This window comes from Phocoena phocoena, chromosome 6, assembly GCF_963924675.1.
Source record: "Phocoena phocoena chromosome 6, mPhoPho1.1, whole genome shotgun sequence".
In the NCBI taxonomy this organism is placed as follows: domain Eukaryota; kingdom Metazoa; phylum Chordata; class Mammalia; order Artiodactyla; family Phocoenidae; genus Phocoena; species Phocoena phocoena.
The window spans coordinates 9,169,464-9,657,050 of record NC_089224.1 but is presented as its reverse complement, the minus strand read 5'-3'; the positions used below and the strand labels follow the sequence as shown (position 1 = coordinate 9,657,050).

General features: G+C 44.5%; 2 protein-coding genes across 2 annotated transcripts; both read left to right on the top strand.

Moving 5' to 3' along the window:
• The first annotated feature begins 2,041 nt into the window (after positions 1 to 2,041).
• On the top strand, positions 2,042 to 376,987 carry MSRA (methionine sulfoxide reductase A). Its single transcript, XM_065878832.1, has 6 exons — positions 2,042 to 2,247; positions 148,343 to 148,411; positions 185,729 to 185,848; positions 249,528 to 249,632; positions 279,528 to 279,634; positions 376,226 to 376,987. Exons 1-6 carry the CDS (start codon positions 2,172 to 2,174, stop codon positions 376,388 to 376,390), a joined length of 642 nt encoding a protein of 213 aa, XP_065734904.1. The 5' UTR covers positions 2,042 to 2,171; the 3' UTR covers positions 376,391 to 376,987.
• Positions 376,988 to 419,869: 42,882 nt separating this feature from the next.
• Positions 419,870 to 465,060, top strand: PRSS55 (serine protease 55). Its single transcript, XM_065879261.1, has 7 exons — positions 419,870 to 419,936; positions 422,528 to 422,717; positions 424,414 to 424,664; positions 426,088 to 426,230; positions 433,967 to 434,216; positions 464,596 to 464,684; positions 464,932 to 465,060. The coding sequence occupies exons 1-7, from the start codon at positions 419,870 to 419,872 to the stop codon at positions 465,058 to 465,060; spliced, it is 1,119 nt and encodes a 372-aa protein (XP_065735333.1).
• Positions 465,061 to 487,587: the final 22,527 nt, after the last annotated feature.

The following is a 487,587-nucleotide window of genomic DNA, read 5'->3' as shown; positions in this document are numbered from 1 at the left end:
GATGTATTTTGGGTATTAGTTATACCAAAGAGGATGCTTAGACTGCATCCTAAAGAACATACATTGTTAGGATTTGTTGGAAAAGCAGAGCATAATCACAAAAATAACACTTCAAAGCAGTGCGTGCCCAGTGGGGAATATGGACAAAAAAAGACTCTCTCAGTGTGGAGAAGCTCAGAAGGGTTTAGGAGATTCTGAAGAAATCGAAACCTTAGTGATGAAAATGGCATCACTGAAGGCAGGAATATTAATTCTCTCCTAAACCAACCAACCAGCCAACCAAGCAACCAACCTCAGTGTCACTTTTCTCTCAACTATTCTGGTAAAAGAGACAAGAAACCCCTGTTTTATGAAAAAAGGTATTTTTTTCTTTTAAAAATTAAAAAAAATTATAATAATAAAAGTAACACAGCCACGGGAATACTTGAGAACACTGTAACAATATGTACCATTTCAAACCAGAAGTTTAAAGAAAGTGAAAACCAGTCAACCATTACCATGAACAACAAAACTGCAAACATTGTTTCAATTTTTTTTCTAGTCTTTCTTCAGTGGGTGTGCAAGGGGAGGTGTACACATTACTATACTGTACTACATACTACACATATACATACTGTAGCCTTGTTGAGGTTTCTTAACATTACGTAAGTACTTCTCCTTGACATGAAAAATTCTTCAGTTTTGTGTGTGTGTGTGTGTGTGTGTGTGTGTATGTTTGTGTCACGTGGGATCTCAGTTCCTGGACCAGGGATGGAACCGGCGCCTACTGCAGTGGAAGCGTGGGGTCTTAACCACTGGACTGCTGGGGAAGTCCCCAAATTCTTCAGTTCTTAATTTCATACAATCAACCACAAAACATAGAAAAAGAAAACACAGACTATTTCCTTTGACAGAAGAACGATCTTACGACCTAGAAGGGACACCTTGTAAAGCTTTCAGGAAAGGCCTGTAGAACCTACTTCGTATAATCTCCTGGCAAAACCAAATAAATCGGAAGTAAAAACCGAGGCACACTACACAGACAGAGCCCGTATTACAAAACAAACACTTCGACCGAGTTTTAATGTTACCTGTCTGGCCATATTCTACAATACAGTAGGTCTAATCCTCCTGTCCTCAGGTTACAGTCCAGACCACATGAACACAAAGAGGTAACTAAACAAGACAGAGAGGTAACTAAATCCACTGGGGAGGTTGGCTCAAAGCCTTCTCATTTCTCTGGGTGCTAATCTGAAGTTCCTTCCTTCATGAGACTATCCGCCCACTTTGGCAGAACATTCGTGTAAAACCAAAATTTCACATATGCAACTCCCAAGTCACCCATCTGCCTCCACCCACCTTATTTTGGGGGTTGAAAATCTGTCACAGGAGCAAATGTTACGTCCCATGATTTGAGAGCCAAGAATGATCCAATAGAACGCTTAAGTTCACCCGAACTGCGTTAATGGGGTATCAGTGCCTTGTTCCTATTTTTCCCCCTTGTGTTTATCAGTATATTATTTCTATGTGTGGGCATATATGTGTATATAAAACATTATATTGAATTATCTTTCCTATTCTTTTTGAAAATTGTGCTTAGTTTTCACTTTGGATAATCATCTTTTTGATAATTTATCATCATAATGGCTCCAGTGGAAACAGATATAGTTACTAGTTTGTAAGGCAGGTAGTCTTACTGGGCACACCGAGCAATTGTTAAGGAGGTTGTGAAACGCGAACGAACTTCAAAGTCAAAAGCCGGGCATTATTTTTTTGGCCCCTGCCGCTTCACGTACTTTGTACCGCCATTACTACACTTGTCTTCCGCCCGGGAACTTTGCACCTAAGGGGAGCAAGGAAAAGTCGCAGGTGCCTTCCCGGACCCGGCCCCACGCCAGGGCGAGAACACGCCCTCGGTCCCGGCCCGCCCGGCACGAGGCTGAGGTAATCACTCGATTCCGGGGCGGGGGCAGCACAGCCCGCCGCGTACGTGCCCCCGCTGACCCGCCCGCCTGCCGGCCGGCCAGTGCACCCAGCTCCCGCCGCCCCGCGCCGGCCGCCCACTCCGCAGCGGCGCCTCGGCTCCCGACCGCGCCGGTCCGCCCGGCGGCCCCTAGTCAAGCCACCCGCCCTTGCTCGCCGCCACCACGACAGCCCGCCAGCTCTTCCAGAGCCTCTTCTCCGTCCGGAGAATGGGTAACTCCGCCTCCAACATCGTCAGCCCACAGGCGGCCCTACCGGGCCGGAAGGAGGCGATCGCCGTAGCGGGTAAGGACGCGGGCACGCACAGAGGGCGCGGTCGTCGCCGCTACGCACGCGCATTCTCTGGCCGCCAGAAGGGAGCCGGGGGCCAGCCTCGGGAGGGTCGGCAGCCGGCGTTCTGCGCAGGCGCGGAGGGCGCTGGCAGGGGCGGGGGCCAGGGGTAGCTACTCTTTCTTTGTTTGGGTTCTCACCAGCTAAAACAACGCGAAACACGTTGACTGGACCTACTACGGTGGTATAATTCACCTACAGTGCAAATACCCCGGCGGCTTCAAACTTCGGGCGGGAAAAGCACTGACCCAATTTTCGCCCTTTCCCACGGTGTGCATCCCCTTTCCTTTTGGCACCGGCCGCTGGGATGCAGGCCACTTGCAGCGGTGCTGCGGCGTTGTGTTGTCACTGGAAGCAATGGAATGGTACAGAACGATGAATACTGCAGTTTTGAAATTGTTTCTCACTTCACTGTTCTGGTTGTAGGAATTATCCTCAGGCTACCATTAGCCTCCAGGACTGCCCGGTTTCCCCCAGTTGGCAGGAGCTGCCCCTGGCCCTGTGCTCCCGGGTTTGCCTGTGTGTGTCAGCCATGCAGAAGAGCTGTGCTTTCCAAACTTAAAAATAATTTTCCAATCTCATACCAATACTTCTGGAGAGTATAATAAAAAATATATAAAATATAATAAAAGTGAAATGCAAGAAAAATGAATAAAAATGAAATGCTAGAAACTGCTCTAAAAGTTTCGAAAGCTTAACTCTAATTTCTGTCTCAGCCCCATAGAAGGTCGCAGATAGCACGTGTCCACCAACCTGAGGACCATACTTTTTGAGAAGTATTACCTTGGTGCATTGCTTCTCAAAGTGTAGTCCCAATGATATCTTTTAAATACGCCCTTCCGGTGATACTAATGCACTCGGTAGTTTGTAAACGGCTGCCTTAGAGGTGTTGGAGGATAAAGTGGTGATTAATCTTTTACATATGGCTCGATGCCAAGATAAATCCTGCGTTTTCTAGGGATTCTTCCATCTTTCTTTTCCTTAAAGAATTGTTGAGTATATATAGGAGGAGGTCGTTCTGAGGGTCTGTGTATCATACACAATACTCAGTATGAGAATGGAGAAGGTAGAGGTCTTTGGATTTGAGGCAGTTTGGGAACTGATGCTGTGTGACCTGTTTCTCATTCACCTACATTAGCAGTTCTGTTTCCTATGTCTCACATCACTTCACTCCCAGCTCATTGATAGCCTTAGAAAGCTTATTTTATTTTTGACTCAAATTCAGAGAATGAGTTTCGGAAAAAAAAAAAAATCCAGATGATCTTTAACTCTGTCTCTGAATTACATAACCCCATTATCTAAACTTTATCTTGAAAGAGAATTCTCATTTAACAAACTAGGATTCATAAATGGATATTTAAAGGCAATACTTCTCAATGCTGAACTTTCCCAGCTTGTATGAAACTTCCTCTTTACACACTACAGTGTCTGTGGTATGTCCTCCTAGACATCTAAAAACAAACAAACCAAAAACTCCTGATCAGATTTCCAAACTGGTTCAAGGTTAACACTGACCACAATTTAGTTCTCCTTTATCTTAACCAAAGTCTTCCCACTCAGTTCTTTAGTATATAAATGACACTTATGGTAAAAGATTAACATGACAGAAACAAGCCAATGATTTCTTTTTCTATCCATCTAATAACTCTGACTGCAAAACCTCAGGACTTGGTTCTTGTCCAGGCTCTTCTGCCTTTTTATATAGCCATGCATACATTGCTATATCTGGACCAGTGAACTGTTTTCTTTGGTGTAGGGCCAAGCCTATAAGGCACATGTCCTTTTTGTTCAGCTGTTGTAACTTCCACCCCCACAAATACTTAAATTTTAGATTGTGGCCTTTCCTATCTCTACCCCTGCTACTGCTGCCTTGACAGGTTGCCGAAGGTTCTGATTGGCCCAAGAAATGGGCAGTGTTACCTCTTTGGTGGGTTTTCAGTGGCTGTAAGATAGAAGCTTAGGGACTTAATATTATTGTTTTGAAAGTTAAATTCATCTCTACTCCAACCTCCAATCTGTTTAACAGCTTTTCACCTTTCTGTATTACCTCTATGTCTGTTGTTATTTGCAACCTACCCTTAGTTAATTTATAAAGGTAACATGGTTTCAGGAAAAATACTAATGATATTTTTATTTTGTTCTAGAACAGGATGCACTAATTTAAAAAATTCATATGGAAAAATAAGCAGGAATAGTTAATGGTAACTGTAAAAGAAGAACAAAGAGGGACAACTAGCCCTTGCACATAGTAAAAGTGAAGCTTAATAATTTAAACAGTGTGGGACTGGTCCATGAATAGATAGGTCGATAGAAAGATCAGAAATTCTTAAATACGTACGAGAATGTAGCATATGGTACAGGTGACATCTCAAATCAGTGGGGAAAAGATGGAATATTCAATAAATGGTTATGGGACAACTGAGTAGCCATATGGAAAACAAACAAACAAACAAAAAACCAAAAAAAAACCCCACCAAAGTTGGATCTGTACTTCACATCTTAAACCAGGATAAGCTCCAAAAGATATATGTTGATAATAACTCACTCTTATTGAGTGTTTACTATATGCTGGACACTGTAGTAATTGATTTACATTTACTAATACGTTTAATCTTCACAACAACCTGAGGAGGTGGTAACCTGTTACTATCCCCACTTGTAGGTGTGGAAACTGAGGCCTATAGAGTTTAGGTGACTTATACAAGGTCATATAGCTAATAAGTAGTGGATCTGGGATATGAATATAGGCAGTTTGCCTCTAGGGTTTGTGATCTTAACTACTATATGTACTGTTTTTTCATTTAGTTAAATGTAAAAAATGAAATAATTTAAGGATGAGCAAGGGAGAATTCCTTTAGAAAGGAAAGCCTTTTTAACCATGACTTGAAAATCAGAAGACTTAAAAAACTGATAAATTGGATCACAACAAAATAAAAATCTTCTGCAGGCAAAAATTACCGCAAGCAAATTCAAAAGACAAACTGGGGTAAATATTTGCAGCTCATATCGTAGGTGAAGGACTAATCTCCCTAATATATAAGAAGCTTCTAGAAGATAATAAGAAAGCACCAACATCCATTAGAAAAATAGACAAAGGTTATGAGCAGTTTACAGAAAAGGAAGTATAATTGGCTCTTAAACATATAAAAAGATGCTCAGCTTCATTCATAATGAGAATGCAAGTACCATTTTTCATTCTTCAAACTGGCAAAAATCCAGAAATTTGATGATACACTTTGTTGGTAAATCCTTAAGGGAGAAGACACTCTTGTACATAGCTGGCAAGAATGTAAATTGGCTCAACTCTTATGGAAGGCAATTTGGCCATATCTGTCAAAAATTTAAATGTGTATACCTTTTGACCCAGGAATTCAATTTCTGGGAATTTATCCTACAGATATACTTGCATTCGTGCCAAATGATGACTGTACCAGGTTATTCACTGCAGCTTTTCTTGCAGTAGTCAAAGATTGGAAACAACCCAAACGCCCATCAATAGGGGCTAGTTAAATTAATTATGGTTCATCCTCACAATGAGATATGCAGCTGTAAAAAAGAACATGGAATATCTATATGAATGGGTATGGAGAGATTGCCAAGCTATAGTGTTAGGTGAAAAATGCAAGGTCAGAACAGTGTTATATGTTAACTTTTGTGTGAACAGGGAGGATAATAATAATATTTGTGCACAAAGAAACTTTGGAAGGATAGATAAGAAAGTAATGGCCACGGAGAGGGCGATGCAGTGAGCTGATGGTGGAGGGGAGACACAGGTGGGAGACTTGACTCCGTGCTTTTTTTAAACTTTTGGTTCTTATAATGCGACTGCATTATTGAATTAAGTAACTCCACTTTGAAGATGATCTCTTTCTGCTGTTTTTAGTCTAACTGACCACCTTACTATATCATCTTTTTTTCATCCCTATTTCAAGTTCTTTTTTTACCTTTTTAAATTTTGCTCTTTTTCATGTCAAGTTCTGTTTTTCTTCCCCAACTTGCTTTTGTAATCAAAATCCACATTTTGGCGTGATTTAAAAATCTAAATTTAGAGGGTGAAATTGGAATAAGTTAATCCAAATCATTTTACATTTCATAAATATTCATTTTTATTGAAGTGTCAATTGTGGTGGCATCATTTATACAAAGAAAAGATCCTTGGGGACAAATTCCTTCCACTATTATGTAGAAGGTATTATGTGTATTTCTTTTATTTTGAGTGATGTACATAGACTTTTAAAAGAAAATCATGGAAAACAATTTTCCTTTTAGAAAAATTTTCACCAGTGTGTGATTAACTTCTAAATTGTAGGACACAGAGCTATTATCTCTCCTCTTTGCATCCTGTCTAAAGCTCTTTATTTTACCCTCTGTTTCAGAATCCTCAGTACTTTCCTGAAGTCCCTGGGATAAGGGTATTCCATATCTCCCACCATCTGACCCTTACCTTCCCAGCCTTTTTTCCTACTGTGCCCCTATAGGACCCCATCTTCTGGCTAGCATGTGTTTCAGTGTTTTGCCTCTGGAAACATTCATGTGATTTTACCCAAGTGGGTTCCACACGCTAATCTTTTCATTTAGTCATTCATTAAATGTTTATTAAATGCCTGCTTGGGTAAAATATTGTGATTTCCATATATCCTTATCCTGCTCTTCCTCAAAACTTGCCCTGCTTGAATTCCATTTCTCCTATAAACCCATGCCTTTCCTCTCCAACCTAAGCAATCCCTTTCTTCTGTACTAGACAAATAATTTTGAACTAATTTATGAATCCTATCAGATCTTGCATTGCTACTTGTGGTGCTTTTTTGCTACCCAAGTTATTAAATCTCTGTCTTATTGTATTAGGGGCGGGGTGGGTGTGCAGCTGTTATCACGAAACCTTTAGCGCATCAGTTAGAGGTCCCACTCCGCCAACAGTCAGCCTGACACTGGTCCTCAAGGCAGACAGTGCAGTGAGAGGCCGATCGTGGCCGTTTCCCCGGAGCCCTCCAGGCCCTCCGGCCTTGGGGCTGGCGGGTGAGCTGGGGGCTCAGGGACAGGCTGAGGGCTATGTCCCGCAGAGCCCCACAGCCCATGCCACGGCTGCCTGCTGGCCGGGCCCAGGCCTTGAGGCAGCAGCGAACATCTCCCTCATCCCCACCTCTGCTACCTAAAGGGGGTGGCTGTCTGCATGGGTGGCAGTCCACGGAGGCCTCAGCGACTGGAGTATATGGACACTGCCATCAAGGTAACAGCTTCAGCCAGCTTCAGCCTCTCTGTTCAAGTTTCAAAAATTGGTCCAGCTGAGATCAGTTGTCTACCCCTAGGAGGTGGCCATAGGTCAGGGTTAAGTTGCAAGGACATAGCACAGCATTACTTCAGGTCCACCTCTGTGGTTGGGCTACTCTCAAAGAAGGGCAGTTGTCGTGAGCTGGGAATTCACCTGATGGGTATTTGCTACAAGAGGTATTACATTGATCCTACACAAATGATTCTCTCCAGTTTAAATGCAAAGCCTGAGGGCTGGCTGGATCCTGGGCGCCTTGCCCCGTCAGTGATGACAGCTGGGCAAGGTCTGGGGACCTGGCCCCGAGGGCAACGCCAGCTGAGATCTGACTCTTTAGCCCGGCCTGGGCACTGGCGGAAGGACCCAGACTGGGTGCTGGACAGACGCTCCCAGGCAGGGTAACTGGCCGGCGCAGGGACCCCCACTCCTCTCAGCCAGGGCCTGGACCTCGGAGGGCGAAAGTTGAGCCTTGGGACCTTGCCCTCTCTTGTCAGGACAGAGAATAACATTTGTTTTGGTGAAGGTTTACAGGAACATCGTGACCTGACGTGACCCAACCTCAGGAACAAAGGATCTGACACCAAGAAGTTTCGACAGCTAACCACGCGCCTCCCTCACCTTTCCTATAAAAAGGCTTTGCTGAAAGCATTCTGGGAGTTCGGGGTTTCTAAAGCCTGGGCCGCCTGTCTCCTTGCATGGCCCTGCAGTAAGCCTTTCTCTGCTCCAAACTCTGACGTTTTGGTATTGTTTGGCCTCACTGTGCGTCGGGCACGCAGACTTGTGTTTGATAACGTTATCTCCCCATGAGTGTGAGCTCCCCAGAAGAATGTCTGTCCAGAGTGGGGAGCCATGTTTCACTCCTTAAAGGGAGGGGCTGGACCATGTTTGATACTTATTTTATCCTGTAGTGTGTAGCACTTCACAAAGGGTACTGCCTGCCTGCCTCAGACACTCAGTAATGTTTTGTGGATATTGGGGGAGAATGTGGTTAATGCCTGAGAACAAAGACCAAAAAGGTGGTTTTTTTATGTGACCATCGCGTGACCAATGGTGACCCAGAGAAGCTAGCAAAAGCATAATATGTTTTATCCATGGGGTACATATTCTGAATTTTTTTTCCACTAGTGGTGGTGGATTTGTGCTGATTTCAGGATTCCCTCTCAGTCACTCTTGTGACCAGTGGTAAACTTTTCAACTGGCCAGGATGAATGATGGGAAGCCCCTTGTCTTCAAATCTCTGAGCAGGGACGTGCTAGGGCCCTGCAGCAGCGGTGGGGAAAAGGGTGTCATGCTCAGCACAGCCCTTGGGGGGCCCCATCCTGCTCCCCTCTGGTTCAGGGGACACAGCAAGCCCCTGTACCAGCTGGAGAGGGTGGAGAGTGACGACAGCTGGGTAAGGAGACTCAGCCTGTGACATGGGTCCCAAGAGAGCCAGCAGCCTCCAGGCCCTCAGCAAGGACCAGAGTGAAGGCCTCTTTGCTGAGCTTGGTCTGGCCCCTTCACAGACCCCAGTGGCCTGGGAGCCATCCCCCCTGCTGCCTTGGCAGATGACCAGGCCCCTTCTCATACTACAGCAGCTGGCTGTAGCCCCTGCCATCCTGTGTCAGCCCAGATCTCGAACTCTGGCACTGTCCGAAAGACTGAATTCTGCAGAAGATGGTTTCAGGCTGTCAATGTGAGGAAGAAAAGTTGTGGATCTTCTACATCCTGTTCTTTCATCTTTCTTCCCTCATAAATCTGCAGTTTGTCTGAGACCATCAGAATATCTAATGTTTTATGAAATAGTAGCATTAGAGTACAAACTACTTCAGGGCAGGATTTTGTCTTATTCTTTGTGTCTGGAACACAGTAGGTTGACAATAAATATTTGCTGAATGACTGTAGCATATTATGTTGTGATCCCTTTGATGGGCAGGCCCCTCAAAGGCATACCTGTGTTGTGATACAGAATAGATAGTCAATAGCTGTTTGAATGGGTTCTAGGTACTTTCTCCATAAGCATCTTAGCTGTAGACATCTTTGCTGCAAGCATTTTTTGCTGCAGAACTAACTGGCAGTTTTGCTGTGAAAGATTAAATAACTGGTTGACAATTTTTGGTTTGACAGTTTGGCTTTAACTGGTTGAAATGCGTTAGCATTTCTTCCACTTAGTGACATTATTGATGGCTTTACTGAGCTGACAGATGACAGTGATTTGCCCCAAGAGTAGGTTTTTTAGTTTGAAACACACTGCATTGGAGGAGGAAGAGGCTAAGGACCTCAGAGGTGCAGAGTTGAACCCACGTTTCCCATAGAACTTTGGAACATCTATCAGTGGACATGTGCCAGCATGCTAAGAACACACAACAGAGTAGAGGCTTTCACAAGGCAGCACAGAGCTCAGTTACAAATGCTCATGCTAGTGTTTGGAAACTGATACCTCTCTTAATGAAGGAAGAAATTTTAGTGAAAATTTGTCTGATGCTGAACAAGGAAATGAATCAACAAGCAAGAATAAAGTATAGAACGCAATGAATGAAAGACTTGGAAGACGAGTTTTCAGGTACAACCCACAAAGTAAAATCAGTTATTTGGGCAGTATCGCCATGAATCTACACTTCTCATGTTTTATTACGTCCTTTTTAATGTCCCTCTTTTATTTTTCATTATTTTATTTTTCAGGGCAAAATTGCCTTACGTCCAATTAGTTAACCCAGTGGAAATGTTTGTGGCAAAAATGCATCGGGGGTTTCCTTGGTGGCGCAGTGGTTGAGAGTCCGCCTGCCAGTGCAGGGGACACAGGTTCGTGCCCCGGTCCGGGAAGATCCCACATGCCGCGGAGCGGCTGGGCCCGTGAGCAATGGCTGCTGAGCCTGCGTGTCCCTCCGGAGCCTCTGCTCCGCAGCGGGAGAGGCCACAACAGTGAGAGGCCCGTGTACCGCAAAAAAAAAAAAAAAAAAAGCATCAGGCAACATTGTCTCTGGCAAGAATGCTTATGAAAGCACTGGACACGGGTTGAGTAATGGAGAGGAGAATAGCACATTGAAGAAGACAGGAAGGGTGGGCACCTGGGGACTTGGGATTGCCACTGTTTGCTGGTTTCTGTGTTAATAGTCTTTCCTATTATACCAGAAAAATGTGTTACCTAGTTAGCATTTCGACAGCCAAATGGAAATGTATGTGATAAGGAGTGGGCCATATTTGAAGAATGGAGCATCAGTCCACCCTTGGTACGTGATGGCAGCCTCCTTAGCTGTCACTTCCTTCCTGGAGTTCAGAGCATCAGCCCAGGCTTGGCTGCGCAGAGCTGAGTTTTCTCCATGCTGCCCAGACCTTTGGTTACGTCAGATTTCTAGTAGGCCGTGGGTTTGTCATCAAAGTTCAGTCATTTTAACTTGCGTCTATCTCCTCACCAACTTTTAAGCTAAGAGATGGTGAGAGGTTGGGAGAGTCTGACATCTGCCTTGTCTTTGAATAAGTGGAATTGGCATTTGCTGGCATCACCCCTGTCGTGGCCTGCATTTTACTGCTTTACTCTTTGTACTGTCTTCTCCTGGCTGGCTGGCTAGCTTCTTCCCAACCACTCTCATCTGTGCATGGCTTCTGAAAGCTAGATCTCATCTTGCAAAAGTTCCGCTTCCCATTTCCAAATTCTTAGAGGATACGTATGTCCGGCCATAACCCCAAACTCAGTTCTAAGACCAAACTTAACCATTTTCCCTTCAGAACACTGGATACATATTTTAATTTCCCCATTTCTGTCGTGGCACTACTCTCCCCCAAACCTTAGCCCCATTCATCTTTGATCCTTGCCTCTGTATTTTAATTGGTCCTCTTCCAGTGAGTCTTGATTGTTCCTTGCCTTCTGTATTAGTCAGGGTTTTCCAGAGAAACAGAACAATATATATATAGTATGAGGGACTGGAGCACATGATTATGGAGGCTGAAAAGTCCAAGATCTGCTGTCTGTAAGCTGGAGGCCCAGGAGAACTGGTGATGTAATGCAGTCCAACCCTGAAAGCTGAGAACCAGGGGAGCCAATGGTGTAAGTTCCAGTCTGAGTCTTAAAGCCTGAGAACAAGGAACATCTGATGGCAGGAGAAGATGGATATTCCAGCTCAGACAGAGTGACTTCCCCCTTCTTCCATCTTTTACTTCTAATCCGATTGGATTGAATGAGCACCCCCCCCCCCCCATATTGGTGGGATCATCTTCTTTACTCAGTGTACCAACTCAAATGCTAATCTCTTCTGGAAGCACCTTCACAATACACATGGAAATAATGTTTTACCAGCTATCTGGGCATCCTTTAGCCCAGTCAGCTTGGCACAGAAAACTAACCATCACACTTGCCTTGTTCACTGCTTTCAGCCTTCCCAGTCTGTCATGAGCACCACTACCAGGCATCTGTTTAAACCTCAGATTTCTGTCACTGCTAAGAAAACAGCGGTAACTGTGAGATCTGGGTGATGACTTTCTTCATCCTGGGGTTAGAAACATTCTTTGACTTACCGCTAATCTCAGTGTTCCTGATCTCTGCTTCCACTGCTGAGGCTGACTTCTACTCTTAGTACCTTCCTCTGGGAAGTTTGCTTTGTTCCTCACAGCCCATCTCAATCTTCCTGGGCCTTTCAAGGCTAATCTCAGTTCTTCCCCTTCCATGCTGCCTTTTGGGGACTGTTTCAGCATAGATTGCTCTCAGAACTGGAGGTGGAGCTAGGGCTTTGAGGCCCTGTTTTACACTTTCATTCCAATGTGTCTTCTTAAGGGATGTAAAGGTTGAGTTCCTTTAATGCATTTGGAGCTCAGGGATTGCCATTGTTCTCCCTTGCTGGTTACAGTGCCCTGTGGGCATGACCAGAGCTCTTGGATTACAATGGTCAGGCTGCTTGGTCTTCTGGTAACTTCCTCTCTGGATGTCCTATCAAAACGTTCTTCCCATTTGGTGAGACACTTGACTACTTTGATCCTGATGCTGTTAAAATAAGCTGAGGCATATTAAAACTTTTAAGAGTCTATCTGAGCAAAAACTGATTGGAATTGGGCAGTATCCCATCTAGCTGATAGAAAGGGGCTCTGAGGAGCTGTACAGAATGAAAGATTTTTATAGCCAGAAGGAAGTGGGAGCAAGGAAGTTGTACTAGGCAGGGTGGTCATGGCAAGGTTACTTTCCTCTACGGGATGGCAGGAGATTCCTGATTGGTTCTTAAACCGTTTCTCTCTCATTTCTGGGAGACCCAAAACTGTAGCCAAGGTAAATCTTGGTTTGGTGACGTGGGGCTTAGCATAAGTGACTTTATTTGGGACCTATTTTTTGTTGGTTTTTCAACAATGCCAGATGCTTGATTTTACCTTGACCAGAGACGGCCATAGCCTCTGAACCAGCTGGGACCTCTTCTGTAAGCTGGATCGCTTCTAAGATGTTGAATAAGGTTATTGCCCTTCACAGAGAAAGACATGGTTCCTTACTTTCTGTAGGACTTCTGTACCATTTCATGTGAGCATATCTACAGAGTTTCTCAGCAGGGTATATTTCTGATCCACTAGCTTGTTGAATAAGTGTGTTAAGTTTACGTTATAATACAGCAAAGACTGGTAATAGTGAAACTGGAAGAAATGTAGAGTTACAATATGTTTTGATGACTATATTATCATTACATTTTAAAAAAATGAGGAATGAAATTCAGAAACATTGAATGTCTTCCCAGAGCATGTATATAAAATGAATTCTTTTGAAAATATTACCATGGTAAGGTAATAACATTAGTGTTGAATTTTCCTCTGGAACTTTTTCATATTTTAGCTTTAATTTTTTTTTTTAATTTGTAGTTTACTCTTAGGTAATTTATAGTTTGCTTAGGTCAAACACAATGTGAAAAATTAAAAAGCATTGTTCACACGAGGCCAAAAATTATTCTTTGGCCAACTGAAGAAAATTTGATATTTTAACAGACGTACTGTAGTTAGCAGATGAAAAGAAAACCACATTAGGGTTTGCCGAATGAATCAGCCAGCTTTCAGAGTTCCGGAGAAAGCACTGCATGGCTGCAAACCTCCATTTCCTCATCTCTTCTTAAGAACCAATTCATGAAGAGCTACGTCATCTAGCAGGAAGCCCAATGTAACAACTCCTGCTTGGTCCCTGGGGTTCCTGGCCCACCACTTAGCATTCCTCGCACACCGAGCTGTGTGCACTGGCACGAAGCAGCCACACGGAGCTGCCCGCTCCCCCCACTGAGGCTGCAGCCGGCCTGATAACAGCCCTGTTCACTAGCTCACCAGGGTCTCTCCCTGACAACCGGAGGCAGGTTGCCGGGAAACCACATCCCTCCAAGAGGAGACCCTGCATCCAACTGCCTCTGCATGTAAAAGAGGTTGGAGGAGCCCCTTGCAGATAACTTTATTTTCAGAAATTAAAAAAAAAATTTTTTTCTTTTTCAGGATGATGCTCATCCTAAGAAGTGCTGTGGATTTATTTTGATAAATGGAAAAAAAGGGAATAATTATTTTCTGGTGAAAATTAGGTGTTGGATGAGTAAGATTATATAGCTGTTTGCTGCAGTAGTTTGGGGGAAACATATAGGAATAAGCTATATAAATTTAAATACGAATTTCCAGGGACAAGATATGAACCAGGGGATTTATATGAATATGATGGAACTTAAGCTTTAACTATTTTGGTTCATTGAAAGCCCGATGATTATTTTTTTCAGAATAAGGAGATTGATTAAAGAGCTGAAACCTAGGTTTCTTTTTCTGTGTATGTTTGCTTTGGAACTTGTAGGATGGTTGATAAACTAAATTGATATAGTTAATAAAATGAAGATTCTCTACTGTTTACTCTCTTAGAAAGGAACCAAGGGGTCTTTGCTCTCAGCCTCTGGTTTCTCTTCCCAGGAAGTCTGTAATAGGCTATTCTCGCTGGTCCTACCCCCAGTCTTGAGATGGCTTCTCTTTGCTTCAGGGCCTTTATTACTTAAACCTTAATTTTTTTTTTTTTTTTTTTTTTTTTGCGATAAGCGGGCCTGTCACTGCCGTGGCCTTTCCCGCCGCGGAGCACAGGCTCCGGACGTGCAGGCCCAGCGGCCACGGCTCATGGGCCCAGCCGCTCCACGGCACGTGGGATCCTCCCGGACTGGGGCACGAACCCGCGCCCCCTGCATCGGCAGGTGGACTCCCAACCACTGTGCCACCAGGGAAGCCCAAACCTTAAATTTTTATTCATATTATTGCTCAAAGTTTGATCTGTAAGTTTTTAATCATTTTTATCCTCTTCTCCAAACTTCCCAAGTAACCACTGTCCAAAACCAAGAGAGCATTCTTCAGTGCCTTTCTCCGTATCCATAAAATGATATGTAAACACTCACATTATTTATTGTTGGTATTTTATAAAAATGAATCAACTTATATTCTCTGTATCTCACTTTTCTCACTTGATAGTACATTATGGAAATATCTCCAAGTCAGCTGGTATATCTTAACATGTTCTTTTTAACAATATTAATAGGCTTAATTTTTTGGAGCAGTTTAAGGTTTACAGAGAAATTGAGTGAAAAGTACAGAGAGTTCCCATATGCACATGCCCCTCCTCCCCAAGTTTCCCCTGTTGTTAACATTTTGCTTTAGGTGGTACATGTTACAGTTGATGAGCCAATATCAATACATAATTATTAACTAGTCCATACTTTACATTAGGGTTCATTCTATGTGTTTTGACAAAATGACAGGTATCCGCTGTTACAGTATCATACAGAGTAGTTTCACTCACCTAAAAATTCGCGTGTTCCACCTAGTCTTCCCTCCTCCCTGATGAACCCCTGGCAACCACTGATCTTTTTACTGTTTCCATAATTTTGCCTTTTCAAAAATATCATATAGTTGGAATCATATATTATGCAGCCATTTCAGGTTGGCTTCTTTCACTTAGCAGTAAGCATTTAGGGTTTCTCCATATCTTGATAGCCCATTTCTTTTCAGTGCTGAATAATACTCCATTGTATGGATTTATCACATTTTGTTTATCCATTCACCAGTTGAAGAGCATCTTGGTTGCTTCCAAGTTTCGGCAGTTATGAATAAAGTTACTGTAAACATTCTTATGTAGGTTTTCGTGTGAACATAAGTTTTTAACTCCTTTGGGTGAATACCACGGACCACAATTGCTGGATCATATGGTAAGAGTATGTTTAGTTTTGTAAGAAACTGCCAGACTGTGTTCCAGAGTGGACCGTTTCCCATTCTCGTCAGCAGTGAATAAGATTCCTGTTGATTCACATCCTTGTCAGTATTTGGTTTAGTCAGTGTTTTAAATTTTAGCCATTCTAACAGTATGAAGTAGTATTTCATGGTTGTTTTAATTTGCAGTTCCTTAATGACATATGATGGACATCTTTGCACATGCTTATTTATCATCTGTATATCTTTTTTGGTGAAGTATCTGTTTATGTCTTTTGCCTACTTTTTAATTGGATTTTTAATTTTCTTATTGTTGAGTTTTAAGAGTTCTTTTTATATTTTGGATAGCAGTCCTTTATCAGATATGTATGTTGCAAATATTTTCTTCCAGACTGTGGCCTGTCTTCTTATACTCTTGACAGTGTCTTTTGCAGAGCAGACATTTTAAATTTTAATGAAGCCCAGCTTATCAATTTTTTCTTTCATGGATCACATTTTTGGTGTAGTATCTAAAAATTCATTTCCAAATCTAAGGTCACTGGTATTTTCTCATGTTACTTTCTAGAAGCTTTATAGATTTGCATTTTAAATTTTGAGTTAATTTTTGTGAAAGATGGAAGGTCTGGGTCTAGATTATTATTATTATTATTTTTTTGCATGTGAATGTCCAGTTGTTCAAGCACCATTTTCAAAAGGCTGTCTTTGTTCCATTGCGTTGGCTTTCCTCCCTTGTCAAAGGTCAGTTGACTGTATTTGTGAATGTTTCTGGGCTCTTTATTCTGTTCTGTTGATCCGTTTGTCTGTTCTTTCACCATTACCACACTGTCTTGATTATGGTAGTTTTATGGTAAGTCTTGAACTTGGGTAGGATCAGTCCTCTGTCATTGTTCTTCTTCAATATTGTGTTGGCAGCTCTGGCTCTTTTGCCTCCATATGAACTTTAGAATCATTTTGTCCATATCCACGAAATAACTTGCTGGGACTTCGATTGGGATAGTGTTGAATATATAGATCAAGCTGGGAAGACCTGACATCTTGGCAGTATTGAGTCTTCCTATCCAGGTGCATGGAATATCTCTAGATTTATTTAGATATTCTTTGATTTCTTTCATCAGAATTTTGTGGTTTTCCCCATATAGATCTTATACATATTTTGTTAGATTTAAACCTCAGTATTTAATTTCCTTTAGTGCTAATGTTAATGGTATTATGTTTTTAAATTTCAAATTCCAGTTGTTCACTGTTGGCATATAAGACAACATTTCACTATAGTATATTAACCTTACATCCTGTAACCTTACTATAATTGCCTATTAATTCTAGGAGTTTTTTTTTTTTTTTCAATTCATTGAGATTTTCTACATAGACAACCATGTCATCTGCAAACAAAGACATCTTTATTTCTTTTTTCCCAATCTGTATACCTTTTATTTCCTTTTCTTATTGGCATTAGCTAGTACTTCCAGTATGATGTTGAATAGGAGTGGTGAGAGGGGACATCCTTGCCTTATTCCTGATCTTAGTGGTAAAGCATCTAATTTCTCACCATTAATTATCATGTTAATGTAGGTTTTTTGTACATGTTCTTTATCAGGTTGGGGAAGTTCCCCACTATGCTTAGTTTGCTGAAATTTAATGTTTTTTTTTTTTTTTGCGGTGCGCAGGCCTCTCTCTGTTGTGGCCTCTCCTGTTGCGGAGCATAGGCTCCGGATGCGCAGGCCCAGCGGCCATGGCTCACGGGCCCAGCCGCTCCGTGGCATGTGGGATCTTCCCGGACCGGGGCACGAGCCCATGTCCCCTGCATCGGCAGGGGGACTCCCAACCACTGCGCCACCAGGGAAGCCCTAATATGTTGTTTTTAATGGTTGCATAACAGCTCATGGTATGTATGTACCACAGCTTACTAAAATAAACAAAGCTAATCTTTTTATCAGTTATTAAGGGTTTGGCTCCAGTAACGCTGTAGATATGTTTATTAATCATGATATGTGATATACGTACTGTAAGCACTTATGAATACCTTCCCTGTAAATCTAGCCAAAGGAGATAAAGTTGCTGCCAGGTTATGCAGTGCCTCAAAGCCAATGTAAGTAAGGAGTTTGGATCAGAATGGAAAATGGGAAAAATGTAGATTCTGTGGTGATACATACTCTGGGGGGACATCAGAGGTTCAGACACACAGATGCTTACTGTCTGTCTATGAAGTATAAGCATCCTATGGGTCTTGGATGCTTGCTAGTACAATTTGGATTGGTTTCTAGATACAGCTGGGCAGCCAGGTTGTGGAATTGTTTATTCTGAGAACTTAAAGGTCAGTTTGCATCTAGAGTTATGACCTGGTTACATTTAATGAACTGGACTAGAAAGTTTTATACCTTTACTATAAACCAGAGCTTGGCAGAATATGGTCTGTGGGTCAAATTTGGCCTATGGTCTGTTTTTTTAAAAATTAAACTTTTTATTTTGAGATAATTATAGATTCACGTACAGTTGTAAAAAATAATACAGAGAGATTCTGTGTACCTTTTACCCAGTTTCCCCAATGGTAACATCTTGGAAATCTGTTGTGCACAATTAAGATATTGACAGTGATAGAGTCAATATACAGAACAGTTTTGTCACCACAAGGATCCCCTGTGTTGCCCCTTTATAGCCACTCGCACCTCCTTCCTTCCCTCCCCACCCCCCATCCCTAATACCTGGCAACCACTAATCTATTCTCCATGTCTGTAATTTTATCATATCAAGAATGTTATATAAATGGAATCATACAGCATGTAACTTTTTGGGGTTGCTTTTTTCAGTCACCATAATTCCCTGGAGGTTTGTTGAAGTTGTTGCACGTGTCAGTGTCAATACTTTGTTCCCTTTTATTGCAGAGTAGTATCCCAGGGTATAAATGTACCACAGTTTGTGTAACCATTCACCTACTGAAAGACATCTGGATTGTTTCCAATTTTTGGCTGTTATGAATAAATCTGTTACGAACATTTGTGTACAGTTTATTTATGTGAACATAGTTTTCATTTCTCTGAGATCAAGGCCCAAGAGTGCAATTGCTGGATCATACGGTAGTCACATGTTTAGTTTTATAAGGAAATGCCAGAATATTTTTCCAGAGTGGTTGTACCATTATACATTCCCATCAGCAGTGTCTGAGTGATTCTGTCTGTTCATCCTTGCCAGCATTTGTTGTTGTCACCAGTTTTTATTTTAGCCATTCTGATAGGTGTATAGTGATATCTCATCATGGTTAAAATTTTTATTTCCCTCAAGGCTAATGATGTTGAACACCTTTTCATGTGCTTTCATGTCATTTGTGTATCCTCTTCAACGAAATGTCTTGGTAAAATGTTAGACATTTCTATTCGGATTATTTGCCCTTTTACTGATCATTTTTTAAAGTTCTTTATATATTCTAAGTATTAGTTCTTTGTCAGATACGTGGCTTGCAAATATTTTTTCCTAGCCTGTAGCTTGTTTTTTAATCTTCTTAGTAGAGCCTTTGCAGAGTAAAAGTTTTCAATTTTGATGAGTTCCAATTTATCAGTTCTTCCTTTTATGGATTGTGCTTTTGGTTTTAAGCCTAAGAACTCTTTGCCTAGCCTGATCCCAAAGATTTTCTCCTATTTTTTTCTGAAAGTTTTATGGTTTTACATTTTACATGTGAGTCTGTGATCCATTTTGAGTTAATTTTTGTTTAAAGTTTGAGATTTAGTTCGAGGTTCCTTTTTGTGTTTTTTGGCCTATGGATATCTAATTGCTGAAGCACCATTTGTTGAAATCCTGTGTTCCAAACCTTAGGGGAAAAGCCTTCAGTCCTTCATTGTTAAGTGTGATGTTAGCTGTAGATTTTTTGCAGATGCTCATTATTGTAATTCCCCTCTATTCCTAACTTGCTGAGAGTTTTATTATAAATGAGTCTTCCACAACCCGTTTTTGTAAATAAATTTTTATTGGGACACAGGCATGCTTATTGGTTCGTCTGGTGTCTATGTCTGCTTTCACAGTACAATACCGGAACTGAGTATTTGTGACAGGGATCATGTGACCCTCAAAGCCTAAAATATCTATTATCTGGCCTTTTATAGAAAAGGTTTTCTGACTGCTGCTATAGTTTCACGACATCTTTCTTTTGGTTCCTCCTGTCTCTTGATATTGTAAGATGGTTACAAACTCTTAATTACTCTACACATGCATCTTCAATTGCCCAAAACTTAGACCCTGAGTTGTTGGCAGTGCCCACCTCAAAAGAAAGCAGAGTATAGATGTGTGTAGATCTGGCTGACTTCTAGAGGGCTTCCCTACTGTAACGTGTCTGTATTTCTATCAGCAGTAGTATTTTGGGTAGTTCTTACCTGCTAACTACAGTTAACTCCTTGCCTTGACCATCCACCTGAACAGATTACTTGCGTCGCACTGGCCCTTCTTTCCTGCCCAGATTCCCTGACTCTTACTGTATGTTGTCTGCATTGCTGTGTTTGAGAATGTTTACACGATGGGATGCTCCATGACCTTAGTGATCTCTAAAGGGTCCAGTGGAGTGTGGCATTCTAAACTCAGTGACTCTTTACATTGTAGATACATATTTATTACGTTTCATTTTTCTAAGGGAGTTTTAAAGTTTTGACAAGTTATTGCTTTGGTTGAAAATGAGGACCTGGATAAACGATGACCTGAGTCCTTAAGTTAGGAAATAAGCGAATATGTTCCTTTGATCACTGAAAGGTAAACCACTGTGGTTTTGCACTTATTGATTATTAATCCTGCATCTCTGCATACACGTTTTGGTCTAGCTTCCTTCATCTACTCTCTCTAGAACATGCCTTGACCAATAATATCAATACCTCTGTTTCTTCTCTTCACCAAGCTTCCTTTTGCCTGTTACCACCTCTGCTCTCAGCAGTGTCTTCTCTTACGCCCCAACACATTTGACCCTCATCTCTTAGAACCTTGAGCATTTTTTTCTTTACTATTCATTGCGTTTGCAGTCTTATTCTTTGAAGACATCTTATATTGTTGTCTTATTGTTTAACTTTATAAAACTGATTTAACTTTATATACTTCTCTATAATGGCATTTTAAGTTTAGTGAGGGCTTATATACTTATTCATATAAGTAGTATACAAATTTGTATAAGTAGTTTATTTGTAAAGCTCTAAGCCTGTGCATGTTTATGTTACACATTAGTTATTAGTTAAATGAATGAAAGAATGATGGAGCTAATATTCTGTGTAGTATTAAGTTTGGAAGTTGTCTGTTCAATAAAATCCTTTTAGTATAGTACAGGTCAATAGATAGTAATATTAATGAATCTCAATAAATGGATGTTCTGTTTTTAACTTACCTTCCAGCACAAACTATCCATCTTTAGAAATTTGATTATGACCGCTTGTGAGAACCCAGTGGCTGACTTTCATAATAGTTGTTAGAGGAGATCCGAGCTCTTAGCTGCTACACTGTGATTTGTGTTTAATGTTTATGGCAGAGAAGTCTCTCTGCAAATGTGTAAAAATATTGGTGGGTGAAGGAAATGGTTCCCAGTGTGACAGAGGAAATATCTTAAAAAGACCTGATGTCATCTGCACTTTTCCCAAGGTTGTGTTTACATAAAAAGGCATTGTTTTATGTTCTAGAATCAAGAGATGATTTTATGATTTAACAAGTTCCACTAAGAGCTTTTGTAAGGTTATCAGTACCAGCGTAACTACTATAGAGTTCACATAGCAATATTAGTCTCTGGATTTATTGAGTTTGCAGCATTCCTTTAGAATCATTCATATTTTTCTGCCAAGGGTACCACTTTCCTCTCTTGACTTAATACCAAGATACGGAAACTCATTTACGCTTCAGCGTATGGTGCTGGGAAATGAGCGTCTGTTTACTGTCTCTCTCTGCAGGACCGTTCATGACCATAGGAAGATGCTTGCCACCTCACTCTCAATAGGCAGTATTCAGAAATGTATTCGTTAGTGAGGGACGAGTTGGTTGGGTGGAAAGCACAGGCATGTAACTTTTGGACAGTGACTCTGAACCGCACTTCATGTGCTTACCGGCTGTGTGACCTTGAACAGATTTGCCTCAGTTTTCTCATCTGTAAAACGGAAACAGCGGCCCCTGCCTCAAATGGATGTTTCTGGGAATAGATGAAATCATGGGGAAAGAGCCAGCGTGATGCCCGGCTCTCGACAGAGGCACAGAATGCTTCATTCGCAGGATGATGTTCAGGGGGGATGTTTAGGGAGCAGCTTCCTGCTGTGTTGTTGCCCCTGTTCTGTAACAGTGGCTTATCAGCATGCTCACCAAAAGAGCTGTGGTGTGGGTCAGGGAGGCTACCCGGCCACGGGCTCGTCGTGACCGCAAACTCAACTTCGTTTCCTTTCCTGGGCCAGCCTTCCTTTCAGAAGGATTGGCCCTGGGTCCACCTGTGAGGCAGGGAGGTTGATCATTACTTAAGGCCATACACCTCTCAGAGGACTTTGGGTGGCCAGCACGGGTGTGCGTGTACTCAGCCTCCACCCCCCCACTCCCTGGAGATGCATCCTTCCTGACTGCCCGCTCCAGTCTCTCACAGGTGAACTGCTTTCTGGTTGGTGAGCTCCCTGTCAGTAGAAGAGTTCGAGCAGAGCCTGGGTGACCCATTTATTTATTGGGCTGCACCGCACAGCATGTGGGAATCTTAATTCCCCGACCAGGGGTCAAACCCATGCCCCCTGCCTTGGAAGTGCAGAGTCTTAACCACTGGACCGCCAGGGAAGTTTGTTTTGTTTCGTTCTTTTAATTGAAGTATAGTTGATTTACAATGTTGTATTAGTTTCTGGTGTACGGCATGGGTGATTCTTTATTGGGGTGTTTGTGGAACCCTTGGCAACAGTGGTGGCTGCAGTTGTTGCTGTGAGAGTGCCGCCCAGCTCTGTGTTCCCTTTTCCAGAGTCCAGCGCCTTTCCCCAGGGTGTCTCCACACAGCTGCCACGAAGTACGCAGCATCAGCAGGAGACACAAGAGGGTCTTGGGATCGAGTGTGGTGGAATCCGAACACTTAAGAGCAGAGGAAGAAGAGCCACTAAGGATTCATTGCAAAGGTTGTTAGAAAAGAGAAAGGAGTACTCAAGAAACCAAGAGGGCAGAGACTATGGAGAAGACAAGGATAGTCAGCCGTAACCACTGGCTTTGGTGGGAGTGGGGACAGGAGGGCAGAAGCTGGGGACTGGGGTTCGGTGGTTAGGAAGTGGAGACTAGAACGGATTCCATCTTCTCTTTCAGCAGGGTTGGCTGGAGTGGAAAGAAAATAGGGCAACGGTTAAGTTCAAAAGGGAGGTAATTTTAAAAGATAGGGGTGACTCAAGAATGCATATATTCTAAAGGGGGAAGATATGGGAGGATGTTAGAGAAACGATGTCCACTTAAATTTGTGCTGCTTTTCGTCATTTTACATGTGGCTTCTTCTTCACTACCAGTCCTCTTTTGTTTTTTTATTTCATGGTTATTTTCCTGCTTCCTTTTCCTTCCTTACTCCCTCCATTCCTCCCTCTTTCCCCCTCTTTTCCTCTCCTCCTCTCTCCCCTTTGGAGATTTGTCTATTAATGGATTTCTTACAACCCTGTCCTCCTAGATATCATGAGTACCACAAGAGGTCTGGGTATGGTGCCTTCTTATTGTCCATTTAGGAAGAAACTCGTGTTGTCCATTGGGCCCAGTCCTCCCTCTTCAGCTTTGTGTTAATCCTTCCTAATGCTCTTTACGTTGTTACTGCATGATTTGCATATCAAGCCACGTCTCAGGGCATTGTATTTGCCCTGTGTTGTTACTAAGTTTTTCACTTTCATGCTTAGTTCTTTGAAGGTTTTGGGATGCAAGCCCAGCCAGTTTTTATCAAGAACAGTGGCACAGGAAATGAAACACACAGAATAGTTTTTTGATTTAGAACTGATACAAGGCCAATGTGGGAAAAGTTAGTTACTGCTTTCCAGTAAGTATTTTGTAACTGTCCTCTTTGGAGGGGGAGAGGTGAGAGCAATGAAGATGCCCCTCCCTCCTCCTTCCTTCTCCTCCTCCTCTTGTCAGCCAGCATGATATTGAGTGTAATAAGCCATGTTGGAGACAGCAGTGGAAGCCGTAACATGAGAGATGCTGTGTATGGGCAGTCTTTATAGGCATTTGCTACATACACCTGGTGCCCTGGGTGAGAGTGATAGGGTGGGTGATGTATGCTCACCAGGGGTCATCTCCCCCACACCCTTGTCGAGGAGCTGCTTCAGCCCCCTTCACAGGGCTCCTGCCAGACCTAGACTGTCTACTGTGACTGCCCTGGCACTGCTGGTTCCCTGAGGTAGGATCTGACCTTCCCAGGGCTTGGGTGCCTCTCCTCTAGGGACAGGAGCTGGAAACTGCAATTATGGAGCTGACTGGGAAGCCCACCCTGCCACAGGGCCCTGGGAGGCTGTAGATTTGCTTCTCCACGGCCTCGCCCACAGACTTTGAGCATTTCCCTCCAGGTATGTGGCATGTATACATTTAGGTTTTGAGAACCAGATGAGTGGTAGAACCTGATTCAGCAATCTGGTCTGGCTCTTCTTCTTCTTTTTTTTCTAGAAAAATAAAGCTCTCTATTAAAGTAGCATCACCAGTTAGAGCATTCCTGACTAGAAGAGATGATATTTGCAGAGATCCAAGCTCCTGGTATAAACTGACAGCTTTGTTGTTAAGCCCAACTATTATCGAGTATAGCATCATAAAAGCTTGACCCTTTCTCTTTTCCTACTTCAAGGAAAACTTTTACTAGTCTTCTATGTTTTGCATTTCTGAAGTTAATAATCACAGGGTTTATGGCTTATAGAGCGACTCCCACGAGCCAGTTAAAGCTTTTCTCGTATGGCCACTTTTGTTCTGCTCACCAAATCCAAGGTGAGAAGCCACTGCAGCCCCACGGAGTGACCACTGAAGGTAGGCTCATGCTTTTGGGGTTTTGGCTATGCCACCAATTCGCTGTGTAACTTTGGGCAATTTACTTACCTTCTCTGGTCGCACATTGGCTTATCTATAAACAGGGCTTGGAAGCAAAGTTCCTGGAGGTTCTTTTCCATTCATGCAAAGACTTAAAGTGCTTTCTTTGCATTATGCTTACGATTTCCTCTCTTACCTTCAGAATTAATCTCCTTCCTCAGAAGCTTATTAACTCCAGCTCTGGGCCCTGCATCTTTCTTGCATAGTTGTACTTGCGTTTTACCCCTCTTCTCTTCTGTTCTTTTTTCCCCTTGAGGAAAAGGCAGAGAAAGGGAGAGAAAATGGAGGCATGCAACGTGGTTGAAAATACAGTTACAATGTTTCCTGATAGCCTCATTCTCAATCTAGAGGAAGTTACTTTGGCAACTGTGAATCCGTCTCTCTGCCTCCAAACTAACTTTATCCTTCCTTATTTTATTTTGGTGGGACAGCTTCTTACAGAGTAAAAAATCTATATATCTGGTTTTATTCTTGAAAATTCTTAGAGACCAACCTTTTTTCCTCTATCTGAATATTTGAAAGTATAGTTGAAGCAAACCCACAGGAGTTTAGAAGTAGAAGTACACCGTGGTTTTCTTAATGAGCAAAGTTCTTCCCACACAGACTACACGTGGACCTTGTTCTTTGCAGACTGCTGGTCCTGTAGTCGTCTGTAACTCTGTCTCCTAAATGTGAAATTTGTCTACAGTTTTTCCTTCCAAAGTCTAGTCTCCTCCTAAGTACTGTGGCCAGGTCTTTTGTAGTGCCCATGTGGCCAGCCCTTGTCCTATAAACTGTCAGTTTGGAAAGAGAAGTAGTTAATGGGCTGCAGAGGCAGGTTGATGTTGGGTGCTGGGGAAATACTTGGGCAAGATGTCACAGCACAGATCGAAGCAGGAGTAGTGCCGGGGCAGGATAGGGCCAGGTCACCACTGCAGGAGGTGGCAGACCTAGTTAGGGCTGTGTACAGATCCAGTCTGAGGGCAGTCCCAGATCGCCATCAGGAAGGGGTTGATCAGGAGGCATCACCAGGGCTAGTGCGAATGAGACCATGTGTAGGGGTCCTCCTCTGAAGCTGCTGGCACCCCTTTGGTGGTCTGAACCTCGCCTAGCTGACTGTATAGCTACTTGCATTTGGGGGCCTCCTCCTCTTGACTCAAACCCCAGTTCCAAACCACAGAAGTCCAAAGCCATCCTTAAGAGTCCTCTAAATTCTGGAGTGTGTGTGGGATGCTTGTGTTGTCTTGGTTACCTCTGCCTCCTGGTTCCTGCATCCCCAGGTACTCTCTCTTTTTCACACTGAATTGACCCCTTTAGCATTATATCTACCGAACCCCACATAGCACAGGTGAGGATGTTGCAGACTTTACTGAAGGTTGGGGCAGAAGCGCTGGAGGAGGGGCTGACTGCATAGGGCAGAGCCAAGGGGTGAAAACCTCGTGCACGGTCCGGCTCCCCAGCGCCTTTGGCCAGCCCTCCAGGCTGCTTCCCAATGCAGGGCCGAGCCTACACCTTTCTGGTTCCTCTCGCTTCCCCCACTGCTCATTCCTCACTTCCTTTTTTCTCTTTTTTTAAAGATTTTTTTTGATGTGGACCATTTTTGAAGTCTTTATTGAATTTGTTACAATACTGCTTCTGTTTTGTGTTTTGGTTTTTTGGCTGCGAGGCATGTGGGATCTTAGCTCTTTGACTAGGGCGCAAACCCACACCCCCTGCATTGGAAGTCTTAACGACTGGACCGCCAGGGAAGTCCCTCATTCCTCACTTCTTTCAGCCTCTTTCTAAGAGAATGTAAATCTTCTCACACGGAACAGATCTAGCACTTCTCTATGACATGGGTTCTAGCTAATATCCAGATCTAAGGGTCTCACTTTCTCTTTCAAAAACCATATCACATTGTTTTCTCAGAGACCAAGGACTTTTCCCACGTTGATCTGGGATTAAATTTTGTAGTATCGGAGCTTCAACTGGATGCCAAATGAAGCAGATTTGAGACTGTGGAGAGGGAATGGTAAAGAGCGATTGGGTCTAGAGGGCCCTTCTTCCCACTGAGGGGTATTTGTGAACCTCTTAGTCTTGTGTACATTTTATCAGTCTCCCCACCTCCTCTGGACAGTAACATCTTTGAAGGCAAGAACTGTTTCCGCTTCTCTACCTTATTGCTGTGTCACCAACAAGGTGCCTTGAACATGGTAGGTATTCAGTAAATACTTACCGAGCAAATAGATGGCTCAGTGTGGTGCTAATGGATGATTTAAAAAGTTAATAATTTCTTCTCTTAAGGAGTTTATAGTTCAGTCAGGAGGACAAAGATAACATAGATGAGAATAGTTAAGCCATGAACCTTGTGGCACTGATGCGAGGGTGAATTTTTTAAGAATTTGGAAGTGCTTACTGTTATTTACATTCTTCGTTGTATATGTTGTATTTAAATAAAATTCAGACTCCTATCCAACTTATCACTAATTCAGACACATTTTTTTTCCAGATTAAAAACAGAAATGTAAATGCATATTTCCAGGGATTTTTAAAGTGCACCAAAGATTATGAATTTCATCTTTTAGCATCAGCAAATGACGATCGAGTTTTAATAAGGTATTTTGAGCTTAGTACATCTAAAACTCAGGTTAGTTTTGTTTCCTGGCTAATTATTCTAATGGGGAGATATTTCCATGGAGGTATTCGGATGAAATATTGTTTGGGGGTGTATGACACGTTTCCTTGTATTTTTAAAATCTCTTGGGTATTTTAAGGGAAATTTAATCCATTTAATTTTGATCTAAAGATAATTTACTCCAATAATGGAGAAATATTTGATATCCAGAGAAATCTATTGATACTATTAAAGCTTTTCTCCTGGGAAATAAGAAATCATATTTTTTCAAGGGTAAATCACAAACCTACAATGTCGAATTTTTCTACTTTTTAAGTGAAGCCTGAGTTTCGCATCAAATCAGTCAGTACAGATCAGTTATTTTTGTTTTTAATTTTTTTAGTCTTTCTTCTTCCATGCATAGAACATTTTCTTCAAGGAGGTTTTCTTTTTTTCTTATGCTGACAATTTTATCTGCTGTCTTATTTTTATTTTCAAGCAATGCTTTTGGAAGATTTAAGGTAGTAAAACAATTTTGATGTCTGTGGATGACTGGTGTCTGTGTTCAGGATATTTCAGACCTGTCAGAAGCTTGGAAATGCCATTTGAATGTGTTTCTTAATTTTAATTTTAAAACACTTTGTCTGAGAACTGGATACCAGTCCTAAATGCATATTTTGAATTTAAAGGAGGAGGTTTAGGGCAAGGTACAGCCAAATTTCCTACTCTTCAAAGACCTGAAATCCATTTACAAGTAAAAAAAAGAGGTCATGATGTCACTGTTATGTTTGGAAGTGAAATGTGGAAGAACTTGGACCGTGTCAGAGTGTGAGAGGGTCTTCGGTGGCAGCCCAAGAGACTGGGGCAGGGTCTGGTGTTTCAGCCGCCTGGCCGCTCAGAGACGCTGCTTCTCCAACACCTCTGCCTTCTCTCTGGGCTTGTCCTCACATCCAGGGGTGACCTCTTCTGGTCCCCTATGGACAGTGGTGTCCCCAGCTCTTCTCTTTCTGGGGTAGGCTTTACATCTCTGACTTGAGCCTTAGCCCTGTTTCCCTTCTCCACTGGAAGCCCCTGGCCGGAAGTCTGGAGGGGGGCGCCCAGCTCTTGCTCTACAGCCCTCTGCTGCCCACAGCAAATGGCAGTTAAGCCCCCAGGCCCAGCTGGCCCATGGGCTCTAATGCCTGGGCCATTGCAGTAGTCTCCTGGCCTCTCTTTCCTTTAGTTCAGCAAACAAATCATAGCCAGATAAGTCTTCCTGAAATATCATTTCACATGAGATCAGCTCAATTGTAGTGCTTAAGTTCATAGACTGGAGACAGACTGCCTGGGTTCAGTTCCAGCTCTGCCATTTATTTATTAAAATAATTTATTTATTTATTTTTGGCTGTGTTGGGTCTTCGTTGCTGTGTGTGGGCTTTCTCTAGTTGTGGCAAGTGGGGGCTACTCTTTTTGCGGTGTGTGGCCTTATTGCGGTGGCTTCTCGTTGCAGAGCACAGGCTCTAGGAGCGTGGGCTTCAGTAGTTGTGGCACACGGGCTCCGTAGTTGTGGCTTGCGGGCTCTAGAGTGCAGGCGCAGTAGTTGTAGTGCATGGGCTTAGTTGTTCCGCAGCATGTGGGGTCTTCCTGGACCAGGGCTCGAACCCATGTCCCCTGCATTGGCAGGCAGATTCTTAGCCACTGTGCCACTAGAGAAGTCCCTCTGCCATTTATTAACTGTGTGACTTTGGGCAACTTGTATGACCTTGGGCAAGTTAGTTAAGCTCTGTATGGCTCAGTTTCTTAGCCTGAAAAATGGGTTGATAATACCCTTATGAGGTAGGATTATTATTATGAGGATTAAATGAAATAAAATGAGAAGTGTTTAGAACAGTGTCTGGCACATAGTAAATGCTAAATAAATACTAATTATTGTTATCATCCCCTCTACCCCCCCTTCTAAGATTTACTGTAGACCAGCATTTTCCACAATGTGGGACTCCTAACACAGGGTGATATTAAATGGTTCAAGGGTATGGCAGTAAATGACACTGAACCACGGTGAGAAAACTATTCCTTTTTTCAACTCTCTTTCAGCTGTTCTGATTGTATCAAGGTGAAAGTGTCAGTTTGGTGTTTGAATGTTGACTGTTTCTGACCCTTCTCCAGCACTTGTTAATCTCTCTTCTTAATAGAGGTAGGCCTCCAGCTTAGAGACAGCTTCAGGCTTCCGCAACTTAATAACACCCATTTTTACAGTATTTACTGTGTCTGGCAAATACTACTGGTTTTCATTGTCTAGTTGTATTATAAAGTCTCCTTTAGAAATGAATCTAGGTAAAATAAGCGAGTTTAAAGAATGTTAAGCCAATAATGCACAAGTCATGCTATAATTTGAAATATGGCAAAAATCATAAACGTGGTGCCCAGATGCCTGAGGTTTGAGGAAACACCGTGAGAAGGCACAGGCTTCGGGCTTCCTGGTTGTCGGGACCCTTCCTGTTCTCACGGGCCTCTGTTTCAGCCATACTGCCTCACCAGTTGCTGACGCGTCTTGCTCATTCCTGCCTTCGGGTTTTTCCTCAACACTGCGCTCCAGGTTCCACTTTTCTGATTATCATTCATCCTTCAAAGGTTAGTTAAAACTAACCTCCTCTGTAAGGCCTCCCCAACACCTCACTCCCTGTCTCTCTCCTTCCTCCAGACTTTATCACATTCATTGCCTGTTCCATGTATTGGGCAGTCATTTTTTGGTGTGTGATATCTGTTATGTCCGTGTGCATCTTCTGTTTCTGCAGCTGGAAGAAAGGGGCTGGGAGCTCCTTCAGGATGGGGACAGTGTCTTGGTCAGTCTCCCCTTTGGGGCCTAATACAGTGTCTTGGAGGCAGAAAATGTTGCTAGACATGGGAATTGTTCGGTGTCTGTATTGAGGTATCATTTACGTACCATAAAATTCACCTGTGCTGAGTGTACAGTTCGATGACTTTTAATAAATTGATACAGTGGTGAAATAGTCAATGCAGTTCAGGTGAAAACACTTCCGTTAGCCCCCAAAGTTCTCTCCCGCCCGTTTGCCATCAATCCCCTCTCCTACCCCAGACCCACACCACAGACGATCTGCTTTCTGTTTCTGTAGTTTGAAAAGTTCTGTCTTTCAAATGTGTTTCATAGATGTAGAGTCATGCAATACGTAGTCTTGTCTGGCTTCTTTCCCTTAGTACAGTGTTTCTGAGGTTCATCCGTGTTGTTGCGTGTATTAGTAGTTTGTGCCTTTTTATTGTGTGGTAGTGAAAGGTAGACCACATTTTGTTTATCCGTTCCCCACATGGTGGACTTTTGGATTGTTTCCAGTTTTTGTCTGTTAAGAATAATTCTGCAGTGAATATTCATGTGCAGGTCTTTGTGTGGATGCATGTTTTCTCACCCATAGACTTAGGGGTGGAAATTGCTGTTTCCTGTGGTGAGTATAAGTTGAACTTCTAAAGAAATGGTGAGGCTGTTTACCATTTTACATTCCCATCACAATGCATGAGGTTCCAGTTTCCAGCATCCTTACCAGCACCTCATGTAATCTTTTCCCCCTTAGCCTTTCTAGTAGGTGAGGGAGGATGAATCACGGATGACTCCTGGATTTTTAGGTTGAGCAACGCAGTGTTTGGTATTGTCATTTAATGGAGACTGAGAGAGGAACGAACTTTTTTGAGAAAAATCAAGATTTCTGTTTTGGCCAAGTGGACTTTGAGGTGCCTGTTAACCATTCAGAGGGATTGTTAAGTAGGTAGTGGGATGTACGAGGCCACCTGTGTTCATTGGGTCTTCCTGAGTTCCTTAAGTAATGGAACCTGGAATAGTTGCTTCAGTTTTCTGTATTCTAGATATGTGTCTGATGGTCTGGACAAGTCACATAACTTCTTTAGATGTCAGTTTCCTCATCTGTAAAGTAAAATAACACCTGTCTTCCTCCAAAGGTTGGATGAGTGAATGAATTAAGGAATGTGAAAGTGCTTATTATCATGATTATTATTATTAATGCATGATTACCTTTTGTTTATTTCATTTTTGTGTTCATTGTGACTTCTAACTCCATATTTCGTACATAAGCTCAGTAAATACTGAATTAATCAATGAATGCAGCTAACAACTAAGTGTGTAATGTTAGAGAAGGGAGAGAGAGGAGAAATAAGAAAGGAGGAGAAAGAGAGAGGGGAGGAGCGAGGAGAGAGTGGTTATAATTTGGATTGGCTTTAGGAAGGATGGCCATCACAATTTCACATTCGAACTTTGTAGAAAGGCAATTTATCTTTTATATTATGACACCAGGAAGGAACATGGAAGAGTTAGGATTTGGGGAGATGTTTAAATAATGTTTATCACGTCAAGTGTACTATTTTGTGAGTGTCTTATCTTCATACTAGACTTTAAGCTTCTCGAGGGCTGCGGTGACTTGTGATGAGCCTCTGGATTCCCCAGAGCATTAGCTTACTTCTTCACGCATAACGTGTACACAACAAATGTGTATAAAATGATTGAGTATACTTTTTAAACTTCTCTCTTCATTCTAACTAGAGTGAAATGTATTTGACTTTTGGTTGGTGGGTAGATGACTCTTCAGCATGTTCTTTCTTTCCCGTGTCTGTAGGATGTTGTGGACATGCTTCTCTCATAGCCGATGGATGACCTGAAATTTTACATACCAGCTGTTTACATACCAGCCCCGTGATGGCAGGGGCTCCATGTCCTTAGCACACGCCTGGCACATAGTCTTTGTTCAGATAATGCTTGAGTTAGTCCTGAGTGGATGACTGTATTCAAGACTTAATGAATAGCTGGGAAAGAAGACCAGATTCATGCTCTTTGGGGTTTCAGATTATAGATGTAAAGATATAAATATAGGGAGCAAAGGGAAGTAGGTAAATGGTCCAATAACTCAATTTTCTATCTTGTGGACAAGGTAGATATAATCTTGATATGGTTAGGCAGTAGCTCCCCATGACTGTCTTACGTTTCAGATGACAACATTAGCTCATATTGTAAATATTCTGAGAGGGCTACAACCTTAGAAGTTATTGTTTGGTTAGCTCATTAGGGAGTGTTTCCCCAGATTGGCTTAAAGTAAAGGATTTTTAATTTTTTTTTAAGAAAAACGTTTTTGTCAAACGCAATCTTGTGTGAACCCCATATACACACATCACAAAAGCAGAAGAACTACTCTGGTCGATGCAGGGGTGATGCCCTGGAACCTTGCCTGTTTATCTTTTCTTTGTCCTCTGTGAAAGCCCTGCAGCATCTCCAAGGATCCCTGCAAGGAAGTTTGAAAAACCACAGGTTTAGAGGAAGTCTGTGCATTTTGACCCCCTGTTTCTTCTGCTACCCTCAGTACACCTCTGCTGAGTCTGTAGAAAGACTTAACCATGCTGCTATCTGTAACCACTAACTTACAGGTTAGATAAAACTTCGGAGAATCAGTCCCTTCTGACTGTACATTCTATCTGAGAGCTTGAGTCAGTAGAAGATTTTGAGGCCACCAGTGAATCAGGTAAACAGTACACACACGATCAGTATCCTGTGTGGGTGCAGAGGGTAGTGTCCTATTTAAGTGGATAGCTGGGAGAGGGAGCCGCAGGGAGGTGGAGGAGAGGCAGGGATTAAAGGGTTGAGTCAGATCATGGGTTAGCACTGAGAAGACCCTGGTAAGCCCTCTGGGATCAGACCACATGGAAAGAGCTAATGCATAGTGTTTCCTTTATGTAAGAGGCTGAAAGGGTTTTTGAGGGTTTATCATGGGGTATAATCATTTATAACACTCAGAAATACTGGAAAGATGGACTGCACCTTTTTTGCTTATCAAGGTATAATTCACATACCATAAAATTCACCATTCTATAGTATATAATTCAGTGCTTTTTAGTATATTTACTAGGTTGTGTAACCATCACCTATACTAATTCCACAACATGTTCATCGCTCCAAGAGGAAACCGTGTACCATGAGCGCTACTCCCTGTTCTTCTCGCTGCCCAGCCCCTGGCAACCACTGGTCTTGTGTCTATGGATTTGTCTATTCTGGACCTTTCATATTAAGAAGCATACAATATGTGGACTTTTGTGTCTGGCTTCTTTCACTTAGCATAAATTTTTCAAAGATCATCCATGTTATAGCATGTAATAGTGCTTCATCCCTTTTTATTGCTGAATAATATTCCATTGTATGGATAGAACACATTTTGTTTATCTGTTCAACAGTTGATGGACACTTGGATTGTTTTCACTTTTTGGCTGTTACGAATAACGCTGCTATGAACATTTGTGTACAAGTTTTTGTGTAGAAATATGTTTTCATCCACTGTGACAATCTCTGTCTTTTATTGGTGCATGTAGATTATTATTATTATTTTTATTTATATTTTTTTGCGGTACGCGGGCCTCTCACTGCTGTGGCCTCTCCCGCTGCGGAGCACAGGCTCCGGACGCGCAGGCCCAGTGGCCATGGCTCACGGGTGCGGCCGCTCCGCGGCATGTGGGATCCTCCCGGACCAGGGCATGAACCCGTGTCCCCTGCATCGGCAGGTGGACCCCCAACCACTGAGCCACCAGGGAAGCCCGGTGCATGTAGATTATTGATGTGCAAAGTGATTATTGATATAGTTGGATAAATATCTGCCATATTTGTTACTATTTTCTATTTGTTGCCTTGTTTTGTGTTCCTGTTTTTGCCTTCTGTTTTTTTCCTGCCTTTTGTGGTTTTAATTGAGCATTTTGTATGATTCAGTTTTCTTGCCTTTATCAGTATATCCATTATACAACTAGTTCAAATCCACTTTCGGATAACATCATACTTCTTCATGGGAAGTGCGTGTACCTATAATAACAAAATAATCCTAAATCCTCCTTCCTGTCTCTTGAATCATTGCTGTCATTCATTTCACTTATATTGTACATTGGCATACATCAGCATATATACATATATGTACATACATAAGCATATATAATTGAGTACATTATTGCTATTATTTTGGACTGTTATCTGTTAGATCAGTTAAAAACAAGAACAATAAAAGTTTTTATTTTACCTTTACTTATCCCTTCTTCAGTGCTCTTCCTTTCTTTATGTAGATCCAGATTTCTAATCATGAAAGGTGTTGGGTTTTGTGAGATGCGATACAAGTGGTTTCTGTCCTTTATTAATATAGTATATTACCTTGATTGATTTTTCTCTGTTGAACCAACCTTGTATTCCTGGTATAATCCTTTTTTATGGGTTGCTACATTCAGTTTGTTCAGAATTTTTCATCTGTATTCATAAGGGATATTGGTCTGTAGTTCTCTTGCAGTATCTTTGTCTGATTTTCTGTATTGTTTTTCTATTCTCTATTTCATTTATTTCCACTCTAATCTTTATTGTTTCTTCATTGGTTATTTAGGAGCGTTATTTAATTTCCGTATATTTGTGATTTTCCCAATCTTCTTTTCCGGTTATTGGTTTCTACTTTTATTACATTGTGGTTGGAGAATTACTTTGTATACTTTCAGTTCCTTTAAATCTACTGAGGCTTATTTTATGGCCTAACATATTATTCTGTCCTGAAGAGTGTTCTGTGTGCACTTGAGAAGAATGTACATTCTGTTGCTGTTGAGGACAGTATTGTATAGATGTCTGTTAGTTCTAGTTACTTTACAGTGTTGTTCAAGTCTTTTATTTCCTTGCTGAATATCTGTCTAGTTATTTTATCCATTATTCAGTTGTGTACTTAAGTCTCTGACTCTTTTTGGAGAATTGTCTATTTGTTGAATTGTCTGTTTCTTTAATTATTTCATTTTTTGCTTTATGCATTTTGGGGCTCTTAAGTGTATATATGTTTATAATGGTTGTATCTTCTTGATTAACCGACCTTTTTTATCATTATAATTGTTCTTATCTTTCTCTAGTAATAATTTTTGTCTTAACATTTATTCTCTCCGATCTTAGTATAACCACTCCAGCTTTCTTTTGATTGCTATTTGTTTGGTGTATATTTTTCCATCCTTTTACTTTCAGCCTATTTGTTTCTTTAAATCTAAAGTGTGTCTCTTATAGAGAGCATATAGTTGGATCATTTACTTTCATTCATTCTGCCAGTCTCTGTCTTTTAATTGGAGACTTTAGTTTATTTAAATTTAATTAAATACTGATAAGGTTGGGTTTACTTCTGCCATTTTGCAATTTTCTGTATGTCTGCTTTTTTGTTTCTTTGTTGTTCCATTACTGCTTTCTTTTGTGTTAAATAAATATTTTTCCACGGTAACAATTTAATTCCCTTGTTGTTTTCTTAGTGATTGCTCTGGGCATTACAGTTAACATCTTAATTTATAACAGTCTAATTCAGATTAATACCAACTTAATTTCAATAGTATCTAAAAACTTTGCTCCTTTGTAGCTCTGTTCCATCCCTCCTTTATTCTGTTGTTACAAATTACATCTTCATACATTATGTATGACTTAGACTTATAATTATTGCTTTATGCTGTTGTCTTTCAAATCAGATAAAAGAAAGAAAAAGTTACAAACAAAAAATGTATTTCTACTGTCTCTAACATTTGCTTCTGTGGTTACCTTTACTTGCACTCTTTATTTCTTCATGTGGATTTGAGTTGCTGTCAAATCTCGTTTCTTTGCAGCCTGAAGGAAAAGTTCCTTTAGTATTTCTTGTAGGGCAGATCTGCTGGTGATAAACTCTGTTTTTGTTTATCCGGGAATGTCTTAACGTCTCCTTGATTTTTGAAGGAGAGTTTTGCTGACAGAATTCTTGGTGGATGGTGTTTTCCTTTCAGCACTTTCAATGTGTCATCCCACTGCCTTCTGGCCTCCATGGTTTTCAGTGAGCAGTCAGCTGTTAATCTTATGGAGGCTTCCTTGTACTTGAGGAGTCACTTCTAGCTGCTTTCAAGATTCTCTCTTTGTCTTTAGCTTTCAACAGTTTGATTAGAAATGGCAAATCCACCGTTACCCTGCCCATCAGTCCCTATCTGAAAGGATAGTATGGGACACTTTATTGTTAGTACTTTAATCTGACCCTTATGATATCTCGGTAGCATTTCTCTCATCTATCAACTTTATGATTTAGTAGCATGTGGTTTTGTTTTTCATTATTGTATTTCATAGTTTTATAGAACTTCAGAGTGATATTTATGTGATTGATCCCCATAATTCATTCACCTAACAGATTTGTTGAGCCCCTGAATATGAAAGGCTCCATGCAAGACTTTCAGTTTTCTTAGGTAAGTGACAAATGGTCCTGCCTGTGAGGGTGACACATTTGGTTGGTAGAGGACACATACTCAACAAATTGTTACACAGTTAGCATGAAGGTGTACTGAGTATAAACAGAGTGTTTTGGGAGCGCAGAGGAGGAAATTACTGATTTTCATATTTGATAGAAGAGCAAACTAAGGATTATATAGATCAAGCAATTTAAGACCTTGAGGTTACGTAAGTTAGAAGGACTGAGCCAAGGACTAGAACCTACTATTCTGGGTTCTTTCTATGAAACCATGTATAGAGTTTGGCTAGTCTGTGTTTTCAAGCATCAGAGGTAAAAATGATTTCTTAAATGAAATATCAGAAAATGATTTGGTCGATGTCAATGCTGTTGGTGCCCGGATTTGGATACCATACCCAACTTTCCTGTTTTCAAATATATTATCTGATCCACAAAGGACAGGTACATGTGTGAAGCACAGACCGGCTGTTTTGCTTCAAAAGGTGTGCATGCTACAGATAAAACTAAACAGTATTTATTTATACTTACTAATTGTACAAGTATGGATTTAGTAAACAAGTGGCTGTGTTGAAACTTGAAGTTCAAAATATGAAAAGATGCTTAATTTTACTCAGTCCACTCTTTTTTCCCTTTTAATTGTGTTTTGAAAAGAATTCTTTCCCCCCTTCATCTCCAGTAAAATTTTGGCTAAGTACAGTTTATATTAGAGTTTCCTTGAGCATAGGAATTGCTTATCAGTCAGAACTCTGCTCTTTTCCCTTAGGATAAAGCATGACTTATTTGGGCATACAGTTTTAATTTCAGTCTGCATGCCTCCTTTTCTGTTCTCCCATGATTCTTTGCCGCAGGGCAAGGGAAAGCAAGCCTTATAAAAAGAAATACAGTATGTGGTGCTTATTAAAGTTACATACATCTCTTCTCACAGGAGAATTTTGATTTACTGCAGGTTGTGCATATGTCGCATATGGACATTTCTAGGGAACAGATTCCTTATCGCTGAACAGCGAATGGCTTCTAGTACTCCATTATTGCTCCGGAAACATGTTAGTAATGATGATGAAAGGTAGGCTACCATGAAATCCGTAAGGTGATTTGGCAGAAGTCGATGCTGTTGGTGCCAGGATTTGGGTACCGTACCACAGTTTCCTGTTTTCAGATGTATTAATCGATCCGCAAAGGACATCTTTTGGAGACAAGAATTCCGACAGGCTGGCACAGGCTGGACCTCCGCCAAGACTGCTCGGAAGGTTGCCATACTGGGAGCAAAAGAGTGAGAGGGAGAAAGAGAGAGAGGGAAGGGGGAGAGAGGCAGAGGGAGAGCTGAGGAAAGAAAAAAGGCAAGACTTGGCACAGCACAGTCAAATCAGCTTCTTTTGTCTGCTTTCTCGGCTTGAGCTTCAGGAAAGAAAACCGTCCTGGGGTACAGAAAACTCAGAACTTTTGGGTGTTCAAACTTAGAAGGCTTTTTAAGTCCCTTGGGCTATTTGAAAGTGTTGGCACATACAATGACGTTTAGTCACCAGTATTAAGGGAAATAAAAGCCTTTTTCAAAATGAAGCTTCCACAGTGTCCATGCATTTGGGAAATACTGTATTTGATTTTTTGGCATGTATGATTATACTATGAGAGACAGGATTGACAATATAGAAGATGGCAAAGGCAAATTTCTAATTAGAGAGACTTAATTTTCTACAAAATAAACTTTGTTCATCAGTACAAACCTGCTTTCAAATCAAATCAGACCTCCTTCGGAATGTGTTCAGAACGTAAGTTTTTAGATTTTATTTTATTTCATTTTTTCCCATTTGTAGACATTCACTTTTTAAGGACCCTCTCTAAGATTTTATCAACATAGCCAGGAAGTCAGAGTCAAAGTTCTTTTATCCATGTGTTTAAGAAAACGTTTTCTTAAAGCAACAGCTTTTATTTCTGCTGCTTCATGCTGTCCTAACTACATCCCCCAGCAATGAGTGACAACACCGAAGACCAGAAAGGCAAGCTGAAGACACCAGACTTCGCTTGAAGGGCAAACAAGAAATGTGAGCTTGGTCATTATTTTTGTGTGTGTCTTTGCTCTGAACCAGTTTTTGGAGGTGGGTGGGGAGGTGTATGTGTCTAAAAGATGTGTGCGATTAGGGAGTTCTCATTGTGAGAAGGAAATGATAAAAGGTAATTTTTATGATGCTGGCAGAAATGGCTGGGAATGGCAGAGAATAGCAATTTAAATCTTTTGGATAAGAAGTAGTGAGCTGTGTTTGAAATACTTGGAGAAAAATTCTGTTGTTTTTAGCTGATTAGATTGTATAATTAAACGATGACTATAGCCTGCCTCTCTCAAAATGTTTTAGGTAGAAGGAAAATCTAGAAAGTTCATCAATTTTCTTTCCAATACTACCTGGTGTTTTACTTAGGTATATGCCTTATATCTAATTTCTCAACAATAAATACTTCCTATTAGGCCTGGTTATGGTTGGATTGTGATAGTTCTGCTCTTAAAAATCAGCATTATTATAGGAGAGGTTCACTGTAAGGCACGTATTTTTGTCGACCACCCTCATTGTCAGTGAGTATTCTGTTTCTAAAGAAGAGTTTGAGTGGTAGGATTAGGTTCTGACTTCCTGTAATAATATATTTTCTTTTACATTTTCTATACTAAAAGAATACAGGAAATTCATATATATTCACATAAGCACTAATCATTTTGGGCAGTATAAAAGACTGCTTCAGGATCCATGCTTTTGTTTTGAGTATGTAATCATGGATCTGTGAATCCTTTGAGAAAAGAATTTATTTTGTTGTTTATAGCTTGATATTACTGTGCGCCTTAGACAATGAATTGTTTTAAATGGTTTTTATGCTATTTTCATGGCAACATCAGCAGTTCTGAGGGTGGCATTTAGTATATAAATATGATGTAAAAATACGTGAGATTCATTACAGGTGTTTGCACAGTCCAGCTTAAGTAGTTCCTTCAACTTTTTTACTAATCAACATTTTGATCTTCATTTTATTGAAATCACTCGATGTTCATGTGGGTTGCCAAAATGACAACCTTTGTTTTCTAAGCTTCTTTATACACCACCTCGCTGATGCTCTAAAATGGACGCCAAGACATAAAAGACATGCTGATAGGCACTGGAAGGGATGTTTGCATGGCTACGGTCTTCCCTTTTGAACTGATCACAGGATCATTCACGCCTACACTAAAAACCAACGATATAGGAAACAAAAGGAAAGTTCAGTAAATAAGTTTAAATTAGAGCTACATTTTAATACAGACCGTCTTATTACCGATTTATATTTACTTTCATTTACTTCTTAAACGTTTGACATAACCTCTTGTCATTTAGGTTTGCTAAATGTATAACTTCTTTTGTTTATTTAAGACTATTTTCCCTTTAAGGTAAAAGAATTATTTGTTAGAAGTTATTTCATAACTTCTTTGCAGCGAACTCAGTAAGAACAAACTTATATCCAGACTATTTTACTTCCAGCTATTTTCTAACAGTATAATTAAAAATCAGTGAATTGAAAAACAAAGATATCAGAATATACTTTTAAAATAATAAATTTTTCGATACTGGTAGAGTTACATGTTATAGTGTTTATTAGGCTTAAGATTTGATAATAAATATTAGCTGTTATACCCAGTAAAGTTTCTTACTAATCTCTCTGGCCTACTTGTTACATATCTTAAAGTGAAAAAAGTCCTGTATTAAGATTCTCCTTGTTAATTGGATATAATAGAGACTCTTTGTATAACCTTTTTTCAAAGGTGTGTTTAAGAAGTGGTGTTGATTACATTGTCAACAAGTGCATTTAAAGTTTAATGTAATGTATTCTTCTTTACTTTTAGACCTTTCATTTTACAAACACGTTGACATTTAGGTTATAAATTATTTCCAGATTAGTATTAATATTTCAAATCTTATTTTAAAGTGTGTAAATACTAGTGATATGATTGTAAATGAACTCTATCTCGGCGTTTATTCGTTGTAGTTTGTATTATATCATATTTTGAAGTAGAATTATTAAGACAGAAATAGATTAATATTTAACTGCTTCTTGATGCCTATTATTAAGTCCCACTTAGATATACCTGAACATACAAGTGCATAATGCTGTAAACTAATGCAGACCTCTCAGGGGGCTTCAGTCCAACGTTTTATAATTATTCACTCATTTATTCATTTATTGAACAAATGTTTATTGAGTACCCACTCAAGTATGCTAATATTTTATTGATTTTGGGTAACAGGGAAGGAAGCCACATACATGGTTGGAAGAGGGAATAGATTTCAAATAGAACCACAAAAGCCTAGAGAGAAAAGAGCACTACTGTAATGAGATTTATTTCAATAGGTTAAAGTATGTTAACTTTTGTCGTACAATATACGTATTGTAGTGTTTGTTTTAAAACAATCAGGAGATTAGTGGTAGGTAGTCTGTACAGCTGTGAGAATTTTGTTTTACCATTATTTAGGTTTTTGCACCTTATTGACCAGAAACCTTCAGTTGTTCAAGTCTTTGATGGCAATTCAAATGTTGAGAGGAAGAAATTAAATAGGGAAGATTGAACCACCTGTCACATGCTAGAATTTTATATATGTCCAAGCAGGTGTCATTGAACCTTTGAAGATGTAGCTACAACGTAAATAAGTCGCTCCTTTATGCGGGATTTTTTCCCTTTCCTTTGTTTCTTTTGTGAGAAAGAGATAGAAGAGGAGGCCAACCCCACAACCGTAAGCCAGCATGGTCCTTAGAAAGTAAGTTTGCTAGAGGGCGGTGTACTTTAAATGGACCAATCAGTTCACGTTCTGTGTTCTCTAGTGTTTCGTTTTGTTTCAGTCTTTAACTAAGCTTTGTTCACTAACATAAAGACTCATAGGCATAAAACATCTCTTGACTCTAGACGTAGGGGAATATTTAACTTAGTGGCCTAACTTTATGCCACGCAGTTGGTCTCCAGTATAAAGAGAAGGTATAGGTTCATATTCTGAAGAGGAGATAAAAGTCCCACGAGCCAGGGAGCTGAGCTTGGAGACGTTTATGGTGACCACGACCTGTGTCAGGGCTGGTGGCCGATGGGATGGAGATGAGAAATGTTTCAGCTGCAGGTGTGCGCTGCTGAAGTCATTCCGCGAGTGTTGGCAAAGGTGCTCTGAGCCGGGCACCATGTGGGATGTAGGGGATACAAAGATAGAATCTCTGCCCGTAAGGGATTCCTGGTCTAGTTGTGGGGAGGGGGAAGATCAGAATAACTGACAACTGTATAGCTCTTCACAGTTTACCAAAGGCTCTCACCCGTTATCTCGTTTAATCCTGGCAACAGTGCCCGGCACAGGAGCCGGTACGTAATGGCCGCCCCAGAAGGATTCATGGAAGGAATAAGCCAGGTTGTGAACCAGTTAATTATCTTCTTGAGTCTTATTTGATTAAGAGAATTTTTCCCCTTCATGCTTTTATCTTGAGTCTGTGTTGCTGGTTACAGGTTTAGGGGGGGTGAAGTGTAGGGCTGCATTCTTTGTGACCAAGTTAGAATCCCCGAGTTTGCCACTGCGGACAATACAGAACAAGGACTTGACTGGTCACAAAGGCCCCGACCAGTCCTTCCGACCAGCCCTTCCCTCCAGCTGGCCCTCCATCGTCTCTCATTCTCCCGCTCCTAGTTTCCCCGAAGCTCCCAGAACCGTAACTTAGGCCTTGGTGGAGTGGCCTCAGCATGGAACAGACCAACGTGAGTGTGGGAAGAAGGCTGAGGGGACTGCTTAGTGGCTGGCTTCAGTCCTGTCACTAACTTTACTAGGCGAGTGAGGGTGGATGTGAGGTGTTGGGGTTAGACTGGGATATCAGAGACAGCCAGCTTCGAGGGTGTGTGAGACATGATCAAGGGTTGCTGAGGCCAGCATGTTGAACAGCATCTTTCCAGGTCTTTCTCCAGGGGTGTTTTGAGGCCCAGGAGAGGGAGGGGCAGGTCAGGGCCATTGTGAACAATTGTGTACTGCAGGAGTGTGCCCTGTGCCTTGGTCGGCTAGAGGAAGGTACTGAGTCACTGCAGGTGTGAGCAGTAGCCCTGGAGAGAATGGGCATGGGTTGAGTCCAAGTTTGGAGTTGGAATAGCAGGAATGGTAGAAGGTCTGAGGGTCTGGGGTGGGGAGGGCAGCATTCCAGCATTTGATGTTGGGGTCCAGCTGGGGTAGGAGATGCGACTGGAAGAGCTCCAGAGAACATGATGAAATAGGGAGAGATGAGTATACAGAAGTTCTGGTAAAGTGAAAGAAAAGGTTCAGAGAATACTGAAGTTAGTAGTTTATTCTGAAACCCAGCAGGTTGTGATTAATAATAATAATACCAACTGCAGATCCTCTCTTAGTTTGGTCATTGGTTGTGTTAAGGTTATTTTATTTCTTTAAAAGCAAGGGTAGAAAAGGAAAAAGTTTACCTGTTTGCGTTCTGTATTCCACAACGTTATAAGAATTTAAATTCTCTCTTCTATTTTACAGTTACGAATCTCTTGGTCCTGTATAATCAGAATACCCCTAATGTATGGATCTTGAGGTTTTATGGAAAATAATTTGTTATTATATTTTGGGTTTTGAGGAATTAACCCCTCTGTAGTGATGCCATCCTTTTCATCCCATATGTCAAAACCATTTATATCTCTTTTTTCATAAGACACTGTAAGTGATTTTCCCCTACTTGAGAAGATCACATTGTTCTCAGACTCAGGACTGCTTTATCCTGGTGCCTTTGAAACAGTCCTTAACCATCATGCGTTAGAGGGAATGGGGTTCAGAGTCTCACCAGCCTCAGGTTGAATGTTGACTCCATTTTATACTTGCTGAACTTTGGTCAAGGTATATAAATTCAGTTTCTTCATGTATAAAACAGGGATCGTGCTACCTTCCTTAAAGGTTGTTGGGAGGAGAGATAAGGAAGTATATGCAAAGCTCTTAGTGTAATGTCTGGTACATAGTAAGTACTCAATAAATGCTAGATATTTTTATTTTTTAAAATTGTGGTAAAAATACATAACTTAAAATTTACCATCAGCTATCTTTAAGTGTTCAGTTTGGTGGCATTAAGTATATTCATTTGTGTTTTTTTGTGCTGTCACCACCATAATCCATCCACAGAAATATTTTCCTCTTACAAAACTGATACTCTGTACCTATTAAACAACAACTTCCTGTTCTCCCTCCTCCTAGGTCCCTGGCAACCTCCATTTTACTTTCTGTCTCTATGAATTTGACTTCTTTAGGTATTGCATGTAAGTGGTATCATACTGTATTTGTGGCTGGATATTTCAGTTAGCATAATGTCCTCAAGGTTCATTCATGCTGTGGCACGTGTCAGAATGTCCTTCCTTTTTAAGGCTGAATAATATTCCATTGTATATATATGCCACATTCTGTTTACCTGTTCGTTTGTTGATGGACACTTGGGTTGTTTCCACCTTTGGCTATTATGAATAGTGCTGCTTTGAGTTTGGGTGTACAAATATCTGTATGAGTCTCTGCTTTCAATTCTTTTGGGTATATACCCAGAAGTGGAATTGCTGGGTCAATAGGCAGTATTAGTACTCACAGCAGGTTATGCTTTTGAAAAGCTTATTGTAAACTGAAATGCTGTAAGTTGAATTAGACTTTCCAGCATAGATAATGGTAAAATATTAGACTTGACTTAAGAGCTCATGACGTCTAGCTTTTTGTGGAAATAACCCAAACGCCACATTCATCATCTGTAAATTATTTTATAGTGTGGAGTTTTGCATGGTGCGTTAATCAGGGTGATACTCTAATCACTCACATAAAATAGTATTTGTACATTATCATGGAATAAAAAGTCATATTTCATTTTTAACACAAAGTATTAACATTACCATTAATGCATTCTTACCATTTCTTTTTTTTTAATCGAAGTATAGTTGATTTACAATGTTGTGTTAGTTTTTGGTGTACAGCAAAGTGATTCAGTTATACCTATATATATCTATTCTTTTTCAGGTTATTTTCCATTATAGGTTATTACAAGGTATTGAATATCATTCCCTGTGCTATACAGTAGGACCTTGTTGTTGCATTCTTACCATTTCTGTTTAGAGATCTTTCTTTAGCCCTTCTTTTAGGGCAGGTCTGCTGGAAACAAGTGTCTTGATTTTCCTTCATCTGAGCATGTCTTATGTCCATTTTCTCCTGAAGGATATTTTTGCTGGATATAGAATTCTGGGCTAATAGCCTTTAAAATTTTTTTTCCCAGCACTTGAAAAATGTTGTGCCACTTCCTTCTGCTTCTGTGGTTTCTGATGAGAAACCGCTGTCATTCCAATTGTTTTCCCTTCTAGGTAAAATGTTTCCCTCTCCCTACTTTCACAATCTTTCACTTTGTCTCTGATTTTCAAAGAGTTTGATTATGATGTGTCTTGGCATGGATTTCTTTGAATTTATCCCACAGTTCACTCGGGTTCTTGAATATGTGGGTTTATGTCTTTTGCCAAATTTTTAAGGTTTTCAGCCATAATTTCTTTGAGTCCATTTTTAGGTCTGCCTTCTTTCTCCTTTCCTTCCTGGACTTGGATGATATGAATGATAGATTTTTTTGGCTATGGTCCTGCAGGTGCTTGACACTGATCATTTTTTTTTTTAAGTCTGTTCTTTCTTTATTGTTCATATTGGGTAATTTCTATTGTTCCTATCTTCAGGTTCACTGATTCTTTCCTCTGTCGGTCTCATTCTGTGTAGTGAGTTTTCATGTGTATTTTATCTGCCATTTCTTCACTGAGACTTTCTATTTTTTCATTTGTTTAATGTGCTTGTTGAAACAGTTTTCTGATAGCTGCTTTAAAATCCTTGTCGGGTAATTCCAGCATCTGTGTCATTTTGGTGCTGGCATCGGTAATTGCCTTTTTCCCGTTTGGGTTGAGATTTTCCCTGTTCTTGGTATGACGAGTGATTGTGATTATATCCTGGATGTTTGGGGTGTTACATTATAAGACTGTGGATCTTACTTAAGTCTTCTGTTTTGATAGAACTCCTCTGACCCTCTGGCAGCAGGGAAGAGGAGGCACTCCCTCATTACTGCGAGGTTGGGGTGGAAGTCCAGGTTCCTCATTGGCCTTTATTTACAGCCTGGGTGGGAGGGGTACCTTGTTACTGCTAGTGGGGCTGAAGTTCAGGTTCCCCTAGGTGATGCTGTTGTTTATATTGTTTTGTACTTGGTAAAATAACCTGAACAGTCCCTGAGCTGTGTATTCCTTAAATTTAGCTTATATTGTTGGTGCTACTTATGTTTGATAATTTATTTAATGATATTTAAATTCTCAAATTAGGGACTAGGTCCTCTCTAATCACTAGCTTCCCTAAGTTTGGTATGTGTTTCCATGAGCACACTGAATAAAAGATTTTATGTGAAGAAACAAGATTATAGTTTCCAGTTTATTAACTTTGAAAATTTATCTTTAAAAGGAGAGAAAAGCCTGCCTGTGCAAGGTTTCCATTTTTCCTATTAATAACATGCTAGCTTTTATGAGACTTCCGTAACTTATTTTTAGAAGAGGTCAGTATATTAGAAATAGAATAAATGGATCTGACCGGTGGCTTTAAAAATTTCAGTGGTAAAGTATTTCATTTCATTTACTAACTTAACACCTGTGGTTTCGGGTAGATAACGCAGATCTTGAGGATGATGCATATGTCTTTAGAAAAATAGATTTTCAGGGTTCTTAATGGTCACCTGAGGTAGAGTAATGACAGTACTGAAGCCCAGGACTAGATCACTTACTAAGTAGGTGATCTTGGGAAAATCTCCAGAACTATAAAAGTTGACTTTTCTTCTCAGAAAGATGGATGTCATAATACCTAAATCAAAAGGTTGTTAAGAATATTAAGTGAGGCAATATGCCTGAAAGCAATTTAACTGATAGATATTACACAAATATGAAAGATAGTTATCTAGTCAAGCTACTTCAAGCATGTGACTGATGGGTAAAAATAATGTACCTGATTCTGTATGATTTCTAGCTGTGTGTGCCAGTAGACCATGGGTTACACATATATTTTTTAAATGCTTTAAAAAGTTTTAATTATGAAAACCTTTCAAACACATAGTTAAGTATTTAACAAAAAGAATACCCATGCACTCATTATCCAGAACTAGCAAATGTCATATTTATTTGCTTCAGGTTTTTTTTTTTTTAAAGAGAATGAAACATTAGGGATATAAGTAAAACCTTATTCTCTCATCCCTGAAATGGGTGTAGAACATTTCTATGCACATTTTTATAGTATTATTGAATACATATATACTAAATAATATATGAGAAATATATTTATATATATATAGCCATAAACAATGTAACTTACATAATTTAAAATGTATATAAATGATTTTATACTGTTGCTATCCTTTTGCAAATGAAATTGGATATTTTTGAGATTTATCCATGTTGCTACTGTAGGTCTGATGCTGCAGAGTATTTCGTTTTAGTTTATCCATTCTTCTGTTGATGGACATTTAATTTTTTGCCTTGTGCTGACTGTGCTATAACCGCCAACTGGCACATGCCTTTTACACATATTTGTGATCTCTAGGGGAATTACCTAGAAATGGAGCTGAGTTGCCAAATATGTCAACTTTACTCAGTATTGCCAAGTTACTCTTCAAAGCATTCATACCAGGTAACATCCCTGCACTAGGGCATCAAAGTTCTCACATCTCTATATCTTCTACAGCTTCACCAATACTTGGCGGTATCAGACTTTGAAAATTTTATCAGTCTAATGTACAAGAAATATTTTGCTGTTACTTTTGTTTGTGTTGCTGATTACTTATGAGATCGAGCATCTTTTTATGCTGACAGTCTAGATTTCCTTTTCTGTACATTCTCTCTTCATACCCTTTGTACATTTTTCTTTTGAGCTGTTTTATTCTTATTAATTTGTAGTCTATTTCATATACCTTTTGGGGGGTACATTTTATATACCAAAGTATATACCAATCCTTTATTATATGGATTAAAAATATCTTCTCAATGTTTGGCTTGATTTTTAATTTTCCTTATGGTGACTTAAAAAAAAAAGTAAATAAAGAATTAATTAATTTTTGGCTGCATTGGGTCTTTGTTGCTGCGTGTGGGCTTTCTCTAGTTGCTGCGAGCAGGGCTACTGTTTCTTGCGGTGCGCAAACTTCTCATCGCGGTGGCTTCTCTTGTTGCGGAGCATGGGCTCTAGGTGCACGGGCTTCAGTAGTTGTGGTGCACGGGCTTCAGTAGTTGTGGTGCACGGGCTTCAGTAGTTGTGGCACACGGGCTTAGTTGCTCCACAGCACGTGGGATCTTCCCGGACCAGGGCTCGAACCCATGTCCCCTGCATTGGCAGGTGGATTCTTAACCACTGCGCCACCAAGGAAGTCCCTATGGTGACTTTAGAAGTAAGCTATTGGTATATGTTTGAAAAATTGGAATGCTTTCAGTTTTCATTTTCAAAGACGATTTTAATGATAATATTTACACCCCTTGCTTTTGGACGTGGCAGAGAGGGCTAGTGGGACTAATGTCTCGTTGAATGTTCCAGAATTTTATCTCTTTAATTAACATTTAGAGGATAAAGTTTTTATTTGTGGTGTAGTTTTTTGGTCAATGGAAATCTTTGGGCAGATTCCCAGTTCCTCAGCTCCTGGTTCTTGAATTAGTGACTGTTGGGAAGTTTTATTTTGCTGTGTGCAGAGCCTCCTAAGCCCGCAAATAAGATGGGCACATTCCTGTTGCGTCAGCAGCATCACCAAAGAGGAGCTCTCAGACCCTTAGAAAGAATGTTCTGTTGATCTGCTTACACTGATTTCTATACAGTGAATAATCTCGGTGCAATAAGCACTTTCTCCTTTCCCTCACCAGTCCTCTTGCTAACAAAATAACTTAATTGAGAAATTCAAACTGTTGGGGCAAGGGGGATTGAGTTGTGGCTGAGGCTCCTTGTGTATCTTTTGTGGTGCAATCAAGTAGCACTTATTCCCCAACTTTCCATAGCCACCCCGCCTAAACAAAACCCACCTAATCTCCCAAATCGCTTTGCAAAACAAAAGAACACACAGAAGGTCCAGAAACTGGGAGGACTGGGGCGATGGTGAGTGTTGTGTGTGTGACACGCCCTCTCCTTTCCCTGCTCCTTGTGATTTACATGGAGCTGTTTGGAGATTATGTGTCTGTTTTAAAATCTGCGTGTGAAAGTGTGCTCCCAGGGCAAGCTTGGTTGTTCACGCCATGTGGCACCGCTGTCTGTCGGATGGTGGTTCGTCCATAACTGAGGGTAAAGTTCTAGGTAGAAGTTAACAGCAATACTGGACTTGCAAATCCAGACCTTAAGGCAAGCATCCCGGCCTGGACCTTTCAGCCTTGCTTTTTTTTTTTTTTTTCCCTTCCAGTTTTATTGAGATATAATTGACTCTGTATCAGTTTAAGGTGTACAGCATAATGATGTGACTTACATACACCATGAGATGATTACCGCAGTAGGTTTAGTGAACGTCCGCAATCTCATACAGATACAACATCAACGCGATAGAAAAGATATTTTTCCCTTGCGATAAGAAGTCTTAGGATTTACTCTCTCAACACCTTTAATGTGTGACATACAGTGGTGTTAATTATATTTAGCATGTTGTACATCACATCCCCAGTACTTACTTATAACTGGAAGTTTGTGCCTTTTGACCGCCTTCGTCCTGTCCCCCTCTCCCCATCATCCCCCCACACCCACAAATCTGATCTCTTTTTCTATGATTGATTGTTTTGGAAGTATAATCGACCTACAACACTATGTTAGTTTCTGGTGTACAACACAGTGCTTCAATGTTTCTATACGTTTTAAAGTGATCACCACCAGACTCACCTTTCTTAAGGGCAGTGGCCACGTGCTTGGTCGATGCATGTTTGCCTTATTACACTTGTGAGCTATTTAGTGCAGTGAATGAGCCTCCCAACAGCACAGAGGGAAGCCAGCTACATGTCCTCTTGTTGGCTAAGCTTTGACATTTCTTCCTTCTCCCACTTACTGAATTCTTCCCTGGAATCAGCATTTGACACCAGTCGCCATCTCTGTGTCACTTCTCCACTGTTTAGAAGTTTGGGGAAAACTTTAATAAAGAATATGTGAAAATAATGACTATCTTTTGTTCAGTTAGAAACCTTGTTTTCTCTACATCTACAGCCTAAGTTACTGCAACGGTGTGAGACACACACACACAGTACACACAGCACACCCGTTTCAGGCGAGCAAATTGAGGCTCAGAGAGGTGAGGTGCAGTGCCTGGCCTAGTTAATGACAACACTAGGGCTCTGTCAGGTCTTCTGCCTCCAAATCCCTTGTTCATTCCATTATTTGGCATTTGTTCACTCTGTGATGGGGTCACTAGGCAGAGAGTAAGCTGCTACTATTGTAGTAGCTCTTCCATATACCACTTGGGGCTGTGTGCTGAGGTTAGTCCTCTGCCCTTCATTCATTCTTTCATTCATTCATTCAAGCACTCAGTTCATCATTCATTTAATATCTGAGTGTCTATGAGAGCTAAGCGATGAGGATACAGTAATGGATGAAACAGAAACACCCTCTGCCCTCATGGAGCCTGTAGTAAAGTGATGAAGAAAGACCACAGACAAGTCAATTCAATCAAGTGTAATGATGGGTATGACAGGAGAAGAGGGTCCTGTTTAAAAAGTCTTCTTTCCCTCTTCAAATAAAGGGGGAATAATTAATATCCATGTACTTTAAAGAACATGGACCTCTTCAGATGTGAGACTCTTTTGCCTTTTTAAAATATGACATCGAGTGTAGAGCCATAAGATAAACAAAGATGTCAGAATTTTAGAATCCTAGAGGTCATTTAGTTTGCCTCCTTGTAGCCAAACCAATGGGAATCTCCTTTCTTAGCCTCCTGAGAAGCAGATCCTAGACTCTCTAGGCTGTAGTTTCCCATGCTAGACAGCACCTAGCACAGAGGTGAACGATGAATTATTCTGTGTGTCTCTGGCTCAGAACCTTCCCCACACTTAATTTCCATCTAGATTCCTTTTAACGCTTTGGAATCACAGATCAGTGTAGATGATCTTTGTTTGGCTATTCCTGGGATATGTGTTAGGAAAAGAAAAAAACCAGACAAACCACAAAAACCCAGCTTGCAGTTTAAATAAAGAAAAATGAGTTTTACTTCCAAGAGAGCTTTTGCCATTTTCTTAATGCTTATTCTTCTTTGGAGAGCTCATTATTGAACAGAGCGTGACAGTAGTTTACTGAGGTGGATGTGTCGTGTCCGGGCCAGTGGATGAGTTAGAGCACTGATAAAGGCCAGAGCAGTGGGCAGAACTGTACCTAAATTACCCCCAGATAGTTGCCAAGCTATTCTGCTTTTTAAAAGACCTCCAGAGAGCATCCCTAATCGCCTCTAGTTTCCCCTTTCTGTGTTTAATAATCTTCGCTGTCAGGAAATGTCTTCCTCATATTTAACCCAGTTTTCCCTTGCCACAGTTCAATCCCATTTCTCTTGCTGTCCTTGATGGCGAAAGAATAGCAGGTCGTTATGTTCTCCATAGTATCCTTAATGTTCTTGAAGGGCCTGGGGAAGTTTTCCCTAAGCCTGCACTTCTCCCAATGAAATCAACATACTCCCATTTCCCCTCCCCGACCCCCCTTCTCCCGGGTCCTATTTGGAAGTATCATCTCTAACATGTTGCTCTTAAGTATCTGGTCCAAAGAGTCACATCAGGCCTGTCTTGAGACATCCGTCGATTCCATCTTTACTCAAAGAGCAAGATCCTTGTCACCTCCTGGGCTCCCTGTTCATTCGACGTGGCTGCGGTTTGTTGTTCCCCCTCCAGATGTGAGGTGTGAGGCGGGCAGAGGCTGAAGGGGACATGACAAGGAGTTCCTCTCTCTGACTTACACCTAGAGGGAGGGACCAGAATGCTTCTTGCCCCTTCTGGTCCTTCTGACAGTCTATCGATTGTGCCTGCTTGTTTCTCTTTTCCACAAATATGTTTTATTCTGATTGACATTTTGGTACATTTTGGATTTCCGTTGGCCTCATCCCGAGGACAATATGGCCCATCAGTAAAGTTGGCATTATCCTGTTACCCATGCTCTCCTCACTCTTGATTCAGTTTTATAGTTGCCGCAAGGGAAGTTGGAACATAAACTTTGCTATGTAAGTGATGAGTGAAGGTGTCTTTCCCGTCAGATTCTGTACAGTCCTCGTGAGGGGGTGAGATTGATTTTGTATTTCCCCAGCACTCAGCAGAAACGCCCAATGCGTTTTAAACAGACTTCGTGACTCTTGGTTGGTTGTCAAATGAGTTATTGGGAAATTGCCTTCATTTTGTGTTTTTAAGTTTCTGTCTCCTCATCCCTTCTACTTAAACATAAAAGCAGCTCCAAGCCTTTGCCCGGCTGCCAGTGCAGGCAGCCTCCCACCTCGGCTGCCAGGCTTTTAGCAGATGAAATAAAAATCTATTTATAGCTGGTCTCTGATGGATTTCCTCGCTACCTGTGCTAGTGTTCCATCAGCAGGTGTACTGAACAGATGGAGAGGGGTTTTAATTTTTTTCAGTTCAATTAGATCAACTCTCTGGGTTCAGACCAGTACACTCCATTCCTCACTTTGTTTCTTCCTCTTGGCATTAAAATTGTTGAGCATGGCAAAACTCGAATTAAGACCAGGAAGTAAAACGCATATAGCGCCTACCTTTCAGATAAATACTTCGGCAGAGAGACCACATTTGACATCAGATGAAAAATCAGTTTTAACCCCTTTCTTCCTAGTGCTCAATTTTATCGTTATTTAAATTAATATTTGGAGTGCTAAAATGCTGGAGTATAAACGCTTTCTTTTTTCTTGCGATGTACTTTTAGCATTTGAACTTAACACATTTGAAGTATACTGTTTTTGAGGCAACACTTTGTCTCTGATAGTTCAGTGGATATTACAGAGAATTTTAATGAGAAGCTAAAGTCGCTGAATTCATGAAGCTCATTTGATATTTTATGTCATTGACAGTTGACTTGTCCAGGATAATTAGTGATCCCATGGTAACATGCAGTCCCAAACCAGCCTGAACATGACCTTACCTAGCTCTGGGTTTTACCGTCACTAGTCCGTGAAAGATAGGTCACCACAGTTTCTGGCTTCAGCATATCCGTAAGTCCCTTCTACTTAACCACGCTGGCCCCTGGTACGTTGCATCATCTCTCGTTCCCAGGATCCTAGATTTCAATTCATTCCTGGCTCTCAGATGTAAGGCCGGCCTGAGAGCCTCGTTCACAGACTTTACTGAGCTCCTGCCCAGGGCTGTGACGTTGCCTGCGATGAGGACCACATGTCTGCCCTGCTTTGCTCCCTCAGCGCCATCAAAATGATGTAGTTAATATCCATTGGAAGCTGGGTTTGAAGCAAGCAAAATTTGGCCTATTTCAGTGTATTTTTTGTTCAGATTCTAATAGAAGCAGGTTCTTCCTCTCCCCCTCTCCCCCCCCCCCCCGCCATTTTATTTTACTCAATTCTTAATTATTTCTGGATGAGTTTTTCAAGGATATGCATTATTCAGTTGTGTGGCTTGTTCTCTAGGCTCTCTCCCATTTTACTGCTCACTAAGATTCATATCGGAGGGTGTCTGGAGCCAAAAAGAAATTCAAATAAGTCATTCTCATTGTTGGCTAGAAGTGAGGTGAGCAGTTTAGATAGAACTGATATGAACAAGAGCCACCACTTCTCACCTGCATCATTGTCTGATGTGTCCATCTGAAGATTCCCTTTAGTTGTGTTAATATGCGCTCATATTTAGATGGTAACTGAAATGTTATCTAGCAAAATCACTTCTCTGATCCTTCCGCATCCTTTGCAGAATCTGTGTCAAATGACTGTCTTGGTTTTCACAATAAAGATCTCACTTTCTTCCTGGCTGACTGACCCATGCAATCTTTGGTTATTCTGTTGAGCTGTGCTGCTGTGATCTTTCTTCCTAGACTTTTCACCTGCTGATACTCCTTTTACCTCTTGGGGTCATACAGAACAGAATCTAATTCCGACGCATGGCAGCCTTTCACATCTTTGAAAAATGTCCCTCTGTATGCAACCATTTATAGATGACATGATTTAGTTACATGGCTTTCCTCTAACCTGCTCCGGCTCAGCTGCCTCTTTATTATGGAGTGTCCTCAGGAGAGCGACATCTTACCCAGGTGCAGTCTGACAAGTGCCGAGAAATCCGGACCATCGCTGTGCTCGTTAGAGGTTAAGCGAGTCTGATGGCTTCCTATTTGCTTGATTTGACTCAGTAGAGCCTCTTATCCCCCCAGCAGGACAACGGGCTTTCTGCCATACCCAGGGCCAGACGGGATGTTTCTGCTCTGTGATAGATTCACTTTGATCATTTGGGCCTGGCTTCAGTCACTCCTTGGTACCCACTCCGTGGCCGTGTGATTATGGTGCATGAACGTATGGCGAATGGTGTCAGGTGGGTGCTGAATGACAAACTTGGGGCCGTGGTGAATGCTGATGTGGCCTGTGATTGTGACCCACCCACCTCCCTGCTGGCTCCTCCCTCATCACAGGGCCGCCCCGCTGCCTGTTTCCTCTCCCACAGGACCTCTAGTCTTGTCTCCTTTTAAAGACGTTGCAAAAGCCCAAACATTAGGATGCTAAGCTCTCAAAGTATATAAAATAGATCCCCAGATTGACTCCATTTATGATTTTTCCATCTCTTCTCCTGTAGCGAGTAGTGTCGTCATAGGGAGGGACCATCAGACAGGTTTTGGGGGGATTTTTATTCATAGCATTAATGTACCATGGCTTATTTCCAAGGGGAAGGGTATGTGGTTGGGTTGGAAGTGTCTGAATGTGGGAATGCTCGGTCTCCCCACAAGTACCTGGCACGTGGTAGTCACTCAGTATATATTTGTTGAATGAATGAATGCAGGAGCTTTGGTTCCACGCTGTTGCCGCCATTGTTTCAAAAGCTGTTGTGCCACAAGAGTGGCAGAGTTTCCTCATTCGGGGCCTCCTGATGGGTCCCCACCTAATGACTGCACTTGGGTGGCTGTAGCATAAGGGTCTCTCAAATCTCTATTAATATGTCAAACCCCTAAGCTGTCTTAGGTGAAGCCATCTCACTCTTAGACAAATAGTTGCCTCATGTAGATTCAGTCATACTTGATGTACATCAAATAATATTCCGTCAACAGATATTTTTTGAGTATTTACTGTGTGCCAGAGCTGGGGGGTACAGTGGAGAGCAAAACATTCAGATCTCTGTCCTCAATATAGTGGGAAAACAGACCAAATGTATATTATGTATGTGTCTCTCTGTGTGTGTGTGTAATGTATCACTACAAGCTGTAAAGGCCAAGTGCAGGGTGCTGTGAGGACATTTTGTTTATTAAGCTACTACTATGTGCCAGGCATTTTGCTAAGTACTAAGATTAGATAGAGCAGGGATGTAAAAAAGAAAGAGAAATTTAATTAGGTGTAGTTTGTCATCAGGAACTCAAAACCTAGCTGCAGAGAAATATAAACAATTATGATAACATGTGAGATGTCCTGTGAGAAGTATTATGAGCAAAGAGTTACCCAAACACAGAGGTAGGAGTGACCACTTCTGTTCTGCAGTCAAATTGACATTTGAATTGGATCTTAGATGATGAGTAGAATTGCATCAAGTGTAGAAACCGGAAGGAAACATTCCAGTCAGGAAGCAGAAGCAAAGGCACAGAGACAAAACTACTTGGGGTATCAGGCCTAACACACACTCCTGTGTGGCTAGAGTATACATTGATGGGTGGAGTTCTAGAAAGAGATGGTGTAGTCTGTTGAACGCCTTGCTGTACAAAGTTGGGATCCTTGCCGTGGAGGCAACGTCAGATGCAGAGGACGTAAAAGAACACTATGTGAAATGTTATAATTTGAAAATCTTAGGTTAAATGGATGATTTACTAAGAAAATAGAAATTACCAAAATTACCTTTAGAATAGGTAGAAGAACATAAGTATATCAAGAACAAGGAAAGAAATTGAGAAAGCCATTAAGAAATTAGAATCTAATGTGCCATTGGGATCTCACGTGGTTTTTAAAGCAAAGTGTATGAACAGAGAAGGCCTGGGTTATTTAAAATCTTTGAGAACACAGAGAAAGAAGGGAAATGTCCTTGTTCATGTTATTAGACTGGTATAGTCTGTTAAGGGCAGTCAAAATAAAAGCCCAAATGAGATATTAGCAGGTTTTTTTTTTTTTTTAAAAAGGGACATCTTTTTTAAAAAATTAATTAATTTATTTATGGCTGTGTTGGGTCTTCGTTTCTGCGGGAGGGCTTTCTCCAGTTGTGGCAAGCGAGGGGCCACTCCTCATTGCGGTGCACGGGCCTCTCACTATCGCGGCCTCTCCTGCTGTGGAGCACAGGCTCCAGATGCGCAGGCTCAGTAGTTGTGGCTCACGGACCTACTTGCTCCGCGGCATGTGGGATCCTCCCAGACCAGGGCTCGAACCCATGTCCCCTGCATTAGCAGGCAGATTCTCAACCACTGCGCCACCGGGGAAGCCCAGATATTAGCAGTTTTTAAAGAACTTCTTTTAGTTCCTCTGTGGAGCCAGTGCTGCGCTCATGCACTGTGTGTTTCACAAACATTATCGCATTTAAGCCTCACATTAGTGAGGTGCATAGTCTGTGATTAAAGAGGGGAAACTGAGATTTAGTGAGTGCTCCCTGCCTCTGAGTGTACAGCTTCTTATACCTAACGTTGTGTTGGTTGTCGTTTTTTTCTTGGTCAGATTTGCGAGAAATTTGTCTGCTTTATTTTTCTTCTCAAAGACTCAGTTCTCAGTTTCATTTATTCATCCTAATAGATTTTTTCTTTCTCATTTGCGTTTTGACTGTTCTAGAGAACAGTCAAAATTCATTAGTCAGTTCTGACACCTAAGTCCCAGCTTTTATCCACAATCCTAGACTGCCCCTTAATTTAAAAGAATAATTCACCACAATTAGGTAAAGTTTACTCCAGAAACACAAAGAGAGTTCCATATTAGGATAGCTAGTATTTTAATGGATCACATTAATTTGATAGAGAAGAAACTCTGTATGATCCTCCTGGTAGTTTCTCAAAGCCATTCGATTTAATTCAGCATCTACTTTTTCCTTAAAAATAAAGAAACAACAGCTCTTTGTAAATGAGATACAGAAAGTGACTTCTCTCACATAATACAGCGTATCTACAAAGAGCCATTAGCAGTGCCATTTACTTTTTGGTGAAAAAAAGAAGCATTCTTATTAAAGTCACGACAAGATAAATTGCCTGCTATCACCATAGTTATTCAACCATGTTTTAGAAATTGTAGCCAATGCCATTAAACAGTATAAAGAAATAAATACCAATATTGGAAAGGAAACAAAAACATTATTTTCAGATATAACCATCTGGAAAGCTCATGCAAAGATATTTATTGAGCATCTATTTTTTTTAACTTTTTTATTTTTAAGACTATTTTTGGCCGCACCACACGGCATGTGGGTCCACCATGTGCTAAGCTCCCTGTCTTAGGGAGCTTATGATGTATTGGAGAGGACATTTAATTAAACATACAATTCCAATATAGTGTTTTAAATTCCACGATGGAAAAGACACAAAGTACTATGGGAACTATCCTGTAGCTGGGGTTATCCGTGCCTTGGGGGATTGGGGAATTTTTTTGTTCTTCAGACTTGCCAAGTTTATTCCTGCCTTTCACTCCTGCCATTCCCTCTGTCTAAAAGCTCTTTGCCTTGAACTTTTATGGTGGTCCCTTTGAATCACCCAGGTCTCAGCTCAGGTGTCTTCTTTTCAGAGAGGTCACTCCCAACCACCCTGTCTAAAAGCAGCCCCTCACCCCCACCAGTCACTCTTTCACATCAGTCTGTTTTATTTTATTCACAACAGGGTCATCCCCTGCAGTGGTCTCATCTCTTTGGTACTTGTTTATTTCATTTTCCACTCCCAGCACCTAGGATGTAGGAACATCACAAGAGTGTAGGAACCTTGTTGGTCTTGTTCACTGTTGTATCTTCAGAATGGAGAAGTGTGTCTTCACCTAGTATTTAGCTTACTAAATATTTTGCTGAGTGAATGTGCAGGAAGAGAGAAGGTGTAGACAGCAGGTGGCAATTGGCCAAGAGGACAGGGCCTGGGCCAAGTGGGGCTCTAGATATGCTATGGACTGAATATTTGTGTCATTCCAAAATACATATGTTGAAGCTGAATTCCCAATGTGATGAGATTAGGAGGTGGTTCCTTCGGGAGGTGATTGGGTCGTGAGGTTGAGGCCTCTGCCCATGCTGTGAGGTTGGGAGGGATGCCATGGGCTGGGTTCCATGGTTGGGTGGCCTGTTGGCTGGCCTTAACAGGGCCCTAGGTGGACTCCCTGACTGGGTGGGGCTGCTGACTGTGTTCTGCAGTCAGGTGGGGTCACTAGTTAGACTCTATAGTCACCTCTGCTTGCGTGAGGTTGCAGGCTGTGTATCACAGGGTGGTATCACTGGTTGGACTTCGTGATTGAGCAGGGCTACGGGTTGAGTTCTGCAGCATTCCTGTTTGGGTAGGGTGTCGGGTTGTGCTCCTGGCTGGATGGTGCCGCTGGCTGGACTCTGTCTTTAGGTGGGGCTGCAGCAGGGCTCTGCGGTCGGAAAGGGCCTCAGGCTGTGCTCTGCAATCAGGTGGGGATACAGGCCGTGCCCCAGTGTCGGGTGGGTAGCAGGCTGGACTTGGAGATCAGGTAGATTGCTGGCCATGTTCTGCTGTTGGGCAAGGTCACTGGCTGGGCTTTGTGGTGGGGAGGGGCCTTAGCTGTATCCTTCAGCTGGGTGGGTCTAGGGACTGTGCTCCATGGTCAAGTGGGGCCACTGTCCAGGCTTCTTAGTCCAGTAGGGCCACAGGCTATGCTTCCCGATGGTGCATTGGCTGGGCTCCCTGCCTGGTAAGGCTGTAAGCTGTGTTAGGCAGTTGAGTAGGTCCATAGGCTGAGTGAGCTCTGCTGCAGGGCAGGGCAGAGTCTCTGTTCAGGCTCCCTGGTTATGTGAGGCCAGAGGCTATACTTAACAACTGGGTGGGGCTGCTGGATTCTTTCCCTGCCTCATTGGGGCTGTAGGATGGGCTCTGTGGCTGCCTAGGTTCTCTGCCCCAGCTTCCTGGTTGGGTGAGAATGGAGGCTGTGTCATCAGTTGGGCAGGGATGCAAATTGGCTTCCCTGCCTGGTTAGGGCCATAGAACAGGCTCCATAGCCAGTCCAGCTTATTGTCTGGTGACCCAAATTAGGTACAACTGCCAAGCAAGCTCCCTGGCCAAATGGGACCATGGCTTGGCCCTGCAGATGGGCAGAGCCACTGCTTGAGATGTCTGGTTGGGTGCCTCTGTGAGTAGGAATGTGGTCTCCCATGATATGAGGGCTGATGGCACCATCTCTCTCTGGTCTCCAGTGGTCAAGCCCTGCAGATTACCCCAATGATCCCCCAAGAGGTGAGACCCAAGTGGGCCTCCCAGGAAGTGTCCTCCAATGCTGGGGGAGCTGGATGTTCACCTTGGGCTCTCTTTTTACCCCTGGAGAAACTCTAGGCCCAGGGAGCCCTCTGGGTGTGGTGGTGTGCCAGCCTGGGGGAAGGACAATGTGGTTAGAGTGTAGCTGCACCTCCTACTCTTCTTTTTTTTTTTTTAAATATTAATTAATTAACTTATTTTTGGCTGCATTGGGTCTTCGTTGCTGCACATGGGCTTTCTCTAGTTGTGGCGAGTGGGGGCTACTCTTTGTTGTGGATCATGGGCTTCTCATAGCAGTGGCTTCTCTTGTTGTGGAGCACAGGCTCTAGGCATGTGGGCTTCAGTAGTTGTGGCACATGGGCTCGGTAGTTGTGGCTCTCAAGCTCTAGAGCGCAGGCTCAGTAGTTGTGGCACATGGACTTAGTTGCTCCGTGGCATGTGGGATCTTCCCAGACCAGGGCTCGAACCCGTGTCCCCTACATTGGCAGGCAGATTCTTAACCACTGCGTCACCAGGGAAGCCTCCTCCTACTCTTCTAACGTAGTCCTTCTTGGACTCTGTGGTCCAGGGGGTGCTTCAGCCTCACCCCTGGGTGCTGGGATTTTCACAATGGTGTCTTGTCTATGGTTAGTTGCTAGCTGGTCTTCTTGTGAAGGAGACTGAAGTCAGGAACAACCTGTATCTCCTTCTTGATGACATTACTCTGATTTTGTTTATTTGTTTTATGTGGGATGGACTTGAGCTGGTTTTAGTGCTGAGGGAGAGGTTGAGGTTGAAGATACAGAAGAGGGGATGGAGGGATAGTCTTTGGAGAACTGGGGTACAGAGCACAGGGATTAGCCTAAAAGAAATGCAGAAACAGCTCTCCCCTGTAATGGGAGGGTAGGAAGAGGGAATTGGTGCAGAAAGTGAGGTTTATAGGCTTGGTGAAGGGAAGTGGGAAAGTCTTCTTTGTGATGACGTTATCTTCTAAGAGTGAATGGGAGGTGGGAGGGTTGGGTTTGAGTAAAGTAGTGCACGGGCCATTAGAAAGGGAGATCTGACTAGGAAAACATGGGAGTTAGCTGGGTACTCAGTTAAAGGTGGAAGGCCACGAATTTATAGTGGCAACAATCTGTGGGTTCAGATGATTCTCCCTAGAAGCACTTAGCTGCCCATGTATATGCATGTTTTTTAAAAATTATTTTTTGTTATTTTACTGAGATATAATTCACATATTATAAAATCCTCCATTTTATACAATTCTGTGATTTTTTAGTATATTCACAAAGTTGTGCAGCTATCACCAGTATCTAATTACAGAACATTTTTTATATCCTGGAAAGCAACTGTGTACCCCTTAGCTGTCATTCCTCATTCTCTGCCCCCCTCAACCCTTGGCAACAACTAGTCTTCCTGTGTCTTTGGATTCGTTTTTTCTCGACTTTTCATTGAAATGGAATCATAAAAGTAAGTGGCCTTTGGTATCTGGTTGCTTTTGCTTAGCATAATGTTTTCAGGGGTCATTCATGTTGCAGCATTTATCAGTACTTCATTCCTTTTTATGGCTGGATCATATTCCATTGAATGGATATGCCACAGTTTATTTATCCATTCATCAATGGATGGACATTTGGATTGTGTCCAGTTTTTGGCTATCATGAATAGTGCTGCTGCAAAGATCCATGGACAAGTTGTTACATGGACATATATATTTGCAATTATCTTGGGACTATAACTTGGAGTACAATTGCTAAGCCACATGGCAACTTATGTTTAACTTTTTGCAGCTGCAGCATTTTACATTCCCGCCAGTAACGTACAACGGTTCCAATTTCTCTACAGTCTTGCCAACACTTGTTACGGTCTATCTTTTTTATTATAGCCATCCTAGTGGGTGTGAAGTGATATTTCATTTCAAGTGCATGTTGAAGGTGAGCACTTGGATCATCCCATGGTTGGGATTTTTCTAGAAGACTCCATGGAAAAAGAAAGGCAGGGCTTTCCTGGTGGTGCAGTGGTTGAGAATCTGCCTGCTAATGCAGGGGACACGGGTTCGAGCCCTGGTCTAGGAGGATCCCACATGCCACGGAGCAACTAGGCCCGTGAGCCACAACTACTGAGCCTGCGCATCTGGAGCTTGTGCTCCACAACGAGAGAGACCTGCACACCGCGATGAAGAGTGGCCTCTGCTTGCCACAACTAGAGATAGCCCTTGCACAGAAACGAAGACCCAACACAGCAAAAGTAAATAAATTAATTAATAAACTCCTACCCCCAACATCTTCTTCTTAAAAAAAAAAAAAAAAGGCTTCATGCTTGAGAGTAATGGCAAGTGGATGGTTGAAGTGATGGGCCAGGGAGCGAATTTTAGAAATGTGTAGGACTTATGGGAAGGAAACTATAAAACTTCACTAAAGAGTGTAAAGGATGCCTTAAATTAATAAAAGGCTCAATATTGTAAAGATGTCAATTCTCTCAAAATGAAATATAATTCCAGCAAAACTGCCAATGAAAAATTTTTTGAAGGTTTTACTAAAATAGTTATAAAGTTTAACTGGAACAATAAATGCATGAGAATACCCAAGATATATTTGTAGAAAAAATATGTATTTGGAGGAAAAAAAGGAACAATAATTATGACTTATATACCAGGTATTAAAACATATTATAAAGTTAGTGAGCAATGTGGTTTTAGCAATGGAATAAGCCAATGGTTAGATGGAAGAGAAGAGGAGATCCAAGTGCATATGGGGATTTATTATAAGACAAAGATGACATTGCATCATCAGAAGTGAAAGGATGGTTTATTTCATAAATGGTGTTGGGGCACTATATTAAAAAGGTAAAGTTATGCCCCTATCTCACACATTATAGCCAAATAAATTAGAGATAGATTAAAATTTATGAGGAAAAATGTATCCATTACGTAAGAAGATGTATCCAGAACATTAGAAGAGAAACTTCGGCAGTTGTGTGGGGGTTACAGTTTGTGGAATGGTCGGAAGACCAGAGACACAGAGAAGGTCATGTGAGGACACACAGGGAAGAGGGCCACATGAAGACACACAGGGAAGATGGACCGTGCAGAGAAACATTGGAAGGCCATGCGGAGACACACTGGAAGGAGACCATGTGAAGACACATAGGGAAGATGGACCATTCAGAGACACACAGGAAGGAGGCCATGTGAAGACACATAGGGAAGATGGACCATTCAGAGACACACTGGAAGGAGGCCCTGTGAAGACACACAGGGAAGATGGACCATTCAGAGACACACAGGAAGAGGCCATGTGAAGACACATAGGGAAGATGGACCATGCAAAGACACACTGGAAGGCCATTCAGGGACACACTGGAAGGAGGCCATGTGAAGACACATAGGGAAGATGGACCATGCAGAGACACACTGGAAGGAGGCCATGTGAAGACACATAGGGAAGATGGACCATGCAGAGACACACTGGAAGGAGGCCATGTGAAGACACATAGGGAAGATGGACCATGCAGAGACACACTGGAAGGAGGCCATGTGAAGACACATAGGGAAGATGATGGACCATGCAGAGACACACTGGAAGGAGGCCATGTGAAGACACATAGGGAAGATGGACCATGCAGAGACACACTGGAAGGAGGCCATGTGAAGACACATAGGGAAGATGGTGGACCATGCAGAGACACACTGGAAGGAGGCATGCAGAGATGGAGGCACAGATTGGCGTGATGCAGCTACAAACTGGGGAGCGCCAAGGATTGCCAGGAGCCACCAGAAGCTAGGAAATAGCAAAGGAAGGATCCTTGCCTACAGCCTTCAGGTGAAGCACGGCCCTGCTGATGCCTTGATTGTGAACTTCGGGCCTCTGGAACTGCGAGAGAATAAATGTGTTTGTTTAAGCCACCAAATTTGTGGTAATTTGTTACTGCAGCCCTAGGAAATGAATGCAGACTATCAGATTTGGTTTGATGGAGGAAGTAGTCAGAAACATTACTGAATTTTCTAAAAGATTAATACCAGAAGCTGTGTTTGATTATTCAGTCCTCCTAAGGAGGCCTCACACATCCACATGATGAATTTGAAGAGTCTGGACTGGTCCCAGAGGGGCAGGAACCTTGTCTTAGTCACTGCTGTTTCCTCAGCATTTAGAACAGTTAGACCAGAACATAGGTGACACTCAATGACTCTTTAATGAATGAATTAATAAATGGAATATATGCAAAAATACAATGTGTCAATTTTTTTTTTTTTTTTTGTGATACGCGGGCCTCTCACTGTTGTGGCCTCTCCCGTTGCGGAGCACAGGCTCTGGACACGCAGGCTCGGCGTCCGTGGCTCACGGGCACAGCCGCTCCGCGGCATGTGGGATCCTCCCGGACCGGGGCATGAACCCGTGTCCCCTGCATTGGCAGGCGGACTCTCAACCACTGCACCACCAGGGAAGCCCCAATGTGTCAATTTTTAAAACAATGAAGACAGTGATTTAAAAAAAAAAAACGAGGCTGTGGTGGGACAGTAGGGCCAGAATAGCTGTAGTCCCATAGATCCTTCACCTTTCTTTAATCTGTGACCCACGGTGACAATAGAAGGAGGAGGTGTTAGTTCAGACGTGGAGCCGCTGCTGTGACCCAGTGCAGCTGAAGTAGTAACCTGGAACTCTGCTGCCGTGGCACATGGCTTAAAGCCGTGTGTCCAAGAAGGAAAGAACCATCCTTGCAACCAATGACATTAAAACCCAAGTTAGATTGTAGTATTAATGCACCAAATAATAGTTCATTAATTTCACATATTGAGTAAAAATGTATTCAGTTGACAAGCAGTTACTGAGCACTTACTGTCTGAGTACTGTGCTAGGCTCTAGGGTACAGAGATCAAAACTATAGTCCCTGCCCTTAGGTATCTACTGTTTGTTGGGGGCTAGAGGCCAGACAACCAGACACATAATTTTGATAGAGTGTGATAACATGTCATTGTTATAAGCCTGAGATGCCACAGGGGCCTAGAGCGAGGTGTGCCAAGGTGGAACTAGGCATCTTAGACTTCAAAAAAGATTAAGTTCTATTTGGGCTGTATATGAGGGAAAGGCTTGGACATTGGCAAAACAGTTGGTTCATTTGTCTCATGGAATAAATACGAGAGGTGCTGAAAACACACACCTGCCCCAAAGAGCTCTGGCTGAATAATGCTTGAAATTGTACCTTGGGCAATTATTTTTTTGTCTTGTGGTTTCCAGGAGTCCTCTTTCAGAACACGGATTCCTCTGTAGGACTTTGTGAGGTATTCTAACCAGGCATTCTTGCTTTGTTGGGAACTGATTTCCCAAATTGGTTTTCAGGGGAAGAGCCAGTGACAAAGGATGGAACACAGTGAGTCTGAGAAAAGGATGAGTCTAGAAAAGGGATGGAGAAGAGGGCTCCTTGGACCCAGAGAGAGCACTGGGCATTTAAGGATTTAAGAACTGCCAGGGAAGAGAGGAGAGAGCTCCTGGAAGGGGCACCAAAGAGAGTCTGGAAAATCCATAGCCTTCCCTTGGGCTAGGTCTGCCTGGCAGTCTTTCCCAGCACTCTGGACAGCTGCAACGTGCATGGAATGGAGAGCGTGGGCTGTTCTGTCCTGTGTGTAAGTGTGAACTCATGGCTCGTCTCTTTGGGAATGGAGAAAGAGACTGGCTTTCTGTAAATGTGAGTTTCTATATTCTGGGTATTAGAATGAATCTTAGTTACTGGGATCATGTCTTTCATTTTTTTAATTTATTTTTAAATTAAATTAAATTTTTTTTTTGCGGTACACAGGCCTCTCACTGTTGTGGCCTTTCCTGCTGCAGAGCACAGGCTCCGGACACACAGGCTCAGTGGCCATGGCTCACGGGCCCAGCCGCTCTGCGGCATGTGGGATCTTCCCGACCGGGAAACGAACCCGTGTCCCGTGCTTCGGCAGTCGGACTCTCAACCACTGCGCCACCAGGGAAGCCCCATGTCTTTTATTAATCCAAGAAAGTGTCTTGTATATATGGATAGCCAAGTAATTTGACAGTGCTGATGTGAATAGAATCAATACCTGTACTCACCCAGTTATCTTAAGATCGAGCAAATACATTTCAGGGTTTTTGGTGGTAGCTGTGACTGTTACTTGCTAGTATTAAAATAATTTAATTTTTGATACCTTGGACTCTCTTTGCTCTGATGAACCAGCTAGAAATGGTGTCAGAAGAAACCTAAATTTTTTCTCATTTTCAGTTGTGAATGAATCTCTGATTGCTGTGATAAAAGAAAAATCTTGGCTCCCAACTTCCTTGCTTGAATGAACATGAATGTAACATTCCATCTTGATCAGGAGAACCAAAGGCTGAATATAAACAAACACATGCGAGCACTTCACTCGGAGGAGATGTTTAATTTTCATCAGTCAGGAAAGATGCAGACACCAAAGCATAGATGTTTACAGAATTTTAGTGAAAGTTGCTGGTGATTTTATTTTTACTGGGTTTTAACTGTCTCCTGGGGCTGAGTTGGTTGGCAGATTTGAGCTTTAACTTTAGCTTTTCTTATTCCTCACTCCTGCGTTGGAGTATTGTTTTTATTTCTTTGCCTGTATAGCCTTGGCAGGTGTAATCTGCCACTGCTGCACATCCTGGATTCTAGGAAAGACTTTAGAAATAGTGACTCTTTTGTTCATTTATTCAGCAAGCACAGACTGAGTATAAGTTATGTGTAGTGAACTATGGGAAATGCTAAGGGGAAACAGAAGTATGTAAATCCTGGGTCCAACAATGTATAAAGGACCCTGGATGACATAATAATCATAGAAGACATATCTTCACCTCAAGTGATTTATAATCTCACGGAGGAAATACTATAGGCCTTACTGTCTCTTCTTTTTTCAGAGACCTTCAGCAGCTCTCCGTTTTCCCCACAATCGAGTCCAGACTCTTCCACCCAGTACTCAAAGAACAACCTCACCCCAAACCGTATTGATATCCTCACCTCCTACCACACCTCCCCATACCCTGTGCTTGATCTTTCTGCCCTTTCCCAAGATTCTACGCTCTTCCCTGCTCTTGTGCCTTTGAACCTTCTATTTTCTTTGCTTAGACTCCCCTTTTTTATTTTCACTAGCTGGTAAACTTCTACACATTCTTTCAAACTAGCTCCTCTTGTGAAACTCGTATCTAATTCCCCTCTCTCCCTCCAATGGCAGGATTGGTCTCTGGGCTTGTGCTAGGACATCTGGACTGTAGAATCACTTTGGGTAGAAGTCTTTGGCGCCTAAAATATCAGAAGGCGACGATCCTCAGCTTTCCTGGCTCATCCCAGCCTAATTTGGCCCCCTCCAGGAGAATATCAGTCTTTATGAAGGCAGGTTCTAGAGACCCTTGAGGAGAATCCCCCTATTCCTAAGACCCCTTGAATCCCCTGTGGATGTGGAGGACCCGGAGTGTGCCTTGTAGCTCTTGTACATTTGTGTAGGCCCTCGTTCTGCTTCGTTGTAGTTCATGGTTTGTGTCTACACAGGCATTCTATAAGAGCAGATAGTGAATTACAGCTCTTAACTCCATGGAGATCCATTATCTTGGATGTTATTTCAGGTGTGTTTTAGTATCGCTGTATAATTTGTCCATAAAATGCATGTTCTCATAATAAAATATGAATGGGTGTCTGTTGAAGGAAAAGGATTTCTGATGAACAAGATGATGACAGGACACTATTGGAGCCTGTTATTTAAGTCCTTGTTGGTCACCTTCATTCACATCTAGAGGAGGGAGTGAAGGCCAATTGTGCTTTCTGTTGCAACCTCAGAGAATGGTGATTCATCCCGTACTTGGGAGTGGTCTGCAGGGTGCTGAATGTTTGAAGTGTAGAGTGACTCTAGCATAGAAAAACAGGCATGGCAAGGTATTTTCATATGTATTTGGTTCTCTGATAAGCCCTCAGTTTACTGAGATGATTAATACAAAGCCTTGCCCTTTTGGAGAGAAAAACATTCAAATAAATGTGTGAAAAAGTTGTTGAGTGCTCTCATAGAGGCTTGTGCTTGATTGTTGGAGAGTATGGAGCTGTCAGTGAAGAACAGCCTTAGGGTAGAACAGGAGGTGGTGTTGAGGGAAGGACTTCCCAGAATTTGGGCCTTGAGTACAATACCGAGAACAGTAGAGTCTTGCATTAATCTCTCTGTGTAGTGGACGAAGGGACTGTCTCGGTCAGAGTCCTGGCAGAAATACACTCAAGGTGGATAATTGGAGAAAGCTGAATGAAGGTACTATTTACAAATGTGTGGGCAGGATGATTAAAAGCGATCAACAAGGGATGGTAGAGCCCCCAGGAGCTGGCAACAACTTTACCGCTTCTAGACCCAAAGGGGCAAGAGGAGGGAGCAATTAAGAGGATGGAACTGGGGTTGTTGGAGAGGATCACCCTACAGGAATGTGCCCTTCAGTGCCCTTCAGGAGAGGAACATGGCCACTGCCAAATTCTGGCCTGGCAGGGAGAGACAGCCAGGGGAATACACTCCCAGCGAATCCCTATGCTGCCCAGTCACCCAGCAATGTCTCCCATTGGCCAAACCCAACTAGAAGCCACCAATCAAGGGAGCCCATTGATGTATAGTTGGTACAGCACATGAACAGGGTAGAGAAGAGTGGAGAGTGGTTCTGTAAGAGCAAACAATATCCAGCAGAGGAACTTATTTGGCACAAATGGAAATAACATTCAGCAACATTGACGGCTCTGCTCACAGTTGACACCATGAATTTGTTGTTGTACCAAATAGGAAGGAGATGGACTTTTCAGTGAGCAAGGTGAGCTTTCTCATCAATTGGAAGAGATTTACACTAAGACCTGTAATCTGCCTGTTGGTTTCTGACCCTAGCACTATGGAATGTGTACAGAGGGATAGTGACACAAAGGGTTAAGGACCCACCTCTCTATTTATAGCTCAGTCACACCAGAAATGCATCTACAACTTTTTGGATGCTTATATGTTTTAGTCAGTACTACCTCAGGTCAGGTCAGTTCAATTCAATTCAGTTCATTCCAAAACATTTGCTCGACATCTATAATTTCCTTGAAACCGTGCTAGATCTGCTCAGGACACCAAAATGAGAAGGCATAGAACCTTTCTTCAGGGAGTTAGATTACAGTAGGAGAGATGATAATGTAAACAAATTATATAAATAAAACTTGAGGAATATAAAACAGGACAGTAGAACTCTCTCGACTGAGACTCACTATATTAATTTATAAGGCTTCCTCTCTCTTAAACTATTGTGGCTGATGTACTGCTAGACTGAATGCTTTCAGTTGGGTGTCTGTGTCTTCATGGATCTGTACACTTCCGTACTTTGTGTGCTTTACCAAGAGTCTGCTGTGTTTGTTCCCAAACTTTTTTATGACACTTGTGCTTGTTCCTATGTTTATGCAATTTAATTATGTATTAGGCAAACCAACAAAATATAAGTGCCAAAAAAAGAAGGTTTAGTTTGCATTAAAATTAAGTCAGACATTTTGGGAAAAGTTAATAAAAACTAGTCACTTTAAAAAACGCCATTGAAATAGGTATGGGTAGGATAGCCCCTCGTCTCCTGAACCTGGCAGCGAGGATGATCTTGACACAGATAAGTTTGTTGATGATGAGCATGATTAAGATAGTATCTTCTTGGGTTTCTAGATTTTTCTGGGAGGTAGGAGTGGGCAGTGACATGAGGGGGTGGGGGGTTGGGGAGGGTGAAGAAGGTTCGAAATAGATAATGTAGACTGTGGGAGAGGAAGCTCATTGGAGACGTATGGAAAGGTGGCACTGGTGGTCCACCTGAGGCTGGAGACCATCACATTGTCCTGGCACCAACCTAAATGACCATGTGAGCTCCTCCAGCAGTGGCCGGGAGCTGGTGTAGAAGTGGAAAAATAGATGCTTTTAGCCATCCAGGTGTGGGGTCTTGTGGGGCAGTTGTGGCAGAAGTTTAAAGGGAAAAGATGGTTGGACGTCAGGGCAAAGAGTGATGTAAGCCTTTCGTCGGGAGGCGCCACCTTCTGGTAACTCTCGAAAATGATGAACACAAAGGCGTAGAGGAGGGGCACCTGCTCTGTGTTCTCTAGGCTTTTTAGGAGACATGGGCTTATCCCCTGGGCAGCACACAGGTGTGTCTACAGGAAAGGGAATGAGCATTGTTCAAAAACAGCTGGCCCACAGCTGTTACCATGGCCAAACTGGGAGTGCCTGCGGTGTACCCAGTACACTGTTGGTGGTGGTGTAAACAAACATGTTAAGGGCAGGGTTATTGCCAAGATGTTAATGTACATGTTGAGCATATTAAGCACCTTCAGAGCCAAGACAGCGTCATGAAATGCTTGAAGGAAAATGACCAGAAAAAGAAGGAAACCCAAGAGAAAGATACCTGGGTTCAACTAAAGCACCAACCTCCTCCATCCAGAGAAGCACGGCTTGTGAGAACCGATGGAGAAGAGCCTGAACTGCTGGAACCTGTTCCTCATGAATGCCTAGCATGATAGGTGTGCATTAGAAAAGACTCCTGATTGTTTTAAAAAAGTGATTTAAAGGATGAATTGTGATGTGTATAGTCTTCTTAGGAATGAAGTGGATCCAGAGGACACAGTGAGGCCAAGGGGATGGAAGTCTTGATGAGGTCAGAGAGCACGTGTGATGAGAGGGGACGTTCTGTGAGGCCGTGGTCCGAGGACGGTTCACTGGTGCTTGGGATTGCAGGGATGGAGGACATTCCTGCTTGGGTGTCGCTGGGGTGCCATGGGTGATGTAACTGAAGCAGTGGTGAAGGTCAGTGGAACTGAAGTCATCTAGGAACGTAGAGGCAAGGGACTTACAATTTGTTCTTTGGAGACAATTGAGAGCACCTCAAATGATGCCAGGATTTGGGGGTGGATGGGGAAACAGTTGGCAAAGCCATTGACAGTAGTGGGAGCAGTTCCGAGGAGGCCAGTAGGGAAGAGGTATGAACCCCAAAGGGTTTTTCACTAAGGAGGGGAATGATGGTTTCACACTTCTGATCTCTACGTGAAAAATCAGGTCTCTTCTATAAGTGAAAAACTTATGCCTGTAACTGGGCAAGGTATCTGCTCCCCTTTGAGCAGGCATCGGCCTGATATATGCATGCATCTTTACAGAAAATCTGCAAGTGACTTTCGTGCCATATTTGGAACTAAGACTCACTTCTTGCTCCTGTGATTCTACTTTGATATTAAATAAGTTTTCCTTTATAAGACATCAGTCAGTAAATAGAACAGAATGTATGGTTAAATAATTAAAATTACTTTCATCATTACAATTGTAATATGCCTTGCCATTTCAAACCAAATATCCACTTATCACTCCTGAAATTTTGCAAGAAATCTATTATTCAAGGGTGCAGAGATGATTTTTTTGGTTGAGTTAAACATTTTTATGGATTAGATATGAATTCAGTAAAAATAATTGAATTAAATTGGATAGCATGAATAATTCATGACGTGTAATTTCACATCAGTTCTAGCGTAAAAATAAGGCTCTTGGTTTATGTGCTGGGAAAATGTATTTTATTATTTAGAAAGGTAGTGAACATTTATTATTTTGGAAGATAATTCACTTTATGATTAAATAGAGATATTAAATTGTAAGATTGAAAGAAAGCATACAATTCGAGCTAAGGCTTTGATGCAAGTCACCACTTCCATCTGCTTGATGAACCACTAGTTGCTATGTGTTGGTTGTTAGTGATTTCAGAAGATCTGCCTCCATAGCCTTCTAGATCTTAAGGATAAGTCCAGTAATCATGCCAGAACATTCTAGGGAGTGTAGAGGCTGCCAGGTGTTTCCTTTGAAGAGCAGAGCACAGCTTTCTGGCTAGGTCTGTCTTCTGGGGCTGGGCCCTCAGACCCTTGACTACATGGGAGATGTCCCTCTCCTTCGTCCTGCTTCCCTAGGTGCTGGCTGAGCACCTCTCCTTTTCTGGTTACACTTTAAATCCTTGCCAGGGGAGAGCATGCAGTTGGGCTGGCTCCACTGGGCTGGCTCCTGCTGTGGGTAGAGAGCTGGCCTTTTGCGATTTGAATCTGGTACTGCTTGGGGACAGCTTGTTAGAAAACCTGACTGTGAGAGCCGTCATTCCCCTTAACGCGGAAAGTCATTAGTTAACGGCATCACTCATTCATTCAAACACATTTGCTGTGTGTGTACTCTGTGTGTAGCCCAGGATACTGGGACATCTGGGTGAACAAAGCTTGGGGAGTTCCTCATAGGGTTGGACGGGGTCGTATTGTGGGGCTGGGGGCCAGGAGTAGGGAGGCATGGATCGAAGTTTCAATAGAAAAGTGAACCTGGATAGTCCAGCACTTGGCCTGAGCCTTGAAGGGGAGTAAGGAGTTAGCTAAGAAGAAGGAGAAGCGAGCGAAGTGGGGGCATCCCAGGAGTGGGAATAGCCTGCACAGTGGTACCGGGAAGAGAGGGGATCGGTCTGGACCTGCTGGTGGTTGCTGGAGGGAAGTAGCCCGGGGTGAGGTGGGGTGTGGTGGGAGACGAGGCTGGAGAACGTCAGGGCCGGGTCATGAAGGACCTCAGCTACCAGGCTAACGAGCTTGAACTCGGTTCTGAAGTCCAAGGGGGAGCCATTGAGTGACATGGACCGATAGATATATTCTGTGGGCTTCACAGTCATCTGCAAGACTCTAATGATAAAGTTCTTCCTCCTAAACATTTTTGTCTGTTCAAAATATCAGTTGGTCCACAAGGTATTATATTTTATAATAGACGATGCAGTATCTGCCATGATTTAATGATGACCAGATGTTCATTCCCGGAAACTGATACCAATAAGTGTCATTATTTATAGCAAAGTCCCATCCTCTATTAGGTTACTAGAGCTTTTTGGCCATTTTTATAGTAAGACAGCCATTATCTCCTTCAAAAGGCCTTTGCCACAACTTGTATGATTTGAGATTAATCAAAGGGTCTGGTTTCCTACAGAACTTGGCCAAATTTGGAGGAAGCCTCTGTATTTATATATCTTTAAAAGGAAAATCCTAGAAATCATGCTACTTCCATAATAAGAGGACTATCCCCTATGTAGGAATCCCAGGTTCCTGTAATTAATAAATTAACAAATACTGCTGTGTGTGGAGCTGTGTCTTAGGTCGAAGTTGCTGAAGCCAGACAAAACAGAGGAAGATGACAGACAGAATGGGCTCCATTGCCCAGTGTTTTAGTCACTTTTTCTTTTAAATAACTACATTGTTTTTGTTAAATGATGCATGCTTACTCTGAATGAAGTCAAATAGCACCCCAAAATGCAAAGAAAGTAAAAATCACTGAAAAATCCAGTCGCTAGAGATAAGCACAGATGACATGTTGGTGAATGTGACTCCCAGACATTGACCTAGGATTCATAGTGTTCTTAGTCGCTCACAGTTTGTAAATCCCAGAGTGCTTTGTACCCTCTGTAGAATATCCATTGTGATTTTCTAGATTTTTTTTTTTAACTCCTCAACTTCAAAATGGAAAACTATTTTCCATTTTGTTTCTTCTCTTTACAGTGCTTGGCTTGTTTTATAAACAAAGAAATAATACACACACACACAGTATGATGACAGGGAAGGATAAACGGAATTGTTTGTAATTATCCTTGATTTGGATAACCCACTTTTAAAAATTTATTTATTTATTTAATTTCTTTATTTTTGGCTGTGTTGGGTCTTCGTTGCTGCGTACAGGCTTTCTTTAGTTGCGGCGAACGGAGGCTACTCTTCGTTGCGGTGCACGGGCTTCTCATTGTGGTGGCTTCTCTTGTTGCGGAGCACGGGCTCTAGGCGTGCGGGCTTCAGTAGTTGTGGCTCGTGGGCTCTAGAGCGCAGGCTCAGTAGCTGTGGCACACGGGCTTAGTTGCTCCGCGGCATGTGGGATCTTCCCGGACCAGGGCTTGAACCCGTGTCCCCTGAATTGTCAGGAGGATTCTTAACCACTATGCCACCAGGGAAGCCCCAACCCACTTTTTAAATTGTGGTTAAATATACATAATATAAAATTTACTGTTTAAAACATTTTAAGTGTACAGTTCAGTGGCACTAAGTATGTTCACATTGTTGTACAGCCATCACCACTATCCATTTCTAGAACCTTTTCATCATCCCAAGTAGAAACTATGGCCATTAAACAATAACTCCCCATTTCCCCCTCCCCTGAGCCCCTGGAAACCTCTGTGTTACTTTCTCTCTCTATGAATTTGCCTATTCTAAGTCAAATAGGCAAATAAGAATCAGTGTTTGTAAGTGGAATCATGCAGTGTTTGTCCTTTTGTTTTATTTTAGTTAGCATAATGTCTTCAAGGTTTACCCATGTTGTAGGATGTAGCAGAATTTTATTCTGAGTAATATTCCTTTGTATGTATATACCACATTTCATTGGATAACCAACCCACTTTTTGAATTTGGTTTAGAGTTCATGCTTGTGCTTAGTGAACCTTTACCAGGGTAAATTTGTTTCACAAGAGTAGATGTAACTAGATGTCACCTGGAAGGCATGGCCAGAGGGTGATATATTAAATGCTATTCTTAGGGAGCCTTCCTGAAGCTTACTATTTAGCATTAAAACAATCAATGCAAATTTGATACTGGGTTTGAGGACACTTGTTATATTTATTGGTAAAAGAGAATTGAGTAAAGTAGCAAGTATTCTAGCTAACTTGATTAAAATTCAAAAGGTTGTTGTTAAGTAGAAGAAATACATAATTTAAAAATGTCAGAGTTAGAAATTCAGATATGAAAACTGAATGTTATTATCTTTATGGTGCTGTAGAAATTCAAATCTTACTTAATGTCAGATTTCTTTAAATCCATTTAATCCATTCAGGAGGAATGGATTTTTATTGCCCACATGTGGAATGATTTCTCTTTGCATGTGGGCATGCTGCTAGCCTAATCTTTTCATCTAGGGCAGTGTCCCTCAAGCTGGAGTGAGTCATGGACCCTTCAGTGGACCGAGGTGTGGTGGGGAAGAGGAGGAAAGCAGATATATTCTTCCTCTTGATGCATTCTTCAGGAGATCTTTGAGGAATTTCTATTTTAATTCCAACGATAGTAAAACCTTGACATAAACGTATTCAGGATCATGTGGCATTACTGGATTTGCCATTTCTGATTTTTACTGTCTTTTAGTATATCCATCTGTGACTCGTATTAATTTATAATTCTTCTGAGGCATAGCTCTTGAGGCTGGTGTGGTTCCCTTAGCTAGTAGCTGAGCCTTGAAAACTCAGCATTCACCTCTCGGCTTGGCTTTGTTGTCTGTACAGGTACATTTTATGAGGGAAATTCCGCCTCTGGTGATATTCCAAATTTAGGTCAGTCTCCAGAATGGGAAGGGGTTACTGTATCTTTTTCGTTTAGACGGTGCTAAAGACCCACTGAAAAGTTCTTTGCTCTCCAACTCTTCCTGTTTATCAGAGGTACTGTTCACCCCCTCATTTATTCATCCAGCAGATATTTATTAACTGTTTCCTATGCAATGGACATGTTGTAACAAATCAAATCAAAAGCTTGTTATGTTAATTATATTTATTTTTTTCCAGGACAGGAGTTGAGCAAGACATTCAGGGCTCCTTGGTAAACTTCCATATGCCTTTACTGTCAGCCCTTCTTAGGCAGCAACAATGTATTATGTGCGCTTTTTCTAAGTCTTAATTTTCTCATTAGTTTGCAGGTGCCTTCCACACCCCCAGGGGGAGAAGACTACATTGTAACATCCCAGTTCTGTTCTGTGCAACCAGAGGGGCTTTGTGGCTAATTGGCGGGTTCCATCAACCAGAACGTCCTGTGCTTCATTCTAGATTCTGGCTGCCTGAGGCTGTACCTGTAAACAGACAGGCACGAATTTGCTGCAGGTTCTTTCCTGCCGTAGACATGCCTTGGCGTTACCGTTACTCTGTCGTTGTTTTAGCGTGATGCTGGCTTGGCATGGCATGGTGGAGGCAGAGATGTAGAGGGCAGCCAGCACAGCTTTGGCGTGAACAGGCTGCCTCTCCGGGGAACACTTACTTGGCCTTAAAAGAATTAAAATATACGTCTTTCATGGTTGTTGAGAAAATTAAAGGAAATAATGTATGTGTAAAATGATGAGGCGAAGAAATGGCTGTGGCAATAACTCAGAACAATCATTTCCCTTTGTTTGCCTGCAAGCCATTGCCTGTTCCCCGCCTTGAGCACCAGGGAGCAGGACTTGGAGGAGGAGAGGGAGAAAGACCAGCTGAGATTTTCTTACAAAATTAATTAATTTATTTATGGCTGCGTTGGATCTTTGTTAAGGCGCGTGGCTTCTCGTTGCGGTGGCTTCTGTTGTTGCGGAGCACGGGCTCTAGGCGCGCAGGCTTCAGTAGCTGTGGCTCGTAGGCTCTACAGCACAGGCTCAGTAGTTGTGGCGCATGGCTTAGTTGCTCCGTGGCACGTGGGATCTTCCTGGATCAGGGATCGAACCTGTGTCTCCTGCATTGGCAGGCGGATTCTTAACCACTGCGCCATTAGGGAAGCCCAGTTGAGATTTTTATAATAGAATTAGAACACAGAATTCACTGGGTAGGGCTGTGCACATCGGAAGGGGTAGAAGTGCTGTTATTTGGAGATTTTAGGTTTTTCTCCCACCGTGCCCCCATTTTTCAGTCCCAGGAAGCTCAAGAAAAGCAAAGACACTGGCTATTAGGAAAAAATAAAGATCCTCTGTATTTGTAAACGGCAGAGTTGAATCTGTGTCCATACCTGCCCTTACCTGTGAAGGCAGCGCACACCTGGCTAGCTCACAGTCACCGGTGACAAATGTCCATTCCACTCCCCACATCTCCCTTTTCTTTATTTCATTATCTCGCTAGTGATCCATACATATGTGTAACCCATGACATAGAATATGTAGTTGCAATGTGGATTGTAAAGCATGTGTATCCCCATTGGTCCATGCCCCAGCAGCACTCACCTCCCTCAGGAGAAGCCAGGTGATGGGAATGTTGGGGGGTGCCTTTCTGGTCATCACAACGCCCGGGGATGGCTACTGACATTATCGGGGATGCAGGACATTCAGCAGAGGGCAGGACAGCCCCCTGCACGAGAGAACCATCCTGCCCCAAATGCCACAGCACACCCTCTGAAAAACACTGTGGGTTTACAGTGTGGGAAGACTCCTCAGCCACTCTGTGAACTAGAGACTGTTTATAATTCTATCACAAAGGATAACACATTTTCAGGGGAAGTGAGAGAGCCTATGCCTTGACTGATGTATTACTTGGGTGACAATAGTGACTACATCTTAATCTCTGCTGTGAAATTCTAGAGATGTTAATTCTGACCTGTATGGGAATATTATTTCAGATTTTAGGGTATTGCTCTCACTGTTCTGTTAATATAGATATGGGTGAAATAAGGGTTGTTGCTGTTTGGATTCCCCCCCCCCCCAGACGTTCTTTCATTGGGAAGCCATTAGATAACAATTGGGTAGGCTTTGTGGACAAGGCATTTGACCAGAAAAATAATCTTAGCGTCACCGTGAACACATACAGAGATGGCACACACAAAGAAACTTTGGAAGGCTCTTTTGATATGACATAGGGAAACCGACAGTGCCAATAATAGCACAGGGCTATATCTCTCACAGTGCTTTTGAAGGCATAGAAAGCAAATGACAATTCCAGCAGTAGCTAAGATATATTTTCGCTGGAAAGAAAGTGGCATTCTTATAGGAGTCCAGGAAATTGTCTTTGAGCTTTTGAAGGCACACAGAAAGCTAATGACACCTCAGAGGAATAGCGTTCTCAGGTTTTAGATGCCACAGATGCCAGCGATGCTAAAGCCAGAATATAAAACCTTTCTTATAGGGCCTTTAAGAATCCTCAGTGTGCTTTTATTAGCAGGCTGAGTGTGTATATAGAAATGTTAATGGTCTGTGGAGCAAACTCAGCTTGTTTTTGCAAACTACAGAACTATATGAGTTATCCGAAAGGACACCCATTCTCCTTCCTTCCTTTGTTCCTTTGTTTCTTACTTGTTTCTTTCTCTGTATAATAATAGAGCACCTATCATGTGCTGGGTGCCGTGGATACAAAGGTGAATCCAACGTGGATTTGTCTCTGCAGAAGCTTGCCATCTAATATGGGAGAAATATGTGTGTTAATATCTACCATGCAAGGTAGAAGGCGATAATGATGCAAATAAAGCACGAATTAAATGGAAGTTTAACCACAGAAGAAATTACTTCTGGCTGATAGGATCAAAGAAAGTGACAGAGAGGCAAGAGTGGAAATGCTATTCAACTGTTTTCAGGCATACATAGGATTTGGGCAGGTAGCAGTTAGCTCTCAGGGAGAAAGAAGAGGGTGTTGTAAGGGAGGGCACCTCAACCGGTGGAAGACCACTGCAGAGGTTTGGGCAGGCGTGGTGTGAAATGGGCGGCAGCTAAAGGTTAGGAGGGTCCTGGCATATACTTTTGACCATTCAGAGGAGGAGCCTGTATTTGCTTTTATTAATGAATGATTTGGAGTTCTGGTTCTCACATTTTGATGTGCCATAGAAATTCCTATGGAACTTGTTAAAAATACCAGTGCCTGGGGGTCCCTCTGCCCCTCACCTCTTAGAAGAGCTCAGGGATCCTGCCATCCCTCCTGCCGTGGCCAGCGTGGGCCCCGCAGCCAGCCACTGGAGCTTCTTGCTGTGTGTGTCACCGAGCTGGGACACAGCGCTGGGATGCCAGAGCAGGACGGAAGTGGAAATTACTTTTTTAAGAAGTGTAATCCCCCAGTCTCCTCTTAAGCAATTACAATAACGTCTCATATTTTATTTAATTTTCTTTTAATGGAAAAACCAGTTATACTAAATGAAAGCAAATGACTGGTAAAGAAGATCTGAATGATGCTTATAAGCCTTTTATATGATTTTTTTTATTGAGGTTTTTGGTCTCCTAATTGATGAATAAAGGGAAGACGGGGAACACTGGCATGTGTTATGTTCTATCAGGGTTCAGAGAGAGTGAAATTATTCCCACCTTGCCAGTAAAATTCTCAAGGTTGATTGCTGTTTTTAATTTATCTGAGCGGTGCTTTTCAGTGAAGTGACATTGGTCCTGATCATTCTGTAAGTAGGGAATTTTACCTGAGGAAGCGAAGTCTCCTTCTTCACAAATAAATCTGGGCTTTCAGATTGCTTATTTGATGTCAGTGATGGCAGATCATGCTCCACTGCAGTCCTCCCAGGCCACTGTCTGATGTTTTTGTCAGTGGGTACCCTGTAGCATCTTTGGCCCTAATTGGGCCTCTTGCCCCCAAGCCCAGGGTGTGGCGGTCACGGTGTATGTTGTGTGACCCACCCGAGTATGGAGAGCATTCTGCCAACCAATGAGCCCTGCACTCATGTCTGAAACACCTGAGGGCTGCTGTTCCAATAGCTTGAGTTAGAAATTCTCCGCTGCTCAGCCCGTTTCAGCCCACCTCGCCCTGCTGACACGTCCAGACAAGGCACTTCCCTGTACATTTAAAAGCCCAACCACAATCCTGTGAGTATGTAATAGTAATAAGCATACTACTTACTGTTTACCGAGTGCCTCTTGTTTGTCACAGACTGTGCTAGGGTCAGAAAGGTTAAATGGTTTACCCAGAGTCAGAAAGTAAATAGGTGGCAGAGTCAGTCCACTAAGACATGGCTTTTGACGCTCAGTCTGGATGAATCCCACACTTAGGGGAATGAGGCCTTGGCCATTTACTGTCTGCCACGTGGGCTAGGATGCCGGAAGTCTCCACAGCAGGCCTGGCCTCACATAAATTGTACTTTACTCATAACAGGAGAAATGTGGGATCCTGCCTTGGAGCTGAATCCTACAGGAGTGCTATTTAAAAGCGTAGAACTGTCCAGCTCTCAGGGAAGCAAAGCCATACTGGCTGTTTATATTCTGAGAAGATACCCGTGATCCCTGGGTCTGTGTCAGCAAGACCTACGTCTTGAATCCTGTTTTTCACGGACTGTGTGGGGAGGGGGCGAGGGTGGTCGGAGGGGAGGGAATCACTGTTGATTGAGCGCCAGCTCCCTGGGGCCAAGTGCTATACATTCCGACCCGGCTCAGGCGTGGCCTCACGACCACTGTATAAGATTTGCAGTATTCACACGTTTTAGAAATGAGCCCTGGCTTCAGGGCTCCCCGGTCAGGGAGGCGCTTCACTTGGTCCACAGCCAGGCCCAGCTTTGCTTGCTCTGGTACTTCAGTGCCAAGGTCCTGGCCACGGGCATGACTGGGTCCTAGAGTTCTCCCCTCTGACCCTCCAGGAAAGATGTGTTAGAGACACACTGTACCAGGGTCAACCGGCCTAGGTTCAGACCTGGGCTTCACTGTTTACTAACCATTTGGCCCTGAACCTATGCAAACCTTAGTTTTATTATATCTAAAGGAGGAAAAAATACCTAAGTTATAGGATTATCATTAGGCTTCAGTGAGAAAATTGATATGAAGTAGGATGCCCATGGTCTGGCGCATGGTGAGTGCTCAAGAAATGGTGATGGCTGTTATTACTGTGAGTTTTTGAGGCTGAGAATATATATCCTGACCCATAAATCCACCTCTTTGGATCCTGTCTGAAAAGAACGTATGTGATGATAAATTATAAAATGTCTTTTCCACGCCATCTGGTTTCCTGCGTTCTCTCTGGTACTCTCTCCACCTTCCCGTTGTTTGGTTACAGGTGAGTTTCACAGACGGCCAGGTGCAAATCTGTAGCTGTTACCATATGAGAAAACTGGCAAAGGAATAGCTTGCCGCTTCCTGGTGTTCACCAGTTGGAAAACCCAATACAACACTTTAAATTTTTCAGTATCTCCTGTATAGTCAGCATTCAAACTGGAGATAAATTCTTTTCATGCCCAGCTAGTTGGTACAGAAAGGGAGTTAATAAATTATTTTTTAAATTTTTATATAATTTTTAAAGGTTACTTTCCATTTACAGTTATTACAAACTATTGGCTGTAGTCCCCATGTTATATAAAACATCCTTGAGCCTGTCTTATACCCAATGATTTGTACCTCCCACTCCTCCACCCCTAGATTGCACTCCCCTCCCCACTGGTAACCACTAGTTTGTTCTATCTATGAGTCTGCTTCTCAACAAGGGAATTTTAATCGATACCTGTGCTGGCCTTGCTCTCAAATACCGGTGACATTGCCTGTGTCACACACTCCAAGTCACTGTCAGGGGTCCTCTGGCTCGAGGACCCTTTTCTAAGAGGCTCATTTTTTTGCACAATCTCTGGTCTAAATTTACACACGGCCCACGGTCATTTCCTGGACAGCAGGTTAGAACTCTGAAGCCGGTGGTCCAGAAAGGGCCTGCTGCTTTAGAGAGGTCTGAGTGAAGTGTGGAGGAGGGAAGGCTTTTCCTGTGGCAGAACAGAGCAGCAAAACCAAGTGTTTGGTTGAAATATGTATGTGATGAACCCACTTTAATTTTTGTTTAAAAATGTCATTACATTTTCTGTTCAAATGTTTTACAAGCTGTATTCTGACTACAATGGAGGCTTTCTAAGAAATCAGTCCCAAAGAACTCTTGCTGGAATATTCTGTATCCAAGGCAGGCTATAAAAGTTAGAGCTGTTGCTAAGGGAACCAAAGGAGGAATTTAAATGTGTAAATCTCGCTATTATATTTAAATTTCATGTAACATCTGGCCCGAGCTTTACTTTGAGGCGAAGAGGAAAACGAAATAGGAATTATAACAAAGACTAACGAGATGGGCACCATCATTTTTTTAGAACTGTCTACCTCTAGTGTTTATATTTTACTCTTTTAATAAACAATTCTGTTTTTCTTTTTATAAAGGTCCTAGATATGCTCCACTTGGAGAGGTACCCTGCTTTTCAGGCCAAGCCCTCAGCGAAGGCAGTTTCCATTGCTGGGGGTTGCTTACCTTCAGAGAGAGGCAAAGTGATGAGGAAGAAGTAGTTCTCCTGTGTTTTTACCATTGAAGCTGAAATCTCTAGAGTGACAGAAGAAATTCCACAGTTTACTTGCTGTGCTTTTTTTCTTTTTTTTTCCTCCAGTTCCATTCTACCTAAAATGCTTTTTTGGGCTCTTAAAATACTAGATAGAAAGAAGTAATTTTCTTGTGCTGAAAAATGGTCAGAGCAATTCCAATAGGTAATATTAATGATTAGTAACGTTGAGTTATGACTAATATTCCAAGTATTATCCAGTTGACCCTTGGACAACGCAGGGCTTAGGGGTGCTGACCCTCCGTGCAGTTGAATATCCATGTATGACTTTACAGGTGGCCTTCCGTATCTACAGTTCCACATCTGTGGATTCAACCAAGCAAACGTGGACTGTGTAGTACTGTATTTCTATTTATTTTTTAATTTATTATTTTTTAAAATTTATTAATTTAATTTTATTTATTTATTTTTGGCTTCATTGGTCTTTGTTGCTGTGCGCGGGCTTTCTCTAGTTGTGGCCAGCGGGGGCTACTCTTCGTTGTGGTGCGTGGGCTTCTCATTGCAGTGGCTTCTCTTGTTGCAGAGCACGGGCTCTAGGCGTGTGGGCTCAGTAGTTGTGGCTCACAGGCTCTAGAGCGCAGGCTCAGTAGTTGTGGCACGTGGGCTTAGTAGTTGTGGCTAGCAGGCTCTAGAGCGCAGGCTCAGTAGTTGTGGCACATGGGCTTAGTTGCTCCGCGGCATGTGGGATCTTCCCGGACCAGGGCTCGAATCTGTGTCCCCTGCATTGGTAGGCGGAGTCTTAACCACTGCGCCACCAGGGAAGTCCCCTGTAGTTCTGTTTAGTGGAAAAAGTTCATGTATAAGGGGACCAGCACAGGTCAAATCCGTATTAGGAATTTAATACATATTATTGCACTTAAATTTATACTATGTTAAGACAGAGGTATGATTCGTGATCCCAAGCATATAAAATGCACACCAGCTGAACAGAAGATGACAGCAATGTTCTCCACATCTGTGTGCCCCTATGCTAAAAAATATTTAGATTGAACCATATGAAATTGCTGTTTTGTGAGTTGAAAGTGTCAGATATCGGCAATTTCATGTGGTTCAACACAGCACGAATTTCCTTGGGTTATATCTGACGTTTCACAGGCATAAAAAACGTGGGGTTTTCCACAAATGTATAACCACGCAGGAAAGAAAAACCTCTTAAAGATTCTGATAATCACAGATCTGAAGAGCTAGACGGTTCCCAGGGTTTGTGTGGTGGCCCTGCCTGGTTTTACAGAAGTGGGGTCCCGGGAGGTAAGGAGATGTACCTGCTGTCAGGGGTGAGTTGGTGCCGAGTGTGAGTGAGGCTGGGATGCGGGCCCATGCAGAGTCTGTAACACCTGCTCAGCCTTCCCCTATTGATTCTTAATTACAGGCCACCAAAGCTAACATCGCCAGTCTCTAACTTAGAAGTAAACTCCCTGTGGTTGGTTGTACCAGGCACAGGGTTCTAGGCAGTAGGCTGTCCTGTGGCGCAGAAACAAGTGACGGAGAGGGAGTTCGACATCCTCTGTGGAGGTGACGGAGGATGTCACCTGACGGTCAGGTGAGGACAGGGCAGCTAGCCCGGAGCAGGGCCTGTGGGTGCCCTTCTGGGAGCGCCAGCAGGACGGACAGCGTGCAGATGAGTGACCTGTGATGTGTGTTAGCCTGAGAGGAAATCTGCTTCCATCTCAGATCCTTGTTGTACACTGAGGAGGGTATACACTTAACAACCAAACGCGTCCTCTTCGCTGGGATTCCGGGTATCTCAGTAAATCATCAGTGGTGTCTTCTTCATTTTGACGCCAGCTTTAGGAGATAGCATTTCTGCCTTTATTTCCCACTTTTACTCAAAAGTATATTTTTTAAAAATTCGTTTTCTGTACTTGTGTGTAAAGAAATTGTTTTATGATTTTGTTTAATTTAGGATGTTCGAGGTACCTGCCATTTTTCATGGCAGTCATCTGAAAGATCCTTTTGACCTTCAGAAGTCAAGTGCCTTCTCTGAGAGCCAAAAAAATACATACTTGGAATCAGCATTTAAAAAAAAATCTGTGCCTGTTTCATCATAAGAGGATGGTGGTATACTGGGAAATGAAAGAATTCAGTGAAAACTCATCTCAGCGTAAATGAGTTAAGCCATTAGAAAGAATTGACCATCAGCTTAATAGGAATTTGTCATGTGACATTGGAGCTAACAGTTAATGCAGCGGTCTTCTGCTGCATTTCCCAGAAGTGGGAAAACTCTTCTCAGTGGAAATCCTGGAACCTTATGCTTAACACAGACAGAAGCAGAGTGGCGATTGCGGAGGAGGAGGGAGCCCAGAGTCTGGGCAGTGCAGCCCGCCCCTCTCTTCCTTAGGTGATCTCCTCAGAAACCTGCACACCATTGTGCTAATGCATTCATTACCTAGATACAGTAATCCCTTAAGTAAGCATAAGTGTTATAATTTTCCAGGCATGTTTTTATACGTCATTTTATTTGACTCTGGAGAACAGACAGCGAAGGCTGTCTTATCCCCATTGTCCCCATTTTTCATAAAAGGAAATTGATGATCAGAGAGGTTAGTAACAGGTCCAGGGTCAGACAGCTAATATGTAAGGCAGCAGCGTTTGGAATGTAGTTCTTCTGACTCTTAGTTTAGGGCTCATTTCACTGAACCATATAGGGCTGTCTGTGGGCAAAATAAAAATGTGGGCTTTTTTGAATTAAACTCTTTCTAGAATGTTTTGTTCAGTGGTGGATGGTAAACTGAGGATTTTCAGACTGGGGCGACTGGGCTATAACCCTTCTCATCGTAGATAGAAGAAAAAGATTTAAAAAACGGACTTCTCTTTGAGAGTTCATTCATTGATGTGAACTGGTTTCAGTAAATGCACAAGATGCTCAGTAAGGAGGGGTTTGAGGCCTGAAGGCTTAGGAGCCGCCCGACAGGGTATGAAAGTGCCAGCGAAGGGAGAGAGAGAAGACAGCCAGGCTTACACTTCTTGTAGCTCCAGAGATGAGCATTCCTGGCTGAGGGAACACATGCAGCCCACCAATTTTCAAAATACAGCCTTTGTTCCTTTTTCAGGATAAAAATTAAAGGCTGCTTTCATGTTTCTACCTCTCAAATATGTCAGTTTTTTCAATGACAGTCTTTCATTCAATATAGTAGATAATCTGAATTGTAAGAATATTGTATATTTCCCCATGGGACCAAATTAAGCTATTTGCATTTTGAATGGAATAAAAGGCGCTAAAAACATTTTTTTCCCCCTCCTGAATCATTTTTGGAAGAAGAGGTTGCTCGCCACTGATCTATTTCATGATATTATCTGGGTAAAAGCCACTTTGCCGAAAATACACCTACCTGAATGGAACGATACTAGCATAGAATTCAGCCCAAAGGGTGGGAAATTTAGTGAGAGAGATTTGGGTTCAACCTGACAGCAGCAGCAGCAGCAGCAGCAGCAAAGTCCCCACAACAACAGAGCTAGTCACCAGGAGCAGGTGGCCTCGTGGTCCCAGGCTTCCCATCCCCGGAAACGTGCAGAGGATGCACGCTGCCAGTCCTGGATCAGTGGTGCGTTAGACCGCTCCGTTCTGTTGCGATCCGAGATTCTGTTATTTTAGAGGTTTTCATTTTGCTGTCACTTCAGAATGAGTGCTTTGACTTTCTTGCATTTGAGTAGATGAGGCCGAAGGTTGCTTAGGTTTGAGTTTCTTATGTTTCATGAATTTCTTACTTTTGGAATTTTCTCAGAAAGAATCTGAGAACATTATGATGTTAATTGGACCAGGTTTGCTAATATATTTTAAGAGCGTGTAATCTGGGAATTAAAAAAAAAATTGATCTGAATATTGGATCATAAAACAATAGTCTATATACTTTTTATTTTAAAAATATCATTTTTAAGTCTTGGAATGACACTGCTGTTGATAAATTTGTCCTCCTTTTAAAAAGTAGAGAGGGGCTGCTGAAAGTTGTGTAAAGTGCCCGTATTTTCTACTTATTTGCATAGGTTTTCAAAGACTTTCTATTTTTATTTTCGATTCATTTTCAGATTTCAAGTAGTTTTCCTAAATGTTTAGTTTTGTCTTTATCAGCTTTAGTCCTTAATGGTCTGTAATAAATTCATGTTTCAATGTACTAAGGGCACAGTATTACAAACAACAACAACAAAAGAACAAACAAAAAACCCCTAAGTGAACTCTTTTGTAATATACGTAATTTTTCAATTTATCTATTTTTTAGTTTGGATTTTCTTGCAGCAGAGGTAGAGAGCACTTTTTCTGCCATAAGTCACTGATCCACAGGAAGAATGGATCAAGGTCTACTAAGTACAGAGCAATTTAATTTCTTTAAGAGAGAAAAGCATTCTACTTCTCTGCCTTAAAAGATAAGAACAGGGAACATAAAACTCTATTTAATAAATGCTAGAGATAAAAATTAAGAGAGATTGAGGGTGAAAATAAAGAGGAAAGATAGAGATCACAGAGAGAAACACGTATAAACACGTATACACACACACACACACACACACACACACACACACACAGAAACAAAGGTAAAAATGAAGACCTAGAGTGAGAGTCAGAGACAAAATGGAACAGACACTGAAAGATGAATGTACAGGGACATATACAAGGCTGGTAACCTGGAATCCTTCTTGGAGGCCAGACAGGCAATGGTGTAACATAACGAGAGGTGTGGCAAATGCGGGGAATTGTGGAGAGCCTGTCCTGCCTAAAGACACTCAAATCCAACAAAACAAAACGTTAGGAAATCCTTCTGTGCCCTGCTGGCCACCAGGTTAGACCCCTGGGTTATGAACATCCACAGAAATGAGAGCTAACATTTACTGAGGGCCTACTCTGTGCCAGGCCTTATTTCACGTGCCTTCCTTTTAATGACTATCATCCTCCTAACATCCCTTGGAGGCACGTACTACTGCCATTATTCCCATTTCAAAGGTGAGGAAAGTGAGGCACGAAGAGGTTGGGGACCTACACAGCTAGTACGCGGAGGAGCTAAAGTTTGAACTCAAGGAGTCCGGCTACAGAAAGGGTTATGTACACAAAGGAAAATCCACACAGACAGAGACGTGCAATGACACCCATATAGGCCCAGCTGTCAGCCCTGTGCCTTCACCCAGCCTCATAGAAGTGCAGACTTGGAAATGGCAGAGACAAAGAAAGCATCTCGGAGAACACGCAGGAACCTTCGAGCTAGGCTCTCGTGGAATAACATCCCAACATTCTGACTTTTGCCATGCACATAATTTGTATCATGGTTTTAAAATGGTAGGCACTGCTGTATGCCTCTTAAAGGTATACAGATAAGTGGGGCCAGGGTAAAGGAGTCACCCCCAGCAAATGCCTGCTTTTTAAACAATTTTATTTTTTGGCTGTGCAGTGTGGCATGTGGAATTGTAGTTCCCTGACCAGGGATCGAACCTATGCCCCCTGTGGTGGAAGTGAGGCGTCTTAACCACTGGACCATCAGGGATGTCCCCCTGCTTTTTAAATTTAAAAAAAATATATATTTTTGATTTGTTTGCCTGTTTTGGCTGAATTTGTTAGAGACGATTAAAAACTTGGCAGCGTGGTTTTTTATGCCAGATGAAAATGGCGTTCTAGAGGATCGTCATGGTTGTGTTGTACCCAGCGTGTGGTACACACTCAATAAGTGTTGAATGATCAAATCACAACGATTAGCAGTTCTTTGACCACAGACGCCCTCACAATTTTCAGGATGTATTTACATGCGGTATGTACTAATTATTGCAGAAACTTCTTGAGGTAAGCAAGGTAGATGCTGTTATTCCCATTTTACAGATGAGGAAACCAAGACCCTAAGGGCCAAGGGACTTGACCAAGGCTCACAGCTGGGGAGTGATGGAGCTGGTACCCAAGGGCTCTGCCTCTAAATCCAGGTTCTTTCCATGAGGCTTCACTGCTCTTCAGTGATTTAAACTGAAAGACATGGATAAATCTCGAGGAAAAAGCGTTTTCTTCTAGAGTTGTAGCATTTCTGAAAAACATGAAGCTCTGATTTTTTCCCCCTGTCTTGGAAGACGGAATAATAAATATCTGAAGTGTTTAAATTTCCTTAACCCCCTTCAGCCTTTAACTCCCTTTTATTTATTTTTATGTTTTTAAACAATCTGATTTTATTTTTACTATTTAAAAAAAAATCATTTATTTATTTATTTACTTTTGGTTGTGGTGGGTCTCCGTTGCTGCGTGCCAGCAGCGAGCGGGGGCTACACTTCATCGCGGTGCACGGGCTGCTCATTGCGGTGGCTTCTCTTGTTGCAGAGCACGGGCTCTAGGCACGTGGGCTTCAGTAGTTGTGGCACGCAGGCTCAGTAGTTGTGGCTCACGAGTTTAGTTGCTCCGCGGCATGTGGAATCTTCCCGGACCAGGGCTCGAACCCGTGTACCCTGCATTGGCAGGCGGATTCTTAACCACTGCGCCACCAGGGAGGTCCCCTTTAACCCCTTTTAAGAGGATGTTTAGGATGATGATTTCTCTGTTTATTTTTAATGTCTCACTTTTTATTCCTCTGCAGTTGAAAGAGAGCATTGAATATGATGTTTTCATGCTGTAGAATTTTCCTAGGCTGTTTGATAAGATCTGTTTTATAAAGGTTCACCACCAAAGTCAATTGTAGTAATAGCCACAAGCATTTTAAAGTGATACGGACCAATGCAAATTTTTCTGTTGCACAGTTTTGAAATTATTTTGAGTAGGTGTTGGAAAGCAGCATTATTTTAAAACTATGTTCTTATTTTTCAAAATCTTAATTGAAAATTAAATGTTATTGGGAAGAAAGGAGATATTTACCTTCTTTTTCCTGACCCCCACTCTGCTCTTTTATTTGTTCATCTCTCCTGCAAATTCAGAGAATATTGTTATTTGGAGAGGTGAATATCACACTGGGACATGCTTCAACGCCCCCCCAACTCCCTAAATCAAGGAATTAAGCATTATTTTATCAAAAGAATGATATGAAAGGAAGATTCCCTTTGCCGTAATTTTATTTTGTCCTCTCCTTTCAGGGGAGAGAGGGGCTGCAGCATACTTACTTTTTTTGCTACATCTCCTGTGCATACATGTTTATCCCCATATTATCTGAGACCAACTGAAGAAGGAATGTTTAGAAAAAAGAGAGGAAAGCTAATACAAGTTGAAAGTAAGGTGCTTGCATCTTAATTTTAAGAGAACACAGAAAGCCAAATGCTTTCAGAAAAGGGCCCCTTCGTGGAGTAATTTGCCTGGTATGGCATCAGTTTGTTGTATAATTTCAGCCCTGTTACTATGGAAACCTGCTTTAGTGTAGCAGTGATTGTTAATCAGGATTTGTCGTTATTCCCCTTTCATCAAGAGGCTCTGTATCCTTATGGATTAAATCACAGTTCTCATTGACAATGGCATAGATCAAACATTATTGCCACACATAAAACCCTGGGCCGCTCCCTGTCATTTCCCCCCATTACCGGGAGCCTGCATGCCAGCTGAAGTCTAACTTTTGCAAGGGAATCAAGGCTCCTCTTGGCTCCTGTGCTATCAGCCCTCGTGACAGAATGCCAAGTAGCCGAGGAAGAGGGCTACTTTCATTTAAACTCACCCTGTGTCGATGGGAAAGGCAAGCACCACGTCATGTCTTTGCAAACCCGAGCCTGCAGATATGCAGACCCAGGCAGGAAGTTGTTTCAGGGTGACCGCCGACTTCTTCAATCCTTTTCCTGTGTTTGCCCGCCGTCAGGCACTTAACTGAACTCTTCTTGGAGCAGCCCACTTTCCTTTTCGTTGCCATTGATTTTCCGGCATCCTAGCTGCGGCCTTGCTTAGGAAGACTGTGTCAGGATGGGGAGGCCAAGCTGCTACCCCAGTTACTATGGCTGTTCTGTGGTAAACACCGGAGAACCCCGTGAGGCTGTGGAGTGACCTCTGCCCTTCCCACTGTGGAGAGTTGGGCGATGACATTATCTGGATGGGGAAGTTCACAGCCCTAAGGTAGAGTGCCCAACTTTAGGAGTGCCAGGTGGCTACCATCCCTGGGCAAGTCAGCTTGCAGGAATATGGGAATGACAGAGCTCTAGCTACCCGTTGTTCTGGTTTCAGAGCCCTCACCAGCCACTGTGTGCCTTCTGATTGATAATTGATTTGTTTGGGAGCAAGAACCTTTCAACTGTGCTGGTTCACATGTAGCCCCCAGAGCCAGTCTGCCTGGGTTCCATTTCTGGCCCTCCCATTTACTAGCTGTGTGGCCTCGGTAAGCTTTTTAACCTCTCTGAGCTTCCGTGTGTAAAATGAGGATAATAACAGCACCTCCCCCGTGATCATGAGGATTAAATAAGCTAATGTTTGCACGGCGCTCAGACTAGCAACTGGCACGTCATGAGTGCTGAATAGATGTTTGTACATAAACGGAAAAGAAACAACATTGTGCTTATGTGTATTCAAAATATATTCCAGATCAGATTATCCAAATATTAGTAAGGTGTTGAAAACAGGGCTCCCCTCCCCCTCTCCACTCATCCCCCACTTCCCGCGCCCTGCTTTCTCTCTTTCATCTCTGCAATGTGCCCATCCCCCAAGTATAATTCTGATTGGCTAAATTAATTCTGCAGCATCCTGCTGTGAATAATTATGTTGATCCAGTATGTATTCTGATGCCTTTTTTTCCCCCTTAGCCTAAATTATAATGTGACAATTGCAGCTCACAGCTGGCTCATCAGAGGTGGGCAGTTTGGGAATTGGCGCATCTGAATATGCTTCTCTGTTAACCCTCTGCCTTGATTGCTTAAGACAAGACATATGTAAACCCCATGATTATTGCCATTTGTTTGGACTTTGCAAAGGCTCTGCCTTCAAACATAAAGCTGCTAGGTTTGTTTTGGGGGAGGTGGGCATATAGACGTCCCCTCCCTCTTTCCCCTTCCCCCCTTTCCCTTTCAGACAATAAATAGCTGTCAGGCTGATGTCAAGGATGAAATTATAGGTGCACATGAGGCCTTGATTACATTGTTTTGGAGAGATTGCCATTAGCATACTGAAATGAAGTCTAATTTTTCACTGACGGAGCTGAGTCAAAACTCAAGTGACAGAGGCAGGGCAGACAGTGTGAGAGAAGAAAGATCCAGTCTGAGCTCCTGTTCCACATTGGCGGTGGGGGGGGCTTCTCCTTATGGGAGCAAACAATAAACACAAAACAGTTAGTATGAAAAACATCTCTTTGGAAAAGTAAGGCTGGCTGATCAAGGACGAAATGAGACATTTGGGTTAGATAAGGTTCTCTGTGAAATTACCGTGTGTGATTTTCAAGTGTATTTAACCCATTTTAAGGCAGCGTTGAGATTATCCAGTCAGCCTGTGTGTTAGCTGAAGAATGTACCGTCTTGATGTTTTATTTTGCTTGCTGCCCGCGTAATCCATTTCATCCTGCTACAGTCCCCATGCACGCATCCTCTGAACACGAACGCTTATGAGCACCCGATCTGCAGGGTGAGTGCCCTTGCTGTACTTTTGCCGTTTTTATCCATTCTGATGATGTGAACACGAGGCTTGTTCGTTTTCAGAATCCTTTATTTAAAGAAAAGTTCTTTGCTTGTGGTTTCCCTGAGATGTTTGAAGGACTGGTGCCTCATCTGAGGGTAGATTAATCATTATATGTGTTTTATTATCAGTGTCCCTGCTCACTGTGGTGCAATTTTTTTTGTTTTATTTATTTGTTTTTGAATTTTATTTATTTAATTTTATACAGCAGGTTCTTATTAGTTATCTATTTTATACACATCAGTGTATACATGTCAATCCCAATCTCCCAATTCGTCCCACCACGACCACCCCGCCCACTACTTTCCCCGGTTGGTGTCCGTATGTTTGTTCTCTACGTCTGTGTCTCTATTTCTGCCCTGCAAACCGGTTCCTCTGTACCATTTTTCTGGGTTCCCAGTGTGGTGCAAATTTAAAAATCATACACACACATATAAACCATGTGCATGTAAGTCTGTGCGTATAAAGATTGTGGCATTGTAACTGGAAAGGTTATTCCATACCATTGTTTCATTATTACTGTTATTAAAGGAAAAGAAATGGAGATTTAGTGTGGATGGGAGAAAGAAGACGGTGTTCTTCAATTTGAAATCCTGTAACAGTGGAGAAAGTGTGTAGACAGACCGTATTTTTATTTATTTGGAATATGTATTTTAAGTGCCCATCAACTGCAAGACACTGTGCTGTAATTCTTACTGTGGGGTTCAGAGGTGGATTAGAAATGGTTCCTGCGGTTCTGGAACATGTGGTCTAGACGGGAGGAGAATGCTTTTGCCCACATAGCTCTAGTGGAGCCAAGAATAGTGGGGCTGGAGAGGAAGAACTGAGGTTTGCTTTGCGACCTGCTGTTCAGGCGATGCCAAAGTAAATTGAAGAAGAGGAGGAATCAATGAAGGTTTAATGGAGGAGATTGAATTAGAAGTATGGGGGGAATTTTAAATAGAGAAATGGAAGAAAAACCCCCCAAGCAGAGTGAAACATGTAAACTGGTGAGAGGTCTTGGTCTGGTGAGAGGTCTGGCTATGCTTTTGCGTCACTGGAGAACTAGTAATACTGCCAGAACATGGATGGACCTAGAGATGATCATACTAAGTGAAGTAAGTCAGAGAAAGACAAATATCATATGATATCGCTTATATGTGGAATCTAAAATATGACACAAGTGAACTTATTTACAAAACAGAAATAGACTCACAGACGTAGAAAACAAACTTATGGTTACCAAAGGGGAAAGAGGGGGCAGGGATAAATTGGGAATTTCAGATTAACAGATATGCGCTATTATATATAAAATAAATAGACAAGGGGACTTCCCTGGTGATCCAGTGGTTAAGACTTCGCCTTCCAACGCTGTGGGTGCAGGTTCCATCCCTGGTTGGGGAGCTAAGATCCTACGTGCCTCGCGGCCAAAAAAACCAAAACACGAAACAGAATCAGTATTGTAACAAATTCAATAAAGACTTCAGAAATGGTCCACACCAAAAAAACCCCAAAAAACAATAGACAACTAGAACCTACTGTATAGCACAGGGAACTATATTCAGTATATTGTAATAACCTATAATGGAAAAGAATCTTAAAAAGAATATATGTATGTAAAATGAAAAGACTGCTGCCTGAAATCTGTAGAGACAGAAGTCTAGAAAGTAGATTAGAGGCTGCCTAGGGCAGGGGGAGCTGGGGAAAAGGGGGAGAATTACAAACGGATATGAGGGTTCTTTTCGAGGTGATGAAAATGTCCAAAAATGGTTGGATGTTTGCACAAATCACTAAAAAAAATCGAATTGTGTACTTTAAATGGATCAATTGTATAGTATGTGAATTATAGCTCACTAAAGTTGTCATAAAAAGTAACTGCAGCCTGGTTCCCATGCTGGACCAATGAGCTCAGAAAGTCGGACGTGGCGGGTCCTCAGATGACTGTGTCAGGTCCCCCTGGGTAGGGTAGACAGAGGAGCTAGCCACTGGGGGTGCAGGCTGGAAGGCTGGGTGGGCTTATCCTAGAGAGCCTTGCAGGTCCTGCTGAAAGGTTTGTATTTCTACCAGCCAGAAGGAACCATTTGACAGTTTTGAAGTAGGGCCTTGGTGCCTTTAGACTGTTCTTTCAAAAGCTGCTCACAGATGTGTGGAGGATGATTTCTGGAAGTTGGGAAGCCAGCTGAGGCTATTTTAGCTTGCCAGCAGAGAAGCTCAGCAACCCTCACCTGAGCGAGGTGGGAGAGAGGCTCTGAGGGATGCGCAGTTTTCCAGGCTGTGTTTCTGGAGGGACTGGGGAACCAGGCCAGACAAAGAGGTGGAGGTACAGGGAGGGGCAGGTTTGCAAGAGAGGACACGCAGAGCTTTGCATATGCTGGACTCTAGGGAACAGCAGTCCATCCACAGCAAATGCTCCACGAAAAGTTGGAAATATGGCTGTGACCCCAGAGAAGAGGCTGGTCACAGAGAGTTGGGAGTCTGCAGACAGGGGCCTTGGACCATCTGCTTCCACAGTGACTCACTCACCTGGCTGTGGGCAGGAGGACCTAGCCCCTCACTACGGAGGCCTCGCCCTTGGCTGCCTCGCCCTTGGCGTGTCCTCACAGCATGGCAGCTGGCTCCCCCCAGAGCGAGCGACCCACGATCCAACAAGCAACCGAGCGAGGTAGAAGTAAGTCACATTGTCTTTAGTGACCTGGTCTTGGAAGTGACACTCCATCGTTTCTGCAGGTTGCTGTTGTTCACACAGACCAACTGTGATGTGCGGTCGGAGGGGACTGCAGGAGGTGTGAGAACCAGGGGCCGCTGGGAGCCCCCCTGGTCTGGCTACCGCACTCCGATTCCCTGACAGTTGTAAAAGGAACAGCGTGGTCACCGACACTGAAAGCTGTGTGATGAGAAGGTCCCTCAGGTGTCAGGCAGGTACCAGCTCAGTGCAAGGAAGCCTGTGCTTCCAGGGGGCAACTCTATGTGCAGAGGCGGGAAAATAAAATGAACAGGGCCCCGTCTCTCTGGACTGTCGCTCCTGGGAGTTTATTGTCCCCCAACTCTGAAGGGCTAGCAGGGCAGAGCAGAGATTCCGGACCTCAACAGTTGTCCCCAGTGACCGGCCACGATGCACAGCTCCAAACAGAAGAAAAATAACTTCGGAGAGACTGGAAAAGGAAGTAAGTTCTTCCATTGTCTGAAGTATTGCCACCAGTACCTGTCCGTTTTGCCACATTGCAAAGTGACTGCCACTAAAAACGCTGCCATAGCGGCTGCCAGGAAAGGCTGCGTGAGTGACCCCAGGCCGACGTCAGATCTAAGCCTGGTGGACTAGGGTGGGAGTGGACAGAATGAATCTTTTCAGCTCTGTGTGGCATGTCCAGTTTTATCCCATGAAGCTGGAAAGGAGAAGTTCTTTTAGAATAAGGGTTACAGATTCATTTCTGGGGACATAGGGATGAGATGAGCCTTCTTAAATGGTGTGGCCTCTGATCCTTTAAAATGTATGTGAAAACTTACCCTTAGTGAAATTCACCCTATTTTTTTTTTTTTTTTTTTTTACTTTCTATAGATGTTTATTCTACTTCAAGTAACAAAGCTATGAAGTTCCATGTTGAAATTCACCCTCTTTTAATTTTGGGGTTAGGGCCAAAGAGTTTGTTTTTATTCAGAAATGAAAAATGTTGCTTTTAAAATTGACAGTAGGGATTTATTTGTATTTAAAAAGTAGTGGGGACTTCCCTGGTGGCGCAGTGGTTAAGAATCCGCCTGCCAATGCAGGGGACATGGATTCGAGCCCTGGTCCGGGAAGATCGCACATGCTATGGAGCAACTAAGCCCGTGCGCCACAACTACTGAGCCCACGTGCTGCAACTACTGAAGCCCGCACACCTAGAGCCCACGTTCCACAACAAGAGAAGCCACTGCAATGAGAAGCCCGCGCACCGCAACGAAGAGCAGCCCCCACTTGCCGCAACTAGAGAAAGCCCGCACGCAGCAACAAAGACCCAACACAGCAATAAATAAATAAAAATTAAAAAAAATAGTTGTAAATGGAAAAGGGAGAAAGATAAGAGTGGGTCTCAGAGAGACGGGACACGGCGCAGTGAGGAGCTGGGGGCGGGGGTGTCCAGGAGTGCATTCGTCTTTGGTAAATTGTTGTTTACATTACCTCTGTCCTGTCTGCCTTCCTAGACCCCCAGGTCCCCTTTGGTCCCTCTCCTCAACGAAAGGAGATCTCACCTTCACTGCCACATGAACACCTCTCTAGTACTCGCTAATTTCCATTTTTTATAAAGAGAGAGGAAGGCTCAGAAACTTTGAGTAGGCTAACATTTTAATACCATTGTTTGGTTTTCATTGTGATGTAGCTACGTTCTGTTGTGGTCAGTGAGACCGGCTTTCTGTTTCTGGTCATGGTGAGGAATTCTCTTTGGAAGATAAATGTGTATACATCTCAAAAGTGGTTTACGTGACAGGTATCACATAAATAATATTACAGCTGGCAGAAATCATGAAGGTGGCAGTGAAATGACTGAAATTTGGGAAGCACCCCCTTAGAGCCTGTTAGTTTGGCTTCATTCGTTGAGTCACAAACGGGTTGTCCCAGTTGTGTTGTGTTGTCTGCCACAACAAAATATCACAGAATGGGAGGCTTAAACACCAAACATTGATTCCTCACAGCTCTGGAGGCTGGGAATTCCAAGGTCAGGGTGCTGGCATGGTCTGGATCTTGGTGATGGCCCTCTTCTGGTTTGCAGACGGCCGCCTTCTCACTGTGTCCTTACATGGTGCAGAATGAGCACTGGTCTCTTCCTCTTTAAAAGACACTCATCCCATCCTGGGGGGCCCCACCCTCAGGGCCTCATCTAAACCAAATCACGTCCCAAAGGCCGTACCAACTAATACCATCACACTGGGGGCTGGGGCTTCAACATATGAATTTGGGGGGAATGCAGACATTCAGTTTATAGGACGGGGGTCGTGGTATCTTTGTGTCATGGGAAATGGCACTCTGTAAGGAGCACTGGGGTTGGTGTCATCACATCTTAAGTGTGTGGCTACTGACAGATCATTCAGCCTCACTTTCCATGTCTCTAAAATGGTATCACGACACCTGTTCAGGACTGTTTGAGGCACAAATGAAATAACACTTGTGCAGCTTGCATCACTTAAGGCTGGTAAAATGCCCCTCTATTAAACTTGTTTTTTTTCATATATGCAAGATGACTGTTAGAATAAGCTATTTTGTATTTTTAGAGAAGTTTGGAAAATATTTAAAAATACATTTTAGACCTAAAATCTAAATCTAAGATACATTATGGAGTGATATCAAATTGCCATATTATAGTTTCGTCTTCTTGATTTTCAGATGATACTACTGATACCCGGATCTGACTCCTTTTCATGTAACTTAAGAGTTTTGGACTCCCTTCCTCCCCCTCCCCCTGGCTTTTTCTGTGGTTCACTTTTCATTCTGGCCAATCATGTTCCCTTCCCCCCCAGTCCTTAACTTTATTAAACTAGGAATTTACTCACGCTTGCTCACTTGTTTTATTTTTATGTTGGAGAAGCAGTGAGTCCGGGATTGGGGCGTTCCTAAAATGTGTTTGTGTGCAACCTGGGCTGCTGTGGCCTGGGAGCGGGCAGGCCACCCTTTCTCTGCTCTGCGGAGGGTGACGGTTGGGCACTGGTCTGCACCAGTAAAGGGTGTCACTCCTTTCTTCCAGCTCGGCTGCCTTTGAGTTCCCACCCTGTGCTGAGAGAGGGGAGGAATGAAGGTAGAGAGACGGACCCAGGCGCAGGCTCAGGGCAGTTTCTCTGCTAGTGTCTGGCTGCCCCTCGGGAGATGCAGCAACAACCTTTTCAGTGCTCATGAGTTGGGGGAGCCCACCACATACCTGGGACTACCAGGTATTTCTGGAACCTAGTGGGCGAAGGTGACAGGGCAGTGTCTCCCAGGAGACCTCAGTCTGTAACAGCAATTTTGTTGATGGACAGACAGGCGGGATGTTAACACTGAGCCCATAGTATTCATGATTGTTTCTCATGAGTTGGGGATTTCTTTTTTTTTTTTTTTTTTTTTGGTAAGGAGAGCAGTTTAAAAGAAAACACTGAGGTTTTTGCCACCTTCTTCTGTTATTTTACTCAGCCCATTGGTAAGTGCTGTTTTTCTACTGAATGTAGTTAAACCACTATGGGAGGCTTTCCCACTCTTGGATTATGATTACTCTGCTTGGCTGGGGAAGGAGCACCCTAACGATAGAGGAATGCTTTAATACAAACGTTCAGTTTGATACTGTGGGAATGTCGAGAGCCAACGGAAATGCAGAAAAGCTCTCCGAGTGAGTAATCGGCAAAGAGGGAAAAATGGAGCTCGATGGGGCTTTTAGGATGTCCAAGGCTTCTCAAAGCTCCATTCAAATCCAAGCGAGCGGATGACACAGAGATGTTGTTAATTACATCTGTGAAGGAAGTGAAACAGTGCGACCAGCTCAGAGCAAAGACCAAAGCAACCTTAGAGAGAAAAATCAGTCTTTCATATTTGTACAAATATGTGTACTTCAGTGATAATTACCATAGTCATTGTTTACTATTGCTACACTATATTAATTATCTATTCAATGATAATTAAATACAGACTTCTAAACATCATCCCTAAACAAATTACCTTTTATCAATTGAAACAAACCAATTAAAAATTTCAAAATGCAACCATGTAATCAACAGCTTAATACATGTTAATTATGACCAAAATTTCAATTAATACGTTAATATATGACCTCAAATCTCTGGAAACAAACAACAAAAAAAGCAGCCTCACATAGCAATTATGGCCCAGTTTGACTGACAGATATCTGTGAGTTTGTTTTTGTGTCTGGCTTGGTAATTTGACTTATATCAAAAAAAGCCCGCCTGTTCTCTGCTCTATTCTGAAGCCACTGCATAAAAAGCTCGCAGGGTTAGAAAACACAACTCTCTTCTCTTCAGGCCCTGCATCCTGTCTTCCCGGCACTTGCACTGACAGTTGTGTCTTCAGAGCATAGTTTCAGCTGCCCCAGGAACCCACGGAGGGGGTAGCGCAGGCTGTGATCTCTTCATTTTTCAGATGAGTAAGGTGTGGAATGGACAGGTTCATGGCAGTACCTGAACACGCTGGTGTAGGTGATGTCAGCGAGCCTTCGCTAGCGTGTTCATGTGTGACATTGCAGGGCAGAGAGGGGGAAAAGACATGGTTGGGAATGCATTGCATGCTGTTTGTTCCTGTTGGGAGCCGCCATGAGGAAGGTTAGAAGAGGTAGGAATCACGCATGGCAGCTTCTGAGGGTCTCAGGAAGGGCCTCGTGAAAGAGGCTGATGGATGGAAAGGGTTTGGACAGGAACAGATGAGGAATGGAGAACATCCTAGCAGAAGGAAAGATTGGATCAGGATACAAGTTTGACTGGAGCTTACAATCGTTGGAAGAAAAGCAGTGATGAGATAAGTTTGCCTGGGAAGATGAACATATCAATCTTATTTCTTTTTCTGCATGTGCCACTTGATGAGAAAGCCTGAAGTCAAGGATGAGGTCACTTAAAGGGTTACCTGGCCTTGGGACTTCCCTGGGGGCGCAGTGGTTGAGAATCCGCCTGCCAATGCAGGGCACACGGGTTTGAGCCCTGGTCTGGGAAGATCCCACATGCCGTGGAGCAGTTAAGCCTGTGTGCCACAACTACTGAGCCTGCGCTCTAGAGCCCGCGAGCCACAACTACTGAGCCCGTGTGCCACAACTATTGAAGCCCACGTGCCTAGAGCCTGTGCTCTGCAACAAGAGAAGCAACTGCAATGAGAAGCCCGTGCACCGCAACAAAGAGTAACCCCCGCTCGCCGCAACTAGAGAAAGCTTGTGCGCAGCCATGAAGACCCAACAGCGAAGACCCCATGCAGCCAAAAATAAATAAATAAATAAGTTTATTAAAAAAAAAAGTTTACCTGGCCTTTTTATCTGACTTAAAATGTGTTAACACAACTACACAGCATCAGTGTCCCATCATTTGCCCCCTATTTCCTTGGTTTCTTATGACCAATTTATTGTGAGACTATGTTTTATTCAAAAGAAATCTGGGGGTGCTCCTAAAATAGTTCTTTTAGTATGTACATACTTCCACTCTGAAACATGGCTCACTTAACCGCACTGGCAATCTTATTATGTGAAGTTAAATTGTGAGCCTATTTTTTTGTGTATTGAAGTGGAAAATCCCCCTGGAAATTCAGCAAATTGGACTTTAGCTTGAATAGGATAGATGAAGAATAGAACTCACTATGTGTAAATAAATGTATATATGTGTGTGTATAAAATGTTATATACATACACACACACACAAACATATGCATACATAGGTGTATGTAAATAAAAGAAATAAAATTGGATTGAGTCACAAAAGTATAAATATGTCAAATATAAACTCTATTAGAGAAGGAGTTTGTTTTTATGACTCAGAAGGGAGGTGTAATAAAGAAGTATTTTTAAGACCAAGAACTAGTGTGTGTCAATTTCTTTTTGCTCAGTTCCTCGTCTTCTTGACAGGAAGATGAGTCACTGGATTTAAATCATAAGGCTGTGAAGAATGCTGGGGCGAGCTTATTTCAGGCTGGATGTTTGAGTGGATTTGGGAATCATCAAAACAAATATTTCTCCTCAGTTTTTCAGATTCTGTGCATCTCCTGCTGAGTACAGAAGTATCTTTAAAAAAATTAATAAAGAGATCATGCCATCTGTACATTCTAAAGGACGTTGTTAATGATGAGTGGAGGAATGTGAACACCCACTTTCGTAGCAGCATATTATTCATTGTGGCCAAAAGGTGGCAATGCCCAGGTGTCCATTGAGCAGATCTGTACATACGATGGTATATTATTCAGTCTGAAAGAGGAGGGACATATTGATGTATGCTACAACATGGATGAACCGTGAGGACATTATGCTCAGTGAAATAAGCCAGTCACAAAAGGATAGATATTAGATGATTCTACTTTTTTTTTTTTTTTTTTGCGGTACGCAGGCCTCTCACTGTGTGGCCTCTCCCGTGTGGAGCACAGGCTCCGGACGCGCAGGCTCAGTGGCCATGGCTCATGGGCCCAGCCGCTCCGCGGCATGTGGGATCTTCCCGGGCCGGGGCACGAACCCATGTCCCCTGCATTGGCAGGCAGATTCTCAACCACTGCGCCACCAGGGAAGCCCTCTTTTCCCCTTTTTAAGGCATAAGACCAACAGTTGGGTAGACATCTAGTAATGATTTTTTTTGGCTGAAAGTTACGGTTTTGATGTTGGTCACTTCCCAAAGCGACAGCAGCCGGTAGCACCAGTGAGGATATTTCGCACTGTCAGAGAAGCACATGAAATGCGTTGCCCGCTCTTCCATACTGTAGAGTGTGCTATTGTTGCTAAACATCCTTCTGGAGGAAGCAAGCGGAACAGACTTAGAAAAAATTCGAGAAAGGGCATGAAATTGGTTTTTGAATCTTGTATTCTCAATTGCAATCTAAAATTCATTTTTTTTAGGATCAAGGTTTTAGGATGTTTCTTGTTGATGTCACTAGTTAAAAATTAGGTTTAACACCATACAGAAGGAACACAGCAATGGTGTTTTGACCATTTTCATGTGGGTAGTCAATGCCTTGTAGTCAGAGTTTAAATCAAAACTACTATGGTTTTGACCTAAGAAATCTGTACTTTCAGAGGTAGTCATGGAAGAGACGAAATAATAGTCTGGGATCCTCAACTCATATTATAGGTTTTATTTGTTGGAAGTAGAATGCAAGGAAGGTTAGGACCTGATCTTGAGGAATGAGAAATGGTCAGAGCCCACTCATTAATTAAATCTGTATGGGTGGGGACACATGCTTTCCAGCCTTGCAGAGGAGTAGCTGTGTTACCAAGGTCACAGTAGATGTGACCACCCAATTAAAAGCACTAGTTATCAAGATGTTACCAAAATGTGCTTCAATAAGATGTAAACCTCAAGGCTGTGTTTGTGTTTTATAGGAACAATAAATTCCCATTTTAAATAGAACAGTTTCACTTATTTCTTGTGAAAGAATGTTAAAGCATGGGTCAGACTTATTAACTGTTTGAAGGTCATCTTAAGAAAATTACTTGTGTATCGAAAAGAGTTTTAATATTTTTCTTGGGAATAGTGATCTATTGTTTCGATGGAAATTGGAACCATGGTCTTTAAAAGCTCTGTAATGTTGACAAACAAAAGCTTAACATTACCTATTTAAATATCGCAGGTACTGTAAAACAATGTGAAAGCTAATTTTCATAGAGTTTGATTCTTATATGTATATATGTATTGGTACTATCTTAAATTCATATTTTGAGAGAACAAGGTAATTTTATGATTAGTAGAATCATTGAAAAGATCTTTTTATCCCAAGCTTGCCAAAGAGCCCTATATTTAAAGAATTATACCCACACTGGATGCAGTTTAATGACAAAAGGACTTCTGTTGGTAGGGATATTGGTGATGAAATTCTGAAACTATCATGGGTTTGTTTAGGAGAGAGCAAATGAGTAAATGTACTGATATGCTGGAAACCAGAATTTCTGCTGCAGATGAGGGAGGGACACAAATATGGAGAAGGGGGAATGTAAGGAAGGGTCTCATGGTATTGGATTTGAGTTGAAAGTATCAGTATGAACTCATGTTAGACAGACCGACAGACAGACAGACAGACAGACACACACACACACACACAGAGCTGTAGCTACTGAAAGAGCCTAGAAACCATGTCATGCCAGTAGTAATGAGCATCTCTAATGCCTGGGTCTTGGTTTCTAAATCCATATTCCACTGAAAGAAACCACGGGAGAGAATGCAAGCCTGAGATATTTGGTTGTTCCAGAGGCAAGAAAGTGCTGAAAGACTAGTGAGGTCATGTCAAGGGACCAGCCGAAAGGGACCCTCAGGAGCCAAACTTGGGACCATTTCAGTATCCAAAAATGTTTTGATGGTCCTGGATTCTAACACATTACATTTGTAAAAAACAAACCCATGAGTTAGCAGTGATGAGAGAGGAGCAGGAAGGTGGGAGTAAGGAGAAGCTCTACTTAGAGAGGAAGGTTAGCTAACAAATATAGAAGGGATTATAGAATTGAAAAAAATCATCATTTTGTAACACCAGTGTCATCACTGACTCAGGATGGATGCTAACACTGCTGGAAGAAAGGTCGTTGATGTTGAAGAACAGCGTGTTCCCGTGTCCTCCACGGAGTACTTAAGAGAACAATGTGCCTTTGAAGTGGAGAGACTGGCTGTCAGCACCTTAACCAGCTGGTCAGGCTTGACATCGCGAATAGTGAGAGCCCTGATGTGATAGAGTGGGGGGTACACGACTGCCGCAGGACTGGCCTGGGCCCCTTTAACGATTTAATGTCCTGAAGGACAGAGGGAAGTGCAGGAGCTGTTTTAGATCAGGGAGACTGAAGAGAGATAACAGCCAACAGCAGTGAATGAAACTTGGTTGGATTCTGGATCAAACAAACAAAATAGCTATAAAGGACATCTTTGAGACAGTTGGGGAAATTTGAGTATGAACTTTATATTGGATGATGATAGTGAGTGAATGTTCACTCTTTAAAAGTTGTGGTTAGATGGGAGAAGGTCCTTGTTCTTGAAGGATGACTGTTGAAGTAAATAGGGTGAAATTTCATAATGTCTTAAGCCCAATTTTGGATCATTTAGCCCAAGGAAAACGTGTATATATTCATATGAGAGAGAGAGACAGAGACAGAGAGAGACAGAGAGGGGCAGGGGGAGAGAGGAGGTTTGCCAGGATGTGAATAGCTGATGAATCTGGGTGAGGAGTGTGTGTTTAATGTACTATTGTTTCAGCATTTCTAGTTCTGTTACTAATGGTGTGACCCGGGGGCCTTAGTCTTCTTGAATATAATCATTGGTTGGTCTAGTTGATATCTCAGTTGGTTCAAGGAATTAAGATAGCATCATGACACTTTCAAAGAAGTTTTAAAAAGATCACTGTGGCAGAAATAAGGATTGGGGGCAGGGATGATAAGGAGGGCTTGGGAGGAGAGTCATGGGAGACGGCTGCAGAGAGAGGCGGGGCTAGGTTATTAGGGGTCTGTCAGCCATCTCAGAAGTTCCAACTTAATTATAAGGGCAAGTAAAAGTTCTTGTAAGGTGTGTTGTCTTTTTTCACTTCAAAAATTTGAGAGCAATTCTCTAATATCACCAAATATTAGAGTCAGTGTCAAATTTCCCTCACACTTTCTTCAAATCAGGATCTAAAGAAGGTTCATACATTACAGTTGGTGAGCAAGTCTCTCTCTCTCCCGTTCCCTCCCTCCCTCTTTTTAATAACAGCTTTATTGAGATATAATTCATATACCATACAGTTCACCTATTTAAAGTGTACAGTAGTGGTTTTTAGTATAGTCACACAGGTGTGCAACCATCACTATAGTCAGTTTTAGAACATTTTTCATCACCCCCAAAAGAAACCCTGCACCTGTCAACAGTCATTCCTTATTCCGTCTCAGATCTCCCCCAGCCCTAGGCAAATGCCAGTCTACTTTCTGTCACTATGGATTTGTTTTCTGTGGACATTTCATATAAATGAAATCATATAATATGTGGTCTTTCGGCTTCTCTCACTTAGCATAAATTTTCACAGCTTGTCCTTGCAGTAGCATATATCAGTGCTTCACTCCTTCTTATTGCTGAGTGATATTCCTTTGTACGGATATACTGCATTTTATTTATCCACTCATCAGTTGATGGACATTTGAGTTGTTTCTACTTTTTGTGTATTATGAATAATACTGCTGCAATCACTCATGTACAGGTTTTTGTGTCTTAAAGTTGTTTTAATTTCTCTTGGGTAAATATCTCAGAATGGAATTGCTGGGTTATGTGGTAACTATGTTTATTAAACTTTTTGAGGCATTGCCGGACTATTTTTTTTTTTTAAGTCTGCTTACCCCTGCACCATTTTACAGTCCCACCAGCAGTGTGTTCCATCAGCAGAGGGGTCCAATTTCTCCACACCCTCCCCCAACATTTATTATTATCTGTCTTTTTTTTTAAAGCCATCTGGTGGGTGTGAAGTGGTACCTCTCTGCAGTTTTGATTTGCATTTCCCCCGATGGTCCCTCGGAGGGTTTTAAGTGGTGGAGTGGCATTATCTGATATGGAAATTAGAATGTTCACTCTCACTGTGTTGTAGAAGATGGGTTAGAGGGGTAGAGGAGATAAGCAGGTGAAGCAAGCCAGGAGACAGACCAAGCTAGTGAAAGTGAGGACGGTGGGAAGTGCATGGATTACAGGGCTAAGAAGTACAGGAATTTGGGATTGGTTGGACGTGGGACTGGGGAATGCTTGCAATTGGATTCTCCTGCCTGGGCAACTGGGTGGAGTGTGATGGCATCCGTTTATGGTAGGGACAGAGCATGGTGGTGAGGGGAAAGCGGTGGATGGCTTGAGTTTGAGGGACAGTGGTTACTGTTGGCAGAGCAGACCAGGAGCGCTCTCTGGGCTGGACATATGCACTTGGGAATTGTTGTTTTTCAGAAGTAACTCAGGACTTGGGAGTGGATGAGATTGTGAGAATGAGAAGAGGCCAGGGTTTGGACCGAGTGTGTTGTTCTAGAAACACAGAAGGGAAGGGAAGGAACATTTCAAGATGGAGCGAGTGGTCAGTACCCTTCAATGGTCGAATGAAAGCAATGACGATTAGGGCCTTCCCCGGTGGTCCAGTGGTTAAGACTCCGCCTTCCAATGCAGGGGGCGTGGGTTCTATCCCTGGTCATGGAACTAAGATCCCACAAGCTGCAGGGTGCAGCCAAAAAAAGAAATGACAATTAAGAATCCACTGGATTTAGCACCAAGAAAGTTGGTGGGTGTTATCTGAGTGATTAAGGAGAGGGAAGGCGAGGAGTAGCCTGGGGTGTTAGTGTCAGCACAACTGGGAGTGTAGTGAGACAAGCCCTTTGGAGAACTTGGCTTTGAATGAAGGAGAAACAGAAGCTGCAGCTGGAAGGAGGTGGGTTAGTTTCTTTTTAAGTTGGGGTTTGTTGGCAAATCAGTTGATAAGCTGATGGGAAGAATCTAGCAATGAGGGAGCCGCTGAAGATACAGGAGAAGGCACCATCCATTGAGATGGGCCCAAGGGAAGGGAAGGGGGTGGGTGGCATCCAGCACCCCGGTGTTCTGAGGCAGCAGGAAGGTGCCTTTCATTGTCACAGTTTAACCAGCAACCACAAATGTTTTGCTTTGGCATACATGTAGGCTATACTGGTCGTATAAACTACTAAGTGTTTCAAATGGTGGGCGTCTGAGTATGCTGAAAGCTACTGTCTTGACAACTCAGATTAGCTGATTTCCTGCGGTGAAGCAGGTGAATCTCCTATACAAACTAGCTCCATAATCTCAGTGCAACACTATTTAACTAAATCCTTTTTATAAAAATGGAAGCTGAAGAGATGCTCTTCATTAGAAATTGAAATGAAATCTAAAGTATGCACTCAAATAGGAGGAGTCTTTCTTTTTTCTACCCCAAAATATTTGTTCTGCCTGGAGCATTTCAAATGAATTTGACAAGATTTGTGATGTATCTACTATATGGTTAAGGAAGTGCAAGGGAAACTGGAGGTGTGAGACCCTTTCCTTACCCTCAAGGACGGGAGATGTGGAAAGGAGAGTAAGGCATTGTCTGTGCCAGGCCCCAGTCCTTGATGCTGGAGTACAGCAGTGACAAGGACAGGATGCCTACCTTCAGAGGTCCACAGCATTCTAATGGGAGGGAGGGAGGGAGGGAGGGAAAGAGAGAAGGGGGGGAGGGAGAGATACAATTATGGCTTGGCAACACAGCATCTATCAAAATTCATTATTCATTTAATTAATATTAATTGAGTGTCCACTCTGTTCCAGGTGCTGTTGTATAAGTACTGGGAATCCAGCAGGGAATAAAAGATTAAAAATTCTGCCACCATGGATTTTATATTCATCTGGGTTGGGGGCACCAGACTACAAACATTAGGTAAATTACCTATTATGTTAGAAGGTTATAAAACAAGGAAAACCTAAAATCATAAGAGTGGGATTGTGCTGCGGTATAGTTGGGGGGTGGTACAGTTTTAAATAGGATGGCCAGATGAGAAGATGAGGCATTTGAGCAAAGACTTGAAGGTAGTAGGAGAGAGTGTCATGGGGGTATGTAAGGGAAGGGCATTCTAGTCATAGAGAATGTCAGTGCAAAGGTCCTGAGGCAGGATTATGCCCAGTATGTTCAGGGAACAGTCAGAAGGCCAGTGTGGCTGGAGAGAGTGAGGGAAAGGTAGAGTAGTGGGAGATGAGTTCAAAGAGGGAGATGCCAGGAGTTGGGTGGGGGAGGGATGGGGCCTGGTTATGTTGGCTACTGAAGGCCATTGTAAGGATTTTGGTGTCCACTCTGAGATAGGAACTTACTGGAGGGTTTGACCCAAGGAGTGACAGGATATGACTCAATGGCTTGAAAGTATCCCCCTGGCTATTGTATTGAGAATTTACTGAACTAGAGATGGCAGAGGTGGTATCAGGGTGACCAGCTGGGAGACTAGAGCAGTCATTCCGGTAAGAGGTGATGGTGGCTTGGGCTGCTGTGGTGAGTACTGGTTGGATCCTGGATTTATTGTGAAGGTACAGCCAATGGGATTTTTTGACAGATTGGTTGTGGGGTTGAGACCCAAGGGAGGAGTCAAGAATGACCCTTGGTTGGTCGCCTGATCCAGGGGAAGGAGAGTGGCAGTGTTAATGAGTGAGGATGGCTACCGACCTGGAGGCTTGGGTGGAGGCTCGGGTCTGTAAGATTCCGATGACTGTTACGAGACCTAAGTGAGGATTCTGAGCCAGGGGTGTGGACTGAGTAGTCAGCCCATGGGGACAAGGAGTTCAAGGCAAGGTTTGAGCCATAGATACAGACGTGGGGCACACTCCCACCCCTGCAGGCAGGGGGATGCGTCAGTCGCACATGGAACACACTCCCTACAGGAAAGGAGGATTAGAAGGATGACAGAGTCAGCTCTTTAGTCCTTTTCCTCCTACTACGTCACCAGGTCAGAGACAGTTTCAGGCTGGCACAGGGTCGGATGACCTCTCCATCCTTTCCAGGTCTCAGATGGAAGAATCAGGGAAGGGGCGCCAAACCTTCTGTCCTGGGGTATGTGTGGAGGGACCTTAACTCATTTCTAGAGCCTGGTGATGCTTTTCCCCTTCTAAAACCTGCACAGAAGTGCTATTCTCACTCAATACAGAATACAGTGACAGAACTGCCTCTCCTTCAATTTGTTGAAATTTGTTCCAGGATAACATCTCTGTCAAAGCTTTCTAGTAAGTAGATTTGTGTGTGTGTCTGCTGGTGGGGAGGCGGGAGAGAAGTTGCCTCATGTAAGGCAGAGTTTAATTGGCATTATCTCTTAAAATCTTATTTCCAGAAAAAATCTTGTAAACGTGCTGTTTGGATTTAAATGACGGGTGGACCATATTTCAAGAAGAGGTACACTGAGAGAAAACTGCCTCCAAATACTTAACTATTTTTTTTTTTAGGAGATACAGTCCTAATTTGGAGGATATTAATTCTTAACGGACATTTTGTTGTTAAATTTGGTAGAAAACACATATAAAGTTTCCCTTGGTTTTCCCCAGGACGACACCTTTATGACTTGAAATCTTTTAAAACCCTTAGAAACACTAGTCACTATATGCTGAGCAGGGTGTTGAAATCAACTGCTTTTCTTTTCATTCTTTGCACTTTGTTTGTTGAAAATGTGCGAAGAAGTCCATTTGAAATTCTCTTTGGGCCACTTAATTCAGCTTCATTACAGTGGAAGTGGGATAAAAATAATATCAAACAAACTCAATAGGTGACTAGAAATACAGCTGGAGTGAATCAATGGCTTTATTTTTCCATGTCATGAATTCTGCCGGAGAAGGTCCTTTTTAGCTAAAACTCTAGACCATCTTTTACCTGTGCAGGGTTAGTTAGAGTGGAGAGGCAAATAGATTTTAGTTGTTAAAAGTGTGAATCCAAGAAGTCACTTGAATTTCAAATAAATTTATAAATTCACTTACGTTCTAGAATAAATGGAAGTAATTATGACTGCATTAGTGCAGCATTAATTAACATTGCTAATTCTTTGTATGCAATTATGTCAAATAATAACACTCATAAAATGTAAATATCAAATGAATAAGAGAGGCGCCTCCCTTCTCTTTTTAACGCCACCATATTACAGCGTCAGATTATGAACGCGAAATATCATCAAGCTTCCAGACACCTACTTTCTAAACACAGGCTGTGTGAATTCTAATGAAAACATGAATTCTGTGGTATAAATTTTCTCTGCCGCCTGGTTCAATGAGGGGCTGCCCAGCAAGCCAATAATTCCATTCCTCAGAGCATTGCTGAGAATATTTATATAATTAAATATCATCTGTTTCCCCATTTAATTCCTGGTGGCTTCCCCCCGCCCCGCCCCCGGCTGTTTTTTCGCTGTTTCCTTGGGCAGGAATGGCCGCAGCTCTGATGGATGATCTTCATTAGCTACTTGGGGTGATGAGTCCCCGAGTAATGCTGAACTTGATTTACCGTGTGTGAAAGCCGAACCTCTTGTGGAAGCTCTAAGTAGGGCAGGTTTTATGCAGCCTTAAACTGGTGTATTTGAAGAAGAGAAAAAAATAAAGTTCTTTTAGGAAACAATTTTGGGATGTACTTTGCTCTCCTGGGAGAGCCTCCTTTTATGTGATATCAATAGACTGCTGATGTTGAAAATGCTTTTTGATAAAGAAAGGGTGAGGGGCTTCCCTGGTGGCGCAGTGGTTGAGAGTCCACCTGCCGATGCAGGGGACACGGGTTCGTGCCCCGGTCCGGGAAGATCCCACATGCCGCGGAGCGGCTGGGCCCGTGAGCTGTGGCCGCTGAGCCTGCGCGTCTGGAGCCTGTGCTCCGCAACGGGAGAGGCCACAACAGTGAGAGGCCCGCGTACTGCAAAAAACAAAAAAAAAAGAAAAGAAAAGGTGAATGAAGAGCATTATGTTCTACCGAGAAGAACACAGCTGGCCTGGGCTCTGAATCTGGGGGCACTGCGGACACCAGACACAGATTCTTGGGTCTTGGGAAGCAGGGGAACTGGACTGGTGGCTGTCTAAGGCCCCTTCCAGCAAGAACCCGGCTCCTGGGCAGGTCACCCAATCTCTCTAAGCCTCAGGCTCTGCATCTTGAAAATGGGGACACACCACTCATTACAAGTTACTTGTTAGAGGATTGTCGTGAGGATTAAATAGGAGAACATGCTGAGAGCAACTGTACAGCGCCCGACCTCCAGACAGGAGTGGTCTGCTGTGGAACAGGGCCTCAGTTACTCCTGTAGCTCTGAGCCAAAGCTCTCATTCATTTTACATTTTTGGAAAGGATGCTGGCAGAATTAGTCTTTGGGGGTGTGGTGTGTGATCTTGAGTGCGTCCTGCTATCATTATGGGTATTTAAACACCCATGGGTGCCAACATTGCTTCTCCTTTAATTCATAGGTATTTGCTTTCTGTGAGGGCCCGGGTTCTGCTGGGAGGCCCCTGCTGCTGGGCTGGGCATGTGCTGGGTGGAGGGACGGGCAGCTGCCAGCGGCCAGCTCCCTGGAAGGGGACGGAGGGGCTTCTGTTGTGGGCCTTGTCCACCTGTGGTGAAGGGGCATCTGGAAGGGAAGTCTGTAGTGAGGATGATTGGCCTAAAGTACCAAGTACAGGATAAGACAGACCAAGAGAACAGTTTCGTTTTATGCCCCCAGGCCTGGACCCAGCAGCCTTAATCGCCCCTGTGGGTTGAGAATACAAGGTATATTCTAGCACGTGAATAATCTGTTCCTAACCCTGAGGCTTCCATTGCTCTAGGAAGAGTTGCTCTCTTGGCACTGCTGCCATCTCATTGGCTGCAGGATGTTCTCGTTCTTTCCATGCTTGTGCCCTGCCCTTCTTTCCCCAGAGACCTTGGAGAAGGGGAGGGAGATGGAAGGCAATGGCCTGGAGGTGGGATTTTGGGTGGGGGGCAGCGGGGGCGGACACAGGGGCTTCTGAAGAACAGAAAAGACAGAATGCAGAATTCAGTAGCCTCCTTGGTCAAGGCCACTTGTAAATGGCAGTAGGGCAATTGGCAAGAAAGATCTCCAGAGAGCCTGGCTGGATCCTGTGTGCGAGCGCATGTGTACACAGATGCACCCATAAAGTGAAGGTAATAATAGCAGCAAGGGTGGCTTATATTTATTGACCGAGTTCTATGTTTTAGACATTGTTCTAAGTACTTTATATACACCATCTCATTTACTTCTCACAACTCTCTGTGGGTAGGTACTAACATCATTCCCATTTGTAGATGGGGAAAGTGAGGCTCAGAGAGGTGTAGTGACTTGCCCAAGGTCACATAGGTTGGGAACCAGGATTCAAAGGCAGGCACTCTGACTGGAGCGCTCACTCTCTTAACCACGACTGAGGTGTGAGTCATGAGAGTTCACAGTGTCACGGTGCCTTAGAACCAGGAGACTGGTGCGCTAAGAACCTAGGGTGAATCTTTAGGTGTTACTTAACTTCTCCAATGTAATCTCAGTTTTTTCTTGGATACAATAGTACCCACTTTAGAGGGCTGCTGGGAGAAAGAAGCGAGGTCAGGTGTAGGAAACGGCTTAGCGTCCTTTTAAGCAACTGCAAATGCTTGTGCCTTTTAAATTGTCATGAGGCTGATGATCCTTGAACCACAGACAGATGGTTATCCTGCCCTTCACCTCGCGGGGTGGGGCGTTAATGCCTTACGTAGCTGGAGAGACAAATCAAATAAAGCCAGTACGTACCTGGAAGTTGGAAGAAGTGTGAAATCAGTATGGCGTTGGGTAGAAACAAAATTCTGTCGCATCCTAATGTACTCTGAGATCAAAGGACCATCTATTTATTGATAGGAGTGAGACACAGGATGCATAATGTGGGAGCCAGAGGTGTCGTCAAGGGGGAAGGTGGGCCTGGGCGAGAACCTTCAGCACATTTCCTGGGGTCTGTGTGCAGCCCTCCTGCCTGCTCTGTGGCCTGCCTGGATCTTGGACGTCTGCAGAGCCCAGAGACTTACTTCCAAGTGGAACTCTGGATGCATGTTAAGGTCACCTGGGGCTGGTATCCGTGTTGCTCCCAGTCTCCTTGCCCCCTAATTGAATCACGCCCTCTGCCGGAGACACTGGGTCAACCTCGTGTGCTCCTAGGGCTGAGAAGCCCCGGCTGTATGCACCTAACCTATGTGAAGAGGACAGGGTTACGCAGAGAAGTCAGTCTCATAATAGCTGCAGAAGAGCGGCAGGGCCAAATTCCTTAACTCCTGGTTATCAAGCCTTTTCCATTCTCCCCTTTCTCCTCTCCTCTCCATCCTCTTCCAGCATCGCCCTTGCCCCTAAGCCCCCCTCTCTCATGCTAGGAATTAAAATGTTTTGTCTGGAAATAAGCAGACTTAACAAACACGGCCGGGGCTCCTGCTGCAGCTGCGTTCAGTGTATTTGGATGCCAGCAATGCCAGCTTTCACATGGAGATTGGTGTCCAAAGGCACCTGATATCTCTGTGTCCATTTCCATTGTGCTGAACATCGCGTGGAAACCAATCAAATGAAGATCTTGGGAATGAAATATTCAACATACGATGTTATTAACATATAAAAGACTTATGGGCAAATCACTTTTAAGTATGACAAGGCTTCAAAATGTGTTTCATTTGAGTACGGGGAGAAAGATTTTTGGGGGGTTGTTTATCAGCAGTGCCATGAGGAAGGCTTATTTCTTCCCTTTAAATCTGGGTGAATATGCATGTGTGCACTGCATGATAATAACAGTCACACAGCCAGGAGATTAGCTGAGCTTGTGCTCTAGTGATCCTCGCATGCAAATGCAGAGGACGAAGAGCGGGCAGGGGAGGTGCGTGCAGCACCCTCTGCTTGTCTACTCCCAGCCTTCGTGTTGTGCCCTAGTTGTGTGTCAGCGACATCTGAACGTGGAGCCTTGGCAAAGTTAAAAGCCTACATGGTTGGGACCTTGCATGAATGCTGATCCACTTTCTTTTATTGTGAGACGTACAAACAGAGTACATGAAATTTAATGAATAATTATGGATACCCGTGGAACTACCCCATCCCCCAAGGAAGAGAATATTGCCAGTGCCCTAGAAGAGCCCCCTATGTCCCTTGCTGTTGTTTAAGAAATTGGGCATGTAGAAGAGGCACATAGGTGGCCAGGAATGGAAAAACTCTGTTAGGACTTGGCAATGCCACTTCTTGACCAAAAGATAGTTCCTTTCTTTTCTTTAGAGGATCTTTAGGAGGCAGTAGGAAGTCTGGAACCCAACTGTGAGTTTGAATCTCATCTTTGTGACCTTGGGCAAGACACTTATCCTCCATGTGCCTTAGTTTTCCTGTCTGTAAAATGGGGATAATAAAAGTGCCTATTTCATAGAATTGGTGTGAGGATCAAGTGTGTTTATACATGTAAAATTCTCAAAACAGTGTCAGGTACATATATATTTATAGCTGCTGCTATTACTCTTTTGTTAATAGTCTTGGTTCTGTATATTTGTGTAATTTCATGGGAATTCTCAGTCTGGCAAATAATATCAACGTATGTAGATTGCTGTGTTATTCTGGTCTATCCACATCACTGGGGTGATATCATCCCAAGCCAGCTCAGATGTCACTGGGTAGGTCTCAGGCATGTGCATTGTTTCTCCCTCCACTCCCATGCAGAACATTGCAGCTTGGCACAAGAGAATTCTAGAGCATGAATGTGATCGTTGGGAAATAGGGAGGAAAAAACTAGATATTGATTGAATAGCTAAACAGTGCCATTTAACCCTAGAGGAAAAAATCCCTGTAAGATAAGGTACTTTTAGTTCATTTTACAGTGAGGAAAATGAAATTCAGAGAAGTGAAGCAACTTGCTGAACCACATAGCTAGGAAGTGGTTCAGCTGGGATTTGGACACGTGTCTATTTTCAAAGACTTAGGGGGCCTCAGGCTCACTCAGTCCAACCTCCCACCCATGCAGGAGTACTTTCTTCCACATACCTGCAAAGTGATAACCCAGGCTTTACTTGAACAAATCATAAATTTAGAAGAGCATGACATCTTGATTATGCTAAGTATGTATCAGTACACCTGATTTATTGTTTCCAGCCACAGGAAAGGCTGATTGACTTCAAGGGATGTATAGATATTCACGATCAAAAGATGTACAGATTATTTGCTATTAATTACTATGTGGTATGGGCAGGATGTGAGGTGGAACCGAATAAAGGGAATATTGTAAGTATACTTTTGCATTTGTATGATTTTTCTCATAACCTCCTCTCATAGTGGCAGGAGATAGCTCTCTTATCCGGATGCTCAAATTGAGACATCAGCCGTAACAACCTACTAGGGCTTCAAAGTGCTGTAGAGAAGACAGTGGTGGAATCCTGAGTCTTTGTGGCTATCGCTGGGGACTGATGTATCCCCTCACTTCTTTATTAGTCTAACTGTCCAACAGAAGAATTTATACAATAGGAAAACTGGCAAGAACGTTATCATATTCATCAACTTGCATTACTATGTAAATCACAGCTCTTTGCCTCAACCGTGGGATGTTCGCAGAAAGATTGATTTAGCTGTGTGTGTACCCTCTGATTTTCACCCATTTCTCAGTTTCCTGTGTTGGTGCCACTTTAGTTTATGAGAGTTTGCTTAATTCAGAAATACCCTATATGAAAGTAACTCAAAATGGATCATGAACCTCAATGTAAAACATAAAACCATCAAATTTCTTGAAGGAAACATTGGAGAAGATCTGTGTGACCTTGAGTTAGGCAAATATTGGTAATTCTTAGATAGGACACAAAATCCACAAACTATAAAAAAAAAACAAACCCAAATGCTAAATTGGACTTCATAAAAAGAAATGTGTTCTTCAAAAGAAATTAAGAAAACGAAAAGATAAATCTTGCACATATTTATTCCTAATCATTTCATTTTGTTTGAGGCTGTTATAAGTGATACCTTAAAATTTTTTCACTTTCTAACTTCTCATTGTTAGTACATAAAAATTAACTTGATTTTTATGTATTGATCTTGTATCCTGAGGTCTGTTAAACTCACTTACTAGGTCTAGTAACTTTTTTGCTTATTCCTTGGTATTTTCTACGTAGTCCATCCAGTCTTCTGTGAATAATGATTTCTTCCTTTCCAATCTAAATGCATTTTATTTCCTTTTCTTACCTTATTGCACTGGCTAGGACCTCCAGGAGATGTTGACTAGGAATGGTAGAGTGGATAGCCTCACTTGGTTCTAGATCTTAGGGGAAAATTATTCACCATTAAGAATGATGCTGGCTGTTTGCTTGCTAGCATCTATCTAGGTTTTCTGCCATATACTTTTACTTTAGGCATCTCAATGGTGACATTGTAGCCTCCTAACTGACTTTTCCCTGATATCTTTAACATTCTGCTGAAGGGTAGTGAAAGGGAAAGGCTGGACCACATGTAGTCTAGTTAGAAAAAGCTGCTACTTGGGAGTCAGTTTTAATTTGTTTTAGAAATATTTGATCTTTCTTTCCTGTGGACCAGTGCAGGCATGCTCCCCTCAGTTTGTCCTTGTTCTTTTCTCCCTCTTCTCCCTAGCCCTGAAAAAACCTTGAGAGCTAACGTGAGCGTTATTCCAGTTTAAACCTTAGTTTTTGAAAATAGAACTTTAAGAAAATGAACAGTTCTCTACATTTTCTTATATTTGTAATAAGAATTCCTATCAACTTTTAACCCTCTAGTTTCTGTGAGAGAAAACAAGGCCCTTATATATCTTTGTTGATAATACCATCAAGTAACTGGTATTAATGAGCAAAACTGTAAGAAGAAATATACTTTTGTTTTTTAATTAATTCATTCATTTTTGGCTGCGCTGGGCCTTCACTGCTGCACACCGGCTTTCTCTAGTTGCGGCGAGTGGGGGCTACTCTTCGTTGTGGTGCACGGGCTTCTCATTGCAGTGACTCCTCTTGTTGTGGAGCACGGGCTCTAGGCACGCAGGCTCAGTAGTTGCGGCACATGGGCTTCGTTGCTCCGTGGCATGTGGGATCTTCCCGGACCAGGGCTTGGACCCGTGTGCTCTGCGTTGGCAGGTGAATTCTTAACCACTGCGCCACCAGGGAAGCCCCAAGAAATATGCTTTTTAATTTGTCAGCATGGTTCTTCCCCCAGTGACTAGGTTGCTGCACATTTGACAGCACTGGCAGCAGTAGCAAACTACTGATATGGAATCACCCAGTTAATTAAATAAAAATTATATTACTGGAGGAAGCTAAATCGTCAGCTCAACCACGTGAAAACACTTTTAAAAGAATCTTAAAAATGTCTTTGCAATTTGTTTAGCTTGTAGTGGAATTTGTGCAAAGTACCAATCATTAGAATAGCATTATAGTTCTGTTAGCAACTACTTGAAATCAGAAAGTATTTTATCTATTGTTTAGATTTTGCCAAAGCATTTCTTTTATAATGTTATTAGGTGTTGATGTGATTCTTATTGCAAGAGACAGCACAGTATCTGAAGTGTGAAGTAGGCAGTGGAATCCGAGGAATTTAGGTTATAGGACGGGGGGTATATAGGTAATGTCCCAAATATAATGATAGTAGTAGTAGTGGTAGTAGTAGTAGTGGTGGTGCCGTAGTAGTAATAATAAAAATAATAATAAAGTTGAGAAACTCCCTCCCAGATTTCCGCCTGGACTAGGGAGTACCCTCCAAGGTGGGTGGGGTCAGAGGGATGGAAGTACAGCAGAGCTAGGGACATACATTCTTCCCATGCTAGTGTCTGAGAAGGTGGCAGGGACAGAGGCAGTGGGACCTGGGAGGAAGGGTGGCTGGAGTGGTAGTCACCCTGCATGGGAGATGATGCTGGGCTACTGAAGGAGCTCATGGGTTTCAGAATAGCAAAGGAATGACATTTTAGGAGCACTCAGAAGGTGTTGGTTGAGGTTGGAGGGACAGAATAGGCAAGAAGTGGGGCTAGTTGGAAGGCCACAGCTGCTGGACTCATTTCTGGGGTGGACTTTGAAGCTCGAGCAAAAGAGTTCGATTTTGGTCATTTGGTGGGGGTCGGGGGGATGGGGAAAGAGGCAAGAGACAAGGATAACACGAAGCTTGTAGCTTGGACCACTGGTTGGATGGCAAAGTATTAACTGAGAGGCAGGGGTTAGGGAATGTGCCAGTTAAAGAACCACTTGATGGAGGGAATAGAGGGTGGGCTAAAACTCGGGCTAAGGAGGCAAAAGAAATAGGCCAATTAGGTACTGGGAATGGACGTTAGAATGAACTTCTAGAAGAGAAGCTAGGGCTATGGTGTTACTTGACAGGAAGAACTGGTTCACCAGAGAGGGGAAACCAAGGAGCCTTGGAGGAATAGAGTTGTATTCTACTCAGAGGCAGAGGTGTCAAGCAGCAAGAGACTCCGGATGTCTGCGCTCACCTTCTCCTTAAGTGGAATCTTTTGCTCATTAATCGGGCCATACACATCAAGCACCTATTTCCTGTGCCAGGCATAGTTGCTTTGTTACAAAGATGAATAAAAGAGTCTCCATGTTATGTGTGAGAAGGGGACAGACTGAACAGCTAATTACAAATAGAATATACCAAGTGGAAATTACCCCAACAAAGGTAGGAGTAAAGGGAGCTGACATTTGAGTTGGGTCTCTAAAGAGCTTGGAAAGTGAAGGGGAGAGAGGAAGGGGAAAGAACATTCTAGGCAGAAATAAAGAGTATAGAAAGGCCTTTTAAAAGAGCATACTACTTATGCAAATAGTTGAGCGTGGAGGGAGAGTTACTTTTTTCTCTCAGCAGACTGTCCCTCATGAGCCCTTTTTCTATGCACAGTCTTCCTTGATACAAACTGTTTTATTTAAAATATTAGTACCTTTGGTTTATGCATATGGTTTTCAGCTTTTCAGAGAGAAGGCAGTAAAATGCCAGGGCACCTCTTGAGCTGAAGGGTCTCTGTGCTTGACTATATATAGTCTTTGTTCTCTGCCCTGTGAGAGATTAAACATGGTACCAGCAACGTCACACCTGGTACTTTGATCAAGAAGTCACTCTGGTGAAGAATCTGAGGGTATAGTTTAGACAAGTTGAAATGGCCACTGTCATAGCTTAACTCGGTCCAGCAAAGAGAGGGGTCATTGTCAGTAGCTCATGTCGCCTTGTTTCTACACTGGGCCAAGTAGTCTCTCTCTGTCCCTGAACTTGAAAGAGTCAACCCTCGGCTGGTTCCAGGCATTGCCCACAAATGGAGGCTACAACTGCTCTCCAGCGTCTCCCTGACACCTCAAACTGAGCCCTCCGTGGGCCCCATGCCCAGGAATCTTTCCGCTTGTCTCTTTTCTGGGCTTGCAGCCAGGCTCAACTTTTCAAGATGCTGTCTTCCAAATCCTGCCTTGATTAACTCAGTCTGCAGCCCCTTCGTTGTCACTGTTTTCTTGTCACTCTTTTAGTTTTTCCTGCAGTCATCTGTGTTCATAGTCTGTCCCATTTTAGGCATTTGCATTTGCAAATGACTACATTTCCATCTAACTCACAGGAGGCAGCTTCTGTCTACTGCAGAAAGAGGCACACCTGGACTGCACAGAAAACTGAGGAACTGGGCTAGTCGTCCCAGGTGCTGTGGGTTTGATTGCCCGGGCTCAACATCCGAACCGAAGAGGATTAGTCTGAGCAGATTTCCAAGACAGGCGCTAAGATGGAGGACTCCCAGCCCCATGGTCGTTGACAAAAGGTTTTGGGGAAAGGAGTTAGGAGCAGCTGGAGCCCTCTGCACGTTACTAAAAGGGATTTGGGTACTTGTTAACGGACATATTGGTGAGGGTGTGGAGAGGTGGAAGTAGAGAGCTTGTGCCCAACCCTGTAAGAGAGGAGAGGGTGTGAGGGAATGCAGATGGCGGAACTTATGGTGGCAGCTAGAAAAGGGAAGGCAGGCCAAGTAGTCCCAAGTAGTGCAGGGGGGGTATGCGTGAGAAAGGAGATGACTAGCAGTGGGCTCAGGATGGAGGAAACCCGGATTGACCAGTAGCAACCGATGTGTTCGGCGTTCGTGCAGCCTTTCTTTCCCGCAGCTCTTCCTTCTTGGGTCTTACGACCTTGTCCTGGTTCTGCTCTTGCCCCCCTGCTGATTGCTTCTTCTCGGGTCACCTTACCAGCTCACCTCCCCCTCTTGCTCCCTTTCTTGAACTCAGACCCCAGCCCGAAGTCCTGCATTCTTCTCAGTCTTTCAGGACCCCCATCACCTATGCTCCTATCTTCAATTATTACCGTTGTGGCCACAGACACCCAAATCTCTGTCTGCATTCTTGACCTCTCGTTTAATCCTGCCCCCAGTCTGCGTTGCTCATTGGACATTTCCACTGGCTGCCCCACTGTCATCTCCGACTCAGTGTGCTGTACTCAGACATCTAACGGGAGGAGTCCAATTAAGTGACCTCTGAGATCTCTTCCAGTTCTCAATTTCCGTGGCTTATGTCAAAAAACAAATTCATCACCTTCACCTCTTTAAATAGCATTTTCTTCTGTTTTCTGGTTTCTGTCAGTAGAGTTAGCATCCCCAGACTGGTAGACTTCAGCTATTTCTGATGTTTCCTCTCTTCACTGCCTTGTTGATCTTGCATCTAGCTCTTCCCCTTGGGTCCACGTGGTCGCCACCAATTCTGAGCTTTTTCCTAAACATCTGATCTCTGACTCGCCTGGTCTTCTGTGATCCACCCTGTTAGCCCCCGCGCCTGTCAACACTGCTTCCACCATCCATGTGACTGAGTCTTGTCTCCTATTTAGCCCTTGGTCCTGCAGCTTTTCCGTACTTACCTGACTATACTCCAGCCACGCCAAAGTGCCTTCCACACTGCAGAAACAGGCCCTTCTCCTCCGTACGCGTGAGATGATGCCACGATGGTCACACCTCACTTCCTCCTGGAAAGCTTCCCGGCCCATATTGATCATCCCATTTTTTCCTTTGTTCTTCTAGAACTGATGATTTCTACTACACAATTTAACATGAACAATGTATGTTCATTGTTTTCTCTTTCAAGTACATTGGTCCTATTTCTCTAACTTGAACATACACTATTATCAAATCACAGTGATCATTTTTCTTGTCGTCGCCCAAATGCCAAGAATGTGAAATAGGCTCAACAAATGTTGGTTAGTTGACAAGTGATCACTGAGATTCTGGGTTGAAGAAAAATTTAGTCGAATGAGCTTAAAACTCTGGGTGGGAAGTCTGGTGGAATATACACACCTTTTGGGGATGGTTAAAATGACTATCTTGAATCGCTCTTCCCCTTTCTCGCCTACATTTCTCCCATATTCCTGCCAGTGGCAGTCGATCTCTTTGTCATCAATCTCATGTCCTTCCCACTCAGATTAGTAGATATAATTAGTAGATACTAATTAGTAGATTAGTATCCTGTAAACCAAATGTTTATAGGATACAGTCTAACTCTTTGTTATGGTATTTAAAACCTTCCACGATCTGGCTTCTGCCTTCCCACTTTCTCCAGCCCAACCTCATACTTCTTGCCCAGCCGTACTTAACGGTGACCCAGCCTCCATGTGGTCTCATCACTGTGCACACGTGGCATCCTCTGCCTGGGACGTTGGTAGCCCCTTTCTTCACCTGGCTTAATGCCTCTCCCTTTCAGGACTCATCTCTGGCAGGCATTCCTTCCAGAATTTTTCCATGACTCCATCTCCTCTGGGTTAGGTGCTGCAGTGGTACCCTGATGTGGTCCAGTTTCACTCTGCGTATATTTCTATCAAATGTGTACCACACTGTGTTATGCTAGTTGGTATACCGACTTATTTCCCTAATAGTCCTAAAGCTTCTGGCTGGTAGGGATAGTGTCTCATTAATATTTGTATCCCCAGCACCTAGCGTAGAACCTGATTTCTTGAAAAAGCTGTTGAATGAATATCTATTTTAGCTTTTTATGTTGAAGATGTTTGGTACCGTTTAGAGCCAGTCCTTGTACTTAGATAAGCATCGTTAACTGACGATTGAAGGTCCTTCAAACCGGTGATGTATTCCAGGAGGCATTTTGCTTTCCCCTTTAATCTAGGTAGACACAACTCTGTTTTGTATTTTTAATAGTTACTTCTGGACTTATCACTCTATCAAGTTTATTTATATTTGATTCATTCCTTACAGTTGATGTAGCAGAATGGGATAAGGCAGCAGCATTTCTTCCATTCCATTTTATCTCTTATCAGCATTTTGTTCTTCACGTATGGCTTTGCCTGAGTCATCAGTATTGGGCTAATGGACTGGAACAGCACAAGTTGGATGGTAATTACTTACTCTGTTGCTGATAGCCCAGATGAGAATAGGACTTATTAGATCTGTAATAATGGAAATCTGTGTTTAATGCAGATCTTTTAAGCAGTTTGAAACGATCTCAAATCCATCTCTCTTTGCCATATGTTAAAATGTCACATTATGGTTTTAAAATTCAGAAAGAGAACTGAAGTTTCAGAAGAAGCCTGCCTGTGGAAAAGTTCTCAAATCTGTCCTTTCTAAAATCAGAAGGATTTGTTCATCTCAAAGCAAGCCTCCACAGAGAAGTGGCCCTGTCTGAGCAGTCTCCCAGGGCAGGGTGGTTCCAGGAAGCAGAAGGCCTCAGTTCCTGAGGGCCCAGGAACAGACAGGGTGGAGGGGAAGCAGATTTAGAGGCCCCTGGGTGGTGCCTGGGGGCCTTCCTAGAGGCATAAGGCTTGACTTCAGAGAATATACCCAAGTCGAGAGTTCCTTAGCCTCAGTGCTCAAGGTGGGCCCCAGATCTGAATGCTCATACTTGTGTCATTAGCCCATCTCTTGTTTCAGCTGTGGAAAACTTTAGCATTTCTACCAATACTGATTTCCTCTTTCTCCCTGTCATGTGAAGAAGAAAGACAAGAAGACATCTGACTCAAGCAACTGCTGTGACAGGTGCTTAGTAATCATACTCCATCCTCTTCCCTTTGCAGACCCGAAGACCAGATCAGTGAAGGTACATGGCTCACCTGAGGTCCTGGGCCGTTAACGCCGCAACAGGGGTGGAGGCAGAGTCTAGCCCCTGCCCAGAGGTCCTGCCGTCACTTTTACTTTATTGGTTTTTTATAAATTTATTTATTTTATTTATTATTTTTGGCTACGTTGGGTCTTTGTTGCTGCACGCAGTCTTTCTCTAGTTGTGGCGGGCGGGGGCTATTCTTCATTGTGGTGCGCGGGCTTCTCCGTGCGGTGGCTTCTCTTGTTGCGGACCACAGCCTCTAGGTGTGTGGGTTTCAGTAGTTGTGGCACGTGGGCTCAGTAGTTGTGGCTCACAGGCTCTAGAGCGCAGGCTCAGTAGTTGTGGTACACGGGCTTAGTTGCTCTGTAGCATGTGGGATCTTCCCGGACCAGGGCTCGATCCTGTGTCCCCTGCATTGGCAGGCGGATTCTTAACCCTTGCGCCACCAGGGAAGCCACTGCCATCACTTTTAGAAATATGTTCCCACAGGGCCTTTGGACCAGCCCAGCAGCTGTGTTTTCAAGTTATTTCCACTAAACTGTATCCTTCTTCTTGACTAGGAAATGGCCCTGTGTAATTTAGCTTCCTCTCTTAGAATAGAGTCTTGTCTGGAAACGTATGAATGTGGGCTGTAACCTCACCATATTTCATAAATGAAGCAGGGTCTTGAAGGCGCTCTTGTTTCTCAACAGAGACCTTACGAGTGAGAAATGGTTCTGCAGACTGGTCCGGTTTATCATGTGCTGCTTTTCTTTTTGATTCAGTGAGTCTCATGCCTCTGCAAATGGTAGATGTCCTGAGTGGTATCATTATCCTGTTGGAGAACTTGGTGCTGGTAAATTGCGACAAGCATCTATCTCTTCTGATTTTGAAAACTTCACAGCATTCTCAGACAAAGACAGGTTGATACTGATTCGTTGGTGAGGGATTGCTTTGGATCCTGTGACTCTAAATTATTATATACTTCAAAAGCTTGATAAACCTGATATAACTGGCAAGGTACTCTGATGGATATAGTGGGGGATAAAAAAATAGGATTTTCTGAACTCAAGGTGCTCGTACATACTATAATTACTTGTGTACTTTTCTTTTTATTCTTGAATTTTGATACTTTTCGTTGAAAAGTTTTTGTTGTTGTTTTTTTTTTGGCTATGTAACTCTTTGTTTCTGTGCGAGGGCTTTCTCTAGTTGTGGCAAGCGAGGGCCATTCTTCATCGCGGTGCGCGGGCCTCTCACTATCGCGGCCTCTCTTGTTGCGGAGCACAGGCTCCAGACTCGCAGGCTCAGTAGTTGGGGCTTACGGGCCTGGTTGCTCTGCGGCATGTGGGATCTTCCCAGACCAGGGCTCGAACCTGTGTGCCCTGCGTTAGCAGGCAGATTCTCAACCACTGTGCCACCAGGGAAGCCCCCGAAAAGTTTTTTTGAGTTCAGTGAGCTTGCTAGGTGCACATTTTTTTTTACAATTTTTAGCAATTCCTGCTTTGGGAGAAAATGGTCACATTTTAGTACTTACTCTAATGGCTGTAGAAATAACGGTGTGATGTGATATATCAGCACTGACTTAAAAGTTGCTCGAGTGTATTTGCCCCGTGTTTTGGTGACACGTGCACAATTAGGGAAATTTGAGGTCTTTTTTGGTATCAAAGTTCTCAGCTTATATCTGGTATTTGTTGATGAACTTTTTCCAGCAGTAATCTATGAACAGCCCTGAAATTTCTTAAAACCAGTCTTGGGAAGAAGAAAAGCTATGGACACCTTGGATGCATAGTTGACAGTTCATGTTACCTGAGTAGTATCTTCCTCATTTGAAGATGTCTGTCTATGGCTGAGGTCAACGAGGGTTTTTAAGGACTAGAGGGAGTCTTCTGGGTCCCCAGCTGAGAAAACAGAAATAAAGAGGCAAAGAGACTTCTCCAGAATCACTTAGAACTAGGTCCAGAACCTGGGTCTCCTCACCTCTGGGCCTGTGTCCTTTCTACCACTTCACCCACTTCTTTTATTCCAGAAACATAAACAAATATTTTACATCTGATCACCTCTTAATGAGTACATCTATTCCCAAGACTGGCAAACTTTGTGATTCTATCAGAGCAAGCAATCTTATTTGTAAAAAGGCTGGCTAATTATCCATGACATTTTAACTGTCTGCATTGTCCTTGAGCTAAGAGTGTGAAAATCAGAAGACTCAGGAGTGTACCTACTTCCTGATAGGTTTCACTTAGTTTAACACACTCTGACAGTAAAAACGAAATGAATCTTAGCTGTTCAACAACAATAACATTCCAAGCAGGAAAGTAATTTTAAAAACCTGTTAACTGCATTATTGCTAATTTGGTATCACAGGAACTACCAGAGTTGTAAATATAGCAATGAAGATGTGATAGACATATTTTATCTAAGAAAAATGAAAAAAACATATATGCACTTTGCATAGACATTGATGACAATAATGGTCATTTTAGTAACTCAGGTTTTGTTTCTTCAGTTGAAATTCAAAGTAACCCAGGTGGATAAGAAGGCTATTATGTTGAAGGATTGGGAGCTCTTGATTTTTTTTTTTTTTTTTTTTTTTTTTTGGCTGTGTTGGGTCTTCGTTTCTGTGCGAGGACTTTCTCTAGTTGTGGCAAGCGGGGCCCACTCTTCATCGCGGCGCGCGGGCCTCTCACTGTCATGGCCTCTCCTGTTGCGGAGCACAGGTTCCAGACACGCAAGCTCAGTAGTTGTGGCTCATGGGCCTAGTTGGAGCTCTTGATTTTATCAAGGATTGGAACTAAGTTGAGATACTGTGGGATGTTTGACTAGGTAAAGAGGTAGGGGAGATGACTACTGTCTGTGATTTGAGGAGAGCAGGATGGCACCAGGATCTGTACCCAGTGCTCAGACGTGCTGCCCAATGAAAAGATTCCTCCATGTAGGCTTCTGTTTCCTGGTAATTCTGCTTTCTGTTTTTAGTAGAAGGACATATCTCTTAGTACTTACCCCTGGTTGCAAGTTTCTGGATGTCCTGTTGATTCAGGGGCATTAGAAAGCATTAAAATCCCTTCTCCATCCCAAGCTCTGCCTTGGCCATATCCAGTTCACTTTTATGTCTGTGGTGAGTCTGTGCCCCACCCTTTGTCCATTTGTCATGGCCGCCCCCCAGGTCGGCGGTATCTTTGGTTAATTGAAAAATATATATATTATTTTTAACTCTATAGTATTTTTATTTTATAAAATGATTATTATTTTTGCCTGTATAGTAATGTGATGATAAGACAGGATCACCATTTATTTTAAAAAATATAGCAACATTTTCAAGTTTGAATCAATCAAATCTTGTAGGAGCTGCAACTATTTAGATCTGCACACTGAATAGATAGCAAGGACAGAAGCCCAGGTGTTCCATTTCTCTAACTGGGGGACTCTTGGCTCTGGGAGATGGCCTCTTCACCCTTCAGGTAAAAGGATAGCACTGAGTGGTGTCTGTGGTTACCTTCAGCTCACACAATCCCTCATTTATAATCATAACGCTCGCTGCATCTGTGCATTTCAGTCATCCTGAAAAGAAAGAAGGTTTTGTCTTGTATTTTTGTTGAATGGCTGCTTTCTGCCTGGTTCTGGTATGTTCTTGTCTCGCTTTCTTCTGTGCGGACATTCCCGGTTTCTAGTCCAGGCCCGAATATGCCACCCAGCTGATGGGACACATTAGTTAGTAACATGGACTTGTTAAATCCTGGTTCTGAATCCCAGTTGGGCTAGTTTTCTCATACATGAAATGGAGCTGATGCCGACTTTGTGGGTGGACGTGAGATATTGGCAGTAAAGCCCTTGGCACAAGGCCTGGTTCCTAGCCAATGCTTGCCTCATTCCCTGTCCCCTCCCCCAAGGAAAGGTTTCTCTATGCAGAAATATGAACCCCTGAGTTGTGTACATTTAACATGTTTGTTTGATTAGTATCAGATACTGTTTGAAATTATTTTGTGGCTTCCTTCCGTTGAATGCATTGAATAAATGGACAGGAAACCAGATGTTTTCAGAAGACATGGGATCAAGAGTTGTGCTAACTTGCATGCTTCTTTAACACTTCCAAAAATTGCTGGGTTTTCGAGCCTGTCACATCCCTTCTCTTTAGCTGACTTCCTGAACTCAGTCTCTTGTTTGTGACCTCTACCTTTCCATGCTAGTCTTCCTCTATGGGCTTCGCTATCCGACTCACAGTTAATCCAGTAAATATTTATTGAACAGTAGGTGCTGTCCTAGGTACTGGGGATAAGTGAGAATAAGATGGATAATAGCTACACCCCCAATAAAATCCATGCAGATGGGAGGAAGGCAGAACATAAACAGTAAAGCAGATACACAGTTTCTTACAGTGCCACTTGTTACAAAGTAAAATAATGCAGGAGAAGGTATGAGCAGAGAGCAGAGGCGATGCTCTTGTAGAAAGGCTGGTCAGGGAAGGCCTGTCTGTAGAGGTTGGATTTGAGTAGAAACCTGAGTGAAATGAGTGAATCAAGCAAATATCTGCAGGAAGAATGTTCCTGGAAAGACCTTGTGAGGGTAACAATCTTGACATGTTCAAATGACAGCCTGCAGTGTGGCTGGGTAGGAGTGAACCCTGGGGAGAGGAAATGATGCTGGAAACCAGTCCCGGACAGATTCCAGGGGGGGCTTCAGGCCCAGGTAAAGACTGAAATGTATCCTAGACATGATGACTAGCCTCCAGAGACTTTGAAGCTGGGGATGATATGACTGTATTTACATTTTTTTAAGCTGAGATATAACATTGTGTGAGTTTAAAGTGTACAGTGTGTTGATTTGATATTAAAGTGTACAGTGTGTTGATTTGATATGTTATTGTAATTAGCTAACAACTCTATCATGTCACGTACTTATTATTTTGTGGTGAGAACAATTAAAATCTACTCTCTTGGCAACTTTGAAGTTTATAGCACAGTATTGTTGACTGTAATCTCTATACTGAGGGTTAGATCTCCAGAACTTACTTATCTCTAGTTGCAAGTCTGTACCCTTAAACATTTCTCCAATTCCTCCACCCGGAGCCCCAGGTAACCACCAGTTCTACTCTCTGTTTTTATGGCTCAGCTTTTTTAGATTCCACATATAAATGATATCAAAATTGTATTTACATTTAAGACAATTACTGTCTTAGTCAGTTTGGGCTGCTGTAATAAACTACCATAGACTGGGTGGCTTAAATAACAGACATTTATTCTCATAGTTCTGGAGGCTGGGAAGTCCAGGATCAGATGCTGGCAGATTCAGTTACTGGTGAAGATCTCTTCTTGGCTTACAGATAGCCACCTTCTCATTGTGTCCTCACATGGAAAAGAGAGAGTAAGCTCTGGCCTCTTTTCCTCTTCTTATAAGGACACTAATCCCATCACAGGGCCCCCACCCTCATGATCTCATCTAAACCTACTTCCCTCCCAAAGGGCCCACCTCCAAGTGCCATGTACTGGGGATTAAGGCTTCAACATATGAATTTGGCGAGGGTGGGGAACAAACATTCAGTCTATAACAACTACACAGTTTGCTCAGTAGAGTATAGACCGGGTGGGAGAGCCCACAGAGAGGGCAAGAGTGGAATTGGCAGGTGTTTTTCTAGCAGAGGAAATTAGATGAACTAGTTGGGTAGTGACAGAGCTGATGAGATGTGGTCATTAAGCCAGTGGGACTTCCTGATGTCAGATAAGAGATGGTCTTTCTAGAGCATCAGTGCCCTGGAGGCCTTGCTTCTCTCCTGTGCGTCATGCTTCTGCATGGGAATGGCCTTTTTTCCGTGCCCATCTGTCTTGGCCTGACAGTGTGATTGGTGTGCATTTTGTGTGGGTGTGTGTAGGGGAGATTAACGTAAGAAAATACTTTCTCTGCTCCTCAAAATGTGGATATGTAGGTGAAACACAGTGTTGCGGTGGGGCGAGGAGATACAGTTCTCTTGGCCCATGACCCCATCTACAACTTCACAGCTCTTTTCTCAGCCCCTACTCCAATTCCAGGTGATCTTTCATATGATGTAGAGAATTCCATAAGAACATCCAACGTGAGAGGCAGAGATGCAGTCTGTCAAGGCCACGGATACAAACAAAGCCATGTGGATTAGTTACCTATTGTTGTATAATAAATTATCGCCAAACTTAGTAGCTTAGAACAACACACATCTATTATCACACGGTTTCTGTGGGTTGGGAATGTAGATGCAGCTTGCTGCATCTTCTGCTTCAGGGTCTCTCACAAGGCTGCACTCAAGATACTGGCCAACATTGAGATCTTGTCTGAAGGCTCAACCAGGGCTGGATCTGCCTTCAAGCTCACTTACGTGACGTTTGGCAGGATCCGATTCCTCAAGGGTTGTTGGGCTGAGGGCCTCAGTCCCTTGCTGGATGGAGGCTGCCCTCAGCACTTTGCTGTGTTGGTCTCTCCAGCCTGGCAGCTTGCTTCAACAAAGCATGCAATAGAGACAGAGTCTTCTAGCAAGATGGGAATCGCAGTCTTTTGTAACTTAATCACGGAAATGATATCTCCTCAGTGTTGCCATATTCTCTTAGTTAGAAGCAAGTTACTCAGGGAGAAGGGATTACATAAAGCCATGAAGACCAAGAGGTGAGGATATTGGGGGGCCATCCTAGAGGCTGCCTGCAACAGCTGTATATTGTGGCTTCACTCTGTATATTAGAGCAGAAAGGACCTGAGAGATCATCCAGGACCCTCCTCATTTTTTATAGGTGAGGAACCTGAAACTCAAAGAGGTGAAGTGACTTACCCAAGGCCACAGCGACTCCGAGGTAGAGCTGGGACTTCTGACTTTCAACCCAATGAACTATAAGTGGGCTGCATTTAACCTGCCATAAGCTGGCAGATTGTGGCTTTTAAGTTTGCAGTTTCAACCTCAAGAAGCTTTATTCTTCTGTGCACTGCCACTACATGGTGACCCCAGGCCTGGATCTGAATGGGATGTAAATGGCCTACCTTGGGCTTTGTTGGAAACTCAAGGCATAGAGGCTCTGCCTAAGCTTATCCAGCTTAATTCCTGTGTTTTCTATGCTTTTTCTCCCCTTTACATCAACATGTCTAAACTATATAACATAGTTTAGAGGGAGTCTTTAAAACAACATGCTGCCTGATCCAGTTAGCCATCTCACCTGTTTTTAACATTTCTCTTATAGTCTCACTTAATGCTGTAGACCATCACGTTAAGAACCCTCAATTCTATAGTTTATCTTGAATCTTAACTCTGTGTTTGCACTTAGCTCTTGAGGCTGCTTGGCTCTCTGAGCTTGGCACTGTGTTGGCCCCTTGAGTCTTGGCCGTGAGTGTGTCATTTTAGGCTGTTGTCACACTAGGATGGAGGAGGCGATGGAGACAGGTTAGTTATGCTCAGGACTAGGGTTGCATGAGAACTAACAGAAGACACCTGAGGCGTGTCACCTGGAACTTACAGGGTGAAACGTGAGTGATCGGTCAGGAATTGGGAGGTTCAGAAAATGGCTGTGGTGCTCCCTGGGATCTACTGTTGAGAGTCAGGATCCTACGATGAAGAAGTCGGAGCAGTGCTTGGGAGTCTATTGAAGCATTAGTCACAGCAGACCAAAAGTCTGGGAGCTCGACACGGCAGCAATCAAGGCAGAAATGGTTTAAAGTACAGAAGTTCAGATTGAGCAAATAACCATGCTGACGAGCAGAGGGCAAGAGCCAGGCCAATTCGTGGCAGGGGTATTTGTCCCTAGGCTATTTTTCCTTTTCTTTACTTTTTATTCTTCAGTGGAAGCTCAGACATAGATGTAGAGGCCTTGTGTCTTTTCTGCTAAGTGGAGAGGAGGAAGGTGTGGCATCAGAGGAGGCAAAACTGAGCCTGGTGCTGTTGGAATTGGTAGTGTTATTGGTGTTGGTGGTGATGGTGGTGGAGGTGGTGGTGCTGGTGGTGCTGGTGTTGGTGTTGGTGGTGATGGTGGTGGAGGTGGTATTGGTGCTGGTGGTGGTGGTGGTGGTGGTGGTGGTGGTGATGGTGGTGGAGTTGGTATTGGTGGTGGTGCCGGTGGAGTTTCAGTTTCCTCACTACTCTCTGAAATGATTCCCAACCTCTAGGTCCCACCACTCCCTCCTTAGAAATTTATAGACTCCAAACCTCTTTCCGTGAAGTAGAAGGAATCAGTTTCCTGTCCCTGGGAACAGTACACCTTGATAACTACGTTCTCTCTAGATGTGGAAGGTTTGCTTACTATGTTATATTTAGTGAAAATAGCAGAAAAGCCCTTATCTCTTGCCATGCTGGGATTAAATGGCTTGGTTTACATTGGATTCTAGGATTTTTGTTTTTTAAATACTTCCCTCCCCTTGCCAGTTCTTTTAGAAACTGGCGAGAGAATCTTTAAAGATGAAGACATATTTAAAGAAGCATTGGGATCCTTAGATTTGTCTGCTGCTTTAAGCTTGCCATGTCCATCTTCCCGTACGTTTTCACCTGACCCACTTAACAACCTTGGCCGGCAGGTAGAGCAGGCATGACCCAAATTTGATAGATGAAGAGATCTAGGTTCAGAAAAGTTAGGTGATATGTCGAAGGACATACACAGCTGTAGGCCATACAACTCATAATTGTGTGCAGCCAAGATTCCTACCTAGGTCTTCCCGCTCCAAATCCCACGCTCAGATCACAAAGAAAATAGCCAGCGTTTATCACCCAGCCTATGAACGAAGAGAAAGCAAGGATGAACCAAGGGAAAGACAGTAAATGATGTTGAATAAAACATGAGAATAAGAGTTTGTATGCATAGCCTTATGATTTTTATTGCAGGGCTACGACCTGATTTTTAACTGTTCTTTCCTTGTGTCTTCTGCTTTTTGTAAATATTCCCAACATTTACCATGAAATCCTCTACCTGAAGGCTGCTGTTCTCTTCTGCATGGCCCCTGTTCCCCTCTCATCTCTGGAGATTGGCTGTGCCCTTAGTGATTGAGAGTCCCCCTGTGGACAGTTGGTGATTGAGGGGGTACAGCTGGCTGCAAGGGCCGGTTCATCAGAATGCATCATGACCGGGGCCTGCCAGTTATTAGAATTCATTATAAACTATTCAGAGTCCCAGGAATCTCATTTAGTTCTCACTCAGCAGCTGGAACATGCTACCAGCTGTGGATCTAGGGTATCCCCCAAGGACTTTACCTAAGCGTGGGGGGCAAATAGGTCAAATGATCTGACGATGACTGGGTGAGGGTAAAGCAGGAAAGCCTGTTTCTACCTTAGAGTAGATGTTTTGCAGATGCCATTGAAGGAATTAATTAGAGCTGTGAGCACAGTTTAGCCCTTGGCCTCTGATGGACCAAGGAACACTCCAGAGTGTCCTTGGAGGTTATTGGAGAGAGGGAACAGAGAAGGGAGAGAAGTAAACAAAGGGAGAGTGAAGAGAGTTGTACATGCTACCTTTTCCATCAAGATCTGGCCCCTGATTGCCTTCCACAACCTCACATCTGGTCCTCGGGTGCTCTGCCTCTTAGAGCTTTGCTGTAGGGCAAGGGTTGGAAAACTTCCCTATGAAGGTGCGAGTGGCAAATATTATAGGGTTTGCAGGCCTTACAGTCTCTGTCACAACTACTCCTCTCTGCTATTGCAGAGTGAAAGCAGCCATAGACAATAAAGAGATGAATGAGTGTGGTTGTGTGCCAATAAAACTTTATTTAATGACATTCAGTTTTGAATTTCATATAATTTGCATGTGTCACAAAATTTTTTCTTCTTGATTGTTTTTCAGTCATTAAAAAAATATAAAAACTACTCTTGGTTCATGGGTCACCCCAAAACACGTGGCAGGCTTTGGCTGGCGGGCCTCAGTTTGCCACCTCTTGTTCTAGAACTAATTAAGTAGCAGTCGTTTACATTTTGGTAACATTGTCACTGTGTCGGTTCTCCCGGAAGCACTGACAGTGTAAGCCTTTAACTTCAGGTGAAAGGTTTTGTAACCTCCTAAAGGGATTTTGGGCAGCTGTGGCTATGATGGTGGTGGGGTGGGAGAGGTGATGCCAGGGGGATACCTGCCTCCACGTAAAAGAAGGTCAGTCCTGCTGTGCTCCTGTGTCTCCTCAGTGAACTGGGTAGATTTAAATCCTATATGTCATTTATCTCTGAGCTCGGTATAGAGAAAAAGGTCTTGCTTTGGTTTTTGTAAAAATACCAGGCTTAGATCTTTTTGTGTGAGCTGTCATCAGTCATTGTGATTGTTGATCTTGTAAATTCATGCTTTTTAGTGCTGGCAGAAGGATTGCTTTTGTTTCTGAACAAGTTCATGCAGTGTTTCTTTCAATAGGGACTTGCACTGAATTTCAACTTTAGCTATAGTTTTCATCTCAGCTGGATTTTCAAGACATGGGCAACTGCCCTTAAGCCACAGAGGAGTGCTTTGGAATCCTTTTGGTGTCAAAATAAGAAAAATCACCACCAAGACCAGCGTCAAGTGGCTTCCTCTAGGAGTTCTATGGTTTCAGGTCTTACGTTCAAATCTTTAATGCATTTTGAGTTGATTTTTGTGTATGGTGTAAAATAAGGGTCCTGTATCATTCTTTTGCATGTGGCTGTCCAGTTTTTCCAATACCATTTACTGAAGATACTATCCTTTACCTAGTTTATATGCTTGACTCCTTTGTTATAAATTATTTGACCACATATGTGGGGGTTTATTTCTGGGCTCTTTATTCTGTTTCATTGACCTATGTGTCTGTTTTTATGCCAAGATCATACTGTGTTGATTATTAGAGCTTTTTAATGTAGTTCAAAATCAGGACATGTGATGCCTCCAGCTTTGTTCTTCTTATTCAAGACTGCTTTGGTTGTTTAGGGTCTTTTGTGGTTTCCATACAAATTTTAGGATTGTTTATTCTATTTCTGTGAAAAATGCCTTTAGAATTTTGAGAGAATTGCATTGAATCTATAGATTGCTTTGGGTAGTGTGGACACTTTAGCAATATTAATTCTTCCATTTCATGATCATGAAATATCATGATCATGTGTCTTCAGTTTCTTTCATCAATATATTAAAGTTTTCAGTGTATGGATTTTGTTTTGGCTATTTTAAGTCTTTTGATTTTCCATATAAATTTTAGAATTAACTTGTCAATTTCTACAAAAGCTTCCTGAGGTTTTCATCAGCATCATGTTGAACTATAGATTAATTTGGGGAGAATCGACATCTTAAGGATACCAAGTCTTTCAATCCACAACCATGGTCTAGTTCTCCATTTATTTAGATATTATTTAATTCTCTCACTGTTTCATGGTACAGGTGTTATACATATTTTGTTAAAAATCTACCTAAGTATTTCATGTTATTAGATGCGTTGTAAAAATATTACTTTTTTCATTCTATTTATTTGTTGCAACTATATAGAAATAGTTTATTTTTGATATTGTCCTAGTATTCTATGATCTTGATAAACTTAATTATTAATACAAAGAAGTTTCTTGATAGATACCTTGGGATTTTTTATTTACACAATCACGTTGGCATATACAGATAATTTTTTCTTTTTTTTCCCTTTTGGTATGCTAGGTGTAGGTTGCTTGTAGATATTCTTTATGAAATTCTGTTCTTAGTTTACTGAGAATTAAAAAAAATCATGAATAGGTGCTGAATTGTGTCAAGTGCTTTTTTAGCTTCTATTGAGATGATCATTTTTTTTCCTCTTTGTTAATATAAATTACATTGATTGCATTTTTTGAATGTTAAAACAACTTTCAATTCCTTGGATGAACCCCATTTGCCATGATTATTATACTTTTAAAATATAGTCCTGAACTAAATGTTTATTAAAAATATTTATTGGGCTTCCCTGGTGGCGCAGTGGTTGAGAGTCCACCTGCCGATGCAGGGGACACGGGTTCATGCCTCAGTCCGGGAAGGTCCCACATGCCGCGGAGCGGCTGAGCCTGGGAGCCATGGCCGCTGAGCCTGCGCGTCCGGAGCCTGTGCTCCACAACGGGAGAGGCCACAACAGTGAGAGGCCCGCATACCGGGGGAAAAAAAAAAAAAAAAAAAAAATATATATATATATATATATATATGTATTTATTATTTTTGAGCCTATGTTCATAAAGGGAAATTTGTCTATAGTTTTCTATTTTTATTAAGTTTTTTCATTAATCAATTTATTTATTTATTTATTTTGGCTGCGCCAGGTCTGCCTTGTGGCACGCGGGCTTCTCTAGTTTTGGTGCGCGGGCTCTAGAGTGCATGGGCTCAGTGGTTGTGGCGCGTGGGCTTAGTTGTGGTACGTGGGATCTTAGTTCCCTGATCAGGGATCGAGCCTGGGCCCCCTGCATTGGGAGCACGGAGTCTTAACCACTGGACCACCTGGGAAGTCCCTGTCTATAGTTTTCTGTGTCTTTTTCTGGTTTTGTTATCGGGGTAATGCTGGACTCATAAAATCAGCTGTGAAAGTTCCCTTCTCTATTTCTTTTTAAATTTTTTAACCATTAAAGAAAAAAATTGAAGTATAGTCAATTTACAATGTTCTGTTAGTTTCAGGTGTACCTTCTCTATTTTTGAAGGAATTTACGTAGGATTGGTATTGTCTCTTCCTTAAATGTTATCTAGAATTTCCCAGTGAAACTATATGAGCCTGGAGTTTTCTATTTCAGATTTTTCCATTTCTTTTGTCAGTTTTGATAATTTGTAGCTTTCGAGGTATGTTACTAATTTATTGCCTCTCAGCTCTGAATACATCATTCTGAGTATGCTCTGTGATAAACAAAGGAATTTCTGTAGTATTTTTCCTTTACTGTGAGCATGGTGTTACGCTGTTTCAGTAGAGGGCACTGGGGAGACTTTGTGAAAGGAGGAGCCTCTCCTGCTGTTTCTGGTGTGGCCTGGGTTGGCGGGGTGTGTGTGTGGGCCTCTAGTGGAGCCTGCCTCAGCCACTGGCCTAGAACTCAGTCCCTCTGTGACTTTATAGTCTCTTCCTGGTGATAACTTTTCTGCAGCCCTCTTGTCAAGGAGCCTCTGTGCTGTCCACGTACTCTTAAGAGTCCCTGCAGTTGCTCTCAGGCTCCTGGGTGCCTGGATCCCATTGTACACTCATGTCACTGGGTTCTGATCGCCTACATTCTGAAAGGTAGCCTGTTGTTTGCCCTGCATCTCCAGATAAGCTCTGGCCTACAAACCAGTGAACTTCTCTGCAATCCAGTGGCTTAACTGTACCTTCTCCAAGGACGTTTGTATCCTTCCAAGTCTGTCCTTCCTTAGGTATGTTCAGTCCTCAGGTAGCATAGAGTTTCCTTAGATTATATAGTTACTTTTTAATTATGGTTAATATTCTCTATGTTAGACTTCCACTGTTTGACCTACTGTGTGGTTTCCATCTCCTGATTGGACCCAGACCACTACACAGGAATTTCTTATAAGCACTACTTGGGTTGAGACTTTTTGTGATCTGTGGATTTTGTCCTCATTTCAAGAAGGGTAGGAGATATTGCTACGTATTCAACTGGTATTTTTCCTCCTCCCCTCACTCACCCCACCCCCCATGTGCTTTAATCTGAGATTTAACTAAAGTGACGGGGTGGGGGAGACCAAGAGTGTGGTGAGTAATATTTCTGTAAGAACTGAAATTCAACAAACAATGAGCCAGGAACATGGTTTCCTATGTCACTGAAATGACTAGCTCAAGCTTGACCCTTCCCGTGTCTCATGGTGGTTAGCAGAGATGTTTGAAATTTCTTTTTTTTTAATTAAAAATGTTTTTTTTTTTTTTAATTTTTTGGCTGCACCACACAGCACATGGGATCCTAGTTCCCCAGCCAGGTATTGAACCCGCTCCCACTGCATTGGAAGCATGGAGTCTTAACCACTGGACCGCCAGGGAAATCTCTGGAATTTCTTAATGCACAGTAAGGATCCTTCTATTTTGCTGCTTGGGATACAGGTACTATGACCTTAAACTGCTATGGATGCAGTGTCCAAGGCTAATTAAAAACCAGGTGTAATATCAGCAACAATTTTCATTTTTAGCTTTTATTTTGATTCCCACGGAAAAGGGGAAAAACTGTGTTTCTTATAGGTACCACTATGGGTAAAAATAATCCAGTTGTCTTCTTACTTCCATCTAGTCAAAGAAAAAAGCCCCCCAATGCAAGCAAACAACCAATCAAACAACCAGGCAAACAACCAAGCAAAACCCCATCAAAATACAGAAGATTTTCTCCATTGCAGTTAAGGGCTTTGGCATGAATTTAAATTTAGCTTCCCTGGGAATTTTGGAAAAACATTTTTCTTCATTGTTTTTTTAAGTGCTATGAGGCAGAGGTATAACTTCTCCAAACAAAACAGCACGAAAAGCAACTAACAATCCTCTGGATGATGCAAATGAATAAAAATCACCTGAATTATTGCAGAAGTGCTGAAAGCCTTACTCTGGTATTTTATACACTCTTCCTAGACTTTAGTGGTTTAGGAACGCCTGTTTTAGCAATCCCAGCACACTAGAGAACAAGTAGGTAGAAAAATAAAATTACATAGAGGGAGTCTCCAAGTTAGAAATGGATCATCTTCCAGGGGTTGATTTGTAAATCAGTTAGACTGGAAATGCCTTTTTCCTTTATAAAGGTGAAAGTTTTATATAGCTTTATAAAAGATGGTTTGAGTTCCTGCCGTATAATCAGTAGTTGTCCTTATTTCCCCTTTGTTAGAACATGTTATTAGTTATCTACTGCTATATAATCAATTATCCCCAAAGGTAGCAGCTTAAAAGAACAATCATTTATTATCTCACAGTGTTTTGGGGGGGGCTGGTGGGTAGGGAATCTGGATGTGGCTTAGCTGGGTGGCCCTGAAGCCGGGCCCCATGAAGCTGGAATCAAGATGTCAGCTGTGTTGCATCTTCTGAAGGCTCAACTTCAGGAGGATCTGTGCTCTAGCTCTCTGAGGCCTGCCAACAAGTGAGCTTGAGAGCAATCCTTTCCCAGTTGAGCCTTCAGATGAGACTACAGCCCCAGCCAGCACCTTGATTCCAACTTGTAGGAGACCCTGAGCCAGAACTACCCAGCTTTACATCCTCAACTGTGATGAGACCACTGAATTTAACTTGTACTTAGCATTTGAGCAGTGAGATTTCCTCCTCTTTTGGGGGAAAAAAAATCTCCTTTCTACAGTGATGAATAAAGTGGAGATTTCTTTCTATGGTCAAGTTAGTAGCTGGACAGAAATGTTTTCTTTTGTCCAGATGTAGCTTACAGCCAACTTGGCTGGTTTGAAAGCGTGTGTTCTTAGTGTTGTAGGGTAGAACTTAGAATGTATTTTTGCGCTGAGACAGTATCTCATAAACGGTGGTTAGAATCCTAGAAAGAGTTATATTTGAGACTCATTATAGGTTGAGTAGGCCCTTGTGGGCTAGCTCACCACCATTTATAACAGCATGTTCATGAGAAAATGGATTCTATATCCCAGATGTCCATCTCTTAAACATGCTTTTGAAATGTGACTCATTTTAAAGTTGGGGACTTGCCTGTATTTCATTAGCTCCTCTCCAGCTACCTTCCACACAATAGTTTACATTTTGAGCTATCAGCCTTTTGGGAAGATAAAGTGGCAGAAAATAGACATGACTATAATTTACTCCTAGCACTAAGAGCCTGGCAGACCTATCAAGGAATAATTTTACTCAAAATCAGATTTTCTGCAGGGCCTGCACTGAAGTCCCTTTATAGTTGAGTTATACGAGGTCACAGTCATCTCCTTTTGTAGAATTCTAGGGTCTTAATCAGGTCCTTCCACAATCACTCGATAAGATTTAGTACATGAGAATGTACTAAAATGAGAAATATTCTTGGCTTGCTTTATATCCCCACCACCCACAACCCATATCTCTACGAAGCTGATGGCCTTCCAGCTGGGAGGCACCATCATTCAGGCCCTGGGTGGGCTCAGTGGAAGGCTGCTTGCCTTGGCCTCCCACGTGCTTGATATTTTCAGACACGACTCTCATTTTATTCAGCAGTGCTCCAGTCAGTCATTAGAGAATTCATCCTGGAATCAGCCCATCACTTGAATATCCAAGGATATGCTTGAGCCCATATTCAAGGAAGATAACCCAATAGGCTTTGCTCTGCCCCCTCTAGTCCCTGTCCCTTCATTAAGTCAGGTGACCAAAAGCATGTTTGAAGAGCCACCCTGTCTCCACTGAGCTTCCCTGAGTTAAGATGTTCAGTTTTATGTCACTCTTTCATGGTAGACAAGTATAAAAAGCATCATAAAATGACTTTCTGTGTCGTTTGTAGAACTGTAGTTGAAGATTTTGTCCATCATATTTCCTAATATGAACGTGCACTGGGTTGACAGATGCCCCTTAATCAGCCATGTGACCAAACCTGCTCTCTCAGGACACCAGTCCTTGGGGGACATCTTCAAAGTGGACGAGCTACGTGTGCTGTTGCTCTAGTAAGAGCCGAATTCAAGAAAATTTCACCGGCTTTTTGGAAATCAGTGGAAGGTTTCACAGTAAAAACTTGATTTATCTTTTTTTTTTTGAGGGCAATATAGAATGTTTCAACCGCTTTTAAAATTATGAATGGTGAGCGTAATTCCTGTTCGGTAAATCTAAAATAGATTTTCAAATATCCTTTTCTTCTGTTGTGGAGAAAAATTACAAGGGAGAGGGAAACAGAAAGGATGAGAGACAGGAGGGACAGAGAAATAATTAAAATACATACCAAATTCCAGAAAGGCAAAGTACTGCTCATGTACCAGTCTGCTTGCCTCCCTCCCTCCCTCCCTGCTTTCTTCCCTTCCTCCCTCACTTTATATTTCTCTCTCTGCCTCCTTTCTTCCCTCCTCCCCTCCCTCTCTCTTCTTTCCTATAAAATAAAGTCAAACCTAGAAATACCTTTTATTTTTAGGTAAATAATATTTTAATACCATCTAAAATTTGTAATGGTTGATCCTCTTAAAATCCTTTTCCTTTTGAAAGGAGGACAATTAACATACTGCTTGGAGAAGGCAGATCAATTTCAGAGAGGAAATGGAGTGATAACTATCTTGAGGCCTTTTAAGATACTATGAACTATCCAGAATTTTAAAGCCTGGTAGCAGTTCTGCTGCTTTGAGACACAAGTGGAATCATCTTGGCTGTTGGTCCTGAGCCTGGATAAAATGTAAGCATCAGGCTGATCTGAGCCCAGGGGCTGATTGCCCGCCACTGGCCACTCATGCGTCTCAGCAATGCCCTCAGCCCTGGGAAGAGGCTCTCAGGCTGCAGGTGTAATCACGGGGTAGCAAAGACTGGGGACATTTAAAATGTTTTTTATTTCTATTTTCAAGAAAGTAATGTATCACATGGAACAAAATTCAAAAGGTAGAAATAGAATATTAAAAAAAGAAATTGTAGCATATTATACACATTATCTTGCCTGTTGATTTTTTCCCCCAATTAACACTGCATCTTGTAGATAGTTCCATGTCTTTACCTATAGAGTTACCTCATTCTTTATAATGGTGCATATTGTTCCACATTATAGACTATTTTATGTAAAAGGTTGGTGCCAGTCTCTTTACAAACAATCCTGAAATGACTGTCTTTGCACATGAACAAAATGTATTGTAGGAGCTAATTGGTGATGAATCTTGTTAATGGTCAGTGTTAATGTTCCATCTCCTTATCAATATTTTATTCCCCTCAGACTCTTCTGTCTCTTTCTCCTTACCACCACCAACAGTAATAACTTAATAAATTGAAAATGTATTGATTTAAATGGAAGTCAAATTGACATCCATGTTTATATCCATGACTGTTCCTCTTTCTTTCTAATTAAAGTCCCGTATTTAGCTGTATCTCCTTCATTTCTAATGTCAAAAGATAATTGAGACAAGTTCCCTGTAAGGCTTGTAACAACATATTCCATTTTTGATTAGGAGCTTCCACTTAGAAATAAAGTCATAATTCGTTTTCAGGAAAGAACAGGCACAGAAAGCAGATAGGCCTGGCCTTACCCTGGTGCCGGCCTGTGTGGTGTGCTGAGGAAGCTCTTGTGGGGGAAAGACTGGTGTTGGTCTGGGACAGATTGCAAGGGGAGGTCTGGCCCGTCAGGCACAGCTGAGCAGAGGGCCCGGTCATTTATCACTGTCACGGGGGTGGAGACGGGGGAAGGGGAGTCACTGGACCATTCCTGCCCATCGGCGGCCTGACAGCAGACGCGCTTCACTCAACTTCCAGGCAGATGCTGCGCCGTCAAGGGGCTCTTTCCTGCTGGAGGCCGCTGACCTGGTCACAAGGAATGAGGAAGGAGACCACAGCTTGCTACGGCGCTTTGCTCAAGCCCTGCGCCGCTTCCTCTCAGGGTGTGTATACAGTGTGTGTAAGAGCATAATCAGTGGTCTTAGAGGCATACACCGAGGCTCCAAAGTGTTACTAGACTCTGATGATGGGATGAGAGCATACCTCTGTGGGGCTCATGCTTTAATTACATTTCCAGGACTTGGAGGCTCTGCACAGCGCTGATTATTTTCATACGGGCAAACGCTGTAGTAGACGTGGAGGGGACTAAAGCAGCGCAAGCCGGGGACACCAAGTCTTTGAAGGGCAACGATTTTTACAACAATACTAAAAAGTATGATCTCTGTGTGATCCTTTATAGATACATTTAACATTCATCTTCAAAATCTAAAATATGTTTTAGGATCAATAGGAAACGTACCTTAGAAATCATTTTGGTGTACAGCCACCTTTATTTATTTACTTATTTATTTATTTTTGGCTGTGCTGGGTCTTCGTTGCTGCGCGTGGGCTTTCTCCAGTTGTGGCGAGCGGGGGCTACTCTTCGTTGTGGTGCGCGGGCGTCTCTTTGCGGTGGCTTCTCTTGTTGTGGAGCACGGGCTCTAGGCGCGTGGGCTTCAGTAGTTCTGGCATGCGGGCTCAGTAGTTGTGGCTCACGGGCTTAGCTGCTCCGCGGCATGTGGGATCTTCCCGGACCAGGGCTCGAACCCGTGTCCCCTGCACTGGCAGGCGGATTCTTAACCACTGTGCCACCAGGGAAGTCCCTACAGACACAGTTTTTAACACAACTGTTTTCAACACTGTTATTCACGGAGATGTCACATTCATCAAGCTGACATGTAGATTTTAATCCTTCAAGTAACCTTATTTTAAATGGAATTTCTAGTTTCAAGATTGTCTAATTTTGGTAGTCATTAGGAATTACATGTGTTAAGAGGAGGCAGGGAGATTTCATAAAAGTCAGGTGGAAATTTTTCCATCAATTAATATTATATGCTTATCACAGATGCCTAAATTAGACATGATTCTTAAATGTGGTAATTAATAACAGTATTACACGAGTGAAAATGGAATTCTTCTGAAAATGAAATGAATGATGATGGAATGCTTTTCTTGGGATAATGCAGTGTGAGTCGGGAACTCATGCTCGTCTGATAATCATGGGGTAACAGGATGTGTTAAAGAGCTGTAGGCAGTGCCGCTGACACAGGAGCCTCCGTAGGTGTACCTGGTCGGCAGCTCTAACAAGTGGGGCAGGCGGAGTGCTGGTCAGTGAAGGATGAAGAGAAGGCAGGCGTTGTCTTACTATCTTACTGCATGACCGACAGTAAGCCCAGTGCCTGGCACATAAGCCATGTTCAGTCATTGTTTCCTGAACTGTGATGTTATTTGGATGGAATATGGATCCCTGTGCCTGGACTTGCTGGAGCAGATATGTCCCCCCAAGTCCCTCTGTCAGCCTTCTTTCCTCCTTCCCCCACACGCCTGCCCATGAGTTCATAAGCTCCGGAGCCCTGCGCATCTCGGCAGCAGTGGCCTCATCAGGGAATTTAATAAGGCAGTCACGCAGCTGGGTCGAGTTGGTCCTGAAGTCCCTGAGCGTCTCCGGAGCTGTTCACCCAGGGGGCCTTGTGTTAAGGAGCAAGCGAGCGTTCGAGGTACTTAAAACCCTGGAAGGAAGAGGGTCCTCATGCCATCAAGCAGGAAGTGATCTGCTCATCGGTTTTTCACTTAAGAGAGTTTCAGTGGTTTCTCTTGCTCTGTCTCCTTCTCAAAGAAAACAGAGGAATGGGAATCAAAGGAAAACATTTAGATTTGTACAACTTGAAAATATACCTAATAGGATCTAGATTTCCTCTTTTGTCTTGCTATTCTCCACTTAACTCTATGTTATTACTATTTCCTGACACCGTGGAAGAAACCTTTTTATGATCATACTTTTAAAATTATGAGGTAATATTGCATCTGAGGACTGTGCTACAATTTACTTCATTATCCCCCTTTTGTTGGGCCATATAGTTTTTTTATGGATTTTCACTGTTACAAACAATTCTGCTGTAAACATCTTTGGAAACCTTTGCCTCACTTCTGATTATTTCCTAAGGTAGAAATAATTTAAAAGCTTTTGACATTCTTGATGCATATTGCCAGACTACTTTCCAAATAGATTGTAGCATTCCCACTTCCATAAACAGTATATGAGAAAGCCTGTGTCTCTACACCCTCATTGGTACTTGGCATTGGTTTTGTAATTTTGCCATTTTCACGAATTAAAAATAGTATCTCATTGTGTGGTTGAGCATCTACTCATGTATGTGTTTGTTATTGATATATTTAATTTTTTATGTGTAGTCTGCCTTCCTATCATTCTCCACTTTCTCTCTGGCAGTGGAATCACTGTCTTTTACAGAATCATGGAAGCCTGCTTAGGAACGTACGGAAGTAATTCTGACACTGTTTTCTAGGGCATCTGGTCCACCTCCTGCCCTCTCATTGTGGGCATCCCTGTGGTCACTCTCCTTTACTCTCCTGTACCGTCTTGTGGGGACACAGCAGGATCATTCTGGGCCAGTTTTCCTTAGGAACAGGAAAGGGTTGGTGTCTGAGGCCTTGTGCACTTGGCGTTGCTGTTCTGGGTTTAGAGTCACACTCGTGGTCTTGTGCCCTGAGCAGACCTCAGAAAACACAGCAGGCACATCACGAAAAGTAAAAATGTCCTCTGCTTGCATAATGCTTTATTTTTAAAACATACTCTCATCCTCAGCTCACTCTTCTGGCCAGAAATCTCCTCTTAGGATTTCTCTCAATAAATTTGTTGATTAAATGGATCTCCTTGAGTGTAGGGTCTATGAAGTTTATCTTTCTTCCCACAGCAGCTGGTACCTGGCACGTACTAAACACGTAACTGCTAGTGGGTCTGAGCCGTAAGCTCCACCATTTGGAGCTGATGCCTCACCAAACGTGTCCTCACTGAGGCTGAGCCCAGCCTTGCTCTGCCCTGTCCTGCCCCGTCACTGTGCCATTCGGGCTGTGCTGCAGGGGGACCCCGGAGGCGCAAGGCTGCCTGAGCCCGAGGAATCACCACCTTCACTGGCCAAGAGCTGGTCTTCAGTTTGTTGTCCCTGGAGCAAAGGGAAAAGGCATTAACTGGAGGAAGGACAGCGGCTGGGGCATAAGGATAAAATCCTCAATGACAGGTGAATTTTTGTTTTAGTGCTACTATCTAAAATGTTCTCATCTGATTTTCCTGCCCTTTCCATCACGTATTTTTTGCTTTTAGGGCGGCTCCCACTTAGATACACAGTCACTGGTCACCATGGGAGGAAGGCAGTGCGGGCTGGCCCTCCTCACCCCCTGGAGCTCTGAGGGGAGCGCTCGTCTCTGGGTGTTCACAGCAGTGGGGGACCTTCGTCTCATTCGCGCCGTTGCCTTTGCTGGGGACTCCTCTCCAGCCTCTCCTAGCCACAGACTCCACCTCCCTCTAGTCGTGTACCTCACCAATCAGTAGGAAGGACTCCAGCTTCCTTGGACACAGGATGGGTGGAGAGCAGAGGTCGGCCCTCCCCGTAACTTGCCCACCGCCATGTAACTTCCCCCCTCCCCCTCCTCACATACAGAGTAGACCCTGGATTAACATTCACCTTAAAACACCATAGCCAAAGTAACAGGCACTGTAAGGAACAAAAATATGGTAGAAGCACAGTGCCTCTGGGCAGAGGGGGCCAGAAGCATCATCGCCTGCCCTCTCCCAGTGCACCTGTCCTATATTTGGGTGACTGGGCTGCAGGTGCATCCCCAGAACTCCTGCTGCCCTTTCTTTCCAAATCAACAGTCATCAGTTCATCCTTACAGCGCTGTGAAGGGCACCTTGGCAGGACCAGGGCCCAGGATGCTTAGTCAGTGTGATCAAAGGACCCTCTGCTGGAGACAGAGCCTCGTCCAAGGCTTAGGCTTGTGGGCCAGATATGAACCCGCCTTAGTTCCAGTCTGACTTGTCCTTGAGACACCAGGGATTTGGGATCTAGAGAAAGAGCCACAAGGAAACAGACAAGGGAAGGGACAGTGAGACCATGTTTGGTTTGGGGGCCTGACAGATTTGTGTTACCTTATTCGTGAAATAAATGCACTCTTACTCCAGCCCCAAACTGAACCTAATCACCACCGATGAGCTTCATAGCGGTGTGAATGACTGATAGTAACACAGGACGAGTATGTGTTGGGTTTTGTGGGGTGAATAACATGACAGGGAGGGGCAGGCACCACTAGATGGTCTGCAGCTCTGAGGCTTCAGTCCAATATACAGCTGTTCCAGTCCTGGGATGATTTTGTGCCCAGCAGTGGACCTGGACTCCCAGGACAGCAGCAGCAGTTCCTGGGATCTCCAATTAGGTGGTGTCGCCATGGTCACCTAGACTGGAGGGGCTTGGCCCTACAGGAGAATCCTGAGGACCTGGGGGCCCACCCTCCAGTCCCCCACTTCCCTGCCATTTACCTATAAGTCCCTCCGACAACCTTACCCAGAAGATAGGAATTTTAGCTCTCAGTTTGAGCACAGGACGTGGTGCTAATCACCGGTTGGTTTATGTCTGCATTTGCATTACTGCAGGTGCATTATTGAACTGTTTTATTGTATTTTTCTGAAGGAAGAAAGCAGTCATAAAGTCTGAAGTGCATTAGACATTCATAAAGCAAAACAAAACAAGAAACAGCGTCAGTATCATCTTCTAAAGCTTTTTAAATGCCCCCCAAATCCCCTTCAAAATCTCTCCGATAGTTGACTTTGACCCAATCGTGCTCTAATTAACCTCGCTGCTCCTCGAGCACTGGGCTTTCAAGATAAATGGAAATCTGTTCCTCGTCCTCACATGCCCTTGACCGAGGACACGTCATGGCCATCAGTAGAGGTTGTCTTCCTGGAGCGTGGGGCTTTAGAACATGCTCCCACGGAGCCCAACCAGCCAGATGGGAGGCGTCCACCCTGCTGTGGCCAGGCAACAGATGTCCCTGTCACAGACCCCCTCCTGTTTCCGTGTCATGCTCTGCTGGTAATCAATAGTTAGTGCCCAGTCAATGAGTGACTTTTCTGTTTAGTCAGTTTGATTGTTTCTGTGGTGAAATGTGCCACCAATTTTGAAAAAAAAAATGACAAATGCTGATTAGGTTCCCAGGTGAGTCTCCCCACCCCCAGTCTTATTTGACCTTTAGAATATGTTTAAAGGGTCTCTGGTTCTTTGGCCCCCAAGTCCTGTACTTGCCTCAGCAGAGTTTCAATGGGAAAATGCCCTCGGTTTGCAGGACTGGCACTGCCATTGCTTGGTTTTTAAAAACTCTGCGTTCTCTCCTCATGGAATGGAAAGTAGCGCTCAGATTTTCCTCCATTCTTTTATCAGTAAAGCTGTGTAGAGTTTTGGAGATTTTCAAAGAGTCTTTTGAAAAATTGCCATGTATTATGTAGAAATGAGAAAGAAAATGGCTTTTCTTTGTACCATCTTTCTGTTCTATTCACTTAGACCAGGAATAACAAAGTGATTTCATCACACATGCCCCCCCCCCCGAAGGAATAAGAGACTCTGTGGGGTGCTAAGTTGAGAAAAGATTTTGTGGTCATATTTGGGGATCATGAAAGTCTGCTGTGATTGGTTAATGATGTCTGCCACGGGCATGAAAGCGGAGGAGAAGTAAATATGTGCCATGTATTTGTCATTCCTGACTCAGATCTTGTGAAAAACAAAGTTCACATGTAAATGGTAATACTAGCCTAACAGTTAAGTAATGTGTACTGCATGCCAGGCACTGTTCTAAGTGCTTTACATGTATGAATTCATTTGATTCTCAAAGCAACCCACAAAGTGGGTACAAATGAGTAAACCCTTACAAATGAGGAAACAGAGGCACGAGGAAACGGAGGCACAACGAGGCTAAGTTGCTAAGCCGAGGTCATACAGCTAGGAAGGGGAAGAGCTGAGATTCAGGGTCAGGCAGTTTTGTTCCTTAGCCCTGGATACTGTGCTGTCTCTCCTTGGCTAATGCTGTGTCTTTGCTGTCCAGGGACTGATGTAAGGCTCAGCTGTGGTTCAGAAGAAAATGCAAAATCAAGTTAATAGGGCTTGTTATCTTTGGGCCTCAGGCTCTAGAATGAAAGATAAGACAGAGTCCCGGGGAACTTTGGCACTGAGGAGAGGGTTGCGTGTGAATCCTCCTTCCTCTCCGGGTAGGATTTCCAATCTTTCCACATCCATTTTCTCAGATGAGAGTAGGTGGATGGGAAGGGAAGAGGAGTGGCATTTAAGGACTAGAACAGAGGAGTTCCTTGATCTCCAGGCCACCTGGTTGGGGAGACTCTGAGTGGCCATTTTCAATGATCATTTTTATGTAAGGGACACATGTACATATAAAGAGAGAGAGATATGTTTAGCGTATCAAATAATATATCTTTCATAATGGCTGAAGAGAGACTTTTTAGTAGTTTGTTTTCCTTCGTTAATTTAGCAACTATTTATTGAACACCTGTGCTGGGTCCCACAGTGTGCTGTAATTGTGGAAACAGTGAACCAATATGAGCCCTGCCTTCTCTGAGCTTGTAGTCTACTTGCTGGAATAATGACTTAAGTGTAAGGTGCAGCTCTGACTGTAGTAGAGGGAATGAGGGAGTGAAGTGGCCGGACCATGTGGGTTTTTGAAGCTGCATTAAAGAGTTCTGACTTTAGCCTAAGAGCAGTGGGAAGCCATGGAAAGTGGGGTAGAGGGTCGGGGACTTTGTGTTATATAATCTGAGTTAAAAGATAATTGTGGCGACACCGAGAAGAATGAATTAGAAAGGGGATGTGGAAGACCTAGAGGTGCTTGTAGGAGTGCAGGCAAGGAGGCCATAGGAGGTGGGACTAGGGTGGCCTGGATGGTGAAGGGAAGAAGGGGAAGGACTCTAAAGATATCTGGAAGGCAAAATTAGACAGATTTGGTGATAGATTAGATATGGGTAGCAAGGGAGAGAGAATGGGCAAGGATGCCTAGAAAGTAGGAGGATGGTGGTCCTATTCCCAGAGGTAGGGATGCTGGAAGAGGGCCAGGTTTGGAGTGGAAGGATATCCTGCTGCATTGGAGGTGCTTTTGAGCTGTCCCAGAGGAGAAGTCAAATAGGCCACACTCTTTATGGTAAGTGTGTAGTGTTTCGACTGGACTATACATAAGTCCCAATGGACTGTCCTGGGAAACTAAGTACTGCAGAAAAACTTTTGGAAATCTATAATTTTGGTGACTTTAAAAATCCAAACAAACATATTTTCATCTAGGAAATAAGAATCTGACAAAGACAATTGATAGAGATAAATATCTTGCATAATCTTCCTAGTTATTTTTGTTTTTGCATATTTCTCTGCCAGTCTTTTCCCGTAAGCATTCACATTTTTGTTAGTTGTTATTATAGTCTACATTCAGCGTGTAATAGAATTGTTTTCCCTTACTGTTATCCCAAATATTTTTTCACGTTTCAATGTATCTCTCAAATTCTATATTTAAAATGTTGCCTGATAGTCCATGCTTGTGATAAATCGTGAATTATAATTTTCTAAGCTGTTTCTCTGTTTCTGGATATTTAGTTGCTTTAAAGATTTCTTTATTACCAGTAATACCTTAATAAATATTTTTATGTCTACCACCTTTTTTTTTCTCACGCATTTCTCCTTAGATTAAATTTTTATGAGTGGGATTAGTGGGTTAGAGTTTGAATGGGTTTACAACTCTTGATATGTGTAAAGGCAAACGTTTTAAAACCTCTGACAGGGGCTTTGGGGTCCTAACTGTAGAACAGACCTGTGGCCTCCATGTGGAGACCCATCACATTCCTTTGGATTCAGTAACGAATGGTCCTAACCATATCTGAGCACTGTCCAAGGTCCCAGGGCCACCTGTGACCTTCCGTCTTGCATCTGCTGATGGTGCCAGGCTTGTTCTCTGGTTCAGCCCGGCTCCTCGCCTTCTCCCAGCTATTCTGTCTGTTCTTCAGGTAGTGCCACCATTCCTCAAGAATCCGTGGAAGCCGCTGAACTGACGGTATCCTGAAGGGATCGTCTAGCTAGCCTCGTAAGCCTTCAGGTTCTAAAATATTTGCAGTGGTGCTGCGGAGGCTGGCTAGGGTTCCCATGGATTTGGATGCGGTTCTCAAGACCTTCCGTGACCTGGTGCCTGCCTACCAATCCCTCCTGAAGTGCCATTGCTTCTCAACATGTCTCCTCTGCTGCACCCAGACTAGACTCTAGTCTGGCCCAGGATGATGCCTTGGTTGCATCTACTCCTGGCTCTCACTCGAGTTGCTCCCTCACCCTCTGCCTTTCCAAACCCTGCTCCTCCTCTTAGACTCGACACTAGTTGCAGTTCCTCCAGGCCCTGGCTCTGCCTTGCAGCTTGCTGTCCCTCTGCTGCAAACTCTTACAGTACCTTTAGTCCCCACTCCAGGACTTAGCACACAATTGTAAGCTTTCTGGTTAAGTTCACTCTTGAAATTTTTACCTCTTGAAGATAACTGTACACTCCTTGAGGGCAAGAGCCTCTAGATGCCTCAGAGCCTAGCTTTGGTGCTGAGCCCTGTGCAGCGCTCAATAAATCTAATGTGACCCACGAAATCAAAACATAAGCACACCATGATGCAGTGTCAGAGTGTTTTAGGCATTCTTTTCTTATGTATTTTCAACATAAATGCCCATATTCAGACATTCCTGAGGATCTTCTTAGACTACTCGTAGATGGACCATGCTCAGATCTTCTCTATCTGGTTGCAGTTTGGGGGTTATAAAAATAAGTTCGTGTTGGAAAACCATAAGCTGGTCCCTTTTTGTTTCTAAGTCCTTGATATGCACTCGGGTGGGAAGGGTGATTGGTGGAGGTGACGAGGGTGGATGACAAGTAGTAAGAAACACTGGAATGCAAGCCTGTCTGGTCGTTAAAAGGCAAGCGTCTCTGGCCCCTGGAACAGTGCTTGACTTGTGAAATGATGTCTTCTGGTATTCTGGTTCTTGAAAAACTGGTCCCAGGCTTACCCTGCTGTCTTTACAGCTCACTTTACTTCTGGTCATCAGGAGTCCTCAGGGGAAGCCACCTCAATGCACCCTGGAATCCCGAGCTGTCCTTGTTGTCCAGGGCATGGCCTGGCACACAGGGGACCCTCTGGCCGGGAGTCAGGAGCTTCCAGGCTGGGCTGGCTCTGCTGCCCCCCGCTGCATGGCTCTGCACGTGCTTGGGTCTGGGCATGCTCACTTGTAAAATGCCATGCCTGAATCAGGCCATCTCTAGGCTCTTTTGTAACTGAGATTAAAAACAAAATAGTTGAAACTCTCTTAAGAGGGTGAGCTTTGGTACCGTTGCTAGCTAAAAATGAGAACTGGGCTCTCTGACACATTTAATGACATGTGTTAGTATGTGTGTAGAACTTTACACTTAACTTGCATTTCTTTCTTTCTTTCTCTTTTTTTTTTTTCTAGCCAAACATCATGTCAATGGCAACAGAACAGTTGAACCTTTCCCAGAGGGAACACAGATGGCTCTATTTGGTAAGATAACAACTCTGAAAGAAAACCCAAATTGTGTGCAAAGACTAGTGCCAAGTTTCTGAGTTTTAGCAAGTGTCCTCAGGGCTTCAAAATCTGGGCTCTTCTAGATATTTACAAGTCGTTGCAGCCAAAAAACTATCAAGTTCTTAGTATATCTGGGATCAGAAAAGCTCATTCTATAGAATTTAGTATGCTTTCCTTTCTCACTTTGCAAATCAAATATCAAACTGTGTATTTACTATTTCTTATGTCCACACTGTGAATTAACCTGATAATTTAGGAGTTGAGTTTTTCTTTCCCAGGAAGGATTTTTTTCATATATATATATATATATATATATATATATATATATATATATATCTTTATTAAAGCTGGGATTCAAGGAGTTTTGAGATGTTATTCCACAAAAAGCAATAATCAATCTAATTGAATGGTCTCTTTCTCTTCCATTATGAATTGAGCATATTCCTTTGTTTGTTTGTTTCTTCTGCTTCCTTCCCCTTAGCCTTTAGACAGATTCTATCATCTCTTTCATCCTAAAAACCCGAATTCCCCTTTCTTCATGCCCCCCTCCAGCTTCCGTCTTCCCCTGGTCCTGATGGAAGTCTCCTACAAGGGCTTTTGATGTAAAACTGCTTTAGGCATTGAAGTGTCTTTGAGCCAGAAATTAGCCTCCTGACAACACTGTCTCTAAATTAGCATATTCAGGATAAAATGCTTCCCTAATCCCAGAGTTAGTCATCACTGATGATTAACAGTTGGAGAGTTATGAAACAGGGACCCACTTCTGCCTAGGTGTTTGTAAATCTTGCTCTGTATGGGCTGTCACCTTTTAAAATGTACTGGTTAGTGATTAGGAGTTATTATGTTCAGAAATTTAAATGGAGGGCTTCCCTGATGGCGCAGTGGTTGAGAGTCCGCCTGCCGATGCAGGAGGCACGAAGGGGACACGGGTTCGTGCCCCGGTCCGGGAAGATCCCACATGCCGTGGAGCGGCTGGGCCCGTGAGCCATGGCCGCTGAGCCTGCGCGTCCGGAGCCTGTGCTCCTCAACGGGAGAGGCCGCAACAGTGAGAGGCCCGCGTACCGCAAAAAAAAAAGGAAATTTAAATGGAGAATTTGGTTTTTGAAGAAAAAATCATCAATGGTCACTATAAGATGTCGGCTAACTATTTGATTTGTTAACTTTCCTCTGAGAAATTATGTTCAGATGATGCCATCTTACTTAAGTTGTAGGCCTAGCACAGTGTCTGTTACCAGGAGACAACAAATGTCACATCAGTGTTCAAAGGGTTCTTTTGATGATTTCTTTTTTGTCTTTCAGATTTGTGAACCCCTAGAAACTAGGTTAGAAATTAGGTTTCATGTCATACTGAGAAATGTAAAATGAGACTGACCTGTCATAGATTTCCCCCTGTTGTGGTATTGGAGGAAAGCCTCCTTCCCAAAGGACTGATGACATTGTTTGCCACAGAACTGGAAATATCAGTGAATAAAGCTCCGTGGCGAGATTTTTTATTACTATTATTTTGTCAAAGGTTTGGTTTAGAGTGGCTTTTCTAAAAATCCTAACCCAAGGCCTTCATTGTTTGACTCTGGGCAAGCAAATCCCCCCTCCAAGCCTCAGTTTTCTCACCTGTAGAATGGGAAGGCTGATGGGGTGCTCTGAGACCCTTCCCTTGGCTTCTGCATCTTCCATACTTGGGGCTGAAGCCTCATCTGGCCTCAGGCAGCCCTGGGAAGCCCACTGTGAATGGCCAAGGGGTGTGGTTTGAAAAGAAATGAATCCTGTGCATAATTTCTACCAGTGCAGAACTATACAGGTGATAAAATAGAACATCTCTTGACATCTAGGGATTTTTGCCTTATTAGCACTGCTGTTTGGCTCTTCCAGATACTTAAATGAAGGCCTCTGTTTTAAGTGCGTGCAAGCATTTTATATTTGTGTTTTCAAAACTGTCCTCACTTGATATGGCTTGTCCACCTGGCCTGCAGTGGAGTGAGGGAGTGGATGGGTTTTGGGGTGGGCTTCTGTCATTTGGGTTGTTTATAGCTGTACTGAAAAAGTCAAACTAAGTGCACCTCTTTGACATATCTTGGGCATTTAATCCTCTCAGCACCTTGTAAAGCTGGTAGGATTACATAATTCCCTTCTCAGAGAGCTCACATGATTTATCACAGGTCTCTCAGCCGGAGATGGTGGAGCTTGAATTTGAGCCCAGGTCTAACAGGCCGGAAGTCCACGCTCTTTTTACCATGTCCCCTGACTCTTGGCCTGGTTACAGGAGTCCTGGGAGAGTCTGGTAGAGTCAGAAATGCCTTTCAGCTGGATCCATGCACAGAAGCATGATTTCCAGCCAAGCCAATTTAGCAAATTGATTTGTGAATTTCTGTGCATTCCCAGAGTGCTCTGAAGGACTCTGGAGACACAGCTTTTGCCAGGAAAATACTGCTTTTTAGAGTGACGTCTCCTACTATTTATCGTTTTCCCCCATTTGATTTCAGTAGCAGGTATCAATGTGCAGGAGAATGTCTTACATTGACTTGACTGTGAGATCACCAAAGCAACAGTGGTACTTTCTACATGTCCAAACTCGTTCTTCAGCCTGGGAAGTCAGTATTTTATGCCAAAAGAGTATCACCAGTTTCAATTTCATTGTCTATTGGTTAATCATTTGAATGTACCTTACAGAATGCTGTCTAAATAGAAACTTTTAAATTTAATCCATTCTGAAAGTGGCCACTGAACGAACGGCCATTAGCATTTAGCTTAGGGTGGATGATGTAAGGAAGGGTAGAGTGAGGGTCAAGGGCAGGCTCCGTTGTGAAAAATGTATGAATGTGTTATTATATCAAGTGACCAGAGAATATATAGATGGCTCCTTAAAAGCTATTTCTGGCATGTAATCTTCACAGATTATTTTTAAAACAAAAAGACGTTCATTTTTTTCAGGTTTTCTTTCATGGCCCAGTCAGTTTTATCCTTGTCTTGTTTTTCTGTGATCACGGTTTTTTAGCCTTTCTGTTGCCCTTTTCTCTCCTCTGCACTTTAGGACAATGATAATGAGGGTAATAGGCCTGCTGTCCTAGTGGGCTTCTACTTGTCTGTGTGTGATGCTGTCTTTCAAGTCAGTGGGAGCCCCTTTTTTACAGGCCGGAGAAGCGGAACCGAACATTTTGCAATTACTGAATGTCTTTGTTCCAGGTGGCTGAGTGCCCTATGTCTGCCATCCCTTTAATCCCACCACAGCCCTGTGAAGTGGGCATCACTGTGCTCTTTTAGAGACAGAGAAACTGAGGCACCCGAAGATGAAAGAAATATGGTCAAGTAGAGGGAATGCTTTCTCTGGCATGAGGACATCCACGTGACACTTACCAGCATGCTGTGCCTGACTTAGAAAGGTCCTCTCCGGCTTGCCATAACTTCAGGAAAGTGACTCCTCCGTCCTCGCAGAGAGCAAGCCTCCGGCCTCTCTGTGGTGGTCGTTCTTAAGCACGGAGCAGCTATTCACTTTATTAAAAGTACTCCATAGTCAGGAAGATTTATCATTTCCAAATAAAATAGACATTTATTAATTGAGGAGAGTACAGAGAAGTCAGGGGTTGGGGGCTCCAGTCTTAATTGGTGACGAGTTTTAGTACAGTTTGAAAAAATGAAATACAGCTTTTAAAAACTTTCGAGTTCAGCACTTGACCATAACACTTATCATCCAAACTAGGATACTTTTGAGAGTGAAAAGGGTGCTGGTAAAAATTATGTTAAAATAATGAGGTACGCACCCGGAGGACTTCAGGCACATGGGATATAATGTCGCCCTCTAATGAGAGTGTATATTATAAGACATGGTGTCAAGAATAATAAATACACATTGAGTAAAGTTGAAATTGAAAAATAATGGACTTAGAGATATAAAATGAAATAAACAGATGAAAAAATTCCAACGCAGTAGACTTACATTATGTACCGTATAGCATCAACACCAGTAGTTACACTAATTTCCAGGATTTTACTCAGTAAATATTGTTATATTCTTTCTGAATGACTTGAAATGAACAGTTAATTCATATTTATAAAACCTGGCTGGTAGCATTTCAATAAGAGATGGGGAATTATCTGATTATACCCTTGCAATTCTAATATTGTACTAATACTGTCCAATGATGTAGGACAATGAGCTCTCCATCAGTAGAGGTATTCAAATGAGAGATCGTTCCTACCCAGTTGGGAAGTGGAAGTAAATAGCCTTTAAGATCCTTTCTTCTCAGTTAATGAGAATTTTCTCTGTTTCAGAGTGTTAAACCTCTTTGGAAAAATTACTCCTAACTCTAAATTCTTTGATTGTATCATTTAGAAACCCATATCCCGGCTGTTTGGTGAGAGGTAAAATTCTGCAGTGAGAAACTGTAGTGGTCAGGAATTGATGGATACCAAGCAACCACAGCAGAAGTACCTCTGCGAATTCTTAGGGTCGCTGTAGGTTCTTAGGGGCTCCTACTAGCCTGATGGCGATGGCTCTGGGAACTCAAACCACTGTAAAACCTGTTCTCTATGTCAGGTTCTCTTGGGCTCTTCAAACAAGAGGGAGCAAAAGACAATCCAAGACATCATGAAAGTGTGCTATGATCTTGTTACACTTCTCTGTTTTTAACCAGGGGGCCAAGATTTGCTAGACTCTTTCCTGACTAGCTGTGTGGAAGGACTGATCGCAGAGCAGAGGCCAGTGGCTGTCAGAGGCCCATAGACAGGCCTCACTCTGGGAGACTCACCTTCTGTACCCCAAGGGAGAAGAGATCAGTGTCTGTAAGATGAACCAATCATAAGATATTTCCCCCCCACCCCAACTTGAATTAGAGGTGAATTAGAAACAGCCACAGTTACTTTGTCTGCCAGCCAAGAAAACAGCATTGAAAGCAGCAGGCAATACATCCGACTTCAATGGAAAATATATTGGTGTCTCATTGGCTAGGATCCAACATTATGTTGGTAAATAATCAAATCCCGGTGTGGCATATTTCTCCCTGAACCTTGACTGAAAACTATTGAAGACCGTTCTGTGAGCTGTGGCGCTGCAGTCACTCATTCTAGGAAAAAGGCCAGAAAGAATGACTTTGAAATGTGTTTGTAATTAACTAAAGAGTCTAAATTCACAAGATCGTTAGAACAGCAGGTTGCTAACTGGCGCAAACTTCTTAAGTGAGGAGGCATTTGGGGAAACGAAAATAGGCCTTCCTTCCATGGTGATCTGAAGCACCTTTAAGGGACAGTAAATGGTCATCTGGAGACATGTAGGACACATTTTATTTTATGTACCTTTTTTGCGTGTGTGATGATCACATTTCGTTTTTGAGTATGAAAAGGTCTGATGATAATATAGGCAAAGGGGAAGAGGCTTTTCAGAGCCTGTGTTGAAAAGTCCTTTTGGTTTGTGTGGCACTGCACGGGATGGCCCTGGTCCTGCTCGAGAAGGCACAGGCATGGTGTTGGAGAGGGTGTCCTGGAGTGGGGAGGGTGACAGCGTGGCAGCAGGAGTGCGGGTGGGGATTTCTGTGCCAGGAGAAAGGAACTGCACCCCGAGTAGAAAGGAGTGGGTCAAATAGTGTCTGACAAAGTAACACTTGTCTGGAGAGTACGTATCCATCAACCTCAACCACATGGAATGCTTGTAAGAACCAGAAAGTAAGCACGCCCTGCCCACCACAAGTTGCGGAGAAGTCCCCAGAGAATTCAGAATTCACTGAGAGGTCTTTGGAGTCAGATCCTGGTGTGTGACTTTAGACAAGTTTCTTGGGCCTTGCTGTAAAATGAAATAAGGGAAAATTAAAATATATATAAGAAATGGCAAAATAACATACATTAGAATTAGGTGAATATTAGACCAAAGAAAATTATGAGAAGTAAAATATGCAAAGAGGGCATGCTATAATACTATATAATTTATAAAACTGGGTCACAGATGTGACTCTGTATTTCCTAGCGGCAACACGAAGATCAGTTGGTTGTGTGATTGGTTTCAGTTTTTTAGAACTGTGGTAAAATATACATAACATAAAGTTTACCATTTTAACCATTTTTAAGTGCACTTAAAAAGTGCATTCACATTGTTATGCAGCCGTCACCACCACCCATCTCCTGAACTTTTTGTCTTTCCAGACTGAAATTCTATACCTATTAAATAATAACACTCAATTTCCCCTCCCCACAGGCCGTGCAGCCACCGTTTGGCTTTCCTTCTCTATGAGTCTGACTACACTAGGTACCTCATATAAGCAGAATCCTACACTATGTGTCCTTTTGTGACTGGCTTATTTCACTTAGCATAGTGGCCTCAAGGTTCATCCAAGCTGTGGCATGTGTCAGAATTTCCTTCCTTCTTAAGGCTGAGTCATATTCCATTGAGTGCACATACCATATTTAGTTTATCTGTTCACCTGTCAGCGGACACTTGAGTTGCTTCCACATTTTGACTATTGTGAATAATACTGTTATGAACATGAGTGTACAGATATCTCTTTGAGACCCTGCTTTCAGTTCTTTTGGCAAATACATCCCGAAGTGGAATGGCTGGATCATGTGATAATTCCGTTTCTTTTTTTTGAGGAACCCCTGCATACCATTTCCCACAAAGATTGAATCATTTTACATTCCCATCAGCAAAGCACAGGGTTCCAATTTCTCCACATTCTTGACAACACTTGTTATTTTTATTTGTTAATAGCCAGCCTAATGGGTGTGAAGTGGTGATTTTCAGTTTTACCAAATGATCCTGAAAATCTACATGATTGGGGGGACCATAAAATTTCTTGATTCTAGAACCAGAAAGAAATTTCTTTCAAGATACTTACAGGGAGGACACTGTGATGTAAGACAGTCAGCAGTACTGCTGACAGCGCCCTCACAGTGAGCACTGAGAGGAGATTCATGAGCCCTTGGTCACACCACTCTTCTCTTTGGGCTCCTGACATCCACCAGGAACAATTCGGTCCACCTTCCCCCCTATGGGTGCCACCGTGTGCTTCCCTGGCTTAACCCAGAAAGAAGTTACTTGTATTGTATCTAAAACAATCGATGGACTAGATAACTTTTAGGGAATTTTGTATCAATACTACTTCTTTCAGTGGAGTTTTAAAAAATATTTATTTTTTCATTCTTTATTGTGAAAAATTTCAACCATACATAAATGTAGACTAATATAGTGAAACCTCACTAACTCAGCTTCAGCAGTTATCACTCAGGGCTAACGTGTTTCATCTGTAGTCCCATTCACTCTCTCTTCTTCATCCCAGGTTATTTCAAAGTAAATCTCAGATATCAGATCATTTCATCCAGGAATATTTTGGCACATACCTCTTTTTAAGAGCAGTTTTTAAGGAAACATACCACAACGCCATTATCACACCTAAAAAAATAGTTCCTTAGTACCATCAAATATCCCATGAGTCCATATTTCCACTATTGTCTCATAAATGTTTTTTCAAACCACCTGTTTGAATCAAGGTTCAAATAGAGTTCATACACTGCAATTGGTTGATATAACTAGTCTCTTTTAATCTCTAGGTTCATCTCTCTCTTTTTTTAAAAAATAAATTTATTTATTTTTGGCTGTGTTGGGTCTTCGTTGCTTTCTCTAGTCTTGGCAAGTGGGGACTACTCTTTGTTGTGGTGCGTGGGTTTCTCATTGCGGTGGCTTCTCTTGTTGAGGAGTACGGGCTCTAGACGCACGGGCTTCAGTAGTTGTGGCACGTGGGCTCAGTAACTGTAGCTTGCGGGCTCTAGAGCACAGGCTTAGTAGTTGTGGCGCACGGGCTTAGTTGCTCTGCGGCATGTGGGATCTTCCCGGACCAGGACTCAAACCCGTGTCCCCTGCATTGGCTGGAGGATTCTTAACAACTGCGCCAGCAGGGAAGTCCCTCTCTCTCTTTATTTTTCCTTATAATTTATTTGTTTAAGAAACTAGATCATTTATTCTGTACTGTCTCCTTCAGTCTGGATTGAATGAACATGCTTGAAAAGCCTCTGTATTTTCTACAAATTGGGAGTTAGAGGCCTGATCAGAATCCATAGGTGAGGTGTGTAAACCATCCAGGAGGCATTTAATAACTGGTTCTCTTTCTTTTGGTGAAGTTAGCAGCCCCTAATGATCATTGCCTTGACCTATTATTTTATTAGAAGCTGCAAGATGGTGACATTTAATTTCTTGCATTTCCCTTTATTTATGAACTGGAATATTTCTAAAAAGAGAAGTTTCTCTTTATCAACTATTTGGTTACCTTGACCTCCAGTTGATTAGGAAAGCAGCTTTGTTTTTTCCTGGGTTTACCATTTTGCTCCGTGTATCTGAGCATGGGTTAAATGTATATTCATGAGTCAGAAGCGTATATAAGTATAGTTGCTTAAGTGATGGAAACCTCTTTAATTTGACTGAATGACCATTTTCACTTGGGCATTTAATCAAATTATTGAAATTTGTAACCATTTGGTCAAACATTTGAAAATAGAATCACAGTAGACAGATTGCGTCTACAGATTTGGGTAAAACAAAGAAATAGGCACGTAGTCAGGTGACAGAAGGTTACGTCTCCAGCAAAGCTGGGTCTAAGGGGCAGCCATCTTCTCTCCTGTTCTCGCCCCAGATCTTGTGACGAGGGGACATGCCCCTGTGTGCATCCCAGTCTTGAACCTCAGCAGCCCAGGGTGAAAAAGCAACTCCAGAGAGGGCCTGAGGGCTGGGGGCCGGCTTGCTTCTGGAAGTGGCATGCTTTCAGAGTATCAAAATGATGAAAATGGCTGAGCAGCCAAGAAATGACAAAGCCTCAGGAATGCTGCCCACTACGAAGACTAACAGCTGGGCTCTGTCACCTGGAGCTCTTTCTCGTGCTTTTGGCTTAATATTGTGAATGCGTTGGAGGGTAGCAGGAGACATGTTTATCAGAGTGCGTTTTCTCTGCTTTCCAGTTTTCACAGACAGAATAGGTAAAACTATCTGTGGTTCTCACTGCCAAACATTGTGGGATTCAAGAAGGGAAACTATTTACTGGCTCACTTATTTTTTTCTCTCATTTTATTTTCATTATTTATTACTTCATGCATTTTTTGTTTGTGTTTTTGGTAAGTTGTCTCAAATTTTTCTTTTGGAATGATGCAGTGTATAAATAAAGTAAATAAAAGTAAAATAATTCCTATGAATGAAGTTTCTTAGTCCAATACAATGTATAGTTTTTTTTAAGGAAATCAAAATCAAACAGTGCCAGTTCTGTTTTTGCCAGGGATAACTGGAAATGTTAGCACTGAAACCCTAGGAAATGAGATTCAGTTGAAGTGACATGTCTGATCCATGCTGAGAAATGATCGTTTAGGTTGGCATGCCTTTGGCCAAAATAGTGTGAACAATGATGAAAGACCCTGTGAACTTTTCCTAAATTCTTGTGTCTGGAGGGACAGCAAACCCCCCCGTGTCCATATACACCAGGAGCTATTCCACAAAACACCTTTCATTTTCCCCTTGTGTCATCAGTGCCCCAAGACTTAGATAAAGATCGTAGTTGACCAAGACGAAGTTTCCTTGTTGAGCCCAGTGACACTGGGACCAACGGTGGTGCTTGCCAGATGGATATCCTTCTGGTGTACATCCCACCATATATCCTTCCAAGTCTCAGCTGTGATCCTAAGACTCATGATAATATGGAAAGAATTAAATGATAGCTCATGGTAGACCTTATCATGAACAAATGTGGCTTTCCAGATGTGGCTTTCCACAGTCATGCCTACTCAGGAGTCAGTGCTGTTTTGTATGTGGGAAAAAGACATTTTATTTTTTTAGCCACATCTCTGGTCTCCCCTAAAACCCCCTGTGCAGTCCATTGAGTCTCGAATGCCTTTCTATGTGATGACCCTTTTCCATTTTCTTAATTTCCATAAGATGGTCACTTGTCAGGTCAAGATGAAAATGTCTCCATGTGGAAGGCTGCATTCATCTTGCTTATAACCACCCATGTGTCCATTTAGTACTTGGGAGAATTTCTTGTCACCCTCTTTTCCACCAGGCTTCCTTTCGTTTGTGTATGACCTTTGTCTAGGTGGCAGTGACATTTGCATTGGGAAGAGCGGAAGAGTTTGTATTCACCTCATAGGGAACATTAAGGGAGGGTGGATTTGGGGTGGGCCATCTGGGGAAATTTCAGGAATATGATGACACTAAGGAGCTTGGAGTGAGAACCACAAGTGGGCTGTCAGGAATGCATGGGAACTGCTTCCTAGCATTCCTTTCTTTTGGCTGAATAACTCGTGATTGGCAGGTATGTCCTTTGGCTAGGCCTTACTTTAATAGCTTTGTAGTAGAAATGTGCAAAGGTGACCTCAGGAAGGAGAAGGCCCTGTAGGCACAGGTTCAGCATCAGGCCTTGCTTTCCCACATGGATAAAATGAGCTGGATTCCCAAGCAAATAGTATGTGCTTTATTCCTGGTGCCCATACAGAGGCCTTCAGTGACCCACACAAACATCTGGAAACAGGTGCACCAGCTGAATGGCAAATAGCTCTCCAATTGCTGTTAATGCATTGGTAACTGGACTGAAATTTCATCCCTGTTTTTTTTCTTCCATGTAGGACATTTAAAATTTACCTAGTAATGAAGTGGCTGTAAAAACGATGCCACCACGAACAACCAACTTTTACATTTGGGTAGTAAATTTCATATTATAAAATGTTTTCATATATATAATTTAATTTTTTTCTTCGTATTTAATTCTGAGAAGACTGAGGCTCAGAGAGATTAAGCGCCTGTCCCAGGGTCAGGCTACTTAGTTAATGGTAGAACTAGGTCTAGCACTCAACTAATTTATTCACTTACTCATCATATTATTTATTATAGCAGGAGACAAACAGAAAAAATACTTCCCTTCAAGGAACTTACACTCTAGTAGGGCAGGACAGAAAATAAGATAAGTAGGTAAAATATTTGTTGTGGGATGTCAGGTTGTGATAAGTGCTGTTGATTAAAATAAAGCAGGGGAGGAGAAGAGGAAATGCCTGGTTGGGGGTGGGGTGAGGGTTTGCAATTTAAAATAAGACAGTCAGGGAGGCATCAATGAAATGGTAATCTTGAAGCAAAGACCTAAAAGAGGCACGGGAGGTTGCTATACAGAGATCTGTGGGAAAAAACATTCTAGGCAGAAGGACTACAAGTGCAAAGGCCCCGAGGCAGGGGTGTGCCTGGCATGAGGCCTGTATGCTGGAGTGTAACAAGCAAGGAGGGAGCAGTAGTAGCTGAGGCCAGAGATGAAGAGGGAGTTAAATCATGAAGGGCCTTTGGTAAGTGTGAGGACTTTGACTTTGCATGCCAAGGGGAGCCTTTACAGGATTTGGGGCAGAGGAGTAACATTATATGACCTATTTTTTAAAAGAATCACTTTTGCTGCTATGTTGAAGATAGAACGTTTAGGATGGTGAGAAAAAAAGCAGCGACGCCATTTAGGAGAATATTGCCTCCTAGCCTAGTACTTCTGGCTTGAACACACACTGTCTTTAATTAATAATAATAATAATAATAATGATAAAGCTTAACTTGCACTTGTGTATCTTTCTTAAATGCTATGTCTTTATACTTGTAGAATATTTTCTATCCCCATACATTAAGCATTTAAATGGTCCTTTAACATGATACATTAGCTAAAACAGATACAAATCCTTTGTAGAGAGTATTTAGATATTATTATTGCTCTACTTAATAGATCAATATTACTTGCATTTTTAGATGGAATGGATTGAATTAAACCATTCAGAATCATGTTGAATGTGTGCATTGGATTCCATTCAAAATGGGTTGTTCCACAATACACTGAACAGTTAAGAAGCACTTCAAATTGTACTTCTGGTATATGCAAAGTGTGCAAGGGCACAGGTCAACGGACTGTGGTGATGTGATTTAAAATGTGAAATCAATGCTTAAGATAAGACTAAAAACTTATCAATGAAATAAGTCAGCGTTTACATAAATCTCTTAACTCTTCCAGCTCCCAGAACTCTTGGGGTGGAATGTCAGATATTTGTTATCAGCTGAATTTGGGTTTAAATTGTAAGTCAGCAGATTTCTGAAATTGAATAAGTTTCTGAACCTCCAGCTGATTTTTATCTCTAGACAAAACATTTTTTAAAAATTCAGTTGTCTGAAGGGACTGGAGAGCACCCAAATGTTGGGTCTCTGGGCATCACCTGGAGGGAACACAGTTCTTGAAATAAGGGAAACAAACTTGGTAAGCACCACATGTAACCAGCCTTTTCCCTGAGGGCACTTCCTAGTTCACAGTTGCTTATTTAAAAGAGAGAGAGAGAGAGAGAGCACGCAAATAGAAAGTGGCTAGCTTACTAGGCTGAAGAAGCAGAGGTTGAGTCTAAGGGCTGCTGGAGTAGCTGTAAATCAATGGGAAACATTCTGTAAGGAAGGAGCAATAGGGGGGGAGCCCCAAACTCTCTGTACCAAGTCCCCTCAAATCTGTGGCTGCCTCTGTGCATGTACAGGGTGAGATTCCGAGGAAACTTTGGAGAAAAGCAACTGCTAAAAGGCTGAGATTTCAGCAGTTGCTTGGTTCTATGAGAAAGCTGGAGTTCAGGTCCTACTAAGTTAGAGAGAATTGTAAAAACTTTAGGCTTTTCCTTGGAACTCTAGGAAGGTCACGTCTTAGGAGTAAACCCAGGATAAAGGGTTACATCTTAGGGCTAAGGGGAAAAAGCAAAATAAACCCATTCTTGTAAAATCTAACACTAAGCTTCCACAGGATCAAGATGACCCAGATTTAATTGCTGCCAGGAAAAAAGTCAACATTTTTTGGAGAAAAGTTACAAAATTTAGCACATATCATCCACAGTGTTTAATATGCAATAAAATTATCAGACATGAAGAAACAACAAAAAAAAGATTAATAGTTAAAGAAAAAAAGTCAATAGACGCAGGCCCAGAGAAGAGTCAGATGTTGAAATTAGCAGACAAGGACTTAAAACAGATATTATAAATACGTTAAACAATTTACAGGAAAAGATGGACAGAATGGGGTAGTAGAGTAATATGAGCAGAGAAATGTAAACTATAAAAAAAGAAATAGAATTTCTAGGACTGAAAACTATAGCATCTGAAATTTTTTTTTTAAAAGCTATTATTGGATGTTCTTAACAGAAAGGACCTTACATTAGAAAAGGGATCAGTGAACTTGAAGACAGGTCAATAGAAATTCTTCAAACAGAAGGACAGGGAGAAAAAATATTTTTTTAAAAAATGAAGAGAGCCTTGGTGATTATGAGACAATGTCAGTTGGTCTGATATATGTGTAGTTGGAGTATCAGAAGGAGCCCAGAGAGAGATACTGGGCAGAAATATATATTTGAGGAAATAATAATTTTAAATTTGATGAAATGTTATTGGGAGGTAATCAAGATGAATACCCAATATGGAGGGTCAAAGGCAGGGCTCAAATCAGGACCAAGGAATAAAGAGTTTTGAGTGGGCATAAAGATTAAATAAACATAGATGACTGTACAACAGGGAAGGTCCATTTTGCCCAAAGACCACCCCTGTTTCCACTTCCCACTCCAACTCCTTTTAGAAGGCATTGTTCCTTCTCCTCTGGTTCCATGGTGACAATGTGTTGAGATGGACTTAGACCTAAGTTCAAACCCTAGCTCTGCGTCTCACTAGCAAATCATTACAGTCTGCATCCTGGGATCATCATTTATTAAACGAGAATAGTGATAACTTTCTCACAAGGCAGGTCTCAGTGGGATAGACCATGTACATTTTATAGGGTCATGCTGGCCATATAGTCGGCACTCAACAGATAGTAATTTCTTTCTTCTGCTAAACCTGTTCTCATTGTGGTTAGCTGGCATCACTACCCACCCGGTTAGCCGGGTTGAGGAAATTATAGTTTATCTTAAGAGCAACAAGAACCATAGAGATGACAGGACCATGGTTGGATTTTAGAGAGATCACTCAGGCTTCCGTGAGAAGAATGGATTAGAATGATGTGCGATAAGGTTTGAAAAGACCAAATTGGAGGCTATTGCGCACACCCCCTCTTTTTATCCTTCCCAAACAGCTGTATTATCTCCTTTTCTGTCACAAGAGACCCTGCTTTGCCCACTAAAACCATAGCCTCAGTCATTACCAGCAAAAATAAAATCTGGTTCCCCTTTCCTCAAGGGCAGGGATGCTTTTCAAAGGGTGAGGGATGATGGTGGCCTGGACCAGAGTGAAAGCAATGAGCGTGAAGCCCAGTGGACAGATCCAAGAGTCCCCCTGCTAATCTGTCATCGTCTTTCTATCATCTTTCTAGGGGATTGGATTACATCCCTGACAGAGATGCTTCTCAGAGTATAGATATGACCACATCATTCCTTTGCTGGGAAATCTTTGTTTTAGAAGGGTAATCTCCACTCCTTAGTTTAGCATTTAAGGCCTTGTAGAACCTATTTCCGATCTATTCAACCAGCCTTTTTTTTTTTTTTTTTAAAATACAACTTCTCACCCAGCCTGTGGGGGGCCTCATCCTAGTTTCCTTCCCACACTTTCATACCTTCAGCTGAAACCCTTCTCATCTTGGAAGCCTCAGCAACTTTTCCTCAATCTTTCCCCACAACTCTTTTGTGCCCATGTTCATCAGATAAGATTATCACCTTGCATTATGAGTAGATGTTGAATTCGTTATCTCTCACTGTCTGCCTGCTTTTTGATGATGGGGACTGTGTCTTATTGCCTTTGGGTCATCAGGGCCAAGTCTCAAATATAGGCCCTTAGTATAAATATTTGTTAGATGAATGAATGGCTACTACTCTGCACGTCTGCAGTGAAGTGGGAGAAACTTTTTTATATTCTGTTACTTAATTTACACAGAGTTGAGTAAGAGATGTAGAGAGAGACTTTCAGAGGAAGTCTCAGGGGACTTGTGGAAGCTTTTGAGGGGTTTAGCAGTCAATGGCCCAGTGCATTTTATAGAGGATGGTTTTTCTCCTCAGTGGTGTACATGTGTCACCAGCCCAGTTTTCTGGATACCTGCTGGATGAATGACATTCAGGGGGCTCCGAGAGGAGGTGGACAGGACGGAGGTGCTAGGCAAAAGCAACTAATGTTTACTGACTGTCTGTTGGATGCCAGGCAGTGCTGAAAGGAAGATATTTTCAAGGCAGAAAAAATGGTTGAGAGATAGGAAAGTGAAAGAGGAAGCAGTATATCCATGCCAGAAAGAAAAAAATGTAAATGACAGTGGGGCATGCCAGAGGAAAGATGGAAGGTTCCAAATTCCTCAGATTCACTGGACCAGTAGCCTAGGGTATAGTCTATGATGCCATTAGAATTGCCTTGTTGTGTCTGGACCCTGTGGATCTTGCCATGAGATTTGGTGTAAGCTAGTGGCCGAGATTCACAGCTTCTGCTACAACAAGTCTTCTGGTAACACAAAAGCCTTGGTTTTCACTAACTGCCCTCCCAGCTGTACCATACCATTCCTTCTTGATGAAATGGAATGATGCAGGCTGACCTTAGCTTCCCTATGTTTTTCTGCTTCTCCGGAAAGGTAAGAAGAAGGTCATATTGTACATTGTGGTTGCAGATTATTTGCGGGACCTTTCAGGAAGACTTCTTCATCTGGGATTTCTTTTCTGCCTCCACATGTCCTACATTTTCTCTTAGGAGTCAGCTGGAACTGAAGGCATTCTGCTGTGTTAATCAACACCCACTGGCAAATGTCATGGTCATTTGTTCACTGAAACTCCATCAGTCTCTTACCCAATGTAGAAGGGAAAACAAAATTGCAAGTACCTAGAGAAGGCAGGGCCCATGAACAGATATATGTAGGAGATAGAGAAATACTAAAGGATGCTTCCTAGGAAAACCGAATGCTACTTTTTTCCCTTAAGGCTTTCTTTTCTTTGCCCCAGGTGAGCCGTTGGACATATTTGTCAGGCCCTGATAAAATGCACAGCTCCCTCTAAGCTGGCTTTGTCTTCAGCCTCAGTTCCCGTCCTCAGGAGGAGTTTGCTCCTCCCGAATTGAGGTGCTGCTGCCTATCAGTCATCGATCACCCTCTAGTCCAGCTAGCAGCCACTTGCTTTCCAGCAGCTATGAGAACCGTGCTGCTTCCAGTGAGCTGGCTTGGTGAAGGCTGGGCTTTCATAGTGCTGGCATGGCCATGGTCATCCTGTCCAGGGAACCCACAGCTTCATCAGCCCATACTTGGGGAGCGGTGTGGCTCCACCGTCCTTGAAGGGGTCCAGACGACACACTGGAGTCCAGACGCACATAGTGAGTGGATTCAGAAATATGTGTAGTGAGGAGCAAATGAAGAGGCTTGTAATCAGCTTACAAGAGCTGTCTTCAGATGATCAAAGGGTTGACAGGTTGTCATGAGGAAGAGGGGCTATGTATGTCCTGTATGACCTAGAGGGAGAGGATCAGAGCGAAGGAGGGAAAATGGCTCAATGTAGGAAAGAGCTTCCTAACCGTCACTAGATCTGCAGAGGTGGACTGGACTGCTTCAAGGTTGAGGGCAGTTCAGCCATTTGCCATGATGCTTTTAATACTAGCAGGGCATTTAAGCTAGATGAGAGGTCAGGTCCCTTACAACCTTGGAATTCTGGTTCTTGAATCCTCCTGGTGAATAAAGACCTACTACTCTTTAGAGGCTGTTCCCAGGGTAGAGGGTGAAACACAACAACATGTAAAAAGAACTTGGAGCTGCGTTAATCACGGTACAGAGGCACAGTGGAGCATATGTGTCCATATGGGCATGTTTTAAATTTGGGAAGAGACTGCGAAGAATACTTAATAAAATTAAGGCAACATTAGGAATTGATGTGGACAGAAGGTAATTGTCACGAAACACTGAAAATATCAATCGGATCCTGATCGCTGCATGGTTTCTTTTCTAGCAGAAGGTATTTAAAAATTTTGTAGTTTTCAAGTAAGTTGTGATAAGGAAAGCATCTTGTTGAATTATTTAATAGGATGTAGGTTTGCTAAAAAGCAAAGCTAACATAGGAAGTGTATTGCGACTTCATTTACATTTCTACCTCCTGTATTCATCTTCTTTGGGAGAGTAATGGCGTTTTAGAGCTGAAAATTATCTTCAAATCCCCCTTCTCCTGCCCCCTTCTTTGCTGGACAGCTGACCAGCAGTGATTTACCCCAGGCCACACACAGCCAGGGTCTGTGAATGTGTGTCTGTGACCCGAGACAGGCCGCCTCTTGTCTGTCTCAGGTCTTCTGAGTTGCCTTTCTAGAATTCAGCCGAGCATGGTCCCCATCTCTGCCCAGGTTCCACCTTCTGATAAAGGGCTCACACCTGTCCGATTGTGGCTGGAATTTGGGTTTCAGTTTCTTGCCCTGGTGGGGGCTCTCATCTGGACCAGATGTGACATAATTAGAGTCATAACATCTGGATGTCATCCCTGTGCCTTTAAAGAGGTCAAAGAGCCACAGAATGGAGCGCCTCGGGAATGTGTTGGGAGTAGTGCGCTGTGTGCCTTTGCTATTGACTCTCCGTATGCTTTATTTATATACAGTAAAATCCCATTACAGGAAAGGTAATGCCGGCAGAGTGCTCCATAAAATCATGCTGTTTTCACGAGATCCACATGAACTGCCTCTTATTTACCAGGTGCCACTGAATTCTCTGTAATGGATAAAGTGATGCAACAGAATCACCCTTCAGTCCTGCATCTGTAATCAGGGGGCTCTTAACTCAGGCTGCTCCACAGCGTCCCACGCAGACCAGCTTCTGAAATTGTTGCTAGGGGTGCAGCATGGCACAGTGGAAAGAACTTTGGCTTTGAATCCCAGGCATGAGTCGGAATCCTAGGTCTGCCTTGGTTCCGTGTCTTTGGGCAAGTGACCTAACCTCTCTGAATCTCCATTTTCTGATCCTTCAAGTGGGGCTAATGCCATCTCCCTGGTAGGGTTATTGAGAGATTCCATGTGCACACAGATACTCGTACAATGTGTGGTTCCCAGCCACACTTGAAAAATGTAAACTCCTTTCCCTTCCCTTTCTTCCTTTTTCTTATAATGTAAAGGATACCAGGTTATGTACTGTTTGTAGGAAAAATTTTATTTGCTCACCGATCACAGTAACAAAGTCACATTTAAAGTTGAGGAGAAGAAGAAAAGAGGAAAACAGATTTCAATTCTTCTTATTATTCTCTCCAGAGAGCCCTCAGACCATGACCAAGCTGGATGTTAGAAGTAACTTAGTTCTACTCATTTTTTCAGATGACACATTGAGGCTTAAGACATCCCTGTGAGCGGTTAAAAGGCACATAACTCTCAGTATGTTCTTTGTGGGTCTGGGGTGACAAAGACTTGGCTGGTGACATTAGTCAGGAAGGAGGCAGTGAGAAGGCAGGAATGTGAAGGGCCGTTAAGCTCTGAAAAAAGTGATGGGCTGAGAATTAGCTGTTAGAGAAGGGATGTCTGAGTTTAGTGGTGGGAACCAGAGAGTTATATGCTCAGGAAATGGGGAGACTGGCTCAGAGAAATTCTGAGAGTTCTGGCAGAATCCAGAGAGGCTGTATATGAGACCACGAGGCTCTCTGTTTCATTTGAGGATGGAGGGGATGGCTCTCGGGTTCTCTCACAGGACAGTGTGACATCTCAGAGACCAAGGGTGACAGGAGAAGCAGCTCTGACCTTGGGTGGACTGAGAGAGGGAGTGTTGTGTGTGCACGTGTATGTTGGGAGGGGGAAGGTGGGGCAAGCAGGGAAAGTGAGAGAAGAGAATGGAAATGAACACTTATTGAGTACCTACTGTATGCTTGACACTTTTTCTGTGTTATTCGTGAAATCCTTTCAGTGACTCTGTGATTGGTAGTATTTCTATTCCTAGTTTATAGATGAGGAAACTAAGACTTAAAGAGTATAGGGCTACAGCACAAGAATCTAGCCAATATTTTATAATAACTGTAAATGGATTATAACCTTTAAAATTGTGAATCACTGTATTGTACACCTGTGACCTATATAATATTGTACCTCAACTATGCTTCAATTAAACAGAAAAAGAAAAAGAAGACAGAAGAGTATCAGGTGCTTCCCTGAGGCTGAATAGGTAGTAAGTGCTTGAGTGTATAGGCCTGGCTCAAACTGACCGCCTTCGGTGCTTCTGAACCCGTGTCTCCAACAGCCCAGGAATTTGGCAGAGCAAAGAGACAAGTGAAATGAGAACTTCTTTTTTCTTTGTTCAGCACTACATTTTCCCTCCATATAATCATTGGGTTTCCACTTCAGAAGCCTCAAGGAGGATCTGAGCTCTCCATAAACTGGCACTGTGGTTTCTAGGAGTATCTCCATTATAAAGTCCACCATAATTATAAAAGATGGTCCATTAAATTTTCAAAGAATTCCAGTCCAATCCATTAGACACCACCCCCGCCCCCTGCCCCATGCAGCCTAATACGGCAAGGTGCCATGATAGGTGATAGAAGGAAAACCGGGTCCAGAGAGGCGGGCCCTGTGTTCTTAGTTCGTGGTGCAGGGAGCCAGCAGTCATCCCATCAGGGAGACCACGTAAGTGGCTGAGTGCAGAGGCTTGGACATGCCTTGGGGTTCCAAGAAGAGACACCTTATGTCTGAATGGCATTCTGGAAAGACTTAGGGAGAAGGTGATATCTGAAATTACTCAGGGCGGGTCGGCAGGGTTTCCAAAGGTGGAGGTGGGTGGAAGATGCAGACCGTGAGTCGGTAACGTGATGGCCAGCGAGGGTGGAACGGCACAGAGTGTTCTGGTTTGGCTGAGGAAAGGGTATAGATGTTAGAACTTTAATAACCACCTTAATCGTGTTGGTTATAACACACACGCATTAGAGAAAATTTGGAAAATATATAAAAACACAAAAGGAAGCAACCAGAGGCAACTATTATTCTAATATTTTATTGCATTTCCTTCCAGACTGTGTATCTATCAATCTGTGTAAACATTTTTAAAAAACTTCTTTTTGATTATGACAATTGGAATACATACTTCTTGCAGAAATTTGGAAAATACTGAAGACTATAAAGAAGAAAATAAAAGTCACCTGTAATCTTACTCAGAGTTAATAACCACTATTAACATTTTGACGTATTCCCCTTGAGTCTGTTTGTCAAAGTGTAAACAGACTAAACAAAACATGAACATATTCTTCATACAGTTTAATATTTTGCTTTTTTCCCCTTAACATTATTTTGGATATTTTTACATGTAATCAAATAATCTTAGAAAAGTGGATACAAAGTACTCTACTCCAAATTATGGGTGGACCATTATTTATTAAATACTTTCTCTACTTCTGAATATTAGGTTGTTTAAAATTTTTTATTATTATCAATAATGCTGTTAAAATATTTCTGGAAAATCAATATTTGCCAATTGAAAAGTTTTTCCTACAACTGCTTCATAGGAATGGAATCATAGGATTAAAAGGTGTTATTAATGCTCAAGACTCTTGCATGTTACCTACTCATGGTTTTAAAGAAGACAAAGGACACGTTGGAAAGTGTCTGTGAAGGAAATTGACCTGAAAGCAATGGGTGGGAGTGAGGGAGCAAAGCTGAGGTGGGAGGACAGTTGAAGAGGCAGCAACTGGCCGGAACTAGGGTGGTGATAGGAAAGGGATGAGAATATGAGGGACAAATAACAGGACACCTGGAGACTGTTGAGGCTGAGACAGATAAAAGGGAAGAAAAATGGTGATTCTCACCCTTCCTATTAAGGGTCTGGGAAAATTCCAGTGTAATGAAAACAGAGACATCAGAAGAAGATGCTGGCTTTGTTGGTTAACTAGGTATTAGATGTTTTGAATTCAAGGTGTCAGGGAGCCTTCCAGGTGGAGATACCCAGCAGGGAGTTGGAAATGCATCTTTCTAAAGCTTCCTTAGGTGGATGGTCAGGGGTTAGACCTGTGGGTTAAGAGCCATTTCCAAATAGAGGATATGTGGTTTGAACTATATAGAAAAAGGCTGCTTTAAATGCAGAAAAATGAAAGTGTACCTTACAGCAAGTTAAAACGGGCAAAGTGACTTTGTGAGCTCGAGCTGTCAAACCGCAAAGGAGTTGGGGGGGAGGGGGGGGAGTATGCGATCTCAGAAGTGGGGTGGCTGTGTCACGCTCGCTATCCTGTCTACCTTTCCGGGATCCTAGTCGTGGAGGTAACCCTGGAAATGATTGCGAACATGGCTGTGTTCTGAGTAAAGTCTAAAAGTAGGGAAAAGAGCTGGAAGAGAGGGAATATTTGGAGAAAATGTGAAAGGAACATGGGTGCCTGCACACGTACTGTTGAAAGCCCAGCCTCCTTTTTGTTTGCAGTCTGACAGGATGGAGCATTCTTCCTAATCTACCTGATGTCTGAAGGCTGTTATTCAGTGACACCCGTCGCAGGCAGAGCAGGAGAAGGGGGCGTGCTAGTGAGCAGAGCATGGAATATTCTAGGGAGCAGAACTTGTTCTAGCCAGTTTATGCAGAGTCCTGAGACAGGTAAGTAAGACTGCCTTCAGATGTGCCAGAGTTGTAGCGGTCAGCTTCTCATGTAATTTTAGAAAAACAGCATTTCAAAAATCACAGATCTTTACTCATCAGGTCAAAAATTGCAGTGTGAATGCAAAGGGCTTTTTGAAAATTTGAAGTTTCTTTAAAGTCCTTTCTGAAGATTTCAGCTGAGTATCATAAATGCTGAGGGAAAATAAAGTAATTCCCAAAAGTATTAAAAAATCCCATAGCCACAGATAATATTCATGAGAAATGACAGGTAAAAAGTTTGAGTATAAATGCAGGAATCTAAAGGTAACTCTAAATTTTTAAAAATCCAGCAGGAGTTTTGGAATATTTTTATCAAGTAACAAGTTTTAACGATTGTAGTCTGCAGACCGTTGGCATCAGTTATCACCTTGGGATAAAATATTCTTTAAAGAACCATTTGGTTATATTCTGTAAAAGACACCTCTTATGCTCCAGGACTCCAAGGTTCACCTGTGTCTTGCAGTAGGCCATAAAATGAGTCTCAACAGATGTCAAAAGAACACAATAAAGACCATGTTCTCTAAGTACAATGCATCAAAATGAAAAACTAGTATAAGAAACAAGCCATATATTTGGAAACTAAATTGTACACCCTTAACTAATCCTTGAGTTAAAAGGAAGTAACTTGGAAATTATAAAATATTTAGAAAAGAATGATGAGGAAAGTTCTGCATATTTAAATATGTGGGATATATTTAAAGCAAAACTTAGAGGAAAATATATAGCCTTAAATACATTTATCAAAAAACAAGAACACTTGAAAATTAAATAAGCTAAGTATTCATATCAAGAAAGTAGGAAAGGAACAGAATAAAAGTAAGGTGTACAACAGGATAACCATAAAGAAAGAGCAGACATAGAAAACGAACCAAAAAAAAAAAAAAGAGGATCAGTGAAAGCCAAGATTTGTTCTGTGATGAAAACGTCTAAAAACAAAAATAGAAATAGGAAAACTTGAATAAACACATAACAATGAGACAGCTAGTTTTTCCTAAACCCTCCCTTCTCCTCTCCAAAGACACAAGGTCTAGGTGGTTCAGAAAGTTTTATTGTAACTCCAAGGAACAAATAGATTTTTCTAATGCAACATTACATAGGAGAAAAAAAAAAAAAGAAAAAAAGAAATGTTAACCAGTCCATTTTATGAGGCCAATATAACCTTGATTCTAATTCTGGACAAGTTAGTATAAGGAAATAAAATTACAATGTATTTTCCTTATGAACATAAATGAAAAAAATTGAAATAACATATTAGGAAAAGTAATTCTTCAGTATTAAAAGGCATTATGAGTAGATAAAGTTTACTGAAGGATGGTTCAGAAAAATTTATAAATGTAATATATTACTTTAAGAGATTACAGGATTTGGAAACCCTATGATCATCTCAAAAGAATGCAAGCATTGTTAAAACTCAAATCTCATTCATGGCAAAAAGCTCTTTCTTTACAACTAGGAATGGAAGGAAACTTTCCTAACCTGAAAAAGAGTACCTGCTGAAAACCTACAGCAAACCTCATCCTTATTGGAGCATTCTCTCTAACATTAGGATGAGACAAGGCTTCCCACCATCACCCCTGTTATTCAGCATTGTGTGGAAGGTCCTAGCCAATGCAATAAAATGAGATAAAAGAAGGAGAATAATAATGGGACAGGGAGATATAAAACTGTCAAAATCAGTTAGAATCATCCTTGTCTCTCTGTTTCTCTCAAACCCTGCTTCCAATCTGTCAGGAAATCCTTTTGGTTCTACAAAAAGTATCCCAAATCTGATCATGACTTGTGACTTCCCCTGCTATTCCCAGGTCTGACCCACCCGTATCTCTCACTTGGACTATAACAGTAGTTTCCTAAGCATTCCCTGCTTCTGCGGTTAGTCCACTCCAGTCTGTTCTCAGCAGAGAACAGCCAGAGCGAACCGTGTAAAACATGAGTTATGTCATTCCCCTCTCCTGCCCAGAACTCAGCCATGGCTATTCATTTCACTCGGAGTAAAATCCAAAGTCCTTACAGTAGCTCCCAAGGCCCTACACGATCCGGCTTACCTGATCCATGTCCCACTGCTTCCCCCTGGTCACTCCACCCAAGCCATCCTGGCTTCTTTCCTGCCACTTAAACATAGCAGGCATGTTCTTGGTGCCTTTGTAGTGATGCTTTTCTCTGCCTGGAACACAGCATACCCCAGATAGCTGAATGGGTGACCTCCATACTGCCTTCAAGTCTTGATTGAAGTCACCGTCTCTTTGAGGTCCACCCCAAGACCTTATTTAATATTGCACCTTCCCCAGCACTCCTGATCCCTCTGACTCTGTTCTACTTTTCTTTTCTTTTTTAATAGCTCTTTACCTCTTACTTGCTATATTGTGTGCTTCTTTCTTTCTTTCTTTCTTTTTTTTTTTGCGGTACACGGGCCTCTCACTGCTGTGGCCTCTCCCGTTGCGGAGCGCAGGCTCAGCGGCCATGGCTCATGGGCCCAGCCGCTCTGCGGCATGTGGGATCTTCCCGGACCGGGGCACGAACCCTTGTCCCCTGCATCGGCAGGCGGACTCTCAACCACTGCACCACCAGGGAAGCCCTGTGTGCTTATTTCTTATTTTTAGTGTGTATTATTTGTCTTTTGCCACTAGAGTGTAAGCTCTGTAAGAGGTTAGGATCTTTGTTTTGTTCACTCATGTATTCCATGTGCTGAGAGCACTTCTTGGCACATGGTAAGCAACGAATAAATATTTGTTGAATATGTGAATGAAGAGCAGTGTGTTATTAGTGCAGGAACAGACAAATGAATGGAATATAACAGATAGCCCAGAAAAAGTATCACTCATAATGATATAGGATAGAGATGACATTAGAGATAAATGAGGAAGTAATAGATTACTTAATAAATAATAATTTATTTTGGATACTTGGTTATCCATATGGAAAAAAGTAAATTGAATTCCTACTTCATACCCTACACAAAAAATTATTTCCAGATGGATTAGCAACCTAAAATGAAGATCAAAACTAAAAGTTCTGAAAATACAGGATACTATCTTTATGACTTTAATGTATAGAAAGAGTCCTTATGCATTATATACAAAAGACACAAATTATAAAGGAAAATATAGAGATATTTAACCACAATTAAAATTTAAAATACTTGCATGACAGTAGGCATCAAATGAAGGTAAAAGGCACATCAGATACAAGATGATATCTGCAAACATAAAATTGACAAAAGAATTAGTGTTCTGAATATATAAAAACTCCAACAAATCAACAAGAAAAATATAATCTAATAGAAAAATGGACAAAAGCAATTTACAAAAGAGAAAACATGAATGGCCAGTATACAATATGAAAAGATACTTAACCTTACTGGTAATTAGCCAAGTATATGTTAAAATCACAATGAGGTAAAATTCTGAAACATCTCATTGGCTAAAATTTATATAACTTGTGACACCAAATGTTTTCAAGGCCCAAGAGAGATCTCCTACACTGCTTGTGGGTCAGTTCCACCTGGCAAGCTCTCTTTGCTTGCTTGTCCCTGGACACAAGGAGCCAGAGTGCCTAGGCAACAGCAGCAGCATATAATTCAGTGGGCTCTTGCTGTGTCCCCTGATGAACCTGTACCCTTTGGGGGACCAGGACCTCTAACTCTATCTACAGAGCCAAGAGTTCTGGGACAGGAAGTACAAAGTCTCCCAGTGGGTCATTAGGAATGATGGTAAGTGGAGCCAATCCTGTTTTCACCCCTTTTTCCTAATACATGTATTTTTCTTTTTTGGGACACAGTACCCCAGTATCTTTGGGGTCATTGATTCACTGCATATGTAGTGTTCCGAAAGATAGCACTGTACCCTCACAGAGATTTGTCCCTGTACTGGTGCTGCAGCTGTGCCTCGGGGATGTTCAGTGCTTAATCAGAACGGCAGCTTCTGGGTGGTGTGGTATGTAATAAGATAGGTGGAAACTGTAGTCATGGGTTCATTGCTGCATCTTTTGTGCTGTAAACCCGGTCTCCTGGTCTGAAACAGTGTTATGTGTAACAGTAGTTGGCTGAGATTCTGAAAGCAGGAAAGTGAAACCCACGCTTGGAATATGTCTGTTACTGTGAGAACAAACCACTGGCCCTTTCAGCATGGAAGGAACCCAGCGTTTCCCCTTTGCCACCCAGTGGTCGGTTGTTCCCCTTGAGAAATGGTGCTGTACCAGGTGCTTGGAGTTGATATTTGGTGATGGCAATAGTGGATGAAACTTGGTAAGTGGGAGTCCACTGTTGTGCCAATGTTGACTCCGTCTCTGCCACCATGGCCACTTTGTTCCTGTGCCCATCATGCCAGTACTAGGGTGGCCAATGGAACAGGCTGACCAGGCTGACCAACAAAGCCAGGTCACTTTGTCAGCTTTGTTGTTTAGTGCCTCTTTCTTGGTGGATGCCCGCTGACTGGCTTTAACATGTGATGCAGATATCTTCATAGCACATACTCACTCCTACGTCCATCCACATGTTTCTACCTCAGATTTCCTTGTTCCCGATCTTTCAGTATTTTTGTTTCTGGATTCTCACTAGCCAGCCAAGCCATTTTCTAAAGGCTTGATTTCTAAAGTTGGGCTATTTCCCTTCCACGTGAAGTGGGTAGCTGGTGTACTGTTTGAAGGTCACCAGTTGGGAGGATTTTCCTTTATCACTATTTATTATGGCCACTCCTGAGTGAGACTACAGTGTGGCTGCTGTGAATTTTTGGCTTGCATTTGTATATAGTAAGCCAACCATTTATAAACCAAAATCCAGCCTTTTTCTTGTCCTTCAGCTGGTTGTATAACATCCCCTTACATCCATAGGTGTGAACTGAGGGAGTGGTTTTGGTGCAACCCTGGTGGACGCTGTGGGAGTCTGGCTACTATTCCTACAAGACCACCTGGTCCCGGTTATGTGTGATTCCAGACGCACAGCTTCTGTCTTGTTATGGATTGCTGTTGCACTCTTTTGCCATTATGATTTGGTGGGTCTGACAAGACTTAGATTTTGATGGGCAGTTTTAGCCACATGGTCTCATAACTGGACAGTCTGCAGTAAGTAGCACTAGTACCCAAGTGATGGTCTTGAGGTACCTGTTCTCATTTAAAGAAACAAGCCTTCTTGGGAAATGGCTGATTCCAGACATGGGGTAGGAAATATACAAGCCTGGAACATCCTGTCATACCAGATAGCAAGGAAGCAATAAGAGACTATTGAGAGTATTTCAAAAGGGACTCAGGAGACAATTTGAAGAGGCTGTCCCTAGCCAAAGATATGACAGGTAGAGCATACAAGAGAGGGGTAATTGAAAGGGTGAAACATATCAAATATGTTTAAATAAATGTGTTTATAATGATGTTTTAAAAACTAATTGGTCAGACTTCCCTGGTAGCACAGTGGTTAAGAATCTGCCTGCCAGTGTAAGGCACATGGGTTCAAGCCCTGGTCTGGGAAGATCCCACATGCCGTGGAGCAACTAAGCCCGTGTGCTACAACTACTGAACCTGCACTCTAGAGCCCGTGAGCCACAACTACTGAGCCCGCGTGCCACAACTACTGAAGCCTGTGCACCTAGAGCCCATGCTTCACAACAAGAGAAGCCACTGCAGTGAGAAGCCTGTGCACTGCAACAAAAAGTAGCCCCTGCTCGCTGCAACTAGAGATAGCCTGCGCACAGCAACAAAGACCCCATGCAGCCATAAATTAAAAAAAAAAAAATCTAAAAAGAAAAATTAGTAAACCTTGGAGTGGGCAAGTTCATCATCTTGAAGACTGCTAAGTCAATGGACATAATCCAACATTTATCTTCCCTTTATTTTATGAACTGTACCGCTGAGTAACAAAATAATAGTTGAGGGGAAGCTTTTCACTATAAAGGTATTTCAACTAATGAATGGAAAAGAAGTGAGAGAATTGAAAATCACCATTTTGCTGCTCTCAAAGAATTAACACATCTAAGCATTGAGCATCAGTAGATGCTAACATCACAAAAAGAGAGATGGCCAGACATTATGTGCTTCCTGATCAAAGAACATAGAAACCAGTCTGTAAAGACTGGAAGAAGTGTTTGCTCCTTCAAACGCACAGACCCTAGAATGTATATATATGTATAACTGAATCACTTTGCTGTACAGCAGAAATTAACACATTGTAAATCAACTATACTTCAGTAAAATAAAATTTTGAAAAATGCACAGACACTAATGCAAGGCTACATGGATCATGAAGAATCAGGCAAATATGACACCGCCAAAAGAAACGAATACAGCTCTAAAGGCAAAGAAACGGAGATCTGTGCTTTGCCTGACAACGAATTCAAAATAATCGTCTTAAAGAAATTGAATGAAATGCAAGAGAACACAGGTAGACAACTAAACAAAATCAAGAAAATGATGCATGAATAAAGTGAAAAGTTTAGTAAAGAAATAAAACCATAAAAAGATCTAAACAGAATTATTGGAGCTGAAGAATACAATGAAATGTTGAAGTTCAGTAGAGAACTTCAACAACAGATTTGTTCATGTAGAAGAATTAATCAGCAAACGCAGAGACAAATCATTTGAAATTAGCTAGTTAGAGGAACAAAAAGGACAAAGAATGAAAAAGAGTGAAGAAAACTTATGCGAATTATGTGATACCCTCAAGTGTTTGATAATTTCCATCATGGGAGTCCTAGAAGGAGAAGAGAGAGAGAAAGGAGCGAAAAGATTATTTAAAGAAATAATAGCTGAAAACTTTGCAAGTCTTGGGAATGATAATGACACGCAAGTATAGGAAGCTCAAAGGACCCCAAGCAGGATCAACCCAAAGAACATTACTCTGAGATACATTGTAATTAAAATGTTAAAAGCCAAAGACAAGGGTAGAATTTTGAAAGCAGCAAGAGAAAAATGACTTGTCCTATGCAAGGGGATCTCCATGAGGCTATCAGTGGATTTCTGTGCAGAAACCTTGCAGACCAGTAGGTGGTGGGATGGTATATTCAAAGTGCTGAAAGAAAAAACTGCCAGGTAAGAATACTATACCAAACAAAACTGTCCTTCAGAAATGAAGAAGAGTTAAAGACATTCCCAGATAAACAAAAGCTATGGGAGTTCATCACCACTAGACCTGCCTTAGAAGAAATGTTAAGAGAGTTCTTCAAGTCGAAATGAAAGGATGCTAAGTAAACAACCTGAAAATATATAAAAGTATAAAACTGACTGGTAAAGGTAAAAATGCAGTCAAATGCAGAACACCCTAATTCTGTAATGGAGGTGTGTAAATCACTTTAACTCTAGTAGAAAAGTTAAAAGCCAATAATATTAAAAATAACTATAGCTGTAGTAACTTATTAACAGATGAACAATATAAAAAAATGTAAAGTGTGACATCAATAGCATAAAATGTGAGGGAAAGAGAAGTAAAAGTATAGAGTTTTTGTACGTAATCGAAGCTAAGTTATCAGCTTAAAATAGACTATTATATCTATAAGATGTTTAATGTAAGCCTTATGGTAACCACAAAGGAAAAAACCTATAATAGTTACACAAAAGACAAAGGTATTAAAGAATACCATTACAAAAGACAAATTATAAAGGAAGACAGTAAGAGAGGAAAAAGAAAGAAGGAAGTAAAAAAAAAAGGCAGTCAGAAAATGAGTAAAATGGCAATAGAAAGTTCTTACCTATCAGTAATTACTTTAAACATAAATGAACTAAATTCTTCATTCAAAAGACACATAGTGGCTGAATGGATTTAAAAAAAAATAGTATTCAACAATATGCTGCCTATAAGAGACTCACACTAGCTTTAAGTACACACATAGGTAGAAAGCAAAGGGATGGAAAAAGATACTCCATGCAAATGGTAACCAACAGATAACGGGAGTGACTATACTTATATCAGATAAAATAGACTTTCGTTCAGAATTGGTCACAAGAGACAAAGAAGGTGACTACACAGTGACAAAGGGATTAATTCATCAAGAGGATATAACAATTGTAAATATATGTATCCAGCATTGGAACATCTAAATATTGAAGGCAAATATTAACAGAACTGAAGGGAGAAATAGGCAGCAATAAAATAATAGTAGTAGACGTCAATACCCCTCTTTTAACATCCGGTAGATCACCCAGACAGAAAATTAATAAGGAAACAGTAGATATGAATAACACTAGAAACTAAATATACCTGACAGACATATACAGAATATTCCATCCAACGGCACCAGAATACACATTCTTTGCAAGCACACATGGAATATTCTCCAGGATCGAATATATATTAGGCCACAAAGCAAGCCTTAACAAATTTAAGAAAACTGAAATTACATCTAGTATGTTTTCCAAACACAGTGGTATGAAAGTGGAAATAAATAACAGGAGGAAAACTGAAATATTCAAAAGTAGTGGAAATCAAACTATACACTCCTGAGTTAAAGAAGAAATCAAAAGGGAATTCAAGAAAGTATTTTGAGACAAATGAAAATGAAAACACAAATACCAAAACTTATAGGATGCAGTAAAAACATTCCCAAGAGGGAAGCTTATAGTGATAAATGCATACATTGAAGAAAAAGAAATATCTCAAATAAACAACCTTACTTTACACCTTAAGGATTTAGAAAAAGTTAAAGATCACAGCAGAAGTAAATGAAATCAAGACTAGAAAGAAAACAGAAAAAAATCATTGAAACTAAGAGTTGTTTTTTTGAAAAAGATAAACAGAATTGATAAGCCTTTAGCTAGACTAACCAAGAATAAAGGAGAGTGGGCTCAAATAAACAAAACTATAAATGAGACATTACAACTGATACCACAGAAATACAAAGGATCATAAAAGACTGCTGTGAAAAAGTATACACCAACAAATTGGATAACCTAGAAGAAATGCGTAAGTGCCTAGAAACGTACAACCCACCAAGACTGAATCATGAAGACAGAAAATCTGAGCAAACCAATTAAGGAGACTGAGATAGTAATAAAAAAAATCCTACCCCCTCAAAAAGACCCAGGACCAGATATCTTCACTGGCAAATTCTGCCAAACATTTAAAGAAGAATTAACGCTAGTCCTCAAACTCTTCCAAAAAAACTGAAGAGTAGGGGACAGTCTCAAACTAATTTTATGAGGCCAGCATTACCCTGATATAAAAGCCAGATAAAGATGCTACAAGGGAAGAAAACTACAAGCCAGGATCACTGAATAATGTAGATGCAAAAATTCTCAACAAAATATTAGCAAATCAAATTCAACAGCACATTGGAAGGATCACATACCATGATCAAGCAGGATTTATCCCTGGGATGCAAGGATGGGTCAACAGCTGCAAATCAGTAAATGAGATATACCAGATTAGTAGAATGAAGGATAAAAATCATGACTCTCAATAGATGCAGAAAAATCACTTGCCAAAATTCAATACCCTTTCATGACAAAAGCTCTCAAACAAATTTGAGAGGTATAGGAGAAACATACTTCAATGTAATAAAGGCCAAATATGACAGACCCACAGATAATGTCATAGTCAGTGGTGAAAAGCTGAAAGCTTTTCTGTCGGGATCAGAAACAAGACACTCTCTATACGCCTATTCAACATAATACTGGAAATCTTATCCAGAGCAATTAGGCAAGAAATGGAAATTAAAGGTATCCTATCAGAAAGGAAGAAGTAAAATTGTCTGTCAATGACATGGTCTTATATATAGAATACCCTAAAGACTTCACCAAAAAACTGTTAAAAGTAATCAATGAATTCAGTAAAGTTACAGTAATGTAACATATGAAAATCAGTTGCATTTCCATACAGTAAAAATGAAATATCTGAAAGAGAAATAGAGAAAACAATCTCACTCACAATAGCATCAAAAGCAATAAAATAATCAGGAATAAATTTACCCAAGGAAGTGACAAATATTTATACTGTAAACTATAAGACATTGATGAAAGAAATTGAAGAAGGCACAAATAAGAGGAGAGATATCTCATGTTCATGGGTTGGAAAGATTAATATTTTAAAATGTCCATACTATCCAAGGCCATTCTATAGATTAAATGTAATTCCACATCAAACCCAATATCAAAATTCCAATGGCATTTTTTACAGAAATAGAAAAAATAATCCTAAAATGTGTATGGAACCAAAAAAGATCCCAAAGAGCCAAATCAATTTTGAGAAAGAAGAACAAAGCTGAAGGCATCACACTTCCTGATTTCAAATTATACTACAAAACTATAGTAATCAAAACAATATGTTACTGCAATAAAAACAGACACATAGACCAATGAAATAGAACAGAATAGAATAGAATAGAAGAGAAGAGAGCCCGAAAATAAGCTCATGCGTATATGGTCAACTAACACTTGACAATGGAGCCAAGAATACTCAGTGGGGAAAAGTCTATTAAATAAATGATGTCGAGAGAAATGGATATTCACATACAAAAAAATGGACCCCTATCTCACACCACTCACAAAAATTAACTTGAAATGAATTGAAGACTTGAATGTAAAGATCTGAAACCATAGAACTCCTAGAAGGAAACATAGAGAATAAAACCTCCTTGACATTGGCCTTGGCAATGATATTTTGGATATGACACCAAAAGCACAGGCAACAAAGCAAAAATAAGTGACATTACATCAAACTAAAAAGCTTATGCACAGCCACGGAAACAGCAGAATGAAGAAGCAATGGAATGGAGAAAATACTTGCAAACCATGTATCAGATAAGGGGTTAATATCCAAAATACATAGGGAACACATACAATTCAATAACCCTCCCTCAAAAAAACCCCCTCCAAATTATCTGATTGAAAATGGCAGAGGACCTGAATAGATATTTTTCTAAGAAGACATACAAATGGTCAAGTACATGAAAAGATGCTCAACATCACTGATCATCAGGGAAATGCAAATCAAACCCACAATGAGATATCACTTCGCATCTGTTAGAATGACTACTGCTGAAAAGGCAAAAGATAACAAGGATGGCAAGGATGTGGAGAAAAGAGAACCCTAGTGCACTGTTGGTGGGAATGTAAGTAGGTAAAGCCATTATGGAAGACAGAATGAAGGTTCCTCAGAAATTAGAAATAGAACTACTGAATAATCAAGCAATCCCACTTCTGGGTATATATCCAAAGGAAATGAAATCAGTATCTCGAAGAGATATCTGCACTCCCATGTTCATTCCAGCATTATCAGCCATAGCCAAGAGATGGAAACAACCTAAATGGCTATTAACAGACTAATGGATAAGGATGGTGTGTTATTGATGTGTATATAAATATGTATATGTATGTGTGTGTGTGTATATATATACATACATAATGTAATATTAGCCATAAAAAACAAAGGAATTCTGTCATTTGTGACAATGTGGGTAGACCTTTAGGGCATTATCCTAAATGAAATAAGTCATACAGAGAAAGACAAATACTGTATAATTTCACTTACATTAGAAGCTAAAAACACAGACAAATTCATAGAACAGAGAGTAGAATGGTGGTTTCCAGAGGTTGTTGGGGGAATTGTTTACAAACTTCCAGTTATAAAATGAGTAAGTTCTGGGGATCTAATATTCATCATGGTGACTATAGTTAATGATACTGTACTTTATAGTTGACAGTTACCAAGAGAGTAGATTTAAAATATTCTCACTACAGAAAGATTGTAATTGTGTGAGGTGATAAATGTGTTAACTAACCTTATTGTTTTAATTATTTCACAGTATATATGTGTGTCAAATATGTGATGACGTTATAAATGTCATATGTCAATTATATACCAATAAAGCTGGAAAAAAACTTTTAAAAAGTTTAAAAAATTACATAGTACCACCTATAGTTTTGCCTAAAGGATGAAATCTGAGGTTGATCACACCGCTGGATCCAGCAGCAAATTTGCAGGAAATATTGAGGATAGAGGAACAAGTTGAATTGCACCACAAGAATGCAATTGGCAAAATCCACACTGTGGGAAATTCTGCAGGTCAAGTGGCTCATGTTTTCTTCAATAGATAAATTAAAAGGAAAAGAATGGAGAGGGAACCTGTCAATTGAAAGAACTTTAAAGACATAATCAGATCTTTTTAAATGAGCAAGACCAAAGTATAGTATCAGGATGGATAACTTGAGTGATAAAAATATAAAGAAACATAAGGAAGTGAATACTATAAAATTCAGACAGTGGTTAGTTTTGGGGGGAGGAAGGGAGTTGTGACTGGGGTGTAATACAAGGAGGGATTTCTGGGGTGGGTGGCAAAGTTCTAAATCTTGACCTGGGTGGTGTTTAGTAGGCCATTTGAGTAATGATAGACATTGAATTTGCATCTGTTTTATGTGGTTTTTCTGTATCTGTTTTAACTTATAATAAAAGGTTAAAATATAAAATATTTTAAATAAAATAGTGCACACTACATCTTCTTTGATGATATTCATGTTGTTTACTAGACTACTGTAAATTCTGAGAAATTCTGCCATTAATAAACCTTGCTTTGTTTAAACCACACACATACTTGAAGCCAAATAAAAGAATGCTTAGGTTATACTGGAAGCCACTAGATAAAACATCTGATTGCTTCAAGGAGGAGTTTTATTCTTAGAGCTACTGCTTATCCTAAGTTAAGTACCTTTCTAAAAATTTTGACATTGGTTATATAACAGTTCCCTGGAGGATTATTTCAGCCACCCATGGCCCCCCTTGGAGACCTTTGTCCAGCTGGAGCTAGTTCATTCTCCCTGCTATCAGAGGTCTTATCTTGATCCTTATTAAACATAAAAGGGGGTTAAATATCTCTCTACCTGCAATAAATGTTTGGTCATTTTAAGTTTTACATCACGAGGATGTAGTGAAGATGTAAAAGATACAGACTCTGGGGCCGTCTGTGTGGTACTATAGACAATGGTCAGGAAAGGCTGGTTGCTAAAATAGCCTGTTATATACCATGTGTGGAGAATACTGAAGGCGTGCAGTACTCTTCGGTACCATCACTGTTAGTCGCTGTGAGATACAGAAATATTTTATTCGGTGAACTCCTCAGTTTCTGAACTTTAGGGGCTACGGTCCCTCAGCTTGGCACACCGCACGGCTCCTGGATACCTTTGTGGCCTTTTATGTTTGGTAATGCTGCGCAGCTCCTTTTCTACCTGTCCTTCTCCAGAGATTCCCTGTCATCATTCCTGTGATGGTTAATTTTATGTGTCGACTTGACTTGGCCAAGGGATGCCCAGAAAGCTGGTAAAACATCATTTCTGGGTGTGTCTGTGAGCGTTTCTGGAAGAGATTAGCATTTGAATCAGTACACTGAGTAGATCAACCTCACCAGTGCGGGTGGGCATCATCCAAACCGCTGAGGGTCTGCACAGAACCAAATGGCAGAGGGAGGGTGAATTCACTCTCTTTGCTTGAGCTGGGACACCCGTCTCCTCCTGACCTTGAGTGTCAGTGCTCCTGGTTATCAGGCCTTCAGACTTAGACTGGGATTCACATCATTGGTTCTCAGGCTTTCAGGTTTGGACTAGAATTATAGTACCACCTTTCCTGGGCCTCCAGCTTGCAGACTGTAGCTCATGGGACTCCTCAGCCTCCATAACTGTGGGAGCCAATTCATCATAATGAATCTCTCTGTATATATATATTTGTATAAATCCTGTTGGTTCTGTTTCTTTGGAGAACCTTGACTAATATAATTCCCTCATCCCAGGAATGCAGGGAAGTAAAATTAGCAGTGAATCCTTGTTTCAGAGACTTGAGGATAGTCAATTTTAGTAAATACTCAGTAAATATTTAGTTATATTCACTAGCAGCAAACAATTCACTTGTAAACAGGAAAAATGATATCTAGTGATGTGTAACTTGAACAATGCATATGCTTATGTTTTTCCTTGAATTTCTTTTCTTTCCCTTAAAAAATGTATGTATTTGGGCTTCCTTGGTGGTGCAGTGGTTGAGAGTCCGCCTGCCGATGCAGCGGACACAGGTTCCAGCCCTGTTCCAGGAAGATCCCACATGCCGCAGTGCAACTCATCCTGTGCACCACAACTACTGAGCCTGTGCTCTAGAGCCCGTGAGCCACAACTACTGAGCTCACGTGCCACAACTACTGAAGCCTGCGTGCCTAGAGCCCATGCTCTGCAACAAAAGAAGCCACCGCAATGAGAAGCCTGTGCACCACAATGAAGAGTAGCCCCCGCTCGCCTCAACTAGAGAAAGCCCGCGCCCAGCAATGAAGACCCAACACAGCCAAAAAAAAAAAAAATCTATTCCTGGCTTCTGAAAAAAATAATAAAATAAAGTAATGTAAATCTATTACATACAAACTTGAAAAAAAGATTTGTATATTCTCACTGCTGCAATATAATCATGATTATGATTTTATATATTTCTTTCTAGTCTGTTTTGGTATGAATTTTTATAAAAACATGCATATAACTGTGATTTTCCCTTTTAAATTTAGCCTTAGGTAATTATGATATAATTATATACATATTTCCATATTGCATTGTTATCACAAGAGTAATTTTTTTACTGCATTAAACTTCATCATTTGGCTCTATCATATTTTTTAACTGTTAACCTACTTTTGGTTAGTATGTTTCCCATCACAGTTGAGCAAATATATTTTTTATAATGTATAACATCATGCACATTTCTTTTTGGTTGTTGCTCTGAATTCTTAAAGTAGTATATTAACAGGTGTCAGGAATTTCAGTAAACTTCTATCTAATTTTTCTTTTAGCTCTAATTTTTCTTTTAGTCATCGAATCTAGCAAATCTAGTGATCGTTAAAGTAGGAGGAATATATTAATTTGCCAGCTGTTGTTCTACCCACGATCTTAATGATATATGACTTAATAAAGCCATGTAAAACTTGAGTGAGGCAGTAATCTTGTTTACATCTAGGAATTGACCACAGAATAGCAGTTGTGGACAGTTTAGAAACTCATGGTAGAAAAATGAAGATTCTTTATTTGGAGCCCAGGAAAAGTAATGGCAGCATTTTAGATGTGTCTAAGTATGTGCATCCTTGGGAGATGGTTCTTAGTTTTCATTGTATGTTCTAAGGAATCCAATAACTAACCACTGGTGTGAGCCCAATGTTTGTTAGTTGAATGGAATGCCATTTTTGTGAGTTTCTTTATTTGTTGTTCCCTCTTTCCCTGCCTTCCCCTGTCTCTCTTTCCTTATTCATTATGTTCAGTACTCGAACTCAGAAAAAGGTTCTTTTTGGTGAGCAGTGATTTATCACATGAAAGTTTCTAATAACTTAAAAAATTTTTAAAAACAACACATGTGAAATCATTAATCAAATACTGTGTCAATCTGTTTTGATTTGGGGAAGTTTTCCCATTTAAATCAGTAATTTAGTGTTACCTTCCTTTGTTAGAATTTTTAAAGAAAGCACGACCAGGATGCTGATCATTAAATAAATTTCTGCTATTCCTACAACGTACTATGTTTTGACAAGTCCATAATGAACTGAGTGTTGAAATCATTCATCAAATGCAGTTATCCTTTTGCTGCGTTATTTCAAAAGGTAGAGCTTTACTAACTCCATTAAAATTTGAGGCTTTCTAAGTTTTTGCACAACTAAAGCAAAGAGGCATTCTGTTAAAATAACCTTAAATAAAATTCTTTTTAGATGTTAAAAACTCTACTTCTTTAAAACATAAAATCTTAGTCACTTTTGATTACCAGATGACAGGAACAACTTCTCTTTTCTAGTGTAACAGGGCTTCTGATATGCAATGACCACCTTGTTTTTGATAAAGAACTAACCAGTATCATATTTTTTCTTAGGAATGGGCTGTTTCTGGGGAGCTGAAAGGAAATTCTGGACCCTGAAAGGAGTATATTCAACTCAAGTTGGTTATGCAGGAGGCTACACTCCCAATCCTACTTATGAGGAAGTCTGCTCAGGTAGGAAGAATTTGCTCTATCATATAAGGAACAAGGACGGACTTGTCCCTGCTGGCGGATGACAGGATCTTTAAAATGGAAATAATTTTTTTGTGTGTTTTCTCAGTCTTCTCTTGCCTGTTTCTATAAATATACTTGCTGGCCTTTCACTTCATATTTTTAGAAGATAATAGACTTCCTACGGAATGTGTCATTTAGCGTTTGTTGCAGAAAAATCACCCTGAAACTTAATCGCTAAAACAATCATTTGTTACCTTATGATTCTGTGGGTCAGCAATTTAGACTAAGCTCAGCCTGGTGGTTCTTCTGCTGGTTTCATCTGGGTTCATTCATGTGATTCCAGTCAACTGGTGGGTTGCCTGGGGGCTAGTTGGTCTTTGATGGCTTCGCTCATACATCTGGCAGTTGCTGCTGGCTGTCACTTCCTCTTGCCTGGGGTAATGGGGATGATGGAACGTATGTCTTCACACACTGGCCTGGGTGAATTCATGTGATGGCGGATGCAGAGATTAGGAGCAGTAAGAGAGGGCAAGCACCATTCTGCTAGTACTTTTCAAGTCTCTGAGTCACATTCACTTTTGGTCCCATTGACCAAAGCAGGTCACATGGTCTAGCCCAGAATCTGTGTGGGAGGGACTTCCCAAAGGCAGGTGTACAGGGAGATGTGAAGAAATTGGGACCATCACCACATCACTCTATCACCTGGGACAAATATGTCATATACCAGACTTGTTTTCTTGAGGGAAAGACACTAAAAATCAGGCTGTAATGAAGGGATTGTCAAACTGTGGCTTGCAGGCTAAATCCTGCCTGCTGCCTGTTTATATAAAGTTTTTTTTTTTTTTTAAACACAGACATGACTATTTATTTATGTGATCTGTGAATGTTTTCATGCCACAGTTGCAGGTGAGTGGATGCATCTGAGACAGTATGGCCTGTGAAACCTAAAATGTTTATGATCTGGCCCTTTACAGAAAAATATTTGCTGACCGGGATAGGCAGTTGCCTCCATGACAAATTCTAGCTCAATTACCAGATAACCTTTCTGGAATTTGTTTTGTTTTGTTATTTCTGGCCTTCAAGAATTCCCTTTTATCTTTCTGCCAGCTCTGGTTGCATTTAAAACACATTATTTTTCTCTTAAAAATTTTTTTTCATTTTAAATATAAAAATGGTATATATTTAAGGTGTACAGCATGATACTTCGATATACATAGTGAAACAATTACTAATAGTTAAGCTAATTAACATACCAATCTCCTCATGTACTTTTTTTGTGTGGTGAGAGCACCTTTGATCTACTTTCTTAGCAAATTCCAAGTATACAATACAGTATTACTAAGTACAGTCACCATGCTGTACCTTGTATCTCTACAGCTAATTCATCTTACATAAATAAACGTTTGTACCCTTTGACCAACATCTCCCCATTTCCCTGGTAACCACCATTCTACTCTCTGCTTCTGTGAGTTCGATTTTTTTAGACTCCACTTACAAGTGAAACGGTGCAGTATTCTTTTTCTGTGTTTAGTTTATTTCACTTAGCATAGTGTCCTACAGGCTCACTCATGTTGTTGCAAATGGCAGAATTTCCTTCATTTTTTTAGGCTGAATAGTATTCCGTGTGTATGTGCCACATCTTCTTTATCCCTTCATTGATGGACATTTAGGTTGTCTCATACCTTGGCTATTGTGAATTATGCTGCAGTGCACTTGGGAGCACAGATGTCTCTTTAAGATACGGATTTCACTTCCTTTGTGTGTATACCCAGAAGAGAGGTTGCTGGATCGTATGATAGTTCTGTTTTGAATTTCTTGAGGCACATCCGTACTGTAAAATACATTTTTTAAAAGAATATTTTATTTACTATCTTAAGAGTTCTTAATAGGGAGAGTTTATCTAATATACAGCCCACACCACATTGACAGAAATGGGATTTAAAAAAATATGTAAATAGTCTTATCGTTTAAAAATAAAGGTTTGCATTGGTGTTATTTGTGGAGGGCCCTCTCAGCTCTTTGAGGGCGAATGTAGTTGGCGGCGGGGGGAATTGGAGTTTGGGAGTTTGTTCGATAATGAGCGTGTCGATTTGTTTACTACAGTATGAATTCTGATTTTGAAATGAAATTTGAACTGTGCAACAATGAAAATATCATGAAAATATACATATTCTTCTTTTTCTTGCTTCTGGAGAAGAATTGAAATAATTCTGATCAATGTTGAGAATGTGGAATATCGAACAAATACGTTAATGGTTAATCCATTTTTTTCCTCTCCTTCTGTTTCAAAATTAAACAAATGCTTATGCAGAACTATAAATAGAGAGATTCAGATGAACCCTGGAGATTGCCCAGGTGTATCCTCTTAAATCTTAGCAATGGAAATGAATAAATTCCTTCCTGTAATTGCAGACATGACTTAATAGCCTAAGACAAAAAGTTGCTAAGAAAACCTCCAGATATCTACTGCTTATACTGTTACTGTCTACCAGCAAAATGTTAATCATCAATTAGAATATCGTGGTTGCTGGTTTGCTCAGACTCTCTTCAATTCAGTTCTTCACCGTAACAAGAACAACATGATAATTGCCCTTTGTTGAACTCCTACTATGTGCCAGACACTGTAACAAGCACTTTTTGCATCTTTGCTTTTTTCCATCTAATCTTTCAGACAGCCCCATGAAGGGCCTCAGTTTCTGCTTTTTTACAGAGGGAGTGTTGAGGCTCAGAGAGAATAAGTAACTTACCTGAGGTCATGTCTCCCGATCTCATTAGCTCTCAGCTCAAAACTTATGCCATTGACTGTGGTGTAAGTCACCCAGCTGTCATCATGGCCCAGCCATTCTCTATCCACCTATTTATGCTTCCCTCCTTCACATATTCTCTTTCATGTATAGTTTTGAATCTTTTGGTATGCTTTTTAATGATTACTGTAAGGGAAATACCAAGCAGTTTTTTTGGGTCTTTCTGATGTTTAAAAGGAAAAAGGAAAAAACCCTTTTAAGATACAGTTCATGCAGACATCTGGTGCGTTAGAGGCCTGTAGCAACAGTGAAGTACAGAAACCACGGAGGTTGGTAAAGAACTCTCTATTTGATGTGAACACTACCTGCTAAGTTAGCGGTGGCATCCGGAAGCATGGTTGTCATGGAAACTTGTTCCTGATTGGAAAAAGATAGTTATAGGGTCTTATCCAGACTCAGAAGGAGAGATGATTTCTTTCCCCAGGCTTTTTTTTTTGTTCTGATCATGAAAGGGAAAAACAAAAAGGCAGACAGAAGCTGTGATAGAAAGGGCTCTCTAGCACAGAAGTGGTGGAGCCTTCAGATCCCTGGGAATAGCAGGAAAGGAGAACAAACAAGATCCCCAGCTAATTAAAGATTTTTGACCAAGGGGAGGGATGGGGGAGACAGAAAGCAGGTTATACTGGCTAGGCCTCCCTACTGGGGCCTCAGGTGCTCAAAGCCTTGTTGAACAAGTCAGCCCTGGAGGGGTCTGCCTTGCAAGAAAGAAAAACCCAGCCTCTGCTAAGATGTATAATCGTTGCTGAGGTTTCATGTGAGAGAAATACTAGTCTATGCTCCAGTATTTGCATTAATTTCCATATTGATTACTCTTGTGTTTGCAATTAAGCTTGTAAAACTTTGGTCACAACCAGGAGTCTTTTGTAAAGGTTTTCCTTTCTTCCTTCCTTCTTGCCTTCCTTCAAGAAAAGAAGCCCAAGGACCTGGATTGTGTGGCAACTGCCTTCTCTCACAGAGCAGGACGCCTGAGCCTGAGGTGCCATTGGGTTTTTTGGGGGCAGGTGCCAGAATTATAGGGCTAGCACTCAGGAAGGGGTTCTCAAAACCCACTGGGCTAGCTTTACCACTCCCTTCTACCCTGACCGATCATCTGGGAGATGCTTCCAGAGTCAGAGCTTGTGTCAGAGCTTCCACAAGTATTGTCTTGGCGAACAGATTGGTGATCACAAGCCATGGAACCAGAACCGTTGGCTGAAGTTGGTCATGCCTGCTTGCTAGTGGGTATGCGTGTGAATGTGGAAGCAGGTGTGTGTCCAGACAGGCTGCATATCAATGTCTGAATGGTGTTTCTGTGCGGCTACAGATGGGCCAGCGATTGGAGCTGTGCTTAGGCACGTGGAAAAGACATATGACTTCTAGTAACAGCCAGGAGAGGAGGTGGACCCCACGGTGGCATTCATTAACGGCTCACCAAGGGGTCTGTTACATGCTGGCTGATCTGTGTGAGTCTAGAGCCTAACACATGTAGAAGGCCCGTGGGGAAAGCAGTTCCTGAAGCATTTGCAAAGTTGCCTTTTGGGAATGAAGTATAAAATAAGCCTGTAATGCATCAGAGCCAAGATAGGCAATCACTTAGAAGAGAGCTTGGCTTTTGGGTCTTTGGGACCTCAGAGTAACCTGACAGAATGCCCTGACGCATGTAAAAGGAAAAGAAGAGAACCTTAGCAGGGAGGCTGGTCAGCCAGGTCTGCCAGGCCGGCCTGGGAAAGGGGAGGTCCTGCTGCCCCCACCCCCCCGGTTGCTCCGTAAGGTTTGGCTGCTGGACAGACTCCCAGAGCCTGACACCATGACACTTTTAAGTTCTATCACTAACTCGTCTTGTTCTGATACACACTCCGTAGAAACTTCTCGTCTTTTGTCCTCCTGTGGAGATTATTTACAGGAAGAGAATGCAAGGAGACCAGGTCAGCCAGACAGTTCTACTTCTCATTTCAAATTCAATGAAATGCTATTCTGAGAAGTATATCTCAGTCTATTGTGAGTTTAGTCTACACAGGTCATTCTCTTCATATTCAATTAACCTTGGGTTACATTCAGTGTAGAAATGGAATTTGGCCTTCAGAGCTGAGAGTCAGAGGCCTGACTGCCATGATTTTCCAAAGTCTGTGATTGCCTCCTTGCATTTCCCTAGAGACTCCGTGTCCCTCACATGTCCATCATTTCATTTAAACCTGTTTTAAAAGTGACCACCCTCCTATAATAGGCGCTTAAACTTCCTTTCCTCAGATTCATCAATTAGTGCTGGAGCTCACAGACTGAGAAACTTGCATCTCTCAGGTATTTTAGGCCTGAATTCTGAGTCCTCTGAGAGCTGCCCACCACCAGCTCCTGCACCAAGAACCCAGTCTCAGCTTGGATGCAGGGTAGCATTGCTCACAGCCACTGTTTGGCTGCTGTTTCTTGTTGTGTCTCAGATCTGTCTCTAATTCATGTGCTGAGAAGTAATTTAAGTCTTAGTGGCCATCATTCTGTTCCTGAAATGATTTCTAAGGATTCATTCATTCACAAGGTGTTCCCTAACAGCTCAGTGTATGCCTGGCACTGGAGAACCCATAAAAACCTGGAAGGGAACAGCCAGGAAGAGCCTAAATTTCATGTAGGCTTTCTTGATGAATTAAATTCACCACTGATTGGGAATGTACTGCATACAAGACATTGTACTAAGTACTTCATATCATTGTATGTGATACCAAGTTGAAAAATGCTAGTACCTGTCTTCCAGAATTCTTTCTCTGTAGTTAAATGAAAGCTTGATCTTTCACATTTAAAGAGTTGTGCTGACCCTGGCTTTAGACACACACACACACACACACACACACACTCACACAAACTACACATTTGTTATGCAAACCAACTGATTAAATGGCATGCTGTTGCTTTCCTACGTTGATTTTAGAAGTAATTGAGCTATTCAGTTTCTTGAATACCCTGATAGAGAATTATTCTTACATTTTATAATAACGACTACACAGATGAAAATATGAAAAGACATTCTGCAATGGATAAGCATTCTGGGTTAATTTCAGTGCATTAGCCTAATACACAAATAACCCCATTTCTGGCAAAAAAACCCAGGATGTTCATTCACTGGGTAATATCTTTTCGTATTTTGCTTACAGATGTTCAGAACAATTCCATGTTTATCAGTCTATTCAAAAGCTTTTAGAAATCTGCACAGCCAAGTGGCACCAAAACCAGAAGCATGAAAGGGACTGTACAACTTTCTCTCATAAGAGAGATTTATACAGTCACCATAGAAAATCTGAGGCCCAGACGCTTTTCTTTATCAACAGAATACTCTGGTGGATTTTCATGCAACGTGTTTGGTAGAAGTCCCGAGCTGGAGCCAGGGCTTGGGAGGAGCAGAGAGTGGGAGGCTCCTGTCACCTTCCGGTGGTGTCCATGCCGAGGCTGTACCACTCTTTGGACTCAGCTGCCTCTCTTGTAAAATGGGGGCAGTGCTGCTTTATGAAGCCCATAGGGTTGTGGTGAGGTTCTTATTTGAAAATAAAATTATTTCATATTGGGAGTAGGAAATCCAGGACACAAGCTTTCTATCACTCTAGCTCTTGGGTATATTAAAGATAAAAGTGATGGGTCAGGAAGCATCGCTTGGCAGGGGCCTGGGCTCAGCCCACAGAATATGCACGCGACGCAACAAGCAGAAGCCGTTTTCTTCTTTTTCTCTTCTGTGTTCTCAATAGGTCATATCCACCACCCTCTCCAAATGCAAATCCTTATTTCCTCGATGCTTCAGAGCTCTAACAAAGCATTGAATAATTTCCCCACTAATATAAAAAAAACTCAATATACTTTTTTAGTTTGACAATTTCTGAAGTGTTTGGGTGGATGTGCATGTCTATGTATCTTGCATGAGATTAATGACCCCATTCTTTTTCAAAGTAGTGATGAGTTCTGTTATTAGCAGATTTTACCAAGCAATGTAAAACTCTTTCTAAATTCCTTGCAGACTACATTAAATCTCTCTTTAGTGCATAGTAAGTCTTATTGTACTCTTTTCAATGTCAGTCAAGGTAAATTACTAAGTTATTGACATATCACTGAAAATGCCAGAATTCTGGTGTTCATTTATTGCTATAAGCAATTTGATCACTTTTTGCTCCTCTTATATTAGACATAAAATTAACCTTGAACTTGTAGCAGGCAGGGTGAAAATGCTTACCTCCCTCAAACCACCAGGCAGAAAGCAAGCTCCAAGGTCAGGGGTCCTGTGACTCATAGTTATAACCTGGGTTCTAGGACCAAATACAAATTCTCCACGCATCATGCCCTTTTAAGTGAGGGTGGCGATCAAGAATTCAGAGTGGGGCTTCCTTGGTGGCGCAGTGGTTGAGAGTCCACCTGCCGATGCAGAGGACGTGGGTTCGTGCCCTGGGCCGGGAAGATCCCACATGCCGCGGAGCGGCTGGGCCCGTGAGCCGTGACCGCTGAGCCTGCGCGTCTGGAGCCTGTGCTCCGCAGCGGGAGAGGCCACAACAGTGAGAGGCCCGCGTACTGCAAAAAATTAAAAAAAAAAGAATTCAGAGTGGAGGTGGCTGTTGAGTTTGAATTAAGATTTTGAGAGATCAATTATCATTTCAGTTAGGCTGGATTTTTTTTTTTAATTGAGTACTGGGGTTTTTAATTTTTTAAAATATTTTTAAAATTTATTTTATTTATTCTTTTTGCGGTACGCGGGCCTCTCACTCTTGTGGCCTCTCCGGTTGTGGAGCACATGCTCCAGACGCACAGGCTCAGCGGCCATGGCTCACGGGCCCAGCCGCTCCACGGCATGTGGGATCCTCCCGGACTGGGGCACGAACCCGTGTGCCCTGCATCGGCAGGTGGACTCTCAACCACTGCGCCACCGGGGAAGCCCTGGGGTTTTTAAATAGTTCTTGTGTCTGCTGGATGCTCTCAGTGCTGTGTGCTATAGCCGGGAGCCGAGCTGAGGGTGTGAGAGCAGAGCGTGCTGGAGCCTCTCATGTTAACCAGTGTGCTGGCATCTCTCGTTTCTCCTGACCTCGGAGCCAGAAAGGAAATCATTCGACCAGCAGGTGTTGTTGCTTTGCCCTCTTTCAGAGCTTCTGCAGGTCTGGTTTCCAGCCTGGGCTGTGGGCCATGGGGCCTCGGAGTTGGGAACAGTCTGCAAATCGATTTGTCCACCAGGCAGGTGCTGAAGGTCTGAGTAACCATCTCGCTCACAGCTACTTAGGATTTTCAGTCTGCAAGGGAGATGACATTGTGAAAATGAAAGACACATTCATGCAGTCTTACTGAGCTCAGAGCAGCTTTTGGTCTTCACCAGTATGCCCTTCATGCCTGGATTCTAGAACCCCAGAGCACCTGTACTTGTTAGAGGCTTGACAAAATCACGTGATCTCTCGTGCTCACACAGCCGTGGAACCACCGTGCTAATGGGCTGTCCAAAGTTCCCAAAGCTGAAACAAAATAGACATGCGCGCCCTTTGCTAGAGATATTTTGAGTTTGCTGCAATAATTCAGTACAGCATTAGACATCACAGAGGAGGAAGAAGATATTTCTATAGCTTCAAAGGCCTGACAGCTGGCAAACACCAAAACATGAGGCAGCACAAGACCTCCCTCCTCAGGTGGTGAAGGAAGCATTCATGCCTTTCCTTCCCTGTCGGGTTTAGCGGCCAAAGACTCCAGTATGTCAGTGTCTGTTGTTTGTCGTTTAAGAGGAGAGGTGGCAAATGAATTTTGATTCTTTGTGGAGTCTCTGAAGATATTGCATGTTCAGTATATTCTTCATATGTCCTTGATGTTTTCGTTTTCTCTGGGTTGTTTAGCTGTTCTGTCACCTCTCTCCTTGAGCAGCTTAATTCACTGCTGGGAACAGGTGTAGTGGTCAAAGATCAACAGACTGACAGACTCTGAGTAGTTAAATGTGTCAATATTTCAGGATATCTGATGGTAAAATTTGAATAGTCCAATTAAATGAAAAGGAACAATAATAAAAACATTTCTTATACTCATCCAGTGCTAGAAATAAGTTGTTCTTTCATTGTTTCGGGATTATATTCTCAAGGATTTAGGAGTGATGTGAAGAGGAATTTGCTATAGCAAGCAGTTCTTAAAACATAATTGCAAAAGCAATTGATGAATGTGCCTACACTGATATTTTCAAATCACATGTAATGGAGCCATAATGTAATATGAGAAAAAAGCCTTATAGGGGGTTGAGCTTCTCTAGGAATTTTATGTGATACTTTGGGTCTTAATTACTTCATAATGACTGGCAATTTTTAAAGCCTGAGAATTAGTTTTATTTATTTATTTTTCCTTTCCTCCTTTCTTTCTTTCCCTTCCTTCCTTCCTTCCTTCCTTCCTTCCTTCCTTTCTTTTTCTTTCTTTCTTGTCTAAGTTACATTAAAAATAAATATCTGGGTCAATTGCTGTCCCATCTGCCAAGTTGAAACTGCAAGGGACTCGTATGAAAACACAGTCGCCCATCATGTGAGCGAATCACCCAGTAGGAACGGAGCAGCTTCCGAAGAGGTCACTGCTGTGTGCCAGGCCTGCCTCAGATTTGCTGGGGCCTCATCAGCATGCGAATCAGTCACAGGCCACTGAGTCCTCTCAGCTGTGGACCAGGCTTTGCTTAATAAATCCTGGGCTCTGATGCATGGAATTGCAGGGTCTGTTGGGGACGCCGAGGGACAGAGCTGACCTCAGCCTCTTCAGGCTTTGCACATGAGAGCCAGTGCCCTGTCTCTGGGGCAGAAGCTTCCTGAGGAGGACGCTTACCCACAAGAGAGTCGGGCCCTCTTACTTGAAGCTGTCTCCTTCCTCTTCTTCTTGTCATATTCTCTCCGCACTTCTCCTTCCCTTCCCTGTGTTTCTTCTTCTTTCCTGTGGTTAAGGATACATTACTTTTCTACTCCAGTACCATTATAATTACAATAGTCCTAGAAAGTCACAAGAACTGGTGACTTACACGTTGCCCATCTTAGGTTTAGAACAGTTTATAACACAAAACTCTCAACAAATATTATTATAATAGTAGCTTACATTAATTGCTGGTTTATAAAATCTGCAAAACATTTCCAGAGGCTGAGCTTTGTCACAGGCCTGTGAAATAGGGCAGCGTTGTCGCCTCCACTTATAAGGGTGCAAAGCCCTCTGGAGCAGAAAGTTACTCGGAGTGTCACCCCCTAGTTAGAGGTCCCAGCCATCTCGTCTGATGGCATTTCTTTTGAAGAAAACAGAGTTTGTATTTCAGACTGTGTCCTTCTAAGCTTTTTCTTTATGTATTTCCAATAAATGCATTTTCACATGCCTTTCTTGAGCATTTTAGGATACTTCAAAAGATATTAAATTAAACAATGAAGTTCTTCTAGGAATAAACTAGATTTTAGAAAATGGTTTATTAAAAAACGTCTGGTGGTCCAAAACTATTTAGATGAACTTGATCTATAGAAACATGGATTTCTTTTTCTTTTCATTGGATGTATCTTAGAGGTCATCTGTTTCAGTAAGTCTTGAAACTTTTGGTAAGCATTAGAATGTCTTCATCAGATAAAGATTTTGCACAGAAGTCTATTATTAAAACACAGTGTCCAAGGTACTCTGATTAGTGGAGGGGGCTCCCCCTACACTGTCCTCGTTCTTCAGGCCAAGGAGGTGCTTCCTTGGGGCTAAGTCTAGAAAGCAGTTGAGGACCAGGGACGACTTCACCCTGGGCTGAAACATACATTGAAAAGGAGAAGACCACCCAACCACATTACACACTAAAGGAGAAGACCTCCCGACCACTCACACACTAGGGAGAAGACCTCCCGACCACATCACACACTTAAGGAGAAGACCTCCCGACCACATCACACACTTAAGGAGAAGACCTCCCCGACTACTTCATACACTAAAGGAGAAGACCTCCTGACCACGTCATACTCTAAAGGAGAGCTCCCCTCTCTGACCACATTCCACACTTGTGCCTGCTTTAAGGCTGCATACTGGAAGTTACAAAGTCCCCAGGATTGTCAGGCAGACCACCCAGAGATAAAGTGCTGGAAGGCATGAGAATGGCGCCTTTTATCCTCTGCCTTCTCAGAGATATGCCCAGGTACCAAGATGTACCCAGGAGCCCTAAGCATAAGCAGTTTTGTGTGAGTTCTGGGTCTCCCATCAGAGGCCCAGAGCCTCCAGTTTCTCCCAATCACTTGTCTCTGTCCATTTTGTTTCAGTTCTGGTGCCTTGAGCGTATTTATTTTAAAGCCCTCCCTCCCCTCCTCCTTTCTGGAGGTAAGGAACTGTTGGCTACTGTCATACCCAGGCCCTGTCCCTGAACCTGCCTTGCTGCTGAAGGGGGGGTTGACAAAAAGTCATAGGTGCCTGAACTTGCGTATCTTTGTGCAGAAGAAAAAAAATCTGTCACCTTGTTTAAGGCTTGTTGAGTTGTATTTGGTAGTTTGAAAATGCTCCAGGGAAAACCATCTGTCCACCTTGGAGAGTCGGGTTATATAATGGCTAAGGCACATACTGGGGGTGCAGGTGGGGTCGGCATGGGAAGAAGCTATCTGTTTTGGGCTCTTCAATAACATTTTTTAATTAATAAACTTTATTTTTTAGAGGAGTTTTAGGTTCGCAGCAAAATTAAGAGGAAGGTACAGAGATTGCCCATATACCCTCTGCCCCTGTCCCGTGGTCTCCCCTACTATTACCATCCCCACCAGATGGTACATTTGTTACAGTTGATGACCCTACCTTGACACATCACTATCACCCAGACTCCATAGTTTGCATTACGGTTCACTCTTGGTGTTGTTCATTCTATGAGTTTGTACAAATGTACGGTGACACATATCACACAGAGTATATCTTATTTTCCATTCTCTGACTTGGCCTTTGCAAATTGTGACTGCTGCTGTCCTGGGCTTTTCTCTTTGGGTTTGCAGCTTTGCTCTGCTCACTGGTGTTCCTGACATTGGTGCTTTAGGCTCTGCCGGCCTCACTCTTACCTCGCGGATGGGCGGCTCTGTTGCTCATGGTTCCGCTTTGTTATACTCAGGTAACCTCAACACAGAAATTCCAGAAAGGGGGCCTGGACCTGTTTCCCTGAGATGCTGTAAGATACGAAAATTCCAGAAAAGAAAAATATAACCTTATTATTTCGGTTTGTTTCCAGATTTGGACTGGAGACAAACACTGCCCAGAAAAAGTGGACACAAGAACTGTAAGATCTGTCAGAATAAATGGGAAAGAAATGGGAAAAATCAGCAACTGTGTGTAGGCGAGTCATTGATGAATGAGGCTCACTCTGTAATTTGGACCAGTTGCAGCAGAATAAAAGCTCCGCTTCTAAGTGAAGAATCACACATGACAAACAAGCAAAAACTACTGAGTGCCACCATGCCTGGGCCAGTTGTACAGGGCACAGAATTCTGGTTAGTGATGAAAGTGGAGTGAAAAAGCTGCATGTAGCCCAAGATCCATGGAATAGAGAACCAGCAATGTTTCCTTTGCTCCTTAGGGCAGAGGAGGGGAGAGGGAGAACACCTCACAGCGCTAGCTGCACAAGCACGTAAGCGAGACAGCTCCTATGTCGACAGGCACAGATGTGCTGGTCACGTAGCCTGAATTTAGGGCAACAGATGGACGATTCATTGCATGAATTGGATAGCCAGGGACCTCAGTGCCTGCTGGGTAATCCAAGGATGCATCAGGTTGACCTGATGACACCACACTTGGGCAGAGGTAGAACCAGGGTGCCCACCATCTAAAAGGGAAGGGAATAGCAATTTGCACTGGTGGGGAGAAAAACAAATGAAATTCAGTAAGAATAAAGGAAATCCCAGAATCGGTGTGTATGTTTATAAAGCGTTTTTTGTCCGAGGACTTATCGTCTTTCATTTGTCTTTGCAAGACCTGACCTTTTCATGTCACTTCCGAATGTTGTAATCATATGACATTCAGAGCACTGGAAAGGGAAATAATATTTGGGTATTTGATATATATGCAAACTATATTTGAAATAAATTTTCTTAACACTGAATTTTTACTCTAAGCACAAAATGAAAGATAACTTTCTTGAAAAGAACTACAGAATGTGGTTCGGTTTTCAAAATACAGTATAAGATGTAGAAAAGATGAAGCCTTCATTTAAAAACCAAATAGTATTGAACTAAAACAAAAAATAATTCTATGTGCCTCCTTTTATGACACTTTAATCGTGTACACAATAGCTATAGTCAGCTCTGATGGTACTAACCTTTTCATTTGATGATGAAATGAATGAATTGGCACATTTTTAAGCTGCTACACACTCAGCACTTTTATATACATTTAGTAGGTGTGTACACTCATGTTAGGGTCTCCGCTGAAGGCATTTAAAAACTCATCACCTGCTCTGCAAAAGTCCCGGTGCCAGATACAGTGGGAGGCAGGAGGGATTAGTTGTTGTTTTCATGAAGGTGCACATACATTGTAATAGGGAAGACCCTTTGTATTCTGTTACAAGGTAATCACTAAAGAGAGGTTGCCTATAAGCTTAAATTATACAATATGGCCCATCTCTGGGAACCCTGCCTCCCAGGTAATGAGCATTCAGCTAAAATACCTTGGTTTAGCTCCCAGGAAACATCCTGACCAGGCCCACCTGTGAATGACTACAGGGAGGAAGAAATGAACACATCCCCTCTGGAGGCTGACTGAACCAGGAAATGTTTGACTTTATTCCTTCTGATTTTAGTATAAAAGAAACCTGAATTCAGGCAAGATGTTTCTTTGGGACCTGAGTCCACCATCTTCATGGTCTGCTGGCTTTCCGAATAAAGTCCTATTCCTCTCTATTGACCTGTCGTGCAGCGGGCGGTATGAGCTTGGACTCGGTAACACCTTTACTTTTTTAGAAAATAGACTTCAAACTTAGGGATAACTTCAAAGTTTTGACTAAAGAGCTACTCTTCTAGAAGCCAATCCTCTATTAAAATTCACCCTCAAACTATATCTATACCTAGAGTATACTGTTTGCCCTCAGACTATACCTGTGTCATTAAGTCTCTGCTAAACTGGGCTTCCCTCATGTCCAGTAGCTTATGAGAACTCCAGCTGTTAGCCTGTGGCAGTTCACCTTGTGTAATAGTATGCCACTTCCTTAATTGTCCAAAAAAATCTTACTGTAGAATGAAACTATTATCAATTATGTGCACCTAGTTTAAACTAATTGTAAGATATATTTGATTCTAAGGGTTTTTTTCCCCCAGAAACTCAGCATTGAATCTTTTTCAAAGTTTTCTATTCTGCGGCGTTTCCAGATACATTTTAACTTGTTTGTTGGAACTCTGGCTGTCTGGGCTAAAGCCGGAGTTGCCAGGCGAAGCTGCTGCAGGTTGGGCCCAGGTGGGTGCAGCAGGGAGCTGGCTGTCGGGCGGGGCCTGAGCTGCTTGGACAAGCAGGAGTGAACAGGTGGGTAGGCCTAAGGGCATGGCTAGAGTGCTCAGCGTGAAGAGGGAGAAGGGCAGGTGGGGTGAAGGATACCTTCTCGAGTACATGGTTACTGAGTTCAGATGGCTAATCAGTGAGAAACCTTTAGCCTCGATGGATGGGCCAGGGGTACAATCTTGTATATCAAGTCCAAGGAAATAAAATAACCTAGAGTGAAGTGAGAGGCCAAAGGAGAGGGTCCTAGGAAGTCAGTTAAATGGATAGATAGGCCGGTGTGTTGAAGAGATTGAAGCGAGAGTCAAATGGGGGAAGTAGGGGTCAAGTCGGCCCTCAGAGGGAGAGGAAGCTTTAAACCCATCTCTGAGTGTGTGCTGCCACCAAGCCGGTGTGAGGGGGGTGTGGGTGAGTCAGGGCGGCTTCTACGATTAGGTCATGACAAACTGAGGGTTTTGCCTTTGCTTCAGGAAAACAAGAGATGGAGTGCCATTGCTCACTTTTCACCTGTGGCTGATTTGATGCCGAGTCTAAATATCCTGCTGGTGTTTACCCAATTAAGTCCTGCACGTAGGAGGGGCCATTCTATATTCCAGAATCAGACCTGAGCTCAGGTTCCAAGCGGCTGGCTGGCGGAGACTTGGCCAAACACAAGGTGGTGGGGAGAGAAGAGAGAGGCAAAGGGTACAGGCTGGTCTGGAGCAGCCACATGGAGTCAAGGTCGATTCTTGACTCCGGGAAGATCACAATGCACACTGGATGGTGATTTGGGCAGGACAGGGACATCACTGGGGTCTTCTAGGCAGGCATCAGCTCAGGGCCCTTCCTCTCAGCTAGGTCTGTAGGATGACTGAAAGGTCCTGAGGTCGTCACGAACTGTGATGATGGCTGGAATGGGTGACCCATGGCTCAACCAAATTGGCAGAGCTGGAAGGGCCTTTGGAATCATCTCTTTTTACACAGTGGGAAGTAGAAACTCCAGAAGGTTAATGACTTACCACTGTCAGACAGCTGGCCTATAGCAGGGACTTGGTCAGGACGCTGGTCATTTTTTTTTTTTAAATATACTACATTTTTGGAAACAGTTCTATTGTGATATAATTGACATATGGTAGACTATACATATTTAAAGTATACACTTTGATAAGTTTTAACATTTGTAGACACTGTAAAACCAACTCCACAATCAATATTGAACATATCCATCACCCTCAAAGTTGTCTCATGCACCTTTGTAATTCCTCTTCCCTGCCTTCCTTATCCCCCCTTGCCCCCTGCCACCAGCACCCTAACCCCCATGCCCAGCCAACCTCTGATCTGCTTCCTCAAATTTCTAGATAAATTTGCATTTTGTAGAATTTTATACGGAATCAGACACATATGGTTATCATACTTGTCTGGCTTCCTTTATTCAACACAATCGTTTTGAGATTCGGTGGTTTTTGTATTTGTCAAGGGTTTGTTCCTTTGCATCGCTAAACAGTATTCCATTGTGTAGATATACCATCCATTCACCTGTTGGTTAATGTTTGGATTGTTTTCAGTTTGGCTATTACAGATAACACTGCCATAAACATTCATGTCTAAGTCTTTGTGTGGACATATACCTTTATTTCTTTTGGATAAATACCTAGAAATGGAATGACTCAGTCACATGGTAGGTAAATGTTTAACTTTTTAAAACATTGCCAAGCTGTTTTCCAAAGTGGCTGTACCATTTTACATTCCTTCTGGTTATGTGTGAGAGTTCCAGTTGCTCCACATTTTCACCAACACTTCGTATGGTCAGTCTTTTCAATTTGAGTCATTCTAATAGATGTGCATTGATACAGCTTTGTGCTTTTCACGTGCATTTCTCTAATGACTAAGTGATATTGAGTATTTTTTAAGGCTCTTACTTGCCATCTATATAGCTTTCATAAAATTGTCTATTCAAATCTTTCATACATTTTCATTGGATTATTTTCTAATTTTAGAGTTTTGAGAGTTCTTTATATATTATGTTTACAGGCCCTTTATCAGATGTATGATTTGCAGATGTTTTCTCTGAGTCTGTGGCTTGTCTTTGCATTCTTTTAACAGTATCTTTTGAAGAGTAGAAGTTTTAAATTTTGATGAGGGCCAATTTATCAATTTATTATTTTGTGGATCGTCCTCTTAGATATGACATCATATCTAAGAAATCTTTGCCTAATCCACATTCACAAAGATTTTCCTATATTTTTTTCTAGAAGTTGTATAGTTTGACATGTACATTTAGGGAACCCCACAGTCTTTTTTTTTTTTTTTCGGTACGCGGGCCTCTCACTATTGTGGCCTCTCCCGTTGCGGAGCACAGGCTCTGGACATGCAGGCTCAGTGGCCATGGCTCATGGGCCCAGCCGCTCCACGGCATGCGGGATCTTCCCGGACTGGGGCACGAACCCGTGTCCCCTGCATCGGTAGGCGGACTCTCCACCACTGTGCCACCAGGGAAGCCCCCCCACAGTCTTTTGACATATGTGCAATATAGTAAAAGGCATGTGGTCTCTTTATCCACACGTGGTTATAGGAATCTTCTACCAACACCATCATGTTTAAATGCAAAGGTTAACCATACATTAAACATGTACGACACTCAAAAAACACCCCACTAAAATACATTGCCCAGTTTTCATAATACATTTAATGAAAGAATAATAAGGTCATTAAGGGCAATCAGTGTTTTGTTATATTCTTGATTATATATATTTCTTGATATGAACATAGTTGGGGTAAGAAGTAAGCTTCTTCCCTTTTAATGGGGACCAACATAGTCCTGGACTCAAGTTTAAAACCTTGACAACAGCAGTGATTACCCATTGTTTACCCACCACCCCCTCCTGTTGTGATTATGGCACTTTAGAATTCCTGGAGAGGATGCAGTGCTTAATCACGTAATTATGTCCCAAACAACGGGGGCACTCTCTCTGCCATTCATAGGAACAGTGCAAAGAGAAGTTTGTTTGGGTTCTTATTGTGAAGACCCAGCGGGAGGAGAGGCTGCAGTGGCTGAAGAGAGCAGCTCATAGACAGGGAAGGAGTTGATTTGGAGACTAAATAGGGCCGTGTAGGGATATCGGGGGTTTTTTCTGTGCTTGTCAGGTACTTATGAGAGGAGTTTTTAGCACCATTCCATCGACCTTAGTATATAAGTGTATGACTCAGGTTCCACGACACAGGACTGGAGCTGGTCATTTCATCTCTGGGGATTCTTTAATGGGCCCTAGTGTTCTGCCTTCCACTGTGCTCCTGACCCCAGGGATGTACTTTCTTTCTGAAAAGCAGTAGAGATATACAGAAAGGGGCATTAGAATAGAAGTCAGCAGATGGAGGCGTTTGTGTTCTGACAGTCCCTTACATCTGCTGGGGGACCAGGAGTAAGGCGTTTAGCGTCTCCTAACACCGATTTCCTTATCTGCCAAACAAGGAGAAGGGTACCTTTTAGTGGCCTCATGAGCACGCTGGGAGAATGTGCTCTCTACGTGTACAGCATTACTGTTAGTGGGTGGGCCATGCATTCTTTCATCCAGAAAAAAATTATTTGCACATTTTTTGTTTCGGAGACACCATGAGAACTGGCCTTCCCTCGTCCAGGAACCTTCCCTCACCCCAGGCCTGGGCCCCGAGGCTAGACCAGCTCTCCCTGCATCTCCCTGTCCCCCTTAGCATATTTCCCTCGTTGCACTTACCCTAGCACGATGACTGTTTTTCTCCATGCCTGGAGCAGGAGTTCCTTTAAGGGCTAAGACCTCTAATTTATCTTTATAACCCTAGTGCCATTTAATAAATGTTTGTTGAATAAGCAACTAAATGGGTAAATCTGAAGATGAGCAGGACATTCCTGTGTTAAAGGAATTCATCTTGGATGAATGGAGGAGATGGACGTGTATATGAGTACTTGCCTTCCACTGTTCCAACTACAGCAAGCAATTCATTTATTCATTTTTAAACCAAATGGGACCACTTCATTCTCATCTAACGGAATAGCTTTTATTGGCACTCAAGACATTTGGGGGCAGAGTATGTGACTGACAAATGTTTTCTAGAAAGAGTAGAAGAGACAAGGGGAGACACTATTCTTTCATTCCAGTCATCACTCGTCTGTAATATTTCATGTCTGTGGCATCTCCCCCCCCACTCCCTAGATTCGGTTGCCCCCCATCCCCCCCGCCACCCCTGCACTGTACATTCTCGCAACACCATCCTTCTCTTTTCTGACAAATTATTTGTTTACCGTGTACCTCGGCAGCTGTCTTATTCACTACCCTAGCCTCATCATCTAGAGCAGTGCCCGGCAAATAGTAAGATCTCTGCAGATTGCTATTGCATAATTAAATACACGTGCAAACAACTTCTGCACCATAAAGAATTTTCAAAAACAACCCTGACTTCAAACACTTTAAGGCCATGAGTTGTTCTTTCACCATCATGGGCTTTCAGTATGGCTCTGTGACCCAGCATTCCTTCTGAGCAAGGCTACGGGCTGACCTTCTCAACAGGTTACGCTAAGCCATTCAGTGGATCTCCAGATACCTCGCTGAGCTGACCTATTGCATAGAATTATTTCATGTTGTCCTCCTGGAATCCAGGTACAACTTAGCTTCTTTTCATTATCACACAACTTTATACCAGAAACCTTTTCTCACCTCTTGGGACCCTTATCTTTAGCTTTCTGGAAAAGATGCAGCTTGGAATGCAATGGCACAGGCTGAGAAGGCAAACGCCACACGCGTTCGCAGGTGCTCTGTGTTTCCTCGCATGGTCATTTGTCTTCAGGTTTGAATGTTTCTCCATCGCCTTTATTGGCAGCTGAAAATAGAGTTCTTGCCAGTGTAGATGCATTGTTACCACAAAATGCAATTTGCTGCCACACGTTGTGTTCAGATAATGGGAAAGGGTAGAATTCATCCACACAATTGTGCTCAAAGCAGTGATACCACAGAGTGAGCCATGCTTGGTTTTTCTGAATCATTTAAATGGTTTCATTGTAAGATATCCCTTTGTCAACTATTTTTCAGTGGGAAAATAAAGGCTCAAAGGAATTTCTTTTCTTAAAGAAACAGAACTTAGAGCAGAATCAGAAATATGTCATGTTATATAACCATTTATGAAAAAAGAAACATGTTACCAATGATGACAAGATCACTTTTGTCAAGTTGGAACAGCATTGTTAATTCTTTGAGTTTTCTAGATGCATCAGGCATAAACTTGTGTGGACCACGGGGAAGTGTTACCTGTGGGGAAGCAGGGATACAGTGACAGAAGCATGGGATTTGGAGGCAGAAGACTAGGCTATAAGCTTTGTTGCTCCCACTTGCTCTCTATGTGATCGTGGAAAAATTATCCTCTCACCTGCCTTGTGGGCTTGTTATGAGTGTCAAAGAAGATAATGCAGATGTGTAGAGTGTTGTTTGAACAGTGAAGGAGTGAGATGTTTTCATTCCTGTAGAAGTAATATATTCTTGTGTGAACTGGAAAACTTGACATTCAGGTTTCACATTGGAGGTTTGGTCTTTCTTTAATTAGATATTATCAGATGGGAATATATGTATATATGTAGCTGATTCACTTTGTTGTAAAGCAGAAACTAACACACCATTGTAAAGCAATTATACTCCAATAAAGATGTTAAAAGATAGATATTATCAGAAAAAATTGTTTTGTTATGTATATCTATCTTTGGAAGTTTTACTTGTATAGCAGATTCTAGGTAATAAAACATCTGCCTATCAATAGCTATTTTTGTTTCAAGATAATTCACTGAGCTGCAAAATTCTATATAAAAGGCAACATGATATCCTTTGGTAGAGAGCTATGTTTCTATTTGTTTTCCATAGAAAAGACAGCAAGTATGTCCCTCTTTTTTTTTTTTTTTGAAGAAAACACATGAAAAATAAGGTATAAATTACCCGTTGCCTTATTCATGTAATGGAAACTTTAACCCAAGTTTAATTATAAAAAAATGGTAAAGCGAATTTTGCTAATTAAAGACTGGCAGTTTGAGCGTATCCCAAGCAGGATCCTCCTATGGATGGCTAGAGGAGGGAGGGGATGGCCCAGGGGCTAGCATAGCGTCACTCAAACCACGTCAGACCAACTTTACTTCCAAACACTTGTGAGGGATGCTGTACAGGGAATCAAGTGTCATAAGGGTGGGTGTATTGCAAATTTTCTGATTTTATGGACTATTGACACAATGTGTGTCATTAGCTCATTCAGGTGTGACTCCATGAAGAAGTTAGGAAAGGTTGATTCCACGATCTTTGGGTTTTTTCTTTGGAAGGAAGGAACTGTTCAGTTAGGCTGAAGGTATTGCAGTATGGGAATCTGTGCAGCAGAAGATGGGCATCCAAACATCATAGAAAGCCAGGCGTCTTTCCCCACCCCTTGGCTTCACCATCACTGAAACCTTGAGTTGGCAGAGACCTCATTGCATCCTTGGAAGAGGGCTTTATTTTATTTTGAACCCCCAGCTGCCTGGAGAAGTAAATAGCTTAAAGCTCATTGATGAGCTCTCTCTCTCTTTTTCTATTCCATAGAAGAATAAAAGGTTTTGTATAGAGAACTCAAAACTCAATAATAAGGAAACAAACAACTTTAAATCTTTTTTTGTGTGTGTGTGTGGTATGCGGGCCCCTCACTGCTGTGGCCTCTCCCGCTGCGGAGCACAGGCTCTGGACACACAGGCTCAGCGGCCATGGCTCACGGGCCCAGCCACTCCGCGGCATGTGGGATCCTTCCGGACCGGGGCACGGACCCATGTCCCCTGCATCGGCAGGCGGACTCTCAACCACTGCGCCACCAGGGAAGCCTGGAAACAAACAACTTTAAAAAAGGTGGGCAAAAGATTTGAATAGACCTGTCACCAAAGAAGACATACAGATGGCATATAAAAACATCTAAAGATTCTCAAAATCATTAGTTGTCAGGGAAATGCAAATTAAAACCACACTGAGCTACCATTATAACCTATTAGAATGATTAAGTTAAGATACTGACAGTACCAAGTACTAAGGAGGATGCAGAGTGACTGGACCTCTCATACATTGCTGGTGGGAATGCAAATGGCACAACCACTTTGGAAAGCCATTTAGAAGTTTCTCATAAATGTACTGCTGGTTCATAGTGTAAATGTAAGTGTACATTATGAACCAGCAGTCTAACTCCTGGGTATTCACCCAAAAGAAATGAAAACTTATACAATAACCTATACAGGAATGATTATAGCAGCTTTATTCATAATAGTCCAAAATGAGAAACAACTCAAATGCCCATAACAGGTGAATAAATTGTGGTACATCCATTCAATGAAATACTACTTAGCAATAAAAAAGAATAAATCACTGATACACACAACAACATGGATGCTGAGTGAAAGAAACTCAGTTATGTTCACTCAGTTACGCTGAGTGAAAGAAACCAGACAAAAAAGAGTGCACACTGTATGATTCAATTTATATAAAACCCTAGGAAATACAGACTAATCTATTGTAACAGAAATGGTTGCATGGGGATGGAGCCAGTGAGGGGTAAGAGGGAAGAATTACAAAGGTGAATCGGGAAACATCTGGGGGCTTCCCTGGTGGCGCAGTGGTTGAGGGTCTGCCTGCCGATGCAGGGGACACGGGTTCGTGCCCCGGTCCGGGAGGATCCCACATGCCGCGGAGTGGCTGGGCCCATGAGCCATGGCTGCTGGGCCTGCGCGTCCAGAGCCTGTGCTCCGCAACAGGAGAGGCCACAACAGTGAGAGGCCCGCGTACCGCAAAAAAAAAAAAGTGCAATGAATTGTATGTCAATTGTAGTGACCTGTTTCATATATTTTAATTCCCCAAAATTAAAATTAGTTTATCACCAAGTCATCTCTATAGAAGAATTCTAGCTATTAATGCAGAAGTAATTGTAGAATTAGAAAGATCACAATTTTGCAATCTCTAATGAAATATAGGCCTACCTCTTTTATTGCTCTTTACTTTATTCTGTTTTGAAGATACTGCATTTTTTAAAACAATTTGAAGATTTGCGGCAACCCTGCATCGAGCAAGTCTGTGGGTGACATTTTTCCAACAGCATTTACTTACTTTGTGTCTCTGTCACATTTTGGTAATTCTCACAATATTTCAAACTTTTTCATTATTATTATATTGTTATGGTGATCTATCTTTGATATTACTATTGCAGAAAGATTACAACTCACTGAAGACTCAGATTATGATTAGCATTTTTTAGCAATAAAGTATTTTTAAAATAAGTTGTGTACATTATTTTTCAGACATAATGCTATTGCACACTTAATAGACTATAGTATAGTGTAAATGTAACTTTCATATGTACTGGGAAACAAAAAAAATTTTTATGACTCACTTTATTGTGATATTCGCTTTATTGCGTTGGTCTGCAACTGAACCCGCAGTGCCACAGAGGTATACCTGTAGTTTCTTTAGGCAGCGCTCGCCCTGCTGAAACCATTAGGATAAATGTTGCTGGGAACAGGTTAGATGGCTGTCGCCACCTGAATCCACTGATCAATCTTAGCATCACTAAAAATAGAACAGCCACACATCATTATACATCTCCTGTAAGATGAAGTACATAGCACCGTCTTGAAGAATTCTTGCTAAAATAGTTGAATTTAAATAAAGTCAAAACCTTAGATCCAACATCCAGTTAATGGGAAATAAAGGGGATAGAGAAACACCTTGCATGACACATACCTTGAGGAAGCAGTAGGGCACATCTGGAATGTAGGATATGCTGAGGACAGCTGACCTGGTTTCTTTAATATGCCCATAAGTTACAAAAGCATTGCCTATTACATAACATTTAAGAGGCATATCAAGTAGGATGTGTGGATCAGGGATGGAAATTGATTTGAAAACAAAACAACCACTTGAAAAAGACTTTTTTGGGCAGTAGTCAGGGAAATTTGAATATGGACTAGGAATTAGATGATGCTAAGGGGTGATTGTTAATTTTGCTAGATGAGAGTATTGCAGTTTTTGCAGTTATGAACAGAAATATCCTTGTTTTCGCAATTATATATGAAAGTATTTAGGTGTAAAATGATGCAGGAAATTTGCTTTAACATACTACAGAGTAAAGGAAAAAGGAAGGAAGAAAAAAAGAAATTGATGAAGTAAGTATGTTAAAATGTTGGTAATTTTTGCATCCAGAGGGTAGGTGGGCAGGTGGGGTTTATTTTACTGTTATTTTTCTTTTGTGTATGTTTGAAAACTTTCATAATAAAAATTCTTTATAACTATCTTTCTAGGAATTATGAAGACTATAAAACATAAGTAAATAGACACATAATTTTAGGAATAGATTACTGTGTGTTTTACATGCAAGAAACACCTGCTCATAAATTCAATTAAAAATGGTTTTATCTCCATTAAAAATTTCAGATCTATCAACTGTCTGTTTGCATTACAAAGAGGATTGTTCTTTTATAAAATAGTTTACCATGGAATTCCATTACATGATTTAATTTCTGTGAGTCATCTTTTCTAAGTCCTCACAACTTAACTATTCTCTTTCTTCAGTCTCTTCTATTTTCCAGCCAAGCATGCTGAATCCTTTCATGGCTCCAAAACTTTATGAAAGCTTGCTTCCCCTATCTGAAATGATTTTCTTCACTTAAAGCTTATTGTATTTATCAGGGTTCCCCAGAGAAACAGAACCTATAGGGTGGTGGTCTGTCTATCTATCTATCTATCTCTATCTATCTATCTATCTATCTATCTATCTATCTATCTATCTGTGTACCATCGATCTAAGGAATTTGTTATAAGGAATTGCCTCATAGGATTATGATCACTAAGAAGTTCTAAGATTTTCAGTCGGCAGACTGGGTACCCGGGAGAGTTAATGGTGTGAGTTCTAGTCCAAGAGCTGGTAGCCTTAAGACCCAGGAGGAATGTGTAGACATTCTTCAAGTCCCAGCTTGAAGGCAGTCAGGCAGGAGGAGTTCCCTCTTACTTAATCTTTTTGTTCTACTCAGGTCTTCAATTGATTGGTTGATGCTGACCCACCTTAGAGAGGGCAATCTACTCTACTCAGTCTACTGATTCACATGTTAACATCATCCCAAAACACCCTTATGGATGCATCCATGTTTGAACAAATATCTGGGCACCCTGTGACCCATTCAAGTTGACACAAAATTAACTGTCACACTTATTCATGCTTTAAGACCTAGCTCAAATACAAATTCTGTAGTAAAGCCTCCACATGTCTGTTTTATATAGACTTACAAGCCTGTATTTTACTCTAAGCTGTAAGTTCCTTAATGCAGAGGTGGTGTCTTATTTGTGTTCCAATCGCTAGAGACTAGTCTAGGACCTGGCATAGAACAGGTATCAAATAAATGTCTGCTGAGTAAATTAATACATGAGTGATTGCATCTGAAGTAGATTTGGGAGAAAGTCTACAAGTTAGAAAGTCCCAAATTTTAATGTTCTAAAGTTAAATATGACTCTAGTAAGATTCATATGGGTTTTAGAATTGATATAAGTAACCATGAAGGATGATGGTCTATTCAAAAGTAGACTAAATAAAAGCAAAATAATCAGTTCATTCTTAAAAACAATCCATGTATAGGTTTGAGATTATAGATATGAACAAGTTATTTATTACTCAACAGAATCTATTTGCATTTTGTTTTAGTCTAAGCTATAGTGAATTATTTTATCAAATTTTATATGAACTCCCAACAAACAAAAGTCCAGGACCTGATGGCTTCACAGGCAAATTCTATCAAACACTTAGAGAAGAGCTAACACCTATCTTTCTGAAACTGTTCCAAAAAATTACAGAGGAAGGAATACTCCCAAACTCATTTTATGAGGCCACCATCACCCTGATACCAAAGCCAGACAAAGATACCACAGAAAAAGAAAATTACAGGCCAATATCACTGATGAACAAAATCAGTGCAAAATTCCTCAACAAAATACTAGCAATCCGAATCCGACAATACACTAAAAGGATAGTACACCAGGATCAAGTGCGATTTATCCCAGGGATGCAAGGATTTTTCGGTATCCGCAAATCAGTGTGATACACCACATCAACATATTGAAGAAAAAAAACCATATGATCATCCCAATAGATGCAGAAAAAGCTTTTGACAAAATTCAGCACCCATTTACGATAAAAACTCCAGAAAGTGGGCACAGAGGGAACATACCTCAACATAATAAAGGCCATATATGACAAACCTGCAGCTAACATCATACTCAATGGTGAATAGCTGAAAGCATTTCCTCTAAGATCAGGAACAAGACAAGGAATGTCCACTCTTGCCACTTTTATTCAACATAGTTTTGGAAGTCCTGGCTACAGGAATCAGAGAAGAAAAAAAAAATAAATAAAAGGAATCCAAATTGGAAAAGAAGCAACTAAACTGTCACTGTTTGCAGATGACATGATACTATACATAGAAGATCCTAAAGATGCTACCAGAAAACTGCTAGAGCTCATCAATGAATTTGGTAAAGTCTCAGGTTACAAAATTAATACACAGAAATCTGTTGCATTTCTATACACCACCAACAAAAGATCAGAAAGAGAAATTCAAGGAACAATCCCATTTACCATCACATCAAAAAGAATAAAATACCTAGGAATAAGGAGACAGGAGACCTGTACTCCAAAAACTATAAGATGCTGATGAAAGAAATTGAAGACGACACTAACAGATGGAAAGATATACCATGTTTGTGGAATGGAAGAATCAATATTGTCAAAATGACTATATTACCCAAGGGAATCTACAGATTCAGTGCAATCCCTATCAAATTACCAATGGCATTTTTCACAGAGCTAGAGCAAAAAATCTTAAAATTTGTGTGGAGACACAAATTACCCCGAATAGCCAAAGCAATCTTGAGAACGAAAAACGGAGCTGGAGGAATCAGGCTCCCTGATTTCAGATTATACTACAAAGCTGTAGTCATTGGGACTTTCCTGGTGGTGCAGTGGTTAAGAATCTGCCTGCCAATGCAGAGGACATGGGTTCGAGCTCTGGTCTGGGAAGATCCTACATCCTGCAAAGCAACTAAGCCCACGCGCCACAACTACTGAGCTTGCGTGCCGCAACTACTGAAGCCCGCACACCTAGAGCCTGTGCTCCGCAACAAGAGAAGCCACCGCAATGAGAAGCCCTCACACTGCAGCAAAGGGTAGCCCCCGCTTGCAGCAACTAGAGAAAGCCCACGTGCAGCAATGAAGACCCGACGCAGCCAAAAATAAATTTTAAAATTAAAAAATAAATAAATAATTAAAAAAAAAAAACTATAGTCATCAAAGCAATATGGTACTGGCCTCAAAAATAGAAATGTAGATCAGTGGAACAGGATACCAAGCCCAGAAATAAACCCATGCACCTATGGCCAATTAATTTATGAGAAAGGAGGCAAGACTACACAATGGTGGAAAGACAGTTTCTTCAACAAATGGTGCTGGGAAAACTGAGCAGCTACATGTAAAAAAATGAAATTAGATCATTGTTTAACACCATACACAATAATAAGCTCAAAATGGATTAAAGACTTAAATGTGAGACTGGATACTGTAAAACTCCTAGAGGAAAACATAGGCAGAACGCTCTGTGACATAAATCGCAGCAATATCTTTTTTGATCCATCTCCCAGAAGAACGGAAATTAAAAACAAAAATAAACAAATGGGACCTAATTAAACTCAAAAGTTTTTGCACAGCAAAGGAGACCATAAACAAAACAAAAAGACATCCCACAGATTGGGAGAAAATATTTGCAAATGATGTGACCGATGAGGGATTAGTCTCCAAAATTTACAAACAGCTCATGAGGCTTAATATCATCAAAACAAACAACGCAATCAAAAAATGGGCAGAAGACCTAAATAGACACTTCTCCAAAGAAGACATACAGATGGCCAAGAATCACATGAAAAGATGTTCAACATCACTAATTATTAGAGAAATGCAAATCAAAAATACAATGAGGTATCACCTCACACCAGTCAAAATGGCTATCAGAAAATCCACAAACAGTAAATGCTGGAGAGAGTGTGGAGAAAAGGGAACTCTCCTACACAGTTGGTGGGAATGTAAATTGATACAGCCACTATGGAGAACAGTATGGAAGTCCCTTAAACAAATTAAAAATAGAGCTACCATATGACCCTGCAATCCCACTCCTGGGCATATATCCAGAGAAAAACATGGCCCCAAAGGATACATGCACCCCAGTGTTCATTACAGCACTGTTTACAATAGCCAAGACATGGAAGCAACCTAAATATCCATCAACAGAGGAATGGATAAAGAAGGTGTGGTATATATATATATATATATATATATATATATATATATATGTATGTATACACACACAATGCAATACTACCCAGCCATTAAAAAGAATGAAAGAATGCCATTTGCAGCAACATGGATGGACCTAGAGTTTGTCATACTGAGTGAAGTAAGTAAGACAGGAGAATGAGAAATACCGTGTGATATCCCTTATATGTGGAATCTAAAAAGAAGTGATACAAATGAACCTATTTACAAAACAGAAACAGACTCACAGACTTAGAGAATGAACTTGCGGTTACCGGGGGGAAGGGATAGTCAGGGAGTTTGGGATCGACATGTACACACCGCTATATTTAAAATGGATAACCAACAAGGACCTACTCTGTAGCACAGGGAACTCTGCTCAATGTTATGTGGCAGCCTGGATGGGAGGGGAGTTTGGGGGAGAATGGATACACGTATATGTGTGGCTGAGTCCCTTTGCTGTGCACCTGAAACTATCGCAACATTGTTAATCGTACTCCAATATAAAATTAAAAGTTAAAAAATTTTTTATGTGAACATGGTTAAAAATCAAATCAAATGAAAATACAATAAATCAAAATCAAAATCAAAGCAATATTCCTTTTCCTGATTCTACTCTGCCTTAAATCCTGCTCCCCAGAAGTCTGTACTTTATTTAGGCTGTTTCTTCTACTCCATGGGTTAAAACAGTACATTTATCCAGGCACACCTTGCTTTATTGCACTTTGCTTTATTGTGCCTCATGGATACGCAGTTTTTACAAATAGAATGTTTGTGGCAACCCTGCGTCAAGCAAATCTATTGGTGTCATTTTTCCAACAGCTTTTGCTCACATCGTGTCTCTGTGTCACACTTTGGTAATTCTTGCAATATTTCAAACTTTTTCATTATTATTATATTTGCTGTGATTTGTAATTTGTGATCAGTGATCTTTGTTGTTACTGTTGTAATTGTTCTGGGGCACCATGAACCGTGCCCATACAAGATGGCAAACTTAATCAATAAATGTTGTGTGTGTTCTGACTGCTTCACCAGCCAAACAACCCCTGTCTCTTTCCCTCTCTTCGGGCCTCCCTATTCTCTGAGACACAACAATATTGAAATTAGGCCAATTAATAACGGTACAGTGGCCTCTAAGTGTTCAAGTGAAAGGAAGAGACAATGGATGAGGCACACTTCACTGTGGTCTTATTTTAAGCAATTGTCACGGCCACCCCAGCCTTGAGCAGCCACCACCCTGATCAGTCAGCAGCCTTCATATCGAGGCGAGACCCTCCACCAGCAAAAAGATTAAGATGCACTGAAGGCTCAGATGATGGTTAGCGCTTTTTAGGAACAAAGTACTTTTAAATTAAGGTGTATACATTGTTTTTTCACACAGTGCTATTGCCCACTTAATACTTAATAGCTAATTATTGTACACTTAATACTGCTGTTTCTTAATTTACCCATTTTAGATATTAATTCTACCCCCCAGTAGTTGTACAGCATTGGGTAAGTCATCTAACTTTGCAGTGCCTCATTTTCAAGTTTTGTAAAAGGAAGAAAATAATATTATTTCATGTCACAACATTTCTGTAAGGACTGAATGTTACTAAATGTAAAGCACTTGTTATGTAATAAGAATCATGTAACTTTTAACTATAATGATGATAACAATGATAATTAGTATATAAACATCAGTAATAGATGGGAACAGCCTTCTTATACCACCTTCCCCCTTCCCACCATCTCATCTTCCCTCATTCTTCCTATGTAACTATATCATAATTTTTCAGTAAATCAACAGACACTATTATTATGACTATGTCAGTTTATTCTCAACGGAAGTAGATAATAAAACTGTGTGTGTTAGGGTCCGTTTGCAGATAACACAAACTATTGAAATTACTTTAAGCACAACCTGATAAAGAGGATTGGGGGCTGACAGCATGATCCCAGAGGCAACAGCTGGACTTAGCAGCTTCCTGTCTGCGGATGAACCTGCATGAGCCTTGTGAGAGGAATCTGCTGGGCAGGAGGTGAAGGCTGGAGAGGGCAGTGCCCTGCAGGAGCCTGGTGAGGGGGCCTCAGGGGGACCTGGCAGAGGAGACCGTTCCTCCTCTAGTGTCCTTCCCGCGCTCCCTAGTGACGAGGCTTAACATCATGGCATCTGGCAAAGGGGGATATTTACAGAGCCCACCTCCTTGATCACAGAGCGGGAAGGAAGGACAGATTTGGAGCTGAGGGGTAATGACTTAATAACTGCTACATCTATTAAACCCAGAAGCCTTCTAACATACTATTATGGTTCAATTCCAAATGCTAAGTCAAAGGCTTAGGTGCCTGTGTTGGGAGATGGGGAGCATGTTAGTTGTTTTCAAATAAAGACCTGTCGCATGAAGTAGAATGTCATTATTATGTGTTGCTCAGAGGGAACAAAACTAGTGAAAGGTACAGGGAGGCTTATTTTGGCAGATTCCCTGAGGATCTCAGACACTTATCTCCAAATGTTACAGTTATCCTGACACCAAGAATGAGGAAACACAGGTGATTCTCTGTGAAGTTGTGAGGGTTCAACCAGGGTAGGAGGTGGAGCCAGACTATCTCCAAGGTCTGTTCCAATCTGGAGAAGCCATGAACTTTTCAGGAGTACCTCTGTTACTGAAGTGAGGTGTGCCTGTATGTCTATCCATAAATACCCCCACTTATTTATCTATCTGTGCATTATCCATCCATCTGTCCATCTATCCCTCCTCTTTTGAGTTGTTTAAAGCTCAGTGAAGTTATTTCACTCAGTCAAAACTCATTTGGGCCAACATTTATTGGTTTGCTTCTTAGGGCTATTACATTAATGTTGGAATTAATCGACATTACATATAAATGCATTAGTTTCATTTGGTTTAACTAGTAGAATAATTTTTAATTGCTGTCTTTCTATTCCAGGTGTCCTTTTTCTAAAAGTATCCTGTAATATGCCAAAAAGACAGGATTAATATCAGCAGAATATCACTGTTACCAGAATAAAACCACCAATACCCAAAGCACTAGAATGAGAAAAAACAACGTATTATACAATAAGCCGAGTGACTCCAAGGTAATTCCACGCTGAAGTTTCAGAAATGTAGCCTACAGTTGTCTAAGCAGAGGAGCTGCAGCCAAGATCGAGGTCGTTGTTTGTCCCCCAGGCCTTATTTCCTTAGTTCAAGCCTGGTCTGAGAGAGTTAATAGCATGATTTTACTGTTTGAAATTGGATGTGTTTTCTTTTCCGACATGTGGGACTTCTAAAGAGTTGGAGAGCCATGTCAGATGATATCATGAAAAGCTTTACCTTGGTAGGGCCTCTTCGTTGTTGAGTGGTGAAATAAGTAGTAATAATGATAATAGTAATAGCAGTGAGGGACAGAATTAGTATTCAAACCCAGACATTTTGATTCCAGAGTCCCTGCTACTACCGTGCTATGGCATCCCCTAATACGATGGAAAATGTGTACGTGTGGGTGATGTGGGAAGTTTGGAGTCGGTCAGCTCTGTTGTTTACAAGCTGTGTAACACCGAGCTGCAATCTTGGTTTGATTCATGAAGAAAGTAGGGCCCAGAGAATAAAGTGAATTGCCCAGCATCACACAGCCAGAGTTGCACATCTAGGATTAGAAATTAGATCTCTTAATTCACAACCTAGAACTTGGGTTTTGTTTTTGACCTAGTTTTTCATTTTGTTGCATAGAAAATCATTCAGATAATTGCCCAGGAAAATCAAATCCCCCTGCTGCAAACCTGTTCTCAGAGTTTAGCCCCTTCTGGCTGTCAGATACCGGCAGTGTTTCTTTGTTGGTGCCTGTCCAGCCTCTCTGTCCGTGTCTTAGTCAGTGCAGCCACCATGTCTGTGGAGGAGATAGGAACATGTGGAGGGTGTCCTCCACCTTGGTGCTTATGGATGGGCCTTTTTCTAATTGCTCACCCAAAGTAGTGGTTCCTGACTATGCTTCATGCAGCAGCTGTTGGGGGCTCCATGGCTGGGGGCAGAGTCACAGTGAGTGCATGCCACCCCATCCCGACAGTGAGGGTTGGTTAATCATATACAATCCACCAACAGTGGGCTGCCTTGTAACTGTTACAGGGCCCTTTCAATTTCTTGCAATTTCCTTTGTCTCAGCAGTTTTGGTTGCATCCTCAAAACTGTCAGGCTTCCTTGTTTCTGTAAGGACCTGACAATTCCGGCCTCACAATGCAGCTTAAATTGGACCAGCTGCTGCCTCAATGGAGCAGTCTGCCCATCTCTAAGGCATTAAGCCCAAAATTATTTCGAAAATTGAAGGCTTTGACTTGCTCTGGATTAATGTGATTAAGCAGGGCTTGCTTTAATTTGTAGCCATCTCTTCCTTTATTAATAACATCTCATCAATTGGAGCAGCACGTATGTATGCGAGACAACAGAAAGTTAGGTTGATTGCAATTTGTAAGAAAAGTCTTTCATGTTTCAGTAGCAACTGATACGAGGCTTTGGTTGTGGGCAGATTTAGATCTGCTTGTTATTCTTAATTTTTTTATGGAAACCTAATAAGCAAATGAGCCCTCCCTCCTTCTCTCCCTTTGTCCCGATGCCCCTGAGGTCTACATTTGATTTACAGCTCCCTTTAAGTAATAAAGAAAGGATCTTTTTTTTCATCTGAATTGTATCAGCTGGTGAAATCTGGAAGAAATATCCTTCAGGGTTAAGAAAGGTAGAATTAAAAGGGATTTGATTTTTTTCTCTGTAATTGAAAATGTATAACCAGTATGATGATTAAAAATAATCTGTTAGCTTTGCTAAATAACAAAGTATATACCTCATTACTTGAGACCTAGATTTTTATAATAACAGTGGTGAGTGATAGTAGAAGAAATTAAGGGCAGTGTTTTAAAAATGTCTTTAATAATTGTTTTAAGCTCAATGAAATTATTTTTGTAAAATGTATCCTGGCCAACTTAAGATGGTCTGAATTCTAGGTCGCATTTCTTGGCCCTATAGTATAATTTAGCTATTTGAAAGTGTAGTTCAAGTATTTTTCTGAGGTTAAGTTTGATCTTCCTTCTATGTTATCAGAGCCAGGGAACCCAGGTGTCTGGGAGTCAGCAAACCTGGAGTTACTTCATTTTTTTCTCGCCAGAAAGCTGTGTTATGTTGGGAAAGTGACTCAACCTCCCTGTGCCTAAGTTTCCTCATATATGAAATTAGGAAGTTGAGGAGGAGGCTTTCTAAAATCCTATCTGGTCCTATTACTCTGTAGATCCAATTTCCAAGGTTTCTTCCCCTATTTAAAAAATAGGATTTACTGAGTCTGATTCCAGTGTAGTCTTCTTGCTTTCCCTCCTTTACAAAGTGTAAAGTATAAATGACCAACTTTACTGATATTTGTGTCAAATATGGTAATTTCTGGAAGTCAAAGAGCCTCGGATAACTCAGTATCATTGCATGTACTTTTTAAAAAATAAATTTATTTTGTTTTATTTATTTTGGGCTGTCTTGGGTCTTCGTTGCTTGTGCACGGGCTTTCTCTAGTTGCGGCGAGTGGGGGCTACTCTTCGTTGCAGTGCATGGGCTTCTCATTGTGGTGGCTTCTCTTGTTATGGTGCTAGCACGGGCTCTAGGTGAGTGGGCTTCAGTAGTTGTGGCTCGTGGGCTCTAGAGCGCAGGCTCAGTAGCTGTGGCACACGGGCTTAGTTGCTCCGTGGCATGTGGGATCTTCCCAGACCAGGGCTCGAAACTGTGTCCCCTGCATTGGCAGGTGGATTCTTAACCATTGTGCCACCGGGGAAGCCCCTGAATGTACTTTTAATTGTATCTAAACCCCCAGATGTGTTCCTTCCCTGTGGCTTTCATTTCTTACACACATACGTCCAGGTTCTTGTGCCATAGTCTGGTTTCATTTGAAGGTATATGTCTAAAACAATCTTTATTTTAAAAAACTTTAAAAATGTAAGAGGATTTAATACCTAGGGTCATCTTTCTTATAGATAAATGGTTATCTTATTTATACTTCTTTGGCTACTTACTGAGATAAATTTTGTTTGCATCAAGAACTCTTTAGATGGGCAATAAAAACTGTATCATGTGTAATACATACTGCGCTAGGGCCAAGTTCTAAATGCTTTTGCCATTTTTCCCTCTTTTTTTGCCCAGTATTTTGCTATCCCTTGTAGCTTAGATGTTCACTGTCTCCTTTAATACTTAGCTATCAATTGGGTCACTCATTTGCTTATTCTTTAGATCTTACTTCCAGAACTGCTTTGTGGTAGTGCCCTGGACTGAAGGAGGCTGGGCCTGTGAGCCAGGTACAGCAATGGGTAGCCTTGGTCTAAGGAGATGTGCTCAGAGCCCCAAAGGAATTCCACAGCACCCCTGCTTTTTGGCCTGGTTATGCTGCTATCTATGGGATTAGTCTACCGGCTATAACAAATAAACCCACAAAATATACAGTGGCTCAAACGCAGATTTACTTCTTGTTCATGTAACAGCTGACAGTGGGCCTTCCTGGTCAGTGGGCAGCTTTCCTCATGTGGTGATTCAGGGAGCCAGACAGCTTCCTGTCATTTGTGGCTCTGTTGTCCCCTCTGACCCTGTTGCCATCCACACCTATCAGATGGGCAGAGAGAGCGTGGAGAGGGCACCCCTGTAGCTGAGAGGCCATGGCTTAGAAATGGCACACATCACTTCTGCTCACGTTCTTCGCAGAACTCGATCACGTGGCCATACTGACTGCCAGGAAGTGCAGTGAAGGTGGTGGGCTTGTGAAGTCTAGGAAGTACGTTTCTGGTGAAGAGCCTGCAGGATCTGCTGCAGTCCTGAGTTACTTTCAGCTCTACCTTCCTGCAGTTTTATGGGAACTCCTGGAAGAAAGTGCTGAAATGGCTGTCACTTGTGAGTGCAGCTCTTTGTGGAGACTTAGACGTCTCAGGTGGTCTTTTTAAGTTGATTTCAAAGGACCTAAGCATCTCCAAACCCTCTTCTGACTAGTTTGACTTCTGGCTTGGTCTTTGAACTTTATTTGAGCTCTAAGTCTTACTAGTGCCATTTGGGTAACAAACAGGGCAATTACGGTGGCCTTGTTGAGCATGTTGAGTAACCAGAACAGATTTTTGCCTTAAAGTAGAATTAAACTTTTTTTTCCTTTGGTGGTTGAGGTTTTTTGTTTTTCAAACATAGGGCATTTGGGCCATTGATTATATGGGGATCCTGCTGTTGTTTTTCTTCTTATTTCCTACCATAATTTTTTCTAGGCTCTGCTACTAAATGGCTACATGATCTTGGGTATCTTTTTGAGCCACTGTGTCTTCATTAGTAAAAGTGGGGATACTAATTCTCACCTTGATGGATGGGGTGATGATTAAAGAGTGCATTACATGTCTTCCATGTAAACCACTCAATGTAACCCTGTTAAAAGAATTAATTAATATAAAACAGCTGTCTTTCCAGACATGTGATGGGTAAAAATAGGAAAGAGTATAAGCATTCATTTAGAAATACACATCTTTAGAGGGTGAAGAAATCAGTCACATCAAAGCTACTTCCCACTGTGAACTCAGTTTAAGCATCTCCTCTTTTGGGCAACCTCCTCTGACTTCACAAGTTTGGGCTCAGTGCCTCCCCCCTGTGCTCTTACCCCAGCCTGTACATGCCCTCCTATTGAGCACTTGTCCACTCTATTGTTACTGAGGTTTACCTCTCTGACTCTCCCACTACATCAAATGCTTTCTATTTTCTGCTGTATCTCTGGGTCTAGAAAGGTTGAAATACACAAAATTGCCACTTTTTTAGTTAAAAAAAAAAGGTTGGATATTAGCAATTTCATATGGTTGAACCTAATACATGGGAGGCATGAGATATTTTGTTGGCTATTGAGTGATGTGTGACACCTAAACATGGGATCCGTACCACTTTTGAGTCTCGTGCTATATTTAGCATCTATTGTGCTATCGTTGACATATAGGCTAATATATGGTATAGTCCTTACTGTGTTTCTTTAGCTTTTTTAAGTACTGTCTGTGACTTAGCTTCTCAGGTGAACAAGTTCCTTTCTTTAAGGACAAGCTAGCATTTGGTTTATGGTGTATCTCCCAAAATGCCAAATAGTTGTGGACAAATGGTTGGCACTTAATATTTTTGGATTTGTCTTGAAATTGCTTGATTTAAATTAGAGTTAAAGAATATAAGGCTCCTAATTGAGAAATGTTAAGTGGTTTAACCATAATCCCAGAGTCTTTGACAGAACTAGCATTTGCACTCAGTGGCTAGTCTATTTCCATGATGGCACAGTTTGCCTTAGACTTGTTAAGAATGTCAGGATGATTTGACAGTATGTTTTCTTGCTCTAGGCTTTTTGTGTGTGTGTCATCAGGTTTCATGGGAAGAAACACCAAATTTGGAATCAGACCTGGTTTCAGATCCAGTTATGCCATTTATAGATGTGTGACCTTGGCACAGAAGATTAACTTTTTGCTATTTCGTTTGCTTCATTTGTAAAATGCCTGTTTCACACCATTGTTGTGAGGATTTAATGAGATCCAATATGTGGATTATTTAGGATACTTTTGGTGGCAAAAAAACAGAAATCTCAACTAAAATTGGCTTAAAAATAGGAACATGTACTCTTTCTCATAGCTAGAAGTCAAGAAGTTCCAGGGTAATTGATTCAGTGGCTCAAAAAAAAATCATCAAGAATTCAGGTTCTTCCTGTCTTTCTACTCTGCCATTCTGAGCTTTGGCAGCATCCCTCATTGGTCCTGGATGGCTGCCACAATTTCATGCATCAAGTCCTCAATTTCAGGATCCACTGTCAAGAAAAGGGGGTTACTGCTCCATTTTTGTGTCCTTTTTGTAAGAAGGAGAAGAGTTTCCTAGAAGTGCTTCAGAAGACATCCCCTTAAATCTCTTTAGCTAGAATTGTTTCACGTGCCTGTGCCTAGACCAGTCACTGAAAAGAGGAATGCAATGGCCATAAGGAGTTAGAACAGTCAAAACTTACACCTGGTAAGTCAGAGGGGCCCAGCCTGCCCACAATTGCCTGACTGCCTGGGGCCTGAACCGACTTGGTATTCGATAAGCAAGATGTAGATACTTGTTGGATAGACAAACAGTGTGTGCAATACCATGGGCCAGTGCTTGGCTAACCATAAAATATGATGTAAGTTCAAGTTTAGGATTATAATATTTAACTGGGTGGTTACTGGTGTGTATTTAAAACCCAGATGTGTTCCTTCCCTGTGGTTTTCATTTCATACACACATAAGTCAAGGTTCTTGTTCCTTAATCCTGTTTCATTTGAAGGTATATGTCTAAAAATAACCTTTATAAAAAATAGAACTTTAAGAATGTAACAGGATTTTAATACTTAGGGACATCAATTTGGACAGAACTTGTGCTTTCTGGGATTTTGCAATAAGAATAAGCAAGCAGCTGTGTAGGTGTTTAGACATTCCATTCAATTACATACAAAAGTAAACACAAAATAAAAATAAGGTAAAACCTTTGTTATCATAAAGGCTGGGCTGATAAGAGAAGTGTTGCCATAAGATGATCAAATTTCCCTTACTCATTGTTGTAAACTTGATATAAGATATCGTTGGCTAATGGGAGAATGGCAGATTTTAAAAACACGTTTCTAAGTATTTCTATGTACATTTTTACTTTCTGAAAAAAGAAAACCATAAAAAAACATGACTTTGTTTTACTGCAAAACCTGTAAAACCAAACCTATAAATCAGACCTATAACTCATAGAAGTTAACCCTCTTTGTCAGTCTTTCCCATCACTGAAGAATAAATTATGTGCCTTGTTAAAACACACGCATGTTATACAAAAATTCTTTCAACACTTGTTGAGTGCCATTCTATGGTACTTGTCAGCGTGGGTGCTCTGAGGGGTACAAAGGTCCTTATGACATAACTGTATTGTAATTCAAGAAGCTCATCATCTAGTAGAGCAGAGAAGATAATTCTAATTTAAGGTAGAAGGTGCTCAGGGGGCCCCAGAACAGATCCAGGTGGACAGCTCTGAGAGCTTGGAGGAGCAAGAGGTACTTTCTGGCTGGGACTCAGAAAGGTGTCATGCAGGAGCTGACAGTGGGCAGATTAAGAGGCCGGGAAAGAAGGTGAGTCCAGATTGAAGTCCCCGAGTGTGTGTGAGGAAAGTTGAGTAGAAGTGGAGGGAAAGGATGGCAGGAAAGGAAGATTGAGGAAAGATCGTATGGCTCACATGCAGCATAAACACAGTAGTCTGGCATTGACTAATTCCCCACAGATACTAAAATGTGTTTTAAAATCATCAAAGGATAATAAAAATCCATCAGGTGTCTTCAGTTTTCCCAAGTTTTTCCATGAACCCCAGCATAGTCAGGCTCCCAAAGCCTGTGTATTTAGAACTCAGTTTAAGGAGCATTCATTGATGATCTGCTGCATAGAAGGCACAGAACTTAGATGCGTGGGGTTCAAAGGCAAAATGTGATTCAGCTCCTGCGCTTATGAAGATTGGGTCCCAGGGTTTTCCCATCAGCTAATCCCAGGCTCCACCACCCCTGACCTCTAGGGTTCGTCTGAAACTTCTCCCTTCAAGAAACAGACTAATTCTTCTACCTTGTTACATGGGGAATAGGAAACAGCTACGCTCTCTGGGGATAAGTCATCCAGCCAAACAGTTTAGGGGGACTAGAGCTGCAGAGAACAAGAAGATGTGGAAAGCCACCCTGGCGTGTGGCCTTTGTCAGCCTGTAGCTGGCTTCTTCTCAGTCACTTCATCACTTCTACTTATAGAGTCCTCCATATTGTTACCAAGTCCAGGCTTGTACTGCTTGCTGCACGACAGGCCAGTAAATCAAGAGACGAGGTGTTGGAGCAAGGAATACGACTTTATTTGGAAAGCCAGCAGACCGAGAAGAAGGTGGACTAGTGTCCCAAAGAACCATCTTAGCCAAGTTAGAATTCAGGCTTCTTTTACTAAAAGGGGAGTGGGTGTGGTTGGTTGTTGCAGACGTCTTGGTGTCAGAATCTTTTGTTTTTGCATCTCTCAATGTAGGTCAGGTCACGATGTTCCTGTAAACCTTCAACAAGATAAATATTATTCTCTGTTCGGCAACTTTTAATCACTATATGAATGGAAAATTGTTATACCTTTAAAGATCAGAGCCTTGAGAATGGGCTATCCTGTATATTTCAGGTTATAGGCAACATTCTTAACTTGTAGCAAAAGCAATAGAATACAAAAGTTAAAGTAAAAGAAACAGTTCTAACTTGGAGTCAGATTTGTTCTTCCCTATTACAATGTCATCTAGGGAAGTAAGCAACAGGAAAGTCAAGTGGAACTGGGTGTTAAATTCTACTCACCAGGGGAGTTCCCTGGTTGCCTAGTGGTTAGGATTTGGGGCTTTCACTGCTGTCACCCGGGTTCAGTCCCTGGTCAGGGAACTGAGATCCCACAAGCCACACAGCGCGGCCAAAAAAAAAAAATTCTACTCACCAATGTCAGCAGAGCCCCAGAACCTAGAACAATGCAGGCAGTGCCAAGCCCCGCATTCTGTGGGGAGATTTTAGACCATCTATATAGGGCGTTCTAGGAAGTTGTAAAATGCTTTATACCAGCGTTAGACAGAGGGGGTTAGAGTTGAGAGAGAGGATTTCTTGGGAGGAGTTGCTGGAGAATGAGGCATCCTCCCCTACCCAATACCTAAGGAAAGCCCATAAAGTGGATACTTTATTGTTACCTCAAGCCAAGCAAAGGAGGCCTCCAGGAGAGTACCTGGAGAATTTCACATCTGCTCCCGGAATCTGGGAAATGTAAGGATTGGTGTGTAATTCCTGCCCGTGGAAGATAAAGGCTAATAAGGCTGCGGCAGGAGCTGCCTGGCCGAAACCCACAAAACTACCAGTGAGGAAAAGAAGCCTTAATTATCCATCTACCACATATAGAGATAACCCCAATAGCAGATGTATTAATTTCCTAGGGCCGCCATAACAAAATGCATCCACTGGCTGGCTTAAACAACAAAAGGCAAAAGGGAATCTTGTTTCACTTCCTAGCAGAGACCCTCCAAGAGTCATTGAACAACCTCCAAGCCACCTTTTGGGTTTTATTATTTGCAAGGCTTCTGAAGAGTAGCTTTTAATAGAATAGGGAAAAGAGGTTTGAATCATGGCCTCTGTAATGAAAATGATTATTTTCATTTCTAGATTGACACAGTATAACTTAAAAAAATTTTAGTAGACTAATAATTAACTCATGTACTTGTATGCATAATTAAAGTTAAATGCCTAGGAGAGGTGTTTGGAATAACTTGCTCTTAAATGAAAAATAAAAGTTAATATCCATAGTTTCTTTTAATAAAAACAGATATAAGGCTGATGTTCTAGGGATATTATAGGTGTTCCTTTTAAAATAAAATTAAATATATGACCCCTGAAAGGGATTATATAAAGTGAATTTAAATTACAAAGCCTAATAATAAAAGGAACCCATCACTCAAGTTAAGAACTAGAACTTTACCAATAATGTGGTTGACTTTAGCATGCCCCTGCCCTTGCCCCCCAGTGCATCCCCAGGCCTTCTTTTTAGCATTGTCCGCTATCTGAACAATGGTGTTTATTGTTCCTTTGCTTTTCTTGGTAGTTTTGCCACAAGCTTGTGTATCCAAAAGCAATATATTATTTAGTTTTGCCTGTTTGGACCATTTTATAAGTGGTATCGTACTGTATGGATTCTTGCATGAATTATTTTTCTCAGTCAACAGTTTGTTCCTGAGATTCGTCCATATTGAGCCACACAGCTATAGTTCATCACTGTTTTTCTGCTGATGGTATGTCATTGTATGGCCATGCTGTAATTTATTTTTTCATTTTCCTATAGATGGGCATTAGGTTGTTTATATTATTTTCCTATTGTAAACAGTGCTGCTTTGTACATCCTTGCATGTCTCCAGGTACCTGTGTGTAAGAGTATCTCTAGGTTCCTTCTGGAATTTTGAATTGTAGAGAATCATAGTTTTTGATTTCCAAAGTAGGATGGGCCTATTTCAAGGTATAAAATTTTTGCCGATTCTGTGAGTATGAAATGGCATCTTGTGATTTTAATTTGCATTTTGATTACTAATGTGATAGAAGTAATTTTCATATGTTTGTTGACTAATTGTATTTCTCTTCTGTGAAATGCCTATTTAGATCTTTTGCTAATTATCCTATTGAGATTTTTGGCTTTTTCCTTCTTGATTTTAAGGAATTCTTTATATATTTTGGATGCTAATCCTTTGACAGTTACATGTATAACAAATGTTTTTCTTGCCTTTGATGGCTTTTCTTTTTAAAATTCTTTATTGTGTCTTTTGATGAGAAGTTCTTAATTTTAATGTGGTGGAATTTATTTATCTTTTTCTTCATGGTTTGTGCATTTTGTATCTTGCGTAGATTAACCCAGGATTAACCTAGGATCCCCTCTGTTGGCTTCTAAAAGATAATAAAGGAGTTTTGCCTTTTACATTAAAAGTTTTAATGTAAATAGAATTGTTTTTTGTTTATTTTGCAAGGATCTGAATTTAGTTTTGTTTTTATGAATAATCAAGTGTTCGAGGGATCTATAATATAACCTCTGTCATGTAGTAAGTTTTCATACTTGCATGGGTCTCTTTCTGGGCTCATTGTTTTATTCCTTAGCTCTATTTTTCTGTCACTTCACCAATTCACTGTCTTAATTATTAATTATGTAATTGGTAAGACAAGTCTTTTCAACTAGTTTTTGAGGAGAGTCTTGGCTATCCTTAGCCCTTTGTTGAACTTCCATGAGAAATTCCTGGTCATGATTTTGATTACATTTTGAGATAAACCTAAGTTAGCCATGAAGTTTTAGTTTTTTAATATATTGCTGGGTTCACTTTGCTGTTAATTTTGGTTTGGAGTTTGCATCTTGGTTCATGAATGAGATTGGCCTATAATTTTTAGTTTTTTTATACTGTCCTTGTCTACTTTTAGTATCAAGTTATACCAACCTCACAGAATGTGTCAGGCAGTGTTCACCCTTTTTCTATTATTTTAAGAGTTTGTGTAACGTTTGGATAATCTGTTTCTTGACTATTCTATAGAATTTACCTGTAAAGCCTTCCAGACCTCATGTTTCCCTTTTGGTAGGATTTTTTTTTTTTAACTAACAATCCAGATTTTTAAATGATTATTGAAGAGAATTCAGTCTTTTTCTTTGTGGGTCAGTTTTGGAAAGTTATATTTTCTAAGCAGTTTATTAGTATGGGGTTATTATAATGTTTTTCTCATCTTTTTAATGTTTGCTACATCAGTAGTTAGGGTCCCATTTTATTTATAATAGAATTTATTTGTGCTTTCTCTTTTCTCTTGATCAATTTTTGGCTTTGTGATCCTTTCTATTAAATGTTTATTTCATGTTTCATTAGTTTATGCTTCCCTCTTTTACTTCCTTTCTTCAAATATCTTTGTATTATTCTGTAGTTCTCTTTTTGGCTTGTTACTTTGTTCATTGATATTTTTACTTTTTGCTCCTTCCTTATAATATAATTGAATTAAAATTATAAATATCCATCAAAGAACCACTTTTGCTGCCTCTCAATAGTTTTGATAGTAGTCTTTTCTTTATAATTTGGTTTTAAGTATTTAAAATGTTTTATTGTGATTCTTCTTTTTGAATTATTTTCAAAATTACTTTTTAATACTGCTATCTATTAGGTCCAAAAAGCATTTGTAACCCTCATACGTTGCTGGAGGGAACGGAAAATGGTGCAGGGAAAATGGTCCCTTTGGAATATAGTCTGGCAGTTCATCAAAAGGTTAAACATAGAGTTACTATATAATCCAGCAGTCCTACTCCTAGATATATACTCAAGAGAAATGACAATGTATGTCCACACAAAAGCTTATGCATGAATGTTTATAGCAGCAGTATTTGGCTATCTATAATAGCAAAAAGTTGAAACAACTGCCCATCAGTTGGTGAATGCATAAATAAAATGTGGTATATACATATAATGGAATATTAATTGGCAATAAAAAAGAATGAAATACTGATACATGCAACAACATGGCTGACCTTGAAAACATTATCCCAAGTGAAAGAAGCTAGTCACAGAAGACTACATAGTGTATGACTCCATGTATTTGAAATGTCCAGAATATAGAAATCTACAGAGAGAGGAATAAACAGATTAGTGGATTCCTAGGATTGGAGGGGATGGAGGGTTGGGAGGATAAGAGTTAAAGGGTATGGAGTTTCTTTTTAGCATCATGAAAATGCTTTAAAATTGATTGTGGTGATGGGTGCCCAACTCTGTGAATATATTAAAACATATTGAATTGTACACTTTAAATGGTTGAATTGTACATTATGTGGATTTTTTTTTTTTTTTTTTCCGGTACGCAGGCCTCTCGCTTCTGTGGCCTCTCCTGTTGCGGAGCACAGGCTCCGGACGCGCAGGCTCAGCGGCCATGGCTCACGGGTCCAGCCGCTCCGCGGCACGTGGGATCTTCCCAGCCCGGGGCACGAACCCATGTCCCCTGCATCGGCAGGCAGACTCTCAACCACTGTGCCACCAGGGAAGCCCCATTATGTGGATTTTTATCTCAATAAAACTGTTACCAAAGAAGGAAGCATTTTCTACTGAAATCACCAATAAATTATAATAGCTCTTAACTAGCGTTTAAATTTGTATGTGCCAATTCTCATTATCTCTCCCCCCTCTCCATCTCTCCCCTTCCTCCTCCTCCTCCTATCCTTGGAAATGTTAAATAACAAAGTGTAACTTATTTATCAAAAAGGATAAACTTAATGATAATTAATGAGGAACATTGACATGAACAGTTTTCCAATTTCCACCCCCATGGACGATCGAATACTAAGAGACTGCGATGGTGCAACCTTGAGAATCTGGTGGTGCTGACTGACTAGCACAAAGGCTTAGACTATGATTTTCAGAAAGCAGAATCTTGAAACAATACAATTGCAGAGAACATAGGAGCAAGTAGGCAATATGTAACACACCTTAGAAAATGCTGTAGATTAGAAACAGTCTTTAAGAGACGATTTCTGGCATGTGCCACAGGGGAAAATGGTATCAAATCTACACAATGACTGGATTGTATGGAGTGGCTCCTCTGTGGAGGATTTTACTTTATTCTCTGTGCCAGAAACCCTGACCCCCCCCCCCCCCCCACCGCCCGCCCGTCTGTGAAGTAGGAGCCTGCTTTATAAAGGGGCACTGATCAAGAAGATGGCCATTATCGAGCTGGGAGCCAAACATCTGAAGCTTATAACCAAGCACAATGGCCAAGGCTTCTTATCCACGTTTCTAATTATATTTTTTCCTGCTTTTAGATAAAGGGACAAAGAAATCTGGGACTGACTTTTCAGGTTTTTCAGGCTGCTCTGAAGCGTTCCTTTTTAAGGTAGAGGGATGTAGTTTTGTTTAATAGCAGTGCTGTGAATGGGGTGTGTTCTCCAAGACTGTCCTCTTGTGTACAATAGCATGTGGATGTCAGAGATGCATTAGGAGATAAAATAATTCATTTGTTCTTTCTAATGAATAGTAATAATTTATAATTTGTACTAATCAAAAACCTTTCATCCACAACAACCAATAGGCTTTACAAACATTATCCTCTCACCAACCTCTGAAGTAAGTGTCTGGCAAGTACAATTATCCCTAATTTGCAGAAAGCCCAGGGTACAGAACATAGTGCAGAAATAGTTATTGATGTATCTTCAGCTTGAAATGTATATTTTGAAAGTCACTTTGAACTTATTTTCATTAGTTATTTTGGTGGTCAAGGAATATAATTTATACTAACCTACATAATGGATATCTACCCGGATGAAAACTATAAAATCCATGTATCCAGATGTTTTTTGATATTAACAAACTTAGAGAAGCTCATACTTTCCAGCCGCTTGGGGGATAGGTGTTCATTCTGTATCCCATTGGTGTCTAGCCCAGTCGTCTCCGCAGCCCAGTTGTGTCTTCATGATGTGGGGCAGCCATGGTGGCAGTACCTGAGGCAAAGCCTTCAGCTCATTCTAGTGTGTTCTCTGATCAGTGAGTGATGGGGAAGGTGGATGAGGGTAAACCCAGAAGAGTCCCCTCAATCACTACCTCTGTAGTGACCATATCACCACCAAAACAGCCCACACAGGGCTGCTAAGTGAATCTTGAAGCAATGCAGCTTCAGCAACTCTGTCTTGTCACAAAATTTGCACTCTTGATCCTGGAATTCAGAGTTCTCCATCAGAAATACAGAAAAGCAGATTGCTGCCATATCTCTCACCACCTCCTCTCTGTAGTTTGTTGAGGAAAAAACTTGGATTTAGTTTGACTAACTTCCCACCATTCCCCCCCCCCCACAATACACACAGACACAAAATTGAGGTCAGAGCTGACACTTAGAAAATGCATAGAACTTGCACACTGCTTTTGTATACAAAATGAGGGAAAATCCCATTCTTAGTTCCAGGAACTTCCTTAAACCTAGACCAGAAGACTTCCTTGAAAGCCCAGCCAGTTCAAATGATAGATGCAGACACATTGTGTGTAATATATTCATATTATATATTGCACAAGTGCTTGTACTCACATGTGCACACACACAAACACCCACATACACACACACACACGCTCATACACACACTGCTTTCTCTTTGCTTAGTAAAGGTTTTTTACAGGAGTTTCTATTCCAATAAACCATGTGAGATGCATCCAGACATTCTCTTAGGTTCCAGTGACACACAACGAATCTTACATCTTGTCGTATAAAGACGCACATGAGTATCTGCTGACTTCACAGCCGTCTCCGTGTTTGTCAGGAGGATATCTGGGCTCCTGTGGCGCTGGGACAGCTGAAGCCGCCCCTTCATGTGGATTACCAGTGTGGGCTGACTGCGGGTGTCCCAGGTTGCAATAGGACCCTAGGCTTCAGTTAGAATGAATATAGGGGAAATGTCTTATCCACTGCTTTTCTTGGATGATAATTAGTTAATTAGGAAAATTGGTTAAAGGGAGGGTGAACCATTTTTTTAAAAAAGGTTTACAGAAACCTAAAATTCTTTCTTAGCTAAACGTACCTTGTGCCAACCTTTAGATTCGGGGTCCCTGTCTTCCTTTGGTGGTGGGTCCTCTCCCAGGAGTGCCTGCTTGTCTCTTTTCCCTAGTACAGTAGGTGTGGGGAAGAGTTCACACTCCGGGGCTAGACTCTTTAGTCTGTATTGCGAGTCTGCCCACTGCTGGTGTTGTGATCTTGGTGGTGCCATTTAACCACTGTGCCTAATTGTCTTCATCTTTAAAATGGGTATATTAATAGTACCTCCTTATTGGCTTGTCAGGAGGATTAAATAACTTAATATATGTAAACCACTTAGAACCATGCCTCATACAGAGCAAGCTATAAGTGTCCGCCATTGTTATTATTATCAATGATTTCTGATTTTGCCTTCTTTAAAATCAAGTGAGAACTTAGAGACAAGTGTGAAGCAATCTGAGCACAGCATTTATCCGGATTTTAATGCCTTCCTTCCCAATCTTCTTTTTCTTTTTCTCTTTAATTATGGTAAAATAAATATAAAATTCACCAACTTAATTATTTTTAAGTGCACAGTTCAGCAGTATTCATTCACATTGCTGTGCAGCCATCACCACCATCCATCTTCAGGACTCTTTTCATCTTGCAAACCTGAAACTCTGTACCCATTGAACAACAACTCTCCATTCCTCACTTCCCCCTGCCCCCCAAAACCACCCTTCACAATCTTATGTAGTAGTTGTGCCCACACCCAATTTGTCGTATTTTTTTTGGCCATGCCACACAGCCTGTGGGATCTTAGTTCCCCGACCAGGGATTGAACTTGGCCCCTTGGCAGTGAGAGCACGGAGCCCTAACCACTGGACTGCCAGGGAATTCCCATAATTCATTGTATTTTTGAACAACTTCCTTTTATTGAGTTTCCTAACGCATTCAACTTAATTCTTAACAGAAATGACTCTATTTTCTTCTATATGTGATATTTAATGAAATTTTGTAATTACAGTGTAAGGTACAATTGGTCTAAACAGGGTTGGGAACAAAGGCAGCTAACTTGGTAAGTGTATCCCTAAACTGGTGGGAGCAGAAGGGTGCATGTGTGCCAGCGGTGGGTGTTCTGGTGCTCTGGGCGTCGGCACCATGTTTGTCAGAAGAAATGGTGTGGATGAGTCAACCTGGGCCATTTGATTGGTTTCCCTTCTCTGCACTATGGTGCTTGTGCATTCTCATCATCTGAAAAACCCTCCTACTCAGCTCTGTATATCTAAGTTGCACCCAGTTTTCAATGTCCAGTTCAGCTGTACCTTCTCTGAGACCTCCCCTGTTCTCTTCCCTTCCAGACTCGGGAAGCTTACCTGTACTTCTCCAGTGGCACCTTGTACCTTCTATCTTGCGTTAGCGTTTGTGGGAGTCCTCCAGGAACAGGCCCTGTATCACATGTCCGTGGATTTCTCACACCATCATTTTGTGCTGTGCATGTAGCCATGACTCAGGCTTATGGTTATTGAGTTACTGCCTTACTGGGATGGGATGGAGAGAATGAGAAGAGGGAACTAAGTCCTGGAGCATTTTATGGTTAACAAAGCCCGAGCAGTGTGTGTGTGTGTGTGTGTGTGTGTGTGTGTGTGTGTGTGTGTGTGTAAAACCCTTCCAGTGTGCCTTTTTGGCTTGACTGTAAATACTTTGCAGGCAAAGAAGCTGAGACTCAGAGAAGTTATATAATTCATTCAATTCAAATAGTCTGACTGCATTGCAATTGTCGTTGGCACAGTGTCTCAGTGCTTCATTGTTGAAACCATTTGGTTTGTTCCATAAGGCACATTTCTGGGCACCTAAAGTAATTACTGGCTGTCGCCAAAGACCTGCTAATCAAGGCTAAAAGATTTCCAATATCAATCAAATTCCAGCCAAATTTGGATGTATAGGCAGCCATAGGCAGCCATCATTTAGTTGTTACCCTTAGCCCCATGTTTATGTGAAAGAACTTGAGGTTATGGAGCCTTGGCTTAAACCTACTGCGCTTTGCCACCTACTGAGTGACCTTAAATCAGCACATAATTTGACCTCATTGAGTCTCAGTTTTCTCATTTGTAAAATGGACGTATGATACATGGAGTTACTCTGAAGACTTAATAGATACCTAATGCATATGAAAGTGTTTCCTGATCTATAAAAGTATTGCCATCATCATCCACACTTACTGAGTAACCATTTATCTGAAGGTATAAAAAGCCCAGTGCAGAGTTTGGGTTAATGTGGAACAAGCTCCCTTAAGTCCCAAATTAGGACTCTAGTATTAGTTATTATAGGATCCCCTTTGGGACATATGCCCTTTTAATGTGATGTGCTTGGTATTAGTGTCCTGCACTGATCAATTTTTTGCTCAAGGCCTTGTTTCCCTTCATAGGTTAAAATAACTACAGGCAAAGGCATGTAGTCTAGGTACATGCTCCCACTTTTTGTTTTGGATTGCCTGGATGTCTGACGAGTGTGAAGTTGCCTTTCAATGAGAGAGGCCTAGGGGTCAAGGGATGCTATTGTAGAGCTTAGTATTAAGAGCACTGGAGTCACGCTCTCCTCTGGGAAGTCTTCGCTGACTCTTCAAGGCTGGCCTTGGTGCTCCTCCCATGTGCTCCTGTGTACCTGAGCATAGCCCACTCCTAGCAGTAACTGCTTTATCCTGTACATTCCAATTTACATGTTCCCCTGCTCTGCTGGCCTGTGTGCTCCTCTGGCCAGGAACGGTCTTATTCATTATCATTATTATTAGCTGCACCCAAGAGAGCACCCAGAGCCCATGCTAGCTTCTCCACAAATACTTGTTGAGGGAATCCCATCTCTGGTGGTTCTATTTCAAGCCCCATCCAGAAGTGGAAGTGAGGCAGGAGATATGGTAAGTTGTGTTGCCATTTTGGTTATACTGATGTATTAACTGAATTATTTAGACCAGTGTTTCTCAACCTTTCAAAAATTATAGCCACCCTAGGGAGGCTTTTTAGCCATTTCTTTCTTTTTTTGAACATCTTTATTGGCGTATAATGGCTTTACAATGGTGCCTTAGTTTCTGCTTTATAACAAAGTGAATCACCTATACATATACATATATCCCCATATCGCCTCCCTCTTGCATCTCCCTCCCACCCTCCCTATCCCACCCCTCTAGGTGGTCACAAAGCACTGAGCTGATCTCCCTGTGCTATGTGGCTGCTTCCCACTTGCTATCTATTTTACATTTGGTAGTGTATATATGTCCATGCCACTCTCTCACTTTGTCCCAGCTTACCCTTCCCCCTCCCCGTGTCCTCAAGTCCATTCTCTACATCTGCGTCTTTATTCCTGTCCTGCCCCTAGGTTCTTCAAAACCATTTTCTTTTTCTTTTCAGATTCCATATGTATGTGTTAGCATACGGTATTTGTTTTTCTCTTTCTGACTTACTTCACTCTGTATGACAGACTGTAGGTCCATCCACCTCACTACAAATAGTTCAATTTCATTTCTTTTTATGGCTGAATAATATTCCATTGTATATATGTGCCACGTCTTCTTTATCCATTCATCTGTTGATGGACACTTAGATTGCTTCCATGTCCTGGCTATTGTAAATAGTGCTGCAATAAAGTTATTAAAATAAAAAATGTAAAAAATTATTAAAAATAAAAAAGTAATAAAAAAAAAGAAAGAGAGAGCAACCAAACCAAAAAACAAATCCACCAATGATAGCAAGCGCTAAAAACTATACTAAAAAAACAAAAATGTACAGACAGAACCCTAGGACAAATGGTAAAAGCAAAGCTATACAGACAAAATCACACAAAGAAGAATACACATACACACTCACCAAAGGAGAAAAAGAAAAAATATATATTATATATATATATATAAACGAAGAGAACAACCAAATCAATTATCAAATCTACCAGTGATAATAAGCTCTAAATACTAAACTAAGATAAACATAAAACCAGAAACAAATTAGATGCAGGAAGCAAACCCCAAGTCTACAGTCGATCCCAAAGTCCACCGCGTCAATTTTGCGATGATTCGTTGTCTCTTCACGTATTCCACAGATGCAGGGTACATCAAGCTGATTGTGGAGATTTTATCCACTGCTCCTGAGGCTGCTGGGAGAGATTTCCCTTCTTCTTTGTTTGCACAGCTCCCGGGGTTCAGCTTTGGATTTGGCCCTGCTTCTGCTTGTAGGTTGCCTGAGGGCATCTGTTCCCCGCCCAGATGGGACGGGGTTCAAGTTGCAGCTGATTAGGGGGCTCTGGCTCACTCAGGCCAGGGGGAGGGAGGGGTACGGAATGTGGGGTTCGCCTGTGGTGGCAGAGGGCGGTGTGACGTTGCACCAGCCTGAGGCGCGCCATGTGTTCTCCCGGGGAAGTTGTCCCTGGATCACGGGACACTGGTAGTGGTGGGCTGCACAGGCTCCCGGGAGGAGAGGTGTGGGTAGTGACCTGTGCTTGCACACAGGTGAAGGCCTTTCTTCTAAGGTGAAGAACAAGATAAGGAGGCCCACTCTTGCCACTTTTATTCAATATTGTATTGGAAGTCTGAACCAGAACAATCAGACAAGAAAAACTAATAAAAGGAATCCAAGTTAGAAAGGAAGAAGTAAACTGTCACTATTTGTAAATGACATGCTCTTATATATAGAAAATCCTAAAGACTCCCTCAAAAAACTGTTAGAACTGATAAATGAATTCAGTCAAGTTGCAAGATAAAAAAATCAATACAGAAAAAGTGTTGCATTTCTATACACTAATAACAAACTATCAGAAACAGAAATAAAGAAAACAATCCCATTTACCATTGCATCAAAAAGAATAAAATACCTAGAAACAAATTTAACCAAGGAAGCGAAAGACTTGTATATTGAAAACTATAAGATATTAATGAAAGAAATTAAAGAAGACACATAAAATAGATAAATGGGAAGATATTTCATGCCTGTGGATTGGAAGAAACAAAATTGTTTAACTGTCCATACTGCCCAAAGCAATCTGCAGATTCAGTGCAATCCCTATCAAAATTCCAATGGCATTTTTCAAAGAAATAGAACAAATCATCCTAAAATTTGTATGGAAGCACCAAAAAAAAACCCAAACTTGAATACCCAACACAATCTTGAGAAAGAAGGGAAAAGCTGGAGGCATTATGATTTCTGATTTCAAACTATATTACAAAGCTATAGCAATTAAACAGTATGGTATTGACATAAAAACATACACATAGATCAATTGACTAGAACAGAGAGCCCAGAAATAAACCCACACACATATGGTCAATTAATTTATTTAAAAGGAGCCAAGAATGTACAGTGTGGAAAGGATAGTCTCTTCAATAAATGGTGTTGGGGAAACTGTACAGCCACAAGCAAAAGAATGAACCTGGACCACTGTCTTATACCATACGAATAAATAAACTCAAAATGGATTAAAGACTTGAACATAACGTTTGAAATCATAAAAGTCCTGGAAGTAAACATAAGGGAAAAGCTTCTTGACATCAATTTTGGAAAAGATTTTTTGAATCTGATACCAAAATCAAAAGCAACAAAAGAAAAAATAAATAAGTGGGAATCCACCATACTCAAAACTTTCTGCACAACAAAGGAAACCATCAACAAAATAAAAAGTCAACCTACTGAATGGGATAAAATATTTACAAACCATATATCTGATAAGTGGCTAATATCCAAAACATATTAAAAAACTCATACAACTCAATAGCGTGAAAACAAACAATGTGATTAAAAAATGCACAGAAGATTTGAATAGACATTTTTCAAAAGAAGACATACAGATGGCCAACAGGTACATGAAAAGATGCTTAATATCCTTAATCACCAGGAAAATACAAATCAAAACCACAGTGAGATACTACCTCACACCTGTTAGAATGACTGTTATCAAAAAGATAAGAAATACAAGTGTTGGTGAGGATGTGGGAAGAGGGAATCCTTGTGCACTGTTCGTGTGAATGTAAATTGAGAAGCCACTATGAAAAACAGTATGAAGTTTCCTCAAAAAATTAAAAATAGACCTACCATATGATCCAGCAATTCCACTCCTGGCTATTTATCTGAAGAAAATGAAAACACGAGTTGAAAAAGATACACGCACCCTCCTGTTTGTTGAAACATTATTTACAATAGATACAGGAACAACCTGAGTGTCCATTGATGGATGAGTGGATAAAGAAAATGTGGTAGACATATACAATAGAATATTATTCAGCCATTAAAAAGAGGGCTTCCCTGGTGGCACAGTGGTTGAGAGTCCGCCTGCCGATGCAGGGGATACGGGTTGGTGCCCCGGTCCGGGAAGATCCCACATGCCGCGGAGCGGCTGGGCACATGAGCCACGGCCACTGAGCCTGCGCGTCCGGAGCCTGTGCTCCGCAACGTGAGAGGCCACAACAGTGAGTGGCCCGCGTACCACAAAAGAAAAAAATAAATAATAATAATAAAAAGAATATAATCTTGCCATTTGCGACAACACAGTGATTGTCATACTAAGTGAAGTAAGTCAAAGAAAGACAAATACCATATGATATCCCTTATGTGTGGACTCTAAAACAAAAACAAAACAAAACAACAACAAAAAAACACCAACAAACAAAATAACTTCATAGGTACAGAGAACAGAATGGTAGTGGCTGCCAGAGGCGGAGGTGGGGTGTGAGAGAAGTGGGTGAAGGGGGTCAACGGTAAACAGAAAAGAAAGAATATTAAAATTTATATACATTTCTAAAACCTTCTAGGGACCAATTATGAATCAACAGTCAGTTTTAACTGATATTTTATAATAGTGATACCAAATGCAGACAGACATGAGGTAATATTTAAAGCAATTGCAGGAAAAATCATGTGTTTGAACATATTTGACAATGTATTGAAAGGATTTTTATGTTTATTCATTCTTAAAGAGAAAGTTATACAGATCTAGTGTTTGGTGAGAAAGAGAGGGAGAGCAGGAGAGTGATGGCCAAGGGAAAGCAGTACATTCAAGCAGGTAGGGTTATCAGTTTCAATATAAATATCAAAGTGTATGTCTCATGCACTTTTCTCTGAGAAAAGAAAAGCAACTGTAATGTGGTTTGTGTGCAAAATGAATAGGCAATTATTATCTTTGGGTGACTTAAAGTAGCTCTTCTGGAAATTCTGCATCAGCAGCGGGAGTTAGCAATGTTGACCTTCGTATAGGGGTGCCTTTGCTCATCCATGTTATTATGAGTTGAGTGTAGTTTTAGAATATGGAAAAATTACCTGAGTTGCTTTTAAAGATGCCGTCTGTTGTCATGATTTCAGGGGTTCTCTAGCTGTCTTTTCACTCTGATTTGGAACACTTTTAGAAAACCTTGGCAGCTTACCCAAAGAAACCTATCTTTTCTTGGAGAGCAGTCGATATTGTTCTATTTGTATTAACTCAGATCCTGATTGTTTGAAAGCTTCTGGCTTTGCATAGTGAAGTTCTGTTATGACACGGCTTATCCTTAATAGTGTTACCCGATGCACGTTTGTATGCATGACACACAGTTGAGGCCAAAAAAACTGGAATGTTGAAGTTTGGAGCAGAGGTAGATTTATTGCAGGACCGTGCAAGGAGAATGGGGGCTTGTGCCCCCAAAGCCCTGAGTTCCCTGAAGGGTTTCAGCAAATTATTTTTAAAAGCAAGGTGTGTGTGTGGGGGGCGGGTGTGGCTGGTTGCTGCAGGCTTCTTGGTGTCGGAATCCTTTGTTCTTGCAGCTGACCACATGGGTCAGGTCACGATGTTCCTGTAAATCTCCAACAAGACACATGTTATTCTCCGTTCTGCCACTTTCAATCTCTATATGAATGGAAAAGTGTTACACCTTTAAAGGTCGGACCCTTGAGAATGGGCTATCCTGTATATTTTAGGCTATAGACAACATTCTTAACTTGTAGCAAAAGCAATAGAATACAAAGGTTAAAGCAAAAGAAGCAGTTCTAACATGGAGTCAGATTTGTTCTTCCCTATTACAATAGTATATGGATATGGTAAGACTAGTTGTGCTATCATAGATTTGATTACTACCACTCAGTTCCTTTATGTTCCCTATATACTCCGAGATTGATGGGACAGGTGTTACTTCCCTCATTTTACAGGTGAGGAACTTGTGACTAGGAAAGGTTAACTGTCTGTCTGGCAGATTAGGCCCTCAAGTTCAGGTCTTCTGACTTCGGAGTCAGTGCCCAGTTAACTACCCCACAATATCCTACACCTTCAGCCTTCTCAAGAGTCATTGTGGAGAAGTGAGTAGACCCCAAAAGGTACAGCCTGGACCTGTGAGTAGGAAGAGGTAGATTTGACTCAATAAAGATAGGACATTCCAACAACAGCATGGACTACTTCATGAAATCCTGTACAACCTATCACTTGAAATGGTCATTTGGATGTTGCAGTGGGGTAAAACACAATATAGCATTTGGCTAGGTGACCTTTTGTGTCCCTTAAAATTCTGAGACTTTGTTAAAACAAAATCTACTGTCTGGTTTCCTCTCCCTTGTTACAGCCACATATATATATATGAAATGTCCAATTTCACGGTTCCCTTTCCTAGCTTTCCATCAGGAGTACCTGTCAAGATTTGTGAGGATACATATGCCCAGGCCTGACCCCAGACCTCCTGTATCAGAATTCCGGCGTGGGGCGGAGTGGTAGGTGTGAGAGTATTTTTCCAAAAGTTGCACGAGTGATTCTAAGGTGTAGGGTTGTGAACCACTCTTCTTGTGTAGCCCACTAATGACAAGGTACAAGCAGGCCTCAGTTTGGATTTTTTGGTATAATTTGTCAGCATCAAGGAGTCATAGCTTCTCAGTGTGCAATACCGTTTTTAATAGTAATCAGGCCATTTAATAACAGTGTGTTTGTTCTTTCGGCTGCAAGGACACCATGATCTCCACTTGGCAGGTTAGTTTTGCTGACATCTCATTATGCCTGCCTGTCTCATGGTGGGGTGGGAGTTGGTGCTGGTCTAGGAAGTAGACATTGATCAACCCAACCACATAGGTCCTTTCATGTTCTGGAAAAAAACAGTTCAAAGGGTGTGAGGGCCAGCCTCAATGATCAGCAGGTTGGATAGAGAAACTAGTGAGCTGCTCTCTCCTAGACTAGTTACCTACTAGTTGGCTTTGTAGCAGTAAGAAACGTCCAGTAGCATGAAGAATTAATGGTTGTAGGGTATTGTTTTCCTGAGGAATTTTCTTGATAAAGTACTCCACCATGTTTATAGCACTTCTCTGAGAGAATAATCACTGAAGGATAAGACATCCCCCCCGCTGTGTCTCCCCATGGTGGACCAGAAAAAATATTACAGTTGCTCTAACAGTATTTTTTTCTACTTTTCAATCAATAGGATGCTTTTTAAAGCTTACGTTTCTCTTTGGACACTTTAAGTGACGATGAGACAAAAGAAAAAAACAGCCAAGATAAAATGACAGTATAGACACTCCTCAAATCCTGTAATGAACTCCACAGGGCTTCCAGTTTTGATGTATTAGGATTTTTTTTTATAATGAGTACATTGTTGGAAATCACATTTTCTATCTGCAGGAGCTGGAGATGAAACTGAGCTGACATCTTACCTCTTTGTAGTTAATTAGCAAGAGGAAAGTAGTGGTTTGAATCTTGTATGGGAAAGGGTGGTATTAGTCATCCACCTTTTCCCTTCAGACACCTGGATCTTCTGTGCTTTTTGATTTGGTTTAATGGTTTGGTCTTGTTGGCTGGAAAAGATGAGGGAAATTGAAGAACAGTTATTATTTTAAAAAAAATAACTATAGCTCACTTCTCCCCTCCATCTTGCCTGTAGGAGAAATAAAATAGAGCACGTCTTTTTCCTCCAAAGAGCAGTTCTTTACCTGGACTCACATTGTAAGCAGTGCTGGCGCCGCAAGAGTCTTTTGTTGTCACTGTATTAACATTTGCCACCTTTGAATCTCTAGCACTTAGCACAAGTACTGGGACTTAGTAAGCATTCAGGAAATGTTTATTAATTAATGAGTAAATAAAACATCATGTTGACCCATATAGTAAGGTGTTCAAGTTGCATTAATTGTGTCTAATCCCTTTCTCCAGGTAGTAGCTCCGTCCGTTTGAAGATGTATGCTGAGGTTTACATAGAACTCAACGGTTAGGGACAGAGGCAGAGCAGGGCATGGAGGTGTCTCCATTTAGGGGACTGGTCCTCTGTCAGGTGAGCACGTCTGGGGCTGGCACAGATGCTCATCCAGATGAAGGCTAAGTAAGTGGCAGAAACATTTAGCACAAGACTCCTCTGATCTGAATGTGTTTATTAATGTCACATCATGTGCCTGGTCCTGGGGGATGACAGAGAAGAGCCACTTTCCTGGTTCTTCCTCTCAAGGAGCCCACTTTGTACGTGGGAAGACTAAGCAAGCACTTGAAAACAGCCAGCACCCAAGTGTTACACTGTGTGTGACTGATCCCAAGTGCAGTAAGCGTCCGGGGGGCTGGATCAGTGGTGCTCGGTGGAGAAAGATCAGTTTTTGAGTCCCCTCTGTGTGCTAATTGCTGGACCTTATCGGCTACATCCATCATCTCTCTTTATCACAACACCCCAGTGAGGGACCTCAGGGGACCTGACTCAGTCAAAGAGCCTGAATCTGAGCACAGTAGATGGGACGGCATCCCGCCTGTGGTGCTTTCTCCCGTGCATCATGCCTCTTCTCAAGGTCCCATCCTCAGGCAGGGCTTCCTGGAGGAAGCAGCACCTCCAGGGACCTTGAGAGTAGGAGAGGGCTTGGGTTGCAGGTGGCTGGAGCGAGGGCACTGCAGGCTGTATGTGGGCGGGGCAAGAGGAGCTGGGGGTTGATGTGGGGCTGTGGAGTGTCTCGGTCAGGGAGATGGCATGGGGAGATGAGGTTGGCACACCCCAGCTGTGGAGAGAGAGGCCCGGTGGCCAGGAACTCCGGAGGGCAGAGGGCAGCTGTGAGCGGCAGGGACGGGGGTGAGTTGTGCTCTGGCCAAGCCCAGTGCGGAAGCCAGGCCCCGAGCGCGCGGCCCCGAGCGCGCGGCCCCGTGCCCCTCAGCCTGGGTGGAGCCCGGCCGTGTGGCTCTCAATGGGCAACCTGTTGACTGTGAGGTGTGGCCCAGGGCTGGGCCTTGACCTAGAGAGGGGCGAGCAGGCCTCGAGGTCTCTCACTGCCCTGTGGAGACAGCAGAAGCCCGGCTCACGGCGGAGGGGCACCCACTTTGTGCAGCTTCTGCCCGGGGACCGGGTGCTGTCTCCACGGCCTCCTGCCCTCCGCCCCCACCCCCACCCCATTGCAGCAGCAAGGGCCCGGGCCCCGGCAGGTGTGCACGGTCTCCATCTCTCTCTGCTTTTGTCTTCTGCGTCCCGACCAACCCCCCTCCCAGAAGGCAGGCTTCCGCTTCCCTGGCTTCCGCTCTTCCTCACACGCTGGGACCACGCAGGTCTCGGCTGCTCGGCTGGGTGGCCCTTGGGTCCCCCCCTAGACAAGCCCACCCCCAGGAGCCCCTCGTGGGCTCAAGCTGCCCTTGGTGCAGGTGGCCCTGCTCCTTCTCCTTCTGGAAATCTCCTGGCATCGGATCTGCCCACCCCGTTGGGGAGGAGCCACCACTTCTAGAGAGAGTTTGGAGTGTAGCTGTCACCTCCAGTCTCGCTCGCTCCGCTCAGCGTGCTAGCTGTGGGATGCTGGCCACCCATCACTGCTGCCCACCAACCTGCAGTCACTTGGCTCTGACCAGAGGGAGGTGGCCTCCCAGGGTCCCAGCCCAGGGGGCAGTGGACGCTTCTGCTCGTCTCAGTTCGGCAGCTCTGTGCTGTCTCCTGGCTACACCGACTCTGAGAGACAGAGGTTCTCGTAGGAAGGAAATTGTCGACAGCCACAGTGTGGTAGGACACAGCTTCTCCAGGGAGGCAAGATCCCAGCCTCAGCTTCTGCTCCTGGAGCCCTGTTTCTGGAAGTTTCTTTTTATCCAAATTAAGCACCCTCTCATTAAACCCCTGTCCTTTTATTTCTGATTCTAAAGTGGGGACTCACACTTGAAAAACACAGTGTTTCTCTACCACGCTACACTTCATCAAAAGAGTGAGAATCTGGGTCCTTTATGGTGTGGACGAAGGCCAGACCACAGTCCCCACTGGGGTCAGAAGGCGCCGGCTGGGCCTGCACCTCAGCACCCGGTCAGTGGTTGTAGACACTCGACTGATATTTCTATCAGTCGAATGGATAAATAAGATCAGAAGTATCCACTTACAGATACATGTGTTTTCTCCTGCAGTTTAGTCCTTATGGGGAGGGGTCCATGCTAAGGAAACATAAAAGGGTAACAACAATAGAAGCGTCACATTTGTGTATAGAGAGCTGGCATTTTCCCCAGAACTTTACCACATATGACCTCGTTTAATCTTTATGACTCTTCTGTCACAGAGGTTATTTTTTATTCCTATCTGAAATAGTAGGAGACCCTGGGTCACAGTCGAAAAAAGTGTTAAACTACTTGTTAGAACTATGGCTTAAGTTACTTCTAGTTAAGTTAATTCTCATCTTTTCCCACTCCATCACAGCTGAGTAGAGTATAATTCTAATAATTCAGCTTATGATAAGACATAGAGACTTAGACTTCTGTGTGCCAGGCACGGTTCTGGCTCCCCATTTTGCAGATGAGGAAACCGTGGCATCAAGTGGTAAAGTAGATAAAGGGCCTTTGATAGTGGGCGTGGGCCCCCTAGGTAAGGCATGGCTCATAGCCAAGGAGCTGGGATTTGAACCAGCGTCTTCCTCCCTCCCTGGCCCTGCCCAGGTCACACAGCTGCCGAGTAGCAGAGCCAGAGCACTGCCCAGGCAGCCTGGCTCGAGTGTGTGCTTCTCACCAGAGTACAACACTGCCCCCTGCTATCGTCCCCCTGCCTTCCTGTCTCACCAGCTCCTGGCCTCTTTTCCGGTCTCATCTGCTGGGTAGGCCACCTCCCTGGTTTCTCTTCTTCTCCCCAGCCCACCGGTAGTAAAAATTAATCATGGTGACCTGGAAGAGTTGAAGATTGCATTTTCCCCGTGGGATGGAACGCTGTCACACAGGTCTTTAAGAAATGGCTGATTTGTCTTGGGGTTCTCTTTAAAAACACCTGGTTCTGTGGATGACTTGGCTTCTACAAAGCTCTAGCTGACTCTAGATGTGTGATTTTTCTGCCCCCAGAACACTGCCATGTGTGGGTCTTCTGGGATGTTTTGTCTTGTAAGGAATGACTGACCGTAGCCTACCCCTCCGTGTTCCTTCACCTCCCTTTGGAGTCATGAGATAAAGTGACACGGGGGAAATGCTCAGAGAAGACATTCATCCTTTGCGTTTTTCCTTTCAAGGTATTTTTGAATGACAGTGTTAAAGCACCTATAACACTGCTGTGAACTGTTAACAAGCACATTTGCACATCACATCTATCATGCTGTTTGCACGATGTTATGTGAAGAAACAGCTCAAAGTATTTTTAAGATATAGCCTTTTATCTTCGGAAGCACCAGAAACTATTTGCAGATTGGTCTTGGGAATCAAATTAGCCTAACACATCGGTGAGTTCCTGGAGGTGTGGGCATTTCTGTAAGTGGTTCCTGGCCCCTTAAGCCTTCTGATCATTTGCACTGTGTATTTTTATACAGGCTCTTGTACTTTGGAGAGATAAAATAAAGAAACTTAAAGGTGAGTTTGACAAGGGCTTCTCCACACTGTTTGTCAATGCAGATGGATCCTGAATTTTAATGGTAGTAGTTTCTTTTAAACAACCAAACCTCTTTAAACCTCTCCACAAATAATGTCAGTGCGCAGATTATGTCTAAAAGTGTGTGCTGGTGAGTGGAAATCTTTCCTGACCCCATACTGCAACCATGAAGGAAGAGCCTAATCCTGGAAAACAGTCTTGACAGCCTGGATGTCAGTTACCTCCATCTCATCTGGGCCACTGCCTGCGTGACATTTTGCTGTCACTTGATGACTTCGGGTGTCTACATTCAGGAGCCCAGCTTGGGGTCATAGAACGAGCCAGACCTTGCACCTCCAGTTGAAACCTGGTCGGCTGCCGCTTACCGGCTGTGGGATGTTATGTGAAAAAACTTGTGGAGAGGCCTTGGTTTCCTCACCTGTAAAATGGGGATGGCATCCCTGTTGTAGAATTGTTGTGAGCAACATCTGTGTGCCCATGTTCATAGCAGCTTTATTCACAATAGCCAAAAGGTGGAAGCAGCCCAAGTGTCCGTTGACAGATAAATGGATAAACCAAATGGGGCACATACAAGCAATGGAATGTGATTCAGCCTTAAAAAAGAAGGAAATTCTGACACGTGCTTCAACGTGGGTGAATCTTGAGGACATTCTGCTGATGAAATGAGCCAGTCACAACAGGACAAATACAATATGATTCCACTGACATGAGGTGCCTAGAGGAGTCAAATTCATAGAGACAGAAGGAGAATGGCAGTCACCTGGGGCTGGGGGAAGGTAAAATTGGGGAGTTAGTGTTTAGCGGATATGAAGTTTCGATTTTGCAAGATTAAAAAAAGTTCTGGAGGTGGATGATGGTGATGGTAGCACAGTGATGTGACTGTACTTAACGCCACTGAGTTGTACACTTAAAAATAGTTAAGCTGTTAAGTTTTATGTTGTGTGTATTTTACCTCAGTAGAGAAAAATTGGAAAAGAGAATTATGAGCATTGAAGAACACCCAGTAGGTAAAGTGCCTGCCATATTATCAGTGTTCAGTAACTCGTAGCAGCTTTTACTAGGGTTTGGGATTATAACTAATAGTTGCGTGATATCTCATCACGTGGCTGTACCATGATTTGTTTCTTCTTTGTTTGACTTTTGGATTTCTTATAGTACTCCACCATTGTAGCAATGATGGAATGAATTTTCGTATTTGTGTATGTCTTTTCTATTATTTGGGGTTTATATCTTTGAGGTTGATTTCCTGGGTCACTTAATCAAGGTGAATTAATCTTAGTCTTTGGGGCTCTTGCTTCTTATGCCCATGGGGTTTCAGAAGGGTGCTGTCATTTTCAGTGTCACCACCAAAGTAAGGGCGCCAGCCTCACAGTGTCCTCATCAGCACTAGGCACAATTTTAAGCAGTTTTGCAAAATGAAATGAGTAAGAGATGGTGTTTTAATGTTTAATATACATTTGTTTGCTTTTCTTTGATCACTGGAAATGTTGAGAACTTTTCATGCCTGGATCTACATTTATTTTTTCCAATGTGTATTGCCTGTTTACATCTTTTGCCTATATTTCCAGTGTGGTTCCAATGCTTTTCTTATCAAATTTTCTTTGTCATGTTTGTAACACATTGTTGCCATTTTTAATATTCAGACAATCTTACTAGTTATGTAGTTAAATCATTCATTTAAACATTTCAAAACATAATTATAAGATTTTAAAGTAGATCAAAAATGGTTTCGCAATAACATGGTTATTATACTTAATGAATCTTCTTCCCATAATTCCCTTATCATTCTTTTAACACCTATTAGCATAAAATCTGTTTAGATGTTAACTTACATGACTATAGTATTTGAATTAAAATTATGTAGGCTGACCAATTAAGAATAAAATATTAATAACCCAATATAAAGAAGACATAACAAAAATTAGAGAAAATAAAAAATTAAAATTATTAATAAGCATGACATTTTTTACCTCACTAATAATTAAATTCATTAAAAATAAAATGATAGGATATTATCTTCCATCTATACATTTGGTAGGGATTAACAACATTGTGATGGTGACTGAGGCTGACCCTCAGATATGCTGCCAATGGGGAGAGAAAATTGGGTCAACTTTAATGAATAGCAGTTTAGCACAAGGTATCAAGTATCTTTAAAATGTTCATAAACATTGATTTAGAAAATTCCCATATATAACTAAGGCTAGAGGCAGCCTCAGAAATGTAGAAAAAATATTTATATTCATAGATAAAAATAGGATTCAATACAAATGTCCAGTGACAGGGAATGATTGAATAAGTAATAGTATGGCCATCTTTGGAGTGTTATATAGTCATTATAAATGGTATTTCATAAAAATTTCAGTGATATGGGAAAACACTCACGATATGCTGGTAAGTGGAAAAAGCATGATGCAGTGATTACAGTAAAACAAACTGTGTCACGGTGCGAGTTTGTGTGTGTTTTGTGTATGCATGTATCGCGTACATATCTAGAAAGAAGTGCGTAAAAAGTATTGATAGTACTTATGTGGTAAGAGTATGGGTGATTTTTCTTTTCTTTTCTATATTTCTGCACATTTTTTAAGCTTCATATTGTTTGCAAATCATCGTTTCTACAATCAGAAATTTTAACTGCTGAGGAAGACTAAAGATAATAAGTAGATCTCTCTCCTTTTCTGGATTCATGTTCCCTTTGCTCTCTTCGCTTTGATATATTGGACAGAACCCTGGACGAGAAGTCAGAAGGTGTTTTTTCAGGTTATGGTCCAGAAATTTGCTAGCTATATGACCTTGGGAAAATCTATCTCATATGTACCTGTTTGCCAGTTTGTAAAATGGGGATTTCTACCTTCCCTGCGTGTACAATTGGAGGGTTTAAGAATTAAGGTGAGATTACCAACATAGGGGAAAACACTTCTGCAAACTAAGATGCAAGTTCAAAGGATTCCCCAAACCACTGGGAGGTCTGATAATTTGTTAGAAGGACTCACGCAAGTCCAGAGCTGTTATCCTCACAGTTATAGCTGATTACATGAAAAGGATACAGATCAAGATCAGCTAAAGGAAGAGTCACATAGGCGGAGTCTGGAAGGGTTCCAGTGCAAAGCCTCTGTGTCATCCCCCATGCAGTCAGGATATGTTACCCTCCTGGCCTCCATGTGTGACAATATGCAGAGTATTGCCAACCAGGAAGCTCTCCCAAGCTTTGGTGTCCAGAATTTTTAATTGGGGCTTCGTTACATAGGTATGATTGATTGATTGCCCACATGGTTGAACTCAGGCTCTCGGTCAACCGATACTGTGTTACCCAAAGCCGCCACCCTCAGTCACATGGTTGGTCTTTCCGACATGGCAGCCTCTACCCTAGGACTGTTGGCAGCCCTACCCTGAGATTCAGTGTGGCTAGCCCCACCCTAAGAGTATAGGTGTGGCCTCTCTAAATGAGGACACTCCTATCGGGTATGACCTAGATTACCTACCAGAGCCAAGGCAGAGGCCAGCTGCCTGTTTGGGCAAGGCTAAATTCTTTACTACACACAAGGTGACGGAAAGAGATGGAGAACAAATTTAAACACAGAGATGATGTTAGTATGGAGGGGTCTATTATTTACCATATGTTCTAACATTGTAAAATAAGAGAGGGCATGAGTTCCACAGGTGCAAGTGGTACTGCAAGTACCCGCCTCCCTGATCCTTACAACCTTGGGGACCACCTTTGAGAAGGGAGTGTGCTAACAGTGGGGGCTGCAGAGAGGCTTTTGCTACAGTAGTTGTTCACCACTGAGACGAATTAGGCTGAGAAAACACTTACTGTCCTGCTGGGTATATGAATCTGACCCTCGCCTCAGTGTTAACAGCACAGCAAATATGTCTCTCTGTTAACGAATATATCTAATGTGAACGAGTTATAAGCCTGTTTTTTTCTTGGGTTTCTGTACCTGGCACCATCTCCCTCTGTAGTGCAGCTGAGCTTACTATGTACAGAGAAGGGGGGGATGATAAAAATAAATTGGCTCGTTCCCCTTGCAGTTTCAAATCTCTAGCACCATGTCAGGTTGGATCCATAAGGTTTCATAAGAGTGAGATTAGAAAAATGAAAACCTGAGTTTATTTTCTCATGGAATTAAAACAAAATTAGAACACAATGAAGAGGAATCATCACCCTCAGGAAACTTGCTCGAGGACAACCGTGTGCTTTTATGGAGAAAGAACCAGCGACAGAGACTTAGGATGAAAGCATTAAAGTACGATTGTGCTCCCACCCTGCCTTCAGAGGGAAGAATTTCAGCCTTAGTCTAGTGATTTTTTGGAAACAAATAACTTGTCATAAATTCATGTTGTCAGTAAATTTGGGTTGTACGTTCTGTTTCTTTCAAGGAAGAACTGGCCACGCAGAAGTAGTCCGAGTGGTATACCAGCCAGAACGCATCAGCTTTGAGGAGCTGCTCAAGGTCTTCTGGGAGAATCACGACCCGACCCAAGGTAGATGAGTGAGCCAGTATTTAATTATCTTACTAATTACAGCTGGGATAATTAGTGTTTGAACTGCATGGAAGAGATGAACCTTGAAATCACACAGGAGCTCAAGAATATGATTGCAGACATTTATTGACGGAGACGGGGAGGGGCTGGGGAGAAAGAGGGCGAGAGAATAAAGGCACAGCCACTGTCTGCGCCCCTCCCCCCTTTACAGCTGTCAGGGGTGGGAAAATTCCCACAGAGAAAGACACCAGACAATAGAGATTCGTTCACCTTTGATTATTGCATTATTCCTCCTTAATGCAGTCTTTTGTCTACAAAATTAAAGTGTCTTTCTAGCAGCTCCAAAGTTTTCCTGATTTATGGTTCCTTTATTTCCCTGAATTTATTTAGCCTTTCTCATCTTTTGACATTATCAGCCATTTTTTTTTCCTTTTAAATGTCTGTGGGTGATTTAAAAAAAAAAGAACATAAAGGTAAAATGCAGTATTCAGTGGTTCTACAATGCTTGGGTTATTTAAATATTTCATTTGTCTTCTTCGGAATTTATTATATGAGATATTAATATATTTGGGCTGTAAACAGTGGTGGTCAGGAGTTTTATTTGAATGCACACACAAGCAAAAATCTCATGTTGGCAAATATCATTGTAATATTCAGTAATGGAGTAATCTCCGGATTTCATCTTAACAGCCTTACAAGCACTGCTTTGCCAGTGTGATGATCTGATATTGTGAGGCTTATGGACTGAAAAGTCCTGTATATCCGATGTGATTTTCATTTAGCAATCGGTCTATTTAATGGAAATATTTTCCCTTTGGTGTCAGATCTGGGGGGAGTGGGTACGCCATGTTGGCTATTTCCTGATGAATGGATGTGTTTTTCCAAATGTGCATTGTGCTTTGGGGTGGGACCTTACCAAGACCCCAGCAGCATAGGTTGGTGAGTCCTGAGTTCTGGTTCCACTTAATGCCAGGGTGGTTTGCCAGAGGGCAAAGGTCAGAGCTAAGGCAAGAACAGCAAAATGATCAACGAGCCAGGGTCAGGCAGGTCCAGGATCCAGGTACATCCAGCAGGGTGGGTAAAGGCCGGGAAGGAGGCCAGGAGCAGGCTCTCCATGACAGTGAAGTCTGGTTGACATGGGGAGATGAGTCCCTGGTGGGAGAGCAGTGAGGTATGGGGCAGGGGAGGTACAGAACTGGTAGGGCAAGAGTACTGTCATCGGAAGGTTCTGATGCCACCCCCGTTTGGACTGCTGGACTGTCACATCATATGAGAACGGCAAGCCTAATGGCTTAGACACGCATGGCTCAAAGGGAAACTGACTGGTGAGCATCAGAAGTAAGGGTCGTGACAGCCAGGAACTCATGCTGGGAAGCCTCTGGTCCAGATGGAGCAGCCATTCAGCCTCTTGGCTCTCAAAGCTGAGAGTCAGGCAGGATGCTGAGGGCTCCAAAGTTCTAAGTGGAGACACCTATCAGGAGCCCAGGCAAGCCTGAAGTCATGGAGGAGACAGGCTCCCCGCAGGCCCACAAGGCCGGGTATGTGGCCTTGGCCTGGCCACCTGTAATGCCGCGTCCTGATACAACCACCTTATGCTTGACCCCCGCAAAATTTCAAAGAGGGTGAAGTCTGTCATCCACTTCTCTCTCCTTACTTCTCTGAATATCTTACCCATTTTATCACATCTTTACTAGCACACCTCAGTTATTAGGTCACTAGTTCTGGCCCCTGAATCTCAGGGGAATTCCACCTTCAAAAGAACTTTAGGAGAACCTCTTGTTCTCCCCATCCCATGGATCAGATTTGTCTCAACTTTGCCTCAGTCCTCTTTGAAATTCTTGGTTTACTATCTGTGTTAATTTGCTAAGGCTGCCATCATAAAGTATCACAGACTGGGTGGCTTAAACAAGAGAAATTAATTTTCTCACAGTCCTAGAGGCTGGGAGTCTGAGTTGAAGGCATTGGCAGGGTTGGTTTCATCTTGGCTTGTCGATGGCTGTCTTTTCCTCATACAGTCTTCCCTCTGTGTGTGTCTGTGTCCTGCTCTCCTCTTTGTATAAGAACACCAGTCAAATTGGATTAGGGCCCACCCAAATTACTTCATTTAATCTTAATCTTTAAAGTCTCTATCTCCAAATGAAGTTACACTCTGAAGTACTGGAGGTTAGGGCTTCAACGTGTGAAGTGTGGGGAGGGGTGGGGCACACGTTAGCCCATAACACTGTCCAATAATGTAACCGGTTGATGTGCTGTTCTTCCAGAGGTATTTTTTTTTTTCCTAACAAGGTGTTCACAGGCTCATAGACTGGAAGAGACTTTAGAGGTCATCTGGTTCAATTCTATGAGTCAGAAGATGAAGTTGGTAATGATGGAATGATGGGGGTCACAGACAATGGGACTGGAATGTCGAGTGACCTATTTTTTACACGGATATCTTGGACAGATTATACATGTAGGAGGAGAGTTTTTCTGCCCTTGTGTATATTTGTTTCTGCTTAGAGCAGTGCTTCATGTAATGTATACAATCACACATATTAAATCACAAGATATCTGATCTTCCTGCATTATTATTAGAATTACCTTTTTAGATAGTTCAGTGTAATGGGCCATGGTAACAATCTTTTTCTGCCTTGTAGGTAGGGTTTCCTAGGACCCTTCTGGAAGTAGCGCCAATGGAGTGATCATATGATCCAGTCCTGATCAATCAGTATCTTTTCCTGTTGTCAACAATGTTTGATCCAAAGAACAGGCATGTGACCCAAGCAGAACCAGCTAGAGTCCTTCCCTGGGACTGTCGTATGTTCTCAGTTTGTTGCAGCTGCCGGGGTGGGTGCTCTGTATGGGGAATGACGTGCCCACCAGAGAAGCGAGGGAGGAAGATGAGCAGAGATGCTGAGAGATGAGAGATGGGAGGAGAGAACCCTCAGGAGGCTCTGAGGCCCTGAGGCTCCTCATTCCTGCAGCTCTTCCTTCAATTCTGAGAGCTCTCCCGTGAGCTCTTCAAGCTAGGAGAGCTGCTAGGTATTCCCTTCCTTTTTTTAACTTGAGCTAGTTTGTTGGCTTTCTATTACTTCCAACAACAACAAAAACCCTAACTAATCCACTTACCTCAATTTAAACAATGAGCATTATGCTCGATCATTATATTCAGTAACTGTTAGTTAACCGTGTTCATCTAGAGGTCTGAAGCCATCTGAATGGTTTTAACATAGACTCAGACACCGAGGGGCGGACACTAGAAATTGTTTCTTCAAGACCTGTTGGAGGTTCCTTGCTAATTCAGAATTAGGATTTAGGATTTGGGACATACGGCCTGAGAACATATCAGATGCCTTTTCAATATTTCTGAAGTATTGTGAAAGACAAGCATTCATTAATGACATTTATTTTTGCCAGGTAGTCTGCTAAGTGGTGCTAGATCACTAAGTGGTCTGGAATAAGCAGCAGTAACATTTTGGTTAACACACAGGGAAGGTACATTTCTATAGGAAGAAAATAGTTAAATCCCAATAAACTGAGATCAAATGAGCATTCACATAAATGTGTATAAGATCACAGATGAAAATGTTAACCTGAAATAATTAAAACAAGTATTGTAACCCTGGGAGATTAAAAGCAAAAATGTAAGTTCATAAGAAGTCTGGTATCAATGGATTTAATATTTCCAGGGAACTCTGAAGGTCTAAAACGTGTAATCCTGTAATTTTTCTGAGGTAAGAATTTGAAGTCCACTTGCTAAAGGATGGGCATGCAGCAGGAGATAGCTGAGCTGCAGGTGAACTTGGCCATCTGAACACAACTTCTTCATTCTCTACCTGAAGTCCCATGATGACTCTTACCACATTTCACAGTGAAAAGTGGCCCAGAAAAGAAAAGCACCCAGTAGGGCAGGTGGGGGAAGTAGAGGCGTGTAGGACTGATTACTCTTACTCAGAAGATGGACGTTTGTAAGGACAGAAGCATGTTGGCTTTGGTGGAGACTCTGGTCTGTGAAGCAGTAGTCCATTGTAGGTTCTTTTCAGAAACAGAGTGAGTGATTCCTCCACCTGCTTGAAGAATGCTCTTACCCGTACCAGAATTACTTATCAACAAAAAGACAAAACTTAAGGAAAAGTTGAGATGGCCTTGATCTTTGATGTGGTGATAGGCCCGCCCCGGACACACAAGATTCTCAACAGCAATAGGCCTCGAGAGAAATGTATTTTAATTAGCATGTTGAAAGGCTTTACTGCCTTGTTTATAAAGTTATGAAGGATTTGCAGGGGCCACTAAAAATCTTTAGTTATAATTTACCTCACTTTGTGGGAGAAGCAATATCCTTGAGTGGTATTAGCAAATGTGGGGTTCTTGCTAATGACAAGGGTCTAATATAGTAGAAACAGCAAGAATTTAAGCTTAAGTTCCCTTTCAATTAAATCAGATCTTCACGGTATAGACCAGACAGAGAAAATCCTGCACGTTCTTCCCTGCTTCAGGCTACTAAAGCAGCTCTCACAGTATCTGTCCCAGTGGAAAGGAGGAAATCCCCATGGTCCACCAGTTTGAAGGGAGCAGAGCTGGTAAGAGCTATCAGAAAGTGTGGGCTTTTAAAGTGACAGGGGGCCCAAGACCCGTTATTCCACAGCCAACAGGCAGTGAGTCCTGAGAGAGTACTGCTCCGTGGATTCGCTTCAGGTGAAGTTTACAGACGACTGGCCAGTAAACGGAATAGTCTTTTCTCTGAATTTACCACGAAACCTCTGCTTTTGCTGAAGCATTCAGATACCACTGTTTAAGCTAATGCGTCCTCTTCTGGCTTTGTCTTACTCACGGGACAAATACAGTTCCTCCAGCCGCCTAAGGATAGCGTGCCCCTTCCTGGCCGTGTGGTCCCCAAACTCCCCCGGTCTCCAGACAGCATGGCAGAGCCCGACATTTAGATTTGGGTTCTGGCTCCAGAAGGACCTCTTCCCAACCTCACGACCTTGACCAAGATACTTACTCAGTCTGGAACTCTGTTTTCTCATCTACAAAAAGGGGGTAGTAATATCTATCCTGCGTACTCCTTGGGTTGTCGTAAGAATGAAATGAAATTATGTGAAAATCACTTGAAAACGTCAAGAACCATGCAGGTGGCCGCTTTGTCGTTGTGTTCTTCTCAACACAACAATACAGCTTTACCCGTTTTATTTAGTTATTTTTATATCCGTGATTTCTGTGGGAAAATATTTACCCTCTGCTTACTAAAGGGTGGGTTTTCTACCCACAAAGGTTCTTTTGTACTTCCTGCTAGTTGGAAAGATTTCAACTGTTTGTGTTCTCGTTCTATGATGAAACTGCTGGCGGTGATGGTGATGAGGTTGGTGGGCAGAAACCTCCTCGCGTTTGCTGCTGACACAGTGCTCAGAAGAACCAGATAAGATCCCAGCGTCTCATGCTTGCTCTGTAGCCCTGTACCTAGCATGCTCTGTGCATGAACTCTGTCGTTTCGGTCCTCCTATTCCTGCCGGAGGAGGCAGGGCCCAGACCCTGTACCTTGAGCCAAGCCACAGCACACAAGTGCACAGTGTGGAGACTCAGCTTTGCCTGACTTGATCCCATAAACCTGACTTCTCGATTCCAACCTGTTTCACTCTCCTCGATCCTGGGGAAAGGACAGCAGCACCATTTAGGAAGCATCCCTTACGGGCCAGTCTTAGTGGTAGATGCTTTATACCTATCATTTCATTTAACCCTTACCATAATCTTATGAATTGGGGTTCACTGTCTTCGCTTAACAGAAGAGAAGAAATGAGGTTCCAGAAGACTGACAGTCTTGCTTGATGTTGTTGGCAGTATTTGGACACAGCTCTGACTCAAGCCCAAATCTATTTTCTTTCCCCTACACCAGAGGGGTCCATGCTTCTTGACTAGGAGGACCTCTTCTAAAGATAAACATTTTTCAGGATCCCCCATGTGATATAGTTGTGCCCTTAGTAACCTTTTTAAAGCAAATATATGAAAATGCTACTGCAAATTTAATCACTTTAAACTGAATGCCTGTTCTATTAACTAGCACAATGTCACGTACCTCTGGAAAATGGAAATGCCTACATGCATAACGCATTCCACAGCCTCTAGGCCATGCCTGCTGCACAGTTGGGTTTGTGGACCTCTAGTAGTAGCTCCCGGCCTTCCCAGGGGCTGGGGCCGCAGGTGGGGAACTGCTCTGGTTAGTGGTGGCCTTTCTGCAGAGGCCTTCTGGCTGAGACTGCAAGCTGACCCCAATATCAGTTTCCCTACTTCTGAAGGATTGGAATTTTAGCTGGATGTGCAACCACCAATAAAGACTAAATTTCCTAGACTCCTTATGACTAAGTATAGCCACATGTCTGAATTCTGACTACCAGAACATGAGTACCAGTGATGGTGTCAAATTCCGGGTTCGGTACACTTAGAGGAAAGGCCATTCTCCTCTTCTTTCGTCCTTCCCGCAAGTTACTTGTGGATGCAGTGATGAACGGTCTTAGACCACAGGAGTGGAGGCCTCACCCTTGTAACTGAGGAGCTACAAGATCGAAGGCTCCAGAGTCAGTATCCCAGGCTGGACTCATTATGAAAGAACTTCTTTAAGCTGTTGTTATTTTGGTTCATTCTAGGCCTTCTTTTCTTTTTCTTTTTTTTTTTTCTTACAACAGCTGAACTAATCCTTACTAAAATTGCCTTCAACTGTAAGCTGGTGATGAACTCCCAGTCACTCCTCTGAAGATCTTAATTAAAATGCTTCCTTAATTAAAACAGCTTTAATCAAATCTGATAAGAGTATGGACTCTGGGGTTAGAGGATATGGCTTTAACCAGGCCTGCCACGTACTAGCCATGTGGCCTGGGGACGTTACGTCACTCACCGCCTCCTTTCTGTCTGTCTCTGCCTGACCGCTGGGTCGTGGCTCTCATTACTCTCATCTGGCTGCCACAGTCGCCTCCTAACTGGCCTTGCCCCTTTCCCAATCCAGTACCCAGAGTGATCCGTCAAAAACACGAGACACAAGTATGTCCCTCTGCTGCCTTTTCTTTGGGCTGATACACACCCAGCTGTACCATGGCAGCCCGGCCTGGGATCAGCTGACTGGCGCCTCCTGTTCCAGCCTCAGGTCCTGCCCTCACGCACCGCATGTCTGCGTCGTGGCCTGCGTTTGCCCCAATTCCTGGAAGACACAGGTGCTCCCTTGCTGGGCCCATACCCACGGCTCCATCTGCCCACAGCTGTTGGCGTGATTGGCTCCTTCCTTTCCTTCAGTTTAAAGAGTCACGTCCTCAGAGAGGTCTTCGCTGACCCGCCCTAACTAAAGGAGGCTCTCCAGCCCTCCTCCCGGCTTTTGCCATCACTGCTCTCTCTTTTCTCCCTAACACTTATCACAGGGTGGACTGATTTGTCTGTTTATTATTTATTAACTCTCTCCTCTTCTAGAAAGTAAGCTTCATATGAAATATTTTTTCACTGAACAAATGAATGAACGAACCTCAGTTTTCCCATCTGTAAAACGGTTCCTCTCCCATCAGTGTCCGTCAAGATGTATGAAGGAATGTAGTCTGTTGTGCAGAGCCCCGTGCCGGGCACAGAATAAGCATGTCATCTATAATAGCCACCATCCTCATCCTGCCCGTGTAAGAGCCATTTCACCAGCTCCCATTTGTGGGCCTTGCTCTCTCTTGAACCCCAGTATTTCTCCATTTCTTTCCCTCTCATTTTCCCCATCTTACGTTTTGAATACGCTTGATCATTTCCTATGCTTGGTTCATACCCTTCATCCTCAATCCAGTGCTCAGCATCCCTTTCCCTCCCACATCCCCCCTCCACCCTCCCACAGGGAGCTCCCAGGTGTCCTCAGAAGCTTCATCTGGCTGTCCCCATGGGCCACACTGTCTCTGGTGTTGGTTTCATGGAGCCCTAGGACCACACACCCTGGCTTGCTGCCTCACCCTCAGAGCCAAGAGTAGGGGATTAATGTGGTTCCTCAGCCCGTGGTTGAGACTAGAGACCCCAAGGACTCTTCTGCCTTCAGTGTCCATGGACCACACATCCCCCTCCCAGCACAGCCCCACACTCACTGTGCAGCATCGCTCGAGGTGTGTGGTTCCCTGAGAATCTGCGGTGGGGCTGGTCCGCTCCAACTTTAGCAGGTTTGCTTCATAGCCTCTTTCCAGGTGCACCATAGAGAAGCCAGTGCCTGGTGCTGTCTATCGGGGAATATTAATTGAAGAGAGAAAAATCCTCTTTTCCTTCTGTTTCTCATCAAGTTGGCAATTAAGTGCTGGTGTTCATATATTTGAACTGCCAAATTAATATCTGAACTTCGTTGTGCTGACCCTTTTAAGTTGGTCTTTTAAAGTAAGTCACCAGTTTTGAAGGGCTATCCTTTTTTTAGCCCACGTACAAGGAACCTATCATCTGCAGATAATTAGACAGTGGGAATTATATTGGACTGCTAATGAGCAGATGTGCATACTTATAGTGGAGGAACAGCTGCACACATACAAAATGCAAAAAAGTCCCAAACCCAGCATTATGAATTCTGAAAGAGATTTCATTCTTTTAAGAATTTCAGAAACAGGAAAAAAAGAAACAAAGAATTTAACTGATATTTTTCTTTATTAATTGTTCTTTCAGTCATACTTTTCCTTGCATAACATTATCATATATGTACAGAGTATCTTTGCTATTTGCAAATGTGCTATTTGCACTTTCAAATCCCTCTCTCATATAATACTATGGAGCTTATATTTAACATTTTTCCTCTGCCTTTCTAGTGCTTTAAGGGTTTGGTGCCTCCAGACTCAATGACAGACTCCTGCTGGGTATTTACTCTGGGCTGGGCATGACGCTACGTTCTTACGTGTATGTGATCCCATTTGATCCTTAAAGTAACCCATGAGTAGGTGGTCTTAAACCCATTTTACAGATGAACAGACAGGCCCAGAGAGGTGAAGTGATTTTCCATGAGCCAGTTAGTGCTTTATTGTCAGAGCTGGGATTTGGACCTAAAAGTTCAATTTCAAACCTTGTGTTATTTCCATTGTATGGTACGTCATCCTACATTGTTATAGGATGCTATCAGCCAACAGAAAACACAACCACACCGTAACTGGAAACAGCAGCACATTATCCAATGAAGAGTATCTGTCCTAACAAGCTCCTTGTAATACATATTACAGTTTTATAACCTGTTAAGGATTTTCAAGATTAAGAAGTTCAAATAGGCTTTTTTTAGGCTATAAATCAAAATTTATTTGTAATGGATAGTGTCGTAGCAGAGGTTAGGAATGCTAATATCTTTTGGCAGCCTATACCAAGGGCAGGTATCCAAGAATTTCTTTTGAAAGATGTGATTAGGGTCAGTAAGTTCAAACAGGCTTTTGAGAACTTTTAACCAGGAAGAATTCCACATACTTGAGATAGGAGAGTTTAGATCATTTAAACTTCGCTGATCAATTCCTGAAATAATATAAAATCAATAAGAAGAAATGAAGTCAGAAGAATTACATTACTTCACATAAAAGAGTATTAAATTAGATAAGAGAAAAAAATCAGAGCTGATAACATTGGCAGGAACTAGAATTTCCAGGTTCTTAAATGGCAGGCTAGGCTATTCAGATCACCTTCTCATCAAAAGCAACTCAAAATGTTGGATAAGATATAAAAACATATAAAAAGCATCACATCAAAATGCCGACAAAATAATTAGGAATTACCATGTAAAATTGAAGGGAACAGGGCTTCCCTGGTGGCACAGTGGTTGAGAGTCCGCCTGCCGATGCAGGGGACACGGGTTCGTGCCCCGGTCTGGGAAGATCCCACATGCGGCGGAGCGGCTGGGCCCGTGAGCCATGGCCGCCGAGCCTGCGCGTCCGGAGCCTGTGCTCCGCAATGGAAGAGGCCACAACAGTGAGAGGCCCGCGTACCGCAAAAACAAAAACAAACAAACAAAAAAAATTGAAGGGAACACAGGAATCCAGACTGGTAAGCAGGGGACTAAAACACCTTTGCTCTAGGGAATTTGCCAGTTCCAGAAGAGTTGAGTCTTAAGGACCTTATTAAGGGTATAGAGACTGTGACCAATGCAAGTAAAGCACTTGATCTAATGGACATATATAAAACACTGTACCCTACACCTTCTTAATCACACATGGAAATGTACTAAGCCATAGAGTCTCAATATGTTGTAGAGGGACTAAAATCATAGAGATTATGTTTCTCTTATCATAATGTGATTATGCTGGAAATCAATAGTAAAAAGATATGTAGAAAATCCTTTTATGTTAGAATAGAAGAAACTTTATGATTATCTTATGGATCAAAGATAAGCCATAATGGAAATCAGAAAATATTATGAACTGACTGGTAATTAAAATACTACACTTCAAAACTTATAGGGCATGGCTAAAGCCGTTCTTAGAAGGAAATACAGAGCCTTAACTTCTTACATTAGAGGTGGTGAAAGACAGAGCTCAGCATCCATCTCAAGAACTTAGAAAGTCGGCAACAGCATAAAGCAAACAATGAAGAAGAAAGAAATCATGAAGAACAGAAGTAAATGGAATAGGAAATAGAAAAGTAGTAGAGAGGATAAAGGAAACCAGAAATTGATATTTCAAAATGGCTAATAAAATTGATAAAACATTGGTTAGTTGATCAAGGCAAAAATGAGGTCACAAATACCCATTATTGGGAAGAAAAAATGGGATATCACTGCAGATAGGCAACTTTACGTCAATACATTTGAAAAGTTAGATAATTAGATAAGACAGAGTCCTTAAAAATATAACAAAACTGGGAATTCCCTGGCAGTCCAAAGCACCGGGTAGGACTCGGTGTTTTCACTGCCGTGGCCTGTGTTCAATTCCTGGTTGGGGAACTAAGATCCTGCAAGCTGTGTGGCATGGCCAAAAACGAAACAAAACTGAATAGACCTATAATCACTAAGAAATTGAATCAGTATTTTAAAAGCATCTCATAAAAATAACTCAGCTGCAGTTTTTTTGTTGTGTTATTTTTGTGGATCTTTAAAGCTGATTCTCATGTTTATTTGGAAAGGCAAAAGTTTAAGAAAAGCAGAGACACTCTTGGATAAGAACAAGAGGATGGGAGGATTTGTTCTTTCGGATATCAAGATTTATTATAAAGCACATACTACCCAAAGCAATCCCTAGAGATTAAATGCAATCCCTATCAAAATACCTATGATATTTTTCACAGATCTAGAACAAATAATCTTAAAATTTATGTGGAAGCACAAAAGGCCCCAAATTGCCAGAGCAAACAATCTGGAGAAAAAAGAACAAACCTGGAGGTATCGTGGTCCCTGACTTGAGACTGTAACACAAAACTACAGGAATCAAAGCAGCATGGTGCTGGCACAAAAATAGACACATGGATAAATGGAACAGGATAGAGAGCCCAGAATAAACCCACGCACCTATGGTCAATTAAGCTGTGACAAAGGAGGCAAGAATGTAGAGTGGAGCAAAGACAGTCTTCAGTAAGTGGTGCTGGGAACACTGAACAGCTACATGTAGAACAATGAGATTAGAACACTCCCTAACACCACATACAAAAATAAACTCAAAATGGATTAGAGACCTAAATGTAAGACCTGAAACCATATAACTCCTAGAAGAGAGCATAGGCAGAACCCTCTTTGACATAAATTGTAGCAATTTTTTTTTGATCTGTCTCCTAAGGCAAAAGAAATAAAAGCAAAAATAAACAAATGGAACCTAATTAAACTTAAAAGCTTTTACACAGTAGAGGAAACCATTGACAGAATGAAAAGACAACCTACTGAATGGGAGAAAATATTTGCAAATGATGTGACTGAAAAGGGGTTAATATCTAAAATATATAAACAGCTCATACAACTCAATATTGATAAACAAACAATCCAATTAAAAAATAAGCAGAAGACCTGAATAGACATTTTTCCAAAGAAGGTATACAGGTAGCTAACAGGCACGTGAAAGATACACAACATTGCTAATTGTTAGAGAAATGCAAATCAAAACTGCAGTGAGGTGCCACCTCACACCTGTCAGAATGACTGACATCAAAAAGTCTACACATAAATGTTGACTAGGATGTGGAGAAAAGGGAGCCCTTGTACACTGTTGGTGGGAATGTAAATTGGTGCAGCCACTATGAAAAACAGTATGGAAGTTCCTCAAAAAACTAAAAATAGAACTACCATATGATCCAGCAGTTCCACTCTTGTATGTGTATCTGACAAAAATGAAAACACTAACTCAAAAAGATACATGCACCCCAGTGTTCATAGCAGCATTATTTACAATAGCTAAGATACAGAAGCAACCCAAGTGTCCATCAACAGATGAATGGATAGAGAAGTTGTGATGTATATATATATAGATAGATATATAGATATATACACAATGGAATATTACTCAGCCATAAAAATGATATTCTTCCATTTGCAACAATATGGGTGGACCTAGAAGGTATTTTATGCTTAGTGAAATAAGTCAGACAGAGAAAGACAAATACTTCATGTTTTCATCTATGTGTGGAATCTAAAAAATAACACAAACAAATGTATATAACAAAACAAAAACAGACTCTCAGATATAGAGAACAAACTAGTGCTTACCAGTGGGGAGAGGGGAGGAGGGGGGCAAGATAGGGGTATGGGATTGAGAGTATAAACTATTATGTATAAAATAAATAAGCAACAAGGATATATTGTACAACACAGGGCAATATAGTAATTATTTTGTAATTTTATTTTTTTTAACTTTGGAAAGTTGATATTTCATTTAAAAATTTTTTTATTAAAGTATAGTTGATTTACAAAGTTGTGTTAGTTTCAGGTGTACAGCAAAGTGATTCAGTTATATATATACATATATCCACTCTTTTTAAGATTCTTTTCCCTATAGGTCACTACAGAGAATTGAGTAGAGTTCCCTGAGCTATATAGTAGGTCCTTATTAGTTACATATTTTATATATAGTAGTTTAAATGAAGTATAGTCTATAAAAAATATTGAATCACTATGCTGTACACCTGAAATTAATATAATATTATAAATCAACTATTATTCAATAAAAATAAGTTTAAAAAGAAAATCTAAAATATTGTAAGAAGAGTGAAAAAAAAAGTAAATTCCAAGTAGATTACAGACCTAAATGTGAAAACAAAACTACAAAACTTCAAGTAGATAATATCATTATGATCTTGGGTTTGAGAAGCATTCCTTAAACAAGATACATAAAGCACTAACCATAAGGGAAACTATTTGATAAACTTAGCTATATTAAAATCACAACTTTGGTTCATCAAAAAAATCATAAAGAAAATGTAAGGATAGGAAGATTATATTTGCCAAAGTATTAATATCCAAGATATATAAAAAGTAGATTTTAAAATTATCTCCTGTAGATTTAAAAAAATGCAGACCACTGAATAGAAAAATGGACAAAGGACTTATAATGGTGAGGAAACATGAAATGATAATCTGTGCCATTATTCATCAAGGAAATGCAAATTAAGATCAAGTGAGATTTCATTACACACCAAGCATACCGACAAAAAGTGAAAAGTCTGACATTAACAGACTTTAATGAATTGGCAAACATTTAGAGCTCTGACAACTCTCATGAATTGATATGGGTTTATAAATTAATACACCTACTCTGGGAAATGGTTCAACATCTAGTTAAGTTGAGGACATGCAAAGCCAACAAGCCAACAATTTTATTTCTAGGTATGTACTCAAGAGAAATGTATACATATATAACAGAATGCAGGTCAAGAATGTACTTAGCAGCCCCAAGCTGGTAATGTTCATCAGCAGTAGAATGGATAAATCAGTTATGATCTATTCATACAAAGGGATATTACAAAGCAATGAAAATGAAGAAAATAGAAGAACCTCATGAACATAACAGCAAGTGAAAGATTAAAACCACAGAATAGGGCTTCCCTGGTGGCACAGTGGTTGAGAGTCCACCTGCAGATGCAGGGGACACGGGTTCGTGCCCCGGTCCGGGAAGATCCCACATGCCACGGAGCGGCCGGGCCCGTGAGCCATGGCCGCTGAGCCTGCGCGTCTGGAGCCTGTGCTCCACAGCGATAGAGGCCACAACAGTGAGAGGCCCGCGTACTGCAAAAACCAAACAAACAAAAAAAACACAACAGAATAACTTCATTGATGGAAATTTCAAAAATAGGTGATTACTGTTACAAAAATCAGGTGTGGGTACTACTAGAGAGAGGGAAGGTATTGTCATCAGTAGGGACACATGGAGGGCCTCCAAGGGTGCTGACAATTCTCTGTTTCTTGACATGAGTGGTGGTTATATGAGCATTCACTTTATAATAAGTATAATAATATTACATATCGTAACATATTATATATAGTATGATAGCATTAATGTAAATACTTTAATAAACTGCATTTATGTTTTATGAACTTTTGTACATTTATGTATCTTTCTGTAATCAGATCTAGAAATTACAAAGGTTAATATATTGATTGCTGTTCCTGTTAACAATATGAGCAATGCCCATGATGAAAGAATAACTTTGTGAATGTGTGTGCATATGCGTGCTTGGTACTGATTCAAATGTAAACATCTTATAAATCTCATTTACATGCATAATGTTCTGTAGGGGAGTACTTTGGCTGACTCATTGCTACAAAACTTTAAGATATGGATAGGAAATAGTGACATAGAAATTTTAATATTTTGAAAGTTTTCATACATTTTGATGATAATTTGAACATTTCAAGACTCATTATTTGGTCAAACTTGGGAGTTTGTAGCATAAGTGGATATGGAGTCCCAGATATTCTAAGAAAGATATAATAATTTAAAATATTTCCTTTGGCTGGCCAGAAATAGAATTTCTCTTTCATAAAAGCAAAAACTATACTAAGATAAATGTATTTTGCCTTTTAGGAAGACATCACCATATCTTTTCAAAATAATTTATCTATGATTATAGAAGTAATGTTTTTTCATTACTGAAACTCAAACCCTTCCTTATAGGTACAGCGTGAATATTTGACACCTCTGTTATATAGCAGTTTTCTTTTATCTCTTTTGAGATGCATTGCATTAAAAAATAGAAACAGTATTGTGGAAATGGTAGGGAACACAGAATACTTTCTTTCAGAAGAGAGCCATGTAATATCTTTCATAGTTCACTATTTTCTACTTCAGTTTTTTTGCTTAAGTGATATATAATTTACAAATTGAGATAGTAGTGGATAAGAGCATGGCTTTGCAGTTAGCACTGCAGTTAGCGCTTTGCAGATCCAGCACTGGGCCTGGGCAGGTGCTCAGCCTTTCTGTGAGTGTTATTCAGTGTTTTAACTTTAAAATGAGATGTCATTTAAAATGGACAGAATTAATTTTCAGTCAGGTAATGTGAGATTATTCCATATTAATAAGACTTGTCTCAAACACCTGAGCTAAAGTCCGGGTGTGCCAGGAGGAAGGGTCACATGGGTGATGATAAGAGGTGCCAGCTGTTGCTGTGAGGGATGCAGGTTCATCTGCCTGTTGGAGGACTTCAGAACCCTGTGATGTTTTGCCCCCGTGGAGGCCCTATTCTCCAGCAGGAGGCAGGAGGTCATCCTTGAAGCAACACTCCACCAGTGCCGCTCATCTGTGGTGGTCTTCCTGTGCCATCTCTGGGAAGGTGGGGTCAGTTTAAGAAGCAAGGAGTAGAGGTGCTGACTCTGTTCATGTATTTGGAATGTTTGAAGTTCTTTTTTTCTTGCTTTTAAAAACATTTTATTTTATTGATGTATAGTTGATTTACAATGCTGTGTTAGTTCCTGGTGTACAGCAAAGTGATTGTTATACATATATATAATAGATTGCATCTGCTAATCCTAAACTCCCAATCCATCCTTCCCCCATGGCCCCTTGGCAACCACCAGTCTGTTCTCTATGTCTGTGAGTCTGTTTCTGTTTTGTAAATAAGTTCATTTGTGTCATATTTTAGATTCCACATATAAGTGATATCATATGATATTTGGCTTTCTCTTTCTGACTTACTTCACTTAGTATGATAATCTCTAGGTGCATCCGTGTTGCTGCAAATGGCATTATTTCATTCTTTCTCTTTGGCTGAGTAGTATTCCGTTGTACATATGTACTACACCTTCTTTATCCATGGAATGTTTGAAGTTCTGAGTCATTCATTGGTTGTTTCATTATTCATTGAGAGAAATTTTGAAGAAGCAATTAGGAATGTTCAAAATCTAGTAAACAGAGTTATAGCAGCTAAGCCTCTGCTTATGCTAATCTCACAAAGTGAATTAAATACAGTGGAGACGTACCATCCTGAGTGCGACATTTTAGCATGTATGCCAGTGGTCTTTCTCTGAGAATGGTGGACCTTGGGCATGTGTAAGCCAGATGCTGACCACAAGAACTTTGATCTCATTAAGAGGTCATTATAGCAATTTAATAAGCTTGTCTAATAATACTTTAATAAACATATCTAATAAGAGTTCATCTAGGAACCTAAACAACTAAAGTGATGGAATGTAAGAAACAACATAGCCCTGGAGGTGGGCAGTAAGGTGGCTTGAATGAGAGCAAAACTAGATGAATAGCTTGAAGTCTTAGGTTAGTTTCTCTAGACACAGAGCGTGAGACAGGGATTTAGTACATGTGATTTATTGAGGAAAAAGAAAAGAACCTGTAAGAGAGTGAGGAAAGCAGATTAGGGAAGGGGAAGAAGCTGAGCAAGGGTGTGGCCTAAGGTAGCCTGACCTTGGCCTGCTCCACAGCAGAGCCAGGAGAGGGGAATTATGGAGGTGTGGTCATATGACTTGTTTCACTCAATGAGATATGACTGAAAGTATGGCTTGGAACTTCTGGGAAGTCTCTTTAAAGATAGAGGAAGTGGGAAGAAGTGTCCTTCTATTTTTCCTTTTTCTGATCTACAACTTGGACATGACAGTTGTAGCACCAGAAGGCATCTTATGTCCTTGAGAATGAGAGCCATCTGCTAAGGATAGTTGTGTAGAAAGAAGAAATCTGAGTCCCTGGTGACCATGTGCCACCCAACCACCACTAGATCACCTAACTCAGTACCTTTCACTTAAAGTGAAAAAGAAATATAATTCTGTCTTGTTTAAGCCACTGTTACTTTTGTTCTCTGTTAAACTGATTGCAGTGCCTAAGTGGTATGGTGAGATGGGGCTGTACCAATTTTTGAGAGATACGAGACTTTCTGAGAGATATGGTAAGATATTCTAGTCACCAGGAAACATGTGATAACAACTTCAATGCTTCTTTTTTTCCTACCAAGCTATTAAATAAGAAGGAAAAAATGTGCTTTTCTTGCCTTCTCCATAAAATTGAGAACTTTCTCTCTTTCAAACTATATGCATGTTGATTTTAATTTGTGCTTATGTTCTTCTCTTCTTTGTGGACTTGCAATGTGTAGCTTAAAATGCTATTTTACCAAAAAAGGAAAAAGAAGGTATTGTGTTCTCTAATGCAAATCGCTTAAATTTGGGAGTAAAAAGTGGAACCAAACTGGTAACCACTGAAATGAGCAGATGCAAATGAAAATATGAATACCAAAGACCTCTGATACTCTTTTATAACTGTTGGTTTCCACATATCCTAGCGCTTTTGCTTTTCACATGTTGCTTCATTTAGGTGCTTTGAATATGTAGGCTTCTATAAGCAATGATATCAAAAGATGTAGTTCATTAATATATAGCAGTGGGTCTCAATTTTGCCCCTAGGGGACATTTGGCAGAGTATGGAGATATTTTTGGTTGTCACAATAGGGTGGACTCTGCTGGCATCAGTGGATAAAATCAAGGGATACTGCTACACATCCAACAATGCGTAGGACTGCCCCTCACAACAAAGAACTACCCAGGCCAAGATGTCATAGTGCCAAAGTTAAGAAACCCTGATAGGGAATCCTTGGTAGTCATCCTTTTATTTTAACAGTTCAGATGCCCAACGATGGCTTTAAAATCACTTAAATTTCATTTCTAGTATATTAATTAATTTCTTAGCTTCTTCTTCCCCCTTTAAAATAGCCCAAGTACTCTTGTCTCCCTCAAATGACCTAGGTAACACTTTCCCTTGCTGATGCTTTATCATCTCCTGGTATGCAAAAGAGTGACTGAGGCTTATGCTTAACCAAATCACATGGAAGCCCAAATTTCAATGTAACTTCCTGGGGTGCTGGAGCTCATGTCCTTCTACTCCACCATCTTGTCTCCATCCTCTTCCTGGGGTGCCTGGATTAAAAAATCAGGAATTGAACGTATTTTATTCTAAATCCAATGGATACTTTGAAGGAAATTTTACTTTACTTGCCTTCACTTTACTTTTCAAAGGCATCTCACTTTAGTGAATATTAATATGCAGAAGAACTGATGAATGTGCTGGCTTTTATAACATTGAAAGGAATAATAAACAAGTCGAAACTCTAAGTCTAGTGTGAAAAATATGAAAATGAGTATGTTTCACAGCAGGGAGTTGCAGCATTATGTCACCTTTCTGCATCTGTCACCTTTCTGCATGATGTTCACTCTGGTCTGAGATGGAAAATCTGAAAAATGATGTCCTTAGGCTTTGTTCACGGGAAGAAGGGTGAAATATTAGGCTTGCAGTACTGGGAACAATGATAGGATTATGGAGTGAAATGACCCACTATTGCAAGGAACTGCCAGTTCATTTATTCAACCTACACAACCAGAGACAGCCAGGAAACATTTGTTAAGCAGCCCTGAATTAGGGCTCTGCAGAAGATCCAGGTGTTCATAGTAGCTTTATCATCACACACCACGGAGTATCGACTCTAGATCAGGGAGGAGGCTGTGGAAAGGGAAAGAAAAACGTTACTGAAGGATTTTACAGAAAACAAAGGTAAAGCTAGGTGACTGCCTGGCTTAAGGCATAAAGGAGACTCAAATGAAGCATGGATTACTACAAAATTGAAAACTTGGGTTGCTGGAAGAATGGTGCAGTCAATGGATAGAGATGAGAATGGTGGGGGACAATGAAAGATAGTGAGGTCGAGTTGAGAATCCAGGGACGATGGAGCCTAGATACGTAAACGTCTAACGGGAATGTGGCCCTACACGGCTGATGCCTGGAAGAGAACATGAATCACAAATTCAGACTTGTAAGTTCACAGCATAGAAAAGGAAGTTTCCGTTGGAGGGCACGTGGAAGGGAGGGGGACGGACAAAGACCGAGCCCAGGAACATCTGTAGTAAGGAGGATGGTGGGGGGGAAATGGAAAAGCAAATAGACGTAAAGTGGTCAAGAAATAGTGAGATTCTGAGGTGAGCACAGTGCTACAAGGCCAAGGGAAAAAGCATTTAAGGAAGGAAGGCACTGTGAACACTGTTGGATCAGAATGATCGAGAAGAATGAAGATAAAAGGGTAAAAAAAAAATAGATGAAATTATTTTTTTTGATTAATCATGGTGATTTAAAAAATTTCTGTCACAATCCAGATGCTGTTCATATAAATTTTTAATCTGAATTATCTTACGGAAATAAATTTACAGAGTCCATTTGTTAACAGAATAGAACAAACGAAAAATACACCCCAAACCTCCACAAACACCTTAAGGGAATTTTTTCAGTCTGTCTGTCTGTGTCCCCATACCCATTATTTTAACTATAAATGTTTTTTTTAAATTAGGGTGAGAAGATATTTGGAAAATATTTAGCTCAAAGACTTCTGTTTATGATCAAGAAGGAGTAATAGGGACTGGATTTACTCTCCCACTTGAAATAACTAAAAAAATCAGACAAAACAATGAAACAATGGTTCTCACACAGTAGACATAAAAACAAATAAAGAAGTCCTACAAATGCCCTACCTTATTTCCTGGAGAAAGTTTCTAGGCTGCAAAGCAAGGAGGAGGAACCCAGGCCAAGTCTCACAGTCTCCATGGGTTCAGGAGATGGCACTGAGAGTCCAGGGATGCTGAGGAAGGTGGAATTCACAGAACAGAAGAAGGGAGGAGAGAAACACTCAGAGAGTGGAAATTCCTGGGATCTGCAAAGGGTTCTCTTAAGTAATTGTCTGAGTACTGACCAGCATATATGTGATTAAACAACCTGAGGCCAGAAAAAGAATCACCTTGAAGAATTACAGGGAACAATTCCCAGAGCTCACACAGGGTTGGGAATACTGCCTATTCTCATTACCTAGAATGGAAAATATAAAAACTCATTGAACATCAGGTAGAGTACTTCTGAAGGCTTTACCTCATTAGTGGGGCAATTAATGTAGATTAAAAGTTTTTCTGGTCCAAAGTAACAATGCTTGAAAGCAAGAATCAAAAGGATATGTTATTTTTGCAAAGTAACTTAATCTCTCAGAACAAAGTATATGAATACATAGGTAGGAATAACAAGATATCCAGCACCCAACAAGATAAAATTCACAATTTCTGGCATCCAACAACATGCAAATAAGGAAGAAAATGCTATCTTTAATGAGAAAAATCAATTGATTGAAAATGATATAAACTTGATGCAGATAATGACACTAGCACAGGTTTTAAAGCCATTAAAACTGTATTCAGTATGTTTAAGAAGCTAGAGGGAAGGTTGAACATGTGAAGTAGAAAGACAAAAAATATAAAAAAGACCCAATCCATCTTCAAGAGATGAGTACTACAATGCCTGAGATTAAAAAATTGAATAATGTCAGAAAAAATCCAAATTTGATAAAGACTATAAAACCACTGCTCCACGAAGCTACATGAACACCAAACACAAGAAACGTGAAAAAAACATCACAACACATCATAATCAAATCAGTAAGATAAGTGATAAACAGAAAATTTTAAAAGCAGCCACAGGAAAGAAAAGATAATTTCATACAGGAGAACAGAGATACAAAGATGGCAGATTTCTCAGCGGCAGCAATGCCAGCTAGGAGACAGTGGAGCAACATCTGTACTGAAAGAAAAAGAATTGTCGTACTAGAAATACTAGAATTCTTGGCCTGGTGAATACACCTTTCAAAAAGAAAGCAAAACTATTTTTCCAGATGTACAAAAGCTGGATGGATTCATCACCAGCAGACCCAAGCTAGAAGGAAATGTTAAAGGAAGTCCTTCAAACAGAAAGAAAGAAAATGATGCCATCAGGAAATCTGGACCTCCACAAGGAATAAAGAGTACTAGAAATGTTAACTACATGTTAACTAAATATAAAGATTTTTAAAGATTTAAACATCTTTAAAAGATAAACCGCTGCTTAAAGCAAAAATAATAAGTGTATTTTGAGGGTTATAAGATATGTAGAAGTAAAATGTTAGGCAAAAATAGCACAAAGTCAAAATATGGATCAATGGAACAGGTAGAAAGCCCAGAGATAAACCCTTGCAGCTATGGTCACCTAATCTATGACAAAGGAGGCCAGAATATACCTGGCCAGAATGGAGCAAAGACAGCCTCTTCAATAAATGGTGCAGGGAAAACTGGACAGCTACATGTAAAAGAAGGAAATTAGAACACTCCCTAACACCATATACAAAAATAAACTCAAAATGGATTCAAGACCTAAATGTAAGGTGAGACAGTATAAAACTCTTAGAGAAAAAAATAGGCAGAACACTCATTGACATAAATCGCTGCAAGTTCTTTTTTGACCCACCTCCTAGAGTAATGAGAATAAAAACAAAAGTAAACATGTGGGACCTAATGAAGCTTAAAAGCTTTTGCACAGCAAAGGAAACCATAAACAAGATAAAAAGACGACCCTCAGAATGGGAGAAAATATTTGCAAATGAAGCAACTGACAAAGAATTAATCTCCAAAATATACAAACAGCTCATGCAGCTCAATATCAAAAAACAAACAACCCAATCCAAAAATGGGCGGAAGACCTAAATAGACATTTCTCCAAAGAAGATATACAGATGGCCAACAAACACGTGAAAAGATGCTCAACATCACTAATTATTAGAGAAATGCAAATCAAAACGACACTGAGATATCACCTCGCAGCTGTCAGAATGGCCATCATCATAAAATCTACAAAAAATAAATGCTGGAGAGGGAGTGGAGGAAAGCGAACCCTCTCGCACTGTTGGTGGGAATGTAAATTGATACGGCCACTATGGAGAACAGTATGGAGGTTCCTTAAAAAACTAAAAGTAGAACTACCATGTGACCCAGCAATCCCACTACTGGGTATACACCCAGAGAAAACCATAATTCAAAAAGACACATGCACCCCAGTGTTCACTGCAGCACTATTTACCATAGCCAGGACATGGAAACAACCTAAATGTCCATCAGCAGAGGAATGGATAAAAAAGATGTGGTACATATATACAATGGAATATTACTCAGCCATAAAAAGTAACAAAATTGGGTCATTTGTAGAGATGTGGATGGACCTAGAGACTGTCATACAGAATGAAGTAAGTCAGAAAGAGAAAAACAGGTATCATATATTCATGTATATATGTGGAATCTGAAAAAACTGGTATTATAGATAATCTCGTTTACAAAGCAGAAATAGAGACACTGAGGTAGAGAACTAACATATGGATACTGAGGGGGAAAGGAGATGGGATGAATTGGGAGATTGGGATTGACATATATACACTATTGATACCATGTGTAAAATAGATAACTAATGAAAACCTACTATATAGCCCAGGGAACTCTACTCAGTGCTCTGTGGTGACCTAAATGGGAAGGGAATCCAAAAGACAGGGGATCTATGTATACGTATAGCTGATTCACTTTGCTGTACAGTAGAAACTAACACAACATTGTAAAGCAGCTATACTCTACAAAAAATGTAAAAAAAAAAAAAAAAAGTAACAGAGGCAGTACAGAGATGTGGTTAAGAGCAGAGTCCTGGAACCAGACTATGGAGAAATAAAAAACAAAAGCACACAGTATATACTATTAAAAAAAAATAGCGCAGAGTCTGGGAGGAGGGACTACAAAGTGGAAGAAGGATAGTGTTTTCCAAACATGGCACTGGAACAATCGTATTTGCAGCAAACAGCTACAAACCACCGCCGCCACAGTAAAACAACTTTGATCCGTATCTCGCACCACATACAAAACAGAAGATGAATCATAGCCCTACATTTAAAACCTAAACCTACAAAACATCTAGAGGGAAACACAGGAGAAAATCTTTGTGACTTGGGTTAGGTGAAGATTTTTTTGATACAACACCAAAAACATGATCCACAAAAGAAAACACTGATAGTTCGGACTTCATCAAAATTAATTTGTGCTCTTTGAGAGTCATTGTTAAGAGAATGAAAGACAAGCCACAGATCGGGAGAAAATATTTTCAAGTATATATCTGATAAGATATTTGTATCCAGAATATATGAAGAACTCCAAATTCAATAATAAGGGACAATACAATTTAAAAATGGGAAAAAATCGAACACTTTACCAGAGAAGGTGTACAAATGGCAAATTATCACATGAAAAGATACTCAACATTATTAGACATTAAGAAATTCAAATTAAAACCACGGTAAGATACTCTTACACATATTTTGACAATGGCTAAAATTAAAAGTACTGACCATGACAAGGGTTTGTGTGGATACGACAACTGAGCTCTCATACGTTGCTGGTAGGTAACGTAAAATGTTACAACCATTTTGGAAAAAGTCTTGCAGTTTCTTCAAAAGGTAAACATAAATGTACCAGCCATTCCACTCCCAGGTATTGATCCAGGAGAAATGAAAGCATATGTACATACAAAGACCTGTACGTGAATGATCACAGTAGCTTTATTTTAATAGCAAGAGGCTGCAAAGAACCCACATATCCATGAGCAGGTCTGTGAGTAAACAAATTTGGCATATCCAATCAGTGGAACACCGCTCAGCAATAAAAGGAGGGAACTGTTGATACATACAGCAACATGGCTGAGTTACCAAAAGAGAGTACACACGACATGATTCCAATTGTATAAAATTCTAGAAAAATACACAGGACGGAATGTAGATCGGTGTTTGCCTGGGGCTTTAGGATGGGGGCTGGGAGTGGTGAGAAGGGGAGTTTTAAAAGGCGTATGAGGAAACTTTTGTAAGTGTTCGTTATCTTGATTGTGGTGATGATTTCATGGCATATACACGTGTCAAAACTGATCAAATTGTACAGTTTAAATATATACCATTTATGGTATGTCAATTATACCTTAATAAAACTGGTTTTAAAAGGATCTAACCCAAATCCTTACTGATGCTGAATTGAGGCCAGAGAGGTTAAGAGTCATGGATTCTAGATGGATCCATGTTCATCCTAGTGATCACAACTTGCTTCTCTGCATTCATATGTTTGTTGATACATTCTAGACATTTCCTGAGACTGAGATCAGGCTCAGTGGTCTGTGTTTTAGCTGGATCTCTAGCAAGGTTCCTGAACTCAGCTAGACGCTTAGTAGCTCATTTCTTGACAGGAATTTTTAAATTCTTAAGTAGTATGTTGAAAACTTCTCCTCCTTGAATTTCTGCATTAGAAGTCACAAGGGGATGGTGGAGATATGTTTATTGAGCTCCTATGTAAGATACCTAGCAAACCTGTGAGGTATGTATCACCATCCCCACTTTTCCGAATGAGGACACTGAAGCTTAGATGGGTCTAGTACCTCGGCTGAAGTTACACAGTAAACGCAGAGATGGAATTAGAATCCAGAACCATCTCACGGCAAAACTCATGCCAGTTTCTCTGCTTCATGCAGCAGACCACGATCGGGATGCATTTTTTCGCAGCAACTGGCTGTAGAAGAGAAGAATATAGATTCATCCTGGTGGGAGTCACCCGGTCTCTGTAGCCAACATGGATGGTCCTCTAATGAGATTGCTCCTTGGAAGTTCCCTAACACAGAGTCAGTAATTTCAGACCATTAGGAATATGTCCTTCCTTGCCCTGACGTTCACTATCAGCTGACGACTCCTGAAATTTCTTAATCACCTCACAGCAGCTCACAGTGTGAACTTCCCTTTAAAATTTCCATGTTCGGGCATATTTCTCATCTCTCTAGTCTGAAGGTATAAAACAGAGCTAGTACCCAAAGATGAGCCAAAGTTTAGAGGGCTACTGAGCAGATGAGAACTCATCCATCTTTTTGCCTCATTATAGGTTAAGCATTTCTCTGTTTTCCAGCATTTTCTCCGGCTCCACTGAGAGAGAGGGAAATCTTAGAGCAGTCTCATGGTGGTTTGTCCCTTTCAAATCTTATTTGGAGAAGGTGGATGGAGAAATCTCAAACAGTTGGTAGGTTCCAAGAGGGCAGTTCTTTTCAAGAATGCCCCAAAGCCCAGTCCTCAGTAATCAGCTTAGAGAGCGTTATGGAAGAATTGTAAGCACAAGATGTTGCATCTGAGCCGGTAATTCTCTTTTCACCCCCTACAGCAAGTCTATTGCTTACTTTCCTGGGTTGTGAAGACAGCCAAAATAATGTTAATAATTTATCCTCCTAGTTTTTCCAAAGCCAAGTGGAAGGCACAGTGAACTTTGCAACACATATTGAATCAATGTGCAAAAGAGCTCTGGATTTTTGATGATTTGGAACCCTGTGCTCACCCGGGGTTCCACGGAATTCTGTGGCTCCCTTGAAACTGATCTTTCCGTACGTCTCTGGTCCCCCGTGTGTCCTGTCAAGACACCCATGCGGCCTCGTGCTCAACCGACCGGCTTCATTTCCTTCCAGGACAATTGGCAGGACTCCGGCTCATCTCCTCACAGCCCTCAGCGTAGACCAAGCTTCTTCTTATTTCTGGGTCTTGGGCTGGCATGCTCCACTGCCCACCAGATGCACCGCACACACACACTGTGTTCCGTAGTCTTTGATTGTTTCGCTGTAACTTCTTGTGCATCAATCTTGAAAAGAGAAAGTGCTTCCGTGTCAGGTAGATCTAGGTTTAACTCATAAGATGGCATTCACTGTACTAGGATGGGGACCTAGTTGAAAAATGAGACCGTCTTATTTCTGAATCCCAGTATCTAGTACCTTGCCTGATTCAGGGAAAGACAGATGAATGAGTGGAAGGAAGAAAAGAAGGCAGGAAGTCAGAAAGAAGGACTTTAAGAACTTCGTTTTTCAATAATTTTTAATTGTTTTTGTTTCTCTCTATCACCCGCTCTGCAAGTCTTTCTTTCCCCCTTTTTAATAACCCAGTGGGTGTGAGCTTGAGAGATACAAGATAATGTTAACAGGCTTGATTTTTCTCAAACTTCAGATCAGAGACCAAGCGTGAAGACATTACATTTGAAAGCGCTTCATGGGTAGGAGCAGGGGAAGGAGAATTCACTCAAACAAACCCTTTCTTGGGTTTGTTTTCCATTGAAATGAAGAACTGGGGTGGACATGAGCAGAGTTAAAATTTAACTAGGAAGGTAATTCTGTTAAAGAAAAATGTAATAAACGGTTTAGTTAAAAACTGAACAGTACGTTTCTACACACATAAAATGAATCTTACCCCCTCTTTGGATTATTTATCTGTGAGACCCCTGCTGTGTGAGTATCTGAGATATTAATATAAATAATGCTTTTCTGGGGGAAAAGGGTCACTCCTAAAGTGTCTTGTGTGATGTCATTTTTATTTCAAAGTAGTTGTTCTGAACTGTTCTAAGATTATGAAAAGTTGTAAAAATAAAAGTATTTAACCCCTACATAATTTTTTATAGTCAACAAAGTACTTTACAGGTTCCATCTTATTTGCTCCTCAAACAAGCCTATAGGTTAGGCCCTTATAATCCTTGTTCTACAGAAGAGGTTTGAAGCTCAGAAAGATTAGGAAATTTGCATAAAACATGTCAGTGGCAGAGTCAGACCTAAAAACAAGCTCTTGCAGCTCTGAGTCCTAGGCTTCTGACAAGAGATTTAGTAAACAGGTTTTCCTCACATGTGAATTACTGTTTTGTGTTCATTATATAAACCAATAGAGGTTGAAAGAAATGGTGAAAAGTTTAATGATGCTAAACATCTATAAATGCAATGTATTAAAAATAATGAGAACAGAAAAGCCCTAGTTCTGTAGGTTTCTCAATCTGCTGAGCATCAAATTGTATTTCCCAGTGAACCATCTGCTTTCAAATTTGAAGCTTCTATCCACTTAATAAGCCCCTTCATTAGTGAACTGAAAGGTACATGCATTGGAATTAACCAAATACACACACGTGTATGTGCATATAGATGTATGGTTTTGGTTTAAGGTACACACACATGTATGTGGATATAGATATATGGTTTTGGTTTAAGGTATTATACCTTCTTCTCAGGATGAACAGTGATGGAAGAATGCAATCAAAATAACGTTGTCCTTGAGTAGACCGGAGAGTTGATGCCTAGTCCAGTATCACTCAAGACTCAAAGAAATCCGAACACAGGCTTTCATGTTTTCTCTCCATCCCCTAGTGTATCTCTTTAACACTTTCTTGTCTTCCTTCCTGGCCAGTCAGGGGTTTAGCCAGAGTGACCAGGAAGAGAGGGTATTGTTTCTGACATGAAGAACTTTTAGTTTTATTAGAACATCCAAGAAGGGATGTGATTAGAAGGTTGAAGCTGTAAATTCAAAATTGAGAGACTTCTGCCCACAAATGTGACTATAACTGTGTGAATAGCTCCCATCTTTCCAATGCACGGTTAGTTTGGGTTCGTACAATGGGAGAGGTGCAGTGAGTCTGGGGTAGGGCTGTGGGTAATGCCCACGAAGTTACTCCTCTTTAAAGCTGTCCACAGTGTGTTGGCGACAGCCCAGACCTGCACAAGAAGACAGGGACAACACTGGGAGGAGCCGTATCAGTATTACAGTGTTACGGTGAACAAGCGATCAAGTTAGAATATAGAATCGAGGGATCATGGCTTCAGGGAAGGGCCCATAAATCCCCATCCCCGATTACAGTAGTATTATGAACTCTAATTGTATAAATAATGCATGGATTATTTTTTATAGAAATTCATTGCCTTATATACTTGTCCAGAATGACAGCCATGTGCATCTTTTCTGCCCAACCACACAATTTTGTGAAGTCTTCCAGATGTTTCTGCCCCTTAGGTTGTCATGTCACTACAAGAGCAGCTCTAAAAAATCGATGTAAACTTAAGGGTTTCATTGTATAATCCTTATACCAGATGATTTGTGAAAATATGATCCGTGAAAGAGCCCACTGTTAAACCATATCCTTGGAGTGATTCTTAATTATTCCCACTCTGTTTTCTAAAAAGCCAATTTTTATCTGTAAGCAACAATTTTCCATGATCCTGTGATAATTCAGAGACCTCCAAGTAAACACACAGATATTAGTCTTCAGTGTACAAGGCGTATGTAATCTTAGTAAAACTTATTGAAAAATATAAATAAATCATACCTGCAGGTTCTCTTTTACTCACATACTAATTTCTCTTTTAAAAAAAAGAAAACTTAAATAGATTTAAACAACTACACACGGAGACAGTGTTTTTCGGCATCTTGTTCTGAATGTAGAGGGGTCTGACTTGACCGAAAATCAGCCATCCGGCAATATTTTTTCTTCGTGGAGAATGTTTCGGAAGGAACAGTGATGCAACCATCTTGCCATTATGCAAATGGATGTTAGGACAAAAGGATGGGAAGTAGTCACATGGGAAAAGCCCTACTTGTAAGGGAAGGAGGGAAAATTGAAAACAGAGAATATTCTGGAATGTATATTTATCCAGTCTCTTACCCTCCACTAGAATGTGAGCTCTGTGAAGGCAGGATTTTCTTTCATTCATTGCTATATCTTCAGCATCTGAAAAAGTACTCAGCATGTATTAGGTGCTTAATAAATAATATTTATAAAACCTACTGTATACTGTAACTAATACTTATATATTGTACACCATAAGACTACTACTATAATACTTAAATGAATATATAACTTAGAAAGAAATGAAATAGATATACTAATTTGGTATTAATCAATGCTTATTGGAGACATGGGCTGGTTTATTTTTATTATATAATATTAAATTAATATTTTGATGTCATTATTGATATTGGCTCTTTAGGCCGCTTAATTCCTGGTCCCCATGTGGCCTTTGTGCATTGAGGAGAGGAGGGGACTCTGAAGGTGGGAGAATGGAGTTTCTAGGAAGTCAACTAAGCTGGGGGCTCGAAAATATGGAACTGTTTGTTTTGGAAAGTTGCATCTTTTACTGGAGGAGTTTGGGGGCACTTGTTAAAACTGAAACTGATGCTTGAATGATGCAGTAAACATGTGTGAAGTTCATTTTACAACAACATGGGGGTCTATAGGGGATCTGTGGCAGGCCTGTGGCTGTTTAACTTGGGGACTCTATCATTCAGTTAGAAATTGACCGGCATCGACACTTTAGCTGCTGTGACAGGGTGGAAAGTATGCTGGGCTGATTTTAAGCGCTAGGTTTTTCTCTGATTAGGTGCATGACCTTAGGCAAACTCTTTAAACTCTCTGAGCATCAGTCACTTTGTCATTTATTAGGCAACTCCTGTGTGCAAAGCACTAGGCCAGGCACTTCCACTTATATTATTCCATTTCCTTATCTGCCAGTCGAGGGACGGTAACACCTGCCACACAGAATGTCTCATTAGGATCCAAGGAAACAGTGTGTATCACAGTGCTTTGCAAGCGATACATGGTTATGACTTAAATATCTGCGTAGAAAAGTGCATATTTGCAGAGCATCTACTGCGATGCAAAGCCTGTGATAAATTTACCTTAAGTTCAAAGATATTTGTTACAATTAAAGTAGGCAAAGCAAAACAGATACGTTGCATGCTTGTTTAAGGAGAGTGGTGTCAGGATGCAGTTAAAACAAGCACTTAGCAGGACATGAGCCATGGAGAATGTGTGGCACTGGCCTCGTTGCCCAGGCCACCGCAGTAATCCTCTGCTTTCTGCTTTCCCAGGCTTGCGCCAAGGCAACGACCACGGCTCTCAGTACCGCTCTGCCATCTACCCGACCTCTGCTGAGCACATGGAGGCATCCCTGAGGTCCAAAGAGGACTACCAGAAGGTAGGGTCCCCTCTCCCTCCCGGACCCCACCTGTGGAGGCAGAGTCTGGTTCTTGGCACTGTGTTCTGTTTTCACATGTTTTGGAAATTTCTGTCAGCCTGTTGGAATTGAGCCTTTCTGCTCCATAGAAGAATAGGCCCTTATGCCATTTCTCTTTGAAGTCAAGTCCTCCAGATGAATATACAGCTTAACATATAATCTCTCTCTCTTTCTCTGAGTCTCTCTTTTTTTTTCTCTGCCTGTCTTAATCTATTCGGGCTGCCATAACAAAGTACTACAGACCGGGGCGGTGGGGCGTGGAGGCTTAAACAACAGAAATCTATTGTCTCACAGTTCAGGAGGCTGGGAGTTTAAAATCACGGTGTTGGCAGGGCTGGATCCTTTGGAGGCTGTGAGGGCAGGATCTGCTCCAGGCCTCTCTCCTGGGCTTGTAGACGGCCATCTTCTCCCTGTGTCTTCACATCATCTGCCCTCTCTGTGTGCCTGTTTCTGTGTCCAAATGAACACCTTTATGATAACTCTGGTCATATCAGATTAGGGCCTTACCTAATGCCCATGTTTAACTTGATTATCTCTGTTAAAGACCCTATCTCTGGGAGGGAGGGAGACGCAAGAGGGAGGAGATATGGGGATATATGTATATGTATAGCTGATTCACTTTGTTATACAGCAGAAACTAACACACCATTGTAGAGCAATTATACTCCAATAAAGATGTTAAAAAAAAAAAAAAAAGACCCTATCTCCAGATAAGTTCACATTCTGAGTTCCTGGTAGTTGGAATTCCAACATCTTCTTGGGGACACAGAATTCAACCCATAGTGCTCTCTCTCCTGCTTGTAACAGTAGATTGAATTATAATAAAAATACTTCTCAGAAATATAGATGTTACATCATGAAATAATTATTTTTCACCATTAACTTGTATTATATTTTTTAAATCTCCTCTGATAGAGATTTAGTTCTTTTCAAAATAACTTGAGTTGCTTTAAATTTTAGAACTTTGTGATAGTGTTTAAATTTTAATTATCTTTATATTTTCTAGAGAGTTGGATCCACATTTAAGAGTAGAGCCAGGAGCTACAGTAATGCTGATCTATTTTAGAATTATGTAAAAAGTCTGCTACGCAGCCATTCTCAGGAATGTGTGGGTTCTCCACCTGTCCCTGTGGTGGCAGAGGTGGCAGTGAGGAGGGGGCAGGGACAAGAGTACACCTATTGAGAAAAAGGAGCAGGACATGCCACTCACAGTCAGTTCAACTCCGAAAAGCAGACAGGGCTAAAGGAGATGCTGATAGGACCCCATTTATTCCTTAGCACGTCCCCTCCCTCCCTCCAAGGCTGTGAAGTCTGCTTGGATGATAATAGTAGGCAGCCTCGAGGATGGCCCTCAGTGGTTGCTGCCCACGTGGAATCTCCTATCCCTGAGTGTGGGCTGGATTTAATGACTCCCTCCGAATGAATGACAGAAGCAATGGGATGTTACCTTTGAGATGAGTTCATTACAAGATTGTGGCCTCCATCCTGGGGGCCCTTTCTGTCTCACTGCCTCTTGGATCACTTGCCCTGGGGGAAGCCAGCTGCCATGTTGTGGGGCATCCCTGCATAAAGGCACACATGGCAAAGGGACCAAGGCCTCCAAGAGCCACATGCATGAGCTTGGAAGCCCCTCAACCCCAGTCAAGCCTTCAGTTGAGACTGCAGCCCCAGTTTGATAATTTGTCTGCAGCCTCACATTGGACCTCAAGCCAGAGGCACCCAGCTGCACTGTGCTGCAGAAGCTACAAGAAAATAAACGTTTTGAACTCATTTGAGCCTGTTTATATTTCCATTCTAAAAAGCTTTTAAGTATAAATTATCCTTTCTCAGATCTCTTTTTATAATGACTTTTCTTTTTTTAATTAAAAAAATGTTTCCATTATAGTTTATCACAGGATATTGAATATAGTTCCCTGTGCTGTGTAATAGGACCTTGTTGTTTATCCAGTCTATATATAATAGTTTGCATCTGCTAGTCCCAAACTCCCAATCCATCCTTCCCCCACCCCCCATCTCCCTTGGCAACCACAAGCCTGTTCTCTATGACTGTGAGTCTGTATCTATTTCATAGATAAATTCATTTGTGTTATATTTGAGATTCCACATATAACTGATATCATATGGTATTTGTCTTTCTCTTTCTGACTTACTTTGCTTAGTATGGTAATCTCTAAGTCCATCCATGCAGCTGCAAGTGGCATTATTTTGTTCTTTTTTTATGGCTGAGGAGTATTCCATTGTATATATGCACCACACCTTCTTTATCCACTCCTGTGTCAATGGACATTTAGGTTGTTTCCAGGTCTTGGCTATTGTAGATAGTGCTGCTGTGAACATGGGGGTGCATGTATGTGATGACTTTTCTTTCTCTTTTTTTCTGAATTTTATTTATTTTTTATGCAGCAGGTTCTTATTAGTTATCACTTTTATACATATTAGTGTATATATGTCAATCCCAATCTCCCAATTCATCCCACCACCACCCCTCCCCCATGATGACTTTTCTGATAATGGTAGGCTCACCTGGGCACGTGTGCTTCACTTCAGCTTGTGACCTCTGGCCTTGAATTGCCTCAACTGGTATGTCAGCTGCATAAGTTTTTATCAGATGCCTGACACTCGGAAAGCCATGTATCATATTTACCTCAGGCGGACACATAAGGATGAGAGACCTCTGTCACAGGACTGTAGGCCAGAAGTGATGGGAGCTTTGTCTAGGATGGTGGAAGTATGAATGGAATGAAGGGATATTTAGGAAGGAGAACTAATAGAACCTGGGCCTGGATTGGAAGTGGAGACTAGATGAGGGGGAGGAATCCAGGGTGACTTAGGTTTCTGGCTAGTGATGTTTTGTGTGAAGGTATGGAGGAGCAGAGGCAGATTTGTGGGAAGGGTGAGTTAAGTTTGGAAGGGTGGTGTTTAAGGTACCCCTGTTGCGTGCATCCACGTGGCTATCAGGAGGAGACATGGGCTGTTCCCACCTTGCAGGGAGGGTTATTGTGACTATTAACTGGGTTAATGCTTGTAAAGCACAGGGCGTAGCACATAGTAAGTGCTCAACAAATGGTAGCCCTTATTACTGTTGGGATTATCAATTTATATTTGGTAAATGAAGCCTTAGTTGCTGATACAATCGCTTAGATAAGTGATGAGAAGAGGAGGCTTAGGACCTGAGGAACACCAGCATTGGAGAGATGGGTAGGGAAGTGCCTACACCAGACAAGGTGCTGTGGCAGGCTCCACTGAGAATTGGCCCCATGCAAAACCTGAAAAGTTAGTTCTATTTTATTTAATCTCTTTATATTTAATTATAAAGGCTGTGTTAGTAAGTAATACTAAAAGTTACATATGATTAATGCTATATATTGATTTCCTAATATAATGATTTACAATCTCTTAAGGTACAAACAGTAATACTTAGAGACTCTGGAAGGATATTAATCTCCCTGCAGAATATCTCAAAATGAGTTGATATTCTGGTGTTCACAATGAAAATTTTAAGTTCTCAAGGTCAGTGCCTTCCATGTGATGATGAAGAGGCTAACTTACACCTAATTTTCTGGTTTCTACCCCAATATAGTTTCTTATCTTCAGCTTTGAATGGAACCCACATTGGTCTTAGATAACAGATACACATATGAAGTAAAATTTAGATATTAAATATTATTTGTTTTAATAATTTCTCCATTATTTTTGTAGATTTGGGGAATGTTAATCTTATATTCTAGACAGTTGTTCTAACCTAGTGCTTTTTGGGTGTTCTGTACTTAAGCATATGGGAATTAAATACATTCCTACATATACATATTTTTTGCTTGACTTTTAAAAGTAGGATCTATTTTTAAAATAAAGATTGGGGCCTTCTTGTGCCCCCAGCATCCAGATATCCATTGCTGTTAACATAATCACATAGACCTGCTTTATCACCAACTCAGAGAACAAATACTGTCACGACTCTTTTATACATAAATAAAAACTGGCCCTGGATTCCACTGATAGGCGAGTAGAAAGTCCAGTATTTCCCTCCTGGCAAACTGACTAAAACCCATGGAGTCTTGACTCTAGACCAGAGCCTCCGTACAGCTCTCTACCCAATGCCGGTGGTCTCTCCTGCAGCATCCGGCAGGAGCCACTAGCCACATAGAGGTGTCGAGCACTTGAAATGTGGCTCATGCAACTGAAGTACCGAACGTTTTATTTTCTTTTAACTAATTTAATTGTGTATTTACATAGCCACATGAGGCCAGCGGCAGCCTGATTCGACAGCACAGCAGTATAAGGGGTGGGGCGGTGTGTGTGTTGCAGGGGACGGGGCATCAGTCTGACTCCCTGGCTGGCAGACCCACAGTTACAAGCCCTCTGCTCCCGGGCTGGCGCATTGCGAGAGCTCAGGAACTGCTCTCTCCTCTCTTCTCCTCTCTGGAGAGGCACAGCATGAGGGTCAAATGCTCTTCCTCCAGCCACCGCTGGACAGAGCTGAGGACTGACAGCCATGGCCCTGGGGACCCGTGGCTGAGCTCTGTCAAGTGCAGAGATCTCTTCCTTTCCTGACACAGCCAGTGCCCAAGGGTCCCCACCCGGAAGCTCCGGGTCAGGATTTATCCTTCTGTCTCACCTTGAGCAGTGAGAGCTACTGTCCTTTTCCCTCTTTTCCTATCTATGCCATGAGGGGTCAAGCTATTTTCCTATTCAGGAACCAAAGAACAAGGTGTCTCATGGTGTCACCTACCTTGTTGAGCACTGGCACACAGGTGACCACTGTGATTTTTGTCTTAGTCTGGGTCCTGTAGAAAGGAGAGCCCGTGAAAGAGGCTTATGTGTGAGGACTTTACTGGGTGCCACAGAGCAGGAGTGAGGGGCAGGGGAGTGGAAGAGAAGAGGAAGGAGAACCAGTGTAAGTTGGCCCCTGCTCTCGGTGAAGGGGTGTCTGGTCCTTATGAAATGACGGGTCCTTCCGGGGGAAGAAGGGAAGCATCTGTCCGTTGGATGCCACCCCCCATGGGTTCACTCCGCACTTCTGGCTGCACACCTGTGGGCTCAGGGTACTGTGTCCCCAGGGCAGGAAGCAAGAGGCACATGGCATGGGTGTGAGGTGAGACACTGCATGAGGCTACGCAGAGTCCATGCAGAGCTGGCCACTGCAGCAGGAACTGCAGGAGAGAAAGGTGAGGCCGAGGGGATCTGAGCTGATGCACGAGAGGTGCAACAATGTACAAAGGGTCCTTCACCCACCCCTGCCCGGTCCACGCCAGCAAGTGACTACAGTGTCTCCAGGATAATTTACTATGATTTAGTGACTTTCTGGCTCCTCTGTTAGAGCAGAGAATGAAAAACACGAGTCTAATTTTAGCAGGCATCCTGCTACAATCGTAGAATTACATAATATACAGTTATGTATGTATATAGTTGATATATCTATATGTACATGTAATAATGACATTGATGTTAATAGAACAGCAACAGTACTGAGTACTTACTACATGCTAATTACTGTTTTAAGTACTTTATACAAATGGAGCCATTTCTATATCTCTGACTATATGTATCAGTATACATACGTAGATATAATGGATATGTTTAGATATAGGTATGAATATGTCTCTCTGTATCTTTATGTAAAATTGTATGCATTCATGTATTTCTTGTTTCTAGTTTTGAAGCTTGTATCAATTTCTAACTGTCCATGCAATTGATATAATTGATAAATACACACCAAAAGAAGAAAAAGAAATCAGCAATTCTCAGTGCTGGTGAGAGGCAGTGTGATTAGCTTTTACACCATAAAGAAGTTGATCTGTGTTTTTACATTTACCTTAAAGAGTAACGTGGTTTTTACTAGGTCACTGACTAAGTAGGGAAAGAGTCTCAGATATCACACGTTGCCTTCACAGGTGAGTGAAGGAGAGGAAGAAGTTGGGAGGTGACACCTGGAGTTGGCTTCCTGGGTTTTCTCTCCAGGATAACCTTGAACAGATTCCTGAAGCAACAGGGGTCTTTAATCTGGGAGAGTCATTCTTAACAGTACTGGATGAGGGCCTAGGACTCTGTAATCTACCTTATTACAAACATTCGGGTTAAACCTCGGGGAGGTTCTGCAGATGGCTTTCCATCATTTGATATGTATTGTTTTCTCTGGTAAGAGTTGGCATTTCCGGCCCTGTCACCACATCCTGGGAATTCATCTTATCTGAGCCCTGGCGGGACCCCTCTGTACTAACTATAACATTGACTGAAGTTACTAATTTAATAGTCTTCACTGGTTTGCCCCCAGTGACCCCCTAGTAAGCAGCTTCTTCAGCAACTTCTTTATGCCACGTGAAGTTGAGAGTGACAGTATTACTTACCACGGAACAGCCATTTGAACATAAAATTAGCTGATTTTTATCACAGGGACCAATTGTTGAGCTAATTAGATGTGCAGTACTGCTGATGAGCCAGAAACCCAAAGTGATTTTCCATCTAAACTGTGGTTTTCTGCAGAGTTGGCGGGGTTGTAGATACCAGGCTCACCAACAACCCTAGGAAAGGAAGAAAGGCTGAAGAAGTTTGCTAATTTCCATTCAGATTAGAGGAGGCTGGAGAATCTTATAGAGGAGGATCAGAGTGAAACTTCAACTTCACGCTGGCTTCCTTGACCTTGAAAGGGTGGGATTCTGTTTGCAGAATCTGACAGCTGCTTCACATGTCTGGTGAGCTGCAGCCTTTGCACAAAATGTGGGGTCTTCTTGCCTTTGGACAAAGACTTCGTAGTCTTTTGTTAACAGCATTTTCATATTTTTTCCTCAGAGTTTCATGGTGGAATTCTTTGCTTATGGTATTAATTGGAGGAGACAATTGGCTGTATTATTAATTGTTGTTGGATCGTGAGATGTAGACAGTTTACCTCTCAAGTGAACCTGTGATGACATTTTCTAATACTCTAAGTTGAATAGTGACCTGTGGCAGGGAGGGGGGTTGTTCACTTGTGATTTTTATGTCCTGAAAATTTGACTGTTCCTCATTTAGGAATTAAATCTTTTGATCACCAATAGATTACGTTACCTGAAACTTGATAGAGAATTAATAAATCTGAAGGCTGTTCTGGCCACATGGCCCACTTCCTTCCCCGCTCCTCAAAGCTTCGTGAACAGTAAGCACAAGCTTTCCTCTGGATAACCTCTTTGGGTGAATGTTGAATTACCCACCATGTGTCAAATATAAAACAGTGCCCTAACATCTGGCTCTGTCTCTCAGCATCCCACCTATCCATCCATCCATCCATCCATCCATATCTTCAGCATAGCTGTAGTCTCTGTTTGCCATATTTTATCTTAAATTTCAATTATCTAGCAATCTGTCACTGTACTCTATAGTGTCATTTTTTTAAAAAAGTACCCAAGTGAAAGATTAAAAAATATATGCAATGATTGGATTACAACAAGTATTTTTTAGAATTGTTTCAGCTTTGATTATTTACTTTGATTAGTGGCTGCCGACATTCCATGGCATTCGCCACATCCTTTCAGTCTCTGTCTAGGTGGCCACGTTGCCTCCTTCCCTTCTATGTGTCTAATCTCCCTCTGCCTCTCTCTTACAAGGACCCATGTGATTACATTTAGGGCCCACTGGATAATCCAAGATAATCTCCCCATCTCAAGACCCTTAATTTAATCGCAGCCATATAAAGTAACGTTCACATGTTCCAGGGATTAGGGCACCAGGGGGCACCATTATTCAGCCTACTACAGTCTGCGGATCTGCTTTCCATCCTACCACTGTCACATGTCCAGCCTCAAATGGGGGCTGAAACTGGGAGCTCTTCTTTCCTGGGCTGCTCACCCAGTGGGTGCCCATCTGGCTTCTTCTGGACTCCAGGGCCATCCACAGAACACGCTCAGTATCCCAGAGAGGACAGGGCTCGCTCTCCTCTTTCTTGGGGTTTGTATCTAGTTTTGAAGGGAGGTACAAATTTTCATAAGCTTATCCCCCTTTCAAACATCTCTACCTTCAAAAAAGATCCACCTTCATCCCCATCCTGCTTACCAAAACAAAGTAGCATACTAAAAATAGCAACAGGAAAAAATCCCTAAGAGCTAGATTTGGGGGAGAAAATTATGCGTGTGAGTGAGTAATCAAAATAATGTTGGAATGGCTGGGGAGGGTGTTCTGGTATTCTCCTAGTGACTTACTACCCGTGGATCCCTGACTTCCAGTCTTCATTTTAAAATTACCTGAGTGTGGATAGCAAAATTTCCTCATAGGCTTGTTATAAGAATTAAATAATATTTTCTATATATGTAAAATACCTCTTGTTATGGACTGAAAAATATATATATATACCTACTATAGCTAGCCTGTAGTAGCCACCCAATATACATTAATCGAAGCTGAGCCCCTTCAGTCTTCCAATCATGAAAGTAGTTCTAATTATGCCAACTCAATTGAGAGGAATTAAATATAATTAATAAATATCCAGTTATGCTATAATCATCATAATATAACTGGACCTGATAATTCCCTACCAGGAGGTACAGATCATTTGTGTTTCCTTGTAAGCGTCTGTGGGCTGAAAATTTGAAAATTGGTCCTTCCTTCCTTACCTTCCCCCCATCTTCCTCAGTAAATTAATACATTAATTACCTTATCAAATATTAATTGTGTACTGATTAGTTGCCAGACTCTCATTATAGTTGTTTCAAACACAGCTATCTGAAGAAGGATCTCATGAAGTTTATTGTAATAAACTGTGCTTGCTACACATGGTCACAAAAGCCCATGTGTCACAAATGCTCTTTCCTGTAGACCATTTTCTGGGAACTATCCTGACATTAAGTGGGCTGTTTGGGGGCTCCTGGTCATCCTTGTTTCCCCCAAGACCTGGTTCTGTGCTTGGCACCTAGCAGATTGTCAGCAAATATTTGTTGACCCGAACGAAAAAGATGTAGCAGAATAAAGAAACCCACTGTTACCCCTTGTTACAGACTGAATATCTGTGTCCTCCCAAAATTCATATGTTGAAGCCCTAACTCTCAGTGTGATGGCATTAGGAGCGGGGGCCTTTGGGAGGTGTTTAGGGTTAGATGAGGTTATGAGGGTGGAGCCCCCATGGTGGGATTAGTGTCCTTGTAAGAAGAGACACCAGAACCCACTCCCTCCCTCCCTCCCTCTCTCTCTGTCCCTCTCTCCCTCTCTCCCCCCCTCCCCCCACGAGCACACAGAGAAGAGATCACGTGAGCACACAGTGAGATGGTGGCCACCTTTAAGTCATGAAAAGAGTCCTCACAATGAAACCTACCCTGCTGGCACCTCCCTGCCTCCAGAACTGTGAGAAATAATTGTCTTTTGTTTATAAAGCAACCCAATCTGTGGTACTTTGTTATGGCAGCCCGGGCTGACTAAGATACCAGGGAGGGGTGGGGAGAACCATAGCCGTGGTTGAGAGTACCTGGGGCCCTGCTCTGCCCTTACTGACCCTGACCTTGCACAAGTCTTTACAGCTCTACTTTCCTGTGTATAAAGTGGGGAACATAAGAACAACAAAAATTTTTATAAATGTTAACAGTTTCCAGTGCTTTGTCCCGTATCATATGAGTGGTAAGCCTCACCCCACACAGGGAAGTAGTTCAGGGTCTGTCCTCCTACCTGCCTTAGGAAGAAACCGAAGCTCAGATGGACTTCATTCATGTTTCCAAGATGACCCAGGTAATACATTTAGACAGAGTCATCTGACTCTGAATTCCATATGCTTTCCTCACACACTGTCCTCGGTAATCTGTCAAGCATTTTATGAATATCACGGTTTAATGAGGTGACTCCAGAGACGAGGCTGTTGGCAATGACTTCATCCTGCTTTTCCAGGGGCCCTCAAATCTCAAACCATTGTGGAAATATAGGATCTGAGACCCTTCCTTTCGGTCATGAATAGAGAAAATGGCAGGATTATTCCTGTTTCTTTGTTTACAGGGAAATGGGTAGGTTGCATTCTAGAAATATCCCTTCTCAATCTATTGTGTTCTCTGTGCTCTGATGTGAAAACCAACGACAGCACTAAAAGACTCTTTTACCAACACCAAAAATCATTTATTTGCATCAAAGCACCCTGAGTAGATGTGGCTAAATGTCAGTTGATATTTGATGGTTTGGGGATTAACCAGCTCTTCTTCCTCTTCTTCTTTTTTTAAAAATTTGTGCTATTGTTTAAAGCATGGAATTATGATTTTTAAATGTCCGTGGAAACGTCCTGAATAATTCATTCACCTACTTTAGTCAAAGAGAAAAATCCCCCTTTGTGTGCCCAGCAGTAAGGATGAAATTCCTCTTACACCCCTCTTGTAGCTTTGTGGTTGTCATTACAGGTATTATTATGAACTCTAAATAAGAACTTGTGAAATAAAGGTTTTTATAATGCCCCTTTCTGGGAGGCAGGCATCTATATTTCTATGTATGCAGCCATACAGACAGATAGATCTTTTAGTTGCATCTGGGTGATTATTTTCATTACCACTTATTACTGTGTGCTAGACTCCCCTTGTATGAGTACAGATTGCCCTTTCTTGCACTGTATTTAGAAATATCTGCATTACCCCTGAGCATTTGTTCATTAATGGGGGTGGGGAGAGAAAAAGCTTGTAATAATGGGCTTTACATATTATTAAACTGTGTGCATTAACATTTGGGTCCGAATGAAAAATCTGGTTTGTGTTACTGCCCTCTGGTGGTTGTAGTCTGTTGCTGCAGTGGCAGGGAAGTGCGTCCCTGGGGTGGAGTTTTGCCTTTGGTGGCAGCGTCCAGGAGCGATGCAGACTAGGGCATTGCTGAGCCATCAGTCTTTGATTCACAGTCACTGCTTTTCATGCAAGTGCACTGCAAGCACCCTAGGATTCCACTTACTGGCCAGAATAATGATACAAGAGGGCATTCTTGTGAGGGCCAAGGAGACATTTTCATTTTAGGGGAGGTATACACACAAAATAACCCTGACCCGCGTAGGGTGACATTTGAGTGAGTTCAAATTCTCCATGGGCCGCACTCCTCCTCATCTTTCAAGGCCAGCGTGGGAAAATGCAGTGGCTCCCTATGTGTGACATATGTACCACTTGTGGTACCTGAGGTGACTTCGGGTGTATCCAGATGAGCATTTTCAATGTTAATAGTTATGTGTGAATACCTTAATATGTTTTAGGAACAATGCAGTGAGTGTTTGAAGCCCACGATTTCCTGGGCGTTACTGCTTAGGTGATGCCCAGGAGATGGGGCCCACACACAGCTGCCTTCTTTGCAGTGATTACGGCACTGGGTTGATGAGCCATTGGCTGGTGGGGCAGAACGCCCGTGGAGGTGGAGGGATGACTGGGGGCAGCAGCAGCTCAGCCACCTCTCTAAGCCTGGGGTTCCTGATTTGTTAAGTAGGATCATAATGGCTCCTTCTTAGCGTGCTATGGCATTCTAAGGTATGGTGTACATGTCAGGCATCTGTCACAGAGCAGGCGCCCTCATCTCCTCACACTAGGGACACTTCTCTGAGCCTTCCTCCGTGTTCGCATCCTGCTTTGCTTGACACACTTATTCCACCCTTCATTGGCCCCTTGTAAGAGTTCCGTGTTCTTCTCCCTCTAGATTGTAGGTGGGGCCTGCCCTGTGGAGTGAGCCCATGTGGCTCTGTGCACAAAGCAGGCTCTCTACACGTGCTTGTGGCAGGAATTAAGTGCAAAATCATTCTGAGTGACGTTTCCCGTCCTCTGACACATTCGGTACATTTCGTCTATCGGATGACGACAGGGCCTATACGCGGTCCCTCCTGTCTCCCTGATTCATGTGGTCTGATAACCGGGACCAGATTAGGTCCCTGCCCATTGGCTGCAAACGGGGAGAAAAGGTCTGCAGTGTCTAGTGCCTGCCAGCGCCAATATCGCTCTTATCTTACCAACTGATATATATAGGTTTATGGTCTGCGCCTGCGTGCACATGCTCTACTTGTTAATTTCAGAGGCAGGTAAACGGAAGGCAGTGGAAACATTTTAAATACAGTATTTCAGCTAGGGTAGGATCTATCCTGGAGACAACGCAAGAGCCTTTGTTGCTCAAGCAGGTAGACTTATAAGGCTTGCCCTGGTTTAGTCTATATAAAATGGCTTTAGGAGTGGTCCAATCAGAGAAATAACCAGGGTGGGGTGGGGGGGAGGGGAGTAGGAGCCCTTACAGTTCAGGGGCAACCGGAGTGAAACAGGGTTTGTTGTCTTCCTGTGAAATTCCCGTGGATTTTGTCTCAGCTCCGTGTGGTTCTAAGTTTCTCCGATTGCCCTCCACAGAGCTTCCCAGCCTGTTCCTAAATGACTGCAGAACGCCCGCTTGCATGTCTGCAATGGAGGCGATGTTCATTTAAGGCTTCGAGAAATCAGAGCTTTCACGATTGCCGTGAAAGCCAGAGAGCCGCAAGCACCTCAGTAGCGGAGATGAAAGGACATGTGTGTGCATGTGTGTTTGGAACTTAAAGGACAGGGAGAAAAAGAAAAGAGATGTTACCGCTTTGCAATTCCTTCAAAATATGCCTGACTCCCTCTGGTGGGACCATTTAACTCCAAATGCGCCCCCCACATCCCCCTCGGCCCCTGCCACACGCTCCCCGCTCCCACGACATTCATCTTGGCTTCTGTGACATCTGTTCTGGGCACTGCGGAGCCGTCTTCTCGTTGCCATGGCAGCCGGTAGAGAGAGCCCGCCCATTGGCTGCTAGCGGAGAGGAGAAAAAAGGCCCGCAGTGTCAGGGGTCGTGTGCCTAGTGCCAGACTGCCACTGTTTTCAGTCAGCTGCTGGCTTGGCCACATTAACAGAGCACGGGGCGGCGGGCAGAGGCCTGCAGGGACCGCCCGCCACAGCTGTGGACATTGCCGGGGGAATGGGGGGCCCCCCGAGGTCAATGTCATTAGTTTCTCCCTCAAGTGTGAAGTGTGTGAAGGACAAAAGCAGCGCCCGTCAAGAAGAGTGGGCTGCCTTTTCCTTCACCTTGAACTGCTCTGAGCTCTCTTTTCTTTTGTAGTGTTTGGATTGAATTTAGGAGGATGACCCTTTCTACTCCCAGCCATCCCCATAGTGAGAGGGCCTGGGCCCAAGTTAAGCTGTCAAAATAAAAGCCTCTATCAGATTCCATTTACCTTGACCATTACCCTGTCACTCTAAAACGAAAAGAGGACAGCATTCCATTTCAAAATCGGCACCCGAACCTGATTGTTTTAAAAATCATTTTCCTCTTGGAGCCACCTCTGAATTTCACGATGTGATTGGAATCATAGCTACGGGTTATAGTTCTGGCCTCAGAGCTGTAGGTCACTCGCATCCTGACCTCATGGCCGAGTGAATCTATGCCTCCAGTGCCCAATCGCACACCTGGCCAATCGGACAGGTAGAGAGAGGTACAGCCATGAAAGCCTCGCTGGCGGAACCCCAGCTGCCTATCTTGGGCTCCCTCCTCCGGGTGGGTTTTAGGTCCCCACCGATTAGTGATGGGGTGTCCTGTGCATCAGCTACACCCGGGGCCTTCAGTCTCCAGGGTCCAGTACCAGTTGGGATTTGGCTGTGGATGGTGACCTTGCCCCCTGGGCCAACACTGACAGCTCCAGTCAGCATAGTTGAGTCTGGAGAAGGAACTTTCACGAATATTCTCTCATCTGCTCCGCCCATGTGTGGTCCCTGCTTTACAGGAGACTGGAGCTGGTGGTTTCCAAGGTCACACCACTTGTGAATGGGTGAGCCCAGAATGCATACTTCAGTTCTTTGCTTCCAAACTCTGTGCTTGCTTTCTCCATCTGTCACACGGCCACAGTGGGTCCCTGGATGTTTAATGCCCCTACAGATTTATATATGGGGAAGGTAGCCTATGATGAAGGCCATTCCTCCCATCTCTACTCATGCTTTGTCATGCCTGTTTTACACTTGATAAGAATGTCTCATCGGTGTTTAATTTGTCGAGATCAGGGGCTAATGGCTTGAGGAATTTTTTTTGTTCCCTGTGGCGGCTGCTTGTGGTTATAATCTGACTGAAAGCACTGTATATGTGTACTTTAACTGAGCAAAATGCTCCCGGCTGATGACAAGGAGAGGATTTGTGCCAGAACCAGTGGGACAAAGTTAAAAATTATTGTCCCCTCTGCTTCCCTCTCTCAGACTTATTTTGGTCCCTTATTTATTTTGGGATGGTTTGGGCTTTATCAGAATAGAAAATGTAGGGGAATTCCCTGGCAGTCCAGTGGTTAGGACTCCGTGCTTCCACTGCAGGAGGCATGGGTTCAATCCCTGGTTGGGGAACTAAGATCCCGCAAGCTGTGCAGCACGGCCAAAAAAAAAAAAAAAAAAAAATAGAAATGTACCACAAAATCATGATGGAGAAGGTGTGTGTTATTAACGTCGGCCTCTCTGCCATCTTTGCTCATCCCTTTTGTCCTGAATCTAGAAGTTTGAGGATTTACTCATAAATCTTTGAAAGAACTATGGAACAGAAAAAAATAAAAAAGGTATGTCACTTCCCTGTCTTTTCGTATGATTATAAGAGAGCTATTGCTTCTGCAGCTTGGTGTAACCAGGACTGACACAGTTGCCAGTGGTTCACGTACTAGTCTTTCTATCCATGTGCTGATCAGAGCCAGGAAAGTGAACAAACACTGGATCAGGCTGGAAACAAGGCTGAGAGTCCCCCCGAGCTTACTCTCAAATCCAATGTCCTAAGTCACCTAGAGGCTATTAAACCTACCAGCAAACTGAGTTCTTTCCTTTCCTCTCTCTTAGACTGGGTACAGCACCCACTTAGGGAAAATTAAGCAAAATTGAGAGCCTTTGCATTTCTAGAAATAGGACCGTAACAAGCATTCAAAAGAATGTGCTTTAGTGGCAAGAATGCTAGAATATTTCACGTTGCAACTCAAATGATGCTTTTAGCAAAACTTGAGTGAAGTTACTTTGAGTAATATTTTGCCCCAAAAGATAGGATCAAGCGTATGGAGTAAAAATAGAACGGGGTAGATTTTGACTTACAAAACCTACAAGCAACTGTTCTTCCAATTGCACTTTCCACTTACCCCTAGGTTTCACTACTAATCCTCCAATTACCACCCTTTTTTTTTTTTTTTTTTTTTTGTGGTACGCGGGCCTCTTAACTGTTGTGGCCTCTCCCGTTGTGGAGCACAGGCTCTGGACGCGCAGGCTCAGTGGCCATGGCCCACGGGCCCAGCCGCTCGGCGGCACATGGGATCCTCCTGGACCGGGGAACGAACCCGCGTCCCCTGCATTGGCAGGCAGACTCCCAACCACTGCGCCACCAGGGAAGCCCCAGTTACCATCCTTGATCAGTATGTATGAGGCCATAAGAAAAAATGTAGTGAGAAACAGGTTTAACAGTGAGTTTTCCAGAGAGAAAGTTAAGTAAAAGCCAGAGAGGTTCCTGGTGTCCCATTTAAATACCTGGAAAAGAAATCAGTCTAAACTCCCTGAATTGGTAAGAAATCTCCATAGCCTGTGATCACAATTTACTAGAGACACACAGGAATAAGACCACTAGACATCATTACTCCTGCTGCCTACTCTACATCAGAAAAATGGCCAGGCTTCCTTTTTTCCCCATTTTCTTATCTGTAATTTTAGACTCATCTATCTGGAGAAATTTCTCTAAGATATTTGGTTCAACATTATTTAGCCACAGGATGTGGATTAATGGTTGTATAAAATGACCCTTAATTTCCTCACTGATTCTCAGAATGTATAACATAATGATGGTGAGAAACTATAGACAAGGGTTAGAGCTTGATGTTTTCTCAATAGAGATTTATCAGGCACCCACTGTATACCAGGAGACTAAAATGACAGCATTTGTTTTTAATCTAAACACTAAACTCTTGACACCTTATGTTCTTTGCATGTTGTATAGAACATCAGTTTCTTACTGGGCAATAAACTCCATGTACAGAATCCTCCAAATGTAGATCTAATGTTTTATTTAGGCATTCTCATTTCCTTAAGGAAAGCACCAGACCCCTTGTGCCACAAGGATTCATTAACAAGTTTAGAAACATATTTACCAATACAAACACTTTATTACGAGTTAGCAAAGGTTCAGTAGGAAAGAAAAATAATTGTGGGAGGAAAAAGAACCTGGTTTCAGGGATATTACTGTGCCAAAAACAGTTGAGTGAAACTCTAATTTATTATTTTTGTACATACTCGCCCAAAGGGTGTTGTTTGGTGTCAAGAATCCACAAAGATTACACTCAAGCGCTTGTGATAGGAAAATGGTATTCAGCAAAGTGCCCTTCTTTCTGCTAAATCAGTTTGTAAAGTGGTCCTAAAAAATGCACACATTCTTTGTTATGACAGCATGGCTTTGTGTTTCTTTTGTTTTTTTTTCCTTTGGGGGGCACTCTTTATATTAACCCATTTATTTAATCTTCTTCATAATTCTATAAGGAGAGTACTATTATTATCTCCATTTTGAAGGTATGGAAAATGAGGCACAGAGAGGTTAAGCAACCTTCCCATGGTCAGACAACTAACAGGTAGCAGTGCCACCCAACCTGGCTTAAAAGTCTATATGGCTTTGTGTTTCTGATGCAAGACTAATAGGACGTAAAAGTAGAGGTAAATTAGGAGCCTAGGAAATCAGGGGTTGGGCGTTGATAAAAGGTAACTGAACAGTAGGGATATTCAAAGAGCAGCGGAAGAAAAAGTATCCTTAGGTAGGAGGTAAAGGCAGATAAGATGTGTTGAGGGATCAGGTGGGACTAAGAAAGAAAATCCAGGCCATTATGTGTACACTGTGTGAAAAAGGAACCTAGGAACATAGACCTGGATAGAGAAATAGAGCAGAAAGTGAAAGGTGGGCCAGAATCAGTGTTTTCCAGTAGAAAGAAAAACGACATATTTTAGGATTGAGAGAACACTGGAAAGATCACACAGACCAAAAAATGTCTATCTGAGCAGACTCCTCAGTGCCCAGCCCTGTCCATGTCAATGCCACGAGGCTGTTGAACTAGACTTGGGTGATGGAAAAGAATTTGTGTCCCAATCCTATTTACTGTGGAAAAACTGTGAGCCATCACATTGTGAATTATTAAACCTACTTTACAGAGTTGTGAGGATTATATACGATCACATTTCAATTCAATTCCCAAGTATTTACCAAGTACCTGCGTGTTGCAGGGGAAGGACGTGATAGAAATCCATATAAATCAAACTCTAAAAGCATGTATGTAAGAAGAATACATGTGTACGTATAACTGAATCACTTTGCTGTACAGCTGAAACACTGTGACTCAACTATACTTCAATTAAAAAATAAATAAATAAAATCTAAAAGCACATCTGCCTGACAGCTCAGAGCTTGGAAGAGCATTCTGCATCAGCGTGGCTGCATTTATTGGGTGAGTCTCCAGTTAGCTTCAGGTAGAGAGCAAGGCTCATGATGTAATAAAAATACTCTTTTTTCCAGGAAAAAAAAAGGCAGAGAAGAAAGCCAGCTAGTAGTGCTGGTGTGGAAAAGGCTTTCAAATGTGAAATTACTTATCCAACTAATGATATAGCCACTTAAAAGCCAAACTAGAAGTTGACTGTTTGTAGGGCTCTGTGAATTCCAGAGTCCCACCCAGACCTACTGAATTAGAATCTTCAGGGGTGGGGCCAAGATGTGTGAAGTTTTTAAAAACCCCCAAGTGATCTTGTTGCGCAGCTAGGTTTGGGAAGCTCAGTGTAGTGGATGAGTCCTTAGTCTTGGGCATCCTTTGTCCTTAGTTCTCTGACTTAGGACTTAGTCTTGGGTGTTTGAGCCTGGATGACTCACTGAACCAGTCAGCTTCAATTTCCTAACCTACAAAATGGATCTAATCATGTATACCTGGGAAGTTTTATCGTGTAGAATAAATGAGCCGGCATGTACCAAGCCCCTGGTTTGCAGGAGGGCTTGATCAGTTGTAATCGTCTTCTCTCCTCTGGGGCATCCCGGCACCTTGTCCTCAGTCTATACTGAAATCTTGAGTTACGTCAGCAATTGGCATTAGAGGCAAATGACGTGCTCAAGAGATTCGACCCTGAACGCTCACGTGTTGATGAGGAAGGGCTGGACCAAGACAGTTGCTGGCTGGGGTATGTTGATAACTCATTTTCCACCATTGCATTCCCCCCCCTGATGTAAGCTACTCGCTCCCCCCGCCCCGGGTGCCCTCCGTCCCACGAGGTGCCCCTCACACAGCTTTCTGTCCCACTCTCCTCCTGTGCGGTGTGAGCTGGCTGGATCTGCTCAGCTCGAGGAATTAAAAATGGCTTGTCAGTGACGAGCTGCACCAAAGCAAACAGCTCTTTTTGTTCTTGAGTTCTGTTCTCTAGTGTTTGAGGTTTTAGGCGATTTCATTTCCATTGTTCTTACAGGCGTGACCTTGAGCAGCGATTCTCAGACTTTTTGGCCTCAGGACTCTTTAAACTCTTAAAAATTATTGAAGGCCCCCACAAACTTCTGTTTCTGAGGGTTGTGTCTATTGATATCTACCATATGAGAAATTAACACTGAGGTTTTGAAAACACAAGCACACATTCCATCAGCCATCAGAGTGATGATGTCATCACGCTTCATGTAGCTTCTGGAAAATTCCACCTCCACTTGTGAGAGAATGGGGGTGAAAGAAGGAAATATATCTTAGTGTTATCATGAAATAGTATTTGGCCTTGTGGACCCTGGAAAAAATCTTGGGGTCGGGGGTGTGCTCAGGGGTCCCTTGGCCACCCTGAACTGTTGACGGTGAGTACTCAGGGTATGTCGTGTATCAGAGAAGCACAGAAATGAAAGCAGAGGACACTGGACCACTCACCGATACACCTGGGAAGGTGGCTTCAGGAAGGCCTCAGAACCCAGTTGCCAAACTGAGCTTATGACGTAGAGCTTCAACCATTGGGCTTGCCCCGTGTCTCAGGTTAGTGGCTCAGGGCACAGGCTCAAGTGAAAGATGGCTGGGTTCCAGTCCCAGCTGTGCTCCTTGTGACCTTGGGCAAATTTCTTAGCTTCTGTGGCCTCAACGTCCTCACGTGTAAAATGTGGATCATAAAAGTACTTACCTCATAGGCTTGCTGGGAAAATTAAACAAGATAATGTATGGAAAGGGACAGGCATCTTGTACAAGCATCCAATGAATATTAGCCGTAACTACACTCCCATAGAACCCCCAACTTGTTACATTGCTCTTCTTTTTTTTTTTTTTTTGCTGTACGTGGGCCTCTCACTGTTGTGGCCTCTCCCGTTGCAGAGCACAGGCTCCAGACGTGCAGGCTCAGCGGCCACGGCTCACGGGCCCAGCCGCTCCACGGCATGTGGGATCTTCCCGGACCGGGGCACGAACCCACGTGCCCTGCATCGGCAGGCGGACTCTCAACCACTGCACCACCAGGGAAGCCCTATATTGCTCTTTTAGCTTCAGAACAGTGACTTCTTGGAGGTGTACGTTTGTAATAGGTAGCGGCCACCACTCCTAGGAATTACTGCAGCTTTTCCCCATCTCTTGTCTCAGCTGCTCTTCTTTCTGACAGCAGCCAGGCTGGCTCAGCAACTGAGCAATGCAAGGGGATTCCCGGCTGCACGGTGAATGCCGTCTCTCTCTGCCTTCCCATCAGGCTGAAGGCAGAGCTAAAATCGGTTATGATGAGTTTACATGTCAGACCCAACAATGCATGCTGTACATCATGCTGGCGTGATCAGTGTTTTCAAGGTGGTATGAAACTCGTAATAAGCCAACAAATAGTATTATTACAGCTGAATAAACTGAAGCGTGATTTATGATGATTAAAATTTGTTTGTAGCATATGTTTGTCTTTTCTTTTTTACCCCTAAGTGGAATGTGTGTTTCTGTAGCACCATCCATGTTGCCATTTGCATTCCCAAAGCACTTTTTAATTGTCTACTAATCAGTTCATGGGAGAGCTCAGTGATGGTAGGTGACCCAGTTTTCCTTATTTGACAAATGTAAATGTAACGCTTCGTTCCTTGTGGGAGGAGGTCCCTGGTGGCCCTCACATACAAGTCAACAGATTTCTGCTGCAAAAAATGTTAATATTGTTTTTAAACACTATAGGTGAATTTGAAGACTTTACTGACAAAAGATTTTAAAGTGATATCCTATAAATAACTAGCGTGATGTATCCAACCAAATGAGATAATCTCCAAGCCAGCTCAGACCCTGTTTAGCACATATGTGGGTATCAATAATGAATCAAGAAATGAATTCATCCTCAGTCTTTCTGAGTGTCTCTCTGGGAGACACCTCTTGTGGCTCTGTTGGTCGGACCCAGAGGTCTTTGAAGATAGAACACTCTGTAGTCCCAAATGGCAGCAGCATGCCTAGAACTGACATGTGATCGTTATCTCTAAGCCGTGAGATTGGAGCTTCTTCTTGCTCTTGCTAGGGAGGTAGCATGTATCACCTAAAATGCATTGGCTTTGGATGGGAAGACCTGGATTCTCATCCTGTCCCTTGTACCTACAGTGTGATTGAGGCCAGTGCCTTTGTCTCTCTGGTCGTCCTTCTTCCCATGTGTACAGAGATGTTTTAAACAGCCGTCCCCTCTAATGCTGGTCTAGAGAGTGGTGGCTGGTTCCCTCCACCCTCAGGCATGCAAAGCCAGCCATGTCCAATGGGCTTGAGGGGAGGAGAAAGTTGCAAAAAGTGAGAATCAAAAATCATTAAGCAGCTAGACGAGCAGACCACAGTGATTTTGAGTGAATCTGGAACTTGGAATCTCACGTTTCCAAGACAGGGAAGCTCAGTTCAGCAACATATTCTCCATTCCTGTGTCAAGTGGTGTACTTCAAAGACCTCAGGTCCACTCTTGGGCCTGTGAATGACTGGCCTGGACAGACTTCTTTTTCCTTAGCATATCAGTTATCTATCACGGCGTGACAAACCACCCCAAAACTTGGTAGTTTAAAGCAAAAAATGATTTTCTATTTCTCATATGACTCTGTGGTTTGGCTTTTGTTGTTATTTTGCCTGGGCTCCTTCATGTGACTATGTTTAGTTGGCGGCTGGGCTCAGCTGGGGCAACTGGGCTGTCTGGACCTCTTTATACTTACAGGGACTTTCCTTCTCCAGGACGTTAGCCCAGGTTGGGGTGATGGCAGCATGCTAAGCCCTGGTGTGCAGGTGCTAACCAAGCCTCTGCTGACTTTGCTGATGTTCCACTGGCTAAAGCACATCACGTGTTCAAGCCCAAAGTTGGGGGGGGGTGCTGCCCAAGAGTGTGGGTATCAGTAGGTGTGAGTCATTGAGGCTATTAGTGTACATTCTACCCCTCCCCCTTAACCTCAGTCTTTTGATCAGTAGGATGGGAATGGGTTACTAAGAATGGGTTGTATAGAGGGCCAGCCTGGGAGTCAAGAGATGTGTTTTTTTATGTCCAGTCTGTTTCTAAGTATGTGTGTGATCATAGGCTCCATTGTCCTCAGGAGTAAAGAGAAAGTCTTGGACCAAATGAGCCAAGGGCCCACCTCTTAAAACACACACACACACACACACACACACACACACACACACACACACTCCCTTTTCCATCTCCCACGCAATGTGGAAATCAAATGTTCTTGGAAGTATCTTGAAAGTGGTACAGAGCTATACAAATGTAATTTATTATTACAAATAATATTTATGGAGAATTCTGGTAAACGTATTTTCAAAAAACTTGTGATGAGATTGTAAACCTATCTATGAAAATATAGCAGAATTAAAAGAAACACCTTATTCAGAGTCGCATTTCTCTTCTGGTGTTTTAAGTTCACTCTATAGAAGTTTGGCAAGTCAAGGTGTGTTTGTATAAAGTTAAACAGAATAGAAGGGGACTAAAAGGTCAAATCCACCACTGGGTTGGAGCCTTTGTTCAGAACGGAGGTGTTTAGCTAATTCAGGTTTTCCTTTGCTCTAACCATTTGCCAGCCTACTCTGACACAGAGTCATAATTCAGCCCTTCTCTCCTGTCTTCCTCGAGTTTTGTTTATTTGCTTGGTTCCTTGTGTTGTTTGGTTCTACATGTGTGTGCATTAGGGCAGCTCCAGCATCACCTCTTACTCAGTGTTCCAAGTTTGCAGAGCCCCCTAAGGGGACCAGGGCATCCGTGGACCCTTTACGTCTCACATGGCGGGCAAAGACTGAGTGACTCAGTAAATGTAGTCTCTTCCCCACCCATCGCTTTGTTCATTCTCTGAAGACTCGTCCTGACAAGATGGGACTAAAGATTCAGAATCAGTTCTCACCCCTGCATGGATGACTTTACGCTCAGCATAAACTTTATATTCCTTTTACACTCAGCATAAACTTTATATTCCTTCTTGTGGCTTTAAGGGTCTTTCCTCTTATGGCTGCTGATTCCCCACTTTCCTTAGCCCAAACTCCCTTCCCGATTCCACTGACCCTCCACCCCAGCAGGCATCCACTGCATTCCAGCCCTATGCAATCATGCACTGTTGTGAAAATAAAGGAACACCATCAACTTTGTGAACAAGCAAGGGATATTCCTTCTGAATTTACTGTAGCGATGGAGGGGGTCGGCCACCATAATTTGTGTTTGGCAGAGACTCCAAGGCAAGCAGGAGTGGGAAGGCTTTAGGTGGAAAAAAGGGAAGGCTTCAGATGTGCGCTGCTTGGAGGCTGTGGGCATGGGGACGCTGCTGGTGGGCTAACTAGTAGTGGGATATCCTACGAGGTTACTTAGCGGGGCGTATTTAGCTTTCTCTGGTTAGTCCTAAGTTGGAAGTGGAGGCAAAAATTCATGAAGCTATCAGTTATTAACCAAGCCCTGGCTCTTTGGGCCAGGGGTTATTGTTTGGCTTTCTGGGCTGGTTGCAGCAGGTTGTGGACCAGAGTTCTCTTTTTATAGATGGTCTGGACACTGTCCAGCTGTATGTTCTGTCTCTCCGCATTCCCCCAACTGAAGGTGCTGGGCTGCTGTTCCTTGTTGTCCTTCCTCACAACCTCTTTCCTGACTCTGTAACTCTGGCTTAAGTCCCCCCCTGTGTGTTTTCATAGCACTGCATTTTCATCATAACACGCATTCCCTTTTTTTTTTTTTTTTAAACATCTTTATTGGGGTATAATTGCTTTACAATGGTGTTTTAGTTTCTGCTTTATAACAAAGTGAATCAGTTATACATATACATATGTTCCCATATGTCTTCCCTCTTGCGTCTCCCTCCCTCCCACTCTCCCTATCCCACCCCTCCAGGCCGTCACAAAGCACCGAGCTAATATCCCTGTGCCTTGCGGCTGCTTCCCCCTATCTATCTACCTTACTACGTTTGTTAGTGTGTATATGTCCATGACTCTCTCTCGCCCTGTCAAAGCCCACCCTTCCCCCTCCCCATATCCTCAAGTCCGTTCTCCAGTAGGTCTGCGTCTTTATTCCGCATTCCCTTTTATTATGATCATTACTGGTTTGTTTCCTCTTCCAGTCCAAAAACTCCTTTAAGGCAGGGATTCTGTCTCGTTCACCTCTGTATCTCCAGTCCCTAGCACAGTCAGCTTATAGTAAATATAAATGTTAATTAAACAAATGATCAACAGATATTGAGCACAGCCCAATTTATCTCCCACTTTCCAATTTCTGGTCCACTTTTCCCACTGTTTCATGGATATTTGCAACTGGATACCCCACTCGCATCTCAAAATTAACATGTCTACAACCAAACTTTTGATCTTTCTCCCAAGCCAATTCCTCCTCAGGATACCCCCATTCATTAATTCCTACCATTCTCCTAAACACTCTCCCTTGTCCCTTACAGCTGTCAGTCACCAGTGGGTCTCCTTCATCTTTATCTTTCCATTTCTGTCCATTCCTTTTCATTCCCATCTCAACCCTGGTTCTGGCTTGGACTGTTACCTCAGCCTCCTACTGGTCCCTGGGTTCCAGTCTCTGTATTGTTCCAAAGTCCCACTTTGGTTATGCTTCTCTCTCGTGGAAAACCCTTCTGCTGCTCATACTTCAGAGCCTGGCATTCAGAGCTCCGTACAATATGATCTTAAATGATTCCGTGCACCGTAGCGCTCACTACTCCTCAACGCATACCTGACTTTCTGATTAGCTTGTCCTAATTATCATTTCTAGGACCTCCCTTCCCTTCCCTCCTCTATGCTACCTTTACCGTCACAGCCTAAATGAATGACTAAACATTCCCTGCATCTTTCTGATGGCAGTTCTATATCCTGCCCTATATCGCAGTTGTCAAAGCCCATGTTTTCTCTCTTACTGGGCTAAGCTCATTGAAACACCCACCCTGACTAGTCTTTGCCTTGTATACAGAGTAAGCACAGAATAAATAGTTGTTGAATGAATGAGTGATGCAGCTGCTCTGTGCATCTAGAAAAGCCCTCACATAAAATTAGTTCATCCATAGATTGATTTGGGATTGATTAATTTAAACCTACAGTTGAGAGTTCCTTGTAAATCATGGGATCATATAGACAAAGTATCAGAGTAATTGCGTGTCTGAACTATCAGCATTTACTCAGTCCTTCCTTTCATACTGCTTGTAAGTTGCTTTGTATCTGTGTAAGTGCTATGGCCCTCTCCCTAGGAGATTTCTCTTTTTGAGGTCTATACCAGCACTATAACCAAATGTCTATCTTCCCAAGTTGTATCCAGAGATAATTGATTTCTCTTTAGCAGAAATTCAGTTCATACCACCAAGGCATGTAAAATACTGATTTCCTTACTCATTAGCACTTTGCAGTTATATGCTGTCCTGGAAAGAGGGATTGGCTGGCAGAATTTGGGACCAACAGGTAGCTGGGATCTGAGAGATAGTAGGGGAGAGAAGGCCTCCTGAAGCAGAGGCATGCATAACTAGAGGGCAGCATAATGGAAAAGAAGGAAATGGCTGCACTGTGGCTTGCACTATCTGAACAAACCACGTAGAATGTCAGCCTAAGAAAGTGGAATGAAAAGGATGCCTACGAGGCATAGAAGGAACTATCCTCAACATAATAAAGGCCATATATGACAAACCCACAGCCAACATCATCCTCAATGGTGAAGAACTGAAACCATTTCCACTAAGATCAGGAATAAGACAAAGTTGCCCACTCTCACCACTATTATTCAACATAGTTTTGGAAGTTTTAGCCACAGCAATCAGAGAAGAAAAGGAAATAAAGGAATCCAAATCGGAAAAGAAGAAGTAAAGCTGTCACTGTTTGCAGATGACATGGTACTATACATAGAGACTCCTAAAGATGCTACCAGAAAACTGCTAGAGCTAATCAGTGAATTTGGTAAAGTAGCAGGATACAAAATTAATGCACAGAAATCTCTTGCATTCCTATACACTACTGATGAAAAATCTGAAAGTGAAATTAAGAAAACACTCCCATTTACCATTGCAACAAAAGGAATAAAATATCTAGGAATAAACCTACCTAAGGAGACAAAAAACCTTTATGCAGAAAATTATAAGACACTGATGAAAGAAATTAAAGATGATACAAATAGATGGAGAGATATACCATGTTCCTGGATTGGAAGAATCAACATTGTGAAAATGGCTATACTACCCAAAGCAATCTACAGATTCAACGCAATCCCTATCAAACTACCACTGGCATTTTTCACAGAACTAGAACAAAAAATTTCACAATTTGTATAGAAATACAAAAGACCCCAAATAGCCAAAGCAATCTTGAGAAAGAAAAACGGAGCTGGAGGAATCAGGTTCCCTGACTTCAGACTATACTACAAAGCTACAGTAATCAAGACAGTATGGTACTGGCACAAAAACAGAAATACAGATCAATGAAAGCCCAGAGATAAACCCATGCACATATGGTCACCTTATCTTTGATAAAGGAGGCAAGAATATACAGTGGAGGAAAGATAGCCTCTTCAATAAGTGGTGCTGGGAAAACTGGACAGCTACATGTACAAGAATGAAATTAGAACACTCCCTAACACCATACACAAAAATAAACTCAAAATGGATTAAAGACCTAAATGTAAGGCCAGATACTATAAAACTCTTAGAGGAACACATAGGCAGAACATTCTATGACATAAATCACAACAAGATCCTTTTTGACCCACCTCCTAGAGAAATGGAAATAAAAACAAAGATAAACAAATGGGACCCAATGAAACTTAAAAGCTTTTGCACAGCAAAGGAAACCATAAACAAGAAGAAAAGACAACCCTCAGAATGGGAGAAAATATTTGCAAATGAAGCGACTGACAAAGGATTAATCTCCAAAATTTATAAGCAGCTCATGCAGCTCAATATCAAAAAAACAAACAACCCAATCCCCAAATGGGCAGAAGACCTAAATAGACATTTCTCCAAAGAAGATATACAGATTGCCAACAAACACATGAAAGAATGCTCAACATCATTAATCATTAGAGAAATGCAAATCAAAACTACAATGAGGTATCACCTCACACCGGTCAGAATGGCCATCATCAAAAAAATCTACGAACAATAAATGCTGGAGAAGGTGTGGAGAAAAGGGAACCCTCTTGCACTGTTGGTTGGAATGTGAATTGATGCAGCCACTATGGAGAACAGTATGGAGGTTCCTTAAAAAACTAAAAATAGAACTACCATATGACCCAGCAATCCCATTGCTGGGCATATACCCTGAGAAAACCATAAAAGAGACATGTACCACAATGTTCATTGCAGCTCTATTTACAATAGCCAGGACATGGAAGCAACCTAAGTATCCATTGACAGATGAATGGATAAAGAAGATGTGGCACATATATACAATGGAATATTACTCAGCCATAAAAGGAAACGAAGTTGAGCTATTTGTAGTGAGGTAGATGGACCTAGAGTCTGTCATAACAGAGTGAAGTAAGTCAGAAAGAGAAAAACAAATACCGTATGCTAACACATACATATGGAATATATAAAAAAAAAAGTTCTGAAGAACCTAGGGGCAAGATGGGAATAAAGACACAGACCTGCTAGAGAATGGACTTGAGGATATGGGGAGGGGGAAGGGTAAGCTGGGACAAAGTGAGAGAGTGGCATGGACATATATACACTACCAAACGTAAAATAGATAGCTAGTGGGAAGCAGCCGCATAGCACAGGGAGATCAGCTAGGTGGTTTGTGACCACCTAGAGGGGTGAGATAGGGAGGGTGGGAGGGAGGGAGACGCAAGAAAGAAGAGATATGGGGATATATGTATAACTGATTCACTTTGTTATAAAGCAGAAACTAACACACCATTGTAAAGCAATTATACTCCAACAAAGATGTTAAGAAAAAAAAAATGCCTATGAAATCTGTGTAATCATACACAATACATCTGTTAGTTTTAAAACATGATTAGATAATGAAAGTTGTACATGGTGATCATAAATTAAAACAATTACAAATAAAACAATACACTTATTGCTTAAATTGCTGAAGTTTATATTTAGAAATTGCTTTTGGTGGCATCAATATTTGCACTGCCGGCAGATTCACCTTTGCTGCCACAGGTGGCAAGGCACCATTTCGGATGGTTTTAATAACGTGCACAGTTATTGCATCCTCTGGTGCAATGAAATGTTTCTCTGATCCGCTGTGCTCTTCCCCATTCTCCTTAGTTGCATCATCATATGCTTTTATACGTGCTGTTCCCTCTGCCTAGAATAACTTTATCCCTTCTCCATGTTTTTTTTCATTCTTCAAGATGTAATTAAAACCCAACTCTTCAGCAATGCCACCTCTAACTCCCTTTGACGTTGCCTTCTCCTCTGCAACCACATGGCCTCCTGCACATTTGCACTTATGACCGTGGAGATGTACCTTGAGCGTGTGTCTCTCTCTCCCTCTGACTCCTCGACGATAAGGAGGCCTTGCCTTAGTTGCTTTTGTAAACTCCCACCACGCTATGCCTAGCACAGGGCCTGGCACTTACTGGAATCAGCAAATATTTATTGAATGAAATTGGACTAATACAGGATTGGGACTCGTTTAGTTGGAGGACTGCTGTCCTCCATTGCTGCTCACTTGACCCTCTAACGCCACTTCCCTCAATGTCTGTGGCGGCTCACTCCTGAGTTTTCCGTGTGAGGCGCTTGAATACTAGAATGTTAGAGCCCAGGCGGATCAAGGGGCTCTTCTCATATAACCCCCTTGTTTTAGTCCATTCAGGCAGCTTTAACAAAATACCACAGGCTAGGTGGCTCACCAACCACAGACATTTATTGCTCACAGCTCTGGAAGTCCAAGATCAAGTAGCAACATGGTCAGACTCACCTCGGGTCCCCTTGCAGGTGGCAGACTACTCAGTGTGTCCTCACGTGGTGGAAGTGGTGAGGGAGCTGTGTCAGCCCTCTTCTGTAAGGGTGCCGCTAACCACATTCCTCATCACCTCCTGAGGCTCCACCTGCTAACACCATCACCTTCGGTGTTAGGGTTCCAATATATGAATTTGGGGGTGGAGACAAATATTCAAACCATAGCAGCCCTCATTTTATAGGTACAAAACCCATTAGGTGAAGGGACTAAAGGAAGGTCACAGGTTCCCTTCAAGTTGCCGTTTAAGCTTTTGACTTTGTTAAACAAGCTTCCATAGGAAAATTGGAGACCTAGCTTTTCATTTTAGACTTTATGTTAACTAGCTGTATGATTGGGGCACTTCCTCTCTTTTTAAAAAAGTCCTTAGTCACAAACCAGTGACTTGTGAGTGGAATTTGGTCTGTAGTCTTCTTTTTTTCTTTTTTTTTTTAATCTTGAATTTTAATGCTTTTCAAAAGGCATCTGCTTTGCAGTTGGCTGTAGTCTCCATACTTCCCCGTTCCTCCAGACCAGCACTGTCCCACAGAAATATAATGTAAATCACAAACTGAGTTACACAAGTAATTTAAAGTTTTCTAGCATCCCCATTAAAAACATTAAGAAGAAACCAGAGAAATTAACTTTAATAGTTTATTTAACCCAATATATCCAAAGTATTTTCATGTCAACATATAATTAATATAAAGCTTATTAGTGAGCTATTTACGTTTTTTTCTTCTTCTATCTATGCCTTTGAAAAACTTTGTGTTTTCTACTTACAGCTCATCTCCATTGGAACTAGTGACGTACTGAGTGCTCATTTGCCACCTGTGTCCAGTGGTTGCAGAACTGGACAGTCCAGTTCTAGATCCTTCTCACTTAACTCATTTACTGTCCTTACTGCCTCTGAAGGCATTTGAACCTGAAAGCCCTGGATGAGAGGTTCATGTAAGGTTCTTTCTGCTCTGACATCCTGTCATTCTCTTGTCAGGGTGAATTTCTCAGTTAAATTAGTCCAGAACCTCCATAGTTGTGTCACCAAGTTAGAACTCAGCAGCAGCTACAGTGTTTGAGCCGGAACCAGAAAGAGCCCGTCAGCTTTGCAGGGTCAGAGTTTTGGCCCCGAGCTGAGTGGGCTTGTAGCTGGTTCCTCCATTGTTCTGGCCCAGGCACGGCGGCCTGTTGCCATGAGGGGCAGCCCCGCTGGGCTGAGCAGCCCCGAGAGCAAGCCCCAGCATCTCACCCTCTGTAGCAGCACCCACAGAGGCCTCTGCCTCCACCCACAGCAAGAAGCTTCCCTCACGTGTACCTTCTGTGGATCTCTGCTGGCTCCAAAGCTCATGTCAGACCCTCTTAGCCATTTGCTGTAGTCAGCCTGGCAGGGAAGGGCTAAGTGGGAGCTTCCGGAGCCCGCAGAAGCCTTCTCACTGCCCCTTCTGCCGGTGGCTCCCAACAAGGTGACAAAGAATGTGTTTTTTAAGCCACCGCACAAAATTATTATTTCCTGTGAATTCTATGAATTTCCAGCTCCAGAATTGGCTGGAAAGAGAGCCTCATTTAAGCTGCCCAAGCAGGAGAAGGCTGTGAATCAGAAGACATCTTGCCAAAGGCAACTGGAGATGCTTCACTGGAAGTTTATCTCTTAGTAGTGACACTCTATTTCCAAGCTCATCCATTCAAGTGAAAAACAGTATGCCTTTCCTCCCTGTGCTAATCTGTACCCAGAACACTTCGTAATGAATGATTTTTTTTCCTTCTAAACAACAGAGAGACTTCTATTTGTAAAGATGGTTACTATGAAAAAGTCAAAGGTGTCTGTTCAAACCTGGTACTTATAAAATATCTTCATAAGAAAGAGTTCTAGATGATTAAACTACTTCCGCATTAAGACAGTACAACCTATAAGAACACTTGTGATATGGATTCAAACATTGTTTTACATGTCGGTAAGGCCATGCTTCTTAAGCTTGCATCTACGTAGGAATCACCTGGGGATCTTGTTAAAATGAATGCAGATGTGGATTCAGTAGGTCTGGGATGGGGCCTGAGATGGGGCATTTTTAACCAGCTCCCAGGTGAGACCCAGGTTTCAAGGCTATAAGGACTTTGTCTGGACCTTGGATGAACGGTCACAGTTCAAGAGAAAAGAATCCGATTATGTGGCTGTTGGTTTCGCTGGGAGAGAGACAAGAACTGAGCTGACTTGGGAAGCTATGACTTGAATGTTTGTGAGCTAAATCGCTAAGATTCAGTAAAACAGCAGGAAATGAGGGAGTTTAGAGAAGGGAGAAAGGGAGCCACACCGAGTAGCTTCCTGTTTCCTAATTCATTATTCGGACTCCACTATTTTGTTTGCTGGTAGTGATGACCAGGAAAATACTCAGCTGAACCAAGTTCTATCCCAGTTGGACAAGATGGAGATCTTGCAGAGTTAATTTAATGAATTTTTTCTGGATCCTAAAATTGGTGTTTTATATAAGAACACGTAGATTAAAATAACGTGTAAAATTGTGTGTGTGTGTGTTTATATGTACCCCATGACAAATGTTTTTGCTGTTATGTAAGTGAGAAAAATCTTGTGTTTGGAATGAGTTCCACGTTGTGCTCTGGGACCACAAGTTCAGCTTGGGGCAGGGCAGGTGGGTTGGAGAAGGGGAAGGGGCGGGAGGACAGGATGGAGCCATCATTCCCAGACAGTTCATAGCATATTATTTTAATTTTGGTTAAAGCCCGATCTGAGAGCTGGCTTATCAACGTGCAGGAGATTGCAGTTGCAATTTGCTGGTTAGTCTCTGTTCTTTTAATGCTTTCCTGAAGTGCCATTTTGTCTCAGTAAAATGCTCCCTAAAAATACTCAAATATTTTTAGTTGGAGAGTACAAATCAGATAGGGCTGCACATTTCCCTGGTGAGCAAAGGGATGAGTTTGTGTTCATTAACTCAAGGCCATCTGGTGCAGACGCGCAGCAGTCTGTGAATCAAACGTGCATCAAACTCCAGGGATCAGAACCCGCGCCAGACCCAGTGTTTTGGAGAGTCAACAACCAGGGGGAGTAAAAGGGCTCAACTCTTTTTCCTTATTTTAAAAATCAGCTCCGCCTTGCAAAATATCAGAGCCACATCATCTCCTCTTCATTGCCCATCGGAGCCGTCTTTGGAGGGTGCTTCTGCAGTCGAAGTCGTTACCTTCCCCATCTCCCTTCGGGTGGGGGGAGAAGAACAAGAGCCTTAGCATCCCTCCCTCCACCTTGGGCCAGAACCTCGGCCTGCGCGTGCGCTCACACTCACGCTCCTTCTCACTGCGAGACAAAGAATGCGGAAGCACAGCGATGCTCAAGGTATTTGGGAGAACTGCCCCTTGCAAATAGCCCATTCCTGGAGGAGAGAGCGCTTGCCTCTTGCAGCTTTACTAATAAAAAGCCACTCAGCAGCAGCCAGCTTTCTGTTTAAGCGTGCTCACCAAAATATCAATAAAGGAAATAAATTGCTCCACTGATTTGTTACTGATGCCACCAGACCCCTGAATGGAGTGTTTGGAGAACACTTTCCTCCCATCTGTGTTTCCCGTATTGGAAACTGGGTCCATGTGTTAAAACGAGTGGTCAGTGTCTCCAGCAGAGCAGCATAGATGACTTTCCTGTGATCAGATGCGATCTTCTGGGTAGGGTCTGTTCTTTAATACTTTCCTAAGTACCATCTTTCCAGCTCTGCAGCTCTTTTTCAGGCACCCGTGCGTGTTTGACTGAAGATTAAGTAGAGGGGCTGCCCATCCGCAAGGTATGACTAGCGACTATTCCTCTCTCAGGCTCTGCATCCGCCAGTGCCCCCCCTTCTACGTTCTGAGATGCCAAGCAGATGACAGAGTTCCATTTGGAAAATTCTTTTGAATCCCACACAGGACAATAATAAAAAGAAATAAGTAAGCAGCTATTTTCCCATGTCTTGTGACATGTCTTAGGAAACTGCATTTCAAAAATCATAAAGAAAAATGATGAGGCAGAAGACTTAATTTTATTTTATTTTTTTCATGGGAATGCTTATATCAGCTTTATTAATTTGAACCATTTTCCAGTCTCTCAATTTTGCTCATATGGTGATTGGTTTCTGGAGAATTTCCAAAATAATTAGTGAATACGCATATCTGCTGTGTATTTTCAGTTACGTAAACCCGTTTTCTGAGGCACCTTCAACCTACACATCTTGGTCACCTCCTCAGCCCCAGCACAGCCAGCCTCTCCCTTGGGGTTTCTGACATACTCAGGAGGAGGTTTAGCACACTGTGTGTCTTTTTTTTTTTTTTTTTTTTTAGGGTTTAAAAATTATTTTTATTTTATTTTATTTTTTAACATTTTTATTGGAGTATAATTGCTTTACAATGTTGTGTTAGTTTCCACTGTATAACAAAGTGAATCAGCTATATGTATACATATATCCCCATATCCCCTCCCTCTTGCGTCTCCCTCCCACCCTCCCTATCCCACCCCTCTAGGTGGTCACAAACCACCTAGCTGATCTCCCTGTGCTATGCGGCTGCTTCCCACTAGCTATCTATTTTACATTTGGTAGTGTATATATATCCATGCCACTCTCTCACTTCGTCCCAGCTTACCCTTTCCCCTCCCCGTGTCCTCAAGTCTATTCTCTACGTCTGCATCTTTATTCCTGTCCTGCCCCTAGGTTCGTGAGAACCATTTTTTTAAGATTCCATATATATGTGTTAGCATAGGGTATTTGTTTTTCTCTTTCTGACTTACTTCACTCTGTATGACAGACTCTAGGTCCATCCACCTCACTACAAATAATTTAATTTTGTTTCCTTTTATGGCTGAGTAATATTCCATTGTATATATGTGCCACATCTTCTTTATCCATTCATCTGTTGATGGACACTTAAGTTGGTTCCCTGTCCTGGCTATTGTAAATAGTGCTGCAATGCACATTGTGGTACATGTCTCTTTGAATTATGGTTTTCTCAGGGTATATGCCCAGCAGTGGGATTGCTGGGTCATATGGTAGTTCTATTTTTAGTTTTTTAAGGAACCTCCATACTGTTCTCCATAGTGGCTGTATCAATTTACATTCCCACCAACAGTGCAAGAGGGTTCCCTTTTTTCTCCACACCCTCTCCAGCATTTATTGTTTGTAGATTTTGTGATGATGGCCATTCTGACTGGTGTGAGGTGATACCTCATTGTGGTTTTGATTTGCATTTCTCTAATGATTAGTGATGTTGAGCATCCTTTCATGTGTTTGTTGGCAATCTGTATATCTTCTTTGGCGAAATGTCTATTTAGGTCTTCTGCCCGTTTTGGGATTGGGCTGTTTGTTTTTTTGATATTGAGCTGCATGAGCTGCTTGTATATTTTGGAGATTAATCCTTTGTCATGGATGCAAACAACTTTATATTAATGGAAAGGAGGAAACCCATGTGTAAGAAAATTTGCCCAAGTTCTGTGAGGAAAGCTAAAGCTAATTCTTTTTCTCTTTTCAATGGGTTAACTTTTAGAAGTATGTATTGTTCAGTGCAGTGCATTGCAATGCTTCTTATTACAGCCTTAGCAGCCCCAGGTGTTGTCATTGTTTTTGATGTTTGCTGATATGATAAGCATAAAACCACACCTTGTTTTGTTTTGCAAATCTTTGGTTAGCACCAGAGTTTAAATTTATTGGCTTTTTTAAAGCCCCAATAAAGGTTTTCTTGTACTTAGGAAAGCTCATCTTCTAAAATGCAGAGAAGCTAGCTCAAGGTCCCATTAAGACATTAATTGAATTATAATGTGTTTCCTTTGGACTTGATCTCTAAGTCGGTGGAATCCACATTGTCTGCAAGATCCAAGTGTAGAGCACATCTTTGAGAACACACAAGTGGGAATGAGTGAGAGAATCAGATGAGTTTTTAAGTTTTCCAGAGGAAGAAAATTTAGTTTTAATTGTTTATTGCACAACTAAGGTATTTTTATTGTGGAAAACACAGATAAGCAAAAAGAAGAGAATAAAAATTACCTTTAATAATCATATTTTTAAACATTTTGGTATATATGTTCTGTTCCTTTCTCTATGGGAATAAATGCCTTAAATGATAGAATCTTAGTATACGTTCTGTTTTGTTATACGTGTTTTCACTGATCAGTATTTCATGAATATTTTTTATACCATTACATGTTATTATCCTATATATTTTTTTTGGCTACATAGTTTCCACTGAATGGATATACCACAATGTATTTAACCAATCCAGTATTGTTGGACATTTCACAATCGTAAACACTGCTGTGGTGAGCATACTTGTAGTGAAATCTTTTTGTGCATCCATGATTATTTCCCTGGATAAGTACCGGAAGGGGAATTGCTGCATATATGGGCATGCAGACTTTTGTAGCTTTTGACACATGTGTGTCAACAGCACCATGTCCTTTCTGTACTATGGCAGTGTTACAGAAAAAAAGTATTCATGACGTTTGTTGAAGGGGGCCATGGTGGAGGTATAGGGACCACTGCAATGAGGTCTTGCAGTGGGGGAGAGATTGGACTCAACTCCAAATACAGCATGAGCAAATGGGAATTTATAGTCAGGGAACAGAGTGGGGGTCAGTGGATGGAAAATTACTGAGAGGAAACATTAGGGGTGAGGGAGATTCTGGATAAACCAACCTAACAAGATTCTTGCTGAAGGCAAGTCAGGTGATCAGACATCACCTGGGGGATGAGGAACCTGATCAGGTGTCATGGCTGATCACGTATTGAGATTGGGAGGTTCTGTTGAACTGAATTAGCAGGATTCTTGCTAAAGCTGGGTGATGCAGAGATGAACATAGATGTCCGAAAGTCAGGCGTGGTTGGAAAAGAGTTCAGGGGAGTCTGAGTAGAGTTTGGTCAATGAGAGAGTCTGTGTCAGCATTTAGCATGCTCTCTGGTAACGTCTTGTTTATTGCCCTCCTTGTAAATCTTTATTAGTTTTAGGGCAGGACTGTGGGTACCTTGTTCACCAAGGTACAGTACTGAGATACCCTCCTGGGCCCCAGCACCACCTCTGCCTACCCAGCATCATTCCTGGCACAGAGCTAATGGCAAATTGCATGGAAGTGCTGAGTGTTAATGCACGTTTGAAAAGAGGCAATGGCCAAAGATGGATGGAGAGGGAGGGGTGAGAAAGTCATTGTCGGAGACTCCTGGGTTTGGTACAAGCTTTATCAGATAGATGTGGGATCTGCCAAATCTGCCGTCAGTTCTTTGATGCTCAGTTTCCTAACAAACGTAAATGAGGTAATTTTAAAAAGATGATCTGTCTGAGGGCATTTCCAGATCTGTAAATTTATGAGTCTTTGATTGTGAGTCATGTGTAAGGGATAGAAAAAGCTGGCTTGAGTCAGGTGAGAAAGATACTGCATTGAAGCTGGAGAAGTTTACCTAATGGATGAAGTCCTTTAGAACAAAAGTGACAGCAGAAGGGCCTGGGCTGCAGCAGGACAGTCATACTTTGGGCTCTCAGGGTGACTTGGAAAGAGGTAGCATCTGAAAGTTGACTGGCTGGAGGCCAGCTTCAGGCTCCCGATGGGCTCCTTCAGAAGGTGGATGATTGGTGGGCCCGGGTGAGCACTTCCAGAAGCAGGTAACGGTCAGAGGTCTAGCCAGGCAGATGGCCTACATCAGGGAGACCCAACAGTCACAGAAACCCAATTTCTTAGAGATCTGGAGATGACAAGGCCTGGCCTTTTCCCCTAGGAACTGGGATCTTGGCAACAGGAAAACAGGTAAGCCAGGCTAGAAGTGAGTTTTGAAGAAAGGCACGTTCAGAATGGTCAGGGTGGGACCAGCAGCCTAGACTGCTGAGCTGTTGACCTGAAGCTCCTTAACTTATCTGGGGAGCTGAGATTAAGTGGTCCCAGCTGTGAGGCTTGAGTGATTAGAGCCAGGAAATCCGGACATTCCCTACTCTTAACTCTTTAGTTGGCAACCTGATCTCTTGGCTTTTTTCTAGATGCTGCAGAGTTTAAAGCATTCTGAACATTCTTTAAAATAGATCCCTGTTGGAATTTTTTTTAAACTTTTTTTCATCTTTCTATTGTGAAATAAAACAGGTACAGAAAGCAATACTAAACAAATCCATAGCTTAGTGAATTCTTATAAGGCAAACACTCTTGTTCCCATGAAACTCTGCCAGCCACCCTAGAAGCCCTTCCATTGTCCCTCACAATCAGATCCCCTACCCTTCTCAATTTTTATGGTGGTCACACTCTTGCATTTCTCTGTAGATGTGTCACATTAATGTGCATTCCTCACTATTTTTTACTATATATATATATATAATTGAAGTATAATTGATGTACAATATTATATAAGTTTCAGGTGTACAGTATAGTGATTCACAATATTTAAAGGTTATACTCCATTTATAGTTACTATAAAATATTGGCTATAATCCCTCTGTGGTACAGTATTTCCTTGTAGCTTATTTTATACATAACGGTTTGTACATTTTAATCCCCTACCCCTATATTGACCCTGCCCTTTTCTCTCTCCCCACTGGTAACCACTAGTTTGTTCTCTATATCTGTGAGTCTCTTTCTTTTTTGTTACATTCACTAGTTTGTTGTACTTTTTAGATTCCACATGTAAGTGACATCATACAGTATTTGTCTTCCTCTGACTTACTTCACTCAGCGTAATATCCTCCAGGTCCATCCATGTTGTTGCAAATGGCAAAATTTCATTCTTTTTTATGGCTGCGTAGTATTCCATTGTGTGTGTGTGTGTGTGTGTGTGTGTGTGTGTGTGTGTGTGTGTGTATCACATCTTCTTCGTCCATTCAAGTGTTGATGGACAGTTAGGTTGCTTCCATATCTTAGCTATTGTAAATAATGCTGCTAACAACATTGGGGTGCATGTATCTTTCTGAATTCGTGTTTTTGTTTTTTTCAGATATATACCCTGCAGTGGAATTGCTGGGTCATATGGTAGTTCTATTTTTATTTTTTATGAGAAACCTCCACACTGTTTTCCACATTCAACACTGCTATTTTTTAGTCTTGCTCATTTAAAAAAAAGATATATATTTGAAGTCTCTTTTAAAAGCTGCAGCATCCCCTCCATCCCTTTCTTTTCTTTATACTTTTTCTGTGGAAGGACCCAGGAATTCTTAATCTGCAGAGTCCCACAAGCTTCTATACTTGTGGTGCAGTTCAACATTTCCCTCTGTCTTTTATATTTCCTGCACCCTGGCAGCTGCTTCCAGAGGCTTGACCGGACTCTGGTTCAGTCTCTTTGGCAAGGTGATGATGTTTTTCATCAGGAAGCCCATAACATGTGGTTTTCACTTTTTCACATTAACACTCAGTGATGCTCAATGTCTCGATCCACCACTTCACTGAGGGCTGCAAAATGGTGTCGTTCTCACTCTATAATTTTGTTTTCATATTAGGTGGGATAATTTTTTAAGGGGAAGCTTCCATTTTGCTACTACTTGGTCACCCAGTGGTACAGTTCTTACAGGAAATGCCGAATAAATATTCAGTGCATTTATATATCCAGTTTTCAAGATAGTAAATTGGCTTCCTGTCATCTTTAAAATGTAACCAATTAGTTCTTTTAAACTAGTATTATGAACTCATGGATTTACACATATTTGATGGGTTTCAATCCACTGCCAGTTGGAGCTTCTTCAGTTGGCTCCTGGGTCCCTTTGACATGACCTTAGGAAGTTTCTGATCTTGCTTATTATCTGGTACATGAAGATACTCCAGGCTCATGTTGTGTATTTCCTGCCCCAGACTTGGAATCAGCCATTTCTCCAAGAAGCCTGGTTTCTGTTAATGGGAAAAGGTATTTCAAGACCACAATCTCGATATTTTGGATGCGTATTCCTACTGGGCTGGTCCTTGTTTCTAGCTTTTTCAGCAGACATAGCATACACATGTGTATGTAATATGTGTGTGATCCAATATTCTGAGTTCAAAGTATTTCAGACTCAAAACTATAGAGTTTTTACCTAACGACTTTTATATTGCATTTATATCTCCTTTATTGCAAACCAAGAATCCTGGTTCTTAAAAACACAGAATTGGAACATCTCATAATTATTACAAAAGTCTCTGAATAACAATAATAACAGTACTACCACCATCAACTATGATTACTGAAAATAGCTAAATTTTTCAATCTCCAAATTCTCTTCCCTACCCCCAACTTTTCTGGTCGTATTTGTGTGATCAGATAGCCAATATATACTGTCGTCTATCCCTTTTAACCCTCATTTAGTTTCAGTTCTGTGGGTAAATATATATTTAACACTCACTATCCTTATGTTGATGCCAATTTAGTTATTTTGCTCATCTGAAGCTAATTTTTTAGTAGACTCCTTAGTAAGTTTTCATTTCATGGAAACAGTATTCTCTGAATTTGTTTGTGTTGATAACAATTTGTGCTCTTCGTACATGAAGTAAGTTTTGCTGGGTGTAAACTCCTTAACTCACTTTTTTTCTTTAAATATCATAAATATGGGTATCAAAAGTAAAATAGTACAGTTTCTTCTAGCATAAAGTATTATCAAAAAGCATGTGATAATCTAGTTTTCTTTCCCTTGTAAGTTATGTGTTATAAAGATATTTTTCTTTATCTTTAAAGTTCAGTAATTTTACTAAGTCATGTCTTGATGTTGATAGTTCTGGGTTGAGAGTTTCAAGTATGTGGTGTGATCTTTCAATGTGTAGTTACAAATCTTTTTTTAAAAAAATTCAGGAAAATTGTCTTGAATCATACATTTTAATATTTTTCTATTCCCATGCCTTGGTTTTCTTTTTTAGAGACTGACTCCTATTCTCCACTGGTTGGATCTTCATTTCCTATCTTCAATATTTGTCCCTTTCTTCAGATCTTTTTTTATCTTTTTCTTCATTTTTTTTTTTTTTTTTTTGCGGTACGCGGGCCTCTCACTGTTGTGGCCTCTCCCATTGCGGAGCACAGGCTCCGGACGCACAGGCTCAGCGGCCATGGCTCACGGGCCCAGCCGCTCCGCGGCATGTGGGATCCTCCCGGACCGGGGCACGAACCCGTGTCCCCTGCATCGGCAGGCGGACTCTCAACCACTGCGCCACCAGGGAAGCCCTTCATTTCTTTTTGATTTTGAAAAACTTTTATCCTTTTTACCTTTCATTTCCCTTATGTGTTAGTTTTGTGTTTCTTCTAGATTACTTTTCATTTCTAAAATAATTTTTTATTGTTATTGTAGATCTTACATCATTTTCTGAAGGCCTTTAGATGATTTTGAAATAAGATGCTACAATTTTGATAGTTTTCTGAGCCTGTCTCTCTGGTATGTCTTCATTATCTGTAGAGATGCTCTTCTGCTCCTAATTCTTTCTTTCTTTCTTTCTTTTTTTTTTTTTTTTTGATAATAGCTTTGTGTGAAGTTTTACCTGCATACATACCACTACAAAGAGGCTCTTCTCCAAATTCCCCCACCAAACCTCTCTAAGAGGAGGGTAATCTCAGATGGGGGCTCTTTTACAGAATGTAAGTTTTTATGTGAATTTGCTTTTCCTGAATTTTTAGGAGGAAGATTGGTTTATTTAGCTTTTCTAACTTAATGGTATTTCCTCGTCTGTTATTTCACATAGTGTTAAAAAAATATGGCAACTTTCTTTCTGAGATTTCCTGTTTACGTTTTGATTTCACTCCCAGTAGTGGACTCACTGGAGGAGTTCACTGAGAGTTCGTAGGGACCAGGCAGCTCCAGCCTCTTCACTTCAGACCTTCAAACATTAAGTCCTTCCATGTCCCTACTAGTAGAGCAAGCAAAGCTGCCCCCAGTTTTAGCTGCTGTTCTCAGTTATGTGTGCTTTCCAGTGGATTCCTGTTGGATAGTTTAGTGTTTTGTTCTCAAGTCCATCAGATGCCCTGTTGCTTCCCTCTCCTTTCTCTAGCACAAATGCCAATGACACACATGTCTTGTGGCTATTGGAAGTTTTGTCCCTTGGCTTGTCTTTTGGAGGTTCATGGGGATACCTTGTCACTTAGTTTTATTGTAAGCATTGTCTGTGCATTTTTGATTTTGCATTTAGTTTCTCTGTGTGCTTTTTCTGTGAGGCATTGGGAGGACATCACTGCCGCTGCCCTCTTCCTAGAATCCCCCAGCAGGGTTTTAAGCTGATGAAGACAGAGCTCACGGTTGAGTCTCCAGCAGCACTTCACACATTGTCTTGTGTAAAACATGAACCTGATATATGTTTGTGGAATGAAATGAAACTGTCTACCTCTGGATTAGGATCCCAGCCCACCCACAGTGCTTTTGGTAACACATCCTATTTCCAAGGAGACCTACTGTTCATTGGGACGCCAGGGACACAGGGTCTGTGTCTGGTGCTGGGGGAGCTCACCCTCTAGTGGGAGGACAGTGTCTCCCTGCTGCCTGTTACACGGAGATAATGAGCTGCAAATGTCAAATTGGCTTTTGGAGTTCACAGCCTGCCACTTTGAACCATGACCAGGGTGGAAAGCAGCTGGGCAAGCTTGTGACTCCCAGTGCCTTTGTCTATTAAAGCACTTTATATAGCAATAACTTATCTGCTTCTTTGCTTGGGTCCCTAATTAAAGCTGTTTTCAACCCAATAAACAGCCAGACCCCAGCTAATAGAGTTGGACAACTCCTTGGTGGCCTCTGCCTGCATCCTCTTAGGCTCTGTGGTCCAGGGTTAAGTTCCTGCACCTTCAGCAGGGCCACCCCCTGAAACATTTAATGAGAAGAGTATTGTCTCTTGGAGACATAATTAAGAGAGACGATGCAACCTTCTCTGAGATAACAGGTCTTTTGCAATGCAATGTGTTGGGGGAAGATTCAGCCCAAGTCAGTGACTGCCTTAGCTGTCATGACTCCTGTTAATAGTGTCACGTTTCTGCTTGGCCGAAAGGCCCTGGGATCTGCACCGAAGTTCGTTAACCTTTTGTCTGAGAGACTTGTGCTTGGGACTTGTGGCTCTATGTCTTTTTTTTTACCGCTTTTCAGGCTGTAACTACAGTTTGGTGGTTGTGGCTGGGGACACAACTGGGGAATAAGTAGCTTACCCTTTGAATCTCCCGTTACTGTATGACCCTTGTGTTCTAGACGTTGGGGGCACATGAGCCTAGTTTTGCATCCTATTAGGATTCCTGAAGACTGGAAACTGGATACAAATAAAACTACAGCTGGGAGAAACATGTGAGGACTCCTATTTTATTTTTCTGTCTTCTCAGGAGCCCACCTGTCTTCCTCAGAAGTTACATGAGAAAGATTTTCATTTGGCAATTAGTTTAAATGTACATGGGAAACCATCTACCTAAAGTAACTCTTAAGAGAATCACTTTGTGAAGTAAACATGACTTTGAGAATGTGAAAAATGTCTCCCTAATTTATCTGTCTTAAAATTTCAACTTTTTAATATCATATTGTCATCTATCAAGGCAAAGCTGTGTTTTATTCTTTTTTTTCTTCCCACTGCCTCCCCTTTACTTCCTGGGAAGGGAATTAGTTTTCTTCACATGAGATAGATGACTTCATCTCCTATGTCATTGTTTCACTGTGCTCGAATCTTTTGTTTGTGAGGAAACAGAGGAGAAATCTTGGACTCGGAGTGAGAGAGCCTAGTGTTCCCATCCAGCTTTGTCCTAACTTGCTCTGAGACATTGACAAGCTAGTTAACTTCTCTGAGCCTTAGTTTGTTCACCGATAAAATGGGTATAAAAAATCCTCACGTGACTTTGTTGCTGCTGGACTAATTGTAATAATATATATAAAGCACTTGGTACCTGGCACAATGTTGACGCCTCCCAAATAATCGTCCTTATTTGGGAACTCTGCTACCAATGAAAAGGTGACCTCTTGCCCATGAGAAATAGTTAGTGATAACTTGTTCTCACTCCCATAACTTGTTCTCACTCCCCCTTCCCACCACGGGTGGAACTTCATCCCCGTACTGTTGAGGATGTGTTTCTCCATACAAATACATCTATAGCCACTAAAACAAATCAGAAATACCCATTCACAGTGATACATAAGCGAAGAAACCCAAGCCAAACACGTGGATGTGGATCCTTAGCAATGTGGGAGGTGGCGTGGGGGCGGAGTCACGGTGACATCTCGTTTCCACTCCCACTTCTGAGTTTTTCATGCCTCAGTTGTTTTCTCTTCATACACGTGATGGGCTCTTCTTTACAGATACAACTCTTAGCCACGCAGTCCCCCATAGACTCAGAGAAGCCCCTTCTCTCTCCTCCCCTCACCATTGTGTTCCAAGGGGAGGGTGGTCTCAGATGGGGGCCCTTTTGCAAAATATTGCTTGAGAGACTGGAAAATCACGCTCATGCATGCCGGTCCTGATTTCTCTCCTGGCCTCCCGTCCCTTCGTTTTCCCCTCCTGTTCAGTTTTAAACACAGTTCCCTGCACCAACCTAAGCTGTCCCTGATACACCCCACCCCTCCTGGTCCCCAGCTCTTTTGTTCTTTGGTCCCTGCCACTGCCCCCTGCCTCCACCCCAGTACACTCAGCTTCACTGCTGCCTAAATGTCATTTTCGAAACAACAGAAGGACATGCTGTTTTTGCAGCATCTTGGGGAAGAAAATTTTTTTGATCCATTTGGTGTTAAGAGCATTCACAAGAAATGTATTCAGGGACCCTCGCCAGCCTCTTTCACTGGTGTGGTTCACATTTGGTGGTTGGTGATATAACAAGCCCAACATTTTTCCTCCAGAAATGTCCATTCTCCTATCATCTGTATCTCTCTTCCTTAGATTTCTTTGTCTTTCAGCTAAATCGGTATTTGAAGCACCGCAGTTCCTGATTAATTCTCAAGCTGGGGATCCATCCTGATCCCTTCTCAGGGTTTTGAACCAGGTTCTTGGGAAAAGTGGGAACATGGCCAAGTCTGGCTTGCTTCTCTGGGCCGTAACGGAGGGGAAGGCTTGAGACGCTTTGCCCCGCCTTGACCCACAGGACCAATGCAGAGCGTAAGAAGAATCTGTCAGGCTCCTGTGTCAGGACCTCTCCTCCAGAAGGAAACAGTGCATCTCCTCAGAAAAGTAGGAACTCGAGTTCCCTTTGTTCTTTATCTGTCCGTCCTCCAGGCCGCATCGGTGATGATGTAGAGTCACACCTTATTATTCCCCTCAGGTGGAAAGTTCTTGAGGGCAGGATCCACGTCTGACTTATCTTGTCCTTCGGTGCCTGGAACTGGGCCTTGTAGGTGGCCCGCGGCTGCTGACAGCAAGAACACACACCCCCAGCCACTCAACCTTGTGTGTGACGACAAAGCGGGGAGTAGAGCTCACCCTCCCCAGACTCCTTCCCGGCAATGCTCTGCTGGAGAAAGGGCGCACACGGGCTTGGAGCATTATTTTGAAACCCAGAGACCCTTTGCTCATTGCTGAAGGTCCAGATGAGCCATTAAGTTATGAACTGGAATTTTAGTGAGCTGTTGTTCTGGCCAGAACACCTGGTTGCAACACAGTGACCAGATTACCCCTACCCGTTTGAGTTATTCACAGTCACTGAGACTGTGGCGCTCTGGATTTAGCGGTTGTCATCCACGGACACCCAAAGTGGGAGGTTTGCTGCCTTTCGGGGTCATCCAGGCCGACTCCTCAAGACTTGAGCACACCAGAGGACCCTTAGTGCAAGAGTGGTTTGAGAGCTATTGTTAAGTCTCCAAGTCTTACCTGGAAGATCTCCAACCCAGCTCCTTTCGCGGGGCTCCTGTCCACTTTGGGCACCCCGGGGAGAACTGCAGGGCACCTACCAGGTACTTCCCTACTAGCTTTCTAGTCATCGTACGAATTTGGAGGAAATGAGAAATAGTTCAATTTTCACACACGCACACACACACACCAAGAGTTCTTGTCCTAATGACTTGTTTTGACATTCCACTTGATAGGAGTCTGACAGTTTGAGGTTTGCAGCCTGAGTGACCTTCTTTAAAAGGACCCTGTGTCTTCCCTGACTTTGAATAGGCCTTGGTTGATGGGTAAATCTGGGCAGAGTTCAGACCCTCTGCAGAAGGGCACACCAGACAGCATCCACGCCGCCGAGAATCTAATCGAAGTGCGCAGTAGACACTACCTCCCTCCAACTTTGGGGAAACTCCCTGGATGTAGAAATGCTTGTGTTGTCCATTTCACGTGTGTAGGTCTTTCCTAACTGTGAATCCTAGTCTTTCCTTCCCGAAATATCATTCATTGATCCTGTCTTAAAAATCAACTTGGAGGGCCTGCCTGGTGGCACAGTGGTTGAGAGTCCGCCTGCCGATGCAGGGGACACGGGTTCGTGCCCCGGTCCGGGAGGATCCCACGTGCCGCGGAGCGGCTGGGCCCATGAGCCACGGCCGCTGAGGCTGCGCATCTGGAGCCTGGGCTCCACAACGGGAGAGGCCACAACAGTGAGAGGCCCGCGTACCGCAAAAAAAAAAAAAAAAAATCAGCTTGGAGGTGGGCTCCTTATGTAACGTTGCTCTTGGCATCTCTCTGTTGAAGAACATGTTTGAGCTTCTCTTCATCCGCTTTTTCTTCACCTTTAAATTCCTCATGGAGGCTGAGCTTTGCCAAACAGACAGATCTGGAGCAAAATTAGAAGCTTTTCCCTGGGCCAGCTTCTAAGGGCCTTCCTGGTTTTCTAAGAAGCAACCAAAATAAGAAGAAAGAAAGAAAAAAAGAAAAAGTAGAGACTGGGAGAAGCAAACTTTCAGCTAATTATCATCTTTTTTCCCCTCTGAGCTCAGAGTACGGTTCGTAATTTCCTGACCAGCTTGTGCCCCTCCCCCGCTCCCTCCGAGCATCTGTGTTGGTTTCAAATTGAACTGCATACCTGCTGCTCTGAATTTCCAACATACCATACCAGTTGGTTTGCCAAACAGTGAACTGCCAGCCATCTGCCATCCAAAGTCAGAATTTACATTGTTTCATCTTAAAATAACGCCTCCGGAATAGCAAGCCACTCTGTGCATCAGGTTTTAAAGTTGACAATCAGCCAGAATTAAAAACAAATACCAAATGGGCATAAAAAAAGAACATGGTGGGGAGTTGGGGAGGGGGGCTGGCATTTGACAGAGAGTTTATTTTTCAGCATTTTTACCTGACTTTCCACCAAAATAACCATGCCATTTAATTTTATCTGCAACAGCAGGAACTACTTATAGACTGAGAGCGTTAACTTTTTACTCGCCTGGCTCTACACGAACAGGATGCAGGGCTGGGGCTGTCGTCCGCATCTCAGGGAGGGCATATGTCTTCATATCCCCCAGGTGTAGGGGAGGAAGACCTGTCTTAACCTCTTCTCGTGGGGCTTCCTGGTTGCTCAGACGAGAAAGCTAAGATGCGTGAAGGGGGAGTGCCTGGTCCAGGGCCACGCGCTAGTTAATGGTGAGCCCAGGACTCCTGGCTCCCAGGCCCGTCCTCCCGCCCCTCACCCCCCAACCGCCTTGACCTGTCAGTGCGGATGTGGGGCTCCCTGCACACCCCTTGGTTCCCGCTAGCTGCCTGTAGCAACCCTTTTGTGCCCTATTCCCCTGCCGCTTCAGGACAGACAGGAGAGAAGGGGTTTCTGCGGGACTAGGAACCCCTGGCGACCTGTGATGGTGGCCTTGTGGCAGAGCAACCACTGAATCTGGGTAGCTTTCCAGAGCAGATGGGATCGAAGGAGATTTTTTTTTTAAAGAGAGAAAGAAAAGAGGTTTCATGTTTCTTTTAGGGAAGCTGTTCCGGGCGAAGGCAGCTTGGGGAAAAGTGTGAAGTTATGAGTGGGCAGAGGAAGCAAAGGGCTCTAAATTTATACCAAAGCCACCTGCCTACAGTTTGGAGCCCTGTGCCACCGGCCTGCCGGCGAGGAGGGCTTGTACCTGAGCCTGGGCTGGCTGCCAGCCTCGTGCAGCCCCTGTGGAATTCTCCTGGGGCTGACCTTGGACATTCTGGGGTCCCGGCGAGCCTCTTGTTCAGTCCGGTCTTAATGTGAGTGTCAGAGGTGGGGACTGTGGTCGTAGTTGCGCGTAGGTTTGCTTTGGGGCCAGATGGTGGCATCTCCTCCTGGAAGCCGTCTCTCAACCCTGGCCAGACCCTGGGCCCATCTTCCGTGTTCCCACAGCCCTGCCTGTAGCTCTGACCGACCTGCCCCACGAGCCGTCTCTGTTGCTGGGACTGGCTGTCCTTCCCGTTAGGCTCCTTGTGACCCGGGCCATCTCCCCCATCTTCTGGGTCCTGAACACCACTGGTATGTGCTCCACTCACGCTCACTTAGCGAGTGAGTCAGTGCTCTGCTGGGATAATGCAGAACTTAACTGGTTGTGCAGACCGCTAGACTCAGCCCCATAGTATTTCTGCTGTGAAAGCTGCTTTTGACTTACCCGAATTCTTCCGATTTTGTTGTGTGCCAATTAGCATCGTTGTTACTAGCTACACGTTACCGAGAGTACTCAGGGGCCAGTCACTGCACGAGGTACCCTATATATGTTCTTATCTACTGTGACAATTCAATTTATTAATAACACCCGGATAACTAAGATGAGAGGGGCCTTGTGAGGAAGGTCCGAGAAAGCAGTTCCATTTGGCCTGGGATGAAAACACTGAAGTAAGAGGTGTGAAGGCTGCATTAAAAAAAAAAAAAAAGATTCCGACGACAGGCTGTCCTTGGAGGGGGGATAGGGTGTGCTGTCTTACTCCCGGGCTCAGGAGCAATGAGGCAGATGCTAGGCCATCAGGAAGGATTTCCAAGCGAGTGGAGCCACCCATCAGCAGAATTTCCTGCCTACAAAGGAGTGAACACCCTGCCCGGGAAGATCAGGCAGCAGCAGAATGACCGTTTGCCATGAAGCCGTAGAAAGAATGTCTCACTGATATGGAACTTGGTACACGTGTGCCCTAAAACATCCATTCGGACTCCCAAATTCCTTAGTTCTGTCTTCTTAGCTTAGTACATAAAACAATGGCGATTATGATGATACATTTTTAAAGCTTAAAATAGTCTTAACTCCTTTTTACAGAATGAGTCATTTCAAGGCCTCCTCCCTACTCCCTGCCTTGAAAGTCTAATCAGAGGAAGCCCAATTTTTTAAAAAAAAACTTAAAATTTAAAAACAAGATCTAAATGCAGACCTATCATTTGATTTCCTAAAAGGTGTTTTCCTTTGCAAAATCAGAAGGTGAGGGAGTGTCCCCTCCAGGGACTGGAGACGCTTGTGTACAGGCGTCGTGGCGGAAAGGCTGCAGGTCCCGCTCAGCAGAGGGTTGAAGAGATACTGCTCACTGTTAACAGGGCCTCCCCTGCGATGGCTTCTGGGGATGGAACCCTCTAGATGCAAGTTTAAAACTAGCTATCCGCACAAATGCTATTTGCCAAATGCACTGTTTCGTGATAAAAGATAAAAGCTCTTTTCTAAAGCAGTTGTGAGACAGTTTGTATCTGACCCTGGGTTAGAGTCGTTACTAAGGGAACCACACAGAGAGAGAGCTGATATTTAAATGAGCTGACATCTCAAGATTCCCTTGGGCAGGAGGCATGTTTCTCCTCTAAGAAAGAACATGACTTTCTTCCATGTAGTGGAAGGATTCGTGGTGTTTGCTGCCCACAGGTGCTTGTACCTGTCTGCTGCTGCTTTTCCCCTCTGCCTGGGAGATGGAACCGTCAGGTCTGAAGGGCCTTCCAGCTGATCTGATAGCCAGGAAAGCAGAGCAAGACTTCCCCTCCAGTTGTCTCCGAGCAGCTTAGTAAGCTAGTAGAATTCGTGTGGTTATAGGACACGGCTATGCCAACAAGGGACCGCATCCTACAGGTGTGTGGAAGCAACGGGCATGAAGTTCAAAGCCAAAAGGGCAAGTGTCAGAATTCAAGCTCAGCATTCTTAGTGAGTTTCAGATGAGCTCTGAATTCAGTTCTGGGGGGAGAAACAGTTATATTAAGTAGTGACTGAGTAATTAAGGATGAACAGTTAAGGTAACTATGATAATAGTTTAATACTACTTTATCTTAAATATTAAAAAGTAAAGTGGTGTTTTAAATACTGTTGAAATGTGGATCTTTTTGTAATTTTTTTTTTTTTTTTGAGAAAGAAAACTGGGTTCTTCCTCTCAGCTAAGAAATAGTCTATTGTAGACAGACTCTTACATGGATACAGCACGATTGTAACACTCCTGCCACCTAATGATGGAGTGCCTTAATTGCAGACCAAGTACCTAAAGAAATGAGCAACACTAATTTCAAAACTAAAGTACAGCAAACCCAATGCCACCTATGGAGACCGCTTTTACATGCAGTGTATGATTTATTGTCAGATGCAGTTAAGAGGGGGTCATCTTTTAACATTTGCTTGCCTTTGATGTGTGGTACTTCATGTTCTCAAAGTCCGTCAGAAACAAAGGCAATGTAAAAGAATTACGGGAATTCACAGTATATCAAAATTTGGTTTTGGAATGAAAGCTGTCATGAAAAATGGGGTCTAGATTAAAATAATTGTTAATATGTGCTAATGATGGCCTGACCCCATGGCCTGGAGGGACCCACATGGTGATGACCCACATTGTGATGACCTCTCTTCAATAGTCATCCTGTTTGTGCATTATTGATAGGTCAGTCATTTCTTCAAGTTAATCAAGGCCCATTATAAATAAATAAATGTTTTTAAAAACAGTCATAGGAAGAAAAACACATACATGAGAATTATTCATCAGGTTTCCAGGTTTAAAATCATCATTATATAACTTGTAGCAGATACGGGAGGAACAGCCATTTGTACATTCTCCTATGTGGTTATGAAACCATGAGTTCATCCTGAAGTATCCACACAGGCAGAGTTCCATCATCTCATCCTTGATGGATATTTGGCACAAATATTCTGTTCTTGCTGAAGAAGAAACTTGATGTTGAGCCCTCAGTAAGTGGTAGACAGGGACACCTTTATAAACTTTCGTTTTGTCATTAGTTTTGCTTTCTGGTTTAATAGCAACCAACGTTGGTATCATGTTCTGCAGCTTCAAAATGCTTCCACATGTCATCTTCATTCTCTACCGCTAGATAATTAGTGCCTTTCTTTTACAACTGAGGTGACCATTATGTTCATAGAAATCAAATGACTCGCCCAAGATCACATAGCCAGTCGGTGGCAAAGGCAGGTTGTAAATCTGGATTTTCTGGCTCTAAATTTCATGTTCCTTCTACTCTCTGGCACAGCTTCCCAAGAGAAGATAAGAATTGTTCTCAAGATGGAATTCCTTGTTTCTGTTACATATGGTGGCAGAGCGGCCATGTGGCCAGTCAAGACATAGCAAGTTAGGCAGAGGATCAGTCAATGTCTAAGGCTTTTAAGGAAGGACATTTCACACTGAAACTGTTAAATATCCTCTTCTTTCAGTGAAATGTCAGTTCTCATTAATTCATTTATTTACCCAACAATATTACTGTAAGAGTAGCAGCCATATTGCCTGCAGTGTCAGCACAGAGAATGATGGCCTGGCCCCGTGGCCTGGAGGGACCCACATTGTGATGACCTGTGAATGCCTCTCCCTTGTCCTGAACCCTTTTTCTCTTCACCTGCCATCTCCAGTCCATGGTATGTACCTGGAATACCAAGGGAATGTCCTTGTTTGTCATGGTCAACAGCAAGGAGGGAAACATATTAAAAATGCTTTAAGACTCACAAGGTCTTGTAGGTCAGCCTGTGGATTGGTGCATGGATCTGTTCTCCTGCCAAATGTGCCAGGGTTGCCGCGGAGACAAAAAAGCAGCTGTATTTTGTTCTGAGACGTGCTGTCACATGCTCATGGGCACACGCGCCGGCTAGTCATTAGAACGTGTGTCTTAAGTATGATCCAAGTCTCCTCTCCATGATTCTACTCCTTTCCTGACTTTGATCCTTCCTACAAATGAAGATTTCTTCTTCACCATCCCGTGTTGTATCAACCTGGGCGTATCATAGTCCCCTGGGGACGCTGCCAAGCCATGCTTGCCCACTGTACCCCCTCTGCAACCCTGGTTATGAAACAGAGCTCTCTGTGAGGTGATTGATTAAACTGAATTCATTGGTTTTTTTAGGGTGTATTATTTGGGGACAAGATCAGGAAGGAGATAAATACCAGAAGGTACTTGAATGTCAGAAAGGAGGTCATTTGCCATCTCAACCTTTAGAGGTGGTGCAGATTTAAGACTGGGGAAGCCCATCTATTATGGGAGAAGTCCTCTTCTGTGGCTATTCTTCATGTTGGACACGGAAAGAGTGTCACCAGCTCCCACACCTCATCTGGCCCCACCTTGTTCCCCAATTTCCCTGACCCCTCCCATGATGAATCCGAGATTGACACAGGCCTTCCCCAGATGGTCCCTACACTTTGGGAATGGCACAGCTGTTTGTCAGGTTCTCGGCTTTTGCCTGGGCGAAAGTACACAGCAGCAGAGAGCCATATTCTTACCAGTTGGAAAGGGAGAAGAGGCCAGTCCCCCGGCCAACATAGAGCTTGGACTCCTTCGCGTGGCAGGTGAGGCCGTACACGGTTCGCCAGACTCCTTGTCCCCTGCCAGCCCCCTTTCACTGTACCGTGAGCTTCTTTGCTTTGATACCTCTGGCCTCTGCCCACAGGGTCTCCTCTGCTTTGGAGGGCGCTGCGAGCTACTGTCACGCAGGCTGTGGACCCCACCACCTCTCACCTCCAGCGCTGCTCCGGGCCTTCTCGCCAGGTGTCGCTGGCCCTGCTAGGCAGTGGCTGCCATCTGAGCCAGAGGGGTCCAATTAAGAATTAAGAAATAGACTATTACAGTCACAGGCCTCATTGAGCCGGAAGTGTTTAGAGTAATTTTCCAAATGAACTCCATGGAGATTATTTTCACCATGCTTGCAAATCAGATAAACAGATTCCTCATGCATCTGTAGTGCTTTGTAGTTATAAGATGGCTGTATCTATGCCACTTTAGTTTATTTTGCTCCCTGCAAGAATGTTATGAGGTAAGTAGGGCAAATGCCATTTTCCCTATTTCTAGATAACTAAACTGAATCTCAGAGACTCTGACTTAAACACAGCCACTCTGTTCCAGGTGATGTGGATCACTCCCACCTGGATCTCTCTCTGGATGGGAACAAAGGGAGGAAGCCTACAGTTAGACAAAGCGAAGATAGGAACAACCATAGTGAATACAACTTGAGTGGTGGGAATCAGACTACAGGCTCTACAGGGGTTGGCAAGAAAATGTTGGTATAGTCAGGGAATAATAATTAAAATTTTTGTGGGCTTAAAAGTTGAGGTAGAAATCTAAAACTGGCTTAGAAACTCCAATAAAGTTAAAAATAGGATTTCCTATAAAGGTTTAACTCTGTTGCAAGCCCTGTGCTGAGTGAGTGTTTACAAACACGATCTTATTTCATCCCCCATCCAGCCCATGAGACTGTTCCTGTTGTTGAGGTGCAGGGGCAGGACAGACACGGTTTATGGAACTCTGGGGACATCAGGAGAGCGGGAAGGTGGCGGGGGACTGTGGGGGTCAAGTGGGAAGCGGTGTGGATGGGCCGGATTAAGATGGGACCTCAGAGCCAGCCGAGGCACTTGGACGTGATGGGGTGGGCCGTGCAGCCTCTGGAGGGTTTTGAGCAGGTGCGGGACCTGAGAAGGGGGTGGATGTGAAGACCACTGAAGCGAAGCCTTGGCTGTGGGGTCCGTGTTGTGGCCACTGGCTTCCAGAATCCAAGAGAAGTCCGTGGACCCGGCCTGAAGGCAGGTGCATGAGTCACTGCCACGTTAGCATCCTGAGAGGGGGCGGGGCTTGCCCTCTCCCGGCCACTGCACGGCCCGTTCCTGGCTTATACGCAAACTCAGGGACACCCATGGAGACGTTTCCCCCTGCCATCAGGCTGATTGATGGAGGAATCAAGTTCCTTCTGTTCGGTGCGGTGAGCTGATGGTCTTTTGTTCTCCAGGCCAAATTCCTAGGATCCTTTGGTCCCAGAACACTTCGCCTGTGGAGTTTATAATAAGAAAGTACAGAAGTGAACTCACAGAATATAAATTGGGGATTATGGATAGAGATAATATTGGGGAAAATGGTGATTTTCCTAAATCCAGGGCCTTGTGCTATGTGGTCCGTTGGCTGCCTCGATGGGAGCGGGCAGACCCTGCATGGCCCTGTGCTGTGTTAGCGATGAGAATAACCATTAATTATGCAAATGCTGCGTGCCAGGCCCCAGGCTGGGTGCCTTACAGGTGTGTCTCACAGAACTCTGTGAGGAAGGTGTTCTGAGTCCAGTTTACAGATCAGTAAATTAAGTCTCAGAAATCTTGTGTAACCTGCCAAGACCTTACAGCTAGTAAATGACAAGTAAAATTACGGCGTAGGTCTCTCTGTGTCCTTCCCACTGTACGCTGGAGGAAAACACTCACGCAGATGCAGCTGGCTGGACCATGGGTCTTTGCTTTAAAACGTTCTGAGAGCCTAACCATTTAGTTTCCATTTTCCCCTCAATGTTGCCTTTGCAATCTCTTGTACATTTTTTTTTTTTTTTTTTTTTTTTTGCGGCACGCGGGCCTCTCACCGTTGTGGCCTCTCCCGTTGCGGAGCACAGGCTCCAGATGCGCAGGCTCAGTGGCCATGGCTCAAGGGCCCAGCCGCTCCGCGGCATGTGGGATCCTCCCGGACCGGGGCACGAACCCACGTCCCCTGCATCAGCAGGCGGACTCTCAACCACTGCGCCACCAGGGAAGCCCTCTCTTGTACGTTTGAAGAGATAAGAGATGTTTGCATGTGGCTTGTACGGACATATATTTGCTCCTTCTCTTCCTGCTTTTTCCTCTCTTTCTGGCATCTTCCCTCCCTCCCCCCCATCCCCAATACATGTAGAAGAAGTAAGGCCAGCATCAGCTCTGTTGCAACATGACTCATCGTTAGACTTAACCTGACCAGGAGTTATTGGCACCACGGATGGACGCCCGGGGTGGATCTTTAGCCCTTGAGGTAGATGAACGAGTCATAGGCGGGGCACTAGCACAGATGCGTTTGCAGAGCTGAATTCACATGATTATGCTTCTGTCTTAATGCAGCAGTAGGGATGATGTTCTGTGGAGCTGGTGGTTCTATGGGTGCGTCAGTAGCAACAGGCTGTGTTTGAAGGCGCAGGGACCGAGAGGGCAGGCGCAGGACCTCGATAGCCGAGCACCAGCGGGAGTCAAGGATTAACGGGAGATGGGTTAAACCCGGGCTTTGGGTTTTCCAGAATGGCAACCTAATGGTAAAGAAGGCGCCAAGCCTGCATCTGTTCCTTTGCCTGCAGAAGGCCACATCACTAATGGGAACAGGGCACCCACACGAGTATATCCTGCGGGGACCTGCCACCCTGCGGAGACCAATATCGATCTGGGGGGGCAGGGCAAAGCCAAGTTGAAGGACTTGGTACCAACGCCGGGTCATAGTCATCCCTGTTCTTGTAACTGTGGTTGGCCAGATTCGGCCACTCTGCAGGAGGGAATCTCCCCTCCCTTCTTTGCCCTGGAATGGAATTATCAGGTCAGTAGCATCAGCATTATGTTGGAGGGTTGCTGTGTGGCTTTTCAGATGGGGTGGCTTCCTACCTAATAATGGTGCCCCCTCCCCCCATCAGATGAAGGGCTTTCTTCTGAAGGGCCCTGGAAAGAGTGTGTCCTCCTGGAACCTGACTTGATTTTGTTCAGCTTTCCATGAATGACTTTTCTTTCTGGGTTGCAGACTTACATTTCTGATGGTCTAAGCAGCTCATTGTTACTTCGTGGACAGATCATCTATTCCTTTAACTGAATCATTTAGCAAACATTAGTGCAACTCATACACAGAAGATGATGTATTCCTTAGGACGCTGGTGTTTCCAGCGTGTTTTCTGAGGATCCTCATAGCCTTTGCTTCTACAATCCAACCAGAAACAGCAAAAACCACTTGGACTGCTTAACTGCAAGGTGCCTTTAGAACTGCCCTCCATTTCCAGTCAAGTGTAGATTAAGAAGGTGCCTAATTAGAGGCAGCATAGCACAAGGTTAATGTCATGGGTTCTGCTGGCATATTGTCAGGGCTTGAATCTCTGCTCTGCCACTCACTATGTGCTGTTCAGCACGACATGCTCCCTCTCTACCCTGCCTCAGTCTACCAACTTGTAGAATGAGGATAACGAGAGTACCTACCTCCTAGGGTTTGGTAAATAATAGATAAGTTATCCCATGTAAATCATAGAATAGCACCTGATACATAGTAAGTGCTCAATAAATATTAGCTATTATTAAGCACCTCAGACCCCAAGGAAACCCTATGTTTAAAGAAGCGGAGGGGGTATGGGGCTCAAGAGGACTGAGTCTAAGCCCAGATTCACCCATTGTAAGGCCTCAGGTGAGCCACCCATGCTTCCTGGACGTGACTTGGACTCCTCATCTGTAAAATGGGGCTGCAAAGTTATGTCCTAACCAATCATGGCAGTTCACGTTCGTTATGAGACTGTGTATGGAAGGACCGTGGCGGTCCGTCGCACTGAAAGTGATGATCACAAGGGTTTGGGGGGGACTAAATCACAGGTGGACCCAGCCAGAGGGTAAAAACCAAGCCAGTTTACATGTGTGATTTTACATTAATTACATGTGACATTCTTGGCTGGCAAAATCCCAAACCTTAAGGTGGCCTGAATCCCCTTTAAGGAGATTGCTGCCAGCATCTCTGTGGGGCCTTCTGATTTGAAGCGCAGTTTGACCTATTAGGAGCCAGATCCTTTCATATTACTAGTAGCCATCTTTTTCCATTAGCATATATTGATTCTTTGTTTCTTACGGTAGCAGTGACTGGCTTTGTTAGAAGGATAGCTTCTCTGTAGCCATATCCTTCGGGTGGGTGAGAACAGCCGTCTGGGTGAATGAGGTAAGGAGTGCAGGTATTTTTACCCAGAAAATGCACTGTGCACTTCCGACCTTCGGATTTGGTATCTGCCCTGCAAGATGTAGCACCGAAATGTGTCACGGAGACGGCTGGGAGCCTGTGACCTGGAGCTGGGGACAGCAGGCTGTGTGTTTCTTTCAGAATTCTGGGCTGACTGATCTTAGGCTCTGAGATCAGATTTGACCCTCTGCTGGGTCTCTCTGGGCAGCTTTAATTATGGCAAGTCCACAGGGTCAACTCCTGCTGGCAAAACACTTTTTCAAAGGAGGGTCCTGAATGTGGAGGTGCTGGGTGTGAGGGGGCCCTGAGTCTCCCAGGGCCAGCCAGATGGGACCTGCTTTGCACAGACCCCCGGCCCATCAGGACGAAGCTTCCCGGCGGTGCTGGCACTCGTGGTCCAGGAGGGTCTCGGTGTGAACCTGGGCGGTGGCGGCCGGCTGGGAGTGCTGGCCCCGGCGTGAAGCTTTCACCAGCAGTGCCTGCTCGGGGTGAAAGGCTCCAGGTGTCCGGGCCAGCAGATGTCTTTATCAGCGACTGAATGTTGGCCGAGGGGCTCTGCTCGCTCTTGTGGAGCACAGGGCATCACAGGAGAGGAAGAGCTGGGGCCTCGGAGCCGGGAGCCCTGGGTTCTAGTCTCCACCCTGCCAGAAGCCGGCTGCGTGGCTTCTTCCCTCCGGCCCTTGGTTTCTTCACATATGGAAGCTGGCAGGGGGTCTCTGTGGTGCTCGCCCCCATGTTCTGGACTCTAGGGGACCACAGGGATGAGCAGGTATGGAAGAGCGACCACCCAGTGAGAGATTCCAGAAACTAGGGGGGCTGGTAGCTAACCCCCCTGTAATAGTCTCTCAGCCTCTGTGAGCCGGGAGGAGCTTTCCAATCAGCACGTACACCCCAGGGGCCTTGCTGAGTTGGTGACCCTGACTACGAACAGGATGGGGGTGACCAGGCTTATAGCATCCATCAGAACATAGACTGGCATCATCTCCTGGGCCAGCTGGAGCCTCGGCACACGGGCTCCTGACATCCTCCTCACCGTCTCCAAGTTCATACTTCCATAGAGAACCACGCACTAGCTCAGTGGTTCTCAAAGTGTGGGCCCAGAGGCATCCACGTCATCTGGGAACTTGTTGAAAATGCAAATTCTCGGGCCCCACCCCAGACCCACTGACCGACTCAGAAACCCTGTGGGGGGGCGGGCAGCAATCTGTTTAACAAGCCCTGCTAGTGGTCCGAGGCAGGCTGAGGTCTGAGAACCACTGCACCAGCACAACCCCGTAGTTTGAGAACCATAGTGTATCTCTCCCTCTTTTATGTAAAACTATTTTTAATTATGAAGACAAGACTCCAGCAATACTTTGAAAAATTACTGCAGCCCCACTGCCCCGTCATAGTCACTGTTTTCATCTTTCTGGGCTCCCTTCTGGCCTTTGTTCATCTGGACACATAGTTTTTACACAGACCGCATTGGATAGAGACTTCTTCCTGTAGTACTTCTTAAAGTACTAAAGTGCGTTTTTCCCCATCACTTCATCACCTTTATACTTGTCATTTTCAATGACTACAGAACACTTCCCTCCCATGACCGGCTTCACACGCTTGACCGCCCTGTCCCCAGACATTTGGCGACTTGCCGCTTTGCACTGTTGGAGAAGCCTCCTGCCTGTCCAGGGCGAGGTCAGCTTCTGGGATGTTCTGCGTGACCCCCGTCAGCCCAACGTCGACCTCCCTGTAAGTCCTCAACCTGAGGCTATCTGAAAAAGATTGCTTAGTGGAAAAAATAAACCAAAGAGACCCCCTAAGTCTGCGGTGATGCGTCATGACTGAAACAGGCCCGTCCGCTGAGTTTTGTTAACTGAGCATCTTCTCATTGCACTCACAGGTGGTGTCTGCAAAGGGGGGCACGGTGTGGGCATGGGGGCGGGAGCCTCCCCTGCCCCAGTGGGCTGGATGCCCGTGGCCTCACCCTGTGCCAGGCCTGCTGGCGGTCATTTCCTGAGCATCCTGGTCCCCAGCAGGAAGGCCCCTCCTTCTTTCTCGTGCTGCCTCCACCTCCCCCCACCCTACACCTGTGTATCTCTCTCTCCTTCCTTCTCCCAGCCTGGCTCAGCCCGGGGATAGCCTGAGACTCACAACTTGACCAGCGCGGCCCCTAGTTTTGACAAGACCACTGACCATTCTTGGGTCATATAAATAACGCTGTATCTTTTGCAATGATTTCGTTGGGGTAAATCCTAGATATGGGCTAAGGTTAATAGGGCGTCTCGTGTGTCATTGTCCCTTCCGTTAGTGGTGACATGCATTTATGCCCTGTCAGTGGCTCGACATTGCTCTTCATGACCTGGCAAACTAGGGTCTTCCTTATTTGGCTCTTGGGTCACAAACTCAACTCAGGTGGCTCAAAGGGGCACGCTGGTGACATGAATGTTGATTGGGCCGGACCATGGGAGAGAGAGGGGCTGTAATGAACTGAAAAGACACCCAGCGGAAATGCACTCATGTGCAGTGGGGAGAAAAAAGGAAAGGTAAATGACAGAGGGTGCACATGGTTCTTCCCTTCAGCGTCACTGCCTCACGCACCCCGCACATTCCAGCCACACCCAAATGGGCTGCACTTGCTCTGCCTGCTTGGGGTTTGGCTTGGCCTTGTGGCCTTTTCACAAGCTGTTTCCCTGCCTAGACTGTCTCTTCCCCTTTATTCGTGGATGACTCCTACTCTTGATTGAAGACCCAGCCCGCATGGTCTCCTCCTACAGGAAGCTTTCCCAGGTCAACTGCCACGGGTTAGGAGGAGGCTTGACCTCTGGGTGGGCAGCTGGAGAGGGCACTCCCTGCACTCTGCATGGGGGGACTGCTACAGGGTGCTAGGCTTTAATTCCCTTTGAGAGCATTGCTACAATTCAGTTTTGAAATTTCTTTCTTTACTAATATCCCAAGGGAGCTATGAAGGATGTGATGCTGTGGCCGCCTTTCCTGTGCAGTTTTCCTGGTTAGCCCATAACTGGTGAAATGCCCTGGTTTCTTATTCCAGAATAAGAAAATGCACTCACAATTAGCTTACATTCCTTTCCTTTTCTAGACTAAGGATTATTTTTTTTTATCTCTGTGTCTCCAGAAGCCAGTAAGCTGGCACACAATAGGTACTTAATAATTTTTTTTGGATGGATGGATGAATGGATGGATGGATGGGTAGATGAATGGATGGGTGGGTGGATGGATGGATGGATGGGTAGATGAATGGATGGGTGGATGGATGGATGGATGGAAGGATGGATGGGTAAATGGGTGGATGGATGGGTGGATGGGTAGATGTATGTATATATTTGTGGATGGGTGGATGGGTGGATGGGTGAACGTTCTATATCTGGATGCCCCATGGCCCCTGGAGGCACGCTTGGGCAGTGTCTCCCCCAGTGTGTCTTCCCCAAGCCTCTCCCTCACTCATCCTCCCCACCTCTGTTCTCCTTCCCTTCCACTTTGCACTCGCCTCTGCTCATCATTTTAGCTTTACCTTGATTTCATTGTTTTCTCCCGCCTTCCTTTTCTCTCTTATCCACCCCCTTCCTAACATAAATCAGTCCCTTCCCTACCTTCTCTAGCTGTTTCATCCTGACTAAATAGCCAGGAGGTTTTTTGTTTAGGGCTCATCCCCGGGGCCTCAGGAAGGAAGTGGTCTGAGGATCAGAGTCCCTGGAACATTTCAGAAGAGCTGGGAGGGAGGGGGCAGTGAGGCTTAGATCCTGGCGCTGGGTCTGTCATACTGGCCCCTCCCCAAGGAGTTTCCACCACCTTTCATGTTAGCATCGGGCCTCTCCAGAGGCCTGGCTGGTGGGGTGGCAACACACATGTGCCCAACCCCTGTGGTGGAGGCTGTAGGTTTCGGCCCTCTCTCTGCAGTTGCTGGATTAAACCACCAAGGGGCGCACTTGCCCCACCTATCCTGTGATGGTAGGGGTGCTAGATTCTCTCCCATCCACAGTGTCGAAGCAGAGGCAGGGCAGACCCTAAGGGAGCTGATGAGACTCTTGCTTTTCCTTAGAGATCTAGGAACTGTGGCAGGGACCCTTGATGTCAGGGCCATCCCTGGGGGCTGGAAAAATCACCCTGGGTTGGTCTGCTCCCTGCCCCGCCTCAGGCACTGTCACTGTTGTGACCCTAGGGGACCAGAGGTACACCAAGGGCCAACTTGCGGGGGACAAATCACGAATGGGCACCTGGAGAGGTCGAATGTGACTGGAGAATGGTAATGTGAAGCCATTTCGTGCTGTGTGGTGTGGGGTCCTCCTGCCCACTCTACAGGTGAGGAAACTGAGGCCCAGGGGGTTAGGTGGCCTGCAGTGCCCGCTGGACTGGGGCAAGGACTGTCGTGTGTTACTTGGTTGTGGGTCTTTAGTTTTGCCTCAGCAGGTGGGGCCACCTCCTTGTCCTCCTCCAGCTGCTTCTCCAGGTCGTCGAGCACTGACAGCAGCTCAGGAGCCTTTGGCCTTGGAGACAGCCCTGCCCACAGGTATCCCCTCCCCCTACCACTGTGGTTCTCGCGCTGCAGTCTTTAGGATGGGAGTCCAGGGCCAGAACCTCGTTAATCGTTCTCCCCTGACCCGCACTGGTTTTGAGGAGATGCCTGTCACCAGAGTCTCCCTTGAACTGCTTTTTGTGCTGAGACATGGGTAGCAGCTGGCGGACAGGCTCAGCTTGCCCTGGGAGGGAGGCGCACCTTGAGTGCCCTATTTGCAAAATGACCAGCGGCTGTCATTCTACACCTGCCTCTCATTTGGAGACCTGATCTAAAGCTGTAAAGGTGGTGCCAGGAAAGGGCTTTGCCAAAGCATCTCATGAAAATCTGGCCAACAGGCCGTTGGGGTCCACTAGCTACAGCTTCATGTGGCAGATACCTCAGCTCTGTTTTCAGATTTGGCAAGTGGCAGAGGTCTTGACTAGGCTGAAGGTCATTCAAGGGCCAGAATGGCATTCCTGGACCCTTCCTTTAAGTGGATGTACCTGCCCAGTCATGGAGGGACAAGGCCGTGCTTGGAAGAGGCCCAGCTCTGCCTCCAAGTAGCTGGTAGTGGGACTGGAATCACTCCGGCAGCCCCAGCCCGATGCTGTCCCGTCCTGACCCACCGTAGTAGACCCCACTCTCCGCTCTGCCAGCACGCTCCCTTGTGGATATCAGCTTCCCACCAGTGTTTTCCTCCTTAGAGCTTCTGTCTTCTCCTGGGGTGCTGGGTGGGAGAAGAGAATTCCCGGACCTTCACTTCTTCTCCCTAGAGCTGGGGCAGCATCCATGAAAGAAAACTAGTTCAGCCACCTGACCTTCGAGGTGGAATATTCGAGGCCTGGTGATTTGCTCAGGTCCGTGGGGCCGGTTGCTGGGAGAGTCAGGGCTGTCCAGGGAAGGGCACTGCCATCTGGAAAGCAAGAAGGCTGCAGGGGAAGGGAGGGGGGTTCAGGCTTCAGTAGGATTGCTGGTGTGAGCCTTCGGTCACGGGGAGCTCAGAATGGCAAGTGGGGTGATGGAGGTCCTGTGGCAGAAAGAGGCCCCAGTTCATCTCCACAGGTTCCACTTAAAAACAAAATTGAGGTATATTAAGACAATTAAGAATTGTACATGTTGAAGCTGTATAATTTGATGATTTGATATACATATCCACTGTGAAACGATCACCATGTTTAATCTAATTAATCTCTCTCTTCAGATAGTTGCAACTTTTTTTTTAATGGGGACAAACCTTAAGATCTACCCTCTCAGCAACTTGGCTCAATTTTAAAGTGTAGTGGGGTGGGGGAATGTTTTGTGGTCTCTTCTTACTCAGGCGGCTTCTGAGCTCAACTGAAGCAATTTCAGTTTGGTTCTTGTGGCTTAAAAGGTCCCTGAAACACTTCAGTGAAATTATAGCTCCTTAATTTAGCTGCCTGTCAGTTATTTTTTTTTCCAGGTGGTTTAGGGTTGACAGTGAGTTTGACATTTGTAAAAATGTTTTGGAAAGCATATCAGAGACCTTGAACTCAAAAAGAATATAAAGTACATTATTTGGAGAAGTGTGATTGGAATTATTCTTCTGGCCACTCCAAGTCCCGTCTCTCTTCTTTCAACAGTCTGCAGACAAAGCCCAGTGAAATTGTAGGCTACTTCTGAGCCCGGCTGCCTTTGTGAGTTTCCTTCTGGCTCCATCACCCTCATTTTAGCGACTTCTGCTTCGTTTGCGCACAGCTAAGGAGAAAGCACTTCTTTTTAGTTGGTCAGAGCGTTGTAGGATGTTAGAGGTGGAAAGAACTTTAGGGACCTTCTTCACCTGCTCTCCCCCACTTTTTTCCCAAGGGCTTGGAGGGCATGGGCTGTGACCAAGTTCACGTGACAGATGCCTGCTGAGCTGAGATTCACCCCCAGATCAATGACTCTGGGCCACCCTTGCTCCACGAAGCTACACACTAAAATGCTAACCGTGACATTTACCTGCCATTTTTAGGACAGTTTATGTGCCCAGAGCTTGTATCTTAAATTACAATATGCCTGGCATATTGGGTGGGCTGTGTCACCCTGGAGAACTGTGTGACTACACCTTCCATGCCCTTATGGGTGGAGGGAAGTAGTAGAACCTGCCTGGAACTTGGAGACCCTCCCTCTACCCCAACCTGCTTGCTCTGACCCCTTCCAGTCAGTTCAGAAACATTGCCAGGCACCCACCCTGCCAGTGCTTGGAATCCAAAGAATGAAAATTCAGAATTCCTCCCTTCCAAATAATGACAGTATAATGTGGGAATCATCACAGTGCTGGTCAGCGTGGAGCCTCTCCAGACAGTCCCGGCAGAATTGCCCTGTTCGTCTAGGTGGGAAGGCAGAGGGTTTACAGGCCAGACGTTCTGAACTCTGGCCACTCATTGGGGTCACCTGTGGAGTTTTAAAAAGTCCTCCTGCCCACCCCTCAACCCCATTTTGATGATTAACCCCAATCTGAGGTAGAGCCCAGGCATGAGAAGTTGGGTTTTTTTTTTTTTAGAAGCTTCCAGATGTTTCCAGGATGCAGCCAGGACTGAGAACTGCTAGGTAAAAGGACTCACATTTGAGTCTTATTTGGGAACTGTTAAAAATTCAAGTGAAGGGCTTCCCTGGTGGGTCAGTGGTTAAGAATCTGCCTGCCGATGCAGGGGACACGGGTTCGAGCCCTGGTCCAGGAAGATCCCACATGCCACGGAGCAACTAAGCCCGTGTGCCACAACTACTGAGCCCGAGCTCTAGAGCCTGCAAGTCACAACTACAGCGCCCACACACCACAACTACTGAAGCCCGCGTGCTTAGAGCCCGTGCACCACAACAAAGAGTAGCCCCTGCTCACCACAACTAGAGAAAGCCCCCGTACAGCAACGAAGACCCAGTGCAGCCAAAAATACATAAATAAATAAATTTATTAAAAAATAAAGTGTGACTTGTTAAAGGCAATAAGGAAGACGTTATTCGAGGGGGGCTTCTACCATGGGCTTTGCCGTAGGGGAGAGCCGGGGCTTAACTCCCAGACACCAGGACGAGGGGGGACTTCCTGCCGTGGAGCAGGGTGGTGCTGAGGGGATGGAGATTACTGAGAGGACCTATCGGGGTAAAGCCACCTAACTGGATTCTTGCTGATGGCAGGCCGGGGTGATCAGACATCACCTGGGAGACCCCATCAGTTAGGGTTATCCGACGTGGAGGGCGAGGGTTCTGGTTAAACTGACGGAGCAGGACTCTTGCTACGACTGGACAATATGGAGACCAGCACAAAAGCCCTGAGGTCAGGCCCTGGTTGAGAGAGTTCAGAGGAGCCTGAATAGAGTTTGGTCAAGGAGAGAACCTGTCGCAATGGTGGGCGGCACGTTGCCGTGGAGGGTGTGCCTGGGGGTGGGCAGAGCGAGGGGTGGGAGACGTGACAGGACGGGCTGGACCTTTATGACTGGGGTGGGGGGGCGCGGGGCAGGGGGGTGAGGCGATCAAGTCTGTGATTCTAAAGGATTATTCTCTTGTCGGGAGGTTAGGGGCTGCATTCAGTGTGTGGCGGCTGAGGTCCTCACTGGACAATCCAGGAGGGCATCTCCAGGAGGCACTGAAATAAAGATCTGAAGCGGGGCGTGCTGGCGGAGGAGATACAAAGGTAGGAGTTGTTAGCGTGTCAAGACTGGTTAAATGGTTTCTGCAGCCAAGGGAGTGAATTGTGAATTTTCTCACCCACCCTGGGGGAGGTGTCCTATAAAATCAGGTCAAGGGCTGAACAGCAGCCGTTGTGGAGACAGCAAAAAAAAGAGACGCTTGCAAAGGGGACTGAGAGTAAATAGTGATAGAGGAGAACAATGGAGTATCTTGGAAGCCAGGAGAGGGAGAGGGGCTTTGAGGCGATGCCCCTCCCTTTGTTGTAACCCATTCCTTAACGGCCCCGTCCACGGGAATTTCAGGGAGGGTGGGAGGGACACACTGTCACATATCAACTCCTCTTAAAATTTCAGAGCAAAGGCATCATGCAAGTGTACATGTCTGTATCGTTTCCTACTTATTAAAAGTAATGATAAACTAATGGATATTGAGTTTCCTTTAATTTTCATACGTTCCATGAGATAAGTATTATCGTCTCCAGTTTACAGATGGAGAAGTCAGAGCTCAGAGAGGTGAAATAACTCCCCAAAGTGGAAGAGACCGTCTCGGTCTGTCTGACTGCAGACTCTCCCGCTGTCTCATGTGATTTTTGCACCAGTCACTTTTCTCTGATTAGACTTCAGGAAGATGTTGAAGGCAGCTAAGGAACTGGGGCAGGGAGGGTCATGGTGATGAAACACGTATACCTGAAGCAGGAACGGAAAAGACTCCTGTGGGCTAATGTTCATTCTGTTTCCCTTGCCCACAGCCAGACACTTTTGCCTGAAGTTCAAGGCCATTCCCTAGTAGCCCCCATGCGCATACTAACAGCCTGGGTGTCCCACTCTCCCACGCCTGCTCCCGTGCTCTGCTCACCTTGTCCTTTCCGCCACAAGCCCAGCTCACCTGCCACCTCGGCTGTGTCCCCTGCTTAGATCCAGTCCCTCTCGCTTCTGTATTCCCAGCTGGGCCACTTGCAGAATTTCCCAGAGTCTGTGTGACTTGGGGATACTCTATGCCCATGTTGGGTATCACGCCCAGTTGGGGTCTTGCTGTGAGGAAACGAAGGGGAGGGGGCATGTCCAGGTTGAGTGGAGGGGGTCCTTGCGTGGTCATGTGTTGGCAGCCTGTCGTCTCCTTGTGCAAAAGCGGGGGCCTGGCAGTTATCTGGTTAACGGGTGCATCCAGGATAGATGAGCAGCGGACTAGTCTGGTGAGCTGTCAGCTCTGATCAGGCTCACCCGTTAGGGCTCCTTGCCCTTTGGGTCTCTCAGCCCAGCTCCTGCTCTTTCTCCCGCCCACCCCCGGAGGCCATCGGCATCCTGGTGGGCACTGGTGACGTGACAAAGGACAAAATGAAAACTTCCAGTTAAAGCACATCCTTATATGTCTGATCATTGTCACACGATGCTTTGGGAAACTTTTAGATATTTATCAAGGCAAAGTAATAATTACAACAATAAAATACCACCTTCCATTTGTTGAGAGAATTATGGCTGTCGTATTGTCTTTGTACATTTTATCTTACTTGAGTCTCCCAAGAGGTGTGGACACACATTAACTCCATTTTAAAGTTGATAAAATGAAGGATATAAAATTATGTTTTAAAAACAACACGAGATGCTGTTTTGAAAGGTGAATTCTACCCATTCCTAAATGGAGCTCGTGTTCTGGGGCTTCAGAAAACAAAAAGAGAGGGAAGTCGTTTTGGAATGTACTTATCAATATTCTGACTTCATAGGAGTCAACTTTTATAAAAATATTAACCTAATTTTGCATTGACTTTTATTTTCCCCTTCAACCTTTAATCAACCCAGCCTGACCCAGTTAGATAAGGACTTGATTCATCATTGTTGTGACAGCAGGAAACCCAGGTTCCAGTCCTGCTGTGACATGGAGGAGGCTTCATGCTCTTAGCAACTTCAGTTCCAATTTCTTCATCTGAAAATGGGCTTCATTCTTTAGATTGCCCCTGTCTGGGGCAAGGCACTAGACTGTCTCTGAGGTGTCTTGTACACTGCCTGGAACCCAGCAGACAGTTGTAGGTATCTGTGGCATTCTGAGTGATTAAACCAAGATCACATCTTTAATGAAAACTCTATTGAAGATAGTTTTCATCACTCACTGATAATTCTGTGCGCATTTTACTAGTAGCAAATCCAATGAATGTGTCAAAGAGGATTTGCTAGAGGTCACGTAAGGCCAGCAGTGACGTGATAGAGATGAGGACGCTGAGGCCAGAAGAGGAAGGTGATTCCCAGAGTCACACCTCCTGCCGTCTGACCCCTGATGAGCCAGGCTCAGAAGCCCATTCTCCTTCCACCCACCACACCTAACACGTCTGTCACCCGCTGTCCCAGCCTGCCCTGCCCTTGAGTCCAAGAAGAGTAATTCGTGGCCTCATTTGTCTGTGGCTTCACGTGTCCCACGTAAAAGGAAGTGATGGAGCAGTGAGTGGGCAGATGGTGACAGCTTTGAAATGCTGCGTTCCACTTCCTAGGGACTTGGGTCACTGGCCTGGTTTTGCCACAGGGCTGGTCATGCAGTGAACATTTCCTGATCTATAGAAACCTCTGAAACATTTCTCTACATTTCTAAAAGTTGGTGTTTTAGACTCAGTTTTCAGACTTTCGTATTTAAAAGAACTCACTGCATGAACGTAGAGTGCTCAGTAAACAAGGTGAATCACAGCCTCCCCTCCTGGCTGTGCAGTGGTAAGGAGGTAAGGAGGCCGAGGATGGTCCTTCTGTGTGATGATAACAGTTGCCCGAGGCCGTCACAGTGAAGGAGGGGTCATGAGGCTGGCCGGAGCTGGGTGGAAGGATGTCTGTCTCCTTCCCTTGTAAATTTCATCAGGCTGACGCCAGGGCTTCCTTCCACGATGAATGATGCTTATACCTCCTGAATCTGTCTGAACTGTGAGCGTGAAGGGATCGTAGAGGCTGACTCCTTCCGTTTACAGCCCGGGAAGCGGCCGGCCAGAGAGGGATGGAGGCTGCCCTGAGGCCACATGGCTGGTCAGAGCCAGAGCCGGGCACTGAGTCCAGTGTCCCTCCCTCTGGACCCTCCCACCTCCAACCTGCTCTCGGTCCTGAGCCCCACATCCCACTCTCATCTCCCGCTTCCTCCCTCTCTCTGGGTCTGGCCATGATGCTCTTTTTTTTTATCAGTAAATGTGCTCAGTAGCCAAGTGTACACTGTAATTAAAAATTAATCTGGTGGCTAAGCGTGTCACTGTGAATACACATCAGCCTTTAATCAGCAGTGTGGCCAGCATCCATGACTGTACCCCTCGGCCTCAGCTCTTCATCTGTGATGTAAGGAGGGTCAAATCAGCTGACCTCAGGGGAACATTCCCATGCTGAAGAAACGTTCTGCGGTTTCTGAGCAGTTATACAACGAGAACGGAACCGACCTCAGCTGCCCGTAGCTACTCCTGAGTCCCGGGAGAAGGGGTGGGGGGACAGTGCAGAGCCCCACCATTGTTTCTGTCCAGGGTATGATGAGGCATCAGAGTCCCTTCTGCTTTTAGAGTGGATGCAACACCAGCTTGACGTGTGTGTCCTTGCTACTGGGCGCATTTTTACACCATTTTTCCAACTAACTTGCCATAATGGAGTTTTCAGACTTGAATCCAAAGTTCTTACAGCAAATCCTGCTCTGTACCTAAGAGATGTTTCTTGGCTTTTGGTGACAGTGGGCCTTGTGGTCTAGGCAGAAGGTCTAGGCACAATCATTCCGTGCCTGGCACACGTCACCATGATACATGATGGACTCCTGGGTGCTGTGTGAACAGTGCTATGACAAGACATAGAATGCGTAGTTATATATACACAGAGAGTATATGGAAATACTCTGCGCGTTTGATTACAGCACGGGAATGATAAAAACTCGGCACCAGCTAGCATGCAGCTGTCCTGTATGGTTGATGACCTGCATCAGGCAGCATGAATCCCTAGCTGTCTGGTTAGCCTGTGGTTAGCAAGCATGTGCAGCGACACACTGACAGGTGAGCGTGCCGGTATTGAACCGAGACAGTTTGGAGGCTGGCCCCTGGGCATCATGTGTGCCTTTCTACTTGGTCACTATGTGGGCTTCAGGCATTTACATGTATCAGGCTGGCACGAAGATGCCCCAGGGGCAGTTATGTGGTCTTCGGGCGGCGTGATGGATGCATAGCCACAGAGCTGGCCCCTGGGTCTGGTGTAGCGTCAGCTTTCTGCCATCAGTGGTAAAGTCAACGGCAGATGGGAGAGACCCTAAGACCACATGCCCAGTGTTAGTGGTTGAGTTTCTAGGGAGCTGATACGAACTATTAGCTAGATGGCATCTGTGTCTTGTGTATTTATAATATTTAAATATTTTACCAGTCTCTTCATCTTTCTTGTTACGATGAGTTTTTCCTCATTGACCTTTCCAAAACCAAAAGAGACCATTCAATGTTTTTATTGTAGAGAAACCAAAGTTAACGCTGTGTATCTGTATTTTGGGCGGCCAGAACCCTGTGGTCCCCAAAGATAATAGTTTGCATTTTCAGAGAAGCTATCCCAAAGTATCGGACCCATTACCAACACAGGGGTGTTCAACAGTAAGTACAGCTCGCCACTCTACCTATCCTATCCCTTCTTTACCCAGGCCAAAAAGGGGGATTAACTACAAAAATTTGCTTATCACAGTAGGATTCACAAAATGGTTATGTAAGTTTTCTCATTTGAATAGCACATTTTTAGTTCTTAAATCCCTTTTATAAATATCATCTCATCTCTTCTCTGAGCAGCCTTGTTAACAGGGCAGAACTCTCACATCCATGTTACGGATGGAAAACCAAGGCTCAGAAGGGCTGTGGGACTTACCCAAAGTCACAGCTCTGGGAGACAGAGCTGATTCCACGGTCACCTCATTTTCCACCCCTCCCACTGCTCTCAGTAATCAACTAGGACCTCGTCCTTTCAAATGGTATCCGTTACCTTCTAAATAATGTGGACTGAGGTACAAATGTGAGTTGGCTCATCTAATATCTATCTAATATTGGAGCGGTTATTTGTCAGAATTGGATCCAGAGTCCCTTTCAATATTGTCCATGCTTATTGACTGTAAATCAACGATCTGCAATTACAGACTCAATTCAATTCATACACAGACTGAGTGGCTACCACGTTTGAGACACTGCCTTTAGGCCTGGGATGGGTGGGAGGGCGGTGGGACTGATAAAAATGATTTCAGCTCAGTCTCTGCCATCCAGCTGCCTTACATTCAAGTGGCAGAAACTAACACACACGCACAGCCACCTAGAACAGTGTGATCAGTGTGACATCAAGGGTAAGCCCAGGATGCTCTAGGAACACACCTAAGGGAGCATTGAAGTCAAACCCAGGGAACTAGGAAGGCCCTCCAGAGGAAGCACACTCCAGAGGAATGTGCCTGGAAAGATGAGTAGGATTTTAACCAGGTGTGGAAGCGTGTGTGTGTGTGTGTGTGTGTGTGTGTGTGTGTGTGTGTGTGTGCACGCACGCATGCATGCATGCACCTGCAAACCTATTTGCAAAGGGCTGATGGGTAAGGGAGGAGGAGTAACCTAAACAGGTGTGATTCTGGGAAATCAGCGTGTCCACGGGGGCAGAACCACGGGATGTATGTAGAATGGGGGTGGGGAGTGGAGCGATTGAAATGGTAAAGTTTGGTTGAGGCCGAAATGTGGAGGAAACATTTAGCCGTATTTTGGAGCAGAGGGATGACATGGCCAAGGATGTGTTTTAGGAAGAGCACTCTGACAGTGGTGAGGTGAAGAGGCCAGGGCAGGCAGATGCTGGGGGCTGAGGCCAGTGTGAAGGCTCTTGCAGGTCTGGGCAGAGCACTGACGAACATCTCAGCCGGGGGCGAGAACGGTCATTGCCGCCACTCCTCTATTTGTAATGAAATGTTGAGAATGTCTGCATGTCCGCTGACCCTGGGTCCACCCTGCCTACCAAAATAACTTTTCGGCAGAGGACAGTTTGAATCCCTCCCTGATCCAGTGAAAAAGCATTTGCCTACTTTTGAGAGTGTTTCTCAGCCTCTTTTTGCCTTGTATCCCCCCAAATGCCAAAGACTTGAGGTTGTAGATGCCCGATCTTCTGTGGGTCTCAGAGGCATATAATCTGTAGTAAAACTGTAAAGTGGTGCTCCCAAGCACACCGGCCCCAACCCCACAAAAGCTGGAATCAGAAGTTGCATTTCACCAAGATTCCTGTTTCTGTCCATCTTCACGGGCCCTCCAGGTGGGGTCCAGCTCACATGGGCTACGCCTTGTCCACTATGGATTGTGGTTTCTGTTGGGATAGCCTACTTGTACTGCCGCTCACTCCCCACCGCCTTCCCACAGTCCCTTGGCTGCACCTGTCATCTCCCAGGCTGGGTGTCCCCCTCCGGGGCCAGATCCTCCACCGCCTTTTCCTGCAGGGTGTTGGTTTTTCCGCTCGCTAACTGGACCTTGGTCCCAACCACTGGCTGAATTACAGGGACAAGCAGGAGATGGTGTTGTTATTGAGGGTCCCATCCTTGGTACAAGTACTGGGCCTCGCCGGGGAGATGACGCGCTCAGCCGGGGCCGCTGTCTTTCAGACCCATCTGTCCTTCACCTGGGAAGTCCTCTCCCCCCCCCCACCACCACTTTTCTCTCTACACATAGAGTGGCAAGGGCTCTGAAAGAAGATGCAGTGCTTCAGTGGGAGAAGATGCCACTTTGCAATAACTTCTCACATTCCTTTATTTGGAGCTTCAGTGCGATAAGAGGCTTTATCACTAAAGGAAAATACTATTTGGAGGAAAAGCAGATAAGCGTTCTAGCGAAACTGGGATTAGCTTTTGAAGTTTATGCATTGAGTACTCACGTTGTGATCCCCTGAAAGAGCGACCTGGCTGTTAAACCTTTGGGGAATGACTGTTGGTCATTTCAGATTCCCTAGAGTGAAGGACTTCAGGTGTGGGGTGAAGCTAATTTGGGGATTATAACTTTCTAGATGGTGGTGTGTCTCTGACTGTTGAGTGACCTTGTCTCTTTACCAAAGAAACTGCCATCAGAAGGGTTCCATGACCAGTACCCCCAGGTAGAACCTCGAGGTTGTTCAGTGAATGGCATTGCCCAAGCCTAGGGAATTGCGGATCCAGAGTGTGGCCCTGAAACTGAGGTTCCAACCCCTATGCTGCCAGCATGCCCTGTTTAGTAGGGTCGCCATTGCTTGAGGAGTTGTGTGGTAGTTTTCTTCATAGCACCACTTCCATCCTAGCGTCATGGCAGCAGTGATGACTGGCTTGGTAACTTTGAGCAGTCTCCCCATCGAAGTAGCCCAACGTAGATGAGATCTCTTGAGCAAAGCCTTCTCTGACCCTCCCAGCCCAAGTTATTCAGCTGGATATCGTGCTTTGAGGAGAGACCTTGTGTTCTGATGCCCCAGTCGGCATCTAAACAGTGAATGCCTAGAACATCCGCCGTGTGCCAGCTTCTATGCTTTTATACCAAGAAATTGGTATAAGGGCTGCTGTTCATCCCCAGACGGCTTGGAGACTATGTCCTGTTCATCCATGGAGTCAAATGTGTGGTTTTACTTTACCAGCCATGTAGGACTCTGTGCTGTGCGTGTGTGGTGTGTGTGTTCCTCCTTTGTCTCCTGGCTTGACCTTCCCTTAGAATGTCTATTTTCCCTGGTCCTGTTTTATTTTTGTAAGCCACCTCTAATGCTTGGGGAATAAAGTGGAGGTACAAACAAACAAATGGACACATATTTAGAAGCTACTCACCTTTGAATCCTACGCCTCCAAGGTGCTAACATTGACCCTGGTACTTTGTGAGAGTTTAACAAACGTTGCTTGGATTGAGCTCGTTTGAAATAAAAGCAACCAGAGGACAAACCTGTTGACCTGCAGAGAGTCCATGGGACTGGGCGGGGGGTGCGAGGAGAGGTGAGAACAGCCCAGGTGGGCAGCGCACGGGGTTGAGTGCCGTGGAGCGCGTGCGCCATGTCCCCAGAGGACAGGGTCCCATCTTTGGCGTGTCTTCATCAAGGTGGTAGCTAAGGTAGGGCCTGGCACATAATCGGTAACCTCTGAGTTTGAATTGGAGACTCTCTGCCAATGAAAATTATTTTTTCTTCTACCAACTTCATGTTCTCTTGCTTTGGATTTCTGTTATTCCACATTGAATACAAAGATGTTTCTGGAGTACTGGATATCTGGATGGAATATAAATGCAAAAGCTTTCTTTGAAGGACATTGTTTTCTCATAGTCTTTAGGACTTTTTAATCCTGTTGTCTAAATTATCACAACTGAAAAAAGCAGAAGCAAAGAAGCGAGCCCATTGTAACAACTTGGTGAAAAGCAGAAGTGGGCAGAGACCCTCTGTTCTCTCTCATGTTGATGTGGAAAGCCTTGAACTTGGGCTGTAGCATCAACATTACAAAAGATAGCGTGGATTCAGCACAAAGTAAAGAAGATTGGCTCTTACTCTGTGGCTTTAATCAGAGAAAATCAACAAATGTGTAATTTTGTGTAAAAATCCACTTTGGAGTCTATTAAAATTTAGGTGTCCCCTGTCCAGTTGCCTGTCCACAGTGATAATTTTCATCAACTCCTAACTGGTCTCCACTGACCTTCCCAGCTTTAAGAAACAGGTTCCTTTCACTCCATCCAGGGATCCCTCTTATAAAATTTCTGGCAATGGTAAGCCAGTCAGCCTCTATTTACACAGTTCTAGGGCAACTCATTGCACCGTCAGAGACCTCTGGATGAGGGGTTTTTTTCTTTGTAACGACGTGGCTACATTCTGCCTTTATGGGATCCCACCTGCCGGTCCTGGTCTTGGGTTTAGAGCAGGACAGAGCTGGTCTTCTCCCCTTTTCCAGAAGAGAACTTCCTTTGAGGCCAACCGTGAAGTTCCCCTGGAGCCTCCTTGTTGGGAGCTGAGCACCCTTTTCTCCTTTAAAGGTCCCTCAGAAAGTCCTTGGCCACCGGGGTTGCTTTGGCCCCGAGAAGCTCTGACTTGTCACTGCGAAGCTAAGAGCCAGGTACCCAGGCCCGGACGGGGTGTTCTGCTGGGATGGCGCTGTTGCCTCTGCATCCTTGCAGGGAGATGCTGCCTGCTGCCAACAAGTCCTCCGCCAGCTGTTTAGCCAAAAATAAGTTCTCAGCTGCTGAGGGCTGATCTTTCCACTCCCCTTCTTCTCGGAAGCTGAGCGTCCAGCGGTCTGCCAGCTGGAACTGGGAGATTGGGGATGTTTTTTTTCAATTCAGCTGAAAGGAAAAGCAGGATGAGGTTTTTCCTTTCTTTTTTAACCTTATTATGTCAAAGGAGTTGTTTTTAAGGGGGAAAAAATACCACCATTGCTTCTGAATTTGCTTTTAAAATAGCACTCAAAATGGTAGGGCTGCATGGAGCCTCTCCCCGTTCCCTGGGAGAAGCCCCTGTCGAGAGAGTCGGATGTGGCTTCCACTGGAGTGGAGGGCCGGCTCTGAGAGAAAGCCTGAGGACTGAGTTCAGCTCAGCAGATCTGCTGCCAGCCTTGGGAGTGATGAACTGCCTATTTGCACAGAGGCCGTGAGCAGCTGCCCAAACGGTGGAATTTTCCAAGGGCTGCAAAACTTTAAAGTGGGCACTTGAAGTCATTCCTTTATTTAGCAAATAAGTATTAGCATCTGCTGGGTGCCAGATCCTGTGCTGGGGCTGCAGATGGGAATAGAAGACAGTCCCTGTCCTCACGTCTCTCACTGTCTAGGGAAGAAATCTGCAAGAGAACAACCGAGTGTGGCATTACTGTGACAGGTGGTCTCCAGGTGCCCCCGTACTGTTGCAATAGACTCCACTTTGGAGTCTATTAAAATTTAGGTAATCTTTGTGGAGGTGGGGCTGGTGGTGTGGAGGTTATGTAGATTATTACCGTCGTTGTGGTAGCTAATAAACCACAGAGGGTGTGCAACACGTATGAATGAACAATGTGAAGTTCTGCTTCCGATGGTCTTGGGGGATGATCCAGAACTTGTCACAAAGGAGGTGATATTTGAGCTGCTTTGGAACAATAAGGCGGACAGTGGGAGCAAAGACCCTCCTGACAGGAGGAGAGTAACATGCAAAGGCCTGAGGATTAAAACTGGATATTTAGGGACCGAGAGCAATTCCGGTGTATCTGAGGCAGTGCGTGCATGCGTGTGCGTGTGTGTGTGTGCGTGCGTGCGTGTGCATGTGTGTGTGTGCATGCGTGCGTGCGTGTGTGTACGGTGGAGGTGTGATAGACTGCCCTCCTTCCTAGAGGGGGTATCTTTGAGGAACTCTAAGCAACACAGACCACGTCAGACTGGCACATTCCATGTTCACTCTGGAGGAAGTGTTGGGGGCTGGGCTGGCTGGGTGGGCCTCGGGGCTGGAGGTGGGTGATGGGTGAAAACTGACGAGAGAGCCTGGATTAAGGCAGTGGTGGAGAGAACGGAAGAGAGGAGATAAATTTAAGAAACAAGCTGGAGGTAAGATTAGGAGGACTTCATGACCTATCCAGTCTGTGTGGGGAGTCGTGGTTATAAACGATGCGTGAATGAGGGCTGGAGCATTAAGGTTCCCCCTTGTGTGGCTGGCATTGGAACTGAGAAAGGGAAAACAGGAGTGGGAACAGATATGGGAGAACAGAGAGAATTGTTATCCATGCTGACTGTGAATACTGCACCTGCTTTCGGGGGCTGTGGCCCGGAGGCAGTAATGACCTGGGTGGAAGATGTAGGGGATGAGCGGTCGTCAGCCTTTCAGGGCAGCCATGATACTGACGTGGCGGCAAAAACGAAAGGGTAAGGGACAGTATTGAAAAGGAAGGCTGGACCCTCGCATATATGGTCAATTGATTTTTGGCAAGAGTGTCAAGACCATTCATTGGGGAAAGGACAGCCTTTTCAACAAATGGTGCTGGGAAAACTGGATATCCAGTTTTGTGACTGAATGTAAGGGTAAAAGAATGAAGTTCCCTTACACTGCATATAAAAATTTACTCCAAATGAATCAAAGACCTAACATTCAGAGCTAAAACTATAAAACTCTTAGAAGAAAACAGAGAGGAAAATCTTCATTGGATTTCCAGTGGATTTAGTACAGATCTGCATTGGATTTGGCAGTGATTTCTTGGACGTCACGACAAAAGCACAGGCAACAAAAGAAAAATAAATTGGACTTCATCAAGATTTAAAACTTTTGTGCATCAAAAGACACAATCAAGAAAGTGAAAAGACAACCTACAGAATGGGAAAGAATATCTGCAAATTATATATCTGATAAGGGATTAATATCCAGAATATATTAAAAAAAAAAACTTCTAGGACTCAACGGCAACAAAACAACTCAATTAAAAATGGACAAAGGACTTGAATATACATTTCTCCAGAGAAGATATCCAAATGGCCAATAAGCATATGAAAAGATGCTCGAATCATTAGTCATTAGGGAAATGCACATATCACAATGAGATGCCACTTCACACCCATTAGGATGGCTATTGTCAAAAAATCAGAAAACAGCAGGTATTGGCAAGGATGTGGAGAAACTGGAACCCTCTCGCATTGCTGGTAGAAATGTAAAATGGTGCAGCCACTGGGGAAAACAGTTTGGTGGCTCCTCAAAAAGTTAAATGTAGAATAACTATGTGATCTAACAATTCCACTCCTAGATATATGCCCAAAAGAATGAAAGTAGGGACTCAAACAGATATTTGTACACACATTTTCATAGCAGCGTCGTTCACATAACCAAAAAGTGGAAACAACCCAAGTTTCCCTCAACAGATAAACAAAATGTGGTATATACATACAATGGAATATTATTGAGCCTTAAAAAGTAATGAAATGCTAATACATGCTACCACATAGATGAACCTTGAAAATATGCTGAGTGAAATAAGCTAGACATTATATTAAGTGAAGTAATCCAGTGCGTGATTCCACTTATATGAGCCAGAATAGGCAAATTCATGGGGACAGAAAGTGGGTAGAGGTTACCAGGGTCTGGGAAAGGGGGAAATGGGGAGTTATTGTTTAAAGGGTACAGAGTTCCTGTTTGGGAATATGGAAAGGTTATGGAAATGGCTAGTGGTGATTGTTATACAATAATGTGAATGTTCTTAATGTATTGAACACTTACAAATGCTTAATATGGTGAATATTATGTATATTTTACCATTTAAGAAAAGAAAGTAAGGCAGGACAGGCCCTGAACTTGGGAAGCTCTTTGCTTCGGTTCCCGGAGTCTCCCATCTGAGTGCATTTGGCTGAGGGTTGCTGCCCACTCCCTGCACTATTCTCACCTCCCGGCGCTGTGCTGTGGGTTCACACCCCGCCATGCCTGGGCATTGGGCTGAGAGAGAGCTGCTTCCAAACTGGGGGAGCTCCAGTGAGGTGACCTCTCCTGGAGGGTCCTGGCTCCCACTGCAGCTCCTGCCTGGTAGGGGAGACAGCCCTGCCAGGCACCTCGCACCGAGGGCAGCGCCAGCGGGGTTCACTCTCTACAGTTACTGGCTGCTTTCTTCCTCTGCTCACAGCTTCCGAGCACCCACAGTTTTCCCCGGAGAGGAGAGCCCTGAGTCGGTCATCATTCCAAAGCAGCGAACCCTCAGGACCCCGCATGCACTGTCCCACACCCATGATGCTCCCTGGCAGCAGCTGGAAGCGCAGGCACTCAGATCATCCTTCCCGAAGCCGGCTCCTCGCTTGTGGGGAGGGTGGGAGAGGGACAGAGGGGTGGTGAAGCAGACCACCCACAGAAACACAGTCCCCACAGAGGCGGGAAGAGCCCCTTTCACAGAGGCTTTAGTTGTGTGAGTGAAATAAGCTAGACATAGCTTATTTTTAAAAAGGATAGCAGAGTGTTACTTTGCGGTGGTATTTGTGGTTACTTTGCTTTGCGACACAGAGTCAGTAGGGAATTTTCCAGACTTGAGGTTTAAACCCAGCGTTGTATTTTCCCTGCACTGCATGGCCCCGATGCTGGGGGAGAGCTTGTGCCCTCCTCCCATTTGGGACACGTTGTTTCTGGGAATCAGAGAGACCACCATGCCTACCGTGTCCTTGGCCCCTGAACCCATGGCCCAAGCGTGGACCTCCAAGTTACAGAGTAGTTTCAAGTACCGTTTCCAAAAACCACAAGAGAAAACAGCTTCTGAGCAACCAAAAGAAAAGTCACCAAGTCCCTGCAGTCAAGCCAGAGCCCTCTACCCCGCAGGGCTCTGGTGTTAGGCCTCCACACATATGAAGCCAGAGATTCTCGTTTACCAGCCCTTGCAAGTTAGAAGCCACCCATTCAGATGTCTCGGGACTGCTTTGAGGAAGGCCCTCCGAAGGCACCAGTGAAGCTTCTGGAAGTTTGGCAGCCTGAGCAGAAAGAAACAGCAGCCAGCAGACCAGGGGAAGCCGATGTGAAAATTGCAGAAGGAAGGTGCCTCGCTCTGTGACATCCTGGGAGAAAAATGACGTTGACCAGCCAATAAGAAGTCCCCCTGTGCCGTGTGAGGAGGTGGGACGATGCCTTACACGATTCAGCGGGCTAACGGTGCAGCACCTGCAGGTAACCAGCATCTAACAAATGACAGACACTTTAGAGACACGGTGGGCAGGGGAATAAATAACTCACTTTGGAGAACTTGTTTACAAAAAGTGATAATATTAAAGGTTTTAATTTCACCTTACTGAAGTCAACTTTGTTTACCTGGAAGAAGATGCTTCAGAGGACCCGACCCCAGACCACGTCATCCTCTCGTGCTCGTTCCAACTTTCGGCTCACCTGCGGCCCCTTGATGCAGAGGGGACGTCTCGCTGCCCGCGGGACCAGGAAAGCGGAGCGTCACTGCTCTTTCTCCACAGACAGCGAGGCAGGGACCCTGGCGTGGGAGTCTCGGGCTCACAGCTCCAGGGGAGAATTGCCCCGGAAGTTTTCCTGAATGCCTTTCTCCTCGGCCCCTGTGACCAGCGACGATCACGCCCGGGGCCGGGAGGGAAGGGCATCGCTGTTCCTCCTGCCCTGCCCGCGAGGAAGCTATGAGCAGCGCGGGATTTCATGGCACACCCTCCCCAACTGGCATGGGCTTCAGAGCGAACAGTTGGCATTTCTGCGGGGACAGGCGGCGTGCTCCCTGGAACAGGCCATCGGGGTGGGGCTGCCCCTCCCTCACCTACGGGCTGCCCCCAGCAGCTGTTCCCGACAGGTGCTCGGGCTCTCTGCGGCAGATGGGGACCAAAACGGACCTGTTGGCACGGCTTACTGCACGCCGCCCTCTCACCACACGCTGATGTGTGTACAAACACGCCTGAGCGCGCGGCTTTGTTCTAGAGGGCCCAGCTTGGGGTTCAGGTGACGTCAGAGGGCTCATTCCCGAGGACACTCTTGGTCCCCGGGCCGCCCCTTCAGTCGGAGACCCCTCAGAGTTTGGCCAGCACGCGGGATGTGACCTGTGCCCGCCCCCAGGCTCTGCCTCCTCCCTCCCGCGTGTGGCAGCCGCGTGTCTCCTCACTGGGGTGTTTGCCCAGGTTTCTGCCTGCTTCCCCAGGGCGCCCGGCGAGGCTTTGGGCTCAGGCTGGATGAGGCCCACGAAGGCCAAGCTGCGGTGGCCGCGGCACAGGACTCCAGAGCAGGGGCTGCGCCCCGCTTTGCTCCCGCCATCTGTATCCCAGAGCGTGGTCCTATAGACATAGGATGGGGACGCCTGTGGGGGTCCCAAATGTACCAGGAGCCTCGTCTTTGTAAAATAGCAGGACGCATCTGTGCCCCAGTGCTGGGGACGGGACCAGGCAGCTCAACCTCAGGAGGGAGCCGGAGGGGTGAGCGGTGGGCGCTTCCAAGGGCCCCTTGGCGTCTGAGCGAGAGCCCCCCTCTGACAGACCCGCCCCCGGCCCCGGCCCACGCCCCCCGAGGAGCAGGGCCTCACCAGGGCCATCACCAGTATCGCTGCCCACAGCCTCCAGGAGCCCCCCTGCCCCGTGTTTGGGCTGCTCTTTCCAAACAGCTAACCAGCCAAGGCAACCAGATGAGGGTGACATCTGGCTTGAGACTGTTGCCAAGTCACTACTGTTCCATCCCTGACAGGAAGGAGGTGAGCTCTTTGTGCCAGATTCTTAAAAGAGAGAGAGAGAGAGAATAAAAACGTGTGTTCCCTGCCCTGCATTTCTTTCTTCTCTTTACCCTGACACCTCAGCTGCCACTTTTCTTTCGCTGGAACTTGGACGCCAAGGACCCAATATCCATAACTATTTAGAGCAGACTTTTCCCACCTATGGCGATCAGAGCACTGGAGTAAATGATGTGAACGGGGCTGGAGTGGCGCGATTTAAAGGTGAACTCTGAAGGAAACACACACACACACGTTCATACACGTGTACGTGATGGATCGTGAAGGGCCGAGGGTGACAGAGAAGAGCTTTTCACAGTGTTTTCCATGGTTAAGGCTCTCAGCAGTGAGTGCATTGCTAGTGAACTGAAAAGAATCAAAATAATATAATAGAAATGAAGGCCCATGTTCCCTGTCTTTTCACGGTATGGAGGAGAAATGTTAATGATTTTCACTGTATCCAATTCTTTGTGGAGTGACAGGAACAGCCTGGAACCTAGGCCAGGCTGGAACTGGAAGCAAGATCCATCCACTTGTGTGGGGCAGGGATAGCACAGAGGGACTGTATGAGCTCAGCCAGGGCAGCTAGAGAAAGTCCAGCTGGCAGGCTGAGTGTGGTACCCAACAATCATGGCAGCTTGTTAGCTGTGTGACCTTGGGCAAGTTCCTTAACCTCTCTGAGCCTCTGTTATCCATCTGGAAAATGAGACGTTTTGTGAATTTCCAACAAACATCTTTACAAGGTGATGTTGTCATTTTTATTTTAGAGATGAGAAAATTGAAGTACAGACAGGATAGGCTGACCTGGCCAGGTCATGCAGGTAAGTGGGGTAGCCTGACAGGACGTGAAAGCACAGAAAGGGGAGAGGTGGCGCTGGGGAGCCCAAGAGCAGGCAGGCTAGAACTTACCTCAGAAACATCAGGCAGCAGATCTGAAGCAGCACAGCCCAGGGTGTGTTGGCTCTGTCCCCTCTGCACTGGCAGCCATACCTTGCTTACTTATCTTCAAGGCACCCACTTTTCCCTCTTGGCATAAATCAAGCCGATATCTTACTCCCAAACAAAAAAAAAATGTGTTATTTTTCACATGTGAGCTGTGTCTCCCCTGTTCCGTGCTTGTTCCTTTGATTTCTATGAAGCGTAGGGGGGATTTTCTTTATCCCTCTGAAACGTGTTGTTTGGACCCACTTTTATGGCGAACTGAGAACACCTAGAAATACATCCAGTTCAAGGAACCAAGGTGAGATTTGTGCTGAGGACAGCCTTGAGTCTCGCCTTGCCCGATGTGACATTTTCTTTGTGTCATTTGTGAATGTGACAGAGTTACGTATTTCACAATGTGGAGGATGACGAAGCGCCCCCAGCCTTTCTTCAGCTCCCCTTGGCTCCTGATCAGGGTAGGGGATAGATTTGAGGGTCATGAGTCAGCAGGTCCAGATGTGGAACATATAGCAACGGTCGAGGCAGAGGTTGGTGATGGCCCAGCCTGAGAAGTGTCACTGAGGGTGGGGTGGACTCGTGCACCATTCAGACTGAAGTGTCAAGGTTTGCTTTATGAATATGATTTGCTGGGAGACATCAGCGAGGAAAGAATTGACAATGGCAGTGAGATGCATGGCTTGGGGAATAGGTGGCTGGTTGTGTCGTGTACAAAGAGAGAGAGCAGGGGAAGACGAACAGCTCTGGGAGAGGAAGCAGAATGGCTCCAGTTTGGGCTGTGCCGTGTCTGAAGCTCTGGGAGGGTGCGTGGTAGGATTCAGTAAGGAAGTAAAGAGAAGGGTCTGGATCCCAGGAAATATGGAGAGTGAGTCATTCTTGGTCTAAACAGCACAATACCCGGAGTGTAGGATGGTTTGTATTTTTATCAGAATCCTTGCTGAGCATTGCTTTTCTATTTTACGCCTATTCTGCCTCCTATGATGATTGCATTCTGAGTCCGGATCGCATATCAATACTGGGAGTTTGGTCACGGATCCCTTCAATCTTTAAGCTGCTCTGGCGGTGCAGAGATTCTTTGAGTGGATTAATAGGATTGTAAAGAAGAGCCAGTAGACATAAAATTCTTTCTCAGAAGCAGTAGACACACTGACAAGCTTTGTTTCAGGGGTGATCCTGAGGTCAGCAGCACAGCAGAAAATCTGTGTCATCACAAGCAGGGAGCTAGTTTAATGATAGGAATCAAAAGCCAGAGATAAATGGCCACAACTCTGGGAGGAGAAGTATCAAAACGGAGGTTCTCAGGATCATTAACCCGGACCAATCTTAATTGCCATCCTATAGTGATAGTCAAAGGGGAATATGTAATAAAAAACATTCAAGTTTCTAGACGAAGTTAATTTCTTCCATCACGTTGAAAACAGATAATATAAATATTCCACTGTGGGCCAGGTATATTGTCAGTGGACCTGAAATACTCTTTAGGTAAAAGGCAGCCACAGTGAGCGGTTAAGAACAGGGGCTCAGGGGTCGGTCTGCCTGGGTTCGAATCCTGGCCCCCCACCTCCCTGTGCTGAGTCAGAGGGGCTGTCACGAGGATGGCACACGTGATGCACGCAGGGCGGTGCCTGGCACAGAGTGAGGGCTCAAGGGACGGCAGCTCTCAGCTCCTCATCACCTCTGCTGCTCTCCCGACACACACATTCTCTTGCTTGCCTGCCAGAAACACGGGATTTTCACTGGAGTCTTAATCGACTTCAGTCAAGATATTTCTTCATAGAGAAAATCAAAGGGAAAGAGATTATTCCCCCGAGGCCTGTGTCCAGGTTCTCCCCCAGGGGCACTGCCAGTGTCCTGCACGGCTGTGCAGCTACAACACCCAGCGCTCGTGCGTGGACCAAGCCCCAGCACTCTGGTGCGGGAAGTCTGGTCCCCGGGCTGCCTCCAAAGTACCGAAAATCTGCATGGCATGTAAAACATGAAGTCACTCATTGGATGTGTCTGGGAAAACAGGAAAGGGTGAAATGAGGCTTCAGTTAGTAGGCTCTGGTTTTCCGACCTTCTCTGGGCGTAATCCCTGCCACTTCCCGCAGTGGGACATTCCAAGGGCTCAAAAAGATCATAACGTCTTAAAAAAAAAAAACTAACACCATATGAGCAGGGCTGCTGGAATGGAATATGTAATCTCATCTGTTCCTCAAAACAGCACTGAGAGGGAGGTCACTTATCCCCATTTTGCAGAAGAGATGGCCAGGCCTCAAGGTCACGTGGTTTGGTAGAGCCAGGAATAGAATTCAGACCCGTCTTGTCACTAACGTCTATACAAACATGATCTACTTGAGAACCCCCGAGATACTGTAAGGAAGTTTTGATACTTGGGGATACAAAGCACTGCTTTAACTATATAGCGCCGTTGTCTTTATTGTCTTACCTCCAGGTTACATGGGCTCAGATCGCCTTCACCGGAAAACGTGCCGGTGATATGGTGGCGTTACCACATTGAAGTTGTATAATTAGCTTATGTTCCTGCCATCTTCTCTTGAGAGAGTTCCAGTTCTCCCACTGGTTCTGAGCCTTGAAGAAAATTTAAATTATGCTTTGGCAAAGAACACCCATAGCCTATTTCAGATTCCTTCTCTTTTATGTTCCCATTTCTTTTCTCCCTTCTTCTCTCCCTTCCTTTCTTCTTTCAAAAAAAAAAACCCTGACTGTACTTCACTGCTAAGAAGCTTGAACAACCTGAATAGAGAGTCTTCATTAATCCAGACCCCTCCGTCTTATCTCCACTCGGGTGTCATTTGTTCCTTTGTGACTGTATTAGCAATTAGAAGAAATGAAGAGGCAAGAGTCCTCCAGTGATGCCTGCTTAGAAGTTGAGATGCAGTTGAAACTAGGAAGCAGCGCAGGCTCATCACCTACAGCTCCTAGACCGCACACTGAGAGTATCACAGGGAACAGCCTTTTGTGGGCCATCCTCCCATTGACTTGCACTGTGTCAGCTTTAAGCCTTAGAGGAAACCAACAAAAGCTTCTTTTCTTTCTTTCTTTAGCATCATCATATATTCTCTACCATGTGAGGCTGGAAGTGAAAGCATTAAAGCAAAATAGATCTTAAATGCATTTTCTCTTAGAGATTTTATTTTACTTCATAGTCCTATTTTTAGTTTCCTTTGATAATAAAAAAATTCCAATCATTTCATTCTTAGCCCTAGACAATACAGTGCAAGGTTATACATATTGCAGCCCCAGGAAGAATTTCTGCTTGCAAGCTGGCCAGCCTGTTTGCAGTTGACAGATGTAACCTACTCCAGGGCAGAGGAAGTCTCAAGGGAGGTTTTAATTTCTTAATATTGAAATGAGCACAACTTGTATTGTCTTAATCAGTGAATAAAAAAACAATAAAGTTGCTAAGTCTCATTTTTTAAACTCAGTGTAAGAGGATTTTAAGAAATCACAGTTGCCCTTTAAGTTACTGTTGAGTTAATTTTCTCTGTGTTCGAGAAAATTCTTCCAGTGGTTCTGCAGATAGACAGTTGTACTGCAATTACGTGAAACATTTTTCTGAGCTGCTCTGTGGACACCACTCCTCGGCAGGGAAAGGGTGTGTGCTAAGGTGTGCAGAGTTGTTGTACTTTTGTCTTTGAAGAGAACATGACTTGGCTTTCATCACACCTCGTGAGCTCAGAATACAGAAGTATTCATTTAAAATTTCAGCAGAGATCTTTTAATGCAAAGTGCATTCTTTCACAATATATGCTACTTTAGGCAAGGGACTGTATGAGGAATACTTCTGACTATAAATAAAGAAAGGATTTTCTAATGAGAATTAGTGGCCTCTATAAAGTCATAATAAACGTTTCAACTGTTTGTCTGAACAAATAATTTTATACACAAAACGTTGATGTATTACATGTAGTCATTCTTATGTATTTCTCAATTTAATCCAACTTAAAACCACATTTCTTAAAAACTAAAGTTCACCGATTTCTGGGGCCATAGGCTAGTCAATTCTGGTTCCCTGGTAGCTTGTATGGTGCCTTCATAGGGACACAGTAAATGTTTCTTGAACTAAATTGAAAAAGAAAATTGCTTAAGGTGCTGTGTGTGTGTGTGTGTGTGTGTGTGTGTGTGTGTGTAGAGAAAGAGAGATACAGACATTATATACAATATAAAATATGAAACAATATGTTACAGATGTGGAGCCAAGGTGCTCATGGGGAACATAGAGTTTCAGGGTAGGGGTTGTGCATTTGAAATCAAAATGCACCTTTGGAATATATATTCTCAAAACTCAAGAATAACAACAAGTAAGTCAATTTAAAAATGGGTAAAAATCTGAACAGACAGTTCACCACAGAAGATATACAGAAGGCAAATAAGAACATTAAAAGATGCTTGGCATTATTAGTCATTAGGGAAATGCCAATTACAACCACACTGAAAGACTGCTACACACCAGTTAGAAGGGCTAAATTAAAAAATAATGGCAATACCAGGTGCCGACAAGATGCCAAGCAGTAGGAACTCTCAAACATTGCTGGTAGGAATGCAGAACGCTCCGGAACTTTCTTATCAAGTTCAGTGTACATTTGTCACGTGCCCCAGCAGTCCCACTCCTAGGGTTTTGCCTAAGATAATTAAGACTTAGTTCAGACAAACCCGATACCTGAATGTTCAGAGCAGCTTTATTCATAACAGCCCTGAACTGGAAACAGCCCAGATGTCCTTCAGTTGATGAAAGGATGGCCAGACTGCAGTATGTATATACCTGAGAAAGTGCTACTCTCTCACCTCTGGCTGACCTCAAAGCCCTGCACAGGTAGGGGAATTCCCTGGCGGTCCAGTGGTTAGGACTTGGTGCTTTCACTTCCGGGGGCCTGAGTCAGGGTTAGGCTTATGGCTAGGCCCAGGTTCAATCCCTGGTCGGTGAACTAAGATCCCACAAGCCGTGCCATGCAGCCAAAAAAAAGGGGGGGGGGCTTCCCTGGTGGCGCAGTGGTTGAGAGTCCGCCTGCCGATTCAGGGGACACAGGTTCATGCCCCGGTCCGGGAAGATCCCACATGCCGCGGAGCAGCTGGGCCCGTGAGCCATGGCCGCTGAGCCTGCACATCCGGAGCCTGTGCTCCGCAACGGGAGAGGCCACAGCAGTGAGAGGCCCGCGTACCGCAAAAAACAAAAAACAAAAAAAAAACGCCCTGCACAAGTAAGGAGAGAGAGAAAAGGCAGAGTTAAAAAACCACTGTAGCATTGAAGCTGTGTTTGCTCCAACACACAGAGGGCCAAAGGGTAGAAGTCTCGTTGCTTCCCGACAGGTAAGGAACCCTGTGCCCAATCATTAGCTGACCGAGCAGAGATACCAGTGACACACATGGAAGGGAGCACACACTTTACAGAACTAGTCCAAGAAGTCGGTGAACAAATGAACAGCAGCAACAGCAGCAAACCGAGGGGGAGGGTAGTCTGGTTTTCAGTTACCACTGTATTATTTAAGATGCCCAGTTTTCAAGAAGAAATTACGGGACAAAGAAACACGGAAGTAAGACTTACTAGACAAAGACTTTAAATCAGCCATTGTAAATACACTCAGAGAACTAAAGGGAACCATGACTAAAGAATGAAAGGAAAGAAAATCTGAGAACACCGCTCACCAAATAAAGAATATCAATAAGGAGAGAGAAATTATATTAAAAAAGAGAACTAAATAGAAACTGCAGAATTAAATACAAATAAATAGAAATTCAAAGGTACAATAACTTAAGCAGAAACAAAATCACTAAAGGTGCTGAGTTGGTGGAAGAAAGAACAAAGTTAGGTTAATTGGAATCAGAATTGTCCAGTCTGAGCTGTGGAAATGATAAAAAATAGTCACAACTCTGAGACTATTCTAAAAACCACTGAGGTGTCAACTTCAAAAGGCTGAATTTTATGGTATGTGGACTATATCTCAATAAAATAGTTATCTGAAAAAAAGAAGCACAGTTTAGAAAAGGCTCTGTCTGGAACACATGGCTCAGAGAGAAGGGTGACCTCCTAGTTTAATCCTCTTCGTTTTACAGTTGGGGAAATGGAGGCCCAGACCCAGACAGGTGAAACAAGGTGGCCAGTGCTTGAGGTGTAATCGACAGGAACTCTTTACCCATTTTACAGTTATGGTGACCAGCCAGCCCAACTGAGCCCAGACTTTCCTAGTTTTAACACTGACAGCCCCGCATCCCGAGAAGCCCCTGGCCTCGGGCAGCATGGTTGGCTGCACTGCCTGCAGTTCTCACGGGGACAGATACTCTTTCCTGTGGCTCTGAATCGCTGACATTCATACGTAGATGAGAGATGGTGGTACTCAGAAAAGTTCCTCTGCCTTGCTGAACTCAATGTTCTCAACTGAAGCAGCTGGCATTTTGCTTTAAGTTCTTTTCTATTCACCCTTTCAGAATGAAGGATCTTTCCTTTTAAAGAAATCTGCATTTCATCCACAAGGTGAAAGCCAGTGTCCTTGGCTTCCTTGAAAAGTGACAAGTGGATTCTTTTGTATCCCGAACGCTAAGGATATAACAGAAACAGAGGTTGTCGTTAATTGATTTCAGATATGAAAAAGCAGATTATAACCCCTTAGAGATATATTCAGAGGAGAGTGGGAGAGGGAGAGAGATCCATTTCCTGTCAAACTAAAAGCCGTGAAGGGAAAACTTGTATAGGAAAAGTCACTTGAATTCCGTTTCAAAACCAGCAGACCTCAAAGGCAAGGGAAACCAGCGGTCCTTGAACATGTGATTGATGTTGGCCACCTCGTGGCTGGAGGAGACGCTGCAGAAGCCAGAGCAAATGGGCAGTGGCACGTTTCGGCCACACAGCTCTGCGCCTCTCTCCCTGGCCTGCAGCTGGGGTGCCCAGCTCAGCCTCCCTCCTTTCCAGGCCGGGGCTGCCACCCAGCCCAGCCTGACACGGGGCTCCTCCTTTCAAGGCACTCAGTAGAAAGTGAGGAAGGACCCAGTTCCTCTTGCCCCCAGGAAATGGTGCTTGGAATTTATAAGGTATGGGGAGGTGAAGGATGACAACTAAGTCATATCGTCCCCACCTTGGCTCAGTTTGCCTTAAAGCCGTGGCCGCGGCCGAGCAGATGAAACTGAGAGGCATCGGCCAGCTTTGCCTGGGTTCTAGCGCTTCCTCTAATCCTGTAGAGTGTTTCCACGTGTCCCTGTGATCGCAGGGCAGTGGATGGACAGAAACTGTGTAGCTCGGTTACCTTAAATGGGAGCAAACAGAAAAACAGGCCATAAACTTGATGCCTCCAAAGGCCTCGCCCCCCATCTGCTTTCATCTCTTCCTGCTGTTCAGCTGAGCCCCTTTCAGCTTTCCCCTGCTCCCCATCCAGGCCCTTCAGCACCCCTCGAATATGCCTCATGACCCCCTCCCGCCGTGTACTCGGAGCAGACCCACCTCTGCACTCCCCAGCCTGTGGGCGTGGCTCCCGTTTTGCCACATGTCAGTCATCACTCCGCACTCTCAGGCCATCCCATACTCATCATGTGACCCGACTCCCTGCCTAAACCATAAACTCCTTGAACGCAGGGAGCTTTTCTTCCTCAGTCTTGCCTCACGAGCACCTGCTGCGTACACAGTAGGCACTTAGGGTGTGATTGCTCGCATGCCCGTCATTATTCCTGCTTTAGAGATCGTCTTATTCACCTCTCTGTCCCTAATGTCTAGCACAGTGCGTGGCGCCTAGCAAATGCCCCACCATGATTGCTGAAATTAGTTAATTAAGTCAAATTGGAGAGTTAAAAAAAAACTTATTTGCGGGGAAGTCGCACGACTGGCTCGCGTGAGCAGTGCCTGCCTTCCCGGATCTTTCAGCATCACACCCCGAACCAGGGAAAACCAGGGTCTGTAACAGAGGAAATAAAGTATTCCGTTCGGGGACTTGCTGCAGATTGTCACCGCCTCGCAGCAGGGCCAGCTGGGAGCGATGCTGCTGCTGTGGCAGAGGGGAAGGTACGAAGCTCATGCTGGTGCCGGACAGTTTCTTCCCAGGAAGAACGTCAGTCCCTTCCTCTCACATCCTGGTGATCAGAGGAAGTCGTACAGGCAACCTGACATCAAGAGGGAGGGCAAGGGATGTTGGTGACCGTGAACACAGTCTGCCGTGCTTGTCTGCTAGAGCACAGTTTCTCAAATCCATGCACATGGATCGCCTGGAGACGGTTTTAAAACTCAGATCCTGATTCAGTAGGTCCGGGAAGGGAGCCAGATTTTGCATTTCTAACAAGCTGCTGGCCTATCGTCCACACTCTGAGGACCAGGGAGAAAGCTTTGAATCCTTACTGGCCACACCGAACTCCTTCCCTGTCCCCTTCTCTGCAGAGACAGAACTCGGCTCATAGCTCTATCATTTTGTGCTGCAAACCAAGAAAAACCTCTTTGCCAGTCAGCAGACACTTGTGGTTTACCTCACAGGCAAGGGGGACACAGAGGAATAAATAATGAAAGTCATTAACAGCTCAACACAACTGCAGAGTCTGGGGAAGGACAGAGCACAAGGATGCTGCAGCTGTTCTCAGAAGCCAGAATCCTTCCATCCAGAGGCCACCATTTGCATAAGCAGGTTGGGTAAATGGACCAAATTAGACCTAATTGTGTCACCTCTGTCTGCTGTGCCTCCCATGGTTTCACGGAGCTGGGAAGGGTCAGTGCAGCTCTGACTGGGCCTCATAAAAGCTTCAGCCCCATCGAGCACCCTCCTTGTCCGTGTCACGTCTCTGTCCCAGGATCTCCTGCTCGCCCTTGCAAGTGCTGACGGCCACTGAGGGGTTGCAGGGGGCGGTATCCATGGGTCCAGAGCCTCGAGCTCCTGTTGTCCCAGGGTCCTCCCTGGTACAGGAGGCGGGCAGCCTGTCCACCTCCTCCTTGGGGCTGAAGCTGAACCCCTGTGGGCAGTGGCAAACCTGCTCCCCACGCCACTGCAGGGGCATGGTGCTGAGCTGCCAACACACGTGCCTCTGCTCAGCTCGGAAGAGATGCTGTTTTTTTCTTTCGAGTGGTTTTATTTAAAAGCCATGCCAGTCACTTTATATCCTTTCTCCGAAGTTTTGATTGATGGCAATCTGGTCAGCCAGAAGCTGCCAATGGAATAAAACTGCTGACTTGGGCATCGGCATTGGCTGAGCTTATTAAACCTGCACGGGTGTGTGTGGGGTGTGTGTATGTGTGTGTGTGTGCACGCGCACACGCGCAGGATGGAAACATAGCACGGGATTCGATGGAGTTAGATCTGGAACGAACTGAAGGGCCCTCAGTTCAGAAGGGCAAAGTAGGAACCAAGGAGGGGCTGTGCCTGTATATGCTCCCTGCTGCCACTAGAGGGCAGAGTGCAGGCCAGCATCAGGGTCTCTTGGGTCCTGCCGGGAGCCTTTTCCTCTGTAAAGGAGAGCTGGTGGGCCTGCGGGGCAGCAGTCTCAGGTTGATCTGTTAAAAGCCAAACCAAACCCTAATCTCCTGTGGGCTCAGTATCATAAACTGGATTTCCGTTCTAGGACACTAAGTTCTTACCGTTAAAATATCTTTAAAAAATGATCATAAAATCAAATGACACACGCTTACACTTTACAAATAATTACATAAAAACCGAACACTTAAGGTAAGGCTAATTTCTTCTGGTGGGTGGAGGAGACGGGGTTTGCTTGGATCAGACTTAATGAGGCTTTAAAAAATATGCATCTGATGAGGTTTGAACTCATCAGGTACCTTCTCCCTTCCTGGTGACTTTCTCATTGTCAGCAGAGCTGTTTCTCATTGGGCCTTCAGACTGTCTTGAAAATGCTCATTGCCCATTGGACATGCCGCCGGCACGTTCCAGCGCCCTAAGAAGGGGGGGTGGGCGGTTGCCGTGATGACTTTTTGTGTCCAAAGGTTCCGAATACAGGGCCCATGGATGGACTCAAAGGGTCATAGGATACTTTGAAATTATAAGCAAATATTTGATCGTGAGTTTATGTGAGAAGAATGTCCACAGTGTTTATCAGATCTTCGAGAGAATCCATGACCCGCCCCCCACAAGATGTTAAGATCCCCTATCATAAATTGGGGTTTCTTTTTTATGATGATATATTTTCTAAAAAGAGAAGGTGTCCATAAGTCACTCCATCTAACATGGGGGTTGAATGTATATCGCTTGGTATTCTCATGTGCACTTGTATTCACATACGTGTGAGGACACACATGCAAATGTGTACATACATCCTCGCCCACACACATGTGTACACACACGTGTGCCAGTGTCTCTAGAGCCACCCCCTCACCCATCCCTGTCCTGCTCTGTAGAATTCCAGCTCAAGCTTCCTGGTGGGTTCATACTGACCTTCTATACCTAAGACACGTGTGTGGCAGGACAGGGCAGACTCAGCTCCCTGGGGTCTCACCCATCCTGTATTTCCAAATTCCAGGGACAGCATGTATGTGGAAAGGAGCATGAAATCCAGAGCCAGACAGATCTGGATTCTTATCCCAGACCCACTGGTAACTCTCCAGGCACATGAATTTGAGCGTGATTCTTAATCTCTTTGAGTTTCCTTGTGGGTGGAGTCAGAATAACTATTCCCCCACCCCTACAGGATTCCTAGCGTGATGAAATGAGAAAATGAAAGACAGGGCGACCGTCCTAAGCTTGCGTCTGCCCCTTTGGAGGGCCCTGCAAGCCCCTCCTCTGACATCCATCAGAAAATCGATGTGGAGCCTAGCATTTAACATGCAAACTCTGCTTTCCTGACACTTGAAGTAGGTCTTCTGCCATCTTTTGGATTCAAATGATACTTGGAAAGTTTGTGGAATTCAGTATTTGGTGGGGGGGGGGGGGCATTTATCCCTCTGAGTGGCTGGGAGGCAGGCAGTGCCATCTCTCTATTAGGGGGCCTTAGAGGAGCTCTCTGATTGGCCCTCCATCTTTACAATGCAGTCATTGATAGGTGGCATCAGTTGAGGTGGGACAAGATAAAGAATAACCGAACCACATGTTTGCAGCAAGTCTTTTTACTGTTGAACTCCTTTTGCACTTCCTTGGAGGAGATTAACGTCAAAACGGGGGGCAACTGATAAAAACAATCCAGGAAGGATCTGTGTAACTGTCATGGGGTGGGCTTGTCATGCAGCAAACAGTGTTATTTGACAGCTGAAAAAAAGCAATGACAAGCAACCCAGTGTCCATTGAGGGATGAAGGGGTAAACAAAATGTGATGCATACATACAGCGGAATACTATTCAGCCTTGAAAAGGAAGGAAATTCTGACACAGGCTACAACATGGATGAACCTCAAGGACATTATGCTGAGCGAAAGAAGCCAGTCACAAAAGGACAAACACTGTAGGATCCCATTTCTGAGTACCTAAAATAGTCAGATTTACAGAGACAGAAAGTAAAATGGTGGGTATGAGGGACGGTGGGGAGGGAGGAATGGGGAGTTGTTATTTAATGGGGACAGAGTTTTAGTTTTGCAAGATAAAAAGTTCTGGAGACTAGTCACGCAGCAATGTGAATGTACAAAACACTACTGAACTGTATACCTGAAAATGGTTAAGATGGAGAATTTGAAGTTATGTGTATTTTCCCACAATTTTAAAGAAAGTCAGTGAGGTGACCAAGAAATATGTCACATGTTTTGAGGTCCAGGGATGTGAGCAGGGTGGGGAGAGTATGATCCAAATATAAGTGTCTAGGTCTCTTGGATATTTTGAAATAGTGACCTGTCCCTCTCTAAGGGGAGGGTAGCTCCTTCGTCTGGCCACGGTGGTCTTGTAGCAGTGCTGGAAATAGTCAGGAGACAGGTTCTCGTCCTGTCACTGATGAGTGGCTCTGGACAAGCCTCCGCTCTGCCTGCGCTTTGGTGTCCTCCGCTGAGAAATTAGAGGACAATTCTCCCCTCTTCAGTCAGTGAAAGCCTCGCATGGACTACGGTGCGTGCGGAAGCCCTTTGGAGACACTGCAGTTCAGGACGAACACAAGGACTTGGGATTGAGGCTGCTTCTCTGCCTTGATACACTTCTCGCCCTACCTGTTGATGCTCCAGCATGGCCTGCACTGCTGTGGCCTCCAGGCAACATTCAGTGTGGCCTCAGAGCCTGTCGTTTCTACGCAATACGCTTTGTATCCCTGGGCACCTGGAGAATCTCAGCGACGCTAACAGTGAGCTTCTTAGCGGGTTGCAGTAAGCGGAAAGGTCACGTGTTCATTAATTTTATTAAAAGAAAGGCTTCCTGCTGGCAGCCCTGGAAGGGTGGGTTGGGCCCAGGACACTCCCGCTGGCAGAACATCTGTAAGGGAACGGCCTGGCCACCTCCTCCACAGGCTGGGGCTGGAGACACTGCTTGGGAGCTGGGAGCTCTGCCCCAGCTTATTGACCCCCCCACCTCTTTTTCCTGCTCCACAGAGATGGGCTGTGCAGCTGTAGAATTAGGACGTGCCCGCGGGTGGAGATGAAGGCCTGCCTAAGGAGGGCAAGATGGTGGGCTCCTTTCCCCCAGGGTGGGCACTGATGGGGAAGTAGGTCAGGACTACCACGTAGTCAGAATGTGCCAGGATGCTCTGCGCCGTCTTGGACTCTCATCATAGCGCATTGAGGGAAGTATCGTGCCCATTTTACAGATAGAAAAGCTGCTTCCGGGAAGAAAATGATAAGAGAATAAAGGCAGAGGAGGCTTCCTGGGGCCATGTAAGAAAAGGGTGAAGTAAGAGTCTGTGAGAAAAGCATCTGATCAGTTCTACTAGGTGCCCCTCCCACAAGAGATTCAGAACCAGGTGTCACACTGATGTGCGTTATTTCACGTTAGACCCCACTTACTTCCTTCTTAAAAATCAGCAAAAATAAAAATAAAAATGCAACAAACAAGGAGCTCTAGATAACTGTTTTGGCGTCAACAAGAGTGGAAGGTAGAAAAATGAGGGCTGGGCGTAGGGGCCAGTTAGGCCCAGTGGCTCTTCCTCGGGGGCTGGTCCTGGTGAGGGAACAGGCAAAGCAAGCGGATGTGCAGGGCCGCCCTTCTGAGTGGCTGTGGGTGAACAGCCCTGGAGCCTGGAGTGACGAAGAATGAGTTGGGCCTGGGGGTTGACCAGCGAGAGAGCGTGTTTCCTGGAGGCATCTGACAGGGGTTTGAGCCATCCGGGGGAGGTCACTTTGACCTCACGCTCTGCACTCCGTTTCAAAGGTGGCTCTGTAGAGTCTGAAGGAAGAGCACAGAGTCTCCTTGGGCGACGTCGGCCCGGTCTGGAGGCAGGGCCCACTAGCCTGGGGTCCCCCAGGGATTCATTCTGAGAGGTTGGCTATGCTTGAGGCCAGAGCGTTTGCTGCAGCTGCTTTCAACTCTTTATCTGCCATGATTTTCCTATGGGCAGCCCACTCTCATGGGTACAGCTTCCTTTTTATAAGATACCAGGAACCTCTGTGGGTGATGTGATTCATCATTTCTATAATCAGGAACGGCCTGTCATCGGTGTGGTCCCTGTCGTGGATGATGGGGGAGGCCACACATGTTCTAGCTCTCCCGACACTCCCTGCCCTCCCACGCGAGTGGGCAGGTGAGCGCGAATGATGCGAGGATCGGGGTAGCCTTCCATCTGCCCTAATTCATGAAGGAAAAGTAAGTTACAAACAACGACGTTGCCGTTATCAGTCACAAATTACTTACGACAGCCCCAGTAACTGATTGGGGACCTGGCGCACGGAGATGCTTTAGGAGAAGGGTCTGGAGACTGAGGTGCACCCGTCAGCACCAGCACAGCTTGGGCATGAGGCCAGACTGGACTTTGGGGGCCAGAGGGACCATCTATAACCCGGTCTTCATTGCCCACCACCCCCATCACCTCAGTCACCCCCGCCCCCAAAGAGTGAAAGGGCTTTTTCGGGAGCTGCAGGTGATGCTGAGGCCATCCTTCTGTGCAAGATGATTGGCCCTCTCTCCACGGACACGGCCGCTGCAACGCATGGTCTAAAGAGTAAACCCGCCCTGGGAAACTGGCCGAGAGTCTGTGACAAGGAAAGTGACGGACCCACTCAGCTTCCTGGTCCCCGAGCTCCTCCTCGCTGCCCCTTCCCAGGTCCCCAAGGAGGTGCTTTGGCTTGAGGCAGCAGCAGGGACCCAGGTGGAAACCCGAAGGTTAAGAGGAGCGCCAAGAGATCCCCAAGACTCGTTCACTCATTTCTTATATTGATACATTAAGCGCCGAGATAAGGTAGAGAAACAAGACAGTCCATACTGTCAAGGAGCACGCGGTCCAGCACGTGTAATGCCAGAGGGGAGTGGAAGTGGATAATTGCGATGCGATGTCTCAAGCGCCATAAGGGGTGGCAGTGTCGTGGGAGCCTAGAAGATGGACTAACTTCAGCCCTAATGAATCAGGAAAGGTTTTATACAGGTGGAGACATTTGACCTGAGAGGTGGGTAGGAGTTCATGCCATGGAGAAGAGGGAACATTCTAAGGAGGTCGTGTGCAAGGGAATGGAATGTTCAGGAAATATGTAGGGGTCAACACGACCCAAGAAAATAGTACGTAGAGAGGGAAAGGAAAGAGCTAGAGAACGGGGAGGGAGTGAGGCTGAGGTGGGGTGGGACCCAGCAGGAAGAGGGAAGGGCCGGCAGGTTCTCCCAGGGATCAGGGTTTAAGGAGGAGCTATTACCAGCAGCCGGCTCTCCCAGCAGCTCTAGGGTGTGTGTGTGTGTGTCCCTCCGGATGCAAGTGAGGAAGCAGAGGGCCGGGGCTCTGGGAAGGAGGGAAATAGAGACAAGATAGGGTTTTCGTTTTCCCACTTCCTCTGTTGTACATCTAGTTTCTTTTGGGCGCTTTTGTCCCCTTTCCCCAGTTTCAGAGCGAGGTTGAGGACAGCCCCGTGCTAAGTGAGGCCTCAGCCTGGACGCTGCTGGCCCAGTGCACGGGGGCGACGTCCACCGTAGAGCAGACGTGGCCAGAATGTCCCAGCCTAATGGGAGGCGCAAGAGGGCAGCGTGTGGGTCTGTCTCCTGCGGGTTTTCATCGCTTTTTATTCTCGGTTTTTCCTGCCATCTTGTGGTGGATCCTGGTACTGCAGCCCCCTCCCCACACCTCCCTTCCCGCTGCTCCCCCTGGGGTGGTCGTGGGCAGGGGTCGCTCGGAGCTGGCGTGAGAGGGGGAGGGTAGCAAGGCAATAGCGCCCACTGGCACCGGCCTCCCTACCTCGGGGAAAAGAAGCTTCTGGAGACGGCGGCTGCGGCCTCCAGGGCCTCGGGAAGGCCGTCCTTGTTTGTACCAGGATGGCCATTTGTGAAGAAGAAAGATGCGGGCAGGCGGGAGGGCTGCGAGTGGGGAGGAGGCCCGCGCAGAGGACTAGCCGGGAGGTCACTCCCGACTCGAAGTCTGCCCAGACAGTTAACCAGTCCCGGGTCCTCGTGCTCACGCAGGTTCTGGTTCCTGAACACATTCCTGGCACTAAATGCCATGTTCGTCGCGGTTCATCACAGAAACGGAAAGTGTTGGAGATATTTTAAGCGGGGCGGGTTTCACAAAGGGAATTTGGTGCTTCCAGAATCATTTGAAAGGCTGGTGGAGTGAAGGTCAGGGAACAGCACCTCTGGGTTTCAGGAGGCCAAGAAGTTACAGAAGTGGCTAGAAATCATTGCGATGGCTTTGATTGCCCACAGCACAGGGGTCAGAGCCCCAGGTCTGCCCTCTGCCAGTGCTCGTGCCCATCCCCACAGCTGCACCTGGCCGATAACAGCTTCTCCTCGGATTTACCCGCCAGCTGTCACGTGCCCTTCTCCCATCGGCGGGATCTCAACCGGGGCACGGCAGGCGGTGGGATGTCAGAAAAGCATTTTCCCAGCTTGCAGCCAATGCAATAGCAGGGCGAGCCGAGGGTGTCAGGGGCCAAGACGCAGTATCGGACACAGACTTTTAAATATGGACGATAATAATAGCATCAATACTTCTTTCAGACGGCTGCCGTGAGGCTGAAGTTAACCCAGAGCGTGGCATATGGTAAACCCTCGATAATCGCTCGTTTACACAGAACTGCCAGAACTGAAGTCAGAATGGCTCGCCATTCTCCTGTCTAACCCTTGTAAGGAAACGGGCCGCCTCTGAGCTGCGGGCTCCAACCCGCCCGCCTTAGTCAGGATCCTTCCTTTACCCATCCTGGGTCTGCCTGGCGTCAGATCCGCAGTCAGCTTCATTCTGGCGCAGAGGGCTGGGCGGACATTTAGGAAGAAGGTGAAGGTTCTCAGGGAAAATCAGGGACTCGTGCTGAGTATTAAATTGGATTCCCTGTGCTGTGCCGATTTGAGGACGTCATCTTAAATGGACCAACGACGGTCAGAGCCCGGTCAGTTCCATCATGAAAACACAAGTTGGGGCTCGGCCGCGCACCCCTGTCCAAAATGGAATCAGTGAACCTGGGTCGCGTCTCTGCTGCCTTGCGCTCAGATACCCCGAGCAGCCTGTACCAGGAAAGAAATAGGGCACAGCTGAAATCCAAAAGGGAAAGGAAACGGGCTAAGATCCATGGGGAACAATGACGAGTTCTTCATCCGTCTCCTGCCCCAAATAGCTCCGCTGTCCTCCCCCACTGGTGTTTACATGTGTTCCTTGCCTGGCAGCAGATGCCACCAGGCCTTAAACTGGGTCACAGAGGGCGGTGAGGAACCGACCAGGCCCTCAGGCCACGTCCTCCCCTGCCCTCACTCCCCAGAGGCTCCAGCCTGGAGCGGCAGAGCCCGGACCCCAGGTGGCCCCTGCCCTCCAGGCATCCTGGCGGGGTCCCTGCTGCTCAGAGCCACAGCCGGCGAGGGGGGTCCTCTGTCCAGCCTGTGAGGGGGCAGAGGGGTCGGCACTGGGTGCTGCTGCAGCCTCCCCGCCCCCTCCTGCCCCGCCATCCCCTCTCACCGCAGCCAGGCGCCAATCCCCTCAGGGACCCCAGCCTCCCCAGGGCAGCCGGGGAGCCACACGGCCCTGCTGCTTCCCCTGGAAACAGGGTGGCTTCACACACACCCACAGGGCCCAAACCTGGGCTCCCGACACCCACGGGGGCAGAGGTGGTGTAGAGGGTAGAGCATAACTTACAGTCAGAACCAAACCCAATCAAACCCAGCCCGGATTTCAGACCCCAGCGCCCTGGGGCACACGAAGGGAGAAGGTTGCCCAGAATAACCCAGCAGGGAAGTGGCCGAGCCCGGGCCCCAAGGACCGCTGCGCACCCCCAGCCACGTGTCTGCCCCTCCCATCCTGACCTCCTGGCCCTCCTCCTTCCCGGGATCCCTGCGCTTCGGGTCCTGATGGCGCCTTTCCCTCCACAGGTTCTGTCAGAGCACGGCTTTGGCCTGATCACCACCGACATCCGTGAGGGACAGACTTTCTACTACGCAGAGGATTACCACCAGCAGTACCTGAGCAAGATCCCCAACGGGTACTGCGGCCTCGGGGGCACCGGAGTGTCCTGCCCGCTGGGTATTAAAAAGTAAAAAGTAATTTCTCCCCACATGTTCAGCCCTTGAGGTCACAGCAAAAATGCTTCCAACAAATCGAGCAATTCTTTTGTGGTTCATTCACATCAGGTGCTTTTTGAAGTGCACAAAGGCATTCATAAAAGTCTGCTTTATTGAGGTGTAATTTACATGAAGTGCAGTGGCAAGCTGATAACGTGTAATTTATCTTCTAATAAGTTATGGTGGGAGGAGAGCTGTGAAATTTTTTGGATCATTTGGTGTCTGAACGAGAATAATGAATAATCAGTGTTCACCCTTCTTGTGACTGGGTGCCTGCCAGGGATGCTAGGGAACCAAGCTGGGAGATCGTCGGAGGGGATAGGGCATCCTTTATCTGTGCCCTGTCCCACCTCACAAGCCCTCCTGCCCTCCAGTGCCTTAACATTTGCAAACACTTATAGCCACAATGAATCATTCACTGAAATACTTTGCCCAGCTGATCCTATACGTGTGTAAAGGGCTTTCTCTCTCTTTTCGGCCCTCCTCGTGGCAGAGAAGAGATGTGAGTTAGCTTGATGAATTTTAACGCTTTGCTCACAGCTATGAGAAATGCTTGTTCTAATAAAAGTCTACAGTCTAATAATACAAACTGTCTGATATCTCATCTGTCTTTTACTTGTTTAGGTAGGATATTTCTAAGTATTGTAAGATAAATTTTAGAGCTCTCAAAGAGCTTGCGAAGGAAAAAGTCTTAAGAATCATTTTCCCCCAAACGGGAAATCTGATTGAAATCTTTAGAAAACAGGTACGCCTCTAGCTTCTTGCAACTTTAGTAATAATAGCTGTTTTCAACATGCCTATTACAGCCGTCACATCAGGGGCTATTCTAGAGAGCAGACACATGGAATCTCTGCCCTTAAGAGTCTTTATATTCAAGACCAGGGGTGGGGGAAGTACACAATAAACAGGTAAACACATGAATAAGTAAGATAATTGCTGGTCCTGAGAAATGATAGGAAGATGGTGAATAGGGCAAGATGTTAAGTTGAGCCTGGGTGCTATGGAGTTGTGTTCAGAGCTGTGTTAGCCACGCTGGTCAGGGGAGGTGGTGAAGACCTCATTACAGAATGAGGTCTGTAAAGGGGTGACACACGTAAGTTGAGGACTGAATGATCTGAATGATGCAAAGGAGGAACGGACACACGAGTTGGGAGGGGAGAGCGGAGCTCTGGGGGCAGGAGATGGACTAAGAAATAAGACATAAGTTTCCCCCTGGATATAGTCCATTTCTCTCTCTTCCCGCTTGGAATTCTGCTGTGTCCTAAACACCTCAAGAATACTCAAGTGGAGTAGCTATCCCTAATCACTGTCAGCATCCCCACTGTGGTTGCTTGAAGGAAAAGCTTTCCAAATACAAGGACCAGGAAGTATAAATGGCCCAAGACGGGGGATTTTGTGATGTTTGAGAAACAGAAAGGCCAGTGGGGCTGGAATAGTGTGAATGAGGAAGGTATTGGGGAGAAGTATCTCAGAGAGGTAGGAAGAGCCAGACCATGCAGAGTCTCCTAAGGACATGTTAATAGGATTAAAAAATTTTATTCTAATTTATCCCTCCCCCACCCCCTTTCCCTTTGGTAACCGTTAACTTTGTTCTCGAAGTCTGTGAGTCTGTTTCTGTTTTGTAAATAAGTTCATTTGTGTCATATTTTAGATTCCACATATAAGTGATATCATATGGTATTTGTCTTTCTCTTTCTGATTTACTTCACTTAGTGTGATAATTTCTAGGTCCATCTATGCTGTTGCAAATGGTATTATTTCATTTTTTTATGTCTGAGTAATATTTATATATATATACATTATATATATATATATATACACACACACACACACACACACACACCACATCTTCTTTATCCATTCACCAGTTGATGGACATTTAGGTTACTTCCACGTCTTGGCTATTATGAATAGTGCTGCTATGAACATAGGGGTGCATGCATCTTATTAGATGCATGCACCCCTATTAGAAATTAGAGATTTCTCCAGACATATGCCCAGGGGTGGGATTGCAGGGTCATATGGTAGCTCTATTTTTAGTTTTTCGAGGAACCTCCATACTGTTCTCCATAGTGGCTGTATCAATTTACATTCCCACCAACAGTGTAGGAGGGTTCCCTTTTCTCCACACCCTCTCCAGCATTTGTTATCTGTAAACTTTTTGATGATGGCCATTCTGACCAGTGTGAGGTGATACCTCACTGTAGTTTTGATTTGCATTTCTCTAAGAATTAGTGACGTTGAGCATCACTTCACGTGCCTGTTGGCCATCTGTATGTCTTCTTTGGAGAAATGTCTATTTAGGTCTTCTGCCTATTTTTTGATTGGACTGACAAGGGCGTAGTTTCCAACATATACAAATAGCTCATACAACTCAACAACAACAACAGAAAAACCAATAAGCTGTGTGTTTCTTTCCCACCTCATCTCTAGGACATTTCTTCGTCAGTGATTTCCTGATCCTGAATCTCAGCGTTGTTACTCATGGTCTCTGAGAGCCCAAAGCAGCATGTACTGAGGCTCTGAACCAGGTAGAAGCAAAGGAAGGTAAAGAACAAGGACCCTTCTAGAGATCAAGTCTGCAGGTCTCAGGGATGAGCTTACAAATGAAGGGGAAGCAAGGAGCTGGAATGTTTCTCATTGCAGGAGCAGAGGAAATGAAAGCAGCTGTGGAAGGTACCTGCTTGTGAGAGAGGGAAGGAATAGGCCTTCTGTTTCAGACATCCTTGGCATACCCCTCCCTGTGGAAAGATGCTCCATCCAAACTTTGGAGAGGCCTCAAGCTGAAGTTGGTGACCTGCCTCTGAGTCCCGGGGGAACCATAGGCCTTTGAGTGGGTCCCAGGTATATTTTAAGCGCTCCTATAGGTATATGATTATTTCAGGCACAGCTATTCGTGTGAGAATCCCTCCTCGCAACCTGCACCCCACCCTTGACCTTACCCCCCCAGTCTGAGAAGGACACTTGGTTGTGAGGCTGCAGTGTTTAATCATGGGGATAATAGAAACATCACAAAAGACAGTAACGAGATGGCCCAGGGTGATAGAAGCAAACTTTCCCTGGAGTCCGGTTCATGCTTGTCGGGCCTTTTTGACAGCTTCGTCTCCTTCTCAATCCATGACAGATAACTAGACACCTTCGTGTATACTCCAGGTAGTTTCTTCCGGCCACAGCCCACTCCCCAGCTGACAATGCCCAGCTGGTACCATTTGCTTGTGTTGGTTTTTTTCTGGCAAACCAGAGGCCCCCCACCGTCACCCTAGGAGAGAAGAGTTGTTTGGGAGGGGAAGGGGTGGTGGCAAGTTGCTCTTACAGCCTGTTGAGGGGTGGGCGCCTGGCACGAGGCACAAAGCACTTCTGGTGTCATTGGAAGATGGGTGGATGTTTCTACCTTTGATCGGCTCTCCAACAACATGCCCGTACTCCCAGCTCTGTGACTGTCAGAAAAGGGAGCGAAGAGTTTGGTCAAAAGCAATGGTGATGAATAACAATTTGGTCAAAAAATAAATATCCATCGTCACTATCATCATTATCCCGTGACATGCATTCATTCTGATATACCAAGGAGTGGTTTTCTAATCCGTTCTGCCTCTAAGCACTTTTTTGTTTTTTCAGAATTCTTTCAATTTCCCCAGAAAGACCTCATTTTGCTCTTTCTGTGCTGTTCACGATAGCAAAAAGTAAAAACTGAAACCCAGAATGCATTATGCTTTATACTAGGTCATTGGTTGAAGACAGCGGGCGTACAGACTGTATATACAGAACACAAAAAGTACAAAAATTGTGTCAAAATGTTAGATTGTGGTTCAAAACATCAATTTTTAAACAATGTACAAATTTTAAAGCATCATGGAAGAGATTGCCAAATAAGCACAGGTGGAGCAGACGTCATTGTCGTGAAAATGAAGGAATACACTACCTTTCATACCCCCAAACCTTTTGGACCATTTAAATTTTTCTATTAAAGAATAATGTATCTTCAAAAAAAAAAAAAAGAAGAATGTATCTTCATCAAAAAATCAGAAAACTGGGGTATGGGAAAAGAACATGAAGAATACCCATAGTTATATAAGTAAATTTATATATAAGCACACACACACGATTGTGTATAAGAAGAATTTTCAGGTAACATACAGTTAACATTGTTTCTCTGGGGAGTGAACAGGAGAACAATTATAAGAGGTAAACTTCCTCTTCACTGTACACCCCTCTGTACCCCTGGAATTTTCTTTACTGTGTACTGAAAGAAATAAGTGAAATAAACCACATTTCTAATTTCAACCATGCAGAGCCAACTCTTCAGCCAAATGTAACTTTCCACATCCTCATGTATGCAAATACGTCATTATTATTTTACAGAAATAGGATCAGGCGGTACATAGTGTCTCACAGCTTACAAAGATCTATTTTTGGAAATATTAAGTAACACATAGGAGAGTCAGAAAGAAGCACTATTTAATGATGTGCCAAAAATCCAAATACAAAACAAACAACAGTGCCCCCCAAATAGGGTATGGGTTTATCTGGTTTTCTTAAACGAGATTGTTATCACGAGCAAATTGCCGTGCCCATCAGCTTCCTTTGAACCAAACTGTTCTTCATCCAGTTCTTTGAAGTCATTGGAAATTCCCATGACCTTTCTTTAAAATGAAGAATTACACTCGCTTCTCCAGGGATGATGAGATCTATGTGAAAGACGTACAGTTAAGAATTTAAATTTCTGGAGCCAAACAGACCTTGGTTCAGATCCCGGGGTGAATACGTAGTTGAGAGAATATGAAATTTTTCTTCAGCGTTTTGAGGCTCATTTTTAGGCTGGTGATGACTGTACCTCTCCTGCAGGACCACGGTGTGAAGGTAAGCACGTGACACCTATGAAGCACTATGCCTGGCCCTAATATATAGCAAGCCTGTACTCCCTGGCAGCTCCCACCATTTTTGTGGTGGATGAACCAGGCACATCTGGGCGGGGCCGTGCTGGGCTGCTGGATTTGGAGCCCGGTTTCTATTGAAACCCAAAAGATGGCTCTCACCCCTGAAGTCAGCGTGCCTTGGTTGGAACTCGGTGTCTGTAATTGACCTTCCTGGTGTGTCTTCTGCAAGGCTGTCAGCTTTCCTGGTCCTCCTTTTCCCATCTAAAACAGGCCTGCTTCCTAGAGCTAGTTTGATGTATTTGTGGAAGCAGTTTGTATGCTCTTGAGCACTGAACAGATAGATGTAAGAGATGATGATGGAGAAAACAATATTCGTAGCGTTTACCGTGACCCTCCTCTGCACTATGCTCCTCTAAATGCTTTTGTGTATTGACTCATTTTATCTTCACAGCAGTCCTGAGAGGACTCTTAGTAGTCCCATTTTACAGATGGGGAAATCTGAAAAGGCACAGGCACAGAGGGGACTCCAGGCGGTGAGTAGAGGAGCTGGGAGGGAAGCTAAGGGAGCCTGCAGCCCTAACCGCTGGACGGCACAGCCTGCCTTTGGTTACAGAGCATCCCTCCCAAATTCATGTCCACCTGGAACCTCAGAATGTGACCTTACTTGGAAATACGATCCGTGCAGATGTAATTAGTTCCATTAAGATGAAGTCCTACGGGATTAGCATGGGCCCTACTCCAATAACTGGTATTCCTATAAGAAGAGAGCAGAGGAGACACACGCATAGAGGGGGGAAGGCCTGTGAAGATGGAGGCACAGATCGGAGGGCTGCACCTACAGGCTAAGGAACGCTCAGGGTTGCCCGCAACCACCAGAAGCCGGAAAAGGCAAGGAAGGATCCTCCCCTAGACCCTCCAGAGGGAGCATAGCCCTGCCGATGCCTTGATTTGGGACTTCTGGCCTCTGGGAGAGAACACGTTTCTGTTGGGTTTTTTTTTTTTTTTTTTTTTTTATGCGTTACGCGGGCCTCTCACTGCTGTGGCCTCTCCCGCTGCGGAGGACAGGCTCCGGACGCGCAGGCCCAGCGGCCACGGCTCACGGGCCCAGCCGCTCCGCGGCACGCGGGATCCTCCCAGACCGGGGCACGAACCCGCGCCCCCTGCATCGGCAGGCGGACTCCCAACCACTGCGCCACCAGGGAAGCCCTGTTGGGTTTTTTTTGTATTTTTGTGTGGTACGCGGGCCTCTCACTGTTGTGGCCTCTCCCGTCGCAGAGCACAGGCTCCGGACGCACAGGCGCAGCGGCCATGGCTCACGGGCCCAGCCGCTCCGCAGCATGTGGGATCTTCCCAGACCGGGGCACGAACCCGTGTCCCCTGCATCGGCAGGCGGACTCTCAACCACTGCGCCACCAGGGAAGCCCACGTTTCTGTTGTTTTAATCCACCTCGTATCCAGAGGAGAAAGAAGGCAGCCAGGTAGCCTGGCACTGCTGGCCAGCTTTCTGGGTCAGCCCCTCTCCAGGCCATGGAGAAGCTATGTTACCTGGCAGGTGTCCTTCCCACCTTGAAGGTCCCCGGCGCACAGCGTGCTCGTGGTGAGCAGAGGCATCGTGGGGAAGCATGTTTCCCACTCGATCAGCTGGATGTTGACTTTCCAGAGCACTGTTTCCATACTTCGCTTAGGAACTGACCCAAAGAAGAAGCAGATGGGGAGAGGACCCTGAGCTCAGCGTGGTCCCTTTGGAGGACCCACCCACATCATGTCTTTTCACCTCAACAACAAGGGAACTGCTCTGTGGCCCCGGCAATGACCCAGATTTGGCCTGGGTGAGGAGGGGGTAGGAGGGGTGTCCGGGAGACTCTTGAGCCCACCCTCTCTGAATCAAGAGCTCCTAGGACTGGGTCTCTACTGGATTTCAGCCTCAGTGAACCATTTTCTCACCCTGCCGAGGGTGCCAGGTTACAGCTAGGGTCCAAAAAGAAGTTTCATCCAAATCCATGAGGATGTAAAGAGAACCCACGATGACAAGTTCTGTCCTGGGACCCACGGCACAAAAAGATGGGCTTGAAGCTCGTGTCAGGGTCCTTGAGGAGTTCACTGCCTGTGGGCTCTAGCTGAGCCCAACTCCTAGAATGTCCACTTCCGAAGATGGGGATGTGTTCCTCTTTGTATGTTGCTGAATCCCCGGAGCCTAAAACACTGCCTGAATCATAGAGGAGTTTCAAAGAAAATGAGGTAAACGAAGCATGGGGAACTCTAAGTTAAGAAGGTGGCCTTGTTTGCGAAGCTATTGAAAAGCTTCTAAGGGCAATTCCCAAGGAGGAATCTAACACAGCTCTGAGATTTGGGACCACGTGGGAATCCATGTAGAGCCATTTGGGTGCCCCCTTGGAAGAGCAGTACTGAGTGGAATATGATTTTTCCTGCTCTGTTGATTATGGGGAAAGTCACATTCACCAAGAAAGAAGACAAAAGGACCCCATTTTGTGGGTTGGCTGGGCAAACTGGCAGGAGTAGGTTACAGGTTAACTCTAGAAGGACAAATTTACATTCGGTTTATCCCCTCCTCCTTGGCCTGGATCTGCGGTTTTCAGAGATTTTAGCCACAGAGCCCTTTATCACAGGGGGCAGAACTGGCGCCATCAGTTGGAACGGAGCTGCTCTGGCTGACACTGGCGTGGACTTCCCAGAGCCCAGCCCCTTTTCCCATTGGTATGTCCCTCCACATTCCTCCAAGCTACCCTGAAGCCTCTGAACACTTCTGCCTGGGTTTTCCCTGAGGCCCTGTTTAGGGTTCCTGTTTCACAATATGGACCTAAAACTTGCTACGTGCACCCAGGGAGGATGGCTCCCATGTGGACTGAGCAGAAGGGTCATCATGGGACCTTAACTGAGAACCGGAAGCGCCCAGGTCCACGAGGCTGACCTCCTGAGGCCAGCAGAGCCTCCAGACTTTGCTTCTCATTGCAAACCTCAGCCAAGGTGCCACCCCTCTCCCCGTTGGGCTATAGTAACTTACTAGTAGTGCCCCATCCAGTCTCCCAGCAGTTTCTCCATCTCTCTGTGTCAGTGACCTCTGAAAGGCAGATGGGTACCTTCTTGACACCCAAGTTTGGTGGGGATTTGAGCAACAGCAAAGCAATGTCATTAATGTAGAACCAGCTGACAAAATAATAGTGAGTAATTAGCTTGTCCACTTTTATCTTTGTCAGGTTCTCGGTGTCAAGATTTCCTTTACCATGTACGACCTCCAAGGTAGATCTTATTCCAAAATAAAAGAAAGAGAAAATAGGTAAGTGGTGGGAGGGTGAAAGGTGAGCCTTAGGAGAAAATAACTGCACTCGTGTGAGACTGTGATCCTGAGAGCATCTACGGCTCTGCACCTGACATGGAGCCAGGGGGGAGAAGCCTGACCTGAGTGCCTAGCCTGCCCTCTGGCCAACCAGCTCTTGCCCTGACAGCTCTTTGCTTGGGCAAATTCACTTGTAAATTTCATCAACAAATGTCTGGGAAGCCATACTATGGCATAAGTAATTGAGGGACTTGATTTGCAAGAAAAGCTCACTGGCTATATCACAGACACCTTGGAAGGTTTGCAAAAATATTTTGTAGACTGGGACTCAGACAGCACCTTCTGCCATGCAGCCAGGCCTGGCACCCTGCCCTCAGGGCCTAATCCTTCTATGATTTCCCCAACTCCGTGATCTGTGTCCTCCCACTTTCTCCCTGAGTGAGAGCAAATGCTTAGGAAGGGACTCTCTAGGAGTTTGGACCAGGACTACACGCACCTGGCAAAATGCTGAGAAGCCCAAGGAACATTTGCTCTACAATGTAGGTCCCACGCAGCAAGCCATGCAACACCCTAGGAGAACGGTTTCTTTCCACCTGCAAAGTGTGGTTTTTAACACAGGTGTCTGCCTCCTGGTATTTTGTTTTATGGCTGACGAACGTGAATAATAGGCATGTCGGGGCAAATATTCTACCACACTGGTATGAAAAAATAATTCTATCTGCAACACTTACTTATTTTTGTTTTTGAAGCAATGGGCTGCAGTTAGAATCCACCACACACTGAGGATCGATCCTCCACAGAGATGATTCCCACTGTCAAGGATACGCATCTGCCATGGGAAATCTACAATGTCTGCAGGCACCCCGCCTATGATATCCAAAGCTTCTGACTTCTCAGAACTGTTTATTCTTTGGCCACATTTCACTAAGAGCAGAAAGAAGGAAGAGGGAGGAGAGACCCAGCACCCAACAGTCAAGGTTGGTTGGCTTGGAAGACACTTAAGTATGATGCCCCTTTCTCACCCCCCAGCACACAGACAGCAGTGGCTCAGCCAGTTTACTACCAGGTGGGAGATCCATCAAACAAAAACAATACCCTACACACCTACCAAGGGCACCACAATTATGAGATTGTGCTTTTGGGTGCCTTCACCGTAGTTGTGCTTCTTGGAAGGGTCTCCTGGAAGGGTCTCCGTCTGACGGCCTGTGAGGAGGGACACACAGCCACAAGCCCTGGGGCCGGATCTTGCTTTTGCACCCTAGTAGGGAAGCCCAAGGGAAATTGACCAGCCCCCCTCCTTTCCCAACTGATTCCTGCATTTTCTGTTGTGATTTATGGCACCACCGTGTTTCACCCAATTTTAATTCTAAAGATCATCCCAGTTGCACCTTGAGAGAAATTAAAATTTTGCCATTTCCTATGTGATAGGATTGTTTTGACAGCTTCTAATGGGTTTCCAACATCATTTGAGTAATGGGAAACAATAAACATCATAAAATCTAAAATGTTGAATGCTTACTATTTGCCAGGCACCATTCTGTTCTGTCTAAATTAATTAATTCTCATACAAACCTCACAAGATAGTTGAAATTATCATCATCTCATTTTAAAGGGTAGACAACAAAGGCAAATTTAAGGTTAGGACAACTGGCCAAGACCAACAGCTAATAAACGACTAAGCTAAGATTTGAACCCAGGCAGTCTGTCTCTGGAGTCTGTTCTCATAACCACTGGGCAAACTGCCTAAGTGTTAACCATACTTATACCTGGGGAGAAAAGTCCATGACTTTCATAATATTTCACAGAAGAGTCTAATTTGAGAGGTATATCTATTCAAACCGTCTCTATGGCACACATGGTACCATCACCACACACCATATAGCCAACAACCTCATCACCACACAGCCTCGCCACCATGTATGTCCCCACCACACGTCACCGTCAGTCACACCACTGAGCACTACACGTTCTACCGCCACCATTGCGCATGGGCACCACCACCAGTCGCCACCACTGCTGCCTCTCATCTCTGCCTTTGGGTTTCTCTCCTCCGACTTCCCGGGCCCTTCAGCTCCCCGGAAGTGCTCTGCTTCTTCCCATCCCGGGGCTCTTCCCCATGCTCCTGCCAGAAAGACAGGCTCCTTCCTCATCTGTCTTGCTCCTCTTTGCCTGTGTAACTCCTGTGTATCCCTCATATCTTAGCTCCTTCCTTGCCTTTGAAGATTACACCAGCTACCCTCAGTATAACTTTCTTACTCGACACCCCACCTTCCCCTCAGGACACTAACAACAGTGATGAAGCATTTGTGAAACTGTTAAAGTCTACTTCCCCCATTAAACTGAGGGATTCCCATTGCTCCTGTCAAGGAAGACCACACATTGTAAGGAACCTGCAGCCCGATCTCAGATGAAAAGTTTGAATTTTCAGAGCCAACAAGGGAATCTTGGACTTAATATACAAGAAAACAATGTTGGATCTCTGGAAAATTTTTTAAATACTTAATCAAAATAATAGTTTGTGAAAATTTAAACAGAATTACCAATGATTAGTAGTCAAATTGGCTTACTAATTTAAAAGCCCCATATATTAATCTTTTGCTACATAATGAGAGCCACTTACTGAGCACCTGTCATGAGTCAGCCTCTGTATTGTGTGTGTGAGAGACACTTAATAATGCCAGCAAACCTCTGAGCTATGGTTTATTTCACAGACGAAGAAACAATCTTGGAGAGATCGCGTGATTGCTGAAGACCATTCCACTTACAAGAGACAGATGGGGATTTTTTGGGCAGGTATGTCTGGTTCTAAAGCCCAGTTGTTTATTCATCTTGCTCGTAGCTTGCATGGTATGTCTATATTTCGGCAAATCATCCACTCAATTCTTTGAGAATCTTATTTGGCTAAAATGTTGGTATGCGGTTTGGATGATTTCTCTCTAAGGCGAACATCAAACTGGCTGAGATATTACATCTAAAGCATTGATCATTGACTGTATCCCGGAAGGGAGGCTTTCTGAGTGAGGTGGGAAGAAGGTTTCACCTGGAGAGCTATCTGATTGGTGGGCAGTGGCAGCCTGCCACCCTCTGTGTAGAACAAGATGTTCAACACAAAAGAGAAAGCAAGATCTGTTGGCATTTTCTGCTGACGGTTCGGAGGTGTTGGAGCGGCAGTAGGATACCAAGCCAAGCTGGTACTAACAGATGCCTTTAAAACTTAAATGGGTAAAAAGTCGTCTTACACCTGGGGAAAAAAGTGCATAATAATGCATGACACAAAACTGAGCAAGAACTGATATTTAATAGATTACAGAATAGAGATTGAAAACTGTCTGATCACATCTGAGTCCTGGGCATGAGCCGCCAATACTGAACTCAACAAGGACTAGAAATAGAGTCTTGCAACTCCAGTCAAAAAAAATAATAGATCCCAAACTCGAGGTTGTGAGAGGAGCTTTGACTTGGAAGTTTTTCATAGGAAAATATCAACCACAAGATGCCGATGAGATGACCTGACCGAGAAGCACTCCACTTCCTGGACTGCAGCATTTGACGGTCGTTGGTCTGGGGCCTCGAGGTGTAAGAGTAGCATTAACAAATGGAGCGTGTTCGGAGGTGAGTAACTAGCATGTTGGGAAGCCTTATTATAGGGAACATAAAAGGACGGGCCTTCAGACTCCTGCAGGGTTTTCTTAAAGACGTGGTATCAGACTTGCTCAGATCCAGCGTCAGTGGGTGAAAACCATATGTTGGCATGAAAAGATCCAAAAATTCTGCCATATTGTTACATTACACTTTGTTGGACATTATACAGAACTGAGGGTGACCTGGACAATCTGGGGCCTGTGGTTAATTTAGGGGAGTCCCTGGGAGCCCAGGAAATTTATATATTTTTCAATATAAAAATGCACTTCATAGAGTTCTCTATAGTGGAATAGGCTACCTCTAGGTTCTTCAATTTTCTCACCTTAAAATGAGGGGACTCAATAAAATCATCTCTAAGGTTTTTCCCAGTTCTAAAATACTCTACTTTTACAGTTTAAAATGACGAGGGGGAAACATTTTTACTTAAATTGCATTAATATAGAACATAAGGGGTTTCCCTGGTGGCACAGTGGTTGGGAGTCCGCCTGCCGATGCAGGGGACACGGGTTCGTGCCCCGGTCCGGGAGGATCCCACATGCCGCAAAGCGGCTGGGCCCGTGAGCCATGGCCGCTGGGCCTGCGCGTCTGGAGCCTGTGCTCCGCAACGGGAGAGGCCACAACAGTGAGAGGCCCGCGTACCGCAAAAAAAAAAAAAAAAGCTATAAACATTGAAGCAAACTTTAGCTTCCTTATTCTGAGTTTTTCCTTAAGAGGTATGTGATTTTCAGTACAACAGTTTAAATGCTGTATTGATATTGACGTCAGGCTGCCAGTGGTCATGCAGACTGAAACCTGAATGTATTTACATGAAAAGTCTTATGAAAGTCCAAAAGTTCTTCTATATTTTTACATGCTCAATGGCTCAGCTTTGTTGGAAATTAGAATTGGGGCTGGCCTGGAAAAATAGGAGACCCGTGGTTGTGAATCTTAGGAGAGTTCCTGGGAGCCTAAGGGGTTTATATATATAGTCTGTAGATAAAAAACCAAATGAAGTCTTAGGTCCGCCAGCACTACAGAGCAAACTCATGGTGGGGGAGTTCAGAAATCTTCCCTTGCAAATCCCACTGCAATGAAATCACTGCAGACTGTAGATTTTTGCCGAGTGACTGGTTGATCCAGACCCAGAGATGTGACCAAACAAACTAAGATAGGGAGGTCTCATCTCAGCTTTTTAGTTGAGTGTCTTCTCTTTGCCTGCACCATCAGGGTGTCTCAGAAATTCTTTTTGCCCCAAAAGACCCTTTCAATATATTGGTCACCACGAGAGAAAGAGAAGCATGATTGGAGAAACAACTCAAGTCTGCAGAAGGCACTGATTTTAGCCTGGAAATTTCCTAGCTGGCGGGGTGCCTGGTGAAGAGGGAAGGAGTGAGATTTGGAGTCAGAAGTTCTGAGTTGGCTCCATTGGCTAGCTGTGTGACTTGGAGCCACTGATTTAACCTGTCTGAGCCTCAATATCCTCATCTTTAATACAAAGATAAGTATTAACACAGACCAATGCCTATTTTTTCAGGTCACATTGATTTAGAGGGATGACATTTGGTTTCATTCTAGTTTGGACCAAGGAGAGAGAAGTCTGAGTTTTGCCCAAGACTTTTGGTTCAATCTGGGGTCATCTCTGGGCAGCATTTCAGTGGGAGGATGTACCTGCTGGTCGTCTTCCTGCATCAGTGGCCATTCCTTCTCATACTTTTCTGCCAAATCCACCTCTTCTTCCAAAACTCACGGCTTAATCCTCAGACCACTTCTTTCTCTATGCACTTTGGCTAGAGTATCGCATCCTAGCCAGACTTCAAATATCATCTTTATACAGATGCTCTCACGTTTTACCCTCTCAGGCCTCTCCACTGAGCTCCCAACCCATTAACCAACTGCCCTACTCAGTATCTCACAAGAACGTTTAAGAGGTGCCTCAAACTTGACGTGGCCCAAACTGAACTATGGAACCTGACCCCACTCCACATCTTTCTTGTAAGCCTTCCACAGTTCTATGGATGGTACCACACCCGTCTGTTTGCTTAGGCAAGAGTTATCCTTGACATCTCCTCTTTCCCTCACTCCCCATGAGCAGTGCATCGGTCAGTCCCATCAACTTTACCAAACAATGTCCTTCACCAGCCATCCTCTCCATTCCCCCTGCTATAAACCCGTCCAGGCCATCATCCTATCCTGCCCACTAACTCGTCCCCTTCCTTCCACTCTTGCATCCCCACTCCTACACAGTCTGTCCTCTGAAGCAGCCAGAATGTTTTCTCAAGCACCTCTCATTTCTCACTCTCTGATGGCTTCCCACTGTGACCAGAATAAAATCCAAAGTCCTCACTGGGCCTTTACGAGCCCGTCTTTCTCCAGTGGCCCCTTCCCATTCACTCTGCCCCAACTTTACTGGCCTCTCTGCCTCTAAAACATACCCCGCTCACTCAGTCTCAGGGCCTTTGCACTTGCTGTCACTTCTGCTTGGAAATATGTCTCCTTCTCATCAGATGGGTCTCAGCCCAAGTCTTGTCATCTCAGGAAGGCTTTCCATGACCACCTCTTAGAACAGTCTCACTTCCCACCTGCAGACCTCCCATCACAGTAGCCTGTTTCATCTGCTTCATACCATTTAACAGGAGCTGGAATTAACTTATTTATTTATTCATTTCTATGTTTAATACTTCCCTCCCCTCACTAGATAGCAAAACTGCTTAAGGGTAGGAATTGACTATGTCATTCTCTGATATAAAACATCTCTCTCCTAAAACAGCTCCCAGCACGTGATAGAGGTTTGATATCTGTCAACCAGCAAATTGACAGCATAGCACGAGGCTCCATAAATTCTCCGGGCTCAGGGAGATGAATCCATAGTAGGTATTAAGACGCTGCTGTCATTACAGTTATATTATTTATGTTTTGCATTAGACCAGTTAAGCTCCACATGACCCTTCAGGATGTTTTCAAAGAGAAAGCAGCCGAGAAATTCCTTTTTCTGATCACACGGGGCCTTAAAGCTGCAGGACGTGGCTAGTTAGCATCTCCAGATGGACAGCTAGTTACCCCTCTCAAACGGTTTACTTACATTGGCCCTTCACTCTGGAAAACTCTGGTACCTAACATAGATGTTAAATACACAAACACACACATACACACGCAGACACGGCTTCTCCACATGTAACTTTAAAGTTGGGAGTGTGTGGGGAGCAATGGTCTGAAAGTCTGGTCCAGGAGCCCCAGCATCAGATTCACTGGAGGGGCCTTATTAAAAGTGCAGTTCCTCAGATCCCACCCAGTACTACAGAATCGGCATCCTAGAACTTGACCTTTTGAACAAGCTCCCCAAGTGATTCTCCTGGCCGCCGAGGAGAGAGAGCCCCGGAGAGGCACAGACCCAAGAACACCATGAGAGACCTACGTGCCAGGCCGCCGTGTGACCAGGGCAGCAGCAGGGCGACTGGCAGCAGAAGCACCGCTCTTCCGTCCCTCCGTCCTGTCATTGGCCCTGGTCTTTACTCAAGTCGATGGAGGAGCTTCAGGTGAGACTGCGCGTATCCAATTCAGAAAGACCGAGTCAGGGCCTCGCTCTCTGTGTCTGCAGTCTCACAGCCCAGCCTGATGCCCAGGTCACAGTAGGGCACTGGGTGGAGCCAGCACAGTCCAGACAAGGCAGCCAGGAGGCATCCTGGACCAGGACCTGATGATTCCATGAGCCAACCCTCTGGGACGTGGAGGGCCGTGTGGAAGCAGGGGCAGAGGCAGTGGAGCGGGAGGACCTCACACCAGATGGGCTCCTGCAAATCAGGGCATCTCAGACTCACTAATGCATCAGGAAAAAAAGAGTTGAAGGCCTTCCTCAGGAGAAGGGACCTGAGGCTGCTGGTCCAAACAAGTCAGGTGATACAGTGGAGTGAGCGCAGACTCAGAGTCCTACAGCAGAGAGCTCACATCACCAGTGGGACCTGAACTTTGAGCCTCAGATTACTCATCTGTAAAATGGGGATAATCATAATATTTACATCAATATATTGTTGGATTAGTGAGATAGTGCGTGTATCTAGGACCTGGCAAATACCAAGCCCACGATTTTAATTCTCTACCAATTTCATGTCTTCCAGAAAAGGAAGGCACATTGACCAGCCGTTTCTATGAATAAGATGTGCATAAAATACAAAACCCATGCATAGATGGGCTGCAGGGTGGCTTTTGTTCATATATTTCATTCATTTGTTCGTCCACTAGGTGACCTAGCACTTTACAGAGCATTTTCTATACGCCAGGCTTGGAGAATGATGCAGAGATAACCAATATTTGTTCTCCATCTCCTAGAATCTGGGAGAGACACGTGAGCAGAGACACCACCTTAATACACTGGGACAAGTGTATCACTGGGAGCTGCAGAGGGGCACCCAACCCAGTGTGGGGGGAGCACAGGTGTGTGGTGGGTGGGGAAAGTGGCCACCAGGGAAGATTCTCTAGAGGAAGAAATAAGCCCTGTCTGGGCTGAGTCAATCCACTGAGAGAGATGATGTTAGGGAAGGGCCAGAAGACGTATGTTATGGGTTGAATGGTGTCCTTCCCAAATTCATCTGTTGAAGTCTTAACCTCTAGTACCTCAAAATGTGACCTTATTTGGAAACAGGGTCATTGCTGATGTAATTAATTAAGATGAGGTCATATGGAGCAGGGTTGGCCCCTAATCCATTATGACTGGTGTCCTTACAAGAAGGGAAAATTTGGATACATAAACCCACACAGGGAGAGCGCCATGTGGAGATGGGAGTTATGCTGCCACAAGGCAAGGAACTGCCAGAAGCTGGGAGAGAGGTCTAGAACAGATCCCTCCCTTCCGAGGGGGCATGGCCCTGCCAACACCTTGATTTTGGACTTCTGGCCTGCAGAACTCCAGAAAATAACTTTCTGTTGTTCTGAACGACCCAGTTTGTGGCACTTTGTTATGGAAGCCCTAAGGAACTAATACAGCATTCTAGATGGGCAGAAAATGTGTGCAAAGGTATGGGAACCGTAGGAAGTTTTAAGTTAAACCATATAGAGTTGCTGGTTTAGCAGCTCAAAAATGGTCTAATACTGGCAAATTCGAATAGTTCAGACTAATATGTTGAGTTGGAATAATGTGCAAGATTGAGCAGTAGACAGGCCAATTTATTAAATAAAGTTTGACTCTGAATACAGTCTTCCCCCACTATACAGCCACAGATATATTCTCATGAGAAATCACCATGGACGCGACAGGTGTGTGGAGAACAAGAATTATTACTAAAGAGTGGCAAGAGCTGTAGGTGTATATGTTTTCCAAAATTCTATGCATGATGGACTTCCATTTTAGGGAAAATGACTGTGGGACTTTTTCTTTTCCTAGCTCTTTTAAGGCTTTACAATTTATTTTTAAAGCTCTTGGGGATATCCTATCAGAATAAGCAAACAGCAGATGAAATATTAGGAAGTTAGTTCATGTTATTCGATGTGGAGTTTTAACATAACAAGCATTTACTATCCATCTCATAGCTATAAGCAAAGCATTAGAATTCATCAACCTAACATATCTTTTCTCTGCCAGGAGGGGTCCTGAAATGGGAGACACAGCCTCCTTATCTCTGTTCTTTAGAAAACAACACGAATTTGAGCTCAGCAGACAGAAACATTTCATTGCAGCTATAAGTGTTTGCAAACTTTGGGGTCCTGGAGGGCACGTGTTCATATGAGGTGGAACAGGGCATAGATAAAGAATTCCCAAGGTCACCAGGCTTAACCACGTGGCTTCCATGGCTGGCCCCAGAGTTCTGAACAGGATAACACAGCATATGCATGATCTTCATTCAGATCCCAAAGAATCCCCAAGTCTCCCAGCACATATGTGCATGGATTCACATTTTTATCAAAATACCATTGCATGAAGACACATGTCCACACCAAGACCCGTACACAATGTTTATGGTGTTTTTATCCATAAGTATTAAAAAGTAACACCCTACATGTCTGTCAGTTGAGTGGATAGCCAGTGGTCCATCCAGACAACAGCAATGGTCCTCCGCAATAGAAAGGAGCAGACCACTGACTGCAGACCACATGCTATAACCATGAACCTCCAGTGCCTTCTGCTGAGTTGAAGAAGCTGTATAACTACTACCTTCAGTATGATGCACAGACAGGCAGAGATAGCACATCAGTTGTCACCAGGGGCTGGGACTTGGGGAAGGGGATGGGTTCCAAGGGGCACCGCAGAACTTTCTGTGGTGGTGAAAAGTTCTGTGTCTTGACTGTGGTGGTGGTTACATAGCCATCTTGCACTTGTCAGAATTCATGGAACCACACCCCTTAAAAAGGTAATTTACTAAATTTAAATTATATGTCAAAAACCAGACTTTTTAAAAATGCCTTTGTGCACTTCAAAAAGCCACTGTGAACCACAAAAGAATTGCCTGCTTTATTGAAAGTGTTTTTATTGTGATCTCAAGGGCTGACCACGTGGGGAGAGATTCCATTTTAATTCTGGCTTAGTCTGCTCAGGCTGCCATAACAAAATACCATAGACTGCTGGCTTACACAACAAAAATTTATTTTCTCACAGTTCTGGAGGCTGAAAGTCCAAGATCAAGGTGACAGCCTACCCAGTTCCTGGTGAGGCCTCTTCCTGGTTTGCAGAACACTGCCTTTTCACTGTGTCCTCTTACGGCCTCAGTACAGGCTCATGGACGGAGAGAGACCACTCCGCTATGCCTTCTTGTAAGGACACTAATCCCGTAGGATCAGGGCCCCACCCTTATGACCTCATTTAACATTAATTTCTTCCTTAGTGGCCCCATCAACAAATACAGTCACACTGGGGGATAGGGTTCCAACATGTGAATTCTGGGTCCATAATAAATACTCCATGGGCAGGACACTCTGGTGCCCCTGAGGACGAGGCTGCAGTACCCGTTGGGGATCTTGCTCAGGTACTGCTGGTGGTAATCCTCTGCGTAGTAGAAAGTCTGTCCCTCACGGATGTCGGTGGTGATCAGGCCAAAGCCGTGCTCTGACAGAACCTGTGGAGGGAAAGGCGCCATCAGGACCCGAAGCGCAGGGATCCCGGGAAGGAGGAGGGCCAGGAGGTCAGGATGGGAGGGGCAGACACGTGGCTGGGGGTGCGCAGCGGTCCTTGGGGCCCGGGCTCGGCCACTTCCCTGCTGGGTTATTCTGGGCAACCTTCTCCCTTCGTGTGCCCCAGGGCGCTGGGGTCTGAAATCCGGGCTGGGTTTGATTGGGTTTGGTTCTGACTGTAAGTTATGCTCTACCCTCTACACCACCTCTGCCCCCGTGGGTGTCGGGAGCCCAGGTTTGGGCCCTGTGGGTGTGTGTGAAGCCACCCTGTTTCCAGGGGAAGCAGCAGGGCCGTGTGGCTCCCCGGCTGCCCTGGGGAGGCTGGGGTCCCTGAGGGGATTGGCGCCTGGCTGCGGTGAGAGGGGATGGCGGGGCAGGAGGGGGCGGGGAGGCTGCAGCAGCACCCAGTGCCGACCCCTCTGCCCCCTCACAGGCTGGACAGAGGACCCCCCTCGCTGGCTGTGGCTCTGGGCAGCAGGGACCCCGCCAGGATGCCTGGAGGGCAGGGGCCATGTGGGGTCCGGGCTCTGCCGCTCCAGGCTGGAGCCTCTGGGAAGTGAGGGCAGGCGAGGACGTGGCCTGAGGGCCTGGTCGGTTCCTCACCGCCCTCTGTGACCCAGTTTAAGGCCTGGTGGCATCTGCCGCCAGGCAAGGAACACATGTAAACACCAGTGGGGGAGGAGAGCTGAGCTATTTGGGGCAGGAGACGGATGAAGAACTCGTCATTGTTCCCCATGGATCTTAGCCCGTTTCCTTTCCCTTTTGGATTTCAGCTGTGCCCTATTTCTTTCCTGGTACAGGCTGCTCGGGGTATCTGAGCGCAAGGCAGCAGAGACGCGACCCAGGTTCACTGATTCCATTTTGGACAGGGGTGCGCGGTGGGACCTCAGACTCGTGTCCCCAGTAAGGGAACTGCTGTCAGCCCGCTGGCTTATGGGGATGGAGTCCTCACATCTGCCAGGAAGGGCGGCTGGGTCTAGTCTTTGAGTCCAACGTGAATCCATGGCCTGACCTTGTGCTGAGCCCTGTCGTGACTTTCTGAATTTCCATCTAGCCCACTGAGGTGGAAACAAGGAGGCCGATGGCTCCAAACCCTCAGGCCTGGGGGGTTTAGGAAGATGGCCTTGAGGGATTCGTGAGGGTCCCACAAGGAAGTTGAATTCCACTCAGAAAGTTGAAATGAAGCTACTTTCATGAAGGGACAGAGAGCTGTGGGCGTCGATCGTAAAGTGTCCCCGTGCAGAAGGGCATTTCAGAGACGGGCCACAGCCTTCAGCCACAGGGACAAGGACAGAAAGTCTAGTTGCTGGAATCCAGTGAGAACGGCAGGTACGGAGGACAGATCCCGGCAGGAACTGGGTCAAGGAGGGACCCTGCCACTGGCAGCCCAGTGGCCCCAACCAGAAGGGACAGGGAAGAAATACCCCAACCCCTTCCCTTCCTACCTCATGCCTGCCAGTGCCTCCCATTGCCCAGGGCAAGCCACGTGACATTTAGGATCCCCCCCAGGAGACCAGTCCTTAGGAGCCAGCCTCCCAGGACTCAGGGAAGGACAGCCAGTGCATTTGTCGTGGTAAAACGGGGACAAATGGAAAATTACGGCGCAGCATCATCTACTGCTCCCTCCCAGAGAATAGGATTGAAAGCTGTGAGCCATTCTTATTTCAGGACGGGTAAAGATAGCCAGCTGCCCAGTAAGGCTTTTCCTGGTGATGTGTTGGTCTCAGCCTATTGATAGCCAGGCTGTCAGCTAGGAACGCTGGTGGCACTCGTCCAGACCATATTACTTGCAGCCAGCCCCCGCGGATAGCTCCCCCAGTGTGTGGCTCGACCAGCCTTCGCGGTTCGTATTAGGATTGCAGGATATGCTTCAGCAAAAACCATCAGGGAACTTTGAAGAACAAGATTTATTACTCACAGGTCCTGGAGGGCACACAGCACACCTGAGGGGCCACACAAGCAGGTTGCAGGGAGAGAGAGAGAGAGAGATAACAGATCCGGGGATCTGCTTTTATTAGGGTTGAAGGTAGGGTGTCTAGGGTCTCACAAGTTCATTCTTTATTGACTAATTTAAAGCACGCGACCAGGAATTAGGGCGCAGGAAGGAAGAAATAGGTCACTCAAGCAGTTTTGTAGGTTCCCCGGGGGTTTCTGGAAAAGGGACCTTCATGGGTGAGGACCTTCCCAAGCCTGATTCCTTATCTGGCTGTTCTGCTGGTGGCCGTGTCGTACAGCTGGCAATATGTTTATTCAGGATGGATGTCTTTCAAAATGGATGACTCATCAACCAGAAACTTAAAATGTCAAGCACTTAAGTTACACATATATAATATACTGTGCTTAGGACTTTGCAGGTGTCATCTCTCTTAATTCTCACAGGACTATTTGAGGAGTTGCTCGTCTCTTTTCCACATTTAGTTTATCAGTGTGCCAGATATTGTATCTTGATGTTTAGCCCCGTCTCTGCCTTTCTAAACTGTCCTAAGAATTGTAGATGCTGAAAGCTGGTCACGTTTCTCAGAGTCCCAACAGGCTTCAAGTTTAGATTCTCAGGTGAGTTTTAGGAGGCAGAAGACAGAAACATTGTCTTCCCTTAGCACTGTACACAGGCATGCAGATTTCAGCAGAAGACGGTTGTGAGGTTTTGCCATTAACTTTGGATGTCCTCAGGCAAGTTTACTCTAATGCTGAAGAGAACAAGATCATTAGCAGTGAATTCCTGTGATTCCTGAGACTTACAGAGCTTCTCGAAGCAAGCAACTGTTTTTCCTGGTCTTTGCACTCAAACCCTTTTAATGGTTCTGTAAGCATCCATCTCTATGTACTACATCCCTTTCAGTTTGAGATACATAGAGTATTTTCTATTTTCCTGTTAGAATCCTGACTGATACAGTTACTTGGTATTGAAAGTGGTTTCGGGAAATACAACTGCAAAGATGGGAATCGAAGATTCCTTGTCAGGCTTGATTTGATTTGAAGGCAGTAATGACCTCGTCACTGGTGGAAAATGCGATTCTGGGAGTCCAGGGTATGCAGTGTCAAAACAGTCTCTCAAATTATTACCTGTCGTTCTCGGAATCCTATTAAAGGAGAACAAGTGGTTTTTGCAATAGAACTTTCTGGTGGAAGAGATAAGTACAAGGGCTACTGTCACCGAATGCAATGGAAAGTTTACCAGCAAAACAGCAACAATAATATTGGAGTTTTACATTTTCAACTCAAAGGCATCATCTAAGGCCTAGAGAAGTTTCTACAACTGCCCTAAAAGAATCTCTCATCTACTGTATCAAAAATCAGGCCCAGAGTTCTTCCTGCAGGTAGCAGAATGAAAACATAACTTGAATTCACGACTTCTTTAGGTGCTTACATGAAAGGTGATTCATTGGAAAAGAAGGTGACCAAGAAAATGGCAATGGAATATTTGGATGGATTAGGATGAATTAGTGTACTTTAAAACCTCAAATCCCACTGAGCTTCCGTTCCTATCAGAAGCAGCCCTTCTACCCCTTTCTGGGAAGGCTAGTCTCCTTTTCCATGAAGACTTTGTAATGACTTAACTGAAATACTTTCCCGGGGGGGCTGATTCTCCCCATAACCCATCCCTACCACCTCTCAGGGCAGTCAGAGCCATACGTGGAGCCATCACAATAGACTTCATAGGGGATCAGTTCATCTGACCCAGCAGAAGATATCATACACATTAGAAGAACTGCGACATTCTGCTCATGCATGTTTGTAGACACCGGAGGATCGTGTGGGAGAAGAGATTCTAAGGGAGTTACCCAAAGGATAAAGCAAAATGTGATGTGGCCAAATTTATCAATTTGGGTGCACTTAAGAGAAAATCTGCGTTCAGATGGATTATCCGGAGCAGCTAGAAATGGCTCTGTTTGTTTACTTGACAGACTAAAACCCTGGACAAAAATAAATGGCCTACATTAAATGGCATTCTTCTGTAGAACATAAAAGAAGGAATACAAAATCTTGGATAGGAATGTCAGAATGGATGTATTAAGTGTGACCTGTTCACCCACCCCCTAACTCCATCCCTTAAATGAGTCCTGAGGACACCATGTTGAATTAGGCATTGAAAAGTACATTTCCATAAGGAGTCTCAGCATCCTTGAAAGACCCTGTTGTGGCCACATCGTCTGTAGGCTGAGGATGGTGTAACACATAACCCATCTCGTGGAAGGTTGATAGCACTTGACTTCTTCCCTTGTGGAGTAAGCAGTCATTTTTCATCATAGAAACAGGCATGTATTCTGTATATGGATGTGTCTTCCCAGCTCACAAAGCTTCTGCCACCCCACTAAATGCCTAGTTACTCATCATATGGTTTTCCACCGGGCGCAACTTCTGGTCAACTGGTTATACAGAAGTGAGGCAACATGCTTGTGCCTGTGGGATTCACTGCTCTTACCATGTATAATTATTTCATTATATATTACAATGTAATAATAGAAATAAAGTGCACAATACACGTAATGTGGTTGAATCATCCCAAAACCATCCCCCCTCCGGTCCGTGGAAAAATTGTCTTCCACAAAACCAGTCCCTGGTGCCAAAAAGGTTGGGGACCACTGCCCTACATGACCAGTAAAACCCAACCCTCTTGTTGGCTTTTTAGTCTGCATAACGACGCTGGACTCTTACTTCTGTTTTGATTTTGGTTCCCTAAACATTTCCTTTCCTGTAGGCTCAGCTATGCATTTTAAAGGATATTTGTTGAATTTTAGCCTTCATAGATGTTTACTAAAAAACAGAAAATAAATTGATCTGAGAGTCAGAAATATGAATTTTAGTCCTGGATCTGTTAATAGCCTTTAGCAAAACCTTGCCTTCTGTAGAGCTCAGTATCCTTAAAGTGAAGTGAAGGGTAGGATTGATTTCCGTCAGCATTTTTCAAATGATGACTCATTTCACATCCTATTATTGAGTCACGATATCAATTTAGTGGGTTGTAATTAGCATGTAGGAAGGAAGGACATGTATTGTTTCATGAAACTTTAGCTCCGTGTGTATGTGTGTGCACATGTGTACCAGGCCATGAGGTAGGATCAATTTCTTACTGTGGCTTACACAGGCCACCATGGAGAACTAAAACAATGAGTATTGATCTTCCTCATTGCTTCGAACCTCCCCTGCAGTGAATGCTTTCTAATGGGCATTGATGCAAAGCACAGAGGTCTCTTCTCAGGTCCGTCCACATGCCTCTCCCCTAGACCTTCTTATTTTCAATCTTCCAGTCTTTCTCCTTCCAAGCCCTTGACCAACCAGCCAACCTATTCATCGCTGCCAAGAGGCCTTACCTCACACCACCTATTTCATCATAGAAATGGGATGATCAAGTGCACCATTCAAAGCTCTGCCCGCAGAGTGCAAAGTGCACCACATCATGCAGGGCTAACCTTGAGCAGAACCAGGACTGAGGATCTTTCCTCTGTCATCAGCTGGCACAGGGCCTCTTGTTAAGTCAATTTATAAGCTAAGAGAGAAGCTTTGTGGCAACAGATGGAGGTGATGTGGGGGCAGTGTGTTCATACAACTCACCGAGACTTGCTTGAGCCCAATCCTAAATTTCCATCAGAATCTAGAGTGTTGGTGGCCTGTCAAACCACGTGACTTGGTGGGTGATGAAGGGCAGCTCCAGGTCACATAGTTACTTGGTGTCCCATGACTAGGTACTCACTCTTTACTAGGACTCTGTGGCACCGCGGGAATTGTTTTACAAATAGGAATTCTCTGCTTCAGAAGGCAGATTGCTTCAGATTCATAACAGTCTATAACTCTCTCATTCTGGCTTGCCAGTCACTCCACACAATGTCAATATCTAACATGGGGACATAACCTTTTTCTTAATTAAAGTATAGTTGACTTACAATGTTGTATTAATCTCTGCTGTACAGCAAAGTGATTTAGTTATGCAGATATATGCATCTTTTTCATATTCTTTTCCATTATGGTTTATCACAGGATGTTGAATATAGTTCCCTCTGCTATACATTAGGACCCTGTTGTTTATCCATTCTATATTTAATAGTTGCCTCACAGTTTTCTGAAAACAAATTCATATCCTTTGTATGTCAGTCTGGCCACATAAACTATTCTGGTTCCTCTCAGTGGAAGGACCTGCTTGCTTTCTTGTCCTTGGATTTTTATCCTTTCTCACTTGATGAGTCATGGCTTTGGCCACTCAACAGTGACCCTCATTCAGTTATCCACAGGTACGAAAGGGCAGATGTTGAGGCCAAGCCACCTTATTACCCTAATCTTGTTTGGATCTATTAAAGGGAGGGAAGGAAAAGTGTGGTCTCTAAGTCCCAAGTCATAATCTCCCTACTTTCAACTCCACACGGGACAAGAAACCCCTGATCCTAAGTCTACCATAGACTTTCTTTCCTGAATAGCCCAGGAGATTAAAGCATTTGTAATGGGAAATGGAGCTCCCTGTGTTTGGGTCCCCGTTAAGCACTGAGTTGATGGTATTAAAGCCCGTTGTTAGCTAGATAATGTTGTGTACCATGAGAGAAAGTAGAAGAAGTTATTCAGGATGTCAGAGTGATGATGAAAGAGCTTACGACTCATCTGACCAAATCTCCTTCTTCATAGATAGAGAAACCAAGGCCCAGAAACAGGAAGTGATTTCTCGAGGTTGGTTTTCCAACGCTGTCCTAAAGCCTTCCTGACCTCCTTGTCAAAGACCATTGTTTCTTTTTAGTTCTCCTGGAGAACTGAGTCCATGACTATCTTCCAGGGTCTAGCATAGGGGCTAACCTTTAGTCGATGCTCCATAAATGCTTGTATAAGGATGGGCAGGGAGAAGGGAGAAGGAGGAGGAGAAGAAAGTGTGGGTCCAAAGCTTAGTGACCTGATTTATCACAAGTAAGCAGCATTTGAGACCCCAAGCCTAACCATAAGGGGTACTGCAGAACACGAGGCAGGGAACTTCTCTGGGCTCCTGAGATGATGTAGGCTTTCCCCTCCTTTTCTGTCTCTTCCTGGATCCACGGAAGAAATTGAGCCACAGACACAAACATACCAGGCCTCCGCCTGAAGCCATATCTTATGCCCCAACTGAAGATGCCCACTAGGAAGATCCTCTGGTTTCCATAGATAGTACAGACCATAGGTGCCCCACTGTCTCCCTGAGAATGAGAAAAGGGAGAAGGAACAGTCTGGAGCAAATCAACAGTACTTCTAACAAGAGGGCAGAGTAAGAGGGTCCTGGTGGCATGGGCTAGGGCCTTCCCTCCTCTGGGAACCCAGAACATGGTGGGGCGTGTGGAGGATGGGGCTGAAGCAGGGGCTGAGTACCCGGCAGTTGCCTTTGGTGCCCAGTTCTTTCCAGGCACAAAGTGTGTTCCTGGAGAGCTGGTCTACCCTCTGGCGGCATTCTCTCCTGTTAATCCGCACCACTCGGCTTCTCCGGGTACATGTCTAAGTTATCGTTTTGATCTGGCAAAGTGAGGGCGCTAGAGCGAAAATGAGCACTGCAGCAACCACTGAGGGTGACGGGCCCACAGGTGATGAGGGAGGAGGCCCTGGAGGGATGCAAACACTCAGCAAGTCACAGGCTCACAGAGTAGGAAGGCCTTAGAGGTGATGTGATGCAACGCCCGCTCAGTCTCCTCTCTAGCACCTCCAATAAGTGGTTCCTTCATTTCTGCTTATATTTCTGCTTCCTTTGGGGAAGCTCACTCCCTCTGGGAGCAGCCTACCAAACCCTCACCCCAGCCCCTGCCAGGTGAACCTGGAATGACCCTTCTCCTTGACCCTACCACCTCTTCACAGCCATGCTTTGTCCCTGTGCAGAGGTTCAGAACAGCCCCGCTTCTGAATCAGCCTCTGCCAGGCCAATGGAGAAACCAGGCAGACGGCACACCTATAAGTGCCATCCTGTAGGAACGAAACAACCTTGACCCTAGAGGAGCTTCTGGCCTTCTCCTCATCCCACTCCCGCATCCTTGTCTGGCCAGCCTGGTGCCTTGGGAAAGAAAGGATCAGAGTAATTGATGACTATGCTTGGGTGGGGAATCACTGTCTCAGAGTTATCTCAGGATGGTGATCTACACGAGCTTCATCCGATGGTAAACAGCTGGGGAGATGCGATTATAAAACAGCCCAGGAGGGAAGAATCCAAAGTTTCTTTCTACAATGCTTCTGGGTACTAAAAAAAAATGACCATCCTTCTCATGTTCTGAGATTCTTCTGTGTTCCAGGTTTCTACTAAGGGCTTTACATGTGTAATCTCATTTAGTTTAATCCACATAAGTTATTTGAGGGCGGTATTCCTGTCATGCTACAGATGAGAAAAGGTGCAGGAGAAGAAGGTGAAGGAGCTAGGTCAGAATCACAAAGCTAGAGTAGTGAGGCCAAAATTTAGACCTGAGTCTTCCAAAGCATCATGCCATCTAGCCCAGGGAAACCTAAACGTGGGCTTTCTGTGGGTTCAAAAGGGAAGGCACATACCATACGTAGGCGGCCGTAGCCGGGGGTCTAAACTCAGGCAGAACTCTGAGCTAGCGAACAGCCAGCCCAGGGAGACTTCCCCATCGAAAGGCAGTGGGAATAGACTGTGAACTCCTTGACCGCAGGGGTCTTGACTGTCTTGTCAACCACCATATCGCCATCACTTAGAACAGCACACGGTAGCCTGGATGTGTACGCTGAATGAATACGATACGTTGTCTACACAGATGGCAGGCAGGGGAAGAGAAACTTTGTACTGATTTTCCAATACTGGGTGCATAGTCGCAACTAGCAGCCAGCCTTTGGATATGGTTAACCTCAGAGGAGAGAGTAGGTGTAGAGCAGATACTTTTCAGTACAAAGCCAATGGGAACGCACTTGGTGTAGAGCCCACGGCTTCACAAACCTTGTGCTACCCAGCCCAGACTATATGCTGAGGAGACCTGATGTAAATTAAGACAATGCGTCAGGAACTTACAGAGTTCTTGAGAAGCAATGTGCAGCCATCAGAACCCACCGCCGATGTATGATTGAGCCTCCACAGAGGTGTCTCCGAGAGGTCTGGATACTCACTTGCCACGGGAACTCACCTTCCTGGACTTCAAACGGTTCATGAACTTGTACCAGTGTTGAGTTTGAAAACTTGGGTCTGTAGCCACATGGAGCTTCATCTGAAAGGGAAAAGAAAGAGCCATTTGCACATGAGAAGCACTGAGAAATCCTTCTTATCCCGTATTCCCAGCATCTTCCCAGCTAAGACCGGTGATGGAGCTGAGTGAAGTGAGCTGGTGCAGGGGGGATAGACCTCAGACAACACCAGCCAAACACACCTCCTTTACTGTCTGTCCCTCACATTCAGGAAGAGCTGTGAGATCTGGGGAGGTCAGGGTGGAGATCCATCAGAAGCTATGAAAGTGTTGGTGGCAACAGAGAAGTGCCAAAGATGTGCAGGGTCCATTCAGGAAACAGGAACCACGCAGGACTGGAACAGGGAAAGCTTAATATCAAGAATTATAAACTATACCAGAGGAGTAACTACAAAGGGTCAAGAGGACTCCAAGAATATCTCAGGGTTAGGGAGGAAAGGAAGGACCAAACCTGGCAGGGGAGTCCCTCCGCAAGGTTGGGATTCACAACTCATTTTGCAGCCCAAGAGAAGGCAGACGTTTGCTAGTCCCTATTACTACCCATGCAGGAAACGCCCCTGCAGAGTACAGCTGGGCTAGAGCATCCTTCCTGGGTGCAGGTGGACTGATGGCTGGGGGGCAGGTGCGTGGAGGGAGCTGAGATACGCTATTTACTAACTGTTTTTGTAAAAAGCTATCTAGATATTAGGGATAGTAATTCTTTATCTGAAAAAATATTGTAATTACTTTACCCAATTTGTCAATTTCTTTTGTCTTGACATTCAGGAAATTAAAATGTGTTGCTTTTCCTTTATAAATTTTCCCTTAGGTGCTTAGAAAGTCATTCCCTTTGCTAAAAAAATTATTAGAGGAGCTTCTCTTGAAGGAATCTGCCCAAGTCCATCTGTCATGGTTGCCTTTGACATAGCGTAAGAACATCAGTGATCTCTGGAGTCCCTCCTTAGCCAAATCAGCTGTATCCTTTGCTCTAATCCTTCTCGTCCAACACTTCATAGGAAGAGTTTACCCAGTGGCCTTCTTCGGTTGATTCAGGGTGGATATTTCTTATCTCATCCCTTGCCCCTGGTTTTCATATTGTCTCTGAATTTTGGAATCCAGACTTGAAATATTACTCAGCCATAAAAAAGAACAAAATAATGCCACTTGCAGCAACATGGGTGGACCTAGAGATTGTCATACTGAGTGAAGTAAGTCAGACACAGAGAGACAAATATCATATGATATTGCTTATATGTGGACTCTAAAAAAAGAGGGTGTAAATGAACTTATTTACAAAACAGAAGTAGCGTCACGGATGTAGAAAACAAACTTATGGTTACCAGGGTAAGAGGGGGAGGGATACATTGGGAGATTGGGATTGACATATACACACTAGTGTATATAAAAGAGATAACTAATAAGAACCTGCTGTGTAGCACAGGGAACTCTACTCAATACTCTGTAATGGCCTCTATGGGAAGAGAATCTAAAAAAATAAAAGAGTGGATAGATGTATATGTATAACTGATTCACTTTGCTGTACAGGAGAAACTAACACAACATTGTAAATCAACTAGACTCCAATAAAAATTTTTTTAAACTGCAAAAATAAATAAATTAAATTCAATACATAAATCAGTTTGAAGGGTCCCTTTCTCTCACCTTTGCCCTTGACCTCCTTCTCTCCTCCCCACCGTCTCCCCCACCCCCTCAGACTCTCTCACATTCTCAGGTGAGCACACACGTACGGATACACACCCGTCACATGCTCCAAAGGTCGTTTTGGGTGTATACACGGCAGTATTTCAGCACAGCTCTTCCAGATACCCCAGGCTTGTTTCAGGTTGGCTTCTTACGTTGACACTCAGTGGTAGGCATCCTTCTATATACTCTGGCTGCCTCACATACAGCATCTGAGACAAATGTTTGTTCTTATCTTCAGAGATTTAAAGTAAATCAGAATTCAGTGCTTGAATCCTTCATCCAGACTTTATTTCAATCCTCTGAGTTTGTTGCCACCACGTTTAAGAACATGTCAGGTAACTGGTTGCAGTGGCTGAATTAGTGTATTTTGCCTAAATCACTAATGAGAGCTCTACAACTAGGAGCATGTGAACAAATGATCAACATTCGCTCCCTGTCTATTGCTGACAAAATGTTTAAAATGAAATGAAAAGAGTTGGCTGAGTACACTGAGCTTATGACAATAAATTAGGAGATATTTATTTTAGGAGATGTCACTTTCCAGAAACTGGCAGTCATTTTTTTTTTTTTTTTTCTGTTCCTCCGCTGTCAGAATATTGTACTTCAAGTCCGTTGTTCTGAACATTTCTCTTTTCCCTCAGTTCATCCCCGGGTGAATGCGGGGATACAGGGAACATAAATTAGCTCTGACCCATCGTGCCCACGGATCTTCTCTGCCCCGCCTGGAGCTGTCACTTCTTCCACACAGTCCCTGCCACCCCGACATTCCCCCGTACCCAGACTCTTGACCCCGGGCAGATTCGGTCCTGGCCACCATCTTCTCCTGTCTTGGCTTCAGTTCAGCATCTCTTTTTAGGACCTTGGCGATGGTCTTCTTACTATCATCCTGGGCTCTGGTACCTCACCGTCTTCTTGCTCCAACTTGTACCCTGCACGCGGCTGTCTCAGTTCTCTTTCCAGCACCTCAACACCCTGGGATGGCCCCTTCCAATGACCCTAAACAGAGCAAAGTCCCAATCCTCGGCATGACACGTAGACCCTCGGTGATCTGGCGTGATCCACATAAGTTTCTGGCCTCACTTCTCGCTACTCCACAACGCCTTGGCTGTGCTGTGAGTCAGCCTTAATTATTTTCACATCTGGGGCCACAATGACCTTCTTCTTTGCCTTCCTGCCTTTGCAGTTCTTTTCTCTTTGCCTTAGATACATCCTTTATCCACCTGGGAAACTACGTAGCCTTCAGCAGTTATTTTCTGCTCTGTGGTTCCAAAGCACCTTGAAAATGCTTCAGTAGGGCACTCACCACATTGTGTTAATTACCTGTTGACATGTCTCCCCGACTGGACTATAAATATGCGGTGGATACAAGCCATATCTTGCCATCTTTGCATTGCTAATATTTAGCACAGTCTTTGAACGTGTTCAGGATTCAATAGATGTTTGCTGAATAAATGATTGAACAAAAACGCTCTACATTTCCTAAATGTTTTGAGCACTTTATAATTTCAGCTTATACAACCTTTCGGAGGAATTCTGTACAAGGGTTCACTACCCATGATTTTGGTTAGCATTTTCTGTTATCTATCTCAATCTTAGCTTTTTAGATCTTCAAGTTGTGCTCTGGACATCTGGTTTAGGGAATCGAATCAGAAAGTCTAAGTTTGGTAGCCGTGAACCTTGGAAACATCCTGTACTCTCTCTCTTGAACTGGTTAAACCTGGAGTAGTGGTGAAGGTCTATCAACTATTCATTCATTCCTTCACTTAAGAAATATTTACTGAAAAGCAACTAGATATATATATGACCTTAGTAGCAAATTTGGGCTTCAAACCCAGGTCTACTCATTCCTAGTTCAATGCTAGTCCTTCCACATAGACTATCCATCAAATCTAGCCCAGCCTCTTCTTCAAGGAGCCGACAGACCTGGTCATTACAACAGTAACAGCTAACACTTTCTCTGGACTAGACACTGTTCTACGTTCTTTATATTATACATATTAGCTCCTTTAATTCTCACTCGTGAGTCGGGTTCTATATATTATTATCTTCATTTCACAGAAGAAGTAACAGGCACAGAGAGGTAAAGTAACTTGCTCACAGCCACACAGCTAGTAAGTGCTAGAACCAGGAATTGAAGCCAGGCATTCTAGAATCACTGAAAATTGGCCTTCAGTACACAGTTCTGGCCACCGTAGCACTTGGGATTCTTGTTTCAGGGTTGCTTCTCAGGACACAGCCCTTTGTACTGAAAGATGCAACCTCTCTATTCTAACATACACTTTATATATCTTCCTTACACTAGACTCCATGAGAACTCATTGTTACTTTTCTGCCTTACGAGCATAAAATCCTAGGAGCCTTTGCCATCAAGGATTTCCATTGGCTGTGCATTGTTCATGCTGCATCAGCCTGAAACCCACCCCCAACTGTTTTCAGGCCCTGGAATGCATCTCTCTTCCACTTCCCTTATGCAAATGCTCATTTATCATAGCTCCACCACCATTCTGCTGGATCACTAGGCCTCTTTGTTAATATATTTAGCTATTTTCAATAAAACTCAGTAGTTTCAAATAAAGTTGGGTTTGTGGTTTGAGTTTTAAGATGTAATACTCCTGTTGCTTTGTTGGAACTGTAAAATAATTTGGAGGAAAGATGGCTTATAAATACGTTGCTGCATACTCACGCACACAATACGCTCACGCAGCAAACTGAGGATATTCAGACTATGGCCTTATAATTTTATCAGAATGAAAGAAGACGCTGAGAAATAATATACACAGCCTATTCTAGAGTTCCTCCCAGTGCAGAATACTGTAAACAAAGTGAAAAAAAATCCATAGAATCCCACTGCTATCCACAGATCAGAGGGCCAGAGCCTGTGGCCCCGGCAGGAGAAGGGAAGGACAGGGAGTTGCTTCTTTGGAGCTACTTGACCTCTCCTGGAACAGTCTGGAGATGACAACCAACCATGTGATACTTCCTTCACCCACCTTTGACATGGCTTTTTTTTTTTTTTGGCCTCGCCGTGTGGCATGTGGGTTCTTAGTTCCCCGACCAGGGATCGAACCCAAGCCTCCTGCAGTGGAAGCGTGGAGTCTTAACCACTGGACCACCAGGGAAGTCCCTGGCATGTCTTCTTAATGGTCAGCGGCAAGTAAACTTCACAGCAGATACTAGAGCTATCTTTGCTGAGAAAAAATACATTCCAACTCAGGAAGTAAGAAAGGCGTTGAGTTCCAAGATTACCACAAAGAGGAAAGAACTTCCTGAAATCCAGGGATACCCCTACACATGAAAAGATTTTATTCGAGCTGTTGGAACTTCACCCCCTGCCCTGGCCCCCTTCAGAGGGAAAGCATCCAATAAAATATCTCCAGATCTAGACTAGTCGTGATCCCAAGTCCCTCACCACTCTCCTCAGGCAGACTGAACAGATATTATAAATTATCAATATCCAGCCCTCTGGGTAAAGAGAAAACATTATGAAAAGGCTTATATAAAAAGGGAAAGGCAGCAATGAGTTTCTATCTATACAGTATAAGGTGGAAGGCAGGTCTGCTGCAACTGGCCGCAAGTTAAAAGCAAACCAGCAAAAATATATAAACACCATGTAAAAGGGCTTCCCTGGTGGTGCAGTGGTTAAGAATCTGCCTGCCAATGCAGGGGACACGGGTTCCAGCCCTGGTCTGGGAGGATCCCACATGCCGCCAAGCAGCTGGGTCCGTGCGCCACAACTACTGAGCCTGCGCTCTGGAGTCCGCGAGCCACAACTACTGAAGCCCGCGTGCCTGGAGCCCATGCTCCACAACAAGAGAAGCCACCGCAGTGAGAGGCCCACGCACCGCAGGGAAGAGTGGCCCCCGCTCGCTGTAGCTGGAGAAATCCTGTGCACAGCAACAAAGACCCAACGCATCCATAAATAAATAAATAAATTTTTTAAAACCATGCAAAAATATTACAAAAAGAGAGAAACAGAATGTACAAAATACACATGAATAATATATTTGTTTAGCTATTACCAGGAAGGAAGAAACAGGTTAGAGGTATATCATGCAAGGACATTAAAGAAAACGTGGAACACTATGAAATAAGAGAAAAGGACGAAGTAAAAAGGAACTAGCAGAGACAAAGAAAAAATAAAGACACATAATAGCACTGAAAAATTAAAACCAGTTAGATGGACTAGGAAATTTGGACCAACTTTCTTGCTGAGGATAAATAAAAGTGTTAAAATATCCCTTGCTTGAAAGCACTAGACAGCAAAGTTAGTGAAGAGTTATGGGCCAGTATTTAGGAAGAGAAACAAATTTGTGGGCACAATTTGTGGAGAGTCATCTGACAAGCTGGGCGGTACTTCTGACAGCCTTGCAGAGTGAGGAGGGGAGCCCCAGGACTCATCAATGGCGAGGGACCTCATGAATTCGTGGCTTTAGTTAGGAGCTTAATGGTCTGCACCCTAGAAATAAGGGTGCATCAGAAGTAAACCAGGCTGCAAGTAAGTGTATATGTGGAATAATAACCACAAATTTCATCCCTCAAGAGCTGCTATAACATACTAGGCAATGATACATGGTGCAGAAGCTTCACATACATGACACATGACAATTTGAGTATCATGGATGTGAGGGACAGAGGTGAAGAGGAGAACGTTTTTGGAGTGTATTTTTAACTGTTAATTACATGGAAAATAAGTAACAGAGGTAATCTTTGTCAACTTCCCCAACACACACACACACACACACACTTGCACACAAAACTGGAGAGAGAAAGGGAAAAGAAATGTGGAGGAGATGCCACAAATAGTGTGATGTTGGATTCAAACTTCAATGTATCAGTAATAAATTAAATTGAATCGAATTAAATTAAACATTTAAAAAACAAAACTATATTCTTTGCCTTTTGTTATTGTTTTTGGCTTGAAATCTATTTTTTTCTGATATGAGTACCCTCACTTTCCTTTTGTTTCCACTTGCATGAAATATCCTTTTCTGTCTCTTCGCTTTCAGCCTTTGAGCCGAAATGAGTCTCCTATAGGCGGCACATAGTTGGATCTCGGTTTTTTTTCATTCATCCCACTACTCTGTGATTTTTGATTGGTGAATTCAATCCATTTATATTTGGAGTGTTTATTGATATGTAAGGACTGACTCCTGTCATTGTTTGCCTTCTGGTTATTTTGTGTCTTCATTCTTTTTCCCTCGTTTCTATCTACCTTTGTAAAGTGGTAGTTTTCCATGGTGATTTGCTCAGTCTCCCCTTTTTTTATGCTTTGGGATTCTACTTTTGGGACTTCTGCTTTGTGGTTACCGTGTGGCTTACATAAAACATCTCTCAGATAAAACAGTCCTTCTTATGCTGAGAGCTCCTAATCTTCATTTGCCTATAAAGTTTCCACTCTTTTACTCCTTGACTTTTATATTTTTGATGTCACAATTTACCTTTTTTTGTCCTGTGAATCCGTTGAGAAATGTTAGTACCTATAGTTATGTTTAATGCTCTTCTCCTTTAGCCTGTATACTATAAGTGGTTAACAACCATTCTAATATAGAGTTAGAGTTTTCTAATTCAGACTGTTTTTCACCTTAGCTAGAGTATTGTGTACTTCCGTTTACTTTTATGTCACTAGGTAGCATCTTTTTATTTCAGTACGAAGAACTTTTAGCCTTTCTTGCAAGGTGGGTCTAATGGTGGTGAACTCCCTTAGCTTTTGTTTTTCTGGGAAAACCTTTATTTCGCCTTCATATCTAAAGGATAACTGTGGCAGATAAAGTATTCTTTGCTAGCATATTTTATCTTACGACACTTTGACTATGTCACTTCACTCTCTCCTGGCCTGTAGAGTTTCTTCTGAGAAATCCACTGATAACCTAATGGGGGTTCTTTACAGTTACTTTCTTTAAAGAAAAAAAAAAAGGTTAATCTTGAACTCTACCTTATGTTGTATACAAAATTTGAAACCAAACGAATTGTAAATCTAAATGTAAAAGATGAAAATAAAACTTTTTGGAAATAACATACGATAATATCAACTTGGGACGGGGAAATGTAAATTTAAGCAAAATCATAAACATTTAGGAATAATAACAGCTAACAAATTTTTGGTATTTACAGTGTCTGGCACTGTTCTCTGAGCTTTGTGCATATTTAACCCTCACAGTAACCCTAATATGGCCATTTTACAGATGGGGAAACTGAAATGCAGAGATATTTAGAAACTCCTTCTAAGGTCCCATAGCAAGTACTTGGAGGAAAAGTAATTAGCAAGCAGACAGTCTAATTTCAGAGCTTACACTCTGCTACAGGTCTGACTGTGTTTATAATTTTGGAATGAAGAGGTCCTTCTAAGACATCAAATAAAAGCCAAGAAACATAAGTAAAAATATTACTGAACTTCTAACATAAATTTAAGATTTGTTTAGTCCAAAACAGAATTGGAAGAGTATTAAAGAATTAGGAGAAAAGATTTTGTAGCACACGTAAGAGACAAAGGGCTAATACCGTTAAAATCAAAAAGGTTCTGCCAATCGACTTACGATACCCACTCAAATAGAAATGATGGGAAAACTATACGAACAGGTCATTCTCAAAAGGATAACTAGAAAATGTTACTTATTTATAAGGCTGGGAGTTAGGGTAAAGGGTAGCCTTGTGGGCAGATACATTTCAGAAATACCGGATTAAATAAAATTAAACCACTTTCTCACTGTGAGATTTCTCGGAACCTTTAACATGTGGATATCCACCATGACTCCAAGGAAAAGTACTGAAAGGAGCATTTCCAAATTTTGTCTAATCTCAGAGCTTTTTTGCTATGCAGTTTCTAACAGAGCGCGCTTTGGAAACTGCTGTGTGAACTCGTTTGCTCCCCACAATAGCCCTTTAAACTTTTCCCAGTTCATGAGATTACATAATCTAATAAGGTGCTCTAAATTAATAAGGCCCTTATTCTACCACAACTCTGCTGCTTCTCGCAGAGTACTGAGCCCAGAAGGATCCTTAATGTGTTTACAAGGAGGGCAGTGGAGACTGGAGAAGCAAAAGCACTTGCTATTTCTTGCTCCAAGTCCCCTGTTCTTACAGAGCTCTGGGTCCAGACACTGGGGGATCATCTTAACTGGCATGTTCACTGAGCCCAAGACATCTTCTTCGTTTAATCAACTCTACTCTCCTCATTTCCTGAGCCATTTGCTCTGACTTAGCACCCCCTTGGGCCTCTAAATCAACTCTATAGAAGCCAGGTAAGAGGCTGCAGGCTTCTCCCCATCCTCCACTCTGGCTGAGACTGGCACAGACCTGGAGCTTCCTGGGCACGTCCCCTGAGTGCCGTGAGCAGTGGAATTAGAAGCGGCAGCATTTTCTTTTCATTCCAGTCCAGAATTTCCCAGCCTGGGCCTCTGGCCAAAGCTGACAAAATGCCAGCTGCAGCTGCTTCCGTGGGGGCATCGCAAATGCATGGCAAAGCTGGTCCTGGGTGATAGCACAGTAAGCCCCGGGTTAGAGAGGAAGCAGGGGACACAGGGCAGCCTGGCTCAGCGGCGTCCGCACAGCCCGACCCTCCCCTGTCTGCACTGTCTCTGCAGTGGAGACTAAAGGGACACCATATCAGGCACCCTTGTCTGTACCCACCCCTCCCAGCATAACTTCTTGGAGAGCCATGTGTTCTAGTGGCTGCTTGGGCGTTAAAGAGCTTTGGGTCTTTTGGTGAGTTTTCCTATTCTCTGGAACCAGATCTCAAAGCCTGCGATGACTGTTAGGTCACCTCCAGCCCCTCTCTCCTCCCCCAGACGTCAGGGGGTGGGGTTGAAAGTTCCAACCCTCTCATCACGGGTTGGTTCCCCTGGCAACCAGCCCCCATCCTTGGGGCTTTCCAAAAGTCACCTCGTGAACACAAACTCAGGTGGGGTCGAAAGGGGCTTGTTATGAACAACAAAAGGCACGCCTTTCACCTTTATCACTTCCGTGGTGAGCGCTGGGCGGCGGGGATGCGTGGGCACGCCGTTGTACCAGGCGTCTGCCTCCCTGAGTGACTTGCCCTGGTTTGTAAGATAGAGTCAGATTTCCACGGTCGCTGTTCCGCAAACGGCTGTAAATGGAGAAACGATGAAGTTCCGGGTGGGCCGTGAAGGTAATGAGCTTACGTCTTGTCTCACTCTGGCTTTTAAACTCCACTGAGTGGTGGTGATTTGTCCTGCCCAGATGGAAAAGCCCCAGGGACACCCTCGGATTATCCTTAGATAATAGACCTACAGTCACTTGAGTCCCAAACCAGGTTTCAATTAACATCCAAGCCCTCATCACCCTCCAGGGGGCGCTGAATCTGACTCTAAATCAAACCTCCTCCAGGCCTGGGTCGGGTTAGGGCCTGGGTCTTCTCTCACCTCTGGCTCTGCTCACCCCCCCACCCCTGCTCAAGCTGCTCTTTTGATCCTGCCAGGGTTCAAAGTCAGGGGAAGGTGTGTAACAGGGAAGAGAGAAATCGGACTACATGTTGGATGTTTCTTTTACTTTAACCTTTGCTTTCCACTGCTTTTGTTCACTAAAAGGATACTGTCTATACATAACGGCCAGCCTCAGGGAACCCTGCCCCTCTGCCTGAATGTTAAACCAAAGTGCCTTTGTTCAGGGAAACACCCGGACCCTGTCCACCTGTGGATGGCTGCAAGAAAGAAGAAGTTAACACATCCCCAGGCTTCCCTGGTGGCGCAGTGGTTAAGAATCCGCTTGCCAGCGAAGGAAACCATAAACAAGACGAAAAGACAACCCTCAGAATGGGAGAAAATATTTTCAAATGAAGCGACTGACAAAGGATTAATCTCCAGAATTTACAAGCAGCTCATGCAGCTCAATATCAAAAAAACAAAGAACCCAATCCAAAAATGGGCGGAAGACCTAAATAGACATTTCTCCAAAGAAGATATACAGATGGCCAACAAACACATGAAAGGATGCTCAACATCACTAATCATTAGAGAAATGCAAATCAAAACTACAATGAGGTATCACCTCACATCAGTCAGAATGGCCATCATCAGAAAATCTACAAACAATAAATGCTGGAGAGGGTGTGGAGAAAAGGGAACCCTCTTGCACTGCTGGTGGGTATGTAAATTGACACAGCCACTATGGAGAACAGTATGGAGGTTCCTCAAAAAACTAAAAATAGAGCTACCATATGACCCAGCAATCCCACTACTGGGCATATACCCTGAGAAAACCATATGTCAAAAAGAGTCATGTACCAAAATGTTCATTGCAGCTCTGTTTACAATAGCCAGGACATGGAAGCAACCTAAGTGTCCATCATCGGATGAATGGATAAAGAAGATGTGGCACATATATACAATGGAATATTACTCAGCCATTAAAGAAATGAAATTGAATTATTTGTAGTGAGGTGGATGGCCTAGAGTCTGTCATACAGAGTGAAGTAAGTCAGAAAAACAAATACCCTATGCTAACACATATATATGGAATCTAAAAAAAACAAAATGGTTATGAAGAACCTAGGGGCAGGGCAGGAATAAAGACGCAGACGTAGAGAATGGACCTGAGGACGCAGGGAGGGGGAAGCGTAAGCTGGGATGAAGTGAGTGGCATGGACTTATATATACTACCAAATGTAAAATAGATAGCTAGTGGGAAGCAGCCGCATAGCACAGGGAGATCAGCTCAGTGCTTTGTGACCACCTAGAGTGGTGGGATAGGGAGGGTGGGAGGGAGACAAAAGAGGGAAGAGATATGAGGCTATATGTATAGCTGATTCACTTTGTTATAAAGCAGAAACTAACACACGATTGTAAAGCAATTATACTCCAATAAAGATGTTTAAAAAAAGAATCCGCCTGCCAATGCAGGGGACACGGGTTCAAGCCCTGGTCCGGGAAGATCCCACATGCCACGGAGCAACTAAGCCCATGCACCACAACTACTGAACCTGCACTCTAGAGCCCGCGAGAGCCACAGCTGCTGAAGACCGTGCACCTAGAGCTCGTGCTCCGCAACAAGAGAAGCCACGGCAATGAGAGGCCCACGCACCGCAACGAAGAGTAGCGCCCACTCGTCATAACTAGAGAACGCCCGCGCACAGCCAAAGAATAAAATAAACAAATAAATAAATATTTTTTAATTAAAAAAATTAACACATCCCCTCCCCGAGGCTGGCCATTCCAGGGAATATTTGCAAAACTTATGGACTTTTTACCTTACTTCCTCATCTCCTCCCCCTCTCTGTGCTGTAAAAGAACTGGTATCCAAACCCTGATAAGACAGTTTTTCGGACACTAGTCTGCCATCTTCTCGGTCCGCCAACTTTCGGAATAAAGTCATCTTCCTTGCCTCGACACCTCGTCTCCAATTTATTGGCCATTCGTGCAGTGAGTAGAGCGAGCTTGGACTCCGTAACAGGTGCAGGGAAAGGGGAGCTAGCCCAGACATCAGCTTTCTGCCCTCGGGGCCTGGGAGGCATTTCCAGCGGACTCTTTGCGCGGTGTTTTCAGGGGCTCTGCCTGCTGGCCCCTGTCTCCTGCACTCCCCAGGCCTGTCGGCACACATCCCCAGCCTCTTTCTTCCTAGGCCTCTCTGCCCCCTGCAGGACGCCCCATGGGGGGGATCCTCAGGACCCCCCGCAGCACTCTGTCCCCTGTGCAGCCCAAATGCACAAACTCTGGGGGTTCAGGGCAGCCTCTCCACAGCAGCACCCTTCCCAGAACCTAAGCAGATGGCCGGCCATTCTCTTGCCTCCAGATTTCCTAGGTTGAGTCAGACTCCAGTCCCCAGCTTCCCAGGGATCCCAGGAAGCCCTCTACCTTTGGCCTGAGTGACATTTCTCCAGGTGCTCCAGAAGGATCTGTCCTGGTATAATCTGGAAGCAGCTGTTAAAGTGCTGAGACCTGGCTCCCTGCCTTCCCCCATCCACTGGATCAGAGTCTGAAGGGTGAAGTCTGGAAATCAACACTGGGGTCGCCAGCTAAAATACAGGATGCCAGGTACACTTGAATTTCAGGTAAACAATGAAATTTTTCTTAGTATAAGAATGTCTCAAATATTGCGTGGGGTACCTGTGTACTAAAAATATTTGTTCTTTTTTGTTTGTTTGTTTGTTTTGCGTTACGCGGGCCTCTCACTGTTGTGGCCTCTCCCATTGCGGAGCACAGGCTCCGGACGCGCAGGCTCAGCGGCCATGGCTCACGGGCCCAGCCGCTCCACGGCATGTGGGATCTTCCCGGACTGGGGCACGAGCCCGTGTCCCCTGCATCGGCAGGCGGACTCTCAACCACTGCGCCACCAGGGAAGCCCAAAATATTGGTTCTTTATCTGAAATTCAAAATCAGTTGGGCAACCTGTATTTTTTTAACTCTTTTAAAAAATATTTATTTATTATTTGGTTGCACTGGGTCTTAGTTGCAGCAGGTAGGCTCCTTATTTGTGGTACATGGGCTCCTTAGTTGCGGCATGCGTGTAGGATCGAGTTCCCTGACCAGCGATCGAACCCGGGCTCCTGGCATTGGGAGCTCGGAGTCTTAACCACTGCACCACCAGGGAGGTCCCAGGCAACCTGTATTTTTATTTGCTAAATCTGGCAACCTGAATCTGTACCAAACAAGCTCCCTGGGCTGCATACCAAAGTTAGAGCTCTGCCGGCCAGGACTGTGGAAAATAAGGTCACCTCGATAAAGACACCCTGGGAAACTCTGGAGCGTCAGGCAGGCAGTGTCCCTGTGCAACCTATGTCACCATGTACCTGCTTTCCTCTTTGGATTTCTGTAGATTCCTTACATTCCTAAAGTTTCTCTCCATACTCGGGCCACGTTTGCCCAATTCTAGGGGGAGCCATTCCCATTGGAGTCTACAGGAATGGCGGCCTCTGGGGCTGTGCACGGTGGCTCTGGCCCCGCTGGTCAGTCCCTCCACCAGATCAGACATGGTGTGATCCACTGTTATTGTGAAGACGCTTGGACCAAAAATGTGGGGCAGCGAATGAGTGCTTTGCGATAGACAGGGCTCACGTCATGTCAATAGGAAGGACACAGACCCAGAAGGAACGCATCTTCCTAGAGATGAGCTGTGATTCTGTCCAGATACTTTCATAGAAAATGGGCAGCAGTTTAGGGTGGATGTGCCCGTCAATCATCCTCTATTCTCCCAATCAGACATGGGGCCCAGGCTTCCCCTCCCCTCCACACCCCACCCCCAGAAGCCGAGCAAAGAAAGCCACCAGTGGGGCTTCCCTGGTGGCGCAATGGTTGAGAGTCCGCCTGCTGATGCAGGGAACACGTGTTCGTGCCCCAGTCTGGGAAGATCCCACATGCCACGGAGCGGCTGGGCCCGTGAGCCATGGCCGCTGAGCCTGCGCGTCCGGAGCCTATGCTCCACAACGGGAGAGGCCACAACAGTGAGAGGCCCGCGTACCGCAAAATAAAAAATAAAAAAGAAAAAGAAAGCTGCCAGCATTCAGGGTGTGGGTAACATGTCCAAGGGAGGGAGAGCGCTGAGTCCAAAGGAAGAGCAGAGGGAAAACTCAGAGCTTCCTGGGGCAAGACCGGGGCCAGGTGATGCAGTGTGCTTTGGGACATTCCCCTATGCCAGTAAAGAAAGGCTTAGGCCTTGATCAAGGCCAAGGCCCACGAGGTATTATTCAGAACAGGTGAGGAAAGCTGCACACCAGGCTTCAGCCCACCACTCAGGGTGAACACCTGGATGCTGCTTTCTCCCGATCTCGGAGGAAGAGTCAGTCACACGTCCTGGAATTTCCCCTCCCAGAAGGTAGCTGCAGCCACAGCCTTGGCGTAGTAGAGAGGGCCCACCACCCAAATCATATGGTCTTGTCTTGAGCTTCACAACAACTTTACTGTGAGCATTATTTTTCCTTTTCTGCAGAGGAGAAAACCGAGGACGTGAGGCTGGGCAGAGTAGACGAAGCAAGTTGAGAAAATGCCCAGGGGTCACTTTGGGAGCTGAGTTAGCACATGAATCACTTCCAACCATTGGGCCTGGCCAGTGGCCGGGAAGGCGTTACTAAGGATGCTTGGGTAGAGTCCACCCAAGTCTGTGCACTAAAAGTGTCCAAAAAAAAAACCCCAATTTAAGGTCCAGATCCCATGGCTCAGCCGCTGACATAAGGGGAAGACTTGGGCTGGGCACTTCCATCTCTGAGTCTGATCTCTCCATCTTTAGAAATGGACAGGGGCCTATCTGGAGATTTGGGGGCCACGTGGAATAAACCCATAAAGGGTGGGAGCAGGGATTGTTGCCTGCTGGGCTGAGTATGGGGGGAGGCCAGGGCCTCTGAACCCAGCCTTCGGGTCCACGCCTGCGGCCCGGATCGGAGGCCTGAGCAGAGAACCTGGCACCTGGCCCGACGGCCGTTCAGGCTGCGCAGGCCTCCGGGCCTCCTGGACCACCTCCCCGTTCCCGAGGATCCCAGCCGGCAGCCCCTCGCGGGGAACCCCTGACAGAACAGGCCCTGTGGAAGAGGAGGCATCTGAGCCTTAAGAAGCACGGGGTGTGAGGGGGCCACAGCAAGTTGCCCACTGAGGACTCGTGAAGGGCAGGCCGTGCCCAGGTCAGGAAGGGAAGCTCAGCCAAGGAGGCGTCCAGGATGAGGCCCGTCTCAGGAACAGAGCGGCCAGAAGAGAAGCCTGCATGACAGTCTGCGTTCTCAGGCCCGCAGCCCATTGTGACATCACCGGCAGGGCTGGCTGTAAGGGGGAGGCCCCGTCAGAGTCATTCCCCCCCGCCCCGGCTTCCGTCACCTCCCAGGCCAGCAGTCATGCCCAGGGCCGTGCTCCTGTGGTCCCTTCTGCTGCACGTGCTCCAGGCCAGGGACGCACATCTGGGTAAGTGGACGCTCCAGGCGGGGCTGGTGCGACCCTGGCCCTGCTCTCTCCCTCCCACCCCGCCAGGGCTAAGCCTGAGGGGCCGAGGGACAGAGGCCTGGACGATCCCACAAATCAGCTAATGGGCCACTAAGAGGCCGGTTCACGGGAGCAGTGGCTTCCTGTTCCCCCTACACCCCTCCTGGAAACTACTTCCCTTGCCCCTTCTCCTGCCCCAGCCCTAAGTTCAGCCTGCCTGACCTTAAGTTTTGGGTTTGAAACCCGGGACTTTATCGTTGAATGAATAGTGGAGCGCCGAGAAGCGCGGGCCCAGAATGAGCTGAGCATTGGTCCTGGAACTCAGGTGATGAGCAGATGCCCAGGACGCCCACGTGCATGAGAGGCGGGGTGGAGGTGGGCCGGGGGTGCCTGCTGTGCTCCACGGGCAGCTCCTCGCAGCTCCTGATAGGTTGTTTCTCTCTCTGGGGGGGTGGGGGGGGGGCAGGTGGCTGAAGTGGAAAGGAAGCTGTTATGGGTCAGGTACTTTCCCCCGTTAGATGCCCACACTACCCCAGTGGGCTCTCCACTCTTAGCCCCACATGTGGATAAGGAGCTCCGAGCCTCAGGGAGGTTTAGGATTGGTCCAGAGCCTCGCAGCAGGGAAATGGGAGAGCCGGGAGTGGCCCCAGTGTGACTCCAGGGCCCGCATTTCCCTCCCTGCCCTCGGCCTCACGGAAAGAACACAGCCCACGTCCCCAGCTTCCCTCATTCCGGCCCGGGGTTGGCTGCACGGAGTGAATGGGGGCTGGTGCGTGGTGTGGGCAGAGAATCGGCAAAGCTGGCCTCTCTGCAAGCAGGTCCAAGTGCCCCCGATGGCTCGCATCTCTGCTTACCGTTTTGGCACTGCCTCCGTCACTGCTTAGGGCTTTGTGTTCCAGCGTTAGTCTATATGTCTGCACGGTTCCACGCTGGTGATGTAGGTTGTTCTCAAGACCAAGGAAAGGGGGCCCTTGGTGCAAGGTGACATGAGAAATTCTGGCAGCTAACGTGGCTTGAGGGTTTACTCTGTGTTGGGCACTTCAACACCCGTTATCTGTTCTGTACATCTTTGCATCTGTTCTGTAGCGTAAGTATTATCTTCTGCCTATTTGGGGAATAAAGAAAGGGATGATAAACAAGAATGAGTCGTTTACCCTAAATCATTCATCAGATAAGCAACAGAGCCAGGATTCAGACTCAGGCTTTGGGACTCCAGAGCATATAATGGTGCCCAGACACATGGTAAGACTATATGTGTTTGGTAAATAAAGGAGGAAGTGCAGACCCAAAAGTCCTGGAAAGAGCCTCTATATGTTACTGACAGCTGAAGGCTATTGACACATATTGATACATTTTCACTCCATTTTTTTTTTAACTAAAAATAACCACCACTGGGTTCCTCCAACACATACTACAAAGTCCTCAAAACCTCTGTTGAATGGGTATTTGGAAAAGTAGCCTCTAGAAAGAGAGGGGAGGGGGTCTTGGGCTCTGTAGAATCAAGCTCATTCTTTGTTCCAGAACAAAACCACATTCAAGTCAGAAAATACTAACAGTGTCTCCTCCTCCTCCGGGTGAGGGGTTGGATCTGGACTCGCTCCAGAAGGCAGGTTTCTCTTCCAAACAGGCAGCTGCAGCCTTTGTTCTCAGCCTTCCAGGAAACAGAGCTGCTCTGCCTGGAACAGAATGTTCTAACCTAGAATAGCTTGGGGCTTCCTGTAGGTTCAGGCCCTCTCTAGGTCACCCTTCTGGTTTCCTGTATGTATTAGTTTCCTCTTGCTGCTGTAACAAACTACCACAAACTTAGTGGCTTAAACAACACAAACTTCTTATCTTACAGTTCTGTAGGACAGAACTCCCACATGGGTCTCCCTGGGCTAAGATCAGGGTGTCAGCAGGACTGCGTTCCTATTGGAAGCTCTAGGGAAGAGTCTGTTAACTTGCCTTTTCCAGCTTCTAGAGATCATCCATATACCTTGGCTTGTGGCCCCTTCCTCCGTCTTCAAAGCCAGCAATATTGCATCTCTCAGTGCCATTCTTCTGCAGTCACATCTCTCTTCTTCTGCTTCCCTCTACCACTTTTAAGGACCCATGTGATTACATTGGGTCCACTCAGATTATCCAGGACAATCTCCCCATTTTAAGGTCAGCTGATTAGCAACCTTAATTCCATCTGCAATGTCCCCTTTGCCTTATAAGGTAACATATTCACGAATTCCAGGGCATGGTCCATTAGGACGTGGACATTTTTTGGCAACAGAGGCATTATTCTGCCAGTCACTCCAGGTTGGCCCTGGCCAAGTATTTTCCTCTGATTTTTCTCAGATGAGAGCAGAAACAAGCTCGGCAAAGTGACTTACCTGTCTGGAAAGGAGACAGAGCCAACACTTCCAAACACGTTCCAACAGATGTGAAGCATCTGTTGGCTTACTCGTGTTTCTAAGGGTGCTTTACTGGGCCAGCCTCAGTTTCCCCATCTCTAGAATGGGTACAATGATAGCTACTTATGGGTCTTCTATGGATATTGACTAAGTGTTGCATCGTTTCCCTTCCTTTCTCTTCCATTCTACCAGAATGCGGTGAAAGACCCGTTTTTGAGAGAGGAGCTCAGTATTCCAGAATCATAGGAGGGATGGAGGCTGAGGTGGGTGAGTTTCCATGGCAGGTGAGTATTCAAGCAAGAAATGAACATTTCTGTGGTGGCGCCATCATCAGCGAGTGGTGGATTGTCTCGGCGGCTCACTGCTTTCACTCTGAGATCTCGTAAGTACCGAGTCCATCCCCTTGCTTCTGACAATGTGCTCCCCTCCCTGGGGAAGCCCCACACGCCCTAGGGAGGAAGAGGCTGTGAACCCAAGGCCGGATCCACTGTGCCTTCTTTGTTGTCACCCAGAACCAGTAACTGCGGCTTCCCTGAGGTCACAAACTGTCCTCTCCAGGGACATCTGTCTTGGTGGAGCCAAAGGACTTGGTCTGTCTCCCTCTGCCAGGACATTCAAGTCTTTCTAGGAGGAAATCCTCCTAATTCTGGAGGTCTGGGTTCCTGGGCCATCCGACAACCTACTTCCCTCCTCCTTATAGAGTTTTCTCTGCACTCCAGGAGACTGGTGGAAAACAGAGCGTTTACTGATTCCTCATCATGGGCCAGCGACCTGCTAAGAAACTCCGTGCATTAACTTATTTAATCATACAAACAACCCTGAGGCGGGTGGAATGAGTAATCCCCTTTTAACTCATTCCAACTTACAGAAACCCTGAGGCAGGTAAAATGAACATCCTTATTTTATAGAGAAGGAAACTGAGGTCCAATAAGGTTAGCTGACTCACCCAAGGTACACACCTTAGTAGACAGAAACAGGATTTAAATCCGGTTCCAGCACTTGCGCTTTTCCGCTCCACCACCTCGAGAAAGCTTGAAGATACACAGAAAGAAGAACTTTAAAGGGCTCATCAAAAACTTCGGGAAAGTTTCACCCTGGGGTAACCAAGGAAACTTGTTGCATTTACTCCCATGGGATACTTAAGGACTGACTGTTGGAAAGTTCCTGGCCATTCTGCCTGGAGGGAAATTCCTGAATTATTACTGAAGATTCTTTCTGCTTCATCAATGGCAGGTCTGGATTAAACTCTGTTCCTGATTCTTGCATAGGTCTTCAGGTGCATATGTGCAAAAGTTTATTCCTAGGAGAGAAGATATAGAATCATAGGACTTGTGCATCTTCCAGTTTATTAGAAAATCCAAATGATTTTCCAAAGTGGTTGCACCCATTTAAATTTCCGCCAGCGGTGTGTAAGTGTTAAAATCATCACCAATATTTGCTACTTTTTCAGAATTTTTAATTTTTGCTTTTCTGGTGAAAAGCATGAAATACTATTACAATTGTAGTCTTAATTTGCATTTTTCTTCCTACTGCTAAGTTGATATTTGCAAGTTTATTGGTATATTTTCTCTTTTGTAAAGTCTGTTTGAGCTTTGACAATTTTTTTTTAATTTGTAGACTCTCTTTATACGTTCTGAATGTTAAACTTTAGTCAGTTGTGTATGTTGCAAACAAAAAACTTCTGTTCCTCAGTCTCTAAATTGCTGGTAGACAAATTGATGTGCTAATCCCTTCCTATCTGAGGGCTAGTTTGATCTGTGCCAAGTGGTCTTTTATGGGCTCTTTGGGGGCCCAAAGCTAAGTCCTTTCTTTGCCCTGTGAGGCAGGAGTATCTCATTCACATCTCTGGGATGATTCCGGAGCAGCCATGGAGCCTATGGTCGGCCACAGTGGCTGTTTCACCCTCCTTCTCTACCTTTTTCAAATGCTCACATCTTCTGAGCAACAGCCCCAGTAGGACAAATGCAAAAGGCCCCTACAGCTATGTGGGATATAGGGTTCTCAGACACAGCAGATTCTGTGCACCTTGTGACTTTCCTTCCCCTCCTATTTCTCCGTCTCTGGTTCTCCGCCACCAGGCCAACAGAACTGAGAGTCGTGCTGGGAACGAATAGCTTAAGCAGCCCATCGCTGGAAATAAAGGGGGTCACAAGCATAATTCTGCACAAGGACTTTCAAAGTCTCAACATGGACAATGATATCTCCCTGCTGCTGTTGGACACGCCCATCACATTCAGCGAGCTGAAAGAACCCATCTGCATGCCCACAGAGCCCGGCCTCTCCAGGTGGCACAAATGCTGGGTGGCAGGATGGGGGCAGACCCAAACTGGTAAGTAACGGCTCAGCATCTCTTGGGAGCGCCTGGGGGAAGAGCCACATCACGGGCGTCTGAGGATGGGCCAGTAAACCTAAAGGAGAGGGGAGAGGATGAAAGGGGAGAGGGCTGAGGAAGGAGGGAGGAGAGGAGCTTGCATTGGAGCAAATCCCTGAGCACCAGGAATGCACAGAGGCCTGATCTCAGCCTCTTCTAAGTGCGAAGGAAACATCCGCCAAGGCCCTGAGCTGAGATGCCAGGTGTGGGCCATCCTTGGGTGTGGTCCTGTCCCGCCATCACATGGCAGTCTCGTTTGTTTCATTGAATATAAACCCTCCAGTTGGCCAGGGGCTCTCTGCTCTGCTCTCTCACATCTCCGTGATTCACGCATTGATGTTTCCCACCTGGTTCCTACAGGCATTCAAGACGCCTGCCCTGGCCTAGACTTTAGATGGTCCTGGAGTGTTGCCCAGCCATTCTGAGAAATGAATCTGTTGCTGTTACTTGTTGTTACATTGTTACTTGGCCAAAATAAGAGGAACCTGACCAGGGTAATAAAGGGATAATGAAAGCCCTGCTGGACTGTTCCCAAAGAAAACTCAACAAAATTGGTAGGGGAGGGACGGGTATAGCACAGCGCTAGCTCAGGCCTGAACAAGACTCCAGGTCCTTAGGGATGCTTTGCAGTGACCTGGGGTCTAAGAGATGGTAGGTATTTCAGGAGTTTGGTAACTAGAGGGCAACTGGTGTAACACTGATTCAGGGCTCTGGGCACGACTCAGAATTTAGAAGTGAGGAGAGGCAGATGGATGCCTGCACGATTAAGAACACTCAGTGTGGAGAAGTCTTTTGAAATCTCCATGTGGTAGGAGTTAATGAGATGGAGAGAAGTCCAAACAAATTCCTGGAAGCTGGCAGTCCAGGAAGGGCCTTGACAAACCCCCTGTAAAAACTCTCAACCAACCTGGCTTTGTCTGGGGGACCTGAAAGCTTTTTTCACCGGGAGTGCAAACCCAGTTTCAGCGGCCCTGTGTCAGAAGTGTCACACTCACATAACAGAAAGTAACGAGAGGCAAATATGCTGAAGAGGCAGGATTACGCTGAGAATTGATCGAAAGCCAGTTCTAAGAAGTCAAGTCTGTAGCGCTGTTGGAGCCAAGATGGAAGTCTTCTTGGAGGCAGGAATATGATTTTGAATGGGAGGGATAATTCAAGTAGGTGGGGACTTGTTTGGAAGAGCCTGGGGTGGTGGAGTGAGTAAATTGCGAGGGATTACTGGAAGGACATGGAGAGTGAGGGTCTGTGAAAATGTGAAAATAAAAGGTGGATGTGTGGCTGGCGGGACACTGGGCAGGTTGGTCTAGGGCACGTCAGCTGCATTATAGGCACTGGGGCTCCTGTCCAGTGACTTTTCTAAAGGGCCTTCTCTATGGGTCAGGTCTCAAACAGCCTATGGAAACAGAGCTGTTGAAAGTGCCCATGACCATCGTAGATCGGGAGAAGTGTCTAAAGGAATTTCCAAGACTTACCAAAAATATGCTGTGTGCTGGATACGAGAATGAGACCTACGATGCTTGCCAGGTAACTTGGATGTATCCCCTCCATCCCCTCGGGCTGCCAATGTAAAGGCATCCTCTCTCCATAGGGAATAGACAATAAGAGTTTGGAAAATGTGTGGGAATCAGGCTTAGATACGGGAATGGGGACATGGATTCAGGAATACTTACTGTCAGGTCCTTGGACTATCAGAGCTTGCCTGGAAGTCAGTATGCAGCAACCCTGCATAAATATTTCTGGTCTTCTCCAGGTAGGCCCCCAAGACTTTTTCCATTTCTGAGACTTCTTGAAAAAACAAAAAGCCAAGGAAGATTTGAGATCCATACAAGGAATTATTTTACTTTATTAATTTTAGCTACCTTTGTTGAGTGCACTAAACTCTGGGATTCAACAATTGATGAGACATGGTTTCTTGCCTAAAGGATCCCACAGTCTCCTGGGCAGGCAGTTGGGTAAACAATCGTAGTGTATTGGATCATGCCTGTGAGTTTCGCTGAAGAAAAGTCTGGTAGCTTAGCTTCTCTTTACTAAAATTAACACAAAAATTTAAAAAGAAAAGCACTTTTTGATTGATAGTAGAAGAAACAGGGGAAAACCCCTCATCAATTAGCTTCCTCTGGCTCTAAGGATGGGAAGGATACATCTTGGGAAGGATCAGGCTGGGGAGCCCACGTAGTCCTACTCATTGGCTGGGCAGTGGATCTGGTCACTGGTGTAAAACTGTAAGTGCAGATGTTAAATGTTCTGCAGAGCGATGAAAAGGCTGTCTCACAGAAGGGCTGTGAGGTAAGGAAGAGTGAACAGTAGCAGAAAAGGCACCAGGTTTAGAAGAAGGAGTCCCCCACGAGGTGGTGAATGCCATGAGGACCACAGAGAGAGACAGAATCAATGCCACACGAGCCCTGTGTTTTCCCCACATTCTGGATAGTTTAAAACATTACAAAACAAAACAGACGATTGGGACTTCTGGTTCTGGACAAGATGGAGTAGACACATTTCTCTTGATCCCTTCCACTAAATACAGCTAAAAGCACTGGACATTATATTGTGAAACAAAAATAAAGGCTCCAGAATGTGAAGAGAAGATGAAATTGGAAACAAAGATCCTAATACGTAAGGAATGACAAAGCAGTGAATCCCTTGGGTTTTCTTTCTGCCTCTCATATCCCAGCCTGGATGGTAGTACATAACAGCTCAGCATCTCCTGGGAGCAGCTGGGGGAAATAGCGCCATGGGCACAGACAAACTAACAAAACAAAACAAAACAAGATAGCCTTCCTCTCTTTGGACCAGGAAAAGGGCAACCTAACAAGGTGGAAACTTTTAAACAATAATCATTCTATTCCAGCAAAACACCAGGAAAAGCCCCACAGTGCTCCCACCCCAGCAACCAAGGTCGAGTGGACAATTTCACCTTCCCCCCATCCCCCTGCCCACTATGGTGGTGTCAGAGGAGGCCGAGTGGACAGCCAGGACTTTAAGTACAATCTAGGTTTAATGAGCCATCCCCTGTCCCCCTCAATGTCAGTGGAGGCCACCTGAAGAGCTCGGGCTCCCACCCAGTGGTAGCGGCACCCTGCTCCTCCCCTTGGTGTCATAACTGGTCTGAGTGGCGGGTCAAGACTTCCACCCCAATTCAATGGAAAGGAGTTGGCATCCCCCTCCCCTGACTCCAGTTTCATAGGAGGCCTGTTAAAACAGAAGATTCATATGAGAACCCAAGTCTCATAACCTATTACTCAAGACAGGATCTGTAATAAATAGAATAGAGGGTTTCACTAATATACATGGATTCCATTTATTAATACACATAGGATAAGGAAAAATAAAGCTAAAAATCTGAGTAAAGAATCTTTTTTTAAAAATTGAGAACCATTAATTCCTAGAATAAATTCAATTAAAACAAAATGGATCATGCACTTAAATGTAAAACTACAAAATTTTTTTAGAAAAAGAAAATAGTCTTTGGGACATAGAGTAACACCAAAAACACAACTCATAAAAGGAAAAATTGATCAAATGGACCTCATCAAAATTAAAAACTTTTCGTTTATGAAACACCATATTAAGAGGATGAAAAGACAAGCTACTGATAGGGAGATAATATCCAACAAAGAAACTATACCTAGACCCTATAAAGAACTCTTGCAGTCAACTGTAGAAAAACGTACTATCCAATTCAAAAATGGGCAAAAGACAAGAACAGACATTTGGCTGAAGAGGATATACAGATGGCAAATAAGAAAATGAAACGACGTTCAACATCATTACCCATCAAGCAAATGCAAATTAAAACCACAATCAGCTATCACTACACACCTCAGAATGGCTAAAATTAAAAAATAAAAAATAGTAACAACACCAAATGCTGATAAGAATGTAGAGAAACTGGATCACTCGTATATTACTTGGGGGAGTTTAAAATAGTCTAATCACTCTGGAAAACAATTTTGTAGTTTCTTTAAAAACTGAACGTGCTCTTGCCATATAACCCAGCAAATGCCATTCTTGAGCGTTTATTCCAGAGAAATGAAGGCTTGTGTTCACACAAAAACCTGTGCAGGAGTGTTTATAGCAGATTTACTCATAATAGACCAAAATTGGAAACAAATGTCCTGTAAGACGTGGATAATTAAATACATTGATAATTAAATACACTGCATCTATTCCATGCAATACCACTCAGCTGTTACAAGAAGCAAACTATTGGTACGTGCAACCACGTGAATGTGTCCAGAGACTCATGCTATGTGCAACAAGCTGACCCCCAAAGGTCCCACACTGTGTGATTCCATTTACATAACATTCTTTATTAAAATTTTTTTATTGGAGTATAGTTGATTTATAATGTTGTTAGTTTCTGCTGTACAGCAAAGTGAATCAGTTATATATATATATATATATATATATATATATATATATCCATTCTTTTTTAGATTCTTTTCCCATATAGGTCATTACAGAGTATTGAGTAGAGTTCCCTGTACTATACAGTAGGTCCTTATTAGTTATCTATTTTATATGCAGCAATGTGTATGTGTCAATCCCAATCTCCCAATGTATCCCTCCCTACAGCCCCGCTTCCCCCCGGGTAACCATAAGTTTGTTTTCTACATCTGTGACTCTATTTCTGTTTTGTACCATTTGTACCATTTTTTTAGATTCCACATATAGTCGATATATGATATTTGTCTTTCTCTGTCTGACTTACTTCACTCAGTATGACAATCTCTAGGTCCATCCATGTTGCTGCAAATGGCATTATTTTGTTATTTTTTATGGCTGAGTAATATTCCATTGTATATATGTACCACATCTTTATCCACTCCTCTGTCAATGGACATTTGCATAATATCCTTGAAATGACAAAATTATAGAAAGGGAGAACAGCTTAGTGGTTGCCAGGCTTAAGGAGGGTTTAGGGGTAGAAGGAAGTGGATATAGCATTAAAAGGACAGCATGAGGGATCCTCGTGATTATGGACATGTTCTGTGTATTGACTGCATCGAGGTTAATACCCCAGTTGTGCTATTGTAGTATATGTAGTTCTACAAGATGGTATCATTGGGGGAAACATGTAAAGGGTACATGGGATCTCTCTGTATTATTTCTTTCAACTGCACGTGAATCTACAGTTATATCAAACTTAAAAAAAACAAAGAGAAGACAAAGCTTCCCAATAGCAATGGTTAAATGAAGATCTCAGATCCTAGCCATGCCACACACTTAGGGAGCAGCCAATTCATACTGGAGCAGGAGACAAAGGGCTCCAATATCAATTGAAAAGGGGAGGGCTTCCCTGGTGGCGCAGTGGTTGAGAGTCTGCCTGCAGATGCAGGGGACACGGGTTCGTGCCCCGGTCCGAGAAGATCCCACATGTCGCAGAGTAGCTGGGCCCGTGAGCCATGGCCGCTGAGCCTGCACGTCCGGAGCCTGTACTCTGCAACGGGAGAGGCCACTACAGTGAGAGGCCCGCGTACCGCCAAAAAAAAAAAAGAAAGAAAAAAGAAAAGGGGAAAACAACATTTAATACTATGATTGGAAAGCATTCCAGGGAGAATTGGGGGAAAATCACGGAGGCTTGAAAAAGTATCTTGTGTTCAGGGAACTTTCAATATTTCAGAAGCCAGTGATAGATAACAAGGGTTGAGTGTGGAGAGGTGAGCAGAGCGGGTCACTAGGGCAGGGTTGCCACGCATGCGAGACTAGAGGTTGTCCCAGGCTGCTCACCCTCATCAGAATTCACACCTATCCTTTCAGTCTTTTTCATTCGTCACCATCCCATATTCAAATGGCCAAAACCAACTGCAGCAACACTTGAAACAATCAAGTGTCATCTTTGATGACATTTTCTGTCCCCTTTGCTTCAATGGCTGGATCTACCATCTGGAGTCTAGGATTTTTGCTCCAGTCCCTCCCCTATCAAAATGTACTTTAATGAAAGCTTCTAAAATTAATCATCTATTACTTGAGTGCTATAAATAAATGTGCTGTTATCATTTTAAGCCTTTTTTAAGAAAAAAATTGTGAAGTGAAAAGCTTTGCTCTCTGTTTAGAAAGCTTTCTGTTGCTGAGAATAAGCTGACAGTGATCCAGGCAAGGGAAGTTTCCTGAAATTATATAATATTATCATCACTTAAATCCAGGTAAGCCAGGCAGAAAGTCCCCTAGGGTTTAAAAATAACTGCCTTTAAAAATAAAATCACACTTTTAAACTTAGCAAACTTGAATAAAACACATAATCACATAATGAAGGGAAATTATAATTTTACGATGGAAACATTTAAATATGTTCAAAGTAATAGCAATAAGATTATGCTGTACTTAAAATACAAATTAAAATCAAATCAATTGAATTTTGTGGTTTACTTTTTCCAGCGCTTTTCCTCTTTGTAATCCCCTAAGGTTACACTATGAAAAAACAAAGTTCAACTTAAAAAAAATAACTGACACCGTCCAGCAAACTATAGAATCAAATATGTCCCAAGCTAGCAATGCAATACTTCTTGTGAAGGACCAGCAAGCATCTGAGAAACAGGCATTGCAATGCTGCACAGTTTTCTTATCTTTCTTCTCAACTCCAGCAAAAATTTTGTCTTATTCATGGCTGGATTCCCAGTGCCTAGCACTGGAATTTCATTCCCTCCACTATCCTGTAAGATGGGCTGGGCAGGTCTCACTCTCCCTGTTTAACAGATGAGAAAACAGGGATTTAGAATTTAAGTGGTTTGTCTGAGGTCCAGGAGGTAGTGGGGCCAGGCTGGAAGCCAGGTCGTCTGCTTCTCACCCAAAATGGACAGAAGTGATCACGCGGTGTGAATAACACAGCAGTGAACTTAGGAGGCTCTGTGGTCAGTATGTTTCTAACCAGACAAGTCTCTGGCTACCAGCCTTAGTCTTTGGAAGAAAGTTCCCCTTAGATGGGCTGTCATCAGTCCCAAGTCCTTGCTAGCTGAGGCCAGACCCTCCTTTGAGACATCCTTTCTTTCTTCCCAAAAGGAAGAGAAAAAAAATTAAGACTCTATGTGTGAAAGGACATGAATTTACGGCTGTCCCTCTGGAGTCCCAGCACTCCGAGAAGGGAATCTCTGTTTCCTGAGTATACAAATAATGTTTGTAATACATAAGGCTAAAATAATACTACTAATACATTTCTGGAGCATTTACTACATAGCATTTACCCTATGCCAAGTGATGTATAGATTTTAAAAATGTCATTGCCAGTAATCTTGGGAAGTAGCTGGTATTATCTCCATTTTAACGACGCAGAAACTGAGGCTTAGAAGTTACTTGTCCAAGCACAGTTCTCTCCCTGTTATGTAAGGAAATAACAATCAACATATTAATAGGCTTTTTATACCATTCATGCCATCGTAACGTGAAGAAAATGATAGAGACAGCACTTACGGAAAGAGCTCTTTGAGTGGCAATCCTATTGATTTGGTTCTTGCCCCGTGACCTTGAAATAGAACACGTGCAAAGAAAAGCACACACCCACAAAAACCAGCCAAGCGTTAAGGGCAATGTTTCGTACTGGAAAGGGTGGTTTTGGTTTTGGCACCACGCTCACTGGGTGTCCTTGAGCTCCAAGCTCTCTGTTAATTCCTCTCCGTATATCCCTCTGCTTGGCGATGTGTCCCACAGTCAACATAAACTCCCCTTGAACATGATTTCATCGTTATCTTCCCCTGCACTTTACCCCATGACCTTGGAACTAGTACTCACCACCCGTGTCCAGTGGCACCAGTCCCCAGATCGTGTCAGTTTCAACGCACCCCCCTGCCTCCTGACCGTCTCGTGCCCTGGTTGAGGTCCTCATCACTCCCACCTCCTCTTAACTAGTCCCCCCACCGCCTGCCTAATTCCTTTCCAATCAGTTCCCCCCACTCACTCTTCCTGTCAAATTCTTATTCATCCTTCAAACAAAATGCAGTTGATCCTGTTTGTTTGCACTGTTGTCTCCCTCCCTAGACCATAAGGTCTTGTATCCCAAGTGCCTAACAGTTAGTTTTTCCTCCTTGAAGATGTGTTCGGTGGAAGTGAGCAGATCTCTTCTGACTTTCCATTTTCTAATTATAAAATGAGAATCAAAATACCTACCTCACAGAGATGTGGGATGAAGGGGTGGATGAAAAAGTAAAGTCAGGGGACCAACGCCGGGCCTCGGACATCATGTCCGGGAAGTGTTGATTCTCCTCCTTCCCATTAGGTCCCATTCCCGGTCCTGTTGATGACCATAGAAAAGGAGGCCATCTCTCCACTGAGAAGGAAAGATCACTTGAACAATTATAGCTCCCCAGAGGGAAGGAACATGTGCTTTGGCATCAGGAAGACCTGGTTCCAACTTTGGCCCCAACATCATGTAACCCTGAGTAAGCCCTTCATCCTCCTTAAGCTTCATTTTCCCTGTATTAAAATGGACAAAAGGAAGCCATATATGTGTGAGGGACACGATGGGGACTTGGTACATACTTTCCATATAAATAGATAATCATCTGAGTCATAGACCCATGTGATTCCACTCTGGAGGGGTCACATAGTCAGAAAAGCTTAGCTCACTTGCCCCCTGCAAACACCCACAGCAAAGAATTAAAAAGAGACATCCTTCTCCCTCACTCCTCCGGAAGAACATCAAAGGAGACCCAGTTCAGGGCTTCCCTGGTGGCGCAGTGGTTGGGAGTCTGCCTGCCGATGCAGGGGACACGGGTTCGTGCCCCGGTCTGGGAAGATCCCACATGCTGCGGAGCGGCTGGGCCCGTGAGCCATGGCCGCTGAGCCTGCGCGTCCGGAGCCTGTGCTCCACAAGGGGAGAGGCCACAACAGTGAGAAGCCTGCGTACCGCAAAAAAAAAAAAAGGAGACCCAGTTCACATCCACAGGCCTAACAGCACTCCTCGCATCCTCTTTTCATTCCTTCCCTTTACAAGCTCTGTCCAGAGCTTCTGATTTAAGACCCGCAAATCTGGTCCCCACTCTTCCTCAGCCTGGGTCCTCCGTGTTCCGGCTCCCTCTCTGTGTGCTGTGCATGGATCGTGTGCATGCCCACGCTCTACATACCACGGTTCCTGGGGCCAGGCTGAGTGCCGCACATGCCCCGCGTGCAGCCACGATAGGGTGGGTGTTGATCTGCGATGATGTGATTCCCCTTGGCGTCCTGGAGTCGGGAGGTCCATGAAGCCTCTTCCATGAGCGAGCTGTGCTCTGCCTCACATGGATAGTTTCAAACGGGACTCGCTGCTGACCTGTGTTTTCTGTCCACAGGGTGACAGCGGGGGTCCTCTCGTCTGTACCACAGAATCTGGCAAGAAGTGGTACCAGGTGGGCATCATCAGCTGGGGAAAGAGTTGTGGACAGAAGAACATTCCAGGAATATACACCTTGTTAGAAAACTACCACTCCTGGATCAAGGCAGTGACTGAGTTAGAGGGAAGGCCCTTCAGTGCTGAGAAAACGATAGCCTCTCCCAGACAAAAATCCAAGAGCTCTCAGGCTCCAGAATTCCCGGGGCCCGGCAGCCCCAGACTCTGGATGCTGCTCTGCCCTGCATGGTGTTTTAGGCTAGTTTTCTACAAATAATAAAATAGATGCTATTCTTTTTTTTTTTAATTAATTAATTTATTTTTGGCTGTGTTGGGTCTTCATTTCTGTGTGAGGACTTTCTCTAGTTGCAGCGAGCGGGGGCCACTCTTCATCACGGTACGAGGGCCTCTCACTGCTGTGACCTCTCCCGTTGCAGAGCACAGGCTCCGGACGCGCAGGCTCAGCGGCCATGGCTCACGGGCCCAGCCGCTCCGCGGCACATGGGATCTTCCCGGCCCGGGGCACAAACCCGTGTCCCCTGCATCGGCAGGCGGACCCTCAACCACTGTGCCACCAGGGAAGCCCTAAATTGGTGAACTTAGAACAAGAAGATTGTCCTCCATAATGTGGGTGGGCCTCATCCAATTAGTTGAAGTCCTGAAAAGAACAAAAAGCCCAGCCTCCTCAAGCAAGAGGGCATGTCTCCAGCAGACTGCCTGTGGATTTCATCTGCACTTTTGCCTCTCCTGGCTCTCCACCTGCCCCTCAGCTCTCCTGGGCGTTGAGCCTGCCAGCCCACACTGCAGATTTGAACTTGCCAATCTCCCTAATCACATGATCCAATTCCTCATAACAAATACACCCACACAGACACACACACACACACACACACACACGCTGCCTTACACCTTTCTCTGGAGAACTCTAATACAGATTTTAGGACCGAGAGTGGTTCGAGAGAAACAAAATCATAAAGATGAATTTTCTGAATTGGCTCTGTGGTTTCCAGTAGTAAAAAGAGCACTGGCAGTCCATGAAGTGACGGGGCAAGAGAGAGAAGCAAAATATCACCACTGGAAACTCCTAATCCGACACTCGTGAGAAGCTGGGATCTGGGTGACCATGTGTATGATACTTTCAAACATTTTTTTCAAACTGATGAGTATAATGATATTGGCCGGTTGCCCGTAATGTTACTGGACAAAGTGGGGAAAGAAAAGTTTGAGCTCAGGGATTCGAATTCCTAGCTCAAGGGCCCCGTAAATGACCTGAAAGCTTCTATGTCTGCCCCAAAGGAGACCCTTACCCGCTGTAGCCACAGGGCTGAGAGGCTGAAAATCAGACCCGCAATCTCCCCCTGTGACTGACTGAATTACAATGCGAGTTGAACTCCCAGCCTCCCAGGGTGTCTCCTGCTAAACCCAGGCCACGGACTGGGAAGGAATGGGATCCTCCAAGTTGGAATGGGGGGTGTGTGGGAAGACCCTGATGGAGCTGGGGAACTTGAACCCTAAATTCTGATGCATCTCCTCTGCCAGTGGCAGCAGTCTCTCTGTCCCCAGGAGAAGTGGCCTCTCCACCCCCGCCCGTCCCAGGGTGTTAACCCTGCGTTACCTGCGGAAAGGGTAATGACCGCCCCTGAGGCAGCTGACAAGCAAGACATTGCTGGTTCTCCGCAGTGTCGACCCCACCACCGCTCTTGGCGTCTAGACCTCTGAGCAGACTCAAGTCCCAGCAGCCCCTAAAGTGAGGTACAGAGCGTGACCCGCGAGGAGGTGCACTACTGTCTGCGTTTTCTAACTCCTGCAGACAGAAACCCGGGCCGCACGTGTGGGGATGGGTATTAAGGCTGTGGGATAAATCGTGGAAGGAACGGAAAGTTGGATCGGGTGGCATTTTTTGCCACGGGCTCACTAAGCAGGGATTCTGCATCTAACTTTGCATCTTGGGGAGGAAGACAGGGCTCCAACAGTTTGCTTCGCTGCTTGGCTGAAATATGGCCAAAAGGAGACCCACAGTGAGCAAATTAGAATTGCCAGACCTGCTTTGGTTTAATGTAGAGAAAGGGATTCCATGACTTAGGGAGACGGGAATGTTGAGTGAGTTTGTCATATGAAACCTACTCACTTCCCCACCCTGGGAAGGACCAGAAGACATGCCTTTCACCATGACTGTGAGAGATAAACTTGAGAGGGAAGCCCTGGCATCCCTGGCTCTTCTCTGTGGGCCAGACTTCACAGAGGGAAATGCAGTCACGGAATTGGGACATGTAGCCACAATGAGAGTGATTGGATCCGTGGTGGCAGGGACCAGAGGCGGCACTCAAGCCCCGAAGGCAAGGAGGGAATGGTCCCTGTGATGGACAGCAGGGTCAGTGCTGCAATTAGAATGTCCTGACTCCTGCAGACCATGGCTGGCTAGCTCGTCATGGGGTTCCTAGAAGTGAAATAGACAGGAAGCCTACTAATTCTTACTTGTTCTGTGTAAGCAGAAAAGTTCTAGGTCAAGTGAACAAGAATCTAACTTGAATGATACAAACAAGAGTCATGGCTTGTTAATTCTCAGACTGGAGCCACTTTATAGACTCAGAGCCCCTTGAATGAAGGACCCTAGTACACTATGGAATATTTATACTGTTAATCATTCTCCCAGCCTTCCCCAAAAGGACCCACAGGCTTTTGCCAACTGTGCATTGGGGAAGAGGAAATAATCAGACCTTTTAGGGACTACTGGATGCTGACTCTGAACTCACTGGTTCCCTTCTCTGCGGAGTAAGAGATATTATGATGGGAAAGGCCAAGTGGAAGCAACTAGAACTGCCCCTACCTAGGAAAAGAGTCAACCACAAAAGCAGCCCTGCATTCCTGGAGGGATTGCAGACATTAGTGCCATCATCAAGTACTTAAAAAACCCAAGGGCGGTGATTCCCACCACATCCCCAATTCAGCTCTCCCATCCGGCCTCGGCAGAAGACTGTCGGGTCTTTGAGAATGACAGAGGATTATTGTAAGCTTGCCAAGGTGGCGACTCCAAGTCCAGCTCAGATGTGATTTCATTGCTTGAGTAAAGTGACACATCTCTTCCAGTATCCGCTCTGCAGGTCTTGATCTGAAAGATTGCCTGTTTCTGCATCCCTGTCTGTGAGATCCACCAGAAGCAGTTTGTTCTCTGCTGACAAGGCCAGCATTACACCTTTACTGTCCCACCTCAGGTGGATATCAACTCTCCGGGCCTATGTCATAGTTTAGTTCGCAGGGATCTTGATCACAAGACCCCTTTCACTTGCACACGATAGTGCACTGGTGCATTACACTTATGACGTAATGCTGACTGGACCTAGTGAGCAAGAAGTAGCACCTGGGCTTCCCTGGTGGCTCAGTGGTTGAGAGTCCGCCTGCCGAGGCAGGGGACACGGGTTCGTGCCCCGGTCCGGGAAGATCCCACGTGCCGCGGAGCGGCTGGGCCCGTGAGCCCTGGCCGCTGAGCCTGCGCGTCCGGAGCCTGTGCTCCGCAACGGGAGAGGCCACAACAGTGAGAGGCCCGCGTACCGCAAAAAAATAAAAATAAAAAAAGCGCCTGGGGGTGGGAAATAAACCCAACAAGTTTCAGGGGTCTTCCACCTCGGTGAAATTTCTAGGGGTCCAGTGGGGTGGGGCATGAGGAGTTTTTCCTTCTGACCCTGGAGGCAACTTTATTTTGGCCGCGAGGGAGGAAAGGGAGAGAGTGACAGCAGATCAGAAGCCGGGGAAGGAGGCGAGGGGCGCGGCAGCCAGGCGGCGGCGGAGATGGAGTCGATGGGGAGGGGTAGGTGAGGAAGTGTCCGTGTTTCCTGCCGTCTCTGCCATCCATCATCCTCTCCCCGAGCGGAAATCAATATTCCTCTCTCTTGTTCTCTCCCCAAATGTTCTGAATTTAGAAAAGAAAGAGCAAACCCTGACAAATGCATATTGTTTTCCAAATATAAATGCCGCACCGCTTCCGCCCCCGCGCAGATGTCACCCCCTCTTCCCGGCTGCCCGGGTGTCGGTGTCGCCGGCCTGGGCGCTCTGCCACGACCGCTGTGGGCGCAGATGGAGCCCATGAAGTGGACTGCTGGCCGCCACTCGAGGTCACCTGGTTTCCTAAGAAGCAGATTCTCGGCAATTTCTCACAGGAGGAGCATTTGCAACTCAAAGCTCTGCTGGCATCCTTTCCCCATCCCTCCCCGCCCGAACACAGCTCGCTCGTTTGGAAAGTAACTGTGAAACCTTTTACCCCTCCTGTTGAAAAGCACCTTCTCACCCATCCCTTTTGCCTGTAGAGGTAGCAGGGCAGAGAGGACCACTCCCACTGCTCATATGAGGAAGCCGAGGCTCAGAGAAGGGAAGGCGTTCACTCGGACTGAACAGTGCTAAGAATGTGGATGGGAGCAGGGGGGTGATGCCGAAAGCTCAGCTTCTCTGTGCGCCAGTGCTGAATCAAATCTCGGAGACAGAGTTTTGGGTGAAGTAGAAAAGAATAGCTTTATTACTTTGCCAGGCAAAAGGGGACACAGTGGGCTCCTGCATCGAAAAACTATGTGTCCCCACCCAGGAGGCTGTGATGAGAAGTTTTATAACAGCACTTCAAGGGCGGGGTTGCTGACAAGATGAGGGTGTGTGCAGGGTCTCAGCTGGTCCGTCTCCTAATCTTGACGGGCTTCTCTGGTCCCTTTAATCTCGCCTCAGGTGGTTCCTTGATTAGCAACTGTTCGAATCTGCCCTTTGGAACTCAGGGTAGGTCATGGAGGCTGGAGTCTTGCTTACAAGAAACGGGGGACAAAAAGAGGCCTCCGTGCCCAGGCCCCACTCGGTTTCAGGGGTAGACATGTTGGAGCCCCCAGGGCACCCCAGGAGCCCAAGTGGCCTGGCTTCTAATTCCACTGCTCCCTTGCTGCTGAAGTCCGGAATGTCTCAGATTCCCTGGCCTCCAGGCTCCCCGAGGAGCAGGCAGAATACACACCATGCAACCCTCCTTGTTAATAAAGGCTGCCATGTGCATAATGCTTCCTACACGTCAACCGCCCTTGTAAATACTCTTATATGTATTAAGATCTTGTAGCTGAAATCTCGGCTTCTGTACACCCATGCCAAATAGAAATACGGAGACAGAATTTAGGAGGAAAGCGAAAGAATAGCTTTATTTCTTTGCCAGGCAAAGAGGGAACACAGCAGGCTAGCACCTCCAAAAACTGCGCCCCCCTTGGAGAAGCTTTATAGTAATGGTTCAAAGAAGGTGTGATCAGCTTGTGGACATTTTTCAGGTTGGTTGGTGGTGAGGTAATTGGGAGTTGGCATCATCAACCTTCTGCTTCCAACTGGTCTGGATTCTACATGCTTGTGGGAAGCATACCATCTTTAACTGTTAACTTTTCCTACCTGGAGGGGGTATCTGCAAAACAGCTCAAAGATATTGTGTCCTTTGATGGGGAACCAGGACCCTGCCCCGAGGCGGCACTATTGTTTCTCTGGACTGCTCCTCCCTTGTCTCCCATCCCTTCCCTTCCCTAATTAACAACTGCTTGGACCTGCCCACTGGAACTCAGGGAAGGTCATGGAGGCTGAATGAAGCCTATTTCCTGTAATCAAACAAATGGGGGACACAGAAAGGCTTTGTGCCCAGGAGCCCCACGGGGGCTCAGTGTCAATCCCCCTGAATCAGAGTAACCCTATGAAATAGGTACTACCACTGGGCCTTGTTTACAGACTGAGGAAACCAAGGCCCAAGGTCACAGGGCTTTGAGGAGGTGGGGCTGTATTCACACCAAACCAGTCTGGTCTAGATGGAGGTGGACTGAGCCCTTGGGCCACCCTGCCTCTGGACACTGTCCAAGGCAAGGACACTGACCCACAGGTCTGATACCTGGGTTCAGGTATCACTCACTCTTTGAGGAACTTGGTCACACTTGTTCAAATTTTGTGTCCTCCTTGGTCAAAGGAATCTCTAGAGAAAGTTACAGAGTAAAAACCCATGATTTCTCGTTTGTACGCATGTAGCGAGAGCACCTCAGCTCTTTATCCTGGATCCTGGAAGAGCAATGGAACAGGGGAGGAGGCTCCTCCTTCTCCTCTAGACTGAGGTTCTTCCACGGGGAACATGGAAGCCATCCGTCAATAAGCCACTCAGTCAACACACATTTATTAAGCACCTACAGTGCCCCTAGGTCCGGGCATATCACTATGATCGGGTAGGCATGGTGAATGTCTCTCTGGAGCTTGTATTGTGGTAGGGAAGCCAGCAATGGACAGGAAATGACAGAGTGACAAATCTCACTGAAGGGAAGCCCAGTGTTCAATGTTGCTAACATTCTACAATTCCTGTAGCACTCCAGAAGTCTCTGTGCTTTAAGCTGTTTGCAGTCTGCAGTCATCTCTTCGAGCAAGGTTAACGATGGAAATGGTTAGCTTGGATTGCTGGGGTGAGCAGGGTAATGGGGACATAAGCAAACCTGTGGACAGTGAAAGGACTGAATAATCTACATAAGAAAGGGCATGTGGTCACGTGGAGAAGAGAAGATGAAGATGGGGCACAGGTGTCTCACCTGGAGACCAGGGCTTCCTGCCGCCTTTAGAGATAGCTGGTCCCCTACACTTATCCCACGGACCACACAGGATGACAGGCTTTTTACAATAACATTCAACCAACATTTGATGAAAACAGAGGAAGTGCCGGCACTTGCTAAACAAAGAACAAGTTAGACAAGGTCTCTGAGCTACTCACCATCAAAGCTTTGTGTAACGCAAAAAAAAAACAAACCAAAAAAAAACACAGGGCTGCCTTGAGGCCAGCCTCAGCTGCTGTTGCATTCGGAATAAACACATATCCCAGTCCAGAAACTCTGAGGTGCATCAGAGGTCTTTACTGGAAGTTTTCTTGAAGAGATAACACTGGATTCACATCAAAACTTGTCACAAGGCGTCTAGTAGCAGCTCTCTTTCCCAAAATGCACATTTCACAGCAGCTGCTCAAATTCATCCCTCCGCCCTTTTGAATTCCCAGTCTCCCTGGTCTTCGCCCCCACTCCTGCCTGTCCCGTGGGCAAAAGACCTTCCCCACCCTCTTCTCCTCCTCCCGAGTATCTCATCCCCTCTCTTACGCATTTCACTGGAGATTCTTTCATTTCCTTCAAGTCCACTTTTGCACGTGTCCCTGGCCAATGTCACAAAAGCCAAATACAGCAATCCAGGCTCCCGGTCTGTCTTCCAGGTCTCCTCCTCATCCTCTCTCTGGTTGGGGTATTCACTCCCTCGTTCTTCAGTCCCCAGTCTCTTCTTTCTCCATCCTCTCTTGATCCATAGATGGGGGACTCACTCAGTGTCCTGCCTTCAACCAGGAATACTGATTTGCATTTCTCTCAGCAGAATCAACCAGCTCTTCCTTGATGATTCCAGCAAGCCCAGTCCCTTGGCTGTAGTTTCTCCAGACAGTAGGTAGGGAGAGTGGAAATCTCATTCATCCATTTTCTGCTAAACCTTTTCGTTTATCTTTACTCCCAACTCCTAAAACTCAACTGACTACACACACTGTCTTACTCATAAAAAGTACTCCACCTTCACTGGACCTCTTTCTGTTATGGGACCCGCATCATTCTCTTTTGGCCAGACCTGAAACCTTAGAGCTGATGTTCTGCACCGGTGCCCAGGGCAAAGACTCAGACTCATGGATACCTAATAGAGGGCTGTAAAACTCCTTGAAATTGTATACACTCACAAAACTAAAGACCACATATTGGGACTGCGAGGAAATATTTGCAAACACCTATGTCAGACAGAGGACTTCTCTCCAGAATATATAAAGAATCCTTGCAACTCAACTCAATTTAAAATCGGGCAAAAGATTTAACAGACCATTTACAAAAGATTTATGAGGGATCAATAGGCACATGAAAAGATGCTCAACTTTATTAGTCATCAGAGGAATGCAAATTAAAACCACAAGGAGATACCACTGTGTATTCACTAGAACAGCTAAAATTTCAGACTGGTCGTACCAAGTGTTGACAAGGATATAGAGAAACTGGATTTCTCATACAAGGCCGATGGAATTGTAAAATGATACAAGAGATATGGGAACGTGCGTATGTGTATAGCTGATTCACTTTGTTATAGAGCAGAAACTAACACACCATTGTAAAGCGATTATATTCCAATAAAGATGTTAAAGGAAAAAAGAAGACAGTTTGGTAATTTCTTTAAAAGTTTCACATATACCTACCTTATGACCCAGCCATTCAATTTCTACATATTTATCCAAGAGAAATGAAAGCCCACGTTCACACAGAGACTTTGTTTCGGAATGTTTATCGCAGCCTTATTTGTAATAGCAAAAGCTGGAAACAACCCACGTGTTTATCATCAACTACTGAAAGGATAAAAACGGTGTGGTATATCCACGCAGTGGAGTACTGTTCAGCAAGAAAAGGGGCAAACTACTGATGCATGCAACCACAGGGGTAAATCTCCAAATCATTATGCTAAGTAAAACAAAGACAAAAAGTGTGCATACTGTATGATTCTACTTGTATAAAATTCTAGAAAATGCAAAGTCATCTATATAGTGACAGAAAGCAGATCGGTGGTTGTCTGGGGGTCAGAAGTAAGGGAGAAAGTGGATTTTGAGGAGGCCCACGAAACCTTTTGGGAAAGATGGAGATATTCAATATTTTAATTGCAATGACAGCTTCCCAGGTAAAGGCATATGTCCTAACTCTCCACAGTTGATGCTCCAGATGTGTGCAGCTTGTGTTAAATTAAACCTTAGTAGAGCTGTAAGAAAATATGAGTGCTGGATGCCAGTGACTCTTCTGTGTCTAGATTAAGAAATTGCCTTCCACGTGCTATGAAAGCTTGGTTAGAACTCTGGCCTTGATTTCACTGTGTAAGATGGGCATCTCAGTGGTCCCCAGAGCCAGTGTTGGAGTCCCATAATGAGAGAACCGGAAGCACCCTTAAAATGATGAAAAACCTGACACCCAAAGAGGGAAGTGACTTGCCCAAGGTCACCCTACAACTTCGTGGCAGTCAGGCTTTGAGCTCAGGCACCCCGATTCGGTCACTGGTCTACAAGCCCTGGGAGGACACCATGGGGCCAGGAGGTCAGCTGTGGTCACAAGCTAAGGGGTCACACAGCCAGAGCCCAGCACGTGCCAGGCACAGAGAGCCCCACAGCGAACGAAACGCCCTGTATGGGCGTGAACTCTGCGCCCGGCAGCCTAGTGGCGGTGAGCAGGAAGGGCCATGGCCTTGGACCCGAGCATTCAGACCGTCCCTGGGGAAGGACAGAGCTTGTGGGTTCTTGTTTTAAATTTCTAACTTCTTGCAAACCAATACTTTCATAAAACATAATACAATTAAATTACTAGAAAAATGAACCAAAAAATGAACATATAAAATACAAGCTCAAACTTTTATTGTTAGATTCAGCCCACATAAAATCACTCGTTAAATTGCTCTGAAAGTTTCTAAGCATTTACTCTCCATTTCTGTACTTATCTCTTCATGGACCAGGAACCAGCAGTGGTCTGTGTTCCACCCTTTGAGAAGTACTTCCCTAAAAGATCCAAACTTTAATTACCAAGAAGTCAGGGCTGGCCTGGCTTTCTAAAGTCTAGGAGGATCACATTAAAACACGGGTTAGATTGAAATGTGACGCGTGAGCCATCATTTGAATTGAGACTGTACAGACATCTATGATTCATTGTCTCGAGCAATAAAAACTCACAAAATGCCTAAGTGCCCTCAGGCCCCAGAATAGCTTAATTGGGCTGTATTGCTCTGGGATGTCAAGCACCTGTTAAATTCTGAGTTCTGCAGTTTTACATCAGAACAGGCCCAGGAAGAGGCATTTTCCGTCTTCGGTCCCTGGCTCCTGTCTCTGCTTGAGTGCGTGAAGGGGCCACCCCTCCCCATGGAGATCACCCAGGGGTTCAGATGCTGTGTGAGCAGCGGCCAGCACAGACGAGGAGAGGAAAGGAAGCCTCATCTGGGGTTGGGAGAGCAGAGCCAGATCCCTGTCACCCACACCAAGGGGGCAGGCCAGGCCTGGGCTCCCCTGTCCTGAGTTGGCCTTGACAGCCGTGGAGGGTCGGATCCAGAATCACCCTGGCCGAGGCTCAGGGGTTAGGCCCCAGGAACAGGGGCACCTACGCCCCAGGTTCCTGGCCTGTGAAATGAGGGTTTGTCACATGGACTGCCTAGGCCAACGCCGGGCCGTGATGATGCAGATGAAGTGACGCAAAGCCAGGCACGGGTAGCAGGAGAACCCAGTGCCCGTACCGGGTGAAGCTGAGTGACAAGGCCTCAGGTTGGGGTGGGCCTTAGTGAGTTCTCACTCCTCTCCCCACCCCTCTCTGGCCTGGACTTGAGTCCCCTTGAAGTTCTCTGTATCAGCCCCCAAGCGGTTCCGCTTGAATGCCACAATTGACAGGGAACTCACCACCCAAGGGCAGCCCTTCTCAGCTCCGCACAGCTTTGACCCGGAGAACACAGTCCCAGGCTGGGCTGCATTGGCCTCCCCGTGGCTCTCACCCCAGCACCGGCTGCAGCTCCTGGGGGCCGGCCCGACTGCCGTGTGCACCCTTGCAGACCAGGCTCCTGGCCTCAGTGAGCCTTGGCTTCTGCAAGCTGGACATCCCAGCTCCCTGTCACACCTCCCGTTTATGCTTTCACAATTGGCACCATCCTGTCACTCAGAACACACCCCCAGGTGAGGTGCCTCCCCAGGTGAGACCCTCCCCAGTGCTGTTATGGGGTCTCTTTGTAAAGCCTCAGGTGGGCCTTACTCCTGACCTTTTAGAACTGCAGAATGTGTACAGCCTATCTCAGTGCCCCCAGCTGCCTTGCTTTTCTCTTCTTGACACCACGAAGACCCCTCCCTGAGTCCCGGGGCCCTTTGGTCCTTCTCTTCCTCCTACAGACCCCCATTCAGCAGGAGCCCTCCTCATTCGGGGGCCACACTCAAGACTAGAGCCTTAAGCTCCCACCTTCCCAACTCTTCCCTTTCATCCTGAGCGATTCAGCCCCAAAGCCCTGATGTGACCTGCAGTGCTGCGGTGCCCTCAGTTCAGGGACAGGAGGGCCGCAGGGTCTCAGGGCTGCTTGGGGACAGCGGGGAGGGCGTCCATGGGGAAGGCGGCCGGGCGAGGGGTGTGGGAGCCCACGCGGGGGGTAAGGAGGGTGGTCAGAGCCTGGGTGGGGCAACAACGTGTCCGTGCGGCAGGGCAGGCGACTCGGGAAGTCCGGGTCCAAGCCAGCTGGCCCTGGCGAGGGGGCCTGGCATCGAGGAACAGTCAGCAAAATGGCTGGACCAAAATCTTCAAAAGTATCAAGGCCATCTCTTGTTTTTTTCCCTTTTTTCTGGTTAAAATTCTGAATTCTAATGAAACACACTTGTTAATTTTTAATTATGAGTTTACTTATGAGTTCTCTATGATCACTATTACTTTCTGCCATCTTATTCACACCTAATTATAAGTCCAATACCTGGGGGGAAAAAAGTACCAAGCCCATGATAATCAAAGAAAAACAAAGGAATTGCCCCAGACTGAAGAAGACCAAAGAGAAGTGACAACTCGGGGCAGCGTGTCATTCTGAATGGATCCTTTTGTTATGAAGGAAGTCATTGGGCCAATTGGTAAAACCTCAGGAGCATGTCCTTGTTTGTAGAAACACACACTGATAGAAAATCAGGTCAGCAACTTACTCTCAAATGACCAGGAAGGAAAAGGTTTTATTATATAACTGTAATTCCTAATTTTCTGTAAGTTTATAATTGCTTGAAATTTGTTTTTTTTTAAGAAAAGAGGATTTCAGAGCTGGCACTGAATTAGAGATTACCTGGTCCTCAGCTCTATTTATGAGACAAGAATGAAGTTGCAGAAAGGTTAAAGTGACTTGACCAAAGTCACACAGCTAGTAGATATTGGTCCTTGGACCCAAACCCTCCTTTCAAGTCTTATGGTTGGATCTAATCTAAGTCTCTCATTTTACAGGTTAAGAAATTGTGGTCCAGGGTCACAAAGAGATTTACCCCAAAATGAGCCGAACAAATTTCAGGTGTCAAGTTAATTGGGACAAATCTGGAGAGTTTCTTAAGTGTCTGAAATTGAACTCTGCGTGTTTTCCTTCTCTGTCCACTTGCACAAAAGTTCTCCTAGGTGTTGGCCTGAAACCATTCCTCTCAGAAAGGAAGTCCTCTGCCACCTACTCGGGGTTTTAAATTTGTTGCCCGGCAAAGCAATCATAGTGTACATGAGCAACTATCCCTGCAGGGGCCTCTACAGTTTCTGGGGTTTTCCTCTTAGTCACTGACAGCCTGGGACCTTGCCCTTCCGTGTGCCAGCCATCAGCCAACCAGCTGGCCATTCTGAAGAAGCAGAAAAGCATCCAGAAGCCCTCTAAGGAGGGCACAAGCCCGTGGAGAAAGAAGGTGACATGTGTCTGCCAGGGACAAGGGCAGGAGGTGGAGTGTTATGAGCTGAATTGTGTCCCCCCAAATTCAGATGTTGAAGTTCTGATCCCCAGTACATCGGAATGTGACTGCATTTAGAATTAGGGCCTTTAAAGAGGTGATTAAGGTAAAATGTGGTCACTAGGGTGGGCCCTGATCCAATATAACTGGTGTCCTTATAAGAAGAGGGGATGAGGACACAGAGGGATGACCGTGTGAGGACACAGGGAGGAGACGGCCATCGACAAGCCAGGGAGAGAGGCCTCAGGAGAAACCAACCCTGCCCACACCTTGATCTCAGATGTCCAGCCTCCAGAACTGTGAGAAGATAAATTTCTGTTGCTGAAGCCACACAGTCTGTGGGACTTTGTTACAGCAGCCTAACAGATTAATGCAGCAGGGGTGAGGAATGCCGGGAAATAGACTCTCCTACAGACCACAGGCTCTTTGCACAGATCCCTTCTGCCCACACGGTAATGTCAACTTCCCTCAACAACCCCATCAGGTGACACTCTCCCCATTTGGACCCTAACTGACAAAAGCAGGGAACGGAATGCTCAGTCTGGAGCCAGAAGTCCCAGCACGTCCATTCAGGGGCTGTGTGATCTTGGGCAAGTCATTTAACCTTACTGAGCCCCAGTTTCCTTATATAAAAATAGGATTCATAATTTCTGTTTTTAGTCTTTCATAGAATTGCCAAGATCAAGTATAGAAACTGATAGAAACTATAAACAGATTATAAATGTGAGGATTGCTATTAATGACAGTAATACTGTAGTGTTCATAATTTTAAAAATGTATCTACTGAGCTTGTGTTTCAGTTAGAAAATGCAAACATAATCTCCAGAATTTGCAATCCAGGAGGGAATATGAGAGTTACATACATATAGCTGTGTAAAAGTTGGCCCAGAATGAAATACAGTCCACAGAACAGAAATCAATGTTCAGAGAAAGGAAATCATCGTGGTCTGGTGTGAATCACTGCTGTTTATTCCTTCATCAAACGTTTCTTGGGAGCCTTTGTGTGCCAGCCTGTTCTACCAGGGGGGTAGAACTGTGAACAAGACAGCATGCCCTCAGAAAGCCTAGGTTCTAGTGCAGGGACAGACGCAATAAACAACAGTTGTTTCTGAGTATGACAGGTGGAGACAGTGCAGTGAAAGGAAGGAAGGACGGGGGTTAGGGTGGAAAGACTGCGTCGGTGGAAAGACTGCGTCGGTAGAAGGACGGCCGCTTTATAGGGCTGTTTGGGAGGACCTTGCTGACAGCTCACACCTGGACGGACTGAGGACCAGAACCATGCTGCTACACGGGAAGAGAGCATAGTAGATGCTATCAGGTGCCTTTACAAGTAGAGCTTCAGAGTTTGCAGAATGAATAGGACTCAGGTTTCTGGGGGAAGGCTTTGGAGGTGCAGGAACCCAGCCAACAGGCTTAGTGCGATTGGCCCGGATGGGACTGCAATTCCCGGATACAGCCACCAGGTGGCAGAGTGACTTCAGACAAAAAGTCTACCGAAGAGTCTGGGGAGAAACTTCTTTCTTCCCCCAAATGAGGAGTGCTGGCACAGGTTCGGGATCCCCGGAAGACCAGGCGAGCAGCAGATACAGCTGACAGATATTCTTGAGCGAGCCTGACCCCATGGGGCTCCGCTCAGGACTGGGGGCTGACGAGGGGCTCCCCTCGCTCTGTGGCTGGCTCACCTTGGGGCCTTCTCTTCCCTCTGCCCTAGGGAGCCGGGAATCTCACCCGACAGCTTACCCAGCGCTAGTCTGCAGAGCCTGGGGCCGCTCCTGAGATGAATGCAGGGTGCTGCGGGAAGCAGAAGCCCTGGTCTGGCGCGGAGCGGAACGCCGCCGCCTGAGGCCGCTCATCGTGCCAGTGTGAGACTTGGATCCGCAGAAAAAAACACGTTTTTCCCCGCCGCGCCCTCCACACAGCCCTCGGGGGTCATACCTCCATTCAAAACTTTTATGAACGATCTACCCATGCCAGGCAGGGTGCTGGGGACCCAGGGGTCTGTGAGACAGACCATTCACAGAGCGGGCTGCAAACTATACTGCGAGGGCAGAATCCAGGCTGCTGCCTGCTTCTGTAAAGTTTTACTGGCTCACAGCCTCACCCACAGTGTACATAGTGTCCGTGGCTGCTTTGTGCTATAAAGCAGGGTTGAGTGGCTGCTACAGAGACCGTATGGTCCACGACCCTGAGGCATGTGCTAGCTGGCCCTTTATAGAAATACATGTGCTGACCACCCATCTGGAGGGAGAGACAGGGAAGTGAACGGAGGATTGCACCACTATAAAGGGAGCTGTGATGGAGGCGGGGCCACGATGGAGGCTGAGGCAGGTGAGAGATGAAGTTGAACGGATGAATGGACTGAGGAATGGGTAAAGAAGTTGCAGTATGTATATTCAATGGAATATTAGCCATTAAAAAGAACGAAATAATGCCGTTTGCAGCAACATGGATGGACCTGGAGATTATCATACTAAGTGAAATAAGTCAGACAAAGAAAAACAGGTATCATGATATCACTTACATGTGGAATCTAAAAAGAAATGATACAAATGAACTTATTTACAAAACATAAACAGACTCACAGACTTAGAGAAAGAACTTATGGTTACCAGGGGGGAGTGGCGGGGGAGGGATAGTTTGGGACTGACATGTACACACTGCTATATTTAAAACAGAAGAACAACAAGGACCTACTGTAGAGCATAGGGAACTCTGCTCAATATTCTGTAATACCCTAAATGGGAAAAGAATTTGCAAAAGAATAGATACATGTATATGTATACCTGAATCACTCTGCTGTCCCACCTGAAACTAATACAACATTGTTAATCAACTATGCTCCAATATAAAATAAAACTTTTAAAAACATAAGGCAAAGAAAAAAGAGAGTGCTGTGATGGAGGCGGGGCCGTTATGGAGGTGGGGCAAGTGAGAGATGAATTTGAGTGGGAAGCTGGGTCGGGGAGCATCCAGGTGGGCCTACCTTTTAGGATATTAGCCATGGGGAGCCACTGAAGGGTCTCTACTGTGTGGAAAGTGGAGGAGGGGACACGAGCAGAGCCAAGGGGCCCAGTAAGAGACTGTGGTGGCTGCTTAGGAGGGAGAAGAGAGAGGGAGCTGTGGGGATGGAGAAAGAGTCGATGCTGGCGGGATTTTGAGTGCGAGGGAGGGAGAGGCGGGGTCAGGGCTGAGTCTGTGTCCAGCCTGCATCCCCGGACTCTGGGATTGCACAAAGGTTCACCAAGCCATGCCAGATGCTGCGGTGGACGAGCCACTTGGATCACCGAGAGAAACCCCTCCTTCGAAGGTGGTGAAGCGAGGTTGGAGGTTTCGTGGCAACGTTCGGATGCCGGGCAGGAGCTTCCTGTTGTTAATTTCTGCTCTGCGCCCCTTTCTGGTTGAGTGCATGGTGCGTGGTATCTTCCAGGAGTTTCCTAACGAGTGACATCAGCATGGACCTCTTAGGATGCCCTGTGGGTGGGACCGGGGCTGTGTGAACTCAGGGAGCCTTGAAAACCCAGCACATCCCGGCCCATGTCCTCTTGCCAAAAGGGAGAGAAAGGCAGAGGCTGAAGCACGTCTCACACTTTTCCCCCAAGGTGCCCAGGGTGGTGCAGAGGAGATAACAGACCAGCTCTGGGGGCTGGAGACAAAGGACTCCACGAGTATGAGGGGTCGCTGAAGCCTCAGTTTTTCATTTTTTTTTAAAATTCAGGTCCTTTTTGCATTCTGTTCCATCATATATCTTTTGTGTCTTGAAGCAGAAGAAATTTTTAAATAACTTACTAACAGTGATGCTCTAGGAAGATGCTTCAGGAGCGTGTTCAGGTTTGTTCTGTAGCTGCTGGTATTTCCGTCTCAGCCAGGTAAGGGTCTGGGGCAGGACGATGAGGATGTGACTGCAGCCTGGAGAGAGAGGCAGTTTTTTGTGCTGATGTCACAACAAAGGTATAAGGAGGGACAGCAAGGCGATCAGCCCAAAAGCTCCCTGACAGCAGGGACACACTTTTTTACCCCTGAGTCCCTTGAAACCCCTGACACATAGCCTTTACACATTGTGACGATGCCTCAGATCGATAAAGAGGATTAAAATAGAATGCCCCGGGCCGTGAAGCAGCTGAAACACCGCCAGCTGCTCCCTTCTCTCTGTAATTTCTCTAAACCGCAATTTTCCTACCTGCATGGTGGAAGTAATGACCCCTTCCTGCCTAGCTGTCAGTCCTGCTGCAATGCAAAAGCAAGCACCTTCAAAAGTACAAGGCGTTTTAGATATCCAAAGAGCACCATTATCCCATAGAGGAACACTATAGTAAAACCCTGCCACGAGGCCATAAGTGGGGCAAGGAGGGGGGAGCTGAGAAATCCAAGCCCCTAAAATGCAAAGCTGGGGCGGGGCAAAATCGATGAATGAATTGGTGAGCCTTGGGTCTGTGGCAATGTATGGCCTGTCCCAGCACAAGCTCTTGTTTGGCGCCACCTGGTGGCGGCTGTCTGCCCTGCCTTAAATAGCAAAGATTCTAGGTCCTGGGACTTTTGCGGGGACTTCCAAGACAGATACAGACTCCAGGACTCCATTAATTGAAGCCAGTTTGTTGGCCTTTACGGAGAAAGGTGGGGTGCAGGGACCTATCCTCTACCTCCCCACTTCTGAATCAGGATCACCTGCAGTTTCAGCCCTATCCTCCCAGCCTGCCTATCCATGAGGATGTTTGATGACAACTGTGCTATATCTAAATTCCTGTTACCCTGAGCTTTGGCATCTTGGTTTTTTTCTGTATTAACCTCTTCGGAAGAAACGACTTTCCATTTGATACCTGTGTCTTCCACATGATCTATTTCCCAAAGGATGTAATACGTGTGCATTTGTGTTTGTGTGTGTACATGCACACATTTGTATGGGGTGGACGGACAGCTTGGGGGAAGGATGTTTGCTCAGTTATCCCGTCTTCCATCACATTCAGATGGCTCTCAGTCAATCAGCTACTTCCACTGAGACTCCCCCCGCACCAAATCCCACTGCCATCAGCCAAATTGGACAAGCCTCCCTCCAGGACTGCTTTGAAATTCCCCAACACTGCCACCTTCCCTTACTGTCTTCTTATTTCAGAGCACACGCAGAAGGTCCTGAAACTGGGGACTTCCCTGGTGGCGCAGTGGTTAAGAATCCGCCTGCCAATGCAGGGGACACGGGCTTGATCCCTGGTCCGGGAAGATCCCACATGCTGCGGAACAACTAAGCCCATGTGCCACAACTACTGAGCCTGAGCTCTAGAGCCCACGTGCCACAACTACTAAGCCCGCGTGCCACAACTACCGAAGCCCGCACACCTAGAGCCTGTGCTCTGCAACAAGAGAAGCCACTTAAATGAGAGGCCTGCGCACCGCAAAGAAGAGTAGCCCCCGCTCACCGCAACTAGAGAAAGCCTGCGTGCAGCAACGAAGACCCAACGCAGCCAAAACTAATTAATTAATTAAAAACTTAAAAAAAAACAAAAACAAAAAAGAAGGTCCTGAAACTGGTGGGCTTTGAGCACCATCCAATCTCCCCTTCCTTCTGGGAGGGCAGTGGAAGGATATCCTTTAAAAGCAGTCTGTGCTCAACAAGCAGTAAAGGTCACGCTTCATGGCTGAAGGTCAAAAGGCACAGGAAGCAATCCTGCACATGGGGCTTCTTACCGAGCTCCTTCGCGTTTGTCGGCTTTCCTCACAAGACAATGACTTTGTGAGGCAGAAACACCCATGGCTTTGAAACGCACGCCTTCACTCACTCACTCATCTTGTCATTGAATCAGAGGGAGTGCTAAGTGTCTTGCTCTGTGCCGGCAAACACGACAGACAGTGCCTCCTTACTGTCTTGAGGCAGCTCAGCGTCTGGTGGGGAGGCAGCGTCCGCGGCAGCATCACAGGTCAACGGATGCAGCAGCAGGAGCGCCAGCCACATCAGAGGTGTTACTGGGGCCACGTGTCCCAGAGGACTGAGGACTCGCTTTCCTGTGATGTGTTTGCCTCGGTAAACAAGAGGGGCTGAAGGGGACAGCCGAGATGATGGAAGAGTGTCTCATCCTGCAGTGGCCCAGAGGCTCCCACCTCCTCCTTTTAGGGGGCAAAGCATTGCAGATTGCTTTGTCCTGGGTCAAGTCCCAAACTCTCCTCGCTATAAAGCATTCCCCTTTTCTCTCCTTGTGTTTGATGGGAGCCAACAAACCACTTCCAAAGCAGAATGTTTGCAAAATCTCCACCTTCCAATGTTTCTGCCCAAAGGGACAGTTAATGAGTAGTGCCATCACACATTTGGATGACAGTCGTGTGGAGCCACGGGGGGGTGAGACACACTGCAGAAAAAGGCTGGAGATTGCTGGGGAAAGGGACTTTCTCCTGTCTTGCAGCAGTCAACCTTAATGTGAATCCTGCAAAGGGAGTTGCTTTACATCTTAGGAGAAAATGTACTGGGAGCTACTGGCCGTGAAGAAGCTCATCCTCCTTTTAGTCTAAAGGCTAGGGACCGTCTGATTTAAACCAGAGATCCCATTTCTAGCTTAGTGATGCCCTAAAGGTGGAACTTTTGAGAAATCCCTTTTGTAGGGAGAGTGAAATCACGGGAATGTTGATAAGGGCAAAGCCCCACAGTGGCTGGAGCGACTCCAGGGAATGTCTTCCTGCTTGTATCCATGGAGCATTGGCTTGAAAAAGCAAAGCTGTCTTGCCACTTTGCAAGAACTGAGCCTAGGAAGCTAGCGACCGAGGCCCACGTGGGTCCGTGCCTTCCATCTGCAAAATCTGTGCTTTTCTTCTTCTTCTACATCGGTTATTTTTCAGGCAGAAAACACATTCCTTGGGTGGAGTTGAAAGTCTTCGAGGGCTTGTTCTGCCCGAATGAATGGAAAAACCAAGTAAAGCCAATCCACTTTGATAATCCTTGCACTCTGTGGCAAAAGTAGCTTCAATTCGTTGTTAAAGGGCTCGTTTTTCCTGCCTAATCATGAAATTCAGGCAATTACCAGGACAAGGACCAAGGTACATTGCTGGGGAGAATTAGGTGTCTCCTCGATAGTGATACTGTAGGGTAAATTCCGTGACAAGAGTGGGGCTGGGAATCTGCCTTTATGAACCCAAGAATTAATCATGCTATTTATTAGACTTGGAAGATGTGTGCTGTAAAATCTCACTTAAAATTCCATACGACCCAATGAAGTAGGACCCACTATTTATCTCCACTTGACAGATGAAGGAAGTGAGACATGCAGGGGTTTGGATAATTTGTCCCAGGGCACACAGGACAAGCAGTGGACTTCCCATCCCAGTCACACCACGAGGTTGCTGAGGGTCCCCAGGAAAATTCGAGCCCTGTGTAGCCAGCCAGGTTTGTTCCATACTGCACGTGGCCTCCAACCCTAGGGGCCAAGGCCTCCGGCCCTTGCTTTATGACCTTGGTCGCATGGCCACCCTCTGACCTGCATGGGGTCTCCTGAAGGCTTCCTGAGAAAGTGACATTGAAAGTGAGATGGGAGGGAGTTCCCGGGTGGTCTAGTAGTTGGGATTCTGGGCTTTCAATGCCGTGGCCCGGGTTCAGTCCCCGGTCAGGGAACTGAGATCCCACAAGCCACGCAGCTTGGCCAAAAGAAAAGAAAAGAAAAAAAAAAAAAGGTGAGATGGGAGATGGACCTAGAGATTATCATATTAAGTGAAGTAAGTCAGACAGGGAAAGACAAATATCATATGATATCACTTATATGTGGAATCTAAAAAATAATACAAATGAATCTATATACAAAACAGAAACAGACTCACAGACAAACTTACGGTTACCAAAGGGGAAGCTGGCGGCGGGGGGAGGATAAATTAGGAATATGGGATTAACAGATACACACCACTGTAATAAAATAGATAAGCAACAAGGATTTACTGCAGACCTCAGGGAACTATATTCAGTATATAGTATAACCTATAGTGGGAAAGAATCTGAAAAAGAATATATATCTATATATAGAGAGAGATATTGATATATAACTGAATCACGTTGCTGTACACTTGAAATTAACACAACATTGTAAATCAATTTAAGAAAAGAGAGAGAGAGAAAGAAAGTGAGAGGGGAAGGGATGAGAAGGAGAACAAGATGGAAAAAGCATTCTGGGCAAAGGGGACAGGATGGTCCAAGACCTCAGCAGGAGGGAATGTTGCAAACCCAGGGGTCTGAAGGAGGGTCAGCGGCTGTGGAGCCAGGGCGCAGGGGCACATGTGGGTGAGGCAGCTGCAGAGGTGGGCTGGGCAGAGCACGCAGGACCAAGGATGCTGTGGGACAGAGTCTTGCCTTCCTCTTATGGGCCCAGGGAAGCCACTTGTGGGGTTAAACAGCCTGTGATGTGATGGAGTTTGCATCTGGGGGCCCCTGTGGGTATATCAGGGAGGAGCTGGGAGTGGAGCTAAGTGCGCGCCTGTGGATCAGTCGGGGGGCTGTGATGTGGTCCAGGGAGAGGGCGATGGCCTGGGAGGGTGGGATGGGAGGAGGTGGGAGGAGCTAGTTCGGAGGCCAAACGCATGGGACTTGATGGTGGGCTGGAGAGGGTTGGTGGGGCAAAGAAGGACGATTGACCCTGGGACGATGTGGGTTTGAACTGCCCGGGTCCACTTCTCAGTGGATGCTTTTCAAGAGTAAACGCTACAGCACAACGCAGTCCACGGTTGGTTGAGTGGCGGATACAGAGGATCCTTGGATACCGAGAACAGCATCCCTTGTTGTTCAAGGGTCAACTGTAACCTAGATATCTGCGGGGAGGAGAAGGCAACGCCTCGAGACAGGGGAAGAGAGTCAGCCGAGCTGCCTCTGACTTCTGCAAACAGATGGGATGCACACACACGGGCACAGGGTTACCTGGCCAGCCTGTGGCCGCTCCTCAGGACAGCCGGGACTTAACAGAATAACCCCTTCCTACCCTGAGTGACCTCCTGGGTGTTTTAAAGCAAACCCACACACCGGTAAGGCCCAGGCCACTGCTGATGTCGCCACTGACTGCTTCCATCCGAGGCTCGCAGTCAACCTCCGCAACCTCTACAATCTCCTTGCCCCCGCCCTTACCCCCACCACCACCACAACCATGTGCCCAACAGGAAATAATGCCTGCAAAATACAGGCAGACACGGGGAGCGGAAAAGCTGACATGTTTGGAGAATTCTGGGCTCACCAAATTCTGTTGCAATCTATCTAAAATCCCATCATCCCTGGTTGTCTCAGCCTTGAAAGGAAAGACAAGAATATGCAGAACCCGTGCTGGGAGATTGGCTCCCCCTGTAGCGATAGGAAACTCATAGCCCCATGTAACCAATACTTCCATGTTCTGACCTCTTTTAATCCCCATCCCTGTTCAGTTATTTATCCTCATTATTGTCCAGTCATTTACAGATGAGGAGACTAAGGTCCAAATGATCCCCTGACACGGCCTCCTGGAGATGTCTTGGTTCTTCTCTCCAACCCCTCACCAGCGAGGCCTCTGCATCTTCCGGCAACTGCCCTGATGCCCGCTGCCTGCTGGTACTGCGGATGGAGGGTCCCCCTGTCTTCCTGGCCTTTCTCTGATCAGCTGGAGCTGCCTCACTCTGTGCCCCTCCCTCTTACCCTCCGGAAGGAGATCTGGGTTCAGGAACCTTCCCAGACTGGCTTGGCCCTTGGCCCTCTACTTCCCTCACTATGCCAGGGCCAGAGAGATGGGGCCAGCAGGGAGGTGGGCGTGAGATGCCTCATGGGGCACCTCTGTGGCACAGAGCAGTCCCTACTGACCCTCCCTCCCCGGGGTCTGGCTCCTGGTCCCGTGGGTGCCGAGCCCCAGTCCCTCTAAGGCCTGGGCTCTCTGCTCTCCCAGCTGGGGGAGAGTGAGACCCGCAGCCCCTCGCTCAGAGCGCAATGAGTGTGTGCCAGAGAGACCCTGAGCCTGCAGCCCTTGGCCGGTGGTCAGCACCCTGCTCACTACAGAAAGTCTTGGCAAGGGGGTGGGTGTCTGAAACACTGCACAGGAGGCAGGCCCAGTGTGACACCGGCTCTCTGGGCCAGGCCTTCTGCTGCCCTCGGGGAGGGCGGAGAGAAAGATTTTCAGAGGGAAGAGCATGTTGGTAAGAGGTAGATTCATAATCACGGAAGGTTCCAGGCTGGAGGTATCCTTAAGATTATTTAGTCCAATCTTCATATTTCATAGACGAGGAAACCAAGACCAACAGAGAGAAAAAAATTCATTGAATCTGGGGGGAGGAAGCTGCTGTTGGATGGTCACGTTCTCACAAACCCAATGTTCTGAAGCCACACCTCCAACTCTTACACACGTGTGCCACTGCAGGGACTGCCCAGAAGGTCACGTGTTTGGTCTCTCCATCTAGACTGGACCCGAGAGAAGCCATCAATCCCCGCCCTCCCAAACCTCCCATCCATTCAGTCTTTCTGGAGAAGTCCCGAGGGTCCTACCAAGTCCCGTCTTACCCCCAGACCAGAAGATTCTTACGAGATACGCTCAAGTTCAAGACCGTCCTACAGACTTCGGACTATTTGGGTGGGGTCTCCAAACTTGGCTCAGACTAACCTCAACACGTACCTGCAGTTTCACGAAGAATGTAAGGACAGCTGCTCAGGGCCAGCCTCTGGCCCCTCCGACCCCGGGTTCAGGTCCCCTGGCTCTGCCTGACTGGCCACTCTCTTCCCTCCTTCCCTAGCTTTTTGCTGCTATTCATTTTTTTTAGTGTCATCTGAGACGTCACTCCCTTCCTCTGGAGTCATCCCCCAGAACTAGTCGGGTGCATGTCCTCCAAGCCCCCATAACTATACGCACCTCGGTTACTGCCTGTGAACTTGCTTGTGCTGGCTCCCAGACCGTCCCCTTCAGAGCCATCATCCTTTCTCCAGCAGCTCCTGGTGGGCAGCAGCAGACACGCGGGTGAAGGAACGCGCAAGTGCATGAATGCATGAAGTAGCGTAGGCTAAGGCACAGGGAGGGGGACTTGGAATAAGAGGCGCTTCTCTGGGGTCCAGCCAGGCAGGGGAAGAGGCGGGTCCCCCTCACTGGCTGGAATTTCACGCTGCGGCCTTTCCCTGGTGGCCAAACCAAGGAGAAGAGCCCCGTCTCCTAGTGATTAATCGCAAGCAACAGCTCCCAAAACGCTCGCAAAGAACCGAAACTAACACCCGGAGAACTAAAAACCTGCCAAGTTCCCTAGCATACCACAGTGGAAATAGATATTGATCCTTCCTCTATAGCTGGGCAATTTTCAAGGAGAAAAGAGAGCCCAGACATCGGTCTTAGGAGCATGTATTCATCCCCAGGAGGGCTTTGGGGGACAACAAAGACACAAGGTCCTCCGTGAGTGGACCCCAGAACGGGTGAGAGGGCTCAGGTCTGGGGACTCCTGGCCCTGCCGCCTCCGGCGGGTTTTGGGGTTCCTGGGATTCCAACGGCCTAAACACAGAAGGATGATCAGTCCCGGAACGGGGACCGTGGGGCTCTGGGAGTGAGCCTTGCTGTGCCCAAATGTGTTGATGTTATGGGCTGGAATAGATCAGAAACTCACAACCGTGCGGCGGGTGCCGTGCATTAAATAAGATTCAAGTAAACCGCGTGAAGTCTCTGAAGACGCTCTCAGTACACAAACCCATCGTCATGCAGCATTTTCCTCTGCCGCTAGGTGGCAGGTGTCCTCGGTTTGCCGCGACTGCCTGGGAGACTGCCGGTTACCAGGGAGGGAGGATGCTGGTTCAGAGGGTGGCCCAGGCCTCAGGCTGCCTGGGCCATGAGTCTAGAAGCTCCCTCAGCTGGGGAAGCCTCTGTGGCTACCCCTGAGCCGCCCCTGCTGCACCAGGATCTTTGTCTCCAGCAGATGCGATATTTACGCTCCTTTCCTGGTTCTCCTGTCTTGACCTTCACTCGAAGCTGGGCTTTCAGTCTGACATGTGTCCCCAAGTGCCCCAGACCCCAGGGGAAAGAATTAGTCTCTTCCTCTGAAGCAGACAGTGTTCCGCTGTCTCTTTTAGGTCACTTGTCCCAAATCCTACAGAAATCTCCCATCTGACCCTCTTTCTTCCTTTTCCTGTCCCTTGCCCCTTACGTGGCTGCCTGATCCTGTCTATTCTTGGCATGAACTGTCCTCTCCCGGGGTCCAGAGTCAGCCCTTCCTTTCTCAACAGATCCTGTTGTCAGCATCAGACGTTTCCCAAAAGGTCCCGCAGAAAGCTCTGTGTTCAGGCAGGTTTGGGAAACTCCCCTGGCTGCATCTCCACCTTGGGGATATACAATGCGTGTTAGCACAGGAAAGGTCTGGAGAGTCCTGCAGAAAAGGCTATCGCTGGCCTGGGAGGACTCAGCCTTCCCTAGACTTTCGCGACCCTGGAAGGCCTTTCTCCATGTAACACTCGTGAATATCCCACACTTGGCGGAGGCCGCCCTCCGACACCCGTGCACAGAGATGGTGGCTGGCGGGCACAGGTGCTGCTGTTTCTTTCCAGCTCTCCCAGCCCAGTCCCCAGCTCTCCTTCACAAGCCCCTGGCCTTGATGTTGCCCTTGGTTATTTCTTCATATTTCTGGCCCTGATAACTAATACCATGTAAGCATCTGGGGCTTTCTGGGGGGCCCAGTGTTCAAGCCTGAGCGTGCAGTTCCGAATGAGAAGTTGAAGGTTGACTTAAGCAGGGCCCAATAATTATGAGACCCACTTAAAATGGGTGTGGATTGAGCGAATGAATGAATGATGGAAGAACAAATGAATTCCCTGAATGAACGATGAGCTGGAATCTGGACGTCCTTCTGATTTATTTCTGTGTATATGTGGAGACCATGACGTTCTTCCTTCAGATCCGTGTGTGTGTGCACTCAAAAGTCTCTCCTGGTCCAAAGGAGGAACTGTTCCAGGCATCTCTGTGCTGGATACGCACACCACGGTGGCATATTTTAGCAGGTGCCCTGTTCCCTCCAAAGCCCTTGGTCTCTTTGTGCTTTTTCATTTGCCTGCTCACATCCAGGAGAAGGCCTCCCTGGGACCCTTGGCCACTGAATGTGTCGTTTACATGTCCTAGGTCTTCCCCACAACAGGGAGGCTGTGCTCAGGACAGCAGGTGCTGGAGTGTCGTGGACAGCAAGTCTCGTATCCTACATGCAGGACACAGGGCCGCTGAATTGCCTGGGGGCGAGCCGCTGGCGGAATCAGGATGCAAACCTGTGGCTCCTCCACGGCAGAGCTTTATCTGGTTCCAAGCCCAGCTTCCTGGCAGAACTACAGGGACGCTGTTAAAACCACTGAGGCCCAGGCCCGGGCGAGAGAGGAGCAGAGAAAGGGCTACCCCGGGGTCCCCAGACACCCTTGCCTGGATCCTCATGTCCCACACAGGCAAAGGCGAGAGGCGGAGCACATCTCAGTCCTGGCAGGACGGCCCGGGAGCGTCCAGAACACAAGGGGCAGAAGCCTGGGGGCAGCTGCTGTCCCCTGTCACAGTCATGCGGCCCTTTTGTCCCGCTTTGTCCTTTCTGGTGTGGGGCATGCAGCTCACAGGGAGCTGGTACTGTGGCTCGCTCTTCTTTTTGCTGTCGCCGTAGGAGATATGCCATCTGACCAGCGGTGGCTCGTCCTATGAGCCAGGTCTTGACCTTGTCTCACGTACGTGCTGGACGGGAGTCTGACTCTCCGGTAGAGGTGAAGCCAGATGTTTCATGTTCAATTGCAGTTTGTATTATTTTGAAACAGTTATCAGTTTACAGAAAGTCGCAGAACAGTGTCCTGCACCCAGTCCTGTGGCCCAGTTTCCCCAACGAGAAGACCACGTACAACTTCAGGACAGCATCAAAGCCCAGACATTGGTACAACCCTCCAAACGTCGGGTTTCACCAGTTTGACACGCGCTTGTGTGTGCGTGTGTGTAGTTCTGTGCAATTTTATCTCGTGTAGATTTGCGTGATCACCACCACGATCAAGATACAGAACCGTCCCGTGACCACGCGGCCCCTCCATGCTGCCCCTTGACAGACTCACCACCCCCATTCCCACCCGTGGCACCCCCAATCTATCCTCCACCTCTATAACTGGGATAGCTCAAGGATGGTGTATAAATGGAATCAGACCATCGGCAACCCTTGGGGACTGGCTTCTCTATTCAGCGTCATTCCCTGGAGATCCTACCAAGTCGTTGCCTGTATGGATGACAATTCATTGTCTTAGGCACTGACTAGTGTCCCACAGTGTGGACGTGCCACGGTTTGCTTAATCATCCACCCATTAAGGGACTTCTGAGTTGTTTCCAGTTTGGGGCTATTATACGTAAAGCTTCTATGAATAGTCACGTACAGGTTTTCATGTGAACGTGTTTTCATTTCTCTGGGATTAATGTCCAAGTGTGCAATTGCTGGGTCGCTACGGACCAAAGCGAGCTGTTTCCTCCGCCTTCCTAGTGACTTACGTGGGGTCCCCTCAGATATGAGCTCAGGAAGACGTGTCCACACTGGCGTCACACGGGCTTCAGTTAGTGCTGGGGAACGGGTTGAAGTGCAGCTGGCTGGGGAGTTTGGCTGAGCTGGCGGCCGGGACGACTGTCTCTTTGACCCCTGCCACTCCTCTCTTGGGGGTTTGAGGTTTTTCTAGAGAGTGGTGCCCTGAGTCCCACCCTGGAGCTCCCGCAGAGAACCAAAGTCGAGGCAGTTTCTCCCCCGAGGGGGTGTGACTTCTGTGGGCTCCCTTGCGCGCTCTGGGTACATCCACCACGTCTGTCCCAGCCGGAGGGTGGGCAGACAGGGCAGTGATTGCACCAGGAGGTCAGCAGGGCTTCCTCCGACCCACTTCCAGAAGGCAGGTAGAAAGCATCTGGGTCATGGACTCCAAGGTGCTTCTCGAGCCTCCCCCGCCCCAAGATAGAGCTCTTGGTCCTGCTTAGGGCTGGGGTCAGGGTCAGAGTTAGGGTAGGACTGCCCTCCTCCCACCCTCCAAGAGCTGTCGGGCAACTGTCGCGTGCGTGGTCCTTGCGTGGGGCTCAGGTGCTCTGTCCAGAGGATAGCACCCACAGTTCAGAGGCTGCGTCTGCCCAAGAAAACCAAGATGGCAGCATCTCACTCTCCTCTCCTCCCAAAGCCCCCAAACTTCCCCACACAGACCCTCCCCACAAACCCCATGGCCACCCCGGTCCCACGCTCACTCCCTCTCCTCCAGAGATCCCCCCAATCCTTCTCGAGGCATCACTGCCCCTCCAAGCACACCCCCCCAGCCAGGGGCTATCCAAAGGGCAAACCGAAAAAAAAAAAAAAGAGAGAAACAAAAGCAAACAAAAGAATTCCCCTGACCCCCCAATAACACACACACACACAAAAGAGCAGGCTTGTGGGAAGAGGAAGCTGCACCAGCACCTACCCCTGGGGGTGGCGGGGGCCAGGCTCCCCCCATTGTTCTCTCCCCAGGCCTGTGATGACAATCCCAGCCCGGACAGGTTGCAGCCCCCCTGCCCTGCAGCCAGCACCCCCCTCCTTCCCACCTCGGCCCCTGAGAAAGACGCCTCGAAGCAGCTGTCCTAGTCCCAGAAGTGGTTCCCACAGAAGGAGGAAATAAGGGCTCACACGGGGCCGGGCTTTCCCCTGAGGAAGCAGCGGTGGCTTTTCAGTGACAGACTCCTGCAAGGATGAGGGACAGGGCGGGCCAGGGCCCCAGGGGACCAGGCCAGGAGAGGAGCCGACTCTCTCGACTCTCTCGGAGGAAAGGAGGGCATTGTGAGCCCTTGTTTACGGGGCGCCGTGGCCCTGACCTTGCTGCTTGTCAACAGGCCCTCGGGCCCCTCCCCTCCCACCAGCCTCACGCATTTTTGTGGAATCAGCCCATTCATAATTTTATTTGGGGGTGGTTGTTTTTTTGCGGCCTCCAGCCCCTCCCCCAACTGGCTCACTTTCAGCATTGTAACCCGGATAGAAAGGCAAGATATCCTTCCCCTTTCCTGGAGCCAGCTTCCTACCCTGGCCTTGCAGCCTCCCGATTCTATTAACCCTTAGAACAGCCGGAGAACGAGGCTCTCCAACAATGACCCTCCCCACCCCGCCCCAAACACACACACACACAGGATGGTATTTGCTGGGGACAGAAACCCAGGGTTCCCAGGAGGGGCTTGGGAGAAAAGCAGTTTGGGACCACAGATTTAGCTGCTGGGACATGGGGAAGGGCTGCAGAACAAGAGGATGGAGCGATGGGGAACTGGGGCCGTCCTGAAAAGGGCTGACATCTCACCAGCCACAGGACACATTTTCAAAGGAACAGTGACAGAGCAGGGGGCGTGCAGGAGGGGCTGCAAGCTGATGAAGGCCAGGACGTGGTGCCTGGAGCGAGGCAGTTAAGTGGAGGTGGGAGATCCGGCCTGGAGAGGACCAGGGAGCCATGCTGCGGGTTCCCTGGCTTATCGGAGCATCATGGGGCAGAGGGGGAGGTTTACGCAGAGTAACATAAAGGGCAGAACTTGGACCAGGATGGAAGCTACTGGAGGCCTAGTTCATGTCAATCAAGGAGGCTCCCCATGTTGGAGGTGGGGTGTGCAGCCCTGGGAAAGCCATGCACCTCTCTCTAGAAGCAGAGGCTGGGCATGGGGATGCCAGAAGGTGCCCAGGTACCACGGAGACCAGGTGTCATGGGACCGGAAGCCGAGCCCTGCCCTGATGGGTCCTAAGGGCTCTGAGGGGCTCCTGCCTCTGCGGCAGTGTATTATTTGCCCCCGCACAGAGTTATCATATCCCAGAGCTTCTGACTTTTAGGTCTCTACTCTTTCATTGAAGATCTCACGTCCACTCATGTGTTCGGGGGCCAGGACAGGTGTAAAACTTGTTGACCTCGTGGGGTGGGTGGCCTGAAGCCCACCATGGTTATGCGTGGCCTTTTGGTTAGGGTCTCAGTCAGGCCTGCGTGTAAGGGTAATGATATTTGGGACAGTAACAGAAGTGGGCTGAATGGAGGTCAGGTCCTCTCTGGGGTGAGGCATAGTGCTTTGAGAGAAGTGGCGTAGCTGGGAGTGGGAGCGATGTGCAGGGTTGGGACAGTTAGTGATTACTGATGCCCAGAAAGTCTGCTAATCCTGACCCACCGAGGCCACACAAAGGGTAGGGGAAGCAACAGCCTCTACCCCCAAACTCCCCTGTACATGTGATGCTTGTTTATGCCTGTGTATATGTGCATGCTTGCATGCATGTCTGTGTGTATGTGTATGAACGCGCGTGTGTGCACTTGCATGCATGCGTGTGTGTGCTTGTACGTGTCCTCATGCACTGCAGGTGGCCGAGTGCCCCGGATGAGGTGAGGAAAGGACTTGGGCCCAGCGGGAGTGTGGAAGCTGCAATTCAAGGCACGAGGTTCTTTACCACCAAGTGGCCCCAGCACAGCAGGCACCCAGTTTTACCCGGGAGCAGGTGGGGACACCCACTTCTCCCCACTGCCCACCCCTTCTTCCTTTTGGCTCCTTGTGGGTCTGACTGTTTGCTCTTCTCCTAGAGGCCCCTGCTTTAGAGTGACAGGGGCCAAAAGGATTTGAGAGAGGGGGTGTCTTCTGCCCAGGATGAGCACAAGGGTTCCTGAGAAGCCCTTATACACGGTACACTGATCTGGAGCCAAAAGACACACTCCTGCGAGGTCCTTCGTGTGTTTCTCACAGTGGCACCAAACGTGAAGTGCAAACCGTCCCCATCCTGCAGCCTGATTGCAAGCACTGGCCACAGGCGAGGGAGCCAGAGGGACCAGGGCTGGGATCCTGGTTCAGCCAGTTAACAACTTGGAACTTAAGGCAAAGTCTCTGACCCCCAATTTCCTGAGATGTAGCGTGGGGCTCTCAGCACCTGCTGGGAAACCCTTGCGGTGATGGAGGAGGTAAAGGACATCAAACATGAAGCGCGGTTAGAGTTAGAGTCGGTGTGGCAACCCTTCCCCTCCCTCCCCTACTGCCTGGGGTCACAGAGAGCACAGCTGGGGCTTAGACTAAGGAGCATGTCTCCACCCACCCTCTGTCTGTCTCTAGAAATCTCTTTGCTCAGCTGTCCCACCTCAAGGCTGCCTCTTAGCCAACACTACACAGTCTGGGAATAAGACGAAGTTGAGTAACCAACACCTTTTTCCCACTTTCCACTTCCAGTTGCCCCCAAACTAGCAAAATCCCGGATCAGAACTAAAAAGGCAGAGGCAGGGTCACCTGGACCCTTCTCAGAGCCCTTGGTGGCCAAGGTACCCCGACCTCACAGAGCTTCACCTCCCTGAGGTTCTACAAACAGCAACTCAGAGGCCACGAATGATCCCCCGACCCTGCTTCTCACCCTCTCTGTCCCCTGACATCCGCCACAGAGGCATTCATTCCCGCGACACTTATACGTCCATTCCCTACTTCCTGAGCCCTGGCCCACGGTAGAGAGCAAGCCCCGCACCCACCTGGTCCTCCCAGAGTTGACGGCTCACGCCCACTCCTCTCCCCCAGCTACAAGCATCTGAGAAAAACATGAAGAACAAGAAAGGCCAAGTGCCCACAATCTGCCCCTTGTCGAGCCCAGAGCCTCCCTGTCATTCCCGAAACACGTCTCCAATCCTGGACTCAGAAGGCAGCTGAGTCGGGATCTAAACCCCCTCCCAGCCGAGGCAGGGCCCCTCCTAACAGGAGATGGGAGACAACTGGACAGCACGCCGGGAGGCAGGCCACCGAGACCCAGAAAAGAAAGTCGTGATGTCCCTCGGCAGACCTATTTCCCATGCTTGAGGCAGGCGTGTTACAAAGGCTCTCCTGGCCGGACTTTACACAGGTTCCTCTGAGCCCTCCTTGCGACTTGGCCTCAACCTTGGTCTTCTGTCTGTTCTTTCAGAGTCTAGTTTTAGCAAGAGCCCGACTAAGTCAGTTTAGAGAGAATCCTCCACCCTCGGCACCCGATCACCCTCAGCATCCTATCAAATTCCTCAGCCCCCATGACCCCCCAGGTGATCTGCCATCACCCAGGCCCGTCTTCAGTGAGAATCACCCTCTTAGATCATTTTAGCAAGAATCCTGCTACCCTTGATGTCTCCTCTTAGTAATTTCCATCCACTGACCCATCCCTCCAAACTGCTCCTCGGCTAGAAATCCCCACTTGTCCTCGCTGTCTTCGGGGTTAAGCCCCATCTCTCTCCCCTATTGCAACAGCCTTGACGCCTATTACGATAGTCCTGAAGTCTTCATATTCTTTCCTTTAACAGGTAATATTAAAAGCAAGCAAGCATATGGGAACATATGTATATGTATAACTGATTCACTTTGTTATAAAGCAGAAACTAACACACCATTGTAAAGCAATTATACTCCAATAAAGATGTAAAAAAAAAAAAAACAAAATAAATAAAATAGCTTGGAAAAAATAAAAGCAAGCAAGCAAACACATATCCGTCCTGTCAGGGTGGCTCTGTTGAGTACAAGTGTTTGCTTCTGAGCTCTACCAACTGCCCGGCTGACCACCTTCTGAGGAACAGTCGTGAGGAGTGCTATTAGCAATACACAGAGTTGGGGCCAGGGGGAAGATTCCGGGCTGTTGGATTCCTCTTTCAGGGACTAGAATTTAGAGACAAGGACAGACGTCTTAGCAGCTCCAGGCATCAGCCCCGGCGCTGACCCCCTGGCAGAGTGGGACCCTCACTCCGTTGGAGGCTGGCCAAGCTGACGCCTCTTTATTGAGGACCTGACTCACAGCCACCCTCATCCTCTGACGGTCTCCGATCTTTGGCAGGGGCGCTGTCCAAGGGTACCTTTGGAGCTCTGGTTGCCTCTCGCCTGGGGAGGAGCAGGGCTGGTCCTGCCCCCTCTAAACAGAGACTCCCCTCCACGGCCGCATCCAAGAGGAAGATTGGACTCAGCACTTGGGAACTAAAGGAGACCCTAAATACAGGCAGACCTCGGAGACACTGCGGGTTCGGTTCCAGACCATGGCAATAAAGCGAATATCGCGATAAAGCCAGTCACAAAATTTTTTAGTTTCCCAGTGCATATAAAATTCTGTTTATACTACATTGTGCTCTATTGGGTTTGCAATAGCATTATGTAGAAAAACAATGTCATACCTTAATTTTAAAATACCTTATTGCTAAAAAAAAAAGGGCTAACCATCAACTGAGTCTTCAGAGAGTCATAATCTTTTTGCAGTCTTGACATCAAAGATCATTGGTCACTGATCACCATCACAGATATAAGAAGAATGAGAAAGTTTGAAGTATTGCGAGAATTACTAAAATGTGACAGAGACAACAAGTGAGCAAATGTTCTTGGAAAAAACGGTGCTGATAGACTTGCTCGACGCAAGGTTGCCACGGACCTTCAGTTTGTAAAGCCTGTATGCGGTCCGCTCCCTCCTTTGACAGTTGGGAGTTGAAACTGTGGGTAAAGCCCCCCACCTGAGGCCAACCAGCCAAGACGTGGGCAGAGCCGGGTTGGAATCTAGCACTGGAGTCTTTCCAATGAGTGGGATCCCGCACGATCGTCTCTGAAAACTCAGAAATGGATTTCACGGTTATTTTTCACCTTGGCAGTTGGGAGAAAACTACCCTCGAAAGTTTTCTTTGTGGGAGGAGGAAAAAATAAGAACCTGCAATTTTAAAAATAAGCCTCCCGGGCAGTGCATTTAATGCCCGCCCCATGGGGATGCTGGGCCCATAACTCAGGAGCACAATGGCTTTTCTTGTTGTGAATGAGTGTAAAGAGCCAGCAGAGGAAACAGGAAGCCCCCAATGCAGTCTGAATGGACCTGTGAACAGGCATAATAAAAGTTGTCCTGGATTTCCGTTACTACCAGGTGTTTCCGCCGGGACTTCTATTCATTCAGGCTGGGGATGGCCAAGGTGCCAAATCTTCCCGGTGACCCCGGCCCCCTGCTCCACTGCCCTGACCTCACGCATCTACGAGGGGCCACCCGGGCCTGGGCTCCTGGGACTGGGTGATGGGCGAGTTTTCACCCCCAGGACCCAAACTCTGTGGCACTGGTTTTAGAGTAAAGGAGAGGGGTGGGAGAGAGGAGGGGTTCCCCAGATTACACCACCACCCCCCATGTTTGAAAAGACAAGCTCATGAGAGGGAACCCAAGGGCACATGGAGACAGGTGGTCACGAGCTACAGGTAGCAGATACAGCGAGGGACTCGGGCCAGGAGCCAGGAGGTCCCACAGCAGGGAGGATTGGGGTTAGAGGCTAAGAAGGACACGCATCAGCAAGGGTGGAGGAGACACCTCCACACAAGGCACAGGCACGTGGGAACAGCCAGAGGCAGGCACCTGCAGCCACTCACTGGCCCTGTGTCTCCCTCGAGGGCACTCTCTTGCCCTCCCTCCCTTGAGGGCACTCTCCCTGCAGGGCACCCTCTTGCCCTTGAGCCTGTCTCTCCCTCCCAAGCCTGCCCCTTGGCTCCCAAATGAGAAGGTTGGATGGAACACGCTGCCCATCTGGTGCTGCCTTCTGTGATCTGAAGTCAGACTGTAAGACAGGAACACCTCTAACCAAAGGGAAAAGGAGACTGCGGTCTCGGATGCCCACATGACCAGGTGGGGCACAGACGTGTGACGTCGGCATGGTGTAAGAGTGGACAGTGGGGGCAGGAGTGTTCCAACAGGATGCAGGCTACAGAACACACACCTGCCCCCTGCCCAGGGAGGTCCCCACCCAGGGCAGCCCTCCGGCACCAGACGCTGAGGAAGCTGCTGAGATGGCAAGGCTGCCCTTTAACCATCTTAATTGACCACATTCATAGAGATGCTGCCACAGCAAGGAGGGGCTTTGCCATTCTGAAATGGGGACAGGGGAATTTATTCTCTTGAGGTAGAAATACATCATAAATGACACAGTTGATGGTTTACAACACACACCATGACAAGAATTGATGGACCAGCCGCGGCCCTGATCCTGCACAGGGAATCAATCGCTCCTCCCCGATCACAAGTAGAAAGGCCCACCTCCTCCAGGAAGCCTGCCGTGACTGCCCAACCCCGGGGGAAACTGCCTGGAACCCACGGATAGCTGACCCCCTGGGCACCATAACATATAAGCCGGGATCGTTTCTCTTTGGCAACATCACTGTAGCAAGAGGAAGACCCTCCAGCTGGAAACCCTGAGTCCTACCACTTCTAGCCTCTTGGTTCCATCTGCAGGACAGGTTGGTGAGCCATGCAGTAAACATGGACTAGGAACCAACTGGGAACAGAGCAGCCCTCTGGTTGCCAGTGTTTGGAGAGCAAGTGGTGACTATGGACAGTCCAGGTGTCTGACTGATATCTTTATTAGTCACCCAAGGCCTTCGGTAATCAGCCATTAGAGTTATGCATCCATCACGGCATCCAAGACACTGTACCACTTTGGTCCCCCCAGGTGATGACGATATGGCAATGGTGATGTCGGTGATACATAAACAAGCAGCTTCAGAGTGAACACAGAGCTCTATGCTTCTTGTACCATATGTCCTATTTGGGCTCTAGTGACTATATGATGTAAGAAGGGTGTGTATTATTCTGCAGGGAAGAGCACCGAGGCTAATAGAAGCACGTGGGTCGTGTGTGCGTCAAAGTTTTCACAACTAGTAGGTGGCAGAGATGAACTTTTCTTTCCCCAGCCAAGAGAGGCAGGTCTGCAAAGTGCTGTCTACCGTGGCAGCGTCAACCCAGGAGACGCTAAGTGGGCCGAAAATTGTTGTCCATACTGGGGAAATCTGCTGGGCTCTGAAACACCCCTGGGACTGGGTGACTTTGACTTTTCTTAAAGCAAACATGGGAATCCTGGTCCTCCTCCACGTCCTTGGGAAGCTGAGTGCGCCCAGGACCTCTGCCAGACCTCGAAGGACGGTCCTGCTGCCCTCCCTTCTCCATCCTTCAGCCTGCACACGTGTGCTGGGCACGGGACCACCAGGCACAGAACAGACAAGAAGTGTGGTAGGAAAAGAGTGCCAAGCTGGAGGCCAAAGTCCGCATCAGATCGCAAGGCAGCCACATACCAGCTGTGTGGTCCTGGGTCAGCAACTTCCACTCTGGCACTAGTTCCCTCATCCATAAATGAGGGAATTACACTGGATATTCTCTTGCATTCTTCCAGCTTTATCACGGAGTGAGTCTACAATAGCTCCAGTGCTCTTTGGGCTCCACTTGCACCTTCCAGAAGCCCACTCAGTGGAGGCTGCTAAGATGACGTTCTCAGGCTTCCCTGGTGGCGCGGTGGTTGAGAGTCCGTCTGCCGATGCAGGGGACACGGGGTCGTGCCCCAGTCAGGGAGGATCCCACATGCAGCGGAGCGGCTGGGCCTGTGAGCCATGGCCACTGAGCCTGCGCATCCGGAGCCTGTGCTCCGCTACGGGAGAGGCCACAACAGTGAGAGGCCCGCGTACCGCAAAAAAAAAAAAACAAAAAAAAAAAAAACGGAAGATGACATTCTCTTACTTGGAAGAATAAAAATATGAGAGCAGGAAGCCGCTGCTGCTCCAGTGGAGAAGCTTTCTCCCGTCTGCTCTTGCTGTCCAAATCTCAGCCACCCCCAGGTCAAGCCTCTGGTGGGAAACAGCCTCTGCCTGGCCTCCCCCTCCGCTACCATCCCCACATCCCTGCTGGCCCCACCTCCCCATCCTACTCCCAGGGCACTGTCTGCCTCACCCTTTCTACTGCCAAGCCACATCACCTGCGGTTTTGCAATTTCTAATCTGAGCTCTGACTCTCACTCTCCAGAAAGCTCCAAAGGCACCACCCCTCCCAGGCTCCCCTAGGCTTGGAACTTACCTGGTGCTGGCTGTGGATTTCTTTCCGATGCTCATGCTTTTTGGAAAGGTGTGGTGTGAAAGGTGGGGAGAGCTGGCAGGTTGGGGTCACCAGGGGTTCATGCAGATGTTGTAATTTTGCACCTGGGTTTCTGACTTGGCTTGTCGTTGCTGCCAGGGCTGAGGTGGCTGAACCAGCAACAAAACAACCAACCCTGGGGCTGAAAATTCAGTTATGGAATCCAACTGGAAGGAGGATGTGAATATGGTAACCAGGAAAATCACTGCTTTCATACCATGGGGGACAGGGGGAAGGAGTAGACAGACAGAAGAAGCACAGCATCTCAGTCAGTTTGGGCTGCTATAACAGATTACCATGGACTTGGTGGCTTAAGTAACAAATCTGTTTTTCACTGTTCTAGAGGCTGGGAAGTCCAAGGTCAAGGTGCCAGTAGATCTCACATCTGGTGGGAACCTGCTTCCTGGTTTTCAGTTGGCCATCCTCTTGTTGTGTCCTCACATGACTGAGAGCAGAGAGAGAGGAAGCAAGCTCTCTCCTGTCTCTTCTTATAAGGGCACTAATCCCATCATGAGGGCTCCACCCTCATGACCTAATCACCTCCCAAAGGCCCCACCTCCTGATACCATCCCACTGTGGGTTAGGATTTCAATATATGAATTTGGAGTGGACATGAAGAAGCAAATAACTCATTACAATGGTAGAGCTGAGAAAGAGTTCTGGCCTGGCTCCCGCCAGGGCAGACAACAGAGTCAGTAGAAAAAGACTCACAACATCCCTCTCTTTCTCTCTCTCTCCCTCCACCCTGTTCATATTCTCCGTAACAGCTATCAAGTTATCACCACCTGAAAAGATCTTGTTTATTATTCCTTCACTGTTTCATTTTCTGCTTCTCCTCAAGAGCTTGCCCTTGTTTATTATATCTGCCACTGTGTTCCTAGAGCCTAGATGGGTACCAGTTGGCACTCAAATGATTTGAGTGATTTCTTCATTAGGAATAAACCCTTGTTATTTTGGACAAAGAATGTTGCCTGTCACATCAGTAAATAAAGGATGTTGTGGCTGTCAAGCCATCAGTCGCTGTGCGCCCCGAGGGGATTCAGGATGGAGAGAAAACAGGATACTGGCCCTCAATAGTTAGGGTGCATCGCAGAGGAATGATATCAACGAGCCCAGACTCTTGTATTTTCCTCTACCTAGAAAAGCGCAAAATTCATTAACTTGAGATGTCTGGTGTTTCTTTAATTAGCAGTAATCTTTTGATGTTCAACTACCAGGATTTTTTGACAAAAACTCCTATATATGCTGGCTCCCCCCTTACCTTTTTGTTTTTTTTTTAAACATCTTTATTGGGGTATAATTGCTTTACAATGGTGTGTTAGTTTCTGCTGTATAACAAAGTGAATCAGCTATACATACCCCCTTACCTTTTTGGAACAGTCCCTCAGAGCTATCTGAGAGGCTGTCTCCTGGGCTTCAGGCCTCAGTATGTCCACTGGATAAAACATAATTCTCAACTTTTAGGTTGTGTGTTTCTTTTCAGTTGATGTTATCATTATCCCCAAGTTACAGTTAACGGAAATAGAGGCTCAGAGAAGTTGTTATGTGTCCATGACACACAGCCAGTAACAGGCAAAACCCCATCCCAGGTCTTGGGATCCCTAGTTGAGGAATCATCTCCTGTATCTGTGACTTGCTTCATTGTGCCTGAAGACAGTGACAAGCCCAACTCAGATGTCTTCTCCTCCTGGAAGCTCTCTCAGCTCTCTTGAGCCCCAAAGAGTCAAGGAGGTTGCAGCACCCTTGTGGCTTAGTCTGTACCACGATGCCCTGCGTTTTAGTTAGGGGTTCGCCATCTCATTTTCTTCTCTCGTTTGGCATCCAGTTCAATCAACATTTGTTGAGGTCAATGCACACAGATAGGGTGCTGGATAGATTCCACCCAGCTGAGCCCAGCTGTGGTTGGTCGCTGACCCTCCCTGAAAGTCAGCACCTGGTCCCCAGCACCATGATCCCACATAGGCTCAGGGCCTGTGGACAATTGAACCCCATCTCCTGTTCCTTCTATCGGGGCCCCTCCTGCCCAGCAGATTCCTCACACAGGGGGTCCTGAGCTGGTCCACCTTGGGCCTGTTTCCCTTGACAACAAAGCTCCCACTTTTCTGCAGGCCTGTGACAGAGTCAATGCCTGCTCTAAGGGAGGTGCACAGAGACTTCTTTTCTCCAGGTTGCTCTCTTTCCAGGGAGTAGAGGCTAGAGATTGGTGGCTGAGGTCCAGTCAGGGCCCTGACTTTCACATGCCAGGCCTGGGAGCAGAACTGGGTGAAAGTTCCCAGCTGAGGGCATGCCCCCTTTCTCCCCCAGCCTCCCCCTCCAGCCTGTTCCATATCCCCGGGCACCGGTGCCTGATCCCTGGACGCACCCAGGCTGTCTACCTGCTGCTCCTCACGGGTATTCCTCCAGAACTCTGTTCTCCTGTGTCTGGGCCTGCATCCTCCCTCACCTTCCACCTCCTCTCCTCCACTCAGCCAGACAGCACGAACCCACTCAGGTCACACAAAAGCCACAGCTACTGATACACATTGAGTCAGGGCTGGGCTCCTGTCTGAGGGTGTGTCTCATCCTCCATCAACCAAGGCAGAGTGGCTCCAGGGGAACTGCTATCAGGCCTGGGCTCTCACCGGTTCCCCACGGACAACGGCCAGTGGCTGAAATTCTGTGAGCCCCAATTTGGCCAACTGTCACATAGAAATAGCCATCCATATCTCAGTCGGTTGTTTCGAGAACTAGTGGGGAAATGCCTGGCTCAAGTGGGCTTTCTAAGTGCAGAGTCTTCTGGGACTTCCCAGGCGGTCTAGTGGTTAAGACTCCGTACTTCTACTGCAGGGGGCGCAGGTTCGATCCCTGGTCGGGGAAGTAAGATCCCACATGCCACATGGCGAGATCAAAAAAAAAAAAGTGCAGTCTTCTTCTGGAAATGGAAATAGTAATTCCTACCTTGTGAGGCAGGGTGAAGATTACATGGGAAGATGCATGCACAGGAGGGTCTCAATAAATGACAGCTATTGTCATCAGTAAAGACAGCAAATGGTAGCTGTCGTCATCAATCAATTCAGTGGTCTTTCTCGAGGGGACCCCGCTCACAAACACCCAAGGGCCTGACACTATTCTCTGGGCTTCCTGCCCTCAAGCAGGTGCGGAAGGGGAACTCACAGCGCTTCGGCACCTCGAACTTGTCAACCCAGTGCCCCTCACGGGGAGGTGGGGTTTAGGAGAAAGAGCCTTGACTTTGGAGTCTGATGGTTCCGTTTGAAATCCGTCTTTCACCACTCGAGCGGTGTAACCTTGGGCACGTTACTTACACGTGCTGACCCCCCCTTCATTTCCCCATTTTCAAAGTAGGGTCATAAGGAAAGTTTTCACAAAAGAGCCATCATGTGAATTAGGCCTGGAAGGGCAAGTAAGATTGCGAGAAATGGAGAGGAGGAGAGAGGCCGGGATGGAGGAGAGTTGGGGGGATATGAGGGGTGGGGGACAGCAGCCTCGCTGGTCAGAGGGCAGGGGCCCCAGATCACAGAGGTCTTGACCAGCAGCGGGGAAGGACTCTTCCTCTGCAGCGGAAGGGGACCCAGGAAGACTCGAGGGACAAGGGTCGTCTGCCTCGAGACTCCTGGCCTGTGTTGGAAGTGACATCGTGGCACTGCCAGCACCTGCCCTGGAGGGGTCCGTTCTCGGCAGCCGGAGCAGGGAGCCCGGGGTTGTTTCACGCTCCTTCACGCCTCTCTACAGGTGAGCTGGGGTAGCTCGGACGTGAACTTGGCTCCTGGGATTTTTCCCTCATCACTCCTTTCACTTGTCAATGCCAAGGAAAGCAGAGGGAGGTGGGCGCAGTCACTGAAAGCGTGCCCCTGAGAATGTGCAGGCATGGTCATGAGGATGGAGCAATTAGACCCCTGAGTCAGGGGAGAAACACATGATCTGGTCATCCTGAGACTCGGATGCTGAGGGCCACAGGGCAGCAGAAGGCCAGACCAGAGATCTGGCTGAGCTAGAAGGCCGGGGGACTTCCTTGGGTCAAGACCAGGCTGGGCGTAAGACCGTGCAATCAACCACCCTGTGTGCTAGAAAGAGCCCTAGACATGGGCTCCAGCAATCCAGACCTCAGCTTCTCTTCTGCTCCCTCGACGGATTAGCTGTGGAATCGGGGGCAAAATGACGCCCGCATGTGCTTTAACCGGCTGCCCCGCATAGTAATAGTGCAGCCTCTCAGGAAAAACACGTGAACACAGCCAGGTGCCTCCATCAGGGGCACTGGGTTTACACACCTGACATGAACACCATGGAAGAAACCCGAGGCCAGAAAGAAAACTCGGATCCAAGGTGTGTGGCCGGCAGAGCAAGCAGGACGGCACAGGGGCAGGGTCCAGGCGTCCCCAGCCCCAAGCCCCATAAGGAAAGAAACCTCCACGTCACAGAGCTGGCTCTGGTCAACGAGGACCCTGAAGCTGTGATCCAGCAAATAACCTGGTGTTCTGGCGGGGTGGGGATGGACAGAGGGGCCACGCCCTTATTATTCCATATAATTAAAGGCAGCTGATTTCTCCACTGTGGAGACATGTGGACCACTGCGGGCCACGCCAGCCTCACCTCCTTTGAGAGTGGAGGCAGCACTGATTTTCTTTTACTCCCAAGGACTTAGATTAACGGGAACACAGATGTCAGTCTGAGCCCGCCGCCGCTGAACGGTGGTATCTAATATGAGTTCGAAATGACCAGCTGTAATGAATACAGGCAAAGGAAATAAACACTCATCCCTGGCATCTCTGGATACAGTGTGGCATGTAAGTGGATTCAGCTTTGAGGAGATCTGATGGGGCCGGCCCTAGGCTTGGAGTCAAAGGATCTGATCGAACCCTGACTACAGGACTCACTGGGTCCATGGTTCTGGGTAAGGTACTTAGTCCCGTGGGCATTCTTTTTCTCACTTGTAATGTGGGACAGTGGGATGCTATGAACGTAGGGAAGTTGTCTACGGTCGAATGGGATATGGTGCTTCGTGCAAGGCAAAGTGCTGTAGAAATAGGGAGTGCTGTGCTCTTTCAGCTTCTCGGGTTGATTTCCTTGGCCTGAAGACTGTCTTTCTCAAAGCTGTTATCGTTGGTCTTGTCCCCCCACTGCCCTCCCCCTCTCCCTGGTTGCAGGGAAGAGGAACTACCATGAGTGAAGTACGGCAGCTGGTCACGGGCTTCTCCTGGCCCAGACCAGGCCCTGTTCGTGGACAGGGATTGGAGAGAGCATCCAGGGAGCCGGGCACCCCTCCCTCCCACTTGGGGGCAGAAAGCAGTCTCTCTGGGATGGAGTCAGGGAGATGCAGTGGGGAGCAGGACACACTTGGAAAACCAGGGTTCCCACTCCAGCCCTGTCGTTCACCTGTTCTGCGGCCTTGGGCAAGTCACACCCTCTCTCTGAACCTCTGTTTTTGGCCTGGAATTATATCTCTAAGATCCTTGCCAGCTCTGATCGCTGACCTTCAAAAACTCCAAATGTAACTCCTTTGCTCTTAGAGCTCAGAATTTAATGTTACAGCAAGAAAAATAATTGATTAGTTTTTGCCTGCCCCTCTGTCCCACTAAATAATTCCAAGAGTCTCCGTCACCCCAGGCTACCTTCTCTGTCCCTCCTGACACTGGAATTGTCCACCCCAGGCCCTGGCACTACTCCACGCCCCCCTCTGACCTCCAGACCTGTCTGACCAGCTCTCTCTTCCCAAACCATGAGATTTAGGCACGGGAGAAAGCCCTGGGGTACTCTGATGGCCCCAGATCTCCCTCCCCGGCTATGTCCACACCGACAGGGGCTCCCGATGCAGTGTCCCCACTCACAATGCACCCCAACTTTTTGTGTAACACAAAGAATTGAGTCATGTGGTGGATACTTCCTTTCAGAAAGAAGTTGGTGAAGCGTGGCGCAGTGGTTGAGGGTCCGCCTGCCGATGCAGGGAACGTGGGAAGACCCCACATGCCGCAGAATGGCTAGGCCAGTGAGCCATGGCCGCTGATCCTGCACGTCCAGAGCCTGTGCTCTGCAACGGGAGAGGCCACAACAGTGAGAGCCCCACGTACCGCAAAAAAAAAAAAAAAAAGAAAGAAAGAAGTTGGTGGATAAATGAAAGATTCAGGGTCAGCAAGGCCTTCCAGGGCCCTCTGGGTCAGACACCTGGGCGATCCCCAGTCCACCTGGTCAGAGACACTGAATCATTCTCCGTGTTAGTTTGATGACGCCCAGGGCAGGTTAACTAGGTGGACATGTGTTGACTAAGGGCTGATGGGGAGGGTCCCTCGGCAATAGAGCAGGTTTGGAGGGGGGGAGGTGGGCAGAGGACGGTTCTCACTGCACTCAGGTAACTGCCAAGGGGCTGAGCCCAACGCTCAGATGCTTTACAGAACAGCCAGTTTTGCTGTGTCTTCTGTAATCCGAAGGCAACGTCATCTGTGAGGCCTCAGAAGAAACAGAGCAAAGTAGTCTGAACACATCGTTAGGATGGCCCTTTACAGATGGACAAGCTAAGGCTTGGCTTCAGGCCCTGTCTTGGACGAGCTCACTCCCACGAGTGACAGGACAGGAGTAGGACACCAGTGATGCCGGCAAAGACGGGGGACCACCTGTCCTGGTGCAGTGCCCAGGGAGGCCTTCGGGGGGCACCGAGGGAGCCAGACACATGGCTCCTGGCCAGCCGCCTATAAATAGCGTTGGGTCTGTATGTGCACACGCCCGGCCGCCATGTACGGGGCGGCGCGCACAAGCCCAGGGCGCAGTGAATGGGGATTGTTGAGCAGGAGATGGCCTGTATTCATGGGCATTGCTTGGGTCGGCGCCAGCCTCTTTTCTCCAAGCAATCCCATTTCGGCTATTGTGACGATTATGGCTGATCGTTATCTTGGTTGTTTATCCAGTTGCTGTATAGATTGACTTTCTGAATCTCAGGGTTGGGCTGTTTCCATAACAGGAAGCTGCTTGCTGTCTTACTGTTTAAGAAACTCCAGTCTACACAATAGAATCTCAACAAAACCCTAAACACTCCATTTGCCGGGGGAACCTCATTGAATCCAGCTCTTATTGTTTCTGTTATAGGCTGAATCCTGTATTTACAGTCAGAGGGCTGTGTGTGTGTGTGTGTGTGTGTGTGGGTGGGTGTGCGTGCACACGCATGGGTGGGATATTAAGCCTGGCTTTTCACTTTCCAAGTTCTCCACCGGAGCCTCAGCATAGAGGAAGATGCCAAGATTCCCCAGATGTAAACCTACTGGAGTTGGGGGGGGGGGGCGAGTGGGGACAAGCAGGGCCCTGTCCCTGGAGAGTTTCCTCCTCGTTCTACCTGGGGTCTTGCGTTCAGAAGGAAGTTGGCGTTTGTGTTTTCATACCGAGGCACAAACAGTAGAACAAACACTCAAGTCAACATTGACCCAGGCGCCAAGACCCCTATGGAGGAAACAGAAGATCAAAGGGAGGCACTCAGCTCTGTTTCTGTCTGTCACTATTATTTATTATCTTCTGAGGTGGTTCCCAGGCCCAGAGGAGTTTTCGAGAACCCCTCGAGGCACCTGATTAAATATCACAGATTCATCTTTGATTTTATCAAGTCTCCCCTCCTGTCCTCAGCAGCCAGGGAGCTTAGAAATGGAGTCTGAGATCTCCAGGGAGAGCTACCTCCTTCATGACCAGGGAGTCCTGTGTTTAGAGCTTGGCTGGGAGCTCCTGGAGGGCACAGGCCTCCTCAGCCAAGTTCCTGGTGGGGGAAGTGCCACCTTGAACTTGTAAGGACCCTATGAGATTGCCGAACCTTGGGATGTAATTCTAGATGGAGAACAACCCTGGGTCCCTTGGGGTAGCGTCTCCTGGTTATCTTTAAACCTTGAAAATGTAAACACAGACGAGTTTAGGCATTGTGCCTGGCGTAACCAATGAAGCCAGTGAAACGACTCGTCAAGTCTTCGCCAGTGGTTAAGGGAGTGTACGCACAATGGTCCTTCCTTCCGCAGAGCATAAGCTCTTTCCTTAATATCGTCCATCCTCATCCTGGGAAGAGGCAGGTGGACCCTGGATTCAGACGTTAAAGCACAGGCTGCAGAGTCCAGTGGGTCCCTCAGGGCATGGAGGCCATCTGCATTAGGCAGACACGGCTGGGGACCCTTTCTCGGCTTCATGGTGCAACTGGTCTCCCCAGAAGGAGTTCGGCAGAAGCTTGAGAGAGAGAGAAGTGGGGTGGGTGGGTCCCGGAGGGGGCTGGCAGGTACTGTAGAAGTCATCGAGTTAATCCATTTCTTTACTTTACAGGAGACGGGAGAATGAAGATGAGCGTCAAGCAATGTGCCTGGGGTCAAGCTACTGGTTAATGGTAGAGCAGCAGGGGAGGCTGCCTGTTCCCGCAGCCCCAGAGAGGGGCATCGGGGAAGTCTCCTCGAAGCCCAGGGGAGAAGCAAGTGCCATGCCACCCAGAAAGCCCAAGCACCAGGAACTGTGGACACGGGGATTCGTCTCAAACGGCTGTGCCCAGGTTATCCTAGATCACTACCCACATTATCACCTCCAAGCGTCTTTAGAAGTTCCGATTTCCTAGGGGGGCGGGGGCAATGAGCCTGTAGACAGAGCCTCCAAGGGAACCATTGCCCTCTGAGCTGTCGTAAAAGCTATTTAGCAGTAGAGGGCGCTGTTTACCTAAAATCCAAGCATGAGTCTTGGACAAGAGAAAGAATTCTGATGCCCCGAGAGTGGCCATCTAGCTGCCTCTCCTACCTCCTCCAAACCATGTCCAAACAAGCCCAACAGAGGCTCAGGTCATAAGTTCACAGAGAGCTCCCTGTCTTACTCAGAGACTCAGTAGCTGTCCTCCTTGTCCAGAAGCCCTTAAACCAACCTGCACCCATTGTGTTACATTTCCTCTTGTTCTGTTCCACTGACTTTGAACCTCGTGTCCATATTGCTTCAGAATGAATTGCTTCCCCGAGATGCCTTCCCTCTATTATTCTTGCTCGCCCAGCATTTTCTACCATGGTAACGTCCCTGCGGTGGGACACAGGGTAGGGTTGGGACAGCACAAATTGGGCCTAATATGAATACTGCAGATTAAATTTAACATTGAGAATCCGGGATACAGCTAGATCTTATAAATGGTAAATAAAGAGCGTTTGATTATCTATTGGGCTTACAGGTTAGGAGTCTGGTTGATTATCTATTGGGCTTACAGGTTAGGAGTCTGGTTCCTATAAATCATAGGCGGAAATCAGTATCACTGTTAGAAAAATGCCTTCAAGACACTTGAAACACTGAAAATAACCAGATGTCCCTAGTGTTATTCTCAAAATTTTAGTCTCATTTGTGGATACTGTTGACTTATTTGTTTTGAGATTTGGCCTTGGTCTGTATGTGGTGGGAGGTTTACCCTGAAACCAACAAAGTTGAAGTCTCGAGGCCCCTCATGGCTAGCCAAGCACCCTAGCAACCTCTATTCAAACAGTACATGTGTTTGTGAAATTTGCAAATGTAAGCTATTTTAATCACAAATTGGTTAAGACTGTTGTTTGTTTCCACTCTGACTTTCCCTCCATCATACCTGCCATCATAAACACACACACACACACGCGCGTGCACTTTAGTCACTTCCGTGTAATTAAACATTGTCAACCGTCTTGGTGTTGAAATGGCTTCCAGGAACACCCCCAATGACCCACCAGTGCCACGAGACAAAGGTGCAAGGCCACAAGTCGTGCATCAGTGGGAACATGTCTTCGGGCTCCCAGCACGGGAAGTATGTCCCAAGCAGAGGATAAACAAACATACAGAGCCAGAAGCTTGTCCGGATGATTTTCCTGGTTCCCTGATATTCCTGTTTTTCATCTTTTAAAAATCTTCTACTTGGGCAAAACTATGGAGAAAGTAAACAGATCAGTGGTCACCAGAGGTTGGGGGAGGGAGGATGGAGTAGGTGGGGCACAGAGGATTTCTAGGGCAGCGAAACCATTTTATGATACTCTGATGGTGGAGACGTATCCCTGGACATTTATCCAAACCCACAGAGTTTACGACACAGAGGCTGAACGCTACGGTAAACTAAGGTGATTATGAGGTGTTAATGCAGGGTCATCGACTGTAACCAATGCACCACTGCAGTGGGGGATGTTAATGATGGGGCCACGTGTGTGGGGGGCAGGGAATCTCTGTACCACCTTCTCTAGTTTGCTGTGGATCTAGAACGACACTAAAAACTAGCCTTATAGAAATATGCAGGTCGTTGTAATTCATTTACTCATTCCAAATAAGTATTCGCTAGGGGTCTCGTTATTGACGTGCAGTCAGTCTGTTTTTTAAGAAGTCCTCGGAAAACCTGGGTCTGCCCTGTTTGCACATCATAAATCCTTGCAGCTGTATTAGCTCATGCTTATAACCACGTCACTTTTCCATGTGGCTTATAAATATCTTGATGAAGAAATGGTATCTACTATTTCCTGTGTTCAGTACATAAAGTTGAACTCTTCATTGCCCGGAGTTGATAGACATCTCTCGTGATTCCCTTTGGCTGTCATCTGTAGGAATTGTGTTACTGGCTCATTGAGTATCTTGTAGAGAATTCTGTCCTGAGATCTCTGGTCACTTGGAGGTGTCTTGAGCTAAAACAGGGGATCACAGGAAGCAAATAATTATCCATGTTAATAGAAGGGAGCAGCAAATAGTGAAGTCCCCATTCCAGAGACTTTAGAACTGCGTTCCTGCTAGAGTGAACGAGATGATCGTCGTACCGCTCCGATGCTCCCACCGCTGTTAATGACCCTGAGAGTCATTACCTCACAGACTGAGAGACATTACCTCTTTTTGTTTCTAGAAGTTTCCAAGTCCACTCCTTCCAGAAGGCAATATTAGTGAACGTTAGATCTCGTTTTCTCCAAGATCCTGCTTGCCTAGCATAAAAGAAATGGGGTTGTATCAACAACACAGATTCATGACGGTGAATCTTTCTTCCCAGAAATGCCACAATTCCGATTCTCCCAGAGCAGGTACAGAAGAGTGGAAGATAAACTGGGGATGCGGCTTGTCTGGTAATTCTTGCAGGGACCGTCCCTTGAAGAGATGCCTGTCATATCAGCACCTGCCAGCAGAGGGCGAGGCGTCCCAGCCGGTGGGAACGGAGTTGGCCGCCCTGCCCCGGGTTCTTTGCTTGGTCCAAGCGGATTACCAGGCCGGCTCTGCCGACTTCCCCATCTGCACCCACAGCCCTGAGGAGGGGGCTCCACCACAGGAGGCTGCGAAGAGCTCTGACTCTGCTCTGGGGGCCTCAGACTTGGGGCATCCCTGTGCCCTGGGGAGCCACCTCCAGCCTGCCCGCCTCCTAGAGGATTCTGGAAAAGATGCTCCAGAGAAACCCTAGGGAATGAGAAAAATCCAAAGGAACCCCCCCCCCCAATTCCCAGTCCTGTCTGATCATCCCAACGACCTCCCTGCAGCATCCCACACCCCACAACGGGTCTTATGTAGAGGTGCCAGGTATAATACAGGACACTCGATTCAATTTGAATCTCAGACAAATAACGAATAATCTTTTGGTATAATTCTGTCCCAAATATTGCAGAGGACATACTGCTATTTTACGAATAATTTTTTATCTGAATTCCAAATCGAGTTGGGTGTCCTTTCTTTTTATTTGCTAAATCTGTACCATGCCAGCTCTCCTGAGACGCCTAGAATATTCTAGCCCAGGGCAGACCAAAAGCAAGCTTCCCTCTCCCTTCCCCCAGCCCCTTCGTCCTGAAAAACTCTGGATAGGATCTGCTTTATTAGGTCTGCTCTAATCTAAATCACTCACTTCACACACTTTCATTTCCTCAGCCTTGTTTGGTCCTGTCAAGAAAACAGGCAGGGGACTTCCCTGGCGGCCCAGTGGTTAACACTGCCCCTTCCAATGCAGGGGGAGCAGGTTTGATTCCCTGGTCAGGGAACTAAGATCCCACATGCCTCGGGACCAAAAATCCAGAACATAACACAGAAGCAATATTGTAACAAATCCAATAAAGACTTTAAAAAATGGTCCACATCACAAAAAAAAAAAAAAAAAAAGGAAAACAGGCAGGCCTGCACCTACACAGAAGGAAACAGAGATGCGGAGATTCTGACTGTGCAGGACATTGGCCTTGAAGGAGAGACTTGGAGAGGCTACCTGTACCTGCAGATACCACAGCTGGTAAAGGGGGTGCTCAGAGTCTCCTGCCCCTTCCTCCCAAGCACCAAGATCCCCCCAAAAGCGCGTGGCTGTGTGCCATGTAACCCACCACGGGCTCTGGGACAAGCCTGAAGGACCCCGACTGTGCAGGCAGCCCCGCCAGCAGGACACCTGGGCCGGCCTCGGCCTCAGTGGTCACCACGCTTTCCTGTGCAGCCGCTGCAGTGTGGAGGATGCTGATAACAGGAACAATGAGGCAGGACTGGGACAATTAGCCCGCTGAGGGACTCTCCCGAGCCAGGCGGGATGGAGGAAGGATCTGCAGGTCCCAGGGGCCGCGCCGGAGACTGCCGCATGGTGGGGCTGTGAGGGGGGAGCCCAGGGCCCTGGGAAGGAGCTGCGAGGGCAGCCTCAGTATTGCTCCAAACCCCCCCGAGAGACCCCTCTCTCTCTGTGGGTAGGGCAGGGGCAGACAGGGAATCATGACCCCAGGAAGGGGCCTTCCAGCCTTCCCTGGACAACAGAGCAAGCATCACACAGCTGGAGCAAGGAGGGAGTGGCTCCCAGGATGACCGCAGCTCTGACCCCTGGAGGCCCGTGACCTCTGACTCACTCTCCTGCTCTCTGGCCTGTCCCGTGCCCAGCAGGAGGGCTCTATCAACACCCCCAGGCGTGCGGAGCGTCTGGGCGCACACGCAGGACACCCCAGCGGGCCTGCCAATCCCGCAGGTAGACAAGCCGTCGGGGCAGCAGATAGACAGAGACCTTGCGGCTTGGCCAAACGTGAGGCCGAGTTGTCTCGGTGGCTGAGTGCCTGCAGAGGCTGCCCAAGTCACCCCGAGGGGAACTGCCTCTGCTCTTAGCCAGGAGTGGCTGCTGAGACATCCCAGGTGCCATCGTCGCTTCGTTTATGGCTCATGGCACGTGGTAGGTATGGAGCAAAGTGCGTAGACTGTACGATCAGATCTCCCCAGGCCAGAACTGGAGACCCCAGGAGGAACGGCCCAGGGGATAAGTGATGTGCCTTGAGGATATATGTCTCTTTCCGAAATCCAGACTGGGTCTGCGTCTTTTTATTCATTGGTTAGCCCAGCCTCATACTGAAAAGGACTTACAGCAACCTACAAGATGCAGACAACGTAACAGGATAAAACAAAATAAAGAAGAAAGTTGAGGGGAAAAGAAAACAAGGGAAGACAGGTTAAGTAGAGCCAGGAGAGAGGGTGACGTCCCTCGCGGGTGAGGGGTGCAGCCACCACCAGGAGGGAGAAACACCATCGATCACAGGTTGTTTGGGAGGAGCAAAAACACAACAAACAAAAACACCAAAATGTTATTCCTGATACTAAAACCAAAGACCAAGCCTCGTCCAAAATCTTCCTGGAAAGAACTCAGAGCAGGACGCTGGAACCTTCCAGGGCTCCAGGACCCTGCTTGTCAGAGCTCCTCCCAGGGTCAGGAAGGGGCCAGTCGTGAAAGACCCTACAAGGAGGCCACTGAGACAGGGCCCGTGCACCCTGCCATCGGCTGTTTCAGCTGAATTTTAAGGCAGAATTCTAAGGGGCAGATGCTAGAGGATGGAGAGAAGTGACATATGGCACCGCCCCCAGGTAGCCTTCCACTGGCCGGTTTGTCTCCGTTGAACTCTGGCTACGGATGGGGTAGCTCGGAGAAGGTGTTTCTCCTGGGCCCCACCCCGGGAGGGCCCCTGTGTGAGTTCCTGCTTCACCGCAGGCCTCTCTGCTAAGCGGTGGGCCTGGGCGAGGCTGCCGTCGTCTTGCGAATGATGAGACGTTCAGGAGGCCCCTCCCCCCTCTCCACGCCGGAGGCTAGAAAGGCCAAGGCCCCAGGTCAGATTGGGCGTGGCTTGATGCAAGGTCTGTCTGGTCAAGGGCAGGTGACAGGGCTTTTACCCACCCTAGCCCACCTCCCCAAAACTTCCCCTCGCCAACATCTACACTTGTCAGTGAAACTTATTTCACCTTAGACACATCATCTGCGCTGGGGAAGGGCAGCATCCTTGCTGGCAGAAGACCGGGCCCCTCCTCGAGGGTTAGCCCCCGCCAACCGCCCGGCCTAGGAACAGCATGGACGGCAGTGATCAGAGAGGTGTGGGTCAGCCCCCAGCATAGCCTTGGGGATGTCATGGATCCCAAACACAGCGCTGCCCCCAGTTTAGCAGGAGTCCGGCACGTTCTCCAGGTTGGGGCCAGGATACCTTTGCACTGGCCCCCCACTGGTCCAGCGGGGCCGGCTGCCTCTCCACGGGTCAGCTCGGTCAGTCCCTGGCGGTTCCTTCATCCACAGAATCGAGCACAGGACCCCCGAGCTCCCTGTTAGGGACTTTTGTCAGCACTTGGCATGCAGTCAGCAAAGGTGACACCAATTGTGTCACAGCTCCTGGAGAAGATAGAGATGTATGAAATCGACGTGGGAGCCATCCATCAAGGCCTGAGGGGGGCCAGGGGTCTGTCACGGTGACAGGGGGTTGAGGGGAGCCAGGGTCTCTCAGGACAGCTGGTTGGCAAAGTGCATTCCATCATCAGAGCTGAAGCCTCGGCACTGGGGCTTAGCCAGGGTGACGGACAGACCAGGCCAAAATGCCCCCCTTCCTCCATGTGCCTGGGTCTGGTCAAGCTGGACCCTCCCTGCTTCCTAAACCTCTGGGCTTTCAACCTTCTGTCCCTCCCCTGGAATCTCCCCAGCCAGGCTCCCAACTGCTCCCGTCAAAGCCCCACTCTTTTGTCAAAGTGCTGACCGAATGTGTTCTCTTTTGTGTAACCTTCCCCAGTTTACTCCCTTGCAGAGGAAATGTGCTTTCTCTCCTCTGTCTGAATTCAGGAGCCCCTGTACCCACTCAGACAAATCATTTCCAACCTGTCCCAAGAATAACTCATTTATTAAATACTCACGATGGCACGTCCACAGTTATCACACCGTTTAATTCTCATAGCCACTTAGACGGGTGGGCATTAGGTCCATTTTGGTGATGGTAAACTGAGGCTCAGAGACATTAGTAACTTGCCCAGACCACACAGTTGTTAAGTAGGGTGTGGCAGGTGGGCAAACTGTGGGTACAAAGGAAGGCGTGACAGAGGGGTCTGCCGGCGGAGTTTTCGGGCTCTACAGACATGCCCCTGGGGACACTGCGCTAGATGGAGCCCTCCCTCAGGACACAGGGAGGCTGAGATGGTCCATACTGGGAAGTCCCAACAGCCGCAAGGAGGATGCTGGTCTTTCAGAAGAAGCTTCCAGGGCTGGGGGAGGCCAGCACATGTCTGCTGGCCGTGGAGCCCCACCTCCTTTCTGGCTGCTGGGGCCCGGCTTCCAGTTTCCCCTGCAGAGTCAACTTGGGATGCCACTCTAAGCCTAGGGAATTCGAGTCTTTCCTGTAAAACGTGATGCCCAGGCGAGAGCTGCTCACACTGTGCTTGGTCTGCACCAAACCCCAAGATATGCTAGGGAAAGAGGCTTTATCCACGGCGAGGGGCTGTCTTGGCCTAATAGCCATCCGTCCCCTCGGGGTCTCAGAGCCCTGCTCCCGGCCATCGCACCCTGAGCTTCTCTCCACGAGAGGCCTTTTACCAGAGGATTTCTCAGTCCAGTTCATCTGTCCGTATCAGTTTCCTCATCCATCAGATGGGTACCGCAGACCTTACGTTGCTTCTTCACTGGGTCGTTCTGCAGGCCTAAGGAAGCCAGGCTGTGCTTTGTGAAATGTGCCCCTCACGTGTGAGGGGTGGTCTGGTGGGTTCCTACTGTCTACTTTGAGGGACTGGGGGGACGGGAACAGAACTCCAAGCTGTGGAGAGGTATATGTCTTAGCCAAGGTCAAAAACGGCTGAGGCCGGCTGCTCGCAGGCCCTAGCCCGGGACCGCTCAAGAGGTTTTGCAGAATGACTGGTACGTGGCCCTGGCTCTCAGATGGGAAGTTCGGGGAGGTGGCTCAATCCAGCCTCAGAGCTGGAGGAGACTCTCAGAATGCTGCAGGTGAGGACATAGGCCCAGAGGAGGGAAGGGGCTGTTTTAAAGTCACCCAGCTCAGCTCACGACAAAAGACCCAAGACAGGAGCCCCTTCCCCACGCTGCCCGAGCGCCCCCGTCCCCATCAGCGGGGCCTTCCAGGAGGCAACAAGTAACTAGCACAGAGTTCCTCCTCTGTTTTCAGTGTACGCGTCCTGCATTCAGGAAACTGTTTCACTGTGGCAGTTCGGGATCCACTCATCTCACACGCCCGTCGAAGGACTCATGGAGGGCAGCACGCGGCAGGAAGCTGAGGCCAAATGGGGGCGACACGGCCCGTGCCGGCGGCATTCCTGGACCCTCCACCCTGTGGTCACATGGCCCCTCACTGCCCCGCATCACAGGCCGTCAGGCTGCTGGCCCGGCTTCTCTCTGCCTGATTTTCCTCATTCCAGCTCTTGATACCACGGGCGACTCCCAAATTATAAAACACATCCAACACACCCAAATCTTCCAGCTCGCCTCCCTCCCCGCAGGGGACACCAGGGGTTGGAGAGTGCAGCCATCAGCAATTTTCTTATTTAAAGTGACCCTGTTGTATTAATTAATTAAGCCTCCTCTGTGGCTTTTCAGAGAGAGAGGGCAGAGGGTTAGTCCTGCTTAGAGCTGGGGTTGGGGGAAGGTAGCCAGCTTCACCCCATCCATTAAAAGGAAACGTGGATGCAGAAACATGGGGTCCCGAGGAAGGGTTGCCCATCCCTCCACACTCCTGAATAGAACCCGGATGGTCAATCCGAAAAGGTTCCTTCCTTCCCGGCCCACAGGCTGCAAGGGAGGGGCTTCAGAGGTGCAGCAGGACATATCGGAAAGGGAACGAAAACAAACAAACAAAAACAGCTTAGAAGATGCGAATCGGCTCAGGGAGCAGCGTAATGGGAAGATTTCAGCGTGATGTATGGTGCCGGGGATGTTATTAATGGTTTGCTGATTTTTACCTTTAAAACCTTTGGGCAGATTATTTATTATGTCCTTGGCATGCCTATGATCTATGGAGGGGCGCTGATCTGCGAGCACGGCCCCCCATGTCCCCGCTCCCCTACAGCTTCTAATTAGGCTGTGAAGCTGCCCTCCCCGAGGGGCAGCCCCAGCTCTGAGGCTCTCCAGCTGCGGAGCCAACTCAGACCTACAAATCAGGAAACCCAGTTTC

Excerpts from the sequence above, each read along its gene's own strand:
- PRSS55 (XM_065879261.1), top strand. The coding sequence starts at position 419,870 with ATGCCCAGGGCCGTGCTCCTGTGGTCCCTTCTGCTGCACGTGCTCCAG. Across the intron at positions 424,665-426,087 it reads ATGGGGGCAGACCCAAACTG|GTCTCAAACAGCCTATGGAA; the intron begins GTAAGTAACGGC and ends TCTATGGGTCAG. Across the intron at positions 464,685-464,931 it reads CAGAGCCCTTGGTGGCCAAG|CTACAAGCATCTGAGAAAAA; the intron begins GTACCCCGACCT and ends CCTCTCCCCCAG.
- MSRA (XM_065878832.1), top strand. The coding sequence starts at position 2,172 with ATGGGTAACTCCGCCTCCAACATCGTCAGCCCACAGGCGGCCCTACCG. Across the intron at positions 2,248-148,342 it reads GGAGGCGATCGCCGTAGCGG|CCAAACATCATGTCAATGGC; the intron begins GTAAGGACGCGG and ends TTTTTTTTCTAG. Across the intron at positions 148,412-185,728 it reads AACACAGATGGCTCTATTTG|GAATGGGCTGTTTCTGGGGA; the intron begins GTAAGATAACAA and ends ATTTTTTCTTAG.